Source organism: Aphelocoma coerulescens, chromosome 12 (assembly GCF_041296385.1).
Source record: "Aphelocoma coerulescens isolate FSJ_1873_10779 chromosome 12, UR_Acoe_1.0, whole genome shotgun sequence".
In the NCBI taxonomy this organism is placed as follows: Eukaryota; Metazoa; Chordata; class Aves; order Passeriformes; family Corvidae; genus Aphelocoma; species Aphelocoma coerulescens.
The window spans coordinates 10,082,542-10,547,303 of NC_091026.1; the positions used below are offsets into that span (position 1 = coordinate 10,082,542).

At 44.2% G+C, this 464,762-nt stretch overlaps 10 protein-coding genes and 3 long non-coding RNA genes across 35 annotated transcripts in view; 4 read left to right on the forward strand and 9 right to left on the reverse strand.

The window, feature by feature from the left end:
- The window catches only part of EEFSEC (eukaryotic elongation factor, selenocysteine-tRNA specific), a 122,753-nt gene extending 85,792 nt beyond the window's left edge, over nt 1-36,961 (reverse strand). Inside the window, exons 1-2 of one of the 4 annotated variants that reach the window (XM_069027717.1) lie at nt 36,915-36,961; nt 2,568-2,775 (exon numbers count right to left, since the gene is read on the reverse strand). In XM_069027717.1, coding sequence (XP_068883818.1) covers nt 2,568-2,775; nt 36,915-36,939 — 233 coding nt within the window. In that variant the 5' untranslated portion in view covers nt 36,940-36,961. Of the gene's footprint in view, nt 1-2,567; nt 2,776-3,507; nt 3,668-35,963; nt 36,444-36,914 lie in introns of those variants that run through there. The other 3 variants (XM_069027720.1, XM_069027718.1, XM_069027719.1) reach the window with 3 other exon arrangements.
- Nucleotides 36,962-42,583: 5,622 nt separating this feature from the next.
- RUVBL1 (RuvB like AAA ATPase 1) lies at nt 42,584-59,383 on the forward strand. Its single transcript, XM_069027896.1, has 11 exons — nt 42,584-42,816; nt 43,546-43,632; nt 44,260-44,392; nt 48,342-48,493; nt 49,761-49,850; nt 50,690-50,839; nt 52,177-52,240; nt 53,340-53,538; nt 55,287-55,389; nt 58,399-58,490; nt 58,795-59,383. Exons 1-11 carry the CDS (start codon nt 42,676-42,678, stop codon nt 58,952-58,954), a joined length of 1,371 nt encoding a protein of 456 aa, XP_068883997.1. The 5' UTR covers nt 42,584-42,675; the 3' UTR covers nt 58,955-59,383.
- LOC138117516 (uncharacterized) lies at nt 44,399-75,734 on the reverse strand. 2 transcript variants are annotated; one of them, XR_011154687.1, is made up of 4 exons: nt 75,257-75,734; nt 47,113-47,262; nt 46,920-47,025; nt 44,399-45,253 (listed from the first exon to the last, which is right to left on the reverse strand). It is a non-coding gene; the product is annotated as an uncharacterized lncRNA (long non-coding RNA). The 2 variants fall into 2 exon arrangements; XR_011154686.1 differs by lacking the exon at nt 44,399-45,253 and having other exon boundaries at nt 46,635-47,025.
- Nucleotides 75,735-78,438: 2,704 nt separating this feature from the next.
- On the reverse strand, nt 78,439-90,673 carry SEC61A1 (SEC61 translocon subunit alpha 1). The gene is made up of 12 exons (XM_069027603.1): nt 90,567-90,673; nt 89,239-89,306; nt 88,505-88,570; nt 88,337-88,415; nt 87,372-87,503; nt 85,894-86,003; nt 85,541-85,694; nt 84,563-84,723; nt 83,711-83,908; nt 83,211-83,402; nt 81,541-81,617; nt 78,439-80,771 (listed from the first exon to the last, which is right to left on the reverse strand). Exons 1-12 carry the CDS (start codon nt 90,571-90,573, stop codon nt 80,585-80,587), a joined length of 1,431 nt encoding a protein of 476 aa, XP_068883704.1. The 5' UTR covers nt 90,574-90,673; the 3' UTR covers nt 78,439-80,584.
- Nucleotides 90,674-91,276: 603 nt separating this feature from the next.
- LOC138117377 (uncharacterized) lies at nt 91,277-95,898 on the reverse strand. The gene is made up of 3 exons (XR_011154628.1): nt 95,766-95,898; nt 94,440-94,514; nt 91,277-91,606 (listed from the first exon to the last, which is right to left on the reverse strand). It is a non-coding gene; the product is annotated as an uncharacterized lncRNA (long non-coding RNA).
- Nucleotides 95,899-103,623: 7,725 nt separating this feature from the next.
- Nucleotides 103,624-143,653, reverse strand: KBTBD12 (kelch repeat and BTB domain containing 12). 5 transcript variants are annotated; one of them, XM_069028040.1, is made up of 6 exons: nt 143,079-143,653; nt 134,060-135,194; nt 132,863-133,133; nt 129,568-129,718; nt 119,717-119,914; nt 103,624-106,260 (listed from the first exon to the last, which is right to left on the reverse strand). In XM_069028040.1, the coding sequence occupies exons 2-6, from the start codon at nt 135,127-135,129 to the stop codon at nt 106,091-106,093; spliced, it is 1,860 nt and encodes a 619-aa protein (XP_068884141.1). In that variant the 5' UTR covers nt 135,130-135,194; nt 143,079-143,653; the 3' UTR covers nt 103,624-106,090. The 5 variants fall into 5 exon arrangements, 3 of the variants coding, with proteins under 3 accessions (XP_068884141.1, XP_068884144.1, XP_068884143.1); XM_069028043.1 differs by lacking the exon at nt 103,624-106,260 and adding an exon at nt 111,321-112,598; XM_069028042.1 differs by lacking the exon at nt 103,624-106,260 and adding an exon at nt 112,811-113,158.
- On the forward strand, nt 112,607-220,081 carry MGLL (monoglyceride lipase). 7 transcript variants are annotated; one of them, XM_069028046.1, is made up of 9 exons: nt 112,607-112,793; nt 120,027-120,152; nt 159,121-159,259; nt 178,767-178,873; nt 203,684-203,820; nt 205,342-205,452; nt 209,376-209,465; nt 215,147-215,362; nt 216,332-220,081. In XM_069028046.1, exons 2-9 carry the CDS (start codon nt 120,134-120,136, stop codon nt 216,455-216,457), a joined length of 945 nt encoding a protein of 314 aa, XP_068884147.1. In that variant the 5' UTR covers nt 112,607-112,793; nt 120,027-120,133; the 3' UTR covers nt 216,458-220,081. The 7 variants fall into 7 exon arrangements, with proteins under 7 accessions (XP_068884147.1, XP_068884149.1, XP_068884148.1 ...); XM_069028048.1 differs by lacking the exon at nt 112,607-112,793 and adding an exon at nt 117,179-117,200; XM_069028047.1 differs by lacking the exon at nt 112,607-112,793 and adding an exon at nt 118,309-119,741.
- LOC138117585 (uncharacterized) lies at nt 155,475-157,788 on the reverse strand. The gene is made up of 2 exons (XR_011154725.1): nt 157,712-157,788; nt 155,475-155,750 (listed from the first exon to the last, which is right to left on the reverse strand). It is a non-coding gene; the product is annotated as an uncharacterized lncRNA (long non-coding RNA).
- Nucleotides 220,082-225,769: 5,688 nt separating the features above from the next.
- On the reverse strand, nt 225,770-253,581 carry ABTB1 (ankyrin repeat and BTB domain containing 1). Of its 2 annotated transcripts, none has more exons than XM_069027697.1 (12): nt 253,407-253,581; nt 251,568-251,630; nt 250,422-250,477; nt 249,223-249,367; nt 247,210-247,369; nt 246,260-246,305; nt 245,123-245,239; nt 240,279-240,394; nt 234,894-234,992; nt 234,150-234,317; nt 231,057-231,257; nt 225,770-229,281 (listed from the first exon to the last, which is right to left on the reverse strand). In XM_069027697.1, exons 1-12 carry the CDS (start codon nt 253,460-253,462, stop codon nt 229,075-229,077), a joined length of 1,434 nt encoding a protein of 477 aa, XP_068883798.1. In that variant the 5' UTR covers nt 253,463-253,581; the 3' UTR covers nt 225,770-229,074. The 2 variants fall into 2 exon arrangements, with proteins under 2 accessions (XP_068883798.1, XP_068883799.1); XM_069027698.1 differs by having other exon boundaries at nt 251,531-251,630; nt 253,407-253,580.
- Nucleotides 253,582-254,750: 1,169 nt separating this feature from the next.
- PODXL2 (podocalyxin like 2) lies at nt 254,751-287,179 on the reverse strand. The gene is made up of 8 exons (XM_069028091.1): nt 287,062-287,179; nt 276,535-276,828; nt 266,442-267,322; nt 265,351-265,425; nt 262,258-262,414; nt 261,293-261,354; nt 259,472-259,651; nt 254,751-259,133 (listed from the first exon to the last, which is right to left on the reverse strand). Exons 1-8 carry the CDS (start codon nt 287,108-287,110, stop codon nt 258,924-258,926), a joined length of 1,908 nt encoding a protein of 635 aa, XP_068884192.1. The 5' UTR covers nt 287,111-287,179; the 3' UTR covers nt 254,751-258,923.
- A 9,801-nt stretch (nt 287,180-296,980) lies between these two features.
- Nucleotides 296,981-309,968, reverse strand: MCM2 (minichromosome maintenance complex component 2). The gene is made up of 16 exons (XM_069028092.1): nt 309,919-309,968; nt 309,281-309,468; nt 308,558-308,733; nt 307,659-307,922; nt 306,428-306,647; nt 305,956-306,163; nt 304,764-304,898; nt 304,379-304,570; nt 303,167-303,260; nt 302,381-302,631; nt 302,001-302,127; nt 301,672-301,784; nt 301,293-301,535; nt 300,304-300,486; nt 298,929-299,084; nt 296,981-298,039 (listed from the first exon to the last, which is right to left on the reverse strand). Exons 1-16 carry the CDS (start codon nt 309,922-309,924, stop codon nt 297,929-297,931), a joined length of 2,667 nt encoding a protein of 888 aa, XP_068884193.1. The 5' UTR covers nt 309,925-309,968; the 3' UTR covers nt 296,981-297,928.
- A 3,714-nt stretch (nt 309,969-313,682) lies between these two features.
- On the forward strand, nt 313,683-329,238 carry TPRA1 (transmembrane protein adipocyte associated 1). 4 transcript variants are annotated; one of them, XM_069028408.1, is made up of 11 exons: nt 313,683-313,703; nt 317,832-318,034; nt 318,185-318,317; nt 321,237-321,323; nt 322,889-322,961; nt 323,922-324,001; nt 325,089-325,199; nt 325,626-325,686; nt 326,730-326,832; nt 327,424-327,504; nt 328,575-329,238. In XM_069028408.1, the coding sequence occupies exons 2-11, from the start codon at nt 317,844-317,846 to the stop codon at nt 328,807-328,809; spliced, it is 1,155 nt and encodes a 384-aa protein (XP_068884509.1). In that variant the 5' UTR covers nt 313,683-313,703; nt 317,832-317,843; the 3' UTR covers nt 328,810-329,238. The 4 variants fall into 4 exon arrangements, with proteins under 4 accessions (XP_068884509.1, XP_068884510.1, XP_068884511.1 ...); XM_069028409.1 differs by lacking the exon at nt 313,683-313,703 and adding an exon at nt 313,750-313,893; XM_069028407.1 differs by lacking the exon at nt 313,683-313,703 and adding an exon at nt 314,030-314,238.
- Nucleotides 329,239-332,846: 3,608 nt separating this feature from the next.
- On the forward strand, nt 332,847-443,094 carry CHCHD6 (coiled-coil-helix-coiled-coil-helix domain containing 6). 5 transcript variants are annotated; one of them, XR_011154879.1, is made up of 10 exons: nt 332,852-333,035; nt 334,738-334,867; nt 335,786-335,840; nt 337,090-337,216; nt 364,599-364,619; nt 369,995-370,078; nt 390,166-390,236; nt 405,759-405,894; nt 419,010-419,138; nt 442,543-443,094. XR_011154879.1 is itself a non-coding variant. In XM_069028411.1 (9 exons), the coding sequence occupies exons 1-9, from the start codon at nt 332,946-332,948 to the stop codon at nt 442,564-442,566; spliced, it is 738 nt and encodes a 245-aa protein (XP_068884512.1). In that variant the 5' UTR covers nt 332,856-332,945; the 3' UTR covers nt 442,567-443,094. The 5 variants fall into 5 exon arrangements, 2 of the variants coding, with proteins under 2 accessions (XP_068884513.1, XP_068884512.1); XR_011154880.1 differs by lacking the exon at nt 364,599-364,619 and having other exon boundaries at nt 332,855-333,035; XM_069028411.1 differs by lacking the exon at nt 419,010-419,138 and having other exon boundaries at nt 332,856-333,035.
- Nucleotides 443,095-464,762: the final 21,668 nt, after the last annotated feature.

Below are 464,762 nucleotides of genomic sequence, written 5' to 3' on the forward strand. Positions count from 1 at the left end.
CAAATTCCAATTTATCTGCTCTTCCATCAATGTGACTAACTGACAATTTCTTTTTGAATTACCAGCAGATCAGCACTACTGGACTTCACTATGAAAGCTTCAGTCCTGTTCCACATTACCTACTGATTCAGTCCTGTAACAGTCAAATGCAAGATTCAGTTTATTTCAGAAGCAAAGGTCTGTTGCTACCCAGTCTTAATGCAGTGGTTTGCATCAAAAGTCATTTTACCTGGAGACTAGCACATTCTTAACTCTCATTAAAACAATTATAATCCTAACTGTAAAGTCATACCCTTCAAAACAGGAGCCAAATGCAAGATACCACATGACTACCTGAGTCTGCAAGATCTGTAGACAACAGAAAGATGTGAATCTGCTGAAATCAAAGCCTGCAAAACTCACAAATCTCCAACATGCAAAGGTTCAGAGAGGCACAGTACAGCCAGCTGACCTCAGTTTACCTTTTATCCTACAATCAGTTTTATTCTTCAAGTCCTTAACTTACAGCAGATTTTTTTTTTTTAACAAATTCAGTCAGCAGGCTTAACTTTTGCTCCCTAAAATACAACCTAGTGTTGGTTATTGCATTTTTGCAAAAATCAGGATTAACCACATAAAACATATAAAAGTAATGGAATAATAAACACTAATTACACCAAAAAGTGACTGGTTCTCATAGGTACTTAATTCTTACAACAGAATGAGACCAAAATTTATTATTGTGGCCATCCTCTTGACACCCACCCACCACTGATTTTCTCTCAAAAGGGAGCAAACTGGAGGGAAGAGACTGCCTTGCTAAAGAAGAAATGTTAAGGTCTGTAAAGGGAGCTCAGTCATTGACCCATCTGTAATCAGGCACATAAGGTATTTGTTTACATGCCATAAGCCTGAGGCATCTAGGGACAAAGGGTAACAAAAATGTGCACTGAAAATTCCTGTGATTAACCAGAAAACTTTTGGAAATTTATTTTCATACAATTATTTCAGAGCACTGTACTGCAATAAACAGAAATTTATGCTGAACCAGATGCTTTACTCCTCTTCCCATACACCAGAACAAACTGAAGTAATTGTATACTGCATTTGGAGGCACTTCTAAACATGATCCAGCCCTACTGAAACTCTTACTCCATCACACCAAATTTCTTTAAAAAATAGAAATTCCATTCATAGAGACAGCTTGCTTTTAGTTTTGGTATCAATTCACAGAAAACTAAGTTTTGATTAGGTAAATTTACAAGTATCAAACTATTCAAAAATACAAGTTACTTTCCTCTGCCTTTTTTTTTTTTTTACTTTCCATACAATTTCCTGACAACACTACAATAATTTCCCCAGCATTGGTGGCAACATCTACTCTACAACTGCAACAGCCTTCAGCTTTGCTTACTGCTATGTAATTGGGAATTGCACATGCACACCTGTGTGTATAGTGAAAATATAGTGAAAATATATCAACAAGTAAAGTATTTTAAAAAGCCAAAAAAACCCTCATTGCCATGTGTTTGGGGTTAGAGGCACTTGTCAAATAGTATCAGCATATCTCCTGCTAATAAGAATAGTTTAGAAATAGAAAAGCATTTAAAAACCACACATGGGGAGATTCAAAGTCAGATGGGAAGAAGGCTGTTTAGAAACCCCACATGCCCAAGATACAACAGGACAAGCACTTTGCAATCACACCCAGGTCAGCAGTGCTTTCAAAGCACCGTAAAGCACAGTCTGCATATACAAAACGTAGATTTGGTTCTCTCTCCTCTGTACTCTGAATCTTGTTCCTTAGATTCTTCAACTCAAAATCTGACCCAATAGTTATGTCCCCCTATATCCCTGAGCAAAGATGTGCTGCAGTTTCTGTAACCACTAAATAAATATTGTGTGTATATTTTAGCTTCCCACTTCAAAACAGCCACATTCCCACTCATGAATTTCCCTGCACTTCACTCATCACATACCTCAACTAATGTGCCTAAACAGGGCTGTGTGCCAGCCTCTACTGTGCCAGCCAGAGCCATATGACATTATATAAACTTCCATCATTCCATTCTGCTTTCCCTAGTTGGGGAACATTTGTCATCTTCAGCTAAGGAAAATTCCTAACACTTTCTTTTTCTGCGGAGTGAAACAGACTTAAGGATCATAACAAAAGTTGCAAGCCCATAAGCTAAAAAAAAACCCAACCAAACAAAAAACCCACCACAAACAAACAAAAACAAAACAAAAAACCTCAAACCACCAAAACCCCACCCCCCACAACAAACACACCTAGCCAAACACACATCCAACAGTTCTTCACCTGGATATTCTGGCTTTGTATTATCCTACCTGAACTCCAAGCAGCTCTTTAAATTGAAAAGCTTAATTACAGGAAAATATTTCTCTACACATGATACTTGCAGATATGAATTTGGAATTGCACCTGAGTTTCTGTAAATCTTTTCAACCTCTTCTCATCATTTTTGCTAGATGTGCTAGTATGTTTAGAAGCACACTGGAAGGGAAATGTTGGTATTTTTGTTCAACATTTTGTTACAAATTACCTGTTAGTATTACTGCTCACTTACTTGGTATTTTCCAAGGTCTTCTGCATTTTCTTAGTCATCTTCTCAATGGCACTCTGTCTCTTCCCCTCTGGAAGGAGATCTATTTTGTTCAGAACTACCACCATCTTCTGGCAGGCAATTTGCCCAATTACCAAGCACTCTGCTGACTGTGTCTGCATCCCTTTTGTCACATCTATCACAAGCATCATTAAATCGATAATCTGGGCACCTGGAGGAGAACTCAGAGTCAGTATTGCCACAGCATAAAAAGATTAAGGATCATTTTCTCAAATAGTTTTCATTTTAAATTGTCAGCATATGTACAAATGCCCAGAAAGACAAACAAAACACGTGTCAAAGTAAGCACTGAATGCCACAGCTCTTTTGAAATTAAGACCTTGGGAATTTAAGCTATTATAGGCGATCATTGGGTCATAAAAACCAGGGAAGAATATGATAGTTCAAGTCTAAGGCTGTTATCACTGCATTTAAAAAAATACTATGAAAATTAAGCTTGCAGCAACACAGGCATGACATTTGCCTCAATTAAAAACTATAATCTAAGCAGCTAAGCAAGAATCTGATACAGCAAAAGAAATACACAGCAACACTGCAGGGAGCTGCACTCAGAGCAACCCCAGCAAGGGCCAACCACGTACCCTACAAAAATATCCACAAACCTCAGTCCCTGCCTGCTTACCAGCATTTTTCTTTCCAAGTCCAAAATTTGATAAAAATGAAAACAGTGATCGCCACGAGAGACAGGTTTATCCAAAGCCTAAAGAAATTCTTGAGTCCCTCAATGTTAGGAAGAGGCAATTTAAAACCTGCAACATATCATCATTCACTTCCCATTCAGATCCACATAACCTGAACATGTAATTTCAAGCACAGGAACAGAGATCTGATTCCTAGATCGCTTCGTGGAAAAGCTCCTACATTTTAGGCTGAAGTTACCTACCATGCTTATGGATTATTTTTATTTTTCAAAGCATTGTTGTCATGAACCCATAATCTTTTGATTGAAGCAGCCTGAATTTCATGGATCTAAATTAGTTTTCAAGGAAGATCTGATGAACATTGGGCCTTCCATTAATTACATTCAGAATTTTCTTGTTCCATTTGAGGTAAGTGAAACACTCTGAATACCAAAATAGAAAAGTGCAACAGACTTTAAATGTTGAGAAAGTTTAAACAAAGAAAAACAGAAATTAAAGCTGAACTAACTACCAGAAAGTCATATGCCAAAAAAAGCACATTTTGAAAGATGATAAAAGCTAGAAATCATGTAAAATTCCAGCATTCTAACTTAAGTACTTTTAATAATTGCCTTAAGATCAGAAGAACAAGAAATCAATACAACTGTTCCTTGTTCCTTCGCCCTCTCCAGCCTTCCTCTTGCCTTTTTTTGTTTTTAAGGCTTTTACAATGGCTGTGACAACAGCTACCCTTGTTCTTAATTCCCATGAACTCAGGATAGGAAATCATTCCAAGGTTGAAGTGCATGGGTGAATGAGCGGGTGGGAACTACAACAAGAAAAAAAAATTATGGTTACAAATGACTATTTTAACCTACCAGAGCTTTCATCTTGCAATAATGAATGTTAAGCCCTTCAGAGCACTAGTTGGATAATTATGATATTTCCAGTGCTCCTGCAGAATCTTCTCCAATCATTTCAAATATCTCTGCCTGACAAACTGAAGATAGGCTTTATATCTTCAAAAGTAGTTTGCATTTTTTTTTGTTGTTTTGGGAATTGTATTGATTTAGAGCTTGCTTAAATTGCAACACAAACATCATCAAGACTGTACAAAAGGCTCAGACTTTATACACCACCCAAGTGCAGACCTAAAGGTTAGAAACCAAGGGAAACAAACAGCATGAAAATAGTTTGAATGGGACAAAGCACTTAAGAATCAGAATGGATCCACTTCTGTGAATACTTACAGCAGGGCTGTTCTAAACTTAACTATAAACTTAACTATAAACTTAAAATATTTTGTATTACACTATTCTACACAGCTGACATCCTGAATATGAATGGAAATAAATAATTAAAACGAAACAATCAAGTCCAGTTCTTTATGAATACTATAAAAAGGATATTCTGGTAACACAATAATGCTGCAGCTTGAGTCGTACCAAACATTATTGTGACTACTAAAGCACAGCAATCCTCATGCTCCAGAACTAAGCCAAAGCAACCAGAACCAAACCTGGCCTTGAAAAGGGCAGCTGATAAGAGCCATTATATACATTGTGGTATCTTTCCCTCCAAAAGAACACAAAATCTGCACTGAACTGTAATATGTAGTTTCAATAAAAGGGGCCACTTTACCTTGAAACTCTAAATCAACTGCTTTGAATGCATTTGTTATAAAGCAAATGCTTGCAATTGCTGTATTTATGAATCTATTAGCAGCACTTTAAAAGAGCCATAAAAATCATCAACCCAGTTGCTAGAAGGTCGAGAATGTCTGCCTCGGGGCATTGCAGAGCAACGAGAAGATGAACAAAGAAAAATAACTGTACAGTCCACGGAAAAACTCCAGAAACACCAGAAGACACACCATGACACTCCAGACAAAAAATACTTCAAGTCAAAGAAGCAGCAGCACACACAAGTTCACAAACACTGTTGGCACAATTATTGTTCCTCCTCTGAAGCCCCAACGTGCTGACTGGCCACAGCTCTGAAGAGATGGCACAAGATGGGACAGAAGGCATGGCAGGCAGAGCTGGCACACAAGCAGGGTGGGAAGCTGCTGCCCTTCAGAGGAGTCGTGGAGCCAAGGCAAAGATCACGACAGCACTGACAGAAATACTTGAACTGCATTCTGCCCAAGGCATGAGGATGTTTTGTAATGCTTTGTACGTGTCTACTTGTGCATAGGAGTGTTCAGGTTTACAGGACCCTTGAGTAACAAGGCAAAAAAAATATGCTAAAATTTAGTTCCTCAACTTTCCTCCTTGAGCTGTTTAATAAACCATCTTTGACAATTCACCTTCTTCCCAGTCCCCCATCTTCTCCTACACAGTTTTACATTTTGTTTTATTCTAGAACCCATTTCCTTCATTGCCTATCGTCCATGCAGAATAGTTCATTAAATACTGAAACAAAACCACCTAGAGAAGTGTACAAGGATTCACCAACATCACATTTCAAATCAGGAAAATTGGCAGGTTATTTGTGCCAAGATGACAAAACTGTAACGCTCCCCCATCTACCATGGAACAGTCATTCAGTACATTTTCTCCTCCTAACATATAAATGGCAGTAGCAGACAGAATATGTTTAACTTTATATTCACTACTTAAATAATCTCTAGTAAACAATCAGTTCACCATCATATCAGAGTTCAGTCAACAAAAGGCAAAATATTTCTGAATAATTTTCTACAGCTGAGAAAGATTTAACTAGGAACAGTGAAGTGAGGATGGATTATGTGAGCATTCTCATAAATACAATCTCACTTGGAAAGATTTTTCAATTGGGGCATAAAAATGTTACAGAAATACTCTGTGGAGACTTGAAAAACAGTAACAAGAATAAAACACTTGAAAATATTACTCACACCTGCACTATATGACAACAAAATGCCAGCCATGGGTTCTTGTGCAAAAAGAAGCAGAAGAACTGAAAGAACAAATAACTGAACTCCTTAAAAAAGGAGACAAAATATGGGCCTACACAGTTAAGAACAGTGATAGGGAAGACATTATGGATGATTTGAGTATTCCTCAAGCCTTCAGAGGAAGAAAACGGCTTGAAATTACTTTGAACAAAGCAGAGACACATGCAAAGGACAAGTCTGCATACAAGGAAGCACAGCAATCAAAAATATTTTATCTGCACTGAAGCAGGTCACATAGAATCAATGAAAAAGTTAAACTAAGATACTCAAATTATTTCTACTACAGAGAAAATGGGTGTAACCTTTTATTTGCCACTTCATCTATGAAAGACATGTTCAAGAACATTTAGAAAGATAAATCCTGACGTGTGATTTCTCACTTTTCTTGAAAATGAAAGATCAATTATTGGAGTACCCTTTGTGTGATGACACACAGCTCAGATGAAGCCCTGTAAAAAGCAAATGAAATAAACTAGTTGTCATCAGAAAACACAAGGGGGTGGAGAAAGATGGGAATTATATTTCAAAGATAAGCAGCTGAACCACAGCAAAAATAAAGTAGATAGTCTGAGTGAAGAAAAACAAACAAGAAAGATAAAACATGAACTGAGAGATTCTGGATGACAGCCAGATACAGGAAAAACACAAGACCAGCAGCACAGCATCACAGAGACTGCAAGTGCCAGCTAAACCTGGAGGCAGCAGCACTCATTTGTGCCACAAAAGTGACAGGGAACACAAAACTCAGAAAATAAGAAAAACACCTTCACAGACAAGATAAAGTCCAGCTACTGCTTTGAACATACAACCCATGCTTGCTCCTGAATTTTGAGGAGTATCTGATTATAGAAAGTCATCAAGGAAGTAATTTATTACTCTTTACTGAGGAGATTAGTTGAACCACAGATGTCAGAGGTTATGACAAATTTCCAAAGAGCAGAACTCAAGCTTCCCTAAAGTGGCCATCAGCTCAATTTCTTCACAGGAAGAGCAAAATGATACCACTTGCAACATCATTCCTAGCTAGCTCTCACTCTTGGATCCTGAAAGAGCTCACCACCTGCTGCCTGAGTACACTGAAAAAGAATAGTATGCATTTTAAAAGTATGTATCGATGAACTTTTAGTCTTTAAGAGAAAATTCACTGCATTCTCTACATTTGCATTATTTAGTACAATATCTCTTCAAACCTTTGCTGAAACAGCAAATAAGGCCTACCCAGAGTTCTAGGCAACAAGGCTGCAGACCTTCATCCCCTCCCATCAAATTCACTCCTCATAAACGTGTTTAGTGTCACACACAATTAGTAAAAACCAGCTCTTACACCAGCGCTCACAGGGAAACACCATGGGAGTACCCAACACATCAGACACATTTTCCAAAACAGTAGAGCACTGTAACTGCAATGCTTTATTCTGGAACAGAACATTACACCTTAAATAACAAACCTCCTTCAACCTCAATCACAGAGGCTGCTGTGGTTCTGTGTGTTACATGAACTCAGAGCACCTTCCATTCGTGCAGCCTGTTGCATGCTTGTAAACTTTATACACCAACTCCCAGACTGAGCTATGACCCTACAGCAAAATATAACATTAACACTAATTTAGAAAAAGAAGACATTATTAGATCTAGTAAACCAAACAAACAAACCCCCAAACACTTCAGCCTCATGTATTAGTTTATCAGCTCCAAAAACGTATTGCTATTTTATTATACATGCACTGAGCCCATTTTCAGAACCATCCAGTTATAATCTCCAAGCACTAAATTAGCGACCAATTCCTTACTGAAAAGCCCACCCCAAAAGGCATTTTCAACAAATAGGCAGAATCTCAGTTGTTTTGTCTTTACCAAATGTAGATCAAGAAGATGAGAGCATTTTTAAGTTGTATTATTTTGGCAAGCATAACTAAAGTATTGCATTAGATTCCCCATAATACATCAATATAAAGCTGATTTGGCTTCAAAAGGTAAAACCTGGTGAGTGGAGGGAAGAAGAGGGGATCAGGTCCCTGTGTGAACAAAGGGGAGGTTTTGCATGCCACACAAACATGGAACACAGACACAGATTCTGACTGGTGGCTCCTTTAAGCTACTGTGTCCTGTCCTGTTTGTGGTAATCTTTTTAGCTGACTTTGCACAAACAGTGCAACTCTTGTTCACAGGCAGCAAAAGGAAGCAGAAAATGGAATTTGAAATGTAAAAATAAAATAATTGTGGGCCATGAGCTATAATTTGATTTCATGCTCTACAAGGAAATGAAAGAGGACTTCCTTAAACATACTTTTTTTTTTTTTTAAAATATGCTTTTTACCATGTTAGGATTTCCTCAAGTGCAGAAGAGAAAATAGGATTGTTGAAAATGTACCGTTCTCAAGTATCATTGCTACTCAGGGGCAAAGCTCTGTTTTAATGTGCACTTCCCATTCTGGGAAAGAGGAAATTCTTCAATTAATAAACCGGGTGGACTGAGGCGAGTTTTTAAGGTTTAATCAATTTCATCTGCACACGGGATAAAAAGACCAACTATTCTACCATTTTTACCTCCACTATTCCACTTTCAAAAAAAAAAAAAAGAAAAAAAATGAAATCAATGTTTTATTTTAAGTTCTTTGAGGTTAGTATCTCCTGTCTCAGGAAATATTGTCTATATCATGCAGTGAGTAGCCAGCTTCCCCTTTCCCAGCCCCCTCCCCCCGCCTTTTTTTTGTTAAGAAACCTTATTCAGAAACAACTAAATTATTCCCTGTTTCCATATACAGTTACACCCCAGGAGATGTTACAAGTCACACAGGATTTTGCTAGTTACCTTAAGGGAGGCACTGTGATGAATAAGGAAGATGTTTTACAGGATGTGGAATCTCCCAAAATTCAAACAGAAATAGGAGGTGTGAGGCAGGGAGAGGCATGCACTCAACTGGGGTTTTACATGAATTTACATTAATTACACATGAAGATACCTTCTGTAAAGCAATGCAAATCGTGGATCAAAACCGATACAACTCCTGTTAGGAAACACTTTGAAAAGAAAAGGAACTCATGGAGTTCAAGCATCCCACCATCATTTCCGAAGCAGCCATCAGCAGCTCAGAGCACAAACAGGGAGCTGTGCAGCCTCAAACTCAGGATCACTTGTAATATCTCTGATAGAAAGCATCAGACTGGCAACCCACAACACACTTCTGAGTGCACAATAAAGCTTAAAATTAGAAGCATTATGTCATTGCATGAATTCTCTTCAGATGAAAACCAGCCACTATGGTTGGTCTGTAACTGAGAGCTGGAAAGGGAAAGAAGTGTGGCCATAAGGGCATAATCGTAAGAAGTCCATTTCTAGTATGTCAAATAACCCATCTATTACAGTTATTTATCTGTAAATGAGAGTTCAACTCAACTACAAGTAGTAGGTGATAACTGCTAATAAGAAATAAAAGGTTCTTTTGCAAAAGACATCATACAAGAATCCCCTTGAATATACTTTATACTTCATCTGCCAGAAGAAACAGTGTGCCATATTGTTCTGAAGAGGACAAAGGCACAAATGCCTCTACCATATCCTTTGTCAAGTCATCCAAGGATCTATCTTGTTTGAATAAGTTCTAACTACATGTCAGAAACAAGTCTGTGTTCTTCAAAGGGAGGAAATGCCTGTAATGATTGAGTATGTCAATAAGCTTGATCATGCTGAAGTAGCATGAACAAAGCTGATAAAGCCTCTATGAAGGTCATGCTAAGAAAGACTGAGGAATATCTTCCAATAATTTATTATATGCTGATCAAGCTATTGCAATATTGTACACAGGATTAAGCTTATATTAAATGGATGAGTTATTGAGAAAAAAAAAAATCACAAACAAACCTTAAAGTGAAAACGCTCTCAAAAAACACAGTACAACACAGGAATAAAGAAGGTTATCAAGAGATCCTTTGCAAGGATTTACAGAATGTAAGGAATCCCATGTTGCCTTCAGCCTCTTCAGAGGAAGGCCAAAAGCACGAGCCTAAGAAATGTCTGAACACCTTGGTAGTTTCCACCACTTATGGAAGAGACACTATTTTTAAACAAGACAAATACTGGATGCCCTTATTGCAATCTGACTAGATTCACTGGTTAGACACACATTAAATTTACACATAATTTTGTAAAAAACCTAAAATTATAGAGAAACCTCCCTCCAAAGACTTCCAAAGAGAAATTCACTACTAAAGAGAGATTGCTATGAACCTTTTTAATTAAGGTAACAAATTAATTTCCTACACTTGTCCTCCCCTCTCCCCAACACAAATGGAAGCTAAGTACACCTCACCTCCTCCCAGCCTGAGCATAAGCTGGAGCAGCAAAGTAATGGCCACTGCTAAGGATACATCCTTCTACAGCCAAGGAAAGGCAGCAACTAATATCCTTCACTTCCATGGTAAAGACAAAACATGCAAGGGAAAAAGGCATTTTTCCCCATGTGGTTTCAAGCCAGGGCAATCACACTTTATTTTGTTCCTGTGCTGATCTACATCACTACCTGTATATAGGCAGCAATCTAGAAGCAGTTGTCAGTGAAGCAGAGCAGTGAAAAGGCTCTGGCACCTGGTCGTGGAGGCTGCAGTTCCTTGAGCTGGGAAGTTCCTGCTCCCAGCTTTGCTTCCCCAGCACTGTGTTTATTTAGGCCTCCCACAGTTCATGGAGGGTCTGATGAAAGGCAAAGTTGAAGCTCAGACCAGTCAGTTCAATCCAGCCACAGCCAAGAGCTCTCCCTGAGACTGGCGAAGTGGCCCAGCTGCTGCAGGGAGAGCCAGAGCTGGCACAAGGGAGGCAGCAGGACCAAAGAGCCAAGAGCTGCCAAGAGAAAATGGGAAAGAGCAAAGCAAACCTCCTGTTTCTAGGGACAGGATGCTGCTGCAGGCCAAGGGGTTCATTGAACAGCAGCCTGAGGAACTACAGAGAAACTTTAAGCTGAATAAACAGTCCACATATTGTTAGGAAGAACTGAAAGAAACTTAAGCACATGTGTATATACACAAAACTAGTGCTATTACTTCAGAAAATTCTGAAAAGATACAGTCATTATATGCTGTTCAATGCAAAATTGTTTTACGTTTAGAAGCAGCAAAAAAAGACAAAGTACTAGACTTTGCCTATATACAAAGTAATATTGAAATTAAATCCTGTGTTTTGATCTGGTCACTTTCTGGAGAAGGAATCTTGAAGTAGCTTCAAAAAAGGAAACAAGACAAATGCACTCAGGTCCTTCACATACAACTTCACTTACAAAGAAAAAATCCATGTTAACAGCACACAGTGACAAACAAACGAAGTTGAGTGAAAGATGGGAAATAAAACACCTCCAATAAAAGAGCACAATCAATTATGTAATTTTAAGTAGCACAATTCAAACTTAGTGCTGCTAAATAGCATTTGTCTTTAGACAAATAAAAATACAGCTTTGATATTTACACCATTAAGATTTTTAAAGCTACATCCAGCTAGATGAAACTTCATTTTTAAAATAAAACATTTATGATTTTATCCTGTGTAAGGAGTATTAAGATGAAACTTAAAGAAAGGGACACTTTATTCCATCACTGTCTTGGGGTGGCCAAACCGGAACAATCACTGACTTTCTTGTTTGTTCCTCCAAAACATTCATTTTGACTATTTCCAAAGAAAAGGTAACAAACCACATGGGTGACTACTAGGGTCTGGCATTTAAATTCCTGTTCTTTAAATAAATATTTCTGTTGAAAACCAGAAAATCACCCCAAATGAAAATCCTATAGACAATGAGGGGAGAGCAAAGCAAACAATCCTTGCCTTGTAACAAGAAATGCCATGTAATACATAGCACGTGTAAAAATGGAGGTAAAGCACCATATGAGAGAAGACGTCATCCTTCTTCCATATGTACAAAAGTCCTTTTCTGTAGTATCACCTATTACTAGATCTGAATTTCTATATTGACAGGGCACAAACTGGACAGAGTCCAAAACAGACCTCTACTTATTTTAATGTTGAAAACATTAACTATGGTACAATTCAAGAAAGCCTACATATCTTGGAAGAGCAACAATCATTCTGAGTAGACACAGATGACTGCTACAAAAAAAGGTAGCATTTGCTGAATTACACAACACCATGGTATTTCAGCTGCATTAATTTCTTTCTTGGCTTGAAGTCGAAAGTGCATAAATTGTGAATTAGTTAGCAAACATTAACTTTTTAAAGTGTCATTCATATATATGTATATGCAAATACAGACACCAGTAAAAGCTGAGAAGTTAAATGTTTAGGATACTGCACAAAACTACAGAGCAGTTACTTAGCATTTTAGACTGAATGTCACTATACAGCTCATCAGCCTTGAAGTACAATCAGGGGCATATAGAAAAAAAAAAAAATATTTCATACACTTGAAAGCAAAAGAAAGCACAGAAGAAACCAACTGGGTTATTACTATCCAAGTTGTAAACCTGGTTTGTCCAGGGGTTTTTTGTTTAGTTTTGGTTTTTTTGCACTACCTGCCTATATTACCCCTAGCAGAAAAAAGTTCAGTTTCGTATTTTGGAATTCAGGCTATAAATTATTTCAACAAGAAACAGTCATGTCAAGTTTCTAGGTTCCCAATGTCATACAAAAATGGCACCTGTAATTCCACCGACTCATATCAAACTCAAACTTAGAAATTTGCAATGAAATGCCCTGCTCCTTCTGCCTGGAGTTTTTTAGTTAATAAAACAAGGTTTCTGAAACAATGTGACAGTAAGCTGTGTAATAAATCAACACTTGACATTCATGCTTCAGGAGAAAAGGTGCAAAGTAGAAAAAAATGGATACTTGTAAAACCCTGCTTTGACCTCCTCAGACGATATTGTGTGCTCAGGGTTCTAGTAAGCTTTCCTAGGAGCCTAATGAGTGATTAGGTCAAGTTTCAGACTTGTTATCCAGAGGTATTTTGTTTTGGTATCAATGCCACGTGTGTTTTAGCACTGCTCTGAAGAGTTAAATGTAAGGTAACATTACACTTGGGCCTTACATAGTGACCATAAATGGTCCCTGATGGTCCATAAAGTCTTTACTATAAACACTGAAAAGCAAACAGGTCAGAGGACCAAAACCAAAAAAAATACCCTTTTTATAGTCTTGACCCATATCAGCTTTATGTTTGCTCTCTACAAGATCTCCTGCCAAGTTTCATGAAAAAAGAAGTAATTATACTTGCATGTTAAATACGTTGCAAAAAATGTAACTCCAAGTATGACCATTCTGTCCTTTGCATCTTTCAAAGATTACACACTATCTTTGAAGCTACTTCCAAGACCTGAAAGAGAAAACGGTGGCTTAGAGGTATAAAAAGAATCAAACCTCTGGAAGAACTGCAAAGGCACTGAACCTGCACCAATGAGGACATGAGCCCATCCCCAGTTCTGACTGACTTCCACACATGTGGAGCCTTCTGCTCCATCTCTCATTACTCAGTTCACACCACACAGAAACAGACTATTCCCAGCTTCAAGAATGCTGCACCTGAGATTTCTCCACTAACTGGAGTGTGGAGACAAATATTGAGTGAAAGCCTCTGTAGTACCTACAACCATGGGAATTCCTGCTACATCCCTGATACTACAGGATCCTCAGGCCAGAGCCGACAGTAGCCTATAGCAGTATGCCTTTTACTACGAATGACAACTCATACAAAATCAGGTTCATACCGGAAAGAGAAAAGTAGTACAAAAATTACTGGAATAACTCTATATATTTTCCAAGATTGTTTCAGGGAGAGATGCACATAAACAGCCACCAGTGCACATATTTTCCTCCAAAGGAGTGAGCTGCTTCAGTAAGTGAATTCTTGTATTAGCTTTTCAGACAATTTAACACGCTGATTTCCAAGAACAGACCAATTGAAATGTTTCCTAACCAATCTGTTCATATTTCTGTCCATATTTGAATCTACTATAACATACAGGCCCAGTACTGGACTCAGAGAGGGGGCAAAACCAGACTCATGAACAATAACTACAACGTTTCTATAAATTCTATCCTCTATCAGTACTATTTCACACTCAGCTCTTCAACTTTTCAAGCTCTTTTAACATTCGTACAAGATGGTATCTTTCCATTAGCCTATCTAGGATTCGATCACATCCATGCCCCCATGTTGCAACACAAAGAGAACCAGCACATCTCAGAAATCCTTACACAAGCAATACACAACTTCAGTACTTGATTATCTCAGGATAAAAAGAATGTGCTATGCTTAATGACCAACTAGTTTGTTTTTTCCTTCCCATAGGACTGGAGAACTGTTACTACAGGGCATCTATTGCCTCCCTCTGGGTGCTTTGGAGAATTACTGAATTACAAACATCTTGGAACATCTGTTAGAATTTCTTTAAGCATGTTTTAATCAGTTTAATATTAGATGACAAGGAGACTTTTTTGCTATCTTTGTGTTAACTTCTTTAAGTCCTGCCTAGCCAAAGGATATCTCACTGTAAATTCTTGTTCACTCTTCTGCCATATCTTTGAAAGATCAGTCTAAGGAAAAGTTCCATGCAGCAGTCATTGGAGATAAGGACCATCACACAGGTAGACAGACCTGAATATACACTCAGATATGCAACTCCAAACTTCCAAAACCTATAAACAGCAGTTTGCATGCAGCTGAAAACAAGTATAGATATGAAAGTTGTACCTGAGAGATACTGCTGAACCACCTTGAAATTCTTGACTCCAATAAACTTTTCTCTACTTAAATTCAATGTTTTTAGGCCAACTACTCTGAAAATCATGAAATGCACTAGAATCCCCAAGACACAAATTATCACCTTGATCACAGAGATTTGCTACAGGATTCTCCTCTCTCCACCCCTCTGTCAATTCAAGGACATTAATCATATAGTGCACCTGCAGCTTTAGATACCTCAACCACCACCAGTAATAAATTGATTTAAAACCTTGTACAGATCAAGAGCACGTTTCTACAAGACTAACAAAAAAAATTTTCTTCAACAATTCTGTCACCAAGTCATCAAGTCCAAAATTAAAACTCCAATTCATCAGATTCGAAATCATTACTCTACAAAAAAAAAATATAAGTGTTCCATACAAAGCTGAAAAAAAATTATGTGATTCTGCTCTTAAATTGTTGCAAGCCCTAAGCTACCTTGTCTCTGTCTTTGAAATAAAGTAAGCAAACGTCTTGCACCCTGCACTAAAGGAGCTTGTTTTGTATTAAAATCCAGTCCTATTATGCTTTTTACAACACTGGATGCAACACGCTGTCCTAACAGAAGAGTTATGGTAGAGTATGGGAAGATTCCTGCACAGGTCTCAGATGTGCTTCATCTGAGAATGTGAAACAATTTTTTTTTTTTTTAAATTAACAGTTTACATTTTGCCTTTTTTTTTTTTTTCTTCTCTGCTGTCCTGAAAAACAAAATAAAATTGAAGATTGCTAGGGGCAATGAAAAATGCATTCTTTAATTTTCTCTTCACCCTCCACAATACTGAAATAACATCAGTCAGGGTTATAAACATCTGTAATTGCCAGGGGAATGTACAATACATTCAGAAACTCCAGGCCCACATATCCTGTAGCTCTGCACTTCACAAACAAAAGGTTGGGGAAAGAAAGAGGGGGTGGGGTACAGGGAATAAAGGCTTAAAGATTAAAGTCACAGGCAGAGACAGACGGCTCCGTTTTTTAATAACTGAAAACACGAGTTGTGCCTGAATGTGCTCATTGTTTTATGGCAGGGGGGAGAGTCTCCGCATGCTGGACTGGCTGGCGACAGAACTGCCTTTGCATCAAAAATAAGATTTGCCAAAAAAAAAAAAAAAGACACCAAACCCATGCCCTAATTTCCCCTCTTGCAATGGTTAATGATGCTTTTAGGTAGCAAACAACTAATTATCCCACCTTACCTTTATTAAATTGGGGAAAACTTCATGACTGGAAGTATTACCTGATGGAAACAGTGTAAGGCACGGCTGCAGAGATGGCTGAAGGTTTTATGCTGTGAAGGAACACAGACTATGAACAAGAACAGTCATACATAACAAATAGGCACATCTAGGGAACAACGAGCTTATAAATCAAATTCTGATAGGTTGTTCACACAATAAAACCAGTGCTGCAAGGCTGAATTATGGTATAAGCAGATTTTTATATGGTTTCAAGAAGTTTAGCTGTCATGAGGAAGTTCTTAAGTCCTTACTTTTTAAAAGCATCAGCAATACTTTTAGTGAATGAAAAGTTTCATGAGCTGGGTTCACTTCAGTCAATAAAAAATGCCATTAGCTTAAAATATTGCACTACAGCATTAAAAAAATCGCAAATATTTCTTTTAGGTTTTAAAGTAATTTTTCTCTCAAAAATTTAGGAGTACAAGCACTTGCACACTACATGGCTATTCAATATCCATGATTACAAATGTGTATTATTTTTAAATTCCATAATACTAATTTTTCTAATCCAAATAATCTAATACTTATCATGATCTATTTCACTGGAAAAATTTTTTCAGGTTAGATCCCTCCCACCAGTGCCCAGGAACCCATCTTAAGGTCAATGCAATGAGGACAGTTCCACTGCTGGGTGCCAATGAACCACAGGTAAACAAGCAGCCTCAACAAACATACGTAAACAAAAAATATTAAATCATTATTTCGGTTTTATTCTAATCTAGCCTCAGATGTTACCATAAGAGAGCTTTTGTTTTACTGTATTTTTTTTTTTACCTGCCAACTTTGCTTTAAATATAGACAGAAAGGAGATAATTCAACAAGACAACGGGCTCTTTCATCTAAAACCATGAAACTCCCAGTCAAAACTTCTTGGGGAAGCCTAAAATAAGGAGCAGGGAGGCACATAACAGGAGTCAGTGAAAAGTACTCTCCTGCCCAAAGCAAGCATGCTGTGCTGGGAGAAATCAGTGGCCACAAATATACAGCTCCTCAGCCAAAAATGTCAGACCTGGAATGCTCCAGCTATCATCCCCTCTTTGTTGATGCAACACTTTTGCATCATCAGCCACTGGATGTCTTGTTGAGATTAAAAATATCGTGGAGAGTTACTGTCTGTTTAGCAAAGAAAAAAAAAAGGACAGAGTCCATGTCAGAAAGGGAGGGGAAGGGAAAAGCTGAAACATGAGCTCATAAGCATGATGTGGAGGATAAAGGCAGGCTTTGTTTTACCTCATTCATACCAAGTATGAACAAGAGACTCATCACTGCTTTGAGCTTGAACTGCAAAATTTGTTTTGTATGCAGCACTGCAAACTTTTTCCTCGTGTAACTCAACTACTCCTCTTTCTCAAAAATAGCTTTTGCTGATGCTCTGATCAAGCATTTAAGCCTAGATGAAACCTGTATAATAACAGACTCTCATTCTGCCCACACTACACATTCTGACACTTCAGAAGCACCTTCAAAGGCATTCTTACATAGTAAAGACCAGCCTGGGTTATACCACTGATGTTGCCCTGAAGTTCTTGTGCACTCAAACAAAGTAACTAAAATTAAAATATAGGACTATTTAAAAGAAAAGAAAAATCACTTGGAGGACACACTGGCTATCTAGCCACACTAAGAGTGAGGCAACAGTTATTAGACTGGAGATACTTCTTTGGGCTAGAAGTATTAATTCTTTTTAAACTTTCAAATGCTGAATTCAGTTCAAAAATACAACACAATGTTTAAAAGGTACAGTCTTTGGAAGATTAGAGGTAAAAAAAAAACCACCAGAAAATAAGCCTGTCCTCTGAAAAAGACTACCCACCAGCGCTGTCCCTAAAAGAGCTGAAGGGCAATACCAAAAGGCAGCACAGGAAAGCAGAGCCTGGATTCTACTTTCGTGCTCCTAGGAAAAGGCAAAGAGGGTGGTAATTTACCGTGTACAACCAAATTGTACATGAAAGTTTAGAACCAGCCAATTAAAGCTAACATTATGGAATGGAACTGAGGTCCGAGTGGAATGCGTTAGACACGCATTCCAGACAACGGCTCCAGAGTCCGCCTGCGAGGCGCATACTGTACAAAGTACAAAGGGTCAAGAAGTTCCTCTCAAAGAGAGCCCCAGCTCTGACCAGGAGCCAGGACAGCTTGCCCAAACCACAGATGTGGTGCCCAGCTGCAAAGTGACACCATGGCTGCAAAACCAAGTCATCACCTGCATCGACAGAATGCTATGGAGAGAGTTAGAAAATTTGTCAATCATGAAAGGGCAAATCTCACTACAACTGAGAATCAAATAGAGGGGGATAACAGGGAACAAAGAAGACAGTGGATCTGGACGCTGGAGGAGAGGGTACAGTCCCCTACAACTAACAGCAATAAACATGCCTATTTCAGTCAAAATCTCTTACATAAGTCTCTTTCACACACTCAACTACAGCTTTGCATCTCTTAAACAGGTCAATGTAGAATGAGTAGAAGAGTTACTAATACCTAGTGGGAAGTTGGAAGACAACTACCTCAAGTTACCAGGACTATATTACATTTTGCCTTAGAGTCTTCTGGACATTGGAGCAGGGTGAACCCCAATTTTGATGCAAGTTTCTTGATTTCTGTGACAGTAATGAAGAAAACTGTTGCGTTTGTATTCCTGCTGCAGAACATAACCAAACAGAAATACAAAGAGAGAACAATTATGTTACTTCTTGGGTCATATATTTCAACATACAACTCCACACACATGCAAACTGGGAAATTAATTCAACGTCATAATCCAAAATTCTGTGAGACTTCTATAACACTAACACTCTAACTTCCAAACCTTCACCATCTCCAAACACCAACAACAATTATAATCTTTACAAGAACAGTATTGGGATCAAGGATGAAAAACAGATTCATGTAGAAAAAGTAAGGTTGTTCTCAAGAAAGACACCCTGCAAACAATGTCAGTTTTTATGTCAAGCTTTAATTTCAAGCACCCATATTACTACACTGCTGCAGCAGTACAGCATGCAGAAAGAAATCTCAAGCAAATCAGTCCCAAACACATTAAAGATGCCAGTTCTCAGAAATAGATTACTTTCATTCTGTGCAGTGTGCACAGATAATTAGGGCCATAGTAACCAGCAATATTTTGGAAAACGAATTTTTCTGGACACATTCTAGGCAGCAGACAGTTATCCTGACTTGCTGCTATGCTAAGTATTAGGTGCCTTGCTAATTTCAAAATTTCAGTGTAAGGGTAGCTGAAGAGTTAATGCTGCCATTAAATTGTTCTGGCTAAGGTTTTAAGACTTTGTACTGAACTACCAAGGCAAGTTTTTGCATGCAAAAATCACCATAAACTTACCACTTGAAAACCAAAGTCAAAGCAGTGATCTGCTAGTTTCTTCTCAGTTCACTTTGAGTTTTCAATGTTTGTGCACAAAGGCTGTAACTTCTGTTTGTCTTAAAAGATAAATTGGATTCACCACTCAAATTTCATTAAAGATTTATTTTGTATTTAGTTCTCTGGCCTTCAGTCCATGGCACACATCAGGCCCTGCCTAACAATTCACTACCTAAACATGACAATAGCAAGCATTTTGCATAGTTTGTCATTCCACTAAGTCACATCACATTGTGCCAGAGTCCCTTCTCCGAGGAGGCCATTATTGAGCACATGGTACTATTTCATACCTCCTGCCAGGCCAGCACAAGGGCTTCTGACAGTATATTTATTTTTATGTAAATTTTTGCTGACTAGGATTGCACAAGATACACACCTCATTTCAGAGCAGTCCTAAGGGGTCAACAGTCATGTAAATCTCCCATCCCAGTACTTCAGGACAAACCAAACTATATCATGTGGATATGCTATCTAAATTGCCAACACCACAAAGCACTCCAGAAATTGCAGGGTGTATGGCATTTGTGTTTCACATTACTACGTTCTCCATATAATTAATAAAAGTCCACTAAAATATAAAAGGTGATGCTCACCGTAAAGGAGGAAAGCTGTGCAAAGTTTAATTACTAAATAAAACTAGGCACAATACTTGCCAAGATTAGAATTTATACTGTGCTAAGAGGGGCTGGAATTTAATGATCTATAACCACACAGAGATAAGAGACAGTAGCAATGCCTGAGTAAATGTTTTCCATAGTACTAATAGGAGGCAAGGCGAAAAATCTAAGTTATCAAGATTTATAGCCAGGTGACTTCTTAAAAAAAATTTTACAGCAGAGTGAGTGCCATAAAGATACTCTAAATTTCACTGGTGAAGTATTAGTTTAAAAATAAATATTTTAAGTACTTTGAATTATATACTTTATTGTTTAAAATTAGATATTCATGTGAATGAAGTTTTACAGCCAAGGAGCAAAATACAGACCTGGTCTGACTTCATATTGGTTTGGACCTTAATCCTGCAGTCTCTCTTACTGAGTTCATTCCTACAAGGCTACATGGGTTCAGAACACCCAGCTGGGCACTGAACTGGTACTTCAACGCTGCAAGTGTGCATGGCACTTCACAGATAAACACAAAACAAGGCCCTAGGTTTAGAAAGCTCACAGACTAAATGTAGAGCCATTGCTCCCTAAAATAATGAAAGTATTTTAATCTGTGACACAACCGTGTTATGTTATTGCTTCAAGTTTTATACTTAGAAAAGCATAGATCTTTGTGAGGTGAACATATAGAAACCATCAACATACAAAACCAGGCCCTTTATCTCTGAAAGCCCTCATAAATAAAGGAAAAAAGTTTTCAATTACATATTTTGAAGAATTTCCAAAAGCGAAGTTGTTCAGCACAACCCTACACAGAAATTTCATAAGACAGCTCAAACACTATATACACCAGAACATGATTATCTAATCATAGATATTTCAGTATAATTCAGAGCAAGTCCTTCCAGCATTTTCTCTAGGATGAGTGAACAACTGAATAAAATACAAGTGTTGACACAAAGCTACAAGCATTTTACAAGCAGTAGTGGCAGTTTGTGTAAGCTAAGTTTGTGAGCACTAACACCTGTGGGTTAAACAAAACATCACTCAAGCTCAAAACCTTCAAAGGGAACAGAACTGTGACAAAGGAGGATCATCATAAGCAAAGTACAGCAGGTTTCCCAGTTCTGCATCCTACACCCACCTCCTGTTTCACTTGATGATTAAAAACCACTTTTTTCTCACAAATCGAAATTTAAATTTTCAAGCTAAAACAAAAGCTGACAGCATCCCCAGGGAAGTGGGAAGAAAGCCTACAGAAAACAAAGTCTGCTCAGAATACACATAGCTCTGCCAGGCTCATATGACCAGCTCTCAGGAATGCTGGCACTGCTCAAGTTATTCACTGGAAATAAGCAACAAGCAAGAATCCTGGATAAACAAGAAAATAACATGGAGTGCAAAGCACTACTGCTGCTACTCCAAAGCTGTAACAGTAAATTTGCATTTAACTGCACATTTCAAGAGAACACCAGTCCCAGCAAAAACCCAAAGAGCAGCAAGTGCAGGCACTGAGCCATCACTCTCTAGCTTCGATGGGGTGCTAGAAAAGAAGTGCCCAGAAGTCCAGTAATGTCATCTGTCCTTGCCAATCTAACCTCTGTGACTAAGAAAAGAAATTTCTAAGCATGAATACAAAACAGGATCAAAAGTATATCAAGTATACAAAGAATATTTAAAGATTACACACTCCCCTCTTTCACAAAACCCCTTCCTGGATGCTTTTGCCTTGTACGAGCCTTTTTTATACTTTCCATTATTGCTTTTCACATTTTCTTAGGTCTTCTTTCCCATTCATATCTTGTAGACTCAGAGAGCACAATAGATTCTAAATTGAACTTCCTGACAGTAAGAACTAGATTTACAGAACAAGGGATGGAAAACTCAGAATGAGAATTTAATTTCAAATGAACTTAAATAAATATACTTCATTTGTTATCTAACCAGTTTGGCCCTCACATCAAATGATGGAGACAACTGTTGTTGAAGAATCGTATAATAGTAACGGAAGAGAAATACAATGGAACTTTATTAAGTATATTCTTACTGACAATTTACTGTAGACTTAAATTAAATTTTGTTAGAAGATTTCCTTAAAGTACTTCCAATAAATTATTTTTATTAATTATGTTTAAAATGTCATAGTTAATTTGCTTTTGAGGAAAAAATTATCTTGCCATTTTGGAAAAATATAACATTGAAATAAAGCATATGAAGAGGGGAAAAAGGTATGTAGGTACATAAAATGAAATAGTCTAATGACTGGCATACACAGAAGAAAAAAATCAAATAATCATAGAAATGGATACTTAATTTTTTTCCTCCCTTAATAAAGTAATAATGGCATCCATTTACATGCTTTTTACCTCTAGTGTCCTGTTAAAAGCAAGGTATACATTGGGCCTGGGGAGTGACCTGAGACACTACAAGAGGGGAAAAAAGGTTTTAAAACAGTTTTCTCATCTGTAGTTACCATGTTTTAAACATACCTCATGCTTCCTGTTACTCAGAAAAACAAGAATTCAGTGTACAATGAGAAGATTTGCCTGTCTCTGGGACCTAGATTCTGTTGGTCCATGGAAAATTGAATCACAACATCTCAAAGTACACAAGTTTTAGGAAAGGCTTTACCAGCAAAATGAAAGCTTTGAAGTTTTCAGTCCCAAGAGAACAGCAACAATCTCTTCCCTCTGCAGAAGCACTGGGCAGGCAGAGAAGCCTATTTCACTGCAGCTCTGTTAATAAGCTGGAACTCAGGCTTGGATACTGTTAAATCTGGAAGCAAACCGATCAGATAACTTTAAAACATGTAAACAGAAAACATGAAACAAACAGAAGTGAAGCAATGTGGGTTATCAGCAATCCAACTCCCCCTGCCACAAACCACCGTAACTTTCAGCCCAACAGGGCCCACTTGAATTTAACCCCAGTTATGATACAAAACAAACAAGGGCAGTTCTTAAAATCGAGATCCTTTTCTTCTCCCTCTTATTCATACAGGGAAGGACACCATATAAACATCAAGAAATTGGTTTTCAATCCCATTTCACACCATGTTGTCCCTCCTCTTCTTCTTCCTTGACATCCCTTTAGGTAAATAAGGTCTTTTAACTCGTATCTGGAATTGCCAGCTTATAAACATAGAGAAAAATCTATTCCAAGTACAAGCTTCCAGAGCAGCCTGCTACAGAGCTTATTCCCCCATACCTGAAAGAGGCACACCATGAACCACTGATGTTCAGCAGACAAAGCCTTTGCAGATGGACTTCAGAAAGGAATTCTAAAAGTCCAAAGCAGTGTGAAAAAGAAAACAACAAAAAAAAACCCCAAATAAACAAAAATCCCAAAATCAAGCCTCGTTTTTTTTTTTTCTTTTCCTAAAAATCAGAATAGGTTATCATTTAAAATTATGCCAAGGCTATAAAGCCCTCTCTACTACTTTCTTTCGTGTTCTTACATGGCAAGAAAAAAAATCTGCTGAAACTGCTTGGCATCAGCCAAATTCAATAAACCAACACTATCTCTAACTGTAAATGCATCACTAAGATAAATGAATGCATAATTGAAGAGTACTAATCACTCCTTAATGAAATGCTGAAATCACCAAGAAAGAATACAGCCTTGGTGATTAAAGCTCAATTTTTTTAGGTGATCACAGCTAACAGAAAGAGAGATTAGAACTCATGCATTTGAAGTATTTTACAATTATTGTTACCACTTAGCAGAAAAACATATTTTCCAGAATGTATTTAATTTTGAAAAACTGGCTGGATATTTTGCTGACCTATTACAAAATCACATTTGCCACCTATAGACTATGCCTGAGCTTCCCATATTTCCATCCTGACTTAACCACAGAACTCTACTCTCATGTCAAGTTCTCATAAATGGCTGCTTGCAGCTGCACTCACTTTGGCTGCTTTTACTGCATCTATACTGTACGAGGCTTCTGACCCAGAAATTAATTTGTTACTGCTAGAAAACATCAGACTCCACTTTAGCATCCTCTTAGCAGAAACAGATTTTTCATTCACAGAACTTACTTATCCCACTTCTGAACAAACAGTGCATAAAGGGGAACTGGGACAAAAGTGTAACTCTTTCACATAAGGCTTCTAAATGGACTAACATCTTCAAAATGAGTGCATTTTGATGATTTCATCGTGTCATCCTGAAAATTTTCAGCATCCAATAACAACAGTAAATGTAGGTACACTTGAGATGCTACAAAATTGTTAGCTCTCCAATAGAAAGTGAAACTATCATCTACTACTAAAATAAATATTAAACGCTATCACCTCAAACATTCTTGTAACTATTTTGTTCCAACTGTTCTTACAGGAGCTCATCAGTTACTGCAAAAAAATTTAAAACAGTACACAAGCCTTGAAAGGATAGTCAACTAATTTAAATTTCACATTAGTCATTTCTGGTTTTACCTAGGATTGACTCAATTATATGCAAGAACATAACAAAACATTCCATAAACCTGACATCACTTTCTATGTGATCTGTTCTCTTCCTAGCTACACTCCACCATTTTCTTAATGGGACAGAAATAAACACTTTCTTTACAATGCAAAGGAAAAAGAAAAAAGTACAGGGACCAAAATAACTTTCATCCACTGCATCAATTTGAGTGCAAGTCTTAAAAAAAACCAGCATTCTTCTACACAGTAAGTTTAGGGCTCACTGGTTTCTTGGTGCAGGGTAAGTAAAGAAACAGACAGCTAAATTTATCTTCACTTTGCTTTGTTTGGCTTTAAATTACAAAAAAGAAAACATTAAACCCCACAAAAGGAGTGTTGGCTATTACTAGAATAATCAACTATTTTATACTGTAAATAAAGTTAAAAAAACAAAAGCAAGCACATTTAGGGACATACGACGAAAGTACTCCCAAACATCCGCCTCCATGTAATTTGTTAGTGAGGACAGTTCAGTAATGAAAACACATCTGAGACAAATTTTCTGTAAAGACTGAATTTTCAGTCACTTGTTTTGGTTTTTTGGGATTTTTTTTAAACAGAATTTAGCTTCAGTTCAAAACTCTTTTGTTCCTTTAAGCAGAAAATTATTTTTTCTACACAAAGCTTGGTACAGTTCAATTTAACCAAATACACTTTCTTTTTTAAATTTCCCCTAAAACCTCTATGCAGCACCACAGACAGGTGAATTTCTTCCCACAAGAGACTCCAGTTCAACACCAATTTTAGACAGAAAAAACCACCATTGCTGGATACAGCAATACACACCAGAGAGAGAAAGGGAAGAGCTCAACTACAAACACATGGGCAAACACCACCAGCACCACAACTTTGTCACAGCACTTGAAATAATGGGAGAATCTCAGTTGTTCGTCAGGTGAAAAATCCACTCAGAGAAAAAAATACTCATGATGGCCCCTCCCACAGGGTGAAAACCTATCACACAGCAAGCAAATCCACAGAATAAAATTACTTCCTTAAAAAAAAAGTTGTCGGGGTGCCTAACTTGTGACTTTTGAATTTTTAGCCATACACAAGATACAAACACTAACAATTATTTCCATTTTTTAATTATTTGCTCTATTTATAAATATAGAAACAAACAGATATCATTTCAGGGAAATACCTTGCTTTTCAGGCTTTAAGGAATTTTTTAATTAGGCATATTATCATATTATTTGAAGTCATAATATAGCCAGACAGGGGCCAGGTTTCAGTTTCAAATGCTCAAAACTAGTCCCTTAAGTGAGCAGCACTGCTGACACTTGGTTGCTTTTTATTGATAAATTTTTTAATACTCTAAACTGAACACTCATCATTTCAGAGATCAGGGAAAGACTCTAGTGCTGAATGCTTTTAAGAATGACGATGCTTTGGAATTTCTTTAGTCTATAAATGCAACCTAGACACCTAAAATTAGGTACTATTTGAACCATTTTCCGTATTTTCTGATGAAATGTGTCTTGGTCAGTTCTTCCGATGTCTTTAAAGGATACTTCCTAAATTAGAGTACAAACTCAAAATGTTTTCTACTTAACACACAGTTCATCTTTTTTTTCATAAATCTTCAGAGTTAGGGGACAGTACAGTCCCAAAGTAGCGTACATACAGAACTGCACAATAAAGCCAAACACCACAAAATACTTATCTGAATCTTTCCATCACACAGCAACGCTGCTGCACACATACATTCAGATTTTACAGGATGGGGCAATCTACCTCCACAAAATTGTCTGTAATTCTTTTCAAGCCCATGCTTATGTTGGGTTCCTCCACAACCAGCACCACCACACTGGTGCTGTCCTTCAAGATGCTGAACACCTTCAATAAGCACTGTGAGGGTTAAGAATAACACTTGCTGATGGGTCCCAAGCCCTTTACAAGAGATCATTCACAGAAACCTCCCTCAGCCCACAGTTACTACTTCTCTCCTGTTAGCAGGTGACCAACGCTCAAGAGCCGCTGCTGCTGCCGCACTCACCCGACGGCAACAGCCCAGAGCCAGCAAGGACCGAGCTGTGCCACAGCAGCACTTTGCACGTGCACTCTGAGCCACACTCTAAATCATTTCACACACTGGAATGTCAGCGTGGATAAGCACTGCCAGAACACGACACAGAATCGCCCCAAGTCAACCACAGGTTCAGGTAATCATGACCTCTCTTTCTACAACATAAATGCATAATTTCCGCACCACTCTTTGATGAAGGGACCACAGACTTAAAAAGAGGAAACAATTACAGTCATTAGAATTTCACCCAAGCGTGAGATTTAATCTCAGGCCATGGTCTTGCCAATGGCTGTGGGGGTCTCAATGGAGACAAAATTGCTCTGTGGGAGAAAAAAAATGCCTTGATGATGACATTAGTCAGCAAGAGAGACTGAGCTTTGTCTTCCATCCAACAGCACAGTCAAATACAAGGAAACCATTTTCCCTCCCCCTCTTCTTGATCCTAAAAAAGAAAGCTATGATTTTGTTTTTCTCTCTGAAATGCAATTTTTGCATACTTTGGAAAACTTTCTTCCCCAAAGTAATACTGCTGGAAGGCTTCTTTTTAATATAAGCGAAGTTGATGTAAGCATGAATAAACATCTATGACCAAAAAAATCATTTCCCATGCCTATCCTTATTAATATGATCAGATAGTTCTATCAACAACTCTCTAACACTTATATAGCTTTTCTTTACCCAACAGGTTCTTAAAGACCATTTCAAATTTTACATATGCAGGAGAATCATATCTAAAGTATGTTCACCTGCTCTACAATGCATTTAATGGAAGCACGACAGGTAAAACTTGGCTGAAAAAAAATTAAGGCAAAGTTTAAAAATTAAAAAGAGCTCCTGAGATCCAAGAATACCAGCGACTCTCATATGCCAATTGTACACTGCATCCCAAATAAGACAGAAAACAAAGGGAAATCTAAGCACAAAAGACAAGAAAGTGCTACAGGCAACTGTATTAAATTCATTTTTCCAGTACTGCAGAAAAGAACAGTTCTGCAGTAGACAAAAGAGTCATCATCATTCTTCTGTAACATGAAGTAAAAAAGGAGTTTCTTAACAAAACCATAAGCCCAAATGAATCATCTCTTCTCTGGAACCAGAGGTGAGCGAGCCTGGATTCTTACCCAGATCAACTTCTATAAATCTCAAAATTCAAACCTTTTTATTCCCCCTTATCATCCTTTACCTCCAAGATGCTCCTGAATACAATTTATTCATTTTTATTTAAGCTACCCTCTCTATTCCATTTCCTCGTCTTCTACTATTCACCAATTCCCTCTGCTGTTACATTAAACATATATATATATATATATATTATTATTTGTCTGGTCCCAACTACCCCTAGTGCTGGTAATGCTGATAATTACAATATAATGTAGGATTAATCATCTTAAATTTGAAACCAAGATTGTAATTCAATTTGGAAGCCAACACTAACCATTTCATGTTCACTTGAAGAGATAAGATAAACTGTGCAAGAACATTTTGGCAAAATAATTGATAAGGAGATGGGAAATAAGAATTATTGGTATTTACTTAGCCTGCAACACTTTCTGGAAGCGAACAGTTTAAAGGAAGCACTTCAGAACAGCTACCTAATCTGAATTTTACAGATAGCACATGGAATATTTTCTCACAGAATGCACAGTATCTCTGCAATCCCAGCTATTGTACGAGCTCTTTAAGGCTCTTTGCTGAAGCTCTCTCATTCAGCTCTACCCCATTATGAGCTGGGAACCACGGAAAACAATGTGTTCAAGAACCCAGCTGGAAATCACCACTGCAGAACATCTGTCCTTGCTCTTCAGCTTGCCAGGCCAACCTTAGGGTTCCCAGGCAGAAAATGACTCACTACCACAAGGAAAATCAACTTTTTACTACACTTAATGGACAGTAGCAATGACAGTGTTAGTGAGATCTGTTGCGCATCTGCTTCACAATTAAAACCTCAATTTTTCTATCTGCATTTTGTTTTTCTAGGGGTTTTCATAAATAGTACTTTACAACAGCCACACAAGAATATGTATTATTATTTCTAGTACAAAAACCCCTAAATAAATATATTAAGGAAATTCAGTTCATGGCTCTATCAAGCTAACTAGCTATTAAAAATGGGTTTATACATAAGCAACATATCATTCAGCTTCTATCTAGCATCTACTAATTGAAGACAACTTCTAAATCAAGATTCAGAACAAATAAAGTAGAACCTTATAAGGCTGGTTTGTCGATTAGCAGACCACTGAATTGCTAAATTGGACTATTTAGCAAGCAAGCATATCCATCATCAGTAAAAATGCTACTTTGAAAAATGTGCTTTGAATTTATTTTGACAAGGGTAATTTTAACTATAAACACGCTTCATATTTTACAGTAAGTTGCTCGAGATTTTATGCAGTTATTTATAATACTTCACTACATTAGCTGATATTTTAAAACATCTAAAAATTGATTAACAAAGCTTCCCCACTCTTCCAAACAGCTTACAAAGTAAGTTAAAGCAAGAACAAACATGAAGCAAAAGTGAAATGAAAGGTGGTTATTCAATGAATGCTTGCACACGGTGTGATGGAACAAAGAAATTCTGTTTTTAAACCAGTAGGAAAAATGATCAAACAGACTTGAACAGCACCATTACAGTGCTTGGTTATTAAGTTTTCCTGAGAAGCTGTCATGGTTTTGTGTCAAATAGTGTCAATCAGGATAATTTTGTTGTATACAAGCAAACAAACACAACCACTCAGAGGCTTTGTAGAAAAATTGTCATATAATAGTAAGGGACAATTTAACATTCAAAAAACCTTCAATAAAACCTCTCCTAGTTAAAATCTACACTTAAATTGAGAATTCCATTATAAATCACACCTTCCAAACAAGAAATGCACAATTATTTTTATTTTTTAAATGGAACACAGAAACCAGTACATTTCTGACAGAATTCTAAGAAGAAGCAGAAGAGAATGTGATTATTCACTACAACTTTTGATATCAGGAGACAATGGGTCTCTTGCTCCTTGTAAACTTTTTGACCCAGAAAATGAACCGAAGACTCCTCCTGCTTTGGTCTCTAATATTACCTAAGAGTTATTGTGTAAGTTTAGGAAGTTGTTGAACATGTGTAACTTTAACAGGGAAATCAGCTTCAAGCCAAAATTGCAGAAAAGGGCATAGAACAGAAATAATAGCAGCAATCCCACTGTCACACCACTCACAAAACCCACAGAAAGGAGAAGCAATGCAATACACAGAAAGTTAGAACCATTAAAATTATGATACAGACAGATAAAAATTCCACAAGACCTTATTTCAAAGTACCCTGGTACCAAGTTTCATTCTACCCAATCTCACACAACAAATCCTATTTCACACAGAAGTGGTTCAAAGCAGATTTAGTACAACTAGCTTGCTTTTGCCCAGTTATTAAAAGACATGGGGAAATGGGGAAGGAAATAAAGGAACTGTGTACACTAAATTCCACGGTTCCCACATCAAACTAGTTGGTTTTTTCCCCTGTTACCTGTGTCTCATGTCACATTTAAAACAACACCCCATACGTTTTTATTGCTTAAGGTATAAAAAGCACTACCCAAATTATAGATGAAATAAGACTAACCTTCCTTAAAACTCAGAGGATGTTTTCTTTAAGAACGAGAAAATTAAGCCAGAGTTGTGTTCCAAATCTTCTACTTAATTCTGTTTCGATTCACAGTGAGGTCACTCCCCCCACGCTGACCTGTTACCCTGAGTACTTATCCCTAAGATCCTACATTGTAAGCAAACACTGCCCTCTTGTGCACTGCATCATCCAGGAGACAAAGTTCCACTTCGGAGGTTGTGGAGACCACGCAACAAAATTTTTATACTGGTTGCCTTTCTGCACGCATAGCTCCTTAATTTAAAAAAAAAAAAAAAAAAAAAAAAAAAGTGGCTTTCATTTTAAAATGTCAATAAAAATACTCCTTTGTGTTGTCAGGGAACTATCAGGCACCAGCCAAATTCTAGTGATTAGAAAAAAAAGACACTGTTTCAATTTCATTTACAGAAGTAAGTTTATTTGAAATTTTAATACAAAGCAGTATCAGCAATTCACAAGCACCATGAACCCAAGGAGTCTAATACATTTTAGAAAACACTCCCACTAGTGCTAGCTGAAGTCTCTTGACCTGTGAGCACTTTCATAACATCAACCACTACATCAAGGTTTGTGAATCGAAATTACACTACCCAAGAGTTGTATGTTGTTTTAATTTTTTCCACCAGAACAGGGTTCATTATTATGTTACTCTCACTTCAAGCTGGCAGCCAAAGATCTCAAGACTCTACAGTGACTGTTCTGACTAGAATGACAGCCACTAAACACAAGACACTCTTTCCTACAGAGGTTTCTCTTCATTCAACATCTGCACTCAACAGCCAAGTCATCCACATATACAACTATAAAACGCTACTCACTCACTCACCTAGAAAAAAACAAGAACTGTCACATCTTCACAAAGGCCTCAACAAACAAAAGCTCACATCGACAGAAGTATGTTTTCACTGCAGTAATGCAAAGGTAACCCCGAGTTTACAAATCCTCTTAAAAGCTTACAACAAACTCAGCAAAACAAGTAATCTGTGATAAAAGGTGGGGGTTTTTTGTGATATGTTAATCTTACAAATAATCTGCATCTGTCTGAATTTGAATGCTGGTAGCAAGACCACATTTCCCTTGATCTCCCAAGCCTGTTTTCATTGTACTCATTTGCATCAGCAAGACATGCTTTTGCTATGCTCATTTCCCCCTCCCCAAGCTCTAGTGCAAGTTCAAAAGTCTTGGCCCCTCCAATGTATCAGGTATGAATTAATACCCTTCCTTAGCCGAACACAGCAGCAAAGTGGAAACAGACACTTGCAAGGCAGTTTTCTTTGAAAGGAACTGCAGGGACAAATGGTGACAATGAAGCTCTAGTTATAAAGTAAAAAGGTCAAAGGTTCAGACAGGCATAAGGATTACAAAACTACAAGTTTGTCAGAGTTCCCCCCAGCCCAGGTTTAGACAACCAGGGTCAAGCAGTAGCTTTCCAATTAAAACCCTATAAGGATACACTGTCCTTTGAACTTCATAAGGGGGGAAAAAAAAAAAAAAAAAGGGACAATTTTCTGATTTAGAAGTTCTTTTGAGGACCCATCTTGAAATCAAACAGATAAAGGGCAGCTGAAAACAGCTCACCTAAAGCAAACACTCAGTATCCCTTGGCTGCCTGTGTGGGGGAAGCTGGGATGAGGTAATCATGTTCTCCTGTATTAGTGTGCTGACCCTTTGTAGGGCATGAAATTAACCATCAGCAAGGAAAAAATCTGCTACTGCTTAAACTACTTTGCTACGCAAAGTGGTCTTAAAATGAAATATGGGGATTGAATTTCTTCTGGCAGATTAACTTGTCTAACCTCTCGGCAGGCATCCCTTCCTGCTGAACTCATTTGAGAAACTATTCCAGACCCTACTGGGTGCACAGGTCTGTGACAAACAAACGTAAAAGCAACTCTTATTTTATTTCAATGACATTAACATCAGCTTTGTGGAAGATCAGGATCTGAACATTAACAAAAGAAGAGAAGCTTAAAAAACCCCATAATGCTGTGACAGAAGCTACCCCATCTCAGTGTGACATTTTACTAAAAATACCACCCTAAATCTCTACAGCAACAGAAGAATGCAGGAATGACAAAAGTATCAGTCCTGCATCTTGCAGTCATTCCTTCAGTGCACAAACCAAGTGTAAGGCTGACGTGGGTGCTTCTTACTGCTCGGGACAAGCTAAGAATTGGCCCTCAAGGTTCAGTCATCCAGGCTTGTTTGCTCTCTATACCAAGTCAGACACAAATGGCTGTAAATACTGGTTTTGTTGCATTGCTTGAGACAAGATCCTGCTAAAGCACAGGAAAAATCTGAAATTTTATTTTAAAATAAAGAGTTCTGTTCTTATTGTTTGAAAGAGTAAGACAAAAAGAAATACATAGCACAGTCCAAGCCATACAGCTACCCACTAAATTAATGCCTTCCTGCCACAGACACACAAGAGCCTTAAAAGAATATAAACCAGTAGGGTTTAAACACAAGTGAAAGGCATGATGTAGTACGCCAAGTGACTATTATTTATTCCATTCCAACCTTGACTATAACCTTCCAGTTAAAACTTAAACAAAATATCTTGGGTGAAACTGTCTGCAACATTTCCAATTCCCAGCATGCAGGTAAAGAAAAAAAAAACAACCCAAAACAAAACACTTTTGATTTAACATTTGATATGTTTTGTTTTCAAGGACAAGCTTCAGAAGAAAAATGTAGCCACACAGAATGAAATACAACTTCCATTTTTCATTCCATTTGGTTACTGCTCAAATATTCTGCATTCATTTAATCCTAAAGTATTGTGTCTGAACAAGCATCTTGTGAGTGACTCTGAGAAGTATTCACAAGGTCAAGCACTACCTGGCATAGCGTGACAAAAATGTAATACTAGATTCTGACATGAAAAAATCCACTCCAGGAATTAGCTACATACAGAAATATGTTAAAGAGTGGTAAATAGTAACATTTAATCTGTGAGCAGATTTATGAGCCATGTACAGCAAAGGAATTAACCCTTAGAGCACTCTGGGAGCACAGAAAAGATGACAGTTACACAAGAGAGATAACCTGGGACACCACTGGGTAAACGGCACTCGGGAAGAGAAGAGCCAAAAAGTGACACCTCAGAAGGAAACCCTTGAGCTCCTCACCTCATGGGAGACCTGAGTGAACAATGCTGGTGCTACCCAGCCACAGCAGTGTTTCCATGAGATGGGATCACCCAAGGGGAAGACAACTAGTTTATCCCACCTTCAGTGAAAAAAGAGAGCTTCAAACAATAACATTTGTACAGCTGTAGCTTCTCCTGCAAACCCTGCATGCACCTGACTTACACAGAGGTTTGAAGCAGCCCTCTCATCTCTGTTGTCATTCCACCTTCCAAATCCTCACATGCAGCTCCCTTGCCCCCAGGCATCCTACCTCTAGTTTTTCTGCAGATTAACTTCTACCTATTGCTACCCTCAGGATTTGAATTCAGAGCAGTGATAATTTAAAGAGGTATGGGAAATATGAGGTGCAGAATAAACACAGGAGGATAAAGCACTTTGCACTTATGTCTTATTTAGAAACCATATATAGAGAAAACGTGCAGTAACAGGGAAATCACAGATTCCATCAAGAAGAAAAGAGTAGTGGCATTCCTGGTTGCAGAGAATGTTTGGAATGGCAAACCCTTAATGCTTAGTAACAAGGAAGTAGATGAAAATAACCTAAATTTTTCAAGTATCATTATCTGGGAGGACTCACTTTCCATTCCTGAAGTGGTGAAAAAGTTGGCATTATTGAAACACACATGAACACCAAAGAATGCATCCTGTTACACAAGATATGCTACACTTCAGTTTGAGTTTCACCAAACCACACCAAATCTGTAAGCACCTAAAGAGTCCCACAGGCACAGATCAGGTTTTATCATCAAGGTTTCACCTTTCCAACCTGGTAGTAAAAAAACAAAAAAAGCATCCCCTATCAAGATACATCTATGTTACCAAGCAGAAAACTGAAGTTCCTAATTCTTTAAACTATTAACACAATACTGCATTTTCTCTACAACCCTTTCTTAACACACAGAATTGCAGTAAGTCACACTGATCAACTGTTTTCAGTAAGAAACATAACCTTGTCCAACTGGAACTAAGCGAGTTTGATGCGCTTATGTGTCTGAATTACCACCTGTAAAGAATTACTTTTGCTGGGAAGAAAACTCTATCATGTCATCTAATCCAGTCCATGCCTTCATTCTCCCTGCATGGCCTATCAATAAGCAAATCTGAATAACTTATTCAGCTGATGTGGACAGCTGTGACTAAATACTTTGAAGATCTTCATAAAAATAACAGAAAGCAATAAGAAGTCTGTGTATCAAACAACGACACCAAATAAGTGTTAAAGTTGTTGAAAAACTGGTTAAAGCTGATTTCTAAGTTTTCCCATGTCCCCTTCATGAGGAAGTTTACACCACTGAGATTAGTTACTTCTGGCAAAAAGGAATGTCTGACTACAAGTGACTCTTCAGTACATCCAAGAAACATTTGCCAAAGTAAACTTTGCTCTTTAGAAGATAATAGGTGCTTACAATTACTGACAAATGATAAGGGATTGTCAAGTACAAAAGATGACTACAAGACCACAACTTTCTGGAATTAATCACACAGCCACTCCTCCCTTGTAGCTGTGAAGCGCAAGTTGATGATACAGAGCACTTTACTTCTGGTGAAACTGACAGATAAGTAAATATTTATTATCCTACCCACAAGAAGCACAAACAATACAATGCAGTTACCGCTAACGAAACTTACAAATAACACAACTGTTCAAAAGGGGGTTAAATTCATTCATCATGAAAAGTAACTCAGCCTAAACCTCAGTCTAGCCAAGAAGAAACATTGTCCTACAAAACTACCACCAAGTTGTCACTAAAGAGACGCTGACAGAAGAAAGGCAGAGGAACTGACCTTGCAGGCTGATCCCTGCAGTTGCATCAACCTGTGACTACTTTAAACTCGTGCAGCTGTGACTCCATCACATCCTTAGTCAAGCACCGACCAGCTCTTAACACTTGTTCGAAGAAATAGAAGATAGAGATAGAACAAGGTGAACTAATTTAAAATGAGTCCTAATGCAAACCAGATTAACCTTCTGGTACCACCTACAAAGGCTAAAATGTAGAGTTACCAAAATCCACGAAATTATTTCTAAGCCTAAAATTACCATGTTAGAACTCCCTGGTCCTCCAAGACAACATGAGCATGCCCAGCAACTACATCACAGCTCTCAACTACAGGCAACATAAACTCTGACAGCTTTAACAGGCGAGAAAATAGAAATTTATAGAGCCGTTCAATGCCATTAATAGGGCCTCCATACAAGATAAATAAAACTTTTTTTTCAATAAGCGTAAGAAACCTGAGCACACCTGACCATCCAAACAGCACCCCAAGAACTCACAGGTACAAACTGCTTTTCTATGAGCACTGGTTCTTTACTTGAAGAGTAACCACGATAAAGTGTAGCAAAGTCATAAGGCCCTTGAAAAACCTGACACCCCCCGTTCCCTCGGCTGGGCGTAGCCGGAGACCCCGGCTCCCAGCGGCCCCGCTCCCACCACGGACAGGGGCGAGCGCAGCCCCGCGGGGCGCGGACCCCAACGAGGGCTGGGGCCCCCCGGGAGGCGCGACAGCCACCGGGGCGGGCCGGGCGGCCACCCCCGCGCCCCCCTTACCGCCGATGATGGTGCGGATGAGGGAGGCGTGCCCCGGGCAGTCGACCAGCGTGAACTGCAGCTCGCCGGGCCCCGGGCCCAGCTGCGGCGGCAGCGCGGTGCGCAGGCAGGAGAAGCCCAGGTCCAGCGTGATGCCCCGCGCGCGGCTCTGCGGCGCCCGGTCGAAGGCGGCGGTGGAGCCGGTGGTGCTGAGCGCCCGCGCCAGCGCCGTCTTCCCGCTGTCGATGTGGCCCAGCACTCCCACGTTCACGTTCAGGACGCGGGCGGCCATGGCGGCGCTGCGCCCGCCCGGTCCGTCCCCACAGCGCCCCTGCGGCAACGCGGGCCCCGCCGCCGCCGTTCCGCCCGCCGGGGGCCCGCGCGCACGGTGACCGGGCAGGGCCGCGCCGGGCAGGGCCAGGGCCGGGCAGGGCCAGGGCCAGGCTGCTCGGTACTGCGCGGGTCGTGCTCTCCGCGGCCGGGAATGAGAACCACCGGCCTGGCAAACGCCCCAGCTCACCGCTCTGCCCCGCTCTGCCCCGCTCTGCCCCGCTCTGCCCCGCTCTGCCCCGCTCTGCCCCGCTCTGCCCCGCTCTGCCCCGCTCTGCCCCTGCCAGGCACCCCCTGTAAGGAGAGGCAATTTCAGCAGGTTACTTTGAAGGCCACATGCCCAACAGCTGGGTCCTCTCCCCGGTGTGCGCCCGGCCTGAGGGAGAGCTGGGAGCCAGCAGCCCGGGGAAGGGGGCACTGTAATTGCCCTGAGCATCCGCACCTTTGCTCTCATTTCGCCCACGCTAATTAGACATTGCAGGGCTGCTTAAACCCGCTCCCTGTCACATCACCCCCTCCATTCTGCCCCCAAGCACACCCCGGTGTGACCAGGTTTGATTTCAAAGGCGCGCGGACATTTGCAAACCCACGTAAAAAAGCAGGTCATTTACTCCCCGTACACTTAATAAATTCTAGGCTTACATAATTCATTTTCCTGTAAAAGCATATTTAAGTTAGGTAAGATGCTGCTTTAAAAATCCTATCTTTAGTGGACTAAGAATCCAAGATTATTAACAGTGATGAACAGCTCTCCTGGAAACCACTGCTACCACCACCAAAACAGACAACAACAGGTAGATGAACATTGGAGAGGCCTGAGGGCATTTCAGAGGACAGGATCACTTCACTGATGTAAGTCACCTGGCTTTACCGATAACCCAGGGAGCACGGGCCAAATGCACTACAGGATAAAGCTTAACACATGTGCTCGGCATTTCAGTAGAGACTACGGAGCCCAAAGTACCTCTTCAAATGATAACAGCTCTTCATAAATGAAGAAATCAAGACCGTATCATGGACTTCCCATAGGTGTCAAAGTAGACTAGACTTGTTCTATATTTTTTTTTCTTTGAGAGCAGTGCTGTTGCTTTTCTGCTCACTCTGTGCAGTAGTACATACTGCTCATAGTAATAACATTCACATCTGAATAACTAATGAATGAGCCAGAAGTGTAAAATGACTTGCCTAAGGCTACTGTCAACATCATGCATTTGGTTTTTAGGCTTTGACTCCAAACTCCAGGCTTTTTCTTACAAAGAAAGATGCTTTATATAACAACACTTTCAATATAAAAGAGTTTGGTTTAGAGCTGGATGCAAATTACTCCTCCTTCCCAAACACATGGAAGTCAAGATGACAGAATCAATGACTCAATGAAAAGTGGGGGGCGGGGGGATTGCATTTCTTCCTAGCTCTCAGTGCTATTTGAGAGACAACTGTCTCCCTAAAGGAAAGATGTGAACTCACAAGGAATACTGAGCTAGCCTGGCTAATCAGCTTCTTGAGCAGAACAGTTCAGCCTGATGGAAGCTGTGTCATGGGAACCAAATTAAGCATAATGTCACTTTTCAGACCAAGTTCCCAGGCTTTGAACAGTTTCCTGTTAAATCATAAGGCTCATATACACTTCCTTGTGCTGAATCTGTTACATCAATATGCACTTGCAAAGGGAAGGGAAAGTTTACATCAATTCCCATAAGGCCCTAAATAGTTAGAATCCACAGAGATATCCTTGTATCATATTACCCTTTACTTCTTTTCTTTTAGCGTTATGAGTTCAGAAGGAAGAGGTGAGAAAAGGTCTGATTCTCAACCAGAAAGGTATTATCCAGAGATCCTCCCAAAATACCTAAAATAACAGCCATTTTCAACAAGCCTTGAGAAAGTAGAAAGGTCTAAAAGTTTCTACAACTCTTGAGAAAACTGGCAGTGATGTCAAGGAGGTCCCATTTCAATACTCACAGTGTAAGAGGCTGCAGCAAAGCTCAGGCGAGATGCATTTTGGTCTGCCAGTCTAATGACGAGAGACGTTTTGCTCAGCCAGAATTTAGAGGGATTCTGGACAGAACTTATGGGATGAAAAAAAGATAATTCTTTCTGTTAAGGATAGCTCAGGAAGGAGGATAAAAATCCACAGGAAAGTGGATTTAATTCCACTGTTCATATAACAATGTTGGCCCTTCTTTTACTCCTGAGTGACCTGCAAGAAGGAGGAGTATCATGTAGAAATGAGTGTTTGGTTTTCTCCCTTTAGACACAGAAAAGATTTGCAACTCTCTAGATAGGGAAGCAGTTGTTCTTACGTAGAGGGAAGGAAAAAACCCAATGCCTACAGCTTTGTTCTTACCACTCAGAACATACCTCTCTCCAGGATTTTAGAGCCTGTGGATCTGATTTTGCCACATATCACTTGAGGAAATATTAGAGTGCACATAGTACCTGTGAAATGAATGACTTAAATCACCAATATCAAGAAGAAATCTGATAAAGACAGACAAAAGCACTTTCATTCAGCATTTAGAAAGGTCCGTTCTGTTAGCTTACAAAGTTTTAGAATTAATTACAAATTTGGAAATTAAGATGTGGCATTCGGTAAGACACATCATTCCTATTGCTTTGAAGAGCAAAAAAATCAGCTTCTTTTGCAGGGAACAAAACAAGACACGATCACTACATAGTGATCAGTCTACACCACTCCCTACCCCCACATGAAGGTCTTGGTATTACTAAGAGGGAGAGGGGAACCTGGCAAAATGAAAGAATCCCAACTTCTCCGGATTTTTCTGTATCCCTCACAAAATTTGTAGCATTTTACTATTTTCCTTGTTTTCCCCTAAATACACCATTCTCTGTCCTAGTTGTTCTCTCCTATATGGAATTTCTTCCTTAAAACATGTTCACTTTAATTGCTAAAGTTTATGGACTCATGGGAGAAAGGGCAGGAAGTCAGACTTTTGGGATAGGGTAAAAATGTAGAGGTCATTCACACACTCACACACACGTACTCTCACTCCAAAAATAATACACTATTTGACAGTTTCAGGATTCAGCATGTCCCACTGAAATTTGAAAGCTTATGTGAAACTAGGCCACGTCCTGTAACCTCAAACATTTAGTCTAGGAAAACAGCTCTCAAGTCTCCAGCTCCCACATCGGGTATCGCATGACGTCTGTGCCAAATAGGAGACCTCAAACCAGGGGGCAAAAGAAACGTTGGTAAAATGAGTTGATTAAACTTGGGGAATAACAGTTCAGGCTGTTAGTGACAGGTATTATTTTTCTGGTTAGCTGGCTAGTGAAATGTTAAATTATACTCAAAGCATCCATAGAATGGGCTGGGCAGAATGGTCGCACAACCTACTTATGTTCTATCTGGTGGCCTGGACAAAGAAGACTCGTGCTTTGCAATTGAATTATTTTATCCTCCCCCTCTAAAATGTTAACTATGCAAAAAATCACAAAAATCATGTAAAAGTTGAGGTTTGGTATTTCCTCATACTGATGCACCACAACACAAGACACCAGCTATAAAAGATGATTTACACTATTGAAGCTCAATTCTAAACTTCCCAGTAGTTCCAGTTGTACTCTGCTCTTCCTGGGGAACTAATCCTGTGTGGTCTAAAGGATTATTGTTTATTTTCCCTCATCTGAATGTCCTCTTTTGCCCCTCTTTAACTGCAACTTCAGGACAACGTTCAAAGAACAAATGGAATGAGTGAAACAATCAATACAATGAGCAATGCCAAACCTGGCACAGTTAAGTAATACTTGTGAGCAAAAAAGAGGGAGAAGCCAGCCTCACATTTATTCAGCAAACTATTTTTTACTTGTTCTTATTTCTATTCTACTACAAACACAAACCCAAATAATTTTAGTCACATTTTCTGCAGGTCGATACTAAAATTGTACCTTCATTGTGGCAGCAGATTTTATTTACTGAACATCAATGGTCACTAGCAGACAGAAGTTTTAGGCTCTAAATTCTGGGTTTGAGACATCTTATTGCTGTAGAGAAACAATTAACACTGTTTGTTATCCACTTTAAGCAGGAAAAATCCCTAATTAGTATTTCTGAAGTTAAAGAACCTTATGTAGCATATCTGATTTTTATAGACATAGAATATTTCTATCCTTCCTCCAAGTTACAGTGAAGATTAACAGCAATTTTTTATTCCTCCCATCTACATTCCTGTATATTGAATTTCACCAAAAAATAAATAAGCAAATATTATTAAATAGACTTTGAAATGCCATAATCTCAAAAACAGGTCTTGCTACAACATCAAACAAGGTAACATGGACCATATGGACAGGTTTCAGTCTAAGTTAACAAATTATTATGTATTTCACCCTTTGGAAAAAGAGGGTCATACTTAACCTGAACCCCTTGATAGCAACATCACTGCCTTCAGAGCTCTTACCAGACTTGTTAATTATCCTTCCAGAACTGGCAGAAACTTGAACTCTGACCAGACTTACCCACAGCACTTGCGGCAGTTTAATGCACTGGAGAAATCAAAGTTGTATATTTGCTCTTTTACAAAGGAAAAAGTCAGCAATTCAGTACCTATTAGGCATTTGTGTTCTGTGACTAATATGACCCTGAGAGGATGTACAGTGTCTAATGGCATACATGCTTTTCTAATTATTTAAAGAATGGCTGATATTTGTTGGCCAAAATTCTTAGCTGAAGAGTTGTATAGCAGGATACCCTTACAAAGGTGTTGAACCACACATGTGTGCAATTATATTGCAATTACAATTTTAAACTAGAATATGTAAATATAAACTGACAGAAAAATTAACAGAAAAAGAAAGCAACAAATAGCAAAGTCTTTGCCAAATGACATTTATAACAAAACTAATGGAAGCTCTTGAACAAAGAGGGAATGAATAGCATGTATGTGGTTCACTGGGCTTTTGCAAATTGAACCATAACTCCCATCCTCCCTAAAACTCTCTAAAGCTCTCGAAGCTTGTGCTGTCACAGGACTGCTTTTGCAATTCCCCTGGCAGTGCACAGGAAAGCCAATATGCCACCAGGCATCAGTCCTGCTTCATCCACAGGGTTTAAAAATTGCAGACACAGCCAGGGGTTTATAATCACAGACAACTCTATATATCCATGGGAAGAGTTCCCTGTCTTCTTTGTGGGAGAGATCACAATATCTACCAACCAGGAGAACTCACTGGAACTGCAGGTTCCCAGATCCCATCTAAAATTTCACTGGGAGTGATCTCTATATTAAGCTTTTAAACCCTTCATAGAAGGTGCAGCAGAATTACCACCAAACCACAGTTAGAAGCTGTAACACCACAGACCTCATGAAACGTGGATGTTTCTGTGAGGCCATGAAACGACCTGCTGAGAAGCTGGAGTGTTTTTACCCATTTCAGTTGGGTAAAATACGTGCTGTAGGTGCAGCACGTGTCACAGCCTCAAATGCTTACAGGAAGGCTTTCCTTCCGAGATGTGGAATATAATTATTCTGCAGTTTCACTGAATGCTAAAAACTAGTGAGCAACACCAAGCAGTTAAGAGACCACCCTTGTCAGGGGAGTTAGACTAGATGATCTCCAGTGGTCCCTTCCAACCTTAACAATTCTGTGAATCTTTGACAAAGTTTTAGAAAACACCCTTGGTGAGCCTCAGCTTATTTTTGTGAGCTAAAGCCAGGCGAGGTTTTGATAAGGCTCACGGTTCCTGGCGCACTGTCGGCGGCCGGGGGCGGGCAAGCGGCAAGACAGGGAGAGGGGCAGCAGCCCCACACCGAGCCAGGGACACCCGGGGCTCCCCCGGCCCTGGCAGCGGGGAGAAACGCTAGCTCCAGCACCAAACCGGATTCTAGGAAGGCAGAAAGTGGTGATGGTACTGCAGGGCCAAGAAACCTGCGAGCAAGAACGAGCTGGTTCCCCCTCCGGGAGGGCTCCGCTCGCCTCTCCCCAAACCGCCCCTGCCGATTCAGAGAATCGCAGAACCACTTAGGCTGGGAAAGACCTCCGAGAGCACAGAGTCCAGCCCATGACAGACCACCACCTTCTGACCCAGACCCCAGCACCGAGTGCCCCGTCCAGTGTTTCCCTGAGCATCTCCAGGGACAGTGACTCCACCACTTCTCCCCTTCCCGGCCCAACTCCTCCGCAGCGCCCGCACCCGCCCGGACCCTCCGCGCGCGCCGCACGCGGAAACGGGCGGGCGGACCCTAAAAACCTGCGCCCCTGCGGGTGACGGGCAGGCCCCGCGCCCAATGAGCGCCGAGAGCGCCGTGACGGGGGCCAATGGCGGGGCGCGGGCGGGGCGCGTCGGGCGCGCGCCGGGAGCCCCGGTAACGCGCGGGCCGCGTGCGAGGAGCGCGGGGCGGCCGGGCCGGAGCTGCCCCTGCGCTGCCGCTGCCCCGCCATGAAGATCGAGGAGGTGAAGAGCACCTCGAAGACCCAGCGCATCGCCGCCCACAGCCATGTCAAGGGGCTGGGGCTGGACGAGAGCGGCGCCGCCAAGCCGGCGGGGGCCGGGCTCGTGGGGCAAGAGAATGCGCGGGAGGTGAGTGCGGGGCCGGGCTGGGCCGGGCCGGGCCGTCTGACAAGTCCCGACAGCGAGTGAGAGTCGTGCCTGGGCTCCCCCGTGTCGCTGCTGCCGTGTGAGATGCGATGGGGGCGATCGGGACTGTACTTGCTCCGTTCCCGCTTGTGCGAGGACGGTGACGGTCTCCCGGGTGTCGGGCGTAGAAATTGGGGTGTTACAGGCAACGGAACCAACCAAAACTTAACAGATTTGATGCAAGTAGGGATTCGAGCATCCGTTTCAATGCGGTGTTCGGATAAAAGCCTCACAGAATCACAGGATGCTTTGGGTTGGAAGAGATCTTAAAGATCATCTCGTTCCAAGCCCCTGCCGTGGGCAGGGACACCTTCCCCTGGAGCAGGTTGTTCAGAGCGCCATCCAACCTGGCCGTGAAAGAGGATCTGTAGAGGATCTGCGGCTCAGATTGATCTCCTGCTTTACTTTCCAACCTCTCTCTGCGTGTGGGACTGCGGGAGGGAAGAGTCAGAGCTCACAGATTGAGTTATCTTGTCTGTGATTTTTAATGTCTGTGTCAGATAAAATAATTGTAGAAATTACGTTTTTCTGATCTTGTTTTTCTTTTTGTGTGCATGAAATTGAAATCTTTACTTTTTGTAAAAGCTATTTTTTCTAAACTCGTTAAGTAGTGTTGGAACAAAAGATGCTATAGCAATACTTGTGTTAACAGTGTAAATACTTAACTTACAGGCATGTGGGGTTATAGTGGAGCTAATCAAAAGCAAAAAAATGGCTGGCAGAGCTGTGCTGTTGGCAGGACCTCCTGGAACTGGCAAGGTACCATTTCTCTATTTTGTTATGAAATAAAATATTTCCAAATCTATTCTAAATTGTTGTCAAAACCGTTTTAGGGTAGTGGTTACAAAATGTTTTCATCTACCAGAATTTTTTTCCAATCAGTGTATTGATATAGTTTCCTACTTTACACTTTTACTTTTGCCATGTCATCGACACTTGCAGTACCCAGTGGTGTGCTCAGCATCTTTAGTGTGAACCCACCTCTTGTAGGGTAGTAAACACAGAGGTAACACAGGCTCTGAAAAAGTTTTAGAAGTTACTTTTATATTTAAAGCCAGAATATTTTTTGTTTGGTTTACTTTTTCCCCCATGCTATTTAAGGCTTTTTGCATCTGTATCAGATGTCAAATTCAAATGCCTAGTATTGGCTCTTTAAGGTTTTTTAAAAGTCTTTGGCCAAAGTCACCTGTGTTGAAGGAGGGTTGTTATATGTGAGAAATGTATGTCAGACAGAATAGTCTTACTATTAAATTGATAGTCGATATATAGAAAGTGATATAATGAGGAAAATTAACTTTGTGGAAAAAGAATCCTTAATTCTCTTCAAAATTAATGTTCTGGGTTTTGTATTTGGTTGTTTGTTTTGTTTTTTTTTTTCTTTTAAAGACTGCCTTGGCTTTAGCTATTGCTCAGGAACTGGGAAGCAAAGTTCCCTTTTGTCCTATGGTTGGAAGTGAGGTCTATTCCACTGAGATCAAGAAAACAGAAGTCCTAATGGAAAACTTCCGACGTGCAATTGGTAAGTTTCAGGAAAAAAAAAGAAGAATTAAGTATTTGCATGATACTTATTTTGCTTTTTTCCAGTCACCTAAAAAATAAGAAGTTTCCAGTGGTCACAATGTTCTCATATTTTTGTATGCTTATTTTCTTCAGTGCTGGTCCTAATTTAGTGAATCTCTTTCACACTTAGTGGAGTCAGGTTTTCTGTTTACAAACTGTAACTTTGTTATTGTATTATGGTTTATACTTCACCAAATTATTCTCTCATCCTCCACATTCACCTCTCTGTTTTGCCTGTGACTGAATAAAGCTGAAAGAAAAAATAATTTTTAGTTTCTTACGTTAGCAGAAATACTTGTAGACAGAAAAATGCTCCTCCCGTTTTTTTTGTTTTTAGTGATTTCACCCTACTAAACAGTCTTAATCAGGAGCTCCCAAACAGCAGCATTAGCCTGACTTACTGTTCCAGCAAGCACAAAGAAAGTTCCATGCCAACTAAACAAACACTTCAACTCAATGTCTTCCTCAACTCTACAGTGCATTTACAAGTTTGATGTAAATTGGCTTTATTTGCAACACAGCCTCAGTGACTGTCTAAAATCTCTTATATGATTGCTGCTGACAGCTGATAAATGCAGACAGAAGTGGCCCTTATTTGTGTGAGGATTGGCTAAAGAGAGCCCAGTTGATTTTAGTCCTGAATGTATTAACAGTTCATTTTCCTGTTTCAATACCATGTTTCCTCTTGGACTTCATCTGGCAGCAGCAGGGTGAAGAAGTCTCTCAGTTCTTCAGTGAAACAAAAGTACTCCTTTGACTTTTATAAGAAAGCAACTTTCAGTAGTCTCTGGTCTTCTGGTTACCATGAAACTGGCAGGGCCTGGGGGAGGGAAGACAGAGACTCAGTAGTCTGCAAAATTTCCTTGATGTGATGAAGTTCCCTGTCAGAGATTTGGAAACCTGAACCAACAGATGAAACTTATGCCATCCATGTTGTCATTTCTAGAGATAGCAGTATTTTAACTCTCTGAGGTTTAACAGCCAGCTACATTGTTAGTTCCCTGCATTCCCTGAATGTCAATAGAGAGACACTTCTAAACAAATATTAGTGTTAATGAAAGATGGAACTTCTTTTATTCCTTTCTGTTGAATTCCATGTCACATTTCCATAACACAGCCTTTATTGAATATTTTTATGAGTGTAAGAAAAAATTCTATGAAATATTTTAAAGGACTAGTAATCACCATTTCTTGTAATGAAACACTTTCCAGTTGGGTTTTAATCTCAGGTAGGTTTTAGCTTCCCTGCTTGATAAAGAAATACTTTACAAGGGTGCATTTTTAAAAAAATGATTCTGTGCAGTGGCAGCTGGGTCTGGGTGCAAGGGAGCCTTCAGCTCACCCGTCCATCAGTACTTGAAGTATTCATTTGGGTATTACTGAGTTTTGGCTTTTTGTATGGTTCCTTGGTAGCAGCTTCTGTGTACATCATCATTGCTCATATCATGGATTTTACTTTCAAGGGGTTTAGTCACCTGATTTTTTTTTAATTATCAGAGAGGTTAATACCAATTTTTTTACCTAATGGTTGGGGTTTTTTTCTTGGAAATTACAGAGTCTGACTGGTTTGGACCCATCACTTTATAAGAAAGTCGGAGTTACTCTGAGTTTACAGAATTTTTATTGTTTAGAGTTTTAATAACAGACTTGACGTAGTCTCAAGGCCAAGTAGTGTTTGGGATGCAGTAGAGAGCTTATAATATGTAAGAAATATAAAAGGACAGAGTGGGAAATGAGGAGATAGAATTGCTGTATGGGTTAAAAGAAATTTAACCTGGGAGAGATTAATCCAGTATAGAGCTCATTAGCAGCTGGTGAAGATGATGATAGCAGCTAATGTTAGAGCTCAGTTGCAATCAAAAATAACTGCTGCAGTAGCCACTTCAATAGTATGACTGTTCCTTGTGTTGCCAGATTGTACCTGCCAGTGAGTGAAGCAAGCACTGTTTAGCTCCATGGAGTGCTGTTGAACCAAAACATGAAATAGCCCACAATTGCTGCCTTGGATTTGTGTCTGATTTGGAAGTAGATCTCTCTAAGAACTCTTTTGAGAATGAAGTTCATAGTTGACACATGCAGATTAATTTGAAATCAAAGGATAATCAGCAGCAAGTTCAAAGCATCAATTACCTTTGTTCAGATCATGTTCATCTGTAAATATTTTCTACAGACACATCTCTTAAAAGCACATTAGTCTGGATTAGAGGCAGGCTTCTGAAGCAAATCCCTGGGTTTGCCCTTGCTGACTTGGCTTTGACTTGTGCTGGTGAACAGAATGAGCACGTGAACTGGATTCTTTTCAGATGAAATGGAACTGGGAGATTCATTGCATGCTTCAGCAGCATACAAATTGTACCCTAAACACAAACAGGCTGCCAGGTTTTCAGAGCAGAATAGAACTTGTGCTGCAAGTTTAAAAGCAAAACAAAAAGAACAAGCAAACCTGGTCCAGTTTGTGACAACAGCAGTTTCAATGTGCAAATTACCATATTGCTTCACACCCCTTGCATATGAGCCGGTGTGATGCAGCCTCGTCTAGGTCAGTTTTATAACTCAAAGGTTCATTAATTTCTGTCTGGTGTTTTGACATACCTGAAAAACATTTTTAAAATTACTGAAATTAACTTCATACACAACTTTTTATGTAGTCTTAAGTAAGAGGAAGCAATCATTTCTTACCAAGAATTTGTCATGTTATCCACAGTTACGCTGTTTCTCGCATTTCATGTCCTGGTTTGAATTTAGGCCCAGTAGAGGGAGACAGACTCGTATTTGTCAGTTCTTTATAGCCCCTATCAGCAGCTCAAAATTACTGGTGAAGTGTCTGATCTATTTCAAAGCAAAATGAAAAGTTACGAAACAAGGAAAGTTTTATAGAGTCACAATACCCTCAGACTGGGCAGGATGACTTCCTTATATCTTGTTACAGCCCATTCTTTATTTTTGGTATGGCATGTGTGCCTCATAAAATACTTTATAGAGTTTCTTCAGATGTGGATTCTTTGAACTTCTATGTAGTTAGAACGTACATAATTGTAGTGGTGGTGGTGATGATAGTGGGTTTGCTTTGAAACAGTCTACCTGTAAATCTCATCAGCTCTATATTATCAATTTAAAATAACCTAGTTATTTAAACAGTAGTTGTGACTAGAACAGAAAAACACAAACTAGAACCAGATACTCTAATGATTGCTTGTCTGTCTGAAAAGTAACAAAGTGAGGATGTAATTTTCAGCTATTTTGAAATAGTTTTAAATTTGCATTTTAGCAGTTTCTGCTAAATCTTGTCTAGCTCAACTTTTGCTATTAACTTGAAAAATATTTGAAATTATACACTAACCCCTTAGTAATTTTATGATGTTCTAGCACAATACCTGTTAATCAATTTATGTAATATTTTTAACTCAGTTGCTAAAATGTAAAGTTTTTTATGGAGTTAGGTTTTTTTTCCTATCTTTTTGTTAACTTTGCAGGGCTTTTCTGATGGTCCAAAAATTGTGTAAAACTCATTGTTAAATTAATGTCACTAGTTTCAGAAGATAATCTGTGTTTCTGGCTTTAGCACAGGGGAAAAAATCAAGCAAATTCCCTCTTTGTGGGAGGGAAAAGAGACAGAGGACCCTAACATTTGCTTCAAAAACTAGTAATAATGAGTAGGAAAAAGTAATTTCTTAAAGTTTAATGAACTTCTTAGCAGGTCAGAACTTGGGCTGAGCTTTCATTCTGATGCACAGGATGAGTATTCTCACTTAAAATTGAAGAAGAGAACAATAATTCATCTTTCTGCCTATAAAAGTAAAATTTTACCATGAAATGTAGTGCAGCCTAACCATATTTTACATTTTGTTGACAGTAAAGCAGCAGACTCCTAAGTGTATACTGAAACTGTTCTAAACAATTTCTTGCAGGGCTGAGGATTAAAGAGACCAAGGAGGTTTATGAAGGAGAAGTCACAGAACTAACTCCCTGTGAGACTGAGAATCCTATGGGGGGATATGGCAAAACCATCAGTCATGTAATTATAGGACTCAAAACTGCAAAGGGAACCAAACAGTTGAAGGTATGTGTGGTAGAGTCTCAGAGATTTCCTTAAGTATTTCAAGTTAGCAGCTTCTATTTTTGGCAGTTCTTGTTTCCATTTCAAGCTCTTGATCTCCATCTCTGTCAAGTGGGGCTGCCAGGAGGCTGCTTTCTTTGGCTAGACAGCTTTATCCTGACTGTTCATGTTTATCTGCTTTATGTAGAATATTTGGATATTGGTCTTGTCTCCTACTAATTGAAATAGGAGATAAACCCATCATCATTTGGTTAGCAGCTGCTGTTATTTCTCTGTTTGGCAGCACATAACTGTATGTCTTCAGTGAGTTAAAGGTGAGTTTTAGTAGGAAGAGATCCTGATGCAGTTTTGTAGATCACTAGTACCACAAAAAATGGGCTGAGCTGGCAATCTGAACTTTGTTCTGTCTCTGTCTGTGATACACTCTGACCCTGGCTATAAATTCATGTTCATGGTAATAAACATACAAGAAAGGCCTTGTTTGGTTTTGTTTTCCTAATTGTCAGGAACCAAATTTTTGAGGATTTGGCTAGGGAAATATTGCCTGTTTAAATATAAATTGTTCTTTCTGTCACATCCTTTCTTTCTGCATGAGGTGTCATGCTCTAGTGAATATTTGATAGAGAACTGGAAATTGAGCTGGTGTGTTGCCAGCTCAGGCCCACTTTCCTTTTGTTTTCTTGTCTCCATTCAATTTCCCTGTCAGACTAGGAGAGAACTAAAAGCTGTCTCTGCTGTTAAGTATCATCTTTCATTTGTTCACTCTGAAGGAAATGAAGAGCAAAAGTGAATAAACATGTACCAAGAGAAACAAAGGCATCTAATGTATTCCACACCCACTCTCCCTCACAGAGCTCCACAGAGGATAAGGACTCAAGAAATCAAGGAACATAATTCAATGCTATAGCCAGATTTTTTTTATAAAAGTTTTCCTAGAAAGCTAGAGAACTACTGTTTCCTAGGTATAAATACATTGTCACATTACTCAGAGGTATGTTTTGTAGCTGGTACCATTATGTTTCTGGCACTGTCACTTCCTTTTGGATAGCAGATTTTTTTGGTAAGACAAGTGAGTTCTGTGCATCTTTCAGATTTATTCTCTATCCCTACTCCAAATGTTACAGCTTTATAAAATCCTAGAGGTGTTGTCGGGGTGAGTTGCAGTTTAATTTTGTCTGGTGGGAGTGAGCTCCAAACTGAATTTCTTTACCTTGATTACCATAACAATATGGAACTGTTTTGACCAACTGTGCTGTTTGCTTGTCTCCAGCTGGACCCGAGCATTTTTGAAAGCTTGCAGAAGGAGCGAGTGGAAACTGGTGACGTTATTTATATTGAGGCAAACAGTGGAGCTGTCAAGGTATAAGAAAAGTTCTGTACTTTTATGCAGGTGTATGTTTCTTGTAGACCTTTCTCTGCCTTTGCCAGAAGGCTCTCTGATTTATTAACCTTAACTGACATGAAATGGTTACATGGAAATTTTAAAAAGAGCCCAGCGCTGTCCTTATCTGGAGAGAAAAGTCTCTTTTGCACCCAAAGAACATGGTGATCCGGTTCACAATTAAGGTCATCTGGCAAGGAAGCTATCACTGATGCTGTCTGGATGAGTTTTCTTTTCTGTAAGATCAAGGCATCTCTTAGGGAAGAGGGGAGAAACCAAGCAACTTTAGTCATTTTCAGGCTGACATGTGCAGTGTATTTAATCTTTCTTTTATCGCTCTGGTATTTTCTCCACAAGATATATACATGTAGAAGGGAATACTGCATTAGTTAGCATTCTTTTCATATCTGATTTAGAAAGTAGTGTATAGTGATACTTGCTGTTTAATGGATGAGCATAATATTTTCTATCATATAATAAATCACCCACCTACAAAGGAGTCTTGAACAGTTCTCCCAATCTCTGGTTAATCTGCTGGATTTGTCCTTTAGCAAGAATTGCATACAGTTAAAAGAAGGGGAGAGAGAAATGGAATATTCTTGCCACTGAAAATATCAGGCGTTTTTCAACAGAGTGTTTGAGCTTTGATCAGTAGATAGGGTATGCCTGTTGCTAAGCAGGGAGTGGGATGTCTGGATTGTCAGCTGAAGCTTGTCAGAACTGGAATTGTGAACTAACCCCGTTATCGAGTTCATGTCACTCAAGGTTTTGGAACTGAAATTAATTCTATACCTGGGTTTCTCTTTGCTGTTCCTCAGAGGCAAGGCAGGTGTGATATCTATGCTACAGAATTTGACCTTGAAGCTGAAGAGTATGTTCCCTTGCCAAAAGGTGATGTGCACAAGAAAAAGGAAATTATTCAGGATGTCACCCTGCATGACTTGGATGTGGCCAATGCTCGACCTCAGGTATCTGACTTCACAGATGAAGTCTTTTCAGAAAAATTATTTGACATAGATGTGATGTTACCAGAATAATTGAGATGTAGGAAGTTGAGCTAACTCACTCACCCGCAAAGATTCCACTGTAGGAAAAGCAGTGGGTGTTACACCTTGAAGGGCAGTCTAGCTCTTCTCTCCTCAGGGAGGTCATGCTGCAGCTGCCTGCCTTTGGGGCCCTGCCATGGAGGTTAAAGATGCAGTTGCTTCCTTAGAATTCATGCACCTGATCATGGAATACTGGTCAGAGTAACACTCTAGCACTACAGAGAACAGTCTTGGAGTTGTAGAAGAGCTTCCACATGGTTGGGATCCACCACCTTCACAGTTAATGCATAATCTAGACCCTGCTCTCTTTCCCTCCACCACTGTGCCCCATCACTTGCAGGAAAAGAGTGATGTGGGCTGTTTCCTTTGCCCAGGAAAAGAGATTATTGCTTTCTCTCCAGAAGGAAAGCTGCCTACAGGTGTGAGGTAACAGCAGCCAGACCTGCATCATTTCATTTCTTGGAAGTTCTGAATGCAAATTAATATATTCTGCTCTGTGTTTATGGTTTCATGGCTGTGAAATGGAAACTGCAAGGACTGAGGTACTAAGTATTTTTGTCTGCTGTGGATTCCACTGATGTCCTCCCTTTGTTCAGAAATGTTTCATAGCCACTTGTTAAACTTCTTTGTGAGTTTCAGTAGAGCTCTGCATGTATTGCAGAAAAAAAAAATAGGAGAATTACTTCTTGCTGTGTCTTGTTCACTCTTGAGGGAATTTTGTCTGTGTCAAAAACAAAGTCATTAACAAGTTTAAAGGCTGGAATCCCTACAGTATAACAATACAACTCTTTAACTTACTTAATTTCAAAATAAACGTCCTTATTTACAAAAAAAATAATTTATTTGATAAAAATAATGGTATTCAAAAGTAATAAAATTTAGACTAATTCTTCCCATATTGACAGGCTGAACACCTACTGTGCATGCAGGCAGTCGAAGTCTCTGTGTTCCCTGACAATTTCATTCCTCAAGATTTTCTCTGTGACAGTTTTTTTAAGAGAGGATATCTCATTTTGATTTTTTATGCTCTCCAAATGAGCAAGGCTGAACAAAGGATGAGGAGGTAGCTAGGTGGTTATGTTTAAAATACTGTTGTGGTGAAATGGCCTAAACTTTGACAGATTATCAAAGACTGCTGATCTAAAATGTCAAGTTAACTGTAAGAAACAACTTCTTTAACCAATTCCTGATCTATAAAATTCCCCAGGTATGTGCTTTATACATGACCTCATAGCTGATCTGTAACTTTGTTTTTCTAGGGAGGGCAAGACATCCTTTCTATGATGGGACAGTTGATGAAGCCTAAGAAAACTGAAATCACTGGTATGAAACCTGTATGGTATTTTGAGACCAATATATTCTATGTGTTTTCCAGTTAGAAAAGGATTAGAAAATAGAGTTACAATATTGAAATGAATGCCTACATAATACATATTCATAAATACTCCGATTTCAAAAAGCAGTGATACAGTTGCTAGAACTGCAGTGGCTGGAGACAGTACAACAAGTTCATGCATATAGTGGGAAAATGTATACACTGCTCTGCACCCATCTTCCTGGGGAGAGGTCAGAATGGCAGTGCCATCCCCCTTCCCACAACATTCCTGCCACAGTGTGAGATTCAGGCTTTCAACAAGGAGCCAAACTGAACAGCAGTAATACACAACATCTAAAAAATGTTGTAGCAACCATACTGAATTTTGGTGGAATAGAAAAATGGCACCTCTGGAACAGCTATCTAAGGACCTGATGCTCCACATGCACTGCTGCTCTTCCTACCTTAACTACAGGTGTTTACAGAAAACAGTATCTACAGACAGATGTGTTCTCCATTTTGCTTTGAAAGAAATGATGCTTCACTAAGTGACTATCTAAATTTAAATCAAAATCTGTGTCAATACCTAACTCAATGGCCATCTTTTGAAGTATTTTGTCTGTCCCAGAGGTTGCTTTGCTTATTTTAATACCAGATTTATTGATGTAATATCTGGCATAGCTTTGAGAGCAGTAGGTTCACAGAAACTTATATAGCCTCTTAAACACAACTTCTTTGCTGAAATAGAGTAAAAAGATTTCATTCTTTCAGTGATGTTCTTTTCAGCTGTGCTTGGAAACTTCAGTAAGTTTCATGTTTTAAACTGATGTTTGACTGACTTCTCCACCCCCTACACCAAACTCCACAAACCTACAACAATCAATTCTTCGTAAGTGTGAGAAATTCAATTTTTAAATAGTTTGTTGCACAGATGGCTCCCCAGTACAGTGTGAAATGCCACAAAATTTTAGTGTTGCAGATATATTCCTTGTGGCAGTAAGACAGGAAACCATGAAAAAGTTCAAGAAGAATTTTCCTTGCTTCAGTCTTTACCTACTGACCTATAGCTCCCTAGCAGAACAACCAATGGTTTCTTTTTGTTCTCAGACAAACTTCGAGGAGAGATAAATAAGGTGGTGAACAAATACATCGATCAAGGCATTGCAGAGTTAGTGCCAGGTGTGCTCTTTGTGGATGAGGTTCACATGCTGGATATTGAGTGTTTCACATACCTGCACCGAGCTCTGGAATCTTCTATTTCCCCCATTGTCATCTTTGCTTCCAACCGAGGAAACTGCATTATCAGGTATGACATCAAAACTTGAATTTTCCAGTTTGCATTGGTCCATAAACCTTGGAATTAGCTGTATCAGTAGAGTTACAATCTTTGAAGGCTTTTGTCTGTGACACTGACACCTGTGATAATCCTCTGCATGAGTTGCAAGGTGCATCAGTGCTCAAGAGCTGCTCATAAGCTTCATGATGGGACAAGCATTTAATGCCAGGCTGACTGAAATTCTCCTTTCCCTAGCACATCTCTCCTCCTCTAACAGCTTCTGAATTGTTTCACTTCCTGGGTGATCTGTAACAGTTACCATTCTTATTGTATACCTCAGTACATCTGTTGCCTGCACATTAGTGACATCAAAAGCACCAGAGCTACAAACCTCTAATAATCATTGTTTCCTGCTTCTGGATTATTTTGCTGTTTACTATCCTAATTCCATCAGACTTCAGCTTCTTGTTCTTATTGTTATATGTGTCACAGTTCAGCCTCTCCCTTTCCCTGCTATGTTGGTCTGGCTTTTTGTGATTCTTGCCAACCAACTTGTTTTTCGTCTTCATTTCACTTTGTGCCTTCACTTTGTGCCTTCACTTTGATATTTTGCACCCACAAAAAGCATTCTTTGCATGTTCAGTAAAAGTGCTCTCCTCTTTCAGGCTCTTTTGTAAGTTCTACTACTAGTTTGTGGTCTAGGACTAATTATATCTAAACAAGCTGTCATTAACAATGATTGCTACTCTTTGAATTGATTTAATTCAGCTGTATAACCAGCTTTTCCTTTCCCTCATAGCGGTTCATCTGGTATTAATCTTCCTCTGTTTGCATTGCTTAGAAGTGAAAATGATAAGTCCTTCAAAAATGTTTAAGGTGGACATTACAGCATTCTCTTTGCAAAGATATAAAAAGACAGTCTTGTAAGAGTAAAGGAAGTAGAGATCTGTCAGCATGGATTCACTGTGGATCTTGTTATGAGAAAGCTGTGATTTAAGAAAGGAAGTTTTCCATGTAACAGTGGCATCTAGTATTGGAGGACCATGGCAAGAGTTGCAGTGCCTAGATACTAGCACTGAACTTAGAATACAGTTCTTTACCAGCACTTCACTGTTTTCACTGTGATCTCTGCAATTGTCATAAATTAAATCTAGGTATCTTTCACTCTCTACTTCACAGCAAATTATGGTGGTCTTGGGAAACCAAGAGTACCTGTGTCTGCAGGCTTTGCTGTTGGGTGTTGTACATCAAACAAATAAATTGGTTGGGGATCTAGATCCTGCCCTGTCCTTCATACAGAGACCTACACTTCTCAGTTTGCTGGATTGCAGGCATGGAATGTAAACCACTGAACTATTCACTGGAGGGACTGGGGAAAGAATGGCTTGCTCAGCAACAGGGCATGTTCTCCAGATGGATGATAGTATATATGATTTCTGCTGATCCTGCTAAACAACTTAGTAAGAATGATTTTTTCCTTGCTGGAAGATACCTTGGAACATTAGATAAGACTGTATTGTGAGATAAAAGGCAGGAAAGCACCTCTCACTATTTTTGAATGGCATGTTTAAGAGCTCCAGCAATAGTATTTGTTTCCTTGGGGCTGTCTGGAATGAGCCTTAGACCAGACTGTTTCCTGTCTCTGACCCATGGGTGTGTGTCTCTGTGGACACACAACAATTGTAAACTAGTATAGTCACTTTCTACTTATTTTAACCCAATCAATGTACTGAACTCAGACTAGTGTGTGATGTCTTTCTGTTTGGTTTCTCCTCTAGAGGCACAGAGGATATCGTATCTCCTCATGGAATACCATTGGACCTGCTGGATCGAGTAATGATTATCCGAACCATGCTCTATACACCCCAGGAAATGAAGCAGGTATGCACAGCATTTTAAAGAACTTGTTACAAGTCCCCAAAGTTGTGCACAGCTTCTGCCTATTCTGTTACTGTAGAGCTGACTCTATGGTCACCAGGGCTTGTGCCAGAAAGCTTCCTGCTTGTTAAAAGCCTGCTTCTCTAGGAGCCAATACAGTGAGCTGATTAAAACTGCACACAACTTCTCTGTCTGACTCCCAGCCACTGAGGAGTTGCTGTGCACATCTGAGGCTGAAAGTGGCATCTCACTTGCAGGAAGGCATGAATTGTCAGCTGAAGAAATCTCTTGCACTGTGTGCTTTCTGTAGTTTGCAGATTTCAGCAGGTAGTGCTTTTTCAGTTGGTACAAGTTGAAGTGTCACATAATGGGATCTCTAGTCCCAGACCTCGGGCTTTTCCCTCATGTGAGACACAAAAGGGATTGAGGAATACAACCTCATGCGCTGCATTTTTGCCTTTATGCCCTGTACTGTAGCTTTAACGTACTGGGGCTGTCTCCTAAAACTGGAAGACTTTTCATGCTCCTCAAGTCAAGTTTGGAAATGTAAGCACAGCAAGTGTTGCAGAGATACCCTTCCAAATGCCTGGAAGTTTTCCTGTGGGGCCATCACAATGTATTGTGTATCGATTATAATGCTTGGTGCCATTATGATGCATTGTGTCAAAGATCCCCCCTCATTAGCGTCTCAATGCCAGGAAGTGACACAATGCAGAAGACATTAGGGTTTACCATGTCAATTCTTTGTATTATTTAAGAGATAGTGTCAGTGGAGGAGAGGTTGTCACCAGATAATGGTCTCCTGCTGCTGAATAAGTGCCAAGGTGAAGCCAGGCATTTATCGAACATAAACGTAGAGGCAAAGCTTCATTTCACTTGGTTTGAGGAGCTTTTCACTGATGCTGTTCTGAACTGTTTTCAGGATGATTTTTTTGTACCTAAAGGACACTTTGAAGCATTAGGGTGTAGATTGCAGTAGAAGCAGCCCAGTGATTTAACAATACAATTAGGTTTAGTCTCTATACAAAACAAATTTTCATGTGTGACTTCTACTCAACCTGGCGGTATTAAAGACTGTGTGGACTGTGTGTAAATGAATTCTGTGTAGTTAGTGCTGTATTACTGTGCAGATAAGATTTCCAGAAGAGTGGGGTAAGTGCTGTTATTACCCTCCCCAGGGCTGAAGGAAAGAAAATGTTCACAGTAGCATTGCCTAAAGCTAAAAATAGAGTCCAGACACTGGGCCCCATAAATCATTTTCCCATAGTCAGATAATCTCATCTTCCCTTAAATTAAGGCTTTTGAATGGCAACTTCTCATGGGAGAAGAGGAGGAGCTATTACATTTAAGTCTGGCTTCTAACTGAGTACAGCTGGGGGGAAGGGGGGTAAAAACAAGGCATCCATAAGTTTAATTCTCTATTTTTGCTCTCATTTGTCGTTCATGTTAAGAAGAAGTTTCTGCAGATGATGTTTCTGTGTGAGACCCTTGCCTTCACAATTGATTCCTTAATCAGCACAGAATCTGGTCATGTATCTACTGAAAGGTTGTTCATAACCAGTTCAAAATATCTTTTTGTGTGTGTTGATAAAGTAGAAATTGCATTGTGAAGTGCTGCTCTGAGACAAAACACACAGTAACCTTGGTGAAACCAGAATAGGGAAAAAATTCACTTTTATGCTTATTCTAGTCAGGTGTTGTTATAATCAAACTTTTTTGCATATGTGCCTCCTGTTGGATATTAGAGGTTATAACTGAGATGTTTTGTTCCTAATGTATTTTACCTGATAAAACACTTGTTTTCCTATTCCATAGTAAATCCATGTGTAAGCAAGCTGGTGGGTTAACAGCTTGGCCCCCAATCCTTCTGTAGTGTTCCACCAGGTTGCTAGATAAAAAGTTATTTTAAAAAACATTGTTAAAGATGTGGCATTTGATACCTTGTTTGTAGCAGATGAAGAACAAAGTAGCACTGTCTGAGTGAAGGGAAGGGGACATCTGGGTGATCTACAAGTAAAAATCTTCAACCTGAAATTGCAATTTGCAGCAGCATTGCCAATATTCAATGTACATATCTCAGCACCAACTTTCTGCCATTTCAAGCCCCTCTCTTACTCTGCTCCCTACCCTGGCTCCCCGAGCGCATTTTTATGGCTTTAATTTAAACGAGCGCTTCTTGATATCTTGTTTACAAAGCTGCCAAAGTGAAAAATACCTGTATTATATGAGGCTTGCAGTTCCAGAGTTATCTCAGCACTACAACACAACATCATTATCCAGTCTGCCCCTTATCACTCAGCTGGTAATACAGACTACCGAGAGACTTGTGCCACTTTTGTTACAGCTTTATATGCTCAGGCTTATTGGTGATATCTTCCTCCCCAACTTTGTAAAGATCTTCAAACTGGTACAAGCCTGAGACTGTTCTTGAAAGATTAGATTCTTCTTAGTGATTTTTTTTTCTTCTTGAAGGAATAGGTGAATCACAGAAAGTAACTTTTTGATTTATTTTACTATCTTCTTGTCAATTGAATAAAAAGTGTTGTGAGCTGCTATGGGAAGGGTGTAGCTTTCTGTAGGGCTTTTTGGAGGGCTCTGCTGTACAGCATCAGTGATACACTGCAGAATCCAGTAACTGGTGTGTCCATAAGACTCCAGCTGCCACTGATTTTCTCATAGATATTTTCCATTTTCTTGTATAAGTTCTCATATTCTGCTCCTTATTAGTAGGTAGGCCTTGCTAGCCATGCAGAGTTACCATGAAGGATTAGCAGTCCAGATGTGTTACTTTACCTTCCCTTTGTGATAATAATTTTTTTAACATTATATTTGCCTGTTCAAAGACTTAAAATTCTACAAATTCATGTTTAGTGGTGAGTTACACCAGGGTAACTCTCCACACCATCTTGTTTTGTAGCATGTCATCTCTAAGCTGACAGTTTATAGATACTAATTTAAGTAATTTAGCATGTTAATTGTTTGGACTCCTACCTCACTTATTCTTCCCAACAGATCACAAAGCTCCGTGCTCAGACAGAAGGGATTAATATCAGTGAAGAAGCTCTAAACCACTTAGGGGAAATTGGTACCAAGACAACCCTAAGGTAAGTTGGGCACACTTTTCTGTTAAGCATGACTGAGTCTAAATCCACTCATGGTAAGATAACTCACTGTTGGAAGCAAGACAAACCTCTCCTTTACAATGACATGGTCTGTTAACAGTCATTAAAAAAAGAGTGGTAATGCTCCTCTTTTCTCCTTTAAAGAATGCATGTGCTGGAGTGCTTGCTGAGTTTTTCTTACTGCTGGCAGAGCTGTGTTTCCCAGCAAATGTCCCACCCCTCCATATCTTCAGTTCCCTGGGATGTGCTGAATTGTAATTGCTCATCTGCCTCTGTTTGATCACAGGTATGCTGTGCAGTTGCTGACCCCAGCTAACCTGCTTGCCAAGATTAATGGGAAAGACAGCATTGAGAAAGAGCATATTGAAGAAATAAATGAACTTTTCTATGATGCTAAATCCTCAGCAAAAATCTTGGCTGATCAACAGGAGAAGTACATGAAATGAAAAGCTTATCATGTTAGATGCTTTAAAGTAGCTTTAACCCTTAGCCAGGGCTGGCTTAGTTATTGAATGAGAAATGTTAATGGTTTGTCTCTTTTGGGACTGAAGAATATTTAAATGTTGGACTGCTTTGTCAGGCCAGAATTAACTATTGAGTGTTCCTACTTCATTATCAACAATAAGATTCTCCATGGTGTGTGTGTAACATCTTAGTCGCCCTTTTATCAGTATATATGAAATTAATAGCTCTTGACCCATCAGCTTTGTCTTTAGATTTCATTACAAAAGAGCTCTAACTGAAGTTGATGCTTAAGAACAGTCTATTTTCGTTATGAATCCTGTTTTAAAATAGTTTCCTTTTACAGATGAGAACTGTTTGGTTTTGAATCAAAGTTTGTCTGAAGTGCTTTATAATAAAAAATGTCAAGAATATTGGAAGTGTGTGTTCACTCTGGGTGTTGGCCTGTCAAAGGAACAGTCAAAATAAATTGGAATTAACAAAGCCAAGTATGAGTAAAATGGATCTGCAACACAAAAATAGATTGGAACTTTTTAAAAGTGTTTACTTCTTTGTAGGGTTTGGGTTTTATTTTCTGAAGACTTCCTTGAAGAATGCAGAAATACATAATAGTTGTCTTGGCCCTATTTAAAGCCTTTCCCCCAGAGCAACTTAAACTTTTCTTGGGTTTTCCTAAAGCAGATTAAATAAAAATTGCTTTCCATCATGATTAGCTTTTTTTTTCCACTATCCCCACTTTCTTGATCACTCAGAATCAGGAAAAAATTTCAAACTAGAACCAAAATCCCACTCTGCACAGACTTTGGATGAACTTCAGCTTAGTCTCATGTTCAAAGTGTGCTTCCTTGTTTTGTAAAGCATGGATACCTGATTGCTTCACAGCACTTTGAATAAAGATTTAGATCCTTGTAACACTGAAATACAAATCTCTGTAACCACATAAATGGATGTATTGGGGAAAAAATGAAGCCTTATTAAGTGAATAACCTCACTAGGTTCCTTATTAGAACCTTTAGGGATTTAAAGCTCTTCTGTACACTACTTAAATAAGCATTTCTTGGGGTAGAGTGGGAAGGGGAAAAATAGTAACTTATCACAGGAGCCCGGTTTTAAGTGCCCTTTTTAGCATCTGCAGAGGGTAAGTTTTCAATTAATACATTTAGCTCATCAAAAATTTAAATCTGTGTTCCTGAATGAGACACTGTCTCACAAATACCAAACAGATACTCAGCCTTCCATGAATCCTTCACAAGAAGTCAGTGTCTCAGTGATACTACATTAGGCAATCACAGGCCTTTTAGGGTTTGAGGGGTTTTTTTGTTATGTTTTAGAGGTAAAATCCACCTCTGTTTTCATTTTGCTTTCCTAAGAGTTTTTCTTCTGAGACTTCGTGGTAGTTAAAGAAGCTGAAATTATCACAAAGCCATAGCATGCACGTTTGTATAAAATATATTTACATGGCTTAATTGCTACATAGCAAATGTAACAAAGCTCCCTTGTTAAATCAGAGTTCTGCCTTCTAAAACATGCAGGAGCTCAGTCATCATCTCTTTGGGGAAGGAGTCCAACTGCTAAAAATCTCTGTCCTCACCCCTTTATGCTCTAGAGGCTTGTCTCTTCCTTGTGCTGAAGTGCTGTTAGTGGAAATTGCTAATGATTTTTCAGCTCCAGAAACTGGACTGGACAGCAGAGACCGGTGGGGAGAAAAAAATAGAGCTGGAAGCAAGCTGGGTAGTTTGGATTTAATAATATTTTGATCACATTCTGCTATCTTAGTCATGTAAAAACCTGTCCCATTCTTCAAAGTAAAATTCAGTAGCCTTGTCAGCCAGCCCTAATTAGCTTTTGTACTTTAAATAATCTATCTACTCCTTTCTCTACATCTGCAACTAAACAATAGTGACAGATACATTTAATGAATGATTTTTGGTTTATCTGTGAATATTTTTGGCCAGGGAGCATTCCTGCTTTCAAACCTAAAAATCCACTCTCTTACTGACTCCAAATGAACAAAGATTACAATTACACCATCAGACTAATTTTCACAGTGCTTCTAAAATCTCTTTTTACTGTGGCTGGATGGCACATCCTGTTTTAGTGCTATGGCAGCATAGAAAGAGACAGTGAATTAAGCTACTGCATGATCAAAATTGAACTTTTTTTTTTTTTCCTGTTGCAGTTTGAAAGTCCTTCTTGGCAATGATGAATGTAGTTATTTAAGAATATAAGTACCATTTTTCTTGGAGTTTTTTGAAATATCTAACTGATCAATTTAGAAAGAAGTTTGAATAAGCCCTAAATAACTCTGAATGCCAGAGCAGTTCAAAGGCCCAATCAGCGTTTGATGGCATTGGCTTTTTAGTGATAAATTTGTCTCTGTTCACTCAGCAGCAACAGACCTACGGGGGCAGTGAAGGGTGGTTACCTCCTGGAATACTGAAATCTTAAGACCATTGTTCCCACTTACCATCAGCAGGAAGGGGCAGAAACTCTTGGTTCTCCTTTAGCAAGCCAATTGTTTCTTTGCTTACAAAATGTTCTTTATAAAAAAAAAATTCAAGCTCTGTAAAACTGGGGGAAAAATATCTGTTCTCACAACTAGTAAAACAAGTGATTCTCTGTAAAACTCAAGCTGGGTAGCCTGCCAGACCTCAGATACAAGGAAAGACCTGCGGAGAAGTGAACTGTGTGCCACACACTGCAAAAAAGCAGCTCCATCCGACCCCGGTTTCACAGCAGACTTCATGACTGATAGTACCTGTCACTTGAGACTGACTGCAGGTACACAAGTGTACTTTGGGAAGAAAACAAGATCTCAAAATACACATGGGGGGAAAGCAGCAGCAATCAATCTAAATCAGTTTTCCCAAACCTTGAGCAATTAAAAAAAAACCAACATTACATCATCATCAAGATGATGATTACAAAACCATCCTTCCATCTGCCAAGTCTGTGGCAGAGCAGGGGCTGGTCCCAAAGAATCCCCAGAAAGGAGCAAGGACCCTTCTAATGGGCAGCAGCAGAACTCAGTGCAGGGTGTGCTCAGGAGGGGATGCAGTTTCCTACAGGGTTTGCTCCTAGAAGGGCCCCACTTTTCCCTTCTGCACTTTCATGTCTGTACAGCAAGCAAGCCCTGCCCCAGTTCTGTAGGGCCCTGTCCCCAGGGTGCCACCTCTCTGGCCATTAAGTGCCTAAGGAAGACGTAGAGCTGTGGTACAAAGGGGAAATCCTTCCACGCTAAATGGTGAGCCAGTGTTTATCTAGCCTATTAAGTGACGTCCAGCAGACTTACTGGTGTCAAAGCTTTGCCCATGAAAAAAAAGTCTTTCATATTACTGATAAAAATAGTTCTGTTGAAAGAATCACTGCACCATATACAATAGGTGCTGCTGAAAGATCTTCAGAAAAAGTAGAAATACTTGTGACACGAAGCTGCCCCTTGAAGGAGGAAGGCACAGGCAGCAAGGAACATTCCCACCAAATAAGTTTGGTTATTAATATTAAACATGAAAGAACAAATTATTATTTTAATTCTTTTCTTCCTATTTTCCACAAAGGTTGCACTTAATGCATTAATCTTCTCAGCGAAGTTTTTACGACCGATTGCCTACACACTATGAGAAGTTTCTCCATCCATTACTCGCAGGGAAACGGGCCCTGCTGTATAGGAAAATATTTGTTACATCTTATCAGGGTGACACATAATCTAACAACAATTACAGCAAGCCCATATTTTGTACTATTTCGGTTTCAACGTGAAAAATAGTTCTAATATTAAACCTGGGGTGGGTGGGGGTTATAGTAACCAGTTGAATATTATAAGCTGTGATTTCCTTTCGATGTGGAGCAGTGCCACACTTGGATCCTGCTCTGAGACGGGGGATACACATAAATCCAGTGTACCTGCCTCCTATGCAGATGCCATGGTCTGCTAGTACCTGAAAGTTGATTCCCCCTCTTTGTACACACCAAGGGCAGAAATTGCCGTGTCTTTAGTTTTCATGTGGCCAAAAGCATTTAAAACACAATTAACCTTTGTGAGAAAAAAGGGAAATACTCTGAAAGCTGACCCAGCCAGGAGACCACCGCTGTCAAGAAAACTCAAGACTATACACATCCTGAAATCTTCCCCATCTCAAAAATTGGTCCAGATGCCCTCAATGGAAAAAACTTTGATTCCCTTCTTGCATTGGCTTTTACCATTTGAAAGTGGGGTACCCACAAACAGCACCAGGGCGAGCACAGCAGCTCAAAGCATAGTAAGAGTTTTGCTGTGGCTCAGCAGGCACAAGACACAGGTACAACCTTGCCTCAGGCTGCAGGATGGCCAGATGATGTGCTGGAGTTACCCCAGTGACCTGATTTACACCCTGCAGGGCCAGAAAAACACTTGTTTGGGAAACCCTTCCTCTGTACTGGTGCCTGTGCACACAGCTGGGGTGTGAGATACATCAGTGTTCCTCAGGGTGGGAAACACTTCAGAGAGGTGAAGATGATGATGCTTTTTATTTCTTTTGACAGAAGATACCCTGGTAATCAAGAGTCATTACCAGCAGGAGTTTATTTTAAACTCCACTGTTCTCATCCAGCCTCAAAATGCCCTGAAGCAAACAGGAGCTTTTCCTACCTCACATTTTGATATCTTTAAAAGGAACAAACAAGTGCTACGCTCTGCACCAGCTCTGGGAGCTGGGCATAAACACACTTTGGGTTCTCAGTTCACAATTTGTCTCTCTTCTGCCCATTAATAGCTTTGGAGCCTGTGCATCCATGTACATATTTAATTGTGCATGTCCAAGTGAGTCATTGGCACCAGCAAAGCAATAGCACTGATATCCTGGGAGTTACAGCCACAAAATCTATTTAACAGCAACATTTTGATAAAGTGAGCTGGCCAGGGAGAGAGCAGACTTTTTTCCCCTTTAAACAATAAAAATTAACAACTACTTTATTTTTATTACAAAACATTGTAAACAACCTTCACTTGGGGTTTTACTTTGGGTGCCAGTTCAGGATTTCCAAACAGGAGAGGACATAACACTTACCTGACCTTGTACCTGTGCAGCCTGCACAGCACTGCTGGGCTCCCAGCCCCGACCTCCAAACCTGGCACCAGCCTCCCAGCTCTGCCACTGCCCATCTTCACTGGCTGACGGCCCCACGCCTCTGCCAGCAGCCAGGGGAGCTTGTGATGGTTTTCTGATGCAAAACCAGGCAAACAAGGGGAAAGAGGAGAGATTTGAGCACGTTTCATATCGGAAACCAGCCATAGGAAGGGGGTGCAGGAACGGCGAGGAAGCAAAGAGCACGCTCACATCTGCGGCTGATGCATCCTTTCTCCCCCAAAGAAAGCTCACATTCCTGAGTCTGCAATGAAAAGTGGGAAAACGGCACAACCTGAGGTTTTACTGCCTGCTCAGCATGGTCTCTGATCCCACAGCCCCATGCAGATGCTGTCTCCCGTGGGAGGGTGGAATCCACAGGGGTTGTTGAAGGCAGCTGTGATAAAAACAACTTCCAGACCGAGCTCAAGCAGCACAGGAGACAGTCAGGGAGGCCAGCTACAGGCTCCTGGGCTTTGGGTACACAGGGGTGCCAAGACCATCAGGTTTGCCCTCACCCACCCTTTGCTGTGCAAGCGGGCAGAGGGGATGGCACTGGATGACAGCAAAAGTCATTTGCCTGTTCAGGACCTTTGTCAAGCAAGTGCCAGCAAGGACAAAAGCAACATTCCCAGCACATGCCTGATCCCCTAGACCTGGGGCACTGTCCCTGCAATTGTCACCCCCCAGTGCACTGAACTCCCCTGGCCACAACAAGCTCTGCCTTACAGGGTGCTCAGCACACTTGTGACTGCCATGGTTGTGTTCTGGGTCAATGATTCATCCCCTTGATGCCTGGCTTGCTGTTTTCTGCCCTGGGTATTATTCCCCCTCAAAAGCAATGGTGGTAACCTGCAGGGATCAAGCACTGGTGCAAGGGCTGAAACAGATTTTGCTCTCAGACAAGTCTGTGACTTCCAGGGAGCCCATCTGAAGCTTCTGCTTCAGTACAGAGCTGCAGTACGGAGACCAGCACTGCCAGATCCCACAGACCACAAAACACTCTGGATTCGCTTGTGGAAGTGGAGATATTGCCCAAGGACAGCAGCAACTACCACAAAACCCCAACATTCAATCACAGGACCCCCATGTAAACCCACTGTGCCCCTGCAGAGGCTGCTCCACCTGTCAGAGCTGCCAACCCCCACAGCTGCTGTGGGGTCCCGAGACACACACCTCATACCCAGGTGTGTTCAGGTAACTGAACTGAGCCCCAGAGCATTGCAATGAACATGAAGTAAAGGAGAAAAGGTTTTTTTTAAATTGTCTATTAACCTTGTATCTGTCCTGAATGGGACATCTGTTGTTCAGTTTTCAAAATCATCTTGGGCACTTGAGTTAGAGGTCCCTGCTCTTACAGCTCCAGGCTATGGACTGCAGAAAATGTTACCAGGAAAAAGCATTATTTACTCATTATAGCACCAGCAAAGCATATCTGAATCATCTTTGCAGAGGATACATGAAGGGTTTGTTCTTCTAAGCATCCTCTGAAGCTCCTGCATGGACAGACCAAACCAACTGTGCGGGACCCATTTCACCTCCTGTGTGTCCTTGGTAAGATCTGCATGGAGACCAGAGCTCTGCTTCCCTGCATGAGCTGTGCCTGTCCATTCTGGGTTCAACTCTTCCATCTGGATGAGGGAAACATTCCTCAAAGACAGTTTTTGCCACCCATTATTACCAACATTTATCCCAGCCATATGGTTCACACACCCACCAACCACTGTGTGCAGAAGTTATCTGCTTCCATGGAGAAGGCAGGAAGTAATCACCGCTGAATTTTTGGAAACCAGATAGAACAAACTACTTCTTTCAGAGATGCTGCCTAACCCTCCCTGCTTTCCTTCTGATCCTGTGGGATTTGAGACTGTGGACCACAGATACTAGCACCCCCAATTTTACAGACAACCTGTTTGATCCAGATCTTCATATAATCCCCACTTTTATTAGGATAAAAACAAAAACAGATGCAGATCAGCAAATCGTTTGTAGGGACAAGAGAACACAGAAAGAGAGAACCGACTGCCAAATGCTAATGCTAAAGAATTCAAGCCCAGGGGCTTCATCCCAGGGAGGGACTGACAACCACAGAGCAGAGCTGGGCATCCTGGAAAGCTGCTAAAAACCACAGGAGATAACTGTGTTTGAGGATGTTGCTGCTTATCCCTTAAGTTAAAATAGGCATGTTCCCTAAATACAGCAAAATGAGCCCCCTCAGTGCTTTTTGCAGATGTGGGCATCTTCTGCTCTTCCCAGTCCCCCAGTGCAGGGCTGCCGGAGTCTTTTTTACATCTGGGGTGGAACACACTCCCCCAAACTGCCCCAGCTGCCTCCCCACACACGATTGCTTGGAGGGGCTGATGGGTGTGCAGTGCTGGGCACCTGCAGTGGGATCCCTGGGCACCTCCTGTGATGGCCCTGGGCACAGAACATGTGGGCAGTGGCTCCAGGCAGCACAACACTGCAGCTTGGTCCATAATCAGGGGTTGAGAGAGGCTTTGGGCTAAAGCACAAGGAGCCCCAAGAGCACGTGAGGCAGGGGCAGCCACGTTGCAGCCTGGAGACAAGGGCATCATGGCCTGGAAAGCAGAACACCTCCTTTGGGGAAATAAGGCAGTTTCTGCACAGTGCTGCTAATGATGGCACTGTGGATTGAGTCTGGCTGGATCTAAAGGATGGACCAGAGCGGGACGTGAGAAGGGCCCTGCTGCAGGGAAAGTCACAGGAGTGTAACCACACCTTTCTTCCTCCAGGCTGCAGAGGCAAAGGGAGATCCCTGCCCAGCCTAAATCCACACACAGTGGAGTCATTCTGGTTTACACCAAGGACGACCAGCACATGGGGCTACTTGCTGATCCCTCCCACCATGACCAGCTCTACCATGCAGGAGGACAGTGGCTTTCAAAGTTGCTGCTGTCCAAGGGTGGGCCAAGGATCCCTCTCCCTTCACAGAGGGGCCTCCAAGCACTGAAGGCCAGGAAACACGACAACAGCTTCAAACCCGCCGCTGGCTCCCTGCTGGAGGCACAGGCACCTCAAGCAGCCAGCATCACCTCCAACTTCACTTTTTGATTAATGTTCTTCGAAACTTTCCTTGGCTCCCTGCGCTCCCACTTTCTGTCACCCTTCTCATTACAGATGTATCTTTGCATCGAGGAAAGCGGGAGGAAAAATTGTTCTTTCAGGGTGACAGCTGAGCGAGGGCTATATTATTAAAGGTACCAATCATAGGTGCCGAGCTATCATCGCACGATGAATGCTCTTGTCAGGAGCCCGCGGCGGCCGGGGGGAGAGGGAGGGAGAGAGGTGGTGGGACAGCGGCTCTCGCTTCCCCGCTCCTCTCCTCCCGCCCCCCGCTCTCCCTCTCCTTTAATGTTGGCCACCTCCGCTCGCCTGAACTTGGACCTTCAGCGGCGACAATTTCTCTGGCCTCGACAGCACGATTAATTTCTCCTGCCCTCGGCGGGGCCTCCGAGTGCGGTGGAAGTCCAGCTGGCCTGCTGCTGATAAGATGTACCTTTTGATTTGTTTTGTCTTTGATTGCCTTTTCTGTCACCTACAATGGCTGGCCGCCTGGAGACCTCCACATCGCCTGACTGACGGATCTATTTATCTATAGGCTGCTCCCCAGCTTCTCCTCCCCCTCGCTCCCCTCCTCCCCCAAACCACCACCTTGTACCACTGAAGTCCCAGTCTAATAGAAGCCGTGAAGGCTCATCCACCATAAAATACATCTGCCATCCTCCTTCTCTCCAAGATAAAAGCCTGTCAGTGTTACTTTCCAATTCCAGGCAGCTTGATTAATGGTGAAAAGCCACTGCAAGATCGACTTCTGGTTTTTACAAGCGCTGTCAGCCAGCCCAGGGTTATGCGAAACACACTCATAGAAAACAAAACAAAATGAGAAAAGGTTGGGTGGGGAGGGAGAAGAGGGATGGGAAGGAGGGGGAGAGGGTAACCAAATCATATTAGGCTCAAGACTAAATAAAATAGGAACCTGGAGCTATCAAATACCTGTCAGTCGGGTGCAGAAATACACTCTGCAGCTCATTGTACCAAGGCAAATTATGGCAATAATAAATCATTGTTGAAGGAAGATTGTTGATAAATTTTTTTTTGGATGGTGGCATTCAATAGGGGCTCTGGGACACCTGCCACTGGGCTTGGAGCGAGAGCCAGAGCAGGTTATTAGCCTGTCACTCAGCCCTCCTCCTCACACCCTGCAGGAATCACAGGCAGTGGGACTAGAATAAAAAGTCTGGAAAGAGAGATATTAAAAAAAAAATTAATTAAATAGCTGAAATGCTCCTACAGGAAAAAATAAAAAAAGGGAGGGGGTCAAAAGAATTACAGCCCTCTTTGCAAGGCTCATTTTTGATAAAGAATATTTACAGTGGCCCAGCCTAGTAGTGCTTCAATCACTCCATCTGCCATCAAGAGGCAGCCGTCTCTAGGGCGAGATATGACTCTGATGGAGCAAGGTAATGCCACACACTCTGGAAAAGTCTGGGAAAACATACAGCCCAAAAAGAAAGTATGGAATATTCCTGAACCCCTGAGACTGGGCTTGGATGGCCAGGAGTGGGATTTCTTCAGGCTCAATCCTGTGACAAGCAACACCATGAAGTGTGGAGGTGTGAGTGCTGTGAGGTTGGATCCCAATTCTCTGCTCTAAGGGATTATCATCCACATCCAATGGGAACCAAGACCATCCCCAGATAAATCACTCTCTGCAATATCTCCACATCTAAGGCAAGTTTCCTATCTGAGTTAATTCCAACATTTCTTGGGTGATGAGGTTTGACTGGATCATGGGACAAGGTGCACATTGCCTAACAAAATAAACCCATGTCCCTGCTTTCACCAAGCATGGGCAGGGCTCAGCAACACTTTTTCCTAACTGGAAGGTCAGGCTGATCAGCAGACACCACCTTTCCTGTACTAGTGAGAGAGGAGCTGGCAAGGTAGATGTAATTTCCAATGACCTCACGCAGATAAACTCCTCTGTTCATTTGTAGGATCCTATTTGCCCGTCACGCTGGACAGAACTTCTGGCCTGGCCAGGAACTTCAGTTTATTTCTATTGCTTGTTGAGATGCCAAGGAGAGGACAGAACGGACTGAAGGAAAGGCCTGATAAACACAGAGCAGACATTCCAAGGAAGGATGGCAAACCTGAGAGGTACAAGGAAGAAGAGAATGGAAAATAAAACATTTTCAACACTGGAGAAGAAAGCGTGAGGAAGTGATGCCTTTTCCTGGTCTTAAAATCGAGAGTCAAACACGGTTAGAAGGGTAAAAGGGATTTTACCTTGGTATTTATTTTAAGGATCCTTAGGTGCACACGTCAAGGTGGAATGCACCAAAATGCACACCACAATGCACACCCCCAAAAGATCTGGTATGTCTTTATAGGTCTTACTCATTAGCATATCTATCAAAGATTCCCCAATGAGAGGCTCGAATGAGCCCCCCTCCCCAAGGAGCCTTCCCTTGGATGGTTCTATCTTAGTTTACAGAATGTGTTCTGGAGAGGACCTTGGGGTCTGGGGCACACTGATCTCTAGCTATGAAGCTTCTAAAATGTTTAGTCTCTTAGCTTGACAAACAAGACCAAGAATGTAGGCAAAAAGCACTAAGAATACAGAAGCTGTAAAAAAGGTATAACGGGTATAAAAGAAAAGGCAAAAAATCTTCATGGCATCAGAAGAAAGAAAATCTAGAGAATGAGGAAAAAAAAAAGAAGATAGAAAGGCAGAAATGTGCTAAGAAAGACAAGAGAAAGCACAACCAGAGGGGAGGAATAAACCCTCTGTGTAGCAGATGCAATCCCAGAGAAAGCAAGAGGAGAAGCACAAGTGAGGTGGGATGTTTGAAAGAAGGTTGTGCCTCACAAGAGTACGGAAAGAGAACGGAAGAGTAGAAAGGTGAAATGGGAAAAGCAAGAGAAAGAGAGACCCCCTGGAAAATGCCGCAGGCTCTCTGGCAACCTTCTTCCCAGGAAGCTAATGTCACTAAAAAAATAGAGGAAAAAAGAAACCAAAACCAAACCAAAACAAAACAAATGTTGAGTAGAGAAGCAAATCCACCAAAACCCCAGGCAGAGGTTTTACCTCAAGTTATGAATCAAATCATGTATTCAATTCGTATTAGAGGCCTCTCCGTGGCCACATGCTTTCCAAATGTATGTGCATGGGGGGACCTCAAATCCTGCACCCCGTTTATCACACTGTTTGCTCAAAACGCTCAGTTCCCCTCAGTTATCTCACCAGCCAAAAGCTGTCACAATTCACTCCCCCCAAAGCTTCTCTCCGCACGTCTGCGGCATCAGTCCCTCGTCACCCGGCCCGTGAACTGCCAGGTGTGGGGACACGGGGCTGTCGCTGCGGGGGACAGGCTCGCTACCCCAGCCAGGGCACAGGAACCCGGGTACAATGTCCCCATTGTCCGAGGGCTCCTTGATCTCCCCGGGGCGCAGAGCGGTGACGGGAGAGCCGCCAGCGGCCCCGGCCGATGTGAGCGACGGCAAACGAGGGCTGACAGGAGGGACCGGCGCAGGGGCACGGCGGGGACGGGAGGAAGCGGCCGCCAGGTCGGCGAGCGGCGGTGGGCAGGGCCAGCACGGCGAGCGCTCGCCACCCGCAGGAAGGCACCGCAGGCTCCCTTTGGAGTGCAGGCACTGGACAATTTTTCCATCCGGGTGAAGTTAATGACTTCCACACTTCAGCACTTCTCATCAGCCAGTCCGGCAAGTGGACACGTCCAAAGGCTGCAGAGATCCCAGGGACACGCGGGCTCCTGTCCCCACTCCTGCCCTACTCGTACCCAGCCATGGGGGCTGCACCCAGGCTCGTCCCGGTGCCCGGAGCTCTGCCTTGGCATCGCCCCCACGGCTCACACTCCTGCCTGTCTGTGCTCTACAGGCACCACCCGCACCCAGGCTTCTAAAACTTCCTAGACCCAGCATAGCCAGGACTTTTGCACTGTGCTGAGTCCCTGGATCAGCCAGAGGACACCCATCCCCACCTTTCACAACAGAAGGATCGGGAACAGGGGGTGTCAGAAACAGGGAAGGCTCAAATTAAAAAAAAAAAAAAAAAGAAATTAGAAACACATGGTAACATGTATAAAAATATATTCATTTTTGAGGTGATAATGTTACTTCTGAACTCCACTGCTTGAAAAAAAAAAAAAAAGCTTCCTCTAAAATGAATAAGTACTTCAATTTATTAAATGTTAAAATAGGTAAGTATAACTCCCATTTATAGCTGGCCAACTTTACTGTCAGTCCTTAACACTGTACTCTGTTAACTACATTAAAAAGCATCTATATTGAAATCTCACTTTGTTTTTTCCCCCAGCTAGTTCTTCAAAACAGAAGATTTTATGTATCTGCATTATTATGACTGGATGTAAGTTCTACTTCAGAGCCACAAGATATAACCTTCTTTTCCGTATACACATTAGCAATATTGATGCCTTTTATTTTCAATATCTTATCCTCTCCTATTTTAGGAATAAAAGTATTCATTTTCTCTGTCAGTGGAAGAATCTTTGCATGAGATGCAATTTCATTGCAAAATATGTAGGCTGTATTTTGACTATGACACAGTAAAAGAAATAACAAGTATTCCAGAAATATGACTATTTTCCATATATAATCTAATTGCACCAAACACCATTTTCATCATTAGACAAGCAATCAAAGTTTAGCTCAAACCTACAGGAAATATTTCACTTTTCCTAAGAAACCCAGGGGTTTTCCTCCAGTCACAAGATTTTCTCCACTCAGTAGTTGACTTCATTAAAAAAAAAAAAAATTGTAAAATTCAGAACCTTTGTCTGTGATAATCTCTCTGCTCTGCAAGGCTTGAATGTCACAAGCATTCAAACCTGGTAGACGGTTGCTTACTAAACCAGACCATAGGAGCAAGATGAGTGTGAGCTTTGAACCTGGCTCAGAGCCCATCCCACATCACTCTGTATTCACACAGTGATCCTCATGTGCATGTGGTGAGAAAGGCAGAGGGATCTGCGGTGCCATCACACCTTTTCCCTCCCAGGAAGCACAACTCTGTGCCAGCCTGATGCAGAGCAGTGGCTCAGCAGCATCACTGCCACCACAGCCCAGCTGTCTCCAGGGGCAGACAGAGATGGATGGCCAGGACCGCCTGATCAATAGACCTTTTGTCCAAGCCTTTATCACAAACAATAGGAGCTGCAACAATCCAAAATATATTTAGGTAAATACTGGGAACTAGCAAGCCAAATGCTGCTACAGGGGCCAAAGACAATTACCCAGCACCAGCTTTGCTGGGTCCCAAGTGGGGACTGTCAGGATCCTCAGCCCTGCTCCAGCCTGTCCGTTCCTTTATCATCCCCAACGCTCTCCAGGTCTGAGAGCTGTGCGTGGTTTTCCAGACCAGTGACCGCAGGAGTGATGAGTTCAAACTCAGTATTAATGTAAAGAACTATTTCAGCAGCTTTATTGAATGGCTCCAGCCCCTCTGGACATCTGTATTGTACAACTTGGATACAGGTGATAGGCACCTAAGATTACAGAGACTGATAACTACATATTCCTAAAGGGTCCTGTCCCTCTGGATAGATTTTTTCAGAGGATTAATTTGCTTTGTCCAATCCAGAAGGCCAGATCTTGCCGGGACTATCCACACACATCATCACTTGTCTTCAGAAACCCCAGCCACTTTCCCTCACACACAGCAGGGTAATGCCACCCCACCTGTGCTGGGACAGGAGGAGAGCACTCATCAAATGGCATTTAAGGACCAACAGAACACACACATAGGAACAAGTGAGAAAATAAAAAAATTACATCCAGGAATTGCTAAGCCTTTTAGACAGAAATGGAGCAAAATAGTTTCACATGGTCAAGTGCTCTCGGTATTGCTGTAAGACAAGAACAAATTGTGTGAAGCTCATCTCACACCCTTTGAAATGTCACATTGGACAAGGTCGCAAAGCTCCTGTGCCCCATCTGATTTGGCAGCCAAGGGCATGAGGCTCTTGTGCCTTCCAGCAGACAGATGCGTGTGCACAAAGCTCTGATGCACAGGGAAGAAAGGCCATCTCTGACCTCTGCTGCCCACCTCTCTGGGCATTCATCCTGCTCCTCAAACCCCTTGGCTCTTGCTACCCCTGACAGAGGTATTTGGCAAGAGCCACATGATGCTCCTGCCAGAGGATTTACAAGAGAAAGGCAAAGCTGCACTTTATGGCTGCAGTAATGGCTCTGCAGGGTAATGGAACAAAACAGTGTCTATCCAGATGGCACAGGTACCCGCTGAGGGAGCTCCAGGCTGGGGAACAGAGTGCTCCTCAACGTGTTTGCATTTGCAACAGCACATTATTATGAGAAATGTGAGGTTTGGACAGTCTAAGGGTCACTTCCACAGAAGGACTGAAGCTCTGAGACGAGAAATACCTGCTTTGTGCAAGAACCTCCCAGCACAGATCCACCAAGAAAATAAGATGGAGAATTTTGCTCAGGTCTTTCAAGTTGTGGGCTGGAGCCTGGGCTAAATAAAGATCCTTTTTCCTGATGACTGGAGGGTGCTGCTTCGTTATGCTCAAACCTCCCTGAGTGGCAGCCGTGTAACAGCCTTCAGGCAACTTCATGGTGTCTCCAATAACACCTTCTAGAACCCCAATAGCATCAATCCGTCACCTCTGCTCAGGCAAAAGATCTAGATTTGAGTCGATTTTGTAGCTATTATGTTAAACAACCAAAACCATAGAGAAATGGTTTTGTCTTCTCTTACAGTAAAGGTAAAGTGTTAAACTTGATGAATTGCAGGCACTCAAAGCTCTGATCATCATTTAATGGATTATGCATAAAAGAAACACTCTCTGGAGAAGCAGAGATATTCTACAAGGGTGAAGTAGGATCAAGACCGTGATGTATCAGCAATTCTGCATGAACAAAGGAAAACATGACCATGATGGCACATCGACCACTCAATTCTCTGACCCCCATTCTCCTACAGTTGTGAGGTCACTGCTCACACACTGATTTTGGGATTAAGGACAGAATTAAGTGTGTTATTTCATTAATTAACTGTTCACAGTTACGCTTTGAAGACACCTACTTTATATGTATACATCTATGCAGTTTGGATCTGCATCTCAGTCGCTAAAGAGTTAACACTTCTGTCTGGTGCTTTAAAAAGAGGCAATATCAGTGGAAGAGGCAAGTAGAGATGGCAGACACTTTTTTGAGCCAGGACTCTGGCAATGATCAGGAATGGGGACAGGTCCTGACATGCTCTACAGTTTTGCTTTGTTTTTTTTTTTTTAAAGGGTGGGAGGTTTTTTTTACAGAGTGTACAATTTTTGGAGCCAAAAACCTCCATGATATTGTAATTAGAATTGGTATCCACAAAATGGGAGCTCACATGCAAAGGAAACAACTCCTGCAACACAAGTAACAGATGAGAACCCACTTCATAAAAATGGAAACCCTTCCAGTCTATTTGCTCTGCAACTAGAACTCTTCTCTTTTCACGTGTGATATCCCTGTCACCATCCCAGTTTAATGGATCATGAGAGCTTCCAACTATCCACTACAAAAAGGTGGATACCTGTGTTTAAACCTGAATAAAAATGGCTTTGATGTACCTCAGTTGCAGAAAGTAGTGTCAGACTCCCTGGCTTGTGCTACTGAGTTCCATCACTAAATTAGGTAAGTCTTATCCCAAATGTTGGCTTGTTTCCACCAGCCTGCACTGCTTAAGAAACGGGAAGCACTGAGATAAGAGGCAGCTCTTTTCTACCTACTTAAGGAAATTAACATGTCCCCCCAATAAATCTCTCCTCCTTTCAAGAGTCACTCAAAGCAAGGCGGATAGGTTAAAAAATGCTCTTCTAATAACTTCAAAATCAACAGTTCAAGCTTTATCCTCAAACACCCAAGATAAAAGTGCTTAGAAAAGGAATTATTTTAACAAACACACTTTTCTATCTTACAAGTTTCTACATCAGCAGAACACAAAGAAAACTTTGTACAGTGCAAAGGAAACACGAGGTCAGCCTGGGATACCAAGGTTAAACAAATCATTGATTTCTATAGCACACAGGTATTCTGGGCTTGTCTGGCAGGGGAGATCCAGCAGGCAGCTGCCCCTCTGCATTTTAAGCACCATCCCCAGCCACACAACACACTCACAACTTGTTGTCAGCAGTCTTCAAAATCCTGGAGCTCAAAAGCATTTCCAGATAGTGATTTAGGTAGGTATAGGCACATCATAGCACCACATCCCAGCTTCACAAGGGTACATCCCCTCACTGCCTTGGCTCCTGCACTGCTGCTTCCCACAATTCCTTCACGGCCTCTCACCACACTCCCACCAGTTACTCTCTGCAGCTGAGCTCTGCAATCCCAAATCATTGTGTAAGTGACCACATTTGTGGTCACGGGGAGCCCTTGCTCTACCTCCATTAGGCATAGCTCTGCAGCCCTAGGGAATCCAGCAGCAACAATTTCGTGTTCTTGCATGGCCAAAAGATAAAGCCATTTAAACAAAAATAAAAATCACACTTGTATAGTGAAGTTAATCAGGCAAAATGTTCTGCTCACTGTACCCTGTTCCCAAATGTCCGGACCTGCATTTTTCTTTTGTAAATCTTCACACCACAGGTATAGAGATGAGACACATCAGAGCTGTAAGACCATCAGAGAGCTTCAGACACGCTGGAGATTAAAGTGGATAATACTCATCTGAGATTTCAGATAGCTAATATTCCCCAGCAGTGCTCACACCATTTTTGGAACCATCCACTGTAGCCTTAATATCTAAGAAGGGGAATCTGGGATTTTATATATATGCCATGTATCCTGATTTTCTTCGAAGCAATATAAAAATATCTGAAACAGCTTCTTTAAAATATGTATCCTAGCTGTTCTATTTGTTCCCTCTGTTTTAAGGTCCCAGGTATTCCTATTTCTGAAAAATTGGCCTGGTCTTCTTGTTCTCCAGCAAGAAATATCTCTGACCTTGACGGCCCCCTCTGCGATGACAAAGTGTATCATGTTTGTGCTTGTTCAGTCTCCAGCCCCTGTGATACAGCTGCCAAAGGAGGTGCCAAGTGTCACGGTATTTCCTTTCTGCCAAGTGCTGCCAGCTTGGCTGGAACCACGCTGGCAATGGCCAGAGGATTGCTAGAACCTGGCCCACAGAAGAGTTTCAATTTTAGCAGATCCATCCAGGAGCATATTATAAACCAGCAGCTTAAAGTCTAGCTGACTAATTAGGTCCCCAGCTTAGAATATTGATTTTGGTTTTAAATGCTTCTTTTTTGTCTTCTCTCCAATTCCATAGACTGTCTCACTCTAGGCTTAAGTGGCAGACGAAGACGCTCTAACACCAACTGCCCCTTGACTCCCAGCATGCTTGAAATATATTAGACAATATTATAAATATTATAAACACTCTAAAAGATTATTTTCAGCCTTTCAGCTTAAAACAACATCAATCCTGGCCCCAGCTCTAGGAAACACAAATAAACGTTGGCAAACTCTGCTCCGAACTTTTTACACTGTACGACGCCCATCGGCATCGCAGCGAAGGCAAAGAAAGGACACACATTTGGAAGAGCTTTGATCCGCCTTTCCCTGATCCCGAGTGCCGTGCTTGACTCGCAGGGTAACATTGCCACCCGGCGGGCAGAGGCTCCCGGGCCGGGCTCGGAGCTCTGGGAGGCTCGGAGGAGCTGAGGAGCCGCTCCGGAGCCCCCGGCGTTGTTCCAGCACCCGCATGCCCGTCCCTGCCGCGGCTCAAACCCCGCCTTCGGGGCAGGAGGCTGCCGAACGCTGCGGGATCGTGGCGGAAGCCTGGCGGAGGAGCGGCGGGGAAGGGGAGCTGAGGGACAGCCGAGGCGCACACCGGGTACAGCAGAGGTGTCCCGGTGTCCCTCCCTGCCCGGAGCCCCCTTCTCCACTGGCGGAAACACCGTGCAGCATGCACGGACCTGCAGGGAGGCACCCGGGCTGCGGGAAGCGCTGGAGCACGCAGCCAGCACTCGGCAGCACTTCGGTAACAGGCCTGGGATCCTGGGCTGGCCGAGGACCCGGCCGTGTCACACCGCATCCGTGAGCGAACAGCGCACAGGAACCTCGGAGACTCCCCACAGCAGTGCGAAAACTGAGGGCCACGTAGAGCTTGTTATTCCTTGCGAGGGGACAGTCAGGGAAAGCAGGCCACTCCTCTTCCTCCTTTACCAAAAGCTGGCTGCGAAACCTGTTCCACAAATCAGTCTGCTTACAGTATGGGACAGGGTTATCCCCGCAAGAAATCAAGGGAGCACAGTCATGAAACGTTTAAAGCAACAACCTTTACAGTTGAAGCCAAAAGGAATTCATTTATTTTTAAATATAAAAATCCAACAACAAAATGCTTCAGAGATTAGGAAAAAAAATCCATTTGTTTGCCATCTCAAAATTATATGGAAATAGGCCCTAGGAATAAGTGAACTAGAATGAACCAGACGATTTTCAAGGCTTTATGAATAACGACAAAAGGGACAAAATTATAATACCCAGCACTTAAATGCTACAGAAGCTTTCGCATGAAACCTGCAGGGCAGAAGAAAAGGCTATGCCAAGAATTTTGCACGGAACACCACCAGCAGAAAGAGGATGTCAGATGTTGCCCTGGTGTTGGTCTCTCACCCAGCTCTCTTGCATATAACTCCTCATATCTACTGACCTCAATTCTTTCTGTGATCTTATGTGTGATGATGTAATATTCCTATAGCAACCACAGTCATCAGTGCAATTTTCCTGGTGAAAAATAAAACAGCAAGGGAGAAATCAGGCTGCTGTTTAGAATGACTTCATACACAACCAAAAGTGTGGCTTTGGTCCTATAGTTCCTGCATCCAGTATTTTAAGTAAATTTGCTTTCAAGTACTGGGCTATTTCTATTCAGGAAGAAGGCAAAATTTTCCCTTACTCTAAGTTTAAAAACTCAGAGGGCAAAACAGTATCGGGAATATCATCAGCTTTGAGTTTTGCTGTTCCAATTATCACGCCACAAAAAGACTGGCACTCATGAAAACAGTTTTTGCTAAACTGATGCATCATTACCCCACTCACTCTCTATTTACTTGTGCAATGCCTTTAGAATTGCAACTCAAAAAAGAAAAGCTTAGGGGGATGGTCAAGGTTCAGTTATTTTGGCAACCCACTACTGAGAGACCCTGAAGCAAATACAATTTGTCTTGATTTCACACTGATGCTCTGATCAGGTGTTTTGAGGGTATCACTTTCTCAGTCTCACAGGTGGGTAAGGTTATTCTACAAGTGTTAGAACTGTAACAGTATCCAAGCACCAAAAGCCAAGCACTAGCTCCAAAGATGTACTTTATTTAATTATAAAGCAAATTTTTTAGGCATTATTTCTTTTTGTGAACATCCACTGTATGGCCAGCAGATCCTGCTTTGAGGACACAGTTTTTTGATAACAAAGATTTACCACTAGACAACAAAAATACAGATGCACAGAACAAGTGCTGCTTAGACACCAAAGAGCAAATGGTCTAAACTGCAACCAGTTCAAACAAATGATATGACCAAAAATACAAGTACAGCTCCAGCCCAGCCAGAGCTGCATGCACAGAAGTCGACTCTTTTGTATCAAAACAAAGTTCGTATTGGGCTTCCTGGAAAAACAACCCAAAAAAATCCCCAAAGCAGAACCATATCAGAACCCCTCCCCTCTCCTTTTAATGCCACTTTTTAACTGTCCCCATTTCACATCACAGTTGTGCTGTGGTGCACTAGTACTTTATGAAAAACACAAAAATGATTGAAGGTAGTGTGACATCATACTGAATGGCTGACAGCAATCATTTCATGGATACTTCATCCCAGTTCTTTTATTCCTTTTCCAATCGTGATCCTCACCCCAGGTGTTTGACTTTCATTGATAGGTGCATCTCATTCCACATTTGCAGATTTCCCACGTGTTTGGTATCTGAGCTCAGGGTATTTACAAGGGCTTCTGGATGTCATCTGTGCTCCCTGGGTGTGTAACAGTCCCACCACTCCAGCAGGAACAGTGACTCACATACTGTCTGCCCAACATGCAAAAATGCACAGAAGGCATATTGAGGCAGTGTAAAGGAAAGTTCCAGCATTAAAACTCCTCGTTCTGGTTTCCATGTTGTCCAATACTGATTGAGGAAAAGTGTATTTACAAGACTCATACACAAATATTTGCATTTGGTCCTAGGCACCTAATTAGTACTGACAACCTAAATTAAAATGGAAAATTAAGTTGTATTCTGGGTCCATTACAGCCTTAACTGTAACCTCTCCAATTTGAAGGTGTGATCTTCAAAAAAGGAATCCCAATACCTTCTGAAAGAGTATTTTCCTATGCACCACTCAAATCTGTGAGATTATAGGATGGAAAAGTCTTCTACATAAGCCCCTTAGTGGAGTTATCTGACAAGGGTCTCGTATCTAGATCTACAGAAACAGACAAGCAACATCCATTCTTTCCACTCTTTTGTGGTAATGAGACTCAAAATTCACTAGATATGAGTAATCAGATAACATCCTGATTGCTACGAGACCAGAATTCATTATCAAGGAGAGAAACTTCGCCCTAGCAAAGAGCACAAGCAGATTTGCATCTAAGCAGCCATCACACTCATTCCTTTCAGCCAGCATTAGAACTAGAAGTACAGCCACCAATGGCAATAAAAACTAATTAGAAGGTTTTACAACATCAGTTTAACCAAGTTTCAAAGTAGCAACTCTTAGGCACAGATTTGGCAGAATCTAGATTTACCTGAGTTTTCTGCTTGTGGAGGAGAGGTGGTGGGAAAGGACACACTCTTTTCTTACATAGAAACCTGACAACAGTCTCAAGCCAACACTCAACATCTGACAAAGTCTAGTGTAGTAATTACAAGACAACGCATTTAGAATTAGAGATATCATTTAGTAAAAAGAAACAACTGCCTTTCAAATCTGCCATACTGAAAAAAAAACCCCAAACACATGAACCACTGTTTGTGCTTACAACCGTAATTATGGAGCTTGAGCATCAGATGGAGAGGTTTTTCCCACCATTACTGCAAAGGAGCTGCAAAAACAAGTTAAATGGAAAAAAATCCCTTGCAAATATTTATTTAACAAACATTACTTAAAACCTGTAAAGGCTTCCGGTTACTAAATGTGAAAGGGGCCCAAAAAATTTTCAGGAGTCATTGAATTAAATCCAAGTCAAAAAGCTGACTCTCCTAACACATAATTAAAAAACAATTTTCTTAAAAAAATTTTTTTTGCACATCTTCCTCATCAATTTATAAAATGCAAACAGTATGCTAGAAAAGTTTGAACGTAAGGGAATGTGCTTTGGAAACATTATTAAAATATGTGTTTCTATAGAATGACACTATCAAGTTTATGATACTTCTTTTCACCTGACTGGCTACACTTTGAGAATGTCCCTCCTCTCTTTCCTGGGTCCATGAGAAGCTAGGGTTAGAAAAGAAGAGCTCCCATACTGCCAACTTCACTCTGTTCCTTTACAAAAATTTCGAAGTACTGATAAATGATGGTGACAGCGAGCAGAATTCCAGTTCCAGAGCCAATTGCCCCAAGGAAGTCTGCCAGCACAGAGAGGGCACCGATACAGAGCCCACCAAAGGCAGCAGCTGTAGGGATGTACCTGTAAAACATGAAAAGAGAACAGAAAAGGGGCATTACAGTTTGCTCAGGATAGTGACCAAAAAGTCAGTGGAAGAATACTCTCTTCTCTTGTAAGGAACACACAATAAATGCCAGTACACTGGGTAAGGAAATAAAAAGCTCAACCTGACTGGAGGAGAAAAAAAATGCTACACTAAGAGGAGAAGGTATTACAGTCCACCATGCAATTATGAGCAAATATGAAACTTATGGCTACTGGCTCTTCACGTCATCTGTAGATGACTGAAATCCAAAGTTTCAATAACATTTCTATAACACAAAGGGTACATTGGTCCTATCCTGAAATCTGAAAACCTAGAGACACCAACCCCTGCCTACTTCTGCACCTAGGAGATTTAAATAAGTACTTGTTTTAGAAGCAAGGTCTGCATGAAAACAGTACTCAAGACACAAAAAATTACAGTAAGAAAATACTTCTGGGTCAGCTTGAAGTAGTAAAGTACACTGAAATGCTTGTTATTAGCTACCTTAAGAGTATATAAATGAAAAAATATATTAGGAAAACAAAAGGTCCAGAATTTAAGGCAAATTCTTTAAATGCAAGGCAAAAGTAAGCTGTACTGTACAAGTCTTCCACTAATGAGGTAATGTTCTATGTCTCGTGCATGTAACATCAAAGCTGAAGGAATATCTGTGTTCTAGGATCTGGAAAATGGAAGTCAAAGCAAACTTTGCCATGTATTTGCCCACAACACTTTGCATGAACAGCCAGTGAATGTGTAGCTCACCTGTTGAGTTCATGTACCATTGAAGTTTCTCTGTGGCCTCGCATTACCATTTGCTGTTCTTTCAATTGCTTGGCAACCTGTACAGAATCAAGGAATGGAGCAAGTTTAGTGTCATTTACCAAGGCCATGGAATGCAGTACTGTGGGAAAACAGAAGCAAGACATTGCAGTAAATGGTGGAGGGATTGGGCACTTCTTGTATTGTTTTGGATTGGTTTTTATATTACTCATCTGAGTTAAAAATATCCAGTATTTTAACTTCAGATAAGTTACAGTCAGAGGCACTCCTCTACCTGTCAATTACACAAAGCTTTTTGGATAATTCTAGTCCTACTGAGAAAAGGAAAATTTGGATACTGGTAGGCTCTCATACACATAATTCAATCTGTGTTTTGCCATCTACCCTTCTCCTGATGAGGGTCAAGTAGATGCTGCAGAACCATTCCTTGAAATGTCCATTCTGTTTCAGTTTCCTGCATTCAGTTGAGTCAACTATTTATTTGTGCAGCCACACTAGAAACTACACTTAGAATCCCTTCTTGGAGCATTACTCTTAAACTGGATTTCTGCAGTTGCACAGGCCTACAGCAGAACCCTGCAAACACTTTACTAACAGCTGTGGGTAACAAACTCTAGCAGGAGAACATGAAGGTGCTCATCACTGACTCCATGCACTGAGAAAACACACTTTCACATGATTAAGCTGCCAGTTCTCCACTACACAATGAACATTTAAGTAATGATTTATCAACTTTTATTTCTGACCTTTATTTAAAAGAACTTAAAATAATTTTACTTAGTATCAGGAAAAAGTATTAAAGTGTTAAAAACTGTTTGTTGGTTTACTCTGAAATAAAAACCTGACTGTACATGGCTGTGAGTGCCTCCCTGCATGCCTGACAAGCAGCAAGATGCAAGTCCAAAACAAGAGAGTGCTCACACTGCTACAGTAACTGTGCAACTACATATTTGTTAAAGAATGGATTAAACCATTCCACATGGCTGCCAAACTTTACTTCCCATCCAAAACCACACAACACAAACATACCACAATGACAGCTATTTTCTGTCTTGTTTTACAATTCCAATTTCAAGATGATATAGTTCCTGAATATTAAATATCCTGTAGCAAATGGAATTTTTGAGAAGCTAGGCTCAAGTACATTAATGCACTGCACTATATTCTCCGTTATCAGTGCTCTCAACTTAAAAATAACAACCTCTAGTTAATTTTCCCACAAAGGAAGCTCAGAACTCTCTATGTCAGGAATGGCTGTCTGAGCTTTACCTGCAAGATTTTCAGTGGTAACTGCCTTGCACACAGTGTCACGTGGAACTGAAAGAGTTTCTACCTCTCCTGTTATCTTTCCTGCTCTCACACTCATCAGATGTTCTGTCCCCTAAGTTCCTTGATTCCAATGAAAGCAATTATTTAAGTTTTGATATTTTTTTGAAAAAGCAGTAAAAGAAAACAGAGGAAAAAATGACCCCCATTCTGTCTCAATCTTTCCCAATAGCAGAAAAGACACAGTCCCTCTTTACACAAACAATGAATATTACCAACAACATTACCAGCAGAACAGCTTTTCCAGAAGGAAGTCAGTCTTATTCTTACAACAACCCATCTGTTTTCATCAAATAAGCTTACATAATTTGTCATTTTAAACTTACATCTTTGGCAGAGGAGCCAGAGACTTCAATCCATGTCTTAGAGAAGAAAGCACAGGAGCCCAACATAAATACAATATAAACAACTGCATGTACAGGGTCTTCCAACACTGAGGAAAAGGACTCTGGAGGTGACAGATAATAACAGAGTCCACCAACTGGATAAGCACGAGCAGGGCCTCCAGATGATGTGTCCTGGAAGGAGGAAGCAAGCAGTCAGTCACCAACCCTCTCGCTATTTCTTGCCCATTAATCCAAGTCTTAGACAAGTTTGTATCACCTTTGTGTCACTTTGCATCATTACTACTGCAGCAGCACACACATTTACATTCCTCACAGCAGGTCTCATATGCTACCATTAATTCAAACAAATTACTAATTTAGGAGTTTCAGTGTGCATGACCACTTATAAAAGTATCCTAAAAATCAGAGACTATCTCTTCAACCCCACATTTCAATGGTGCCCTTGTAAAGATGTATGCAAGATGAGAAGGAATACTCACAGACCAGGTGCCCAGCAGGCTGACCAGTAAGTTGCCACTGAAGCGGGCAGAAAGCATCTGGGAGATGACATACAAGTTTGACACCAGGGCAGACTGGAGAATAATGGGAATGTTGGAAGTATAGAACAACTTGATAGGGTAGGTGTTGTACTGGCCTCGGTAGCGAGCAGATTTAATAGGAAGATCCACTCTGAAGCCCTGAAAAGTTTTCAAGAGAAAGTCCCCCATTACATCTGAACATGAACCCATACTAGAGATCATAAATTGCAAGTGCAAGGCCTTGGCAGCAACAGAAGAAACCTGCAATCATTCTGTGCAACTACAAATACTCTGCCCAGAGGGCTCCTCATGAGAGCCTTTCTGCAAAGGGTCTGCAAGCCTGCAGGGCTGTCTAAACACACACACACACACACACGTGAAGGTATGAAAGACTTAGACATCAGAAGAAATCTGAAGCTTCAAGGAGACTGAACAAAGCATCCAGTAACAGAAACATTAAAACTTCCTATATTCTTCAGAAACAAACAGTATGAGATGCACAGGTCTAAAGACTTGAAAGTATTTCCCAGTAAAAAGCAATAGCATTTGGGTTAGACAATATCACATGCACACATACATCTGGAACATTTTTGTTTGGTTTTTTGTTTCTTTTTTCAGAGACTAAAGTAAGTCTCAAGTCTTCTGTGTGACTACAGTAAGCGTGGAAACTGATTAAGAGAAGGCAGTGTATAATGAACGTCCAGATGCTGCAGGTACAAAAATGAGTCTTGTGAATATATCACTTCCTGTAGAAGGAAGCAGATTTCAGATCTACTTCCATATAGTTTTACAACCCTCATTATTCCAACTGACCTGGAAATAAATGACAATTGCAAAGACAAAGATGGTGGCGATCAGATTCATGAGGTTGGGAAGATTCTGACGGTAAAAGGCCTCACGAAGAGCTCGGACTTTGTCTGTGCGAGTAGCCAGAAGATGGAACAGAGCAATGATGGCTCCCTCAAATTCCATGCCTTGGAAAGGAAAAGAAAATACAGGTTAGGTGAGTTGTGAGTATCTCCAAGCTTCAGTGCTTTGTCCCATTAAGCATACTTCTGAACCACAGGATTCAGAATGGGAGTTCTCTGAGTCTTCTGCATCTTGAGCATGCTCTCAGGCTTTTACACTGTCACCCTTCCTATCAGCTATGTTATTGCCAAGATTTTTTTTAAAATCCCCTTGTAGTGGCCTAGAAACTAAATCATAACCCAACATCGGATAATTTTATTGGTCTCTAGAAACACTGACAAGCATCAAGTTCTTTCTTCCCTCCTCCTGATCAAAAAACTTACAGGGAAGCATCAGGCTTTTTAGTGTCAGTCATGGTGAGACACAAGTTACTGTTTGGATTACAGAAAATGGCATAACCTCACTTCTGCTTTCTACTGTGGCAAACAAGATCACCTCCAGTGGAGTTTGGAGAATAAGATCTTTAGGGCAAAGTGTAAAAAAGGCAAGGAGCAGAAAGAAACAGCTAATATTTGGTCAGTAAGTTGGGCAGCAACCATAATACAATGGCAGTCTACCACTGCTGACTTTTAATGAAGGCACTGTAAGAAATTCAAGTTCAGTAAATATCTTGTGAGATACTATAAATTGAGAAAAAATGTCTTTGTGCTTGCACTTTGCACAGCAGCACTTGCTGCATTAGCAAGAGTCATTCCACAGCCAAGACAGTAGTAACAGCATTTGGCATTAAGAGTGCAAAAACAAACAAACAAAAAAAAAAGATGTTGCATTTTTGTACAAACTATTGGTGAAGAAAAAAGAAAACAGACTGTGCCACATTACCTCGCCCTGTGTTCACTGTGGTGGGACTGAATGCTTTCCACACAATAGTCTCACAGATATTGGTAGCAATGAAGAGAGAGATGCCAGAACCAAGACCATATCCTTTCTGGAGCAGCTCATCCAAGAGCAGAACTATCAAACCAGCAACAAAAAGCTACAGTAGAAAAAGAAATACAGCGTTAGTTCCATGTCTTTTCCATTTTGTTAAAAAAAATGTGTATTAAAAGATTAGACTATATATGAAGAAGCAGGTATACTTGGGCCTTTTTTCTCTGCATGTGGGACAGCCTGTCCATAAGGCTGATTTTTTGACCCTTTCAGGGGAAGAGTAAATAGAGAAGACTAGAAATTACCTGGATTGTGATAAGCAAGCAGATACCAGCACCCATCTCAGATGGGTCTCCGTACATTCCAGTCATTACATACACAATAGACTGTCCAATGGTAATGATCATTCCAAACACTACAGAATAAAAAGAAAAAAGTATGTATTTGTCCTAGGTATTTATATCAGTGGGCAATTAGAGAAATAGAAATCACTTCTTTGTAAAGAATCTTGGTTTCAGCTAAGATGGAGTTAATTTTCTTTGCAGTAGCTGGTACAGTGCTGTGGTTTGGGTTTTCCATGAGAATAATGCTGGTAACAGGTTGATGTTTTAGTTGTTGCTCAGGAGTGCTTACCCCAAGTAAAGGACTTCTCAGTGTCCCATGCTCTGCCAGCCAGCAGGTGCACAAGAAGCTGGGAGAGAACATGGCCAGGACAGCTGGCCCTAAGTAGCTATCCTAACAGGGATATTCCATACCATGGAATGTCAGGCTCAGCACATAAACTGGGGGGGTTGGCCAGGAGGGGCTGATCACTGCTCAGGAACTGGCTGGGCATCGGCCAGCAGGTGGTGAGCACTGTATCGTGCATCACTTGTTTCCCTGAGGTTTTATTTCTCTCTCTCCTTCTTGTTACAGTTGTTATTATTATATTTTACTTTCTATCAGTTATTGAACTGTTTTTATCTCAACCCACAAGTTTTCCTATTTTTTTTCTGATTCTCCTCTCCTTCCCACAGGAGGGAGAGTGAGCAAGTGTCCCATGTGACACTGAGTTGCCAGATGGGGTTAAACCACAACACTTGGGAAGGAATACATAACTCAGGGGATGTTTAAATTCAAGAGCAAGTTAACTGCTGTCTGAAATCTGGTACTGAAAATAGAACTACACACAGATAGTTCAGAAACAAATGCACTTAGAAGCAGGTGGATTTGGTTACCAAAGACTGCTTTAGATACTGAAAACTCTGATGGTGTTAAGATATTACAAGCAATTTATGATTTTTTCCCAGTACACATATCAGTAAGTAGTGTACAGCATCAAATAGCTACAAAACACTCAATTTTTTCTAGAACTCATTATCAACTGACCACAGAGACCCCTTACTGATGAGAAAGACCCATGCCTGGAACTGCAAGGTATAAACAGCTACAACCAACATCTTAATCACTATTAAATACTTAGATTAACACTGACCATCACAGTTCAAAAGTTGAGTCCCCACAGTCTCTACATTGCTTCACTTATCTGAGGAGATTACAGCAGCAATGCCCATTGCACTGATACTTTTCCTTCTCACACCTTTTTGAAGCTTAACAGCTAGCAAGGCAGAGAGCTGCCAGTAAAAGACTGATGAAATACAAGTATCTGCAGCAGAACACGAACACAGAGCACGACAGAAACCCACAAGTCCAACTCAACCATTCATCCCATGGTAAATTCCCACCTTCCACTGTTAGGGTGAGATATTCTAACCACCAGTGCTTTACATGAGCTGTTACTCACATTTCTGGGCTCCATTGAAGAGAGCTCTGTCCTTTGGGGTGTCACCAACTTCAATTATCTTAGCACCTGCCAAGAGCTGCATGATGAGCCCTGAAGTGACAATGGGTGAAATGCCCAGCTCCATCAACGTTCCTGCCAGATACAGGAAGAACAGAGAAATTCAAAATTAGTTTTTATCAACCTTTACATCACAATGGAGAAGACCTACAACTCGAAACCTCCATAAATGTAAAAGTTCTCAATAACAACAGAAGCTTGTTAGCAGTCAGTTTGATATGTAGAACTCCTCAGTACCTCAAAAATACTATGTTCACTGAAAAAGACTTTTGCTGTCAAGAACAGATTTACTCTGCATAAAACAAAGTATGATATAAACTGACAGCCCAAATGATATAGAATGATAAAGTGAATTCAAGAAACTGTCACCATTCTTAATTCATAGCTGCATTAGAAAGCCTCCTCAAGAAACAGAAATTTATATAAACTATCATGAATTTTAACCTTCATAACTGCATTGGAAAGCCTCTACAAGAAACTGAAATTTATATAAATTACTATGCATTTCAATATTCTCTGTGACAGTCAAAGATGTCACCCAGGAAACCACAGCACTCAAGGAATATGATTTGAAACACAAATCACAAACCTTGAAGATTGCAACAGCAGCAATGCAGGTAACTAAGAACTGTCTCTTCCCTAACCATTTCCCTCAAAAAAAAAAAAAAAAAAAAAGCTCAATTTTTGTACATATAATAGATTGAACACAGTCAGCCATAAACTCATTTTGTCCAGAAAGTTGTGCCTTTCCCAATGCCACACTAGTTTATGACTTTACGTAATACAGAAAAATTGCTTTTCATTCTCTACTTCAGTTTTTGTCTTCATTAAAATGGACTGCAACAAAAGTCCAAAAGCATTTCGACTCAAGGTAAAAAAAAAATGCCCTCCTGAAAGACTGATCATACCTCTATTTGATGCCAAAATCACTCTCATCCAGTAGAAAGGATCTGCTGAGTCTGATGACATAATGCCAAACAAGGGGATCTGCATTTCCAACCAAGAGATTAAATTAGAGACTTCACAGCATGCTTTAAATATTTCAGCTCTTCCTTAAAAAAGGGAAGGAAACATACCTGGCAGCATACTAAGAAGATGAAGAGTGTGATAGCTGTCCATAGTACCTTTTCCTTAAACTGAATCTAAAGGGAAAAAACACAAACCCAAAAACCAACAACAGATGATAAAGCTGTCAAGATAACAAGACCTAGTCCATCAAGCAAACTTTCATAGTAGCACATTTGATTTTCTTGTGAGGGGACAAAGTACAGAACATCCTAAAGAAAATAACCTACTGTTCATCCCTTTTATCCCACATAAGACCAAGGAACGCTACAAAGCTTTATTCAAAATTTAATCCAAATAAACAAGCTTATGTCAATGCAAGGTAATTCTAGTACTTCCACAGAAATGAGTCTTACATTTTCATGAGAAAGAGCTTATGATGAGAAAAAAAACAATATTAGAGAGCAGCTTATCTCAGCAAATAATCTGAGATTAGATCTTATGAAGCAGAGACTTTCAAGCTGCTGTTTTAACTTACTCTAGTTTACGCTTCAATCTGAACTGCCTTCAACATCTCACCATGCACTGCTGTGACATAACACAACCAAATCTGCACAACTGCATTTATTCTTGTACAGCCACATCCACAGGACAAGATGCACCACACATGCAGTCCATTAAAAACAACTGTGCCTAAAACTGCCATTCTCCCAACAGGGAAGAAACCCCAAAACCCAAAAATGCAAACTCTAAACATTTTATAGCACACAAATACAAACCTAGGCAGAAAATTTTATTAACCTACCTTCCGTTCTGGCTTTTGAATTTCAGGCAAGATAACACAGAAGGGCTTGATTACTTCAAGAAATTTTACTGTACAGAAATAAGTTAAAAGACAAAGTGAACACACAGATACATCAAACACTGGGAAAAGCTCAAGCTGAATTGAATTTGGACATGTACTCTATATAATAAAAGTCCCAGTTTTGGGGAATTTTTGGTTGGTTAGTTGGGGGGAGGACAGTGTTTTGTGTTATTAAATTCTTATCTGTTCTAAATACACAGAGATGCAGCTAGCACATTTTAAGTACAGTATGGACTGGGAACAGAATTAAAGAAAGTCAAGTGTTTTCCCATTTCACTGAGTAGGTTGACAGCACCAAAAAAACCTCTGTCATTGCTTTACAGGAGTTTATCAATACCCTTGAGCTTTTACTTCATGGTAGTCTCTCCCCAGCCTGATCTATGAGAAAAAAAGTGCCGTGGGTATTGTATATATATATCAATTTTGGGCCCTACAGTTTAAGAATTCCTACACACTTTTGGGCCATACAGCTTAATAACTCCTACCCACGCAATTCAGAAGCATCAATTCAAGTTAGCCTACAGAACATCTCACGCCATAATCCCCTTCTAGCCAAAAAGACGCATCCTTAGACCAGAAATCTGTCTTAAAATATGCATATAATGAAGAGGGGATTTGCAAAGTCACAAGTTCTCCCATAAACAGAGAGCTCTGAAGCTGAAGAAGAGTTAATTCTAAAGGCAAATATAAGGTAGCACCCTGTATTTTGGACTGATTTGAACCACGAAGAGCACAACAGTGCAGAACTGAAACTACTGGTGCCTTTCCACCTCTTCATGGAAGGCTGCAGCTTCAGCGGCAACTTAGTAACGCTTTAAGACCAGCCCACAAAGAGATTTTCTCAATTTCAAACGATTCTGACTGAACAGTTACACTGGACCGCGATATTCAATTTAAAGCAAATCAAGGGTCTCTCCAACATCTACAGTAATACACCAATCGCCCAAGACGCTTTCCAAGCAGCTTGGCCTCGAGGTACGGGATCCTGCAGACTCCCACTGACCGGACCACTCCGGGCTGCAGACAGAGTTTGTAGCTCCCTCTGACAATGTCTCTGGAAGGGTCATCACATCCCGCCCCCCCCGCCCCGATACCGCGCCCGGCACCCTCAGCCTGGCGGGGCCGGGCGGGGCGCCCGGCACGGGGCACACAGCGCCGCTTCCTTCGCCGGGATGAGCTGCCACCCCCGGGAACGGCGCTTTCCCGGCCGGAGGGGAGAAGGAAGAGCTCAGCAGGGACCGCTAAATCGGGGGGTTCCCGGTACTCACTGCCCATGGCGGCGCCGGCGGAGCAGCAGCGAGCGGCGGCCGCGAAGGGAGGGACACGTCAGGCTCCGAGCGCGGCCGCCCCCTTCCGCTTCCTGCCACGCGCCGCGTCCGCCGCCGCCGCCGCGCATGCGCCAGGCCCGGGCGGCGCAGCCCTTCGCCTACAACTCCCATTGTGCTCTGCGGCCAGAGCGAACGGTGTCCTCCATGGCGCGGATGACGCGACGGCGCGCCGCTTGCTGGGAGTTGTAGTCCTGCGCCCGCCCGCCATCTTGGTGCGGTACGGTACTCGCACCTGTGTCAGGTTGTGTCGAGGAACGCGTGTTTTAGCTACCAGAAAGTGTAGCGCTGGTTTAAAATATTTCAGCTGATAAATACATAAATAAGAACTTAGAATTTTTTTTCTGGTTGTGTGTTTTTGTATGGGATGTTGTAGGCCTTGCTCTGCAGGAAGAACCTCCTTGCACCTGCCACACAACCCGAGGGTCACGCATCAGACGGTAGAAAGAGTGGCTTTGTCCAAATGGCTCAGCTGCCTTTGGCCATTTAGAAGTGACGTGTGTACGTAGTTCTCTGGACTCTCTGTGGTCAATGGAGATACAAGTGAAGAAATACTCTGCTTACATTACACCTCTGGAGAAATTACTCTGCTTATCTCACACATGTTTTCAGATGACATGAATCATCCTCCAGAGCTATTTATCTCTATTTATAATAGAGGGAACTAAGGTGACAACTTCAGCCTAGATACCTGCATTTTAGGTGTCTGGTGTCAGTGTCCCGCAGTCCCTGCCTGCCCGAGGCCGTGTGTAACGCACCCAGATCCAGCTGAGCTTTAATAAAATATGAAACACTGCTGAAAATGTGAAGCTTTGGGCCACGTGTCAAGGAAGTCAAGGGACATCCACATGTCGCTGTGTCACCCAGCAGCACCAACAAGGGAAACGTGCTCATGGCGGCTGATTGTTTGAGGTGTTTCTTTCCAAGAACCACTCAATGTTCTGTGTATTTTCCAGGCCTTTACAGGAGGAGTTATCAGTGGTCTGAAAGGGAAGGTAAACAGAAGTCAAGGGAAAGATTAAAGTAAATAGAGGTGCTAATACAAAGCTATTAAAGTCAGTGTATACACTCTATAAAATGCATAATGGTTTCCACAAAATCTCCCTGATACTTTCTAAGCACTTAGGTATGCTTTGTTTGATTATTTGATCCCTACTTTTCCGAGATTAATTTAAAAGAGCAGCCCTAGTTCCCATTTCATTTTTTTTTCCTTTTACGGTTTTTTATTGTTGTTTCCAGGCTTCTGAAACCACGCATCTCCTCTGTGAGTTACTGAAGACATCTGCCAATGGGTGTGAGAATGTTTTCATTCTTGTCCAGGATTGCTCATGTCAAAACATCCAGATTATTGAAACTGGTTTTAATCCACCCATTTCTAGTTAGAGATAAAGCAACTGCTTTCCATCTGAAATGCTGTCTTGCAGAGTTGATTTGATAAGATTGTTTTGACTTAGTGATGTGGACACTTTGCTGGTTTATCAGAGCTGATAAGTAGAAAAGGGAGAACCAGCAGTGGTTCTGTGGAAGTCTGGAAAAGGAAGCACAGCAGTGATCAGGGGAGTGATGGTAGAAGCATGCAGTGAGATGTAGATTTAAAACAGCTTTTTCTTTTCATGTTTTGCCATCTTCTTCGAACCAAATAAGTCCCTGTTATGTAACCAAGCTAATCCTGCTTCAGAAATAATGTAATTTAGAGCCATTAAAAACATCAGTATTCACTTACTGGCACTGAAATTTGTTAGCCAGTGTGTTCCACCATTCCACACAGTGCAAATCTTCGGCCTTTACTGCAAAATTATGTATCTCAATATACCTCTACTGCATTAGTGCAAAGCTGACATTTAATTACTGCTTTTCAAATCAACCTTTGCTCTGTGGTGACTGACTACAGATGCTGGACCTAATTGTGCTGAATTGTACCCTGATGCAAACAGCAAAGACTACATGATTACTTCAATAGCCAGAGGTAAAAGAGCAGAAAATAGGGGCAGAGAGTAGAAATGGGGAGAGCAGCAAAGATGAATTTTTCTCTGCCGCTAAATGGTTCCCTTTTGTTGTAGCCATTGCTTGCAGAAACCAGCTACAATCTCTCATTAGTCACATTTGTCATGTCTGTGACTTGCTCATGCCCTGTTCCCACACCAGTACATTTTATCAGTGTGTCAAGGATTGCCTGTTGTGCTGAGTAAAGGCCTTTCCTTACCAGGGAGGATGGAGGCGTCCCTCCAGCTGTTGGGATCCTGGTCTCAGAGCACCTGTAGGCTGCAATGGCCAGAGGGCATCACAAAGGTGTTGTTTGTACGCTCGTGTGTAAGTGCACACACGCACACAGGGATGTTCCCTTTGCAAAACAAGGCTAGCTCAGATTTGCAGCATCAGTGTGCAAGAGCAGTCCTGGGCAGCAATAGCCCAGCAATAGCAGTGTTTGTATCCAGTTCTCTGCCGGCACTTGTCTGTGTAACCACAAGGTGGAAGAACTGCTTTACTTATGGTGCCTTCTCAGCTTACATGAAATGCACACAACTGTGTGGGCAAGTTTTATTACTGTCATTATTTAATTGCTACAGTGCATCAATGCCCAAGGGCCCCTTTCAGGACCAGAAGTCCTTGTGTTAAGTGTAATATGACACAGTCCACAGTCCTGCACAGAGCTTGCTGCAGACAGATCCCGGGCCCCACGCGGTGCTTCAGGAGATCGCTGTGACCTCTCTGCAGAGTACAGCTGTACCGCGAGTCCCCCGAAAAGATCATCACGTGGGGAGCTCCATGAGATCCTGCTCAGATGGAGCACCTGCGTCTCCAGTGCTCTGACAGAGTGTTCCAGGGACCAGCCCCAACTGTGACATTCTTGACATCCCCTTTGCCTGCCACCCCCGTGCTGTCTCTCAGGCTGTTTGACAGGTGCTTGTTAAGATGTCCATAAAGATTTATTTATGCAGGTAGATGGGCTCTAGAGGTGGTAGCATGTGTGAAACAAGGTCACGAGTGGAAGCTCATGATCTGAATGACAGCTGAGCACAGACATAAGGATGACCTTCAGGAAACCCTGAGTAGACAACATTCCTGAAGTAAATAGTTTGCTACTAACCTAAAAGAGACTTAGCTGCTAGCTCCCTAAGGCCAAGAGCCAGACTCCATTGATTTCCACAGAGCTAGAGTTTCCCTTGTAGTCTGTAATCAGGAAACAATCTCCCAGCTTGCCTGAGGAACACCAAGCAGCTGCCAGTTACAAGTGCTGTTCCCCAGGGCTCCACACTGGGACCAGTTCTGCTTAATATCTGCATCACAGATGTGGACAAGGGGATGGAGGGCACCCTCAGTAGGGTGCAGATGACAAGTTTGGTGGGAGTGTTGATCTGCCAGACAAGATGCTACAGAGGGATCTAGGCAGGCTGGACTGATGGGCCAAGGCCAATCATACAAGGTTCAACAATTATGAAGTGCTGGGCCCTGCACTTGGTTGTTTCATAGCTGTGCCCGTTTGGAAAAAAAAATCAATTTCAATATCTAAAATGAGATATGCAAACCACTGATTAAATAGAATATATCAAAAGAAGTAAGCTTAATTTCCCTACCAGGCATAAGTCCAAAATTGCAAAGCACAAAAGCATTTCCTATATCATTATCAGGACATGAGAGATTAACTGAATATCTTGCTACTGCTTCGCGTGAAATGTTTTGAGTCCTGAACTCCTGTTATGACTCACACCCTTATTTCTCAAATTTGTTCACCCAGGTGCTCCTAGAACATCATTTTATTCCATGTATTTATGGCAATGCTTAATAAGGTATCTAAAGTACTGTATAACACTGTACCTTTAACGAGCTGTGCTCCCAGCTGGCAGCATTACAGCAGTGCTTTCTCAATAATGAGGATCCTGATTTCTGGCTCTGATAAAAAAGATCTTCTCTGTAACACACATTTTGTTTAGCATAAAGAGTCAGTGGCTAAACCCTGATCTCGTCAAAGAACAACAACAAAACTGCAATAGGAGCAAAGAACAACAACAGAACTGCAATAGGAGCAGTGTTTCATCCCGCATCTTCACGTGAAACCTCAGTATTTCAAGTAGAAATGAAAGGTAATGTGCAGTTTTGCAATGAGAGCAGCACTATTGATTCAGAAAAAGCTCTGTAATAAAGCTACCTTCTGTTTGCTAAACCATGCCACGAGGGGGGCAAATTATGACAAATTATGGTAAAATTATGCAGATCAGCCAACAAGGTCAGACAGATACTTAGCACCACCAGTTCATGCAATATGGGCAGTTGAAATACATGCAAGAAGAATGAAGTGGTTTTACAGCCTTCCCTGAGGGATACAGTGTTGGCCACAGAACACCAGACCAGATTGATAATGGCTGGTCCTCAGCTGACAGCCTGCAAATTGTACCTGCTCATGGTGAACCAACAGGTGAGTGTTTCAGCAAGACTGAAAGGCCTACAGCTAATACAAGGTTAAAGTCTCTGCACTATCTAAATGGTTCCCATGTGTTCTCTTCCTGCTTCTTTAAGGTTTCTGAAGTCTTCAACATGTTTTTTTTATGTTAACACCCCCCCCAATAGATTGGTTATTTTTCATGCCCTACTTGCTTTTCTGTGTCTTATCTAACTAGATACTGTAAAAAATTATAATAGAGCTAACTAAACCAAACATTTTCATATTTCTAGGGATTAAGAACTAGCTTTTGCTTCTATGATCTGTTTTTTAATCATCAAACTATTGACCTGGAACCATTGTTTAAGAAAACCCAGAAAACCAACAAACAACTGTGTTTGGAACATTAAGGAAAAAGTGCTTGTTTTGCAAATACTGATGCCAATTTCCCTTAAGGGCCTATAGACTAGTAGCAGATACATATAGCTCTGATAATGGACCAATTTACATAAAAATCACTGCCAGCTTGATTGTAACATTCCCCATGTGGAAATTGGCCCGAGCTGAAAATCCCCACTATTTAACCTGAGAGCCTTTATACCTTTGCAGAGACAGCTTTTGGCACAGAGCCTTAACTTCATCTAGAATTTTATGAAGCATTAGCAAAAATACCTCTCGTGCTACAACCCCATTGGACCTGTATTTGGGAATGGAAAAGTACCAATGAGAGCAGGCTGTTTAGTTTTCAAGTCAGCAAATCTTACCTGACACTGGGTCCCTCTAGTCCAGCTGGAAAGTTCTGACAGTAGTGAAATAACAACGTGAACATTGGACTTCTGCATCAGCTGTTGTTTTTCAAATCAATGTTTGGCTATTGAATTTGAATAATCTCATGCACACAGGGCTGTGGAGTTACATTCCCCTCTTGCACACAAAGCTGTAGTGGTGGGGTGCACACAGAGTGGGGCTGAGCTCTGCCTGTAGCTGCACAGCTTTTTCATGCAAATGAAACATGTAATACACTGACATTTCTGCATGCAGTAATTACCATGTGCATACTTGAAAAGAAAATGCTGTACATGTAAAATTCTGCTTTTGATCCTGGAATAGAACTGATTTCTGTTTATTTTATGGATATTTGAAGCTCTTGCTGAATAATTCTGTGATTCTTTCAATTTTGATCTCTTGACAACATCAGCTTTTAAATCCAAACTCTTTGTAAACTACATTTGAGTGACTGTGTTTTTCTTTTTTTCTGGAATTCTGAGCAGCAGCAGAAATTCATCAAGTAAATTATCTTCCTGGCTTTAAAACCAAAGCTGAAACCTGAGCTGTTCCATTTGGTATGTAGTGAATGAGCTTTGATTTGATTTTTATTGTATTTCATTCAAAGTTTATTATAAAACATCTCCCAGGGACACTTGCATGAGAAACACTTTGCAAGTAAAACAGCATTGTATTTCCAGTCTCCTGTTTTTAAAGGTTATTGTTACATTTTTGTCATGCTTGCTTATCTCCATAATAATCCCCTGTATGGCAGACAACTGCAGCAGTTAGGTCGTAGAGCTAGATGTCTCTGTAGGTTTTTCTAATGGATTTTCTTTCCCCCTACTACAAAAGGGTTTCAATGTGTCATTAACCCAGTGACCAGCACTTCTGCAGTCAGACTGTGGGCTGTCCCCAGGCAGCTATATTTCCAGTGTTCTCTGACTCCAGTTTTGTTTCAGCTGGTTTACTGACATGGAATTTGGTGTAGATTTGAGATCCGTCAGAAACCTATTATGATTTAGATCGAGCAGATGATCTTTATGGATGGTTCAACAGTGGGTTTTATATTGATCCTAATAGTTGGTTCCTTCTCTAGAATTTATCCACCCATATTTTTCAGTGGAACAGCGGTGACTTTCTGCAGATGGATAATTTCAGGTTTGAATTCAGGTTGGGCATACAAAATGTTTTCTTGACATGCCTTTCCTTGCAAAAATTGCAGTTTAAATCCAAACTAGATATAAATGACAACATGACACTTCTTTTTATTGACTTTTGATTACTATCTAGTTCTCAATCTCAGAGAAGGCTTTTTAAAATGCTAACATTTAACAGGCTTGGTTTCATCCTGCTTCTATTTCTATAATTGGCCAAAAATCCTGCTGGTGGGTCACATCCTCTGAGTAGACATCCCTGTGGATCTCCTAATGCACTTTATAAAATGCATCCAGTAAATCCAATAACAACAGAAATATGATTAAACACACAGTGAACACATGGCTCCAAAAAAAAGCAAGCTATAGCTTCACTTTGATTTTTTACTTATAAAGATTTACTTTATTTCTGAAAATAGGCCATATAAATCTTTATTAATATTTACTTAGCTCATCTAGGGAAATAAAACAGTAACTACACTCTGATCTGTGCAATATCAGAGTAGTAAAAACACATTAAAGTCCTCCTTAAATGCAAGTGAGCAGGACACTGGCCAACTAGGACGAGCAAGAGAATTGCTAACACACCTGAGTTTTACAGACATGCCAAGAGGCTCAGCAGCCTTTAGTGAACGTTGCTGTTACAGCGGCTTGCCTGAAATAAGAAACAAAGAAATCAGATTAAAGGCTGAGCAGCTTAGGGCAGCAGCATTAGTATGGCAAATTTCCTGGCAAGAGAGCTGTGATTTTGGGCATCAGATGGCTGCTCCATGCTGCAGTGCTGGGTAGCAGTGGATTCTTCATCCCTTCTGAAAAACACTGAACAATAACTGTCAGGAAGGTTTTATCATCTGTGAATACTGGAAAGAGGGTAAATTTCCTGTCCTGTGGTTTTGTTCATCTGCTATTTGGCATCTTTGTGTAAGAGCCTGAGAAGCCATCAAGCAGTAAGCTATTAATGCACCAGCTATGACAAGGCTTTGGAGCAATTTCAGTCTTTGTATAGTTTACTGTTTGTCCCCTCAGAGCACTCCAAAGAGCTGGCTTTACAGTGGGCTGGCTGCAGAGCCGAGGTGAATGCTGGTGCATTAAGGCACGCTTTGATGGGTGAATTTTCAAGTGGCAGTGCTGGCACAAGCAGCTGCTGTGCCACACACCCCTTAGCAAGCACTTGTTCTCAGTGCCTCTCTCTGTGCTGTGCCAGTATAAGCAATTTGTAGCTTCATGGCAACATGGACTACAAAATGATCTGGCTGCAAAATGCTTTTTCAAATCCTGCAGATGAACTACAGATTTAGTCTTTTTTATGCTCGTTTAGGAGCTCTGACTGCAACATGAGTGAATACCTTAGTTAGCTTCAGCTGAGCCTGATAATTAATGAGAGCAGCGAGCATGTAACAGCTTGGGCTTCAGCATGGGCTGTCCAAGCCAGCTAGAGATCAGACTGAATTGCTCCGACAGCTGGCACCTGCACTATTGAATCTTCACTGCTGATCATTACATCTGGCTTGGGTACATCTATTCAGCTTAAAATCACATCTCACAGCTGCAAGATGGCCATAGCTTTGCCTAAATGGAGGTGTGTCCCTGCTAACAGAAAAGAGGAGATGGAATCAGACGCCTTTAAAAGTCACTTTTCTTCTTACTTTTTTATCTTCTTACCTTTCCCTCTACACTTTATAGCGTACCTGTAGACTGTTCAAGTAGTTAAGTGGGCAACACAACCTTAAATGTGTCATTACTGAAGGATGCTCAAGCAATAAACAAATTAAGTACCTCTAAAATTTTACTAAGTTTTATTTAATTCAGTAGCTGAGCAAGTAGATGCCACATTGTTTCAGCAATATTATAAACCCTTTTATGCATGTTCTGTAGGTGACTCCCTGGATGCAGCAGGGCCTTTTAGTGGCTAGTTAAATGCATCACAGATTTGTTACAGAGCTCCCCAGAGAGCTGAAGTTTTCCTATAAAACATGTGGTAGATCATCGAAATTCAGGTCTCAGTTACCCAGTAAATCTACTACAGTTCTGCAAAGCACCTTCTCTTTTTTTGCTTCATAGCAACTGTGTCTATCTAAGCAGCATATTTTATTAAATCAAATCTGCTTTGAGAAAAATACAGTTCATTCATCCTTCTAATTACTAATGTTCAAATTTAGCCTCAGTTAGTGACCTCTCAATTTGCTGAGATTAGTTCTGCCTGGGTACAAGTGAGACTGGCTACGAAAGCACATGTAATAAGCTCTACATTCCTTCTACTTAACACATCAACAATTAGATATGTGGTGTTGCTTTTCTGTGAAGGAGTAAACAAAATGCCCTTGTTGGCTGCAAACATCTAATCTCTCCTTTCCCAGAAAGGCTCAGTTTCTCAATGCTAGGGCCAAGTATGTTACCAAAAATCAAGGAGGTGAGAGCCGTGCAACAGTGTTAGTGTTCTACCACTGTATAACACTTTCTGATATGTGGATCTCAACATTACAGACATGAGCCACTCCCTCTGAACACACCGAGGCAGACCCACAAAATGAGTAGGAATGTATTATTATAACTATTTCGTATGGGTGAACCTGGGTGGGGAGACCAGATGCCCAAGACTAGTAAATGGAGTAATTGAACTGAAAACACACCCCAGAGGTTCAAATTTCCAATCTGTGCTCTCATTACAAGACATCTCCCTGTGATCCTCCTCCTCATACTGGGAAGCCTGGAAAAGCCTATTGAAAGGGTATCAAAGCTTTTTATGTTTGGATTCAGCAGTTGTTTTAGCCACATTTGAAAGGAATGAGTCAGGAATTTGTGTATGTGGGAAGTGGTTTCCTCTCACATTACTGCATGTATGGATGAAATATATTTCCTCTACTATGAAGTTGCTGAGTGAGAAAATAAAGTAGTGCAGCTGACTGGCACTTCAGTGGCTGTACTTGGACCCTGATAATGAAAAGCCAGTGGCCTTGGGAGGCTGGCTTGGATAATGCATTCCACAGAAAAGCTGGTGAAATCACTTGTATTATTATAAAGAATGACTAGAAAAGGACAAAGTGGAGAAGAAATACCAATATTAAAGCCTGATAAATTAGAGACCCAGTTCTTTAGTGAAACCTGGCCTGACTGAAAATGCAGAAGGAAATCTAGCTTTAAGACGTGAGCTATAATGCAATAATGAAGATGCCTCCCTCTGTGCTTCAGGCAGTTTTTGTAGCAACCAGTGTTCAGGAATCAGAGGTAATGATAATGGCTTGTGCCTGCAGTCATTACAGCCGTGGCATTCACAGTATGCGAGGCATTTAACATCAAACTCACCAGCACCACGCAGAGAGAGGCGGCAGGGCTGAGTGGATGCAGGTCACCTCCCAGCCCTGGTCGTAGCCACAGCACTTGTAGCATTGCAGAGCAGGCATGTTTCATCTGGTATGAGAATGAACAGCAGAATTTGGGCTGGGGCTAGTGATGCCTTTTCCTGGTCTTAAAATCAAGAGTCAAACACGGTTAAAGGGGAAAAGGGATTTTACCTTGGTATTTATTTTAAGGATCCTTAGGTGCACCCCCCCAGTACATAAAGATCGGGTTAACATTATAGGTTTTACTAATTAGCATATCTATCAAAGATTCCCCAATGAGTGAGCCCCCATCCCCAAGGAGTATTCCCCTGGATGGTTCTATCTTAGTTTACAAAGTGTGTTCTGGAGAGGACCCTGGGGTCTGGGGCACACTGATCTCTAGCTATGAAGCTTCTAAAATGTTTAGTCTCTTAGCTTGACAAACAAGTCCAAGAATGTAGGCAAAAAGCACTAAGAATACAGAAGTTGTAAAAAGGTATAACAGGGATATAAAAGAAAAGGCAAGAAATCTTCATGGCATCACTAGAACCTGCCTGAAAATGAGTGTCCTCAAATCCAGGGAGCTGGTGTGATCTTCCTTTTGTCCTTCAAAGCTGGTTCGACGCTGGAGTGATAGGCTTCTGTAAGGTCAGGAGCTGGTGAACACCCTGAGTGGTTGTTCCCAGCTTCTGGGGAACTGAATGAGAAACAAAGGAGTTTAAGGGCTGGTCAGATAAATGGGCCGAGGAAGAAATGGGATTACGGGAAGAGAAACAGAAGAGACTTGCACAAAGGTTTCGAGAAAACTCTGAGCTTCTGAGGAGAGCGCTACAGCCAGCAAAAAATTGGAGAAGGAATAAGACACAGGGGAGTACTAAAAGATTTCTCCATTTGTTCCTTAGCTCAGCAAGGCATTTAAGGTTCTTTTTGACTTGAAGCCCAGAATAGTTACAATTATTTAAAGACCAACACTTTCTTTTCTAAGTACTTTGATGAGCTAGGCAGAAGACAGAGTTGCCAGGTATGTTTTATAAAAAGGATCTTACTGCTGTCAGTAAAGAACTTCTAAAAATAATATTATACATATGTATATAAAACACATACACTTTGTGGACATTGTGGAACACTTAAAGATAAGGTTTGAAGGTAATTTCTTAGGCAGGGCAGGGCAGCCTGTCAGGAGCCACAGCTCCACACCATGCTGGGTCTCTCTGCTCCAGCAATACAAACATGCAGTCCCAGCCTGGCCTGTGCTGTGGGTGCAGCCAGAGGTGATTAGTGAATCACTCCATCAAACACCAGGCAGGGCAGTACACGCTGAGACATTCACCAAGAGAGAAGGAAAGTGTACTTCTGCCTACTTTCTATGTATATTTTTGCCATTTCCAAATATTTCCTTTGCTTTCAACCTCTACACGTCAAATGATAGTAAATTGCAAATGTACTAGTTCCAGCTGAGCACAACTGGGGGTGAAATAGCTTTTCTTTGAAGCTGGAGCTAGAGTCCACTTGAAAAGCTGTGGGGAGAGATACAGACATTTGCAAATGAGAACTGAATTTCTGACCAGGTGATCCAAAGCATTGTGATTCAAGAAACTTATTTCCAGAGGAGCTACATAATCCATTAAGAGAGCACCAGTGAAAGGGACCACCCCCGTAGCTAAGACAGTAATCACTAGGTAAACAGCTTATTGAAGGAAGGTTGTCTTCCAAATCAGCAGAAAAGCACCATAGATCTTTATGAATATATCTTAACATTTTAAAAAATTATTCTAGCTTTTTATTTTCATTGTTTGGCAGATGATCCTGGATCTCAGTACACATCTCATGTAGAGGAAAAAATACAGGATCCAGGGCAAAATCCTTTTTCTTCTGAACCATCCCCAGGGAGAGATAGGGAGGATCATTCATCCCACCTTGGCTCCACCACGTGTTGTAACACCCTGGGAACACTTCCCATCTCTGTTGTTGGCCTCTTGTATTGATGCTCCCTCAGCCTCTTCCCTGGAGCATATTTGGGAGTGCTGGTAGAAGAGCTGACAGCTCTGCGCGTACCAAGGAATTTTCTTTTGGCAAATCAAGGCTTTCTGAGTGGCAATGTGTGTCTGCTGGAACACAATACAGATGCTGCCCCATAAATTTCAATATTGCACACATGCAAAATGTGTGTGTGTGTTTGCCTGTTGTGGGCAGGGACTGAGGCACAGGCAACCAACCCCAGCAGTGCTGTGTGAGGATGAGTAGTCAGATGCCTGATGGTTTCCTGTGTGAGCACATGTATGAAAACAGACATGAGAAATCTGCAGGGATCGTTATGAAATCAGTTATCTATGGGCAATTTAAAAATAAAACATTAGCTGGGGATAAAAATGGAGAGCTTCAATTAGCTTTTTTGTAGCATTGTATTTTTTTTTCTTTATTCCCTGTGTGCCACGTGACCAGCTACCATTCCAACATTTTTCTTCATGTATGGGAACTGATGAAGTACTTCAGCACTTCAAGTGAAGCTGTAGTATGTGCTTTTGCTTCATAACGCCCCACTCATTTAAACAGTCGGTAGCTTCCAGCACTGCTTACATTTTAGAGTTATGGATGATGTAAATTCAGCCTTGGTGAAACACTCAGCTACCTGCTGCTCAGATGGAAAGGGGCTGCAGTAAAATATTATTTCAGTGAAACCCACACTTGGTTGAGGTTGGAGAATGCATACTCTGTAATTATTTCATTTTTTATTTTTTGCATCAGGTTTTGTCATAGAAGAAAACAAGACTCTTAATGACTTTCACAGCAATGTGAAATTACCCATGGACATAGCAGACCTGCAGATTCTTATACTCTCAGAAGGATTTTGGCTGAGTTCTATACCTCTCAATAAGCATGGTTTCTGCTTCTGCCTTCAGACAAGCTACACTTTCAAATACTGGTTTGGAAATTGTAGTCATCCCAAGGGCAACCCAGGAACTGAATGGGGCCCACATAAAATTAAGAAGTTAGTGGCCCCATTCTAGATATTTAATCCAGAAAAAAACCCCATTCCCCTGCTTGATAAATAGTGCTAGACATTCTGAGTTGGGCAGAGACAGACACATGAGGGTCCCCACTGGCAGTCAGACCCCGTGGGCAGCAGGAAAGGTGATGCTCAGTGCACGTGGCAGAAGGTCACTTGGCCGTGCTGCATGAAAACAACTCTGTTAATTGCCCAGTGCAACTCAAGCTCTCTGATTGCAAGGCCAATATATAAAATATATGTCATTACTCTCCTCAGTTACCACGACAGACCTTCTCAGAGTATATACTTTCCTTCCATCCAGCTCATTAAATATCAGTCTAAAAAACAAAACATATGAAGTGCAAAAGAAACTGCCAGCTCACTACTGGAATAAAAGTTAAATTTTGTGTGTCAGCTGAGTTTCACATACACGGTTAAATATGACTAATGAAAGATTGCAAATATCTCCCTTCTTCCCTTGAAATATTCCAAATAGACTGTCTTTCAGAGAGTGAAATCCAGTAGATTAGCCCAGGCTTTAAACCACAAGAACCATAAGGAATAGACCACAGAGCAGAGACCAAAGACCAAAAAAACCCTTTAAAATATTTTTCCTTAAAAAAAAAAAAAAAGATGAAAAAGCAAAATCAGTAGATACAGTTGCAGAATTTGGAATTTCACAAGGAAACCCATAATGGATGCTCAAGAGCATTGCTTCCAGCTGTCTTAAGAGCCTTGTAGAGAAGATAGAAAAAAATTACCTTTATTTTGCAGTAACAACAAAAGTTGAAGGGTTTCCAGTATTGGATGATTATTGATTGGAAGAACTTTCTGCTGACTTTGTTTAAAAACTTATTAAAGCAGAGTTTGCCTCCTTGATCTTACATCTACAACTGTGCTTGGTTACCAGAGGGGTTGAGATTTTAGGAACTGGTCACTGATTTGTACCACTGAAGTTCATGGTTATCACAACTCTGTTCTAGGCAGATGATGACCTACATATGAGCAACGGAAAGAAAAAAGGATGGCTGAATAATACAGAAATGATACAAACACAAGAATGCATGTTTAGGCTGTGACACACATTCTGCTTGGGAAACACAAAGGAAAACAAGCAATTAGCTGTAAGGCTCATGGATTTTCTCCTTTTCTACATGTTTTCCTTAATTTTTTTCCCCCCAACTCCCTTATTGTCTGAGCATTCCTCAGTGTCCTACTGGAATTATCAGGAAAACTTAGTGATCTTCCCGCTAACAGTTTTTACATGACAGCTTAATATTCCCTCTGGATATTTATAGAATAATTCATAAATAACAAAAGTCAGAATTGAGAAAGGGCTTTTGGATCATCCTCTCCATATCTCTCTGCCATAAACACTGCAGTCAAAAAAGCAACAAAAAAAAGCTGACATTTTTGCAGCGTAAAACATGATTGAAAGAGAAATTTAAGATGCTCTAAAATATAAACCCTGGAAGTAACTATGGGTAAACTACCTGATGGACTCCCTCATTTCTTTGCCATTTTTTTGTTCCACTTTTGTTGCTGCTTTTGTAGTGATCAAAAGCCACTTCTTGCTGACAATGATCATTCTCATACAATATCATAGTTTACTCTTATGTTTGCCTCTGACATTCAGTCTGCATTGCAGCATGCTGTCATTTACAACTGTGGCCCAAGAGCACAACTGAGATTTCCAGTTCTCTTGTCCGTACTGCCCAGGCAGTGACAGATACACGGCAAGGTAGGCACCAGAGAACTGATGAATATTTATTGGTAATTCAAATGGGATAGCAGTTCTGGTAACAATTTTCATTTTAACCTATTGTCTTCAAGCCCTACAAAGGCTAACACTGCCTTCAGAAGCACTGAATTGTTCCTCTTCCCTGTGATTATAACCAATTTTGTTGGTAGAGAATTTGCCTTATGCTACTTCTTTAAAGCTATTCCTATTATATAAACCTTTATTGTTTAGCACAGCTCTCCTTTCCCTGTAGCTGAAATGCTGATATACAAATACTGCTCTCATTTATTACTTTTAGTTTGCATCCCCTTCTTCATCTCTCAAAGGAAGTTTATTAACTGAGCTCTAAGATCCCGGTCACACCAGACCTTGTAATAAATAGGATCTACGTGAAAATTTAAGATTCTTCTGGTCTTTGGTAGAGATTGCCTACCGACCCTGCTGAAAGACTCATTTGTGACTTGCTGCCAAAGGATTAGTTTTCTGCTAGCACAGGTTCGGTCTATTAGCAAAGACAGGATGTCTTGACTGTCCTGTCTGTGCTTTAGATAACGTTTGCAGGAGCTGGTGTTCTTGGCTAATGGACCTTGGCTAATGGGATTTTGTTTCACACAAAGGCTTTTCTGTGTTTTCCCTTTGCATCAGTCAATTACAGTCTGGCACTTGTTTTCATCAGCCGAGTTAATCTATTTCTTAGCTTCCTGGGTAGCTTAGTAGATCCAAGTGGGATGAACGGCAGAGGAGGGATTTCCCTGGCTAGAGCTTTCTGTCATAAGTCTGCTGTGAACTGAGCCCTGGGCTGCCACTGTGCCTGTGAGGCAAAGGGTCCCAGCAGCCCAGGCTGCACCCAACACTGGAGCTTGCACAGCCAGACTGAAGATGAAGAGCCACACATAAAGGCTGGACAACCTTGTCTTTCAACCACAGAAGTCCAGAGCACCAGTACTAGCAAATTAAGCATCGTCAGAGAAGCACAGCTCAAAGGCAATTCTGTCCTTAAGCACGTGTTGCCATTTCCTCTCTGGGACTCCGCTGTGATCCAGAGCCAATGCAGCATTTGTCTCCCCAAATTCTTCAGTTTCTGCAGAATCCAGAAGCGCTGAGGGTCACTGAACTTCTATTGGTCCACTAAATCTGGGGGAGGAGGGATAAGATCCCGCGGGTTCAGCCGAGCCACAAGGCAAACATCGTAACTGTCGTGCATGAGGACATTGGTGGCCACCACGTTCCACTGGTTCTCCCACGTATCCAGCTCAAGGATCTCTTTGGTGATAACTTCATGACGAGCTGAAAAACAGAGGCAACAACAGCAGGGATCAGGGGGCAAGTCAAACAGGATCAGAGAGGTTTGGGCAGTTGTTATTATGACCCTTCTGAAAGCGGGCAATAAAAGGTAATTTCTGTGGTACTAACACTGTGCAAAGAGCATGAGTTACCAACATACAGCAAATGAAATAGTGCAGATGGAAGTCTCCACAGTGCATTCAGTCCTCACGCTCTGGGTTCCAGATGCAGCTTCAGGGACAAAAGCATCAAGTACTCCATCTTGGTACAAGTATGCAGGTGGCATTTTATCCTGCAATCAGTTGTCAGATGCTCATCTTCTAGAGACAGAGTATTGCCTCTTGTTCACAAGCATGCCTGCATGCAGTGGGTTCTTTTCTTTGCCCTGACCAAGATACAGTTCTCAGGCTGCTGAAGGCACTCAAGTACTATGGCTTTTCTTGGGTGCACAGTCTGGACATCCTGTGATTTAGGGAGAAATAATGGCACGTTCCACTGCGGGGAACTGCGGAGACTTCTTTTAGAAATGGATGGTCGGGAACGAAATTAAGCCAACCGAGGCAAACGTTGTACCTGAAAAAGCGTTTATTGATAACAAAAAGGAGAAGGAGAAGGAAAAGGAGTTGCCCAAATGAGAGCTAGAAGAGATAGAAAACAATAAATGAAAATAGAAAAGGAATGGGGGAGAGGAGCGAGAGAGGACAGAGAGAAAAAGAAGGGATTACCCCCAGCGAGGCAGGGCAGCGCTGTCGGTGTCCGGGGGGGTTGTGCACCCTGCCTGCGGACGGGCCGGGTCCGACCGAGCCGCCGGGGCGCGGCTCCCGCGGCGACGGCAGCGGGCACGCGGTGAGAGGGCGTCCGGACCGGAGGAGCAGGACCCGGGACAGGGTTGCGGTGACCGGCTGGACCGGGGCAGCAGGGCGGGCAGTGATGGCTGGACCGGGTGGCAGGGCGGGCAGTGATGGCTGGATCGGGCGGCAGGGCGGGCAGTGACCGGCTGGATCGGGTGGCAGGGCGGGCAGTGATGGCTGGACCGGGCGGCAGGGCGGGCAGTGATGGCTGGATCGGGCGGCTGGGTCGGAAGCAGGCAGGAAGGCAGAGCGAAGCAGCGAGGCGGCGCTCAGGGGCTCAGGAAGGCAGGACAGGTGCGAGGGCAGGAGAGCCAGAAGGCAGGCGGGGACCAGGGCAGCGGAGGGAGCCAGCAGTAGCGAGCCCCAGCGAGCTGCAGCGAGCCCTGACGCAGTTTTTACACCCCCGGCAGATATATATTTTATACCCCAGAGTCTGCCCGAGGACTGGGAACCATTGGCCCAGTCCAGCCTTTCTTTGCCGTCCAGTGGCGGAGACCTTTCCGCGACCTGATGGGACAAGCTCCCGCACAGTGTCTCCTGCTGCCTGCCTCATGGGAGGTGTTGCCAGGCGAAGTCCTCCCACAGACAAGGGTTCCTCTAGTTGCCTCCTGCACATGGCACATGTGTACCCCTCCTCCACCTGCCTCTGACAACCACTGTTGAGGCTTAACAAAACTGAGTTGGCTCCTCACAAATAAAGACAGAAAAAACCCTCCAAGGTTCTAAACGCACTTGAGATGTTCTGAAATGCTGAGGAATTTGTCATGGATGGGCAGGTTAGAAGAATGCCATTAAATCACAGCCAGTCTCCAGACAAGAAACTTTTTACAGGGACAAACTGAAAATGAAAGAATCGCCGTGAAGCAGAGAACCAGCAGTGCTATATGAAACAAGACCACAAACCCTTTCTTTGCTAACAACAGTCCTGAACTCTGCAACAGTTGTTACTCAAAGCCAAGTTCTTTCCTAAAAATAAAACCATCTTTCATTTCTGCTCACTTTTTCTTTTCATCTTAAAGTTGCTTTCTCACAGTAAGTAACCTTAGCCTAAATTTTCTTTACTTTGAGCTGAGGACGTGCACGTGCTTTGCTGTCAGATGAGCCTCAGGACAGATGTATTAAAAGCAGGGTCTCAGACTTCCAAGAGCAGACAGGTACCAGGATAAGAACAATCATATCAAGAAACATTGAATACTCAAAGCTGTTTGACTGAGTCTTAAGAAACTGGTGACAGGATAAAATTTACAGGCTCCGGACTGAGATTCCCATTCAGCTATCCCTTATGGGAAGTTTTTTTAAACAAACAAACAAACCACCAGCAACAGCCCTTTGTCACATCTGTCAGTTGCACCTCATGGTTTGGGCACTGCCCTTATGTGTAACTGACAGTAAAGGATTGAAGAAGGGCAAAAGAATGAAAAGCAGAAGAGCATCCAGAGACAGATTGTTTCTCATGTTGGGAACAGACCACATATTTCTCCAGGGGACAGCAACCCTGGGGGTTTAGTACCCTGAAGACCCCCTGACATGGTTTAGATTCCATGCAGAATTGGTATTGATGTTACAATGATGTTGTGTGGTGGGATTTAAAATACCCCTAAGGCTCCTCTGCAAGGAGGAGCTTTGGGATGTGGGGAGGTCAGATGGAAACAAGACTTCTCCTCCCACGCCTGCTTTCCTTGCTGAGTAGATACAGGACAGTTGTGTTTTCTGCAGGTCCTGAACATGCACAAGATTTGTGGATGTTGCAGAAGTTTTGTGGACATTTCTGCACATTTTTGTCGTGCTTATCTAAGGAACCCACTCACCAACCATTCACCATCTCTGTCCTTTTTTGTCTGATAAAGGAGGGCAGCACAGCATTTCTACCCCAGCATCCACAGCCTGTTCTCATTTTCCCCTCCTGTTGTGTTACACATAAATGTGATATAAATTTTTTTTGGTCCAAAGCCAGACCTCTGGGACTCTCATAGATCTCCACAAGGTTACTCTCCAGGAGCTTTGAGTAAGATTTCAGGATATCGTCTCAGCTGAATAGTCTTTGTTCCATTCCTTTCTGTGAAACGAGTTATGATGATTTGCCTATTGAACCTGGATTTTATAGGAGAATAACAACACATAGGAAGACTGCACCCATTCAAGATAAAGACAGCAAACTGCTAAAAAAGCCATTTACATGTGAAGAGAGAAGACATAACTGATAATCAGCAAACAAATAATGTGTGCCACTGCCAGCAAACTCCTGTATGACCCTGCAAGAGTGAAGAGTTTTTTCCTGAGGCAAATACAGAGACAGGCAAATACAGAGACACAGACCAAAGCTGTGACACAGGAGGCTCCTGTCTGTATTTTTTTATTAGATCATCTCTTTCATGCAATAAATTTTTATGCCTGGATTTTCTTTGGCATGGATCATGACAAAAATGAGACAATCAGAGGAAAAATAATCAAATGCTGGAACGAAGACATTCTGAGAGTGATTGCAACACTTCAGAAAAAAAAATTCATAATTAAAGCATCAAAGGCAGATTCAGCAACCCTTCCTTACAAGCCTTGCTGTGTTTTTTCCTGACCCTGGTGACTCCCAACCTTTGGGGTCCCTTGTTTCCCTTTTCTGTGAGATATTCTAACTGGTTTTGTTCTACTCTAGAAATTCTTCTTTCCAGCACATGGAGTGTTAGTTAACTCTTAACCCTTGGGAGATAAAAAGAGTGTGTTTTTTAAATAAGGGAAGCAATCATTTCTCTAATCTTATCTTGTTTAAAGGAAAGGAAACAGCACCCTTTAGATGAGAAAGTTCATGTGAGGCGAAGCACTGCTCAAAATAGTCATACTTCAGAAAAAACATTACACCTTTTCTATTTAAAATAAATGAATTGAAAAACTTCAGTTCTCAAGCCTTATTTTTTTAATTTATTTTTTTCTCTTAATTTTTCTTGGTAAGAACGACAGAAAAGGTGGTGCTTTTCAAAGAGAAGAGCACCTTTGATTCCAGGCTGTAATGCTGGATTTGGGCTTTAATCCAAATAAACTGCTTGAAGGTGCAAATAATACCCAATTCTACTTCACTGATTCGTCTTATTTAATTGCAACTTTTTTTTTTTAAGGCAATATCTTAGCAGCTTATGAGGGAACCATGTGACACCTACAAAAAGAAATTGGCTGTATTACAGAGACTACCTTCTTAAAAAGCCACCCCACACAACTCTCTGTCCTCATAGCATTATTCTGCCTCACCAGACAACCACCTTACCTAATGAAAGGATTTAATTCATTTTATTTCTACAAAATGAGGCAGTGTTTTTCTGCACATTCTTGTTTAACCATGAGAAGTTTTAAGAATTTTTCTTACACTGTGTTTTTCTGCACAGGATTTAAACCACTTAATATTAGAATTATTCTGATTGTACAAATCTAACCCTGATGCAGATCCTTTTCTAGCAGTAAAACAGTGATTTATTCATACTCAGGAAAGAAAGAGGCTAAACCAGCATAGGGATCATTAATCCCAGCATAACTTTATCCCCAGCAGAAACTGTGGTATGTTGAAAAGAGGCGGAACTCTTTTGGTACAGTTATGCCTTTTTGATGTACAAGTGCAGACTGAGGGCTAACATTGAGCCTACAAATCCATCTCTTCCCAGTGACAAGACTCAAGTTATACCTGAAAATGTTTAATTTGTAAGTGTTAAAATTGTATTTTATATATGCAAATACAGTAGTCAAAGCAAAATAAATCTAATCTTTAAATTATCTTTTGTATTCTGGTCTGCAAACAAAACACTTTCCCACAATTATTTTTTCTTTTGAATGTGCAGAAAAAAAAGAAAAAATACATTAATTTTCTGTAAGGGATTGCCTGTACTCCATATACACAATCATGTTTTTTCTTGGAAAGGTTTATGATTCACTCCACAAATATGGCCAGACTTCATTTTATGCCATAAGTTTTCTCATGCCATTTGAATCAGGATTGAAAATAAATCAGGATGAACGATTCTTGGAAAGACCCCCAGTATGACTGCAGGCAACATAAATATTTGATCTGCTTTTTCATCTGTTTTCTTTTCTGGTTTTTTTTTGGTTTGTTTTTTTTTTTTTTTTTTTTTTCCCCCACATTCCATTTCTGATTTGGAGGCTGGGAAGAAAGGAACAACTTTCCATATGACAATAATATTTATTATCACTTTTGGTCTTTTTTTTGACCTTTCTTTCTCATTTGTAACTGAAAATTCAGGTACAATTATTAGGTTTTGAGTTGGGAGGGCTAAAGGGAGGCAGATGTAGAAGAATTAAGCAATATGCTTAGCAGGTAGAAAATCCATAGTTCATCCAGGACTATTAACTATGCAGCTATTATGTTTGTAAGCCAAGATAAATAAATTCACTCTGCTGTAGCCTGCTCAGTGTCCAGAGGATTAAACTAAAAAAAAACCCAATTCATTTTGTATTTCCATTCACTGGAGTTAAATCTATGGCAGGTTTGCTGAAATGGGGTCGGTATTTCATTGTTTCTTCCAGAAGCCCATTGACATCAGCTGGGATGTTTGCTCCAGCCTAGGAATGAGGAGGCAGAGTTGTGGAGACATTGAGAGCATGTGCCAAGTCAGAAGTCATGATGCCTCTGCATCAGTGCAGGGCAAAGATATTCAAAGGATTTTGGGACAAGCTCACCTGCCTTCTAGCAGTGACAGAGCTACACTGACACACTGTTAGATGGCCAGCAGCACCTCAGCAACTTTATCCAGAGCAGGGCCACCCTGTGTGCTGGGGGAAGTCTCAGTGTCACATCTGTCCTGGAGCTCTGTGCCCTGGGACATCTTCACACAGGCCACCTGCCTGAGCTCCTCCTGATGTTGGTTCTCAGGTTGACACAACATCTTTTCCTTCCCAGTCTGAAGGTTCCTAATAAGCTCCGTGTTCTTTTGCCATAAACCAATTTATATAAATAATTAAAAGACACCAAACCTGTGACAGTTAAACTGCTGCCTGCTCTGCTCTTGCCCTGGAAAAAAACACTTGAATATCACAAGGTGCTTGCCAATTCAACAGTCCTTGAAATATTTACTCAGCTGTTTCTTTCACTTCTTTCCCCAGTTCTTGACACTAAACAGCCACCCAGAGCTGCCTTGGAGCAGTTCAGCCTCCACTGCTGGTTTGTACCTGTTTTTTCATGCCATTATCAAACATATGGGACTAGCCTCTGCTGCTTATCTTCCTCGCCACTAATAGCTGCTTTCATAATTACATGAGGCAGAGTTAGGTGACCTGGGAATTCATGTTTGTGTTGCAATGGGATAGAAGTGCATTTAGATCATTACCACCAGATGTCCTGGCTCCTCATTTGCAGTAGGAAAAATAGTAAGTTCATCAAGTCTGTGGCCTTCAATCCCATTTGTGTGTGTGAGCTGCCCCCTAACTCCACCAGCCTCACTCACTAGCGTGACACAGCCAGCAGCTCCTGGGGTCAGGGACATCCATCATCTGTGCCTGTGGGCAGAAGCAGGCAGAGAATACACAGGAGAGGGAACTTTGCTTGGCTGTTTAACATGCTGGCCAGCCTTCATCATGTGAAGCACCAAGGCAGTGTATCCCACCAGACACAGCCAAAGCTGGGAGGAAGCTTGGGGCTTGAATTTACCACTGTGGCAGCTTACTGTTTCCAGAGCACCTGCATGGAGTAAGGTAAGATACTCATTCTCATAGACAGGTCCTCTCTCCTCCTGATATGCTGTTTAATTCTTCAGGACCATCGTTCCATGATCCACCCATTCACTTACAAATCAGTGTATACTAAAACTAAAAAAAAATGTAGAAGAATGGGCTAGTTCACAGAAGGGAACTTCTAATTCAGTTGCTTTAACTGTTAGCCTTGGGCTTGATCCAGCTACTTAAGCTTTTAACATCTTTCCAGATTTTGCCTGTTCTTCATGGCCAAGGCCTGCTTCAGGCAAAACGTTACAAGCAGGTGATAGCAGGATCACAGGTTCCAGAGGCAGCAGGCTCAGTGCTCTCCAAGTCAATGCAATGTGAGCTCATAGGAGTAAAAACTGCAAATCAGAGTGAGAACTACCGGGCTCAGCCCATCCTGAAATAGTGTTTCTAAATGCCTTACAATAGGTTCATACATTATTTATAGAGGATATAAAACATGTTTAGACTGTATGCATGACAGGCAGTTATGAACACAATAGAAGATGTCATACATGGTTACAAGCCACATTTCTAAATGACCTATTGACCTCTTCAGCAATTAATTAAAATGCATTAAAATATCTATTAATCATTCATTAACTCTTTATAAACAATAAATGAGGCTTAGTAAGAAGCAGGCCTGACTTGCTAATACCATGCTTCCAGAGAGTAAGTCAAATTTAGATGTGAAATGAGCAGGTGCTGTTGCCCAGAAATTCCCCTGACCTGATTTGGCCTCGTTTATGGCAGCACATTCCCAGCTAATGAGCAGGGTAGAGGGGCAGCCCTCCCTGGGCAGGCAGCATTTGCAGAGGTCTCTCCCAGTGCCAGCAGCTCACGCTGGTGCTGAGGGAGAATTTGGTGAAAGGTCAAGCAGCATTTTTTGGGGTGGACACAGCTCGAGGGCTGCAGAGCCATGGCAGTGCCTGCAGCCCTGGGCAGAGTCCTGTGTTGAGCAAAATGCAGAGGCCCCGAACCCCTTCCATTGGTGGGAATATTTATTCAAATGTCAGCAACTGTGGGCAGGAGAACTTTAATTATTCATCTGTGCCCAGTAAATTTTAACAGAGGGAAACAAACAGTGCTGCAGATAAGCAGCCCGGGGTTTGAACCTCTGCTTTATTTAGCTGGGAACATGGGAAGGTGCTGGAGAAACAGGTTTTGTTCCAATCTCTCAACCCCCAAGCTTCACAAGTGCAGTATTTACTGTGCCAGACTCCTTAATATGTCTATATTTAATTCCGGTAATGTTCCATAACCACTATAATAAAAAACAAGCACTAGAATGATTCTCCATCTAAATCACATAATGGAGGAGACTAAGGGGAGCAACTTTTATGGGAGATTAGTCAAAATAAATAACTATTAAGCTAGTCCACTGTTAGGAGTGGGCAGTGTGGAGATAAAAACATTTTCTCAGCTGGAATACAGTAATTACTGCACAGTTCTGCACTGCTGCAAGCAGAGCTGCTTCTACTCCAATGCATGAATTGCAGTTTATGTAAATGAGGAAGAATAGACTAGAAAATTAAACCATGGTAAGTTTTTTTCTTGTTTTTTAACAATCAAAATTAACACAAGTAATAGGACCCTGTATCACTGTCACCTATCCTGGGTAACAGTTGCAAGAACAAACTAATTTATATTCTGGCATGTCCAGTTCATAGATATTTCTTCCCTTTTCCCTTCCTCTGGCTGTAACACTATTTAAACGAAAAATTAATTTCTACTTGACATCAGTAAGTAAATAACAAAACTGGATTAAGCAGCTCTGGTCCCACACGAGGCTAAACACATTACAGAAATTTTCAACATACATGGTAGGGAAGCAGTACATTCACCTCCTCTGCTCTAAGCTGCATAGGAGGGAGATGGCAAAACTGCCAGTTCAAAGAAAGACAGTCCACATCAAGCCCCATTATTTGATGAAATTATAAGACCTTTTAGGGGATACGTGCTGCTAAGAGCAGATTGGTTAAATATTTCATAATTTGCATTGAGGTGGTTGTACCTGTACTTTGCACATCAGTTGATGTCACATGGGTGACAGTATCACAGCAAAGATGGCATTTTAATTAATAGCATAGAATCATTGGAAAATCCCTCTAAGATCACCAAGTCCAACCATTAACCCAGCACTGCCGAGCTACCACTAAATCCATGTTCCTCAGTGCCACAACTGCGTGGCTTTTAAGCACTTCCAGGAATGGAGATTCCACCACTGACCTAGACCACCCGTTCCAGTGTTTGACAATGCTTTTGGTGAAGAAATTTTCCTTAATATCCAATCTAAACCTTCCCAGGTCCAACATAAGGCTGTTTCCTCTTGTGCTGTTACTTGTTACCTGGGAGAAGAGCCCAACCCTCACCTGGCTACAATCTCCTTTCAGGTGTTGTAGAGCCATAAGGTCCCCCCTGAGCCTCCTTTTCTCCAGGCTAAACACCCCCAGCTGCTCCCAAGGAGACTTGTGCTCCAGCCCCTTCCCCAGCTCTGCTGCCCTTCTCTGGACACACTCCAGCACCTCAGTGTCTTTTGTGGAGTGAGGGGCCCAAAACTGAACCCAGGATTTGAGCTGTGGCATCATCAGTGCCCAGTACGGGGGGACAGTCAGGCCCAGGTCCTGCTGATACAGCCAGGATGCTTTGAGTTAAAAAAAAAGTTCAAATCTATGAAACAGGAAGCTGGACCAACATCTATAGCCTGAAACTAAAGCTACAATCTCCAGCCCCCAGACACAGGCTGCAAGGGACAGTGACAGCAGATGACATGGTCCCAGCAACACAGGCACATACCCTTGCTTTCATTACTTTCACCAGAGAAAAGGTGTTTATAATGCTCAGAAGCAGTCAAAAAGAAAGGGAACCTGATCTGGCAGGCATTTTAAAAGGGTGTAATCCTGCATACCTGAAGAACTACTTCCCCCCATCATCAGGGAGCCACGCTAATGAGGCTGGTTCTGCTGGGCACAGGCTGATGTCAGTAGCTGTCAGCCTGTGCAAGTGACAGGCTTTAGTTCAATGCAAAGGAAATAAAACATGTCAGCAAGAATACTGTACAGTCAGGCTGCAAAGGCTGGTTTAAAATCTGCAGTTACAGCAGGACATGTGGCAGTATTTTAGCAGAAATCTGGCTGGCTGTTGCACACTGAGCCCTGCTGAGTATTCATACTAGGGGTAATGTTTTCACTCCGTGCAGAACTCTAAACTAATGGAAAAAACCCACTTAAAATATGTCTGATTATCTTGAGGAATGCTAAAACAGTGTTGGAAAATGACAGCATTCACGACACAAGGCTGGAGCTGGAGCTGAGACAAGCAGATTAATGCCTCCTGTTTACCACAATAGTTTTAGTAGAAAATGAGCTAATTTGTATAAACTACTGGCCAACAGATGAAGTTTTGCAAGTCTTGCTAAGGAGGAAACAGATTCAAAACAAGAAGTGGGTTTTTTGGGTACTTAGGACTGTAGGAATATGCAGCATTCATCAGCTAGTGATACAATACAGAGGTCTCTCAGGTGTTTGCACCATCAAACCATAGACACCAAGTTTCTGATGTGTTTGCCCTAGGTAAGCCAAGTTAGAGTCCTTACACCCTGATTAAAACATGAAGCTTTACGAGACAGGAGAGCTCCTCAGGCTTCTGAATTTCTTTCTGCTCTTTCAGAGCAGATATAAAGCACCAGGGATCTGAATCTCCCTCTGAAGTGTCTGAGGTTCTCCATCTGCTGCAGGGAGCCTGGGGTTACCAAGGTCTTAGTGTAGGCACTGCAGAGAAGTGTCTAAGATTCAGCTGAATTAATCCCCTTTCCTCTTCTGTGGCCATGCTTTGAACAAACTTCTAACCTCAACAGGGGAAGCCTTACGAGCTTTACCAACCTACCTCAACATTGAAAAATATTCCTTGCGGTTCAGAGGAAGCTTGAACACACTTTGGAGTTCACTCATCTTTTAGAAGGACTCCTATTGCTACTGTCAGCCGGCCGAGCTGACTTCCCTCTGGAGTAGCTGCAGTTTTTTTTCCTCTGCTCCTGGGGATGATGTTAGGGCTGCAGCACTTGTTCTGCCTTCAGGCAGACAAGGACTTGTGACAGGCAATACATATGGAATGGGAATCCTGGCATCACAAAGCTTCAATTGTCATATGGGACTCAGAAGAGATGGTAGCTGAGCAGTACTCACCCTTTCATCCAAATTTAGGGCCCTTTAAGCAGTTAACAGCTGCTTTTCAGCTTTGGCTGCAGCATCTCTGGGCTCTAATGATCCATTTAGGTCTATAGGCACGCAGGAAGGCATATAGAGCATGACACGTACCAGTAAAAAAAATAACATGCAACAATGTCTTTACTAGGTCAACTTCCTGCTGGATCAAGAGTGGATCATTTGAGCAAATGCAAAGGCAAGTGAAGGCTGAAGAGTTTGGGACAGATCTGTACTATAGAGGGGGTTAGTTTCAGTCCCATAGGCTTAGACTTTGCATTGCAGCAATGATTTTGGCTTCTTTTTTTTCTTTCTCTGCTGTGCTTATTCTTGAATGTTCACAGCAGCCCTTTGGCGTTTCAGCAGGCAGAAAACCCAAAGACTACAGCTGTGCTTCCAGCTTGTTCCAAGAACTCCACTTGGCTGAAACTAAATTACAATGTTTGTAAAATTGGAATATCCTCTTTCAGTCACATCCCTCACAAAAACCAAAGTGACATGCCAAGAAGCCCGAAAGACTAAAACCAAACAAACACATTCTAAAATAACCCTATCTGCTACCAAAGCAGCAGCAGCACATGCTGTTCTGTACCTTGAAGCTGCTGAGCAGCTCTAATTGTGAAATGTAGAGTCAAGTCGCCCTCTCCAAGCTCACATGTGACAGTAATAACCCTCTCTCACTCCACCGTTCATCCCCAAAGAGTACATCAGGCAAGAGCCCTTTCCAGCCCAAAGAGAGTGTGTGGCCAGGGAGAGAAGCCAGCTTGGTGACCTCTTCAGGTTCAGCTTATGGCCTCCACCCATCCTTGTCTTGACCAAGGTAGCTAGAAGCTGTTCTTGTTGCGACCATTTAGAAAGCCCTTTTCCTGTAGTAACTTGAAAGACAGATTAAGAAGCCTGACTTTAAGGCACAGGTTCCTCTCAACTCCTTAAATATGTGGTTACATTTGGTTTGACAGTGACACTCTTATTTTGGCTCCCTCGTTAATAGACACCATAGCAATGTCTAACAACACAACCACACACTACTTCTCTACTGGTACACAGAATGCACATGTAGGGGGTCAGGATTCAGCTCGCACAGGTAACTGCAAAACTGGCATTTTCTAACTTTGATTTCTTGTTTTCCAATCTAAATAACACTATTAGTGCAGAGGAGTTCTATACATAATTATATAGATTGTAATGGTAGAGGGAGGAATCAGGACCCCATCGAGCTGGTATTATACAAATATACAAAAGATGGCCTTTTTGAAATCCACAGGAGGACTTTCAACCTCTCCCAGAACAACCACTCTTTATACATGACTCAGTGACAGAATGTGGTGGTATTGTACAGAAAGGTTTTTTATGGCTCTGAAGCTACCCTAGTCAGAAAATCTCAATCTGTTAGTCATCTTGAACAAAATTGCTTCATTTGTCAGTGCTAATGATCACAGTCATCACATTGTTTCGGGTGGAAAAGACCTTTAAGATCATCCAGTCCAACCATTAACCGAGCACTGCCAAGCCCACCTCTAAACCATGTACCCAAGTTCCACATCCACACGTCTTTTGCATCCCTCCAGGGATGGTGACTCAACAACTTCCCGTGATTAGCCTTTTGAAATTTTTACCCACTAACTTTAGGCTCTTTTATAATATTGCTGAGAGAGAGACAGCTAGGATGGCACAGGTTTGCTATGGAAACACAGTGATTTGTCATAAGCATAATTGGTCTGACATCACAAAACTTCCATCAGAGACGACATGAGAGCATGCCTGCTAGAGAGCTGCCAAACAATTGTTTTCAAGAAGCAGTTTCCTCAAGCAGTAGCAAGTGAAGGCAGAAGGCAAGTTGTGAACTAGCTGATGAAAATCATCATTCTAAAATAACAGCAGCTTTAAGTTTAGACATTGTTATACAAGTAAAAGTGTAATGACAAGGACATATCTCCCAGTGATAGTATGTGACCATTCCTGGTCAGCAGTGAGGCTGACATGGCATTTATTAGCAGTGGGTTACTGCTATTGCTATCTGTGCTATTGCTTTCTCCTAGAAAGGAATTTGGGATAGCAGCTGTAGCAGAATCATTTTAAGTGTACTTGTTTTGCAATCCTATGCATTTATAATGAAAAAAATATAGGTTATATGCACTGGAGATCTAGACAGAGCTAAGCAAAATTGGAAGGAAGAAGACTTAAAGGAAGAAAGGTGCCCATGGAGCTAGGATTATTTAAAATCACCAGATCGGGAACTTTAGTCTCTTTGTATCTCAGTTCCCTAGCCAGGATACTCATTAAGTACACAAGCTTTTCAACACTGATTGCAAAAAGCATGTAAGTAAATAGGCAGAGCGAGATAACATGGCTAAAGTCTGATGGACAGGGCCTTATTCTTCAACAAATATGCCCAAGTTCTCTTATGTCCATAAAACACTAAGCTACTGATTTCTGTAACTCTAAATGTAAATCCAGAATAATTCTGCTTTTAGATTTGGACAGATTTAGCACAGATCAGAAAAATCCTTAAAGTTTCATGTTTTGTTAAGGAAAAAAGCAAAGGTCAAACAGAACACAATTCATATTGACATTAGGAGCTGGCAGTCCAAAGAGCAGAATCAGGTCTGTGTTTCCAGGGCATGCCAGTGCCACCTGACAGGGTTGATCACTCATTGGGTCAGTCTGTGTCCAGTGATTTTAACTACACAGAGAATGTCGGACTCATTTTAGTACCTGCTCCATGAAATCCTCCACAGAGGTAGAGCTTCCCTTCCACAGAGCCTGCGCTGGTAGAGTTTGTCCGTAAGGAGAGGAGGGGAGAAGGCATAGGGGGTCCATCCCTCCAAAAGTCTCCATCAGGGTTATAAATCTCCACTGCATCAAGACATTTCCGTGTCTGTCCTCTGTCATAACCAAGGCACCCAATTCCTCCTGCAAAAGATACGTAGGTCAAATGTAGCAGTCTCATGCTCTGCTGAAAAATACATTGCTGGCTGCTTTTTCTGTTTGCATCTTCTCATCTCCCACTCTTTCCTCTTTGCAGCTTCAGAAGTTTGTGAGAGAACACAAAACAGAAGCTACAGCACGTTATCCACAGACACCAAAGCAAGATCCTTTCTGAAGTCTCGTATCAAAGGAAGGACAAGCAGAATGTCTCCAAAACACAAAGGTATTTTGTTTTGTTTTCTTCCCATATGGTAGAAGCTGTCAGAATTATTTGTTCTATTTGCTGGACAAATTGCAATGGATCAAAACCTATTTTTCAAATACCGCTGGTGGATTTGACCCTCACACAAGTTAACCAACAATCATTTGCATTTGTTGGTTTTCTACAATAAAAGAAAAATATTACACCTATCTCTTAAGGCAAATTACACCTATTTCCTAAGGCAAATGAACTTCCAGGAACAAACTCATGCAACACACGGGAGTGCCAGCTGAGTGACTAGCAACAAGCCCTACTGTTGAATGGTTAATTAGGGTGCTTGAAGTCAGTGTGCAGGATTGAAGCAGATCTGCTGGGACGGGCTGCAGATACACCTGAGATCCCCATGCACACTGGAAACACTGTACCCTGATAGTGCTGTGCAAACACTGCCTTTCCAAATCCCTTCCAGTGATCAAATCCACGTTTTGAATGCACAGCCTTTGGTTCTCGGGAATTAATATGCTGACGTCCCCGTGCAGGTTTTCCATCTGCCAATGGACACAATACCCTGTAATGAGCACTGATGGCGTTCTTTTGTGCTTGTGTGTGTTTGTGACCACTTTTAAACATAAAATGACTGCAGTAGGCAAGCCATTTCCACATGAAGGCTAGCATTCCAGATACACGTGTAGGGCTGCTCAATTGTGCAAATCCAAAATGCATTGTAAGCATGTAATTATGTCCTTGCATATGCAAAGGGAAAGGACTGCAAGTGCAACCTGTGCTGGTTCAGCTGCTTTTAAAATATATTGCCCCTAGTGCTGTTAAGCTGGTCTGTCAGAGAAATGAGCCCCTAGTGCTCCAAGTTCTACTTGCATATGATTTTTCATCTACCTCTTAAAATGGACAGTGTTATTTTTTATGTCTTTTGTGCATTCTCCAAAAGTGTTTGCAAGAGGCAGCTACCTATAAATGGGGACCACAATGCTCCAGGTTTGCTAGCACTGTATTCCTGATCTGTATTTTAGAGTCAGGCAAAGATAAAATCAGTTAAACTTGCATCAGAGCAGAAAATTTAGAATAAAATTCAGTGTCCATTATCATCAGCCGGAAGTTTTCCTCTGGCTGAAATTAACAGCATTTTATTTCGTTCAGTATTTGAATTTGAAAACCTTCACTGAGTTTGGTTTTCAGCTCCCTTTCCAGCACAGCAAATCTTGACTTGCCTCAATAGGACCACCAGCAAGGTCCTTGCAGTTTGTACTAGATACCCCTTAGTGTGTGCTTACACCAGGCTGGCATCCAAATGTGTTCAGTATTACCTTAACACCCTCAACTAAAGCAGAATTTGCTCTAATGGGCTCCTCCTCTGAGGCTTGATTCACCTAAGAGAGCTGGTACAGGGATTAACTGTGGTCATGGAATTTTGCTAATCATTTCCATGCCAAAAAGGGAAGCATCACCCTGCTGAGCCCTTCTCATGATGGAGTCTCACTGAGCTATTCCTTGGGGTATTTCAGAATTCAGACATTTACTTATTGTATTGTTCTTTATGCCAGAAGCATTACCCTCTCCTATGCAGTCTTTTCCACTACTCCTTAATGCCTCATTAAAGAGGTGCCACTCTTAGGACAGGACAATATTCCCCTAAATTTATCTAGAAAGGCTTTAAGAGCTAATAACATTTTTTAACTGATTAGGCTATTTAATTAATTGCTTATCTCATAGGGTTTCTTATTGTACAGCTTCCATTGGCAGATTCACAGAGTACAGCATGCAAGACAATTTGCCACCAGTTTATGTACACTCCACAGACTGCAGTGTAACGCAGAGAGAGATTCTCAAGGCAGTTTTAACTGGGAATCAATAATATTAAAACTCCCCACTGACTAAATTGACCCTTTCAAAATACAGCTTTGTGGTGCCAAAGACAGATGGCTGCTGGTTATCAAGCTAGATACTCTTAAATTAGCCCAGGTGTTACTGAAGAACATGCACTCACCCAAAAGAAAAGTCTTCATCTGAAAAATGAAAAAGGTCCTTGTTCAATCAGAGGAATAAATGGTACCAGTTAGGGAATGCATGCAGCGTGTCAGAAACCAATAACTTTGCTGATTGCCTTATTATTTCAAGCAGGGAAGGGGAGGTGAACAAAATGGCCCTGAACTTTTCTAGAAGCATAATAGCTGTTTATTTCTTACTGTGTTTTTATTGTAATTTTCTAAATAGAGTAACTGTGGGACAGGTAACTTCAGAAAGAACACAGATAATCAGGTACAAAACTGACACAGCAGTCAGTGACTTTTTGCAAAAAAACCTCACAACCATTACCTGTCAGTGAAGACATTCAGTTGCCAGTCCAGGGGATCCACCACCAAACATTTTTCCTGTATAGTTATTAGAAAAGTAGCTTTTCTATTGGTGCTTCTTCTCAAAAATGCCAGAGCTGCTACATGTTTTCAAGCATTTATGAAACCTTCATGGGGTGGTTTAAGCAACTTATATTTAACCTCCTTTAATCCTGTCTTTATCAGAGACAGTCCTGAAGGTACAGAAATATCTCTATTTTATTTAAGCCCTGCACAGATATTCCAGCTAAATCCAATTTCATATTCAATTTACAAGAACAAAAATAAGTTCTCAACAAATAGACAGGAAAAAGGAAAAAATCAGAGGGGAGTAAAATTTAATTTTCAAGCTTAGAAAAAGAGCATTCTGGAAAACAAGAAATCACGAACTTCAACCTCCTCTCCTAAAGCAATGCTAACACTGCAATGTCACAAAGAAAGGAACTGAGGATATCAGACTCTCTGAGCACTGCTTTGCAGTGTTCCCAGATGCAGTAGTTGAGAATTACTCCTGTGAGAAAATATATTTCTTCCTCTATGGAAATGGATGTCTCCAGACTCTTTCCAAAGAACCAAATAAAAAAATCAGCAACAACAACAAAGTCTCAAATTTAAATTAATTCACATCTACACCCAAGTGGAGGAATCTCACATTAAACAGGCTATTCATCATCCACAGTGTATATACCAGGCAAAACTTCAAATTGTCAGAAAAAAACCCTTGCTGTGTCAGACAGCTCTGGCCACTGTCTGCTCCATCACTCAAAAGTCCAGATCATCCTGTCTCACTGGCTTCTTCATTCAGATTTATGAAACCATTAGGAAAGCAAGTGGAGATGTAGGGGACTAAAGTTAAGACCATGAAGATTGTCTTTAGCTCAGGTTCTCTGGATAGAGCAGCAGAAGAACGGAGCTCATGCTCTGCTCCTACAGGAGCCCCTACATAAAGTGGAGGTGACTTTTAAGGAGCTAAGGCAGGATGCAGAAAAGAGGGCATAGGGGTTTATGTAATTTGAGGGATATTCTTGTGCCAAGTGATCCATCAGCAGTGTGTGGTGTACTTGTGATTGTGCCTTAAGCCACCCAGAACTATAGATGGGGTCAGTAAAACACACCTGCTGCAGTCACAGCCTCCTGGGAGTCCCAGCAGGTGTGCCAAGGGCAGCAATGCCTATTTCCATGCCCATGGTGTGGGGAGGGTCCCTCATTAAGCCACACTCATGAAGAGCAGGTAAATTCAATCCCACCCGGTTCAGTTCTCTGCCCAAAGCCCAATTATGTGTCCTTTGTGCAGGGAAGATGGATTTCTCACTGGGAGTTTTGAACATTTCTGTCATTATCACATTGATCACAGCAGAGGATTTAGTCCCAGAACTGAGTCTTCCCTTCCCTTACAAACACACCCTTTCAACACTTTAGGCTTTTTACAACATGCACTTTCCCTAGGAGATATTTCAGATGCCTCTGAAGGACGAAAAAATTCCAGTGAAGCCACCTTTGTGTTCCCCAACCCATTAATGCTTGAGAGCTTTCCATGTCACACTTGGATGAGTCTGCAATCAAATATACTTTCAAGGGCACTCTATAAGCAGTGGTTCTAATGGACTTTAAATTTAACATGAAGCTCCATTAGTAAAATAAATATATAAATAAAATACATGATCTTTATTAAGAAGTCAGGATAAAGAAGACAAGCCTTTGATGCAAGAAGGCAGGGCAGGTGATGTGATTAGCACATCTTCAGCATTTCAATGAGGCACAGTTCTGTGCCATGCTCTACCCACACACTGCTCGTAGCTGGCTGAAAGCAAAGCACCCACCTTGGGCTGGGGTCAGCTGCCTCTCCCTTACCCCGTGCTCATTTGAGAAGAGCAAATGCAATTTAGAGCCACATCAGCCCTAATAACAGCACAGCCTTCCAGCACTTGGAATGTGTAAATGACGGTGAAGTGGTAAAGAGTCACTGGCAATAATTGGTTCAGCAGTTGCAAAGGCAAAAACTGCTTTAGGGATCTCTGAATATTTCTATAGGAGTGAGCCTGACATGCAGTCGAGTTCCAAGAAACAGGGAACATTCCAGCACCCACTGACTTCACCCGTGTCCCCGATACAAAGCGGGCACTGCCACAGAGCAATTGCACTTCTAAGCCACATCCACACCGAGCTCTTATGGAATTAAATTTGCCAGGCAGCCAAGTCCAACAAGGACAATTTCTTTTCCTCCAGGAAAACCACACAGATGTTAAGTCTAGATTGCTCATTGCACAAACAGGATGGTTGAACAAAATAACTCCTACAAGGTGGCTGGGGGTCCACGCAGGGCTGTGCTCCATTGAGACTGGCTACTAGATTCACACCATAGTGTTCCCCTGCCAACAGATGTCTGAAATTAGACATGCACTGCTGTCTCTCAGACAGAGCAGTGTATCAGGGAACAACAAGAGCAGAGCTGTTTCCAAAGGGAAGTTGAGGCAGGTCATGAGCTCACCGTGAGGGCACAGCTCCACAGAAGCTGAGACAGGCAATTGCAGAAGGTCCTACCAGCAGCTGTCAGGCAAAGGCAAGGAAGGAGCTGGCCCCTCATGCCTGTATTTAACAGATGCTCCTGGACCTGTGGGCAAAAGGGGTGGGTGGAGGCCCCAGGTGATGCTGCTCAGGATGATCAAGATCTGTTAGTGCCCTCAGGGTACTCACTGTTATTCTTTATCCTAAAACTCAGATCACAATACCAAGCAATGTGTACTCTTACTAATGCCTCTTTGAATTTTTATCAAAGGAACCTGGGAAATGGGAAAAAAAAAAAAATGTAACTCTTCAACAAGCAAATTAAATCCAAGCTTTGTCTCCTGTAATTCATTATTAAATTGATCTCTGGAATGCACAATGGATTTAATAGTGCTAATCTCTTATGTAACATTTCCGTTCATTACCAGCACTCAAACTGACTCTCAGCAGTTACATTTCCCTCTCACTGTCTGCTAAGCAGGGCTGCATAGCTGGTGTCTCAGAGAAATGAGGGAGCCATAAACCAGCTCTGGCAGGCACTTCCAAAGATGAAACTGAGGAGCACTGTCAGCCTTTGCTAACCCAGAGCACAGCAGATGAGGCAATGCAGCTCGTATAAGACATGAGGCCAAAAGATTGATTAGAAGCAGGGCTGAAAAACCAGATGATTTTCTTCCTAAACATGGTCAATATTTCAGATGCAGGTCCTTCTTTTCTCATGAAATGCCTTTTCTAATTCCCTTTGATAATTCTTAAGTGTGTAGAAAGCAGTTCCAATCTCATCTATCAGACCAATTATTTTGCCTATTTTTGTTCCTCCCTGCACATGGGTGCTTTGGAGGCTGTTGCACAGGTATAAAAGCTCAGAATCAGACCCATAATCTGCTACTTGTCAGAAGTCCAAAGCATATTTATAAATAGACATGTTTATTTTAAAAGAAAGTGTTATTCAAATGCACAGTTAATACTCAAGCATGAAAGCTAAAATGTCTCCTTCCAGCTCCTCCTACACACACTTTCTTTTCCAGAGAGACCCCAAAGTACATATTCAAATAAGTATTTTATGATCAAGACATTCAGTATTTAATTGAACCTCAGTTAACTGTTTAAAACTTTTAAAAGAAGCTTTCAGCAAGAACCTGGGGGGAAAAATCCCCAAGCTGTAAGAGGTAGGATGCCAGTCTGAGGAGGATAAACAAAAATTCTTTGGCTCCTAAATCTTCCCTAATAGGATTTCTCATTTAAGTCCTTCAATATGTTATTATTTATAAAGCAGAAATTATACAGCATAAAAGCAACACATGGTTAAAGCTGTCATGGTGATACAACATTTTTTTACCAGTGACCTGTATTTCAGAGACAGTAGTTCTACTGAGTGTGTTTTAACATAAGTAATGAATATGGCGTTCGAATGCATTCGTTTGGATAATTTTCCTAATTTGTATGTTGGCTGTGATAAGTTTTCAGAGAAGTAGCTGGAAAGGATATTTTTTTAAGTGAGAGATTAAAATGCATGACCTTAAATAGAGCCCTCCCATCTGGTTTTCTTCCAAAAGTGTCTCAATTGCCTCTGTCATTAAGAACACAATACTGCTCTTTCTTGGGCTTTCCAACGAATATAGTTATGTTCCTGGGAAAATATGGAGAGAAAGAGCTGAGACCAGTGAAAAGAGATGAATAGGAGAAAGGATTTTGAGCCTTAGGAAATGCTGTTCATTTACTTATGAGGATTATGTATGGTGTAAGCATGAGATTCTCTAGGAACATTACACAACAAACAGACAATTATATTGCAGGACTGCTGATTAAGACACACGGTACAGGTTCTTGAACAATGCTATTACTCAGACCAAAAACTGATCTATTTCTCATTTTCCTTCCATCAGTGTGACTCTAGAATAATTCTTTTTAAGTCATTAGGGTTTTACATGCTGGAGCTGGCAATTAGGCTGGGAAGGTTTTTGGACAGTGACTATGTACTCTGTGCTGTGCCAATAGGACTTTTCAGAAATTAACACTTCAAAGGCTAAGCATCAGGTTCTGATCTGGGTGAGAATAAAATGAGCCTGACACAACACAACTGCCATCAGCAGGCTACTTACTAGAGATTTACACCTACATGGATGAGAACAAAAATTAGACTTGTCTATCAAAGAGTCTGCTACTGCACCTTATTCAAAGCTAGTATTCCATCGATTCTTTCTGCTTCGTATTTATGATAGAAATTGCATTTATACATCACAGACATTAGAGAGGATCACCTTTCTCTGCAGTGATTTTTCATTTATGCTCTAGAGTCCCTCGATGTGCTGACACCTGTGTAAATTGTACAGGAAGACAGAGATCCAGCTGGAAAGAACTGACAACCTTACTTCATTTAAAGACTTTGTTTTCAAGACTTGCTTGAAAGAAATCTCATCTGTCTGCATCACTACTTTATGTGCTCATTACAGTGAAATTACCCCAGATTTACACTGTCAAAACTGAGAACTAGCACTGCCTTTATGAATGTTTAGTTAGACTTTGTGGCAGGAGTGAAGGGTCCAGTGCAGCAAACTGTTAATCTCAGCATTAAGTACATTGGTTCCCTTAGGAATGGGCTCAAATAAAGACTGCCATGGGAAGATGTGTGAACCAGCAAAGTAGTGGAGACAGAGGAAAACCCTGTTACCAACCATGTGCAGATCAGATTGTAGCAAAGATTTTCTCTCACACACACACAGAATTATTGGTATTGGCCAGCAGGTAAGAAAGAATTCAAGTTAGTGTTCAGCTCCCTGAATACTGCATCACTGGCTGCTACACATTACAAAACCAAGGCTTTCTATTTTTTAACATTAGCAAAATGCTTCTGAAGGTCCGTGAGACCATGAACTTTTCTCAATGCCACTTAAACAGGCACTTTCCAGATTTAAGGCTGTGTTTTGTGTTCAATCTGTACACTTCATTACTGTAATCACTCAGACATGCTTCTTGCTTTGTGAGATTTTGAGGGAAGAAAATGGATGCAGTTTTTCCCCATTAGCCACTCCTTTTCCTTGTGCCAGTGTCAGGCTTGCTGTGAAGAGGACTGTCAAATTTGTTTTATCACATGCATCCCAAGGCAGCTCCTTTTTTTTGCTCCCTGACTCCCTGTGTCATCACAGCCTTCGAGGTCTTGATCTCAGAGCACTTCTTACTGAAACGCATGAGTGCTGCTGTTCTCTTCCCAGCTATTCCAGCTGCTTCTGCTGCCCCATTAGAGCATCAGTGTCAGTATAAATAATTATATATATTTAACCTTTTACAAAGCATGAAGTCTCCACATTTTCAAAGCACCTTTGAACCTGGGCAGCCAACACTCTCATTATTTAACAGCACACTGACATTCTCTATCACTAACCTTTGACAATAATGACACGGCTTTCTGTTTGCAAAACTCTTTTCCATGTGGGCTTCTTTCACCCTTCCTCCTGGTTGTGCCTATGAGCCTCTCTCAACCCACTTAAGAGAAAGAAATTGTTCTAAAAGAAGACAAATGCAGCATTAAAGCCACTTTCCTCTTCTGCTTCAAAGACACCTGTCCTGCATACACCCCCTGCAAAGCACTCTCTGTATTATGTTGCAGGAACAAACTCTCCTTTATCCCTGGTATTTAACAACCCAGACAAAGCCAGAACACCCTGATACAGGAGGTGTATTAAGTTGATAAGACTGTATTTTCGCGTTCACTTTGATAAGCTTGTAAGCAGGGGTAGTTTGAAGCAGAAGGGATTGAAATGTCCTGAGGTACTGATGTGATTGCTGCTTTCTTCCTGCCTAAAGCTGCCCGGGAGACCACAGGAGCAGGGAAGGGCATGAATCACTCACAGCCCACCTGTAGATTAATTGACTGGATGAACTTTTTTCCCACTTCTCCAAGAACTTTCCAGTCATATATCTATGTACAATAAGATTTTGGGGCAAAAGATTTTGGGGTAGGTAGGAGGTTATTGAACTCATTTGCACAAATTATAAAACTTTTGGTCAAAGTATTGTTTTGAAATAAAAACTGAAAGGATTCAACCGAAAATTGACCAAAGGAAATATTTATATTTTTTTAAAAATGCAGTGTTGAGGTAGGTGGAAGAGAATAATTCACTGAGTTTTATCAGGAAACACTCATGATGTTGTTTTTGGGAAATCCAAATTTTCTTTATCCTTATGCCTTTCCTTCACTGTGCTGCATATGTTCCTTAGCATTTCAGTGCTCACCTGTGAAATGGTGCTTACAAGGCTTCTCTACTCATCTTTAAAAATTCATTATTTATGGCACACACTGATACCCCAAAGAAAAGCATCTTAAAAAGTGAAGTATCTTTGTTGCACGAATCCAGAACACTAAACATGGCATAATTTAATCTGCATAATTTAGTCTACATAATTGACAGAAGGAAGAAATAATGTGGGGAACAAATAACTTTTGAAAAATACTCTCCATTTAGTACGAGGTACTTTGTCCTACAGTACATCACAAAGGGTGAGATATTTCACTTCACAAAGGCAAATTGCTGGAAAGAAGAAAAAGTCATGGTGCTATCTGTTAAGAATCTGTTTCCTCTTACCCAAGACATAAATCTCCCCGTTGACTACGGCTGTGCTGAAGCGGTACTTGGAGAACTTCATTGGAGCTCTTTCCGTCCATTTGTCTTGGCCTGGGTCGTACCGAAACGTTCTGTTACTTAATCGATCCGGCTCCTCGTCAGGCAGATCCATCTGTATGAAATATGACAGCCATATAATAATACAACATTTGGAGCCCTCTGCACATGCCTGCAGGCAATTAATCACAGCAGACAGCTCGGCAGATAAATAGCATAAACACATCAATTACAGCTGCAGGGGATTGCACTCCCCGGGGTTTCACAGCACCCATGGCTGGTGGCTGGGACTCCGCTGGAGAAGGCAAGGGAGTAAGTGGGTATCTATATCCTGCAGCAATAAAGCCAAGGATTTGGGTACTAACAGTACATTCAGGGTTAGGGTTAAGGTTCCCAGCTCTGGAAGAACATATCCCTACCACAAGGCTGCTGTACAGTCTTAATAATAATGAGGGAAAGCCACTCCATCTTCTTTTCCCTTCTAAATGTTGAAATCTCTTTCCACTATTACTCAGGCTGTACTGTGAGTCTCAGTCAGGTACTTTGCTGGCCTTTCTCAGGCCTATATATATCTCTCTCTATCTCTGTATGTCTAAATCTCTATATCTCTATATCTATCTATCTATCTATGTCTATTATCCTAGTAAATATATGCATGTTTATTTAGTCAGCCGAACGACAGTAATGTTCAACAGCTGTAACTTCAATAGTTTTCATAATAAGTTCCTAACCCCCTCACTGTATCTTTGCTGCCATAACACTGTTTTTATACTCACTCCTACTCCTCTTGTTCTCTCTAATCTTCTTTCCCCTTCTCTGCCTGTCTTATACAATGCAGGGAACTCAGAGGCTGTTTTCTGGGTATGACATCCTTGAATGTTAGCAGTGGGATGTGGAGGGAGGATCCTGAAATATTTTGGGATGAAAGTTTTCACATAGAGAGAGTGAGGAGAGAAGTACTTTGCTTGCTTGTGATGGTGTTATATGTGTCCTTGTTTTTCTTGTTATTTTTCTTTCCCAAAAGACCTTTCCAACACTAATGTCATGAACAAGATAGTAGGAGGCAAACTACAGAGTAAATATATAGCCCCTTGGTTATTCCCTGTAAGTGCCTGGGGCATGTTCTTTCTCTGTGGTAAGTGTGAAACACTAATTTATTCACTGAAAGAGGGGTATTTGAAAGCTGTGTATTTTCAGCACAGACTAAACATGTACTTAGGAGAAGACGCCACTTGACGTGCTGTAAATTCACAGCCAACCTCATTTTTGTGGTAATGTTCTCCTCGGAGTGTACCCTGTGCTCTCTGTGTACAGAAAACATAACTTCCTGCAGCCTTTCTCTGTGTCTCAGGGGTCTGAAATCTTCCTCTCAGCCTCACCAAACACTTTCTTCCGTTTTAATAGCCCCCAGTTACAAGGCTGGAGTTACTTTGGCCTCAGAGACCAGACCAAAGCTGAGCAGAGCAGCGCTGCTGTGAGCGAGTGCTTGCCCTCTTAAGCTGTCATTTTATGTCCTGGCTTGACTTTGTCTTGTCTTGTTTCAATTACAAAGCCTGAGTGGGAAGGGAACATGTATTTATCCCTGTCCTGTAATGGACACGTGCATTTAGGGCACTCTGTCAATGCTGTCGTTAGTGTTTGTTCAGGATTGACAGAACATTCAGTGCTGCTCCAGCACAGGGACAGCCCCTGCCTTGGCCAGCTCATTTGCTTTCCCGGTGCAGCTGTGGTAGCCCCACATACACAATCACTGCATCTGACAGGGGGAAGATAGATGGTACCAGAAGAATTCAGCACTCTGCAGTGCTAGTCTTAAAGCACTTTTTGGAGAACTTTAGCTAATTTATTCTAGTCTGCTCAGGTACACCATAATCTTACAAAGCTGTGGGTTTTGATCAACTGCTGTTACTCTGTTCATCTCAAACCTATTTATATATAAAATCAGACTCCCATGCATTGTTATTTATAGTGCTGGTAGGCAGGTATCCACTTTAGGTGTTTTTTTTTAAATGATTCTTGGCTCAATATTCCTGACTTGGGCTTCTAAGTCACTTTTCCCTCTCACAATATGTTCTGGAAAAAAAGCCTAACAAAGCTGATTGTCTGACTTCAACATCTATCTTTGTTATATGATTTATCTTTCTGTTCGAGTTTTTTTACTGACAGATTGTTTCTACATTAAGTGTTTTTGTACTTTAGTTCTTTAAATATGAGATACCCTTGCACAGTTGTTTCTGTATCAGAAATACTCTCTGATCTTTCTGTTGCGTCCTTGGGGACTCCCTCACTCAAAATATCCAAAGAGGTGGAAGTCTTGTTAGCTGAATGCATCTCACTTTTAAATACTTTGAACAGTAATTTATTTCAAGAGCTCAGAAACCATTGAGTTGTTATGACAGTCTGAACATATTGCAACGAGGATTACAGATGCTCCACTTCATTGTCAAGTGAATGTGGGGCTTTCTCCTGAGCACTCAAATTTAAAATTCACCAAGCAGTACATGAAAGTGGGCTAGATTCTTAAAGAAAGATATTTTACACTGGGAGCAACTGGAGGGAGCAAGCAGTGCCCCTGAGATCCATCTTCCTTGTAGCATAGTTCTGTATAATGTCTCTACTACTGAACATGTATCTGTGGCCCTGCTGAAAATCCCTGTAAAAACTTTACATGGCCAAGCAATGCAACAGAAACAAATAAATGGATTGGTTAAAGGACTCTGTTTCCCAGAGAATGCTTTGACTTTTCATTTAAAATGTAATGTAATGAAAATCAAATAAATTAACTTTAGTTAACCAGGGAAGCTTCCCAAGAAATCGAGGTGAACTTTAAATGTCATATATAAATCTGTCCCTGAAGTGTACCTGTGTACACACTTTTTGAAAACAGGGTAACTGTATTATTAAATAACATTATTTATTATATCTAAAAAAATTAAGAGGATGGTAAATAAGGAATAGAAAGGCTGGAACCTATAACGACAAAGGAGATGCATTTTAAACTCTTGCCCACTGTCCACATCTCTGTGAATAAAAACTGCCCTCCCTGAAGTTGGTGCTTACGGTGAGGATGGCATAGATGGATATTATTCTTCTTCAGCCTGTTTAATTTTCCTAGAAAATAGGTTTAATCAGAGGAATGTGAGCAATTTATTCTTCTCTTACCACTGATGCAATTTTCCCATGCAAGAACCACTGTAAAATTACACAACACTGCTTGTTAGTGCACAAAGCAAACAAAGTAAATGGCACAATTCTCAACCTGTGGTGTCCATCCACCCAGCACGTACAGCTTGTCCTTCACTGTCACCACCATGTGGCAGGCCAATGGCACTGGCAGAGGCGCCGTGCTTCTCCAGGTGCCTTGCTCCATGGAGTACTTCTCCACGCAGTTTGTGACCAGATACTGATTTTTCACTTTCATTTGCCCTCCTATTACGTAGAGGTCGTTGTGGGCAGTGCCCAGTGCATAGAGCTCACGGAGCTGGGTGGTGCACAGACTGTGCCAAAAGTGGTTTCCTCGCTGGTGGTATCTGTAGGAAAATCCAGAGTTGTAAATGCCCTGGTTCACCCACGTCCCATCAGCCTGTTTGGAAATGTTACCAACTTTAATCGTCAATGTTTACTCAGTACAATGAAAGAGGAGCTCTCTCCTTCACACAGAAGTTATAAAATTGAACCCAATGTTTGCAAGATCAGGTAGTTTTAGTATGAGGGATCCTAGACATCCTTTCAAAAATATTTGACCCTAATTAAGGTAAGAAGTCACTTATTTCTGCATGTGCTGCTCAATCACAGTTTCTGCTGAAATTAGTGGGAGCAGTGAGAGCTCAACACTGCTGAAAATAAGGCCAGTTCACCTGCCTCAATATGGATTTATTTGATCAAATTTAACCATTTGCATTTGAAAATGCTGTCACCATTTTAAAATTCTATCTTTAATCCAGGAAATGTCTGGTTTTCCTTAAAATGTGTGCATCTCAAAAAAACATGAGTAAAAACAGAGTGAGGTTTTAGAGCTGTCTTATCTTTAATCTATGAAGCACTATCATCAACATCAACAGAGAAGCATGTTTTCTCTGTGTTACTGGGCTCATTGGGTCGTTCACTTGGCTCATTTCCCCCTGCAAATGACCTAGAAAAGAAGTATCGAAGGAAAATGCTGAGATTTGAGTGAGGACAATATAAAATCCACATGCATTGATCTAATTGAGCTCGTTTAGACCCAGATACCACAAAAGTAAATCCTCATTGTTTCAGGGGAAGAGGCATCAAGATTTGGTTGTATGTATATAGCTCAGTGCTATGAAAATAAGTTGTGACAAAATTGATTAAAGTAGTCAAAATTCAAGTAAACAATGCTTTGTGTAACAGTCTTTTTTCTTTTTTTGTCCCCAAGGACACTATTTAGATTTAAAATTTTTAAATAATTAGGGGATTTCTGACAAAGGGTACACACCTATAAATTTCAATATTCCTGGTCCTTTGTCTAGACATTTTGAGGGCGCTTGCCTCGCCTGCCACAATGATATCATTTTTCTCAGTGACAACACCGGTGCAAACACATCCTAAGCCCTCTCCATACTTCGGGGAGGAAATGAAGTAAGTCTTTCGTGTCACAGGAGCGTAACAAAAGCTGGCATCTGCATAGCTGCCATGCCTGGACCTGATGCCAAGGGAGTTGTTGCCGATGCAGAGCAGGAGATCCGTAGTCTCCATGCCATATCTCAGGCTGAGGGAAGGGTGGCCGGACAGCTGGATGGTTTTCAGTGCTTCCTCGATCATATCATTGCATTCTGAATTGCACAGAATCATTGTGTTCCTTTTCCGGGCTTCCACAAGAAAAGAGGGGCTGACAAGTACCAGTCTCACTTGCTTGAGGAGCTCAACAAGGTGTTCTGAGCGTGACTTTCTGCTGTGCTTGACCCATCTAATGACGAGGTCCAGAATGCTCTCTTCCCTGGAAATATTCAGATCATCTGATTTGATGAGAGTCATCAGCTGCTGGAATTCGACCTCTAGTATTTCTTCCTGCAGGCTCACCTCAGCAAAATGCTGGTACAAGTATTTCCTCGCTTGGTCACATAAATCTTCTGCCCCGATGTGGTTTGCAAAGTAGTAGATGCCCACACAGTTGGAAGCATCCATGTGGTCCATCATGTACTTCTGGCACATATTGCAAACCTCTTCCATCTGCATGAAGTAGGCAGCCAGGGCGACGGTCTGCACGTTGTGGCTGCTGAGGCGCAGCTCGGCGCTGTACATGTAGTGCAGGAGCACGGACACGCTCTCGGCGGAGATGTCGTGCAGCACCACTTCCCTCTGCGTGCACTCCGCCAAGCCACACGTGAACATGGCCTTGAAATAGGCACTGAAGGCAGCCAGCACCACCTTATGGCAGGGGAATTTCTCACCTTCTGCAACCAGCACCACATCGATAATCTCTGCTGATTCTTTCATTCTCTTCACTTGCTCCAATAAAGTCAGGCTATGGCGCTGCTTTCTCTTCTCCTCAGCCTTGCGATCCATGGTTGATCTCCAAACTTCCTCTCTTTAAATATCCTCAGAACTCAAGGTCTTCATTGGGAATGTTTCTAGAGATAGAAGCATAATATTGTCCAATAAGAACAAACTATTTGGCAAATGAATATTGCTGTAAGTATCTAAAGTTTATCATCTGTGGGATATGATATAAATCAGTAATGCATAAAAATTGTGTAAAAGTATGATGAGGTCTCAGGTTCAAGGCCTCCAAGACAAGATATAAGAAAAATCAACACTTCAAATGACCTTCAGCATTCAATACCTATCCCCAAGTTTTATGATTATATAAAATTACAGACTTCCCTTCAACGCAGCCTTTTTCGACTGCCTTCTCTCTCTTTTCCCTGATCCTGATTCAGAGCCTATAAAAATTGAGCTGAGAGAGTCAACACAATGTTGTGGGCAGAGACAGATTTTACCCCTAAAGACTGGTAGTGAAGTGGCAGGAAGCAATTTGGTCCAACTGGCCAGATTCTTTACTCTCTCACTCCAAAGCATAGGTCACTGGTTTCTACAGAGTTGCTACTGGTTTCCTTTGGAATAAGTAAAGGATCAGTAATAGAGGCCAGCCTTCAAGCTGTCTTCCCTCTTCTCAGCAGGGTGTTTATGTGCTGCAGATTCACAGTTTTGGTTCCACTCACTGTAAGCTCAAAGGAGATTTTAAATTAAACTGTAATTATTAACATACTCCCTCTAGGTTTATTTATGGGGGGAAAAGGGGGCTTCATGGTCTCATTTCTGTTTGGTTTTTGGTTTGGGGTTGGTTTTTTTTTTAGGCAGATCCTTTAGTGAATCTCTGTCTTTCAGATCAGGAAGCTGCAGAATATGAGGTACAGGTGTAGAATTTCAGTGGGAGAATGACATTTACCATCACTTGAGGGATACCAGTCCTTATCACAGTTTTTGGCTGTAATATGGTAATGAGACAGTTCTGCTTTAGAAATGCATTAAGGACTCATGAATCACCAGTACACAAATAAGTCCTAAATCTGTGGTAGAGCCATGTTTGAAACACATTGTAAACATGCTACAGAGTGCTTAATGAGACTGTTAAAATGAGTAACATTCCTCAGCAGCTTAAATATTTGCAGGATCAAGGACTTGTATCACAGATTGAATTGGTTTTCTCAAATCCTGGCAGCACAAAGAGAAGTCTTAGTTTCAATAAAGAAACATGTATCAACACAAAAAATGAGTATATGAAATACTTTGAAATTCCTCTAAAGGTATTTTTACAAACAGTCCAGATTTTTCTACAGATTTGGATAGCTGTATCTTTAAAAATATTATAGTTACTTCCCAGGTGGAAAGGAAATCTACAGCTATATCACCAAACTCAAACCTACTCTTTTAGCTGTTCAGTTGTTTTTGGAACTAGTCATCACTCTGCAAGTTAGGTAGATTCCTCACTTTGAGTGCTAAATTAAAAGCCAAGCATGCTTGAAGATTGGCATTTCCTTGATTTGATCAATTCTTTACATACTCCAAATATGGAACCAGAAGCAACAAATCTAAGAAATGAAACTGGGTTATTACCAGATTTTAAAAATGGATTTGGAAGACTAAACATTAACGTCTGGATGCGGGCCAAGCTCTGAGCTCTTCTTATGGTACTTTTAAAATTCAATCAAAACAGTAAGTTTAGTACAAAAAATACAGAGATGATATTTCAAAATCTAGATTTTTTTTTTTTTCTATTTCTTTTGAAATTAAATACTGCATTTGAGAAAACATAGGCCTTAATCCTGTATCAACTGCCTCTGGAGCAGTCTTTACAGTCAGTAGAAGCCTTCATGAGATAGGAAATGTTCTTTTTTAATCCTACATGATTATTAGATGGACAGTTTATTGTTTTTCTCTTGTGCTATTTTATCACCTTGTAATATTTGATCTTCACTGCATTTTGATAAAGGAACCTCCCTATATCTCAGAGATCATGCTTGCCATCTCAAAGACCATAAGCACAGACATCTTAAAGAAGATGAGCTGTAGTGTCTTGAACCAGGTTGTTCATCTCCAGCTGTATGAAAGTGTTAGTAAGTACCAACAAGCCCAAATCCTGTTTCACAATCTCACTAATCATGACTTTTCCTCCAAAATTATCAACTTCTCTCCTTTCTCTTTTGTGATGTCAGAATTTCATGCACCCCTCAGCTTTTCTATAATGGTCAAAATGTGCATTTTTAAAGTAAAGAACAAGTGAGATAATTAACCACCATCATTTTCCCCACACTTTTGTACAGCTCAGGAAGAAGCTGTGTGTAGAACTGAGTTATGATTTCATTTCCTTTGCTGGTCACCTTTAAGCTTTCTTTCACTCTTAATTTAACTTTCTTAAGAGCAACACCTTGTGATTACACTGTTCATCAGATTTGTGAATTTTAAAGTGTTCATACCAGTGATTAGCATGTGTGGCACAACACTCTCACAGCCATCTCCTCTCTTCCATCAGCCAGGCCTCAGCAAGAGCAATGTTGAGGCAAAACACAGCTCATGCCATTTATGTGCTACTTGAGGCATTAAGGGTCTGATGGACAAGTCCCACACCCATTGTCCAGGCAAGGATGGGCAGTGCCCATCTGCACCCCGGGCAGGTGTTCTCCTCTGCCACCCTCAAAGCTGCTGGGTCTGCTCTGGGCATCGTCCCCAGGAGCAGCAGCAGGACTGCCCACAGCCTGGGAGCAGGAGATGGAATGGCCCCCTTCTCCTGGAGCTGCTCCATGCCCAACCACCACCTCATCCTGTGCCAAGAGTCTGCACCTTCCAGGCAGGATCACTGCACCTCTCCAACCTGTCTTCACCCACCTCATTATGCTCTGCAGAGCATCGCTGCTTCCCTGGGCAGAGCTGTAGAAGAGTGTGGTTACCTCACACTTCCAAGAGGACAATATTCACTTTTCCTTGTCAGAACACACCTTCTTTATCTCTGTGCCTTGACAGCACAGCCAGCTCCTGACTGAACTGTACTCAACAAAATCAAGCTGTTGACTTGTATGTGAGTCTACTTTCTCCATTCTATAGCTGAGGAAACTGAAGCTAAAAGGTTAAAAAGAAAACAGGATTAAAACCCAGGGGTGAAATCCTTTCATTAACTTCAGAAATTCATCCCTGTGCTTTAGCTGCAAACTTGTCACTTCCCTCCTGGCTTTTAGCAGTGTTTAGGAGAGGTCATTGGAAGGATATTAATATTCTCCTTTATATCACTGGAAAGACTATTAAAGGGTAATAATGAAACAGTGCTGCTTTGCTTTCCCTCTGGGTTACAGAGAGCAAAAGATGGTACATTGATATTAAAAGAGAGGATAAGTGTGATACAAATATAATTTGCAGCGAGACATGGCTCTGAGATTGTGTCATAGGCTGGGGGTTGTCATTATAAAACTTTCAGTGCAAGGTTCAAATCCTTTATAATGTCACCAGGAGCTAAAATCAGAGTTAATGCCTTATTCAGAATTTTGGGATTTTTTTCTTCTATTGTGAAAAATGGATCCAGGTGCAAACCTTCGTTGGATGTTACTTTATTTCAGAGCTGGGCTATTAATTTTCCTACAGTTCTGGCTGCTACTTTAATTTTTATATAAACCATTTAGTTAGTCTAATTTCACGTTTTCTTTTTTGCCTTTGTGCCATGAACGTTATGAAGAGCCATATATAATGGTATGCAGGAGCTCCAGCATACGCTTTGCGAGGCAGTAGTGTGCTGCATGAGCAGTTTAAAACATAAATAAGCACACTGCTGTGAGCTCAGCTCTCCAGCTTTTATGAGGCTATCAAACTATAAATAAATGCTGTCCTCGATTCTCAGTTACACTGCAGCCTCTTTGAACTGCCCCAGTGCAAAGGGACTGTAAAGCAGATGGAAGTAGCTCACCAGGAATTTCCCCCAACCTCTGGGGGGGAAAAGAAAGCTACCTTGTAATTAGAGATATTATTTTGTCTGTATTTTTTGTCTGGGACATAGATTTTTCTTGTCTTTTCCCAGGGAATCTCCTCTTTCCGTGCCTTGGTGGGAGGGTGGGAGCTGCAGGACCTGGCCCAGCAGAGGTCACAGCACCCAGTGTGGGGGGCACCTCCTGCATCCTCCTCTTCCTCCTCTGCTTTTTTTTTTCTTTTTCTTTGCCTTAATGAGGCTGCCCTGCCTTCAGCCTGCCTCCCTTCAGGTGCTGAAAGGATCAGAGTTCAATCACATCAAAGAACCAGTGCCTCTGCCTATGAATTATTTGTGCTTTCTTTGTTACCAGTAAGCTGAGAAGCAAATCTGTTAATTGTATGCATTATGACATTTGGCTGACAGCCACAGTGAGGCAGAAATCAGCACCCAGATGATAATAATGTTATAATCTCAGGGTTTAATTATGAAGGCTGTGCTGGCATTTAAGATCAAGATTTTAAACCGTGCAAAAGATCCCACAGTGCTTGAAAAGGGCAAATAATAATGCTAATCTTGATACAGGGAAAAGGTATAATAAGATATATAAAGGAAGCTTCCAATGAATTATAGATGTTCCTATATCTATAGGATAATGGGAATCATTCTCTTAATTCTGATGCCTGAAAAGATGCCAGAAGAAATTATGTGATTGAATTATAAGGATTTAGAGTGTAACAAGGTGATAAAAGCAGTTATAGCACCTATTTATCAAGAACAAATTGTGTCAATCCAATCTAATTTTCTTCATTTTTTCAGGGGTAATAGGGGATAAATTAGATACTTTGTCTTAAGCCTACTGATATGGTCCTACGTGATATTATTGCAGACAAATTGTGATAAAATCCACAGACTCAATCAACATCAGTAAGGTGCCCAAGTGGCTGAAAAAACAGATTCAAAGAATAGTTATTGGTGGTCAGGCTGGGAAGCATCTCTAGTCTGTGGCTGGAGATCTATGCTGAAAAGGTCACTCACAGTTTCAGGGAACACTTACTTTCTTGCTTTAACTCAGATATAATTTCTTGGATTAATTTCATCCGTTCTGTCCAGATAAAATATACAGGCTTGTGGCAGAACATTAAGTGGGAGAACAATCAATTCTTTTTAGGAAATTTATGTTCATATGGGCATACAGGTAAGTGTCACTAAAAGATGGTTCTCTGTAACAATTATACATTTAGTGCTTGGATGTGTTTCAAGTATCACTGCATCTACCAGCAGCCAAGGTACCTTTCTGGATGTTTTCCATACTCAATCAGTTGCCAGTTACTTAGAGAATTAGGATTTCCAGGCTTTCAAAGGCATCTAATTAAGTTAAAAGCCCAGCTCCTGCTTCAGCTCACTGTGCAATGTAGGAACTGAAGGGTCTGCATCAATTTTAAAGGTAAAACTTCAGACTTAAATAGCTTAGGGAGTTCTAAAAGATTTGCCAGATGATAGGGTCACCTTCTATTAAAGTCATAGAAAGAACCCTCCTTGCTCAGCCCTCTCAATCTCCCAGCATTAGCCCCATAGCAGGTACAGTTCAGGGGATCTGAACTGATTTATTCCTGGCAGGGAAGGAGGAATTTTGAGGTTTTGAAACTACGAACACTACAAATCAAATGACATCATTGGCCCATATAAGATAAAGTCTGACAATCCTTCTGAAAGAGATTTTAACTGTTCTTTTCCCTCCATCCCTGTGGCACCTTGTTTATTTTCACATGCCATCTGATACCGAGGAGCCCGAGTCAAGGCACGCTGAGGTCTCACTATATCCAAGCACCACAGGCCAGTTCCTGCTGGCATGTGCTGCTAGGCAGGCTCGTGGGAGCTTTCTTAGCTGGTTACAGTCTGCAGGTGGTGCAAAAGGAGGCTCTCAGGGCAGGAAGACAGGCTGCTGACCTACAAGCTGCTCCTGTAGATGTAGGCAGCTGTGGCAGTGTTGCGTTCCCCTGTGTGCATCCCTGCTTAACTGCTGCTCCAAGCATCCCACTCCAGCACAGCCTGCAGTCATCTCCACTCAGACTGCAACAGACACAGCCTGGCCTTTCTGCAGAAGCTTCATTTTCCTTCTCATTTCATTGCTCTTAATTTAAAATATAAATAAAATGGGACTCAGCAATGTTCTCTGGGCTGGAAGAAACTTGGTACCTACCAGGGAGATTTTTTTAAGCAGTCTGCAAAGCTTCAAAAAACTATGTTTGGGAGCATGATTGACCATTGGAGACCTGAAGATGCTTTGATCAGTTTTCAAAGCCTCTGGGTAGTTTATGATTCTGGGAAGATTTGACAGTTTGAGCTCCGTTTACTGCCAAGACAGAGGCCTAGATGTGGGATTGGATTAATATTGATCCTATCTCAGCAAATACCAGGCATATTTTTTTTTTCTTTAAACTGTTATAGATTCATGAAAAAAATCAAAGCAGCTGAAAATGAAAGACTCTATGGGCCATCTTTTCGAATATGCCTTCACCTGACTTAATCTTACTCTGGCTCAAAGCTCGGTGAAGTCAGTCAAAAGAATCCCACAATTTAAGTAGAAAATTGATGCAGCTCTGTTAACAAACAAATGCCTATGAACAAATCCCAGTCTGAGCCAATTAGGTGCATTAATTGTATGAGAATACATATAATATAATAATAAAGATATACATACCGAGCCCATTTCTTTTACAGTTCACATATGCAGATAATTTTTCTTACATATAAAAACCAACTGAAATGGCAAGGTGCTCATTCACAGAAGGAGGATGCACAAGTTTTTTACAATGACAAATGCCAGCAGAAGGAAAATGTATTTCTAAAATGCATTTCAGTAGCTCTTTAAGCAGCCTGACAAGGGCCTTAGGGGTTTCTCTTTTTGCATTTCTCTAAATATACTGGTGAGTATAGGAAGGGCTCGCTTTCTGGAACAGTTCTATCATACAGTGCAAATAGTATCAGTATCACAATTAGTGTATAGTATACAATAGTACAGTATCACAATTAAAAGAAACATTATTTAATAACTGTGCAAACTAGGCTATCTTTGCATTTTTACAACAGAAAAGAGTGTGAACTCTATTTGCTAATATTTACATAATTCTGGAGCATGCACCCCTCTGGTGAGCAAATGCTAGTATGTAAAAACTTTAATAACCCCATCACTCAGCAGTGAAATTAGAATAAAGCACAAATTGTAAACCCTTCTAACTTGATGACAGTATTCCATTAGTTACTGTTTGAATCCAAACTCATCATTGAATTTCTTCAGTTCCAATTTCAGTCACTACCAAGCAAATATCTGGGTATGTCCATATTCATGGAAAGGAAAATTCAGAGCAACCATGGCAGCAACACAACACCACCTCCAAAATGGCCCCTGCACTGACACACACATTGAATACCTCCTAAATCTGCTATCTCCACTGAACCCTCATATTGAAAATGTTCATCCCTTTGACGGCAGGCATCAGTCCCAGGCACATACAGATACCCAGATGGAAGAAGCAAGAGTTTCTCTGAGCTTCCTATCTGGAAGCAAGTCCAGATGTTTGCAGGTTTGTGGAGTATTCAAATCACCCCACCATGCACAGACGTCAGGCACTGAAATTTCTGCATCCACGGGCTGATCCTGTTTCCACACTGCTGAAAAACCCCATTTAGCTGCAAACAAACCCCAAGTTAGATGTTGATCAGTGGTTCCTGTGCTAACTTTGTAATGAATGTCTTACACTTCCTTTGGGAACTGGACAGCAGGCACTGTAAGGAACAGAGATAGCTCAGTTTTGGCACCAGCAGTGGGTCCTAAAGCCTCCTCCCCCTGCTGCTGCCTTGCAGCTGGCCCTGTGCTTATGCTCCTCTGCAGCACCTTTAAGGGTTCCCCAAGACAAACATTCAGGTATCCCTGCCCACAAGTTTCCCATGCACCCAGCAACCCAAAGCAAGCTTGGCCCTGGTGATTCCACATTGCCCATCTGTCCCAACACCAAACACCCTTCCCTTTCCTGTTCCAAGTGGGGATGGGATTTAAATGTACCTCTCCGACGCTGGGAGCAGCAAGGGCCTGTGAAGAGTGCATGGGAGAGGGAAGCAGAGCTCAGAGACAGCAGCACGGAGCTCCTGGTGAGCAGTGAGGTGCCAGGGCTATAAATAGCCTGCACTGGGCTCCTGGCTGGGACGAGGAGCTGCTCTAATGTCAGGCACAGGGGCACATTAGGACGCAGCCGGCGGCACTGGTGCCATTCTCCTTCCCCCCTGTCCGTGTGCTGCCTGCCCTGCTGCAGGCCATGCACTGTGCCCGGGAGCAGCAGACTCTCCTCTGGGGTGGTGCAGCCACAGCTGGTGTTGGTGACCACTTCAGGAATCACGTCCCCCACAGACCTTGCACAGAAGCAGGCACATCTCTGGGTGGCAGCTGTTCCTGGGCAGCTGGAGCAGTTCCAGCATCGGAACACCCACCTGCATCTGAGGCCTGGGTACCCAATCACTGCAGATGCTGTTGCTTCCTGACCCTATCCAAGTCATTCCCAAAACCAAGGCCACTGTCTCCATAGCTGATAGAAATTTTCCCAAACTGATCCTCCTGCCCTTTTGTTAGATCACCAAGAGCCGAAGCTGTACACAAAATAAGGATTGCTGACCAAATTGAAATGTTATCTGTATATTTTAAGGCAATCCTCTTGTTTGTGCTGGTGTAGATCAGAAACAGATCCACTAAATTGGTCCAGAATAGTGGGGCTGCACTGATGTACATCTTGTACTCTGAAAATTAAAGAGGAACAGAGAGGACCATAATACTCTATTTTTATTTCCATATGTTTAAGCAAAGATGGAAAAAAGATTAAGCAGAATTTAGGGTTATAAAATAGATTAATGTTGCGTGAATACTTTTAGTTGAGAAAGACATTAAGGGGTTTTCAGACTGTTCTTTTTAAAATGGCATTAATTTATTTATTCACCATACTAATTGGTTGATTGATCGTAATAGCTTCTGAGAAAATTGAAAATTAAATGTATTTCCTTACCTACATTTTTAGTCTGATGATTTTATTACACAGTTTTTCTAAAAGCCATAGAGGAAGTGTGCAGAAACGTTCAACTGCTAATAGCAGTTTGTTGGGTTTAGAAGGAAAATTAAAGTACATCATTTTAAAAGCATATTTCATAGCATTTGTGAACAAAACTAAGGAAAAAAATCCCAGTGATTAAAGTTTATTCATGTCAGAGAATTCAATAGATCAGATTATAAAGAAATATATTGTCTAAACTCCCAGACTGTTCTTATTAAAAGTTCAGCTTTATCTTAGAAATAAAAATACCCAATCTGATACCACAACTTTCACAGAAGCCAAGATAGAACGGTGCACTGGTGAAATGCCACAGCTGGGACCAAAATGGATATATCCCCTAAATTGCCCTGTTCTCCTCTAACTTGGAACAATTTATAGTATGGTGCTGCTTAACAATGGAGCATTTATGTAGTTAATTTTATTTAGATGAAACCAGTCCACTACCATAATAATAATCATGTTTCCTTTATGGGTGCATTTCTTCTGATAATTTCTATAATGAGCCTGTTTCACAAAACCACTAACACTAACACTTTTAAGGCAAATTTCTCTGTATTGCTCATGAAATTCCAAGTATTTCTCTTGTACTTCACTGAATTAACTGGGACACACTGTCATGCAGTGGGGCAACCCCCGGGCACTCCATGATGTCACAAATGGAGTGTGTGCCCCCCATATTTTTGCTGGAATTAAAAGCTTTTAATGCTGCAAGCCAAGCCTGTTTTCACTTTCTTCATGTAATTAAGTCATAATCCTTTCATTCTGATATCATTATCTGTTGTCATGGTGATTTTTATTATAAAAATGAATGGCTGAGATGTGGGCGAAGACAAGTTTTTCCTGAACTTTGTTAAGTTAATGCCAAAGGGAAGAGTATCTGTGATAACTCAACAAATGCTGAGTTTTTAGCTGATCTTTTAGCACAGTGTATTTTAAAACAATGAGAAGGAGTAGGCATCAGAGACAGAAAAGGCACATTTGATGCAAATATATCAGTGTTTAGGAAATATGTGTTGAATTTAATGTTTTAGAACAGTGTCTGCATGACACCAGTCATACAGTACATTCTGGTGCTGCAGGAGCAAAGACATTCCTTTCTAAATCTCAACTGTTAGTGATTCACTTAATGGTAAAATAGCCCTTTTCAAAGGAGAAACTCTGACCAGTTTCCAAGTGTGTGTTCCTCACAGTCCAGACTTTGGGAACAGCTACACAACAGTGTCACTTCACCCAAAAGCAGGACACCTGTTCTGGTGGGTGGGTGCACACAAAGTGTCCGTGGGTGAAGCTTTGCTGTGGTTTGCCATGAGCAGGACCATGAGCCACAGTCAGTTCTAGCTGAGCTTCAGAGGAGATGTACATCAGCTCTGTTAAACTCTGGCTGGCATCAGGACAGGGTTTTTCTTTTCTTCCACTGAAACATTGCAACCAAGGTTCTGAGCTGAACCCATCTCCTCTGTCGCTCTTGCCATGGTTCAGAGCAGAACCTCATTCTCTGCTGAAAAATACACAGTTGTGCCATTAAATGGTGGCACATCATCAAGGCTCAGGTGAGGAGACCCTCATGCTTGGTCACTCCATGCCCATGGGTGCCTCCCCAGCATGGCCATTGCTCTTCCCATCTCCCATCTCAGCAGTTTCTCGGGGCTCCTCAGCCTCTTTTCCTGGAGAGTGAGGCAGCCTCTGGTTTGCCATCTGGTACCTCACATTTGCTTTATTTCCCACGTGGGTGGTTCTGGCATGTTCATTCACCCACGTGGCACCAGCTGTGTGTGGAGGTGCCTCCAGGCTCGGCCAATGCACCGGCCGATGGCACCGGCAGCGCTCATGCCACAGCTGCTCCCTGCTCCCAGCACATCCTGCATGGGCAGCTTTGGCATCTCCTGGCTGGGCAGAGAGCCTGAGTGCCTTCAGCCCTCAGGGTGGGTCTGGACCACATTACAGTGGTTGCTCTACAAAGGGTGCTTCTTCCATTTGTTGTCAGAACCAGTAGGGATATTTCGGTTATCATCTGTATAAACAGTGCCTGTTCGGATACATGGGGAGAAAAAAAAACCAGAAATACAGAGATTTCAAGTTTAATTGTATTATCTATTCTCTTATGCCAGTCCAGATACACTATTGATTTGGGTTTCTTTTTCTTGGGGTTAGTGTTGACCTTTAGAGCAGACCAAGGGCAATCTCCAGCTTGCCTGTGACCACAGGTCTGGGAGGCAGCACCCTGCAGCCCCTCTGAATTGAAATCTCTCTCTGGCTCTGTCAACTGATTCCCAGGTTGCCTGATAGATAATGTGGCATGCCAGCCACCCGCTGCTTTTCCATTTAAATAAATGAGAAAGTTGTGGTTAAATTAACACTCCAGCAGAGGTAATAAGGACCAACTCAGCAGCTGGCATGATGTATGCAAATTGCAGTTTCACACATTAGGAGCTAGATGTTGCTTAATTTGTAGGTCTTTCTGTCTTTTAAATGAAACAGCCTCCATCAAGTTAGGCAATCTTAAAACAAAAGGCAAAAGAAACCCCCAAAATCAACCACTCACCAGTGCTTCTAACTGCACCTACAGTTTTTCTTCTGCGGCTTTCCTCCTGAGCCCCAATAAACAATTATTACTGAGTTACACTGCACTGCTGGGTGCTTTTAGGCAAAATAGCTGCTGATTTCCAAAGGACAGCCTGATTAAGGAGGTACTGCCAGCCCTTTGGTATAAACAGAAACCTCATTTAATTTGCAGTGGTGCCACAATCCAGAGGCTCAACATCCATCAGGGCTTTCTCCTCTGGAAATGAAACTGTAACAGAGCAAAAGAAGAGCTGTGATAGCTGCCAGTTAATCAGACAGCAGGAACAGGCTGATAGGAGAGTCCTTTTTCTCCTTTTTGATCAGTAGACATGGGAATGGATATGCAAAGAAGCATGTAACTGGATGGGGTTTTTTGGAAAGGTTGGTCTGTACATTAGTTTTAATGCTCCTTAATCTCTCTAAGAAAATTATGGATGTAACTGTGTTAGAGTCAAAAGATTTCTAAATGGACACCAAATCTGAAACTCAGTCAGGGAAGTACATCCTCAGAACAGCAGAACTTGGGGCTATTATGGCCACAGAAGATAGGAATAATTAATGTTCTTCAGTGTGTGCTCTGTGAGAAGAAGCAAAATATTAAAACATTCTGAATCAAATTTTAGCTGGCTCAGAAATGTGCAGCCTCTGGATATAAGGCTAAAAAAATACTTGAAACTCACACAGTCTTCTCCAGGTTTTATTCAGAAAGGCAGAGGTTTCATCCTAAAACAAATCCCATCGACACGATTTAGGGATTTGCCTGTCCTTTTTGCTCCTCTGACTTATGTGGTCAGTTCTCAAAAGCTATTGCTACAGGTCTTTGAATACCTTTGGAGGAGATTCTCTTTCCTCTGCTCTTGTCACCAACCCCTCCATGCTCTATTCCTGTTCCTGGATGTCATCTTCTTAGCCTTCACCTTACCTAGGGATACCTTAGTGACCCCTGGCATCCCATTAGCAAAGAAATAACAGGAACATACCCTGTCTAGTCATTACTTGGCTGCAAGTGTTGAAACACACTCTCACAGGAGAATGCAAGATTAAAAGCCACAATGAATTTGGGGACAAGAAACACTCAGCCTATAACCAAAACACAGGGTCTGAGAGTGATTCCCAGTTCTCAGAAGTGAATGCATAGTCAGGCTGGTTTCCAGCTCCCTGCTGCAGGAAGAGCTGGCAGGTACCTCCTCCCCATCACTCTTATTTCTCAAGGAAGGAAATCTGAGCAGTCAGGTGGGAGGAGAGCTGCAGCCTGCCCTGAACTGAGCTATTGGAGACAGGGATTGAGGGGAAAGCCCCAAATGCCTCCAGTCTGCTCTTCAGATGCAGTCTCACCAAATTTGGGTGCTTTATTGTTCAGAACACCAAAGAAGACTGCAGTTCTGTCTGCTCTGACTCTGTCACTCAGTACAAGCCCCTGCCACTCTCTTTGGTCTTTGTCTCTCATTGCTGAACTGGCATAATGATGATTTCCTACCAGTCTGAGAGATTAATTAGCATTTGCTAAGCTGCAGGGCCTGCTTGCCAATTGTGCAAATACTTGTTTGTGTATTCCAATAAATTCTGCATTTGCTGCAGCCCCCCCCCCCCCCCCCCCAGCCTGGGACACAATGGAGCCACCAAAATTTTTTAAAAAATATAATTTTAAAAGAGCACTGATCTTCTGACAAACAGAGGCAGTAACTCTGAGAGACACAGACTGCTCCCATCATGGGTACGAGGCATTTGTCCCTAAAGTGGTATGAAGATGATGTTGGTTTGTACATGTCCAGTCCTGAGTGCTGAGCTGGAGGAATTTCCTCTCTCCCATTCCCATGCTGTCCCAAAGGTGACTGGGATTTGTAAAGTAGCACTGAAGCTCCAAGCCACATGATGAAGCTCTGTACCAGACACACACAGACAGCTTGAACCAACCCTGGGTGTCAAGGTGACTGGGGGAAGATGGTCACAGCAGGAGCATGGAGGAAGGACCACCAGCAGGGCCTTACCCTCACAGCCCTCAGGAAATGGGGCACATCCTGACAGGCTGGGCACCAGATATCCTCCTTCACCCTGTGATCTGAATCACCAGGCTTCAGCTTTGTGAGTTCCCCTCTGAGGGTTCTCATGAATTAGGAGGTAAAATCATGGAAAGATCTGCAACATCACCACCATTTTACTTGCCTACTTACACTTGCCCATAAACATGCAGCTGATTTTGCTCAAACCTTGTGGCTGACCATAGTGGTTTATCCTAGAGCAGCATATAAACAGGAATTGGGATCCTTCAAAAAAAGTAACATTTCTTCTACTTCTGTTCAAAAAAAAAAAGGATGAAGAAATGTAGCATCTTCCAAGCTACATCCCATGTGGCAATCTTCCAAACCTCTTTCCATATGTTCCTAAGTGTTGAAAGCCCAAATGTTCCCTATCTTGCTGCCAAATTCTCTGCCTCAATCCAAAAGGCTCTTACAATACAGTTGGGTATTGTCTAGTGGAAAAAGTCCCCTCAGATAGATTGATAATTAAAAATATATTTGATCATCAGATAGATATGAATGGCCAAGGGGTGCTGTGCTGAATGAATCATTCATGCTCACATATTTCAAAGCAGAAGGATATCTTTCTAATCTTAATGGAGTTGCCCCAGAAATCCTTAATTGTTACAGAACATATTGCTGAAGAGATTTGAAACTGGGAGCAGAGGAGGAGGCAGATGAGCCACAGCAGAGAGCTGCACTGCCGGGTGCAATCTGGGGAATGTGTCTGGCTGGCTGCAGAGGGAGGCTTTGGGCTCTGACAGACAGCGATGGATTGGTCTCAATTCTGTCTCATTTCAGACTGAGCCCCACAAAACTAAGGCTAGGAATTTACCCTTGTTTGAAACCAAAGCATAGCTGCTGCTGTAATCCCATCCCTGCAGGTGCTGGGGTGCTGGGCAGAGGTCTTGGGATGGGACTGAGGTCACATGTGTTGGTCAGTGCATCTCATACACATTTCATAGCACAGGAGGGAAAGAGACTCTCCAGCTCAGGTGCTGAATGTTGCAGCCTCCCATCTGCTGTCTTCTTCCTCAAAACCTCCCAAGATCTAGGAATGATGGAACTTCATGTGGATATCTCCATCCAGGAACTGTCCTTCCTCTTGTGTCTGAAAGTGTAGCATCTCCAAACCTTAGTTTCCACTTAAAAACTTACTGCAGCTCCAGAGGATGTTCAGTAATGCACCAGAAAAAGTCATCAACGGAAAACAACCAACACATGCTGGTGTCAGAGCATCGTACTGTGGGCTGGAAGGATCCCATCTGCAAGAGTTCAGGAATCCCCTCCAACAGGTCTGCAACAGGAATATGAACTGACATTATGAGTCCACAGCAGCTGCAGGTGTCCCTGACTCCACAGAACAAACAAAACCACAGATACCTTTGCTACATGAGAGTCAGTGACTGTAGCCAAGATACAATGGATAACTTGTGTTGGAGGAGACAGGATGAGGGTTGGGGGATGAACTCTCAGATACGGCAACTTTTAATGTTATTAACAGTTCATGCTACTAATTTACAATGAGATCAAATGAAGGGTGTTGATGGCCTTGAGGATTGAAGACATCCATCTCTAAAGGCTCTGGTAACAATCCCTCGTGGTCCTGAGATTGTCCAAGAAGCACTGCCATCTTGTAAAGGAGATACTTTGGGATGCTTTGTCCCCTTTTTCACATCAGTGCTTCTCATTTGACTTCTCCTTTCCATGCACCCCTGGGTCAGTTCCATGCACCCCTGGGTCAGTTACCACATGCATTAATTCAGCCTAGGAGGAAAATCAGTGAGTGCATTTTTCTGCACTAGAAGGTATAAAGTAATTGTAACTGTAAAGTTTAAATAACCAAGAGGGAACAATTATGAACCACATGCAAACAGTAATGAGTGTGGTGTTTAGTACAGAATAGGTCACATGTGGTTTCATGGTATTAGGGCACAACACTGAGCACAACTGGGCTATAGTTCTGTTGGTCACCTGGTGCTAACACAGTAAAAGAGCCCTCCCAGGAGCGAGCAGTGTATTTGGGATAAGGTTTCTGCAAGACATTAAGGTCCTGCCTAACACCTATACCAGGATGGCAGAGTATCTGCTACAGTTCTTTTGTTGTTCCATAGCACAATGCTTATTTTTTCTGCAACGTGTATTTCTCACTAGGGATATTCTTTATTTTCTCTGGTACTACTCCCACTTTGCATCAGTGTGAGCAAAAGCAGGATCAGGCCTTCAGTTAAATAACTAATGCAGCTGTTTTGCTGAACCAGCTTCCTGGTTGGGAAATGTATCCAGTCAGCTGTGGATAACAAACCCCAGTAATAGAGATTTCAAAGATTTCATACATTAATTTTTTTTTCTTAATGTTTGAAGAGTTACTTTTCTTACGAAATCTGTTAGGCAGATGTTAGGAAGTAATTACTGTACATGAATCAGAAGGAAAATGCACATCTTATATTGAACATGAGTGGACTGAGTACAGAAACTGATGATAGATGAAAAAAAAGCTAAAATATCTGAGTGAAATATGCCAGAATTTGCCTCGGGATTATAAGGAAGAAGGAGCACAAGGCAAGCTCCTCTCATGAGCCATGTGTTCATTGTCGTTCCAAAACAAGCAGCCCACTTTTATCAACAGCAGAACCATACTCACCATCCATGGAGAGAAGCTGGCCCTGGCTGGGCAGGGAGAGTTCCCATCAACACCTAACATCTAATAGCTTTCCAGGCAATTGCATTGTGTCCAGTGTGGTGGACAGAACTCAAACATCACAAAACTAAAACACTGTTAAGTATCCCAAAGTATCCTTACATCATGGAGCACTTGGATATGGCTGATAGGACTGATCTTATCAGTTAAACTCCTGTCTCTGTGTACAGATATATTGTAAGTTTTAAGTATAAATACATACAATCTTCAAATGATGGTGTCAGAAGTAATAACACCAGGAAAATAGTACAGAAAGCAAAAATGTAGGGAAAATGTTGCCCTGAAGAGTAGAAAAAATGTTGCCTTGAAGAATGCAATTGTCCAGGCTGTGGTTTTGTCCAGGCCACGATGTCCCATATATTTACAAACCTGGGCAATCTTCAGTGACTGAAAAAGTTGCTGCTTCCACTATACACAGTGCTCTGATGGATAGATTTTGAGATGAGATGGGAGTTAGTAATGGTATAATTGGGTAAACAAAATCAGGAGCATTAATAATGGATTCTGCCCTCAGCTTGCCTCCAGGATTGAGCCCTGATCTCTCTGATTTCTCTGCCCTGATCTCTCCCATGTAAAATACAAAAGTCATTCTTCCTTTCTGAAGTACTTCAAAATCTCAGGTTCAAAGTACTATGTTAGAGTTAAATAAAATATCTCTACAACTGATAATAAAAATACTGTGTGTCTTTTTCCATCACTAGCAGTTAATGCCCTTCAGAGATGGGGCTTCTGTAATTACCTTTATGTCGCAGTGTGGCTGGAGCAACTGAGGCCTTAATCAAGGAAATGATTCACCTGTACCATGAAAGCTACCTTAAGATGCTTTTTAGGGACATAGACCAGACCTTTAGATTGTGCTTATTGTCACACATAGAGTCACTTTCATTCAAAATACAAATTTCACATCAGTAACTACAGCCTTCTAAACTCCATCCCACAGTCTATAACCTATAAACACCATAAACAGATATGTTACAAAGGGAGCCTTTAAAATTACAAACCACACAGAATGTTTAATATTTCAAGTCTAATTTACGACACAAAACCTAATTTGGAAAAATGCTATGAGAGCATCGGGGTTGGGTGCATTTTAGAGCAGCATTTGTCATAAAAAAAGAGCTTGAACATTCGGGTTGCCAAGGCAGAAACAAGCACCACAGACTCATTTTACCCTTATGGGGATTCATCAAGGTTGTGCAGTGCAGCTGTTGTCTTAGTAAAAGAAAGTCGGCCCCTGGCTGAAGGAAACAGAAACATAATTATGTTATGATGAGCTGGAAAACGTGCAAAGAAAAATTGGAATGCAGAGCGTGATAAACGATGCTTTGTCAATTGCAAAGCAGCAAGAAAAGCAGGGGGCAGTCAATGCTTCCAGTGCAGCTACCAAAATAAAGCACCACTCTAACCATGGCAGGGTAGTGGTAGCTTCTGGCTGTAGGATTTAGCCCCGGTGCAATAATGCTGGGTTTGTAGAGTGGATTATGCAGTCAGCCTTAGGAATAGAAATGAGAAAAGAAATGGTCAGGTACTCCTCAAAATTGAGACCACAATTCCTGCTAGAGAATATTTATAGGTCATCTTATTCTGGTTTTTATGCATATTAAAATTCAAAGGTTTGGACTTTTTTCTTCAGGTCCTTCCTTTTGATTATGTTTTTTGCCCTCAAAACCCTGTTTTTACCAAGATGACCAACATTTTATGAACATTACTATGGCCACTTGCAAGGAAATGCCATTCTGTAAAAAAACTCTTTAAGCTGTCTGTGCTCACATTGACAAGGGCAGGATTTCCCTTCAAGTGCTGCAGCAAAATGCTCGTCTAGGATAGAAACCACTGAAGTTCATTCTAGTGATGTGAATAAATCCAGAGGGAAAACTGGACTAATTATGTACCAGTACAGGAAACTTTTATTTAGAAACTGCAAAGATAAAATGGGACAAATGTCTAAAGAAAACCTCTAAATAAAGGGGAGAATGAATAAAAACAACCCAAACCAACCCAGCTGAGGGGTTTTTGGTAGGGGCTGCAATACCCACATGCAGCCCTCATCCAGCAGAGCTGAGGCTGTGCCCTCTAGTGCTGGCCACCCGCAGAACTGAGCTGAAACACCACTGCTGAGCCTGTGCACTTCCAGACCTCTATAAAAACCTATTTATTCCCAAGGCAGAGCTATTCTTGAGCAAAAAGGCTGCTAGAATAACTCCATCAACCTTCCTCCTATGGAAAAAAGCTCTAGGGCAGAATTTCCACTCTCATTTTGAATTTCCTGCCTTTGGAGGATGCCTTCTTTTTCATACTAAGAATGTCTCAGAATCTGGTATTAATAATCTTGGTGGGGTTTTTAATAAAAAAAACCCAAACAAAAACCAAATGAACCACCCAACAAAATATGTATTGCTTCTGTAATTAAAAACAACCAGTTCTCAAATTAGCATCTATATAGGATAGGTCATCTTCTATACATCAGTTTAAAAGGCTGAAACCGATATTCAATTACTGTGTTTTTAAGTGTGTGTTTTTTGCCCTGTCAAGTAAGGAGCATGGGCAAGATACTAATCAATCCACTCATACAGTAACTGTTTGCAAGTCACAGATTTGTGACTTCTCATGACAGCATGATTTGCAAATTTTTATTACCTACAAAAACTTAGGACTGTTTTAAACACTGATTAACTTCATTTACATGGTAAAATTAATTTATTATCTGACTGTAGTTTACATCTAGGGGTATTAAGCCACTTGTAGCTTTAATAATTTTATTCCTCCTGACTGGGGAAGGTGAGATTACTGAGGGGAAACAAATCAGTGGAAGCCTGCAAAAAATTTCTGTATTCCCTGTGCTTACCCTTCAACCTTTCTCCATTTCACACTAATTTGTGAGGAGGTCCATATGGCTGTAGAATTTTGCAGAACAATATTGAGCTACCTATAATTTCTCCTGACATTGTGAAGATTAACCTGATCAATACAATATCTTCCTCTAGCATTTTCTTCCTCAATCTGGTTTGCCTGACACCAAGCTTCTTTTTTGGCTGCAAGACATTAAAATAGGAGGAAAATGAAAACAGTTCATCCCAGCCCCCGCTTCTGCCTCATCCCCATACATGTCTTATTCAGGAATACCAACAGGCAAGCAAAGGCAGATTACAGAAATAAGTAAAGGTGAATGACTGGACTCTGTCTAGGGATTAATAATAAAAAAACTCCAGCCAAAGAGAATGGCAAATCCAAATTAATTACTCTAAACTGACAGCTTTAGTGGCATTGGCTTCTTTGCTTTGCACTTGATTTCAATTCTTCCTCTTCATGCTTCATTTCCCATCATTTCCCACATGTTCTCTTGCTTGTGCTGTCTGTTGCTCTCTCCAGCTGCTCCCTGACTACTGTAACTTCCAGCATTTTTCTGGTTTTGCAGCAGATTCTTCCATAACCACATATTCCTTATATATTTTATTATTCTGTCCTCCTCCTCTGATATTTTTTCCCTCCTTCTTGTCAGCGAAAGTTCACTTTGTGGTCCTGGTGAGCAGAATCCCAAATGGTTTAGCACCCACAGCCTATCAAATCTACTTCTCAAATAGAAACACTGCTTTAAAATTTAGGAACATGGTGTCATCAACAAGAGCAGAAGGATCTCACACAGTCTATTTATCTTTGCATGCCAACAGGATGGGATCCATTAAAAATTCATTTTGGGAACAAAAGCCTAACTGCAAAGAAATCCTGTGTTGTTCCCTTACTGTACTATCAGAGCTACACACCAGCCTGCTGTGCTCTCTCCCATCATCCTTCCCTTCCCTTCCCTGCCCTTCCCTTCCCTGCCCTGCCCTGCCCTGCCCTGCCCTGCCCTCCCCTCCCCTCCCCTCCTCTCCCCTCCCCTCCCCTTGCTCTAATAACAAGTTTCATTACATGTATTTACTCTGTCATTCCAGCAATTGATCCTTTTCCTAAAATTCACCTCATCTGAAGGTGTATCCCTTTTCTCTCTACTTCTGTGTGTACCTTGGGGGTCAATGGAGACACTTAAATTAAGCAGGGCTTAACCAAACATCCTTTCCTACAAGGACTGAGTAATTGCTGAGTTAGTGTAAAGATTCACCAAGTGTGAATCTGTTTTTTATTAGAAGTTGATTTAGCTTAAACTCTATTTCTGAAACGTATTTCACTCCACCAAGACAAGAGAAGATGTTACAGTCTCATAAATACTGTATGCTCAGGCATCCTTTTGATTTCTCACAGGGAGCCAGGGTGCAGTAATTGCTCTGCTGAAGCCTGGTATACAGTCTGAGTATCACGTACATAAATTCCCCAGACCCAATCCAGTTTTCTCAGGTGGCTTTTCATTCACAGCTTAAACTCTGCAAAATAATAAGGTAACAAGTCAGCAGTTGCTCCTCATTTGTTTTTATGTTGTTAACATTGAGATGGGGAAGTGTGTGCGACCTATGGGAAGAAATGGTCTCAGATTCCTGGGGTCTCAGAGAAGCTGGCAAGAAGGGAAGGAGGTGTTGGTTGATTCTTCATTCCAAAGCTGTGGTGAGGATGTGGGCCTGCAGAGAGGGCAGGCTGGACCACAGTTATGCTGTCTCCAGTTTTAGCTACACTGAGGTTAACAGGGTACCAAGGGAATCATATATCTGGACTGACCAGGGCAGGCTCTCAAAGTCAGGGTCTCGCCCTTGTGTCCCAACAAAGGTCGTTTTCCTTGAGATGCTATTTTTATCCAGAAGTTTAAAAAGAGATTTTTTCCTCCACTCCCTCCACCCCTCTGTGGCCTTGGGAACTCTGATATTCCCAGCACCACAGCAGGAGAGGAGCCTGTTCCTGGCATCAGATTTCATGGATGGCTGTAGAGAAGCAGTAAGTGTTCCTGGCAGATAAAGCTTGAGCAGGGGAAGAGGTTTCTTTCCTTCTTTCTTTTCTTCTTAATCCAGTTATTATCTGATCTGTATCATTTAAATAATCATATATGTCCTTGCTTCTACCAATTCTGGAGCTGGCTTGTGATAGCTCTTTAATTCCACCCATTCATGCTTAGATAGTAACTGGCCTAGCAAACAGTGCAGCTCCAGGTACAGATCCCAGGGCTCTGCTTAAGACCCATCTGACCTAAATCTCACTCATTATTAACAACCATAAATGTTGGTTTTGTTTATTTTTTTCCAAACAACAGCAGTTACAGGAACATGTAATTTTGCTTTTGCCATTTGTAACTAACACCCCCCCCCCCCGGCATTTAATATAAATGACACTGAAAGATGAATGAAATAAAATCTGCTTTTGCTTTTTATTTTTATATGGCTCATCTCTGAGGTTTTGCATTTATTGTTATTATTGTTAGCATATATTTCTTTCCTTTCCTCAGCCTTTGTTCACAGATTTGCACTTGATGAGAATGTTGACTCACTTTAAAAATAAGGTTAATAGCTGCCTCTTCTTAGAAAGGCTTGAGATCTCTAAGCCTATGTAAGCATGTAAAAATGAAAGGAGCTGATGAAATGTAAAAGGCATGAATCTGTGCTCAATAAATGCTAAGCACTTACCAGTATTAAATGACAAAATTCTGTACTGGGATGCCTTAAGGCTGGGAAGCTATTTTGGCTTCAGGGAACTTTGCTGTGACAATTTTTATAAGCAAGCATCATACACCACCAAATAGATCTCACATTACAGAGTTGCCCCACATGTATTGCATATAATCTATAGTGATACAGTGATTTATGTGAGTATAAATCACATGCTGTGTTTATAAATGGCCTTTGCCCTGAATAAGGGTGCAAAGCTTGGGCACTTCTCCCAACTAGTATCTGAACGATCTCTCCAGTGAGGCTTCAAAGCCTGAAGAGATGCACATTAAACGCACACAGCGAAGTTTGGTGTCGGGATCCCAAGGAGCGGTTCGGACCGGGATGCCCAGGAAGCAGCACGGCCCCACGATGTCCCCTCTCTGAAATTCTGCTCGAGCAGCCGCCCCCGCCCCCGGGGTGCCTCTGCTGTCCCCCAGCCCGCAGCGGCTGAGCGGCCGCTCCTAGGGCCAGATCCCGGTGCCGGGGGCTGCGGGAGCGCTGCGGTCGCTCCCCGGCCGCGGGAGCCCAGCGGAGCGGCGGCGGAGCCGGTGCGGAGCCCCCGCGGGCGGGCACCGGGGGAGGGGGCGGCCGTGCCTCCGCCCTCCCCGCGGCCCGGGGGCACCGCGGGGCTCCCCCGCTCCCCGCCCAGCCCAGCCCAGACGAGGGGGCGGCAGCACCGCCCGCCCCTCCATCCATCCATGCATCCGTCCATGCATCCATCCATGCATCTGTCCATCCATCCCACCACCCACCCTCTGCCCTTCCGCCGCTGCCTCTCTCCTCTCCGGGAGCAGCCGGTGCGCACCGTGCGGTGGAGCCACCGCGCTTCGGCTCCGCGGGCGGCCGCGGGGCAGCCGCGCCCGGGCGCGGCAGGAGGATGCGTGTGCGGGGCTGGCGACCTGGCATCGCGTCGGTGCTTGGATCCTCCCTCCTCCTTCTCCTCCTCCTCCTCCTCGTCCCCTCCCTCCTGCTCCCCGCCTGGCAGCGCGGGGCTGGGGAAGTTGCGCTTACACGAGAGATGGCTTCGCAGCGGGGATCGCTTTGAGAAAAGGGCTCCCCCTCCCTCGCCTCCCCCCGTCGCCGCGGCCTCCGAACTGTAAGTGGCAGGAAGGAAGTAAAGTTGCAAACAACCTGCCGCGGCAGGAACTTTGTGAGCTGCTCCAGCTGCATGTGTTCAAGGTGCCTTTGATGTACGTGCAGCAGCTTCTGGAAAGTGGACTGCAGCTTTCCCACCCGCCAGCCCTCCCTCTCCCCCACCCTTCCCAGCCTCCCCTCCCACCACCGCCACTTCAGCCCACACACGCAATTTGTTTGAGAAGGGGGAAAAAAAAAGTGATGAACGAGAAGTGGTGAATTACCCAAGCGACTTTCCTCAAAGAGCGAGCGAGCCGGGGAGAGGAGCCGGGGCGATCCCCGCGCAGCGCCGGGAGGGACCCGCCGGGCGCCCGCCGGGGACCGTGGGGCTGCCGGGGTGTGAACGCGGCTCCGCAGCGAGATGCAAAAAGCCTCATCTGCTTGCGTTTGACTTGCGATGCCGGCTCCTCACTAGAATGCAAACCCTTGCACAGGATGAAAACAGGTTTGTGGCAAATTCTCCTGGAAATGTTTCGCTCCGCACCGCCGCCACCTTCCTGTCTGAGATGTCAGAGAAGATCTTAATGATGACACGGTGGCAGATACCTCTGCTGTGCACCCTCCACTGTTCTTTGGAGATGTTCAGCCAGAGATGAATCTTTTATGCAGCTGTCTTTTCATATCTGTAGCGACTGCTGCACAATCTGCACTTGATTGCAGTTAAAATATTCTTTTTATGATCCGTTTCACAAAATGATGCAAAATAAACACAGATGGGAGAACTGTGGGATAGAAAGCTGTAAATGAAGTACTGATGGTGGATTGATCTTCCCTTCTTCTTCCTCTCCCCACCCTCAATGCTCTACCCCCAAATGTGAGCCTTTTCTGAACAAAAAAATTGCTACATTTCTGTTTTAAAGCAATGATTTTAGGGGCTCTTTGGCTGGGGTTTTGGAAGCAGCCTCCCATCAGTGGTGCTTGCCTTACTGACTGACTTTCTTGAGTGTTTGTGGCGGCCAAGCCCATCCGCTTTTATGTTGTCTTCACCTGTTTTAAAATATGTCTTCTTTCTTCTAACACCTTGCAGGTCATTCTTCCAGAATGCCAGAGGAAAGTTCGCCAAAGCGGAGTCCTCAAAACATCCCATACAAAGATCTGCCCCATATCATCAATGCTGATGGGCAGTATCTCTTCTGCAGGTATTGGAAGCCAGCAGCATCTCCCAGGTGAGCACTTTGAAGCAAATGTCCTTTTTACTATGAGTAAATACAACTCTGTTAATGTAATTATTATTTATAGCTTGACTGGCATTACAGGGCTGTGTACACGGAGCTTTACAGAGCATCTAAGAGAGCTTTCTCTCAGCTGAGAGAGCCCCTACAGTAAAGATTGCATTCCTCGAACCTTTACTTGCTCGAGTCAGCCTTGCAGCTATAAAACACAGTTACTGTCATTCCTTGCACAGCTGGCTTGGTTGGCAGTTCAATGTTCTACCAAGTGGCTCTGGCAGGTGGCTGCTGCTTATCAGCAATAAACAACTATCCCCAAACTAATAGCACTGGCAGTCAGGGTGGAAAGGGATACAGGCTTTGGGATGTTCACTCTTCCTGATTTTCTCAGTGTCAACAAACATCAGCACCTGAGTTCAGTTTCAACAGTAGTAGCTGAAATCTCAGGGCAACAGGGACAATGTTTGACTGCATTGCTTTTTGACTGGTTTTAAATTATTCATACTTAGTAAATGATTCAGGGAGCTCTCTCACTGGCAATTGCAATTTCAAAACTGACCTGTATAATAAACACACACAAAGAATCAGGTAGAGAAATTTTTCTAATGTTTTTGTCATAATTTAAATAATCTCTTCACTGTAACAGCTTTCTGTGCTGATTATGATCTGCTGTTGCTCCCATAGTTATGATCTTTCTGCTTCCAGTATCTGCTGGCTTGGCAGGTATTTGTGCTGCCACTAGTTATGTAGGTACCTACTTCATAAAAATCTAGATATTCTTTAATTGTTTTCTTCTTCTGCAAGCCAACAGGAAGAGCTGTGTTGATTTTACACAGCTAGAAAACAGACACAGGAAAAAGTTGTTCAATCTGTTGTAGGCAGTTAAACTATATCCTGATGATCCAACAGGTTAGACATCACCCTCTGCCCAAACCAACCTGTAACTGCCGTGAGAGAGGGACATGGGTCAAAGTTAGCGGGCCTTGGGGTTTATGCCTACAAAACTAAGGGACAATGGGAATAACATAGGGCTGGGTTAGCAGTCAGGTAAAATAGAGGGTGGGCAAGCACCAAAATACACCATCCCCAGAGGGGAGGACAGTGCAGCCACCCCACCATAGCTCCACTGCACTGGTTGGGCTGTAGGACACAGGTCTGGTTTAAGATCTCCTGGTCTACAGAGCATTTAATAGTTGCTTCTACTCGCTGCCTTTCAGAAACAAGGAAGAAAGTTTTTGGCACTGATGCATTACATAGTCTTTGCACCAATGTGAAGATTGCCTTTACAGAAAAATAATGCTATGAAACCAAGGTTCTGCAGTGAAACCAGGCTGTTTTGTATTTTAATGGTAATTAATCATTAACTACCCATAATATTCATCACCCAGTTGTGGAACTGCTTTTTTATCATGTTTAATTTCTTACTAAATTAGTAGTGGGTGGATGGGTCTTTGTTCCAGAAATGGTAAGGAGCTGACACTGAAAACCTGGTGTCTAAGTCCTCTGGGTAGTTAATTTTTTTTAGTGGTCTGTGCACTAAGCAGTTAATTAAGAGTGAACTTGACCTAGTTTTGTGACAAGAAAAGTGGATGGAATCAGTGTTGCTCATTTACAAGGAGCTCCTGAGTGTGTGTGTTTGCGTGTTTGTGTGTAAGGAGGGGGCGTAGTGTTTATTATTAGCTCTTCATGAATTGTTACGTATGAGAGAGATGGTAAGTGACTGAATAACAAGTCACTGCCTGGATCCTGCAGTCAAGAATGCTCTTGAAGTGCTTTAATAGGCAAACCAAATATACATTATTTTACCCCCTTTCACTTTTCATAAGAACCCCTGCTTTTGCTTCTTCCTATGTAGAAGCTCAGCAACTTTAATCTAATTTTAAACGTTCAGCAAAACTGATCTCTATATATATGTATAGGGAGAGAAAGAGAGACACCTCAGGGGACTTCCACAGGCCTGTTACAATTTATTTCAGATACTGAAAGCAATTCTTTCAATCTTCTAACTCAATTGTTGATTCAGGTTCAAATCTTAACACTAATGAATGATGCTATAACCGTCAAACGGTGGGATCTTTCATTGATCCATTATGTGCCTAATCCCAGCTAGAGCTATAGAAATACCTCTTCACTGCAGATGCCCAAAGGTTATCATGGACTTGTCTTCTATTAGAATAGAACTTATTGCCCTTGATCCCTCCCCCAGGGAGGGGGAAAGCCCAGGATGTCTGCCAAAGGAAAAATTAGAAAGTAGCCCTAGCCTGGGGTTGAAGAGCAGACAATGGCCAGGCAGTCTCTGAAAGTGGGGACGACTGACAGACATCACCCCTTGGAGCTGGTGCTTCTCTTTTATCTCCTTGAACAGACTCATAAACGTGGATAAAGGGCTGTGACAGATTAATGTGTTATAGCATATTTAAAAAACAACAACAATCACAACTATTTTTCAGAAAGATGGGGGAATTTTGTGAGGCTTTTTTGCTTCATGCTCACAAATACCCAGGCTCTGATCCGGTGTGGTGTTGATCTGACTGATCAGCCCGTACTGGTGCACATATGGAAGCTTTGTTGTAAGTGCCACTGAGGCCAAGGTTGTCCTGCCAGTGAAAGGCACCTATTGTGAGTTCCTCAGCAGGGTCCGCTTTGTTTCAGAGGGGGATTTAGGTGATTACTTCACAGGAAGCTGACACACAAAGGCACTCAGATGTCATAATGATTAGATGGGGTAGATGGAGTAAGGAGTAATGGGACTAAGGAAGAAGAAAGACAGTGTTTTCCACTTGTTTTTCGGATGGGAAGTCACTCCCAACAGCAGAGCTGGGGCCTGGGTTTCATCTTCTCTTGCTGCCTGCTGGCAGCAGTGCAGGTGCAGCTTCCCCGGCCAGCAGCCCTGCAAGCTGCCCAACTTGTTGAGCCAGTTCCATGTTAAAGTGTAATTAAGTGGTCTTTTTGAATGCAGCAGGGAAGAAAAAGCAGTATGTCCTGGTGTCGTTTTCATGTTTTGTGCCAACAGCAGGATTTGTGGAGTGTGAAAACGGGTAACTCTTTGGCACCAAGTGCTCACTGCTGAGTGCAGTGCTTAAGATCTGGGCAAGGCATGGCATTTTCAGGGCTACGCAATGTTGTTTGGAGGAATTAAATCATTTGAACCAAACAGGACTGATCTCATGCCTATTGCATGTCCCAGTAGCCAAAGAAACCTACTTAATGGGAAAGCAGTCATTGTGTAAACATAAACAACAGCTCCATTCAAGGCTTAAACCTCTGCCACCACCCGGAGCACTTGGAGTCAAAATATGAGGTAACAGGAGGTGAGGAATTAAGAAACTGTGTTCTTTTTCCAGCTCTCAGACAAAGCTACTAAGAATAGAGGTTGATGAGGAAAGGGAAGGAAAGTTGGGAGGAGAAGTCAAGACATTTCCTTTGAGGCCCCTAAAGGGCCTGAGGAACTTCAGAGGTGACCTCCTTCCTCTCTAGTCTGTATCCCCGTAGCCTTTTCTGGATGCTTTCTCCACTCTTGTCACTGCCTAGATAAACACAAACAGTTTCTTCTGGGGCACTTTTAGCCCCTCTTCTTGACCTCAAGTAAACCCTGTGAGATTTAGGGACTCAGAGTAATTTTTCAAAGGTGCTCATAGCTGCAGCTGCCACTGACTTCAGACAGTGATGCCCGAGTCTCTCCTGGTAGATCAGTCACTTGAAGCTGGGCACTTCAGACACTTGTAGCTAGAGGATGCACTTGAAAATGTGAGTTCCAGACATCCATGAATCTGAGCTTCCTCGGCCACCAAAGAGAAATCACTACCTGGCTACTTAGCACAGTGTGTGAGTGTCTCTCACAGAGTGGTCTCCAGGTGTGCTTAGAGGATTGTCAGGACCCACAGTGGTTGGGGTTGCCTGGGGGTCACAGAGGCCTTCCTGGGCCATTGGTAATGTACACTGGAATGGGTTGGCTCAACTTGAGACATCGTGACCACAGTTTAAGTAAACAGAGTTGCAATTGTCTGAGTAAACAGTGCCTTTGTAAGAGTTCTTTCAGTTCTACACCTGAGATGTGTTTAAAAATACAAAATTAAACAAACAAAAAGCACCCACTTTTTTATTTATTTTTTACATTTCTTTTACTCACTGAAGAATGCCTGCCATTCCTTCTGACTTGTCAGTAGTGACAGGCCAAGCCAATAAGGAGAAAACAGATTTCTCTGTTCCCCAAAGACTTTGCAGATGTGCCTGTGGTGCAGAAATACAAACTGCTTTTATATTTGAACTGGTCCTTAAATTGTAAATATTGCTTGATGGTTTTGGCATCTCATTACCAGCACTTGCATACCATTTCCAGAACAGCACAGCTCCCAGCATGAGCAGATGACAAAACGGAATTTGGCTTTCAGACCTTTCCAAAATGAATGAATAAATAAATAAATAAGCCAAAGTGAAGTCAAAGCAAAAGAAATCAAGTCACTGATTATAATGTCTTTAATTATAGTGTATTGTGTTAGTCTCTAGAAATACTTAAAGCAGTTCCTAATTCAGTGTCACTCTTGAAGAACACTTTGTTTGTACTAATGAGGTCGACTTGAAATTAAAGTCAAATCTGTAGGATGCAAAGTGACTTATGTCAGCACAGTTTGCCATAGGATGAATTCAGCTCCCTCTGTTTTCGTGATCCCATCGCACACGCTGCGAAGGGAAATAACAATGATCATTGTCGAATCAACATTCCAGGCTTTGCTTCTGTATTGCTATTGCCTGAGTTTCTAAAGCCTCCCTTCTTTTCATCAGCTGTGTATGTGTTCCTTTAGTGCCTCTGTTATCTTTGCTCCATGTGACTGTCTTATTCACTGTGAATGGGGGCATCCTTTTATGATTCCTTATGCGGTTCCAGAGGATGGGCAAATTAGCAAACCAGCTTCATGTAAGAGGGACTCTGACAGACAGGGGAGCAGCTTTGGTTCTCGCTGCAGATACTTCCAACAGGCTTTTTCAGTAGGATAATTTTTTTTCAGTCTCCACAGGAACGTCCAACACAAGCAAATCTGCCTTTTATTCCACAGAACCCCAGGAAAAAGGTGAATTGCAAATGGAATAACAATAGTAATTAAGCTGTCCCTTTTGCTCGTTGCCCTGTTAGGATCTGCTTCTGAGCACAGGTGTACAACTTTGTGACATCAGTGTCTAGGAACAAGGTGACTTTTGGAGTTCCCTGTTGTGAGCCTCAAAGCAGTAATATTTCATCCTGATCCTGAGAGCAGCAAAAAAAGCAAAATCAGTGTTGGGTTCTGTGTGCCACCTGAGGAATTGGAAACAATGCGGTCCAGCATGGTGAATATAAGAAGCAAAGCTAGAAATAGGAGAAAAGAAGAAAATTGGTCTAGAGATAGTGTTGTAAAAATAATTTTTCTGCACATTATTCTGCCAGAGACTGAAGGATGAGCAAACCTGGCATCTGTAAAACAAATGGTTCATTTGCTTTTAATTGGAATACAAGTGTGATGATCAGTACTGGCTTTGTGCCACGACTCTGATGGATGCCCAAGTTGGTCACTCAGCATTTAGAGATCTGTTGATCCCTCCAAGTGTCTTTTTCCTGGGCAGACCCTGCACTGACCCCTTCTTCAGCTCATCAAACTGGGACTGCTCTGAACCAGCTATTTGTTGGTAGTGACACAATAGCTGAAGCAGACAACTCAGTGATCTTATCAAGGTTCCAGATGCAAGAGCACTTTACTGCTATTAGGAATATGTGGGTTTAGTGGAAATAATAAAAGAGCTGCACACAGTTCCTTGCTTCAATTTCTCCAGCACTCTTGGAACATCCCTTGGGAACACACAGCAGCTCTTTTAGATCACTGTGAATACATCTACAACAAGAGTTGACTGGTACAGTTGTTCTGGCTGAAAGAGGGTGTTTTTTCTAGATGTCTGTAGCAGAGGAGTTGGCTTTTCAAGTTCTCTTCAGACTGCTGTGACTTTGTCCTCTTTTGAGCCAGGGTGAACATCTGATCTCTTTGTTCTTCTAGGGAAACTGCATTGTTCTAAGAGCTGTCCCTGCAGACATATTTGGCTGAACTGCCTTCCCTAGGTTCAGGCGTGTCATTGTCCTAATGTGTTCCCACTTGAATGGAAGCCATTATCCTATTGTCCCTTATCCAAGAGATGTGACACAACCCTGATAGCAAATGGCTGGTTATTCCAGGTATCCAAGGAGATAGTATTGCATCTTGTCCATGAGATTCCTACAGATATGCTCAGGCAGGTCCCTTACCTCATCCACCCCACTTATATCCTTGACTACACCCAGCCATCCGTGTCCTGTACTCTACAGCACAGGCATTCTGACGCTGTGTCAGTGTGGCTTATTATCCATAAGGAAATTAGCAAACACCAGGGTAAGTAAAGTTTTTAGACATCATTAAAATTATATCTCCTCTAGGGTTTCCTCTTGCAGACCAGTAAAATTTCTCTTATGTTAACTGAAATAAAAATACTGGTACAGCAATCCCAAATACCAACCTTGGGCTAGTCCTGACCATAAACATCTTCTAAAGCAACCAGACTCGGGGGAGTCACTGGGTGGTGGTGTCAGGAAGGCACTGCCAAGCTGATCAGACTCGCTGCACCACACAGTGGTACCAAGCTGTGGCCTTGGGGCCAGGAAGGGACCAGCTGGTGGAAGCTGTCCTGGTGGCCACAGCACTGCAGCAGATTTACCCACCCCCAAGCATGCTCCTATGGGATATCCCCATCAGCAGAGAGGGGATAGGTCTTGGTCTTGGTCTTTCTCTGCTTGGGGATGTGTTTGTTCCTCCTAGACAGATGCAGTCTGTTTGTGTCCGAAGGGATTCATTCTTCTTGTAGCAGTTTTCAATGTCCCAGGACCTTGAGTAACACCAAACTTCATGAGTACTTCCAATGGCATGAAAGAGTCCCCCCCTTCTGTATCAGACACTGGCTCTCCAGCCAGGAACTATCTTCGTTTCTGTTCGGCAGGCGCTCGATGATGGAAGCCTCTGAATCCTCCCATATTGAGTGATGGCAAAGGCAACTTGCTAGACCTAGAGAATTTAGTGTCAGAAAACAGAAAAAAGAAGTCAACGAGGGGCAGAGAACAAGCAAAACATGGTCAAGACAGTCATTAGACAGTGACACAATGACCAGTGATTTACAGAATCAGACTCACAATTTCTCGGTACTTTTGTTTCCTTGTCTAAAATTGGATGCAGTCATCCAGTCAAGTGATACAAATTGAGGCTGGAGTTTCTAGATGGAAGCTGCCAGAGAAAGTAAGTTATTCCTTGAGCAGCTGGTGGTTGAAGACGGCTTTATGTTCCAAGAGAGATTTTAAATAAAATCTACTAAGTGATGCATTAGTTGTTTTCTGCTGTTCTGCTACAAGTAAATGGTCTCAGCAGCAATCGTTGAAAGGAAAGAACAGGGAAAAAAGGGAACAAAATATTGACAACTGGGTTAAAGCCAAAGATTCAGCAGTAATAGGGTAGTAATCGTTTGCTCCAGTGTTGTGTACAGGTGGGTAAGGGGAAAATGTACAAACTACTATAGATTTGGTATGCAAGAAAGACTGCTGAGCTTTTTCAGACATCTGTCTGACCTGTGATAAATGTCTTGCTCTGTATGTTTTCTTTCTTCCTTGCTCCAGCTTGAAGCTTGCAGAGTGAGGGAATAAGACTTAAATCATTGGCCTTTCTTTAGAATAGAATTTGCTTTAGTTTGCTGTAGGTGTCAGCAGGTTAGTTGGTTCACCAACAGACAAGATGAGCTTATTTTTATCATTTTTTAACATACTTCTTACTTTTATTTTCAAAACTATCTCAGTGGGCTTTCAAATTCCACTGTCAAATTCCAGAAATCTGCAGTGGCTTAATTTGCTGGGTGAAAGGCATGAGGAGTGACGAGGAAGCAGCAAGTAATTAAATTTATGTAAGATAACATCTAGCTGACTTAATGGTTAAGCTTTTCCTTCATTTTTTCAATTTTGTGGGAGAGCTAGTCTACAATGTTTGGAGCATTAAAATCTGTATTCTGAGTAGCATTCATAATCTCATGTTATTAAAAAGACATTCAAGCAATCAGCATTCAGTCATCCTCTGTCCCTCCCCAAACAACGGGCATGGAGCATCTCAGCCCAGGCTGTCCTGAAAATGCACAGAGCATCTCTCTGACATTATTAGATGCCCACAAAGTCATTAGGACAGAAAACTTTTCTTAAATTGACTTTTTTCTTTCCAGGTTCACTGTGGCCCTATGCATGTAGCACAGGGAACCCATGGTGATATCTTAACTCTGCTGTTAAGCTCCTGCTGGCTGCTGTAGGGTCAGGTTTTGACTCATGCTGTGTGTCCATCCTTGCCTTTGGCATGCTGTGTTGCCATGGGCAAGGCTTTTTACCTCTGTGCTCAGTTTATGTGGCAGTGGGAAGAAGGGTTGATCCTTGCTTGGGATGGGGTGATGGATCAGAGGATCTCTTGAGGTGCCATTCATCTCTGTCTCATGTGACCTCTGCAAGCAGCCTGCTTGCACCCTCTGTAAAGCATTTTGGGTTTTCTGTATGAGGAGTGTTGTACAAAAGCCAGCTGCTGTTATTATTTATCCTGTTTATTTACTGGTCACATTTCTCAGAGCAGGGGAATGGAAAAAAACAAGCAATCAGCAGATTCACTTTGTTTACATTTCATTTCACTTTCAGTGTTTGGGGAATGCTGATTTGTTAAACACTATTCCTTCCTTTGAAGCCCATAATTTTACAGAGTGGAAACAGTGCCTCGTTCTTACACACAGGTGTACTTTTCTCTTTTGAAGCATCACTTAAAGGTTCTGCCCATCAGAGGTTTGCTTCCTGTTGAGCACATTCTCCTCCACACCAGCTCTCACTCTTTCTTTGCTGCGAATCGAAGGAGTCGAAGCTGGCCTGGCTGTTGGGGCTCATAACTGTGGTATTGCCCTGGATATTGCTGAGGGTTTTAAAAAATGGTCAGAAATATGTGGTACAGTCTCTGGTGAAGTGCTCCACATGAAACACAGCATTCCTGCAGCAGAATAACAGCTTGTGGTTTAAATAAATGTTGTTATTTCTGCTCAGCTGTAGGTGTACATGTATGTTTTGGTTCAGTGACTGCCAGATACTGTAAATGAGTATTGATTTCCTTTTCTATTTTAAGCTTTTCTGCAGAAAAGACATCCCACATGCCTTTGGATTTCTTTGCTTGTACCTAAAATGATTGCAGCCAAGGACTCATCTAACTAAAGACTCTTTTTTTATTGTTACCACCCATCTTTATTCTAGTAGTTGCACCTCAAGTTGGACAGGTCCCCATTCACATTTTGGAGCTAAAAGCTATTACATCTGGCCCTTTTCAAGAGCAAATCAACAAGGCAGTGATTAAAACTCATGGCAGGTTGGTTCCTTATTTATGTTAGCATGGCAGCCCTCACTGCCAGAGGTGAAGCCGCCTTAGTGTTAGAAATGAAACAACATTTTAGGAACCAAGCCTGCAGTAGCTAAAGCCTTTGGACACCCAGATTAGCTCAGTAAAGCCAAGAAATAACACATCTGGATTTGGCAGCCACAGGATGAAGTCTGTATCCAGCTCTTAAGTGGGTAAACCATTGCACCTCACCTGTGATTAAAATTCACTTTGGTTCAAAACGTGAATAAACATTTCAGCCTTTGAAGACCCTGTTGCAGTGATCACTGTCTTAGCAGCATTCCATGTCTCATGTTTAACTGCTTACATTCAACTTTCCTTCCTGCCTCAGGTCTACAGCAAACATGGAATAGTAAATTAATTGGAACATGCTGAAAGCCTTGGCAAATGCTTTGCCTGTGACATTCCTAATTTCCCAGAGGAGTAGCTGCTGATATTGATTTTGACAGAGCCTGTAAAACCTCTTGCTGCAAAGATTCCTCTCATAGCTGGGCAAGGCTGAAGTGCAGCACTGGGATGTGCCAAGATTAGACTGGAAATTAATGTGTTTAATCTCAAAATATGTTAAAATATACATAAGCACTTTATGATTAAGAAATCAATCCTTGAGTTTCTGTCTCTAAGTTTATAGGATAATTCCACCCTAGATTTTGGAAAATCATGTGGAAAAAGCTTGGCAATTTAGAGACTCATGCTACCTGTGACATCTGAACTTAAAATGAATTTGTCAGTTAGTTAAGAATAACCAATTAAGATCTCTGCCAACACAGAGGACTGCTGACACAATTGGATCAGGAAGGTGTAAGTGAGGACAGGCAATTGACCCAGTGCAGGAAGTAATCAAGAGTTCCACATTAGGGGTGGAATTGCCTGGCCACAAACAGTACTGTTGGGTCTAAGTATTTCAGGGAATTGGAGTCTCTCTTTAAACCATTGCTATACAAATGGGAACTGCACAGTCAATGCATTATTAAAAAGTCATAATAACATAGTATCTTGACTTCACAGAACAGGTAAAGTGTCATCTCCTTTCTTGCTCCTTCTTTATTCACAGCTCTCATCCTGGAAGGTGTCCCTGACCATGACAGGGGGGTTGGAACTAGGTGATCTTTAAGGTCCCTTTCAACCCAAACCATTCTGTGATTCCCAGCTAGTGAAGATTTGCCCACGTAAGCCCCAAAAGCCTGATGAAAGTACTTCAGTCATGCAGTTTTGGTTGCAAGAACTAGCTCAGAAACATTGTGACCCTCTTGTGCCAGTTGTGTTCTTTTTAGTCTCTTCCTTGCACAGGTGCTGGGGTGCTGAGCTGAATTCTCCCTGTAATAACTTTTTCAGTATTGCTTGTCATGGGTATTCTGTACCATCCACTCCCTGAAACAGCAGCTTGATACTGGAGGTGATCAGAGCCATGGCTAGAGTCTGAACCATGGAAAAGCCCATTTTCAAGAACCATTGATTTGGGAGGGAGGCAGGGATTGACTATGAAGAACCTATGGGGCACCTGGGTTCAGACTATGAGTGAAGTCCTGCATGAAAAATACCTTGTGAAAGAATTGAGTCAGAAGAAGTCTGCAGACTTGTCTTAGAGGACTTCAGCAAATGCTGCTTAACGTTTAGATGTGGTGTTCTCTGCAGCACTTGATTATTTGTCTCAAGCCCTTCTTAACAAATATTTGAAAATAACCAAGCAAGGAGCATGTTCCTAAGGACTTATACATTACCAAGTACTCGTGTGGATCTAACCAGAGGGATGGCTTTACTAAATAAAATAGTTTCCATCATTTGAAAGCTGCAGAGGCGTATCTAAAACTCCTCACCTCAATACATGAACACTGCAGTCTATTTCCATCTTCTGTGCTATGCCAAATAGTGAGATTAAACTGTCAAAATGTGGCTGGGATGCCATGTAGGGAGCATTCTTGCATGGCTTGAGCTCATCCCTTAATGAAGCACACCTTGTTCCTTTCTAGGAAGCTTCCTTGGTCTTTTAGGGTTGAGTTGGATTTGTCAGGCTATGAACTTCTAGCAGCAATAATGACTTGTCACTGGAACAGGTTCCAGTGTTCTGAATATGCCAAGGCTACAAGGGAGTTCAGTAAAAAGGAACAGCTACTTTGAAACAGAGACATGCTTTTATATAAAAAAAACCTTTTCTTCTTCAGAGAGCAGGTGTAGTCCTGAACTAGCAAGTAGGGCTGAGTTTAAGCGATAGCAACTGTGCAGAAGAAGCTTCTGGCCCTTCAAATGCAGCTTTCTCATGCTTGTAAAGGACAGTCCATCTCATTACACAGGCCTTTCTATTTCCAAGGCTTTGGCTCACAAGGCAGTATCTGCATTTTGATTTCAAGAAGAAACTGCTACACGACTGGCTAAACAGTCATTTTTGTCCCTTTGGAAATCATTAAACATTCAGTGCAAGTGAAGAGGAGGGAGAGTCTGTGAAAACTGTTCTTGCTCTTACTCCCTGTCTGTTGGTTCTCCATTGAGAGTGGTGGCCCTGCAGCCATCACTCATCTGCAGTGGCTTTGCTTCCAAGTGAAAATGAATTTTTAATTAAACTAACCAGAAGTATTTTATTTTTCCTGATTTCCAAGGGGATCTGTGCCAGAAACTCTTTTGTTTCTTGGCATATTCTCCCTCCACACCCCAAAGCTAATCTAAAAAATTCGGGTGTGATTTCAGATTGACTTGAATTTTTCAGCTGATGTCTTCTATTTAAGCAATGTTTTGCACAGTTTTTTTAGACAGACACTGACTGCTTTGGGCATCTATCCTTGTAGCTCCCCTTGGGAGATATGACCTCCATTTTATCTCCCTTGTAGGCCTTGTACTGAGCAAGGGCTGAAGCAGAGCAAAGCACAGGACTGGGATGTCAGTTCCAGCACTCCTCCCACTCAGGTCCTGGGGCAGTTCTGTCTGGGCTCCTCTCACACCTTCCCTTCCTCAGTCCTGTGTGTGGCAATGCCTACTCCTTGCCTTGCTGGAAACAAGGCTTCTTTCAAGGCTTCTTGTGCTCTGTAGAAGGGCAGAACCAAGAGGAAAGCTCGGATCCAACCTTGAGTTGCCCAGGTCTCCGGGGATCTTGTCTGCCTTGCAGGTTCAGAGCAGCAGGTCTGGCAGTCAGTTCTGCCACAGAAAATCCCATCTCTGATATCAAAGTGGAGGAGTGTCTCCCCAAGGCAGTCCATGTAACCCTAGAATCCCTCCTCCTCAGTTTCATCCAAGAAAGGGGTGGGAAGATCCGACCCACGAGTTTTAAGCTACGCACCAGGCATTTCACCTCTGATCTCAGCTTCATGTCCCCTAAAATATTGCTTCAAAGCCTCCTTGAAACTAAATACAGCTGATCTTAAATGTTAACTTTGCAGAGATTTACCCAGAGCTATGCAGTTGCAAGGACCCAATAATTCTTTCTCTCCCACCCCCACCTGAAGTTTCCTTCCTCTCTTTTCCCTGTATTAACCACTCATGAGTTATTCTCAGTGAGGGCTTGCTTTTTGAAAAGCTACAATAAATCAGCTTAAACTGTTTCTCCACATTGTTTTGTGCTGGCTCTAGCTAGATCCTGTTGAACCTTTTGTTATGAAATATATTTGTACTACCCAGTTCTGTCTCTGCTCTGCTGATTTATGGCGTCTGCCCTTTCTGGGGTGGTTGGAAAACTTAGCCATGTTACTCCTTCTGGACATCATGGCAGTTCTGAAATGTCCTCCTAACTCTTTTCTTGTGAGGAATTGTGATTTTGAGATGTATGATGAGATCAGGTTTGCAGACATATTGCAAGAGGGTTGCTTGTAGCAGCAGGCACAGATTTTAAGACTGAGCCCTAAATCTGGATGGTGTAAGACAGCAAGATTGTGCTTAAATTAACAGCAGCCCCTTCAGAGGGGCTTGCATGGGAACTTCCAAGCCTGAGGAAATGAGGAAATGAGGAAAGAAAGTAGGAAGCAGAGCTTGCTGAAGAGGCTTAGTTTTTAATTGCCAATTTAGGCTCTGGACAGGGATAAAGCTACTGATTCTACTAGTCTAGGTCAAACCACATCAAACACAAATGCACAGAACCCTCAACCCCCACAAGCTCTGCAAAGTCAAGCAGAAATTGTGTATTGTGAGCGTAGTGCAGGTTCCTTTGACATATTCTGTTATGCATAAAGGTTTTCCAAAGTTAAACTCCTCCAGATTCAGAGCTCTGTGAGGCATCCATGCTAATGCTGTATGGTCTGTGATTTTGAGAGAAGGTTGATAGAGACTCAGCTCCAGGCTGCTGACATTCTGATTTGCTTTTTCCCCTGAATTGGGAAAAATAGCTCTAGAGCTGCTAGGAAGAGGTGGTTCCCCAGAGCCTGGGCCTACACAGCAAAGCTGTGGGGCAGTAGGGCAGAGGCTAAGAATGCAGTTCTTAAAAAACCTGAGCAAGAGAGCAAGCAAAGCTCTTGGGTGTGATGCCTCCATGAAACATGGCTTGGAATTGGGAGAAAAGTCACTCCCTCTTGCACCTTCAGAGCGACATAACTCAGACATTTCCTAGAGGCAGAAGGACAGCATGGACACACCTGACTCCATAAATATTCCTGTCTAACTGGAGTCACCAGGCTGAACTCGTGGCTGTGTAGGTCACAAGCATGCATAACATGAGAGAAATTGCTGTAGCTTTTTGTAACCCCTGCCCATGGCCCAAGTTTTTTCAGGGTTGTCTTGGGGCACAAATCACCTCCAGAAAAAAGAATGCAAAAACTGACTCAAAAAGCAGATGGAGAGACAACCGCCTTTCAGACTTCAGGTCTTACACCCAAAGCAAGGGGCTGAAGAACCCTCCAGAGAAAAGGAAAAGATCACAAACAGTGAACAAAAAAATTATTCTTCATTACGTGTTCTTACGTGTAAATTATTAGCTGGATTTTTTTTTTCTAATGGTAGTCTTTAAGCAAATACCAAGGGTAGAAAATTAAATTGACACTTAAATCTCACAAATCTTGTTATATGATAGATAGCTAATCCTCATAGTGAGGCTCATTCACCCAGCTAACAAAAGAATTAACACCTTTCAGTGACTTTCCATTATATTAGACTTTGGAAGCAAAATACACACATAACATTTTTAACACTCTAAAAGATCTGTGAGCAACTATCCAGTTGCTTGTCCAAAAATTTCACCAGTTTTTGGTAAATAAAGGTTAATTGTTCAGCTACAAAGGAACTGATAAATCAGCTCAAACAACACAACAAAATGTAGTACTTAAGCCAGTCATTTTTCTGGCAGCTTAGCTGGCTCAGAGCTTTCCTGTCAGCTAATTTTTAAAAATTACTTTAGGAATTTAGTGTCTGGAATTCAAAACTGTTCAAGTCAGATGTTCTTTGTTAGAGCTGATCTGGTTCTGGTAACAACATCCATAAGACCAAATGAAAAGCACAGTTGCCTAACAGAGTAACATGGTATTAGCTTAAGTTGTGAGGTCTTGATTCAGGAAATCTCTTCTGCCTGTGATTAAATCAGTCCTTATTCCAGACAGCATTTATAAATCCCTTTTTAACTTTCATCCTGTACTTTGAGAGTGCTGTTGACTTTCATGTGTTGAAGAAAGTTTCCTGAGGTTAAGGCAAGTACTTAAATATTATTCTGAAGAGGGATGCTTTTGAATGGAGTGGAAAAGATTGCATTTTTCATACATGCAGTCATAGGAAGCTTGTCTTCTGTTCTTTGGTTCAGTCCTAATATTTTGGGTTATTTTCTGGCAATAAAAGAGCATGCACAGGGTCCCAGAGAAATGGTTCTGTTCCCAGAGGACACAAGCTGTTAGAAGTTTCACCATCCTGCTTGCAATCTTCTTTGTCTAGTTCAGTTTCAACATGATTTTTGTTGAAAGCAAAGCAAGAACATGGGTCTTGTGTCCAGCAGGACACAAGTCCTGAGGGGTGTTTCAGGCCTGCAAAGTGTCACAGCACAGCAGCTTTCTGTGTGTGTTTTCAGTGTATTTTTCTTCTAACAGCCCTGGTTTAAGAGACTTGTTGCTTATGTGTCTAAGTCCAGTGCTGCAATTTATTTCCCCTACAATTATTCTCCTCCAGTTGACTGTGGAATTGCATCTCTGAACAACTGTCTTGACCCAGCAAAAAAAGAAAGTGAGAACCTTTAAACCTGGTACTGCCTTTCCACCTACAACTGCAACCTAAAGCACCACCCTGCCCTGCAAAGCAGCTCCCCACACAAGAAGTGAAATATTAGTGGATGTGAAGCTACACTGAGAAATAGGGAAGGGTTGCACACAGCTTGCATTAGCTGCTGACCTCTCCAAGGGGCAGAACAGAAAGACACCGTGCTCGTGTGGATTTGTGCACGCTGACTCTGTGATGCAACCTGGCCTCCACAAGTCCCACCCTCCCTAATTCGGGATAGGGTGTTTTGTGTTAACTGAGGGTGTGGCATTGCTGTGCTTTACAAAGCTTAACAGGCTGCAGCTGCAACTTAGGAGGGACCGACACCAGTCAGGGGTCACCAGCATAGTGGAGATGTGGGAGCAGGGACAGGCCACTGGTGTATGTCACCTCCTCACGGGAGAGCACTAAATACAGCCAGTAGTTGATTTGAACAGTAAAGATAAATATTGTCCTGCCTGCTTGTTGTAATAAGCAACTGCATCTGTTTGCCAAGCTGTGCAGTACCAGGAGGCAGAAACCTGCAGTGGGGAGGGGACAGGAGGAGGAGGTGATAAAGGCTGTGGGGAGGGCAGGGATCTGCGAAAACCATCTGTTGCTTTTGCAAACAGCAGTCAATAAAGCACTTTCCTTTAATAGCCCGTAATTGTTGTTGCAGCGATAGGTGAGAGCAGGAGCGTGGGCTCTTTCTCATGGCCAGCTCACACCCCGGCTTTGTGTGCAGACACACCCGCCGAGCGCGGGGGAGTCCTGCTGCTGTGCGGGGAGCTGCTTTCCTGAGCAGGTGCCAAAGCCGTGCTATTTCGGGATGTTCAGCAATCACAGTTCCACCAGCCAAAACCAGCTGGAGCATCCAAAGATACACGAGCTTTCCCTGCCTGTGGTCAGAGACGCTGGAATCAGCAGGGATTCAGGCACGGGTCAGTTCCCAGAGAGCTTTGCAGGCTGTGCACGATGTTTTCTACCTGGCACGTGCGAACTTCCAAGGATTTCAGCAGCACAACTGCAAAAGCTGGAGGTGAAAAAATTTCTCCCCAGTACCAGTTTGATACATGGCCAAGACACAAACCTTTTTTAAACAAAATTCTCATTGAGACTGCACAGAAAAGCACCGCAGTCCTGCAAAATCTCAAACACCGCAGGATCCGTATTAATTTTAAATGACTCCGTTGCAAGCAATCTCTGATATTGTTATTATTCAGCCATCGTGGTAAGGAAGGAGAACAATGTGATTTAAGAGCAGGGATATCTGCAAAAATGTTTACATACTGGGAAGAACTGCTGTCAGTCAGTCTAATCATTTGTTGTATTTTCCTGGCAGCTTGCTAGTGAAAATATGTTGAACCCTGTGTTTGTTACACTGCCTTCAGGTATTATTTGCCAAATCTAAACTTATTTTGTAATGGAAAATTTGGGATTAAGTGAAAGAGCCAAATCCTTCAATCCTTGTTCAGATGATACTTGTACTAATTTCAATTTTTCAAGGTGTTGTGTTCAATATATGGCCCCTGTGCTTAAACCTGAAAGCTTGAGCTAAAGAGCTCTGTAGATGTGACCTAGGTTTTAGTCAGTAAAGCTACTCTCACTTTTTCTTGAACAACAAGACAGGCTGATTTTGCTTCAGTGTAACAAATTGGAAATTTTGTGCTTTGTTTATGCTTATTGATACAACAAAACTTTCAAAAGTATCTAAGTCTCTTCAACAGCTACTGCCGTTAGAGCTCTTAAGGCACAAACAGGCTCAGGGGTTTTATTTAGTATTTTGAAGACAAATAATAACCCAGGTCTGTCCCCTGTGGTGTGCAAAGGCTCAGTTCTGTGACACCTGGCAATTGTGTTCCAGGTGGAAGGAAAGGTCACAGGAACACCTTGCCTCTCTGAAGCTTTGGGTTTTTATCTTTTCTCACTGGTTTCACATAAAGTGAGGGCTCTTAGCATCTAGAAGGATGCTGATGGGTCAAGTCATGGTATTGCATCAGTGTTGAATAAAAGCAAAACAAGGGCTTTGCTGTTGCAGGGATGAAGAACCAAGAATTTCCTGGAAGAGATCTCTTTGCCAGCTTCCCATTAGGTTTCATTCACTTAGTGCCATTTAGTGCATAAATTCAAACAATATTTCTCTGAGAAAAGAAGGGCTGTATTCCATCAGCCAAGCTGCACCTTAATGTCTGTGCCTAGTCAGCAGAAACCAATATAGGTCCTCTAAAGAGCTTAAGACACTGAGCAAGGAAGCTGTCAAGCTTGAAGGTAGTAGGAGATATAGGGCAGAGAGACTTAACCTGGCTGAATCTGTTGGATATGAGGGTGATGGGACCACAGGAAGAAAGTTAATACTCTCCACTGAATAAGCAATGTCTCAATTTCTTCAGTTCTTGGAGGTATAATAATAGATCCTGCACTCTTAAAACCAGTCTATCTGCCAGGTGCATTGATAACTTGAAAAGTCAATTGATCAGGGATGATGACAAAGGAAGGAATGACTGCTCCACATGGATTGTTTTGCAGCCTTCAGTGACACTAAAGAGGATTTGTAAGACACAGCAAGTTAAATATGGTACATGACCTAACCTCACCCTTGCTAACTGGTGTTAGACAGATACCAGAGCATCTTTGCCTTGCTGCTTTTGTGTTTGCAGTGGACTGTGTACAATCCTTCTGGTTTGGATGGATGCTCTTTTAAATTGTCTAGCTGAACAAATACTTTGAAGAAGGTGCTAATCAAAGAGCTAGAACAGGAGTTTCTACATCATCCAACATGTTTTTTAAGTTTAAATATATTAAGATCTAAGCACTTTATTGCTGTGAATACACTGTCTAAAAAGGTATTCAAAACCTCAATCAAAATAAAATTGAGGAATTACCTAGCTGTTAACTGCTGTCATTGTTTTATGTTGTCAGTTCTTGTAATATTTCACTGTTCATGTATTGAAAATGTCAAACTTGTAGCCTTCAAACGGTTTTGTGGTTGCTGATGTTGCAATGACAAATGGTCCTTTTAAAAAAACAAGTTATGTTTATGATGCTAAAGCTGGATTTTAAATAGTCACCTGTCAAATCCAGCAGAACTTCTGTAATCTCATTGCTACTTCTGCTATAGTTCTAGCCTGTCTACACAAATTTTATCTAGCAAAAACACTGGGGAGGTTCAAGTTCAGTCACTCTAATTTGATGACATTCCAGAAAAAGTAAAGTATTATTCATAAAACTGGAATATTCAAAGATAAGTGTTAGTAAAAATAAGTGTCTATTAGACTACTTTTTTATTATCTCTGTACAGTGGTTATGCAAGAGTCACTTTAATCATAGAAGTGAACCAACTGTTTTGGGTAGAAACTGGAATGGTAAAATTACCATAATTGGGTCAAAAGATAAAATTCCAAACTCCAACCAAAGTTCTGGACTCTGCTGGAGACCTATTCTTTGTCTGAAATTCCACCTTTGAGTGCTGTGGAGCATCAGACAATGTTTTAAGTTACAAAGTTAAGGACAATGTTGGTATTTGAATCACAGAGAGATACCAATCCCAAAAGAAACAGATGGCCTCACTGATGTTGGAGGAGCGGTGTAGAGCCTCAAGCCCCCATGGAGTTACCCAGCTCAGGGACTGATGCTGATGCCCATCTGCATCTTTAGCTTGCAGCAGACCATGGTGGCTCTGCCCCATGAGCGGCTGCCTTCCCTGTAATCCATCCCACAACCACCTGGTGAAGGCCAGGTCGATGGTGGGTCAGGGTGACAATGGTTTCCTGACCATTCCCTGCGTTCAAACTCCCCTCAGCCATTCTGTACATGCCTGGTGTTTGCTGATGTCTGAAATGCTGAGCTGAATGCGCTGGTTTCCCTTGCAGCTCTGAAACCTTTGGGGTCGATTGCCACGTTAATGATTTATACATTGATGCTCCATTTAGGGCCCTCGTGTTTATCGCCCATGGCGCTGGGGAGCACTGCGGCCGCTATGATGACTTGGCCCAGAAGCTGACAGGACTTAACTTGTTTGTGTTTGCCCATGACCATGGTGAGTAGCCTAAAACTGTTCTTGATTTACAGCAGCTCAGGCCTTTGCTGAAGTAAATGCCATTACAGCTACTCAGCAGTGAGAGAAGAGCCAATAAAATATTTACAACCAGACATAAATGAGAAAGGGATCATCTTTGTCAAGATCTGCATATTGAATCTGTAAAAGCTATCCATGTTTGCCTTGAGTTTTCCTCAGCCTTGCCCTTGGCATTAATGCTGGTGCTATTTTAACCCCACTCTAAGGGATTATTTCTCTTTCACCTGTCTCTTGGGGGTGGAGTGGTATTGTCCACTGTGGAAGTGGGACTAGGAGCTATTTCTGCTGGATTCACGGTCGATGTCCTAAATGATCCCAGAGGGGAGGCTGAAATGTCAGCATAGCTTTCATATACTGATACAATGAGACAGCTGCACCCTTGGAACATGGAGAGGCATGAAGGCGTCACAGACATCTTTGACACATCTCCACAGTTCAGCAGAGACTGGAGCTGGCTGCGCACGCCTCAGCTCTGAGGAGAAACCAGCCTGAGTGGGTGCAAGCCTGTGACAACACAGCAACACCCCATCGGCCCTCAGCCAGCAGGGTGGGGCAGGTGCATTTAACTGTCCCTGCCTCTTCTGGCTTGAAGATCTCTGCTCTGTGCCCCGTGCAGGGATGGAGATGTGCTGGGTGTCACCAGGTCTCCTGCAGTGCATGGATCGGGACATCCCAGTAACATATTTGAACCACCTGTTCTGGTTCTCCGGTAGCCTCCTGTCACACATCACTCTTACAGCTTCATAACTTCCTTGTGCTTGGAGATCTTTGATTTTATCATTGCAGACTACTGCTCCCTGTGAGAGCCACTCTAAGTATCAGCAAAATGAATCAATGGGATTGATGATGGCAGCAGACAAAATGCAAGGCCAAATTCTGAGCTGACAGGTTGAAATGGGATGAATCTCGGTGTAAATCTGATGTCCTCTGGGCAGATTATCCACTGACATTGGAAAGTATACTGCCATTTACTTGGCTGAGGCCAAGACTCCAACCTGCCCCTAGTCTCCTCAGAGACAGGACTGTTTAATTTGAGCTTGAAGATCCTGAATGTACATGAGTCATTGCACCATTTATCTGTGAGAGGAAAAGCAAAACCTTACTCAATCCGGGTACCAAGGCTTTCCCTCACACTTGCTCTTGTGACTCACTTTCAGTCACAGCACTGCACTTGATGTGCAGAAATGACTCCTATATTTTCTCTGAAAATGAGAATATCTAGTCCTCAAGACAGCTTGCAAGGAAAATAAATAAAACCCATGTGACTTCTTTTTGAACAATTGATCACATGCCATGTTTGAGGCTGGCTTTGCAAAGACAGTTGACCTGTGCAGAAGTATCATTACTCACCACTGAAGTCTCTTTCTCCCTGTGTAGGCAGAGTGTTTCTAAGTGTTGATTCATTCATTTTGATACACTTCCTTCTGAGTTGGAGGTAGGCTAGCAGGAGTCTGCAGTAATCCCAGTAGGAAATGTCTCCATCCCCCTCTGTTTATCTGTATGGCATAAAGTTCATGGGAAGGGGGATGGAACAGGCCACATGCTGCTTGCCCTGCAGCTGCTGTTAGCAGGCCACAGCCAGTCCATACAAAAAGTTACTGAACTCCAGGACACACAAGCAACTTGTTTAGAGTCTCCATGAGCCTGTGAGGGATTGCAGTTACTCTCTGTTCATGTTTAACACCGTGCCTTAGCTCCTCATTCCCCTAAATCTTGATAAAGGTTTTAAGAAGTGGAGTTGAAATAACAATATTTGAAGCAACAAAGCTAGAAGAAATGATAAAACATATTTATTGCATGGATCTGACACAGAGAATTCCTCTGTGTTGATGGAGAAGGATCTTTGAGGTGCATGTTCCTGTCAGGCATGTTTTGTGCTGTGTGACTATTTGCTCTCTTTTTCCTTGAACATCTTTTTCACTCGAGAAACAAATATTTCTTGGTGTTAGGGTGGGTTTTTTTTAATACACTAGTGTTGCTGGATTAAACAGTTCAAATCTGGTTTCTCAGGTCAGTTAACAACTTTGTTCTCCCTGTCAGACCTACAGTTTTGTCTGTAAATTCCGTTTTCCTGATCAGCAAAGAGGAGAGGGTGAAAAGGAACCTGAAAGCAGAACAATGGAAATAGAGCTGTGTTACACAAAGAGCTGATGTAACTGAGCCTTGATTCACTGTTATTTAAAAAGACAATTAATGTCTTTAAGCCTCTGTATAACAATCTTTGCACTTAAAGAGGCAAGCACCAAGGATAAACTTTGATGAAATACAAGTTACAGCGTGAGCTAAATGCCAGTGAGAGCTGAAGGACATAAACACCTCCACTGCTAAAACTGCTCTGGTCAGACTGGGAGGTTTATACCTTTCCTCCACCATTTTATCTGTTCCAAATCACTTCAGCAGTGTGTTCCCCTTTGTGTCCCTTCCTTTGGAAATCTTTGGGTAATATCAATTATTCAATTGTTTAAGCACAATAATAGCTGTCTGTTCCCCACCTCATACTGTGGCTCTTAGTCGTATGAGCTCAGTGTAGTCTTCCTGACCTGGATATTTGTTCTGGTTCTGGTATTCTCATGGATAAAATTCCCAGTACAGGCACATTATCCATGAGATCATTAATGCAGTTCCACAGCGTGGCAAGCGTGATTTCCCAAATGACTCGGGAAGTTACCAGGGCTGTAGTGTGCGTGACTTGAGTGATTTATGTTGTGTCTATCCTTCAGTCAAAAGAAGGAAAAATCATTTCCATTTTTATTGCTGACTCTGTAGGAGCTCACACACGGGCTCTAAATCTTGCCAAAGGCTGCTCTGCATCAGTGTTTCCTCTTGTGCAAGGCTTCACCAAAAAGGTGGTTCACAGAGTAACAAACACTGTATGCACTAATCTGTGTTTTACCATGTAAGGTATCTCTGGCTCACTTTTCTCAGTATGTCAAGATTTGAACATTTACTCTTTGGGGTATTTCATTGTAATTACAAGACTGCTGGACCTCATAGATATGTATTAGAAATTTTCCGTGGTGATGGTGGAAATTGAATTCCAAAAGACCTCTTAACCTTACCTTACATCTAATATTATTAAATGGCTTTGGTTTATATCAACCCTGCAAAAGAGACAAATGGAATTTCTGTGTAATACAGCATTTTTTTCCTGTGCTCTCTTAGAAGGTGTTTTTAACAGGCAGGTAACTGTTTCCCATGATTTCTGGGTTGTTTGGCATGCAGCTTCATGAAGGCAGAATTAAGGCTGCTGGGATGACCTTGCTATTTCTGCAAATTTAGGTATTTTGAAACAACATTTCACCTTTTCAACTTCATTTCTGTATTACTATTATTTTGTTATGGCAAGATTCTGATGACAGAAGAAAGAAACAAACATATTAAGTTATTGGCAATCAATTCAGGAAAGCTCTCTGAGAAAGAATATCTGTGGGGGATTCATCAAAGTGGAGTGATATTGCAATTCTTCAGTCAACTGCAGATTGAAGCTCCTTTAGTTTTAACACAGTAATTTTAGGGATCTGTAAAGCTGAGAGCCAAGGAAAACAAGAATAAAGGCTAGAGAATGTGGCTTTGTTTTCTCATACCAAGCATTCTGGGTTGGTAAAGCACATGATGTTCCAGCCATTCTCGTCTCTTCCTATAACATCTCATTTGCTGAGATCCAGTGCACTATGGTTGCATTACGTGGCCTGAGCCCAGAAAAACCACTATTTCACCTTCAAAAGTACATGTCAACTAATAGCAGTCAGAAACACATTTCCAAGATACAGGAACCACAAAAATGTGTTTACTTTTCTCTTACACTTTTTAATCGTAGTTGAAATTAGCCCTCTTTTTCACTCGGACTTGCTCATGCTGCTTATGGGTATTGTGTCTGTCTTACATGAGGAGGAGGAGGGTGAAATATTCAGCCCTAACCTGGTGGCAGTTCCTAGCCACCAGATTCACTTCCAGCCTCCTGCTTTCTCCAGGAGGAATAAACCCTCTACCTGTCCTCATACATGAAGACCTTTGACCCTTTCACCCTTTTTGAAGCTGTTGAATTTCCCACTCTCGAGTTATGTTTAATGTCAGATCAAAGAAGAGGGAAAGGTTGCAGCTCTAACAGCTTATTCACATTCCTTAGATGTTTCCAACTGAAGTTCAGCTTGATTTGGCAGCCCTGCTGCTGCTTTGTGTGTGGTGACCATTTCTGATGGGTTAGCAGGTCCCTCTCAGAGACCCACTGCTGCTTCTTCTCTCTGTTCATTTTCTCACAGCTTTCTCTGTTTAACGAAGGATTTACTTCTAAAATGTAGACAATAGCTGGAGCAGAGATTTTTAAATGCATCAAATATTAGCTGCTTTTGTTTTGCTTTTTTTCCCAAGTGATTGCTATGTTATTCTTGCAACTGTTAAAAGACCATTTTGTTGATGAGAACAGAAGGCTTTTATTTATTCATAGCACTGGGAAGGATTGATCTACACAGAAAGATTAAAAAGAACTAAACATGGTCAAATTGGGAGGGGAAAATGACCAAGAAGGATGTCAGAATTAATAAGAACAAGAGTTAGGGTAGCACTGGAAGTGTGAAGTAACAGCTCATGTACATCAGCATGCAGGAATGTTCTCGACAGCAGCATTCCCTGACACTGTGATTGGGCAGGCTTCAGGGCGGTCTCCAGGGGTGGAGTCAGGAAAGCCTTGGCAAACATTATTTGGAGCTGGTTTGCTCATGGAGCAGCACCAGTGCTCCTTGGCACTGGGTGTGGGCCAGTTAACCTACAGCAATCTGTTCTCTCAGCTTCCTCCGGATGAGCCCATTGCACTGGAGCAGGGAACGTTTGAAGTGCTTTTCTGCAGAGCTGTGGGAAAGAATGACACTCACTGTTCCCTTTCCTTTGACAGGAGGCTTACAATGGGTTGTGGGCATTTTCACTTACTTTTTTCCAGCTGAGAGCTATAGGTTCCTCTTAGCAGAGGATCCCAGAGGAGATGGCTCTTTGCCCTGGCTGGTAGAGCACTGCCAGTGCTGTTTGATCCCTGTTTTGACTCCCTTCTCAATACAATCCCAAACCTTTCCTTGCCTTTCCTTCTCCAGATGTTGAATGAAGGTAGCAGTCAGGCTTATCTGCCTTCAGGCAGTGGTGAAGAATGCTATCCCTGTGTGGGGCACACAGCAGCTGAAACCACAGCCCGTAATTGCAGGGTGAGAGTTCAGATACTGCAGTACACCATGGAATTCCTTAGGCAGTGAGACAACTGTGAAAACCTGGAGCAAAGTCATCCTACAGAACAAATAGCTAGTGAGTAAACTTAGTTCTGCCTTCCTTTTCTAACTCTGTTTCCATTGTGGGGATTCTTATGGAAAGAGATAAGCTGGGAGACCACCCTGTAGCTATCAATGAGCTCCAGGCAATGTGAAACCAGTTGTTTCTGACCTCCAGCTCTTCTGGAGTCACTGATCTTGTAGCACCAGATCTCAGAGCAGCTGTGACAGCTTGCTGAGGAAACCAGGATGTTCATTTTTAGCCTCTTTGAAATTATAGGGAAAATAATTGCTACAGCTAAGATGCAACTTTTCCCATGCATTGGACAAGCTCTTGAACACAATCTTTCAACTGGACAGTCTATTTCCCCTTGCTTTCTTCCAGGTTGCTGCATGGGCCTGGGTTATTTTGATGGTTGTGAGATGGTATCTCCCAGAGGAACCATAGTTCATGCAGGAAAAAGTCCTCTGGATACACCTCCAATAACATAATGACACTGAAATGTGCCCATATTGTGTCATAATACAGTGTAGCCCAAGGGGAGTATCCTGTGGCACAACAGGCAATTGTTAGCACTTTGAGATGGGCTTTATTAAACAGAGGTTTCCACATTATTATTGTTATTTTTGAGGAGGTCATTACAGACTTCTGCAGCCTGGTCTTGCCCTGGTGAAATGATCTCTGCAGTTACTCTACCACTTTAGCCCTCACCCTTCATTCACACTGGGATCACACAGTCCCAAATCTCTGCATGCACCACATGGCATCTTTCAGGGCAGTCAGAGTTGTTTCCATTTGAGAGGAGAAACTACACAACAGAAAGAAAACTCTGGGTGAGTCGTGAAAGTAAATACCTGCAGTGTCTCTTGCTCTAGGGGAGACCACAAGCTGGGACTTGGAAAGACAAGGGCAGCCTTTGTTTTGTTTATCGTGTGAAGGCAGATGAAACAACGCTGTCAGGCCAGGAAGCAGCTAGACCACAGCAAACTAAAAATAAAGAGACAGTAAGGCTCTACACAGCTGGTGTGTCTGATGGAGCACACATATGCTGCAGTGGAGTATTTTGCTTGAAATGTTTGGGTTAGGAAAGGTGCAGAGGATACTCAGACGTGTTTCCTCTCTACTCCACTCAGGGGGATGAGACTTTATTTGTTTCAGGGACTTCCCTGCTAATGTAAAAGTGGGGAAGACATAGTCTTGCACCTATCTTTTAGGCAAGAGAGTTTGGAAATTGTGAGGACTGGATACACCTTTAGCACAGATGCATAGAAGAAAGGGCACCTGAAATCAGACACATAGTGTCATCTACCATGAGCTATGAAAACTTGCCAACCAGACTCTCAAAGCAATCTATTCATTTATCTGACCCTAACCAATTATTATATTTTAAGTCAGATTTAACTGTGATACAGTCAGTGAGGTAAGACAGACAGGTAAGCTCTGTGCTTTAACCCAGAGCTGGATGCAGGCATTGTTGGTATAGGGGGAAGGACAGTGCAGATGCTCCTTCATCACTGCCCCTACATGTGGGCATCACTAGATGATAATGTTGGGCTGCAGTAAAGATTGCAAAAGAATGGTTGTGGTTTCCTCAGCTCCCCCAGTTACTCTGCCCCTCCCAACTGCTCAACCATTTCCTCACTGCTTTGGATCCACCCTGGAACAATAGCTTATTGAATAAACAACATGTCATCCAGTTGAACAGGATCTTTGGCTCAGGCCCTGGCTGAGCTGAGCTCACTTGTCATCCAGCAGAGCTGTGGTATGAGCTCTGAGGGAAGCAGATGTGGGACACACTTTACTCCAGTCATGCTCCATCCACCTTCTGGCATGAGCCATTCTCTTTCCTCCCTCCACCAGGTGATGAGAAGAAGGTGCTGGAAAGCCACCTTCCCCAGCTTTGTTGCAAGCCCACTTTATGGGGGAATCCCTTTTGGGGCACACTGGGATCTGGGGGCCTGGCTTTTTACTCCAAAAGAAATGGGCTAGGCAACCCACCCCAGTTATCCTAATTATGCATTTCTTACTAATGAGCAGGGGGAGAAATGTCAGTGGGTCATTCCGTGAGATAGTACATCTTCTCAGCAGCTGCTTCTTGAACAAAGCCTCGCTGTTGGCCTTCACACAAGGAGGCGTGAGGCTGGAACAACAGTCCCAGTGAGCGCGGCCGCAGCGGCAGAAGGAACAGAGTGCTCCTTTTTGAGCACAATGGCTGAGCGTGGGGCTGTCAGCTCTGGCCACTGTCCAGACCGTGGTCCTCAACCTGTCACTGCTAACTGTTAGCTGCTGACAGACAGACAGCATGACAGAGGAAAGACAGGTCGTTCATTTGGAAAACTTAAAAGGCTTTTTCTTCCTGTGAGGGTTGAGTCCTTCTGGTTTCCTTTCCACGGTTCTGCCTCTGAGATGAAAGATAGCCACCATGATAAAGAGGAGTGGGCCACTGAATTTGTGAGTGGTGCTGATAATGTTGGGCCTAAGTGATAGGCATTTTGCAGGAGTGGTCCCAGTAATCAGGAATAAAACGCCCTTTATTTGGACAAATGGTTCACTTTGGTGAATTAGAGAAACTAAAGGGGAACTAGCCCTGACTGAACTCTGCTCGTTTCATCTTACAATCTGTTGTTTTGCTTTTGTTATTTCAAGATTCTGTGCAGTTGTCATCTGTACTCAGTCTTTACCTGTATGAATTAATCCCTAAATTAAGGGTCAAATTCTGCCTTCACAGCTGCTCATCTAAATCCAGGATAACCCTGTCAACATGTCAGAAAGCAGGTTCAAGCTGCAACTTGTAATTGCATTCCCTATTAGTGCAGAAGGGTTGGCAACCTCATGTAATGTTTTCAACAGCTTACTTGCTCTCCCATAACCAGCTCTCTGCAGGCTGTAGGCGTATGTCTGCATGCAAGATGCTTGAGGGTGGAAGGACAAGGACCAGATGGTTATTAGAGCTAAGACTGAGAGAACAGATCCTTTCATGTTGCCAGCTATGTCTGTTTTGTGGGGCTACTGGAAAGACATCAAACTTGCTTCAAACTTTGTTCCTTTACTGACTTCTGTGGCAGGACATTAGTTCGTATCATCAGGGCCTTTGACCTCAGAAAGCATCAGAGGAATCTGTATTCTTTAAGGGAAAGAATAACAAATCAGTGCTGCATATAATATCAATGGACCTTTTTCATTAATGGTGTGGACGATGGGATGGAGAGCACTTTCAGCCAGTTTGCAGGGTGGAAATTGAGCATATGATGAAAGGCTGCTGTTCACAGGGACCTTGACATGCTGAAGAAAGGGGCTGGCAGGGACCTCATGAAGTTTCAATAAAGGCACTTGGGGAGTTCTGCATCTGTGGTGGAGTAACCCCGCTCAGCATTAAAGGCTGGGCACTGAATGAATGGAAAGCAGCTTTGCAGAAAAGGACCTGGGGATCCTCGCAGACGAGCTGAACATGGGTCAACAGTGTGACCTTGTGGTGGAGAAGGCCACCCCATACTGAGCTGTATTGAAAGATTATAGCCAGCAACCAAAAAGAAATGATTATTCTCTTCCATTCAGCATTTTTGAGACCACATCTGAAACACTGGGTCCAATTTGCCAGTAAAAGAAAAACATTGACATACTGGACCAAGGCCAGAGGAGGGCTGTCAGAACAATTAGGGTACTGGAGAACAAGAAGTGCGAGGAGAGGCTGATAAAACTGGGCTTGTTTAGCCGTAGAAGAGAACGAAACTTTAAGAAGCCTTATTTAGACTTAGAAGAGGGGATTGTGTTGCTGTCAACAGGTCTCCAGTGGGAGCATGTGGTGACAGCAGAGCCAGACTCATGGAGGTGCCCAGTGACAGAACGAGAGGGAAGTGACACAAGTCACAGCACAAGAAATCCCAGTTATGTACAAGGAAAAATGTTTTCACCATGAGGGCAGTCAAATGTTGGAGCAGGACCCAGGGAGGTGGGGACATCTTTAGCCTTGGAGATATTAAAAACCCAGCTCATTAAGGCCCTGAAAAACCTGATTGAATGGGAAACACTTTGAGTAGGGGCTCCAACTAGAAAATCACTGTAAGTCCCAGCGTCAATTATTCTTTATGAACTAAAGAGCATCTTAGCTGCTAGTATTTGGGATGTTGCTTCCAAAAATAAAACATGGAGGGTTTTGAAATGGGTGAAGAAATGACCTTCTTAAAAGCAGACTTTAATGGTAGCTACAGTTAAAAACAGCTTCATCTTCAAGGAGATGCTTCTTGACATTTCTGCACTATGAGAAAAAGAAAGCATGTTTATTTCCACCTTTACAGGGACAATTTTTCCATAGCAACAGCATCTCATTGATGTGCCTAGCTTTCCTATTGTTTGTCAGGTATGTCTAATTTGGATGAAGTTGTTTCAGAAGCTAATTACTGATGATTCCTCACCTACAAATGTATCTTCATACAGGTGTGGACTTTGTCATCCTATTGAGATACAAATGACTGTTCCGAGTTAATGAACACCATTCAAAAAGTAAAGGGAAAAATCATACTTTGTGTACATAACTCCAGTTGGATTAAAACATTATTTGGGTTCCTTCAATACCTTTTTAGATACATAACAGGAGTCAGAGGAGCTCAGATTAGGGCCTATTTGAGCACTAACCTGGAGAAGAGCCTTATTAAGGAGTGTGGTGTGCAAAGAGAGCTCTTATTTGCACTGAGCAAAGGCAAAGGACAGGCAGGTTTACAAAGAGAAGTAAACATATAACCAGTCAATAAATGGCCTAAACCTGCCATCTTCATTTTTAATGCTCTTTCTGCCCTGCCTACATTGGAAGCTGAGACTAAAATTGTTCTTGCTGAACTGAACAGTCACAGTATTGGGGGGAAGGATTCACTAAAGCAGCAAAACTTTCCAAAACTTCCATAAGATAATGTTTTTTCTTTATAAGTTGTGGTCTGAAGTCATGGGAAGGCTCACTTAAGCTCCCTGCATTTGTGTGTTTTGATCAAAACTGTGGCACTCAGCTTATTTTTCACCAAAACTTGCTATTTACAGACCCCCAGGGCCTACTCCAGGCAAACCTACCACACTGTGTGTGTTGGCACAGAGTGAAATGCCAGGAGCTGGTGCAGGGTCCAAGCCAACTCTAGGCTCCTTCTGAGGCATCAGCCTCCCACAGCTTCCTGTGCCTTCATGGCCCAGGCTCTTCAGTCAAGTTAAGGACCAGAGTTACACTTGACAAAATAAAGATGCAGAAGCAGCCCATATACTGCTTTTTATAATTTGTAGTTCTAGTGTTCGTTGTTTGTTTATTTGCTCATTCACAAAGTGTGGCATGTTGTTCCAGAGCTGGAATGCCTGATTCCAGCTGATGGATTTCCTCCCTGTTGATTTTCCTGGGAGTAGCTCTATTTGTTACAGACCAGGACCAGACCTTTTAAGGGACCCTCAGAAGTCCTAAAACTAACAGACATCTTTTTTATAACAAAAGATGTAGAGACTTTTTAAAAAAACCAGAATGTTCTCTATCAGTGCCTGCAAACAAGTGCATATTGCAGCAACAAGCCCCAGAAGGAAAATAATCAGTGAACGACAGGAAAATGAATCCTTGTTGATTCACATATTTAGGTTCTTCCCTCTTCAGTAAGTCAATGTGTTGCAGAGAAACAGGTTTGGTTACAGTGTCTGGTGGGTTTAACTTAATTGTGCTTCTCCTATTGCACTTTCATTTTGAATGTAAAATAGGGCATTTATTTGATTGTTAAAACATGCTCCTGTTAGCAGCACAGGCAGGAAGATGCTTCCCTGTGTTATCTAGGCATTTGTTCCTGCAAACAGCACCCTTCTGTCTTGTTCACAAGTGGTCAAAGATCAGTTTTTAACCAAGTTTTGTCACCAGCAAGCGCTGTTCCAGTTGAGCAGGCTGTTCCAGGCTCCTGCTCCTCTGACTCTTAGAAGGTCCTCACTTCTTGTCCCAATGTATTCCTGCCCACGTTAGGGCTGTATGCCAATGTTTTTATCTTCTCCATCTATCAGTTACCCACAACATGTTAGTTCAGAGCATTTCTCTTTTGCTCTTCTGTGGAGCCTGGCAGAGCACTGACATTAACTGATGTCATTAACTGATGTCATTAACTGATGTCTTTCACTTCTGTACCACACATCCCATGGACCTTTCCTCATTCTGCCTCTCCTTCCCCCTTTGAGACATCAGCTGATCTGTACTGAGAGATCAGATGCCATCAGCTTTGCCTCTCTCTCCTTCAGGGATGGTGCCAGTCCACGCATGCCCAGCTCAGCACTGCAGCCTCTCTTTCTTTTCAGAAGGCCTTTAACTTAAAGCCATGTTTATAACGTGATTCTTGTGTGGTTTGGGAATTTATTTCTTAATTGCTTGAGCTTTAATTGCTTCTGTGCTGCTACACACAGAATACATGCTTGTGTCCTCTGAAGGCAGTAGCTAAATGTCACCAACTTCAGTAGGACCAGGATTTGACTCATAGGTTTTAGGGTTGGTTTTCCTATTTTAGTAAAAAAATAGCATATCTTGGACTATTATTTTAGAGAAGAAAATATCATTTTAGCATTTAAAGGGATGTACAGGGATCTATAAGGTCATGGTTGGTGGTGTGGGAAAATGATTTCAGAATTTTAGGAAATTAACCTTGATAATTGAAAGCCTCTGGCAGTGTGATCCTCTTCACTTCTGAGGCCATTGGTAAAGTAAAGCAGAACATCTGGTTAACCTCTGGTTCATTTTCCAACCCAGATGAGATTCTCCAGCATCCCAGTAACATTCCTTTTGGCCTTGAACATCTTCCTTCTTTGTAGTAACAAAATGAGGGTTGCAAAAGGTCTCACAAAACCTAAGGCCATCTGGAAGAAGTCTTACCTGAAGATGTGTGTGGAGCTCACTTTGAAGATTTCTGTGCATTCTGGCAGTGAGGGAGCCAGTTGCCATGGGGGGATTTTGGTTTCATGATGCACTAAGACATCAAACAAGAACTCATCAGCCCATTTCTGTAAGTAACAGCCAGTCCTCAGATGGGAGCATGTCCTGGTCTGTGCCAGCTGTGGCCAAATTTTAGTGACCTACAGTAGCAAAGCTCTTTTGCTTAGATTTCTGAAGACTTCCCTGGATTTCATGTGGCTTTAGTCTGGCCTGTGTTCTGTTATGCTTCAACAGAGCTGCAGCTTCAGCTGTTTTAGTGTCTCTTGCAGGTCGTCCTTCCCGTTACTCCTATGATCAATCCTGTATGATTCAGATCAGGATGTGGCTCACTCTGTACCACAGGAGCAGACTATGCAAGATGGTGTTTGGAAACTCCCACTTGGCTCTGCCACAGGTTTGTCTTGGCTCTCAGGAATAACACTTCACCTCAGCATATCTCAGGTTATTAATGAAAAAATCTGAATGTGGTGTCGACCCACTTCCAGAGAGCTTGAAACTGAAAAACCCTGAGCTCCAAGAATGCAAAACCATCACCGTGAATGGCTCTTCACAGGCTGAGAGGAAGATTCAGCCAGTGAATAGAGCAGCTTATAATAAAACATCTCACCAATACTGAAAGGGATGAGGCAGAAAAATAAGCAAGGCTAAATTACAACTGTGTAGCTTTTCCTTATGTCCAAATTCTAAGCATGTGCTTTCAGAACTGCTAAGGAACGGGCTCTGGATGGAAAACAGTCAATCAGATGTCAGGTAATTACAAGCTGCTTGAGTAGTTTGGTAGTTACACATCCTTTGGCTGAATTTATCTTCAGGATTGCACTGGAAACTTGACCACTTCACCAAAAATGCAGAAAAGTTACCATGTCAGCCATTCTGAGTTATTCTAAGCCTGTGCTTTACTCCACCCTTCATCAGTATTGCTCCATGAATAGGAGTAACCTGTTCTAACCACAAGGTGAGATTTCCCAGAGCATTGAAACTGATGCTACAGAGCCTGTCCTGGGGCACTCGAGGGTTAATTTCTCTGAAGATACCGTCTGCAGATTCAGTTCATGGGGAGAGCTGTTATACCCACAGCATCTCTAATGCTGGGATTTATTCAGGGCTTGGCAGTACTCTCCAATCTGAGAATTCTTGTTTAGCTACAAAAATAAAATTTAAAAAAAAGTGCTGAATTGTAGATGGTACAAAGACTAATGCTCTCAACCCAGATCTCTTAAAATTGACATTCTCCATGCTGCATTTATTTTCTAGTTCTGAATTTATCCAAGACAAAGCCTGCTGGCAGATCCTGGCAATTTTTCTAATGCTACAGAGAGGGCAGCCTGACCCATTGTGGTGCCAAGTTCATGTTCAGCTCAGCAGAGGGCTGGGGGAAGGGAGAGGAGGCCGAGGGCACTTCTGAACTGAGCCTGCCTGATACCACCTGTCCTGTTGATTACAGTCCTGTGCCTTTTCATGAACCTTTTACCTCTCCTGCCCAGATTTTGTGGAGAGCTCTCCCTGAGCTGCAAATATTCCTTTGCTGGCTGATTGTGAAGTAGCTCTCATAGCCCAAAACCAGCATACGGGTCCGTAACCTTCAATAGATCAACACTTGTATCTGTGCATTGATTACTGAACTGTAGAGCTGCCAGCCAGGATTCATTGTCTACTGTCACCCAGCCATGGTTTGAAATGAGTAATAGAGCACAGAAAGCAATACCCTGCCTGTTTGATCCTGGCTTTTTTGGTAAATATATATGTAGTGAGGAGAATTTCAGAGTTGCAGGGGGGAGATTTGCAGAGAAAAGAGTATGAAGTGGTAAAAAGCAACTGAAACAATAACTCTGAAATCAATCTCTACCAAGAAAGGACAGCAGCTTTGCTGCAAGATGGATTTAGGAGAGCTATTTTCTGCCCTGCCACTTCCCCGTGACTTCCCCCATGCACCATCTAAATGCCACCCAGCCATGAGCCAACTGGCAGCATTTATGCTCTGGCACACTGGGGCAGGATTGGCCCACCCAGGAATGCTCCCTGCCAGGCTGGCTTCATCAGGAGGTTTTTTTCCTTAATTGTGTTGCTCCCGGTCAGATCTGGTAGGGTTTGAGTGAGCTACAGCTCTGTGCGGATGTACCCTGTTAAGAAAAAACCAAATTAAAAAAGCCTGCCCTTATTTCAAATAATCCACATGCTGCTCACCCATTGAGTTTGTGCAAAGTGGGTATAAAAAGCTATAGGCTCTGGGAGAGTGGTATTTCCTTCGTGCCTTGTCAGGAACAGGGACAAATCCCATCTAATGAGGGTGGCACTGCCATGTGGCAATGCGAAGGAGTGAAGCAAAAAGCGAAAATCTCTTTAACTCTGTGGGAAAGCTCCCTTTGGACAGGCTGATTGAGAACTGGAAGTGCTCTGCCCATGGGGAGAGCTGACCCTGAATGAAGGGCCTTGGGATCTCAGGTTTGTTAGTGACCTTTTGGCAGATTAATTGGTAAAACACCTTACTGGTATCCTAGAACACGAGTCCTTCTTTTTGGAAACATTATTATTCATTTGCCAGTTGCTTAAAAAAATTATATAACCAACAATTCTGTGCCAAGATTGCTTTGGAATAGAGAAATGCTGTATTCTGGTGCCAAGAATCTCACAGACTAAACAGAACCCACTGGGAGCCCTTGCTCTAGATGGGAACTTGTGTTTATTTTAACATGTAAATAAATCGGATGAAAAATAGGTCTTTTAAATTCTTTTTGTTGTTGTTATTATTGATGTGGGTCCCCAGTGGGTGGCCTGCATGGAGGGGAACCTTTTGAAGAGAGCTTGAAAGAAAGTTGTGTCCGTCTCCCAAGACATTCGTCAGCAGCATGGAGGGAGTTCTTCTATGATCCAGCTTTCATCTTCTTTTCTTCATGATGCCTAAACTACTGTAGGCAGGGAGGAATTGGGTCTGTCTTCCCCAAGATTAATGGATTTGATTGTTTTCTCAAGCACAGAACTATCCAAGGCACATGCCTGGATTTTGCAGTGTAAGTAGCTGGGATGATGCTGTGGCAGCGTGCAGGGCCAGGCTCCCTGCTCGGCCACCCGGGGCGGGGTCATTCACTTGCAGCACTCTTCAGGAGGGGAACAACCAGGAGGGTTGTGCACACTCTCAGGCAGGGCAAACGGAGCCATCTTTAAGCAAATAGAAGAGCAAGAAATGAATGGCTTTTGTTAAGGGAAAACAAAAATGGAAATGTTTTCTAGTTAAACAAGCTGTCATTTAGGACTTAATAGCATGTGCGTGTTGGAGAGGCAGCCCACATGCCAGCCGTGCTTTGGAATAAATGGGCAGGGAAGGGGAAGGGGAGTGTGCAGTTCCACTCCAGCACTGGCTTTTTCATTGGAAATCCTGACATTTTGAATTGGTGCCCCAGCTGTTTTAAAGCTGGAACTTGGATCAGAAAGTTAATGCAAGTGGATTTTCATCCTTGTTTTCAGCTAGGAAAAAAATTACAGTTTGCACCCTTGTTTTTTTAATTTATGGGATTAAAACAGGAGAAGAAAATTATATATGTTTTTAAAACTAAAATAAGATACCAAGGGAGATTGCCCTTGGCTGCTTGCCTCTTCCACTGAAGGTGAAACTCTAGCTACCATTAGTGATATCTTAAGTCATATGTGGAGAGCCAGAAAAAAGCCCTTCTCTGCTCTTAGATCAGCAGCATATAGGTCAAGTGAACTTGTGAGACCCTGGATTAACTCCAGCAAAGTCCATGCATTTTTTTCTGCGGTATCTGGGCATTGATGCTGGTTCTATGTCACACCAGAATAAGTCTTTGAAGACCAACTCCGTTACTAAATAAAGTCACCTCACCAATACTTCAGGAACTTATCTGCTCCTCAAGAAAGAGAGCAAAATCTCAGTGCAAAACTGCAAGAATAACTTAAAAATTATAGTGCCTTATAAAAATTACTATAGGCCCTAAATAAAATCGCTAAGTTAGTGCTTGATTGGTGATAGTCTCTCTGACTCCTTAGAGCCACCATAAGTTGTGCTTCGCTGATTATATATCTTATATTATGTTGTGATTTTCATCCCATGGGAAAAGAGATTAGACAGGAATCATTTCATTCATCAGCAAAAGAAACTCTTTTTCAGAGGAACTCAGCAGCTACTCAGCTATCTACACTGGCTTTGTGCAACATTTTCAAACCATTGATCCCAGTAGCCTGGTAGAAAAAGGTTTTTCTGCGAGCTTGTTGCTTTTATGTTCTTAAGGGCTGGCTCGGGAGGTAGCACTGCAGAAGGGCCTGAGGAAGAAAGCGGAATACTGTTGTGAATGTGCTTTGTGGAAGAGGAAGTGGACTCCATATTCCTCTTTCATGGAACTTAGCTTCACCAGCCATGCCACAGGAGCTTCCTGATTTTGTGACAGGAATGACAAAGTTGCCCCACTCCAGGCAGTGTGGGAAGTGACTGTGGCATGTGCAGTTTTTCATACTGTCTCGGCCCCTTCATCTCGTGGCATCCCAGGAGACACTTAGGTTTCTAGTCTGGCCACAGTGACTGCTGTTTGTAAATGCAGCTCCTTATTTTGCAACACAAACACTCACATGGTTTTTTTCAGCATGTTTTCATGAGTAACATAATGTTCCAGGAAGACTTTTAAGGAACTGCAGTTCAGAGCCAAATTCAGCAACAGCATAAGAAACGGGCAAGTCTTCTAAAGCCAAAAGAACCACGTTTGTATCCATTAGAGAAGAATTGGCTCTTAGCATTAACAGAAACAGTTTGCCTTGTCGGCCAGAATTAACGACTGCTCTGATATGTACCAGGTCATCTTGTTTGTCATCTCTGAAGTACAGAAAAGATTTCAAATGGCTTTAGCAAGATGACTGGTTCCCTGCTCCCTAGCAATAAGGCACAAATAATTTTAGTATAGAAAATTGACTGTTGCTTTTTTTTCCCTAACCAAGACAACAAACAATATATCTCTGTGTGCACTAGTCTAAAAATATCTCAGCTCTGCAAATGTGTCTCTGATGTGGGAGGAGAATGCTTTCAGTTTGCTGCACTCTTTGTGTAAGGCAAGTGAATAAAAACTACCCAGCAAATGCTGAAAGGAAAATGATTTTCCTAACCTTGGAAGGGAAGAAGGAAGCTGATGGACTTGTGCCTTCAGGACAAGGCTCTCTGTTGGTCAGAGAGAGGCAGAATCCACCTGTGGTTCCGAGTTACATGTTTCATACATAAAACACCCAGGGTAAGAGGTAATTCTGTTGGCTGCCATATCTAGTGGTTGTATAATGTGCCTGTGTGGGAAAACCCATGTGTTCACTGCATCTCTACTGGTGGTGCTAAAGAAGGGATGCCCAGGACTACCCAGATGTTACTAAGGATAAGCATATGTTGAGCTGTATTTCAGGTTCTCAAAGAACATAAAAGTGGAAGCAGTGGTGAGAGGGGGTCCTCTCCTTTTGGTTCCTGATGTGAAAGTAATCTTCCTGGGAAAGACCATAGGCTTGTGTCAAACTGGTTTTTCTTCCAGTGGAAACCAGAGCTGTGGGAGAAGAGGAGGGTGCACAGCTAAGGCTCAGTCAGGTGGACACTGAGACACTCAACCTCCAAGATTTAGCTACAAAATAAGCACAGCAGCTGACCTAGATGGCAGCTTGATCAGAGTCAAGGGACCATGATCTATGTCCTAGATCCTAGGACAGCTTACCCTGCTTTCTTCTGGCTCAGATGTCTCTGTCCTGGTGCCTCTGCTCTCCACATGCAGCAAAATGAAGAGTAGGTACAGATGGAGGGCAGAAATTTCACAATGCCCTCTGTGCATCAGACTTGATTTGGTTGAAAAATGGAAAAAAATTGGGGAAATCAAACCAGAACAGGCTGCCTCTCTGTGGTAAGTCTGTTCTGAGGGCAGTAAAAATGCTTTGTTGAGCAGGAATCTGCAGGATGATCTTGGAGGTGCTTCCTCTGTGTATTTGTTCTGCCAGAGGAACACTTGCTTTACATAGTACTGACAATACAGGCACAGTCTGTTGACTTTTCCAGATGTTGATTGTCCTGCTTTGAAGCTTCTTCCTGTTGTTTTAGTTGTTTGTGTGTCTGAATGGTGGATTAGATGTACTGCTTGTTAAACAAATAATTAAACATTGAGAGCTTTGAAATCCAGTATGTTTAATTAATGAGCTTTGCTCGCTTGATGAAAAAGATGTGTACTTGATTCATTACAAAACAAGTATAGTTTTTCAGTAGTGAACTGCTATGACAATTTGAAGTGTTTACTAGTTCATTAATCATTTTTTCATTAAACCTTAAAAAATCACGAAGCAGAAAATCAAGGCTTCACAGAACACTTGCTGTGTTGCCTTGTGTGTTGTCTCCCCCAAATTTTCCACCCATGTGCTTTCTCCAGTCTTCTCCTCTGCAAAACCATGCTGCCTTGTAGCCTGGGATTAGAGTTAATTATTACTTTTAGATCTTGCTGTACCTTGGACCAAGGTCTGTGGTGGTGCCCTGTGGTGCTGATGGTGTACAAGTGCAAAAACAAAAAAAAAGCAGTCCTTGCTCAGAGGAGTTTCAGTAGAGCTCACACATACAGGCATCAGCTGCAATGCCTTGTGACACACTTCATTAACTGCTGCACTGGCTTCTAAAGCTGAAACACTCTGGAAAGCTGTATCTGCTGCATCTTGTGCTTTAAGTTATCTCTCCAAGTCTGAATGCATTTTGTAAAGGGCAGAGAGGAAAGCAGAGGCAGGCAAGGGTTGCTGTCTCCCAGTCAGTGGGGTTTGGATATTAAAATGAGCTGCTGAAGTGGTCCCTTCCCATCACAGTGGGCTCTCAGGATAGGTTGTGGCCACCATAGTGAGGTGCCCACCTGAGCAAGCTGCCACAAGCTCAGGAAGATCATGGGAGAAGGTCTAGGCTGGCATGTTACACCTTGTGCACCAGAAGAGCCATCCACATTTCTTTCAGTGGCATTTCCCTCCTGTGGGCTCCAGACCCAGCATTGTTCCTTTGTGTGGGCCACCTGCAGAGGGAAAGCATCTATGAGAATTTTTAATTATGTGGTTTTTTCCCCTAAGCCAGACAGTTGAACAGCAAGCAGGACACCCTGTTCTCATGTCTCTCACCAGGATGACCTGTGGTGAGATGAGAGCAAAAACGGGTGAGGTAGGCTCACCTTCCCACATCACAGTGTCCAACACCAGTGAGAAGTCCATTCCATCTCCAATTTTGGGCAGAAAATAGCAGGAGAGGGCTTCAGGAATAAAACAAATCTCTCCGAATGCTAATAAACACATAATAGCTTCTTTTCCAAAAGCCATTTGGGCATTTGCTTCAAACAGACCTGTCAGATTCCAACGAGCTTATTGATTAACAAGGCAGTAAAGGAGGAGGGTCTTCAACCTGATCTTGGCTGTGGGCTCTAACAAAAACCCTTCCTCTGCACACCACTGTCTGTGCTGTAACGTGCTGCTGCCCACTGCTGCTGCAGTGCCAGTGCTAAAGCAGCAAAATCATCTTTTGTGGCCTACAAGAGCTCTTTGGGAATTGAATTGCACCATGCTCCAGCTCATTAAATCAAACACTCCAGCACCAAGCCTTGCCAATGGCCCCCCTGCCATCATTAAGACATTTCTTTCTAATTGGGACTCTGTGGTACTGGAGCTGCTCCTCAGCTGTGTCTGGGAATCACTGACTTCACAGTGGTGGCACTTCTCACCTTCAACCACAGAAAACTCCTGACACGCTTCTGTTAGTACCATTGCAATTCAAAATGTGTTGGTGCTGAGGGAGTGGTAAGCCTGGAATTCCTGACCTAACCCCTGGCTCTGCCTGTTCCTGAATCTCCCACCCTAAAATCTTGGAGTTACACCTCTAGAGAGGAAAACAGATAGTGTTGATGCATCCTGAGGCAGAAGTCAAGCTCTGCATCCCTCCTAATTGTTTCTACCATCAGTTGGCCAGGGAGAACATTTCACCCTACAGTGGTGGTGTTCTCACTACAATAAAAATGGATCCAAACCATCCCCTTCCCTCAAAGCTGGAAACATCAAAATATGTGAAAAGCCGAGATACAAATTTTGCCTGAAGAATTATTGTTCCCTGGGCAGATTTCTCCTGTCCTCTCTGTTTTATGGCTTTTTCGTAATAAATAGGGAGCAAAGGCTGAAAAAACAACATGGTCCATAATTTCTGCTTTCCCATGACTGTAAGCTTTAAGGAACAGCACCGAAATTGGTGAATTTACAGCAGGATAGCTGAACTCAACATTTGACCTGCAATTCCCATCTCCTCATCTTCCATAGCAAAATGTTCCTGCTGAAGGTCTGAGGATCAGTTCAGTCCTCACGTGAGCATTCAGGGTCAGGCTCTGCTTTTGCCAGGAGGGTTGAGCACTTGGAAAGAGAAAGAAATATGGATAGTGTATGGCTTGTGTAAAAGTTAGTGTTTAGAACAAAACCAGTGCAGGTATCCAAGGGTGGTATATAGCGGTTTGGACAGGGTGTGCTGCCACACTCACCCATCCCCACAGTGCCTCTGAGGGCTGGGTGCTGAGGCACCCCACAGTGTGCAGGGACAGGCACTGCCAAGCTCTCCTCTCTGCCTAATATTCTGCTTGTCTTATTTACTGCATTTAAGGACAGATTTCTTCAGCTCTGATGTGGCCCCACAGCCCCAGCAAAAAAGCATCGTGCTGGTGGAGATCCAGCACAGGTCCCTTCATCACACTGAGACTGCCTAACAAGCCCAGAGCTGGGCTGCTCATTTTTTCAGGCAGCTCCCATTTGGCTTTTACTGAAGGGAAGGGAGTGTCAAGTTGGAATGTGCTTTTTATTTACATGTTTTTCTGCATATCTCCAATCTGACCAGGATGTAACCTTTTTTTGAGCCAATGTCAGCTGACAAGCCTGGCTTCTTTGGAGTGGCTTTCAAAAGCAAGCCCCACAGCATGAGACAATATGGGATTTGAGGGAGGAAGGTACTTGTAGAAGTACACATTTTCAGGGTCACAGGATTTTTTATGCAGGCAGAATCATACCTACATGGTTATAACAGACTCCCCAGAGCCCTCACATCCTCAAATACTCCTTCCCTGAACTCTCAGCTTTGTCTTCCTGTGCATCCAGTCAGTATTATTTCATCCAGAGAGATGTGTAGTTTTGGAAGATCTATAATCACAGGTGAAATCATGCTCTGAAGTCATGCTTTCTGACAGGACTGACTGAGTTGTTGTTCCTGACTCCAGGGCAGAGCTGCAGTCTGAACACACTCATGCCAAAAATAGAGGGAAGAATTTAATAACTATGACATATTGGGCCAGATCATGCCAGCCTTCATTCAGATTTTGTTTGAGTAAAGCGAGTTATTTTGCAGGGGCGTGTTTGGTTGGAAATGGATGCTTAGACCTCCTAATTCTAGATTTGCAACTTGTAAACATGTGGTTTGGATTCTCACTTTTAAAGACTCATGGGAAGGGTGTCTGCAATGAGCTCAGCACACACAACCTGAAATTATCACTGAGCCACTGCACTAACACCGGAGTAGCAGAGAACCACACGAGCTGGGTGTGAAGCCAGGTATTTGTGAAAGAGTTCAACAGCTTTTGGATGCTGAGTGTGCTGTGGGGACGTGCACCAGCAGTCACAGCTCTGTGCACTGCCTCTTATGCTGCCCTGTTAAAACCAGGGGCTCCTGTGGGAGTGCTGTGATGAGGAACTCATGAAGCTGTGATTCTTGGGACACTTCTCTGTTGTCTCCCTTGGTGTTGTGTCACTTGGGTGTGGAGCAGTCTCTGGTTAGTTCCAGTTGCTGGGTGAAGGTGGTTCCCCTCTCTTGCACCCACTGTTTTTGCCACTGGCACTGTGGAATCACTACAACAGATTCATTCCCAGCAAAACCCAAAGCAAACAGCTTTACATCAAGGATGAACCTGGCCTTTCATTATTAATAGCTCTAAAGGCAAAAGATCAGAGAAAAACATGTCAATATTCTTGACTGTATTGATGTTTGGTTGTGCAAATGTCTTTCATCTAATAGAAGGGGTCTTAGTTCCTCACCCTGAAGCTTTCTCAGCTGGGGGATTCAAACTTGCAATATACTCATTCACTGGGGGAACAAGTTTGGTTTCTTGGAGGGGAAGAATGGAAAATAGTAAAATAAAAGACCACGACCTAGCAATGCCCCCTAGCTAACCTTGTGCAAGGGGCAGGGACAGCATCAGAGCAAGGACTTTCATGGCTTTCCTGTCCCACACATGCAGACAAACTGCTGCTCAGACTTTGCTCTGTGCCGTGTGAGTGGGGAACAGGAGTTTAGTAGTTAAAACCAGGGCCAAAAGGGGGGGTTCATTTAGTTATTAATAAAAACCCCCAAACCCTGCAGAAATTTGAGGAGGAACTCGTCACAGCATTGCACAGGTATTTCTTGGATTCCACAATCGTTACTTTGGCTGTTACAAGCAGTGCCAATGTTATGTGGTAGGACCAGGGGAAATTCTCCACACTGAGGGCCGAGGAGGCCATCCAGACCAGCGTCTCTCTCATCCAAAAACAAACCAAAGACTCACAGTTCCAGAGCAAGGAGTCATGGCCCATTTACAGACCCGGGCCACGGGGGTTTGCTGTCTCTGCTTGCTCAGCTGGCTGGAGAGAAGGAGAGACTAGGAGCAAGTGAGGCAGCACTGGAGAAAAAAGAAGCTGAAGTGCAGAGCTCTGTTAGGGAAAATGTTCTTCTCTCTGGACTGTTCAATTCATATTAACCTGCTACATTTGGAGTTGAATAATAGGCAGATAACACATTTGAGAACCATAAAGTGAGTGGACTGCATGTGTATAGAAGTTGTAAAAAAGCTCACTTTCCATCTGTAACAAAAGTCAGTTTAAAGTTAATAGATCCTCTAGCCACACACATGGTTTCAGTTCTGGAGATTATCGTGATTTGTATTTTAATTTGCTCTTCAATTTGTTTCTGGTCACTGATCCATGGAGGATGCTTGCTGCACCATATTTTGGCGGGAATTGGAGTGTGTGCATGGAAAGCAGAACTGGTAATATGTTATTTATGATTGATCAGCATGATGTGTATGGGTTTTTCTGGCAGTCAGTGTGGCTGATTGCAGCCTTCACTGCCAAAAGACCCAGCCATGGAGACCACCCGGCAGGACAGAAAAAAACAAGTTTGGGGTCCAGTTTTTCCTAGATGGAGTGAATTTAGTCCAGCTTTTTATTAGAAGTTCTGCCTAATTTGCAAGGTGATTTTTTTGGGTGGCTTACAAGAAAGTTGAGACACACTGATTTCTGCTGGTATGACCACTGCCAGCAGATGCAACTACCTTTGTGGCTGTGTCAGCAGTGGTTTTCTTTGCTGATCACTGGAAGGGGAGCCATCCAGCACGTCAACAATTATCAGGCACTTCACCTCTTTTAGCAAGTCATTGCCCCTTTGTGTCTATAAATGTGCCTCAGTGCCCACTGGAGAAGGCCTACGGAGACACCCAGCAGGAGGGAGGTGTTTGAGACTCCCTACACTCTATCCCATAGGGGTGGGATGAGTTTTGCCCTTCACAATTTTCCTTAACAACCTGCATGGAACAGAACCAATCAAAGGGGCTATTTCTAAGGACGAATCCTATTTGTGACAGACAATAACATGCATGTGTGGTCAGGTAAGCATGCAAACTGCTTCCCCGGGGTGGTATTAATTTCAAGCCTCTGTAAGCTCCAAACTGCCTGGGGGTGTGTTGGTGGTGATGCGGCTCCACCTCTGCCAGGGATGCCACTGTTCCCATGGCAACTCACCATCTCCTGTTTTGATCTTCCTCCTCCCTTCCATTAGGCAAGATAATTCCCAGATACAGAGCAAGGAAACAGTGTCCAGGTGCAGGACAGTGTGCATTAACACTTGTTTAGGAGGAGGATGCCACTGGATACTTGCTCACTGCAGGCTGTTGCAACCTCCATCCCTTGACCCTTTACCTCCTACTGAGGAGGTTTCCAGCCCACCCAGCGCTCCAGGGTATCATGAGAAAAAAAGCAGGACTGTGAAGCTTACGCATATCCAGGCCCTGGAAAAGGCAGTGTCCACGGTCCATTAAGTTTATAGCAACTGTATCTAGTCTTCAGAATCTTTCTGTATCTTGCCAAGATGCTACACAGCAGTTACAGCTGTACAGTGAGCCACCAGACCCAAGAGGATATGACCCCTGAGGCAAACCCCCATTTCCCAGCATGCAGTAACCCATCAGCAAGGCAAGACCGCCCTTCGTCACCCTGATGTTGGAGGTTGCAAGAGGCAGATCGGTACTCTTAGTTCTGAAGAGCAGGTAGAAACATGGGGGAATAGAAGTCCAAATTTAAGGCTCCCTTCCAACCCCTTGATATTCTATGATCCCATGATTTTTTTTTTAAAAGTCAGATCATGGATAGTATGGCACTTGACAGCTCTGTGCAGTTTCCTTTGCATTTCTGCAGCACTTTTTCTGTTGAGAGATGACTGCAGGAGAAGGTCAAGTTAGGACAGAAACAGTCCAAGAGGCTTATTTCTGCCAGGTCCTTTCTTGACTGTAACCACTGCTTCAAATGACTTATCTGTGTGCTCTCCTTTTCCCCTGCAGTTGGCCATGGGCAGAGCGAGGGTGATCGTATGGTTGTCTCAGATTTCCACGTCTTCATCAGGGACAGCTTGCAGCACATTGATCTCATGAAGAAAGAGCACCCTGAGCTGCCCGTTCTCATCCTGGGGCACTCCATGGTAAGCACCAGCCCCTACCCCTCCCAGCAGTACCCAGGATGTGTGTCATAGTCCAGTGGTACTCATGTGGATGGCAGGAAATAACTCGTTCCACAGCAGGAAAACAAAACTACAAGGAACCTTCCCTTCCACTTAATTCACTGACTGATTTGCCAGCATGCTATAACCCTGAGATCTGCCTTGTGTAAAGCCAGTCCTTAACTTTTCTACCCCCACCATGGCCCTAATTAGTGCCATTTGCCACAAGGAGGTGTTTTTTAACAGGACCATTCATTCCCATGGCTATGTGGTAAGTCACACCAGCTCCCTGCAGTATCGGGCTTCCCCTTTCATTTTAACCAGAAACCAGGAGGTTAAGCCCTCCAAAGCTTTGTGAGCAGCATGGATGCAAGCACGAAAATACCCTGTAGCCTCATTCTGTTAAACAACCTAACAGGAAAATGTACCAGGGATTAAGGCTGCAAAAACAAAGGCACTGATTTGGTGAACAGATCTGAAGCCTGATTCTGACAGCACGGGCCAAATCCCTTTATTCAAGCTAACGGTATTCCCACTGATGTCATTGATCTGCTCTCCCTGCCTTCCCAGAGGAGAGGAAAATGAATAAGTACTTTGGGATTCAGTCCATGCTCAGACAAATAAGTGTTCTTGCATAAGAAGGCATGGCATGCTCTGAAGGGCTCCCGTGCTCCAAAGCCGCTGTAACAAGGAGCTAATTTCCCAGTGAGGTCTTTGAGATGCTTCTTGCTGCTGCTCTGTTTAACAAGCCCCTGGTTCTCCAGCAGCATAGAAGTTCACCAAATATTTCCCTTGGCAACTAATCCTCTGCAAACTTTCCCAAGAAAGCCCACCATATCCCTTCCATGCCCACCCCTTGCCATCAGTCCCTGTCCTCGTGTGGGATGGCTCAGCCTGGCTGGCGTTCAGCTCCGGACCATGGGCTGAGTGTTTGCTGCCAGGCCCTGGGCACAGCACTGTGGGGCCAGAGGGGCTGGGGACACTGAGGAGGAGAATATTTAATTCCCATTAATTAGTGAAGATTTTCGCATGCCGATGGCAGCATTGCTGTTGCCCAGGTTACCAGTGGCACGGCACAGAGCAAGCCCGGCTTCACGGCATCTTCCCGATGCAGCACCAGTCTGTCAAGCTGATAAACCTCAACTTATTTTCCAAGTCCCACCTGAACTACCACTTCAGACATTTTCTTCTTACTTCTTAGTCCTTTTAAGTAAAGAGGGCACAAGGCATCCCAGGGAGCTGATGAGCATTGCATGGAGACTTGAGTTCAGTGTGACGTGAGGGTTTATAGCATGAGAACAGAAACCAGATCTCTTCTCTCTCACAAAAACCAGACACTTCCAGTGCTCCTGCTCCTCCAGCCTTCCTTGCTGACCACACTGCACTATCAGTGGGGCAGAAGTAGTTGCTTGCTTGGATTAAACCCCTTCCAGTAACAGGATTACTATACAAACAAGATGTTGGCACCTGTATTAAGCTGTGGGCTGTTATTTTGCATTGCAGGGGGGAGCCATCTCCATTCTGACAGCTAGTGAGCGACCCAGTGAGTTTTCAGGCATGCTGTTAATCTCTCCTTTAGTGGTAGCCAGCCCAGAAGTCGCTACTCCCATCAAGGTAAGAGCAAACCCGCGTTGCACATGGTCACCTTGCTCTTCTGCAGAAGGAAAAGTGTTAAGACCTCTGGCCTTGAAATGCAAAACCCTGCTGGGATCTGTGTCACCCAGATGCCAATCAATACTTTTCTTCTATGTGCCTCCCCCACAGTCCCACCTACTTTTCAGAGGGGAAGTGAATCCTGAACCTGTCCAGAAAAACCTATTTAAGCAAGAGTTGGGTACTGGTGGTAGCAGACTGTGCTTTCTTCACCTCACCCTGTGGCAGCCCACACAGCGCCGTCCTTTCCCTTCCTCTCCTACAGCTTCTTCCTGACTCATGCAGAGTCTGGTATAGTTGCAACACAGGCTGCTGGCTAAGTCAGGCCAGGGTTATTTTTGGCATTTGGGGGATGACCGATTTCTAATCAGAACCAAAGCTCCTGAGCCCCAGAAATCCTTTATGAGCCTCAAAAGAGGCTTCCAGCTAAAGCATTGCTGCCCCAGCTACATCCCATTTGGCTTGGTACCATAACTGGTTCTTGTCCAGACCATCTTTTTTGGTTTTCATTTAGGCTTTATCCCTCCTGCCATTCACATCTGCCCTCCAGAGCTGTTTCTGATCCACAATTGCATTGCTCAGTTTGCCCTTCCCCAGGGAAGCTCTGCAAAGCAATTGAGCCTCAGCTCTCTCCCCCTTTCCGCATTTTTAAAAGAATAAACAACAATCCAGAAGCTGGAAGCAAAGGGAAGGAGCAGCTAAACCAGCAGGAAGGACAAAGCATCTCATTCCCACAAGACTCACTCCTTTAACCTTTCTTCTTAGACACTTCTAGGGTTAGCTTCTTGTTCTAATTTACTTCTAAGTATTTCTCCTTTTTTTTCTTCTGTGAGGAAGGAGACAAATTGCCTCAGCTTTCAGTATAATCCTGTCCCACTTTCTGCTGTAGCCAAAGCCATCTATGGACCTCACAAATCATTACAAGCACCAAAGGGTGCTTTCTAATCACCTCTTTTCCACTGAAGAAAATGCATTAGGACCTCTAGCCTTAAGATGCAAGACCCTGCTGCACCTGGATGCCAGTCAATATTTTCCTTCTATGTGCTTTCTAATTTTAAGAGGAGAAGTGAATCCTGAAGTCATCCAGTCCAGGTAAACTTATTTCAATAGGAGTCAGAGTACCAAAGTCTGGTTTTAGGAGGCTGGTTACGGGTTCTTCATGGGTGAGGCTACATCTGGTATAAGTGTCCCATGAGCACCAGTGCCCTTCCTTTTCCTTTTTTGGAAACAGAAAAAGAATAAATATTAAGAAAAAACAATAAACAGTCTGAATATGAGGGACACTGTTAGCCTTTTCTTTCTAATCAAGGAAAATAGAGAAAGATTGCTACACCTTTATCTTTTGCTAGATGCTAAACCCTTTCTGAAACAAGGACTCACTAATTCTGTGGGAACTAGCATTACTGTAGTCTGGTTTCTTGCAGATCTGTACCAGATGTTGCTTTACTTCAGTGTAAGAAATAAATGCAATGATGCATTATTTAGGTAGGAAATCCTATTCTCTAATGGAAGTATTTTGGAGGTGTTTATACCGTTTCTTTCCTAGAAAGTCTCTCACGTGCAGTATTACAAGAGCACAGTCAGTTTCTTTCTCTTTCAAATCTATTGCTGCATTTCAAAACTGATAAAAAATTAATTATTCCTGAAATAGCTCTGCTCTGTCACACTCAGTTGAAATGAGTTCTCGAGCTGAAAAGGTATTTGCAAGAGGAAGGATTGAAAACAAGCAGAGTATTCCTGCATAAGCCACATTTTCCCATAAAGCTGTGTGGCTTTTTTCCTCTGAGAGTCAAAAAACATTTCATGGTGATTGTGCTTCTGAGGAACAAAGGCTTAGTTTTCCCTTGGAACTGGTATGACTTCTCAGCCCTGGGCCATTTCCCAAGGACCATTGCATTCATCCCTTTGCTGGGGAAGTTTCCAGCTGAGCAAGAATTTACCTTGGCCTGAACAAATGAGGGCTCAAGGCAACAATAACAGCGAGCCAGATGACACACTGGGTCCTTCAGACCCTCTTAGAAATACCTTCCCTGATGCTGAGCCAGCCCTGGCAGCAGCAGAAGTGCAGCACATTTGCAGGCTCTGTGCAGGAAGATCAAATGCTGCTCTTTGCAGAAACACAGTTTCACCAGTGCCCTGTAAATCCTGTGTCCTGATGGAAGCATCCAGTTGCAAATCCAGTGGAGTGAGAGGGATCTTGCTGCCTTCCCCCTTTTCTTCTCAACTGACCTGGACAAAATTCAGCTCTGAATCTTCGAAGTTTCAAAGGCTGCAGAGATAGGAGTCACATATGCTGGCAAAGGGCAGAGCAGGGGTGAAAGAGCATCTCCCACTTCATTTCTGCTATTGAATGCTTTGAAATCATGTGGGCAGGACAACCACTTAGGAAATATTCCCTGGTATTTAATCCTGTACTGACCCTCAGCCTATTGTTTAAAGACTCGCTACACAATATTCTCTCTTTACCTTTTGTGCTTTCCATTTTGCTGATCTATTTCTTTCCAACCTGACTGGACATCATGTTGCTCACTGTCTTTCAGCCTGAATCTACACCCAGTAGCACTGCAAAGGACTTTTCCTAAGGTATACTCAAACTGGGAGAAAGTACTATGTTAAAACCTCTTCTTTTTTTTGCTTTATTCTGTCCAGTTTAGCAGAGATGACAGTCAGGTTCAGAGTCCATAATCCTGCCTAGGATACATGAAGGTGCATAGCTCAAATCATCACTGCTTGGAGTCAACATGAAATGAAGAAAACCCCATTCCTGCTTGGATCACCATAAGCTCATACCTGCGTTGTTGTCTAGTAAAACTTAATTTTTTGCTGACACAATGTCATAGCCAGTGAGGGGCTCAGTATTCTGCTAGACAGTGACACTGGTTCCTACTCATATCTACCCCAAGGTATACACATGTTCCCAAAGCTGCTGTGAGTCTTTACTGCTTTTCACTCCTGGATGACTTTGACTTCAACTTTGTGTTATTCCTCTAATATAATAATTAATCTGTTATGTGTCATCTGTGATCTGAAGTGCCAGGGAGTGCTTCAGAAGGGATTAGGTATCTGCAGAAACAGAGGGCGCAGGGGACAGCCTACCTGCAAGTGCTAGCTGTGAACACCACAGGGCCATAAAACAGACCAATGAACACTAACTGTGTATTTTCTGACTTAAGTGGTGATCACTTAATTATAGGCAGCTATCAAAGATCAGAGCAGAACCCTGGTATCAACGTGCTTGTAGTGCTATTGAAATGAAAGATGTTACCCTTTCTTCTGCCAGCAGTTTCCAGCCTGGGCTGCTCAATGCTTTTGTGTGTTGTTCCCAGGAGACGTGTGAGCAATGGATTCCCTTAGCCAATGCATGCACACTTGGCTGTTGTTTATTTACAGGTTCCCTGGAGAATATGCTTATCAAAACGAGTGCAGCCTAGGCAACTACTGCAAATGGCACCCAACATCACTTATGCACTGCAGCCTGAAATCTGAGCTGTGGCAGCAAGGAAAGGGTGATAAAAAACCAAAAACCAGCCCTCCAAGAGTTGGAAATGACCTTTTTCTATCAAAGTGCTTAACTGAGGCCTTTTCATAAATTAACCTAAGAATGAGGAAAAGGCACAGTACAATGAAGTTGTGCTGTTGCATGTGGATGGACAGCTGACGGCATTTCAGTCTAGCACACCCACTCCCTGCTCCCAGGAGCAGTTTAAACACTTTCCTTGTTAAGATAAATGTTTTAAATATAGGACAGATCTTTCTCCAGAGTTAGCTGACAATTCTCAACTATTTAACTCCTGTGCTGACTTCCATCAGCTCAGGATTTGGGCTTCTACGTTCCTTCTCTTCCTCTAACTGACTCTTTGACTGCTTCCTTTCCTCTCCCACAGGTTTTTGCAGCGAAAGTGCTCAACTTTGTGCTCCCAAACCTGTCCCTGGGATCGATAGATCCAAATGCAATTTCCCGGAACAAGAAAGAGGTGAGAACCTTAATGCCATTTGAAGTCACTGCATAGCTGGTATCTCATCCCAGTCCCACCATTTCTCTTTTAAAAAAACCCACAAGTGTTTTTCTAAATCAGGAGGGCAAAAATCTGTGCTGCTGTAGAAAGGTGACATATCTCTGACACCAGTGGAACTGACTGCACACAGAAGACTCTGGGAAACCAGCTGTTCCTCCCTGGGGTGTGCCTCACACCTGCAGCTGCTCTGGGTACCAGACATGACAGAGGGCTATGGGTGCAGTGAGAAGCAGAGCAGCAAAACCCAACTCAGGGTGCAAACACACTGCTAAAGTCAGCTTTTCCACCCCTGCTCTTTGCAGTGAAATCATGCAAAACCCTACAGTCCTGGGGATTTGTTTTCCAGCTTCCAAACCAGGATCACATTGTGCCAGATGCATTCAAGCAGAGGAAAAGAGCGTGCTTGACCCAAAGAACTTGTTACAAGGTCTCCTGGATCACACTCTGATGCTGCTACAGCCTTTCCAAACAAATGGTATATTCATGCTGCACCCAAGGATAATACTTAAAGGAGCTGCAATTGAAGCAGCTGTTGCAACAACGCAGCTCCAGCCTCACCACTGTGGCTGTGCGTGGAACTGCCCTGGGGTTGAGTTTTTATAGTGCCACAATAGCCTGGGACTCGTCTCCCATTCCCACTCCCTCATGGTAATAACTGTGTCAGCCTATTCATGCCATCACTGCAAAAACAGGTGTCACTGCAACTGCTGCAACACCACCTAATGAGGGGGTTTCCTTCTCGCTGTTGTGGGAGGAGTGAAAGGAGACAGTCACAAACCGTAAGTGAATGAAGGTGCTTAGGCTGGACCCAGAACTCGGTGCATTTCAGAGAGCAACTTGAATTATAGAAAATAGCACTCAAGGATGTCTCAAGAGCTTTGCTGGTGCAGTGGTCCCTTGTTCCTGTGCTCCCACGCCAGTTCCCATCTCACTGACAGATGCTGTAATTTTCCCTGCTGTTCATCAATGGCTCATACCTTAGCTAGGAGTTAATGAATTGCCTTTCCCTGGGAAGGCAGCTCGACCAGCATTAGAATGGGAGCTCAAAGGACTAGGGGCAAAGATCTGTGTGAGTGGAGTGCATCCAGCCTTGGCATATCCCACATCTTTGGCTCACCTATTCAGAAAACTGGAAAGCAAAGAGTCTCCCAGAATAGCCTCAAGGCTCAGGGTTGTTTCTTGGCACTGCCAGAGGGGGTTTTGTTCCAGTGACTTTCAGTTCACTTATCTGTGAAGAGAGCATAAAATTTCACTGTGTTGGAGGTGGAAAGATCCGAGGAGCTGAGGAAAAGACAGGACTAGCATGGAGCGAGATCATGTGCATCCACTGATGTACTGTGTGACATATGCTCAAAAGTACCATATGAGGCTGCACAAAATATATGCTTGGGAAGAAGGCTGACTCCAATCTAGCTGTAGAAACCCATTCTTAATTACATTCAGCTGCCATAACTTGTTGCATATAATTCAGAGAAAAGTTTAAATTAGACAATCAGTTCACTAAAATGACACAGAGGAAATTTTTCACATCTACATTTGTATTTAGAGGATAAAAGCAGTCAGTGCTCTGGGGGAGGAGAGGAACTGGAGAGCTTTATTCCCTACCTGAAGAGTGAGCGTGGCTGCGACGTGTGGGTCTGTGCCTGCTTCTGCACTGATTTGTTATGTGATACCTGAACCCTGCTGCAGCTGCATTAAAGGATGTTTAAAATTTAAAACATTTAAGGATGCTTTTAAATATACCTCCAAGAGCTGGATCCTCTGCTGGAAGATGCTATTGCTGCACTCAATAGCTTTGTAGGAGAAAAGTGATGACGTGGGGACATCCTGAATAATAATACAGTTAGGGAAGTGTCAGAGAGCTCCTGAAATTGGTGCACAGTATTGACTGAGCACTTCCGTGTTGCAGTGATGTTGGGAATCACCACAGCAACCACTGGACATACTTTATAATAAATGCTATTGTGTTGTCTTTCTAACCACGTATTTGCTGCTGCTTCATCTGCTCTGTCATTCTTCAAGTCTCTAAAGCTTCCTTGGAACATTGCTTTTCCTCTGCCCTTTCCATGAAGCAAGGGAGAGCCTTTTGCAGTGGATAAAGGTGTAGGTCTGCTTCATTAGAGCCTGGCTACAATGGAGAGGTCTTCCAAATGAGACAACCACCCCCTGTGTGCTGTGCTGCCTTCTCACCTGTAGTGAGCACTGCTGACATAGCAGCTGGGTAGTGATGTAAAGTGCTTTCCTGACCCCCTTCAAACACCAGGATTTGAGGCTCCAGGCCCTTACTGAAGATAAGACAGCATTTAGGTCCTCTGGCTGCCTCTAAGCACACCCCACCCTCCTTTTGGATTCAGGACGCTCAGATTTAAAGCACACAATGTGCTGGAAACATCCATTATTTATATGTTACACATACTCTCCTGCCAGACCAGCTTTCTATTCGCTAGAAACATTTTTGGGACAACATCCAAGAATTTTCTAATGAGTTTGTGTTCCCAGAAAGCTGTCTTCAGGGTGTAGGGACTGAAACACGGAATGATATAGAGATGTTTGTTTGATGTTTCCTGTATCAAACACAAGAGAGACAAAAGAGAGCAAGAAGCAACCTTAAAACCAGTCCTGTTATTCCAAGGAGGAATGACTTCACAGTGGCAGGAACCTCTTTACCCCACTAGTCTTTGTTAGCTGCTGTTGACTTAGTGGAATGGTGCCCCTGACTTTAGCCTTGTTCCTGCCCAGTCCACATAGGATGAGGCTGCAAGAGGAGATGCAGACCTCTAAACAGGGCAGTGTGATGCAGCAAGCTCATGGTTGCTTCTGTCTTAGAATTACATAAAGATAAAAAGAGCTGTTGTGAGAGACCCTGGAGAGACTTTGCCTGACTGTGTCTGGAAGCAGTCACAGGCTCTCCTGGGATCACCTTCTGTTCTTGCTCCCTGTCTCAGAGTTTGGTGCAGCAACAACAGCTTTGGGCTTGCAGGGTTTACAGATTGTAGCCTGCAGAATATAAAGCCCATTCCCTGTCTTTCCTCCTTCCCCAGAGAGCTGCTGCTTGGCACTCACCCCATGCACTGAGCATTAACTCTGACAAGGATTCCTGTTCATTGACTGGGAACAGGATACAGCCCCTGCAGTTCTGATCATTCTGGGTTGGAAATGGGTTATTATTATTTTTTCTCCTGCCATCATCTACACAAAAATATTTGTTGGCTGCTCAGTAACTAAAAAACCCCCATTCTTTCAGACAACAAGAGAAAGAAAGAAACCCATTAGGTCATTCTACTAGCATTTATATGGCTGGGGAGGGGGCCACCTCACATGAATTCATCAGCACTGTTTTACTCCATGGGAAGGGACCTTCTGTCAATCCATCCACCCATCCCTCCTGAATCCCCTCTGAAAATTCTCTTATATATTGCATTCAATTAAAAAAAAACCCCAAACCCACCAACCTAAAAAATAATAAAGTCCACCCATCTCAGAGCTGTGTTGCTTTAGCACAGTGCTGTGACATAGGTCCAGATTAAGCTGAAGCCAGTTGCTAAGTAGTCAATGCAACACCGTGGTTTTGCCCAAAAAGTTGATGAAAAGTCACCATGTTTGGCTGAGAGTATCAGGGTAGACCCAGCTGCCAACAGGAGAGTGAGCTGCACCCCACCAGGTGCTTGGTGTTCTGGAAGTCGAAGCTGAACGTTTTCCATGAGCACATTGACAATTCCTTCCAAACACAGGCGGCTTCTCGCCCTGTTTGAAGGACTTTGGAAAGCAGGGAAGGTACAGCTGAACAGGTAGGGGATGAAGATGCAGATGGAGGTTTCTGCACCAACAAGCTGGTTGGGCACTGGGATGGTCCATGCAGAGCCAAAAGGACTGTGTGCTGTTCACCCTCTGCTTCCCAGGGCCATTAGCAGGAGCAGAGGGTGTTCAGCATGTCTCAATGTCTTAACCACAGTCTCATCTTTGCAGTTGCCTCTTACGAGCGGTTTTCCAGACCCTCAGCAAGCACTTGCCTCTTTGAAAGGGAGATACCATGTGTAATACCCTAATATGATGAGCTGTGATGATTATCTTTGTCTCCCTGCCAAAAATTACCCCTCACTTCAGAGTAGCCATGATCTTGCACAGACACCAAATGGCCTTAATCAAATCCTAGAAATATCCACCACATCCAAGGATCCCTAAATGAGTTCTATGGTAACTTAAATTTTTTTGGTTCAACTCTAACACAAGGTACAGCTGTCCCTCCCTGGACCATCCTTAGTACTGGGGGCTGGGCCTGAAGGGTGTCAGTCACTAATAGTGCCAAATTGACTCCCATGTCTTCCTCTTGCTGCACATAGGAACCATGGATTCAAGCAGTGGGAGATGGTAGGGACTGGAAGCAAGAGAGTGATGGGGAAAGGCTTGTGAGCACCAGGGTGCCTCACTGCCCCCTCCTTTTCCAGTGCTTTGTGCTCCAGCACATTTGAGATGACAACAGGGGAAACTGGCTTCAAACGCTCTGGCAAGTAAATGCATCCAGATGGGAAAGCCCCACCATGTACTGTTCTGTCACCCTGAGAATCTCATCTCACGGGGAATTGAAGGCAGAATTCACCCCAAAACCTTTCTGTCCAGACTGTCCTACAGAGCCTGCCTGTGCCTACACCTACATATGGCCACATGTCCTTGGGTGGCCTGTTGGGTCACCTCCTACCCATGGTCTCCTCGGGGCAGGCATGGGCAGAAGCAAAAGGACCTCAAAATGCCTCCAAGGTAGAACTTGAACAGACCCCACTGCCTGTGAGGAGAGGAGGAGACTGTTTTCAGCGAACCTATAAATAACCATAATTTCTATAAACATCTGCCAGGGTTGGGAGAAACTGGAGGCTGTGCCAGAGAGCAGCCCATAATCAAAGCATTCTGGCAAATACTGCGATGGTGGGGGCTGTGTGGGCCGTCTCCACTTAGAGTATACAAATATTTACTGTAGATTTGCCTGCTGCAGTAACTACTCCTTCCTAGCAACTTTCTGCACCAGCTCTTGTGCATTTTTATCCCCTCACAGTCTGGCTGAACAAGTTGTTCACTGTTTTTTTTTGACTACCACCTAACGCCATTACTTGCTGCCTTGTGCACCACACTTTGCAGCCAGAGATGAGCCCCTGGCTTTGCAGTCACCTGTGTCAGTTGTCTGTAGGTGTAGGCCATGGTCTCCACCCCCAGATAGGGAAGAACATTTGAGCCCTCAGCAGAGAGGATAATGGCCTGAAGAACATCAGCTTTCAAATAACACAGTCTGAAGGACCCTCTGTAGAAGAGATATCACATTGGAATGACAGAAGGGCACAGCAGAGGAAAAAAAATGCAGGCAGGTGCCCCCGTGGGAATGGTCTTTATCCATCACTGGTTGTTCCCCTGCAGGAGAAAATTTTCTAGTGGTGTAAGAGAGAAACACACAGCAAAGAGCACGTCAGGTTGTGTGAGCAGTGCTGGGAAGCCACAGTACCTCAGCCTTGACTCTGATGGCAGGATGTCCTGAGAGAGCAGGAAATGACTGTGCAAGCCAAGGGAAGAGGCTCTTCTCTGCCAGGCTGATCTGCTTTTTCTCATCTTCATGAAATATTGCTAATCTTAAATTAACTCTTTCTTCCTGCCAGATGGAGTCTTACACATCTGATCCCTTGGTCTACCACGGTGGCATGAAGGTCTCCTTTGTCATCCAGCTGATGAATGCCATTGCCAGAATTGAACGAGCCCTGCCCAAGCTGACTTTGCCCATCCTGGTGCTACACGGCTCTTCCGACAAGCTCTGCGATATCAGGGGCTCCTATTTACTGATGGACACAGTGCAGAGTCAGGACAAAACCCTCAAGGTCATCTTGCTTTCTTGATTGTTAGGAGATTATGCTGTCAGTGTTGGCCTGAGCATGAGTGACTGGGAGGGGTAGGGAGCCTGCTGACCTCCAGAGAGCTGGAGGCAAAGAGAGCTGATGGATTGGTGAGGCTGGGCAGGTGACAGCCCCTTTGACCAGGAGGTAGCCCAAGCTCAGCCCTCCCTGGCCTTTCAGCAGCTACAGCCAGGCTGGGGGCAGGGGGTGGTGGGCGATCTCCAGGCCTGCCCCTGTGCTGGCTGTGTACCTAGAGGGTGTCTTGGACATGAAGCAGCTCGGTGTAGAAGTAGAGCAAGGCTCATAAGCAGGTAAAGTGTTGACCCTAAAAGCTCTTCTGAACAATGCCAACTGTGTGAGCACCAGCCTTACCTCATGTTCCAGTGTGTAAAGGTGCAGGGAGGTCTTTCCAAAATGCTGGACAACAAAAGCAACTTCACATCTGCTCATTTTGAGAGAACCACAGCTGATTAACCAATTGTTAGCACATGAATAAACCTGAAAGAGAGACAGGGAGACCAAGGGAAAGCTTTTGTCACTGGAAAAATAACTGGATAGTCTGAGCATAAAAGGAGTAAAAGTGCACAAGGCACGATGGGAACATCCCCCATTGTCCTTTACACTCCAAGGGCATGATAAGTATTTCCTCCTCCTTAGTGGGAGAAGAAGCAAGAAATGGATGGGGCTGGGACATGCATTATGTTCCTAAAGAGCAGCAGGGTGCTCTGGTACTCACAGGCTGCAATGCCAACACCTTCCCGCTTGTCGAGGGCCAGCACCACCAGTGGCATCTCCTTGATTTCATAACCTGCTACATCTCAGAAAAAAGCTGACAAGTTGTGGGCAGGATGTGTTGTCGACACCTGTGGGTGTCGACAAGAGGGGACCGAAGTTTGTTTTGTTCATGCAGATTTATTTTTTCTGTGCTCATCTCTACTCTCTCCCTGGTTGCAGGTGTATGAGGAAGCCTATCATGCCCTCCACAAAGAGCTGCCCGAGGTCTCTACCTCTGTCTTCACAGAAATACTGACATGGATTGGCCAGAAGGTCTCAGCAGCTGGGGAAACCAGCCATACTTAAGAGCAATTGCATTTGCAGCTCTTACTGGGGTTTTCTGGGAATAGATGTTTTTTCTTGTTAGAAATCTCTTGGAGAATGATCTAACATGGAGGGATTCTTGGGGTATTTTATCACGCACAGCATAAGGGAGGGTGGGGGAAGAGGCACAGGGTGGGGCATTATTTGCTGATGTAAATGGCCATTGCCCTAATCTGGAGAAGAATTCATAGCTGTGGGATGCTCCTCACCCAAACTTTCCCCATGGCTTCTCCTTCTCTGCTTTTGCTGGGGTGACAGGAGTGTGTTTATACTGCAATAATTATTGATATGTAAAAGAAATCAGTATCTTCCACTTCATGGTTTTGATGCCAGGTGCGTCCCTTGTCCCCACCATCCAGTACCTTAAAAACCCTGGTCCTCAAGAGGAGAGCACTAACAAAGGTGCTGGGTGATGAGGAGAGGCTAAAGATGGAGCTGACAGCTCCTGGAGGGTGAAAGGCTGATTTCCAAGATCAGACCCCTTTGGATACTACCTTTTTAAGCAGACCAGGCCAGGGGAGAGTATAGAGATGCCTCCCCAGCCGCCCTGCACGTCCTCTGCGAGTTTGCACTCGGGGAAAGCATGTTGAACAGTGCTTTGATTTTCATCATCAGAGCAGGATCCCAGAGGGAAGAGCAGGAATGTGGAATCAAACCCACTTAGCACATTAAATTCCCATGCTTTTCCCTATGTCAAACCCCATCTCCTCTGCAAGATGAACTATTCTGTAAATATTCCTAGGGACAGGGTTTTTTCCTTCCTTCCTTTTTTTTTTTCCTACTCTCCTTTTTTTTTTTTCTTCTTTTGGAATTAATCACTTGTGCTACTGAAACTGAAAAAGCAAAGTCAAAGTTATAAAAGAATATAGTAATATAATATATGATGTATATAGAAGTGGCTGGAAGCTGGGAAAGAAATGGGAGGAGAGTGAAGAAGGAGTTAATCATTCCTTCTCTTGGCAAGGAACAATGTTGTCCTACCAGGATCCGGTCCTCTCACCATAACTTTACAGTCATAATCTGTTGTTTTCCTTCATCAGTTGGAAAATATCCTGAAAATAATGCTAGAGAGAAGTGCAGAGCATCTGGTGGGTGGGGAGTAGCAGTGGGCGTCCTCATGGTCCACTGGTTTAGCAGGAGACCCACAGCATGAGCAGAGGTCCTGTCCAAGCTCATCCCAGTGTCCTCCTAATCAGCACTGGGGTAGATCACTGAGGGGCTGAGCTCAGCTCTTTAGGATATGTGGGGAGTTGAAGGCAGAGTGTGGGGTGTGATCATCCATCCAACCCCTACCTTGCTGTACTGGGGCATCCACAGACCCTGCTGTACAAGCTTCTGTGGAGGAGCTTGTGGACTGGGCCTGTGGCTCAAGTAAGCCAAATCCTAGAGCTGCCTGAGTTTCTGCTAGCAGCAGAGTGAGAGGAAAGAGTTTAGACCCTGGATTAGAGCAGAGACATTGTACTGACACAGTAAAAGCTGCACAGTGATGACAGAGTGGCTGTGCAGGCCGATTTATCCAGCGTGATGGCCCTCAGCATGAATATACTTCTTGGCACTACCCAAAGGGACAGGGTTTAACCTGCACTTCTCCCTCTGGTTTTGCAAGAAAAGAATGCATATGTTGCACTATGAGAGAGTGGAGCATGTCCCCCAGTGACAAACCAGTCCTTACTGCCTTCCCTGCAGCAGCAAGAAACATTGCTTGTGTCTTGAGCTGCTGTCACCAGGGCTGGATCCCTCCTGTGACAGTCAGGGGGGTCACCCACCTCTTTTCCCTTTGGAAGCAGTTCTGGCAAGGTTCAGGAAAGGGACCTCTGTGCAATAACAGTCAGAATCAGGGCTCAGACCCATTCAGTCCCAGCAGCATGGATGGATGAAAGATGTGTGGATGCAGGTTGTGTCCTTCTAGTTGCCCTAAGGGGCCCAAGTCAGGGAAGATCTTTTATACAGGTTGATCCAGGCACTTTGGCATTTGTATTTTCTTGCCTCTAAAGAGAGGAACAAGCTGTAGTTCTCCCAGCAACGCCAGCTTTTTATTGAAATATTATTCCAGTGCAATCAGCTGTTCTCAGCAGCCCCTGCGATTTAATCCTCTGGTGACACTTAACTCTGGGAAGGAGCAATGCACAGGTCACCTGCTTTCCATCCTCCAGCAGCCTGTCTTGAGGTAACTTCTTTTGCCTGAGCAAGCTCCCTCCTGGCCAGATGCTGCTAGAGAAAGACAGCAAGAAGAGAAACACTATAGCAGTGATAAATCTCACCTGCTTCTTCAACTGGAAGGGGAAACAAGTGGGTGTAATCCAGAGGTGACAGACATTGCGGGGGTAGTAGCAAGATAATGACTTAAGGATAGGATTTTTGAAAGCACTTTTCTTGAGGAAGTCAGGAGGAGTAAATCAATGCCCACATTCTTTACATCCCTTCCAAACTGACAAGCACTTTGCAGGAGGGGAGAGGGAAGTGACCCTTCAGCAGAAAGGTCAGAGCCCGTCTGCTCCCTCCAACCTGGCTTCAGGCAGAGGAAAGTCCGTTGTCAGTGCCTTTGCTAAAATGTGTCCTTTCACCCAAGAAACATCCGCAGCTGAACAGAAATAAAGGGAAACAAATTACATTCATCTGGGGAAGACTTGTCCTTCTGTCTATAGCTAAGCTCAGCAGTGGTACATGGCCTGGGGAGGCTGTGTTCGAAAAAAAGGTTAACAAACCAAACCTACGAAGAACAACAACAAAAAAAAAGCCAAGCAACCCCAAAGCCATGGCACAGCAGCAGTTTTCTGAAGAGTTACCTTCTGAGGCAATTAACACAGGGAAACCTATCCAAAAGAAGCCAGACACTGCCTGCGCTGACCCCACACACCCCTGGGCTGGCTGCCGAGCAGAGAGGGGCCACAGCTCCTTGGCAGGTGGGGAAATGAGTGCAGAGGGAAGGAGCCAGGAACAAATCAGCGTGGGCCAGGTGAGACACTGATGTGCACATTTCAGCTCTCACCGCTGTTGCTGATCCCTTCCCCTGCCTGTAAGCTCCTTTATACTGACCCAGTTAGGTTTCACCAAGCCCCGGAGGAATTCTTCCTTGGCTGACCAGATTAGCAATGAGCAGAGCAGCTGCTGAGGAAAATGTAATTACACTCTATTTCCAACTGGCAGGTACCACTTGCAGGGAGCACAGCCAGCCTTATGAATGTTGCTGTGCGGAGCCGCACCAGAGTCTGGTCTGCCTTGGAGAATAGGTGGCACTCGTGACTGAGCAATAGCAACGTGTAACTACTGTATATATCACCACCTGTAGCACTGAGAGGCCATTCCCCACTGCCTAACCCATAATGTTTTCTATATAGCCTGTCCTTTTTATACCACTCACCTTAGCACACTGCCAGCACAAATCCATTGGGATCACATTTCCTTTTACAAGTAACTCCTGAGGTTGTCTCTCTTGTTCTGTTGTGTTCCAGTTCAATAAAATACATTTATATATATATATACATATATAAAAACATATATACATACACATGTATTTTCAGTGGAAAAACCATATACAAGTTTAGGATTCTTAAAGGAATACAATGTATATTGCAACTAATAATAAAGTTATGTTTTCTGAACGAAGCGTGTCTGAGGGAATCATTGGCGACCATTCCAAAGGGCTTCCCACACCCCAGGTTAAACAACAGTGTGGAGCTGGTGGAGGGTATGCAATAACAGGCAAACTCAGCCTGCTTCAACACCTGATTCCCATGCTTCTACAAGCCCATTAAAACATGATGTTGGTCCTGAACTAAACCCAATTCCAACAGGAAGCATCTGCACCGTGGCCAGGAGCAACTGCTGATTAAATACCACATTTTGTCCCCAGCTGTGACTGCAGATCAGGCTGGGGAGTCTTTAATGCTGTCAGCTCCCAGGCAGTGCCCAGATGCTGTAGGAGCTCCTGCTCCATTGAGACCCAGGGTTGGTGCTGTCAGAATGCCCCATGCTGCAGAAACGTCACCCCTACCCAGAGAGTGGGGCTGGGCCAAAGAGCAGCCACAAGGTCCCCTGCTGCTCTCCTCATGCACAGTTCAGGACAAGTCACTTCCTTGTATGGGCTCCCCAGCCACTAACACTCCAAAATAGATGACAACTGCTGCAGCAGGGGACAGACAGGACAGTATGCTCTCGTGCCAGCCCTCTGGCCAGAGTCATTAGCAGCACTAGACCCAACCTGCAACCTTCATCAATTCATTTCATCTTCCTTATGCCTCAAGTCACTAAATCAAGAGAATAATACTCTCCTTCTGCAGCCCTGTGCAGGCTCTGTGCCTGATCATACCCCAGCTCACCAGGTCAGGAGCTCTGGCCAAGGACTTTGATGCACGTCAACACAGATACAGGGCTGGGGCTTCTCACCAAGCCAGCAGGCACGCCATGCTAGTAAGGAGATCATTAGTAACAAGATTTGCTTTAATACTGGCAAGTCCACAGCTCTTTCTTCTGGTATTTTGGTGGTTTATTAAGCTCATTACAGTTTTGAGGGTCACTGGAGGGTGCAACACCACGGTGCTGGGACAGGGACCGAGCACAGGAGGGAGGGGACAGTCCTTCACAAGGCTGAGAGCAGCACCAGCACAAAGGAGCTTTTTGGCAGTGCACTTCCCCTGGTGTCACCACCTGATGCCTGGTGAGCTGTCACAGCCATAGGTGGCCTTCCTGTTTTTAGCCTGTGCTGCTACTCTGATCCTGCGAGTCTGCGGGAACCCTGAAGCTTCTGCCTTTTTCTCTTCCCTCAGCCTATGCTCAGCCTTGTGTTATCCAAGGCTGGCTCTGGGGGTTGCTACAAGGTGGGGATCAGCCAATGAATGGAAAAGCAGGAGCCAGAGCAGTGCCAGGGTGAGGGGGAGAGCTCCTTAGGAGTCCTTTCCAGTCACCGTGGCAGGGACAGACAGCCTGCTGCGTCACCATTGGGACACAAGAGGTGTCATATGCAGTCAGAGTGCAGCAGGGACCAGGCCTCTGTCAGACCTCTGGCATCACACAGCCCATCACCCAGACCAGGCTCAGGCACTGAGAGCAGGCAAAGGCTGCAGCTCCAGTGAGTGGTGAGGAATCTTAATTCAGATCTGCTCGGCACGTAACCCACAGTGCTTCACTTCCCCTTACTGCTGGTTAAGCATCAGAGGAAGGAGAAGTGGGGCTGCAACCAACTGCAGAGCTGCTGCTGGGGGTGAGCAGGGACTTGCACCTCTCCACCTACCACTGTCCCTGCCCAGCTTCAGGCAGAATTTCATCACAGGAAAAGGGAGATGGAGCTGAAGGGTTGTGCAGGTGCCACCACACCACCAGAGCCCACCGGTGCCACACACATGCTGCAGCCTGACCACCTGCCAACACCACTCCTGCTCGCCCAGGCTCTCAGAAGGGGGGATTTGATCAGTCATTTGCTCTTCCCTCCACATATCAGCATGAGTCTCCTTTGCACACAGAAACAGCATCAGGCTCTCCCAGCTTATCCATCTGGGATGCTCTCTTTCCCTGTCTGATGGGGAAGCTGCTGATGTGGAGCTGCCGCTCACCTTCCTGCTGCTCTCTAAACAGCTGCCTTATTAAGCAAAACCACCATGACTGTGAGCAAACACTGCAGAACCCACATCTCCCAACAGGCACAAGCCAAACAACTGGCCTTCCTGTGGCCACCACTGCTCAGCAGGGAGGGACACAGGATTAATTTCCTTTCCCTCCGGAGGAAACTCTTCAGTGTATGGAAACATTCCAGGAATTCAGATGAAAAACAATTCCTAAGAGATCAATTAAGAGTTTGGGTAGATCGTATGATATGTGCTATCCAAAGGAAACTTGGCGAAGAAAGCTACTTGGCCTGGGGGGGAACCGAGGGAGGGCAAGATGTCAAGCATGGAAAACACTTGTCTTCTAAGAAAACACACAGAGACAAGAATGGCAGAGGGGAAGGAATGCCAGCTCAGGGGCAAAGGACAAGGGGTACCTTGTCAGTTTAGGAAAGTCCATGACCAAAGGCAAGCAAACCTCTGCCAGAGCACAGTAAACCCTGGCATGAGACAGAGTCGTGGGAAAAGCTGGGCTTTCCAGCCCTCCCAAAGTCAGCAGCCTTTTTGTCAGCATCTTGTCTTCATTTACATAAAAAAACATCCAGTGGTAACACCAGCAAAGCTCTCTGCAGGCCGACAGTGAACCCTGGAGCAGGAGATATCCACATGGTAGAAATAAACAACTCTGGTTCTCCAGGAAAATTTAAAAAATCAGCTTTTCCCTCCGGCTGGACTGCAGGGTCAGCCTCATGCTGCAATGACAGCAGTGAGCCACCCTCCCTGTGGGCTGCACAGGGCAGCCCTTGTCTTCGTCACATCAAAAGCTTCCAGGGCTCACCCGTGCACTTTTAACACCAAGTCCTCTCCTCCCATGCTGAGCTTATGCACATCCCATGCTGAGGCTGCTCTGTGCCAAAACCCAGCCCGGGGGCACTTGTGTGACTGGCGAGTCCTGGACCCCCAGTAAAGGCCGGACTTTGCACACGAGCTTGATGTGCCCCCTCACTGCAGTACCACGAGCACTGTGGTCAGCAGAGCAAGAACTACTGGTCCCTTTTGTGCTTCCAGACTGGGAAGACTGTCGTTTAATTGCATGCCTGATTGGAAAAGGTCATAAAATCAGGAAACAAGAAATACCATCTCCCCTGCCCCAGGGAGAGAAGGAGCAGTCACCCCAGGAGCAGCACAGCCAGAGCCAGCACCTTGAACAGCTCTGAAGATGCTGTGCCCGACTGGCACTCACACCAAAAAAGCAGCACAGCAGGAAGCAACTCACCTGAAGCATTTTCAGCTTCTCAAGAGGAGCCTTTGGAAAAGGGAAGGAGATTGAACTTGCCACCAACAAACTTTTGAAACTCCTGGATAATTTTTAGTTTTAGATCCAGGGAGAAGGGGGATGGAAGGAGTTCTAGAGAGCAGATTGCTGGCTCCTGTTATGGAAGCAAGCTTAATAAAACTCATAGAAATATTGGTAGTTCTGCTATGCTGTGCCAAGAATGTGTTAGAATAAAACCTTCTGAGCAGAAGGGAGAGATACAATGTCAGCTTAGCCTTGATAGGAAAGATTAGCCTTCATCTCCTAAAGCACATCCCAAGGAGCAGTAACTAACACACTGGCTTGCCTTCCCCTCAGAGCAGGTCTCTGCCCAGCCTGCCTCATACAGCTCATCAGTGTCAGAGTCTTGTACAAATAGTACTGGGATAACCATGGCTTACAAAGAAGTGATAAAAGAATAAAGAGGGAGGCATTTTTCCTTACTGGAGTTTTAATGACATCACAGTGCAACACGGACCAGCTCAGTTTCCTCCACAGGAAAGCTACATCAAGTTATTTTGGACCAATCTACCCTACCCTCAGCCCATGAACAGAAGCATCTGGCCACACCACAGCACTCCCTTCATCTCCTTTTCCTAACCCAACATGCCAAAGCAGCAGCCTTGCCTTCTGCCATACCAGCAAACAGAGCAGGCAGACTGCTGCAGTCAGGAGCAAGCAGATCTCACTTTCCAGTCCTACTCTTTCCCTTTGATCTTGCTCTGCTGGTAACAGGAGGAGGGAGAGGAAAGCTCTCACACTCATTTTCAGAGCTTATTTTGGGAACTGGCAGTGAGACCCTTGGGACCGGAGCTAGTTGTTTGCATGGTACTGCTTCTCTTCCAAGGCTTTCTTTAATCTGCTGAAATGCCCTTCAAATCTTGCCCTGCACTTGTAGGCTTACAAAGTTAACCACAACTATGAAAAGCAAAGGGCATGTACGTGCTCATTCCCTTTTTCCCAGCTGCTGGTCACATCTAAGCTTGAAGTTCATAGCTTAACCTTGGTTTAAGGATCTGCATGTCCACGGCTGCACCCAAATGTGGCTGCTGTTCCCTAATTAATTCCCCTTTCACTTCAGATATTGCCAATAACCCACCTCCAGTTTCCACCCTAAGGCCCTTGAAACCATTTGCAGCCTAAAAAAGGGTTCTCTTTGTCCTTTTACCTCAGCACTTCCTCAAGGCAGGCAGCAACCCCAGCAGAGCCAGCACCTTTATTCAAAACAGGCCCCGGCTTTGATAAATGGTTTGCTGGTGTGGCCTCTTTCATCTTAATAAATTTGTTATGTCAAATCTGTTTTAGCTTAGAAGGTAAAACAAAAACCTGCTCCTCAGCACACCCACCCCCTGTGAGCAGAGAACCAAGCCAAGCCATGGTTTCCCATCACCACCTCTAGCCAGGATCACTCATCCCTGGGAGCTGAGCACAGACATTCCAGCCCCCAAGCCTGTGATGGGCTTTGCCAGGCTGCTCACAGCAAGAGGAAAACAGTGTCACCCTGAGCAGACGAGTCTGTCAGCGCACAGCGACTGCGAGCGGCTACGTGGGAAGTGCCGTCTCCAGTTTGACCATGACTGTAGAACATGAACAGCTCAAGCCTCTTGCAGACTCATCCTTTACTCCAGGCTCTCCCAGCACAATGCTGCTCCTCATGTGCACCATTCGGTGAGTTCCAAGAACCTGATTAAGCCTTGAACTTTTCCAAGCCCTTCTTTCAACAGCATTAGTCATCTGGATGTTATTAGTATCTCCTCTCCAAAACTTGCATGTTCCTACACAGAGCAACAGGGACAAGATCAATGCTCGCTCCCTGGATGCCAGTCACGCTAAGAAGTCAACAGGGTCTGCACAGACAGCTCAGCTATTGCCTTTACCTAAACAATTGTAGCCACCCAGGCATACAAGAAAGCAGACAAAAAAAACAAGTGTCCATGTCCTCAGAGAGGAAGGACTGCCCAGACACTTCAGCAGAGTCACAGTTTTGGAGAAAACACAGGCTTCCAACTCCAGGAGTGCACTGAACAAGTCAGAGTAGTTAACCATAAAGGCTGAAAAATCTCCATCCTTAGATATAATGGACAGTCAGCAATGAGAGAGGCACAACATGAAAAGGACAAAGGGAAAGACAACTGAGCTGTTAGCAACAGCCCAGACACAAACATCACCTCCCTGACACACAACCATGGCAGTGAGCAAGCCTGTGCCACAGTGCTGCTAAGGAAAGGGAATAATCCTCAGAAAAAGGAGACAGTAAAAACAACTTAGTGCTTTACTCACCTGTTCTGTCAGGACTGTACAAACTGCTTGGAAGCCAGGCAGTGCAGAGCCAGTCTTTGGCCTGGGTAAGGGAAAATGAAGGAGCCCACAGAGCTCTTTCAAAAATAAAGCCATGCTGATGTTGTCAGTGATTAACAAAGAGATCACAGACAGAGCAGATATAGTGAAATAGACTATTTTATTGCTGCACACATGCTTACACATTTCTTCTTAAATATAATGTTGCTCTGGTAAATTTTACAATCTTCTTAATTCAGCAAGTGGCTAGTAGTAAATAAAAAGGACAGAGGCAACAAAACACAGAAAGGACACTGGCAACAGAAGAAAAATCAGAAGGTTTTTATTTTGTGATAAAATTATTTGCAGCAAGAATAAAGTGAATTCAAATCTAAGTTTTGTCCTGGCTCATCTTAATTAGAGAGCTTGCCTGCATGCTGACCATCTGCTTATGCACGCTTTTGGATAGCCCTATTTTGCCAAAAGGGATGGGGGGGTAGTTAAAGGATCCCGAATAATTGGACAATCTGACAGGCCTCACAGATGTGACCACTAAGTGCATGCAGACAGATGAGGCATTTGCTTGGAAGCCCATGTGGACTCACACTGCTGGGGAGGCAGATCAAAAGGCCACGCTGACCTTTTCTCCCACATGTACAACTGCAGCCTCGCTTGCTCCACGCTTAAGGACGCAGGAATGGAATTATTCAAGAGCAGCCATATGGAAAATGCTTCCCAGCACTGCTGCTCCTCCTCTGCCTTCCTCCTGCTTTGCTCACAGCCAGTGTCCTTTAGCAGCTGAGGAATCTGCAGAGAAAAGCATTAGCACATTCCTTGATAATCCTGCTTCTGCATCTCGCTCAGTACAAGCAGAAGGCAAAGGCCACGTCCTGTTCCCCGGCGGCTCCGTGCAAGCCTTGTGGGCTGTCACAACCACTGCTGTGGAAAGCTGACTACAAAGATGTCAGAAGCGGAATTTCTGCTGGAGGAGAAGAGATGTGATAAACTAAACATCCTGCTTATGTTCAGTGTTATCTTCAGCCATATATAGAGGAGAAACACAGGGGAACTGAATCAGCTGCGTTAAGCTGCTGGTTTTTGCAGCAGGCTTTCATAAGCCTGGCACTCCACTCAGCAAGAAAACAAGCAGTTCTTTCACCCTTCTTCCTCCAAAATATATGGGACTTCATATTAAAGCTTCCTCAACAGCCCTTCCCCTCCCCATGTTCATGGAGATACCTTCATCAGTACAGCTGTGCTGGGCTCCTTGCTGGTCCTGTCAAAGACACACTGGGCTTAGAGGTGGACATGGAGGTACATTCCACAAATCAGACAACAAATGCACAGCTCCTCTCCACGTCACCATCCCAAACAGAAGCACACTCCTGCTGCTTCCATGCAGCAACACACCCCTGCAGGGACACACCCTCACCCTGGTATGTTGCAGAAAACAAACCACAACAACTCCCTGCACTTCTTCACAAGGGTTTTGAAACAGAATTGAAGCACACGCTGCTTGAATAGACCTGCCACCACCATCCCCTGCCCCAGAGACTTGATCTGCAAGAGACACCACTTAAACCCAGATAACAAAGTGCTTAAGCATCTGGAGTTCAGTTATATCAATGAACCTCATCCCTGCTCCCCCCCCTCCCCAGCTCCATCCCCAGCTTCTGTTAAGTGCAACTCAATCCTGACACACGATTTTGCCAAAGTCTGGCTTTCCCCAAGCACATTGGCCAAAGCCCAGAGTCCCCTCCTCAGAATTGAGTGCAGCCTGCTTAGTGCAGGTGGTGCCCACCACCTGCCCATGGACCTGCCAACAGCTTCAGTGCAGGACAGGCACAGGCAGCGAGGCTGCAGCTCTCACTTGCTGTGGGGTACCAGCCTCTTACCTGGTAAGATTAGCAAAGAAGGGAAACCCATCATCCCAATACATCCACACCTGAAGCAAGTCCCTGCTAAACCCTGGATCTCCAAACTCTTTAGCCATGAGAGGCACCACCACCATTACAGAAAACAACACCCTGAAGCTGCAGGGGATCCTTGCCCAGTTCCCACATCCCATAATAAAACCACACCTGAAACAGTATATTTCAAGCTCCTGCCTCATGAAGCGACCAAAATGATTGTACGAGTTGGTCACGGCAGCCCAGAGCCTGTGCAGGATTCTCCATGTGCTTCACTCAATGCCTCTTCTCCCTCCCAAAGCACAGCACGGGAAAGTGTGCCCAGCATGTGCCCTGGAGACCTGAGACTCTCCCAACACACCATTCCAGAGATGGACAGCTCCAAGGGCAGCCTGTTTGGCAAGGCAAGCTTTATGCAGGGTTATCAGCTGCTGATTAGTGCCAAGGAGAAGGAACACCATCACCCTCTTTAGGAATCCAGGCAGACAACACGAGATAACACGACCTACTGCAGAATACAGATTCAAAAACATTCATTAGTACAAACAGTGAATTTCCTGGAGGACAATGAAGCTACACAGCTCAAGGCTGAGCAAAGCCAGAAGGTCGCAGAGTGGGACAGCAGCCCTGTGAGAGACCCAAAAGGCCCCTTTCCTTTTAAAAAGGATTTCCAGTGACCCCTCTTCCCAGACCCACCAGCAAGTCAGCCTTGCCCTACCACAATGAACAAAAATAAAGGGAAAAGTGCTGTTTCCAAGAAGAAGGTGTTTCCTTCCCCTCTTAAAAAGGGCTGCTCTCCCTTCTTTTGTGCATTGAAAGCTACTGCTTTCTAAGAATGGAAGAATTCTGGTCTCTACTGTATTCCCAAAGATGCTTGTTCAGAAAGCTTTTAAATTCTGAGCACTTCAAAGCAATGAAAAGCTAGGGAAGACCTGGAAATCACTTTGTTTTGGTTTTTTTCCATCTAAGTACTAAAATAGCAGTGAAGACAGTGCCCTCCACATAGCCAAGTACCTCTGTGTCCCTGTTAGGGAAGCACTGCCCACTTTTGCCAGTCTTATAATGCTGACAGTGACAGTGCTGAACTCCTTTCCCATATACTTATTAAGAGTTTAATCCAGTTTTCTTCCTCTGCTGCTGGTAATTCAACAAATATTCTGGCATGAGCCAGTTCCAGAAGTGTGTTGTTGAACCACAGAACGGGATGGGTCCTAACCCCAGGCAGTAGGAAGTCCCCAGAACAGCTCCCTCACCATTCCCAACAGCTCACAGTCTCCTCTCTGCACTGTATTGTACAAAGGAGCAGCTACTGACTTAGGCTGAGCTTTGGGAGCTATTTCTGAAAGGAGAAACAAAAAAAAACCCAAGTAAAACCAAACACAAACCAGAAATGCGAATGTCCAGACACAAATAAATTAAAAAGAAACCATGCCTGAAAGTGGATGGGAAGAAGGACCAAGAATAGGAAGCGGGACATTCAGACTCAGATGTTCTTGCACTCCAAGCCAGTGCAGCAAGGGCTGTGCAGCTGCATTTGACAGGCAGGGTTTGCACACATCAGCATTCGAGCCCTATACTGGCCAGGAGGTTTTCTAGAGCTTCAAGTTTCTGGTTGGCTTCCTCAATGGCACTGTAAGTCTGCACGTTGCTGGTGATGTGGAAGCGGATGTCATCGACCAGAGGGATGGAGTCAGTCTCCTGCCGCTCCTCCACAGCTTCTGCGTTCTCCTTCACAGCAGCTGCAAACTCCTCCAACTCCACCAGCTGCACCAGGAAGACAAGAGAACCATTAGGAAGACAAAGAAGACAGGTAAAGAGATACCAGGGGTTGGGATAATGGTCTCAGACAGTTAAGGGATCCCACAGAAAAGAAAAGAATGCTAGAGTACATGGAGACCCAAGTCTTCCTACAGACACCACTTGAAGATGAGCCTGCCATCCATCCAAAGGAGGCACTAATTCCCCAACAATAAACAGTCTCAGCTGCAAGCAACCTGCACCTCCCACAATGCCCTGTAACACCCTCTAACTAAGCATTCCTGGTTCTGGTATTGGGGCACGGGCACATGCACAATATTCCCCCCAAAAAGGCTCCCTGGCAGGAACCAGGAGATGTTGCCAGACACTTTTGGGCAATGTCCTGTAGCAGAGAAGCCAGTGAGTGCTTGTGCCTGTTTCAGAACTGGGAGCCACAAATGACTATCCCCCCCTTGACTCAGCCCCACCACTACCAGCACGGCAGCTGCTCTGCTCTGCACTCAACCTGACAGAATTGGGTCACCCATGAATGATTCTGTATCAGGTTCCCCAGGAACGTGTGGTGAGCTGAAGGGTGAGAGGCAGCTTCCATCTGTCTATGCTACTGAACTGTGCCTGGGCACAGCAGGTTGCTAAGCCTTACTCTGCTACCACACTGACAAAATCTCTCCCTGCTGCCATCAGTGCATCTCCACAGGATGCTGGCAACCACTGATGTCTGAACATCAGCTGGGGTGGCTCTGTCTGTGCCAACACCCTTAAGAAGGCACATTGCCAGTGCTGGGTCCAAGGACTCCCACTCAAGCTAGAGGTGGGGGATGCAAGGGGAACATACAAGCAAAGCCATATCCTGATGACTACTGGGGATATTCAGCAGCTTTCAAACCGTTCTTCAGAAGCCAGACTATGGGTACAGGCTATGTCTGTCATTCCCAAGCTATACACTGAACAAAGTAACAGCCCCAGAACCACTTCTTTCATTGTTTTCTCATGCCAAAAATAATTTCACACCTTTCAAGCTGCAGGTGAAAATGTTACATTCCCATGTGAACTGTACAAGCCATTTATAAAGATCTGTCTCAGGATAAAAACCCTTCATAGATTCTAGTTTTTCCTTCCATATGGCAACTTTCTCCAAGAATCCTGAGACTAAGCTATAATCATTCAGGATAACACTTAAATGGGGCCCCATAAGGAAAACTTCAGTGTTAAATTCATTACTTCTTGCTGTTTGACAGCAAAGTATACCCTGAGCAAACCTCTACTATTTGATTTGTCATCCTCGAGGAGATTAGAGGTCACATTGATTTCTCCTATCTAGAGCATCATGCCAGGAAGAATTCCCCCCAGCCAACACCAAAAAACATTTTCTGCACAGTGCTCCCCTACACACCCCTTTGGGTTCTCCAGGCTGCAGCTGGTGTATTCAGGGAACACCATGGCTACTCTGGGCACAGTGGCTGAAAGTTCAGTGAAAATCACCTGCCCCTGGTACTTGCAAAGCTTTTCGGGCAACTTCTTCACCCCACATTCCACAGGGATGTGCTAGACAGGGACCAAAATTTGGCTTATTGTGGTGACATCAGGTACTGCCACACTCCTCCTCCTCTGTCCTAACTCACCATGTGCTTTGCTCCTTAACTGCTGCTCATTTTCAGGAAGCACATTAATCCAGAGAGGACAACCATTAACTACAGACCAAAGTACAACCATTCAATCTGCTGTCTCTCCCTCAGATATAGGAGCACATGTGATCACTGCCACGGGGAGTGTTTCGGTACCTTCTCGATGATCTTGGCCATGTACTCTGTGCACTGGTCCTCCAGCCGGGTCAGCTGGAACAGCTTTGCAATCCTCCAGATGCTGATGATGTTGTCCTCGTCGAGGATCTGTGCCAGGGTCCTGCCGCAGAGGCGCTTGAGGCCAGGCAGCAGGTACATGTCTGCCACACACAGCACGTCGTAGGCGTTCTCTGGGGACAGCTGGCAGTGCACAGAGGGGAGTTACTGCCCAGTCCTGAGCACACTGCTTGTCACTGGAAACTAAGGTGTTGTTTGGCCCATTACTGGACAAGTGCTAACTACGGAGAGACAGGAGCTCTGTCTTTCAGGCTACGTCTCCCACTCAGTCACCCCAGAGGAATTTAAAGTGCAGCAGGGAGTTTCTCGTGCTGCAGGTAACCCCTCTAGCTAAGCACAGGGCTGTGCTGAAACACCAAAGTGCACTTGGCTGCCAAAAAATGTTCAGTGTGACAGTGGCAGGAGGATGCTTTTACCAGACATACTTCCAAGAGACAAACAGAAGAGGCTGGCAGGACAGAGAACCTTGTCCCCACATTTTTCCTCCCATTTTATAGTGCTGGACTCGCATTTTGTGAAAAATATGCAAAATTCTCTTAAGTTTCTTCCTCAAACTGGTTCTGCTAACTCAGCCAGCACAACCTCCCTGGCAGACAGGTACACTCAAGGACAGAAAACTAAACACAAAATAAACTGTAGGTGAGGCCCACCTGGGTAAGAACGTATTTTGCACATCAAATACTAGTGGAGCTCTAACATGAGTTCCAACTGGACTAAATTAATGCACCAGATGCTCAAACTGAAATTGTTGTGAATGGCCTTTAACATTTTAAGGCTCTTGAGAAAGAGGACCACCTTCCCATTTCCCTCTTGGGTACTTGCAAGTGATCTGAAGATAAAAAGTGTTGTAGATAAAGTTGGAGACACCACCTCCAGCTTCACTCAGCCTCTTCTCCCTGGCTGGGCAAATCCTATTTTTGTCAGCCATCTGCATCACTAACCTGGAACTAGAGCCTCTCTGTTCCTGCTAATGTGAATTGCAAAGAGCTCACTTACCCACATCCACTGTAACAGTGGATCTGCAGGACACAGCATGCCCTGGCTGTGGAGGAGACGAGGACCCTTGCATTTAGAGACCAAGCCACACTGGTCTGGATGGAGGAATGGTAACTGGTACAGCCTGGCCCACTCTCTTGATAACTAGTGAGCAGCAAACACACTGCTGTGCACATCTATATCTAGATCTAGGGTTGTTCCCTCTGACAACTACAAATAACTGATTTTTTTCTTCCCCCACAGCTGTCTGCACCTGTGTTTGGAGAGACAGCTCCCAGCAAGTGGCCCAGCTGTGAAACACCCTGCAGCAGCTGGGCAGAAGAATGCAAGATATAGGAGAGCCATGCCATGAAGGCTGTATGCACGTGGGGTAACAAAGCTCTTGGGGTTATTAATCAAGTCTGCTTTGTCCCTTCAAAAGCTGCAGGAACCTCAGGAGTTGGAAGTGTTTGAGCCAGTAGTATTGATGGCTGCAGCTCCCAACTACGTCATCAAGGACAAACCTGGCAAATGTTCCTCCAAGAACTGCCCTCGAGCCTACCCAAGTATTCTGATCAGCAACTTGTCTTTGTGCCTGGAACCTTTTATGTCCTCTGCACACTCTTCCCCTTAACTGCAAACACTGCATAGCAGAGAGACACCATAAATCCTTTGTAAAGAGAAACATGGAACTGAGAGTGCTGATACTTGGCTGGAGAAACACAGGGCAGGGAGAACACTCCACATGTAAATGTGGAACTTAAACTATATTCCTGTCTTCCTGACCATTTTTTCTGGTAGTTACTCATGACAGGTGAACTCTCTGCAGAAGCTCACATCTTGGCTGCTCGGTTTGAAGCCCAAGCTATGCACCACTTTGCACACAAAACATATGAGTAAGATCCTTTTAACTCCTACACATTATTGTTTGTCTGTCCTCCTGACCCAAGCCCAGACAGGGCACCTGAGGCACCCCTTGGAAAGCAACAGCTGCTTGGGAAACATCCTTCCTGTGAGTCATCATGAAGAGGGAGGCAGACTGGAGAGGTGTAAGGGAACAGGGTCAGGCTGCAGTGCAGTCACAAGGTCAGGAGGATCTTCAAGCAGATTCGTTCCCTCTCTGCCTGCCCTTTCAGAAAGTGGCTGAGGGAAGAGAGCAGGCAAGTGAAGGATCTGCTCTCTGGCATACCACTGGCAATCCTGCCCTTGCTGCCTGCCAAACACTCTCCCCACTTCTACCCGGAGGTGAACAGATCAGCAGAAAAAAGGTCACAGCTGTGTGCACTCTCTGCATGTGGCACCTAACCCAGAGCACAAGCACTGCTTGGGGGAAGTGACACTGGCAGGTACAGCAGCATCTCCAGTCGCTGCCCTGATGCCAGAATGTGTTCTGGGATCTTGCAGCGAGACCAGCTGAAAGCATTTGCCACAAAACCAAAGCAGGAAGCTAATTAAACGCTGGGATTTGCTGCACCTTCCATTAGGCTGAAAACTAAGTGGGTGAGGGCTCTTTTGTTACTGCCTGTGATACTGAGCACAGCAAGGCACTGGTCTCCCAGTGGAACCTTTGCCCACCCCAGTGATAAATGACAGTGGAAATAATGACTTGCTACAAATGGAAAAGTAGGCTATGATGCCAAAAGTAAATAAGCAGAATCTCTCAACCTATCCACATCTCCAAACGTGTTCAATCTGCCATCTACTGGCAGCTGCTTCCCTTATCTCTCCACAGAGTTCAAGAGGTAAAGCTGCAAAGCCCTGTATTTATCACGTCAATAAACAGTGTGCAACCTAATTTCCACATTTTTATTATGGGATAAAAGACTAGGGATTTGCTTCCTGAACATCATGCACGTGAACTACAACCCTGCCTGGCTAACAGCGCATCCCAGTATGTGGATCCCTGAGACAAAAGTGAGGTAGCACAGTAGGCCAGTGAAATTTAAGAACATACATGCACACCCTGCTCCAGATTTAGAAAACTACTGAAAACACCTCAGAGCTAACCAGCACTGGAGGAAGGACCAAGGCTGGCCTCACCTCTGTATCATCACTGTAGATGTAGTAGAGGACCCGGATGAAAATGTCTTCTGAGATGTTGTGGAGAGTCACCACAGGGATGCTGGGCTGTGTCTGTAGCTCCTCACTCTCACTGAAATGATCTTCAAGGAGGGCTTTGAAATAATCACTGCGACCACAGAAAAATGCCTGGAGAGGAATAAAAAACCAAAACACTGGCATCTTGCTCACTGCACCAAACCAAAGGGCACTACTAATTTGGTGTCAGAGCAGCTCAAAGATATTTCAGAAGTTCAGATTCTGTAACTTTGATTTTCCCTACATTTTGAAGCTATATCTCCAATATTTTTCCATACCTTATTCTATCCATGCCTACCCTCAGAACCACAAATACAATTGGTAAACTCAAGAGATTTGAAATTAGCATGGCACTACGGCAGGAGCTTGAGTTGAGGTTGGATCTCAAAATTCATTCTTACAGTTGTTCTTCTGCAGATCAAACTTTCCTTCTCCAGACACTGAACTCATAAGCCAGCAGCAGCAGATTTTGCAGCTGTGAATGCTGCAGCTGAATTTATAAATTTATCTCCACACCTCTGCAAGAAAGGCAGGCTTTGCTGCTTTGCAAAATGCTTTAAATGCAGTTTTCTGGCTGAATCAAGGCTGCTACTGCAGAGTGTATCCAGCATAGAAGGAGTGGGGGACACAAGTAGACTAGATTCATAGCAAAAAGGGAGGAGAAGGAAGTACAGTACAAGCACATACCTTATGGCACAAGAAGTTGTAATCTTCCACCCGGAAACACACATCAGGACAGCTGTTGAAGTTGTCGGTGCTGTCAAATGGCAACTCCCCAAAACCAACCTAGGAAGAGAAACCAGAAAACCCTTCCTTTAACACTCCTGCTTTAAACACACTCAGGGTTCCCAGTTCAGACTTCTTTGTTTTCCCAGAAAATGCCATCCCTCTACTCCCTCAGAGCACCAGAGATGGTCTGAACACAGATTCCAGTGTCCAGAAATGAAGAACTTGCACTGCTAATAAGGGATATTCCTGGTACAAGTTACAGCTGCCTCCTTTATCCATGGAAATTTCCTGGTTCTCCATACACCTTTGGAAAGTGTTTCTCTGCTATCTAACAAGTGGAGGTGAAGTTTACTTCACGCAGCAGGTATCATAAGCATACTGGAGCTTAGGACCAGTCTTTTACAGGGTACATGTAATAATGTACAGATTACATCCATGTATACACCAGTTTGAAATGGTCTGGCTACAATTACTGCCTCTGAATAATCCAACATTGCTAAAGCACATTTTAGATTTTTGATTTGCAGCCAAAGATAGTGTTGTTGCAGCATTAATACTCAATTATTTTAACAACAACACACCTCCACCCAGTCCCACATGCCAACAATGACAGCACACACCAAAAAAAAAAAAAACAACCTGTTTGCCATATTTTTTTTTTTAATTGACACTTCCAAATATTTTCCCTATCACCTTATTCTATATACAGTGTAATTCAACTGTAAAAAAAAAGTTTATATTCACAGTCATGCAGCCAAGACAATCTCTGGAAAAAAAAGTTTCCCCTGGTTCTTGCTTTCCATACACATGGGGTACCTGGGACAAGGAATTTATTCCTGCTGTCTTTCATCCAGGAAAATTACATCCCAAATTTGCACCCAGGAAAACCCTGAGCTGATGATAAAGACCAGACTCACAATAGCAGACTGTCCATTTCCAACCCACCTGCCTCCAACCTGACTTTCAGCTCTACTGAGGAGCCAGATGACTCTTCCCTGCTGAGCTAAACAAAGACACAGACTGGAACACACCAGGTGGGAGCTCTCAGCCAGGCTCAGTGAGGTTTCTCACAGAACAGGTTCTCGGATGTGGCAAGGCATCAAGCTGGCAAAAGCTCACACCACCACTGACCATGGCAATCTGGACCCATTTACCACACTCTTTGTCCACAGCAACAGTTGGCAGCTTCTGATTCCTAATCACAGAAGTCCAGTGATGCAAATCTTGCACATGGCTGTTGCAGTAATGCTGACTCTCCATAGCACTTCTCTACTGCAGTCCTGCTCCACAGGGCAACTCTTATTCCAGAAGAGATGCAGCAATTCAAGGAATGTTGCCCACCTGATCTATCACCTGCTTTTCATACAGCTGCCACACAAAGGGCACCTCCAGAACTGAAGATGAGATTAAATTGTCCCATTTGTAGATTCCCCAGGTGCAATTTTACTATTATCTGTGTCTCACGTTTCAAGGCTTTGGTCCTTGGTCCCAGCCAAGGTCCACAGCCTCACTCTGTGGCAACGTGTTACAAACACCAGTATCATGATGCAACTGCCTGTTCTGTTTGCCTTGCTGTTCTCCTCACCCTATGCCCACAGCTTCTACGTCCTCTCCTACAAATTCTGACGTGAATCTGAAGGCTACAGATTTGCAGGTAAATCCCAGGTAAAACAAACCTAGCAACAAACTTTGATAAGATGCCACTCTGTGGCATAGGAATATTAATTGAGATAAACACCACATCTCCTACATGCATCCCTTCTTTGCTTTCCTTTCACTGTCCAAAGGTAAATATCTAAAAGGAGTCCATCCCTCTGGAATGGATATGGGAGTTTTATTTGTCTCAGAGTTTGTGTCCTGAATTATAAATTCCTCTGGGCTCAATTTCCTGCTTCTAGCCCTGCCTGGTCCCCACTCTGCTGCTCAGATTTACAAGGTCATTTTCAATTCCTATTACAAAAGCAGGTTCATGTCTTTGTTTCTCCTATTCAGCATGAAGTGGCTTTGCAGAATTTTCCCTTTTACTCTCCTTTCAAGTCTCTACTACTTCTACTCTCCTCCCTTGTCATGCTTGAGGAATCTAATCTCCTTAGCAGGATCTCCCTGCAGAAAATTGGCTTATTCCTCCCACCACCCCTATTCATACAACCTCCTTCACAGGCCTCTGTCCAGGCAAAGCACAGCTGCCAAAGTCAAATATTCTGCCCAGGAAGCACAACACAGTCCAGCCTACAAGGTGCAAACACATCCACAGTAACTCAATCACCATACAGAAATACTCTCAATACTCTCACTATCCACCATCACATGTGGAGGACCAAGTCTTTGCTGCCACAAATTTCCTATTAGAGCTTAAATAGAAATGTTGCTGGAGGCAAAAACATACAAAACAAATCAGTGGCAGCAATTTGTACCTTGGCCAGATTATCTCAGCAAGAAAATTGTAAATAAATTACAACACAAAATACAGGGGTTGGTGATCCAAGAGAAGATTAGCAGCTCGCAACCAGATGCAAGTGGATTGGATACAAAAAAAAAACTAAATTGGAAACATGTTGTAAATATTTCAGTTAATCTGCCTCTGCCAAACAGGCAAAGCAAAGCACAGGAGTCACTGCTATGGACAAGCACAGTACACAGGTGCAGACAGACAAGACAGAACCCATCGACTTGTTTCAAACTGTTCTTCCTATGCCTTATAAGACCCAGTTTTACCCCAAAAGTGGCAAACGGTCTTTTTTTTTGCAGCCACAACAAGTGTCAACATGGATGGAAAGAACAGTATTTATTTCATGGCAAACGCTGACCCTTTTAAGTCTGATTTCATCTTGGTTTGGAACATAAGATCTCAGTTAAAAGGTAATTGAAAAACAGTTACAAGGAAACCATGTGCCTACAGTGTCATATACTGGAAGCCCTGGAGTCTGCAACTCAGAGGTCACCTGGCAGACATGAAATGAAGAACCAGGCAGACAGTGGGAAGCCACATGGGTTTTGACAGTTGCCTGGCTTTTCATGGTATTTTACTTAAATCTGTCACTGCTAAATTTTATTGCAACAAACTAAGAAAGCAGCTGTTGTGGACAGAAAAATCCTGGCCATTACTACTTTAAAACAAAACAGACAACAACCACACTTGTAAAAGGAAACACTGGGAAAAAAAAGCCTTTCAAGCACAAACAGGAAAAAGAAACAAGGTACCAGAATTATAAATGTGTTTGAGATTTCAAAGAATAAGATAGCTCTCACTCCAGAAAATAATAATGAGCTGTAACTGGATATCATTATTGTTTTAGCTATGTAAGATATCACTAACTGTGAAACTGGAATGCACAAAGTTTCCTACATCATCCAAGTATCAAAGACATTACATGCAAATTATTTGTTTATACTGAAACAGAAAGCTGAATACATCCCCATTCCATATAATATGGCATTACATGACATGCTGCAGCTCAAAATGTTTCTTGCCTAATTCTGGAAATGCTGGCTTTTATCCAGAAGCCAAATACCTATTTTGTTCTGCATAGGCTGGAAAAAAAAATAATGTATGTTTCTCTTGAGAACTTGGATGTCTGTGCATGACTATGCAGTTGTCCCTGACATTTTAGGTTACACAGTTTGTATACTATTCCTTGTATGGCAGCAAACCCTGCAAGAATGAGGATGTGCAGTGCCTCTGTTCCACAACAAAGGTGCCCAATTCACAGAATTTAACAATTTGAAAACATTAGAATAAGAGATAAATGGCAAACAAACAAAAACAAACAAAAAGTACCTAGAGAGAGAAAAATGGGAATCTTTCAGAATTTATCAGGCTTAAACAAAGCACCCACACTTGTGCATGGCACACATTCTCTAGTGAGCAGGTGTGCGTGCCCATTCCCTCTTCACTTGTACAGCTGTAATAACTCTAATGCTGCCTTCATGCCAATCAATGAACACAGTAAGGAAACCACAGCTCACAATTCACAGCACTGTCAGATGATTACATTATTCCAAGTTTCCTCTTTTCCTTCCAGCTCCTATTCTACATGAAAGAATTAAGAAGGAAAGTGTTCCTAACTCTAGAAGAGCAGCTTAACAGGAGTATGCCATCAAGGTCTGGAAACAGGCAATCAAACAGGAAGTATTCTTTTTATTTGTGAAGTGACTTAAAATGTAGGTAAATCTCACTGTTTTGGGGTCCATGATCCTTTTTTTAATTCCTGGGGAGGTAATCTGAAGCTTATTTATAGTATCACCTCCCTTTAAAGAGTGCAAACATACAAAAAAGCATATTGAAAGCCACAAAATAATGTACAGCTATTTGGAGGAGGCAGGTTACACAGGAGAGATTTCTAAACAGGTAGTTGTAAACTTGATGGAGAAAAACTCGCTCTATAGTGAAATATATCTGAAAAAAGCCAGCACAAAACTTGTTGGCTTATCAAGGTAAGAAACTTTATCCATGTACACACACACACACACACACACTCTCACTCTCTCTGCACCAGGCAGGTTTATTTGGCAGGGAACAGAAAGAGAAAGGCAATAAAACTTGCTACATCACTCAGTCATACAACCTCTAGGCACAGCAGCCACCTAAAATGAGTCCATGTTATTAAATACAGCGGTTGGTATAAGAAAGAGGAAACAAAGGACATACATAAGAGCAAAATAAATCTGCTGATATTACAGAAAACACCAGATGCAGAAAGAATGAAGAAAAATAATAGCTTTCCTGTTCTGCAAATGGGAGAGAAGATCTACGTATACGATCCTAACTAACAATATGATGGTATTTTAACATAGTGATCATCAATCTGGGGGGCTATTTCTGAGGGGCAAGACATAGTTGGGAAAAGCAGATCTATGGCCTGTTATTAAATTCTCTTCAGAGGGACTCACATTTCTGCTGGAAATATTATCAGGGTTTGGAAGCATCTCTCCATTGCAGTGTGTCAGTTCCCAGCAAGCAAGCCCAGCAAGCCATTTTCCACCTATATATCCCTTTGGGTACCAATGCCTGCTGCTACAACATTTCTAATTCTCAAGAAGGATGGCAAAGAGAAGAGCTAGGGGCCTTGTCCCATTGTATTCAATGGGGAAATCCCCACCAACCACATGGAAAGGGTTTTATTTACCAAGATCCCTGCTGGGGGGAATATCCAAGGGGAAAGACCAGCACTGACAGCCTCATTACACAATTTTATGGCATTTCCAAGCAGTAAAAGCCTTTCACCATTTGGAGCACCAGGAGACAAGCAAGCACTGAAGCCTATATAGCAATGATGTGACTGGACACAAGTGAGCAGATATCCCAGCCCCACAGAGCCCACAAGGAGTAGAAGTGCTCCCTACCCGCAGTTCAGCTGGCAGGGCGCAGTCTGCCAGGAGAGCCAGATCTTCCTGCAGCCGGCAGTTACCTGTGGGCTCAATCGTCAGCACTTTCACACAGGTCCCTGGCTTGGAAGAGACTGGAAGAAGCAAAAAAAACAAAAGAGCAGAGATGCCTGAATTCCTCTACAAACATTCTCTCCCATTTAGATAAAAGACACTCCAGGAAAACCAGCGTTATTGCTGTTCAGCTTTTACTGCAAAACACACACAATTTTTCTATGCACACACACATTCAGCACCCCTCAGTACAGCCAGTGAGCAGGGCTAGAAGGGGATGCATGTACTGTTGTCTCTTCTCAAACCTGCACTGAATTCCTTATGCTGGAATATCAACTGTGGGAAACAAAGTTGTCACAGGCACATTTCAAGCCCAACTTGCTCTTTGGGATCCACGTCATCAATTAAGGACCATGGATCAGATTGCCCTGATCCCTGTAGGAGCCACTTATACACTGCCCTCCCCAGTCAACCACTCCTACAGCTGACAGTGTCACCTAAGGTAAAGCCCATGCCAGGGAGTTTTTAAGTTAATCTGCTTCCATGCCGCTCTGCTGTCACGTGCTTTCACCGGGTCCCATTTCAGCTATGCCATCCTGATTTCACTGCAGAGAACAAAGGGATTTATTCTTGTTTAGTCAATAAGTTCAGCAGGTATGAGTCTGTCCTCTACTCTCCGTTTGTAGATGCCTAAAGCACAAAGACCCCAAAGTACCCAGACTCCTGCATGTGCCTGAACTAAGCATCACTATCATCAAAGAGCTCAAACAGAGCCCTCAGAGACAGCAACTTCATTTGTCTTTTTCAGACATAGTGTGTCTTCCTGTCTTAACAAATCAGCCTACACAATAAAACAGCCCAAAAAAGCAAAAATACATGATCATACTTCAGTGGTCTTGCTATGACTAAAGTTGTTGCAGAGCTCACAGAAGCCAACTCTAACTTCAAACCAGTGGCAGCCCAAAATAGACGCACTGTGATACAATGCTGCTGCCAGCAGAGCCTTTCCTGTTTCTGGCTACTGTGCTCACCACCTCAGGTTTGTTCCCAGGTCAGCATGGTTTGGGGGGAGAACTGGAGCATGTAAGACATTCAAGAGTCCCTGGATACAAGGAAGCATGTGAAAAATGATGGGGCACCACTGGAAAATACAAAGTTGTGGTGAGGAAGCCTTAAGATACTGTTGGGAGCCAGAGAGACACAGGGTTAAGTCTGAAGCATTCAGAAGAATTTCTGACAGGTATGATTCACCACAATAAAACCCCTCACAGGTGAATCACGCCACCTTGAGACCTCATTTCTCCTGACATTTTGCACAGCATTACATGAGCTCCATCAGATGACTCCATTGGGTCGTGGGCGAAACAAGACCACGATGTGCCACAAAACAAGATCTCCACCCCCTCCTCCACATCACTGCTGCACCCCTCAATTATGCCACCACTGTACCTCTCCATAGGCTGCATATCCCAGAAAGATTTCTGGAAAGGGAAGGATAATCTACCAGTACAAAACAGTCAAGTACCATGATTGCTATACACAAAGCTCACCAGCAAGGAGACAGGCTGCCCTGTTAGCACGAAATCCTACCCTCAGATAGATGACTTCCAGGGTAAATAAGCTAAGAGGAGGCCTGGCACCAACACAAACCAGACTGAGTGCATTTTCTCAAAGAGCCCTGACCACTTACACATCAGCATGAGAGAAGGAAATGTCTTACTTCGCAATTAGAAACTATTCAGGGCAGAGAGAAACATCTGTATTTCTGTAGTACTTATTGTAACAGTCACCAGATCAGGCTCTGTAAGTGCTAATGGATCTTTAATGCAAGCTTTAAGAAGGCAAGGCAAAGAGCTCTTCTCCTGGGATGCACAGAGCATCTGTGCACTTTCCCAGTGACACAAAAGAACAGTGATTTTTCTGAGAAGAAAATCTATTCAGACACTGCATTTTTCAAATCCAAGGGCACAGCATTTGGTGTCACACAAAAATCTTTCCTAACAGAGACAATAAAAATCAAAGTCGTGAAATAGGAATAAGCTGCTGGCTGCCAGCAAGCAGCAGGGACCACGAAAGAGGAATGCAAGAAAGACAAATGAAGGGGTTTCTGAGAAAAGCAACATAAACAATGCAAGGAGCTGGAGGGAATAACCAGTGTGGTTGAGGTTGAGACTGGGTTTCCTCCCAGTCTAGCACAGCTGTATAGCACTCACCATCACCTACCAATGTATCAGCTGCCTTGGTTTTCCTGGTCAATACTTCTTTGTAGTCTTCTGGTTACATTGAGCCAATGTACCACAAAATGTAAGAGCCACAAAAAACCACACTAAACTCCCCAAACCTTCAAAATGATGCCACACTCAGAAACATCTTCCCAATGGCACAATTAGCTACAACCACAGATTCTGCACATCCAATGTCTCTGCTACAAAGGTAAGCATATCAAACTTGCTCTCACCCTTTTTGCCCTAAAACTTGCTTAAGTAACTGCAGAACATTTATTTTCTAATACATGCATTTCTAAAGAAAGAATTATGGCTTATTCTGGACAAATTGTTTGAGCTCTTCCAAACACTGCAGTAGTGTTTTCTTGTTACAGCCACAATGTACACACAAGGGAAAATAGGCAAGCATTCACACCCAAATATATCTCAGGTGCAACAGAAGGCACTGGGTCTTCCTCTTCCTATACCACTGTCTGTGCATGCCAAGATACTAAGTGCTTTTGAAATACTGATTAACTCTAGATAATGAGATTGCAGACACTGCAATTATCCAGTGGAGCTGCAGAGGCTCGAGTTCATGTTGTTTTCTTGTTTCAGCTTCATAGTACAGAAGCAAGACATGACCCTGCTCTACAGACCTGAATCAGAGTTCTATTCCACAGCAAGCACTTGGAACAGGCAGAGGTTTCTAACACATTCAAAGGAACAGTCACGCTTTCTCAAGTGCCAGACACAATGTGATCTAAGATCTTTCCAATTTTTTAACTTTTGTAACTCTTACATATATGCCTTTCTGCAGAATCAAGTTTTCCTGGCTTCCACATGAAATTTAAGAAACAAACTTTTAACAGTTGTTCTATTTCTTTGAATCCAACCTATCACAAATAAAAATCAAGCCTAGTACTTCCATCAGTGCTTTAAACCACCCATCGATTGTCTTCTGTCAGGCCTCAAAATTGAAAAACTGTTCCCTCCCCAAAGAACACAGAAGTTAAATGATTTGTCCAGTGCTTTTGTATTTCCAAGTGGTGCTTTTATCTAAAACATCCAATTAACCTGAAACTTTACTTCATTATTTTCCATTTGAAAACCCACCAAGAAGTCATCTTTTTTGCAGTTCACAAATTTAAGCACCTTCTTTTCCTTCCACAAAATTATAAGAGATTTTAACTAAATGAATTAAGGTGGAATGTCTCAGCTAGACCCTGGGAGAAAAAGATAAAAAGGAAAAAACAGATCTCCAGCATCTCACGGAATTACTCTGATATCAAAAGATGACACAAGATCATTTTGTTACCTGATTTCTGAGTAGTTTTTATTTTATATTCATTCACCACTCCCCTTTTCTGCTACTTATTTAATACAAACTGATACCTTACAGTTTTTATAGATACCAAGAAATGCATTTCTAACCTCTTCAGGTCCATGTTTACATTTGTGTTTATACAGCAGAAGTAAGACCTGTGACACAGCTTCCATAAAGACTTGCACCCTGCATTATATGGGAAGCTCTGTACCATGGTAATCTTGTACCCCACCACCACCAAACAACTACACATGCCTAAAGAGAGACCTGCACATGGTAATATTTTCCATGTGATTTGCAGATGAGGAACTTCTTGAGCCAGAAGTATTCTATCAGTTATGCTCTGCAACTTCAGGAGGCTGAACAAACACAACTCGTATTCAAAACGAAAAGGTGGAACACGTACACCCCTGCCTCTTAGGTCAGGGAAGAAGATGCTATTGACTTTAAACTACAGACTGGAGTCTCTTCTCAAATCAAAATTAACTTGCTTAAAGTAAAGGAGTTAACTCAGAGCACGGAATGAGAATCAGAAGCTTTCAGCCTGAAGGTTTTGTTATCCAGTAATTTTTTCTGCTTCGTGACTAACACCACTTGTGCTGTTTTGATTCTTCTTCACGTGTCCCTTAGCCTGAGCTAAGATGAATGATAAAAACCAACCAGCTGTTGGTTTTCATGCAATAAGCTTATGTCATGATTAGATCACAAGTTATTTGGATAACAAAAAGTCCTTAAATAGAGGATTGTTTCATTTAAGGTTTGGCACACCCATGTGTTACTAATATACACATGTTTTCAGAAATACTTCTCTGCTTTTAAAAAAAGTGCTATATCTCCCTCTGCACCCATCTTGGGCCAATTATCAAAAATTTTACTTTGGTTAGGGGTCAGATAAATGCAGAAAATTACTTCTAACTGTATATATTTTATCTTTCTGGGGATTTAAACAAGCTCTCTGCTGGAAGGCACTTCCCAACATATACTCCACCATGCTCAGTTGAGTGTCTGGCAACCACAGCAAAGTCCTGCTGCCATGGCTGCTCTACCCTAAAGAAAGCATTCAATATAAATTATAAACATGCATATGTCAGAAACCACTACAGCTGCCCTACAGAAAGGCCATGACTGAAAACTACCATGCAAACATGGAAATTCCACAAGAGAATCATTTTCTGGAACTCCCAAGGACACCATGAAACATCCACCATCACACTTTCCTGTTTCTCCCTGAAAGGGCACACAGGCACAGCAGAGACAACAGCAAGTCAAATGCTTACCAAATTCATAGACTTTTTTACATTTGGTCTCCAAATCATCGATGAGGTCCTGCAGCCGACACTGCTTGGCCAACCTCTTGCAATCACTGACATACTCTACATCAATATCCAGACGACCTGTCAAGAAGAAATGCATTCAGCTCTCTTAATCCACAGGACTTAGGTGTAAAAATGGCAAAAAATAAGGTCTGAAGACTTGATGACACAGAAATTCAGTAATTAGATACACTGCCTCACTTTTCAGCATCCACTCACAACTCAGTCCCAGAAGCTAAGTCTGGGTATTCCACCACCACCCACTACTTAAATCAGTAACAGTTTGGCATTTAATTCACATTTCCACTTTCCAGGGTTTACCCTAATAGCTTCATTCAAGTGTTCAGAGACGAAACAGGCTGTACAAAACATGTCTAATTCTCTCAAAATCAAAAAACAGTAGTACAACAGCAGCAGGCATGACTGCCACCACCACTGGCTACCCAGCTTTGGGTAAGAATAGACTTCAGGCTCACAAGTTTTCATCTCAGGATCTTTTACAATCACTGAAAATGTGGCAAGGAACATTTCTGAACACACTGTATTGGAAAAGAAGAGCCTTGAAGACAATGTTATTTTCTGGCACCACCTCCTGGCCTGAGATAGTTCAGCATTTAGCATGCCTACAATACAGCATTGGGCATTTTCATAGAAGGTTTAGGATCAACTTCTGTTCAGAAAAAATACTAGAAAGTAGTCAAAGCATTCAGCACACACAGCTCAGGTCTGCCAAACTGAAAAAGTCCTACATGGGAAACTGGCTTTTCACCACCTTAGGATACAGTTATACCAGATGACAGATTTTCCTTCCTTAAGTTAGAAATACAGTCTCCAAATCCATCCAACCAATCAACCTAAGCTGATTTTTGTTTTAATTGACTGTATTGTATAATTACTGGCAGGACAACAACTGGCAAAAGGTACAAACATCTTGGAAGAGCTGGTGATTGCTCACATTCTCCCTTTCGGCCAGCAGAGAGGATTTGTTGGCGACTCAAGCACCCAAGCACTGCTGAGTGCAAGCCAGTGCCACTCAGTGCAGAGGCACAGACAGCTGCTCACCAGCCATGTACACAAACACCAGAGAGTAAAGTCATTTACCTGTGTATAGATACTGCAGAAGAGCACCAAAGGCTGCTGGGTTAATCTAAAATAAAACAAGAGAAAGTTACATTTGGAATCACCATGAATTTAACCATAAGTTTGAAACATGATCCCGAACAAGTAAAAAAAAAAATCTTAAGTAAGAACTCACACAGTGCATCTGATTTTCTTGCTCCCCACATAACTAATGCTGCCACTCCACCTAGCTTACACAGCTCCTCACTGTCTCAACTGATACCAATCCCTCAGGTACCTCAGGGGACAGGACCTGACTAATGGAAGAATTCCAGAGACATGGTTCTGTAAAATACAGGCTCTGTAAAATACAGATTTTAACTGATCATAAACATTTCCATCTCTTCCTAATTCCAGAGAAAAGATGTGTTCTTGTACAAAGAGAGAGGAGAGCAGTGTTCTGAGAAACTGGAGTTATGTTTGTCACAAGAGGATTTGCACCACCAGAGTCAAGTTACACAAATGTGTGCCGGAGTATGGGTGGTTAATGGATGGAATGCACTTATGGCCTATTTAGTTCTTGTTGCAAAGGCAACAAAAGGGACTCAATTAGTGCCAATTATTGAGGTGATGTCTTCACCACAGACCACCTGTCCACCAGGAATTAGACAGACTCAACTCATCCCAGAGAGGGGTCGTGACACAGCTGGCAGATGGTAGCAGCTACCTGCTACTACAATTAATTAAGATATGTTTGAGCCCATGACAGAGGGAACAAAGGGGAGGTATGCAGTCTGCAGCCTTTTGTTATCTCAGTAAGATGCTATTTTACTGCATGAAGTGCCTTCACAAGCCCTTCTCCTCAACTAGGGTCATTCTGAGCCCCAGGAGCTATTCACTGTGGAAGTTAACCCTCAAACTGTCCTTCCTACTCACTTTCCTCACCCAGCTGGAACAGCAAAAGAAAGAACTGGAAGCACAGCCTTGCTCACCAGTGGGTGCTTCAACACTATCATGTTCTTCCCCTTCCATTTGGTCTCAAACATCTCTGCAAAGTAGGCGCTGCGAGCGCTGAGGATGCAGCGGTGGGCACAGAAGGATTTGCCATGAACAATGAAAACAATGTCACTCTGGTAACCCTGCTCCAGCAACCTGCAGGAACAGAGAGAAGGGAAATTCATTGCAGCATGAAAAAAGAGAGAATGGAGTAACACTAGTGGGGAACATGGTACAATTAGGTCTAAATGAACAAATACCCCCAGGCATTGCAGTCTCTCCCTGCCCAGCGGGACGGCCAGCACAGGGCTGGTCCTTCACACACTGGAGTGGGATGTCTCACTCCCTTCCATAGCTCAAAGGAGTTTTGTTAGTGCAACCAGGAGGCTGGAGAATGAAACCCTCCTGCCTTAGGTGAACACCTGAATGCTGGGAACTGATTTTAAAGTGGAACTAGTTGCCCCCAAGCACATCTTTAAAACTTAGTTCTGCTTTTAAATTGTCAGATGTCAAAAAAAAAACACTGCAAAAGGGTACACTTTCAAAAAGAACTACCCTGCTACAAAGTAAAATGCAACTTTCCTGCTCTCTGGGCACTCTCAGTGTGCACACTTTAACCATGTAACAAATAGGAGAGGACTTGAGGTCACCCACCCTCAGAAGAAGGAAGGATGTGACAGGCATGAAATGCAGGCAATTACCACATCAGACGTGAAGCCTTGTTTATGCCTGCATGCCCACACCTTCATTCTTTAAAAGGAAAAAAACAAAACTGCTACTTCCAGAGTTTACAGCAACCATCACCAGTGTTTCCTAATGCACATCAGTCCTTGCATATATATCCTCACAAACATCCCTAAGAGGTCAAATCAGGTGGACATCGAGCATCGTACTCCTTCTGGAGAGCTGGACTGGTGCATAGAAAGGTGAGGGGTCACACACAGAGATGTTGTCAGAGTCTTGAATGCTGATCTCAATCTCCTGCCACTAGAACACCCTTCCTTCTAGTGTCTTGCCCCAAACCGAACAGAAGCATTAGGTTTTTACTTTTTCCCCCAACTGTTGCTCTTTGTTTCAATTTTAACACAAGGTCTGCTTGAATGAGAAGCAGAAATCAGTGCATTTTAGCCTTCATGTATGCTCAACCCTGCACCATCTGAGCTACAGTCACCAGGGCAGTGATAAATCACCCTACAAAATTCTACGTCCCTGGAAGACAGAATCTGATTTTACTCAAATAAATGAGTTTCTTTCCTCTCCTCTTTTCCTACAGCTTCAGAAATTAGGACACTGTAGTACTTGGAAGATTGTCAGATCTTTCTAGGACTTATTAACACTCCAGTTTCAAAGATAAAAAAAACCACAAGGTTTTAACATTTGTAAGTCAGTAGAAAAACCAACCAGCAAGTCTGTCATAATATCAGTGTAGAGAAACAGCAAGAAAAGCTTGAAATTATTCCTCTACTCCTGAGCAAGTTAGGCTGCCACTCAAGCTCTAGTACAATGTGAGACATGCAACCTTCAGAAGTATCTTAATAGAGTTTAATAACCAAAAAGAAAGGACTGGACAATGTCACTGTGAGTAAGTTTGAGGCTTCTTAAAGTGCTCTGTTTCACAAATGAGAAACATTTTATCAGTGTTGAAAACTTCAGCTTGCAAGCTACAGTACCTTCAGGCCTGAAACTTAATTTCAGTTGACATACTATTCTAAATTGCTGGTGTGGTTTTAGGGATCTGATTTTGGTTTGACAGTCAAGGATGACACCTTAGTGCTTCTGCTTTATAAAGACCAGCTTTCTGTTGACTCTGGACTCTGTACCCAAGTCACTAGAGGCTATGCACACACACACCTGGAGATCATCCCTTAGGGCACAGAGGACATCCCTTAAGAAGCTCTACATGCCCAGGAATGAGAGAGGGTACTGATGAGTTGCCTTTCAAAGCTGCCCTGAAAAGAGCGCTCAGCAAGGCTGATGGGATGCTCTCTGCACATTCCTCGTGTCCTTACCGCTGCAGGAAGACATCATAGTAGTCCCTCTTCATGCACTTGGCTGTGATCTGTTTGTACTCCTTCAGCAGCCGGCGGATGGCATCACTCAGAGCTCCGTACAAACAACGTTCCCCATCAAAAGTGTTTGCCTCACACTTTGCTCCTGTAAAACAACCACAGGCACGGGCCAGCAGGCACAGTTAGATCCTTCTCCAGTGTCCCCAGATGGTCACTAAATGAATATGACTTCTGGCTGCTGACATGTTTCACTGTGGTCCCCTCTGCTGATGAACATATTTACAAAAACTGAGCTTCCCTCACATGTGTACAACCTAAAGCTGCTCTCCCACAGACAAATCCCTTTCTGAAGAAGTCATGACTTGTTTAAACTGACCTGTGTAAAAAGCCTCTCAGCATGGCTCCAGCAGTGTTCTGGGAAGACAAATCTCACCGTACTAAGAGTGTAATCATTTACTGGACTGTTAAGAGCTCTTCCTAGAAAGTATTTCTGCTTTGTATAAGATGGGAGATGCCTCCTTAGGTTAGAATCTGCTAGAAATTTGGAGGGCATTTGCATTTTCCTATTTAGAATTACACAAGTGGTTGATTAAGATGCTGGGAATGCAGTAGAAAACCAAACCTTTTGAGATGTGACTGCACTCTGGTTCCTCTGGCAAAACACTATGTACGTAGGGGAATTTGGGTGCTGAGAACCAAATGGGCAGGCACTTTGCCTGAAGAATTGGTCTTGCTTTGCTTGAGATTAGTAAAATCCCTTGCATTTCACCATTAAGTCCTGCTTACAAAGCCAGGCTATCAATAGAGTACAAGAAAGTTTTACACAGACAATTCTTCACATGAAGTACAACTCTCAGATCAGCATATTCCCAATACCATTGCACTCTCACAAAACATCAGCTGTGATTTCAGAAAGTCATGCTGCCTTAAGCCATCACAGACAGCTTCCCTTTCTGTGCATTTTCAGGATTTCAGGCAAATCAAGAAATTTCAAGCAATTTCAAGAAGCAAATTCAAGCTGCAAATGGCCAGCAAAAGGGACCATGAAGGTGTGTGCAGGGCTCCCTCTGTAGCCCAAGATCGCTGATCAGATGGTTGGTTGTAACAGAAGAAGTTTCCACAAGGGACAGTTAGAAGGACATACAATCCACACGGACCAGAAAAAGGTACTGCACCCATATCAGGACACTTTTGCTCACCATTGGCTAGAAGATACCGTACAAGCTCCTCGTGTCCACACAGGCAGGCGTAATACCTGACAACAACAAAAGAAAATTAGAGATGCAGTAGGAAGTAAATTCAGTGTTTTGGCACATCACCCCACACAGACCACAGCACTGAGCATCCCTGAGAAGCTTAGGAGGCCAACACCTCATAGGAGTGAAGAATTGCTACTGAATAGCACAGAAGCCAGACCCCAGCAACAGACTAAGCAGGATCTGTTCCCAGCAATCCTAGGCACTGCAAGGAGATCTCAAAGTCCCAGCATCTTCTCAAGGTTCAGCATCTTCTGTTGCACCACCAGCTGCCAAATCCATCCTCATTTTAATGGAGATCATTTCATGGGCACTCAGCAGTCCACTGAATTCTCAAAAACACTCCTTGCTCCTTCTGTTGTCAGTCCGACTGCTGCACACTATGCCAAGGAGGGAACAGCACCCACACTGGAAGTACAGCAAACCCACTCTCCTAAGTTCTAGTTACAATGAGTTTTATTTTCTCTTTCACGGTCTAAGCCTTTCATGATTCTCTTGCACAAGGACCTCAAACTGTCCTACTAACTAGGAGAATACTGTAACATGCATTGCAGCAGCCAAATGTTAGTCTACCTCTACTTTGGGAAGTTATTCTGTACTCTAAATATATTGCAGATGTCTAAATGTACTTTGGAATTGTGGGGAAGTAAAAAGCTCACAGCATGTTCCTCAGCACCTCCAGGGGGATTCCTCACAACCTACTGCATGTTCACAGCCCTGCCAGACAGACTGAGATCCCACAGTCACTTGGCATTTTACCAGGCCAAGCTAAACATGCTCGAATGCCATCGTCTTTGGTGGGGAAAAAGCCTAATGTAGCCAAGAGCAGAGTGCTTAACCCAAGTAATTTGGTCACAAAACCCCACTTCCGAGCATCACTACAGCAAGCCCCAGTCAAATCGGGAGACAAAGACACATCTAGCACAGCACTCACAGGGAAGGGAAGCAGAACTATGTAGCCAAAGTTCCCAAAAAAGCAGAACCTGAGACATTTTGTAACAGTGCTCATAGCTGCTGATACAGAGAGAGTAAAGGAGCTCTGAAGGCCCTACCCCCCGCCCAGCCAGTGCTCCGGGCTGCAGCACTCACAGGGGTGTACTGTCCCATTTATCGCGGACATTAATTTCCACATCTCGCTGTTCAAGAAGGTATCTGGAAGAAAAGGGAGAGAGCAAAGTTACAACTTCATGCAGCTACTCACTCAGTCACATTCTCCTCTTTCAGAAGATGAAGATGTAACTTCAAATTCATAGAGTAACTTCCAAAGGTATGACAGGACCTTGCACTGGACTTGGGGAGCTGTCAGCTATGGCTGAAGGGGCATCAGCCAAATCCTCAACCCAAAGAATGGTGTTCTACAGCATGGCCTGGCAGCTCCCTTCAATCTTAAGTGGAGCACATGGGGGAAGAGGGGACTCAAACCCATCTCTAACAGGGCAGCAATCCCGAAAGAAGCCTGAGTACTTCTGCAGTACCTTCGCATTCCCCAACAATGCTCCCAGCCTAGATGCTTACAAATAAATGGCCAATTTTACAAGGTCAAGGCTGGACTCCCATCCTGCTCATGGCTCTTCCTGACAAAAGCAACAACATCAGTGTCACTCCAGACTGCTCTTGAATCCTGCCACTTCCTTGTCCTGCACATTTAGGCTAGATCAAATGCTGTTAACACTCCCTCTCTGACACATCTAGAAGCCGGGCTTCGCCTTGCAGACAAATCTCCTGCACAACCTGGGTCTTGTTACAGCCTGTACTGCAACAACCACATGTTAAAGTCCCTCTCACCCTTCACCAAGACTCTCAAGTCTTGGTTTTTTATCACCCACCCCATGAGTCCTCCCTTTCACTCCCTTCACCTTTCTTGTCTCGAACTTCAGGTTCCTCTGACCATATTCAACATGCCAAGCAACTCAGCTCCTTTCTACTCAGTCCCATGTGGTCAATCTGTCCCCCCTGCTCTGACAGCATTCTCAGACTCTCTTTTCTGCACCATTATGCCCATACAGGTCATCTTAAACTTCTGCAAGGCCATCCCTCAGACTCCTCTTTCTACAGTAAACCTGCAATTCACTGCTTGCAACGATTTAATCAAACACGATCACAACAGATAACAATGTTCCCCAGACCTTACCTATCTGCACACATATATTTCAGTAGCAAGCACCCTGTAACAGAGGTTGCTTCTGATTATCTGGCATATCACACACTAAGAGATGGAAGAATCAAGTAGGATAAAAAGGTGATGAACAGTTTTAGATTCAAACCATCAGACGCAGGAAAAGGACCTTGCATTCACCCTGCAGACAACAAGCCCATCTGCCTCCTGATCCAAAATCACTGAAGTTAAGCTGTGCTGCTTTGAGATGAGAAAGGAAACTTGACCTGAAATTTTCATATCCCCGTATTTCTCAGAGATGCTCCCACAGTCTACAGCACAAGACGTCTAAATATTTCCATGACGATTGAGTCCCAGGGATCCAGCTTCCTACCAATGCAAATACCACTTCCAACGGTAAAGGAAGAGCAGCTGGAGAGGAGCCTTGTGCAAGGACATTTGCCACAGGCAGCATCCACACCCACGAGTACGCAGTGTCCGTCGGACACTCAGACACCTGCCGGAACCGGGCACACCTCACGCGAAGCTAAGCACCCGGCAAAGACCCGGTGCACACCCAGCTCCTGGGGTGCAAACAAGCTGCATTTCTGTACGACAAACAAGCGGCCCTTTCCGCACCCCTCACCGCGGCCGCCCTGGGGAGCCCCAAGGCTGCGATAGCCGCCCTGAGGAGGCCGGGACGATCTTCCGGTAAACACGTCCCGGCGAGGCCAAGCCGCCCCGGCAGGCCCGGCCCCGCTCGCCCCGGTGACCAAGGCGGTTACAGGCAGCGGCGGTGCGAGGGACCCGTTCCCCGGCCCGGCCCGGCTCACCGCACGCGGCTCACGTCGCCCTTCTTGCAGCTGGTGAACAGGTCGCTGGTGTCCATGGCCGGCCCAGGCCGCGGGGCGGCGGCGCCGCATTGACGCGGGGAGCGGAGGAGCGGCCGCGGGGCCGGGCCGGGCCGAGGGACAGCGGCGGCGGGGCGGGAGCGGCGGGCGCTGTAAACACGGCACCGCCCGCCCGGCCCAGCGCCGCCTCCGCAGCGCCCCCTGCGGCCCGGAGGAACAGCTGCCGGCCGCGCTGCGCGGGGACCCGCTCAGGAACCGCGGCCCGGGACAGGGGGAACTGCTCGGGAACAAACCTGGGGCTGATCTGGAACCACGGCCCGGGACAGGGGGAACTGCTCGGGAACAAACCTGGGGCTCATCTGGAACCGCGGCCCGGGACAGGGGGAACTGCTCGGGAACAAACCTGGGGCTCATCTGGAACCGCGGCCCGGGACAGGGGGAACTGCTCGGGAACAAACCTGGGGCTCATCTGGAACCGCGGCCCGGGACAAGGAGAACTGCTCGGGAACAAACCTGGGGCTGATCTGGAACACACCTGAGGGGACCTGGCCCAGAACATGGTTGGGAGGGGGTTTGGAATACACGGCAGGACTCTGTCTGGACTCGTGCAGTTGTAATGACAGAGGATCTCACTAATCCATACAAAGTTGGGTGCCAAAAGGATGGTGCCAGACTCTTTTTGGTGGTGCCCAGCAACAGGACAAGGAGCAAAGGCCATAAGCCAAAACACAAGAAGTTCCTCCTCAACCTGAGGGAGAATTTCTTCACGTTGAGGGTGGCAGAGCACTGGAACAGCTGCCCAGGGAGGACATGGAGTCTCGGCAGACACTCAAATCCCCCCTGGATGTGTTCCTGTGTCACCTGCTCTGGGTCACCTTGCCTTGGCAGGAGGCTGCGCTGCATGATCTCCAGAGACCCCTTTCAACCCTAATAATTCTGTGATTCTGTATGAGGTCCAGGTCTGGAGCGGGTGTGAGATGGTGGAGAGCTGTGTGGGACACATGTGGCACAGGGCTGGGCACACAGGCAGGGACTCTGCTGTGGAACAGAGGCTTGTGCTAAGCCACTCTAGCAGGAAAGGTGTCCTGGGCTGGTTCTGTGGGTACTGGAGGGGTAGAGTACTCCTTGGGGGAAGCCTGTTTCCACAGCCTGGGCACCTGGCATGGCTCAGGGCTTCCACAGAAATCTGTGATGGGAGAATTAAGGAGTGCCCTGTGGGGAAGGGGGCCCAGGCTGACGACCCCCATCCTGGCAGAGAGACCCTGGCCAACAGTGCATTACGAGATGCAGCAGACTTGATTCAGGCAGATCTAATCAAGCAAAGCACTGCACTCAGGTCAGTGTTCAGACACCCAGGAGGTGCATTTTATTGCAAAGAAAACAAAACCACAACCCTGTTATTTCCAGGGCCAGACACAGGTGTTTCTAACTGTTCTCCGGCAGCAATCCCAAGCAGTGGCCAGGGCTTGCAGACAGTTTGTGTCCAGCAGGAATGAAGGTGTTGAGAAGGGCTCAAAGCCTGGCTGTCAGCTTAGGTGAGCGCATGAGGCTCTCATGAGCCAGCACAGATGAAGGTGCTTGTTGTGTCTGACTGTTCAAGCTGTCCCAAGCCCTTTGTGAAGGAGAGATGTGCTCCTGCATGGCTGCAAAGTCGGACGGGAACAGACGAGCTGCTGACGGCAGTAGCTGCAGTGGGACCCTGCTGCAATGCTCTAAAGTCATGCTGCAATAGTCCTTAGGATAATGTACCTTCATTTCACTCCACATCCTCTGCCAGAGGGATCCTTCAAGTGTATCTTGAACCATATTTTCAAGATGCATTACATCCTCCACAGCACAATTACCAGGTCACTCCTCATTGTTTCTTTCCACCCTACATACCCCAAGGTGGCGTGCAGGATGCAGAGTCCTAGGACATGTTAGACTCCACGTTACAGGCACAGTTCCAGATACCTGGGCGACACCTCAGAGTAATCTGCAGCTTGGCCATCCCAGGCCACATCTGGCCACCATCCCACAGAGATGGAGAGCCACTCTGATCTTGGCCGTGCATCCAGACGATGCCATTGCCGGTGTACCCCGGGGCACTGCACTCCTCACAACAGCACCTGATGCTCTCTCTGAAGAACCACCTCCATTTCAAGGCAGAGTCTCTGCGTTCTAGCTGTGGTCCCAAGGAGCAGAGGGAACAAGTGGCAGACAAAACAGGAAGATGGAGCTGAGACCCTGTGTTCCTACCCAGGGCCTCTATACCGGTGACTCCAGGGAATGTCTCATCTCACTACTTTGCAGACAGGGACGTCCTCACACAAAATATCCTTGACATGCCCGGTACAAGCCCCTCTGCTCACAATCGAGTCCTGCAGCCCCTCGTGAATAAAGCAGGTTATCCTAGGCAAGTCACAGGAAACAAATATCCAAAGCTAAGAGAGGGGAAAAGTTCTACTTTTTTTTTTTTTTAAATTTTTCGTTTCCAACTCCCAACCGCCACCAGGTGTCAGTGCGACCAAACATTTGGCAGATGGAACTATGGGGATGTCCGGAGTAGGTGGCAAAGAGTTTTCCAGGAATTGCTTTGTCTCCTGCATCTGCTCTGTCACCTGGCACACTGCTCTGAGAACGTCCAGCTTTGACAGTTTTTATTAAAAAGAAGTTTAACTACATTAAGGTGATAGAAAAGCTTCCTGTTACAAATGCTAAGACAAAGGTTTTCTTCCTCTTTACATCCTCCCTGCGCAGAGCTGGAAATGCAAGCACTGAATAGAGTAAGTGGGCTACCAACAGCCTCTCTACAGCGCTTCCCAGCCCGCAGGTCCCCAGAGATGACCCGTCTCTGCAGGGCTGGCAGGAGAGGGACAACAGTGCAATCAACTTGACAAGATCAGCCTAGTGCAAAAAAATGATACAGAGAAAAAACAAACTGTAAAAGGATACAAAGTATCACCAGACTAAAGTGAAATTCTATCAACCAGTAGATTTCTGAAGCTAAACTGGGATCATACAGCCAAGTGCACCCTGTCAGAGACAGCAGAAAAGTGTCCTCAGCCTCATGACAGCCACCCTTACAGAGCCTCTCAGATCACCTGGATGCTCCAGACAGAGAAGAGAGTCTCTGGAAAACCTCCAGGGCATGAGAGGCCAGAAGAGCAAATCAGGAGAATTTGCTAGCTCGTTATTGAGCCCACATAGCCCCCTTGGTTTCTTTAAAGTTTGAAGATTTTACACGAGATCAGGAGGTGCTGAGCCCAGCTGGAAGCATTGCTTTATCAGTGCCTTGTTGTTTCTCTGAATTAGGATAGTGGAGAGAAAACAGGGCAGCAAAGCAGCTCTTAGCAGGGAAGTGCACCAAGGAAGCGATTTGTGGGTGAAATGATTCACATCTGATTGGTGGCACTATCTTTGTAACAGCCACTGGGCATTAAAAACTTATTTGATGAGGATTATTGGACTTGGAAACATTTACACAGTGCAGCTGCATAAAGGCCACAGGCATGCCAGGCCCCATTATGCTAAGTGCTATAAAAACTCAAATTTTAACTCCATGCTTTAATTCACTCACCATAACAACAATTTGCATTTAATCCTGTGAGCCCCAAAGTGCCTTCAACACAGCCAATGGATGTGCAGTTTCACTGCACAGACCCATCAAACTCAGCAGGAGCCATCAGTGAGGGATGGTCAGAGAGGGCCTCATATAGCTGTCCATACACATGGACTGTCCCCCACTATCAGCTGCTGGGGCAGGAGAAGGAACTCTGAGCATCTCTGCAACCCTACCAAGATACAAAAGGAGCTGATGATCACTGTCTCCTACATAACACCGGGAAAGATATGGAGGCAGGCTAAAACCACTGAAAATTGGAATCTGGATAGGAAACCAAAGGTTATCACCTTTCTTGAATCCCTAATAAACTGGTATCAGAGTGGTCCTACACCAAGGTGATCTGTGATTCAGTTTGTATGCAAAGCGCTACACAAACTGCAACAACAGACTCTTGCACCTCGACTTCAGGCACACACACCAGGGAGGAACACGCTAGAGGTCTCTATACATACAGTGATAGATTTACAGGCTCAGCATCAGGCTGCACATCTGGGGCCTTTCTATACAAAGGTTCCCTTAAAGACCAAGTGTGAAGCTGCATCTCACAACAAGCAAACATGCAGATCACCACAAGGGAGAGAAGGACTGGTGCCTCTGACCGAAGCAAGTCCCTCAATCCCTCAATGACAGAAGAAACAAATGTTCTGGGATTTCAGGCTTGACAGTAGTTTAGGCAGGGCTCAGAGAATAATTAAGCATATTCACGTGCCTTTAGCACACATCTTCAGGGAGCTGGAGCCTCAAAGTTGCCTGAGGCATGCCTGAGAAATATTCATTGGGGAGCTCTTATATCTGATTCTCATCTCATCAGAACTGGCTCTTACATTGTTTAAATGCAGTGATTTTAAAGATGTTACCCTGATTTATACCTGTGGGATATTAAACATTTCCACCCTTCCCTCAGGGCAGGATGCTGAAATTGAAACAAAAGGATGAGAAAATTACTTGTTTCCCTATTTAAGAAGCTTCACATAGTCTTTGTATTTATCACAAAATGACCAATTGAAACAAAACTATCCTGAAAAATAGAACTGGAGTGGAGAAGGTCAGCCAGTCTAACACTTAGACAAGGGATATTTTCCTGCTGATTTCCCAGGCTGTTGTGAAAGCGGCATGTAAACGTCATTTTTGAGCAACTCTCCAACCTAAAGCACATTTCCATCTAAAATGCTACACCATGGCACCAAGTTCTCTGCAATCAGTCAAGCAAGGGTAAAGTGCTCAAACTTCGCAAGCTCAGCTTGGAGTTGTGGAGCTGAAAAAAGGAGTGGGGCTGTTTGTGGTACCAGGGGTGAAATGAGATGATAGCAGGGAGTGGGTGGGAGGGGTGTTTTCCCCAAATGTAAACATCAGCTACTACAATTAGTAGCTGAATGCTACAGCACTAGAAAACCTGTTCTCACATGGGGAATGCAAACTCTGCCCAGGACATCGACAGAATCTTGGCTCCCCTCCATCCAGAATGCACAGGTTTTACTGCACCTGCACGGACTGAATGTGATCTCAAGGTCAGGATCTGGAAAGTGAATTTACTCCCCAAATCTGGACTCTTGATGGCAGGCAGCCACACCATCTTGTTTCTCCAGTCCATCCACTCTCAGCTACTACCACAGAGCTACAGTAAGTGCATTTAAAGGTGATGAAAGCATTGGTGCTACTGATAGGAACACACACACAGAGATCTATAAACCCACCCCTCCCGCTTCCCTCTGTTCCGTGATCCTCCTGGCTCCAAGCCGCAGATGCAGGCTCAGGACTTCCGTAGGGAAAACTTGCCCTAAGACCTGTTCAAAGGTTCTAAGAAGTTCCTGAGAAGCCACCTGATCCCATGGTCCATCAGTCAAGATAGGAGAGAAACAAGTGTGTTTAAGAGGGTGGTTCCCACCCTTCTTTTTCTAAAGATGCGTGTCTTCCTCAAACACATCCACATCCTCGCTCGCCTGCTTATTGATCAGGACATCCCAGCTGTCAGGGCCATTGATGGTGTTCCCACCGTTCACGCTCGGCTTCTTCTCCTGCATTTCCGACTGGCTGTCGCTGGCCACGTCCAAGGTGGGGTTGTCATGGCAGCCGTTCTCAACAAAGCGCAGCTCCTCGCCGTGGGACTGCCAGGGGTGAGAGGACACAAACGGAGACAAAGGGGTACAGGTCTTAATGCTGCTGAGAAGCACAAGCAGACCAGGCTATGAGGGTCACCAAGAACTTTGCAGGGTCAGTGGGAAAGGCAAATTTTCTCCTAGCCCAATCCTCACAGCGGAAATGAGCTGTCCTAAGCACATTTGCATCTCTCTTACACCTGAATGGGCTCCACTGCTGCTCCAGCAGTGTATCCAGATATGTCCCAGAAGTGGACAGGGGAAAACAATCTCCCTCTTAACTTTCCAATTCCCTCCATCCCAAGGGCTAAGAGTCTGGCCAACTTCTCCACCCATACAGTGCTCACCATGTTCTTCATCTTGGGCAGGCGTCTCTGCCAGCAGTTGTAGATGAGCCCCAACACGATGATGATGGCACAGATGGAGCCAATAATCACCAACACCACAAAGAGCTTCCCATAATCACTGCGTGTCTGGTTAGGGTGAGACTGGCAGCTTGTGGTGGTTGAGTAGTTCTGGATACCAATCTGGAAGGAAGGAAGCAGTACACTAAAAGCCCTGACCTGCAGGCAGATAGAATCCTGTTCCAACTCTCCAGGGTCCAAGTACAGGACCACAAACGTGGGCAGAGGAACTAAAAGCCAGGGCTGGAGAGTCAGGCTGCGCACTGTGCTACATGACTAGAAAGCACATAACTATATGTAACACCATTTTCCATGAAAGCTGACACATCAGCAAATGACAGTAGGCACAACCTTATTTTGCTCACCTGCACAAGGATCACACCTTTGTGCATGACAAGGAGGGAGAAACTGTCCAAGATTGAGAGTTCCCAAGACAAACTATGGACCACTGATGGGTGCTGAGGCTTTGGTAACTGCTTGGCAGAGAATGTAACCCCAATAAGCAGGTTTCCATTAAAGCTCAGGTCCTAAGAGGGCATAGTGGTCTTTAAAAGGTCTTGGAAGTGGACAGCTGCCCACTGAGCCTAAAAGCTTAGGAATAGCTGTTCTAGAAACTGGCCCCCTGCGGCTGTCAGCAAACAGCCCAACACTGGTTCCAGTGACTTGGCAGATTTGAAACAGGTTACATATCCAGTCAATAGTAAGTGTCACAGGTGTAAGAATACCCTCCCTCCTCCTTGCAATCTCATGCTTGTGCAAGGGCAGCACAGTGAACAGAGTTTCATTATTGACAGAGGGAGTTGGAGGCATGTGGCAAGGAGGCTCTGGTAGGACTCACGTTAACATGGGGCCACAGTTGCAAAATCAAACCTTGCATCCCACAAATCCCTCTTTCTGGACAGTTCTAGGTGCTGATACTTCAGTCACACAATTTCTACAGGGTTGGCTTTTTTCACTTTCTCTGGTATAAGCCAATCAATACACCACTGAGCACTTAATTTGCTTTGTCTAACTGCACTGGTTTGTTAGGTCAGGGAAAAACCTGAGAGCAGACAGCCAGCAAGGCAGTGGCCCAACTCCGCTGCTAAAATCAGCAAAATTATTCCAGTGGTGCAAAAAACTCAAGCAGAATCAGGCCCTCAGTGCCTATATACCCTGGAGGACAAAGGGGCAAAGCCAGACATCATGGGGCTGAGTCGTCCTCATCTCTATCCTCTTCCAAGCTGCCCAGGGTTAGAAGGGAATATGTGAGGCCTAGAGGCAGCTGGGAGAGGAGTCTGGCATCTGTTGACCCAGGTCCTCTGCCTGCCCTTGTAGAGGCAGTTGTTTAAGGAGTGAAATGCAGACCCTGGAATTGCAGAAGGCATGTGAACATGTCAAGAGAAGCCAATGTATGTAAAACAGCTGCAGGGTGAGCAGGGCCAAACGTGGGGCTCTGCAGCACCCACATTGCTCTCGACAATGGTATAAAAGGGGTGACACTGAGAATTCCAACAAAATGAATGTGTGAAAAGCAGTCTCACAACCAAGCCAGAAAAGCAGGGAGGGAATAACCCATAGTTACTCTCTTAAAAGGAGCAGACATTTGATGGCCTGGCAACTACCAGTGAGGGGAGAAGGGAGTTTGCCAAGCGTCTGACTCATCTGTTTGCCTGCCATGGGTTCAGCACTTGGTTAGACTGAGATATGCTCCCAGTTTTCAAGTTTCTTATTTTAATTGTATAACCGGTCTTAACAAATGGATGCAGCCAGACAGGCTCTTACCTCAGCTAAGCTCCTCTTAACATCCCCCAGTGCCATGAGAACATCTTTTGTAGGGATAACGCCTGTAAAGTAGAGGAAGAGATCAGTGCTGCTCTCAGCTCAGGTGACTCAGTCAGATGTATTCATCAGTCTAAAATCCCCAACAGGATGGAGGCAGGGGAACATACATTTTTGTTCATTGGTGTTTTATGTCAGGAGGCTGAAAGAACACAGGATCACAGACAAGGGTACCTCCAAACACTCTTTAAAGGAGTAAAAAAAAAATCCAGGGATGAACTGATACCAGAGCCACCTAGGTACCCTCCCCACCACCACAGAAGCTCTCAGGATCTGTGTCTGCTCTGGGAGCAAGCAGCAGCACTCAAAAGTCATGGAGACAGGTTCATAAAGGTCATAGAGGCCATAATGTCAACATTAGAAACCTCTATCACTAGACAGGCAGCAGAAGCAGTACAGGAAAACGACCCCTGTACTAAAATAGGAATAAAGAGATGGTAAAATGTTCCAGTCCAGCCCATGTTCACTGTCAGCTTTTGTTTCTTTGGGCATGAAGGGAGACACTATGAGGACTGTCCTAGTTTGGACAGGACTTAAGAATTGATAGGTTAGGAAGTGAACCAAGAGCAGGCTGTCATATACTGCCATGGAGGGGAGTACATAAGCATCAGGAGAAAGCTGACAAATGCTCAGGGAAAGGCAGTCCAGGGAGGAAGCAAAGCTGAAGGCAAAGTGCAGAAGATGGAGCTTTGTGCAAGCAGTGAGGAACAACCCAGAAGGCAGAAGTGAAGAAAGAGTCTTATGTCCTCAGTCCCTCTCCATCCCTCAAGTCTGGTGAACGCTGGGAACTGGTGGGATTTAAATGGATTGGAAACCAAAATCTCCTTCCGGCATGGCTGTGTACCTCCATTTGGGAGCCCCTTAAATACACTCCCCATCACAGGAAGGCTCCTTCTGCCAGCACTTACCCTGTTCCCCTGCCAGTGTCATTAGCAAGTGCTTGTCGTTCTCATTGGGTTTGCTCAGAGAGATGAGCCAGCGCTCCTGCAGCGCCTCCGGCTGCCTGGAGAAGGCATCCTCCACCAGTGCCAACAGCTGGGGACCCCTCTCCAACCGAAACTCCTCCTGCCACAGGAAAGGAACCTTGGTGAGTGCATGCTGGGGACAGCGCAGCTGTAGCACTGCAGGGCTGGTACAGCTGAGACCTCACATGTGCCCAAAATCCAGCAGCATTAAACCTGGTGCAACGCTCTGCTGCACAGTGCTCCAGGCTGGAGCCACAAACATCTCCTGATGCACCAACCCTTCTCCTCAGCTCCTGTGGTTGCTGTATGCCCCACACCAAGCCCAGCTCTCCTGGCACAGAGAGATCCTGAAGCAACACTATGGTGTAAGGTGAGAAGGAAGCAGCCAGGCTCTTCCCCACAGCAGCGCTGGGTCAGCAGGTGCTGCTCAGCCTGATGTGCTCCAGCCACCCCTCGGCAGGCTCCTTTGCTGCTTTCTCACTCCTGTGTTTCTATTCTCATCTCCAGTTGCCATGCCAACCTGAAGGCCACACAGATGATTAATAAAATGGAGAGTTCTTGTTGCCATGGCAATTTGAAGCGCTCAGGGCAGGCACAGGCCTGTGCCAAAAATGGCCTAATTGGGGAAAGCATCGATGACTGGGGCCTGAATCACAAGAGCCTGGCAGTACCCCCTCTCATCAAATTATGGGGCTTGGTATGGGGAGACAGGAGGAGCTGCGTGAGGAAGCAGCACCATGATGCAGCACCATGATGCTCAGCTGCAGCTCCAGCTCATGGTCCCACTGTCAGCCTGAGGCTCTCTTTTGGGGGATGCAGAGGAAGGGGGAGCAGCTGAGCCAGGAGCAGGAGGACAGAAGCAAGATGTTCCTGGTGATGGGGAAAGCAGAGGTTGCAGAGCACTGATAAATTCTCCATGGTGGAGAGGAGGGAGCAGGGAAGGAACCTGAATGCACCTGTGCCAAGGTGGAGGTCGCCTCCTTATGCATAGCCAACTACCACTGCTGGGTCAGATCCTGCAGTCCTCACATGGGCAAACTTTCCAGGTATGTTGAGTGGGGGATTTGCCCAGAGAGAGACTGAAGTGATTCCCTTGCCTGAAGCCCACTGGGAAGACAAACGGGCTTCCAGCTTAACCCAGAAATACATGGTCCCTGCAGCAGGTCAGAGCCTGCAACATAGTGTATAGAAGGTCAAGGTGCAACCCTCTGGAAGGGGCTAAGCACCCTCCTTGTCCTTCAGCTTTTCAGTGGGACTTCATACACATCAGATCATGGCACCAAAACATGGAAATATGTGAGGAATCCCCATTCACACTAATTTAAACTACAGCACTTGCAATACAGGTTCTCCCTCACAACCCCAGAAACCCAAACACCACAGAGCTCAGATACAGAAACCAAAAAACAAAAGGGACAGGCAGACAGTAGGTGAGGTGCCAAAACTGAGCAAATTACCAAGGGTAGGAAACAAACTGCATGAACATCAGTGGAAAGGAGAGGAGCTTGATTCCAGCTTCACTCATGCAAAGTGGTAATGGGAGGCAGGGAATGATGGAATGCTCACGTTAAATATGTATGTCAACAAATGTCCCTTTGAATAAGGGGTAGTACAGCACAAATCATTCACTGGGAAATATGTTTTGAAACATGAAATCAAGTAGAAAAACAGTTCAGCCCTGCCTATCCCAGGGCACCATCTTCCTCCAGCAAGGCCAAACTGAGGATTCAACAGCAAAGACATAATTTGATCAAGAGACATTTGCACATCTGCTTTTCAGTTCTTCCCCTTACAGAGGTTTAAACAACACAAGTACCAATGACCACAGAAAGGAAGCTACTACATACTACAAAATTAACCAGTATTTAAAGTCCACAGAGATAAGAGAGAGAGCAATGGGGATGTGAAGGAAACAGGGCAGAAAAAACTCTGGTTTTCAAGGACTCATTTTCTGTGTTACAATTGTGAACTGCAGCAGAGATACTTAAAACCCTCCACACTGGTCTGCCTCAATCAAGAGGAAAAAGACTGACTTTTCATCTATTCTTAGAGCAGTCAGCATGCTTTACTGTGTATAGGAATTTCCCCGTTTTCCCTGTCCCCAAAAAGGTCACCTTTAGAAAAAGAAAAATAAACCAACCAAGAACTCACCAGTAGTGGCAACAGGTCAGTGCCACAGAGCAACCCTGCAGGAACAGAACCAGCTGGCTCTGCCCACAGCAGGAGCCCCACAAAGCAGGAGTGCAGATGCACGAGGCCAGAACACAATTCCTCAATGAAACATTTTGGTCTCAGGCTGTCAGGCTCATAATAATTTCTTAGAATTATGAAAGGTGTCTTGACCCCAGGCCTTTCACAACTGGTTTTTAAGTGCCTGATAAAAGGCCCAGCAGAAGTGAACAAGCCCTTTTACCAGGGATCCACAAGGGACTCTGGGCTCATGAATTAACTGCAGCTTTATGAGGATGGATGGACAGGCATTGGATTAGCAGAGCATGGCTGGTTAACAGACCCAGATAACACACAAGATAACAGGGTGGGGAGAAGAGTCCCTTAAGGAAGATTTAGTGATAGCTGCTTGATATTTATCCATACACAGTGCAAATGGGAGTCCCTATTCCTCTGAGCCATCAGAGGATTGTTACTATATGCTGGAAGGAATGGAAGGAAAAGGAAGAGAAGGAAGGAGAACTGCATTTCAATCTTGTAAGAGGTGCAATGTTAAAAGCTCTCATGTCTCATGACAATCCAGGTACTGACTGGCACAGACAGCAGCCAGAAGTTAGTAAAAGCTCCAATATGGAACTGACATGTGCTAGACTTGAACCAAAATCATCTCTCTCCACCCACTCTTTTTCCCTTCTGGAGAACAGGAATACTTGTGTCCTCCTCCCCTTCTCTTCACAGCCTCTATAGGTTGAGATTTAGTGCTTTTAAAATGTTGTGTGGTAAAAGCAGAGAGCAAGAGCTGTGTCTGCCTTCACTCCCCTAAACACCATTGCCCCTGTGCCATCAAATCTCTTTGGACTGACTTACACAGTCAATGTTATCTGACATATTCAGGATGATATAGTTCTTTCCCGCAAGGTTGCTCCAGTCTTTGCAGATCACCTGGAGAGACAAGACAAAGACAGCTGGGTTCAGGTGTGAATGTAACTCTGCTGCTGAAAGCACAGGGTACACAAGGGACAGGAGCAAGGGGCTGTGCCATACTCCCAGGAGCACTTCTCAAAGGATGTGACTCTCCTCTAACTCTGTGTTCTAAGGAGGAATCACCATTTCTGTGCTAACATGGAACAGGGACAAAGTTACTCTACCAGCTTGCCACAGCTCAGCTTGACCTTCCACCTCTATCTCAACTCAAGGAGGACACAGATTCTCAGTGGAATCTACCCTGCAGCCTTATCAGCACTTAACACAAAACCTCACCAGGAGCCTCTGTGGTCCTTAAACAAACCAGTGAGATAGGGCAGCACTTTGCAGGCAGGATAGGATGCACAGAGGGACTAAGTCACTTGCTCAGGCTCCTGAGTACCATGGGGCAGAAAGCAAAATTAAAAGCTTTGCTTGGTACTTTCTCACCAGTCAGCTCCTGCTACATATTTTCTCTTAACCAGCTGCCAGGATTCAGGAACTGCAGTTCACCCCTCCTCTCCCACAGGCTCTCCTAGACCAACATCTTCACACATAACTCTACTCTGCTCCACCTGCTCCACATCTGGTCCCTGCAGGCAGCAGCAGCAAAAACAGCACTTTCTTCTCACTCCCTTTCCAGAAATCCTTGGGGCCATGTTTGTCCTGACACTTCCAATAATGCAGGCTAAGGAAACAAGGAGCTTTCTCTGCTGTGCGTGTCCCAGAGGGAAGGTGTTCAGCTTCTGTTTATCAGAAGCAGGATTTTGTGCAGCTGGGAAGATGTGAGGGGGCAGGGCTTTCACCAAGGATGATGGATACCCTTAAGAACTGCTGTGAATAACTCTCCCTGAAAATTCAGTTTTGACTGGGTGAACAGAAAAAACTACTTCCAGCAGTCAGAATTAGGGATGGGGTTAAACACTCTGCCAGGAGTGAAGTACCCAAATATCCCCACTGCAGCCAACCACCCCACTCCCTGCTCCCAGTGCGACCTGTGCTGAGTCCCAGGGCAACTCAGTTGGCAGCATGGCCACGCGGGCATCCCCAGCCTGTGGTGACGAGCTCCTCTCTGCTGCCGCAGTCTCAGTGGCTGACTCGGTGTCATTCCAAACGGGATCCAGCGCAGGCTCATCAGCTCTGTCCCACGGAGACACCGAAGTGGGATGCTGCTCACTCCCAGGAGGAGTCTGGGTGCCTGGGGAGGTGCTTGCAGGAGACAGTGTCCCCACAGGTGTTTCCACTGTCTGCTCCATTTCAGTCAGCATCGTGGGCTCCGGCATCTCCCACCCCACTGTGGGCTCCGAGGCCTCCTCCCTGGCTGAATGCTCTTCCCCACCAGCCTCCACCGTGGTCTCTGCAAGCTCTGCTCCTGTGGCAGCCACAGTCAGCTCTGAATCTGCTCCCCCAACAGCCCAAGTGTCTCCAGTTGTCACCTCCAAGAGTTCTTCTGAAACACTGGGAGATCTTGCATCAACAGTAGTAGAAAAAGTAGAGGACACAGGTAAAAGACCTGGTCCCATGCTGCTCCCAAGGTCTGGAGAAACAGAGTCCTCTTCCTGCCCTCCTATGGCTGCCTCAGTCACAACACCTGGCCTGGCAGAGGCTGTGGAAAACAGAAGGGAAAAGGAGTCCTCTTGGTCCACTGGTTCAGAAGATGTAACCTCTGGTCCAGAGGTCTGGAGGCTCTCCATCCCTCCTCTTGAGGGGTCTATAGGGAGCAGCCCCTCCTCTTCCTCTAGTGTGGAGAAAGGCGTGTGCAAGTCAGGCTCCACAAATTCTGCCGGTGGCTGGACAGTGGCCATTTCCCAGTTATCTACTTGTGTCCCGTTCTGTTTCAGCAATGCCTTCTGGGATGAAGCAGGAAAGGTATAATCTACAAAGAGATCCAAAAGACTTCATGTCACATCTGAACTAAGAACTCTGAAAGGCAGAAAATATCCCATTATATGTGTTCAGCCACAGGTGGGAGTCAGAGGGCAGAGACCCTCTAAGAGCAGGTAGCCTGCCACAGCAAAGAACAATCCCATCCAATATGTGCACTTCTCCATCTCCCCATCCCATCCCAGTGAACCCATATTCCCAAGGGATAATTTCCATGTTTGTTCTCTCCACATCTGTCTGTCCATAGGCACTTCCACAGACAATAATAAGTAATAGTTCTGACACCTGGCATCTTTAAGTTGAGGTTATGAGTGTTAGGAATCAGGCTGGAATCCAGAGACTAATTTCAGATGGGATTGAGAAAGATATGGGGTGGTAGCAGCAGTCAACCACAAGCTAAATGGGAAATACTAGAGAAGAGAAACTAAAGCACAGAAAATCAAATCCTCCTTCCTGCTACAACCAAGTAATACCACCAAACCCTGAATCGACCCGGCCATCTTTGAAATGCAGAATTTAAGTTTGTACAGCACTTCAGAGCAGAAAAGTCATCCCACAAACATCTGCATTAGTTTTGCTTTGCTACAGCAGCTGAATCTAACTCCCCTCCCTCCAGTTTCAGCCCCGGTTGTTCTGTGGCTCTGACCACAAATGGAAGTGTTGCTGCTAGACAAACATAGATGCTGAAGGACATACAGGTCACAGATGTAAGATCAGAGTCAGAACAGGTAGGGGTTTCTTCTGGAAGCTAAGGAGCTGGAACCCCAGGAAAAGGAAAGTATCTGTAAGATCAGGTATGTTTAGCTTGGAGCAGCAGGCACAAATCCAGCAAGCATAAATCAACCTTCATCTTTCTCGAGAAACTGCCCATACCCATGGAGCTCTGTTTCAGGAGTCTGCATCCCAATTAACTCCCCTTCTCCCCGAGACAAGCACAGCACATTCTCACTGAGAAGGGAAGGAAGACGATCCCTTCACAGCCAGAAATCAGCCCCCTGCTCTGTCTATAGTTATTAAGTAAATGACTGTCTGAAATTCCCAAGGCTCCTGTCTCCTCTCCTGCCTGCCAAAGCAGATGCTCCACTGAGCACAGTGGGCAGCAGCTGTCTGGATGCCTTACAGAGATCTGCACAAAAAAAGCTCCATGCATCCCTGACTCTGCTGCCAGAGTGGGTGCAAGCTCCCAGGCAGAGAGGGCCATGCCAGCAATCACACCCATTGCCCTGGGTATTCCCTGGCAATCAGGACTGCCCATGCTACTCCTGCCCACCCCTCCTGAGCAGAAAACACACTGTTCCATCCATCCCAAGCAGGAGGCGTAAAGATCCTCCTGTTCAGCTGGCAAGTGGCTTTCCCAACGCACAGCTCATTCCCTTTATGGTGTCAGCAGCTCCTCCCAGATGCTGCCCAAAGATGAGCATGACCCAGTGTCGTGGTGTGGGGACTAGCTCCCAGTTCTGTCTGCAAAGAGGCCACTGGGATTCACTGCCCATGGCAGGCAGAAGTCATGTTCCTTTGCTGCTGTGTCTCACTAGAGAGCACCCCCTGACACCCCACCCAAAGACCCTGAGGATTAAAAGATTTTTGCTTCCCAACAGCCAGTTGGTGATGCTTCGTCATAAGCCAAGGAGGCTGGTAAGAGCATTCAGCAGCAGCACAGACCAAAAAAACCCCATCTCTCCTCCACTGCCTGGCACTGATCTTCCCAAAGGTCCACAGCAACAGGTAACATCCCAGAGTCTGCAGATACAGCCACTGCCTTGCTGGATGGATGGTGGGTAACAGAAGAAACAGCCACAGACCATGGGATTGAGGAGGTTTGGGTGGGACTGCCTTCTTAGATAGTAAAGCTTAGTGCATCTCCCAGGGCTCTGCTACTCCTGCTGCTGCAGGGATAACTCAGGGTTTGCACCAAGAACCCCCTCTGCCCTGACATGCTGTGGGTGAAAAGTGAGGGTTTTGCCCCTTAAAACAAGGCCCTGCCAGATGAGATGTTATTTTCAAGGATCAGTGATCCAATCTGCCATCTCCTTTGCCTAAAGACATTCTAAGATATTCTCAACTCCTCTGCACCTCCTCTCTTCCGTGCTCTTCTTCCCACCTGGAGCAGAGCACGAACTGGCAGGCAGATGGGCACAGCAATAAAACAAGCCACAAAAAAGCAGCATGAGGTTTGTCCCACGGGAGCGAGAAATGCTCCCAGCCAGTCAGCTCTCCTTTGAAGTCACACACTCAACCTTTCCCTAAAGTGCTCTCTCACAGATTAGTTGGCTCCCGTGGGGGAAAGCCCCACATGGTGCAGCCCTGCCGCCTTTCCACCAACAAGATCTAAAGATCTCAGAGCAACTTCCGCCTCTGCCATCTCTCCTGGGCAAAGAAAATTTAGGGAGAACCCATCCCACTCTCTCCCAGCAGACTTCTATCTTACAAGGCAGCCAAAGATTGAAACCTGAGCTGCTTCTCTAGGCCAACAAATCAACAGGGTAGAAGCAGACACAGGAATCCTCACACTTGCTACTAACTGAGTTAACATTCCTGCTTGTCATCAGTTTCCCCACTACCCTGCATGTTAAGCTGGGAACATCCTTCCATCTGGTTCATAAGACCCCACTGATTAGAAACTCAACTCCTCCCAAATCCTGAGAGGGCTGTTACTCAGATTCATGTAGGGAACAGTGAAACTTTAGGCATTTTGGTCATAGTGCTGCTGGATTGTGCTCCTTGAAACAAGGATCTCTCCATACAACCCAGTTACCAAAAGGGTTCAATCCCTTTGGTTCATGAAGGATCACAGAATCATCAAGGTTGGAAGAGACCTTCAGGATCTAGTCCAACCATCAACCCAGCAGCACTATAATCATCCCTAAACCAGATTCCCAAGTGCCACATCCAGATGTCAATGATGATGAGTCAATCCTTCCTCCCAGACTCTTCAGCTACACAATTCCTGTCTGGAATCAGCTCCTACTGTCTCACTAACAAGAGCATCTGCCAACTTCACAAGATCAGGTGTCTTTAAGGCATTCATATTTTGTTTTAGTTTACACCCCTCTTCCGTGATTTGAAGGAATTTTTGCACCCTGTCCATCTCCCTGGTATGATCTCAGCCCCTAAGCTGGTCCTAGCATCTTCTCCCCAAACCTCCATCCAGAGAAGCTGGCCTGTCACTCATCTGTGCAATGCAGAGCTAACAGCTTGCCCATTTGAAGAGTATTCTCAGCATTTCCCTAGATTCCCCTTCCCTCCAACCCTAAGGGAACTCAAAGGGCATCTCCCATTTTTAGCATCTCTTCCAGCATTTGGGTAGCAGCTCCCTTTCAGCAAGTGGTCTCCTAAAACCCCCTTGGCCCACCTGGTTGTCCTCTACCTTCAGCAGAGCCAACACACCTGGCCCACATGCTCTGGGCATATGGCAGTGCACCCACAGGCCTTCCCACCTTCTGATGCCAGTGCCATCCACTTCCCTTCTCACCCCATTTGTGGGGAGAAACAGCAACCACACAACAGAGAGGCAGAGAGACACAGGCAGCCTGTGCTCCTGCTGCAGAAATGGGACAGTCTTCTGCCAAAGGAGACAGGTATTATGGAGCTGGCTGCAATGCCAGATTTGCCTTGTTTATCAGCTCATCTAATTTCAAGGAGGAAGCAGAGCTCTGCCAAACCCAAAGCTGCCCGAGGAGGGAGGCAGTAGCTCAGCTTAGCTCCTTCCCTGCCAGGGTCTGCTGTCTCCCACCAAGATCAGCAGTAGGCTGGAGCACAAGTGGAGCTCGTGGCCACACAGAGACGTGGCACATGCCCCTTTCCAGCCACAAACAGGAGCAGCCAAGCCACAATGGAGCCGGCCTGATCACAGAGAGGGACAGCTCAGGAGAATCGACCACTGGAACCATGAAAATGTCCCAGCACTTCTGCCCAGTCTAGCAGGGATGGACCAGAGGAGTGTAACAGGCAGACACAGCTCTACGTCATGTGCCCTCCCAGAGCTTCTCAGCCATACCATCCCCTTGGGAGTCTGGTTCACCGATATGAAATTCCACACCTCTATCTCACCTCTTTGCCACCACATCCTTAGCTTCACCCCTTAATGCTTTCCATCAGTAGTGATATTACTCGTATTGCAGCATCCAGCTGCCTCCCACAATCCCCCAGCTTCTCCCTTCCAAGCTCTCTTACAAAAACCCTCAGGCAGTATTTTTTGAAAAAAATCATCTTTCACAGCCTTTCCAAGTCCTGCCCTTTGCACCTCCCAGCAGACCCAGGTCTGGGTCACACAGATGCACTTCCTTCGCCTGGGGAGATGATTGTCCCTGGGAGAGGTGAACATGAGCTTCAAACCTCTGCAAAAGCCACCATTCAGGCAATGTCCTGCTTCCTCCAAAATCAATAACAAAACTTCCCTGACACCAGATGGGCCATGACATGGCATTGTGCCAAAGCACAATTCCCCAGCCAGACATTTAATTCATTACATTTCTGCTTCTCTGTCATTCAGAAGAGCTGGTCTCAGTTACTGCCCCACAAGGTTCCCTGTACTTGCTATTAACTGTTTAAAGCAACTGTGACAGCTCAGGAAGAGGGTGATCCTCATTGTTTTTAGTACACATAACCTGACCATAAGGTGTTTATTGGATTAAACTGGAAGGTCATGTTAACCAGTGATTGAATTACTGATAACTAGAAGGTACTGTAATAAAGACAAGACCATTCCTGGGGTCCAATCACAACACATAGCATCATCCACACTAAAACATCTGCCAATGTTGGGAATCACAAGGGGCACTTTACTAAAAATGCAGCCAGGTCTGAAACTGTATCTGCTCTCCTTTTTGCAGTATAGAACAGTAAGGCTTACTGCAAAAAAGTCATACTCCAGCTGATTGAAACTGCAGGGGGATTTCAGAGAGGCAAAATACAATTACTGGTGCTGGAACTGAGCCAGTTGGGGCTAATATACTAATCTTCCAGAAGAGCTAGGAGAAGTTATTATCCACGACTCCAAGACAAGTCTACACACACAAAAGAGATCACAGCCAAAAGAGAGACCCAAAGTAGCAAAGTGGTTAGGCCTCATTATGGCTGAATTTGCTTGAGGTACAAACCGGGCACCAAGGACTACAGCTGTTCCCAAACAGCCTCATACCTTATTCCAGCTCAGCACGTGGACTGCAACAAAGCCAGAATAAGCCCTCCTCAGCCAAGCACCATCAGTGAGGGATAGCTGCACCAGGGTAACACCATGCCCAGAGAAACCCTCTGCCACGGGTCAGCCTTTGGTAGCAATGTCTTGACCGAGCTGGCTGGTCCCAAGACAGATCACCCAATGTGTCCCTGTCCACTAAACCAGGGCATAAACATGAGGCACCCCAGGAGCAGAGCTCGGGCAGGCGGCTGCTCAGCACTAAGCTGCTTATGGAGACAGTCTTTACCAGGTGCTTCATTTCATTAATGCTTGGCTTGAAGATGGTATTAAGAACTGCAGATCTGCTGTCAGTCTGGATGAAGAGGCAGTAGATTTCAGTAAGGATGAGAGATACTGGGATCTCTCTGGCCAGAGGCAAGTAATTCATCATGGAAGGAAGTGAATCTCACTATCAGAGAAGATGGAAGGTATTTTATTCCATTAGCTGGTCAGAAAACTTACTTTTCCTTGAACATAGTCTTTCTGACTTGTCTGTCCTTCTATCCCTCATCCTAACTCTCCTGGGAATCCCTTCTGCTAATTACTATGAATAATTAAAAGATTAAAATTTCCTCCCCCATCCCACAAAGCACCACATGCTGTCCTAGGAAATCATCAATCTATAAGACTAGTTTTGATAGCTCCCAGTACTTGGACTTCAAGTACCTTGGAGCTAAAAGAGCAGTCCCTGGTTGTAATGAAGTGAGCTTCATGCCAGCCCACTGTAACACTTGAAAATGGGATGATGCACTCCAATCTTTGGGCACTCAGCTGTTGGGCAGGGGAGGAGAGGGACTAAGTGCCCTCATGCACTAGACAGTCACAAGTCTTGTGTCCATTTTCAGGAGCCACACTTCCCAGGAATTAACGATTAGGCTGCCTCAGCCTCGAGCCTTCACTGGAAGAGAGGAACATGTGGGGCAGTGAATCCTGACTGAGCCAAAGGAGAACACCGAGAGCTGCAAACAGGGAGCACTCCAGGGTGGATACACCACCATGTAACTCCTTCACCAAAAGCAAGGGATTCAAAGACACCTACAATCCTATTGACTCCCATCTTCTAGCCCTAAAGCTGGATGAGATGTTTTATCTGTTGCCCAGGATATCTGTGTAGCAGTAGGAAACACAGAGGACTGGAAGCCTCCAGGCAAAACAAGATGGAGAAATGGGATGAAAGGAAAGGAGGATAGGAAGGGCCAGATGCAAGACCCTGCAGGTCCACTCTCTCTTCAGAGTTATCTGTGGCTCAGGCCAATTTGCAAAGGTGAGGCGAAGCAGCCAAATCCAAACTACAACCTGAGAAGCTTCTAGGTTCCCTGGAAGCCTGAAAGGATGCAGAAGTAACAGGTTCACAGCTCCACTGACTTGCCTTTTGGCTGAAGTACAAATCACACACTTGCTTCTCTCCATAAGGATATGGCATCCAAATTCCCACCAGACCTAATCCATCTCTTCCACATGTGGCTCTGCCGGGTAGCACCTGTGCATGGGGTGACACACATGCAAGTGCACACTTCTGTGCACCCTCAGACAGAATGAGACAAATGTCAGGGCCCTTCCAGAGGCTGGTGCTCACTGATGTCAATAGAGATTCACTGTTCCATAGCATAAATCAGCAAAAGCACATTATTCAGGAGAACCAGAGCCCCAGGCTGAGCTGTGCTCTGCCACTGGGAGTTTGTTCTCACTTTCTAATGGACTAACAGGTGGACCTAGATGCCACATGTTTTCTAGAAATATTTTTAAAGGATGTTTTTTGTGTGCTTAGCAAAAAAAAAAAAAAAAAAAAAAGGCAGCTGCAGATTGTTATTGCTTTTTAGCTCTTGCAGCCTCGAAGTCACACAAAGGCAGGGGAGTCTCCCCACACAGAGTTCAGAGGGACATAAAAAAAGGAGAGATGGAAATGACTAATACAGCTTTTGAATAGCAGGAGATTTGGGCTATCTGCAAGACCACCACCAGTTCAGGCCCAGTATTTTTATACAAACACAGTAAGAAGCCAGCACAGATCTCCTTTCACAGCAGGTAATTTTCTCTCTCTAGGAGTACGACAATCCTGTTCTGTGCCTTGACTGATGCAGCGTTTCCAGTGTGTGTGCCTGGGACAGAGCTACCAACTACACTGGGCTACACTTCACCGAACGAAATCTCACATAAGGAAAACTTACACCATAAACTTTTTTTTCCTTAAACAGCAGCTGCTTAAAACTGTTTAATGGGTTTATACATTGAAAATAACCTAACAGATGTCATCACACAGTTCCACAACGTATCACATGGCATCTGTCACACATGCAGCATGTAAGTTCCATTGGTTGTGTGCATCTCTCATACAGAGGCTTTGCATGACAGGAGAAGACTGCCCAATTTAGGGATGCTATTACAATATCCTTTTTTGTAAAATGACACACGGCAGGTTTCTAATTAAATTTTAAGTAGAAATGTGCTCCCAGCTCTTGAATAATTCAAACTGTTCTATTAACCAAGGTTCTGAAATGCCATTGAGACACGAGCTCTGGACACAGCAATGGTCAGGGGAAGAAACAGCACTTGGAAGCAAAGCAGCGGTTAGCTGGGCAGCGGATAGGGCAGGGTACGCATAAAGGACAGCTGAAAGAGCACATCTGTTCCTGGAGGAAAGTACTGCAGGCGAGAACGGAAGGAGAGAGCAGCGTGTTCTGCATGCAAATGGGGCGAGACACGTGCAGGAGGCAAGGCTGGGTTCGGTACCCAGTCATCTCGCTCTCAATGCACAAGCACACGCTGTTCTCCAAGTCACGTCCAGATCTGTGAGGACATGCAGGTGCCTGCTGGCACACCGAGAAAAGCGCCGCTGAGCGCTGCCGGCGCGGGAGAGCGGCTGAGCCAGAGCCCGGCCCAGGGATGCGGCACCGTCCGCCCGCCCCAGCATCGCTGCTCCGCTGCCCCACGGCCAGGCCTGCCAGCGCCCCAGGGCAGCGAGAGCACGGCCAGACAGGTTCAGCAGCACCGCCAGTGAGCAAAGGGCTTCGGAGACCTAAGCTGGGATGGCCCTTGCCCCACACAGCGTGCACTGTGCCTCAGTGGGCAACCCAAGCCATGGCTCTGCTGCAGCTCTCAGCCCTGTGTGAGCACAGGTGTTTTTTAAGGTCACAGAAACAGGAGTGGGGATAAAACGGGACTTGTGCTTTCTAACTGCAGACCTCAGTCAGACCTGCTGAGAGTGATACTGGATAAGGGAGGAGGGATAAGGATGAAGCCTGGTCCTTGGGTAACACTTAATACGTGCCCCACAAGACACTTAAGAGCAGGAGCATGTGAAATAATCCCCTAAGCTACTGGAAACCCTGCAATGTACCTCCTTCTTCCTCCCATCCCTCTCCCTGCAGGCATCTCAAAGCCAGTGAGGGGCTTGGGGAGAGACTACTGAGGGGACTCAGTGTTCTCAGAAAAACACTCCACAGAGGAAAGTGAGCTCAAATGCCAGTGAAACCCATTTTGGTCATGACTTCTCAGGAAGTAGCAGGACAGGGTAGGCAACAGGACAGCTGCCCAAGGGACAAAACCTGCTGTCTTCTCTTGGACCAAATCCCCACTGAAGCCACAGAGTGAGGAATCCAGAATCTGATCTAGGGAACCCAGCTCTGACCCAAACCCTAAGATAGCCTTGATCTCAGTTGGACTCTTGAGACCCTAAAGTTGTGCTTAATAGACAGCAACAGAAAAAAAGCAAGAGAGAAGAGAGCATAAAAGGGGGAAGGTGAAAGGAGGGCGTGAGGCAATGGGAAACTAGATGGAGGCAATGCTTTTCCCAGCTCATAGTAGCTCAGGAATAAAAGCTCAACTGTAACTTGGTTTCTAAAGCCTGTGCTTGCTCAGGATTCACTGGGGACACATCAGGCACTGAGGTGAGAAAATAGAGCTGACGTTTAATCTCAGGCCCTCTTAGAGAGTTGTGTCAAAGCAGGAAGATAGACCCCTGCATCCTTCCACTTCCCCAGAGTCCCTGCAGATTGGAGAGGAAGAATGGGGTAAAAATATCTTACCTGTTGCTGGTCCCAAGTCCAGGCTGGAGTCGTTGAGCTCTCCCCCATCTTCCCAGAAGTACTGTGGGGGCTGCAAGATCTTGGACTCCTCATTCTCCTCGCTGGCAAAGCCCGACCCTGGAGCAGCATGCAGAGAGCCAGGGGCAAGGTCCGGCTCTGCAGCCTCCGGGCTGGTTTGCTCGTGGGAATTCATGGCCTCCAAGTGGGACATCATAGCAAATTCCAGTAGGGAAGTTGATGTGAGGCCATCGGCAGTTGGGTCCTCTGAGGAGGCAAGGCAGAGGCACAAGGTCCCTGTATAATGACAGTAAACACACATCAGAGAGAGGAATGACACCCACTGGGCTTGTCTTCCCCTTGAAGCCCGCTCCTGCCAAACCAACCTGCCCCGAAGATGGGCTGTGCTCTCAACTGATGAGGAAAATTACAGTATTTTGGGAAACATCCACAAGCATGCAGAGGAGCACTCACATCCAGGAGGAGTCTGTACCAAGCAATCACCCAGCCTGGGCCACCTCTCTGGGGTGATGATTCACCCTCTCTGAGGTGTTTTTGCCTCTTTAAAGGATGGGGTGCCTTGTTAATCACCCACCCTGGAGGGGAGGGGGAATGTCTTATACTTCAGCCATGAAACTCTGGCCTTGTAAAAACAGTGACAGTTTCTATCAGACTGTCCTGATCTGCACCTATATTATATTCAGCTGGACTGATTCAAACCAATATTATTTACAACCAGTATTGATTGTGTTTTAAATCTGTAGGGTAAAAATCTATTTTTTTTGTTTGAACTTCAACGTACTCACACTGTTGGTCTTCATAACGAAGGGCTGACTGTTACAGGCAAGAATTATATTGTGACAACAGCAAACATCTACCCCACACTAAGCAGGGAAGCAAGCTGCATTTTGCACTTTTCTTTCAACATTATACTCTTATTATTTCCATTTTAACTATTAGAAGGATTGACTGACACTTCTTGATTCCTAGATGAGACTTTAATTGTGATTTGTGTCAAGGTACATTCACATGCATATTGAACTTCAATCAAAATGCAAGAAAACAGCACCTGGAACTTGGCTTTATTCAGCCGATAAATACCATTATAAATATGGAGGCATACGGAAAAAATAAAATTACCAAAAGCTGTTTTACATTTAAAACAGTTTTGTTAAGCAAGCAAAGTAACTAATTTGGGTGAACTGAACCATTTGCTTTGCAGCCCTCTATTATTCAGCACATCAAAACTAGAAGATCTCATCCTCTCACAGCTGATTTTTATTCATAGATTAGAAGAAAAAAAGGACAAATTTTCTTGCTTTCTCAGCTCAGACTCAGTTTCTCAATTGTTAATGAACTAGTCACTGAACTGAACTAATTGAATAAGCTGAAATGAAGACTAATTTGGTATTTTTCTTTGATAACTGATTTTCTAGACAACAGAAATGCAGCAGCTCTAATCCATCTGGACTTCAGTCAAATATCTGATACAGTGCCTCATGCAGAATTACAAGAGACACAAGAAAAGACACCTATTAGCAGGAGAAGTGTAAGGCATTGGCTACACAAAAAAGGACAGAGGCTTGTGCTGGAGGGAGGCTACTAGTGGAGTTCCTCAAGGTTTGTCCTTGGATCTGCTGTTCTATCACATTTTCCTAAATGACCTTGGAACAAAAAGTAGGAACATGATAATTAAATTAGCCAAGGACACAAAGCGAGGAGACATCTTCACTACACAGAAAAACTGTAGGTACAGCTAGGTAATCTTGAGAATGGGGATAACAGAAATATTATGAAAAGAAATAGCATAAAGTGGTAAGTTGCCCCCTTGAGAACTAGCACAAAACATTTCTGATACAAGATAGGAAAACATCCATTAGAAATGTCTTAAGAGGAAAGAAACAGCTCTGAGATACCACTGGAATGCAGATGTGAAAATCCTTGCAGAGCTGTGAAGCATTAGAAACAGAGATTTTCCAAAGCACTGCTGAGACATCACCTGGGTGCTGCACACAGATCTGGATACACATGGCCTGAAATGATTTAAGCAGAGCTGAACTGCCTTCGGGCAAGGGCACAGAAGAGGCAACCTCCCAATGTTGCTTCCCACCACTGTGCCCTACAACTCCACATCTCAGAAGCACAAATCCAAACCAGGGCATGTGCTAAGATGAGCTATGGGGCAGTGGCAGATGGGTTGGCCCTGGTGCATTCATTGACAACATTGGCTTGTTGGCACAGGAAGTTTGGGAGTCACTGCTCACCTGACAGACTGATTACCAAACCTGTCCTGGAGATGCTAGAAGCCAGAAATGCATTTCTTAAGTCTTCTGCCTGCTCTGACTCTCTCCACCTTCCTCCACTATTCTCTGAACTCAGCAAAATCCAATATTGGTTACCCTTTCCCATACACACTTGGGTCAGGCTTCAGCACTTCTCAGTCTTGTTTATTTTGCCCTATTGATCCAAGGCAAGATCAGCTGAGGCCTGAGCTGCAACAAAAAGGGAATGGCAAAAGAAGCAGATTATCAAAAGGGAAGGAAGCTGCTACAGCATCACAGAGCCAACCAAGCACCTCAGGGCATCTCTAGAGATGTGCTAGTTCTCAGGCCATGCACAAACAGTGAAGTCCACAGCTGGAATCGAGAGCTCACACATCCCTTGTGCATGAGCATGGACCTGGGAAGACCTGGCCAGGCCAGTCCCGTGCTGATCCAGGGGTGCTCAGCAGGTTTGAATGAGAGCTGCCCCAGCTGACAGACAACGCCTGCATCACTGAGCAGCCCACCAGAGACAGCATTCATCCTGAGGAGCCTACAGCTTAAGCAAACATGACAGAGAACAGCAACGAGGAGAAAAGAAACATATTCTCCAAGTTATCCAGCAAAGGAGAGCAGAAGAATAGGGAGAGACCATGGCAGGTCCAAGGCCACATGGAATATTTGGTTTATATGTGACTGCAACTGACTGCCTGGATCCTGAGCAAGCTCGTTATCCACCCCCATGCCTCAGTTTCCCCTGACTCCCATTAGCAGAGAAATGGCTGATGTGGCACACTACAAAACACATCCTGGGTCTCCCCAGCAGCAGGGCAAAGCCTCAAAATGTACTTCTGTGCCAGCATCTACACTGCCTCAAACCTCTGTTTCCATCAGCTGCACCCTGTTTGGGCTGACTCCAGAGCTCAGCCACAGCCCATCCCACCACTTCTACAACAGACATCTCATGGCAGGTGAACCTGGTAATCCAGAGAGCTATTTCCATCCATGTGGGAAGCTCGGATGCTGGGAGTTTGTTTACCCTCCTTTAACTCCGAAGTGTTTACCCAGTTAAAACCCCTTAAGCTGCATTATCTGGTTTACTGGGATGCTGCGCTGTCCTCAGCCCAAGATAAAACTACACCACCTCATCCCTAAGAATGAGTCATGCACAGCCTGATCAAGACAGGTGTCTCCTGGGGCGGATGTGAGTAACACCTTGGGGCCTGATCTACAGGCACAGGATGCAGACACTGGTCTGGGGGAACCCTCTGTGCCAGCACTGCCCAAATGCCCCAGAGCTAACAGCACCACCACACCAGGATACAAATCAGTACTTCTCCAGACACCATCCTGACACCACTTCATTCATACCTTCTGCACCAGCAGCAAAAACTCAAAGGCTTGGGGTGCCAAAAAGCAGCCCCAAGACTTGCCATCCTCCCCCTCTCTTTCAAGCCTCTCATAAAGGAGCTCCATGCAGCTGTCAACTCCAAGGCAAAGAAAGAATCAAAGCATGAGCTGAGCTGGGAGGCAGGGGAGCACAGCTGAGAGAGGAAATCTAATGCCCAAGACCACAGTTGCAGGCCATTTTCCTCCTGGGATGGGAAACAGGGATTAAACAACTTCTATCAGCCATCAGTCTCCCGATTTTGTATTCTAAAAGGCAGATCAAGTGATAGGAATAAAGAAACAAATGAATAAAGCCCTGCAACTGTAGATGGGAGGGAGCAGGGAACGGAGCCAGGGCTCACCAGCTGCTTCAATGGGGCGTTTGTCTCTCCTTTCTATTTTTGCGGCACCTCTGCGTAACCTGGAGGAGATGAGGCTCTGCATGCTAAAGAGGGCAGCCAGCCTTCGGGGAAACAGCAGGGCTGTGAGCACGGGAGGAAAAACCCTCCCAGAGCAGACAGAGGAGCGGCAAGAAAGGAGAGAAAGTGGGAGAGGTAGGTGGAGGGGGAGAGGGAACAAAGGCGGAGAGCACCAAAACCAGGATGGGAGCGCCTGCGCTGGCTGGGTGCTGGCAGCAGGACAGCACCCACAGAGCTGACGTGTGGAGACAATGCAAAAGATGTTTCACCTCTATAAGGAGGGGCGATTCCTACAGCAGGGAATAATGCTGCAGTGTTACCTTTCTGAGGCCACTGAAAAAAAGCCAGCCAGGAGGATATAGATGAAACGAGTTTGCTAGTGCTGACCTCACTGACCCCTCAGAAAACAGTTCTAAGTCAAAGTGGCAAAGCTTATTCTGTTCAGCTCAGCAGAGGATTCAGCATAACAGCCCCAGACAAGGAGATGGGGGAGTTCCACTCAACAGTGGGGAAAAAAAAATCTGAAGAAAGAATATCTGCCATCTTTCTCACAAAGTGCTGTGAATTAGAGCATTTTCACAATTCTAAATAATTCTAAAAGAACCCCGAAGTATTTTCCACGTTAGCTGACCAAGAATCACTTCATGCCTTTGCCACAAAGCAAGTCACCTCTCCATGGGACAGGGCAGCTATTTAAAAGCTCCCAACTGGCCTATTGAACAGGACTGGAAGTGAAAGAGGAAAGAAGTAATTTCTGTGTCCAACTGAAATGAGAAGAGGGATTTGGGGAGATGAAATGGAATCTGGCTGTGACTGTCAAACAGCCTTTAAAATTTTTTTGCTTTTTAATTAATAACAAGCAAACCTCAATTTCTCTCCAAGGTAACATGCAATCATCCCTTAAGATGTCATCACATTGACTTGATCTATAGAGGGGCTGGAGTGCTCTTCAGTTTACCCAACAGAAGGATGGTTTTACCTCTCCTTCCTGAGTGTTGTGGCTACACCACAGTGCCATGGAGGCAGGATCAGCCTGCTGAAAGGAAGAACATGAGGCAGGATCAGCCTGCTGAAAGGAAGAACATTTGCCTGGAGCACACCCTGACGTACTTGTCTGTCACCACCAACTAGCAGAGCCTGCACTCCCCATCCAAGCACACTTGTACAATGGGTACCAGGGAGGGAGGTCAGAGCATCTTGGTATTGCCAACACAGCAGCCACAAGAATGTCCATCTGGCCCTGCTACCGTTGACCTTCCTTTCAAGCCCACCCCACACCCAGGAGCTACCCAACAATGTTATTTCCTAGGAGAGCTGGGTCAGGAATGGGTCATTTACTGATAATCAGTTAGGACAGAAACACAATGACCAGATGAGGGAAGCATCTGCCAGGGATATTCCCTCCCCCAGACCACCACGTCTGGAAAGGCCAGGGAGCAAGGCCCAAGGGCAGAGAAGAGAGAGGCCCCAGGGCAGAACGGCCAACGGCACAAACCACTTCCAGAACACAGCAAAATGTAGGGTAATTTAAGTAACAAAAAAGGATCCCAACCATGGCCAGTGAAGGAAGAGAAAGAAATGTTTGACTGAGGGGTGTCCAATCTGATTCCCATACAGTCACCTGGAGCCTGTGCACTCCAAACCCTCAGCAGCTTGCACAGGGAAGCATATGGGATGACTGTGTATCAAACCAAATTCTTTTGGTGCTCATTCAGAGTTACAGATCATGCCTGTTCTGAGACACTCCACCTAAGAGACCTCTCCCACTCCAGCTCCACACAGCCTCAAGGCTGCTCTCCCCTAGACTACTTACACATCCAGCCATGGCCCTAATCTCCGAGATCATTTCCAATTAGGGCTTCAGAAAACAAGATCAGACTGCCATCCTCCTCTGGTACTGCCAGCAACCAGGTCCCTTACTGAGTGTCCCTCTAAAACCATCCACCTTCCTGTGGCTCCAGTACATTTTAGAAAGCAATAGGAAAAGCACTGGGTCTGCAGGGAGCACATACTAACCAACCTACACCAACACGAGGGTCAAGATACAAGGGAAGAAGCCCTTGCAATGGGACAGCTCTTTAGAGGGATGTTGTGCCAGCATCTTTAAGCTTTTACAGCTCCTTCCAGCAAGCATAATGAGAGCTCCAACACCCAGCTGCAGGGAGTGCGTGCCTGCACGTACTGAGTGGGCACTACCTCGCAAAGAACGGCCAACATCTGCTCCCTTGGCATTTCAGCAGAGAACATCCCCAGCACACAGGCCCAGGTATATCCACGGGAAACAGCAAGGCACTGCCAGGGGATGCACCTGCTTTTGCAGGTAATTGCAGACGTGCCCTTAGGCAGCACTGGGGCCTGATGTCCAGGAGTGCTGGGCATCCTCATCCCCAGCGCCAAAATGAGTCAGGTCTCCCTGTCCTTAGGATCTGTAACATCAGGACTGCTCTAAACACCTCCCTCCATTTGCACACAGGAGACCCCATGCAAGCAGGTCACAGACCCTTCGACAAGCCTGCCTGTCCTCCCCTCTCTGCCCAACCATTCATGCTGGGACTCACAATCTCACTTGGTTTCAGTCTCCCCAGACTGTTTGCCTTCACTCCCTCCCCAGATTGTCTCGTAGCCTTCACACCTCCCTCCTCTGCTGCTGCAACGTCTGCTCTCCTCCACGATTCTCGCTATCGACAATGGCAGCTCCCAGCTCGGGGCCAGGGGAGACGCAGCTCCACGGGAAACAGCATTGGGTAGACAGTTCTACACAGCAGAAGTGAATTTTCTTTCTTCAGTCACCTTTTATAGGCCTCTTCAAACAGCTCACAGGCCCCCAGGGGTTAACAGACCACAGGATGAAAGCCACTGATCTAAGAGAAAAACCACAGCCCACAGACTTCTTTGCCCTCTCATAGGCCCAAAGCATTTCATCCGTCTCACCGGGCCTGTGCTTCCTCTTCTCACTCTGCCCCAGCCTGGACTCTGTACTCCACAGTGCTCAGCCTGATTTCCACCACACTAAATAGAGGCTCATGGCTGCTTCTTCTGCAAGGGCTCCCTGCCTGGGCAGAGCAAGCACTACCTCAGGTGCCTGAGTGACTTCCCTTGAGACACGGTTGCCTATAAAAATGTAACTGAAACCTTTTACACCCCAAAAGGTCTTTAAAACTCCTGGCACAACACTGAGCACAAAATGGTTACACTCTACTCCAGCCCCTGCAGCAGAGCAATGACAACCATCCTGCCACACACCGCACCACCAAGATGCTCCACTCTCCAAACAACCTCATGCATCCTAGGCAAAAAAAGCTCATCCAAAGGTTTAGTGGTCCCAGGGCACATATATGGGTTCTGACTACCTTCACAACACCAGGCAGGCCAAGAAGAGTCATGGTTGCAGTTGGCATATAGAGGGAGGGCTGCAAAGCTGGTTTCCCAATACTAACAAATTAATCCCAACCAAGAATGTACATCCAAAGCCTGGTAACTACAACAGGGCTTCACCAGGCACTGGGACAGTGGGGGGGGGGGGCTGATCTGAGCCCCACCAAGGTGTACCTTCCTTGCCAGCATCCCTGGCCCTCTGAACAAACCAATACACGTGTTTGCTTGGCCTCGGTGCAGGCTGCGCTCGTGTGGCTGACAGCCTCTCTCCATTCCTTTGGGATTACGTGTTTCAGTAGTGCCCTGGTTTCAACAAACAGCCAGCAAGAACGAGGAGTCAGCTCACCCAAGCACCAGCTGCAAGCCATGATGCACCTTCCTCCATCCCCTCTGCCCCAACTCTGCAGCGGGGCTGTCAGTGCTTCTGCTGCTCACCCACATACCCATAAAATGCCGGAGCTTCTTCCATGCAGAGTGAGTGGGAAAACTTCTGTGCACTCTGATCTCCAGCTCATCGCCAGCAGCTTCCCCTTGAGGGCTTAATGTAGTTATTTCTACCCCTGATGCCTACAATTAAATGAACATTTCCTTATGGCAGCGAGGCAGCCAAGGAAAAACAGACTACGGGGAATTTTCATTCATCCTGATCTATACTCGCTCATCTCTGGCTTGTTCACACAATGCTAACAAGACATCTTCTAAGCAGGCAGAAAGAGAAAAAAAAAACTTAAATAGCCCACATGCAGACAAGCACCTGGGGAGACAAAAAGAGGAAGGAGACCAATTCCCTCCTTCCCTCCCTGCACCATTTTTCTACTTGCAAGACCAAAGGGGCTCAGATACCCTAGAGCCTGGAGAGATGTTTCCACACTCTGCCAACAGATTTGTGCTGCCTGGCGGTCTGATGGGACCTTGATGAGGCACATGCCCCATTTCAGCACATCCTGCAGGTCTGTGGAGGCTCCCAGTCCAGGGAAACGTGTGGGGAACCACACACAGTCAATCCAGTTCTTTCTCAGATATTAACTATTGCTGTCCTGTGGGACTGGAGAAGTGAGGCCAGAGTGCACTGAATTATTTCAGACTGGAACTGATCCTGAACCACCGAGTAAAGCTCAGTGAACCGAACAGAGCCTGATGTACAAATTCCCAGCAGTCTGCATCTCCACTTCTGTCCTCCCATCTAGGCAGGAGCCCAGTTGGCTGGGGACGCCTGGCCAACTGAGTCCAGCCCCACTGTGCTGCCACAGCCCACCAGGATTACAAATTTCACTGGGCTAGGAACTGAGCTGGCCCTCAGAGCTGCTCCTCACCTCCCACCCCTATGCCTCTCCCTGCCAGGACAACAGAGAGGATCACAGGGAAAGCCAAGAACCCAAATCCTCCGTATCACCACCAGCTGGACAACAGTACCAGAAAGTTTCTAGCAGCCTCATCAGAATAGGAAGCATATCCTCCCCTCAGCACAGCAGTACCAGTGGTGGTCCTTTTGGCTGCCACATTTTAAAACCACCATGAGGTCCATCTTCCTGTGCAGAGCAAATGTAGCTTTCAAGCTACGGGGATGGGGCCAACCCTTGCTGGCAGATTGGCAGGGTGGGAATGTGGCAGCTCCCCCCCTCACATCTTACACTCTTCTCTGGAGGAGGCAGAGGTTTGGCTGAATTTGGGGACAGGGGTTTCCTGCTGAGATGCAGCTGAAGAACCTTTGCCAGCTGTGACCAAGGTTTTCCCTTAATGTGGACAACCTGCCTGGACAAAGCCACAGAACTGGCTCCCTGCTCAGGTCTGGAAAGACTTACTGTTTCTGTGCCACAGAGTATTGGCAGAAAACCCCAACAGGTTTTCAGATCCATTTTGCTCTTTAAGCTCACTATTGTTTGCAAACCTAAAAGGCTTTATCTCTTCTCTTCAGGGAGCCCCAGACGACAGAGACTCACAGCCCATGGACAGAGTGTCTCCACAGATGACACATTCCCCCCTGAACGTTTTCAGGAGATTGGGGTAATAGGAGAGATGTGCCAGGGGACTGGATGTCACTGTATCACAGCTCGGTCGTGCTGGAAGACAGTGACTGGTTGGTAAGTCAGCCCTTCCCTCCCTGCCAGAATGACTCAAGACAAAGACTCCCCCACACTTCACATGTCCCCGTTCAGAACTCCTGTTCCACAATAACCAGATTTCTGTACAAAGGGATGGATTAGGGAGGAAGAGGACAATCTCAGGCTCACGGGTCTTTGGGGGATCCCTTTGTTGGGAAATTTCCTCAGACTATTTAAAAATAGAAGCAGAGCCTTCAATAACTATTCCGAGTATAATTATTCCTGCACTTAATTGCCTTTCCCAGGCACCCTACCTCTCCTCCAAATTTCAAGAGGAGGCTCTTGGAGAAACGCGGAGCAATTTGTGGTTGTTCCGTTCTTTGTATCAGTTTCGCGGTTGTTCGCAAAATCACCACGACGCCAGACGAAGCCATCGATACCTGGCCGGGCGGTCTGGGGCAGCGCTGCCGCAGCCGAGGCTGCCCCGGCCGGGCCGGGCCATGACCACCCGCCCCCCGCTGCCGGTGCCCCGCGGCGTGCGGGGTCCCCGTGGGTCCCGCGCCGGGTGCCCCATCTCCGGGGCAGGAGAGCCGGGGGAGCTCCCGTCCCCGCGGGGTGTAACCCACGTGCACGCAGCCCGCCATGCCGGGAACGCGGGGGGCCCTGTCAGCGCCCGGGGGTCCCGCGGCACACACCGGCTGCCCCAGGGGGCTCTGATGCCCGGGTGGGGGGCAGTGCCCGGCACCCAGGGAGAGCTCCGGGGTCGGAGACTGGGAGCCGGCTCAAGTCGCGGTCCCCGGGCTCTGTGGTGCCTGCGGGGAACAGTGGGGTGATGGAGACCTGCCTGCCGCACGGGTCCCGGTGCCCCGGACCCATGGTGGACCGCTGTTCCCCGGGGTGGGGGGTGAGCAGACCCGGCTCCCGCCGGGGGTCTCGGTGCCCGCGGAGGGGATGGACACCCACCCGCCGCCCAGCCCGCCGCGGGGGGGTCCCGCCCCGGCCCGTAGGGATGGCGGCGACCCCCGCCTCGCCAGCCTCACTCACCGGCGGCCAGAAGCAGCAGCAACGCCGGGGCCCGGTGCAAGGGCTGCATGGCGGCGGCCGCTGCCCTGCCGCGCCGCCTCTTCACGGGGAGCGGGGCCGCCCCGCCGCCCGCCGGGCTCTGCCCCTCGCCGCCGCGCCCGCCCGCCGCCCGGCCCCGCACCGCATCCCGCCGCCCGGCGCCGCCTCCTCCCGCCGCCGCTGCCGCCGCTCCGGGGGCGGGGAACGGGCGGGGGGGTCCGCACTGCCCGCCGGCTGCGCGGACGGAGCGGCGGGGCAGGGGCGGAGCGCAGCCCTGCGTTTGCTCCTGATTTCTGGCTGCGGAGCCGCCCCCCCCCCGGGCCGGAGCCCCCCGGGCCCCGCACGCCGCCCCCGGTGCCCACAACGAGTGCCGGCGGCGTGGCTGCTTGCGCCGGGCGCGGGTGATCAGTCCCGGCTGCGGGGATGCGCCGGAGGCAAGGGCAGAGCCCCCGGGAGCGCAGCTCCCTGTCAGCCGCAACACCGGGGCCGGCAGCGGCGGCCCCCAAACCAGAGACCCTCGGCATCCGCCTGCTGACCTCTCTTTAGCTGCCCACGGCTCACGGGGCCGCTTCTCCCTTACTCCTCAGGTGCCACCTCACTTCATCAGCTGGAAAAACTTCTTCCTCTGGACAAATTCATTTCCCCACGTCTGGAGGCCATCTGGTCTAAGCCCCTGCTCAGGTGGGACGCCTACAGCCAGTTTCCTAGGACCATGACGGGATGGCTTTTGCGTATCCCCGAGGCTGGAGACCTCACACCTCTGGGCAACCTGTGCCACTGCTCAGTCACGCTCATAGTAAAAATGTGTTTCCTGATGTTCAGAAGGAACCTCCAGTGTTTTGGTTTGTGCCCATTGCCTTTGGCCCTGTCACTGGGTACCACTGGAAGGAAATGCAGCCCTAGATACCATCAGTACCTTTGTGGCAAAGACACATCACTGGCTCACATTTTATTTGGTATTTCCATGACCTCCAGGTCGTTTCCTGCCAAACTGGTTCCCAGCTGGGTGGCCCCAGCATATACTGGTGCGTGAGATTGTTCCTCCCCAGGTGCAGCCCTTTGAAAGGAGGTTCCTGTCAGCCCATTTCTGCAGCCTGTCTTGGTCCCTCTGGATGGAACCTTGTATTTCTGGTTTATCAGCCAGATAAAGATATGCAGATATGCAGCTCTTCCCAGTTTTGTGTTGGGATCCTAAACTCTACCATCTCATGGTCACTGCAGCCAAAGCTGCCTTTGACCTTCACAGCCCCAACGAGCCTCTCATTGCTGCTTGTTGCAGTATCCCCACTGCAACAGCTGCTTAGTATGAGGTCCAGCAGAGCATCTCTTCTTGTTGGTTCCTTTATCGCTCCTGAGGCTTGGGGTGTTGCATGTTTTCTGAAGCTGGGTCTGTGTTGGAGCCTCTGCCCTAGCAGGGACAGCTGCTTCGACATCTGCTGGGAAAACCATTCCATGGTGTGTCACCACCACATCTGAGGCTGTCATTGATACTAATTCAGCTGATGTCCCCTTCTTCATGCCCTTCTGTGCAAACTGGTGTGTCTATTAAAAAAAAATGCATCTATATTGCAGCAGTTCTTGGGTTTGTAGCTCTTGGAGCGGTTCTGGTGGATAGCACAGCAAAGGAACATGCTGAATATCCTGCTGAAAATCATTATTACAGCAACAAGGCCAACTGTTCCAATTACACTAAATTTCAAATTAAACACATCTTTAGTGGCCTCAGGGCACAACATTACAGTAAATGACTCAAGCAAGGGCTTTGTCAGACAGGTGCCCAAGAAATAAGGCTCAACAGGTCCTGTAATATCACAGCAGTTGAGAGGGAGCACATGCCAGCTCCCTGCACTTCAACCCCTCTTGCCAGATGGATGGGCTGCAGCCATCCCACTCCCCCTCCTGCAGGCCTACAGTATGTGGCCCCTCAGAAAAGCTGTGCAATTCTTGGTTCATCCCCAGACAAATATTTGAGACCTGGTCAAGCATCACAAGACCGCAAACGTGATATGACTCCAAAACAAAGGACCTGAAAGCATATTGGTCCCTTCTCACTAGGCACTCAGCTCATATTTTCAAGTTTTCCTCAGCAGTGGCTGGGAACCTTTCTCTTTGGTTTCAAAACAATTTTTTCATCACACATTCAGAAGGGCAGGGGATGCTAAAATCCAACATTGCAAATTCCGAGTGAGGAAACAGCTGTACTGTCATGGCCTCACCAAATGTCTTTGTGCTTGCAGTGCTTGTACTGTGTGCCCAGTGCTCTGCCTCTCCTGTACAGCATGTCGCTGAGACAGCAGGGCATAGGTCTGAAGGTGACCAGGATTTTAAATTCAAACATTCTTATTCCTCAAATAAATGTTCATTATAAACACTCCAGAGTCTTTATCTCCCTGTAATAAATTGATCTTTTTCTGTTGTTGTTTGAAGAGTGAATCTCCTGAAGGAAAAATTGATGGTATTTTTTTCTGGCATGAACTTGCTGTTTTTCAACAACTAGAGAAAGGTGTCAACGTGCCATAGCCTGCTGAACTCTGTAATGAATCAAACAGCCACCTGAGGGTACTCGGTATTGTCAATACTGACCTTTACAGCTCCTACCAGAACTGGCACCGGCACATGTTACCCCTTTGTGCCATTGCCAGCTTCTTTTTGCCAGCTCTTTCCTTCCATCATCTGCTCGGATGCTGCAGCTTCCCCCAGCATGACCAGGACAGGTAACAGACTGGGCTGCACCCCTTCCCCAGCATGGCAAGGCAAAGCTGACAGGCTTGGACCAAAGTACTCGCTTTTGGCTTCTTTTAGACCACATCCATCCAGGGCTCTGAAAGTCCTTTTTATCCCAGAATCAATGCAGCCCCCAGCCCCCACCAAGCAGGAAATGCAGCAGGAACTACCGAGCTGTCGCTTACCCATTAGATGAGATAAAAACACTTTAGTGCACTCAGATTCTAGCCCAGGCATGGCATTTAATGAATGCTCTTGTCATTTTTCACTTTGTTGCTGGTAATTTGGCTGTCTTCGCATGCAGGTGGCTTACTACAAGTGGGTAACTAAAAGCCTTTCAGATCTCCTGACCCTGCCACATCCAGCTCCCAAATCTCAGAAGCTCATGGCGCTCCCTGGATTTATTTTGACGTTATACATCAATCTCAGACTGAGCAACAAAAGGGGAGTATGAAAGGAGAAGATACATCTTAGGCAAGAAAATTAAATAAAATTAGTGGCAACATCGATCAGCCAGGTCAGCGCTGCCAGCAGAGCAGAAAGCAGCCGGCAGAGATGGGCAATGCCAGCTCTCTTTAAAAAGCAGCACCAACTTTAACCCAGCACAGCCCCTGCATCTCCATTTCACACTCCCTGGAATAGGTGCAGCTGGCTTGGCTCTCTTCTGAGGCATTGACAGCTTTATAGTCAAAGGCTTGTCATTTCTCATTTGATCTCCCTCCAGCCTCCCTACCTGGTATATATTCTCATACGATGTTCAGAGCACTGGTAAAAGAGGCTTTACAATTGCACTAAATGCTTTTTTTTATAGCTGCTTCAAAGCTGTTCAGAATTTTTTCTTGGTATTACCATTATCTGTGCTTTTCTGTTCTTCCCCAAAATTGTTCAATTTCACAGTTACGTCTGTTAGGCAGAATCAGAAAGCAAGTGTGTATTTTAGGTTGGCAAAACTGAAAATCCTTCTGCTGTCTCCCCCTGTGAGTTACTGTAACAGCTTTTGCCTTCAGGAAATTCAGCCAGATTTCCCATTTCAGTGTAAGGGTCACATTTTGTTCCAAGATGCCTGCAAACAAATACTACCGAGGTAGAGGAATGAGGTGATAGCTAAGGGAAAGAATTTGGTGCCTAAGACTTGTCAATTAAAAATAAACTAACCACGAAGTCTAATCTCAAGAGAAATTTAACTTATTTTGAAACTCCACTGGAAAAAAGCAGCAACGAGTTGAAACTGGAAATATGCTGGTGAGATGTTTTGTTCTCCTAAATACAGCAAAACTGAGTTCACTTACAAAGGTGAAAGTGATCTATTGCCTGTGCTCAGCAGAGCAAGAAAGTAAACAATAAGCAAAACAAATAAACAGTCAGATGTTAAGTTCTGGCAGTGTTAGAAGATACAAGATGTCACTAGTACCAGGAAAAGGATTTAACCCTTCTTTCTTTGCCCACTGATACTTGTCAGGGCAGCAAAAGGTGATCTGTGCCCATTCTCAGATCAGAAGGAAAAATGGGCTGTTCCCACTACCGTGATTGCTGGCTGTTTGGGACAGAGGCTGGGTGACACAGCAGGCTTGTGGCACACCACTGTGGCAATTTAACACAATCTTCTGTCAAGCTGTACGGCCTTTTGGCATCTCATCCCTCCAGAAGAGGAAAATCCCCTGCCCTGTCCAGCCCCTCCTTCCTTAGGCACAAGGAAAGATTTAACCTCTCCCTTGTTCCAGAATATGTGAATTTACTTCAGAGCCTCTGACAAGCTTTATATAAGCTCATTTGCTGACTTAGTCTTTTTAATTCTGGGACACCGTGAAACATTTTGACTGTACCAAGCAGGGGCGGGTACCCACTCTATTCCTACATAGCCCAGGCATGCAGCCATTCTCTGGGCAAAACACACAGTTCCTGCTCTCATCCAGAATCCTGCTGGGGAAGACGTGTAATAAACACTTCAAGAGGAGTGACCTGGAGCAACTAATGCCTTCCAGGATAGGCTGTAATTAGAAGGGAAGAGATTCTGCTCTATTTAGAGCCCCAGCAAGATTTTTCTGTACCAGTTTGAGCCTTTCTTAATCTCTGCATCAGGTTGTTCCCCTTAGGGAAGGGCACACTGCCCACCTGGGACACAGTGCTGCTACCAGCCCTGCTTGTTTCCCATCCGCTGTTGTAAAGTGCAGGTGAAAAACAAGCACAAGTTGTGCTTTACTTTCCCAGTTTCCACATGCCCCTGCTGTCTCCCATCCCTGAAGGTTCCCATTTCTCTCCTCACCAAAGCTGATTGCTGCATTAATAGCCACTCTGACAGCAAACCTCAGCAGATTCCTAGAGGGCAGAACAAAACAGAGCTGCACTGAATTTGATTAAGGGGCCAGAATAACCTTTAACAGAGTCACCTGGGGCAAGGAGGCAGACAGCTCTCCAGCTGAAAGCTCACAGTTTTCCTCATAGCCCAGGGGACAGGGCTCCTCACTCGGGGGGAATGGCAACCCAGTCACATTGCTCTGTTGGAGCTGGCATGCAGAGGGATGGTCACAGCCCTCCATTTACATGAGAGGTGACTTCTGAGCCCCCAGCCAGGAAGGGGAAAGGAGTACATCTGTTTGGGGCTATTCACATCATTTAATCTGGGCCTCTGCACAGCTTAGAGAACCCCTTTATCTCTGTGTTGAGCTTATTAACTCAGACAGTAAGCAAATGACTTTCTGGAAGGGATGAAAAATCTCCAGAAGTGAAGATGTCATGAGAGCAGCAAGCCTCAGATCCTCTAAAGCTTTTGTCTGGGGCAGAAGGACAAGCAGTATAAAGCCCAGTAAAGCCAGGAGGTTGATGACAAGGCACAGGAGGTTTAGGCTTAGCTCTGCCTGTTTTAGAGATATGACCAGAGCCCAAAGAAGTGACTGCCAAACCCTTGCTGTACCGGGTTTGAGGAGCACACATTAGGGAGCTGAGCACAGCAGCCAGCAGGACAGGCCCCCCAGGACCCAAGACAGATGAGCAGCTCAGAGATGACACACAGATTCAACCAGAAGTCCAGATCCTCAGAGAAGCTCGCAGTGATAAAGCCAGACCAGCACCAAACCAGTCAGTCCCTAGGTCAGAGCCAAGGTCTGCTGGTGGCAGCCATAGTCAGGCACCAACCAGGAATCACTTGGCAGTTCCATAGCAGTAGAAGATGACCAAGATCAGGAAGGCAGTGCATGGATCACAGCCCAAAGCAATGGGTACTGTGAGCAGACACAGGGAGATGTGAACCAGTACTCCCCCCCCAAAGCTCACACAGGCCCCAGGCTGAGCTTAAATAGAGCATCAGGCCATCGGTGTGGGTAGAGGCCCAGGAGAGCCTTGCCAGGGCAATTAAGGCTTATTATTACCCTCAGAGCCTAGACAATATAAACCTCTTTCCTTGAACAGTGACTTAAGAAGGTGAGGGGGAGTTCCTGTCATTCAGTGGGCAAAGTACCTTCACTGGGTGGAACCCAGAGGTGGTTTATATCTTTCCTTACCAAACTGAAAAGGCTAATGTAATCTTCAGAAAAACTCTTGGTATTTTATTAGGTGACTGAGCTGGAATGTGGGTATGTATTTTCAGAGTGGAGGGATCAGCCTGTACCTGAAGAGGGCTAGTCACTCTTGACTCTGAGGAGAGCCAGTCACTGACTCATGGGGACTACTGGTACTCCTACATATGTGTTTCTATGGGATTTAGTAGGACTGAAGCTCTTCAGCATCTTTTAGACAGGACAGTTATTGTCAGATCTCCCTGAGCCCTAGATCACCCAGAGAAGAAAGTTGGCACTTAGTCTGGGTTCCCCCAACAGCCTCACCTCTCCTTCAGAGAAAAGTGACTTGCAAGATGAGCAGAAAGGAGCACCAAGCCTTTCCAATGTGGTTTTGCTGTAAAGATGCAGAGCTCAGCAGCCCCTTAAGGCTGCTCACAGCTGTTTAGTAGAGGCCGAGGAGCATGCTGGATGGCTGGAGTCCTTGGCAGACCAGTACTCCATGATAATGGAGACATTAAATCAGTGATGGCAGCAAGAACTGCATAATAGATGCAAAATACAGCAGAAGCCTGATCCAATTTTGGCTCTGCCTTGTTAAGTAGAAAAGTATTTTAGGAGATGGAAAAATACTAGGAAGTTCAGAGTGCATCCTTGCTGCAGCGCAGTAGGAGATGTAGCTGTTTGCAGTGACTCACCTGTATCTGTGGATACACATCTGCTGTAAACATATTCCCATGCTGTCTTCACATGCTGCAATTCAGGTGAGTTGAGGTCAACAAGGGCAGAGCTGTCAGCACCTGAAACAGCCCTCCTGGCTGAACTGCAGCTGGTTGGACTGCTCTAGGATGGGAAGATGAGTGATCCAACACAACGGCTGCATCTCGAGCACTGTTACACTGGGAAAGTTCTTGTCAACCAGTTTCCAGACAGCCCTTTAGTGAACACAGTGGAGATGGACAGAGCAGGTTCCAGCCAAGGTCTGGCATGGCAGAAAGTGAAACACTGCTGGTCCAGAATGCTGCTTGTGTTAGTTTTTCCAAGGGGCTTTGGCATTAATTTGGGGAAAACCACATATTACTGAATGTAGAACTTCACCTATTCAGGGGCATCTGCCATTTGACAGGCAAACTCAGAAACAACATGTGACATGCTGGATAAGCCCAGGACTTGCAGATGTAGTGTGTTAGTTTATGATCACAATAAAGGCATAAGCTAAACCCTGCTAGTATGAATGGAAAACCCTTTCCTGCAAGCTCTATCTGTCCCTTTTTCCCAGATCACACATGCTGATCGATTAGCTGGTATCTGCAGGCACTTGCTCATACACCCCAAGCAGGTGCACTCTTTGTGTGTGTTGTGTATTTGCTCTGTGCTGAGCTGAAGTCAAACAGCTTATTATGAGATGCAGAGAGCCCTGCTGCTCTCTCAGGAGTGTGCACCCAGCTTGTCGAGGTTAAACTGGATCAGGATCTGGCCCATCATGCCCTTTTCAAATCCAGGTGCTCTTTGAAGCCAGACTGACCCAGCATTTGCCAACAACCACAGTCCCAAGGGGAAGATGACCACAAGAAGGGACACTACTTGTCTCCATAAAAGCCCTGTCTCCTTTACAAGGAGCACCCTTATCATCTTCCATCTGAGCCCAGGCATAGCCTACTGTGGGCAGACCTCACCTCCCCTAGACTCTTGCCTTTGCCCCTGGCTGCTGGGGGCACTGTGCAGTTTGAATCACAGCAGCAAGAGGCCAAGTGCACAAGCTTGGCTAAACTCAAGGTTGTCAGGGGAGCAACTCCTCGTTCCATGAGTGTGGCTCAGCTTGCTGAGCTCCAGAGCCCTGTGGCAGAATCCTTTCAGCAGGAACGTGGCTCCTGGAAGGCAGTCCCTGCTCAGGGCAGCATCTGTTTTCACCCCTGCCTGCACCCCTGTCCAGACCAGACACCTGATGCTGTCAACAGCCAAAGCTTGCTCCAGGGAATCTGAAAAGCTCAGTGGCTGTGAGAGGAGGAACATGCCTTCAGACTGGCATTAACACTCCACTGAGCAGCTGATGCCAGCATTAGCGAGGGCGCAGCTGCAAGAATTCATTGCGCTGCTGGATGCTGGCAACACAACAGGGTGGGAGGGCACAACTGCCTTTGTGTGGAGGATTTGGGAGGCACAATGAGCAAAATGACAAACAAGTGACTCCAACAATGGCATCTTGCTGTTGCCACTGCTCACTTCATGTGCCAAGTGAGGTGGGACTGGAGCACAGGAGGCAGGAGAAAGCTGTAGGACAAAGCTGAATGGGGCCTATCAACAGCCCAGTCCAGCAGCAGGGTAAGGGGTTGGGAAAATCAGGAGTCCCACTCGATTCTCATGTATCTCATGGTTTGCAGTGACATGTTTGGCCACCTATTTAACTATGGGTCACTACAGACATAGCAGAGGCTTCACAAGGTTGCAAGGGCTTAGGAAGCATTTTCTATTTCTCCAGTGTGACACAAAGCCTCTTCCTCCTCCTGCACCCAACATTCATTGACACAACACATCAGTTTGCTTGAGAAGCTTGTTTTATCCCTTGTTATTGGTGGTTTTGCTCTCTCAGGGCCATGACCTTCCCCAGCAAGGTGCATGGGCTCCCACAGAGCTGGGCACAATGTGCAAGTGCTCAAAGTTGGTATCCCCAGGGACAGTCTCTGTGGCCTCTGGCATTAGGAGGTAAGGTGCTAACAGCTGTGTCAGCCCCGAGGAAGCACACTGGACCTCACCAGGCAGTTGCAAGCCCACAGCAGCTCAGCCATCCCCAGCACAGACCCGATCCAGGCCCACATTCAGGGGCAAAGGCTTCCTCAGGCAGGGGAGGTGTACCAGGGAAGTGTCTCTCTGGGCTGCCTACAGAAAGTCTTGGTAAGACAGAGACACAGTAGGAAGGGAAAAAAACCAGCCAAAACAGTTAAACAAATACACAGGAGGGAGCTGGCAGACAGAGGAGGCAACACGCAGAGCCAGTTTCAGGCTGAGAGTCATGTGCTCAGCCCCCAGCAGGGCTCAAGCACTGCTGGCTCCAGGCTGGGAGGACACACACACACACAGAGCACCGTGACAAACCCCACGGTGGCAGTGTCGACAGCCAGGGACACCTCTGCTTGGCCAGCACACAACTGCAGCAGCCAGCTCACAAATCCTCCCGAGCTCAGGCGGGAGATGCCCTAAGGTCCCGCAACTCCAGCCAGGAAAAGCACATTCACTGCAGAGCTCAGCTGCATCCTGGAGAGGGGTTACTGATGCTCCCAGACTGGAATCCAAGAGGCAGCCAAGGCATGAGATCAAGGCTGTCTAACCCAAGTGTGTGTAAGGAAGGGAGGTGGGAAATACTGTGATGGGACAGTCTCAGTGGGATACCAAACATAAACAGGCAAGAGAGGGAAGGAGCTGCTGCAGGCAGGTCCTCGGTGGGAAAGGCAGTGTTCATGGCACTGTCCAGGGCAACTGTGTCCTGCTATCAGTCCAGTGTCTCAGCTAGAGCTGAGAGCAAGCACTTGCAGTTCCTACTAATCTGAAGAGCAAATATGAGATGTGATTGTATCCAAACCCAACCCCACAAACTGCTGAGCAGCTCACGCAGCACCGAGGTTCCTCACTTAAGCTCTTATTTCCACTCTTGGTGGCAGGAGTTACCAAAAGAGGAGGAAACACAGAAGTATTGAAAGACAAATGTATTTAAAACACACATACTAAGAAAATCGCATGTGAATACTGAGCCAATCCTGTCTTCCCTGAACACGTCCAGCTTAGGCCTCCTCCACTGCCATGCCCCAAACCAGCACCATGGGTACTTCACTCTCAGCAGATGGGTGTGAGAGAGGGTGTTCAGTTTAGGTGTCAAAGGTAGCACTTGGATTCAGCTGTAAATTCACACCTGCTGACAGCTGCACAGAGGTAACACCCACTAAGGCAAGGGAAGCCTCTCCACTCGGGCTCCTGGAGATTCCCCACCAGGTACAGAAGGAGTTTTCACTGCCCACAGATCATCACTAAGATCAGAATGTTTTGTTTCAGTTCTTATCTCCCTCTGCCTGCCCCCTCCTCCCCCATAGAAACCAGCGCAAGGTCAACCCATGTGGGCATCTGGGGAAATGTCAAGTGTCAGGGAAGAAGGCCTGGAGCAGAGAGGCTGGCTGGTTCATGGAGAGTTGAAAGCAGTTTCAATTATCACCCATCAGGCTGTACAGTCACCAGAGATGGGAACAGAGAATCCCTGAGGGTGCTTGCAATCCAAGGGGCATGGATAATGCTTTCCAAATGCTCCTGCTTGGTCCCTCCTGCAGCGGAGCCTGTAACAACTAGTGACAAACAAACAGAAAACATGCCATGTATACGGCCAGCAATTCTCTTCCTGCTGTGCTTAGCTACAAGGCAAAATAGTGAACGAAGTTGCTAAACAGACTTGACAGGGCATTTAACTACTTAATTCTGTTCTATTTACAAGGTCTTCAGCAGCTCAGCACTCCCTTAATCCATAAGGCACAAAGCAAGCAAGAGGATGTGCAGCCTAGTCCCTCTGGCTCAGGATCCCTGTAGCATTCCTGGAGGGCTGGAAGATGGAGGTCTCATCTCACAGAAGCACGTGGCAGACTCTACTGCCAGCCTCAGAACTGCTGGACAATCAGCTTCCGCTTCACATCCCGGCTGAACCTGTTCATCTTGAACACTTCACTGTCATAGAAGGCTGAGAGGTTGTGGATGTTGATCTGCCGTGCCTGGGAGGAAGAGGAGGGGAGAGGTAAATGTTTATTTAATCTAAGTAAGAACCATGTGGTTTTCCATAGCAGAGGCTGCATAAAATTTGACAGTCAGCAATCTCTGCTCTGCTCAGCAGGAACCAGAACTGCAGTAGCAGGGGAGACTGCAGGTCAGGAGGAAGGAGCATTAGCAGTGCTGAGCTGAGCCAAGAGAGGATGCTGGCTCAGCATCTGCCTGCTCTCAGCTCGTCCTTTTACTTCCACCAGAGCTAGAATGTAACTCCTATCCAAAAACCCCCAAAACCTCACCCAGTGGGACAGTCTTGCAAGGGAGACATCGGACTGGGGGTGGTCACCCTGGCAACACCAAGCTGTGGCTTTGCAAGTAGTTACTCTACACATCTGATGCAAAGAGCAGAAAAGCACTAACCCAGGAATCAAACACTGCTTTAGTGCCAAGCAAGGTCAACACTTTGCACAGAAAGGCCAAGTCAGAAATGCAGCCTTTGGATCAGGATGAAGATGCATTAAGGAGGAGGCAAGTGAGCCTCAGGAGGGGTTGAAAAAGTTCACATGCATAGATTTTTCTGCTTTTTGCTTCTTCAAATGCAGGTGCCAGGGAACTTGAGTTCTCATTCACCTGCATAAGCACCATACTGCAGGATTTACCATTCCAACCCCAAAGCTTTATGGGGGTGCATGAGAACAGAGAGGGAAGAATACAGTGCTTCCAAACAAGAGAGAAGATACACAGGAGACAATCCTGATGCTAGGTTATATTAACACCAGTCTTTTTTATGGTATCATAATGCAGGAAGGGAATGTAAATGTCTGAGAATTCCTCTGGTTCTGAGGCTGCAGAGAGAGCATGAACCAGTCCCAGAGGCAGCTTGTTATAAGCCCATACCTTGTCCACCAGGTCCTTCTCTGGGACTTCTATGGTGTCTTGCTGGGCTCCATAGCGGTTTCTCTGGTACATCACCTGCTCTGCAACCAGCTGCTTCAGGATGAACAGCAGCAGCTCGTTGTTGTCTCGCTTGAATGAAAGGTAGCGGGAGAAAGTCTGGGAGGGAGGATGAGATGAGCCATGAGGATCAGGAACAGTGACACACTGCGGTGCTCAACATCAACCAACCCCCTTCTCCCACGGAGCACAGGGGGAACCAAATGACACTGCTGCCACCTGTGCCCTTAGTGCTCCTTAAGTGACTTTGGCCTTGCCAAGCTGCCACCTGCACATGCAGTGGCAGCCCTCTGACAGCCACGACTCCTCTGCTGACTGCTCTTATTCCCCTCTGGAATCTCCGCAGGGGCCCTGGTGCCTCTTGGGGGCCAGCAGTGCACTGCTGTGGAGTTGTGCTGCCCATGGGGACACAGCCACGGGAGGGCTGGCCATGGGCAAGGCACAAAGCGGCTTCTTAACCCAGACTGCCCTGTGCCTGCCCAGCAGACGCTCACACTTGGCTGGCTGTTTGAGGCCAAAAAGAGAGGCCATGAGTCGTCCAGACAGAGGGCAGACACTCAGCAGGGGATAAAAGCCAGCCTGTGGCCAGCCAAGAGCTGTTCGGAGCCAGCCCGTCCTACTCGGAGAACAGGGCAGACTGCACACTAACCCACAGTGAGTGCTGCCCTGTGCTTAACTGTACCCCGAGAGCCCAATAAAAATGTGAAGAAACAAGCTGCCTGCTCAGTTTGATCACCTGGCAGCAGCAGCAGCAGGAGCCCTGTGCCAAAATAGAAGGCAAGGTATCAAAAAAGAAGAGACATGGCAGTGCTTTTGACTCAGAGGCTTGAAGTACACTTCCTTCTCAGGCGCAACAAAAACATTGCCTCACGACAGACTAACAAGGGGCAGTCACGAAACAGTCCCTCCTCAAAGGCACCCAGCTTGGGCTGTTGTTATTATACCATGATTAAATTATTTTAAGTATCCAGCTGTCTGAGTCTCTGCCGTGGGAAACCTGGGGACAAGCTGGTAAGGAAACCCTGTCTGACTGTGAGGGTGGTGTGTGTGGTGTGTGTAGCTGTGAAGCGGCCTTGGTCCCAGCTCAGGTGGCATTAGTGTGACTGCCAGAGTGGCTCCTGGATGGTCAAACAAGGAACTTCTTTAACACTTCATACCCACAGTACTCCATTTACACAGGTTCAGCGCTTGTCTCCACAGGACAGAGCCCCTGCAGAGCATCTCTTCCCACAGCCCGGGCAGTGCAAGGAGGCTGCAGCGGAACCCACAGGGCGCGGGGCGCAGCCACAGCCCCCGGCTCAGCCGGTGCCCACCTCACCTTGCGCATGCTCCGCATGACGCTGAACTTCTGCGTGTCGATGAAGCTCTCGAGCATCACCCTGATGGCCATGTTGACGTCGTCCTCCACCACGTAATCGCGCAGGTGCATCCGGGCGTGCGCCTCGGCCATGCGGATCATGGACTCGATGTGCCGCACCGTGATGGGGATGCTGCCCGTTGCCTGAGAGCAAAGGGGAGGAGGCAACACGTTACTGAAGGATACAAGACATGGGGTCAAAGACAAGGATACAAAACAGGTGCCTTCTGGCCCAGGATGCAGTTACTTTCACACTGCAGGGAGCTCTCTGCACCTCTGAGGGTAACTCAGGCTAAGGAGGCTCTGCCACCTGCTGGCACGGCCACACAGCCTGGCACAGCTTCCCTGTTCATCTGAATTCATCACAGTGCAAGGGGATGTTGCGGGGTCACCCTGTGACACTGCTTAGGGCCTTTCCAAGATTAGCAATCCAGTTTCCTCCAGCAGATTTTAGGAGTTAAAGAAACAAAAAGCCAATCAAAAAAGGAATAGTTTTCCTAAGCTCCAAAAATCTCCGTCACACCTCAACAAATTCCTCTTTCACTTGGAGAGCATGAAATGAGCCTGAGGCATCCCACAGACAAAAGAGAAGGGCATTTCTATAGATAATGGCTCCCTGTAATGGACCAGGAGCATGTGGATCTGAGTGAATGCAAACATCTCCTGTGGGCCTGCCAGACTGGGTGACAACAAAAGCACTTTGCTATGGCAGGCACTGTACATGTGTCCAGTCCATCAGTCCACACATCACCAACAGGCGAGATTCTGCATTTAGAGGAAGAATCATCTGTTCAGCAGACACTGCAGGATCTGCCTGTCTCTCACAGAACAGTGGCACAGACTTTTGTGATGGGAATGGCAAGAATGTGTCAACATATGCTGGAGCAGTCTCAGGCTGATTTGCAGTCTAGATACATACAGTTTTTCCCTCCTTTCCTCAGTATTCTCACCATAGACTCCTTTCTGAGGTCACTGTACATCCTGGCCACCTTGTCCTGGTCCATCTGGTTGAGTTTGGGGTGGACCTTCTCTTTGGCATAGATGATGTATTTCCTCAGGATCTCTTGAGGAATGGGTTCAACCCCATACGTGTTGGGAAGGATGACCTCATTAGTGTCCCCATTCACTGCCTCCTTGCTGCCTGGGTGGTGCTTGACATGGCTGCCAACAACGAACCGGGCAAGCATTTCATCCTACAAGAGAGCAATGCACCAACAGACACTGAGCACACTCGCTGGACAGAAAAAACTCAGTGGGCAGCTGCAGCTGAGCATCCCAACAGCAGCATTAAAGCCCAGCACACGCTCAGAGTCCTGGCAGAGCCCCTACCTGCACTGAGTCCACTGTGTCTCTCACCACGCACAGGATGTCGAATCGAGAGATGATGGGCTCTGTCAGGTCTACGTTCTCCGAGAACGTCAGTGACGGGTCGTATCGCCCACCTGGGTCACACAGACAATCCAAGTCAAACAGGCCCCAAGGCTGCAGCTTTGGAGGAAGGACAGACCTCCAGTACATTACTGAAGACTTTTCTGCTCGCTTGATCTGTGCTCCAGACTGAAGGAACCAGGCAGAGGAAGGGAAGCTGTGCCACAGCTCTCATGACCATGGATTTATGTTGAGAGCCTGGGATGGTCCTGTAGTCTCTCAACACTTACCTATGGGATTGGCGGCAGCAATAATGGTGCAGCGAGCTTGCAAGGATGTGACAATGCCTGCTTTGGAGATGGAAATGCTTTGCTGTTCCATGGCTTCATGGATGCTGGTCCTATCCTGATCATTCATCTACAGGAAAGCAAGAATGATTGAGAGTAAACCTATGTCTATACCCCACTGCCAAACACACAAGGACAATCAGCTCCAGATGCTCTGAAAAGGCAGCCAACTGCACTATGGACCAGCAAGGGCCTAAGCAAACTGCAGGAACTTTGGTCATCTGGGAGATGTCACCATGAGTTACAGTGTGTCCTCAGAGGACAGAGGTTACAGCTGGTCCCTTCACACCTAATCCTTCCCAGAGAGATGAGGCTGGGCTCACCTTGTCGAATTCGTCAATCAGGCAGACACCTCTGTCAGCCAGCACGAGGGCTCCTGCCTCCAAAGTCCACTCCTTGCTGACCGGGTGCTTCTGCACATAGGCTGTGAGGCCCACAGCAGAAGCTCCCTGGCCAGTGGTGAAAATTGCTCTGCTTGATGCCTTCTCCACGTACTTAAGAAACTGTGATTTTGCAGTACCAGGGTCTCCACACAGAAGCACATTGATGTCACCACGAACTTTGTGTTTGCCACCTACAAAAGCAATGGGAAAGTCATGTGGCAGCTGAGTGCATGGCTTGACAGCAACCCTGCCCTGAGCACCACAAAGATGAAGGGAGGGCAACCAGCAGGCATGGCAACCAGTTTACAGGAAAGCTGAGGGGGAAAGAAAGTCAGTTTTGGAAGCAGTCATCTTTGTAAAACAGACTTTCTAATCTTGCTGACACATCCTAACACATCCTTCTGAGAAGATGATAACAAATCAGGGTGCCAGAAGGTCAAACCTCTGAAGGAACATTAAATGTGACCTCCTAGAGGAGGGATACAAACTTGCCCAGGTTTGCAGCAGGAGCTATTTTCAGTCATAGCATTTCTACTGTCACACCAGAGTTTTCAGTGGGATAAAACAGCCACTTCAATCACAGATATCCCTCAGTCTGTCAAACCTTCTCTGTCACCAAGCCACATAGACAACTCTAACCTCTCTTGTTGCGATGGCACAGACAAACCCAGGTCCCTTTGCCCTCCCCAGAGTGAGGCAGGACCAAGGGACACAAGAGACACTCACCTGGATTTTTGGGTTCTCCACCGAAAAGAGCTAAAGCCAAGCCCCTCTTGATATCTTCATGTCCATAAATAGATGGGGCAATGCTGGCAAAAATCTGAGAGGGAAAGCAGAGGAGTTGGCCAGGAAATACCAGTTCCAGTTCTGAACAGGATTTTGCACAAACATCAGCAAGGTGCCATATCTAAAGCTACACTCAAGGTACTGCTGTCTCCAAAGAGTATTCCAGGGCATGAAGGCTTTTTCAAAGGTAACATCCCACCCAATGTTGCCTAAAGGAGCTTCACAAAAATGGTGCTGTTGGGGCATGGCAGATTATTTAGGCTGGTGCTGGAAGCTGCTGCCACTGCCTCCACAACCCTGTTGTACACAAGGCACATCACAGTGGCTGTTTCCAGCTCTTGCAAAGCTGGAGACCTTGACCAGAGGCTTACTCACTGCACGTGACAGTACTTGAATGGGTTATGCTGCACATGAATTGTCATCATAGTCAAATATTAAGACCAACCAGCTGATTTTCTCAAGGGTATTCTGAAAATAACCTGATGCTGGAGACCACTCAAATTCAAACACTCCTGACCCAACTGAAGCTGCATCCACTGCAACAGCAGTCACTGTAACAACAGCACAGCCAAGGCAACTGAGTGAAGTCCCCCATTACAAAGATAAAATGTGACCCAAGTGAGGTTGAACATGCACCAAATCCAGGAGCTTTGTTCTTTCAAGTACTGGGTTCAGGTCTTAGCATATAGAGGAAGCAAAGCTAAAATATCTACCACAACTTAAGCTAAGCAATAACATCCCCTTTAGGGGACTGGAGATGCAGTCACTGGCCTCACAGAACACTTTCCCCACTTGGCTTCTAAGACACAGGGAGAGAAAACTGATCAGATATAAGCACTGTCTGAGTGTCTCTCACCTGTCTTCCAGCCCTGTTGTGATGTAGAAGGCTCAGAGAAGGAAGAAACAGAAAACAGGAGAAACAGAAAATTTGACCTCTAAAACTACAAAGGAAGTTTCTTATTTACTTCCCTCCTATAACAGACTCTCATCAACAGCTGGCTGAGAGCTACAGAAGACCATTCAGAGAGAACTGAGATTTCTTTAACTGGATTCCTTTAACCACTGTTTGGCCAGCTGACTCATTTCATCTCTTTCTGATCCAGCTACCAGGTGATGGAAAACTGTCAGAAGGGATGTCTGAGGCTGACCCACCTTCTCCCCAATTTGCTCATCTTTGGACAGACCCACAATCACTTTCACATCTTCATCAGTCAGCTCCCCAACAGCCAGCTTGTTGTCCTTCTTGGCGATGTGGTTGGCCAGGATCACAGTTGCAAACACTGGGAACCCATTGGCAGTGTTCAAGGAGCCATCGTAGTTGTTGTGGTAGATCCCTGTCAGCTCCTGGGAAGCAGGAAATGCTATGTCAGCACCTGCACAGTACAAAACAGCCCCCTCTCCATTTTAAGGTAAGGCTCAAAAGTAGCTGCTCAAATGCATCTGAGGACAGCCCCTCCCCAAATCCCCACAGATGTTCCCATGATGTCGCTGTCAGAATTTACCCTGTGCTCTCCTGATACCTGAACAATGTACTCACAATCTCATCTCCTGGCTTGCAGCTGTCCACCAGATCAGCGAGGAGAATGGCATCCTTGGAGCGGGGCAGCCTGCCTGCAGCCACCTTCCCAGGGCTCTCCTGGATCTTGATGCGCTGGTAGTTCTGATAGACCGTCTGCAGCAACAAAATCAAAGTTACCCAGCAAGTCAGCAGGCACCAGCATGGCTTTTCACAGGCACCTCAGAGAGAAGGGCCATTCAAGGATTTACTGTACTTCAGTTAGAAAACTATGGACATGGCAGCATGGAGGTTGTGAGGAGCAGTCCCAGGGTGTGATAGGCAATAGTGAGGACAGGAAAGCACTTTGCTGCATCTCACCACTGTGTTTCAGCCCAAACATCAGTGTTTGTCCACCCAAATACTGGAGCAGTTCCTGGGAGAAGGATGCTCCACTTGTGATCGTTAAATGTGGATACAAATATTGCTGCTAGCAAGAATTTTTCTTGCTTCTTTCTAAGCCCGTGAGACACTTTTCTCTCTCTCAGAGAGTAGCAGAGTTCTATAAGCTATGAACACCTGTGACCTTGCAAAGCCTTGTTTATGGTACAGTAGAAAAATATTTTGACACTGGATGTTTTAGGATTCTAGCCAATCACCCCAAGGGGTGGCTGATCCTTTGACCAATTAGACTATGAAGAAAAAAAGTCTATAAAAGAGTTTGTAAAATAATTAAATAAATCAATCTTGTTGCACAATTCCTGCCTGCTGGATCTTCTCTCCTCTCCTCCCTACAGCTGTGGGATACAGTAATAGTTAAAGGTATCAAAGCAAAGAATGAAAGTCAGAAGCTCTCCACATCAATGATTTTGCTCTCTGGTTTCCCTAGCTGACAGATCAGGACAGATTGACCCAGCCTGGGAAGGAGAGCTGGACAGTGTGTGTCTGCATTTCTAAAATATGAATAAATAACTGTGTACCGCAGAGATAATTGTGTAAAAGACTCAATCCAAACACCTACAGTGTGGCAACAAATTACTTTTGGTTGCTAAACTGAGTCATTCAGGTCAACAGCTCAAATGGACCTATTTTCACAGCCCCCTGGATATAGCAGAAGACCCCTCTCCCCAGACCAAGTTGTTCAAAGGGTGGGAGCCAAGGCAGGGCTGGGAGGAACAGGCAGTGGAGCAGGATGAGCAGCCAGCCTCATCCAGGCAAACACATCATCTCTTACCTCTTCCATGTTGATTTCAAAGGGGCCAAGAGACTGACACTCTGGACAGGAACCAGGTTTCACCTCCTGGTTCTGCGACTGGAAAAAGGGTCCCAGGATGAAGTTGCACTTGCTGCAGTTGTATTTGACCATGCTGAGCTGAGGCAGGACCCCTGTGCAACTTGTCACCACTCCACTGGTCCGGATCAACTGATTCAAGTGCAGTTGCCTGAGGAAAGACAGATATGCTGGATGCCTGCAGGGCACAGAAGGCAAAACACCCTCCAGAAATACTCTTGCTGCAAGGCACAAGTTTACCTTGGGGATGCTGAAAGTTCATCCTCAGTATTTTTTTAAATCCTTAGATTTTTTTCCCTGTGCTAAGCTCAGCAATCCTGTTAGACTTACCCAGAGGTTTTGCTCACAGGTGAGTGCTGAGGACCCCAAAGCCTGATACAGGCCCCACAGCCACTGCTGGTAGCTCTGCTCTTACCTGAGTGACCGCAGCTCTTCTACCAGAGGGAGGTGGGAGATACGGACATGGATCTCCTGAGCAATACGATCATACTTGGGGTACATGGCCAGCACCACTTCCTTGGCTGCTTCATCAAAGATCTTCAGCATTTCTGCTGGGGCCTCAGGCAGAAAGTAGGCAAGGACATGCTCCTGGGCTGCCAGATCCTCGTAGTTCACCACCAGACTCTCTCTGTTCTCTTAAGAAAAAGATGGGGTGAATTGTAATTTCAGTCTGTTCACTCCTCAAGGAGTTTGCCAGAACAGACAAGCTTGTATCCTGCAGGCTGCAGTTAGCAGATCTCTGCACTTTCCCTGAAAAATCTTTAGAGGTTAACACTTTGAAAATGGGTGGAAAAGCCTTTTAAATTTATTTTTCTAACAAATTCTTCATCACTACCAAGCTTGTGATTGTTCCTCTCCAGTTCTGCACAGATACTTCCCAGGCTCAGTGTCCCTGAGATTCAAAAGCCTCAGCCCAACACACAACTCTCTCAGAGACCTCCAGGAAACAGAAGTTAATAGGAGAGACATTATGTGTGCTGAATGGCTGGCAAAAAACCTGCTGTGTCTTATGTTTGTGGAAATGGATGAGACAAATGCCTTTTATTTCCTAGCTTTATAAAACTGATCCTGTTCCACTGCTCAAGCTTCTGCTCAATATAAAGAAGAAATACAACAAGTACAGCTACATGAGCTGTTCCTAGATGTGACAATTTCTGCTTTTAAAACTCATCAATGACAGCCTTAATGACTGTTTCTTCTGGCAGAGCCTAGTCAGAATACAAGGCTGCAACACTGACATGGTTTCCAAAGTCACAAGGTCTATTTGTGTCCCCTTTCTGGATAATCCAGTTTCCAGTGTGAGAAAGTAACTGGTGCAGACAGCCAGCAATTGTTGTCTCTTTCAGATCACTAACTTGCAGACCACTGTCTGCTGCCCCACATATTCTTCTGCTAGCATTTCTACAATATGAATATTAATGAGGAGCAGACGCCAGGGGCCTTCTAATTAGTCAGCCAGAACCAAAGAAGACACTAGACATGTTTCCATTATTCATTTATCTCCATCAGCATCAGGCTTTCTTAAAGTGCTGATTCAATGTCTGGAACAAAGAGGGCAGGCAGAAAAATATCCACCTCTGGACTGGATCACCACAAAGTTCCGTGACCCACATAAAGAGAGAGAGTCTCCAGTGACCCAGCCCTACCTTTGCACATGTCACTGATCCTCTCCTTGAAGACATTGTGCCCATGGTCATCCACATGGGTCTTCAGGAAATTCTTGAAGCGGTGATAGATCTCAAGCCGAGGAGCTGCCATGGAAACCCACTCCCTCACTGAGTGCCCTTTCATGTCTTCCAGATTCTCAATGCTCTCAATCATGTCTTCATCCTCCTCCTCCATGCCTTCGGCAGCCCGCTCTGCCAGACGCCTCTTCCGTGCAGGACGGTCTTCATCTTCATCGTCACTGTCTAAGGGTTGGGAGGAAAAACTGCTCAAGATCTGGGATTCCCATTCCCACTCTTTGGATTAGTCACAGTGGGACTGCATGGGCTGTGGAAGTAAAGAGGTCACAGCCTGGAATACAAATCAAGAGACATCCCAGGCCCGGCCTAAATCCAGTTCTAGACTTGCTCCTACGTTTTCCACAATATAGCTAAGATTTTAAGGGTGTGAATAGGAAGAGTTGTATGCAACAGCACACATTCAAGTCCATTAATGCACTGACCAAGGAACGGGCTTTAAGTGCAACAAAGGCCCTTCCATCCAGCCCACAAAAGTCTGTACAGGAGCACCAACACGAACAAACTCTACAGCATACACTTGGTAGAATCCCAACCCTTTGATACAGGCCCAGGATCCTAACTTTGTTTCAGCAGTAACCAGAAGAACACCAAATGAATTCCTAGGAAACGCAAAGGAAAGGGATCATGCACCAGGGAATCCAGCCAAGCCCACAGCCAGGGATTTCACTAGGAGCCCAGATACACTGGAGCTCTAGAGACCTCCCTGCTAACCTGAGGGTAAAGAGCCCAGCTCCCTGCAAAGGGCTGGGTTATCACCAAGCACTCAGGGTGGCACAGCTGGTACAGCTCATTGCACCTACCGTAGAGCAGCCCCCTCCTCATGCGGCCCATGCCCTGCTCCAGCTCACGGTCCCGCTGCCTCATCACTCGCTCGGCGGCTTCCCTCTGGCTGGCAGTCAGCTCCTCCACATCTTCATCATCCAGGGCCAGGCCCTCGGCTTCATACACATCCAGCTCTGGGATGGGGCGGTAGTCCCTAGCACGCACACACACACAGAGCAGGGAATCAGGCCAGGAAAGCAATTCTGCAGCCCTTCTCTGGCTGCTGCTGGGCAAGTGTCAGGACAGTTGTTCTGCAGCAGGACAGAATTTGTGGAGCAGGAAGGCACTTCCTAATGGAAGACGGCCTACAGTAAAGGGCTCCAGCTCCACTGTTAGGAATGCCAGCATTCAAGCCTTTGTGCTGAAAAGTTCAGCTTGCCGGCAGGCCTGGCTGAGTAAAACAACATCAAAATTCATGTCTGCAGGAGTAAAGAGCTGACCTGGATGCACATCATGCATCCAGGCAGATCCTGGTTTACCCACCCTGGGCCATGATGGCACTTTGCTCAGTTCTTCCAGGACTCAAATGACACCATACTCTGACCTTTCTCCCTTGCCCAGCAGTTCTTCAGCCCCCTCACCCCAGCTACCAGCACAGCAGAGGGACCCACGAGGCCTGAGAGCCCCCTCCACGTCGCTGGCTGCACTGACATCCCCAGCACCCCATCGCCGGACACGACCCCCACCAGCGATTTCCTTACCTTTCCATCCCTTCCCCAATGAGCTCTTCCCCTTCTTCCTCCTCTTCGGGGAGCCCCTCGGTCCCCAGGAGCCCTTCGGACTCATCCTCGAAGGGTGGCAGGTCCCGACCGGGGCTGGACGTGAAGGCATCGCCGCGGCGGGAGCTGCGCACGGGGCTGGTCACCGCCGCCTGCGACTCGGAGGAGTCCTGCAAGGAGAGGAGAGGGGTGAGAGCAGGGAACCGCGGGGAGAGAGGGGCTCAGTGCCTCCAGAGGCCTCTGCGATGCGGGCCGCCGTCAGAAAGGGGGTATATGGATCACCAATAAGTTATAATAATTAGCCCTCCTCGCAAATTACAATGGAAACATATGGAAGGGGGGAGGCGGGGTAAATCTATCCTCCGAGGGCAGCGCAGCCGGAGCGGAGCGAAAGGGTCCGATCCTGCCCCGGCCCAGCTCTCTCCTGTGCGGCGCCGGGCCCGCGGGAAACTTCCCTCGGCGTTTCGGGAGCATCGCCGAGCGCACCCCCACTGTCCCCCCCGCCCCGATAATCCTCTCTGGACCCTGCAGGGCCGCAGCGCCAAGTGTCCCGCAGCGGGGAAGACGCGGGGCCCGCACCCCGCGGGGGTGGCCCCCAAATCCCCGGCCCGGCCGCTCACCGCCATCACCGCCGCTTCCTGCCCCGCCGGATTCCGCGCGAAAACCGACCCACGTGGTCACAAAAGCGCGCGAAACCTCATGAATAATTGATATACCGGATGGGCCCCGCCCCCTTGTGAATATGGATGAGGCGGGGGGCGGGAGCCTGGAGCGGGAAGGACCCGGGGCCACCCCCGGCCATCCACGGTCACCCCCGGCCACTCCCGGCCAAGGGGGTTCGGGGGCTGGTGGGCGGCACTGGCAAGCTTTGGCAAACATTTCCCTCTGGGCTCGAGGGGTGTCCTCCTGCCGGGCACCCGAGTCACCGGAGAGATCCTACTGTGAATTCCCGTGCTCACGTCTGCCTCTTTGGCAGCTAAAATCAAGCCTGGCTTCACCGGGTTTGTCACTGACCCAGTTGAATCACCTTTGTTCTGGTTCTCGCTGAAATGACGACAAGTGGGAAAGAGGTTCTGGCATTTTGTTGTTGGTTTGGGTTTTTTTTCTCTTATGTTAGTCTGTATGTGCTAACAGTAACAGGGAGCTGATTGGAGCTATTCTGGAGACACATCTGTCTCCCCAGCTGTTCAGTGCAGCAAGCAAATGCCATTTGGGAGAGGAACTGAAGAAGAACCACCTGTCCCATAGAGACTGGAAGAGGAATTTAGCGAGACAACACAAGCAATGGGCTGATGTTTGGCAAGGAGATGGAATGCTTCCTCCCAGACCACAGGATCTTTCATAACAGCAGGTGGTTTGGATTTTGGAGATCTGCATTCTCTGAAGCGTTTCTGATCACTATTTAGTATCAGGCTGTTTCTGCTCTTGGCTGCACTCGAGCGTGGGACAGTGACCCTGAAACAGGAGACACCAGAAGCAAAAGTGACTGAAGAGGCAGCTGACAATCTGAAATGGCTCTTCCAGGACCCCAGCTGGATGATTCAGGCTGGTACTAAAATAGCAAAGCAGAAGCATCACGATATAAATAGGAGAGTGGCTCAGCCTCTTCTCTGTGACACATGACAGGGAGCTGGCTGGTGCTCGGAGAGGAACAGACACAGGGACACCCCCAAGATGCCCCCACTTGTAGGCTCCTAGAGACCACCATGGGCTTGATGATCTTAGAGGTCACAGAATCACAGAACCATGAAGGTTGGAAAAGATCCCAAAGGTCATTGAGTCCAACTGTTAACCCAGCCCTGCCAAGCCCGCCGCTAAAACATGTCTCTAAGCACCACATCTGCATCATTTTTGAACACTTCCTGGGATGGTGATTCCACCACTACCGTGGGAAGCCTGTTCAAGGCTTGAGCACCCTTCCAATAAAGAATTCTTTCCTAATGTCCAGTCTTTTCCAACCTAAATGATTCTGTGGCTTAAGGGAAGGCAGACCAAGACCTGGCTAAGGTGGTGCTGTCTGACAAGGCCCAGATGACACACTGTGATGAGCCAGTGTCACCACAGGGTGCCACTGTCTCTCCAGGCACTGGACAAGTGGGTGGACAGACAGCTTTTCTGTCTGTCCTTCCTGGAACACCACACACCATGTCCCTGTTTTCACTGCTAACTTTGGGTGCCACCTACAAGTGGTCCTGTACTTGAGCTGGGGTGCTCTGTCTCTTTGACAAGAGCTGAGCTTGGGCAGCTAAAACCATCCCTAAAATGCTGCCATGTATGGGACAGGGCTCCTGCTACACTGGAGACATGGACTGGTGTACATGAGAGGGCTGAGATGCAAACAGGGCCCAGGCTGCCTCACCTGAGCACCAAACTCCTGAATATCCAACCACGCCACTAGGATTTTGCAAACTCGTGGCTTCTTGCAGCACAGGAAAAGCTCTAGAGACTGAATTCCCCTTGAAAAAAAAAAGGGGCAGAGACACAGGAGAGCTCAGGTGGTATGCTGTGGTGCAAATTTATGCCCAATACTAGAAATCAGTAGGCTGTTAGAACAGCTCTGAAACAAGACAGTCACATCTGTCCCTGCAGTTGCTCAGCACCTGAACAGCGAAGCAGTTTTGGATGAGAAATAATATCCTGTTCAGTAGACTGATCTAATAAAAGCTGATAGAGTATCTGAGAGAGATAAAATGTCCCAGAAGAGTGGAATTTGGTGATGATACAAAGGTGTAATGCTGCCCTGGACACCATGTCTGCACCTTCCACCTCTGACACTTGCAAGGCAAGTGAGACTGTCAAAGCACAGCAGGCTGCAGCACGTACAGCAAGAAGTGCCAGCTTTCCTTGGGGCCCTGAACATCACCTCTTGTCCTGCTTCAGCCTGGCAACAACAAGTGACACAGCAGGGACAAAGGGAGTGAGCCCTGCTATCTTTATGCACTGGCTGGAGGAGACGACGCAGAGAGCAGCAGTGCTCAGCCGAAGTGGAAGGATGTGTGCAGTCAAGGGCATGGAGCAGTCCTTGGAGGTGGAAGAGGAGAGTTATGTTTGCACACACCACGTTGGGGCTGACAGGCAAGGCTGGTTAATACAAAGGAACCGTAAGTGTGGATCCCCCACCTCCTGTTTCACATAAGCAGCGAGGAAGGCAGGAGCTAAAGTGTCATGGTCCTTGCAGTGGCACCCAGCAGTCTCCTGACCATGAAATAGCTCTTGAATCTGGTGTCCAAAATACTGGGCTCTAGCCTCAAACTGAATCAGATGGGAAGAGCAGGTGGATTGGAAAGCAAAATCTCTCCTTCTGACACAGTTATGTGGGAGGTAACACGTTCAACTAGTTAGTGCCTGAGGCTACAAGTGAGAAGACATGGATTTTACTTGTCTGTTACCAAGGCACTTTTTAAGCAGAAACACTCCACCTCTCTTTAAACAGGAGTGCCCCTTCTGTAACTCAGAGATCTTGGTGTCAGCCAAACCTTTGAGCTTGGATCCACAAATGGAACGTGTCAAAATATTGCAACATATCATTAACCTGCATGACAGTGTGAGATGAGACAAGCTAAGGACTGGCTTCTCCTGATGTCATTCCAAAGGCATGACACCAGCATGAAAACCTGTTTTAACCCAGTGGAAATCAGAGGAATAGGGCTGAGGCAGGCAAGTCTCCAGGTACAGCACCTTCACGAGGCCTGCTGAGGTGTAGCTGGAAAATTTGACCTGAGAAGAGGATCAAGCAGATTTAAGCTGAGGAAGATCTGTGTGTGAGGAGATCACACACCCCACACCCTCTGTATGTGGTGTTTGCTAGAGCAGAACATGCAAACTTGACCAATGTATGGATCTTCTAAGGAGGCGTAGGCTCTGTACAGCAAACTTCAGCTTAGCAAAAGCCTTGCATTCCTACAGAAGCAAACCCTGCAGCCACGGGTGAGCCACAGGTAGAAAACCATGCCAGAATGTATCCTCCAGTCCTCGCAATGACTCAGATAACAAACATTCTCCTTGAAACTTCCCTGTCAGCCGGCTCTTACTGCTGACAATAACGTGCTGGTGCTTAGCTGGTTATTTCCTTTAATTTCCTACATAAATCTTGGCTCATTTGTCACAGTTACTTCCTTGTTTACTATACTAAGTGTCTCTTTTGTCTGCCTGGTATTTGCACGTCCAAATCCTGCTAATTATTGATCGTGTTTCCCTTTAGCAGCTGCTGTCCAAACTACGCCGAGTTTCTTCAGTCAGCTTTAAACCGTCCTTAAAAGCCAAACTCCAAGGCTGTTAATCATTCTCTCCCGCAGGGACTTATTATCGGATCTCCCTCAATTATTAACTGGCCTGCCTTGCAGCCACAGGCCGTACAGAATTCCTGCGCAGGTGCATCCTGCTTCCCCCCCGGAGGTGTGTGACGGTGGGTGCTGGATCGCAGAGCGCTCGCTGTTGGGTGGGATGCTGGGCTGTGCGGGCTGGCCCAGGAGGTGGGATCGGGCTGTAAAGGACAGAGCCTGCCCGGCAAGGACGGACTCGAGACCGCCGGACCCGCCGAGCCCCGGGGTCACCTTCCTGCCCATCCCCACCGACCCCGCGCTGGGGACCCACAGGTGGGTGGGGGGCGAGGCGCCTTTAAAGCGCGGCGGGCCTGCCCCCTTAGTCCCGCCTCCCGGCCCTTTCTATTGGCTCGCTCCGCTATTTCTGTTGGCCCCTTTGACAGCGTCCGCTCTCTGATTGGTCCATCCGGAGCCCTCTTGGGGACCGTCTCTCAATAGCGCCCGTGGCTGTGGCGGCAGCGGCTCTGCTTGGCTGCGCGGCGCGGCGCTCGGGCCGCTCTTCAGCGACGCTCCCCGGCTGAGGGGAGCGGCAGGGCCGGGGCCGGGATGGCGGGGCCGGGGCCCCGGGACTGAGCGGCGGCGGCGGGAGCGGGGCCGGCTGCGAGCGGGGCCCGGCGGGTACGAGCGGAGTGCGGCCGGCGGGAGGGGGTAACGGGGAGGGAGGGACGCTGGGGCGCCTCAGAGCGGGGCGGCGGGGCCGTGCTGCGCGGGGGCCGCGGGCCTCCGAGGGCCTCCCCGGGCAGCCCGGGAGCCCCATGGCCGGAGCCTCTGGGGCACCTCCGGGCAGCTGAAGGTGGGGTGGAACTGCGGCGCCTCTCCAGCTGTGTTGCTTTAGCAGCCTGCTTCCTCGCCAGCCTAGAACCAAGTGACCACGCACTGCTACTTCTCTTGCGTGTTGTGCACCCGCCTTCCAGAGGAATCAAAACCAAAACAGAAAAAACTCCGGGATATGCATTTCTAAAATCCGCCTCTGGGCTAGGGTTCTCTGCCTCTGAGGGTTTGGGCTTATTGTTGATACTTCTGCTTTCGGTATTTTTCTTCGGTTTATTTTCCCCCGTTGTAGTTGCTTTCTTTTTAATCTTAGTTCAGAACGAGATGTGAGACTAAAACTAAAAGGAGCACCTCAATCACTGAGGGTAAATGCCTGTCTTAAGTTCTAAGAGTGAAATGAGAAATGCAGTTGTTGGGAGCAAAACAGAGGGTCGAAAAGCCTTCTTAAAATGGAAGAGAACAAAAAAAGGCTTATTTTTTCTTTTTTTGTGTTGGTGGGGATTTTGTTGTTGTTTTTGTGGGGGTTTTTTGTTTGTTTTTGTTTGTTTTTTGGTTTTTTTTTTTTACTTTTAGTATTCTGGGGTATTTTTAAGCATTTAAGTTACTGCAGTAACAGTTGTATTTGAGCAGGCATCTGGTGAGTGCAGTTTTTATCACACAAATAGAGTATTTTAAGAAGCAGTCCTAATCCTGTCACGATCTGTACTTAAGAGACTTTCTGATGCTGTCTGCAGAAAGAAATAAATGTTTCGACTTTTTTATTACAGCTGCAACTTGTGCAGTGTGTAATTCACCTTTCTGTAGGTGGGCTTTGAAAGAAGACAGAATTGCCAGTGATGTGAGCTCTGAATTTCACTGAGCTCTGATATTGTTACAGTGCTGTGATTCGAGGGACAATATCCATTGGTGAGACAACATTTCCCTGAAGGTGCAGCAGAGCCTTTCTGAGAGCTCTGTCACTGCAGCCCAGGATTCATGCCTGTGGTCTTGCTCCAAATGCAGCTTGTCCAGGGCCTGGAGTGAGGGATTGGCTTCGACCAAGTCAGCCTGATTTCATTTGGAGTATAGAAAAACATCTTATTTTGTTTTCTGGTGTACAGAGCTGCCTGCTGGATGAAAAGGGGGGACCATGACTGCAGTACTGATTTCTTTTCATGCAGTTCTGGGTGATTTTACCCCATTGCATGGGCTGGGCTGGCTGAAGCGGGCAGTCCTGTGGAGGCAGGGTGTGGTGAGTGAGCTCTTGGATATGTTCAGCTGACTGGATTTATTTAGGACTAGACAGGGTGAGGACAGTGTGCTGAAAGGAGCAGTGTTGCTGGGAATGACAGCCCCTAGCTGGATCCTTTCCATCAATTCCTGGTCCTGTTGCTGTGGGATTTGTGCTGTTGATTTGGACAGGAGTGGGCCAGTTCTCCACATCATTGCTGTAGGCCTTAGCTATTAGAAAAGCATGACCACAGTGTCTGATGGTCTTGGCTGCCCTTTCTTATCATGTTGGATGTTCTGTTACTCTGCTTTGTGTACACTTTACCTGGGGAGGACGAAAACAAGTACCAGGCTGTAGCAAGCAGCCTGGCTGAGAGGTGAGCTTGATTCTGCTTTGCCCTTTGAAACCTTGTGACTGGAGTTCTGTTAGTGTGGCCAACTCCTCTCCTTATCAGCAGCTGCTGTTGTGTGATAGTGGTGGCTTCTAGCGAAAAATAATGGAGCCTGTTTGCTCTTTTCATAAGAAGTTGTTTTTCTAATGTAAATCTCTCACAGCTTTATGTTTGAGCTCTTTTCAGTGTGACAGGCAGATGGAATTTTTGTCTCAGAAGAGCTGCTAGGAGGTTGTGATGGTTCACAGTTGCTAATGTTATTCTGCCCGTGGTCTATGAGGTTTTTCTCTACATTTTCCCCTCTTTTTAAAAAATCATGTAGAAATTTTTCTGTGTTGGCAAATGTGACTGTACATGCCCTCACTTCTACTGGGATGTAGTGGTGTTACAGAGGAAGAGAATGGAGCAAAATTGTTAAGAGGAAATCCTTTTCTTAATAGTTCAGAGAAGTGAGTACCTGGAGGGAAGAGAGGACATTTCCAGAGATAAGTTTGGAATGTGAAGGTTGTTTGCTGGAACCTCTACTTAGAAGCAGAATATTTTGGCCCAGGTTTTGCCATCTTGGCATGAAGTTGCTCCTTCCAGGTCTCTGTGTTTATTTACTATGATGCCTCTTGTGCAGCACAGCATTTGGCAGTCACAAAAAATAATCCCAGCTCGGGGAGTATCTGTCAGCAAGGATGAATCAAAGGGAGGGTTTGTTGGCTGAGGGTGGGATAATTCCCTTGCCCCTTAGAGAACCTGGGAAGAGTCTCAGCCTCTGAAGGGAAAGAAGAGCCTGTTACTGACAGTCTCGAGCAATTTGTGGAGAAGGTGCTACTGAACTCTAAAAGCTCAGCAGATGACACAGGGCTGTGCTGATGCTTTCCAGCTTGTGACTCACCCAGAACCTCTAAGGGAAAATACCTTCTCAGCCCTGTCATGGGGGCTGTCAGTTTTCAGCACGCAAATCGGGGCTGGAGTCAAACAGGGAGAAATTTTTTTGAGATAAATCCTGGATTAGCTATAACACACAGACTGCTCAAGTGCTGTCCCTGGCAATGTGTATCTTTAAGATGTTGGCTGACAAGAGATTTATCATTTTTGCATCTGTGGGTTGTCTGTGATTTCTTCTTTAGGCACTGTCAGGAGGGGTGATTGGACCCTGTGTTTGTATTCATCTTGGAGCTACTGAAGTACCTTAACAGTCAGGGTTCTGCTTTAGGGTGGGAAGAGATTTGCTCAAAACCAGAATAGAATAGAAAAAGAATGCCAATCTTGGTTTTTGCCAGTGCTGGATTTGAAAGGTGAAGACTCTGTACAGTCCCTTTAGGTGGGTGTACGTGAGGCTCTCCCTGCTCTCAGACTTCATGGTTGATAACAGCAATGGGTTTTTGGTAGGGGCCTTCATCTCTTCTTTCCAGTAGTTGAAATCGAGTCATTGACTGTCACTTCTTGATCTTGGGACCAAGAATGAGTGTCCTGGTAAAGCAGGGTTTTTGTCTCCATCTGATGATGCCATGTATTGCTGTTGAGTCTTGATTTCTTCTAGGAATATGCCAAAGCTCAAATAATCACAAGATTTAATCCTTCATAGCACCATTTGAAGGTGCTTGTTACTGTGATATCGAAGTGTGGTTTTGTACTGACCACTCTAATGGCTGTGTTCAGACTTAGGGCAGGTGGCATTTCATTGTGTAATACAATCTTTGACATGATGATAATTGGCTATACCAAGCAGGAAGCAGTTGTGCAGGGGCGTAATGTCAAGGATGTGTTTTTTTAGCTCTGACTCACAACTGATTTAATATTGCTTATTTTCCCTGCTGTGGTTGTCTTGCTCTGCTTGACCTGGACCAGAAGGAAGACAGGATGTTCCAGTCCATGATGTCTGTGATGACATTCTCTGTGTCTGACAACATCACACATTCAACTGCCCTGGTGACAGCACTGGATAATGTGACAACTCTCTCCCCGATGACAACGCAGGTGATCAACGACACGAACATCACAGTGCCACACAAGTGCCTGTTGTTGCTCTATGAAGACATTGGGAAGTCCAGGTGAGTTGGAGGAAATGGCACCACAGTCTGACCCTGGACCAAGGGAAAGAGCTTTGTTTGTTTCTCAGTTTGGTTGGGAAGGGACTGGGGCTGGTGCCTTCCCTTCTAGAGGCTGAAGAACAGAGATAAAACCTGTCTTACTTTTTGCAGGGTCCGCTACTGGGATCTTCTCCTCCTGGTTCCCAATGTGCTTTTCTTTATGTTTCTTCTCTGGAAGCTGCCCTCTGCCAGGGCCAAAATCCGGGTCACTTCCAGCCCAATCTTCACTACATTCTACATACTAGTGAGTATCATTCTGTGCCTTTGAACTGAGGACTGTTTTTTTAATTACCACTCATGAACAGTGTCACTGAACTAGTGGAGAGGGCCTAGACTGGCTCTTGCAGGGATAAAATCTGCTTTTTGTTGAAGGTGTACTACAAGAAGTAGACATGGACTTTTTTTTGCACTCTGAGTTCAGCTCTTAGTAGATACTGGGACCATATCTGCTGGATTTGAGTGGATTTTGTTCTCCTGTGGTGATTTCATTTTTCTTTTCCTTTCTTTCTTCCTTTGTTGCCTTGATGTCTTGGAATCTAGTATCTTATGCTTTCTTTGCTCCTTGCAGTAAGTAGCATGGGACACAAACCCAGCTTTTCATTGAGGTAGGGGAAGGAGAATAATTTGGGTGAAGCTGTTGAAAAGCTTGGTCATCTGCTGGAGAAAATGGTGATGTGACAGGGGTTCTGGTTAGTCTGGGAATGTAGAAACCCAACCCTGTTAGTTTCTTTCGTATCATGTCAAAGTGGCCCCTGACGATCATGTTCTTGATAGTTCTTAAGGTGGAAACAGAATATACAGTACAGTTGCAGTTCACAAACATCTAAGATCTTGCTGTTCTCCTCTCACCAGTTCTGTGATGCTGTGATACTGCTTACAGGACATCATAAATGCAAGAACTTACCCGAATTAGTTTAAAAAGACCATTCAGAAGCTTTTTGATACCCTGGCTTGCCTCAGTATGTAATATGTGGTTGCTCTTCCTCAGTGAGGTTAGTACAGGCTGTGGAAGTGAATGTGTGTTTGAGTTGGGTTAGATGGACACCTCTTTCCCTGGTCTGTACAGGTACTGGCATGGCAAAGCCCAAGAAGCTCAAAACCAAATTTGACCTCACCAGTAGCCTCACCTGAATCTTCATTGGGAAGTCTTGTTAGCTCTTTCAGGCCATGTGTTGGGGTTCCGGGCTTCTGCACAGTTTTGGATAACCATGTGTACACACAAATGTTTCAACCTTTAAAAAGTATTACCATCCCTTTCCAGTCTGGATTTAAACCTTCCTACGTTTTTCCAGTAATGCACATGATCAGTAGAAGTTTGTGCCAAAGGCTTTGAAAAACAAAACTCTTGATAAACCAAAGGGAGGAAAGTGAACTGACTTTATGCTCTGGATGGCAACTCAGCCCCACATAGCTGCTCTCTCACTCCCCCTCACTGGAACAGGGGAGAGCATCAGAAGAATAAAAGTGAGAAAACTTGTGGGTTGAGAAAAACACAGTTTAATAAGCCAAAGCAAAAGCTGTGCACACAGGGAAAGCAAAGCAAGGCATTCATTTACCACTTTTCCATGGGCAGGCTGGTGTTCAGCTGTTTGCAGGAAAGCAGGGCTCCATCACATGGTTACTGGGGAAGACAGACACCATTACTTTGAAAGTCTTTTCCTTCCTCCTTCTTCCTGGCTTTATGTGCTGAGCATGATGCCGTATGGGATATTCCTTGGGCCAGTTGGGGTCAGCTGTCCCAGTTGTCCCCTCTTAACTTCTTGTGCACCTCCAGGCAACTTGCTGCTGGAGTGGGGTGAGAGGCAAAAAATGCCTTACAGTCTGTGTAAGAGCAGTGCAGCAGTAGTGAAAACATTTGTGTTATCAACAGTTTTCAGCCCAAAAATCCCAAACATAGCCCCATAACAGCTACTGTGAAGGAAATTCACTCTATCTCAGCCAAATCCAGCACATAGTCTTAGAGGAAAATGCTTGAACTCAGTTTCATATTCATTTCTTAGTATATTATTGGGAAATAAGGATGGAAGTGTGTTCTGCAAGGACTTGCTTTAAATTGACTGTTTGTCACATCTTAAAGGAATGCTTTCTTGTGGAGTTGGTGATTAATGTGGAGTTAACAGATCAGGAAGAGTTTCTACCTGCTTAGAGAGGAAACAAAAAGGTGTGTGCTCAGCTCCAGTGAGTTGTTGCATCTCTAGAACACCATTATATTCAGGGACCCTTATTTTTTGTCAGTGTTTTGTCATGGAGTTCTCCACCCCAGGAGGGATTGTTGTATTCTTTCATGCCATTGCCATGTCTTCTTCCTCTAAGGAGATACTCATCTGTGGGTCACTTATTGGTCATCTCCATTCTGCAACCACCTTTGAATCAGCTTCAACTCTTGGTTCTCTGATAGGTTTAGCTGTCTCCTACCTTCATCATTAGGATCAGCCTGGGACTCAGAGAATTTTATCTGGAAAAATCCACTTTCTTAAAGTGTAAGTCTGCATAGTGGAGTGTAGATACATCCAGCTGAGCTCTTAATTGCATAGTATGGCAGTGACAGCACAGGGTAACTGAGCCTTGCTGAGCTGTCATGTTTAAATGGTACATGAAGTGAGTGAGATCTGTGTTGCACTGTGCAGCAGGGTAAGAAGTTTTAAAGCTGGTGGCTGCAGGTGACTTTTCCTCTGCATTTCTGAGCATTATCAGTGTGGAGTGAGAGAACTGCAGGTTTAATTTTGTCACAGTTGTGTAGTGGGGTAGTTGGTATTGAGTGGTTTCTGGTATCTGATGTGATTGGTTTAGTCAGACATACCAACCATTTGGTTTTGTAATTCAGGATATGTTTTCTATCTGTTTCTTTTTCTCCTCCCCTGCCCCAGTGGAATGAAGGGTGGGAAGACTGTAAAGATACTGGTGTAAAGACTGGGTGAAGAACTCTTTGGAGCTTAATCTGACTGCTGAGGCAATTGTTCCTTCCTAAATTCTAAGGCAGTACTCCTGTCTAAGAGGTCTGAGGAATCTTTTTCAGGAAATTAACTCTAGTCTGCCGCAGGAAGTTCTTAGTACACATTATCAGGCTTGAAAGCTGACCTGGAAATGGTATTCCAGAAGGGTTTCTGATCACTCCTGCATATGTGCCCTTTGACATGAGCTCACTTTTGCTCTTTTTTTGCAGGTATTTGTGGTGGCTTTAGTTGGCATTGCCCGAGCTGTTGTCTCCATGACTGTGAGCGCCTCTGATGCTGCCATGGTTGCTGACAAGGTAGGTGCAACACTGATGTTAGAGGCTGTGCTTTGTGTACTTCTGATCACAGCAATCTGTTCTGGCTTCCCTCTTAATGTGTGTACAAGGATAATGTGGTTTTTTGCAGTACTTTCAGCTATGTGTACTATGGAATCCTGTTTTGATAGGTGGATCTAAATCATCACAACATCCAGGATGGTAAAACAATGGATTTCCTAAAATAGACACACAAATAGTGGCAGCAAAAGTTTCCTGTTACAGAGATGAAATGATTCTCTTTTGCAAGAGGTAAACATTCAGAAACCTTTAGTGGATAGGCAAGACCTGGCCTTTGTTACTCTTGCAGTATTCCAGTAGCTCTTTGAAAGTGTTTGTTTATATTGAATGCACATAAAACCTACTTCCCTTTTGAGACTGACACCTGAATGTCCTTGCAGCCACTCTGAGCACAGGGTGAACCCTTAGCAAACAGGAAATATCTTTGTACGTGCTGTTCTTTGTAGTAATTTGACTTGTAGCAGAATATTACTTAAAACAAAAAGCTCTGCAGTTCTTGAGCTGTTAGAGAAAGAGGAGGCAGCCACCAAGTACAGGTCTTTGGGCTTTATTCTCTGGCATCAGTGTGGTTCCCCTGCTTTTTCCTTTAATGTTGCTGTCAGAGCATTGTGATGAGCTGCTGTTGCGAGTGGCTGGATGTTTGTAGCATTTTGATTCACCTCTGTCCAACAGATGTAGGCCCAGGACTTGAATAATGAAGAAGAGGTGGAAAGGTGTTTTTCTTCAGCTCTGCTGTTGCTGCTGAGTGCAGCAACTGGGAAATCATGTAGCAAGACAGATACTGACAGTTTTTTCTGTAAACACATCCTATCCTGTCTATTATGTTTCTTTTGTGTCCTCTCATATATATGCACACACACACTGTATTTGCTGGGATTAGAAGTGTCTTATCCAATGCCTCTTAAAATATTATGTATCTTCAAGAGAGTATCATTCAGTGTTCAGAGGTAAAGGGTTAATAAGCCAGAATTTGTGTCCTTGTTCTAGGTTTGGCACTGATTTATTGCATGACTCCCTGAAAAGTTGCCTCACCTGCTTTTTATTGGTCTTGTTTCATCATATAAAACATGAGATTGCAAATGACAGGCTGGAATGGGTGGTGCTTTTTACTTGAATATACTTTAGATTTAAGGACTAGTAGCTTTGAAAGAGGGCAGAATAAAAAGTTTTAAGAACGGACCTTGTTTAATACTATACTTTTGAGATCATCATGGGCTTGTGCTCTTTGGGAGCACAGCAGCAAGAATATATCTGAGACAAGTGACAGGTCCTGAGCTGAGGCAAACCATGGCCACTTCCTCTCTGTAGACCTGTTGTTTGCTTGTTCCCACACAACTGTTCTATTCCACAGGCACGAACAGGGCTTGGAACAAGCATGTGATCAGTATCCCTACAAAGCATGAGATGGGCTTGTAGAAATGACCAGCCATTCAGAGGTTGCTATCCCCTGGAGTTTTGATTTATTAACTTCAAACTCGTTCCTGGCTCCATCTAATCATGTTTGTCTGGTCTCTGTTATCCCTCAGATCCTGTGGGAGATCACAAGGTTCTTCCTTCTGGCGATTGAACTGAGTGTGGTGATTCTAGGCCTTGCCTTTGGTATGTGTCAGGAGGTTTTTGAGTGCTTTGAATGTTTTTCTATTCCTTTTCCTTCCACAGAGGCTGCATCTGTAAGTTCATGGTGGTACTGATTTTATAAAGTGAGGAGGCTGTAGAATAAATACAAAGGACAAATTGTGGAGTTGTAGTTAGAAATGGCTGAAGGCCTGATTATACCTTACAGATCTATGGCTTGTGCCATTTAAGGGTTTACATGAGCTTTGTTTGTCCTGCACTTGTATGATGGAGTAATTTAGGTAAGATTTTTATGCCAAGATCAACAGTCTGATCTTTGCTTCAACTCCATTTTGTTTAGGATGGGCCCTTCTATCCCCTTTATCCCATCCTTGATTGGTTTGATCCATCCTGGTTGCATTCAAATGCTTTATCTGTACCTGCAATTGTAATTCTGCTTTTTTCAGTTGTGCAAGTGAAAATGCCTCTCCCTGTGGGTCAGAGTAGAGGAGAGGGTAGGTGTCACTGTTGCATCTGTCAGTGGGACATGTGAGCAGTATCCTTTTCATCTTTTGAGTGCTCATAGAATAATTTAGGTTGAAAGGAGCTGCTGGAAATTGCCTGCTTCAGTATATTCCAGTACAGATTTCTCTACCCCAGCCTCCCATCAACTTTTCTCCCTGAGAAGCTTTATAGCATCTCAGTGTACATGATGCTGGAGTCATTCCTTTTTTTTTTTTTTCTTTCCTGTAACCCCAGCAGAAGGACTTAGTGGTTTTCTTTATATTAGTGTGGACAGGAGGAAAGCAAGTTAAAATCTGTTGTTTTGTAAGTAGGATTTTGCCTGTGAAAGGCTCAACTCTCCAAACAGGGTTTAGTGAGCTTTAACCTTCCCTTGAAGGCCTCTGGAAATACAAGTGTTTTCCTTTATTGGTTCTGGAAAGAACTGATTTTAACCAGTGCTGGGATTACTTCCTGAGTCACTTCTGTACCCCGTAATTACAGGTCACCTGGAGAGCAAGTCGAGTGTGAAACGTGTGCTGGCAATCACCACTGTGCTGTCTCTGGCATATTCTGTCACCCAGGTGAGTACGTTGAAGCAGAAGAATTTGCAAAAGAAGGGACTTGGCTTGAAGTTAAGCAGTTAAGAGTGTGACTCCTATCTGAAAGTGGCAGCTTTGCTCTTTGGATGAGGATTTGGAGAAAGACTGAATGCTTGTGGCAGTGTATAAGCAGATAGAATCTGCTTGTCCTCTTTACTGCATCAATAGCTCAGATAAGGTGAAGAAGTGAGATGAGGTTTGGATGGATTGCCTTGTTTAGTGAATCTTGGAACAAGAGTGAGGTTTTGCACACCTGAGCCACAAGTTCTGGATCTGGCCTCAAGGGCCTTGAAAGCCGTGTGCTTGCCAAGTAAGGGCACTGCAGTGGCCTCTTGTCTGCCGAGTCTATGAGAGTTGAGAGCTCTTGCTTCTCTTCAGACTAGCATCTGGCTTGCTGGCTCAGTTTATTAGACATGTCTTCATGTCCCTGAACAATTGCAATCTGTGTCTGGGTTTATTCTCCTCCTCCATGTCAGTGGTCAGCCCATGTCTCTGTACTCAGGGCAGTGCCAAAATAACACACAGAGCTTTGTTCTGGGACCAGGCTCTTGGCTGCGGAGGCAGTGAGCTGATCATTACCACATGATAAAGTTGGAGGAGCCTCATAAAATATCAAGTGTTTGAGCTATATCTGGGTTCAGTAGTGCGTACAAGCAGTCTCCACTGTCTGTATGGTAGCTCCTATGCAAGACGGTGTCCTTTCCCCAGCTGACTATATTCTGGATGTTTCAGCAGAAAGGTCTACTTTAAAGATGGAAATGGAGCTCTTGGTCTATTTTAGATAAATGCTTGTATCCGATGTCTACCTCAGTCTCTCGTCTGGAATGTCACTGATGCCAGTTTCCATCAGATGCAGATTCCTGCCACTTGTTTTCTCCTTACTTGTCTTCAGTTTCTTCCTCTTCTGTGTGAGCGTAACTTGGTCTAAGCAGGGCAGGGCTTGGTTGGGTCGTGGGGGCAGGCCAGCTGTTTTCTGAACTTCTTTAAATGTAGTGTTCCTTGTCCAGACATGCATTTCAGTGAGGATACCACCTGTGACAGAATCATGTTGGTGCCATTTCTCTCCTAGGGCACCCTGGAAATCCTGTACCCTGATGCCCACCTCTCAGCAGAAGACTTCAATATCTATGGCCATGGAGGGAGACACTTCTGGCTTGCCAGCTCCTGTTTCTTCTTTCTGGTAAGTACTGGGAATGTGTTACGCACTCTGGTAGCTTCTTTGTGTTTTCTAAATGGAGCAAGAAGGATGATTTGAGTACAGTAATGCCCTAATCCCCCTCTTGCCTCCTACAGCACAGCATTGATGCTTCTCTTGTGGTGGGGAAGCTGAAGCAATAAAGGTACAATGGGAGGGGTGTAAGCTAGGGCAGCTGGATTCCAGCTGAACTCAGATGTTCTTCCCTCCCTCGTTTCTCAGTGACCAGCTGTTTTATGCTGATGGGGGTGAGTTGTGGGGCCTTCCCATCTGTGCTGTGTTTAATGTTGAGGGTTTGTGCCTCTGCCTTGAGACACATAGGGAGTACATGATACCACACACCATCCCTGAAAAGATTGTTGAGTTCAGGTGCCAAGAAGCCATGGAACTGTTAGTTCTTTGTCTCAACAGGTCTATTCCTTGGTGGTGATTCTTCCAAAAACTCCTCTGAAAGACCGGATTTCTTTGCCCTGTAAGTAACTGTAGTGTTTTCCATAGTATTGATGGGTACAGCATCAGGATAAAGCATAGGTGGAAGTAAAAGGTTCCTGTATGTGTTCATACTGCAGATGCATTCCATGTCTCAGGGTTCAGATAATATGGCAAAGGACTGAACTTATCCCTAGAAAAATTAGTACGTTGTGTCTTTTGGAGAGCAGAGTAAGAGCAGTTACACTGCTACTTTAGTAGCTAAACAATTACATAAGAAAACAAGACCCACTGCTCAGTTAATGATACAGGTATTATGTAAATATATAATCTTCCGAGAGTCTTAAGAAATGGCTTCTTAATAACAGCTTCCTTTGAAATGCACACAGGATGTTAAAGTGTGCATGCTAGTCATCCCCTGGGAAGGGAAGGCTAAGTGGGAGCTGCTCAACAGTTTTTATCTGGGCTTTTACTTTATTAAGATGCTTCTGTTTATTTTTTTGTTGCTGTTGCATAATATCTACAGTTCTTCAATAGAGCTGTTATTAAAGTGTTTGTGCTGAGCTCTTCTCTCTCTAACTAGCGTTGGCATTCATGTGGGGGTACCCTGAGGGAGGGGATATGTATGTCACAGGCACAGGTCCTGGGCCTGATCTGCCTGGTGTCCAGCATACCCTGCTGCTCCTGTCAGGGTCTCCTGAGCAGTTTTACTAGTGCTGTACATTGGAAGGGCACAGCTTCTGGTTCAGCTGGGTTGTCTTTGTTTGTTTTTCTTGCATTCAGTTATGTGACTGACACTGGTTCCAGGCGCTTGCCAGTAAATCTTTGCATGTGTTGCCATAACCATGCTTTCAAAACCCATCTTGTGTGTGTAATATACACATGCAGGAGGGTTTGGTTTAGTCCATTATACCGCCATCAATCCTGCCAGCATGGGACAGGAAAATGCAGTCTTAATTCTTCAGCAGTTCTTAAAGAGACAAGGTGGTGAGAAGCTTCTGTTGCATTTGGCATCTCCATCAAACAGATTTCCACTGGTCTGGTGTTTGAGGTTGAGCTTCATGTGTATCCATGTCTTTCCCACAGCCAGGAAGAGTTTTTATGTTTATGCTGGCATTCTGGCACTGCTGAACCTGGTGCAGGGCCTGGGCAGTGCCCTCCTCTGTGTGGATATCATAGAAGGACTGTGGTATGTACACCGGGGGAGGAGGTCTGCAGCCCTGGATCTTGTGTTGTGTTTGAGTGTCCTTCAACACTGCCTCTCCCAAGAAAACAAACCTGTGCTGTGTTCCTAAGAAGGAATAAACCTGTTGGTTCTGTTTTGTGCCAAAAGACCTCTAAGTAATCAGGAAACTCCCAGTGGAGAGGTTGTGGAGCTGCATGGGCTTCAATGCTCTTGAGGTGGTGTGAATCCACTGGTGTCTGGCCATTAGTAGGTGATAAGAGAGGAAAGTCCATTTGCTAGAAATACGGAGACACCCTTATATTTGGAGTCTCGTTCTGCAGGGATCAGTGTCAGATCTGTGAGTCAAATTTGGGAGCACTGCAACTCTGCTCTTGGTCAGACCTTGGGTTTTGGCATGGTTCCCCTGAGTGTCTAGAAGCAATGACACATGTTGATGACAATGGCTGTTACTTTGCATCAGTTTAAATTTGTTTAGCATGATTTTTGTTGATCTCTGGAGGGGAATCAGATCATTTGGGAGGATGTGAGTGGTGTTACCCAGCTGTATTGTGCTTGAGTGCTAAATCCCTTCATGTTCCCTTTTGCTGTTGACAGCTGTGTTGATGCTACCACGTTCCTTTACTTCAGCTTCTTTGCACCTCTCATCTATGTGGCATTCCTGAAAGGTTTCTTTGGGTGAGTAGCCAGGAACAGGAGTTCAGATGGGTATATATTCTCATTTAATTGTTTTGCACTCAGGTTCTCTCAATCTGTACAGTAAAGACAGCAACTAGAAGGCCAGTTAGAGAGCCAGTCTTAATTTCTGCCCTTGAAGAATTTCTTGTGTGACCCGGGGCTGCTTACTTCTGTGCAGGGCTCCTTTGTATGCAGAGCAGAGCTGATGGCTGTATTCCTCTCACACACGTCAGAGGATCGCTTCTTCAGCGTCAGCATCCTGTGTAGTACAGAGCTTTTCTGCTGAAGTTGATAGCTAAATGCTTAATGAGGGATTGAGTTCTGGGAGCTTAAACAGTCTTCTGTGTGGGTTTTGGTGTAAATTTGTAGAAAGGATGTGGGGATTGAGTAACTCTTCTACCGAGGACTCTACCATGGGCCCAAAAATCACCCGTGAAAAGCTCTGGGCAGGGCGATTCTCGGGCCGGCGTCGCCGCCGTGTGGCCACTCACAGGAACTGCACCTTGGTGCGAAAACTCGAGTGGTTTATTGTAGGGTTTAGTATTTGTTGGTCATTAGCAAGAAACAGCCGGCTTTAAAATATCTAAGAACATCAATTACTTCTAAAATATAAAAATGTACCTCTGCATCCCTTTGAAATTAGAAGGGAACACTGTCTGGAGTTAAAGATGGAAACTGCTGATCCACAAGTGTTTGTGTTTTGGTTTTCGTGGTGTGTACTGGTGGAACTTGAAGTGTACTCCTGTTGTGACTCATTTTGGTGTCAGTAGCCAGCCTGCTGTGGAGTTCAGTAGTGTTTGGGTGCTGTTGCCCATAGTAATTCAAAACTCCCAAAGATGAGAACACTTCTCCCACAGTAAAGTCAGAATTCTGCCATGTGTATTTCTTCATCCGAAGCTTCATTTAGCATTACTTTATGTACTCTGCCACAGATTTCTAGACCAAAAGCTCATTTAAAGAGTGTTTAATGTCTGAATGCACAATTTCGTAGTGCTGATGAGTTTCAGTTAAGGATAGATGGCTGTTACCACATTGGTTAAACATGCATTTTAAATCTTTCTTTACTCCAGGTCTGAACCAAAGATCCTTTTCTCCTACAAATGTCAGGTGGATGAACCTGAGGATGTGGATGTGCACCTACCCCACCCTTATGCTGTTGCCAAGAAGGAAGGAATGGATTCTGGGTTCTACTCGAGCACTCAGATTGACACCACAGCCTACCTGGACGACGTGGCCTCTATGCCATACCACGTGGGAAGCATCAACAGCATAGACAGTGACCGCTGGAAATCCATCAATGCCTGAGGCAGGGCACCTGAATTGTATGATGCCTCATTCCTTTCCTTCCAAACTCCCTGATATCACAGCTGTTAGAATGTCCACTGGAAATCTGTCCTTGGCTACCTGCCATGGCTTTCCTCTTGTCCTTAGGATTTCCAAAATCTATCATGGAACTAAGTTGACAGCCCAGACCCTTTTGGGAAGAGCACTTTGTTTCTACCTGAGAACAATGTAGAGCAGTTTTGTTCATAAACCTTTAAACACTGAACTTTCCTGATCCTCCACGTTCCAGATGTGAATATGACCCAGAAGATAGCCCTGGCTGGCACCTCTTCCTTTTCAGTGACTGAAAGCACTCATCTGCCACTTAAGGGAATGGTATTTAGGGATGAGGGTGCTGATTTGACTGCTGTATTGTACATATATAGAAAGATTTTGGTGGTTGAAACCAAAGATGGTCTTCCTGGGCTTTTTCAAGCAGCATGGCTGCCTGCATCTTGCCATAATGCAACAACACAGGTGGTGATAGTATCTGAAGGGGGAAGCTGGTCACTGGGGCTCACCCCTCGTTTCAGCTAACACTGATGAAAATTGTGAATTGGAGTTGCTAGTGGTTAAAAGGAGTGTTCTGAGTGTGTGGGGGGAAAAAGAGGTATGAGGAGGAATGAACTGTTCTGTGTCCAGGGAACATTTGGGGAAGGCTGGTAGCTCACAGCATGGATGTGAAGTGACTGAACAGCAGGGAGACAGAAGGACAGACAGTGCTGCTGTCTAGCTGAGCTGAAGGAGCTGTGAACCAATCTGTGGAGGCTGTAGAGCTGTGCATTTGAGCTCACAGGAAAATCTAAGTAACAACACTGAATCGGGGCTGAGTTTCAAGAGTAAAACCTGTGAGGTAGGTGCATTTGCCATCTGCACCCTGCTTCATGGCTTTGGCAGGGGCTCGGGGAGTGCTGTGGAGGAGGAAGATGACTCTGCAGATGAAGGCTCCAGAGACATTCAGGTGCTTGAGGCAGAGCAGAAGCCTGTGATGAGTCGAAGCTGTCAGAATATAGTGACTGGAAACTCAAACACCTTAGGGGTGCTAGAATCAAGCTGGCTGGTGTGCTCCAGTGGGAGAGGAGTGGGAGATGGATGTGTATCTCTGGCAGTGTCCCCTTACGTTGTAGTTCAGATCCCCAGACTGCTGCTGGTCTGAGTAAGTTTTATGGCTTGATATGTTGAAAATACTTATGTGCATGTGGAAAGTGGTCCTTTCAAAGACTTTCTGGCACTTCTTATTAACCTCTTCCATGCTGGAAAAGGGACTGTTGTCTGAGCTGTCTGGCATGCAGTTTCAAGACATGGTGTTCCAATCCAGCGACTGTTCATATAAAGGCTGCATCAGTCTGGTTTCTGGGATATCCTGTGCTTTCCAAGGATGAAGATGAATATTCCTTTAGCTTTGGGGGTGCTTTCCTACCTGAGTCCTCCAGGTAGGTGGAGATCTGCTATAAGCAACTTTCCACTAGGGATGGTAGAAAGAGGGAATTTGCAATGTTAGGGGCCTGTGTGACTCTCTTGCCTCAACTTACTGCTGTTCCTGAAGAATACTGAGGTAAGAGTTTCTGGGAAATTGTTATGCAGGGTGCAGTGTGGAGGTGTTGGTTTGGATCATTAGGAGGTAGAGGAAGGTGTTCACTACTAGGTGTTCCCACCACAGGGAAAGAAAACATGGGTAAGAACATGAAGTTCATATTGATTGCCAAAACTATGCAGGCCTTTGCTTATCTTTTTTTGTTAATGAGCAATGCAGCTTCTCTCTCTGCCTGGGGACTTTGCCCTGTAGGCCTAAGTAGCACTGGCACCTTGAAAACAAACAATGCCCCTACACACCCTCCCCTTTTTTTTTAAATTTACTTTTGGGGAAAAAAGGTTTTCGTCTGTCTGTGTGCTAGAGCTGACTAGTTTCTTGTAGGTCACAGGCTTTCCCATTTCTACTTCATGCAATGACTGCAAGGGCTGGACAAGCAGCTGGCCAAGTCAGCCTTTGCCACGTTAGAGAAGTGTTCCATGCTCCTCTGTCACTGCTGTGAGTCAGCCTGAGCCATGCTGGACTGCTTGCTGTAAAAGGGATGGATGATGTGATGCCTAACTGGCTGTGCTGCTGCTCCTAATGCTGCTTACAGCACTGATCCCAAGCTGCTGTTGGTTAGAAAGGATGGGGGAACCTGCAAAGCTTCCCTGGGCCTTGGACAGAGTCAAGAGAGATAAAGATTTCAAAGCAGTTGAGAACTAAAGAAGCAACTGCTTTTCCATCCCAAGGAGTATTTGTTGACTTTCAACACCCTGACTGAAAGGACTTACCTGCCCTCCTTGATGATGTGAAGAGCTTGTTATGAATTTGCCTTTTTACTATCTAAATTCAGTGCTGAAGGATCACCTGTGCAGGTTGTCAACACATCCATCCTGTCCTTTGCTGGCAGGACTCCAGTATTTCTGGAATGTCCCATGTTCTGCTGCTGAGGAGCTTCTGCACTAGGTCATGGATTGACCTTCCTCCTGTTGTGTATTTATGTATATATAATGCTTTGGGCCATCTTTAAAGTGGTTCTTGAGCAGAAGTGTGTTATGTGTAGAGGGGGTGGTAAAAAGAGAGAAAATATAGAATAAATGTATATTTTTCTTTGTAAAATATATAAAATTAAGTTTGGCATAAATGGTCATACTTTATTTCTCAAATGAGACAGATTGGGGAGAAAAAAATAACTTGAAGATTTAAAAAAAAAAAAAGATTGCAGGAAGGCATGGGTACAGGTGTGATGTGGTTTTGTTTGCCCACTCTTCCTGCTAGATCCTTGCAGGTGATGTCTGCCACCTGGCTGGAGTTACACCTGGAAAGGGCCTAGGGAAGGATGACAGGAATAAACACAGTTACAGAAGGACTTCTGGAGGAGTAATTAAATGGTTGAGAACTTGCCAGCCTGGAAGAGCAGTGGTGCAGGCCTGTGAAACCCTTAGAGAGAACAGAAGAGTTGAATAAGGAATATCTGTTCATGGACTCTTTCAGTACAAAAAAATGGGTGCTGTCAAGTGAAGTGAGCAGGTGGCAGATAGGAAATGAGCAGAAGGCAGGTGAGTGTGTTCTGGGAGGGAGCTTCAGCCCCTCCTGTGCTCTTGCCTGGCTGTGTGCAGTGTTTCTGGGGTGCAAACAGCTGCTGCTGCACGATGCAGTGCCCTTGTCTTGAGAACTCAAGGCATGGGCCAAGTCTCCAGCATACAAGGTACTGCACAATTAACAAAAATATTCCCTGCTTTCAGGAACGTGCTCTAGAAGAGGCCTGGATACACAGGGGGGGTTTGGGACGTGCAGAGTCCCAGATACTCCTTTAATGCTGGCTCGAGTCCCACTCTGAGGCAGAGCTCTGGTTGCCACATTAACTGCAGTGAGCATTAAACAGTTAAAACTGCTCCCATGCACTACTGAGGAGTAGTGTGTTGAGTCGATAAGTAGCACGATACCAACTGGCCCCTATTTCTGGGAATGCAGAAAGCTTGGTTGAAAAAGAAAGATCCTCCAAAGCTGTTATTTCTTGGTCCAGCTGCCTCTGTGTTGCATTATCTCATTCCTTTGGTTCAGACTGTGGATCAGCCATGCCTGGCAAGGGGGGCTGTATCAGCCATGGCCTGACCCATGCAGGACCCACCCGTGCATGTCACAGCCGGTGCCGGCAGGGTCTCGCTGGGGCAGGGTGGCTGGAAGGAGCAGAGGTGAATTCTGCCCATAGCGCAGCTGCTGTATCTGACGAGAGGTCATCCTTCCTCATCTTGGGAATACCCCCTGAGCTGGACGTGTAGCGGTGGAGCTGTACGGGCAGTTTTGAGGCCGCGCTCGCTCCCAGGGCGGTGTGGAGGGCAGGCACACCGGGACAGCAGCGGGACTCTCCGCTGTCCCGGAGGCGCGTTGGCGCCCCGGCGCCGGGCGGGCCACCCGCTCCCGGCACGGACTACAGCCCCCAGCGTGCACCGCGCCCGGCCGCCAGCACCGCGCCGCGCTATTGGTCGCCCCGCGGCCGCCGCCAATGGGGAGCGGGTATGTTGGCAGGCGCTGCGAGGGCAGAGGCGCTGCTGGCAGCCGGTGCGGGAGAGGGGCGCGGTGGGGACAGGCGACCCTGGCCAGCATGGGTGGCAGCGAGAGCAGCCACGGCGGCAGGAGGGTCACCTTCGGGCTGGATGAGCGGGAGCAAGTCCGGGTGTTGCAAGGCATCAGGGTAAGGCGGCCCGGGGGTGTCGTGGGGCCGGGTGATGGAGGCGGGGAGGCTGCCGGGGGCCGGGGGCGGAGGGAGCTGGGCTGTGGAAGGGTCTGGCCGGGAGGTCAGGGGAGCGAGGTGCAGGGCTGGAAGGGACGAGTGGAGGAAACCGGCAAGGAGGAGGGGAGGGAAACCTGGAAGGCTGAAGGAATAGGGGGTTGGAGAAGTGGTGGGGCGAGTGGTGGGAAAGAGGGCTGGGGGGGCCTGGGCAAGGCTGCTGTCGAGCGGGGACACACCAGCTCTTTATCTCCATTTCCAAACTCTGCTCTTAACCCTCTTCCCCTCCTCGCCGCTTCGTGACCTCGTTTTGCCCCTGCCTTGTGCTTTGCAAGCAGTTTCACGCTAACGGCGCCGCGCGGCTCTGAGGGCATCCGAGAGAAGACAGCTCTGCCCTTGCTCATGGTGCCAAGAGCCCGGGCAAAACAGCGCTGTGGGAACAGGAGGGGAGATAAGAGCGTGTGGAAATAGGGAGGTGTTTCTGGGAGGGACAGTGGGAAACTGCTTCTTGACCTTCGGTCGGAAATTGACGAGTGTGTGTTGTGGAAACAAGCCCTAGAGAGTGGTGGTGGTACCATTAAGGAATATTTTTTCCCCATTAATATTTTTCGTTGGTTTTTACATGTTAGTGTGTTTTTTTTTTTTTCTTACTGCCATAATTTTCATTGCTCTTGCTTCTTGATACTTTTATGTGATTTCCCCCTAAAATCTGCCAGAAATGAACTTACAGAGTGTGTTTTGCTGTGGCTACTTATTTTTCATCCCATTTTGACTATTTATTTGACAAAAGTTAGCTAAGATTGTGCGTATCTCCTTATTAAAGTGTTTGATGGAGGTAAAGTTGTCTTTGCCTAATTTCTCTTTATAGAATATAGACAGGGATTTAAAACTGGGAATTGGGCACAATAACAATGTATAATGAAGATGTTAAGAATGCTGTTAAGTTGGGCAGTAGTGGCATAGCTGAAAATATGTCTTCTACTGTGGCAAGCCTAGCTGGGGGAGCAGCCTCATTTCTTTCTGTTCTGCAGCCAGAGCCTTTGACCTTGGGAGGAGGAAGGGGTCAGTTTTAACAGTGCTGTGAGAAGCCTTTTGGATTGAATTGCCAGAAAACCTAGAATTTACTTTTCTTTCTTCTTCATGGGTTTGAACCCAAGTCAGAGAGTGAGAACGAAATTGAGATTGCAAAAATGTTTGCAGCCTTATGTGAGTGGGAGGTCTGTGTGGCTGTTCTCTGTCATATGGCTTGCAGCGTGTCTGCCTTGCTGAGCTGGGTTAGCAAGCATGGAGCAAGAAGAGAAAAAAATGGATATATGGACTTAAAACCTGCTTAGTTCCTTTCTTTCCACTTCTGGTAAATTTGTCCCTATACAAAGGGTTGACTAGTTTAGGGGTGCTCTCCACCTTTGTTGGTGTTTGTGGAAGATTGTCTAGTGAAGTTTTTAGGGTCAGGCAGTAGATTGGAAGTTTTGTCACTTATAGGGTATGGGGTTTAAAATGTAAAGTTAACATGCAAGTGCTGACTGGCTGCATTTGGAGGGATGTTACAATGAGGTGACTGGCAATACTTTTGTGGTACCATGGGAACTAACAAACAGGGAGGTTACCAGTGAAATACACACCAGAAACTGACTTGGTTAATGTCTTCCCTGGTTCTGTGTTTCAGCTCACTGAAGATGTAGTGAACCGAATGAAAGAATCCTCTCAAGGTAAAAGGGACTACCAGAGATCTCCTCGTGCATCCAATGGCACAGCTCCATCTTCACTGGCTGTAGCAGGGAGACCCAGACCTACAGGTACTGTCGGGGTGCTGCTGCTGCTGAATGTTACAGAGGATGCTGGTATTTTTCAGTGCTGCCTCGTTGTGAGAGGAGCTCTTTGATTAGCCTGTATCACCCTGTAAACATTTCTAGCATTTCAGGATGTTTATTCTGCAAAAAACAAGGCAGAAATATTTTGCCTTTCATTTCTGGCAAGCTGCCTTGCTGTCTTTTACATACGCAGGGAGTGTATTGTGCATGGGTGAGGGAAGTACTGCTTTTTATTCTTGGGAGAGAAGCTCATAGGGAAGGATAGCCTGTGTAAGCACAGCTGGCTAAGTGGATGATGAAAACTTGGTTTCTGGACTTGTCTTTCTTTACAGGTCAGAAAACTATTTGATTTCTATTGGTTCTCAAATAAGCATTGTTGATATATACCAGTCAGTGTGGATTTGTCTAGACTAACATGAAGTTAGGGGACTAGGCCTATGCTTTTAGGGATTTGTTTGCTGTCAGCCTATGTCTTCCCTGAATGTAGATTTAGTCTTATGGATGGCCTGAACTCTGTCAGATAATTTCATCTCCACTTGTGGAATCCCTTGTAATTACAAGGAGAGCAGGAGGTTAAGGGGAAGACTTATTGGAACTAGAGGAAGGAAATGGAAAGTAGGTCTACAACAATGCTTGTGTTTCAGTATATATAAGGGTTTGAGGAGTTAACATCCTCACATACAAGTTATCTGTAGCATGCTTTATTCAGTGTGCCTGGTTGAAGATGATGCTGTTGGTGTCTCTGTTTCATAAATTCAAACTCTATCCATCAAACTGAAATTTTCTTGACTTTTTTTTCCTCTTGATAGATAATATGAAATTCTCCTAAAATAATTCATTATGTGATGAAGGACTGTGTTTGTAGTGCTATTAGTTATCTCAGGTTTCTGTTCTCCTTTTTAGGAATCCGGCCACCGATGGCAAGTGACTCTGCTGCAGAGCAGGAACTCTACAGGAGGTGAGGTGAAGCTCTTGAAAAAGAAAACAGTTTAGCTCATTTGGGAATATATCTATGTATGCATATATCTGTGTTTTAGTTCAGCCTGAGCATAATGAGTGTGTGTTTGACAGTGGCTGAGCATGAGCCCAGGTGTGTCCAGGTGGCCAAGAAGCCCCGTGGCATCCTGGCTGTATCAGCAATAGTGTGGCCAGCAGGACCAGGGCAGTGACTGTTCCCCTGTACTGGGCACTGATGATGCCACAGCTCAAATCCTGGGTTCAGTTTTGGGCCCCTCACTCCACAAAAGACACTGAGGTGCTGGAGTGTGTCCAGAGAAGGGCAATGGAGCTGGGGAAGGGGCTGGAGCACAGGTCTCCTTGGGAGCAGCTGGGGGTGTTTAGCCTGGAGAAAAGGAGGCTCAGGGGGGACCTTATGGCTCTACAACACCTGAAAGGAGATTGTAGCCAGGTGAGGGTTGGGCTCTTCTCCCAGGTAACAAGTAACAGCACAAGAGGAAATGGCCTCAAGTTATGCCAGGGAAAGTTTAGGTTGAGTATGAGGAAAAATTTCTTCACTGAAAGAGTAGTTAGGCATTGGAACAGGCTGCCCAGGGAAGTGGTGGAATCACCATTCCTGGAAGTGTTCAAAAGGCTTTTGGATGGGGCACTTGAGGATGTGGTTTAGTGATGAATGTGGTGGTGTTGGGTTAATGGTTGGACTTGGTCTTTTCCAACCTTAACAATTCTTTGATTCTATTCTATGATTGTGTTTTAATGCCTGAGAATCCCCTTTGAAGCCTTTTTCAGTTCAGGGCTGCTTCTCTTAGTGCTGTTGCTGCATGCATTTTGTGTGATTTTTCATTCCTGTGTAAGAGCTGAAGAGCAGCATTGTCAGCCAGGCTGATTCCTTTTATCACTGTATGTCCCTTGATCTTTTCCAAACCATCATCTATTTGTCTAGATAACTGCTTCCTATTTTCACTTTTTTCAGGTGATAATTAAGTACTTAATAGAGCTAAATATAACTGAAGTACAAGCTTATGTGGTGCTGTGTCTGCTGTTGTTGCCAGAGTTGTACCTCACTGAAGCTGCAGGTCATATTTAAAGTTTGTTGGGAATTCCTACTGATAATGGGATTGTGAGCAGATTTTGTGTTAAAGAGATTCTGGATTTGTGTTTTGGCTCTAAGCAGGGGTCTGCCATGACAAGCCATGACCCTGTTGCCACAAGTCTACTGATGACCTCCTCTGCTTTTGGTGCTCGTACAGGTATGAGCAAGAACAGGCACTGGTCCAAGAGGAGTTGATCCGGCTGGCCAAAAGAGAAAGGGAAGCAGCCAGTGAGGCCCAGGAAAGGAACAGCATTAATGAGGAGAGGCAGAGAACAGCCCAGCTGGTGAGTAACAAACCCCCTGCTATGCTTCCTTGCTGGACAGGCTAAAATGGCTTTGCTTGAGGGGATTAATTTAATGTCACTTGTGTGGTGAACTTGGAAGCTTGGGTTTAGGCTGAAACACTCCTCACCTCACTCATCACTTAGCATTTGGCTCACAGTGCAGCTGCCAGCTCCACTTGCAGCGTGTCACTCAGTGCTGCGAAGGCATGAACAATGGCTGTGCTGGGGGCAGCTTTACCAGTGGCAGGGAGCATGGTGTGTGTATATGGGGTCCTTGTCGAGCTACAGAGAACTCTTTTGAACTCCCAAGTGTTTAAAATAAATGTTTCAATATATACAGGATCACATTCTTCTGACCTGATGTATCCTGAGACTTGGCTCTGTTTTTTTCAAGGGTATAATTGTGCTTGTACACAAATTAATAAAAAGTAATAATGTCTTTGTTTGTTTGAATCTTTTATAGATCTGATAACAGAAGAAATGTTATAAAACTGTCAAGTATTGTAACCTTTTGAAGAAGGTCTAGGATTGATTTTTAGGGACTAGGAAGCATAAACCCTTTTTGTACACACCACTGGCTCCCAAACCAATTTGTTCTTGCCCAGCAGGCAGATTTACTTTTGGGGACTTCTTGCTGCAGCTTACTATTAGTCAGGCACCTTGGTGTTGTTGAGATGACCCATTGGGTTGCTGTCATACCAGTGCTGAGAAGAGCAATGCTGGAGGCAGAAGTACAGTGAGATGAGGCTGCGTAGACCAAAAGGCTTCTGTCAATCACTACACTACACTGGGATTGTCATTGGTGCTTAATATTCACATGGTACTATTTTATATTGTTTTCTTTTACATACTGCCATTCCTATGGCAATGGTGTACTGCCTGTAAGCAGTGCAGAGTCTCACTGGAGCTGCCACTTTCTCCTGACCTGCAGTGGTGCCAGGGGGTGATGGTGAGGTGAGACCATGCTTGCCACAGTGAGATCAAACTGCCCATTCATTTAGACCATGCTATTAAAACTTTACTGAGAGAACTAGACCAAGAGAATTCTCTTTGCCTGGTGCATACTGAAAGGATGTTTTAGTGAAAGGACAGGCTGGAGTATGGATAGTCTTTATTGTGGTTTTTCCATGCTGATCTGTAGCTCAATCAGTCTGTGCTTGATTTAAATGAAGAATCCTTCTATGAGGTTTGGGGTTTTTTTTCTATATGTTGAATGCTAACAGGCCTGGCTTACCCAGGCAAAATGTGAAGCATTTGGAGGTCATAACATAAAGATATTTTTGGGGACTGAATAAATAAAATTTATATAAGAATGGCCATAGTCATTCAAAGAAAAGGTCATTATAGCTGTAGTCCGTCTCTGATAGTGATCCCTAGCAGCTGCTAATGGAGAGCATGAGAATAGAGCAGGTATATAACAGTATTTTCCACCTATACCCTTGCAAATTCTGCTGTTCTGAGCAAGAGGTTGTATTTTCACTTTGGTGGTTGACAGTCTTTAAGGAAATTGTCTTCTGTGAGTTGGTCTGTTTGTGGTTTTGGACTCGATTGTACTTTGTCTCCATGATAAAATTTGTGTATGATTGGATTGGTAGGTGTCTTGAGATTGCTCTCCTAGATGGATATAGCTTGTGAGTGGCTGCTGTGTCACAGAACATACCCTCTTGGCAGATTGTATCCTGACCATGGGGTGTTGCATCGTTGCTGAGCTTCAGAGCAGTGATGTCTGAGGCAGGTGACTGCTTCTCCCTTGCAAGGGACATCTGGGTCTGCAGGTGCAGTATTAACTCTCTTTTCACTAGAAAGAGAATATGCTCTTCATGAATGCAGTTAACTGGCTTCTGTAAGAGCAAGGGGAAGAAGCTGGAGGATTTATTGTCCAATCTAAAGATGTGTCTTTGCTGAAAGTAGAGCCCTGCCCTCCTGCAATGAGGTGGAGTGTAATCCTGGAGAAATGTGACTAGCAGAGTCATGCAATATTTGTGAAATGCAAAGAGGGCACCTCTAAAATGAGTTGAGACCTGACTGCTTACATACAAAAGGTGTTCTATTATCTGAATTAGCTTTTAATCCTGTGGTATTGCATACCCAGATATTACATACTTGATGCTCTGTAAAAATCTGATCAGGGTCCCCTTGTGATAAATAGTGACCACAGTGTGTTAGCCCAGAATGTGGTGCAAGAATGAGAAACTGTTAAATTTCATTGCTCTTTAACTATCTCTTCATCAGTCATAAATTTACGATCCTTAAGAAATGGAATAGTCTAGTCTGTCCTTGCAAAGATGAGGGCAGAGCTATTATTTGTCAGCTTCTAGATATCTTCCTAAACAGGAACTCTTTGGCCAGACTTAAATTATTGGGATCCCTATCAGACTTGCTTTATCTCAGCTACAGTTTCCTTTTGGGCACAGTTACCTTATTGTATTGACTCAATCCTACTCAAACCACATCTGTCCTTTGTCTTCTCATATTATCTTCCTTTATTATGAATAGGGCTTGAGTGTTCCTTCTCTTCTGTTTTTTAGCCCCAGCAAATGGGGCAAATACTGGATATGAGCTGCTCATCCATGTCTTGTGTCAGCCTTCTCTTTCAGGTAGAAGATAGTAGTGGAATTCAAGGTACCTAGTGGTAATCCAGGTGCAGATAGCAATGGAGATTATCTGCTTACATTTATAAGGGAGAAACTTCCAGGGTTGCTTTTGTTGTTGTTGTGACCTATTAGGGAAGTAAGATTAAAAATGGGGCAACTCCCATGAAAGAAATAACAAATGAATAATTTGCTTCTAGCAGCACTTAATTTGGTAAAAATTGAAAGTCATGCCACATATAATTAGAAAGTTTATTTATTTTTTTGGTATTTGCAGTAAGATCTTGTGCTGCCCTGTGCCCTTAACATGTCAATATATCAGTGATTAGTAGCCCTCTCTTGTACTGCTGTCTGCAGCAGTGCTGGAACATTCTCCTGTAACCATACCACTTGTATAAATCCAAGTACAATAGCTGTATTTTGAAGTGATTTCATTTTGATTGTGTTGAATGTTGCTTGTCATTTAATCTGTTCTTTATGGTTTTCACTCACTGACTTTTATTATTGGAAGTATTGCTATGAGCCCTTCAGTGTTATTATATAGTGCACACAAAGAGAGGGTGGACTAGAATTAACCTTTGATATGGAACTTGTTGTCAGCTTCTGGGCCCAGTTACTTGATTGTTTATGGGGCAGGGTGCAGATTAAAATTTACTGTTATTTTATTGCGGTTTGCGTGTTTTGTTTTGCTCATTTTTTCTCCTTGAAGTGTACTGGTTTCAAGAGGGATTTAGAGATAAGTACCTGGGTCCTGTTCTACATTTTTGTCTTGATCTTTCTTTTTCTTTTAATGACTTTGAACAAGGTACTTAGCTTTTAGATACCTTAGGTTTTGTGAAAAACTCCTTACAGCTTAGTTTAAGAAGCAAGACAGCTCTGTAAGTAATAGTGCAGCATTCACTTTCCTATTTGAGTGAATATGGCTTTTTGATTAACCCTGGGGACTGGCTCAAATGGAAGTAGTCTGCTAAGCTGCTGTAGAAGAATTCTCCCCAATTTGTATTAGAGATAAAATGTTTTGTTTGTTTGGACAGCACTGCAGGATCATGATGCTGACTGGACTCTTTGAATAATTTAATGCTGTGGGTACTTACAACACAACAAGGATTTATATATACAGTACTTCAGAGCAAGGCCTAGGGTGTTTAACTAATGCTGCTGGCGTGCCTTGTGTCATGTGAAATACCCAAGAATTAGCACAGCTATCTTTAAATCCTTTTCTATTTCTAGCATGAGGAACTTGCAAGGTTGTCAGTCAAGTTATTTAATTGCTTCACTATGTTGTGAATAGTCTCACCATTCCCCTATACCAGAAGTCTTTTCCTTTTTCATTTCCAGTTAATCAAAACGTCTTCTCTTAACTTCTCAGTTCTTTTGGGTTTCTTTTTTTTTTCCTCCTTCCTACCAATAAAGGAAACTTTGCAAGCTGCTCTTTTTCCTCCTTTTTGCTTTTGTAATCTCTGAAGGTTGAGCAGCATGTGGCAGCATTTGCATTGGAGCCAGTGACTCTCTGCTTGATGGTTTTTGCTGGAATCTTTAAGACAAATCAATGTGGAAATGGAATGGATAAAAGCAGAAGCTGGGGAGGGGGAAATAAACGCGATTAAGCGAAGACATCTCATTACTACTCTAGAAAGGGAGGATTATAACTTATAAAATAGGAGGATCTCATTTAGAGGCCATGTGCACTTGTGTTATCAGGACAGAGGGAGAGCAAATAGAATAAATGAAATTAATACTTTGAAAAGAAGCATTACCCGGATTTGAGAATTGAACTAATATGATTTGTGCAAAGCCCTGAAGTTCTTATCTCCCCATTTAATACCCCTAGGATAATGGCTTTGTCAGAGTTATTGACCAAAAGTCGTCGTCTTCCTTCTCACTTTGAAAGAATGAGTTCAGAAGTGGGGTGATGGTAGGACAGACTTTGCACTGTGACCAGCTGTTTCAGACAAGACTGGTGAGCACTGGTTGCTGTGTGAAAACAGACTGGGCACAGAATTCCTAAATTGCTGGGAAACTTTATCCAGCTGTCCATGATGGACAGCTTGCTATTCCTAGTGTTTCTGATCATGCCTGCCCACTGGCTTGCTGGATGGCAACCTTTGCTTCCTGGTGGTTCCAGCATTGGGCTGTTGTGACTAGCATGGCTCAAGTTACGGGCATGGAAGAAAATACAAGGATATGGGTTTGTCTCTGGTTGCTCTAGTAGCTGATTACAATTGGTCATAGGCTGTTGAATTCCTTCAGATGATTTCTTGCCCAGGTATAATCTCTTTGTTTTTCAGAGCCTCTCATCTCCTCTTCTTGATTCAGAAAAGATGGGCTGAAGGAAAAATGCGTGACTGGGAATGCCTTTGATCAAGCAGTGGGTTTTGATAGGGGTGTCACCTTATGAATGTGGCATTCTGAACTCTTGGGCTTTGCTGTGGCATACTTTGAACACTTCCACCCTTGGTTTAGTGTATATTGGGGCTGCTGACATTTTAACTGGTGTGTTTTCTTCTTCATTTCAAATAACGTGGAGGTAAAACTGCTTAAAATTGCTGAAAACAGCGTGAACAGCCAATTCATAGATTGGTACAATGGAGGAGAATTTTGGTGTTAGGGAGTGAACAGATGTTTTCTTTTTCACTTTGTAGGGATGGAGGAATGATCCAATCAGCCCATTTGTGGAAAGTTTACTTTATATTTCTGGTAATTGATGAAGCTTTAAGTGAATCTTGTCGGGTTTTTTGCTGTGAATTGCCCACTGTTGTTGATCAGTGTCAGCTGTAGATGCAGCTGAGCTAGTACTGAAGATTGTTTTAGGAAGGTTGCTGAACATGATTTAGTTTGTTAAGGCTTTCATTTACTTTGTGATAAGCTGGGGATCAGCTTCATCCTGGCTGGTTAGCCGTAGGTAAGCATTCCTAGATTAACTGGGGTTTTGTTGTGTGTAATCTCCTATCATTGTGACAAGCTGTAGCGACCGGATGAGGCCCAGCAGTAGCACAGTGTTTGTTGGAACTGTGACAGCATGGAGCCATCAGTGAAGTGACATTGCTGGTTTTGAGGTCAGGCCTCTATTGTCAAAACTTGTCTTTTTTTCCCTCCCTGTTTATTTGAGTTGATGTGATGAAAGGTATTGTCTCTGTGAGCTTTGCATTATGGTTTGGAAACTGCTCACCTCAGGGACAGTTTAGTTGGTCCTGTCAGCTCTACAGCTAAAGTGCAGCACACTGAGCTGAACCGTTCCCTTTCTAAAGTTGTAAACCTGTGTGTAGGAAATGGGTTGGTTCTGGAAGGAGACATGGCTAACACATGAGATTTGGTGTTTCCTGGCCTTGTATATTCTGTAAATATTTCTTGATTGAAGTTTTTTATGAGCGAGGCAGAAAACATTGATTGAAATCTGAAAGTATGGAGTCTTGTTTTAAATACTAGTGCAAAATTAGGAAAAAGCCCATTCAGCTTGATTTTCATTGACGTTGCAGCTGTTAGCAACAGGTATCTACATGTGTTCATGAAAGATACCTTTTTTTAGATTAATTTTTCTTTTCTGTAGAAGATGAGTGGTACGTTTAGTTACTAGAACCTTCATTCCTACCTACAGTGTGGGTGGCACCAGTTGTGGTGACAGCACCTCCTTGTGAAGATGATTTGCTCTGGTTTGGCTCTTTGCAGAGCATTCATGGGCTGCGTGTCAGACACCCAGACCTGCCCTCAGTGCCTGCAGAACCAGGTCCTAACTAGCTTAGCAAGGGTGGCAGTATCTTGGGCTGGAAGTTGCCATGCAGTTTTTGACTGCTCTTACTAATTGACAGCTAATTCTTTCACTAATTGAAGAAAGCTGCCTTTTAAATATGTTGATACAAATGAAAAGATGTATTTTTAGGTTTGTCTTAATGCTTTGTAACCAAATGTTGCAAGCTATTGACAGCGGGATTTAAATAGCTTCAGTCCTTGTGCCTCGTATCCCACTCATTCTTCCTGTGCGAGCTTGAGACACTTTCCCAGACTTTCTCCTGAAGAAAATATATTAGTGTGTGGAGACTTTAGAGTTAGTGGTCTGTTATTCTATAGTCTCAGGCCAGAACATCCCTCCTTTTCCCTACAAATGGGCTCCTCTTTGTCTGCTACCTTCTACTATAAAAGTGGGTATATTTCTTCAGTGAAAGAATTACTTAGTGAAACCATTAAAACATTAAACATTTAAGGGATCCCTATAGAAACTAATCTTGAAGTGTTAAATGATGGACTTTGGAAAGGTTTGCATTAAATTTAAGCTTGGCATGGTGAGGATCTACATGTCTTCTACCTCTCACAAGCTAATAACTTTTGGTCTCTGGAGCATCAGTGAGGTCTAAATTTAACTAAAGCAATTTTAGAGAATGTGCACTACAATAAAGGCAGAAAGTGGAAACACAGCCAACGCAAAAGAGAACCTCCTCTTCCCTTGAGGGAAGGAGAAGGTGTTATCTGGTTAAGAGTAAGATTCTGCCTATGTACTACTTATTTTCCTGCTTCTGCTGCTGTGATTTGTCAGACATTTATAGCATTTTTTTAACAACTTCCAATTTCTGCAGCTAGTCTTTTATCTCCTGACTGAAGGTTAATTTGTGTTTGGAGAGTTTTTGCAGATTTCAGCAGCTGATGGTCGCTTGAGCTTCTCATTTTTGTAGTCTCTTGAGCTAAGAGACCTTATCACAAGGTTGGCCTTTTTTAAAATCCAACAGCTGCAACAAATTGAAGCTGTCTGTGGTGCTGCCTACTTCCCCTGTCTTGCCTTCAATTTTCCATGCCCATATTTCACACTTTTTTTTTTTGTCTACCAAGTTTATATGCTCCACAGAAACTTCTTCACGATTCATTTGTTCTGACTTAGGGTTACTGTAAAGCCATTTCATCATTTAAGAAGTAAAATATAAGATTAGCCTTCATTTTCCACTATGTATAACTACAAATATTCAATTCATAAAGAAATAGAAGAATAGTATGTTGCTATTTTTCTGTGGCTGGTCCAGCAAAGCTAGTACTGAATGTTCATATTCTGCTCTCAGACTGCTGTAGAGTAGTAGAATTCTGCTCTAATTTATAGCTCATTGAGGGGGCCATAAGCAGCACAAGACAGGCCCAAAGGCCATTCTGTATCTAACTTCCATGGATCACCACCTCCTCCATGTCCTATGGTGTCCCACTTGGAACCTCTACATTCCACCCCTTCATCCACGTACAGTTTACCTTTCTCAAGCACAGGTAAGTTACAGATTAAATTAGCAAGATGTTCAGCTAATAGGAGGATTCCTGATGGGCTGGAGCGTGTCTGTGTGGTAGCACCTGTCAGTGAACAGCACAACTGGTGGGTATTGCAGTGGGTTCCCATACGCCAGCTGCTCATGGTAACACGTGGGCTTCTCAAGCTGCGAGAGCCAGGCCCAACAGAGCAGGTGTGTCCTGGTCAAGATCATGTTTCCTCATGATCTTCCACAAGTCCCAGTACAAAAGGCTTTGTTGGATCATACTAATAGATCAAACTGAGTCTAAATAGTATGGTCTGAGTAAGCAAAATAAACACTGATACAACTTTTTATTTTTCACCTTAAAGAAAAGTTAAAGTGAGCTGAAACAAAGATTAAATTTCACTGAGGTTTTTTCCAGTTTGTTTATTCCCTCTGCTACAGTTGGGCATCCTCAAACCTGCCCCAATTTGCTGATGTTTGTTTTAGTCCTTGCTTGCTTCCTTCTTTCTCTCTCCATCTTTTACTTTCCCAAAGCTGCAGGACGGTTTGCTCCTGCTGCCTCTCCTTGTTGTTGGTGTTATCAGGCACGTGTGCAGCGGCTGAGATTGCAAACGCTGCTGTTCTCTGGGATTCTAAGCATCAGACAATGTTTTACACGGCGTCCCATTCTCTAGCTGGCTGGTTGGACATGATGTTGGTACCTTATCTTCACGCTGACACACACTGGACATTAATAGAAATACATTGCTGAGGCACATGTGTGGAATTTCAAGCAGCCTTTCTAGCTGTGCTTTAGATAGTCTATTGTGTGCTTAACCTCTTGGAAGAGGTTTTGATGAGAAACGCGTGATGTTAACTCTTGGGCGGCTGGGTGGACTCTCCCAGAGTTCCTTATTATTGTCAGCATAATATCCTCCTAATTGAACTCTGCTTATCTGTTTTGGAGTTTCAGCAGTTCTAAACCTTTCTATGACCAGTATTCCTCCTTCCTAATGCAAATTTTTGGGGAAGAAATAGCTGTGTTTTGCACATGAGGATGAGGGAGGAAATGTGTTGCTGCAGAGGGAGCTGAGCTGCCAGCACCCTTGTGTAGCTTTGTCTAAAGTCTGTCCCTGTATTATTTTTGGCTCTCTGGTTGCCGTACATCAACTAAAAAAATGACCTGGATGCAGCTGCTTCTATTTGCCAGGAATTCTTTTTGCTTTTGGAGCACATCAGAATTTTTATTGTTTCCTTTGTACTGTATCTGTATACTTTCTCTGCTTGTTTGCTATGACCATCTGCAATTATCTATATTATTTATTAGTGCTGAGTAAAACATGATGGAAAGTAGCTTCTTAAAAGGGACTGTACTAAGGGAAAGGAAATGAGCTGATGACTTTGATTTTTAGACAATGAAAATAGAACACCTGCAACTTGTAAGGGAGGGAAGGAATTAGAGTTAGCTGGATTTCTTTTTCCTGCCTGTGCATTACATTGGGGGTTTAGAGACTTTTTAGCCTTGAAGATTTTGTGATAATGGGCAAACTTGAAGGATGATACAGTAGGAATCAAGTAAAAATTGATCAAACAGACTGAGCAGGGCTATGTATAATTACTGTCCAAAAGAAAAAAGCTTAAGAAAAGTTTAATACTTACTTGAATAGAACATTAGACTAAGGATACATTTGTTAAATAATCAGTGCTCTTCCAGTTAGGACTGAGCTTGCCATGTACATTCACTGCATCTTCAGCCTAATGCTTTTGCCATGGAAAAAGTGGTTCACTGTCTGGCAGATGATTTCAAGCCCCTTTATTTTTTCAAACATACAGGTTCACATCTCTTCTTCTCCCTTCTCTCTGTCCTCTGAGCAGAATGGATTTGTTCCTTGGTTCATCTTGCTATAGCTGTAATTGGCACTGTCAAGCTGAAACTCTGACTGCCCCCCCCCCTCCCCCCCGGCTTCCGAACTCCCAATACACAAAAGGTTCTTTACAAAAGCTGTTCCCTTCCCAGCTGAGGACCTGAGAAATCACTCATTTTTGTGTTTTCATATGATATGCTTTCCTAGTTTAACAGCTAAATGTGGAAAAAGGGAGATTGGAAATAAAAATGTTAAAAAATACCAAACCGACCAAACCCTCAAAAACAACAAACCACACAAAGCAGCACCCTGAAAAAAACCCAAATCAGAAAAAAAACTCCCCACAAAGCAATAACAATAACAGCAGTAATCACTATATCAGCTGAAAATAAGCTTGCATGTTTCTTAAACCGTTTCCCCTAATTTTTCAGTGTAAAAGAATTTTGTTTCAAGTACAAAACTTGAAAAAGCATGAGAGCTTTAAATTGCAAAGCCAGCCACAATTTTAAAGATAATGAACATCAGTCCAGCCTATAGTTTTCTATCATTTAAAAAGTTATCTCCCCAGATGCTGTGCTGTTTCCTCTTCAAGACTCAGCATTTTGCAGTGTAATTTTTCAAAGCTTTGTGTTGCTGAAGGTTATCATACAGTTCTGTTAAAAACCTGCTTGCCTGTGATTTCCTGTTAAACAGTGATCTGCAAAAAGAGGTGGTTCCCTGGTCAAGTAAGAATTTGATACCATTCCTTTTCTGGGAATAGAAGTGGGATGCATCAACTCCCTTTCCTATCTGATGGCTGTTCAGAAGCCACCTCTCAGGTCACTGCCCTTGTTCCAAATCATGCTGAATGTCTAAATGCAACCTTGAAGCTGTTGCCAACCATTTGCATTTTCTTTTTTTTTTTAGACTAGTTTAGAAGTACTCCATCAAATTTCATGCATCTGGTGTAAAAATCAGTTTTCATTGTAATTAATCTAGGTGGAGTGTCAGTTTGTGCCCAGATTAAGTGGGGACCATTAGCTGTGCTTCTGCTCCAATGTCATCCTTCCATAGCAGGCTTTTTTGAGCTTAATAAGGAATATAGTAAGATACCTGGAGGCAGAGGAGCTCTAATGGTCTTAGCTGCCATTCTCCTCTGTATGGATGGAACTAATGTGGTTGATAAGTATTTCCCTGCCTCAGGCCTTGCAAGTGCAGGTTGCTCCCTTAGGAAAGAAAGTAGCTCAAGGTGTACCATGGGTGTTCTTCAGGTGTGATTGAACCAGCTAGACAGAAGAGATTTCCTCGAGCATAGAGGAATTTTAATCCCCCATAATTTCAGTGTTTTACTGGGAAGTATCTTGGTGAGCAGGTCATTACCATTGTAGGTAATAGGTTTTTCTGACCACATCCATATGCAAGCTTAGGAAAAATTTTAGCTTGTTGTTTGCATATCTGTTTAGAAGTTACATCTACTTTTTGTACAAGAAATGTATCTTACTGGGCATTCTAAAGCTGTAGCAAAAGTTCACATGTTTATAAAAAGGGGTAAAACTTTCATGTGATCAGCCTAGTTTCTTCTAGTTGCTCGTTGCCCAGCAGATGTTGCTGTTGAGCTTGGTTAGGCCTCACTGTGCAGCTCATAGAGTCATCTGCCTATTTTAAGAGCTGTGATGCAGAGTGATTGGGAGCTAAGTTTCCTCCTTGATAATTCATGTCATCTACTGGTAAGTCAACACACTGTCCAGAAGCTTAAGGTACATCTTGTACAGGTGCATGTGTAAATAAATAAATGATATTAGAATGTCTTTTTTGACCCATACATTGTTTTTCACTTCATTACTGATTCTGAATTCTTATGAAACTTTCTGCTTTCATTAGCAAAGCAGTTTTGATAGCTTGATTTCTATAATTATTTTTGAGGGAGGGTGTTTTTTGGCTTTTCAAGTGAGCCTTTAAAATGTGGTAGTGCAAAGGGAGTCTGATAAACAATCCATAAACAGCATATCCTCATTAGTAATCTCTTTGAATGTAGGATCTGGGAAAATCTATCACCTGCCTCATGCAGAATCTAGGAGATGAATTATCTTTCTTATTTGGGGTCAAACCCACTGCTAAGTCCAGCAGCTGCTCTGTGTATTGATCTTGCAGACTTTGTGCTCTGCTCCGCAGTTCTTTGGGATGTGATTCTTGTTGTAATACCCTTATTTTGGAACTAAAATGTTTTTAATGTGCATCTCGGTTGCCTGCCAGCGATGATGCCTTCGCTGAGTTCATACTTTTTTCCAGCAGCGTCGAGAGCACTTGGAAAGCAGCAGTGAATATTACCTGAAGGTGGCACTGAAGGGACACCCATGAAGGCTCCTTTCCAGGGGTGGAGCGGGAGCTGCTGAGCCCTCAAATTGCTTGCATACCAATGAAGTGTCTCAAAGTTTTTGCTTATTTGTTTTTGTTTTGACTCTAGGTTCTCCAGGAGTTACCATAATATTTTTCAGGATGAGTTTACACTAAGTTTTTGAAGTTCATCGCTTTCCACAGAAACTGTAGAATCACAGAGTGGTTTGGACTGGAAAGGACCCTAAGGATCATCTAATTCCAACCGTCCTTCCATGGGCAGGAATGCCATTCTCCTTATCAGGTTGCTCAGGGCCCCATCCAACCTGGCCTTGAATGCTTCCAAGAATGGGGCATCCACAGCTTCTCTGGACAACCTGTTGTTGCAGTGCTTCATCACCCTCTGAGTAATGAATTTCTCCCTAACAGCTAATCTAAACCTGCCCTCTTTCATTTTAAAAACATTGCCCCTTGTCTGTCATCATTTGGAGTTGTGAGGCCACTGTGTGCTGACGTAATTTACAAACTGCTTCTGCCTTTATTTTCTGACCATGCTGCTTGGGGCTCGCTTTCCTGCTTAATGCACAGATCTAGAACTTGTGATATTGCTGCATGTTCATGCTGCAGAGGGGAGGACAAGTTTGTTGTGAAGACAGTGCAGGTTTTCACACAAATGGTGTGGTATATCCTCAGCCACCTTGGATTTCTCTTTGTTCTTAAGCTCTCTAGTTGGTTTCTAGTAGTGTTTCTTGAAGGGGTAGATAACAGCTGTTGAGGGCAAGTTTAGTTTTGGAAGTGGTTGAAGAAAGTGGCAGCTGCTGTCCTAATGACATCTCATGTGTGCTATCAAAAGGGAGATTGCTGCCTACATTCCTCAGATCCTCTTTAGGATTCCCTGATTTGACCTACACCCTGGCCTTCTAATGAGATACTGCCTTCCAAAGCCTGCTCTGTAAAAAATTCCTATTACATCTATGTCTCTTTGGCTTTGACTATCTGCAGTCAGTCTGTGTACACTGAGAAGGCCCATAGTGAAAAAAAAAAGGAGTTTCTCTCAGTGAAAGTTTGAAATGTATCTGCAGTGCTTTTGTAAAGGTAGTATTTCAGGTCAGTCTTCAGTGATATGCGAAGTTTCTGACTGATTTGAGTAATTTGGAGCTTAAAACATGAAGATGATCTAGCTGGCCTTGGCTGAAATGAGTTATTGGTTTTAGCACACAATCTTCTCTTGAGAGAGAAGCTGGTGGTTGTCTGGAATTCCTGCAGATTCTTAGGCAGGAGATTTGTATCTTTTCATCTGTTTTCAAGAAGGAGAAACAAGTTATAAAAACCACTTAAAGGTTCAGTTAAGAGTTATTCTGGCTGCATAACTGCCTCCCATAATAACTTTAATATGCATCATCCTGAAACTCCTAATTGGCCCTGGTGTTGGCAGGGCTTTCAGACCCAGCAGAATCTCCAATGTTCAGCATCTTTTAGGAAGGAATGTAGCCAGGGAAGCACAAAAGATGAAATGGCTGCATTATAAATTCTGACTGACCTTGAGAGTCCTTGTTTTAATAAGCAGGAGGAGGCTGTTGAAGCCATCTAGATGAGACCAGTGGTGGGAGCTGTGTGTAGGTGGGCAGTTGGTGAGGCGAGAGGAGCGGATGGAGAAAGGCCTTGTGGGTTTGGTTGGAGGAGGTGGTTTTACTGGGGGCCATGTACCTACTTATCCTGTTGTTTCTGTTGTTGGTTGGAGTCTTGTCTGTACTGACACTGATTAATTTCTTTTTTCTGATGGGTGCTGGTGGGGTTGGGCTGTGGTTTGAACTAACCCATTTTGTCAGAGCTAGGAAATTACTCCAGTCAGTTGTTCCTCTCTGCTTAGTGACTGCCTGGTCTCTGTGTGGGTGCTCATCAGAGAGATCAGAGCCTGACTGACTGGCAAGGTTGAAATTTTCCTTAGCTTCTCCTCTGCTCCCCTTTTACCTGGGTGGAGGTGGAAGCCTGCCAGGCTGTGCTGGGGTTGTGTGGTTTCTGTGAAGGATGGAGAACTGTCATTCTCATTCTCCTGGGCTGTCAGTTGGACACCTTTTGCAGACCCTAAATTCCCTTTAAAACAAGGCATTTGGCTTAGTTTATTTCATTCCATTAAGTAATTTCACTGCTAATGCATAATTATCTACAGCAGTGACACTCGTCTATGCTTTAATTATCACAAAGCTGCACAACTCCCCCTCCCCCCTGCCTGGAAGTTGTCACTTGTGCAGGGTGGTTTTGCAGAGATAAGTGTGTAATACACGGCAGTGCTTTGGCTCTCACAATACTCAGACAGTTGCTGATTGCTAAATGTAGGCAATAGAAGGGGCAAGGATTTTGGTTTTCTATTAGTGGTTTTTATCCATGTGGAGTGAGAGACGTTGGGAAGGATGAAGCTTATCAAAGCTTCATAATACTGGCTTGAAGATAAAGATGTGAGCAAGTGCTGATTGGAGGCATCAAGCTTATAGGTGTTAGGAAAATTTGGAAGCATAAGTATTTGTTTTTCTTTTGAAGAAGTGCAAGAAATGAAACATCACTGATCCTGGGCAGCAGCCTGAGAGCCCTGTTTGTGTTTAAGGAAGATTGTTTGTATTTTTTTTTCCCCTCCTCTTCCCTGCTTTGTTACTGACTCTTTTTGATAAACACCCTCTCAGAGTGCAGAAGAGCCCAGTAAAAATTATTGATCCAGCCAGTCATTGTGAGGAAATATAACAGAGATTCAGGGTATTTACTCCTGAATTGGGAGAAGATGCATACTTGAGTGAAATACCTGCTGTTTCTTAACGCCACACACTTGTTTGTTAAGGAGTGATTTTGTCAAAGGAGAGGACAAGGTCAGCCTGATCTGAGTAGAGGTTATGTGGGCAGTTTGATACTTGTGTCATTGAAAGGTAAAGGTCTGTTTGGGAATAAAGTAATCTATAAAAGATTTCTAAACCCTTGCAAAATGAAGGCAGAAAAAGCCGGAGGGGGCTCATAATTGTGCTTCTCTAGTTTCACAAAGCTGGGAGAACTGGGTTGGAGACACCTCATTTAACTTGCAATGATGCGCTGAGGTTTGTGGATGAAGAACACCTGGAGCCTGTGTCAAAAAGAGAGCAAATCTTGAGAGGGACCTGATAGAAATGAGGATGGTATGAGGAAGCAAAACGTATGTATTATCTTACAATAGATGGAAATGAGGCCATTTGTTGGTGTTATCTGCTGGCAGAGATGTTCTGCCAACCACCTTTGCTTGGCACTCTGGCCAAGATGTGCAGTATGTAATTGTGCTCCAGCTTATATCCTGACTGAATGCTTAGGATTGAAATTACATTTTTTCACATACAAAAGCCTTGAATTTTTTTCCTTTGTATTGTTATGATGAAGGCAATTTTTGGTTGCTGACTGTCAGGAATGAGGAAGGGAGGCCTATACAGCTTGTGTTACAACATGCATCCTCAGTCTCTACTGCACCTGGCTGGCAGCAGTGGCACCTGTTTGAGCAAGATTCCTTTGGCCTAGAAGTATGTGGTATATTTGCTCTGGCCCAAGGGACTTAGTGTTAAGTATGTCACTTGAAGACCTCGCAGCTTGCTAAGCTCTAAATCTTACCCTCAGTCTCATACTTGTTTTCTGTGGCACTTACCACTCTAGTGGTTTATGTACCTCTCAGATAAGTAGACTGGCACAATATGGTGGTCAGTTTGGCTTTTGTCCTCTCAGGAAGAACTGTACTTCCTAAATAGGTTATATACTCACCCTACAGTAATTTAGTCTTGGACCTTCCTTTCTGGGAACCTGAACATGATTGACAAATTTCCAAATGTGTCTTCTCTAAATGCTATTGGTTCAAATACCTTTCACATCAGGCCATGGGTGCTGACACAGAAAGAAAGAATTTAAAGTGACAGAACTCATATCCAGAACAGTTGTTGGGTTTTTGGTTTTGTTTACAACTTGCCTGAAGATCTTTCCATAGGAGCACGGAAGTAAACCCTGACTTAGTGGCTTTTCTGACTCATCTGATAAAATCCACTTGCTTGGTTTGATGTTTCCATCATCTGCCTATGTTATCTGATTCTCTGGAGCTGTGCTCTCACCTTTGTAACTCACTCTCCAAGTAAGAATGGGATAAGATGTCACTCTTAAAAAAATAAATTTAGTTTATGCAAAGATACAGAGGAGAACAGGGAGATGAGGAGAACTTCATGATGGAGATGATGGAGTTCCATTGCCTCACTCTTGGCTGACATGAGTGAGATGCAACGTGGAAAGAGCTTTATCCACGTGGCAAGGGAGATTGGTTGGTCATTGTAGGGGGACTGCTGCAGAAAAGGGTGGGCAAATCATCCCAATGGGGCACGCATGGGAGAAAAAATAGTAACAAACCCCATAAGCCTGGGGTTGGGGTAAGAGGGGGCACAGCACTTCTTGGCTTTGTGCACACGTGATGCTTCTGCCTCCTGTGAGTTTGTTGGCAGGTGTGGAGAGAAAAGATCCCAGCCTGGCAAGTCAGCCACCAGTGTGGCTGATGATTAATTGCCCTTTTTAAATTGCAATTATGTCAGTCACAGAACCCGTGAATATTAATTCTGGATTTGCTGCTTGAAAAAGTGAGCGCTGATGAGACGGGTCCATTTTACTGATGTCTCAGAAGTGGGTAAGTGCTGCAGCCAGTAGTTATTACTGAAAAGAAAGGCTGCTGTGACTCTTAGCTTTGCTTTGTATCTGTCTTGCATCTTCTTTTCCAGTCTTTCTGTTCCCTTCTTCAGAATCCTCTCAGTGCTTACACTGGATTTTCCACACTGACAGTAGAAGGTGGCAGGGTGACACCCAGAGTGAGTTAATTACTGCAAGCAATATGAGTTACCTGGGTTTGGTGGATGGCTTTCCACCCTTGCTGCTGCTTCCTGAATCCCTTAGAGACTTCAGAATGAAACAGGGATTGCTTTTTTGCTGCTCCAGCTCTTTCCCTTCATCTCAAATGTGTGTAACCATTCATTCCATTATACTAGGATCTTTTGAGATAATTTTCTGATTGTGCCCTGTTGGAAGGATATTAACAGGCAAGCATCAGTACACCATGACTGTTTTCCTTTCAGTAATCTGCTCGAATATATGGATGATGAAAATCTTGGTTTCTTCTGTGGTTTGGGTCTCTCTTATCAGTCCTGATCTTGTCTAGTCTTTCCTGCATGAATCAGGACAAATTGTTGCATCTTGCTTGTGCTTTAGTTTTCTTGGAATAATAGTTATCTCAAAAAGTGTTGTCATGTGTTGATTTTCACTGAGATCTTTGGAGGTGAATAGTGTGGTATGTGTTTAGAAAACAAAAATAAAGCCCCTCAGAACCCTCTAGTGGTTTTTTATGCTTTTTTTTTTTAAAGATTTGTCTTTCATTTAAAGCTTTTCCAAGTTTTCAATTATAAGCGACTTTAAATACCTAGTTATTTCATTGTTTGCTTGTGGGGTTGGTATATGCTGAGTTATTAAACTGACTTACAATTTGTAAGAAACAGAATTAGATGGTGGAAGTGGCACAAAAGTTGTCTCCCCTGTTTGTTCTTCTTTTAGTTCTACATTTTGTGTTGTTTGTATAAGTTGATTGTTTCCTGAAAATTTTTCAGAATGGAGGCATTAAAGAACTGGAAGTGTTGGGCATGTGAATGTGAACTAATTACTTCAGTTGATGGCTGTAGTTAATGTCCTACTGAATTAAAGGCACTATGTGATAACCCCTTCAAATGCAAGGGGTGTGACTTGCAGGCAACAGGGGGGCTCTTGCAGTTCTGTGTCAGACTGCCAGGGAAAGGCTAGAGGAGAATTAGATGCAGCAGAGAACAAAAACCAATATTTTCAGTTTTTGCTTGGTGTGGTCCTTTGCTGGAAGAAAGGCCTCTAGCAGGCAGTTAAGTACATTTTGGTAAAGACTTGTTACCAGCCTGGGTCGGCTGGTAACAAGAGCAGGCCTAGGACAACAGGTTCAGTGCTTCACTCTGGCTTTTCTGTTTGCCCCATTCTTCAGCTTTTATAATTTAATGGTAAATCACTTGTTTTCATCTGACCCTTTCATTTTGGAAGGCTCCAAGCAATCTTGTATGGCTACTGTTGCCCTTTGAGGTGAAAATGAAGCATTTTGTTTTATGAAACCAGGATGTTGAATAGACAGCGCTTTCACAACCAAGTTAGCTTTTTGTCACTAGTTCTTGTGGGTGTTATTTTTATCTTCCTTCCTGTTTCCCTGGTGCACTTTGTCTTTACCCTGGTGTAGGAACTTCTTTGTCCAGTGCTTAGCTGACGGCATCTAAGCATGGCTGTCACATGAGGAAGTGATCATTTTCATCACCGCTCTGAAGAGGTGTCAGAACTGCCAGCACCCCTGGCTTCCCAAACTGCCATTTACTGGTACAGAGTCTGCCCTTAGTAACCTGTTGGGAAAATGCAGAGTTTTCGGTAATGCCTGGCTGATACAGACGTTTCCATTGCATTGTAGGAGTAGAGAAATCAAAAGCTTCAACCTCTATTTCTGTTTGGGTAGTGTCTGTTTTCCCCAAAAATGCTTTGAAAGCTTTGTTTCATTATCAGGAATTGAGCTTTAGTTTCATGTTGCTTGTCCTTAGGATAATATTCCCTAGCTAAATGGGGACTCTGAACACTGATTTTAATTAATTGAAGTAGTTCTGAAATACATATTTTTTGTTCTTAAATTGTTTCAGTAGGATTTGTTTCTGTAGGACTGTAGCAGCACACATTGCAAACCCTCCCTACAAGACACTGCCAAGACACTCTCTGTTTTAGGTGGCACCTGGCAGACAAGTCCGAAGCCTGCCGCTCAATGGTATGAGGTGTGTACACTCCTTCTGTTGACACAAGGTGCAAATATCAACTCTTCTTCAAGAAGTGCCAAGGAAAAGTCATGTTTAAAGACTGTGCAGGATTAGAGGTGATTTCTGTCTTTAACAATATGTCTAATTATCCCTCACAGGGGAATGGTATGATACTCCAGTGATTTATCTTGAAAAAGAGTTTAAGCATATCAGGTCAGCAACTAGAGGTTTGCATTCAGAAAGTTAAGGTGTTTTGGAGAAGAATGGTCTGATTATCACCATCATGTCAGTAGTTTCAATTTTTGGGGACTGAGAATGGAAACTAAAACTTGCAATGGCTCTTTGTCTTGTAAGAGAGAAAGATTTGGCTGTAACTTGTACTGTGACTTGAGAGATCAACCAGTGTTGTGGAAAGGTTGGGAGGAGAAGGCAGTCTGCTTTTGTGTGTTGGTACCCTACTTAGTGTGTGCATGTTTCTTCCCCAACATCATGTTAGTAGACCTTGTCCTTTTTACTTGGCAATTTCAGTGTTTGTGAGTTCAAGGTAGGCTTTTCTTCCTTGGGGGTTGTGGTCTGAAAAGGATCCTGCACTTACAGCTCGAGCTCTGTGACCGGCATGAGGAGGAAGGTAGGGATGGAGGATGGTGACTTCAGCTGCTGCCTGTCTCATTTGTGTCAATGTAAAGAGCTTTACAGAGACAAGTAATATTTTGCAATTGAGTTTCTCTTTTAAAGACACTCTGATGCTAATGTTGATTTAATAAGGTTCTCTCATTCTCTCTCCTTGCTTAATTTGAAACGTCTAATTTTGTGCTTCACAGTTCTGAACACAGAATTAGTGAGGCAAGAGGAGCCGGAGGCAGGAGGAGCAGAGTGCCACACCAGAAGTTGCCAGGGGAGATTGATTCAATAGAGTGAAAAGGTGCAAAAGGTTATATGTCCACAGTTCAGAACAACGTGATGGTGGTACTAATGAGAAGGAGAGCTTGATCCTTTAAAATGTTTTAAGATCTCTGTGGGTGTGTATAACCAACATTAAATGGAAAAGGGAGCATTAGAGTGTTGGTTTCTTTGAGTGGATTTTTCTTTTGATTTTATATGTATGTAATATATAATATATGACAGGCAGGAAGGATAATATTCTGAGATAAATAGACATTTTAAGGTTTTTATTTTAAAGGTTGTTTTGCTAAGTGTGGCATTTATTTTCAGAAATGTTGAGAGGTTATGAGAGATTGTGAATTTGATCTGGCTAATTTATTTTGGCTGAACCTGAATGTGTATTTTTCCTGCTAGAATTTTATGCTTGTGGAATAAGCTATTGACATCCATGGACATTTAATTCCTTTGTCCTGGGGATATATGTAGACTCCCCAAAACCACAGTGCCAAAAGATTATCTAAAATATTGTACAAATAATAGTGGTAGTGAAAGCTTTTTCTTTGCCTCGTGCTTTGTTAGTGTGCCTTTCCTCTTCCTTATAGGAAACCACTCCTATTCAATGGAGTTAATGCCTAATTTGCCTCTTGCTTGAGTTGGATGACAGTTCTTCACACAACTGAGTGGACAGTGTAAAAGGAGTACAAGATGTGTTCAGCTTAGTTTTATGATAAGCTGCCAACATGTTTCTTTGAAAACCTCATTAAATTGCAATTAAATGCACAGGAAAAAAAAATAGGCCATCTCAGTGAATACTTGATAGATGAGTTTGTGGTTTTCAGTGCCAGCCAGGGGCATGATCTGCTTCTTGCAGTTGGAGCTCAGTGAAAGCTTTGGTGAAGTCTGACCACAGAATCACCAGAAAACAGCTGCCAGCACTGGAAGCTGTCTGTGGATGATGATCCTCTGCCTGGGTTTCTTTCATGCCCTTGGTCAGAGAGAAGTATCTGCTTCCTGATTAAAACCATGTATAAGACCCCCCTCTCCCCCCCTTCTTCTCACATTGTTTCTGGTAATAGGACCTGCACTTTGGCCAATTGCTTCTGCTGAATTTGATAGCTAACACTGGATTCTGCAGAGTTATCTCAAACACTTGGCTGGGGAGTGCACTTGACCAAGCAGGCCTGCATAGGGAATGAAGCTTTAGGCCTAACTGTTAATACAGATTCTAAAAATCTGAGCCTGAGCCTGCCTTTGAGGGTTTCTTTTCTGCTGACTTCCAGTGCCTATAGTGACTAGTCTCCAGGAATATTTATCAGATCATTTTCCTGTCTGGTTATTTCCAGTCTATTGCACTGGTCAACTTATTTGATCAATAAATCAGTCAACAGGTTCTTAAAATTACTTTCACTGACTTTGGAGGTGTAGTATTCAAAAGGAGGATACAGAAAATAAATGATTGTATGTGCCCCAACTATAATTACAGAGCAAACAGAGTGGAGATATGTTTGTAAATAGTATCTGCTACAATAAATATAGCAATCTGTCTTTAGGGTTCTATGATACTGTGTTGGATTGACTCTTTAAATCTGCAAACTCATGAAGCATGAGTCTTGGCTCTCTCAGGTCATCTGACTGCTATATTTAGAGCATACCCTATTTTAAAGCTAAATTTCAAGCTTCTTGCTTTTGATTAAAAGGTCCAGAAATAAATACTTCTCTGGTTCCTCAGCATGCAACGTTGTTTTTGAGCTTCAGGAGCTTCACTGACAACAAAATGTTTTCTTTTCCTAAGGGAAGTTTCTCAAGCTGTTTAACTCTTCCTGCTGCACCCAGTCTCTGCCACCTTCTTCTCGACAACAGCAAGACCTGGTTTGTGATCCTTGTTGATAGACTTCCAGGTACTGCTCCTTCATAGAAAGAGAGAATGCTCTCCCCCCACCCTGAATTTTCCAAGCCATCTGCCTTAAACAAGAGTGTCTTGCACTGCCCAGTAAATGGTCATTGAATCAGCTTTGAATTCTTGTAGTTTTTAGAAACATTAAGCACTTGCACAGTGGGAAAACTGCTCTTTGCAAATTGTCCTATCAAATGGAAATCAAAATTTTGCTGGCAGTGGCATAGATTTGTGAGTTGCTCTTGATACAATCATGCCCTAGAGATTGCAATGTAAAAATAAAGAATGCAGTTTTACAATAGCCTGAAATCCTTGTTGTTGCTGAATCTACACTCTTCTTTTTGCAGATGATTTCATTATGATATACTCGGACTTCATTAAAAGATGCAACCTTGCAGCGTTTTCTCTTATCGCAGCCTTGAGAGGAGCCAAGAGTGCGTGCATTTGAGAGCCAGTATATTCTCTTCCTAAAACACACAGTGGGTTGCAAGGGCTTTGGAAGCAAGAATCAGAGTCTCTAGTGGACATTTTGTCTGTAGCTCAAAACCACAACTTAATTGGCAGCCTTTTCATAACACTGACTGTGGCCTAGGATATAGGGAATGCTGCAGGTGAAGATCAAGGTAGGTTTTCAGAATTGGTTGTAGGGAAATCTAGTGCATGCTGCCTGTGTGTCTTAATTGATTGGAGAAAATGAGGGAGATTGAGATCAAGTTCCTCACTTCTATGCTTTTCATTTCCTGGGCAGTCTCTGATTATTCTTTCCATGTGTTTTTACTTCATAGGTAACGCCTTACTACAAGTATGATTATGTATGTGTACTACCCTAGACCATTTATTTTGAGTCCCCTATGCTTTGTGTGGTCCTTTCAGTAAGGCTTTGGAATCCACATGATTTATACTGAATGTTAATTACTGCGTGTCTTTCCCACATGCATCTTGGCAAGTTGATAGCCTGGAATCTGCCCCCAGAATGATAGTGACCCTGCAAGGCTGTGTAAAGTGTGCTTTGTGTACGTCTGGGATGAAAGAGCAGGCAAAAGAGGAAAATTTACAAGGCTGTCAAAGGGGTAAAAACAAGCTGTGTTGTTTGAAAGTGCACCTGATTCTCCACCTGCCAAAGAATTTCATAGACAGACAGAGGATGCATGACCATGGCTGAAAGCTTTCAAGAATTTTCTTACTCAAGTATGTAATTAAGATAGTCTCTGTATTAAAAAGCAGCCCCAAAGTCAACTGCATTTCTTTTAAACTGTGTAGTATTTGAGATAATAACTTTTAAATTAAAAAAAAATTAGGTTTCTAATCTGGTGGCAGGAAATTTGTGTTCTTTCTACTATGGTAACCTGTATCCATTGGCTGGTACCTATAAATATCTGTTTTTTTCAGAGGCAGGTAAAAATTGCATGTAGTGTCTGAGAGCAAATGTGGGAAGGGAATTCCTTCTGAACACACAGGGTTCATGATTTTTACTCCTTGGAGGAACATGGGTTGGTTATGAATGCCATCTTGATCTCTTTCGAAACAGTGGTTGTGTGTGAGGTACTATGTTTGACTCGGAAGCTAATATATTTGGTATTTAAGAATCTGGCAAGAGAGAGCTCTGTCCCCATATGCAGGCACAGCAATGAGATTGGGATGTAGGCATGCATAACTGTTATTTCCCCCCGTCTGTCCTATCCCTAGAAAGCCATATGCCACCCTTAGGCTAGTGTAGTGGGAGTCTGCATTAATGATTATGAGCTAGAAATAATCCAAGAAGAGTTGAGTGGCCTTTGTTTCTAGCTTTACGAGAAATACCTCATTGACTCAGTAGGGTCTGAAATATGTTCTGGGATAGAAAGTCATAATTAATACAGAATTTCATTATGCCCTTTCTTGAAGTTTTGGTTGTTGGTTTGTTTTTCTTGTTCTAAATTGGTCAAGGAGTTGAGATTCTTAAGTCTAATAGGCGGAGTAGGAATTTAAGCAAGAAGGTAAAAATTTAGGGTGAGCTGTTGACTCACCTGCTATGAGAAATAAGCATCTTGAGCATACATCTGTAGAGAACCTACACTCTGCAAGATTTCTAAAACCATTGAATGCCTTGTCTGTTGGCAGCCTACAAAATGAAAACTGTATGTATGCATGTATAGAAGTGGTGATGGGAAGAGGAGAATGTGGAAATGGGCTGGAGTACTAAAGCAAGCAATGAAAGCAGATGGTTTACTTTGGATGTTATAAAGTAGGTTTCTCTTAATTTTGTTTTAAATGAAAACCATCAATGGTCAGCATTGCAAACCTATTTGTAGCAGTGCCATACGTATTAGGATGCAGTTGTCCCTGAATCATAGAAGGGCACAGGTTTTTTTGGCTGCTTCCCATCTTAATATTTGCAGAATTGTGTATGGTCTGTATACATCAGAGTTAAGCAATTTCATCACAGCCTTTCCTCAGAATTGGTTGCTGTTCAGTCTCTTCCTTCTCCCTCTCCATTGTCAGTTGGTTACATCTCAGACTCTCATTGCATTTAATATTGATACTGCTTCAATTTTTCACTAAACTGGAAGAGTTGAAGAGTCTGGAGTGGATACTGAATGTCTAGATATATTCTTTAAATACTTGAATTCCTATCATTGTGGACCATGATAAATTTAGAGCTGGATTATTGCTTTAAGAAGAAATGACTGTTTGCTCATTCAGTGATGAAGTCTGGTCATCAAGATGTTGGAATATATGCTGCAGAGCTCTTCAGATACTGATATGAGTGCAAAAGTTGTTGCCAACAGCTGTCTTGGGTTTTGGGCACCTGCTGCCTCTCATTTCTCGCATCTCCCACTCTATCTTCCACTCCCAAAGCTGGCAGTGCCCCTAAAAATACTTTGTGTGGAGTTCTTAAGTAGGAGATCTCTACCAAGCTGGTAGTCTGGATTCCTGAGTCATTGGTCACACTGCAGTGAAATCTGTTCTGTGACAAAGTTATTGACTATGGCAAGGAAATGGACTTTAGGGGGAAGCTGGTTCCAGTCAGGTTGCAAAGGCATTGTCCTTCCAAAGGTCGCTGCCCTGTGCTGATCCCTTCCTCCCTCCCCACCAATTGCAGAACTGCATTTTGATTGTTCACTGCCATTTTTACATTTCCCCAGACTGTGACAGACTTGAGTGGTGTGCATGATGTGTAAGGGTGATGTAGTGTATGGATCTGGGAAAAGTTGCAGGGAATTGCCCTTATGAGTGAAATACTAATTTGGTGCTGTCTTCTTGATTCCATTGGAAGTTGGACTGTTGATACGTATGTGGGAAGGCATCCCCTGCCTGAATAATGAATGCTCAGATGTGAAATTTTCAGAAGCACAGATGTATTACTCACATAGTTCCCATATCCAGCCAGCATCTTCTCCGAGTGCCTGTATGAATCCCTAGGACAGAGGTTGCTGGGATGGCCTGAGATCCTGTTTCAGTAACCTTTTGCTTCTGATACAGTTAGGAGGAATATCTTGATTGGGTTTTGACCTCAAACGATTAAGTCCAGTATTTATTCTCGTTCCTGGGGTTGCTGTCCAGTGGGTTACCTGGAAGAGGAAAAAACCCATTTTCAGCAGAAGAGTTCAGAAGTATTGACCAAGGGTGTTGAAAGATGACTTGTATCCTAGGGCTGGAATTATAAAACTCATAAACTGCCATCTGGGAGTTGGAAATGAAGCTCACTTAGGGAGCAAGGAAACCAGGTATTGCTCATTTCTTAAACAGATTGCTTAAACTTTGAAAATATTAATGGACCAGGCTGTGTCTCTTGTTATCAAAACTGGTAAATACAGCTCTGCAAAGAGATCCTGGCACATGCTTGGAAGTTAGCAAAACTTAAACCAGTAGCCCTCTTCAGTTTTCCTTTTTGTATTATTTTATTAGTGTATTTTATTTAGTATGGGGTTTTTTTCCAATGCAGCAATATGTCCTACTGTGTTTACACATTTTAATTTTCCTGCTTCCATTCAGTTAAGTGTATCTATTCCTATTCTTGGAGTAGTGATTTTCCCCCCTTTTGAAGGTTGACAGAATTAGAGGCTTTGGCAGCACCTGCAGAAGAGATGCTCTGTGATTAGTAACAGTGTTACATTCTCTAAAACCCTAATTCTGCTGCTGTGCATTGTATCATTTGGGGCACATATTGGCGATAGGGCTGGTTCCTTCTCCTTGCTCTCTCTTCTCAGCCCCTGTCCAGTGCCACTGAGTAAGTACCTTGTGTTTATTTTGTCATGCAAGTGTTTGTCCACCAGGAATGTGTCAGTTCACGGCTCAGGCACCCAAGGATGACAGATGTACATCCAGTAAAGAGTTAGTGGTGTGCATGACCTACCTGCTGGAATAATAGCAGGCACCATGAAGAGTGCTGTGTTCTTCCTGTCCATCTGCTGAGGATGGACAGACTTGCAATTGCTAAAATGTGAGAACAAAACTAAGTGCATCTGTCCTGACTGTAAAAATCATCCGGAAGAAAAATGTTATTCAAATCAGGCTTCTGTCAAGATTGGTCAGTGATGACCAGTAAACACCTGTTGTGTATTGGTTTGTTTGGCCAAGGACTCGATGCTGCTGTGTCAAACCTGTCTGCAGAAAGGGTGGAATTGGCTTCCCTCAGCTGAAATGTAGATGTTCGGTTCCAGCCCTCTGAGCTGTTGCAAAGGATGAGGATGGACGACACACATATCTGATAACACATCATCCCTCAGTTACCTGAAGTAGTCACTCTCTGCCATTAAAATGATGGCAGATCCCATAAAAATATTACCTTCCACCGTCTGCTCCCTCTGGCAGTGAACTATGACCAAGAGGAAAGTTCCTTGTGCCCTGTCAACTCCCCTCAAATAAATAATCATAATAAAAAAGGCCAGCCACTCTGAAGTTCCTGCTTAGCCAATGTGCTGCTGATTGAAGGTAGCCCTGAGAGGCAGGGAACACTTGCAGCCCTTGACAGCAAATGAGAGCTGTGCCTGCCTCATAAATGCCTTGGCTTCAAAAGGAGGTGGTTATGGGCATGAAATGTTTATCATCTTGTACTCGCTTTGCTGCTGCTGGGTTACTGTGTAAGTAAAAAGTAGTAACAAGTGAAGAAGAGGCAACTGCAACCTGCTTTATCTGGTTCTTTGCACACTTAAATAGGCTTGTGGACAAAAGAAGGTGAGGGTGGAGGCACCTTGGCTTTGACAGAGGTTTGGACTGTGCCCTGAAGAGATTTTCAGTTGCCTGTGAAGGGGAATCTGGTTGGGAATCTAATCAGTCAACTGGCTTTCTGTTAGGAATCACTCTTTGAAATTGTCCTTGGAAGATGACTTGCAATGTAGGTCAGCTTGTGCATTCAAAACCACCCTTTAAATGATTACTTGTTCTTGGCATGTAATTGGAAGCAGCACAGTTGTTGACCACCTCCTTTTGAGTCTGCCCAGCATTGCCATGTTCACTGGTGCCTGTTGTGTATCAGCATCTCTAACATTGTGCAGCACCTTGCATGGCTCTCTGGAACTGGGTGTTTCCCAGCTGCCTTTGCTTAGCTCCCACCCTAGATGGGGGTCCCTCAGCAGGCTGTGGGGGCTTTGCTTTGGTTTTGGTTTAGGGGGTGCATGTGCTTTTGTTTTGCTTTAAGAGCACAGTTCCCAACAGGGGACAGCACTGCATTGCTTAAGATGCTTGTGATTTTAAAGGAACTTTTCTAAACTTGTCATCCTAAAAGCTGTATTGCACAGCAGCAGGCGGCCTCCATAAATCACCGAGTTCTCTTTTTCTGCTCTTTCCCTTCCTTTCTATCTTGCGCTCTCTTTATTCCAAGCCTGTGGATTTGGACGCCTGGGTAAGCTCTCTTTTTTGTCTGGATCTTGCTTATTCCAAGTGTCATGTTGTTACTGCGCGCGTACGGATTGTTATTGCTGAGCACAGATGCAGGATTTTATTTTCTGTCATTACATTTTAAAAGGTGTTCAGCTAGAAAATTGCATATTATTTCCTCCATAAAGATTTTCACTGGTTCCTTTTGTGTAGCTTACAGCTGCTGAAACCAAACTTGATCTGGTGATGTGTATTGTTGGCTAAGAGAGTAGCAGAAACAGGAGGAAATGAAGGTTATACCAGTATTGCTTTTTAAGGGTATGAGTTGCATCTGGTTTCTAAAATAGAACCTGGTCACCTGCCTTCAACATAATGAGAGGTAGGACAAAAAGCCAGTGATTTTGTAGGCCTCGTGTGTCTGGAATAGCGATTGCAGGCAGCTCCACGGTAATGGTGATATTTCTGCTGATGCCAGTGGAGGCTGAGTCAAGGCTCTCCCATGGCTACTTGTCTGGTACAAGCCTCCCTGTAAAGTTCTGCTATTCAGGCTTGGGCATGAAGTACACAAATTGCCTCTTACTATTTCAGTGCTGCCCTTTCAGCTCTGCCATTCCCTTTAGACTTGGCCAGGAACATGCCAGCCAGCTAATTTTGGAGTTAGCTCTGATCTTTAGTGAATTGCTATCAATTCCATCTTCTCATCTTGGAGTCCTTAATAGCATTTGTTTTTCTCCCCTGCCACCTGGACTGCTACCAGGACTGGAAGAGACTTGGGAAAGCACTAGGTATTAAAATTTGCGGTTGTGAAGTGTGACAAGCTGAGGTGCCCAGCCAAAACATCTCTGCTGTGCTGCTGCAGAGATGTAACTGCTTACCTTTTAGGGAAGCTGATAACTCTTCTCAGCAGAGACAGGATGATGTAGAAACTAGGCATTTGATAGACTGCAGAACCTTTCCTTTATCCTTGTAGCTTATTTCCCTGGATTGCTTCTGACTGATTATCTAGGCATCATCTTGCTAGTTTGTCTGTGAGTGGTGGAAGTGCTTTGCCAAGAAGATAAATATTTTTGCAGTAATCTTGCCAAATGCTGTGACTTGCCTTTTGGGAAGTTCTTTATAGGCTGAGGTTTGGACCTTTCCTTCTAGCTTGAGTTGCCCTTTGCAGAGAGAAAGTTTTTGGGATTTTTGTCCTCCAGTAGAGTCTTCTCCATATCCTCTTCTCAAATTGCAGAACCCAAACAGTATTGAGGAGAGAGACAGCCTGATGGTAGCTGTCAGCTGTGGGCTGTGCTAACACTGCACTTTATTCCTGGGTGCTACATTCCTTACTATCATCTGACCCTGCCAAGAAGGCCTTTTTTTTTTTTTTTAAACAGATTTCCTCCCTAGTTTTCGTGTTTAACTAGGTGATGGGGTGGGACTGTGATTAAAAATAATAAAAATCTGGTGATATTTTGTGGGGGGAAAAGCCAAAGCTAATTTGGGAATGGTTAAGTTAGAGTGAAGCTGAGCTCTAGATCAGTTGCACAGTCTGATGTGTGGCATGTTGGTGTCAGTTCAGGACAAGGCTGAGATTGTCTGGCTTTGTTCATAGAGAATGAACCAATAATATTTCATTACCTCAATTAGGAGCGTGTAAAATATTTCTTTTGGCCTGTCTGTCAGCTAGCAGGCCAGTGCTTGAATCCTTTAGCTGAGCCAGTATATAATGTATAGCTTTAGAAATGTGCTTGCACAGTTTGTTTCTAAATGGGTTACTTGATAAAGGGGGAGAAGGAGGCAGAGAATCACACATAACTCTGCCCTGGCTCTTTGTCACTGTTCAAAGCAGCACGGAGTTAACCTGAAAAACCTTGGGCTGCAGAAAAAGTGTAAAGATAAAGCAGAAGAAGTATTTGAAAGAGCACCCAACCAGTCCGTGGATCCATGCCCATGGAAGCTGTAGCTGCATGTTGGTAGTACTCCTTCACTGTCCTTTTGTAAGAATGCAATGCTTGTGAATTCTGACACCATCACAGGGGATTCTTGAGCATTTCTTGAATGTATCTTATACCTAGCTTTTGTACAGAGGGCAATGGCCAATTGCATACATGTTCTTTTACACATCCCCCTTTCTAAGTTTTGGGTGCATTCCTGTGTTCTATAGCTGAGTATGCTTTTTTTTCCCCTGTCTCTGTTTTGTTTCTGTGTTCATACTTCTTGGACATCACACTATCTGTGTTCTACACATCTTAGATGTCATTTCTGGGCTTTGGTCACCTCTTGCACAGTATGTTCAAACTCCAATGTCGTTCTGCAGTGTGGAAGTGAAATGCAGCTTTCTGATATCTGATTTTCAAATCAGTGTTATCATGCATGCTTTTCCTTCTCCTTCTTTCTTTAGTTCTAAAGGCCTTTTTCTGAAAAGTGTATTGATGCTTTGTTTGGTACTTGGAATCTCAATCCCCTGTGAAATTGTAATCATCTCCATAGCAGCCAGTTCTGTCTGGGACATCACAGGCTTCTGACTTCAGGTAGGGAATAACCAGCAGGACTAGAGAAACTCTTAATAAATATCCCATATTCATTCAAAATGTCCCTGGTTGCCTAACCCAGTTTGGAACAGTGAATATTTCAAATGACACATGCTCTGCTATACCGTTCATACTTCAAACATCATCATAATGTGTACTAAAGTTTTTAGTAATAACAGCTGGGGATAGAGGGAAACAGAAAGCAGCTTTGAAGCAGATCTGTCACAAATAGAGTGTTTCTCCGCATACTTCAATGCACTGAAACAGCAGCAGCTCTTGAAAACAAGCAAGGCATTGAAAATATGTTTGTGTTGCAAGTACAAGGTTTGTCTGTAACCCCTAGTTCATCATACATTATGGGTGATAAGTGGGACAATGGGGGATAATATGGGAGAAATTACTTAGGGGGAAGGATGGGGAGTACTCTGAGGTCATAGTCTGAAGTTGGGAGATTCGGTTTTGGTTCTTCGACCTCAGTTTTGCAAGACCCTGGGGAAGTGACTAACAGAATGTGTGTCTGCTGCAGGGTGTATTGGTGTGGAGGAATTATTCACTGGGGGCATTCCAGCTCCAGTGAGGTCAGCTTGGCAGTCCATGGGTCGTCATTGTGCAGAGCAGCACACCCCCCTACTGTGTTTGCATCTCAGCACCCTGCTTGAGAGATTAGGTATTTGGATTGTGTTCTCTCCAGGGGGGTTGTAAGGATAAGTGTGCTGGATTTCTTGGTGAATGAGGTCAGGCAAACTCACAGGTTGAAAAGTTGAGTGAGTGTGTGGGCTTGTGGTCCATGTCTTGCCAGAAATAGAATAAAGCCTCTTGCACACCGGTATTGTTACATGCATTGATTTTGTGCTTCCAGAATATTCCCTATCCCAGGAGACTGGCACTGATACATAATTATTTCGATTAAACAGAAGCTTTCATAAGTTTATAAGAATTCATTATTTTACTCTCTTTTTTTTTCTCCTTCCATCATATGATGCACTTTCCATCTAAATAATGCAGAGGGATCAGTCCTGTCTTACTCTTCTTTCTCTTCCATATTTATTTTCTCCTTAAGGAAATACAAGTCACTTGTGGAGTAGTCCAATTTTATGGGTGTTATGTAGAAAACCTGCAGGGGAATCGGAGTCCTTTGGTCATCCTCCAGACCACCCCACTTTCTTACATCTGTTTCATTATATTTGAAATTGCTTAGTCCTTTTCTGTGTAGAAGATTGGTTTGGAGGGACAGCTATTGTTCTCTTACAGGAAAATGGTTATCGTTTTGGCACTTAGAAAGTACCCATCAGTGTCCCTATTGTAGCTGTGATATCTCTTTTGTCAGGCTGCATGTATGGGGCAGCTCATTCTCATCCCTCTCCCCATCATATTCTAGCTGGTTTGCAGGTGGGAAGTAGTATAACAGCTATAGGTTAAAGCAAAGCCAGAGATTTTGCTTTTAATCAAGTGCCTTTGAGAGAGAGAGGATTTAGATATGAGTCTCTACTGCTTGTGCCTTATCCTGGTCCTGTTTTCTGGGATAGCAAACATGGAAACCAAAATATTTCTTTAAAAACAAACAAAGAAACCCACACCACCACCACACCCCTACAACCTTCCTATTTCATATACTCCTTTTCTTGCTTGCTTAGCAACCACCCTCACTGCCTAGATTAAAATCTCTTCTAAGCCCTATTATACCACTGTATTTCCATCAGCAGGGGAGCAGAAAGAAGGACATGCACAGCAACTTGCTTTCAGATGTAATTTTTCTTGTTAGCAATGGCTTTTGGCCGTAAAATGACAGGTCTGAGCCCACGGGGATATTTCTGTCCCAGCTGCTTAATCACGTTGGACCAGCATTTTCTGTGGTTGTACCATCATTAGAAGTTAAGAGCAATGCTGCTGGGATGCTATGGACTGGCAGGATTTGTGTCCATGTTAAGCAGGCTAATCATTCTGGGTTTTGAAAGGTCTTCTGCCTGCTGATAACTTATGTGGCCCCAGAGATTTTGAGGTGGGATGGGGGATGAAGAACAAGTGCCATCTTTTCTTGCTGTTGTTGCTTGATATTTTTAAACTTCAAAAGTTTGATTCAGTTCCATCAATGTCATGTTTTCTTAATGCTTGTTCAGTTTAGGAGTGGGAATATAATGAAGTGGTGCTGGCTGTAAGGAGCTAGAAGGCTACAGCTGTTGCTGTACCCACACAGACTTTTTAATTGAGCACTGTTTAGCTGATGAATACCAGATTTACTGTTTTGAAAGTGTCATGCTTACACTTTGGAAGATAGAAGAGAAATTCTCTGACACCCATCTCCCCTCTGAGTCTGCAGCACCAGCCAGAGGAACTCTGAGGGTGCTGATGGGGAATGCACAGAGAGCATGTGGAGAGAGTACTTAATTATCTTGGATAGTCCTATGTATGTCTGTTGTAGGGGAAGTATTTAATCCTTAGAAGATTTTGGACACTCCAAGGGGCAGGAGATTATAAAGAGGAGGATTTGAGGGGATTTGGTTTGGTTTTTTAAGGTAAGGTGAAGAACATTTGAGTAATGACTGTCATGATTCATGGAAAAACAAAGACATGGATAAGATGGAATTCTGAAAAAGGGAATGGCAAAGTGTCACCTTTCTATGATTATATGTTTTCATTTAGTAAGAAGTAGTAAAATCAAGGTTTTGAGTTCAAGTATGATGTTAATAAGAGCGTTTCAAATGTCAGGGGATAACCCAAATGAGCTGCAGTTCTTAAGGTTTGTAGTTCCACTGAGGGGGATCCCATGCACGAGCCCTGAGCAGTCATTTTTTTTAGTTCCTTCCAGTCTGCGTCCCATGTGCTTTCCTTGCACTACATTTATTTTTAATTTCTTCTTCTAGTGATGCTGTTTTGTTGTCCTTCCCAGGCTGTGGAGCTGCAAGGCAGGGAGGCAGAGTTGAGGCGACAGGAGGCCTTTTATAAAGAGCAGTTGGCCCGCATTGAGAAGAAGGTAAGGCCGAGATTTTTGTCTTTATTTCTGGCCCCTGCAGGGGTAGGACAGGGATCTGTGTGGATCCAAATGATAGAGAACCAAGAAGTGTTGTGCTGCAACCTAGAACTGGCAGCTCCCAGTATCTGATTTGCCCCCAACCCCTTATGTGCTAGAAAAGCTGTACAAATTTTTTGAGCAACTTGCATTTGAAAGATAAAGGTTTTTTTAGCTGGATGATTTTTAAAAAAAGATTTCTGGTAGTTCAAACTCCATTATCTTTTTCACCATGGGATTTAGGTGAAAGCTAAATTGAAAGAAAAACAAGTGCCCTGTTTTTTATTCCTTTTGTTAGAAATCCTTTCCTAAATAAAAAAAATCTACCACCACAACATAAATCTTGCTATAAATATGAATTAAAGTTGTATTATTAATTTTTCTCTGGGGAGCCAAACAGTTCAAAGAGTGGTGCTGCAGTACACTGCCTGCTTCTTGCTGGATAAGCCTTTGAAATGAACATGATTTAAAGAGACACTGTCAAGCATCTTTTAAGCCTGAAATGACCTTTGAAAATCCATTTAGGGATTTGAATCTCTCCCCTGAACGTGGGATTTGCTTCTCTGTTTAATTGTTTACCATGATGAGTTTTTAAAAATTGATGCCATAAAAATAGGAGCAGCCATGCTGTTCCTTATGAACTAATGTGTTCTTCACTTCCTGGCAAAATGAAATAATGTTATAAGTAGTCTTTATTTTTTAATAAATGTGGAGAATAATCTTCTCCAATTTGAAGCAATTAGACCTCCTGACAGGGAGTTGCATACATTCGACTTGTAGTTGTGTTATGTGACTAAAAAGAAATGCAAACAATGAAAAGGATGGGTTGTAAAGAGACTGAGAAATCAATCAGTTTTACTACCAACGTGTAGCAGGATGGTGAGTATGGAACATGGGAAAATTGTAGATTATAGAAACTGTAGGAAGCTGTTGGCATATCTATTCCTTTTTTCATTCCCTGCTACTGTAGGATTGTCCATGCTGCATTTTTTTAAGCCATCAACGGTAAAACGTGCCTGTGAGCAAATTCACATGATACAATTTTGCAACACTTTAATCTGTACAATTCATTAAAAAGAAACTATTAAAACTACCACTCAGTGTTGCATTCGTATTTTAAATTCTATTTCTAGATAATGGGGATTGTTCAGTGAAATTGCAAACAATCTAGCAGCTATCGTTCTAATTATCACAGTTGTCCATATGTTCATGTGCAAAGGGAATTTTTGCAATTTCTTGGTCCCATGCTGAGTGCTTCTATTATATTCTTCTCTCTGGATCTGGTTTCATGAAGCGGAAATTACAGGGAAAACCTGTGTGTCTGTCCTTTATGGACAGTGGAGTGGGGAGAAGTTTGTGTCCAGCCTTCATTGTCCTCTTTTTGAAATCCTTTGTTGTAGTTTCTGTTTTCAAGTCCATGTTCCTTGCTACAGGGACACCTTTGTAAACAATGTGGTGGATATTTTAGCACAGGATCTTCTCGGGGGAGTAAGGTGGGCTGCCCATAGTCCTATTCAAACTGCAGAGCTACAGAGAAACTATCTTCTAGTTGTTATGGGTACAAAAGCAAGTAGATAAAAAGAACAGGTTTTCGTTCCTCTCTTGAAACACTGGCTAGTTTCTGACCCTTAAACACTAGCATTTTGCTGGTAATAAAATAGAAGAATGCCTCCAACCGTTAGTCTGGATTGGAGTGGGAGGTGGTGGGGGCTAGAAGGGCAAGGAGAGAAATGTACTTGAAACAGTGTAATAAAGCTTAATTGTATTAGTTTTGAAAAAGGTTTTTGATCTTCTCTGTGGATAATTTTATTCCTATAATGGTTGGAAAGATGGAAAACGCAGCACAGAAAAATCTTTTTTATTAGCTGTTGCTTTTATATAATTCTGCTTTTATTTGTGGAATACACGCAGACCTTGACATTTATTTATTTATTTATTTTTCTTTCCACTGTGCTAAAGCTTTCCAACTCAGGCTTAGATATATTTTTATATATCTGTGTATATGTGTGTCTATATTAGAAAAAAGCTCTCAGTAAGGGGATGGTGGGGGAGAGCTCTGAAATAGAATTTTGCTTTCTCTGCTGTTTTAGGAGGGGATGGTCACTTGAAGTGTGGTCATTGGTAGTTCAGAGGTGTTTGACAGGGAGTGAATGAATATGATGGCTCAATGTGGAGTTAGCAAGCTGAAATTTCTCCTTTTAAGGATCAGGCTATCAGGAATTCCCCTCTCTCCTCCCCTGCTGTGCCCAGGTTGGTTTTGTCTCCACTTCTGCATGATAACAGAATTCAGCAGTAGGAGACTTAGAGACGTATTTTTGAAGGATGTTTTGAACTGTTGATGTTAAAAACCCAGTACCTTCCCAGTAGGATGCTAAAAGTAATTGTGTTACATACTCCTTACAACATGAGAGCTGCTCAGTGAATCAAACACAGAGACTGTCCTGTTTCTTCCTGACAGTGGTCAGTTTGCAAAGGCTTTGAAGGAAGAAGAAAAAACCTCACCAAAACAAAGCCACAAAGAAAACTTCTGGAGAGCAGCTTTGTGAAGAGTCTTCCTAAATGTTGTCAGTTGGAGCAAGACACATGCCCTGCTGCACAAGAGTTTATTTCCATTCAGTATTTTTATTCACTGAAAGTTGGATTAGTGCCGTTGTTCTTCTATGCATCTCAGGCATTTTTCCTGTAGCCCTGTTTAGCTCCGTGCCTCCAACATCATGTGGCAGTGTGTGCCACAGGTTATCTTATATACTCTATAAATTCTCTGTTATCAGTTTCAAATATTTTTTTGCATTTAATATCCTTTATGTGAAAGAGATAAAGGAAATTCTCTTCATTATTTATTATCTGCAGACTTCTGTTCCCTCTTTTACCTTCCCATGAAGCTGAGCAGTCCTTACCTTTTAAGCCTCTGCTTGTGTGAATGATTTTTTTCCAGGTTTCTCATTCTACTTGTTTGTCTTTTGGCACTTTCCCCCTAGCAGCTCTGTCTTTGAGAGGTATTGACCAGAATTGAACTCAGTAGTTCCCTTGAATGCAGCAGATTGTGTGAATACATTATCCTTTTATTTTGTAATCTCTGAAAGAGTACTGTAATCTACTGGACAGAGCACAGAATTGGAAGGAAAAACCTGCTCATTTTCTAATAGCCGTTTCTCTTTTGGGAGTTTGAAACAATTATTTAGTCCATCTATCTCAGTTATTCCATCTATATGATGGAATAGCTTATAATGGAAGGGCAAAGTGTTGTGGAACAGTAAAGCTATAAAAATGCTAAAAAGGCTTTGCCTTTAGTTTTGCATGAGATGAACTATGAGTGTACCTTATTTCAAACGGATCTTGAGAAACTCAGTTTCTCCAGACAGTCTTATTAAAATTTTCACGGGAAAGGGCATGTATGAAAAAATAATTTCAGTGTTTCAGCTTTTGGGGTTTTCCCTGCATCTTCTACTAAAGCACTGGAAGAACTGTGACAATGAGTGCAGCAGTGCTGTGTCACACTAAGGTCCATATAGTTCAGTATGCTGGTCCTGACTGTGACTGAAAGTGAATGTCCAGGGATAACTGTAAGAACTGAACTGATGGGAAAAGAGGTTGTGGAGTCTCCTTCATTGGAGGCAATCAAGGAGCATCTGGACACAATCCTGTGCCATGTGCTCTGGGATGACCCTGCTTGAACAAGGGAGGTGGTACCAGATGACCCACTGTGCCCCATTCTGTGATCAAAGCAAGGTTATGGGGTACTTGCCCCAAATGCTTTGACCAGCCTGGCTAGTCATTTTTGGAACTTCTTCTCACGTGTTTAATCCTCTGAGAGCTGTGAGCCAGGACTGTGTGCTTGGGATGCGGGGGGACCGTGAACATGTGTGGCAGCTGTGTCAGAATCACTGTTTGGTTCTCTGTTTCTTTGTAGTGCCTGGCACTTGATTTGCACTTCTGACTTGTGTTGAGCAAATGCCACACACTGCTGCCACTGGCAGCATTCTGCTGTTCTGAGTGCAGACTTGAATACGTACAGTGGGTGCACTGGGATTATACCAATGCTGGGATTAGCTGCTGCGAATATTCTTCCCACTGCACCCTTCATTATCAGTTTGTCAGGGGTTGTGTGTGTGGGAAGGGATGGTAGGCTTTGTTCTGCCTGCAGTGTGGTGCACACTTCTTAGGGATTTTTTTAAAATCAAGTTTTATTGAACAAATTCCTTGTAGAGGATCATTACACTGGTAAAACTGTTCGTCTTCCTCACTGTAGCCCTGACAGTTTGTTGTAGTTGTGTGTTTCTGTCTCCTGGGTCACTTGTATGTTTTTGTTTTGGAGTGCCTGAAATATTTTGGTAATCAGAAAAATTAGAGGGAAAAGCTCCTTTGAGCTGTTTCTTATATGACTGTGTGTGATTGCAGGGTTGGAGCTGGTGATACAGACATTCCATTCCACACCTGTGTTTCCAATGTGACTGTCTAATCTCCAATAAGTAATCCAGTAATGAGACCTGACTAATTTGTTATAAGTGGTTAAACTTCTAACTCTGACTTGTTAGAGTAACTTTACATCTCATCCATGTAATTTGAATTGTTTCATAAAATATGTATCTTCTCTCAACTGTTTTGAACGAGGTTTTGTACTGTAGTGTTTCTCTGGGTAGAAAGAATAAGAGTTAGACCTAATAATCTATAGGGAGAACCTTAGAAACACTCAATTTGAGAATCTCAAGATGATATTTTTTCATGCATTTATTTGTTACTGAGAAGCAGGGAGGGAGATGGAGGGAGCTTGTTGTAAATAGTTAATATATATACTGCTCAAAACTGGGATTTTTATTAGGGATTCTGTGTATGCTTTGTCCTGCTTTCTCCAAGTGGTAGAAACATTCTTTAAAAAGTATTGTAAGAAAGAAATGCAGTCTCTCCTGGGACCCTTCAGATGCCAGGACATTTCACTTAGCATATTAGTTGTATACCTTCTCCCAAGTAAATATTTGTTTGACTCCTTTTGCTATTTGGCCTCTTGCTGAGTTTACCCTGACAAAAGCTAAGGGCAGTGCTACACTACAACAAAAACACGGGCAGCTCTTTGGAGTAGTGTAAAACAGCAGAGAAAGGCTGAAGGTAATCTTGGAAGATAAAGTGAAACTCCTTGCTGTAGATGATGCCTCTTCTTTGTTTGGATTTTCTTAAGCTCTGGCTCCCATGTTATCTCCTGTTAGGCGGCTGTGGACTGCTGTGAGCAGTGGGTGCATTAATATGCAACGTTTTTCTGCTTGTAGTTTTTCAGAGCAGTAAGTAGCACAAGAGGTATTCATAAGCTGTAAAGTATTTGTGCAAGTGGGAAAGGAATGCGTTGAATACATACCTTTTTTATTAATAAGGTCGACTGCACCTTTTTCTCTGCTTGGCTTCACAAATCTTGTAATTTTGTACCTGGCATTCATTTTGTTTGGTTTGTTTAAATTAATCTCTTTTTGCCCTTGTTCTTCCCATTTAATGCATGTTTGTAAAGCATTTAGGATGTGTAAAGAATGGGAGGCAAAGTTATTTTTGTTTGTTATTCTTATTGGCCTTGATCCTTCTTCTTGGAGCTGTCTCCCACTTTGGTGTGCCAAGGTCACCCTTACATGCAAGTCCACTGTCATTTCTGGTTTATGGCTGGTAACTTGTCTCAATAAAAATTTCTGCAGAGAAAAAGTGATAGAAGTGTGGGAAAAAAAAGCCTCCTAGAACAATACATTCATGTTGGATCTTCATCATCAGTTTAAAGCAGACTCCATGGGACTGCACAAACTGGTATCACCTGGCAGAGGTAGCAGGGGATTTCTATCGAAGGGGATGAGAAATCCATTCCTTGAGCTGGGATGCCAGGCTTGTCTGTATCCATGAGCCCTAGGGGTCACTCACCTACCTTTGAAAAAGCAAGCTGTGTTCAGGTGTTACCTTCAACCAACCCTCTGCCCTCTCAGTAGGAGTTAAAGATTCAGTGCCCTTTGATAAATGGATTGATATGTCCTGGCAGGTGCCACTGACACCATTTGCTTTCTCCTGTAATGTCCTGGGGCTGTGTGTGAGCTATTGCCATGTGTGTAAGGGCTGCTTTGTTTGCCTCCAGTCACAGTCTTGCCAGCCATCAGCTTATTGCTCCATCCAGTGCTGTGGGTACCTGGAGGAAGAACAGCTAGTGTGAAATGAAGTTCTGGTCTCAAAAAATGTGTTTCCCTTTCAGAAGAATTTCTTGTCCCCATCTCCATAATTGAACCTTACAATATCTTCACAATTTCAATTTCTTTTCTTATCTGATTTGTTGAGTTCTCTATTCATCCCCAGCCCTTCCTGCAAGCCCTTCCTCTCACAAAACCGCCAGTGCTTTCTTTGAACCTACAACATCTATAATCCAAAAAAGCAGTTTGCCTCTCAGGCCAGTAGAGCAGTACAGCAAAGCACCCAGTTCATCAAACTGTTGATTTAATCTTCTGAATACAAGAATAATCCCCAGTGTAGTTTCTGAAATAGGCTGACAAGATCCATCCTAATCATTCAGATCGCTTCCAGTCGCTCAGGTTGCCTGTCTGGGGCTGTGTGGACGCTGCTCTGAGGTGGCAGTGTCTCTATCAGTCTCCCAGGGCACAGCCTTTGATGTTTAGAGAATTGTAGATCCTGTCCTATGTGTGAATTAAATTTCTGAACGGGAACAAACTGAAAAGGGAACAAACCTGAAATCATCATCTGAACCGGTTCCAACCTCCCATCCTCTCCTCCTTTGCAGTTTTTCTCAGACATTAAATGTCATGCTGGGGGAGGAGGAGGGAGGGCAGCATCCCTGATTTCTGCTTTCTGTGGGTATCCATTAGGGCTGAACAGCACCTAGAGGAGGCTTATGCTCCGCATAGTCTCCTCGTCCGCAGGGAGAGGTTCCTTCCTTGTTGCTGTTGGCCAACACACTGACTTCAAGTACCTTGTGCCCAATTCACCCATTTAATGGCTTTTTTGCTGAAAGCTTGTGAAGCTCAGTAGTTAATATACCTCAGTACACAGCTTTTAGAGATCAGATAAATTGATTGGTAATTTGATGAACTCAAAGAACATCTATAATAGGGTAACTAAAACGTGTTAGATGTCAGCACAGCCTCTCTGCCTTCTCTGCAGTGTGTACGTTCTCTCTTCAATATGTGTTGACTGGTGTACAGTACATTACATCAAATTACAAGCAGCCTCTATGCAAACAGCAGCTAAGTGTTTGCTTCCTCCTCAGCCTGCACGATTAGTGTGGAGATGCGTTTGCAGTCTGTGTGCTGAAGGGTGAACTGTCAGAGCCTTACAGGGATTTTGTTTCTCTGGCATTTAAGAGTACCTTTGCAGAGGGAGAGAATGATGCTTATGGGCTGTTTCATCTTGGAGGAATCCATCCTCAGGCTCAACTTGTGAAATAAATGTGGCAATGTGTGGTTTGAACTTAGTGTCTTAACACTGAATTTAGCAGCTGAATTTAGATAACAATCTGGTATCTGGTCTCATCAGTGTATCACTATGAAGACTTGTTAAAGGCAGAACAAAAAGACCTAGAATGTGATCTTGTCTCTTTGTTAGAACTCAACACTGGAGCATTTGTCAAGTCTAGTCTAAAAAGAGCAAAACAAGAGGTTCTTTTGTCTTACTTCTGAGAGCTTTCCCCATTATCTAATATTTATGATACCCTTCCTCAGCATTTTTTATTCAACCCAATTTTCCCCTAATTTCATTCATTTTCTCATTGCCTAATAATTTAAATTTCTGATTTCCTCCCTCTTTGTTTACATGCTTGTTTTTAAGCAGGATTGGTATTTATAAATGTGTGTATTTATATAGATAACACTGTTACCAGTGAAACCAGTGCTGCTTTTCTAATGGAAAGCAGCACTCACACACACCCACCCACCCAGGTGTGCACACAGGAACCGTCTCTCACCTGTTTTTACTGAGGTGCAGTTGTACCTCAACAGCAACTACATCACCCAGCTGCAATAAATACCAGTGCTGCCTGTTACTTCTGTGTAATTCACCAACCAGTGTACAATTAATTTCTGGCCCTGTTATTGCAGTATTGGCTATTTTATGAAACTGTAGAGAGTTAGCACAGTGAATTGATTAAATGTGTTCCAGACCTTAGGCTGGAGTCTGTGTGTCTGCTGGGATTTCAATGATTGAAGCTTGTGCTTCTCTTGGGATATTCCAGATTTAGACTTAGTCTTGGAAATTGGTTCAGGTAGACTAAACTGCCCTGTGTGTGGAATTCACTTGCATAAGAGCCTGACTTTGGGGAGTCTGAGATTTCTATTTCAGCTCACAGTGGTCCTTCTACATGTGGCAGGAAAAATACATTACTATTGTGACTTAAAAATAAAGCCAAGACCAGGGTTTGTTTTGAAAAGGTCCTTAAAATTATGTCTCTGCCCTTACAGAATATGCTGTCATCATGTTAATGGAAAAATATGGCTAATAATTACTCTATAAATTGACTCCCCAGAACATCTCAAATTTGTGCTGAATTAAGTAGTCCAAAGATCAGACTTTAAAAAGGAACTACTCCATGTTTACAGCGGCTGTACCTTCTGAAGTGTTTAGTAGTTTACTGTGGGTGTGTTAAATACATGTTTCATGACAGCCTGGGGCCACTTCTCTGAAGGTTTTTTCCCCATCTGCCAGTCATTTTAAAGAAACATAAATAAAAGAGCTACTCCAATTTCTTGAACATATAATGCACGTTCCCCCGAGACCAGGGTGACTCAGAAGTAGCTTGTAAATAACATGTTCAATGTTTTTAAATAGATGTGTACCATCAGGCTTGCAGTGAGGTCTTCAGCCACGGCAAACTTGCTTTGCCTGTCACAGAATCTAATCCTGTGATGATGAGGGGTGGGTTTTTGTTTGGTTGGTTTTGGGGTTAATTGGTGGTTTGCCTATACATTCTGCTGCCCCAAGGATGATCCCAGTCACAGTTTGCTGTTAAACACCTTTGCTCAAATGAAGATTTCCTGGCTTACCCATTTGCATTTTAGCCCCATTGTAAGTAAACAGGAAATAATGGCAAAATTTTGTTTTGTTTTTGTTAAAAATAGTAAACATGCATCTCATATGCAGTAGAACTGTCTGGGAGTAGAATGTGGAGAAGAGGTTGTCCTGGCAGGTGTTCAGCAGTGGAGTGGCCAGCAGGTAAAAGATGTTGCCCTGCACAGAGGACAGCAACAGTGAGGAATGGCCACAGAGCCAGGACACACCGAGAGGCTGCTGAATCTGTGCCCGTCTCCAAGAGGCCACAGAGGAGCAAGAGATGGGAGAAGAAAATGTGGCAGCCGAGATAAAGCTCTAAGCCTCTGGTTTGAGAAGACTTGTGATAACTAGGTTATTTTATGAGAAGAGCTAGCTTTTCCTTCCCAGTTATTGCATTTCAAGTCTTTTAATAAGAAAACCAGCTTAATTCCTTCTCCTTTCTTCTCCCTCCCCATTCTTCTGAACAGGAGCCAAATTCCTTCTTTCGTAATTTCAAGCTGCAAGGTTACTTTGAGCTCGCACGCCTGGGTCAATTGAGGAGTGCCTGGATTGTGGATTTTTTTTCCCCCAGGGTTGTCTCATGATGTACTGGACAGTACACAGAAATCATCTAATTTGCCCTGACATGCAGCAGGCTTTGAACTGGCTGGACTGTGGTTCTTGATCAGAGAAGATGACTCATATGGGCATGTAAAAATGCTGTATTGTGTGCCTGTCTGAGCATGTATATGCATTTTTTTAACCTCATTTTTCATAATAGTTATGTATACCACAGCATTTCCTTTGGCTGTTTAGGGAATTAAATGTAGTGTATGAGACCTTTCACCTTTAGGTCATTTGTTGAGATGCAGCTTCCGTTCACAGCAGCAAAAAGCCATTACTGCCTGATGGCTAATCACTCATTCGTGTGGCACTGAGATAACTCTTCCTTCAGTTAAGAGACATGGGTTTGTTGCAGGAAGAACAAAAAAAAATCCCCCATAATAGTGTCCTAGCTGTCTGTATCCTAGCTGTTCTGTGAGAGGCACAGAGCATCCCAGGGAGGAACACAGCATTTGTCCTTGCCGGCTGAAAACAGGACAGTGCTGGGTTTTAAGTTTGTGTGTTCATTTGTTCTGTGGAGAGAGGGATTTAGCTCCAGGTCTGAAGTGTTTGTGGTGTTTGCTTTTATTCCCTCCTGTTGTTGCCCAGCAAAAGCATAGTTCTGTCCCTTCTTTGTGTTCCTGTTGTCTGAGCTCAGGCTGTCCCCAGTTGAAGGGCTTGAATCTTTTGCTTGGTCTTGTCCAGATATAGGTGAAATACTGATACTTTTTTTTCATGAGCCTGAAAAAAAATATCCAGTTAGAACAAACCGTGTTTCCCAAGCCTCTTTTTGTTACAAAGTTTATCAGCTACAGCAACAAACCCCTGATAATAAGGATGCTTATACCAAAATGTTTCTCCTGGAACTTTAAGCCTACCTTTATTTCCTCTGCATTTAGTGCCAAGTTCAAGATCTGTTGTTGCTTGCATGCAATACTCTTTACTGTCAGAGGCTGTGTTTAGAGATTGAATTCTGAGTAGATTTAGCTTGTGTCTATGGGTGTGTGGTACACCATGCATGTGACATTCCTCCATTTATGTTCCTGAAAAGCCTTGGCAGCAAGGCGTTGTGAGATTTTTCAGGTTTAATGGTAATAACTAATTATTCCTATTTTTGGTTAATGGGTTAAAAGTGAGACCTGCCTTGCTACCTTTCCTCTGCCTGGATTCTGTAATGAAAGTACCATAACTAAGCTGGTGGTGACTGAAAGCTGTGTAAGGCCACGGGTGACATCCTGCCCCAGGGTTGTGTCCGGAGCGGTCCCTGCCAGAGTACAGGAATGAAGGAGTTGTGTGGCTGCCCCTGCTCTCTGTGGGTGTTTGATTTTCATGTTAATATTTCAATAGCCCCACTGTGAAAATGCCTCTCGCCGTTGATTGGAGGTCTGTGGTCCTTCTGGGCTTCTCTTTGGAGCCTTCCCTCTTTGCCAGCTGCAGAGGCATCTCTTCAATGCTTCTTTAAAGGAGGCAGAACAGCTGCATTAAAAAACAGGTGAAAGAGAAGATTGCTAAAAGCAGAGAGAATGAGCCTGTCAAATGATGGAAAGGAAATTGCTTACAAATATTTTCTGATTTCTTTCTTATCCCTTCTGCCATCCTTTCTCCTTTGTCCTCCTTGTGGTTTATTTTTATCTTAGGATAAACACTGTATTTATTTTCTGTTTGCTGTATGGAGAATTTCAATCTTTTGAATAGCAAAATACGTATAAAAAGATACTAGTATTCCTTTCTCTGGAATAACTGATGCCTTGCAGGGAGAACTAGAGGTTATGTGACAGTGGTATTGTAAAGGCAGGCCAAAGGAATCTGTTAATCAGTTTTCTTTTTCTTGTTGTCAATGTTTTGTTTAATATTTTATTTTCCTTTTTAAATAATAATCAATATTTCTTTGTAGAAATAGCTTAATAACTTTTTCTGCCATCTGTAAAATACTGTTGCTTTATAATATTTGTCAAACAATCCCTAATAAAGGAGAATGACATAAAGTTATCCTTTGTAATACTATTTTTGAGCTGTGGAGCTGGGAACTTTTTCCAGGTATTCATTAACTGAGATTTCTACCTCATTGGAAGATAAGTGAACATTGTCCCCGTTTTAAAAGTGAGACCTTAATGCTTAAGGTTAGTATTTTCTATAATAGCTATTGTCTCTTCACTTTTTGGTTGTCCAGGTATGGTGTATTTCTTCAGATGTGCTGATTACCCATAAGTTGAGCTTGAAGTTTTGAATAATGAGCTCCTGAGCATCTCCAGACAGAGCCGTGAGCCAGCAGGCACTTCTGGAAGTGCAGATTTGTCTGTGTCATTAACCGTGTACAGTGACCTGTGAAGTCCTAGCGGTCTTTTTGGCTGTAATCATTAAACCAGCCTCTCCTACTGGATAAAATGGGAAGAGAGCCTGCAAGCACAGTGAGAGAACCTTGACTGAAAATACAAATATCTTCAGAAAATGCTCTGGGAGTAATAGTAATAAAGAAAAAGTACAGTGGCAAAATAAATTGCTGCTGATACAATTTTTCTTCCTCTCTCTAGTTTGCCTCTAGTATGGCAGTTTTTCTCCCTTCGATAAATAAATGCAAAGATGGGAATCGCTGCCAAAAACTGTCACATTTCTGGAACTTTCAGCCCCTGATTATTCACATTAAGCCTCTTCCCCCCCCCCCCCCCCAGCAGTACAGTATTCTGAATATGTACACCCACCATTCTGTCAGATCTGTGCAGTCTGCGTCTGGTTCATCTTCTGTGTCTTTGATGTGCTCCATAACGTAGGCAAAGAGAGGTCTGATAGTCTCTCTAAAAACCTGACAGTTTGTGTGACAATCTGTCCACGAATCCACAGGCTCCTTGTCAACCAAATGAGCCTTTGAATATCAGAGGTTTCAGAACAGTGCTTGCAGCATTGCATATGCACCAAGGGGAGAGTACAACAGGCTTCCTTGTAACCTGAGAGATGTCTGCGTTTTCCTTAATCATTCCAGGGACATCTCATCATTGCTTGTTGGCTGGTTCTCAGCCCTGCACATGTCGGGGTTATTTAGCAAAGCTTGATTTACTGGAAACTGCACATGGAGAATAATTTGTAGTTGGGGGTAGAGGAAAAACCCTGTGAGGAGGTGGAACTTCCAGGCTTTGGCTTACTTCTGTTTTTCAGCGGTTTTTTGTTTGTTTCTTATAGTGGCTCTCTTCCTTGCAGTTTTTTTACCCATGCAAGTATATGGATACGATGCATTTTCTTCAGTATTCTCCTGTTCTCTTGCACATCCTTGCCTTGGGTTCCTCTATTCTGCCTTTCTCTGGGAACCCAGTGTATTTCATTCCTTAGCTACCTGTTGTATAAAAGGATGGGGTCATGAATTTAACATAGCTTTTTCTTTTAACTGGGACGGGAACTGTTAACTGGACCAGCTGCTGCAGTTTATAAATGGGACTTAGGGATATTCTCAGCACAGAAAGATGGGAGTTTTAGCTGCAGTATGACTGTCCGAGGTGGTGGGAGTTTTGTTGGAGGCTCTGTCAAATACCAGCTTTGGCATGACGGCATTAAACCTTAGTTAAAATGTTCCTTCCTTCCTTCCCAAAATAAGCTCTTGTGACAGGCCTGACAGGGGAATGTGCTTCGTATCTTTTTTATTGTATGACAAGTACTTGATGGCTGCCAATTTTGTTTAGTGGGGTTTTTTCTTCTTTATTTCCCCTTGAAAGTACTGGTCAGCCTTTGAGTGAAAATTTCACCTGCATTTCTTAGCACTCCTGATATTCTGGCAATTTCCTTCTTCCTCTCTTCTCCCTTTCCCTTAGCATGGATTCTCTGCATTCCTGTCGCTCTCATGGACAATGCCCGGTTGTTTGAGGCAGCATCCTGTGATCTCGGAGTTCATCCTGGTTGTATGGTGGATCTGCTGGTAGGACCCAGGTACCCCTGCAGGATGAGTTGTGCAGCTGCCCAGCGCAGGTGCTGGGATTTGGCAGGTGGTGCTGTAACCTTAATGCCATGGGCACCACGTTATCTGCACAGGTCAGCCAGTGCAGGACTTCTCTGAAGCAGGTGCTGAAAACTCTTGATGTTTAATCAATGCCTGGGAAGCCTGTTTACCTGCACTTGTCAGGTATAATTGATTTGGGCATTTACTGTGAATTCCTCACCTTAGCTAAACTTCCAGCTAGGAGGAGAGCAGGGTGATACTCCCCTACAGCAGTTTTGGTGTTAGTCTGGGCCTTTCACAATGCTGTTGCTGTCCTTGTCAGAAAGCCTGAGTTACCTGCTGGCATTTTATGGCCTTTCTCTTTGAAGCTGCTTTTACTTTCCAGAGTTTGTTTAAAGAATTGGCAATGCTTTGTTTATAGTCTTTCAGATGAGTGTGCTTTAAAGCAACATCATATAAACAGTGTTTCTTTCTCTTTTCTCCTTCTTCCCCTTTTAATTGCTTCTGTAGTAATAATTTCTTTTTTGCTGGTTGTCTTTTTGACTTGGAGATAACATGAGACTTTTCTAAATGTTTCCAGGGAGGCACTTGGAGCTTTTGGAAGTCCCTAATACCATTTTGCTGTGGGGTACCTGTTTTAATTAGACTCTTCCCAGGGTGCCTTCATTGAGACAGTCTGATTCTGGTATGGGATCACAGTCTGGGTCTGTAAACCCATTTTCACTTGGATGGAGTATCTCAGTGTAGGACCCTGGTTCTGGGAAGTCCTGGGATGCGTATTTTTATTTGAGTCACTGTGTGCTTTAGAGACTGTAGCTTAACCTTTTTGTACCTAGTTTGTTATCCACAGGATAAAGGCAGCCATGTTCCTTCTCCCCAGCCCTGCCTTCCTCAAGCTTTGTGGAGATAGGTGTTTTGTGGGATTTTATCTTTGAGAAGCTTTCTAGATATGCTACAGAATTAATATTTTGCTTTCAACTCGGGATAATATTGCAGACATGAGAAGATCTGTTCAAAGAGGAATGTACTTCTGCTCCTGACTAGTTTAACTTGCCTGTGTTCTTACTGTGGACACTACTCTCTTTATGCTTTCTCTGAATCTTAATCCAAAATTTATGATCTCACAGCTTATTGCCGAAGGAAAGAATAGAATGACACAAATTCAATGCTCTCATTTCATTATTGGTCTCAGCGGGAGGAGTAGATGAACCCACACATGAACAGCAAACAACAGAGCTGTGTTTAGAAGTTGGCTTTGGCTGAAAAAAATCTTTTTTTTCTGTATCAGCAAGCTGTTTGTAGTTCCTTGCATCTTTTCTCTGTTACCTTTTGAGAAAAAAAGCATATGAATTTTCAAAAAAGCAGTTTAACCCTTAACTTCTGTGCTCTAGTGATATGCTCTATAGGCATGTTTCTCTTCCTTGTTAATTGGCTTTTATTTGTATGTGCACTTGATGGGAAGGAGGAAATGTCTATGATCTCTTTGAGCTAACTGCTGGCTGATACCAGCAAATGGGCTGAGCAGGAATTCAGAGGAGCGAGCTCAGGAGGTGAAGAGATGATTTCTTGCAGCATATTCTGAAATTCCCAAACTCCCTGTTTTGGACCAAAGCTGATAGCAGTGATTGATTGTGTGAGTTGATTTTAACACATCTGTAGGGTCATCCAGTGACCAGATTGGTTCGGCTCATCTGCCTCTGTACCTGTGGGAGGGATGCAGGTACGTGGGGTAATTTTTCAAATCTGTTAGGAGCCATTTGCCTGAGACTTCTGAGTGGTGAGAATGAGCAGCCTGATCTACAGTGCGTGTGACCCAGGACCCGGTGAGGTGTGAGGAACCTGGGTGCACCTTTGCTTCCCTGAGGCACTGCTGGGAGCAAAGGTGGCTCCCAAAGCTGGCACTGACCGATGTTTCTCTGTAGCTTCCCGGAGTTCCTCATGGCAACAGCTGCATCCAGGGCATGCGTGTGTTGTCTGTCCCCAAGAGTGTGCAGGCAGGCCACAGTTGTGCTGCTTCTCAGGATGGTGTGAGGTCTTATTTCTGGCTTCAGAAGCAGCTGGAAGGAGGAATTTGAATGTCTCCCAGCTGACATTTGATTTGTAAGAAGTAATCTTTGCTTTCCTTACCTGTTTCTCTCACAAATTTGCAATGCCACGGCATGTATTGCCCCTCTCACAGCACTGCCTCTTGTGCTCTTTTGGATTTGAGAGGGGCTTGCAAAGAGCATTTTGCTGGAAGTTGGTGAGCGTGGATGTCAGGAGAAGGGATCGAAGCAACACGTCTGTCAGGTGCGAGGCAGATTGTGCCATCTAATCCCCCGGCTGTCGTCTGCAGCATTTGTCAAGGCCTCTGCTGCCCTGCTCCATTTCATCAGAGCTATCACTGGCATTCATCTAGGCTGGCAGCATTTCAACAGCTGTTAATCCTCTTTGTATCTCTAAACACTGTGACCACTGACAAGCTTCTATACTCTGGGGTGTCAAAATACCTCAAGATAGCTGTGGTGATGGTGGTTGGATTTGTTGGTTTTAAATCAAGACACCTTCTGATCTACTGACCTGGACTGAACCTGACGAAGAAATCTTTGTCCCAGTATCAGGTTTTTAATGCTGCAGCTTGATGTTCACAAATAATTTCACCTAAAATCTGATTAATTTCCAGTTCCTCATGCTTGTTTTCCTCAATTTTCTGTTTTACATGTTACCACAAGTAGCACATGTTTCACTGAAGTTGTAAGGAATGTGGTTTAATGTCAGTGTGAGAATGAGCTGGCAGGGTTTCTCTTTATGTTTCAATTACTTTCCCTCCTGAAATAACCCTGAGAGCTCAGTCTTGTGCTATAATGTTTTCTTACTTTCTTTGCTGTATGTTCTGGAAAGGGCCTGGGCAGTGTGGTGAGGTGTAGTAGTGTGAGTGTTGGAGTTTCTCTGCATGTTTGCAGCCAAGGAGGAATGCTGAATTAAAATTAGTCCAAATTTAGCTCTAAGTTTTAAAATTGATTCCCTTTGGAAGGGAATTTTTAGCACAAGGGTGTTTCGGAAGAGTGGAGAGCAAGGGTATAGCAGCAAATCTGTTGTAGAAAAACAGCAGGGTAAAGTGGTTCTGTTGCACTTTAGGCTCTGGTTATGTATTTTTACAACTTCTTGGTGTTTTTATTATTTGCTACGAACCATCATTTAATAGCAGGGAAAAATCTTTCAAACTAGCATTTCTTTGCTTAGTTTGTTTGTCCTCTCTGGAGAGCTATCTCCCCATATGACAAAGCTCTGATGTTTTGAAGTTGACTCCCCTAAGGCTCAGCTTTATTGAGAGAAGTGAAACATTTTAGGTGGTTCATTCATTCTTTCTGTGTCTTTTGTTATTTGAGCCCTTACGGTGTACTTTGGTCATGTTTTTAAACTTATTTCTGCAACTAAGACTGCCAGGAGCTTTATTTAATAATAGTTGAGGTCTTATGTTCAACTTTTTCTTTGTGAGCTGCCATTTTATCTCAAGCATCAAATATTGTGAAAGTAAATTAAAAGCAGCGTTCATGTCTTGTAATTCTGTGTGGAATGTTCTCTCTTTTACTGTACCACTGAATATCGTTTTATGAAGATTAAGGTCTTCACTGAGACTATAGGCAGCTCAAACTTTGTTTCAAGTGCAAATACCACACCTTGATCCTGCTGAATAGCCCTTGTGTGAAGGTGACCCCGCTGAAGTTGGAGGAAGTGCTCAGGTGGTTCCTGGCTTAGCTCGTCGTTCGCAACCATGGCATAAATCCCTGGAATGTTTTAGGCCACTGGAACGTTCTTGCCTGCCATAGCATGGTGGGTACACTGCTGAAAATGAAGCAGATCTTGTGTCTGAAGTAGTATAGACAAGAATATTTGGAAAATTATTCTCTGTTAGTAAAGCCCCAGATCACAGAACCTGCTGTGGCTGTGCCCATGCTGAAAGGCCCTTCTCTTGCCCATTTAGCCCATTTGTTGCTCATTTAGTGTTTAGGACAAAACGGAATGTCACTTTCCCAAGGTTGGAAAGGGTCTAAAGGCCAAGGAAAACATATTTGAAAAGTCTGCTTGTTGAACAAACTCAGATTTAAATGGTAGCTCCCCGATTTTTATTACTTGGGGAAGCATTTAAAGGTACTGATTCATAGCATTAGAAATATGAGGTCTGAACCAACAGCAAGAGGCTCAGTTGGATCGCATGCAAAGATGTTTCCTGTTCATTTTTAAAACTCAGCAGCTTTATCTGCAGGTTGAAGGTGTTCTGTGCCTCTTCTCAATCTTTGTGTGTTTTTTTGTGTGCCTGGTGGTTGCTTTGAGGCCAAGTCTTTCCTCCTTTCCCTCACTGAGGTTGTTGCCTCTCTGTTCAGGCTCTTGCTTGCCTGCTTTTACCAGCTTCAGAATCCAGAACTAAAGCCTGGGTTCCTTTCCCAGCTATTTTTGTCCGTGTCCGTAGCTGATGTTGTTGAAGACGAGTCTGACCGAAGTGCTGGGCAGCTGAACTCTCTCTAATAAACTGGGTAAGGTTGTGCCACAACCACTTTAATCGACAATACATCCAGCAAGTGATTCTGCTGGCTATTGTTCCTTTCTTTAGGTGGGTTAAACACGACCTCATGCTGGGTCTCACATACAGCATATTTGTTCCTGTTTTCCTCTCCCGCTGCTGTTTCATGGCAGAGTGCTGCAGGCTAATACTATCTGATGGGGCTACTTCCTATTGCCTGAAAAATGTTTAATTTTGCTACCTTGCTTTCTCTTTTCCCCAGTTTCTCTCATTTTGATCTCTCAGATCTAGTCCCTTTGAGAAATCAGACAGTATGAAATATGAAAATTGCTTGGGTAGTAATTGGAGAAATGGTGAGACCTTTGAAGCCCAATGGAGATAACGCTTACATCTACTTATTCACATTATTTAATTTTTAATGGCAAATCTAATTAATGAAGCACAGGTCTTTTGGTTTCATGTGTGAATAAGTAACAGCAGGGAGCTGTAAGTCATGAGGTCTGTTTACAGGCCAGAGAAAAAGGCACCATTAAAAGCTGAACTTTTCAATATAGGAAGGAGAAAAATTGATTTAATAGCGTTGAAGTTTGACCACTCTGTAACAAGTAAGTAAACAAAAACATTAATGATAATTTGCCGGTAAAATGCATTTTGAAGTGTCTAGTCCTCCATGATTTCTCAGTTTAAATCTGTCTCTTAGGTCAAAGTTTGAAAAAGCAAAATCTGTTCTGTGTTTTTTTTGGTATGTAACATAAATTCAGGCACCAGAGATAAAACGCTTAAATATAGCACCTTGAAGCCCAGGCTCTGAAAACCTTTATAAACCTTCCAATTAGCTGAGCTTCACACAACTTCAGAGATACAGGCAGCTGTTATCCCTCACTTGCAGATGGAAAATGGTGACTTGCCCAAGATTGCACAAGTGGCAGAACCACTAATAGAACTTGAGTTATATCTGTCCTTTCCTTTTTCCAACCACTGAACAGTATGTGTCGGCTCATCATGTGCAGGACCACAGCTGCATTTATGGGAAAATAAATGAAGAAGGGCAAGAATAGTATTCTATATAAAATGACCAAATTTGGGGAGAGACGAGATAGCAGCTCGAACTGGCCCTAAATGAATAGCTGTCCTCGCTTTCAATACCATTTTGTCACTTTTTCTGATTGATTATTGCATATTTTCTGCTTGTGCCTTTTCAGAGTAAGAGCCTTGCAGATGAGCTCTGAGCGAGGCAGTTGCCAATGGAGTCCAGCAGCTTTGCCTAAAGCCGCTTTATCAGCGCTTTAGCAACACAAGACCTTGTAGTGCAGTCGCTGGGGAAGTGCAGCCATTGCCTCCTGCTGATTGTGCCTGGGAGGCTCCTCAGTGCAGCCAGAGGAGGAATTCATCCTCCACATTTAGCGACTGAGCAGTTTTGAGCGAAAACTCTTTCTGTGCAAGTTCAGGAGAATTTAATGCAAACCTCTTAAGCCCTGCAGCAAGACACTCAAGACGCTGTTTGGCAGCGCCTTAACTGATACCTGATACGCCTCCCTATGTTGTTAAAAGGGAAACAGGCTGCATAATTTTCTTTTAAAGAATAAGTAACATAAGTAGAAGCACTGAAATGTAAAATGGATTTTCCAGTGCTAGCAGCCAATTTTGATACTTGCATGTCAGTAACTTACAAGATCCTTCACTGCAATTAATGATAGAAGAGAACAAAAACACGACCAAACTGAAAATAACTCTGTGCTGGAAACACCTTGTTTTTGTGGTTGCATGGAATAATCAAAACTCATGAGTGGTTGGTAGCGACCTTTTCCCCCTCTTTCCCTTCACAAAGGTGAAGCTTGGAATGAAGGATGTGTTGTGGCCTTGATGCATTTTGCTGAAAATAAAATTGACTCTTAAGCATTTCTGGTGTTCTTTGAACTGAATATTCTGTTTGTTGTTGGAAATTGTTATTAATTATAGAAGATGACTTTGTGACAAGATAAGATCTGAGACGCCTTTAATTTTTAGAGCTGAGCATTCTATTCTTTGTTTCAGAATGCAGAGATCTACAAGCTGACATCCGAGCAGTACCAGGAGGCAGCCACCAAGGCAGAGGAGCGGATAAAGTGAGGAGCCCTTTTTGTTCTTTTCAGCAGTTCCAGTTGCATTTCATAACATTTTGTGTGTAGCTTCTGGATGTTCCTGCAAACAGAGTGTGAAGTTACCTCCTGTCAGGTACTGAGGGGGCTGAGCAGGTGTAAGCTGGCATCCTCTCTTTCTGTGCCAAGCTTGACAGAGTTTAGTGTGAAGCTGATAGATCTTGTGAGGAAGGGTGAGGGAGAAGAGAGGGACTTAAAAAGTTAATATTAAATAGGAATATTTACTAGGGTTTTCAAAATAGCAATGGAACATGTTTAATCTGTTCCAACTTTGACCCAGTGCATTTAACCTACACGCTGCAGCATTGGGCTGGTGCATGAAAGTAGGAAAAACGGTGCCAGTTCTAAAGTTTTCATTGTCCAGGGAAAAAAAAAGCTAAACATTCTAAATCTCATCCCTTTCAGTTTCAAATTAGAGTTGTAATTTTCATTAATGCTTTCGTAGAATGGGTGCAACGATTTTTCTGGTCTTTTTAGTTGGCCTTAGCACAATAAGTGGACCTTTAATGTTGTCTTTTTACCATGAGCATATATAGTGTCTAAATTTGTATTTGCCAGTAGTGTTATATAACTTATTGTTCCACTTGCACTAACAGCTGCCCAAGAAAAAATATTTTCTATAATTCTTTAATATTAATGAGGCTAAAGCAATTACACTGTCAAGAGCAGCACTTGGATCTCAGTTGGGTAAACAGTTGGCCAACATGCAATAAACTGGAGTAGCAGCATATGTAGTCCGGTTGGGTCTAATCCAGACTCTACAATACTTAATTGCATAAATAGATAATATAGTAGTGATGAATATATTAGGGGGGTGTGCAGTATATTGTGCTGTCTTTATTTAAAATTATGTTTGACTGCCAAAGCGTCACATAACCTGTTGTAATTTCGCATTTTTGTTTGGACAATCAAGCAATAAGTTGCTAAAGAAGCCAAAATAAGGCAGCTAACACATTGCTTGCATTTCCATACTGTTTTCCATAGCAGAATTCTAAATTCTCTTTTTAAATAAAATTTTAAAAATTCATAGGACATAATGTTCTGATACTTTGATCAATTGAATCTTTTCTTGGATTTGCTTCTGCAAATGTGTGATCAATTGTTGTGAACTTGTGTAGTGGAGTTTTATCCTTGTGACTTGGTGAAAGAAGCAACTGGGACCTGGGATTATGTTCTTCACTTACTCTTACAGACTGTAACTACCATATTTTTTATGGTAGTCTGAAGGTTGGTTCCTGATGTTTCCATTTCCTTTGATCTGTTCTATTTCTTGTGGAGATGAAGACTGGTAATGTAGGAAACTCAGGAATGCAGCCATTTCTTACAAAGGTTAGTGCCAGAGACCAACATAAATGCTAATGAATTCTTTCTTTCAAGATTCAGAGAGTGATGAATGCTTATGGTCTCTTAAGGGTTTCTTCCCCTTTTCTTTGAGCCTTTATCATCTAACAGTCCCTGGCTTCTGGCCTTATTGTACAATGCTCTTCTATTTGATGGCAATATGAACTTGAGCCATTATAAAGGGATGTATTCCTTGGGCTGTCTTCTTTGCAGCAAAAAGGGACACCTGCCCTAATATGAATTTTGTGTGAAAAGATAACAGGGCTGGGGGTGTCTTGAAAATGGACAAGATGAGTGGCATGAATGAAACTGAGGGTGAAGGTGAACATCATGCATTCTATTTTTTTACTGTAGAAATTGCCAGCAGTAGCCAGGATTGCACTGAGCTGAGCATTGGAGTTTATGATCTGGGAGTGATAATGCCCTTTGATAATTGTACATGCAGGAAGAGCCATTGCTTTCCCCCATCAGTCTGCAGTGTGTCTCTTCCAGCAGCATGCAGTGACCCTTTTCAGTTCATTGCTTTGTGTACAACATGCTGTACAAACACCCCTGAAGAGTTTGTGTGCCTCACACCTGGATCATGATATGGCTGGGACAGTCAGAGGAAGGTTCCTTCCTACTCTGGCATCCATGCTTAATTGGTAGGACGTGAAGTCTGTGTGTTGTGAGGTTCTCTTCTTAGGCATCTTACATTCAAGTCTTTCTACAGCCTGTTTATGGTGATAACTTAAAAGATCCTGTGACATCAGTGGAAGGAAGAGTTTGCTCATCCTGTTTCGCACTTTCATATTAGACATACAAGCACAGTAAGTGCTAAGGATAGGTTAGACTGATTTATGCAGATCTGGTTCTTTGGTTCACAGGAATAAACTGACACTCCTGCAAAATTATGTGAAATGGAATATAGCCAAAGTATGAATGAAGTACAGGTCTGCCTGTTTCCAGTGCTGGACTGTGATATCTCCTTAAGGAAAGGAAGCCAGGAGTGGCACTTTCTCTATCTGCAGAGAGTCCATATCCTTCAACATAGCATCTCTTCCTTAGCTTCTGTTATTCCTGTTACACTGTGAAGACCTGCCCCTGGCACTTGTGCCTTGTGAGACCAATCTCCCCTGTATCTGTTCTCCTCTGCCACTGTGTATCAGCAGGGCTGGGGCTCTTTCCACAGTGAGTGCTCTGTTTTTCAGAGTCCATGTCAAAGCAAAGAGAAGAAATATCTGAAACAAAACCCCAGTGTCTTCTTGGCATTTAATGACTTTTTTAATTCTGCTGTCAACGCTTAACAGCTCTGCACAAGTGGTCTAGTGTTCCATGGCCTGTTTCCTCTCCTTAGTGATTGTCAAGCATTGCAGGATTTAGGAATATTGTACACCTTTCCACCAGTGACCCTTCACAGCATGCCTGCGAGGTAGGCAAGTAAACCTTCCTATCTGCCTTTGTAGAAAAACAGAAGTGAAGTACTTAGTGCTGAGCTTTGTGTTAAATCACTGACACAGTCATTAGCTCTTGTTTCCACTTCAAGGCTTCACGCCTGCATGGCCTGACTTGCGCAGTGGACTTTGTTCCTCATCTCTTCATCTGAAGCCAGCCTGCTCCCTTCTCCACATACCTCCTATCAGACTGTCTCCTTCTCCTTTGTTCTGGGCTCTGTCCAACCTGTTTTATTTCCTCCCAGGAAAAAGATCCTAGCAACAAGATACCACTGAGCACAGCTTTCAGCACCTTAAGCAACTTGCCCTTGTTGCTTGCATGCTGTGGTGAATTGGACAGTTGCCACGGACATGTTGTCTCAACTATGTTGTTATAATTGGTGCATTATTATTTTTCTCTTTTGTTAACCAACAGAATTAAAGTCAGGGGACCTAGAACTTCCCCCCCTTTCTTTCCCTGTTTAGCGAACTGTGCACATCAGTAACCACCCACAAAGGAAGCAGCATGTAAATAAAAAGCCAGTGCTCCCCGCCCTTCCCTTCGTTCCACATCCTTTTCTCAGTGTTCATAGAGCCATGACTCAGACTGGGTTTAGAGAAGACAACTTGCTAATCCCCTCCCTGCTACAGAGAATAAAATGGCATTTCATTCCAAGCTCTATTAATGCGCTCGCTCCAGGGATAAAGCAGCACTCCCAAAAGGCAGTGGCCAAATTTTTTTTCTGTTGCGTTGTCTTTGTCTTCTTTTGAGTGTTACATTTAGATTAGCTTCTGAGGATTAAATGTTATTACAGTCCCTGAATCTGTTAAGGGAAAGGAAAAAACCATCAGTAAAGAGGTTATGGCTTAGTGCAGCACTCTAGATTTATGCTCAAAATGCTGGTTTGGTTTTTTTGGTTTGGTTTTTTTTTTGAGTGATTTATTTTCTTTTGTGAAGGTTGTCTTATCACTTTTTGTTTATTTATTTATTTATTTATTTATTTATTTTTGTGGTTGTTCATTTTGGATGCAAGAGTTGGCCTGGGTGGGGGTGTGACTCTAAAAGGTAAAGCTGCAGGAGTCAGGTGAGGGGATTAGGAAGCTGTTAAAAGAAAAAATTGTTCTGAAGCTGTGTTTCTCTCTGAGATCTCCCTGCAGTTTTCAGAACTGTTTCTGAAGTTGCTTACTGATGACTCTGTTGCTTTGCATGTTGTGCTGAGAGGACTGCATTGCTTTGTGCTGTTATCAAGGAGTGCATAAAGAAGGTCAGCATCTTATCCTGGTGGAGATCAGCCTTGAATCCAAGGCAGCTTTCTAATGGAGAAACTGCCGAAGAGATTTGCTCCATATGGGACTTACTATGTAAGAGTTTCATTTAATGGTCCTAGGATCTTTAAACTTAATGGACATGAGTGTTTAAGGTGATTATGTTAGAGAAACCAGCAAGCAGTTAAGTATCCTCCTGGCTGAACATGGAGTAGGAAACCACACTGACTCAGTGAGGGTAGGGGAAGAAAGTTCATGAATGGATTGTCTGCTAGGAACACGGAATTTATGGCTTGCTTTCAGTACTCATGGAAATGAAGGTTTTATTGAATTGCACAAGATTTTATGAGGCTGATGGCCCCGTAGTTAGAATGGCAAGATTAACTGGAACCTAGAGAAACTACCTGTTTTGTTTGTTTATGTAGATCTGGAAAGTTTATAAATTAGTTATGTGATGATACTTGAGTTTGTTAATCTGGAAGTCTACTGTGAGGCCTTGGGTGTTTCAACAGAGGACTGTGCCCAGGAGACACAGGTCTGAAACAGTTATTATATGGACAGTTGTGAAGCCAAAGGAGAAAGGTAAAGACATCACAGTTTTCAAACAAAATTGCTCTGGGATTTCTCCTATCATTAGATTAGATAAATGATTAATTTAGTGTTGAAATTAAGAGCCTCTCCAATAGGGATTTAAGAGTTTTCAGGAATAAGAGATTGATTATTGCTGAAAGCTCATCCATGGCTTTACCTCAGCATAGTGCTTTTGTGCTCTGCAATGATGATACCTTCACCAAAATGATTTGACTCCGTCCCAGTCCTGTTCTTCCCTTGGCGCTTGGTTTATGCTAGTTGTTCCTTCTCTGTCTGCACTAAGTCTGTTTCATAATCTTTAAATAAAGAGATGGGTTATTAGTCAAAGCTTTTCTGTTTCTCACTTTTATAAAGTTGCTCTTAGTAGGAAATTGAAATATTCTCTAAGAGATTATAATGCATGAGTTTCCTCAAAGTTATTTCAGAAGAGGGTAAAACTATATGAGTGAATTTTGAATTTGTGTCATTTTACATGGTGTGCATTTTACTGAAAGAAAAAGTTTCTGATTATTTTCAGTTCTGCTTCACAAAGTTTTTCATTCGTTCCCTTAGCATGTAAACATTTTCCTTATGAATTCTGGAAGACCTATTGTTGAACAACTACTTGTACCAGTGCATTGATTTCCTAGCAACATACATTCCCCTACTGCTTTAGGAATATGGTATGTGGAGATAGAAGTTGAATATGTGCAGTGGATTTGCATAAATTTTCCAATTGGGCCAGATTATTCTTTTTTGAACCAAATTTTAAAACTTGAAAATTTTTATTAGGTTCTGTGCTTCATCCAAGCCATCCATTTCTGAAGTTCAGTTCTTGGGGATTACTAAGATGCTGCTTCTAAATAAGATTTTTGTTTTGCCCAGTTAGTAAAATGATGTTCCGATCTAATGTTCACAGCATTGTGTTTCCTCTCATGCGTGATGAGAGATGGCTGATAAATTAGTCCAATGAACTGAGATTGCAGTTCTGTTAGCACTGAATAACTGGTGTCTCTTCAAAATTGCAGGAGCATTTCTTCACCAATACGTTGGTAGAACTTGGGCATTTATAAAACAAGATCTGAATAGCAAGGATTGGAATAGCAAAGGAAGAGGTGCCAAAGACTCCATGTAGTCTGTTAGGGATGTTTCTGTTGCTCTCGATTTTTTTACATGGAAAGCACTTGTTTTCTGTGGTAATGTTGCCTTTATAAAGCCCTTAGATCAGGATTTGTTGGCAGGCCAAATCCAGATTGTTTTCAAAAGCGTGGATATTTGTGCAGCTGTTAAAACAAACCTCAGTCATACTTTGTGCATCAGAGGACATGAAATATTTCAGTTCACAGCTCTTTATCGTGGAGAATACAATGAAAATAAAAGCAGATCTATGCCCTCACATTGGGAATTGCATATTCCAATGTGTACTATGGTGGAAGCAAGGTTTCTCCAGGTTTCATAGTATTTTAGTGTGTATTTACAAATAATGGCAGATCCACACTAAAATCCAGAACTTTTTGTGCCTTTGGTCTTCCCCTCCCTCCCCTTGGCTTGAGTTGGGAAAGGTATCATGAATATTAATTAATGACCCAGCTTAGCCTATTCCTGCTGTGTTTTTCTGCCTCTGTCTTCAACTTGTGTGTGCTGTAGTGTGTTGGTGGTAAGGGCATAGGGTTGATCTGCAAAGGACTGAGGTTAAAGCTGTCTGGGGAAGCTTTCCAGAAAGAGTGGCAAATTAAAGATGTCAGAAGCAATAATGCCTGAGAAACCACTTGTTACCAGCAAATTAATGACTTGTTTGCTAATTAGCAGCCTAAGGCAAAGTTGAGGTAACACACTAACAATCTGGTCATTAATTCAGTTGCAACTGATTTCAAGGGCAGTGTTGCTATTTTGAACAGTAATTGTACTCCTGATTCTGGATTATACACGCTGTGTCCTTACTGTTGAGTCAGAGACTCCTCCTGGAGTGAGGGAGGGATGGTAGAAGACACCAAAGGCAAGTACCAGTGGGGGAAATTCGAGGAAATAGTTTCTTTTGTAGGTCAGAGCTTCTATATTTTTGTCTTCTGAGGAAATAAGGACTGTTGTAGGACTGCTGTGGACACCTTGCATCATGGTGATTCATCTGCACAGAGGAAGTTGGTGGTATATGCTGAGCTGATGAGAGGTTGAAGTCCTTTTCTCCTTATAGAAGAAGAGAAAAACCATCTCTGCCATCAAATCAGGCTTCAATGACTTTATTTTACTATTTATTTATTTGGTGTGATTTTGACTGTTCATGAAGTTACTCTGATAAAACGGGTTTCTAGGCTATAGGATATTCAGCTTATTGTGAGAGAACCCTGCTGGGTTTGGTTCTTTCTATACTTGTATTTTTCTTGTTAGTCCTGGCAGCGTCTCTTGCTTGCATGTCTGGGACATATACATACCCTACCAACCACAATTCAAACTAATTTGACCCAAAAAAAATGGCATTTGGAAGGCAGGAGCACTTGTTCAGGGATGAATATTGTTTCCTTGGAGAGAACTGGTCAGTGTTGTGCTGACTGCAGGAGCCACCAGCAGCACACTGGAGCAGCCTCAGTAGGCACAGACTTGCTTCACCTGAGACGTTTCACCTGCTCTTCTCCAGACTTAGAACCATGTTATCTAAATTGTTTTCTGTAAGGATTTTTTCAGTTTTCTGAGGACTTCTTGAATTTACAGTATTTACTTATAAACAAAAACAGGCAAACAAAAACCCCCGACCTCACCCCAAAACCAGACTTTGAAGACTTTTTCTGTGTGTTTGCTTTGAAAGCACCATTACTGATGTTCTCTGAGGGATAAGTAGCTTCTTAATGGGGATCTTTGCTTAGTCAGTGCTCAGAATTGCACAGCTTGGTGAAAGGGGGCACTGTGGTTTTGAAGATTAGAGAATGTGGGCAGAAGGGGAATTTTTAATAAGGTGAATGTTTAGCTTCAGATCCCACCTGAACTTTAACACCGGCAGCTTCAATCTCCTCTCTAAATTTGTTTTGGCATCTTTAGCAGGATATGCCACTCTGTCAGTGCAGAATATATTAATGGACTCATATTTTTGTCCATCACTGGTAGCCCTTTGTGTAGCATGAAGTAAACTGTAGGAACCTAGTGCAATGCTCAGGGGCATTTTAGAGAAGTAACTGCTGTTCAAATGAGTAGTTAGGGTTTTCTTTTAAAAAAGAACATTTCATTTGCAGTGTGACATTATTATAAGATCATCTCACATAGGAGAAATTTACTGAACCTGCTGTCCCTCATGTCTTGTGGTTATATGTAATCAGCATATCACATCTTCAGTTACTTTCTTTAGAAAACGGAAAACTTTTTGTGAAGGTATTTAATAGACCAACAGTTCCCTGACTAATTCCCAAACATTATAGCACTGTCACAACCCATATATTCTTAGGGCTTGTGCTGCATATCTTCTACAGACTGCATGCCTTCCCTTCCTGACCTGAGATCTTAACCAGTTTTTAGATTGTGTTTTTTATCTGAAGAAAGAAAATCCCTATTCGGGTCACTTGTTGGGCTGTGTGTTGTTTTCAGATTCAGTTATTGCTTGCTATATTGCTTTTCTGCCTTGTGGGAGCTGAGCCAGCTTCCTTTCTGATTCAGAGAACTCCTTCCAGCAACAAGATTCTGACTCATTCCTGCTTGGCTTCCAGAGACCGTTTTGCTGCTAACTTTAGGCTCTTCATCTTTGCTAGTCAACTTTTAGTAGCTTGGCATATTTGGGAAAAAATGGTGCATGGCTTTGTGGGCAGGAGATCCAGTTCTGTTAACTTCTGTATCTCTTGGCAAGTGAAGGAAGAGGCAGTAGTTTTCCTTTCATCTTCCAAACTGGCAGTTTCTCATAGCTCAGTGTTCTACCATCATAATCAGTAAAGAATTTACATCCAAATGTACATTGGAATTATCCACTTGTGGGGAGAAGTCTCTCATTATTCTAAACCACTTGCCATCTGCCATGCAGAATGCTAATAGGGGTGATTAGTTATTGCATTTGCAGGTTCAGTAGGATAAGGATAATTTAATTTTACATGGTTTAGTACAGTTTTTTGCATATTGCTGCCCTTCTGCTCCCCCAGAGACCCACAGCCCGCCACCACAACCCCAGTGCCTGCAGCTTATGGGGTCTAAGGAAGCCAGTCAAATTTGGTTGAAACTGCACTTGACAAAACACAGTGAAGTGTAAGTCAAAGTCTTTCAAGGAGACCCATTGGTCAGACGGGAAATGACCACTTGTATGTGAGGATAAACCATGTAGGAGGACAGGGGAGTTTGTGATACACTGGAGTAAGTCAGATGGAGAGCTGGAACCAGCATTGCATGGGTCACACAATCTCTTTGCATCAATTTCATGACTGAAATGAAGAAGTTGTTGATTTCCAAAATTAGAGGTTGTTACAGAAAACTGCTAGATTTTAGTTACTTTTGACATGAATCTGTATGTTTTAGAGTTTGGAGGTTTTTTTGGTTTGGTTTGTTTTTTTTTTTTTTTTGTTGTTGTTGTTGTTTGGTGAATGGAATATGGATTGGGCAGACTGTTTCTACTGAATGCAGTACAGTGACACAGCAAGTGGCTGACACTTGAGACTTGGACTTTTGTGGTAACTTTTGTTCTCAGTGCTAGAATCTAATTACTTACACAGAGGAAAATTTCAGACCTGCTTCTGTGTATCTGTGATCTGTATCTGTCCTGGGAAGGGCAGAGGTGCAGTGAGTGCATGAACTACAGTGGGGAATTGGTAGCAGTTTCAAACAAGCTGTCAAAGCAGAAATTGAGACTGGGAAGTACCTGATTGACAAATTTTGTAGGATCACAGAGTCACCCAGAAGCTCACAGTACTTTAAAATATTCATTCATTAGGCACTCCATGAACAAGGTGTGGAAAATAGAATCGGGTGACCTGTTATTGAAATGCAGCTGTCAAGGGGGAGAAAGAGAGAGGGGAAATACTGCAGGTGGGCAGGAGTGTGCTGCTGACAGTGTGACAAGGCATATGAGAAGGATTTAGACAGGAGTACAGTGGCTTCAGCTGAAATTTGGAGGTAGCACCCCTGTTCTTGTGAAAATTGTCACGAGGTTTCACCTTTTAGTCTGTCCCCTCTTGCTCTAAACAGTATCTTACTTCTGCAAGCCTTCTATTCCACCTGGATCAGTGGCAAAGTCTGATGAGCAGTATTTTGAATACTTGAGGCTGATCAGAAATACTTCCTTCCTGATCACGTTAGTTTAGGCTCATGAGACATGCAGTTTGTTTACACTGTGCTAGGTTATGTAGCTTAAACATTACTGATTTTTTAGTAGGCATTTGGATAATCTTTTAAGCTTCTTCCATCTCTTATTTCTCCTGCCAAACAGCTGCAACACGATTGTTACCTCTTTCATTCAAGCTACGTTATCAAGCTGACGTGCAGGATCATGGAATCCCATAGCTTGTAGTGAGGGCACAGTGTTTGGTTTGTGACAGTGCAGCATCCTGCAGCCTATGCTGAAAGTTAGCTTGCCTGCCTGTTTGTTCTGTGCTTGATGAGTTTGTTATATGTGAGTGAAATGCTTCAATTGTGTTTAATTTTCTGCTGTAAATGTCAAGGATACAATAATGAGAGAGAATGAAACCTTTCTATGTGCTGTGTATTGCATCTGTCTGGAGTCATTTTTCTGACATGTTAGAGAAGCCATCAGAGCCAACTGCTACCCAAGGGAGGATGCAGTTTTACAGGTCAGTTAACCACCTATTGAGTTTTATATATGTACAGTGCAGCCTGGCAGCACACCCCGTTTATGTGACCAAAGCATCACTGGGCTTAGTCTGAGACGTGTGTAATGGACCCTGGATATATAAACATACTAACCAACTCTACGACGTGGCTGATTCCTTCCCAACATGCAGAAACTGCTGCTGTGTGCCCTGGGATTTGCTGGCAGTGCTGCCTGTGCATCTCATTGATGATGTCTGGGGCTGTCTGTGCTGTAGTGACAGTGGTGACTAATGTCGTTTGCTCAAGTTGGTTCAGACACTGGTTTTAGTCTAATAATGCAGCAAAAAGCAGCTAATCCAGTTACTGGATTTTGTAGCCCACAAGAAATTCCAGGTTGCTGCCCCATTTAGGTTGCTGCTTGCAGCTGTGTGCTACTTTTAAGTTGGCTTGTATGAGGGATCCTGCGTGTCTTTGGTTATCATGTTCTGAGCAGGGTATCAAAGTGTCTGGGTTTAGATACCATCAGCTTCTGTCTTGAGTTTTTTGTTCAGCTTGAATGGTTTCCCAGAGTAAAATGTAAAAAGAAGATCTTGCTCTTAACTCCATCTGGAATTGCTGTTCTTCCTGGTAAAGCCAAGTGATGGTGTGCTATTCACTGTGGAGTTACTAATTTTGCGCTGGTCTAAAGAGCTGCCAAGTTCTAAAGCATTAAAGTTGCACCTCTGCTTGAGTAGTCTGATCTTTCAGTTGGGTGGAAGGACCAGCAAATACACAGATCTCTTGCAGCTTTCCCTTGCTTTCCAATACTGAGTCCATAATTCTTTCAAAAAGAGAACCTGTCAGCAGCACCTAAATAGGAGCCATTGTGCTGTGTTTGAAACCTTCTGTCTCTGGGTCTGTATCCTGATGATACAGCCTGAATTGCTTTTTGCAGTGAGTTTGGGTATTTATCTTTGGAAACTGTGTTGCTTCTTGATTAATTGATGGACGTTTAGGCCGGCACATTTCCTACTAGTGCAGTGCTTGTGATAGAAATTCTCAAAGAACCTTGCTTTAACCTCCCAGGCACTTTGTACTTCTTCATGGGGTTTATATCCATGTAGGAATGAATTTGCCCAGACAAATGAATGTAGTTATTGACTGAAGCAGCAGTTACCTGCCGCTATTGAAGAGTTAGGAGAGGGTTAAGGAGAAAACCTCTTCTGAGCCACTAGATTGGCCCTGACTAAGATGAATGTCTAATTCACTCCCAGCGTCCTTACTGCTGCCAGTAATAAAAAGCTTGCTTCACATATTCACCCTACTGCAGACGTTTCTCTTAAATTAAATATCAAGAGGACATATAATAGCACGATTCCACGCCAAGCCAATATTATCAGATTGATGTCAGCAGTGATAATAGAAGAAGGATAAGTTGATGAGATTTCATTTATTAAATAAAGAGAATATGCAGTGATAGAAAGGATTTGGTAACTCTCGGTGTCAAAATGCAGCAAGATTGTGCTCATTCTGTCTTACCTCAAGGGATAGCAGGGAGAAGGATGCCCTTTGTTTCATTTTAAGAAAACCTCTCGGTTCTTTTCCAGACAAAGACCTGATTTAAATCCCTCCATGGGAGGGGGAGAGGAAGTTCTGAAATCATGGATTTCATGTGTATGTAGCCTTCCTGCCCACTGCACAGTAGCAAGGCAAAGGTTTCTTTCCTCTCTGTGATAGGGAAGGCACTGCTAATGAGTTTTATTTCTAAATTAATCTTTTCTTTTTTCCGACCTGTCATCCTTTCTCCTTTCCTCCTCCTTTAAATAGATGAGAGTGTGTGTTTTGGTTTAATCTTTCATATTCTGTATGTCCTGCATTTATTTATTTCCAAGGTATTGTTAGAGCTTGTCTTCCATACTTCTGTCTGCAGATATTGTGCTATTGCTTCCCAGCCCAGCCCTTCTCTCCTGCCTTTTTCCTAGCTGCTGTAAATGAGCCTCTTACACCTGTTTTGATAGTAGTCGAAGCAGTTGAAACATATTTTATTTTAGACAGAGGCCAACTGTCTACCTCATTTGGTGGTGATATATTATGCTTTAAACTGTGACCCACTTTAGGAGAAAGGTCAAGGCATACAAGTCTTTGGTTAGCTGTGTATACAAACCTCATCCCTTCTCTACCATTTTCCTTCCCTCTCATATGAGAAATAATGGTAAAACCCCTCAAACAACGACACATCAGGAGCAGTGTGGTTGGGTGTCCAGAAGATGAATTTTTCTAAAGATTAGTTAGTGCCAAAAGCCTTGATCTGGACTGAGGGTGAAGGCAGATAGCTGACGAAAGTCCACCTCCTTTGGAACTCAATCCACAGTCATTGCACTCTACAGATGTGTTTGTAGTTGGATGCTGGTTGTTTAATTCCTTTTTGTCTCAGGTATGTACGAGGAAAGACAGACACCTGTGAGGTGCAGCTATTGTATGTGTGTAGGGCTGCAGTTCCCACTGTGTGGAAATGCTGCAACCTGAAGCTGAGACTTAATGGGAGCAGGAGAGTGGCATCCCTTTGATTCAGACTGGGCAGGCGCTGTGCTTGCTGTGTAAGGAAGAAAGCACCTCAGGCAACTGTTCACCAGAGCACTTCAGATACCTCTTCCCAGTCCAGATGGGTACCAGAACTAATCTGCTGGATATGGATAACTTGTGTACTCCCAGACTCCGCAGTAACTTGCATTGATAATTACCTAAACTGACTTTGCAATTTGTTGATTAGCATATCTAAGTCTGTTTTGAGAAGCTGGTGCAATTGATGCATAACCACAGGTTGAGGTTTTATTTTGAAGCAATAAAGGAGCATAATCTTGTTATGATTTTGGGTACACGGTACCAAATAAATCCTCCCTGTGTTGTGGGAAGTGGTGTGTAGGAATGCTGATTTATACACTTGCTGAGCAATGCATACCAGCCTGTGCTGATTGATCCCCTGCCTCTGGTAGGCTTTAGGCAACAATACTCTCTCTTGTGGCTTCTTGCTCACCACTGTGTGGCTTTTAGACAGCCCTGTGGGCTGAGCACCAAGGGGTCAGCTAAGGAAGAGGGACACAAGCTTTGCAGCCCTGTCTGAGCCCACGGGTGGGTCCTAACTTTATATTTACTCTAGGCAGTGGAGACTTCTGCCATAGGAAGGACAGTGATCTAAAATGCACAATTCCTGTAGCTCTCACTTCTGACAATGACAACCTCAATCATATTTCTAAATATTTCTGAGATGTTCATACCGTGTTGTTCAGCTCAGATGAATACAAAGTGGTTTGTGGTATGCTGTACCTTTTAGCTCTTCCAGGTTTCTGTACGAAAATTACAAAATGCCCTTCAGTTTAACATCATTGAGTTTAAAAAACCTAATTTTAAAAGTCTTAACTTTTTCAATGAATTGAGGGATTTGGTGGTATTTCCTGACCTGGTATTGTTTGGTATCATTTCCACAGTCTCACTGATTTGATTAGAGTGATATTAAAGTTAGTGACAAAGCAAAATGCCAACATTATGAGTTTCTGAAGCTCTCTCTGGGTTCTTTTCTATCCCAAAATTTGAAGATTTTTTTTTTTTTTTTAGAATATGGATTTTCAAGGCTTTAAAGGTGATTTGCTATATAACATAGAAATTAGAAATGAACACTAGCCTTTAGAGACTGTGCATGGAATAAGTTTCTTCTAAAAGCTGTAAGATTAGTAAAGAGGTGGAAAAAGAAGTCGGTATAGCATCTTTGATGGTTTCTGATCCAAATCTCAGTGTTGTAGAGTGTGGCTGTCATACTGATAAATTCCTACTCTTTCCATATATGTTGGCAGTAAGACTGAGGGCTGAAGTATTAATTAGAGTAAATCTCAGCCAAACTATTTTGAGAGTGCACCCAGGTTACTGATATGGAAAAGACAAAATTATTGTTCATTTGGTCCTTCTGCTTCTTTCCTGAGCACCTTACACAGATGTGCATGATTTGGGAACTCATATCTGAGCTCTCCAAAAGCTTTTAGAAGATCTTGGTTTAAGATTTCCCGTTTCTTAGAAATCTGTTCCACCTGAGAGACTGTGACATGCCCAGGGATAGGTCATGTTTTCTCTCTCTCTGCCTTGCTATGAAGCCCTTTTGCTGAATGAGCACCTGTTGCTACTGTGGAAATGAATACATCATAGTGTGGCATAATTGCCTGCCTGTAGCATCAAGTGCTTTGGAAGGAAGAGGTGTATTTGATATTTGGGCACAGATCTCTAAGCATATTGGGGCAGGAAAAGCAAGGAATTAAATGGATTTATGGTTTAGGAGACGCCATCTGAGGATTGCTACACCTAAGCATATGTTCTGTTATTCTCTGGTAAAACATACCATAGCCATGGTGCTGTGAATTCCTGCAATTTGTGTCTGCCTGTCTGTGCAGCTGATGTCACTGTTGTTACTGTGTTTGTGCCATTGTTGCTGGGATTGTTTTACAACGACCTGCCCCTTTATTGGTACTGTTGCTGATGATGTGCCATATGTACACATGCACATTAGAGTAAAAGAACATCATCCTTAATTGTTCTTGGGTAGCTGTCAATGCCATTTACAGAGTATGAGTACTAATTGCTGCAGAAATACAAAGAAACAGATATCTGGTCTTGCTATTATTCTGTTTTTTTTTCTAGTCACTAGGAGAATTGCAGTGCTTCCAACCATGCTGGATTTCTTGTAGTGTTTAAATAGATGAGAATTCAATAGATCAGGGTGGCTTATTCAACAAGTCTGTTCAGTTCCTTGTCAGACTGTTACAGATCTAGTGCAGGCCCAGCCAGGATTCTTGAGTTCTGCCAAAGATTTCCAGTGTGAGTTGGGAAAATCATTGAAACTCTTGGACTTGGGGATTTTTTTTCCTCCTGACTGCAGAGGAGAGATGATGTTTTATATAAGGGTAAAACAGCCTTCCAGACCAGCTGAGAAAGATCATGTTCCTTCTTTCTGCTCAATACCCTGGATTTTTCAACTGAAAGACACTGTTGGTCATTTGACCCACTTTGGTGATTGCTGTTCCCACCAGTTTCTCTATTAGGACTACATGACTCCAGCATAAAATTAGTATGTGTGTTACTGGCAAAGTGGTAGTAAGTGGTTGAAAACTCCTCTTCACACATCATTCTGTGCTTGTTTTCCCTGCAGGAGGAGGAACACTGATCCTGTCTGTGCAAACCTGCAGTCTGAAATTCTGAAGTGCTACCAAGAAAACAAACGTGAAGCGCTCAAATGCTCGGAACTGGCGAAGGAATATCAGCGCTGTGTTAATGCAGCTCAGAAGGTAACAAAAGCTTCTCTGTTGTACTGCCTGGCTTTGCTGTCTTGTTTTGCATGGTGTTTTCTTCTGAGAAATGTTTTTGAGATCTGTGGTATCTGTTAGTGAAATTGCAATCTTCCTAGGAGACAAATCTTCCTTGGGGTCCATTTTCCCACATTCATTCCACATTACTCAGTCACACTGTGGTATGTCCCCACTTCATTCCCATCAGTGGGTCCTGTTGTACTGAGCTGCCACCACAACAGTAGAACCAATGCTTCCAGGTTTCAAAGTCAGTCAATGATTTTCCCTAGTTTTGCATTCTTGGATGTTGTATACTGCAAACAGTGGGTAAATCCATTTTGGCAATGTCCGCAACATTTTCAACAGTCTCTAAACATCCTTCTGTTATGGGACTTTGCAGTTGGAGGTCTTGCTTCCTTTCATTGCTGCATGGGGAAAGGTTCTGTACTGGGCAAAGCTGCTGTCTGTTAAGAAAATTGCACATTCCTAAAAACTGTTCATCTTGTGTGGGAAGCCAGGAAGCCTTACGGCTCTTCCTTCTGAGATGCAGAGTCCCAGTAGGTTCTGTTGATGCCTTAGGACAGTGGCTGCTCAGTACCTTGGAAGAATTTCTGGCTATTGAAACAAGTGAAGGGGAAAAGAAAATGAAGTATTTGGACATTACAACTAGGGTATGGTCCTGGGCCATGTGAGAATTCAGTGGGTCAGGTGTCCCTCAAGGGCAGGCTTTTCTGTTTTTTGGTTTTTTCCTTTTTTTTTTTTGACAGTAGAAAATTCTCCAAAAGGTGCTGAGAATATAGTAAAGTGGATTTGGGGGAAAGGATGGTAATAGAAAACCGAGACTTCTCTCATGGGATTACTAAAGCACAAGGTGGGGGAGAGGTGGATATTCCATGGAAGCAGTCTTTCTCTGCATTAGCATTGTGAGGGGAAGCTGTATGCCTGATTTAAGTATAACATGAAACAAGCTGCCAGCCGGCTCCCAGAAGAAGCCCGACAGAAGGAGATGGGAAAATTGTCAGGATATATTAGACCAAATGTTGTTGCTAGTCCTAGTGGAATTTTTTTCCTTCCTGTTTACAAAGAAGGTCTTTGTATGTCTGCAAATCAGCAAGGTTAAAGCTGCCAGGGAAAGGGCTTTTCTCTGATATCTCTAAAGTCCCCAGCTCCCAAAACATGTGGTTTCTTTTTCTTCCTCAGCTTTAAAGTAAAGTGGTGCCTGTGCTGCTGCTGCACAATCTGTGCCCCTGGTTGCTGTGTGCAGAGCATTGGTGCATCTATTGCCAGCCTCTGTTATCCTCCTTGCCTCCTCTAAATCAGGCTTGTAGCCTTTTCAGTGGAGTATATCTTTAGCAAATGCATTTACCAATACATCTTTATTGCATGCAGTGCGGGCGGAATGTGATTACCAAAGAAGACAGATTGCATTAAACTTCAGCATATTTGCAAGCTGTGGCTCCAACCCGCCTGAGAAAGGGGCTGGGATGCTGCCAGCCCTGAGCCCCAGCTCAACATTATTAAAGAGTAAGTTGGAAGCTAAATGACTGGTAACAGCAGAGGGCAGTGAAAGATCCTAATAACTTGGATCTTTTTTGGATTTGGTGGAGGTTTTGGTAGGTTTTCTTTATAAGCCAAAAACTGGGGGTTGTCTTTGTTCCCAGAGTCTTCAATGAACTTCTTCCCCACTGTTAATAGAAGCTACCTGGAAGGAGAAGTGCACAGGACATTAATTTGTTGTGGATGAAGACCATGTGGCAGAAAATCTTGCTATGTTTTAAGAAGGGGCTTGAGAGACTAAGGAATAGGTAAATAACACCTTGTAGCTAGAGATAGGCACTAGAGGGTTCCGTAAGTACAAATTTAGATAAAACTTTTGTAAGGCAATATGTCTTCTGTAGTTTCCTTTTGTCCCAGGACAGCTCAAGCCCTGACAATTTGCCTCACTGTTCTTACTGACTTTTCTGACTCCTGAGATACATGAAGCAATCACAAGCTGTTGTTTTATCATGTAGAATTAAAACTCCCTCCTCCCTTCCCCTTTTTAAGCTGTTATTTTTCTTTAAGTTTAAATTAGCGTCTTATACCAAATGGCTTTGTCTCACGCATTCCTTATTCAGGAAATTCAGGTCGGAGGAATGTGGGAAAGAATGGCCAGAATCTCTTGATTTCTTGGGTATTTTTTACCTTTTTTTTTTAAAAAAAAAACCACAATTTGTTTTCCAGTGCAGGAGGAAATGTAATCAAAGCTGGATGTGTGACTTCAGCTCACTTGCATGCTGGTGATTTGTTCTTCTGCTTTTTACTAAAGATTTTATAAGGCTTGGTGAATATTCTTTAATGAAGCATCTGGTTCTCTGCAAGTTCCTTTTGATGGCTGGTAGAAGTGTCTCCAGGGCATGGTATACATTAGACTCAGAGAAAGCAAGCTCTAGGTTTCTAGACTGAAAATTACAGCTTACAGTGGATGAGAATAATTCTTTGCATCTTCCCCCTTCCTGTGTTGTTTGAGACAATTCCTTTGGACGCCCATTTCCCTTTGCCTGTTGTTGTGCACATCTCTGAGCCAGGAGCTGAGGTACACCCTCAGTTATTTCTGTCCCGTGAACAAATGGATCAGGTAATCACTCCATGAGTTTTAAAATTTATTTTCTACTGGTTTCCTGTAAAGCCCCTCTTCCTGGAACAGGTTACTTTATTGTAGTGCATGGTAGAGATATAGCTATTGTTACCTGTTTTGTATATTTTCTGGCTATTGGGCCATCTGTTGTAGTCAACAGAGAGAAATAGGCACATGTAGAGCCTGATGCATTTCATTCTAAAAAGTCATCTGAAACAGGCCAGCTGAATTACCCACCAGAGATAAGTATTTCCCTCTGCCTCTTGGGAGGCACGTCCAGAGCATAGACTACAAAGTTGCTGCCTGTTCTGGCTCATGGTTATGGGAGCAGGATCCTGCTCTGGTTGTCTGCCTTTGTAGCCACTATGCTTTCAACTTGCCCTGCCTAACCTGCTCAAGAGCTTTTCTCTTTATATAATCCTGAATGTTGAGTTTTGGTCGTGTCACTGTTGACTCACTGTAGCAGTGTCAGCCCCTTTAGGCGCTGGGTTCCTTGCTGCATCCCATGCTTTGCTTATGTGGAAGTTCTCTGACTTTAGAGGGTGTCACTGCGATAGCTCCTGTTCAATTTAGGACTGTTTTATCTTTTCTGGTGGTCTGTTTCCATGGCTCTGCAGAACTTGAGCTACAGCATAAAAATCGCTGGCTTTAAATCTAATAAAAGCTGGGATAATGGGACAGCTGTAGGAGGGGCAGTTCCCATTGTGTCTTTCAAAATTGCTTGTAGTTTATTGACCACAAGTTTCCCCAAGAACTACTGCTGCCGTTAGATAATGAGAATTGAAAATTGCTGCTGCTGTTTCCCCAAGGTTTTATCTTGTGCCAGTGAGAAGCGGGTGTGGAAGGAAAAGCAGAGTGGGCAGTGCAAATCTGCATAATTTCTTAGTTTGGGTCCAGATGGAAGGGGAAAACAAATGATTTTGTTTTAAAAGGCTGAGTCCTATTAGTGAATTGCTTCCCTCCTCCATGCAAATATGCACTCACATGCAAGCTTTTTCAGAGTGTTTGTGACCCATTCTGCTGCCCTTGCGTTCTGTTCACACCAATAGGCAAATCTGAGCTGACGGCGAGTTTTAGTTGGTTACTTTGTTACGTAATTGGTGGTTATACCAGGGAATCTCCAACCAGCTGCCACTTGGAAAATGAAGCCTCCGGTGACCGTACATTAATGTGATTTGAGATTTCAAACAGAACCTGCTTCCTGCAACTGTGTGCAGAAAAATGTCTGTTAGTGAAGAGCATGTATCCCTTCTTTTCAGGGCTTTCCTTACTGTCTCTAGGTGCCTGTCTTTCACAGAAGGACCAAGGTGAAATTTTTGTGCTCTAGCTCCTGGCCAAACCAAGCTATCAGGAGCTATGTACTCAGACATGTGTATTCCCTTGTCAATAGGAGCTGTATACATTGAGCTAGGAGCCATTCATAATCTGCACTCTTTCTCCCTATTCTGTGTCCCTCTTCTCACAAATCTGCTATTCATAACAGACAAAGGTAAACCTACTTCTGTCAAGGCTTTAGGGCTTGTCTACGTGAGGAAATTACAACGCAATAAACTGGCGAGTGAGTTTCTCTGTATATGAACGCTCAGGGTTTGTAATGAAAGTGCAGGGAAAATTCACACACATTTGCTGTGAGTCACTCTGCTGTGTGCAAACAAGCCCTTGCTAAATACTGATTGACTGAATTCCAGTGAAGGAAGACTTTTAACATAACCTTGAGTAGTCTGTTTTCTGCTTTGCCCTTGACTATAATAAAAAGGAATGTGGTCAATTTATTGCGTTTACATTTCCAAGTGATCTCTGTGAAAGCCCAGTACCCTTCTGGCTTGCAAAGGAAAGCATTTACAACTCTGCTGGAAGTTTGTCTCTAATCTGTGGACAGGAACTTGGATTGCTGAAAGGATGCTGCAGGTATTTCTGCAGTGTCCCATTCTGATGGAGCAGTTTTGCTCGAGCACTCTGGATTCTCCTGAAGTGTGGCCTGCTGGGAGCTTTCATTTCTGCAACCTGGATCTCTCTCTGCTTAAGAGAAACAGCTTTGGGATGACTGGGATGCCATGGGCTGCACTGGATCATTCTGGATCAGCAGACTCTTGCTAAAGTGTTGTTTCCATTCTAAGGGATTGCAGAGTACTTTATAGATAGGTTGTGTACTTATCGGGCTAGAGAGGAGCAGTCAGTGTGTGTGGCTGGAGAAAGAAAGTTTGGACCAGGTACAGCGAGGTCTGTATCTGTACTTGAGAAGTGCCAGGATTTCTCCTCCCCCTGGGATTCTGCAGAGGTAGATCTTAGCTGTTGAAGCCTCATTGAGGAGGTCTATCACATGGTGTGCTAATTGAAATACAATATATCTAACTTGGAAGGTTTTAGGGTTGTTTGAGCTTTCTGGAATTCAGGTTTGTAGTTTCAGATAAATCTGTGTGTTTCCTTTTTGGAGGATGCTATGCCCAGCCATCCTCAGCCAGGTATGTGCCAGTCCTGCCTACCTTTTGTCAGTCTGTCCTCACTCAGAGCAAGCATGTCTGTAAAGGGTTTGTCTTGCCTTCTCTGTAAAGGAAATTCTCTCTCTTTTTTTTTTTTTAATATTTCTCTCTTTCAACCTTTATTTGTGCAAATGCTGTGATAACACTATCAGAGGAGTTTATGACTCAATAAATGGCCCCCACAAGGGAGTCAGGGGAGAGTTGCAAGCTGCAGGCTGCTGCTGTTTGTTTAGTCGTACACACAGAGGAGCAGCGGATTAACTGTACCCAGGCATACCCTGACCTGGTATTTGCAAAGGTGAAGAGGATCCATATTTTGCTTCTAATTATGAAGGATGGAAACAGTTATTATTTTGATTTTCAAGGCAGCAGTTGTAGGTTCTGGCACATCTTGGGTCTATACATAACTCTTCATATCCTCAAGAGTTCACTGGTGGATAAACTAAAAATATAGAGCTGCCTGAAAGGACATAAACCTTCATCTTAATATATGAGGCATGTTCCAGAGTAAATGCTGGCCTACTTGAAATGGAAATGTCTGCTGCCTGTACCTGGTGTTTATGAAACTGGGGGCATAAGTTCTTTATTTACTCTGTGTCTCAGCACTTCATGAAGCTCTGATGTTCTCCACAGCCTGGTGTGTTGTGAGCATTTATTAATCCACATGAACAAATTCCTCTCTCTGCCTGCTCTTTGTAGTCTCTGTAAAGCACAAACCTCCTGAAATTTATAATTTTTGAAGAAAATGAGCAGAAATTAGCTCAAAACTTGCATGGCTGGGCTTCAGGGCTCCTCTTTCAGTGGTATTTAGTCCCTATTCTGCATTGCCTTTACCTCTCGAGTTCTTGTATCCATTGCCTGGTCTGGAAGGAGGGCTTCTGACTACATTTCTCTTCTCATAAACAGTCTGTTGTCTAACAGTTCAATGCCCAGGCTCTGTGCATTTATTTTTTGTTTCCTGGTTTTTGTTTGTTTGGGGGGTTTGACATCGTTACAGTGAGGCATAATTGCTTTTGAGTTTAATTTCTCGCTTGATGGTTCTGATTTCAGACACACTTACAGGTAAAGTTAATCTAAATATGTATGTTTTACAGATGATTTTGAAAGCAACTTCTGTAAAAGAGGGAAAGAAGTCAGTATGCCATTACAATTTCTGAAGTTGAATTATTTGGCATTTTGTTACTTCTAAAATGTGGTCTTTCTACAGTTCTTGTTTTAAAACCTAGTTTGCCTGAAAGTGTTTAAAAACAGTCTAAAAATTGTTTACAGTAGAATGCTATAAGAGTTAGCTGGGTCAGGAATGAGTCATCTTAGCTGACCTGATGCTCTAATGTGGTCTTTGAATGGATGTATCTGAAAAGCCTCATTAGACTTTGGTATCAAAATTTCACTCTTTGTATTCTCTCTCTTTCTTTTCAAAAATTATTTCTCTTTAGGCTTAAATTAGTGGGACTACACAGATCAAAGGTTTCTTTAGTTCTGTGCTCTCTGTATGGTGTGTTAGGCAACATTTTCCTGGGTACTGTAGCCTGTATTCAGTCAGGCTTATCTGGTATGGAAAACAGTTGCTTGGGGGTGAGAGAGTGTTGTGATACATCTGGCTGTTTTAATGCCAGATACTTTCACAAAAGATTTGTAGCACTGTTGGCAAGTGGGAAGTGGAAATTCTTACTCAGATTAATTCCAGGAGGCTGATGACCAAGCAGTCTTGGACAGAAGGAAGTTTATTTCCAATTTTTAAACTATGTGTTTTGCTGCTGAAGTTAGATTGAAACAGATCCACAAAAATTGCTGTTGATAGCAACTGCTGGTTAGAAGCACAAGGTCAGTGGTCAAGTGCTTTCAGACTCCCAGGAAGTTCCAAAGTAGCCCTGACTTCCATAACTTCCGTTCTAATGTTAGATCCATTCTCTGACAACTTGGCTATAACTTGGGAAACTTTATCAGTGACGCCAAAGCCTTCATGACAAAATGGGGAAACCAAAGATTTGTTATGCTCTTTGTTGGTCATAGTCTGCACAGGATGGTTTCCTGCTGTGTGCAGTTTGCAGTCTCCACACACCATCCATCAGGTATTTTTGTCGCAGGTTTTAGGGCTGAATACCTTGAGGACTAGTGGGATTTAAAGCCTTCACCACTCAGCTGAATGTGTCTGTGTAGGCAACATGTGCAGGGGTTATTGTAGCAGTGGTCCCAGTCTAGTGGAAGAGTTGCTCCCAAGCAAGCAAGACTGCTCTAACTAGCCCTTTGGAAGTTAGTGAATGACAGATGAGGCCTCCTATTAGTGGGAAGCCAATCCTTTTCTCATCAGAACTGTGGTGTGCTGGAGGAGAAAGTTTGCGGGAGTTGCCCTGATGCTGCTTGCTAGTGCTTGTTCTCTCCACAGAGCCTCCTTGTCCAAGGCTGTGGAGCATTCATCCAAATCCAAGCTTCAAGGGAAGGTTTCTTTCTGCATCATGCCTGCAGTAATTGTTTGTGGTTTTCACCCCTCTGTGACACTGTCTGTCTGCCCAACAGGCCTCCTTGTCTGGAGAAATTTCCTGACATACTTGTGATGCTTCCAAAACAATTTAAAGCTTTCAGTCCTAGCTGGACCTTTGCAAGACAATTGAAAAAACCTTTCTGGACACCAGTGCTTCAAATACAGGAACAAGACATGTTGAAGACAGTGTGTTACAGTGATCTGAATACAACGTTACAGTTAGCTCTGCTGCTGCTACTTCCATCTGGCAAGAAACATTCTTTTGGTTATAATGTTTGTTTTGGTTAAAGGCCTCTATTGGGAGCCTTTAAGAGCTGGTGAAAGGCTCTTAAAGACCTCTGCAGTCACAGAACCTGTCCAGAAAGACAACACTTGTTATAATTAAAGTTTGTTACCTTTGTAATGCGAGGGGAGCAGGAAGAGAAGCCTTGAGTTAGGATGGTGCTGCAGTGTCTGGTGTACCTTGTTTCTGAAGCTGGAGAAGTGCTGTTGAGCCTGAGTGTGCATGCAGAAATGCAGACAAAATTATTTTGACAATGTGTTTGCTCTTTGTCCCTGCTGAATGCCTGTTTGTCCTGTATAAATGGATTTCAGGATCAGCCAACCTCCAGCTCTGAATTAGTCTAATAAGGCATGGTAGGTGGGGTTTAAAGGTCATTTTGCAAGCAGCTGGCTTCCTGCATATATTAGAGGGAATGATTTTTTAAAATAACAGTATTGGAAAGCTGTTGATTTAATTTTTAAAATACCTGTATGCTATAGAATTTCAGCTCTTCTGCCTCTGTCCTTCAAGCACTCTGCTTGCCCTCTGCCTGCTCATCTTTCTGTCATTTCTGATTACCTCTGCCCATCTGCCTCTGCATTCTCTCCCCTTAGGTTTATCAGTCCATGTTTGCTGCCCACAAGGACTTGGCTTATATTTCTGAGGAGCTCGTCTGTTGGGTTGTTTCTCTGAGCTGTGGAACAGAAAGCTCAGGATTCCTTGGTTTGGACTGTTAATAAAGCACCATTACACTGTTCTTTTATTGGGGGACTGGGACCTCTCAACAGTCACCACTACATTGGCAGCTTTTTTGTGTCCCAGCAGGTACCTAGTTCCCTTCTCAGGATGAATTTAACATTGGTGAAAGAAGATTACAATTTTAATTTTTTTTTTTAAACTTAGGAGCTGGTTGAACCATGCACAGTGATTATTCCAGTTTCCTCTCTGTGGACTGTGTACTTCAATCCTGACCTAATCCAAGTGTTTCATATGAAAATGGGGGATGTTTTTATTAATTTGCTTGTTCCCTGGATTCCTCTTTGCTGATGAGGGTGATTTGAAATGTCTAATGACTTATAAAGTGTGGACACTGTCTTAAAAACTGAAGGGAGCACCCACATATCCAGGTCATGCAAGCCTTTGGCAGGTGGCAGTGTCGTTCTGCCAGGTGTGAGATGGTACCTTCCCATTACAGTTACTTGTACATGTACAGACTCCTGGATCCTCAAATGTTCTTTCTCCCCGTTTGAAGTTTTGTTCACAGTAGATATCCTCAGGAAGTCAGATAATTGGACAAAAAGCAAGCTTAAAATTTAGGGAGATGATAGCAACTGCAACATTTTTTCTTCTTGCATTCAGACCAAACTGCTGTGAAACTTTTACATTTATCTTATTTTCTGAAGGATGTTTCCTACTTATGACTTGCGGTTGTTCTGAGTTTATTCTCTTTTTAGTACCATGCAGTGCCCTGACACAGCTACATAAGCAGTTCAGTTTTTGTCTAGGGCACATCTTTCTTCTTTAGATGTTATATTAACAGCACCTCCTTTCTGTTCTTGAAGTTTTTTTTCTCTGTAGCACTCTCCTGACTATTGTGGAAATAGGAGAGTGATACAGGACTGAACTGATTTGTGGGTTCTCTCTGGCTATCTGTAAGGCTCAGACAAGCAGTGCCCAGGTATGTGATGGGTCCCTGCTCAGCTGCTGTTTAGAAAATACTCTTACATGAGAGTCGTTTTACTGATAGGACTGTAAACCTTGCAATTTAGAGTAGTATATTGGCATAAGATTTTTTTTAAAATCCCGAAGTTTCTAAATATCAAAGAATTGAGGTTTTATCTTCCATTTGAGGCAGTAGGGCAAGTAGTACACTGTGTTTCAGTTATCTACTTGATAGCTTTATGAAATAAGTTCTTTGGAGAGTAGGAGAGTTTCTGGTTATAGATACGATACGGAGACTTGTTGATCTCTCCAAAAGATTTGAAAAGGAGACTGAATTACTGTTTGTTTGTCGCATCTCAGTACCATCTTAATTACATGTCTGAGAACTTCTGCTGATTCCTTTTCATGGGTGGAAGAAGGGAGGAAACATATCTTTATTTTGAAGCACTGCCTGCAGCTAAACATAGTGTATGGGAAGTTATATGGATACTTCTAATGGTCCTCTGGGCTCTCTGACACTGTCTCTTCATGGATTCAGGTGTACACCAGTTGGTAACTTTGAACAGAAGAGTTCCCCTCAGGCCATATCAGCAGGAACCATTGAAAACTTTTGTCTTCAGTAGTGCTAAATGTGGCCTATTTAGGATTACCATCATTTAACAAGCTCTGTAGTATTTCTGGGCCCTAGGATATTGTCAGTACTGTTCAACTTCCTGTGGCACATCAAGGTTGTATTTAATCTTTTTGTACCAAGCCTAAGTGCATTCAGGAGTATTCTGAGGCCCAGGAAATCTTCTCAAATCTTGTAAAAGTAGACAGCCACTGAAAAATGTATTGGATGCTGTGATCCAGGTAGGAGTGTTCCTTGCTGTGTGTACCTTGAGCTGACCTGATGAAGGCACTGTGATAGAGTTGGAGTGCACTAGAGAAATTTTTGTGGAGAGCTTGTATGGCACCAGTGATCACTGTATTGTTCTGCAAAAGCCAGCCTTAAAGCTCTAAAGCTTCTATAGACTCCAGATTGACCTCTGGAGCTGAAGCAGATTCATTGCTGAAGGTAGACTGGGTATAATGTTTTAATGCATTCCCCTCTTTCCAGTCTTCAGCAAATATCTTGAGGCTCATGGACTGCTATTTGGTTCAAAAACAACAAGCATTTTGGAAGCCATTAAATGTGAAATTCATACTTTGTTCTTGCAGCTGCTGATGGGTGGCTTTTGTGGACACAAAGCTATGTTGTGAGCTTGAGACAACTGAATTACTCTCAAGTTCCTTGTTTAATCCAGTATCAAATGAGTGCTGGTTAGGAAAGAGCCTGGGCTGTGTGAGACACTTCTTAGTGCCTTCTTGTTTTGCTGAGCCTTGATATTTGCTACAATAGAACCCCATAAAACTCAGGAAAAACTCCCCAATCAGGTGGGTGTATTAGCAGGTTTCTTGCACTGATGGATTAGAGCCAGGCTGTGTTCAGTAAATGTGGCTAGATAATAAAAGGTGAGATTGTGTGCAGTGATCCCTGGTCTCCTTTCTCCAGCTGCCGCCTCCTGTCTGTTTGCTGGGAGCCTTTGCACAGGCAGTCGGCTTTGCTTGAGAGAACAGGCTGTGCACTATTTTCTGACACAGCCAAAGGTGGCTGACATGAAGCCAAAGGAGAGCTTCTCTCTGAGGGTCTGAAATGTCAACAAAGATGTTGTACTGCCTTGCAGAGCCCTGGCTTGCTTTGTAGAAAAACTGAACAGATGTTGGTAGGTCAGGAGCTTTGCCATATACAGAGCAGACCCTGGAGAGCAGGGTACAGCCTGTGCAGGTGACACGAGTGACACTGTCCTGGGTTCAGTGTGCCAGCACTCCCCCTGAATGTGGGGCTCCCCCCGAGCCATGTCTGGGGCTTTACCCTGGTTAAGGAATTGGGACTCAGGTAAGCAGGTTGTGCATCCGTGAGCCTGGTTTATGTCCCACTCTCTGCTTACTCTAAACATGCTGGTGAGTTGCAGTGGTGTTCCTCAGAAGGCACAAAGGCTCTGAAGTAATAAGTTCCTGTATACCTTGTGAAAACAGGCAATTAGGTGGAGGGAAGGGACCCCAGTGGTGCTTGTGCAAGGGGGAAGGATATTGACTCAGTCTTTATTAGACGTGAGTTTGGTCACAGAGAAACATAACTTTGAGACATGAATCTGGAGGAATCCAAATGACTTCATTTCTGCTGCTCATGAACAACCTATTTCCACTTGAAGACTCTGGCTTGAATGTTTGAGGGGCTTCTGCCTACCACTGTGATCACCTTCACTGGAGAGACTCAACAAGGGTGACACTGCAGCAACTAAGAAGATTGTCCTTGGAATATGCCTTCTCTGTCCAAGTATTGATTTCCTTCTTTGCTTTTGAGAAATGGAAACAAACCCCTTGTTGCAAGAAAGCTTTCAGAAGTTTATAGCTTGATCCTCTAAGGCCTGTTCTCTTATTTTAGGATGAGATAAAAGGTAGAGTATTGGGTATGAGCAGCCTGGAAAAAGAAAAGGGCTTGTGGATTTAAGGCAGCCTGTGGTCTTGCTTCCTGCACCTCTTTTTGTGTTGTTCAGGCAAATGTTTCATGCTTGGAAAATTTGAGCTCTGGGGATCAGAGCAATTGCAGATCCTTGCTGGCCTCAGCACCTTCTGATGCTGATGAGCAGGCAGTTGTCAGCTCCTCAGTAGTTTTTTTTTGCTGCTGTGTGTTGAGGCAGGAGAGCAACTGAGATGAGGGAAGAGGAAACTTTGCAGTGTTGTGGTCCTACATCCAAGGACTCGTGTGACAGCTGACTGTGTGAATGAAACAGCCTAAGGTCTGCCAGCTCACAGCTGGGTGCTCAGTGTGGTTGTTGGCTGTGATGTGGCTGTGCTGTCACGGCTTGTTCTGAGGTTGGTCACAGGGTCAATGACTTTTGACTGTTTTTTTTTCAGTCCCCACTGGTCATGCTTGTCCATCTACTATTAAGCCCACTTTGGCACGGCTGGCAGGAGCTTATTCCAAAGCCTGATGGAAGCAAGGTGTAGTTATGGAATGTGGCCGTTGAGGAGCTGGTTGTGTCAGCAGGTCTGCAGATGGCCTTTGGACAAGATAGCAGGGGTTCGTATTTATAAAGTTTTCATAGGCCCCTTGAGTACAGTGATAGGCTTTGAAGCATGGTTTCCTCTGAGCTCTGCTTCCCCACAAAATCTTCAGGCACGATCCATCAAGGAGTGTGAAATATATTCAAAATCCCACTGCTGCCTTTTTCTCAGTCAGCAGGGCTGTGCTTTCTTCTCCAGTCTGGAGTTGTTTGCAGTTGAGAATAAGCAGTCTCTTTTCTTGTGATTCCTTACCTCTCTTTGGGACATGATGCCATCAAGAAAACCAGCTGTTCCAATCTGAGAGCTGCCTCTGCCTTCATGCTCTCTTGTTGATTGTGTTGAATCAATGAAGTGCTGCAATACTGTAGAGAAAAGGGGGGGTGTGAAGAAACAAAGAGGGAGATCACACAGAAGGAATATACAGAACAGGATTCATATCCTGTCACATGGTTCACAGTGGCTGTGTTTGGAACTAGGTCTGCTATAATAACAGAAATTTCCTCATGAAAACTTGAATCCTAGGTCCAAATCCTTACCTCACTAAGCTGTGGGATCTGAGAGTTCCCACACGGAGAAGAGAGCCAGCTAATCTGAGCATCTGGGGAGACCTGACAAGTCCTGACTATTCCTGCTGAGAAGGTGGTGGCTTTGGTAAGTGTTATGGGAAAAAAATATTTAAAGGAGAGAAATAAGGGAGATAATTTCTGGATGCCAGCTGTAGCAGAAGGATAAGGTTCAAAATATTCTTGAAAATCCTGCAAATTGCAATTCTGACTCCCTTCAACTCTTGAACCACTGTCTCAGACCTTTGTCAGTACAGACTTTTTTCCTGTGAAGCTCAGCTTCAATGGCATCCCTGCTCAGCCAAGAAAACTGCCAGGTTGTGCTTTGACTTTGGTTCCAGCTGTTCGGTGCAAAGAGCTTTCATTGCTGCTATGAAAAGCTTTCCTTAAGGGACAACATAAAGCAGGAATGTTGTGATGCTTGAAGGCTGAAGTAGGCATCTTCCCTTGAGAAGAGTCTTCTAAAGCACAGACGTCTGGTGCACTGTCATGTGGATAAAAGGTTATAAGGATTATGTGTTAATCTGTAGCTGTTAATCTTCCCAGCAGGCTTGGATCCAACTGATGTTTGGACCCACCAGCCAGGTATGCAAGAGAATTTCTTCAGTGGCTCTGAACTGCTCCACAAGCCTCTAGGGATGCAATTGTTCATCTGAGTCCTGCCTGCTCTTCCTTGTGGTCCTTGGTTCTTGCTTTGCTCTCTCTGTTGGTGCTTTCCTCATCTATTTTGATTTGTGCTTACCATGGTACTTGGTCTGTCCTGACAGCAGGATGGTAAGTTCACACCGTACTGTGTTTCACCTCAGGCAAGCTTGTGTTCTTCCAGATAATTGCTTCAGTGTCAACAGTTGGAAGCGTTTCTTGATCTTGGCACAAATTTCTCGAGTATGACTGAAGTTCTGATGAGCTTCTGGAAGTGCATGTTGTAGGGCTGTAAGAACTTGCCCTCCTGATTCCCGACTTGGCATTTCTTGCTTGCAAGTTTACATGTAGGTATGCACTTGATTATGTGTTTGGGTTTTTTTTCAATAGAGCAACAGTATCTTTTTATGGTTTTTAAACCTGTTTCCCTGAGGTTATTGCCTGGAATCCTTCTCCTAAGCTTAAAAACACTTAGCAATTGCCAATCCTCTTGGGCAGGATGTGGAAACATGAAGGTTGAGGAATCCCTGTTTTGTCTCACTGGCACCAGAATCAAGTGCTGTAGAGCACTGCCAAGTTATTTTCTCCATTGTATTTTTGGTTTGGTTGAATTTTTTTGTGGTGTGCTGAGTTCCAGATTGTTGCAGTGCCAGGTTAGCACTGGGGTTGGTCCCCATGAGGTCAGGAAAGTGCATAGTAAATGTTCAAGCTAGGAGCAAAGGTAAATTGTTCTAGAACATTTCTGTGGTGTTCTGTAATTAAAACTCAGACTGTGGGTATTTTACATATATTTTATGTGTGGCTCACTGATCTCCTGACCACTTAGCACAAGCAGTTCTGGCCATGTGTAGGATTTTTTTTGTAGTCTGAATGAGTGAGTTAGAGATATGCTATTGCCTGGGTTTGCTACCTCCTCTTCCTCCTCCTCCTTCCATCTCTTTACTCAGCTCTTTCTAGTCTGTTGTCAGATTTTTCCTTTCCCCTCTGTCTTCATTTTTTCACCTGCTTCCTTCCAGTGTCTCTGCACCTTCTCCCTCCCTCCTCTCCTCTCTTGTGTCCCCTTGGTTTGCATTCCTTTCATTTCAAAACCTATATCGGAGCTGACACCAGGCTGCCTATTCCCTGCAGCACTGAACTGGCGGTTTGGAAAGAGGAGGCTGCAATTCCCTCAGGGGGCAAGACAGTTCAGTGTCTGTCTTATTTTTAAATATGCATCTGAACATGGCTGATCAGAGGAGCAAAAGAAATCTTTGGGTTCTGAGTGCTGGAAGCTCATAAGGATGTAGTGCAATCCTCTGCATCACCCTGCTCCCCCTGCACTCCTCACTGAACATGAAAGCTGCTTGGCACAGGGGAGTTTGACTGCAGGAAGGATGGGTAAGAATCAGAGACCCCATGGAAGAAGGATAGAAAGGTGTGGGTGCTTTGCAAGCCTCGCACCTTCATTTTCTGCTTCAAGTGTTTTTTCATTCAGTCAGGTTTATGCCCTCTTTTTAACCCTGAAGGATCCCAGAGTACATTACCCAGCTATACACCAGCTTTGCAGGATGCTGTTTACCTTGGGCAACTAAAAGGCTGATGGCTGGTCATCATGCTGGTACAGTGAGGGGACAAGCTGAGAGATTCCAAATCTATGTTCTTACCACAACCAGTGCCATGACAAGGTACCAGAGATGGATCTGCAGGTTTCCCAGTAGGAGCTCTGCTAAGGCAGGTTTTGTACCCAGCTGGTGAATTTCCTAAGTGGTTTTGCTGTGCAGCTCTAGCTGCTGGCATCTGTTCAGGCAGCACAGTGATGTAGTCACCTAAAGGGCAAAAAAAGGCAGGTGCTTACTGGTCCAGCAGCTCCTGCCAGCAGATTAGGATCAGAAGTGAAGGAGAGCATATTGAATTTAAGCTGGAATCATAATTTCAGTTAAGACAAAATGTATGCAGCTTGGCAGAGTACCAGGGCACTGACTCTTGTAAAAATGTGTCACAGGGTCCTTCAGGACCTTAGGAAGACCAAGACCTTTATTGAAAACCTTCTGTCAGCCGTGTTACTTTCCGTGGCACAGGCTACTTCGGTTTGACATAGACACAACCACTCCTTTCTGCAACATGTTGGACACTTCTGATCCTTAAAGTGGTCAAACCTGGTCTGAGTAGCTAAAGGTTCAAGGTGATTGCAGCAAGTTGTATGGGGGAGGCTGCAGGCTCATCTTCATATTTTCTTTTAGTATCCTTGCCTAGTGAGCAGCCTAACCCATCAGAGGAGATACCTGAAAGCATCAGGACTCAATACCAGATGATTGTCAACTGAAGTGTGTTGACCGTGTTCAGAGTAGAGTGAAGTAGGCTCTACTCTGAGAGAAGGCTGAGGAGGCTATATCTTAGTCCTTCAGAAGTGCTCTAATCGTCCTGGAAAAACAAATGCTTTTGATTGGAGGAAAAGTCTTCTTGCAGGAGGTTCTCAGTGTTTATACTGTCTAATTTCTTTCTTCAGAAAGAAAAAAAACTAAGAGTTAAGACTTTCCAGATGCAGACTGGTGAAATTATATGTGTGAATGATAGAAGAGTTGACTGCTGGGGTGGATGGATTTGGCCTTCTGTTCTGATTCTGCCTTTTTTTGCCAAAAGATCCATGTTTTTGGACTCTGATGATCTGTGTTCAGTTGCCGTCCTTTTAACTGTTTGCACAGTGTTTATGGGGAAGAGGTTGTGCATTTGAAGTGGGTGAGGAATGGAAACAAGAGCACTGGCACTGTACAGCTGATTTCTTCTCTACAGTGCTGCATATTCAGTTGTCAATTTTTCTCTACTTGCTGAAAATTTTTGGTTTCTTGTTTTAAATAGCTAGGAGAGAGAGGGAATCCATTGCCTACAAGGATGGCTGGAGCCAAGTGGCAGATAAATCTTCCCTGGCTGTGTTCTTTCAGCTCCTCCCTGCCCTGGAGATGGCTCTGCTGGAGTTGTGGGTCCCCTGGATATGTCTCTCTGTGTACCCATACCTGATGAGCAGCATTGTGTGCACCATGGCTTACACGCTGCAATCCTGACTGGCATTATTCTTCCAGTTAGACCTTTCTTGCATAGTAAAGCTACTCATCACAGACTGTCTTTTTTTCCTGAAAAATCACATATCACCACATTCTTACCAGAGCAAGGTTATGTGTATGGGAGAGCCCTGGATAACAGCAATAAAACTACCTGAACTGGCTGCTCTGATTGCAGCATTTGCTGGAATCATTGGGGCTGGGAGGATTCCTTGGGAAAGCAAACAAACTGCTACAACAATTCTGGCATGCTCCTGTGTGACCTTGCTTTTGCTACGGTGGGGAACAGTTTCGTACTGTAGAAAGACATAGAAAGAATCTGCCCAAAGTCACTTTCATGTGTAACTTAAAGTATTCAGGATTTTACCCTAGGTCCCTCAAGGTAAAAGGCTGCTGTGTTAACCCCAGCTCTTCATCTCTTGCCAAGTCTGGAAATCCGGGTTCTTAAGAGGAGCTGTTACTTGTATGACCTTCATGCGTGAAACAGTTTCTCTTTTAAAATGTGTTTTCCCCTTTATCAGTTATTCATTGAAGAGTCTCTTTGCATCTGTAGAATTTTGAAGGGTAGCTATTATTTTACCATTTTAATTTTCCCAGCTGTTCAAATAATTGTTTTAACCTCTCAGTGCCTGGAAGTGCTTTTCACATCCTGATGGTTTTGCATTGTATTTCTTTGGCTTCATGGTTTAAATTACCAACAGTTTCCTCCCTATTCCACATGGTTACTCTGTGACTTTCTTCTCTATAGCTTTGGAGTCTGCACTGTTCTGAACACCACTGACTGCAAGGCACTTGTGAACTTTCACTCTGGGATACTGGGCTCTCACACCTGTTTTGGGGTTTGGGCTTTTTTGTTGTTGCTCTCCCCTCACTCCCCTTGCCCACCAAAAAAAGAACTTCAGTACTTAAAGATCCCATTAAAACCAGAGCAAACTGGTTACTCTGAAAGGTCTTGGCAGTGGCCTCTCCGGAGCTGCATTTCACTGTATAGAGGGAAGGGGCTTTGACAGAGACAACGAAGCCAGCACAGAATACATTGTCTTCATGCAGTTTTACAGGTAGTAAAGTCAAAGCATTTAATATGACAGTGGTTTCTCTAGCCCTGACACAAGGCTGTAACAGCCGAGGACAAGGCATAGCTTCCCACTGGTGTGGCAGAGGAGGTGGCTGACTGAGCTGAGCACTCAGTTCCAGGGCGGTGTTCCCAGCCCAGGGTGATGCTTGAAGGAGGAGTGATGCATGTTCTGTCCCACCTGGGGCAAAACACTTCCATGTGGGAGTACCTCCAGAGCAGCAGTGTCTCATTTCATAGCTTCACTTTTCTTTTTGGTATATATATTTATTTTTATTTTCAATGAGCATTGCTTTTCTTTGAGTATGTCTTTAACGGTCTTTAATAGGGACAGAGGTGAAATTTGAAAATAAGTAATTACATTGTGATATTCTGGACATATTGCTGTAGTTTCTCTTGCATGTTCTTCTCACGTGTTCTGAAAGTTGCAAAAGGTGATTTATAATTCATCAAACTAAGCATAAAACATCTGACTGCAAAGCCTATCAATCTGATCCCATCTCTTTCCAGCCCTTTAATTAGGAAAGCCTTGCTGAAAAATGTACCCATCAGCTACTGAGAAATGGTGCATTCCTGGACCCTCAGTATAGATCTTGAGTTATCCAGGTGCCAAAATGCTGTCAGAACTGACAGATCTTAGAAAATACACCCACAGGCAGAACATTATCCATTATACTAGCACTGAGCAGTGGGCAGTAAGGAAAAATCAGCAGAGAATGTGTCTTTATCAACTTTAATTGGCTTTTCCCGTTGATAAAAATCAGTGTATCCGGCAAGGAAGAGAGCCTATCTAGCAGTTTGATTTTTCCATCCCAGAGCTGAAGGGTGCAGTCCATCTTCACTGACGTGTGATGTGCACTTGTCTCAGCGCAGCTCCTGGCAGTGCAGTGGAATCCACAGCCCACGGAGAAGGCTGCCAGTCTGTCCTCGGTGAGTGACCATGCTTAAACAACTGTGAAGAATGAATTACTCTGGATAAGTTGGATTTCATCTGTGCTCTAGTTGCTCAAAATTTACTTCAGACAGAGCCAAACTTAGTTAAACTTTTCTTTGGGTGCTGGCTGGTAACTGCTCCTGGAATACAACTGGCTGGGCTGTGAAATCAAGGATCTGGGCAATGGATATGCTGATCAGGAAAGGAAACAACAGCCAAAGGAAGCGGGAACTTTGCCAGAGCTACAGGAAATGCAGAGATTTGGGGGACAGAACAAGCTTCTTTTGAGTTGTTTGGCACTGCAGGTTTACATGTAGCTTTACATCAAAGGCAAAGAAAACAGCAACTGTGTGGATTTCTCCTGGGAAGGCTGTTTTGACACCTTGTTGCAGCATCTTGCATTTACTGAACTATGTAAAATGTTTCAGTTCTTCCTTGGTGCTTGTGTCTGTTGCCGTTAGATTTATGACAGATGTATTAAATAGTCAAGACCATTGCAAATCTAGTATACTGGGTTTTTTTCCTAATTGATTAATGAGAACTACTGATTCCTTTATTTGTGATTTGCTGAATTCCACAGGTTTTCTGAGAGCAGCTTTATTTTAAGTTTCTATTCTGCTAAGTCAAGCTTCTCTATCTTATTTCTATAAATACTGGAAAACAGAAGTATGCTCACTCACAATAGGCAATTTAGTAAGTGAACTTCATTAGAAAAGTTTATTTTTCACAGTCCCTGGTGGTCTTAAAAACAGCCTGTAAGACCATCACAGGTTTGCGATCATATAAATACCAGTTTAACCCTTGTGTTTAAAACTTTTAAAAAAAACAAATTGTAAATGTGTGTTGTTAGGACAAATGAAGGAGCAGTCCTTTGTCCACAGCCTGCTCTGTAGGGAACCGTACTGCCTTTGGCACAGACCACTGTGAGCTGTGATCGTTTGGAACGGATCTGCTGAGCTGTGGCAGAGCAAATCGGTGTTCTGGAAACTCTTGTCACCTCATTGAGTGGGCAGCAGTGAGAAGTGAGGGTGCAGCAGCAGGGCAGGGAATGTGCCGGGGCTCTTTGCTCCAGCACGCCTCCGTGCACACTCCAGCTGCAGCGTGGGCCTCCCAGTCACGAGCAGCTTCTGCCCGTGTCGGGGTTGGTGCAGGGCCCGGCACAGTAGGTTCCCTGTCAGGATAAACTCTGGAGCCTGCCCTGTACAAGCTGTAAGAATATGATAGACCTTATGGAAAAATAAGTGTGGATTGTGTGTTTTTTAATTTTTTATTTCTGCTTATCATATGGCTGTGAGAGACACAGCAACTTCTTGTGTTTGGAAGGTTTCTTTAGAAATCAGAAGCAAGTGGGAGGAAGGGATAACAAAGTCTATTCTGTTCCTCTAATTCAATCTGCCTATTTACAAGCCCAACTCGTCAAGTATGTTGTCACTGTTCTTTGCAGCAAGAGGAAGACTGAAGCTGTCTCAGTTTTTGAGACAAAGCTTCAGGAGGAAACACTCCGGAGTGAGTATCTCCTCCGAAGGGAAAAGGGCCTCCCTTTTTCCTCCGTCGGTGAGACAAGTGGGTCACAAGAAGTGAAAGTGGGAAAAAGAAACCAAACTGCTTATTAACACACTAACAAAATGGGGTAGAACAGGATAAAAAGACCTCAAAGGGGACAGACAGAGGGAACAGACACACGGCTCCGACCAGCCGGGGCCACCCTCGTAGGGTCCCTGGACCGGTGAGGAAGGAAGGGAGGCAGTGAGGCAAGGGGAAGGAAAGGGAAAAAAGAACAAGAAAAAAAAGCCTACAGAACCTTTTCCCAGCTATCTGGAACACAAAGGAAACCCAGAAAAACAGCACAGCACTCCTGGCACACTCCCTCCCAAGCCCCAGAGCCCCTGAGCTGCTGGGCCCGGCCATTGAACTGCCCCGCACTCGGGTCCATCCTAAAGAAACAGCACCCTTGGGCATTGAGCAACAGTTAAGGAATAAAGTGGCTTCATAACATCACCCCAGGACAGAAGCCTTAGAACACTTCTGGAGAATATCTACAAATCCATGTGAATAGCCTAAAACATCATAATTCGTGTGGTTTCCATGGATGCCGGCCATGCTGCAGTTAGGGCAGTTCTGGTGTGTTGCTCCAAATGCCACAGCAATTTTACCAGGATGCAGTATTCTTGCCTGCTGGCCCTAGACTCTGGTGGTGTTGCTGTCTCTTGTGCCTGTGTGAAAGAAGGGATTCCTGCATGTGCAGCTTGAGGAGGTGGTAAAGAGTTGTAAGATTTATTATGTACTATAAAATAATAATTCCTTATGAAGTGAAACTGCATAAAAAGATCAGGATTTTGACATCTTGTTTTGAGATGGTAAAATGCTTCTTTAGTGGCCTAGAGTTACTAAAGGTGTTGCTGTCCTAGATTCTCAGTGTGCCAGTACACAGTGTAAATGTGGATGGACAGTGCTTGGCTCTGGCTCGGTGTCAATCATTCCTTAAATGCCTGTTGGCACCTGAGTGACCAGCTCCTCCTGTTTAAAAGCAAGGCTGTGTGATTCTTCTATTTTTCTAAACCATTTGCTCTCTTTAATTGAGCACTGGGAGCCATTGTGTGTGTGGTGCTGCAGGATCCTTGTTGTGTAAGGGCATTGATAAATATGTATTGTGTTGTCAAGTGTTTGTAGCTACTCTGCAGGTAGTGGTGGAGGAGTGAGCGGCATACAGTTAAGAGTCCTTGTGTCTCCGGGGTCAGTAAAAACAAGATGGCACAGGGAATTGTGGGAAATGGAGCTAGGCTGGCTGCCTTCAGCATCACCTGCTAATAAACCAGCTATTTATAGATCAGCTGAGGCTTTGTCAACTAGATTGTTAAATTAGTATTTACATACTGGCCTCATTGTCTTTCACTGAAAATCTCATTTGCGTTAGTGCTTGGACAGAAGTACAGCTTCCTGTGCTCCAGATACACGAGTGTGTTCGGTCACAGTCTGTGGCTTGCAGTGCGTGTGTGAAACCATTTCTGATAGATTCTTGCCTTGCAAATAAATCCTCTTCTCCCTATAGCATCATTTTCCCATCTTTCTGTGCCTCTCATTTCTTGCAGAAAAGCTCACCTTTGTTCCCAAATGTCCGCAACTCATCATGAGGCTGATCGCGCTAGAGAGAGAGATGAGCAGCATTTCTGCATAGCAATTCCTAGTTAATCTCTGCCTCTCACAGAGAGACTTGAATTGTTGATGGCTTGTGGGTAATTTAATAACTTGCAAACAAATAAGATGTGTAGATTGTAGCAACTTAGCCCAGATGCAAAATCCCCACACCTATTTGCATCTGTTTGAAAGAATTCTGTTATAAAGGTTTGCTTTTTTACATTTTAGCACTAGTGAAACAGCATCGAGAGGAGTTGCTGCTCAGTGAAGCTGTGTTGATCACAGCAGGCTGCACACCTGGCTAAGCAGTTTCAATCCTCCGTGCGTGCGTGCGTGTGTCTGTGTGCCTTTCAAAAGGGAAAAGTAATCTACTTGCTAGATGTGTGTGTCTCTTGTAGTCCTTGGACGACCTTCAACAGTCATTTAACTTGTGTTTATTTGCCCATCTCTACCTGGGCAGATATTAGTTCTGTGGTTTGGAGTGTGGAGGTTGAATGGATGTCTCGGATTCGTTATGGATGAAAAGTGTTACTGAAATGTAAGGTATTCATACCTTCTCTTCAGACAGCTGATCAGAGTTCAGATTCACCTTCCTGTCTTGCTGTTTCTTGCTTCAAAGCCATTTGGACACTTGGATTGTGCAGGAAGTCGGAAGGCAGTAATAGCAGGGCTGTGATGCAGACAGGTGTCACAGCCTTCACTCAGATTCACTTCTTAGCACTCGCAGGGCTGTTGATAAGGTGCTGTTATGCTGGTATTGTGTTATTCTTAATCTGCCTTTGGCCTGGAAAGGGTCCATCAGCATCAGTTTCTCTGACACCTCAGCAGGCTCTCTGGGCACCTCATTACTCTTTTCAGGAAGAGAGCCTTGCAATCCCGTTACTGCGTCCGCAGAGAGCGGAGCTCACCTGCCTGTGCCAGCCCGGTTACTCTGAGAGCTCAGAATGAGGGTTGCAGTTTCTCTCCCCACGTACATGAAGCACATAATATCACAACAATAATACAATATTTACTGAAACCATTCACCTTTTATTTATTCTATTTAAGACAGCAAAGCCTTGATTTCCTCACCTTAAAAATCTCTCTTCTCTTGGCCCACAGGAGAGGGATTGGGACAGGCCAGCTGTGACCATGGGTTTGGGAAGCCTTGGTACATCAATTCCAGTGACTTGGCTGTGCTCATTTCACCACTGCCTCTTCCATTTTAACTTTAATCCTTGCTGAAGGCAGTACCTGATTCTTATATTTTCAGATCTACCAGGTTTTTCTGCCTTCTGCTGCTATTCAGGGGAGATGGGGGTTGGGATGTGGTATTCTGCAAAATGTCAAGGTCTCTTCCTGGAGAGCTGACAGCATAGGTGTTTTATATGTACATGGGCTATCGGGATGAGACATTCCTACTCAGAAACATTGGCTGAGACAGACAGACATTCCTCCTGCCACAGAGAGACAGGCTCACTGTTGCCAAGCCTTGAAATATTTGGCATGTTTTCTATTGCCCTAGTTTTGTGGAGTTGTACCTGAAGTTTTACAAGTACATGAGAATTTTAGTTCTGTGTTTTTACTGAAAAAAAGAAAAAGGAAGGAATAAATAAAATACAATGATCTAACCCTCCTGCCTAGACAGAAGTGGTGTGAGAATGTGACTCAATTGCTTAAAACCAGAAGACAAATGAAATAACCCTGGTGTATTTCTAAACAGTTTCACAAGTAAACCTTGTGGTTTTGTGGGAGTTTCTGACTTTCCTCTTGGGTTTTCAATATGTGAGGAGTCTGCAGCAGGGCTTGTTTTCTTGAGTGAAGGGATATTTGCAGCTCTGTAAGAGTTCACACATCTGCAGTGTCCCCTGCAAGCAATAATGAGCTGACCAAAACAATCAGTCTCCCTGAATTAGAAGAGCCCTGCATTTTTCAAATTCTCTTTGCATTCTAATTTGTGCTTTTTTCAGTTGTTCCAGCTTTCCAGCCTTTCTTGCAAGCAGCAGGATCTTTAATTTCAAGCGGAAGCCAAGATTTCTTGTAAGAATGTGGTTCAGGATAGCGGTGTTTTGACATTTTCGCAGTTATGTCATATATCATCACACCTCCCCGTGAGCCAGCAGCACCGTTTACACAGAGGTGAACGTAATTATTCCCAGAGGGGCCCTGTTAGAGCTTCGGACTCCCTGGCTGGTCTAGAGACCAACTGGCTCTGCAGGTCTGTGTCTGTCTTCCATGGGGCTCACAGAACATGCAGCTGCCTGTGCACTTTCATGTCGGTTCTATAGGCTGGCGCCAAGGCACGTGCTCCTGAAATCACCGATGAATTCAGAGGCACCCGCTCTCACCTCTGCATCGCCTGAGCGGAGGGACACATGCAGCCAAGCTCCCACAACAGAAAGGTTTCCAATAAAGCTGAAACACAGAGGTATTGTTTGTTCAACCACTGGCAAATGCACAGAGCCATTGTGTGGGTCCTGAAAGCCTGGGCGCTTTATTCTCTGCAGACTGAATGGCAGCCGCGGGTAATAATAACACAAGATTAAAAAAGCCAACATTATAGGGGCATTTACAACCCGCTGAGAGAATGAAATCTCAGCAAGGCTGAGCTGTGTCTCTAGTGATCCTACGTTTTTACTGCTTGATAAGGAAATGATGGGCAGCTCTGGAGAAATGGCCACCACAGAGCAGACGAAGGGGGAGCAGGTTGGCTGTTCGAACGCTGCAGTAAGTAATGGGAAAACTACAAATCAAGTGACCAGCCTGTCCCTCCCTGTGCTGGCTGAGCTGGGGGGTGTATGTGTGCAAGCACACTGTGTTTCCTTCCCAGGCAGGCATCAGTGGGACCAGGGTTGGTTTGCACAGTTCAGAGCCTCGTGCTTGGAGGTCTTTGGTCAGCATCACCCAGGCTGGTGCTTTGGTAGTTGTTAGCAGGTCCACTCAGGAGAATTTACCTGTGAGAAAGAGACTGACTATGGAAAAGAGGTGGTGGAATTAGCTTTCTGCCTGCAGGAGCAGACACTCTTTCTGTCAACTTAAATTTAGGGAGACAGTAAATATGGAGCTTCCTGAATGCAAGTTCCAGTTCTAAGTCACAGTAATGACAACTACCTTACACAATTCAAAATCATCTGACACCATCTTACGTGTGGAATTTTATTATTTTCAAAACAAAGAAACCCCACTCCACAAAAAAAAAAAAAAAACAAACAAAAAACCCCACCACCAAACAAAACAAACAAAAAAACCCCAAGAAAAAAACCCCATGATTTTAAAGGAACAGTTCCTTATCTTAAAAATCAAGTCTTTAATTCAGTGCTGGCTTTAACAATTCTTTAACACAAACGTCTTACAAAGTTCTTTGTGTACCTGTAACTAGCTAAACAGCTTTGTACGGCCCAGTTTCCCCTGTGCACACATGGAAGTTGTACTTGGTAAGCCAGAGACAGAGTATCAGCTTGTAGCAAGATCCTCTCAAGATATGCCATGCTGCAAATAATGATGGCAGATCAAACCAGCCCTAACCTTGCTAGCCTTGAGTATTATCAGCAGGCTAACCCTGACAGTGCTGAGCCACAGGAATTTGTACCCACCTGTTCAGACAGGTTGTGTAGCTCTCTGCTACTCAGCAGGTTTCTGAGGCAGCATCTTACAGATGTGACCTTGGTCTCTTTGGCATTAATGATGCAATGAGTGAAATGGTGGGAGGTACTTTAATGTAACAAAATGTGGGTTTTGCTGCATGCCTAGGGCAAGGTGTGGTTTAATAACTGTACTTTTCCTTTCTAAAAACATTCTCATCTGTTCAGGTATCTTGCTTTGCTTGTGCCAGGCAACATGGCATGGAAATTGCTGGGCCCTGGATGCTGTTTCTAGTGTGGGACACTATGGGGATTCAGAAATTCAGACTGCTTCATGGATTCATTTACTTGGATTAATGAATCTGTCTCTGCCTCTGTTTCCCCAAGAGTAATGTGAAGTAACTTACGTCAGACGGATTTATGAGCTTTTTTCTATATTGGCCATTTTGCAGAGAGTGAAATTCAGCTCAGAGGGCTCTGCAGAAGGACAAAGTATTTGGGTTTATTCTCTTCTAATCCTGGTTACAGAAAATTGGCAAATTCCTGTTTAAAGTCTCTTTAAACACAAAGTAGCAGTACTCTTTGATTTTTTTTTTTTTTGTTCCTCTTTCTTTTTTTTTTTTTTTCTTTCTCTCTCTTTCCTTCCTTTATGTGTTTTGTTTTTATTTTAAGTGTTGCCTGTCTTAAACTGCAAACTGTTCAGGTTGTGACCTGAAGGCTCCTCTGTGCTGGCACAGATTTGCAGAAGGCAGCTGAGGGCTTGCTTTGTTTCCACAGGTTGCAAGTGTGAGATTAAATGTATGTTAGTGGAAAGGTCTTTGTGGGAAGGGAGTGTCAAGAGGTGTTGAGTGACAGTAGAAAAGAACGGTCTAGGAGGAGGGAAGAGAGGATGTAGCTAAAACTAAATATGATGCTTGCTTTTTTCCAGAACCTTTACAGGAGAAGCATGAATGTGTTCCCAGTCCACAACTCCCTTGTCTCTTCCCCCCCTCCCTTTCTTTCTGTCTCACCCTCTGGGGCTGCTGTTTTAGGATGAGTTGGTTCCAAATAGACAATACTTTTCAAGCAGATAAACGGACACCTAAGCACCTGCACTGGTATCTGTCATGAACAGACATGCTGCACAGTGAGGAAAATTACAAGATGGAACCGGCATCATTTGTCATATTATAAAAAAATACAAAGCTCCCCCCACTTGAGCGGTGTCCACAAGACAGTTGAACAGCACACTTAAAAACTACTTTCGTTTCCAGTCTCTGAATACATTTTCAAATGCTAATGTTAAACATTCCACCTTTAGGTCCTCTGTAAAGAATGTGTTTTAGACAGATGAAGGCAGGTCTCTGTCTTGACACAGATGCAGGACTATAAATTTGCAGAGAAGGTGATAGGAGATAATTATTTAGAAGGCTTTTGTGGCTTATTCCAGCATCTGGTATTCTACCAGGGTGTCCTCTGAAGAGGGATAGGGACAGGATGGAGCTAGAGAAATGCTGAGCTTGTTTTTCACTTGGTAAAGGTTTTTGATCTTGAAAGAAAGATTTGGAATTTACACGGGAGGAGACACTGAGAAATCAAGATGCATCTCCCAGTGTTCATCATTCTCCCTTCGTTTGCTCAGATCCATGGTTCAGGTTGTAGGACATTTTATCTGCTGGTCTCTTAATTGCACTGGTTGTGCTGGGTGCCAGTGGGCAGCTGCTCAGAGCAGATCCCTCTTGCCCCGGGACTGACTGTGACAGTGCCATGCTCAGGGCAGCAGAGCTTGCAGCTTCCCACAGGTGCTGCCTGGGTGTGCCTGTGGCTGGGCATCTCCATCTCATCTCACAACCGAACGTCTCCCAGTGGCCTCCCAGTCTGGCCCAACCTCTCCGTTCCGATCCATATGTCAGGCCCGGCGGGAACACCCAGTGCTCTCCAACCCGGAATGCAGATTCCCTACCCATTGCTTCCCTGCTCCGTGGCTCCTTGATCCCGTCAAAGGGGAGTGGCACAGTGAAATGTTTAGTGTTTCTTGAGTGTCTTCTGAAACCTCTGTCCAAGAGGCGTGGCTCAGTCATTTGACTGTCTCGGTTCAGGTCATTAACATTTCAAAAGGGCTGTTAATTCTCTGTCTGGTTGCCTGAACTTGGTAGAAGATTGTCTAATTGGGGCTTGGTGAGGGCCAGCCAACCAGACTTTTCTTCCCTGAGATCTAATCAGATCTTGCAGCTCTTGGGACCAGATATTTCAAGATACTTGAAGATTGGCAGGAGTTAGACATATAATTAATTCTTTACGATCTGATACTCAGATACTGTAAATGTGCAGTCAGCAATAAGCTTCTGGTGTAGAAGAGTTCAGTGCTGAGTCAAACGGGCTGATTCTGCTGAAATAATTTCAGGTTCTGGTTTGTACCTGGGTAGGAGAGGGTAGTCTTCCAAAACAATTTTTTTTTTCCTTTTTTTAATTTTACCTGTAGGTGCCCCTACAGGTAAACACGTCTTTGGGATGTGTTTCACAAAAACAGGTAGAAGTCATATCCCACATCTATCTGCAAACAGACCTGAGAATTCCCAGTTTTCTCTTGACTCTATCATTGTTGATTTTTGCCTCTTCAGCCAGAAGAAAAGGAGAGCGACATCTACACCCATGTGGGTGAGATGAATACAGCTATCACACAAATAAAATTACTGGCTGCCGAGTAGCAACAGCTTAATGAAAATGTGAACTGTTAAACAAATAAAGCCAGTCAAGCTCATAATAGTTCTGCGTGGAATTTCACTGTATCAGTGAACAAAAATAGAATTAGGAATAGAAAAAGGATATCTGGAGAAGTCTCTGCCTGCCTCTGGTCTTGGTGTATGAAGCCGGACTAGACAGGATTGAGCCATACCTTAAATGTGGACATGATACCCTGACCCAAAGAGGAATTCTCTTTATCTAGAGCAGGAGCCTGCTAAAGCAAGGCAGAGAGGAACAACATAAAGTACCAGATTTCCTCTGAAGCCTAAATGCAAATTGTACAGAGGAATGGATCCCTTGAGAACTGAATTTTTGCATTTCTTTAGCATCTTGGTGAATAATTATCATACCTCTGTGTGGTTGGTAAGTGGCATTACTCTTAGGTACAGAAAGGGAAACTGAGATGGGGATTTATTTCAGCTGCTGGAAGAAGTTGGGAGGTGACTGACAATAGAGCCTAGAACTGGCTTATGCCCTCCAGGCAGTGCTGACCCTCCTGGAGTGCACAGGAAAACTGCAGGGTTAGTAACACTGGCAAGCACCTGGTGAAATCTCCAGTATGAGACTTTAGCAACCAGCATTGAGGTCCCATCTCAGAGGCACAGTGCCATACCTAAGGTGAAGTGTTTTCAGCTGTCCTTTGCACTCTGCCCAAGGGCTGGAGTTTCCTGTGCTTCCATCTTCATGAGAATTTCTGGAGTTAAAAGACATGCTCATTAGAACTAGCACAGGTTAGTAATATATTCTGGGATGAGATCTGGAAAGGCAGAATGCAGTATGTGAATCTGGGATCAGCTTCTGAAGAAGCCCTGCAGCCAAGGAGCTGCTATATTTGCCTCCAAACAAAAGTACATGCTCTCTCCCTTGCTTCTCCCATCTGTCTGTGCGTGGCTGTGAACAGTCAGTGAATGGGATGGGATGATCCGTAGGATTTGGGAGGACAACTGGGGTTGCTCCTTCTATCTCCTGCCTCTCTCTTCCTCCACCTGCTCCCTGACGGCATTTCTGCACAAATAAAGCACGTCTCAGCTAGGCTTCGTCTTAGGTTGTGTGGAGTCACTGGTGTATTGAAGGTTTTGTGTCTGGGTCACGCAGAGCTTTAATGCACTGGGGAATTAGAAATGTTCTAAGAGTTTAAATTCTAAGCGCCTTTATTTTTCTGTGAAATTTCCTTGCACCAGACCTGTATCTTGCTGTCCTGCTGCCTTTATCTAATTTGTTTTCTTGTGTATGTTACTGACATCCAGTGAAGTGTAATTTGTTTGAGAAGTGGCACTTATAACAAGGATCCTGCTAGTAATCCCTGCATTGAATCCCTATATACACAATGTTCCAGGAATAATTAAAGTCACAAACTTCAATCTTGAGGGATGCACAGGGGAAACCTATCCTGAAATGAGGCTTGGCATATCTGATTTTTCTACTTCCAGTGCTTTTCAGCACTCTAGGATTTGCTATTTTTGTTCCAGGACTGAAGTAGATTTAAAAGGAAGTCTGACATCCTGAATTTACACGTCCTAACAACAGTGTTCATCAGTCAGTCTTCTTACCATGTCCTTTCTCTACCCCTTCTCTCTATTAATTTTCCTCAATAGTCTGCAGGGATCATTTGCCAGCCTGATTCAAATTCCTGCACTTCCCTGGCATCTTGTTTTATAACATCTTGCATCATGTACTTTCCATTTCTGTAATCCATTTAATCCAAGATACTGAGATGGCTTTGCAGGTATTTATTGCGTTTCTTTCTTCCTCGTGTAAGGAGGTAACAGGTCATTTATACAACTTAATCCAAAGTCTCTTGGCTTCTGGGGTTATTTTTTCCTTTTATTTTCCCACTGATTATTCTGGAGGCTGATAGTAGGAGCAGGAAAGACAGCGTGGAGAAGTTGACAATATTTGTGTCTGTTGTTTCATTACTTTGTGCCCAGAGCATGGCTTGGCAGTTCAGCAGTTAAACCCCTGCAGCCAGTGTCCCCCAGCAATAATGTTACTGTTGCCTCTCCTTAATTTTTGGAAGTGTTGGGCTTAGGGTTTGAAATAATGAAATACTGTTGCATCAGTAAGTGGTTTTCCATTCCTTCTGGCTCTGGAAGCGGATATTCACAGTTGGGTGAAGTTCATTTTAATCCTCACAAAACCAGAGCTGGATTTATACAAGTTGTCATTGTTCTGCTTTAGAAACACTCTGTGCCTTCTGGATCCCTTTATCCCTCCCAGGGGCTAATCCACAAGCTTGCAAAACACTTGGGGTGACTCCAGTTGCAGGATGGAGGGGCGTCCAGTGTTATCTCCTTTTCCTCCTGCACTGCCTTCTACCACTCAGTCCAGAAAGGCACAGTAGTGTTTGGAGCACTTTTTGATGTGTACAGATAGTGGGATGTAATTACCTTCCTCTGAGATACAGTCATTATCCTGGCTGTAAAGAGAGAGGGTCACAGTCCTAATGGGAAATGATTTTAAAGCAATCTTGACCAAGTCTAGTGGAGCCATTTCAGAGCACTTAAAACTCAGCCAGTCCTTCATGGCACTTGTGATATGTCCACTTCATGCAGCGAGAGGCATTGGGACTAACACTTGTTGAGGGATAAAGAAAATCCACGATAAACTGCAGCATTGGCTTTGGGCAGGCGTTGTGTGCTGCCATGGGGGAAAAGCACCGACAGAGCCCGGGCTTGATTATTATTGTTCTTGGTACTGATTTGGAAAAACGCAAGGCTCTCACAGAAGCAATAAGCCAGTAGTCATGAAATCTGCTGCCTTGGGCTGCCTGTGCTACAAGAGCTGCCCCTCTGTCCCCAGGCTTGATTCCTGCAGAGGCAAGAGGATTGTTCCCATTTCCCAAGCAGGTATCTGGGCAGATAGTGACACAGTCTGCAGATCAGAGCCAGATCATTGGCGGATGCACTGTCAGTTTACCTGGGAAGTTCAGGCTTCAAAAATGTTCTGTCTTACAAGGCAAATTTGGTCAGAGGTTGTTTAATAGCAAATACTACTTTGTGTTATAAGATGTTAGAGAAAGACAGGCTTCGGCGTGCTTTGGTGTGTGCTGAGGTTGTGCTCGGTTGCAAGGTGAGGAGAAAGATTTCAGCAGAGCTGATGGAAGGTGGCAGTCAACAGCTGTAGGTCATATTGAAGGGCTCTGGCAGGTCTGCTGGGATCAGCCCGGGACTAAAAAACAAACACCACTTCACATAAGCGATTTTCTGTATTTCAGTCCTTTACAGAAGCACAATAGCCCAAGCTGTGCAGGTTAGCAAAGCTGTAAGCTGGTACCTGGGAGAGCAAGAATAACTAGTAGTAAAATGCTCTATATCTGATTTTCATACTTTGAGCTCCTCTGTAATGTTATTGGAAAACAAAAATTGTTTAAATAATGGAACAGGCCTGATGAAATTGTGCAGTGATGCAGAAGGGGTTGAAGAAGGGTTATTTCCTTTCTTTCCATTACTTTTCTCCTCCTGCCTCTCCTTGCCTCCCAAACGTGGGTGGAATCTACATGTCAGGCACTAGCGACATCAGCCTGGCCCGGTGGCTTTTCTTAATGGCAAGAATGAGATTAAATGCAATTAACATCGATTGAGCAAAAACTGCCCTCGGTTTGTATGTGGATTAATTAACAGCCATCCTTTCAGCAGTAGCCCTTTGCCAGAGCCGTGTTTGTTCCTCCTGGCCCTGGTGTTTTCTAGCACATGTCCAAAATCAAAAGCACTGAGCTTGTTCCCCACTGTGATGTCTGGGGTTACTGGCTCAGCAGGGAGATGCAGCCCCCCAACCGGGATGATTTTTTGTGCAGTCTGCTGACTGCAGAGCTGCTCAGTCAGTGGCAAAATATTTCCTGTTAAGCAAGGCTAATGACGGGAGCTCTCTGCAAGTTAGAACAATGATCAGAACAATTGTCTGGAGGAAATCAATGTTATAATGCATGAACAAACAGGTGAGTCTCAGAACAGCTGGAGATTAGTTGTGCTGGTAAATAACTTCATATTTGGGTGATGCAGAGCAGTGGGGAGGTGTCAAGGCAGAGCAAAGCAAGCAGTGTGTGAGCCGGAGAGGGAGGAGGAAACCAGAAAGACTGTTTCTGTTCCTTGCACTCTGTTGGTGGGGTATGTAGACCAGGAGACTTCCACGTGAAAGCACTTTCCGGGGTGTTCTGACAATGGGTCTGGTGAGTTTTTTGAAAAGCATCTTTTCTGCTGTCAAGCCAGCTTTGAAGACACCATCTGGGGAAGTAGCCAAGAAGTCATTGGGTGAACTTCTCTGCTTTGCAAAGCCATTAACACCAGTACAGAGAAGAGGGAAAACAAAACTGTCTTCATAGCTTTTTGAATTAATGTTTTTTGTTGCTGCCAGGCATGCTCCTGCCCCTCCTTATTCCAGTCCCAAGGACAGCAACTGTTGGACTCCTGAAGGATGAGAGAGACAGAGAGGCTTTTCTGTGCAATAACTATATGGCACAGAAGTGCTGTGATCCATTAGTCAGCACAGCTGCTCCACAAAATAGCCAATACCCTGAGTGTAACAGAACAAATTGCACATAACCAAAAAATACCTACAGCATACATCAAACCAAAGTGACTCAAATGTCCCTTCCAGCGCTTTGGGGTGCTAATAGCCCTGCAAAAAATGCCTCATCCAGTGTAAAGGCCTTGAACACCCATCTTAGGGCAGGTCAGGATTTTTTGTATTTTGTTTGTGCCTCTTTCTACAATAACTGAGATGAAAAAGTTGTGTGGTCACGTTGCTGAGGTCTGCTGTGTGCCAACAGGTATTTTGGTGTTGAGAGCTGCCTGCACACGGCAGGGAACTAGGAACTATGGAGATTAATTTCTACTTTGTCACTGACACTCCAAATGCACCGAGTCATTTATCATGAGGATCTGCTTTCTGATTTCTTCATAGCTACACAGTGCCCATATGTGTGAGTGCCGTGGTGCGACTGCTTAAAGGGATGTTAGAACAAAGGCAAGGCACATGCTGGAGGAAACTTGCAGGGTTTACCCTGTGAGACTAAAGGCTGGTTAAATAAATATGTCTTAACACCGCTGGGGCTTGGCAAACAGCATCTCTGGCAAACACTGAGGGAGGAAGTTCTTCAGGGTCTGGCTTTTCAAGGAGGGAGATTCCTCTGCTGGCTGAGAGCCTCCAGAGAGGCCAAGAGCTGAGGCACAGAGCTGGGTGGCGACTGGGGGAGGTGAAGAGGATGCTGCAGATTTCGCCAGGCAGCCCCAAGCTTCTGTACTGGGATGCAGACTGAGAAAGAAGGAACAGGACAGAGGAACAGGTGCATTAGAAAACCTTGCTGAAACTTGCTCACCCCAGTGCTGGGTACCAAGGCCTCAGCTCTGTTAGAGGACCAGGACCATGTTGGGCATTGACTGGACTTCCTTCTCAGCAGGGGTGAGATTTGTGGAGCAGATCTACTTGCAGAGCTCAGCCCTTTCTCCTCACTCAGCTGGAAAGCTGCTGGCTTTCCCACAGGGGGCTGCAAAGTGGCAGGCTGTGTCAGCTGAGCAGCCCATTTGGACTGCAGTTAGCTCCTGAGCAGGGTTCCATAGTGGTGGAAGAACATGAGTTAGTGGCTTGAAGGTCCCATTTGCTGTGAGAGGCATGGAAGAAAACAAGTGCTGTATGCTCTCCAGCTGGGCTTGCTGTCAGGACTGAACAGATTGCTATTCCTGTTTGTGCTGATGAGGAATTTGCCTTTGTATGGACAGTTTTCATATGTAGAGGCACTGGGCTGGAGCTCATCAAGACTGGAACCTGGTCTCTACCTGGATTGTGTTGGCAGTGGCGTTCAAAATAACCTGTCCTCCCTATGCAAGAGGGGCACCGTTCCCTCTCATCAGACTGTGTGCGTCGTGCACTCTCCAAGGCTGCTCATCTCCTGACTTCTTGTTCTGCTAAGACTGCAGCAGAGACCAGCTAATGCCATCTGTGGGGCAGTCATTTTATGAGGAGGCACCAAAACTTTTCAGTCTGAGCCTCAACTCCATTAACTGGGAGTATCCTGTCATATGAGAACAGCGTTTTCGAACTGCCTGGACTTGTTGCATATTTGCCTTGTCTGGTGCATGTGCAATGGTAGGGGCATGGAGAAGAGGTAAAGCTTCTCCTTCCCTCTGCTGGCTCCTTGTGCTCAAGGTAAGTGCTGTAGCAGCCTGGTAGCATCTTGCAGGGAGGATTCCAGGTTGGAAGAAAATGAAGGGGTGCAAAGTCTGCGCTGGTTGCAGTGGTAGGTGGAGTTAAAATGTGGGCAAAGGGTGAGTTTAGTCTCAGAGATAAGGTGTCCTTCAGCCCATTTGTTCTGGGTCCAGGCTCACTGTGCAAAACATTTTGAGGAAGTTTAGTCATCCAGAGTGAGATGGAACCTGATGTTTTTGCACAAGGAATGTTTGTGAGCCTCCAGCTCAATGCTTACCTGGTATGTGGGTAGGTTAGACTGGAAAGAATTCATTGGGGCTGTTCTCATTTTCTCCTGAAATAGGTAAAAATATCACAGTCATATAATGGTTTAGGCTGGAAGGGATCTTGAAGATCATCTGGTTCCAGCCCCCCTGCCATGGGTAGAGACACTTGCAACTAGATGAGGTTGAAATAGGTAGTTATGATTTTGAACATGAAATTGTGGAACTATGATATTCTTTAAAATTGTTTTTAAAAAGAGGTTTCTACTGTCTTCCAGAAGGCTTAACCACAGAGTAGCCACAGAAGTGATTTTGCTTTTTTCACAAAATGTAGCATTCCTGGACCCTTTACTGAAGTGTTACAATGTGAATACAGCAAATTACTTCATTGCAAAATTGATCGTGAGTTGTTACTGCTTCACTCATTGCAATTTTGGTGAGTGCTATTGGTGTTTTTAAAATATATTGCTCTGTGCATAACTTTTAAGTCACTAATGATGAGAAAAATTAGCTGGGAAATTAGAGTCAGCGGAGTATTATTGATGGTTCATTTGTCAGATTTCTGCATAACCTTTGTCTAAATAATTCGGTGAACAATTTTCTCTTTATTCTGGAGTCCTTTGAAGCTTTTCCAGTTCATTGTTGTCAGAGATGGGGCTGTCTTTGGAGATTCAAGGCCAGCATATTCAGTCTACATTGATCATGTATCAGCCAGTACCAGCCTGCTGTGCAGAAGTAGCCAAAATGACATCCTCACCTTCTGACAGACAGTGCCAAGTGTGCTAGCGTCATTATTTTGTGATGTTTTCCATTCTGATTCACACCGAACAAAGCACAGCTCCTCTCCTCAGAAAGGCAAATATCTGGAGAGTAGAACTGGGCTCAAATACAGCCCTAATAAAAGTGGGCAATGAGACTGTATTCAGTTGTCTCTCTCTAGTTGGCTTTAGCTAGGTCCTTTTAACATGGATCAGTCCTGTCTGCTCTGCAAAAGGGACCTGCATGGATGCAGAGCGTGAGGAGAAAGGTAGCCTGTTGATGGGCTTACCTCTGTGATTCTGCTCTTCCTGTAGCACTGGCACAATGATGCCACTGCTGGTGCAGGAGAGCTGATTGCCCACGTTGTGAAGTGGGATCCAACACTGGTATCTCAGGTCCTCAAAGGGAAAGGTGCTACAGCTGGTGTCATGTGTGTTCTCATCCAGTGGTGATGGCATTGTTGGTTTGATTTCTTTGACTTTATAGATGCAATAAGATAAAAATAGGGAGAGACCTGAGCAGACTTTGCAATCTCCATCCTAAAAATGTTGGAAGCTTTCTGACTTATAATAACCCTCTGAAGTTCACAACTCATATGCAGATACCTGCAGGATCTGAGAAGGTACCATTTAGTAGGTTTCTATGGGGACAAAGCAGACATGATTTTGCTTTGAATTTAAGGAGGTCTTGGATCTTAGCAGGATAAAGGCTGTCAGATATGTCAGGAGTTAGGGTGGTCTCTGAGTCCCCATCTTTCTTCTTCTCACTTCTCTGGTGCTCTTATGTTGATCCTGTTCCAGGATGAGAGGACTCTGTGTGTGTATGTGTTTGATGGCAGCTAATCAAAGTGCTCCTGTGTCCTGCTGAGGCAGGACTTAGTGTGAGGCTGCACTTTCTCTTGTGACCTCGCTGCTCCAGTGCTTACCTGGAACCACAGCTGTTCTTTCCCACTGTAGGCCAATGGATTTACAATCCTGATTGTTGCAACTGACTGTATGTTCTTCATCACAGAATCAGCCTTGCCTTTGGTATCATGAGTGGCTTTCTTGTTTCTACAGTCCTCTCCCCTTGAGTATCTTGTGTTTTACAGTAGGTGAAACCTGATGATTTTTCTGTGGGATTTTCACCCTGCCAATGCTACTCTTTCATTTCTGATGGAAACAATCCCATGTCAACAGCTGCATAACTAGCTTGCTGCCTTTTTCTTTTGTCTCCTTCTTTCTCCAGGAGCTGTTTGTTAATTCTGGATAAATGTCATCCGCCAAAGAACAGAGGACAGGGACCACAGATGCCCTTGGAAGCCCCAGCATCCTTCTGGACAGACACTGACCAAAACCGGTGCCTTCTGCCCTCCGTGACCCAAGCCAATACATCATGATTCCTCTTCTACCTGCCTGCATGTATCAGTCTCGGTGGACATTCCTGGAGTTGAGAGAAGGGTCCCAGGAGAAGGGGATGCTATAGTTTCTTTTTATTGTTTTGCAATGTAAAGAATTGTGTTGACCCCAGGTGCTTCCAGCACAGCTTGTAGCTTGGGGTCTTGCCCGACATGAGCCTGGTTTACCCAGTTCTAACTTTTGTTTCACCAATCTACATCTGAGTTTCAAGAGCTGTTGCCTCTGTTTGTTTGCTCTGGAGAAAGGGGTCCGAAGTATTTGGAAGTAACCCTGAGTAGCTTGTTAGGATTAACTGTTCCTAGCATGCTGCCATTGGTTACACCAGCAGGCGCATTCCTTCCCTCCAAGGTTCTCTCCTAAACAATAAAGTGTTTAACAGTCACTGTGTGCTGTGAGATGCTTTCAGTCCCATGAGCTTGTAAACTGCTTTTTTCTGCCCATTGCCGATGCCAACAAAAACTCCAAATGAGTGTGAGGAATAGCAATATTTCAAGTCACAGTTTATAAATCACAAAACTTGTTCGTTTTGGTCCCAGGATGACTGGCTTATTTAAAAGTACTTGGTGCAAAGTCCTGGCTGAAGAGAACTGGTGGTGGGGAATCATACTGGAAAAACCTTTGCCTGCTGGATGCAGAGCCCAAGTTATCTTTCTTTTCACCAGCTCTTGTGTGCAGTTCCTGCAGTGTCTGTCATAAACCATCGTCCCTTTCACCCTTGTGCTCTATGTTGATCCCTCTCCGTGCTTCCTGAGGCATGGAGGAAGCTGGGTGCATCTGGAATCTTATTCTCCTAGAGGTAGGTGTGGCAGAGTTGCAAAAGGCCTGTCAGCAAACCAGGGGAGCAGGTCTACTTTGGTAACTTGATTCATTTTCACTGGGTAGAGCTTCTCTGGCAGCATTAGCTGCCTCTGTCCTCTCTGACTGTATCTGACAGGTTTTGAAGAATGTGAACATGGATTTTTGGAGGTCATGTCAGAGTTTAATGCAGTGTTTATGAAAATGGATGAGGGGGGCTGAGAATTGTTTTCTGTGTTATATTCTGCTTCGTCTCTTTTTTCTTTAGACAGCAACTTAGTGCTTTACATCTTCATTAAAGCAACAAAATGCCTTTCCTTCTTATTGAGAGCTGATGCCACAACACTTTTCATCCTCAGAAGTGATGTTTGCTTACCCATGGCTTATCTCTGTTAGTCTCAGATCTTGCAAACATTCCAGCTCTGCATCTTTGTGTAGGTCAAACTTGCTGTCCCCAAGGAGGAAGAGCAAGTTTTCCGAAACTAATTAGGACACTTAGTGCCCTCAGATCTGGTTGGGCTTTTGCTGCTGCTGCCATGCCAGCTTTTGGATCTGCTTGGGATAGCCACAGAACTTCTGACTGCAGGCAGAGATTTAGAGCACCCAGGTCTATCCCTGACTAGGTTTGAAATTATTACTGGTCTGAAGAGAAAAGTATGTATTTTGTCTCTTCCTCATTTTCCTCTTGCCCCTATCCAGCATTGTCTCTTCCTCATTTTCCTCTTGCTCCTATCCAGCATTGCCTTGGCATGAGTAATTTGCATGTCATTATTTCAGCTGCCCTAAACTGGGGGGGACTGTGATGCCAGGGCTGATTATTTGGCGACACTGGGCAATTTTCTCTGTTAGGCAACTGTAATACATTTTCATGTTCTTTTATAATGAGCTTTATTTACCAAATTGGCAATTCCTCTGTTGAGAAATAACTGATTACAGCATTCACGGAGTTGCTGTCATCTCAAGATACGCAGGTGTCTGTGGAACATAAACAGATGTGATCATTCAGACAGTGAACTGTAGATAGAGGGTAGGGGGGAAAAATCAGCCATAAAATCATAAATATAACAGCTACAGCTAATGTTGGCCAGGTGCATTGCGGCTGTTTGCAGCCCAACAAGGACAAAGTGGCACTCGAAGGCCATCCAGTACTTCCAGATGAGGGACTGCTTGATTGTTAGCTGAAAATGCACCTCTTGCCTGTCACTGCACTTCAGTACTGGCTTGCCTAACTCTGTCTCCGAAACTTTCTGAGGACAGACATTTGTTTGTGGTGCAGCCTTGAAGTGAGAAACTCCTCTGTCCCACCGTGTTGGGTTTGATTTTAGCTTACTCTGTGCTGAATGTCTATGAACTTCTTGGTGTTCATGTCCGTGGGGACTGTGGTCCCATCTGCCTTTCAGGCAGTCCCTTTCCTTTGGTGTTTCCTAGGAGCAGTTTTGTTGCTGTTGTTGCCCTGATCACCAGCTCAGATACCTGAGCCTGGGGGAAAATATCATCACCAGAAATGTCAACAGGAAACTGTTGAAGTTCAGTTGTAGAGTCTCAGCTGCTATCTAAGTAAAAAATGTGCAGGTAACAGAGCTTCTCGAGTGAATGTTTTCTGTTCCCCTTCGTCTTTGCTGCCTCCTGTATTACCAAGGCCCTTGCAAAGAAGGAAGAAACCCTGCATCTTCTCCTAAGCTCCCTCTCCTTATGTTTCTCCTTGACTGCTTGTTGGATATTCAGAGCAATTTTTTTCTGTGCAAAATTATGACAGCAGGTGTCAGTTGTGCTCCAGAGTGGCAGAGATCATTATTCCTGGAGCCTGGTGTCCAGTGTTGAATAGATGTCCTTTCCACATGGCTACCACCACAGCTGGCATTAATGGGCAACTAGGACAGCAGGATAAACAAGGTCTGAATCTATTGTGCAAGCTGAATTAGAGGCAGTTTCCTCCAAAGGCAACTTTGAGGTGGGGTAGAGGCAGCCAGCCACACTGCTGTCTGTGCTGCATGTGCTGGATAAAAAGCAGCTCTTTTGTGACCAGGAGTATCTGTGAGCTGTTTCACTGATTAAAACCAAACCTGCCCATGGCCAGGTGCAGCTGAGCAGTGCATGTCCGTTTTGCCTGCCTGGTTATTGCAGTTCTCTGCAAACTGGGTAATTTTGTGTACAAATGCATCTGGTGATTCGGATGCAATGTGCACAATTGTGGTAATTTCATGTGAAAATACAGCTTGCAGAGTGCCTGCTTTAAGAGTGTGAATTGTCTTAAAACTTGCCAAATGAGTGAAAAGAACAACCTTTTTATTCATGCATAATTTCTTAGCATTGCAGGGAGGAAAAAGAACAAAACCATAGAAGTTGCAGAAGATACAGGATAGAACTGATAAAAATTTTCGAGTAGGCCTCAATAGCTTTGTAAATGAAACATTCAACAAGCAGCACTTTGAGATGCGAGTGTGTAAGAACATCACTGGTGCTTTAAGCACCAAATTTGTGATCTTGCATAAAAACTCAACCCGTTGCCTCCTGTTGTTAATATTTCACAGTTGACTTTGCAAGATGCTTTATCTAACATCCTCTCTGCAATTAGGCAGCTACCTTCTCTGCCTTGTCCATAACAGGAGAGGTGGGAGGAGGAAGGCAATTGCCAAGTGTGTCTGTAATCTATGTAGGAGGGTTTTGTGTAGCTGTAGGGGGAGAAGAGTAAGTCTCATTTCCTATTTTATAGTCTGCTGAATCCTGTGATCTCATGCTGTGTGCTCCTTTCCCAAGCAGAATTTTTCAATTTGTCTTTCAAGTTGTTGTTATTTTTTATTTCCAAACTGGTTTAAAGTGTTTGTCTCTAACTTGTTGATAAATTGTTTATGTCTGACTCCCTAAGGTGCTTCACTACCAGTCTTAGACATGTCTCAGGACCACCTTTTTCTTCTCTGGTCTTGTGCCCCCCCAGTGGGCTGTTGCATCCAGCACTGAACATTATCAGCCCTTTTTTGGAAACCCAAGGGAGCCTGAAGGGCTGTTCTGTGTCCTGCAACCTGTAGCCCCACACCTGCTCCCATTCATGTGGGTTTTATCCTCGGACAAAGGTGGATGTGATGATACTCCTGAACTGACTCACCTGCCTTGTCAGCCCTATCACTCCGCTCTTGGTGTGTGTTGGATTCTCCTCACTTTGCCTGTTCTTGATTCCTTGGGGGAGTGGAGGCTGATGTGGACTGAAGTGATTGGGCTGTATCACCTTTGTGCTGAGGCTGTTCAGGCCAGTAGCGCTGCCCCTCCATCTCCCACGCTGGTGTGTAATTGTGCTGGCAGAGTGGTGGTTCTGCAGCCTGGGGCAAAGCCAGAGGAAGCAAATGGAGCAGCCACTGGTCTCAGGAGAGCTCCCTGTCAAAAGTGTGTCTTGGATTTAATGACACGTGTGCTCTTTCAGACTTTTTATAGAGGTCAGAGCATGGCAGGAAACTTTCCTCTGTCTTCTTCCTGGGGAGAGCAGCCCACAAACTTTTCCTTCCAAGCTGAAATCAATTGTTCCCTCAGGGCTATGTAACAAACTGCTCCTGAAGCTGGTTTCCCCTTGTGAATGGCCTAAATTAGATGCTCTCCCTGGTTGCCCTCATTGGAATAGCTTGTGCTTTATCCAGCCATTCCATTTGTGCCATTTGCTAGGAGATGTTGATAGCATTTGTCTGGTTCCTGCTGCCCTGTGTTATTCTCTGTGGGAGCTATTGCATGGAAGGCCTGCTGTCCCAGGGAGTGTGGAAGAGGCAGTAGGAACCTGGAATCTCATTTTGATTCCTACTTTGCATCCTCCTTTGTCTTCAGAAAGTATGTTTAAAAATAATTTCTGGTATCTTTGGAGCAGATTTGCTAATTGACATGAGTTGAAACAAAGCCCTTTGGCTCACTTGGATCTTTTTGAGGAGTTAGAATCTGTTTGCCTCCTTATGGATCCCTAAAAGCTTAGTTTAAAAATTATTTTTGAATGCTGAATTGATATTGGGGTGACAGCTGCAGGGTAAGTTGTTTTCATTCCCGTCTACTGCTAACATTTTTGGCAAACTGGTGCGTGCAGCTCAGTCCCATACACTTCCTACTGCCTGCTCTACAGAATTAAAAAAAAAAGTTACCTTCAGTGTTTGAGACCAGAAAACAGTTTGGAGTCATCCAGACACTCCAGCTGTGACTTCTGTCTATGTGTCTGTGGATGAGCAGCTCTGCTGGAGTCTCTGGGTGGGCATCTCCTCCTTGCCAATGGGGCAGAGCTTTTCTTTATTTAGTCCTTGAACTGTCTGAGCTAATCTCTCTAATGGCCAGCAGTGGAGGATATGAGGGACACTCCCTCAGGAGGAGTAAAAGGATGTTATTTTTTCCCTCCTGCAACCTCTTGAACATCCCACTGTACCCATTTTCTTGGTGATGGAGCCCATCATCATAGTGAGTTTGATTTTTATTTTCCATGAATGGGGAGTGCCACTGTAAGTCAGGATTAGCTAAACATAACATTAAAAATAAAGCACGGCTATTAATTTAATGGGTTCCTTGTTACAACCATCATAAAACAAGTAAACAGGAACTCTGCCAGTACTGCCTGCAGTCCTCCTCCAAGTGGCTGAACCAAGGGAGAGATTTGAACTCTTGCCATTTGATAAAGCCACGTGCGAACGTGGCTTTTTAAAAATTAATTCTTTACTTTTCCTTTAGTAGCCTTTCAACTGCTGGAGAAGCCTGGCCAGTGACTGCAACGGAGCTTTGTGGCTCTTAATGAGACAGAGGGGAAAAGCCAGTTCAGGACTTAATTTAAATCGTATCAGCCAAAATAAAAACTTACAAAAGGCAGAGGAATTGTTGTTTGTGGACTGCCTCACTGAAACAGCCTTCGTAGTCCCTTCAATCCTTACTTACTTTCTTTTGCAAAGAAGAATAAGTAAGTTTTGTGTTGGGACTTTTTTCCCTCTACTCTTTACCTTGCAGAGTGCTGTTCTAACTAATGGCAGCTCCCTTGGGTTGGAGTTTACTGGATTAAATGGTTCACACTGTGGATCTGTGGTGGCCACTTAGACTGGGTGACTGCTCCCAAGCACAGTTCTGTCACTGCATCTCAGGGCTCACAGAGGCACACAGGTGTCCAAACAGAGTGCAAGCTGAAAGCAATAGAATTATCTGTGTGATGGGCTTCTTCCAGACTTAAACCAGGTGCTTGTGCAATGCTGTGGGGTCTTCAAGTTAAAGAGGTTACAAAAAGAGAAACTACTCATCCGTTTGTTTGGAGACTTCATTCTAGGATTTTTATGTAGTGCCGTCTGGTATCCTGAAGTTTACATTCCCAAACTGGAGGGTGGTTTACAAAATGGAATATCCACAGTAATGTATCTAATATACTTCATGGCTTCTTTCCCTAACCTGCTAAGGAAATCCAGCTGTGAAGCCTCAGTGCCAGCTGTTGGTTCCACCCAGTCGCTGCATTCCCCTGTGCCAGGAAAAAGGAACTCTGCTGTCTGAAGGAAAGGGTTGCCATTTAGTCTGTGGCCAAACAGATAAAGAAGAGGATTCATGCTTCAGAGTCTAAGCTGATTATCTTCATGAAAGTACCCTCATCCAGCAGGGTCTGGCTCGTCAGCTTCTCAGAAAACAAAGCAGATGTCCTCTTCTGAGGCCGCAGGTGGTCCTGTATTGCTCACTGCTGATACAAAACTCAGGGAGTTTTATTTGAGGCTACTTTGACTCAATGAATGTGATTAGATCTCTCTAGGTTATAGTAATCCAGTGTTGAGGTAACAGTATCCAAGTATGGCATCAGGAGAAAGAGATATATTTGCTTCCTTGTGACTGATGGGCAGATGTTTCCACCTGTGGTTCTTCTGGGTGAAAGAACTTCATTCAACACTGCAGGGAATTGCACAGAAAAATGAGACCCACGTGCACACTATAAATTTAAGGTGATCTATATAATTCTTGTGACTGTGAACTTGGTCACTGCCAACCAGTGCTTACCTCATGGGATTGCTTGGGAGGTCCAAGCTCAGTTCTCTGGAAAAGCCAAGCACACCCATTACAGGAAGGTTTCATTAAGTTGTACTCAAGAGAATTGTGCTCCAGATCTCTTTGCAGTCACCCCTGAGACTGGGAGCTCTAACACTGCTACAGACCTTGCAGCACTCCCGAGCATGCAGATGACAACATAATCACAGCTGTTCTCAGGAGGCCAGAATTCTGCCATTCTCAACTTAAAAGAAAATTGGATTTTAATGAGGAGTACAAGGTGAAAACTTCTGAAACTTGGACGCCTTTCACCATCCTTTGAGAATGTGGACCATGGAGCAAAAAGCATGAAAGGTGGCTCAGCCCTGCTCCTGCCCACGGGGCTACCCTGTGAACAAGGCTCCCTGGGGAGAGCTCCTGGCTGTCCTTGCTCTCCTTGCTCCATCTGGTCCACAGGAATTAGATCCCTTCCATCCAGCCTTAGATTTGTGGGTTAAGTGATTTATAAACCAGTCTGCAATATTTCTTCTTGTTGCTGTATATCCTGACATATTCTCCTGAAAGTCCTTTCCAGGTTTTTAAAGTTGTATCACATCTCTACCTGCAGACTGCAGAAGAAGCACCTTCCCTCTCATGGTATCTGTATGTCCCAGGAGGCTGTGCCTGGCCCAGGGTTTTCCCTCTCATGTCAAACCTGGAAACTGAGCAGTTTGTGGGAGTGAAGGGGAGGTGCTCAGGGAAAAGGAGTGGTTGAAAATGTACCTTTGTCTGTTAACTTGGGAAAAACTTAATAGCCTTGGTTCAGGTTTTCTAAGGATTCTCCAAGCACTGAAAATTTGGGTTAGTTAGTATGGCAGGTGAGTCTCAGAGCTGTACCATAAATTAATGGACTTTTCCATGGAACTGTGTGCAGGGTATGAAGTAGTGTAACGGTGCCCTTAGTCCAAACTTCCTTATGCAAAGTCATCAGTGATTTTGTAGCCCCTTACTGTTAACAGAGGTACTCCCTACCCCAGGAGTGACAGGGACTTCTGGAGAAGCCTTAGGTACTTTCTGCCTTCCCTAAAGCACTCTGCAGGGCGCTGACTGTGGGGACATCTGTGCAAACTGAAAAGCAAACTGATCCTGCTGACTCTGCCTCATTTTACTTCCCCTGACAAGTAATTGAGTGGCTGCACTTTATTAATGCTAATGACTTTCTAGTTTGAGCTGTTAGTGTACAGTTTGATATTTATATTTATTTATTTGTAACATCCAGACTTTGTACTGTCTGGATTAATCCTCGAGCTAATCTGATGCTGAGCCATTATTGTGACAATTGAGTCACAATACAATTTGACATTCATGCTTACCTGGTGTAGCTAATTTATGTAACCCAATTTATAAATTACATAAATAGGTTACATAATTTACCACATACCTTGTACACTTCACAGTAATATTCCCAGCTTGCAATTTAAACAATCTTTATACTGAGAATAATTTACACTGAAGACTCTTGAATAATTTTGCAATCTATTCCAGGACAGATAAGGAGTCGTGTTTGTTAAATAAACACTTCCTAGTGTTTATTTTAACTTATTAATCACCCTGTCCTGCTTCCCAGATAATCTGTGGCCTGTCCTGGGTGATGCTCTGCTGGCAAGGCCAGACCTCTGCAGAGGTCCATGTCTTCAGCTTCTGCCTTTCAGGAGCTGCTTGCCTTGGAATGATGAATTTCTCCCTCTGTCATGCAGCTGAAACTTCAATGCAGGTGGTCCTTGCTGGAAAACCATCTCTGCTGGCTACAGGCTTGTCCAGGGGTGCAGAACCCTGGCTTCTCCATCACCCACCCGGGCACATACCTGATGGGTGTGGTCATGACCATGGTGAGGTGGGGCTGGAGGTGAGGAGGGGGCTTTGCGTTGATCTGGGAGAGGTTGTGGTGCAGGGGTAGAGGACACATCCATGGGGGGTGGCCCAAAGATGTTACATGTGACAAGTCCTTGGGAAGTTTCTGCTTCACCCAGCTGGTGTTAAACAGGTCCTACTCCAGACCTTGTGGCACCAAGGTGTCAAAAAGAAGAAGTGAAAAGCATCGTGCAGCCTATTCGTGACAGTGCCTCCAGGCATCTTGCAGGCAGCACCTTGGCCCCAAATCTCTGTGGTATCCTCCAGGAGCAGCTCCTGGCAAGCAGCCCCAGCCCTGGGACCCAGAGGAGGAGGATGGTGCTGTTTATCACCCCTTGTTCGAGAGGCCTGTGGGCCCATTTCCATCGCTCCTGGTTGCTGGGTTCTGTGAGTGGCCATGAATGTCATTGTGGGGCTGGCAGGTGTGAGCCTGGGGGTCTGGCAGTGCCCAGACCCCAGAGCCAATGCTACTCCTTGCAGCTGGGCACTGTGTTGACCTGCTGGTAATGTTGCCAGAGCTCCTGCTCTCCAAATCTGTCACTCCCCATCTTTTGGAGTCCAGGCTGTGGCCAAACAGCTCCCACATGGCCAACAGTAGAGAAGCGAGGCACCGGGGCAAGGACCTGGAGGCAGATGCTCATGCAATCACCAGTGTCATCTTTCCTTTCCTTGTCCTGTTTTTCATCCTGCTGCCACTTCCTGGCTCCTCCACTTTTCCCAGGAGGGGCCAGTGGTGACACAGACTATTAATTTTGCATCAGCTGCTTCAAAACCCCATCAGACTCCCAGCCTGTCACCCTGATACCAAGCACCACAGATATCAAACCTGCAAACAAGATACTTAGGCGTGTGTGGATGGAGGTTGTCTCATAGCCCTGGCAGCCACCGTGGCCACCAGCCACCTCCCCCTGATGCTCAACACTCTCCCCTTCCCTGTGGCCCTGCTGGGAGGAGATGGCCCCTCCTTGAGCTCCGTGGTATCTGGGGGACCATGGCTCTCCCCATCTCTGCCTTTGCTCCTCCCAATCTGCATCCCAATCAGAGCCAACAAATGATCTATTACGTGCATGCAATCCCAGCATGTGCACGAGCTAGACTCACACACCCCAAACCCGTGTGGACAGACCCCGACCCAGCCGGCTCCCGTAATTATCTCCTGCAAGGCAAAACAATTAGGAGTTTCTGCTCTCCCTTCCCTCCCTTCCCCCTTCCTCTTCACTGTTCTTGGCAAAAAAAGGTTAATTAAACTCAGAAAATATCCCTTTTCTCCCCCCTCCTAAGCGTGAGACTTAATTTTCTCTTTATATTTGTATTTAATTAATTCCTGCAAAGGCTCTGACTATATTTTTTTGGTATAATTTCTTTCTTTGTCTCTCCCATTGTTAATCCTTGCATATTCAGTTTTTCTCCTCCCTTTTCCCCTAGATTTGAAATTCTATTACCATTTCAGAAGGCAGGCGTTTGAAGAGAAAATTGAATACCCGTCCAGTCTTGATAAGAAGGGACATTTGGTACTAACGGTAATTTGTGAAGCAGATTTCCCCACACCCCGTGGTTGGTCCCCACCTTTCTCTCCATGTTTGCTGTGGATGATGCGCGTGTGCCATGGGGGCGTGGGGATGTCACAGCATTTTGCAGCCTTTATATCCCTGGATTACTGTGTCAGGGCCATAATGCCCTGGCAGCAGCGTGTGGGGATGGGTGGCATGGTGACATGCTGTGTCTGACACCTCCCATGTGCCTTCACACCCCTCAGGTGCCGACCCTGCACCCCCACTTTGCTCTTTTTGCTCAGGGATGATACCCTATCATATTGTCCCCATGCTTTTAGGGGAAGCTGGACTGTGTTGTTTTCAGGAGAGCTCCTGTTTCCAGCTCCAGGAGTATCCCCGGTGCCAGCAGGACTGGGAGCAGCTGCCCTCGGCCTCCCTGTGCAGAGCACGAAGGGTCATTCTCAGGCTGCGGCTGTGGGAATGCGCTGGCCTGGGTAACGCATCCACACCGGGTTGGATCCGGGGAACCCGGGGTCCTGCAGCTCCTCCGTCCCAGACGTGGCCCTGGGCGCAGCCGTGCCCCTTGCGCCCTTCCCCACCTTGTCCTCTCACCTAGTGCGGGGTGTGTGGTGCTGAGCTTCGGGCATCTGCTGTCGGTGTGAAAACAGGTCTGGGGGTTTGTGGTGACTTTTTCCCTGCTCCGGGCTCGCTGTCACCTCCTGTCGCGTCCCCCGCACGGGACATCCCGCGCCGGGGCCCGGCACCCCGCACTGCCGGGGCATGCGGAGCGCCCCGAGCCCGCAGCGTGGGCCGGGGACCCGCGTCCCTCGGTCCGTCCCTCGGTCCGTCCCTCGGTCCGTCCCTCGGTGCCGGCAGCAGCAGCAGCAGGTGGCACTGTCGGCCCGCGCTGCCGCCGCTCCATCGCCCGGGGCCGCCGGCGGGGCTGCGGCCGAGGCCGGGCGGGCCCCCGGCTGCGGGGCTGCGCTGCCCGAGGCGCGTCTCGGGGACGGTCCCGGCCGAGCCGGGCGCTGCCCGCCCGGTGCGGGACAAGTAGCGGCTCCCCGAGTGTGCCGAGGGGGTAGAACGGGCCCCCGACATGGTCTGGGTGATGCCCATGATGGCTTGGACTGAGCTGAAGTGAAATATTCCGTTTCCTTGCCCGAGAGACTCCCTGGGCAGCCTATTCCAGTGCTTGACAGCGCTGTCAGTGAAAAAAATTTCATATCCAATCTAAACCTCCCTTGGCACAACTTGAGGCTGTTTCCTCTTGTTCTGTCCCTTTTTGCCTGGGAGAAGAGGCTGACCCCCGCCTGGCTACAACCTCCTTTCAGGTAGGTGTAGAGAGAGACAAGGTGCTGGTGTTGCTGCCCCAGAAGTGCCCAGCCTGAGCTGGACAGCCACCACTGCGGTCACTGGTGAGTCTGTGACCCCAGAGAGCCTCTGCACAGGGCTGGGTGTTGGGTCCTGTTTGGTGGCACGCTGGGGCAGGAGGATCTTGGGTCCCAGCAGGGCAGGACCATGGTGTCAATGGACCTGGGAGTTCCAACAGGAGCCCCAGGGAGAACTCCCCATCCTGGCACAGCCGTGACCCTGAAGTGGACATGACGGGGAGCTGAGGCAGGATGTGAGAGTCTGGAGAAACCTTTTAAGTCCAGGGGCAGCAGCCTGGGCATGGTGGGCATGGGGATGACTGCTGGAGCTGCAGAGCCCTCAGGGAGCAGCCCTCTCCCCACCTCCCTCACTGCTGGGTAAATCATGACGGCTTGGACTGAGCTGAAGTGAAATATTCCCTATTTCCTTGCCCAAATCTGTAGTTTCCTTCTGGCTCTGAGGCTCTGGGCCATATTGCACATTTGAATTTAAAAGCAGACTTGTGCTTGGGCTTGTTATTTATTTATTTATTCTAGAATTGTTATTTTCTTTAAAATCAGGGTGCTTTTTTGCTGCAGCTTTGTGGTTCCTCTTGGAGCAATGACTGATGGACCTGGGTGCCAAGGGCTGGGGACACGAGTCAGAGGTTGGTCCCTGGTTGTGTGGGGTGTCCTTGGGGATATCTGAAGCTGGCAGGAGGAGAGTGGTGGAGGGGAGAGCCTGGGAGCCTGGTGCTGGCTCCCAGCCCTGAAAAGGGAGCTGCAGAGTTAAGGCGATAGCTGGGGGTGCTAATGGGCACCCCTCTTCCCCTCCCTGCTGTAGGATTTGCCATCTGCTGTGTGAGAAGCGGCATTTGCTCGCTTCAGGGATGTCACACTGGGGATGACACATCCCTTCTCAGCATTGCTGGGCTGTCCTGGCTGGGCTGCACTCTGCCTATGCCCGGCGAGCCTCGTGTCCCCCAGGGCTGGGCTGCAGCAGTGTGGGTCTGGGCCCTGAGGGTGGCCTTGTGGTTTGTCGTGGTTTTGTCTCACTCCCTGGAAAGCCAGGAGGTTGGTCCCTGAGACTGTGGCGCAGGATGCCCAAGTCCCAGTGGCCCTTGCACGGGCTCTTGGGCACCGGCTGGGAGCCGAGCGTGGCAGGCAGGGACCAGCCTCACCCTTGCTTTGGGGATGGCAGCAGTGCCACGGAGCAGCTTTGGAGGGCGATGCTGGCGGGGTGGGTGGGAGGAAAGGGTGGAGAGGCAGGAGGAAACAAGGATAACTAGAGGAGGAAGGAGAGGGGAGGGGGTGGGACAGCCGAAGTTGCGCAGAGAGAGGAGGACACTGGGGAAGGAGGGGTACAAAGGCAGGAGAGAGCCCCGCTGCAGGCGCAGCCACCCCGCGCCGCACGCCCAGCAAGCCCATCTCCCTGTCAAGCTGCTAACGAGGATTAATTGCCTGTTCCGGGCTCCTGTGCGGGGCTGCAGCCGCTGCCTCCTGCCCTCCGGTGCGGGTCCCCAATGGCTGCGTGGGTAATTTATGGCCGCATCGGTGCAGGCAGCTGTTCGCAGGTTGGCAGCAGCGCCGCTGGGAGCCGGTGCTTGGTTTGAGGCTCTAAATAACCCCATCGGCTCTGCAAACCATCCTGGCCAGGCTACCCAGCCAAGCTGCAGGGAGGAGAGGGTGGGAGTCAGAAATCACTGGTCCATCCCCACAGGCATCAGGGTCCCCAGGCCAGGGGAGCAGATGGCTGCAGCTAGCTCGTGGCAGCCTTGTCACAATGGGGTCCCTTAAATACCGATACCACAATTAATTGGGATTCACTGATCACTGCTGAATCTTGCTGCCTCGCTGCACATGGGGCAGGCGAGTGCCGGCAGCCGGAGCGGTGCCCAGCGGAGGCTGGAGGCGCTGCCGACATCTCTCTCCGTGCCCTGGGATATGTGTGGAGACATATGCTTCCCCAATCTGCTCGAGCCTTGGTGCATTTTGACCATTCCTTGTAAACGGCCTCAGTGGGTTTTAGCTGGGGAAGGAGGTGCTGGGGACACTGAGGCAGTGAGATGGTGGCTGCCCCACAGCCGTGTCATATCACGATGGAAAAGGCTGGAAGGGGAGGGAATAGCTCGAGGTGCAAGAAAAGCCCTGGGGCCATGTGCTGGATATTTTGGGGACGCTAGCTCTTCTAGAGTTGGATCTCCATCCTAGGGTGATCCAAATCACCCTGAGCCTAGGCCAGCACAGCCAGAGGTATAACCCAGTCTATAAACCTTTTCCTTCAAGGGTTTAGTGTCTCTTAAGCCTTGTCCTGGCTCAAAACAACTGGAAAAGCAAAGCAAAGCTTGCAACCACCTCCCCAGAGTCCCCTGGCTGCTGTGATCACACACTGCCAGCATAATCTCACTGGTTTGCAAGCCAGGAGGATGTGACCTGACACAGTGCCTCATCACTTCCCCAGGTGAGGTGGCCACTGGGGCACAGGGGAGCACAAGGGTTCCCCCAGCTGCACCCAGGGCAAGTCAGGGGGCTATGATGGCTGCTGGCCTTGGCCACTGGCATTCCGGGGGCCCTGGGGGAGCACCTCATGTGCAGCCTGCCCTGGGGCTAGCTGCCGTGGCTCTGTACTCCAACACTTTTGACAGAGGTAATGTGTTTCTGGTGTGCTCCTTCCCATAAGCAGTGATTTTGCTTTCCAAGGGGTTGCCTCGGTGTTCCTGAGTTTGCTTCCCCATTTGCCTCATGCAGCAACATGTGTTCTTCCCTGCTCTGCTCCTCAGGCGCTTCTGCCGCCAGACAAATCCAAGTCCCTGTCATGTGGGCTGAGGTTCACGGGGAAGGCAGGAGCCCAAAGGATGGGGAAGAGGCATCTGGAGGTCCTCCAGGGCTGAGGGAAGAGGGAGAGCCCACGGGATGCAGGGAGCTTGAGAGGTGACAGCAAAGCCCCTGCCAAGGGCCAGGGAGATGTGGGGGCTCGAGAGGTGGTTCATGCCTGCAGGATGGGGGTTTCCTTGCTGATGGAGTGGGGTTCTATAGCCTGGAGCCCAGTGGGATTGCAGCAGGCACAGTGTTGTGCTGGGGTTTATTATGAGCCAGTTAATAACTCTGGACTGGATGGTTCGTTAAAGGAGTTAATTTACCCTGGGCTGTTCTCTAATGTCGGCTACAAGGCTCAGCTGTGGCCGTGTCAGGCTGAGCCTCTGCTGCCTCACTGCCCAAAGACATTTCCCTTCAGCCTCACTCCCAGCAGCAGGGCTTGTGGGGTGAGGAGGTGACAGCAAGGATGGGCTGGGGTCCCCATGGGGTTTCTGCTGGCATCCCTTTCTTTGTGCCCCCCAAGCCCTGGCTGGGACATGCAGCACCCCCTCCCCACCTGCACGTCCCCATTCCTGCAGTGAGGCACCAGCAAAGCCCTGTGGCCTGGCTCAGGGGCCTGCCCTCCCTGGTCACCCCCAGGTGGCTGAGCTTCCTCGTGGCACCGCTCTGGGAACTGGATTTAGGAATACATATTGACATTAAAAAAGGCCCTTTTGTACCTATTAATTGAAGTCATTAAATTTAATGGGATGGTTATTGCATGTTAAATAAATACTGGCTAATTATGAAAAACATATTTGCCAAGGTTTAACTATAGAAAAGATGCCTCAATTACATGGTTATTAAACCTCAAAAAATATACACTTTTAATAATGAAGTGACATTTAAATAACATACATTAACTGTCTTATTAAACGTTGATTCTTTTCATATTTGAGGACTTTAATTTAGAACATTTTCCCTGGCACTAACTATACGATGCATCATTAGCTGTCTTTCACTCTTCATTTTGTAAACTTTTTTAATAAGTAGGCTGCAGTGTTTGTATTTGCTTTTGTTTTCCTAGCTTCCATCTCTCTCTTCAGGCAGCAGGGATGTGCCAGGGGAGTGTGCAGGCAGAGCAGGAACTTCCAGGCAGCTTCTTCAAATCACTAAACCCTTCCTAAAGATGGTAAACCCCTTCCTAAATCTGTCATCCTAAAATAGGCAGGCAGCCAAGCTCTTCAGGACTTTTGACACATCCTTATGGAAAGGACCACTCTGCCTTGCTCTTGGTTTTCCAGATCGAATTGGTTTGCAAGAGGTACCCAGGAGATAGAGAGCATGGTAAGAGCAGGAGCTCAAGGCTGCAGTGGAAGCATCATCCTGGTATGGCAGAGGGAAGCTTATTTCTGTCTCTGCTGCCAAACCATGGCACTAATCCTTGGAAAACTCAGTATTTCGGGATGCCTGCATCCCTCCCGGGTGTGGGGAACATGCCTGGAGAGGGATGCTCTGTGGGGCACATCCCCTGGTGCTGCAGCACCCAGCCCTGCTGCTCACAGGGATTCCTCTGCGGCCAGAGGGGCAGGGAGCAGGGTCTGGGCTGTGGGAATGGCGTGGAGCAGCACAACCCAGGGCACACAGGCTCCTTCCTTAATGCATTTATCGATTGCAGTGAACACGTCAGGATGTAATTTAGAAATCACTCTCCCAGAATCAATTAAAGACCTTACTGGCAACATAGGCACCTCTTCTAGTTAAAGCCTTCACCCTTCCCTCAAATGCACACCCCACCATTCCTGCTCAGCTTTTGGGGAGTTCTTGTCTCCCTCCCAGCTATCTGGGAGTGTTGGTGCTGGGATCACCCTCTGGCAGACCTGCTGCTTTTCTGAGAACCGGTGTTGCCTCAGCTGCCTCCCAAACCAGCCATCAGTTATGGGCTGTCAGGGAGCCAAGACCTCTCATCTTCCGGACACATTCTTAATGTTCCCCGTGTCCGCAGCGAGGTGAGTAATCTGTGCTCGGGAGGCCCGGTGGGCAGCACAGAGGCACTTAAATTAATTATGGAGGAGTTAAGTCCCAGGGGGGCTCCTGGGGGAGCGGGGCTCAGGCTGGGCTCGGGGGCAGTCGGCCGTGCTGACTGCTTTGGGCAGGGGCCGGACGGTCCCTCGCCTGCCCTGCGGCTGCTCTGTCACTGTGAGGAGTTGCCCCCAGCGTTAGTCCACAGCTGGGGTCAGGAGGAGGGGGCTCCTTAAAGGCAGCAAGTGGGGCTGGCATTGTGGGCAAGGGGATGTGGCATGTCCTCTGGCTTTCAGGCCGAATGAGTATGGGCACCGTGGGACAGTGACGTGCCAGCTGGTCCGTGCTGGCTCCTGAGGGCTGGATGTGATGCCTGTACCCCACGATGGCTTTTTATGGGGGACAGCCAGGGCTGCCTGGTACATGGAGATGGTGTTGGAGGTAAATGGTGTCCCAAAGCCATCAGCTCATCCATTTCCCTTCTCTCCTATTGTGCCATTTGGTGCTGGCAGGGAGAGCAGGGGGCACCTCCCGGGCGAGGGGGTCTGGGACCAGCTGGTGGTGGCCCCAGGTCTCCTAACACAGAGAGACATCAAGATGGGGATGGCTGAACCCACATGAGTGCAGCTGCTGGTGCAGGTCCAGCAGGCCTACAACGGTGCAGGTTCAGCAAAGCAGAGTTCTGGACTTGTTTGTTTGGGTGCAGAACCTGAGATTCCAAAATGTGTCTCAGGTGGTAGAGGGATACAGTTGTTACTCAGATTCCTGTGCTGCAAGAGAGGCGGCAGTCAGAGCGGGCCGCTGTGGTAAGCATTAGGCTTTGTATTCTGGTTCTGACTTTGTTAATGTTATGGGGTTTGTTCACAAAATGGAACTGAAAAATCCTTTTACAATGGTAATCTCTCTTCCAAGACGTAGACCTTTGACCATGTTTAAAAGAATTTCCCTTTTGTCGTTTCCCCCCCCTTTTTTTACTGTTGTGATGAACTTTCATCAAAACAATTGCAGATTGGGTTTCAATTCTGTAAAAACCACTTTAGTCAATAATAATTTTTTTCCATGGAAGTCTGGGATTTGGGTCCTCTCTTTGTACCCTCTCTCCTACCGACTGTTACAGGTGCCCAGACTGAAGCCAGAGCCAGAGTGGAACATCCCTGCTCCATCCCAGCACCGTTGTGCTCACAGTGGTGATGCCAGGACTCCTCTGACAGCGGCCTGAGGAACAGACCCAGCTCAGCTCTTCCCCTGGCTGCCTTGGGGGCACCAGGCTCTCCAGTTCCTCCCACCCCAGAAACAGAAGAAACACAATGACTTACAGACCCACCTCAGGAGGGCCAGGAAGAGACCAGGAGACCACAGGTACCCTCAGGCTGCAGTGTCCTGCTGCCCTGGGGCAAGGCTTGTGGCGCTTGGTATTTCACATTTCTTCCTCACTGAGGTTTGTGATGCTCCTCAAGGGATCTCTGTGCTGCAATATAACATCCCTGTATAGGGAAATTGTCTTAAGTAATGGTTTCTGCAGATTTTTTTAAGGTATATTTATCCTATCTTTTATTGGAATGGAATTATAGCAAAATTAGAAACTAAAATAACTTTAATTACGAACTTCATGATTCGGTATGTTGTAAATCTTTCAGCATAATATTGTGCCATAAAAATGCTATTTTGTGATAATTATTATTATTATAATTAATGTTCCTTAATTGCTGATGTCGCAGGCGTGTGTTATCTCCCAGGTTTTCCTGCAGTATCTCTGGAGGAGCTCTTCCACAGTGGGGGAGATGCAGAGGAGATGCAGAGGATTCAGGCTGGTGCCTGGGTGGGTGCTGCTGTGTGCACATGGGTGGGTGTCCGTGTGCCCGAGCGATGCTGCTGGCTCATCCCACCCTGTGGATTGCTCTCGGTGCTTCCCAGAGGAGGAGGAGGAGACGGCTACAAGCTGTGGATAATGCCTCTGCCCCAGGCTTTGCTGTGGTCATACACACACTCGTGGCCGCCCACAAGCTCCCTCCCACAGGGAGATGGGCTGGGTGTGGTTTGATGGCTCTGCCTTTGGTCTGATGAGAACACCCCTGTCTGGTGAGAGTGCCCGTCTGTCCTTGCAGGGGGGGGTGCAGATACTTGTGAGCAGGAGATGCAGGGTGCGAGCAAGGGGAATATGTGATGGGGAACTCAGACCAGCCAGAGGGAGGTGGGGACAAGGCAGTAGGATGCAAAAGTGGTGGGATGGATGCAGTGGCCAGACCAGGGCTTAGCAGTTCTTGTTAGCATCCTTTATCAGCTTGGAGGATGCTGCTGGGGTCTGGGAGGCAGCAGCAGGGAGTGGGTCTCCGGGCCCAGGTGCAAGGGAGGAGCAGGAGCACAGGGATGGAAAACGCCTGGTGCCAAGCATGTGAATTTTTCATGTGGCCCAGAGGCCTCACTTGTAACAGCATGGGGCTGTCCAGGACCAGCTGAGAGAGGGAAGGCATGAAAATAGCCACTGCACCACCTGCTTCACAGTGGTGAGTGTATATGGGATGAAGCTGAAACCAGGATACATTTTTAATGACTCAGGCAAGGCTGGGTTTCTTTAAATAAGACTAGACAATGAATATGTGCTCCCGAAGCTGTGTAGTGCACCACGAATGCATTATTTACAGCAGCTTCTTCCTTGTCCGTTTTAATTTTACATGGGTACTGGAGAAAGGGAAGGGATTCCTTGGTGTCTCATGGCTACCCACTTGTTCCATGTGACAGAGGTGAATTTTTGACCCACCAAAGGATTTGGTGTTGATCTTTCCACTGACTTGAGTCATGGGGAAAACAGCCATCCCAGGAGTGGAGCCTGGCACCTATAGCCTGAAGTTTCATCTGACTGATGCATCATCGGGTCTTGATTGTGCCATTTTCTGCCTTCTCCCCATGGATGAAGTGCAGGGGGGATGCTCTTAGGCCACTGCAGCCTCCCCTTGTCCCTACCCATGCTCAGCACCGAATCGCTGCTCCTGGCACTGGTGGGGTCCAGAAAACCTTTGGGAAGTGGACAGTGACACATGATCCTGAGGCAGGAGGAATCTGCTCTGTGAAAATGGTCCTCAGCTGACCCTGGCAAGGGAGGAAATGGAGCAGGTAGGAATATACAGCATTACAGTGGCAGAGCAGAGGCGGAGGAGTGCTCCAAAGAACACAAAGTTTCCCCGTGTCTCTTCTGGCTGTTCCCATGGCTCCCAGTGGGACGGGTGTCCCTGCACTGTGTGGCAGTGATGCCACGTCCGTGGTAGTGCATCTTGGAGACTTTGTGGACCTGAGAAACCAGGCAATGACTTTTTTCCTACCTTCAACATTGCCCTGGCTCCAAGTCTGTGCTTGGGGCACCCTGCGCAGGGACGTCGGGCTGCCAGGGGAAGCACAAAAGTGGTTCCAGCGCTCCTGAGTGGCTGCAAAGGTGGGATCAAAGTCTAGGAGCTGACGGACACGAGGCTGCTTTCCCCAGCACTGCCGGGCCTGAGAGGGTTGAGATGGCAGCTTGACGGCTTGGAAAATAGGCTGAGATGAAGGAATATCAATACGGAGAGCGAGCTGTTCCTGCCGAACAGCCCCGGGGCAGCTAACGTGAAATGCTGGTTGTCTCGGAGGAGTTGACAGGTGTCTGCATCAGGCATCCTGCTAATTAAGCACCGTCATGAGTCACAGGGCTGAGGGATGAAGGAGCTGGGAAGGAGCTCAGCCGGAGCAGGTATGGCCAGAGGGGATCTCTGCAGGACCTCCCTGCCCGCCGGGGGTGGACTGGTGCATGCATGATTTGCCGGCTGGTGGATACACAGTCATGGGGCGGGTGGGTCATTTGGGAGCTGGGGATCAGCTTTGAGAAGAGCAGAGCAAGCCGTCCCACCGGGTGTCTGTCCTCCCCCATTGTGGCTGTGTGTCCTTCCCTGGCTCCCATGTGCTGGCACTGATGTCCAGACCAATCTCCTGTCACCGACCTGGCAGGGTCCCCCAGAGCATCTCCCACACACATAGCTCCCAGCACCCATCCCATCAAACCTCCTCCCAAATCAAGGTGTGCATCACTGCCAGTGTGACAGGCTGAGGAAATGAGGGCATCCCCAGACTTGTCTCTCTCCTGATCCCCTTCAAGAAGATCCTCTTCTTACTGAAATGAGCAGTGGTGCTGCCAGCCCAGTGAGGCCTCTGCCAGAAAATTCCCAGGAACATGAGCATGGTGGGGTGGAGGAAGGGGCTGCTTGCCCCTTTGTGGACACTGGTGATCCAGAGTGGGCCGGTAGCAGCAGGCAGAGGGTAAAAGCTGTCCTGGTAGACAGCAAAGTGCCTTTCTTTCTGGGCAGAACTGGGAGTGAAGGAAGGCTGCCACCCGGATGATGGCCCCTGTGCCACCCTGTGTCCCTTCCCCGTGTTCCTCTCCAGCACATTTTGCTGCTGCCCTTCGTGCCTCTGCAGCTGCGATCCCTTGAAAAATGGCTCTATTCATTACCCATTTTAATTCCACCCTGGATCCCCAGAGCTCTGCAGACACAGTTTGTTATCCTGGCTGTCAAGAAGCTTAAAGAGCTGCTGATGCCTCCTGGAAAACTTTGACAAACCCTCTGGTCAGACCCAGTGCTGCTCCCCAGCCCGGCTGCTCAGCCTTTCTGCTCCTGAGGCTGGATTAGCAAAGATGTCTATGAGGATGGGAGGAGGGAAAAAACCCCATTGCTGCCATCTGGACAGAGCGGATCCCTCCTGCTGCCCATGCCCGTCAGGGGGATATCCTGGGACTGTCTGGGCAGAGCAGAGCTGCAGTTTGGCTGTGAGGGTCCCCAAAGCCTGTACTTGGATTCCAGGCTGTTTTCTGGGCCAGTCAAATTTCACTGCCTAAAAACCTTTGGGCTGAGGCTACTGGGTTTCTCTCATCCCTGCGTGTTCAGTGCAAGGGGTTTAAAGTGGGGTTGCAGGTTCTGGGGGGTTCCTTTTCTAAAAATTTTTCCACCTGTGGGTGATAACCAAGGGAGGTGACGGGGCTTGACTCCTGCACTGTGCAGAACTCTACCTTTTAGCAGAGTTTTTTAGCAACCAAAAGTTGCAAAGTGTTGAAAAATCGTGAATATTTCGGATTGGTTTTTGTCCCTCACCACTCAGACTGGCAGAGCAGAGCAGAAGAGCCTCCCCACCTCTTCAGGCTCTCTGCAGTGACCTAATCCTCTCCCAGTTAGCTTCTGGTTTTGACAAAGTAGTTATCAGGCTGCTTTTAGAGGACAGGATGCCCCTCAATCTCTCTGGTAACACAGGCAAAGTGCCCCAGCACCCCAGGAACAGTTTGTCTCCCAATGTAATTTTGGTCGGAGTTGGGTAAGAAGCGCCGAGCCAGCGTTTAGCGCCAGGAGAAGGAGCCGGACGAACCTCTCTGCCCTCACTGCTGGGATTTGGCTCCAGCTGCCTCCGGAGCCATCCTCTGCCTCCAGCCCTTCCTCCCAGCACCCTGCGGAGCTCGGAGCTCGGGAGTGCTTTTGAGGTGCCACTCAAGCCGCTGTCCTCGGGGCACGGGCAGGCTGTCAGCCCGCGGGGGCTGGCGGGGAGGGGGTGAGGATGCGCAGGGAGGCTGGGGATGAACCGAGCAATCGAAGCCCCATGGGAGGCAGGATAAAAGGCCAAGCTTCCTGAGATAACGAGGGTCTCTCTGCGGGGGTGAGGTGCCCAGACATGGGGGAAAGCCATGTGAGTGACAAGCGTGTCCCAGTGCCCGCTGGGCGTGGTGTCGAATG

Excerpts from the sequence above, each read along its gene's own strand:
- RUVBL1 (XM_069027896.1), top strand. The coding sequence starts at position 42,676 with ATGAAGATCGAGGAGGTGAAGAGCACCTCGAAGACCCAGCGCATCGCC. Across the intron at positions 48,494-49,760 it reads AGGGAACCAAACAGTTGAAG|CTGGACCCGAGCATTTTTGA; the intron begins GTATGTGTGGTA and ends GCTTGTCTCCAG. Across the intron at positions 52,241-53,339 it reads TAAGAAAACTGAAATCACTG|ACAAACTTCGAGGAGAGATA; the intron begins GTATGAAACCTG and ends TTTTGTTCTCAG.
- MGLL (XM_069028046.1), top strand. Across the intron at positions 159,260-178,766 it reads AAGCCAGCAGCATCTCCCAG|GGCCCTCGTGTTTATCGCCC; the intron begins GTGAGCACTTTG and ends TGCTCCATTTAG. Across the intron at positions 203,821-205,341 it reads TCATCCTGGGGCACTCCATG|GGGGGAGCCATCTCCATTCT; the intron begins GTAAGCACCAGC and ends TTTGCATTGCAG.
- SEC61A1 (XM_069027603.1), bottom strand. Across the intron at positions 87,504-88,336 it reads GATTTTGGCATCAAATAGAG|GAACGTTGATGGAGCTGGGC; the intron begins GTATGATCAGTC and ends TGTATCTGGCAG. Across the intron at positions 84,724-85,540 it reads CACAGTGAACACAGGGCGAG|GCATGGAATTTGAGGGAGCC; the intron begins GTAATGTGGCAC and ends TTCCTTTCCAAG.
- TPRA1 (XM_069028408.1), top strand. The coding sequence starts at position 317,844 with ATGTTCCAGTCCATGATGTCTGTGATGACATTCTCTGTGTCTGACAAC. Across the intron at positions 325,687-326,729 it reads AGACCGGATTTCTTTGCCCT|CCAGGAAGAGTTTTTATGTT; the intron begins GTAAGTAACTGT and ends TCTTTCCCACAG. Across the intron at positions 326,833-327,423 it reads GATATCATAGAAGGACTGTG|CTGTGTTGATGCTACCACGT; the intron begins GTATGTACACCG and ends TGCTGTTGACAG.
- PODXL2 (XM_069028091.1), bottom strand. The coding sequence starts at position 287,110 with ATGCAGCCCTTGCACCGGGCCCCGGCGTTGCTGCTGCTTCTGGCCGCC. Across the intron at positions 261,355-262,257 it reads GACACTGGCAGGGGAACAGG|GCGTTATCCCTACAAAAGAT; the intron begins GTAAGTGCTGGC and ends TCTACTTTACAG. Across the intron at positions 259,134-259,471 it reads TGCCCAAGATGAAGAACATG|TCCCACGGCGAGGAGCTGCG; the intron begins GTGAGCACTGTA and ends CACCCCTGGCAG.
- ABTB1 (XM_069027697.1), bottom strand. The coding sequence starts at position 253,462 with ATGGACACCAGCGACCTGTTCACCAGCTGCAAGAAGGGCGACGTGAGC. Across the intron at positions 245,240-246,259 it reads TCTGCAGTATCTATACACAG|GTCGTCTGGATATTGATGTA; the intron begins GTAAATGACTTT and ends TCTTCTTGACAG. Across the intron at positions 240,395-245,122 it reads TAAAAAAGTCTATGAATTTG|TCTCTTCCAAGCCAGGGACC; the intron begins GTAAGCATTTGA and ends TGCTTCTTCCAG.
- CHCHD6 (XM_069028411.1), top strand. The coding sequence starts at position 332,946 with ATGGGTGGCAGCGAGAGCAGCCACGGCGGCAGGAGGGTCACCTTCGGG. Across the intron at positions 364,620-369,994 it reads CTGTGGATTTGGACGCCTGG|GCTGTGGAGCTGCAAGGCAG; the intron begins GTAAGCTCTCTT and ends TGTCCTTCCCAG. Across the intron at positions 405,895-442,542 it reads GTGTTAATGCAGCTCAGAAG|GAGCTGTTTGTTAATTCTGG; the intron begins GTAACAAAAGCT and ends TTCTTTCTCCAG.
- MCM2 (XM_069028092.1), bottom strand. Across the intron at positions 308,734-309,280 it reads ATTGGGGAAGGGATGGAAAG|GGACTACCGCCCCATCCCAG; the intron begins GTAAGGAAATCG and ends TGTGCGTGCTAG. Across the intron at positions 300,487-301,292 it reads ACCTCAGAAAGGAGTCTATG|GCAACGGGCAGCATCCCCAT; the intron begins GTGAGAATACTG and ends CTTTGCTCTCAG.
- KBTBD12 (XM_069028040.1), bottom strand. The coding sequence starts at position 135,129 with ATGGATCGCAAGGCTGAGGAGAAGAGAAAGCAGCGCCATAGCCTGACT. Across the intron at positions 133,134-134,059 it reads AGGAATATTGAAATTTATAG|ATACCACCAGCGAGGAAACC; the intron begins GTGTGTACCCTT and ends ATTTTCCTACAG. Across the intron at positions 119,915-129,567 it reads CGGGGAGATTTATGTCTTGG|GAGGAATTGGGTGCCTTGGT; the intron begins GTAAGAGGAAAC and ends TATCTTTTGCAG.